The sequence below is a fragment of the Phaseolus vulgaris genome, chromosome 6, assembly GCF_051622355.1.
Source record: "Phaseolus vulgaris cultivar YP4 chromosome 6, ASM5162235v1, whole genome shotgun sequence".
Lineage (NCBI taxonomy): Eukaryota > Viridiplantae > Streptophyta > Magnoliopsida > Fabales > Fabaceae > Phaseolus > Phaseolus vulgaris.
In genome coordinates this window covers 10,137,269-10,676,162 of record NC_143503.1, presented here as the reverse complement: position 1 = coordinate 10,676,162, position 538,894 = coordinate 10,137,269, and the positions used below count along the sequence as shown (strand labels likewise).

General features: G+C 42.0%; 7 protein-coding genes, 284 non-coding genes and 60 pseudogenes across 301 annotated transcripts; 3 read left to right on the top strand and 348 right to left on the bottom strand.

The window, feature by feature from the left end:
• Positions 1-14,950: 14,950 nt before the first annotated feature.
• On the bottom strand, positions 14,951-15,424 carry LOC137833280 (uncharacterized). The gene has a single exon (XM_068641640.2). The coding sequence runs from the start codon at positions 15,422-15,424 to the stop codon at positions 14,951-14,953; it is 474 nt and encodes a 157-aa protein (XP_068497741.2).
• Positions 15,425-22,571: 7,147 nt separating this feature from the next.
• Positions 22,572-47,146, top strand: LOC150026630 (uncharacterized). The gene is made up of 5 exons (XM_090303818.1): positions 22,572-22,717; positions 43,191-43,834; positions 43,997-44,075; positions 44,511-44,938; positions 46,947-47,146. Exons 1-5 carry the CDS (start codon positions 22,572-22,574, stop codon positions 47,144-47,146), a joined length of 1,497 nt encoding a protein of 498 aa, XP_090159944.1.
• A 12,390-nt stretch (positions 47,147-59,536) lies between these two features.
• Positions 59,537-62,881, top strand: LOC137831001 (GDSL esterase/lipase At2g04570). Its single transcript, XM_068638473.2, has 3 exons — positions 59,537-59,927; positions 61,830-62,319; positions 62,576-62,881. The coding sequence occupies exons 1-3, from the start codon at positions 59,568-59,570 to the stop codon at positions 62,770-62,772; spliced, it is 1,047 nt and encodes a 348-aa protein (XP_068494574.1). The 5' UTR covers positions 59,537-59,567; the 3' UTR covers positions 62,773-62,881.
• A 9,307-nt stretch (positions 62,882-72,188) lies between these two features.
• LOC150026629 (uncharacterized) lies at positions 72,189-73,535 on the bottom strand. The gene has a single exon (XM_090303817.1). It carries the CDS (start codon positions 73,533-73,535, stop codon positions 72,189-72,191), a length of 1,347 nt encoding a protein of 448 aa, XP_090159943.1.
• Positions 73,536-78,906: 5,371 nt separating this feature from the next.
• Positions 78,907-81,921, bottom strand: LOC137831002 (transmembrane 9 superfamily member 12). The gene is made up of 2 exons (XM_068638474.2): positions 81,783-81,921; positions 78,907-81,450 (listed from the first exon to the last, which is right to left on the bottom strand). Exon 2 carries the CDS (start codon positions 81,337-81,339, stop codon positions 79,366-79,368), a length of 1,974 nt encoding a protein of 657 aa, XP_068494575.1. The 5' UTR covers positions 81,340-81,450; positions 81,783-81,921; the 3' UTR covers positions 78,907-79,365.
• Positions 81,922-84,371: 2,450 nt separating this feature from the next.
• LOC137831003 (uncharacterized) lies at positions 84,372-97,273 on the bottom strand. Of its 11 annotated transcripts, none has more exons than XR_011084309.2 (6): positions 97,143-97,264; positions 96,377-97,056; positions 95,931-96,003; positions 89,445-89,534; positions 88,018-88,156; positions 84,372-84,722 (listed from the first exon to the last, which is right to left on the bottom strand). XR_011084309.2 is itself a non-coding variant. In XM_068638479.2 (5 exons), the coding sequence occupies exons 1-5, from the start codon at positions 97,227-97,229 to the stop codon at positions 84,715-84,717; spliced, it is 987 nt and encodes a 328-aa protein (XP_068494580.1). In that variant the 5' UTR covers positions 97,230-97,264; the 3' UTR covers positions 84,372-84,714. The 11 variants fall into 11 exon arrangements, 8 of the variants coding, with proteins under 8 accessions (XP_068494580.1, XP_068494582.1, XP_068494576.2 ...); XR_016521568.1 differs by lacking the exon at positions 84,372-84,722 and adding an exon at positions 85,492-85,894 and having other exon boundaries at positions 89,416-89,534; XR_011084310.2 differs by lacking the exon at positions 84,372-84,722 and adding an exon at positions 85,746-85,891.
• A 110,409-nt stretch (positions 97,274-207,682) lies between these two features.
• Positions 207,683-210,933, top strand: LOC137831005 (OBERON-like protein). Its single transcript, XM_068638482.1, has 3 exons — positions 207,683-207,933; positions 208,536-209,647; positions 210,097-210,933. Exons 2-3 carry the CDS (start codon positions 208,561-208,563, stop codon positions 210,702-210,704), a joined length of 1,695 nt encoding a protein of 564 aa, XP_068494583.1. The 5' UTR covers positions 207,683-207,933; positions 208,536-208,560; the 3' UTR covers positions 210,705-210,933.
• Positions 210,934-245,031: 34,098 nt separating this feature from the next.
• On the bottom strand, positions 245,032-245,150 carry LOC137833642 (5S ribosomal RNA; annotated as a pseudogene).
• A 624-nt stretch (positions 245,151-245,774) lies between these two features.
• LOC137833681 (5S ribosomal RNA) lies at positions 245,775-245,893 on the bottom strand (annotated as a pseudogene).
• Positions 245,894-246,521: 628 nt separating this feature from the next.
• LOC137833671 (5S ribosomal RNA) lies at positions 246,522-246,640 on the bottom strand (annotated as a pseudogene).
• Positions 246,641-247,273: 633 nt separating this feature from the next.
• On the bottom strand, positions 247,274-247,391 carry LOC137833684 (5S ribosomal RNA; annotated as a pseudogene).
• Positions 247,392-248,021: 630 nt separating this feature from the next.
• LOC150026628 (5S ribosomal RNA) lies at positions 248,022-248,140 on the bottom strand (annotated as a pseudogene).
• Positions 248,141-248,769: 629 nt separating this feature from the next.
• Positions 248,770-248,887, bottom strand: LOC137833682 (5S ribosomal RNA; annotated as a pseudogene).
• A 630-nt stretch (positions 248,888-249,517) lies between these two features.
• LOC137833688 (5S ribosomal RNA) lies at positions 249,518-249,636 on the bottom strand (annotated as a pseudogene).
• A 633-nt stretch (positions 249,637-250,269) lies between these two features.
• On the bottom strand, positions 250,270-250,388 carry LOC137833675 (5S ribosomal RNA; annotated as a pseudogene).
• A 631-nt stretch (positions 250,389-251,019) lies between these two features.
• Positions 251,020-251,138, bottom strand: LOC137833676 (5S ribosomal RNA; annotated as a pseudogene).
• Positions 251,139-252,523: 1,385 nt separating this feature from the next.
• LOC137833696 (5S ribosomal RNA) lies at positions 252,524-252,642 on the bottom strand (annotated as a pseudogene).
• Positions 252,643-253,649: 1,007 nt separating this feature from the next.
• Positions 253,650-253,768, bottom strand: LOC137817716 (5S ribosomal RNA; annotated as a pseudogene).
• Positions 253,769-254,423: 655 nt separating this feature from the next.
• On the bottom strand, positions 254,424-254,542 carry LOC150026627 (5S ribosomal RNA; annotated as a pseudogene).
• Positions 254,543-255,180: 638 nt separating this feature from the next.
• On the bottom strand, positions 255,181-255,299 carry LOC150026626 (5S ribosomal RNA; annotated as a pseudogene).
• Positions 255,300-255,960: 661 nt separating this feature from the next.
• On the bottom strand, positions 255,961-256,079 carry LOC150026625 (5S ribosomal RNA; annotated as a pseudogene).
• Positions 256,080-258,238: 2,159 nt separating this feature from the next.
• LOC150026624 (5S ribosomal RNA) lies at positions 258,239-258,357 on the bottom strand (annotated as a pseudogene).
• A 638-nt stretch (positions 258,358-258,995) lies between these two features.
• LOC137833670 (5S ribosomal RNA) lies at positions 258,996-259,114 on the bottom strand (annotated as a pseudogene).
• A 661-nt stretch (positions 259,115-259,775) lies between these two features.
• Positions 259,776-259,894, bottom strand: LOC150026623 (5S ribosomal RNA; annotated as a pseudogene).
• A 2,159-nt stretch (positions 259,895-262,053) lies between these two features.
• On the bottom strand, positions 262,054-262,172 carry LOC150026622 (5S ribosomal RNA; annotated as a pseudogene).
• Positions 262,173-262,810: 638 nt separating this feature from the next.
• Positions 262,811-262,929, bottom strand: LOC150026621 (5S ribosomal RNA; annotated as a pseudogene).
• A 661-nt stretch (positions 262,930-263,590) lies between these two features.
• LOC137833685 (5S ribosomal RNA) lies at positions 263,591-263,709 on the bottom strand (annotated as a pseudogene).
• A 2,160-nt stretch (positions 263,710-265,869) lies between these two features.
• Positions 265,870-265,988, bottom strand: LOC137817713 (5S ribosomal RNA; annotated as a pseudogene).
• Positions 265,989-267,398: 1,410 nt separating this feature from the next.
• Positions 267,399-267,517, bottom strand: LOC137817712 (5S ribosomal RNA; annotated as a pseudogene).
• Positions 267,518-268,926: 1,409 nt separating this feature from the next.
• On the bottom strand, positions 268,927-269,045 carry LOC150026620 (5S ribosomal RNA; annotated as a pseudogene).
• A 1,408-nt stretch (positions 269,046-270,453) lies between these two features.
• LOC137833687 (5S ribosomal RNA) lies at positions 270,454-270,572 on the bottom strand (annotated as a pseudogene).
• A 2,789-nt stretch (positions 270,573-273,361) lies between these two features.
• Positions 273,362-273,479, bottom strand: LOC137817644 (5S ribosomal RNA; annotated as a pseudogene).
• Positions 273,480-274,303: 824 nt separating this feature from the next.
• On the bottom strand, positions 274,304-274,422 carry LOC137817647 (5S ribosomal RNA; annotated as a pseudogene).
• A 560-nt stretch (positions 274,423-274,982) lies between these two features.
• On the bottom strand, positions 274,983-275,101 carry LOC137817645 (5S ribosomal RNA; annotated as a pseudogene).
• Positions 275,102-275,657: 556 nt separating this feature from the next.
• Positions 275,658-275,776, bottom strand: LOC137817651 (5S ribosomal RNA). Its single transcript, XR_011081998.1, has one exon. It is a non-coding gene; the product is annotated as a 5S ribosomal RNA (ribosomal RNA).
• A 10,278-nt stretch (positions 275,777-286,054) lies between these two features.
• Positions 286,055-286,172, bottom strand: LOC137817640 (5S ribosomal RNA). The gene has a single exon (XR_011081997.1). It is a non-coding gene; the product is annotated as a 5S ribosomal RNA (ribosomal RNA).
• Positions 286,173-287,400: 1,228 nt separating this feature from the next.
• Positions 287,401-287,519, bottom strand: LOC137833611 (5S ribosomal RNA; annotated as a pseudogene).
• Positions 287,520-288,075: 556 nt separating this feature from the next.
• Positions 288,076-288,193, bottom strand: LOC137817653 (5S ribosomal RNA; annotated as a pseudogene).
• A 1,023-nt stretch (positions 288,194-289,216) lies between these two features.
• Positions 289,217-289,334, bottom strand: LOC150026619 (5S ribosomal RNA). The gene has a single exon (XR_016522201.1). It is a non-coding gene; the product is annotated as a 5S ribosomal RNA (ribosomal RNA).
• Positions 289,335-289,918: 584 nt separating this feature from the next.
• Positions 289,919-290,036, bottom strand: LOC150026618 (5S ribosomal RNA). Its single transcript, XR_016522200.1, has one exon. It is a non-coding gene; the product is annotated as a 5S ribosomal RNA (ribosomal RNA).
• A 556-nt stretch (positions 290,037-290,592) lies between these two features.
• Positions 290,593-290,711, bottom strand: LOC150026617 (5S ribosomal RNA; annotated as a pseudogene).
• Positions 290,712-291,232: 521 nt separating this feature from the next.
• LOC150026616 (5S ribosomal RNA) lies at positions 291,233-291,351 on the bottom strand (annotated as a pseudogene).
• A 558-nt stretch (positions 291,352-291,909) lies between these two features.
• On the bottom strand, positions 291,910-292,028 carry LOC150026615 (5S ribosomal RNA). Its single transcript, XR_016522183.1, has one exon. It is a non-coding gene; the product is annotated as a 5S ribosomal RNA (ribosomal RNA).
• A 557-nt stretch (positions 292,029-292,585) lies between these two features.
• LOC150026614 (5S ribosomal RNA) lies at positions 292,586-292,704 on the bottom strand (annotated as a pseudogene).
• Positions 292,705-293,250: 546 nt separating this feature from the next.
• On the bottom strand, positions 293,251-293,369 carry LOC150026613 (5S ribosomal RNA; annotated as a pseudogene).
• A 559-nt stretch (positions 293,370-293,928) lies between these two features.
• Positions 293,929-294,047, bottom strand: LOC150026612 (5S ribosomal RNA; annotated as a pseudogene).
• A 562-nt stretch (positions 294,048-294,609) lies between these two features.
• LOC150026611 (5S ribosomal RNA) lies at positions 294,610-294,728 on the bottom strand (annotated as a pseudogene).
• A 559-nt stretch (positions 294,729-295,287) lies between these two features.
• LOC150026610 (5S ribosomal RNA) lies at positions 295,288-295,406 on the bottom strand (annotated as a pseudogene).
• A 557-nt stretch (positions 295,407-295,963) lies between these two features.
• Positions 295,964-296,082, bottom strand: LOC150026609 (5S ribosomal RNA; annotated as a pseudogene).
• Positions 296,083-296,641: 559 nt separating this feature from the next.
• Positions 296,642-296,760, bottom strand: LOC150026608 (5S ribosomal RNA; annotated as a pseudogene).
• A 2,341-nt stretch (positions 296,761-299,101) lies between these two features.
• LOC137833625 (5S ribosomal RNA) lies at positions 299,102-299,220 on the bottom strand (annotated as a pseudogene).
• A 558-nt stretch (positions 299,221-299,778) lies between these two features.
• Positions 299,779-299,897, bottom strand: LOC137833617 (5S ribosomal RNA). Its single transcript, XR_011084715.2, has one exon. It is a non-coding gene; the product is annotated as a 5S ribosomal RNA (ribosomal RNA).
• Positions 299,898-301,082: 1,185 nt separating this feature from the next.
• LOC137833610 (5S ribosomal RNA) lies at positions 301,083-301,201 on the bottom strand (annotated as a pseudogene).
• Positions 301,202-301,749: 548 nt separating this feature from the next.
• Positions 301,750-301,868, bottom strand: LOC137833749 (5S ribosomal RNA). The gene has a single exon (XR_011084814.2). It is a non-coding gene; the product is annotated as a 5S ribosomal RNA (ribosomal RNA).
• A 12,821-nt stretch (positions 301,869-314,689) lies between these two features.
• On the bottom strand, positions 314,690-314,808 carry LOC150026607 (5S ribosomal RNA). Its single transcript, XR_016522229.1, has one exon. It is a non-coding gene; the product is annotated as a 5S ribosomal RNA (ribosomal RNA).
• Positions 314,809-315,357: 549 nt separating this feature from the next.
• Positions 315,358-315,476, bottom strand: LOC150026606 (5S ribosomal RNA). Its single transcript, XR_016522565.1, has one exon. It is a non-coding gene; the product is annotated as a 5S ribosomal RNA (ribosomal RNA).
• A 411-nt stretch (positions 315,477-315,887) lies between these two features.
• Positions 315,888-316,006, bottom strand: LOC150026605 (5S ribosomal RNA). Its single transcript, XR_016522175.1, has one exon. It is a non-coding gene; the product is annotated as a 5S ribosomal RNA (ribosomal RNA).
• A 383-nt stretch (positions 316,007-316,389) lies between these two features.
• LOC150026604 (5S ribosomal RNA) lies at positions 316,390-316,508 on the bottom strand (annotated as a pseudogene).
• A 552-nt stretch (positions 316,509-317,060) lies between these two features.
• Positions 317,061-317,179, bottom strand: LOC150026603 (5S ribosomal RNA). Its single transcript, XR_016522760.1, has one exon. It is a non-coding gene; the product is annotated as a 5S ribosomal RNA (ribosomal RNA).
• Positions 317,180-317,728: 549 nt separating this feature from the next.
• Positions 317,729-317,847, bottom strand: LOC150026602 (5S ribosomal RNA). The gene has a single exon (XR_016522220.1). It is a non-coding gene; the product is annotated as a 5S ribosomal RNA (ribosomal RNA).
• A 548-nt stretch (positions 317,848-318,395) lies between these two features.
• LOC150026601 (5S ribosomal RNA) lies at positions 318,396-318,514 on the bottom strand. The gene has a single exon (XR_016522226.1). It is a non-coding gene; the product is annotated as a 5S ribosomal RNA (ribosomal RNA).
• A 549-nt stretch (positions 318,515-319,063) lies between these two features.
• On the bottom strand, positions 319,064-319,182 carry LOC150026600 (5S ribosomal RNA). Its single transcript, XR_016522028.1, has one exon. It is a non-coding gene; the product is annotated as a 5S ribosomal RNA (ribosomal RNA).
• A 554-nt stretch (positions 319,183-319,736) lies between these two features.
• LOC150026599 (5S ribosomal RNA) lies at positions 319,737-319,855 on the bottom strand. Its single transcript, XR_016522594.1, has one exon. It is a non-coding gene; the product is annotated as a 5S ribosomal RNA (ribosomal RNA).
• A 413-nt stretch (positions 319,856-320,268) lies between these two features.
• On the bottom strand, positions 320,269-320,387 carry LOC150026598 (5S ribosomal RNA). Its single transcript, XR_016522136.1, has one exon. It is a non-coding gene; the product is annotated as a 5S ribosomal RNA (ribosomal RNA).
• A 557-nt stretch (positions 320,388-320,944) lies between these two features.
• LOC150026597 (5S ribosomal RNA) lies at positions 320,945-321,063 on the bottom strand. The gene has a single exon (XR_016522081.1). It is a non-coding gene; the product is annotated as a 5S ribosomal RNA (ribosomal RNA).
• Positions 321,064-321,615: 552 nt separating this feature from the next.
• Positions 321,616-321,734, bottom strand: LOC150026596 (5S ribosomal RNA). Its single transcript, XR_016522154.1, has one exon. It is a non-coding gene; the product is annotated as a 5S ribosomal RNA (ribosomal RNA).
• A 549-nt stretch (positions 321,735-322,283) lies between these two features.
• Positions 322,284-322,402, bottom strand: LOC150026595 (5S ribosomal RNA). Its single transcript, XR_016522769.1, has one exon. It is a non-coding gene; the product is annotated as a 5S ribosomal RNA (ribosomal RNA).
• Positions 322,403-322,951: 549 nt separating this feature from the next.
• On the bottom strand, positions 322,952-323,070 carry LOC150026594 (5S ribosomal RNA). The gene has a single exon (XR_016522178.1). It is a non-coding gene; the product is annotated as a 5S ribosomal RNA (ribosomal RNA).
• Positions 323,071-323,623: 553 nt separating this feature from the next.
• On the bottom strand, positions 323,624-323,733 carry LOC150026593 (5S ribosomal RNA; annotated as a pseudogene).
• A 549-nt stretch (positions 323,734-324,282) lies between these two features.
• On the bottom strand, positions 324,283-324,401 carry LOC150026592 (5S ribosomal RNA). Its single transcript, XR_016522025.1, has one exon. It is a non-coding gene; the product is annotated as a 5S ribosomal RNA (ribosomal RNA).
• A 552-nt stretch (positions 324,402-324,953) lies between these two features.
• Positions 324,954-325,072, bottom strand: LOC150026591 (5S ribosomal RNA). The gene has a single exon (XR_016522084.1). It is a non-coding gene; the product is annotated as a 5S ribosomal RNA (ribosomal RNA).
• A 552-nt stretch (positions 325,073-325,624) lies between these two features.
• Positions 325,625-325,743, bottom strand: LOC150026590 (5S ribosomal RNA). Its single transcript, XR_016522097.1, has one exon. It is a non-coding gene; the product is annotated as a 5S ribosomal RNA (ribosomal RNA).
• Positions 325,744-326,298: 555 nt separating this feature from the next.
• LOC150026589 (5S ribosomal RNA) lies at positions 326,299-326,417 on the bottom strand. Its single transcript, XR_016522091.1, has one exon. It is a non-coding gene; the product is annotated as a 5S ribosomal RNA (ribosomal RNA).
• A 554-nt stretch (positions 326,418-326,971) lies between these two features.
• Positions 326,972-327,090, bottom strand: LOC150026588 (5S ribosomal RNA). The gene has a single exon (XR_016521970.1). It is a non-coding gene; the product is annotated as a 5S ribosomal RNA (ribosomal RNA).
• A 556-nt stretch (positions 327,091-327,646) lies between these two features.
• On the bottom strand, positions 327,647-327,765 carry LOC150026587 (5S ribosomal RNA). The gene has a single exon (XR_016522128.1). It is a non-coding gene; the product is annotated as a 5S ribosomal RNA (ribosomal RNA).
• A 552-nt stretch (positions 327,766-328,317) lies between these two features.
• Positions 328,318-328,436, bottom strand: LOC150026586 (5S ribosomal RNA). The gene has a single exon (XR_016522024.1). It is a non-coding gene; the product is annotated as a 5S ribosomal RNA (ribosomal RNA).
• Positions 328,437-328,988: 552 nt separating this feature from the next.
• LOC150026585 (5S ribosomal RNA) lies at positions 328,989-329,107 on the bottom strand. Its single transcript, XR_016521980.1, has one exon. It is a non-coding gene; the product is annotated as a 5S ribosomal RNA (ribosomal RNA).
• A 555-nt stretch (positions 329,108-329,662) lies between these two features.
• Positions 329,663-329,781, bottom strand: LOC150026584 (5S ribosomal RNA). Its single transcript, XR_016521969.1, has one exon. It is a non-coding gene; the product is annotated as a 5S ribosomal RNA (ribosomal RNA).
• Positions 329,782-330,337: 556 nt separating this feature from the next.
• Positions 330,338-330,456, bottom strand: LOC150026583 (5S ribosomal RNA). Its single transcript, XR_016522126.1, has one exon. It is a non-coding gene; the product is annotated as a 5S ribosomal RNA (ribosomal RNA).
• A 552-nt stretch (positions 330,457-331,008) lies between these two features.
• LOC150026582 (5S ribosomal RNA) lies at positions 331,009-331,127 on the bottom strand. The gene has a single exon (XR_016522023.1). It is a non-coding gene; the product is annotated as a 5S ribosomal RNA (ribosomal RNA).
• A 552-nt stretch (positions 331,128-331,679) lies between these two features.
• On the bottom strand, positions 331,680-331,798 carry LOC150026581 (5S ribosomal RNA). Its single transcript, XR_016521979.1, has one exon. It is a non-coding gene; the product is annotated as a 5S ribosomal RNA (ribosomal RNA).
• Positions 331,799-332,350: 552 nt separating this feature from the next.
• LOC150026580 (5S ribosomal RNA) lies at positions 332,351-332,469 on the bottom strand. The gene has a single exon (XR_016522095.1). It is a non-coding gene; the product is annotated as a 5S ribosomal RNA (ribosomal RNA).
• Positions 332,470-333,023: 554 nt separating this feature from the next.
• On the bottom strand, positions 333,024-333,142 carry LOC150026579 (5S ribosomal RNA). Its single transcript, XR_016521978.1, has one exon. It is a non-coding gene; the product is annotated as a 5S ribosomal RNA (ribosomal RNA).
• A 552-nt stretch (positions 333,143-333,694) lies between these two features.
• Positions 333,695-333,813, bottom strand: LOC150026578 (5S ribosomal RNA). The gene has a single exon (XR_016522094.1). It is a non-coding gene; the product is annotated as a 5S ribosomal RNA (ribosomal RNA).
• A 555-nt stretch (positions 333,814-334,368) lies between these two features.
• LOC150026577 (5S ribosomal RNA) lies at positions 334,369-334,487 on the bottom strand. The gene has a single exon (XR_016522090.1). It is a non-coding gene; the product is annotated as a 5S ribosomal RNA (ribosomal RNA).
• A 555-nt stretch (positions 334,488-335,042) lies between these two features.
• On the bottom strand, positions 335,043-335,161 carry LOC150026576 (5S ribosomal RNA). Its single transcript, XR_016521968.1, has one exon. It is a non-coding gene; the product is annotated as a 5S ribosomal RNA (ribosomal RNA).
• Positions 335,162-335,717: 556 nt separating this feature from the next.
• LOC150026575 (5S ribosomal RNA) lies at positions 335,718-335,836 on the bottom strand. Its single transcript, XR_016522225.1, has one exon. It is a non-coding gene; the product is annotated as a 5S ribosomal RNA (ribosomal RNA).
• Positions 335,837-336,388: 552 nt separating this feature from the next.
• LOC150026574 (5S ribosomal RNA) lies at positions 336,389-336,507 on the bottom strand. The gene has a single exon (XR_016522093.1). It is a non-coding gene; the product is annotated as a 5S ribosomal RNA (ribosomal RNA).
• A 555-nt stretch (positions 336,508-337,062) lies between these two features.
• On the bottom strand, positions 337,063-337,181 carry LOC150026573 (5S ribosomal RNA). The gene has a single exon (XR_016522755.1). It is a non-coding gene; the product is annotated as a 5S ribosomal RNA (ribosomal RNA).
• Positions 337,182-337,736: 555 nt separating this feature from the next.
• Positions 337,737-337,855, bottom strand: LOC150026572 (5S ribosomal RNA). Its single transcript, XR_016522165.1, has one exon. It is a non-coding gene; the product is annotated as a 5S ribosomal RNA (ribosomal RNA).
• A 549-nt stretch (positions 337,856-338,404) lies between these two features.
• LOC150026571 (5S ribosomal RNA) lies at positions 338,405-338,523 on the bottom strand. The gene has a single exon (XR_016522022.1). It is a non-coding gene; the product is annotated as a 5S ribosomal RNA (ribosomal RNA).
• A 551-nt stretch (positions 338,524-339,074) lies between these two features.
• On the bottom strand, positions 339,075-339,193 carry LOC150026570 (5S ribosomal RNA). Its single transcript, XR_016522104.1, has one exon. It is a non-coding gene; the product is annotated as a 5S ribosomal RNA (ribosomal RNA).
• Positions 339,194-339,748: 555 nt separating this feature from the next.
• LOC150026569 (5S ribosomal RNA) lies at positions 339,749-339,867 on the bottom strand. The gene has a single exon (XR_016522021.1). It is a non-coding gene; the product is annotated as a 5S ribosomal RNA (ribosomal RNA).
• A 551-nt stretch (positions 339,868-340,418) lies between these two features.
• Positions 340,419-340,537, bottom strand: LOC150026568 (5S ribosomal RNA). Its single transcript, XR_016522103.1, has one exon. It is a non-coding gene; the product is annotated as a 5S ribosomal RNA (ribosomal RNA).
• A 555-nt stretch (positions 340,538-341,092) lies between these two features.
• On the bottom strand, positions 341,093-341,211 carry LOC150026567 (5S ribosomal RNA). The gene has a single exon (XR_016522782.1). It is a non-coding gene; the product is annotated as a 5S ribosomal RNA (ribosomal RNA).
• Positions 341,212-341,766: 555 nt separating this feature from the next.
• LOC150026566 (5S ribosomal RNA) lies at positions 341,767-341,885 on the bottom strand. Its single transcript, XR_016522030.1, has one exon. It is a non-coding gene; the product is annotated as a 5S ribosomal RNA (ribosomal RNA).
• Positions 341,886-342,440: 555 nt separating this feature from the next.
• LOC150026565 (5S ribosomal RNA) lies at positions 342,441-342,559 on the bottom strand. The gene has a single exon (XR_016522753.1). It is a non-coding gene; the product is annotated as a 5S ribosomal RNA (ribosomal RNA).
• Positions 342,560-343,007: 448 nt separating this feature from the next.
• On the bottom strand, positions 343,008-343,126 carry LOC150026564 (5S ribosomal RNA). Its single transcript, XR_016522029.1, has one exon. It is a non-coding gene; the product is annotated as a 5S ribosomal RNA (ribosomal RNA).
• Positions 343,127-343,683: 557 nt separating this feature from the next.
• On the bottom strand, positions 343,684-343,802 carry LOC150026563 (5S ribosomal RNA). Its single transcript, XR_016522020.1, has one exon. It is a non-coding gene; the product is annotated as a 5S ribosomal RNA (ribosomal RNA).
• Positions 343,803-344,354: 552 nt separating this feature from the next.
• On the bottom strand, positions 344,355-344,473 carry LOC150026562 (5S ribosomal RNA). The gene has a single exon (XR_016522781.1). It is a non-coding gene; the product is annotated as a 5S ribosomal RNA (ribosomal RNA).
• Positions 344,474-345,023: 550 nt separating this feature from the next.
• On the bottom strand, positions 345,024-345,142 carry LOC150026561 (5S ribosomal RNA). The gene has a single exon (XR_016522780.1). It is a non-coding gene; the product is annotated as a 5S ribosomal RNA (ribosomal RNA).
• A 553-nt stretch (positions 345,143-345,695) lies between these two features.
• LOC150026560 (5S ribosomal RNA) lies at positions 345,696-345,814 on the bottom strand. The gene has a single exon (XR_016522148.1). It is a non-coding gene; the product is annotated as a 5S ribosomal RNA (ribosomal RNA).
• Positions 345,815-346,365: 551 nt separating this feature from the next.
• Positions 346,366-346,484, bottom strand: LOC150026559 (5S ribosomal RNA). The gene has a single exon (XR_016522076.1). It is a non-coding gene; the product is annotated as a 5S ribosomal RNA (ribosomal RNA).
• Positions 346,485-347,034: 550 nt separating this feature from the next.
• Positions 347,035-347,153, bottom strand: LOC150026558 (5S ribosomal RNA). Its single transcript, XR_016522106.1, has one exon. It is a non-coding gene; the product is annotated as a 5S ribosomal RNA (ribosomal RNA).
• A 552-nt stretch (positions 347,154-347,705) lies between these two features.
• LOC150026557 (5S ribosomal RNA) lies at positions 347,706-347,824 on the bottom strand (annotated as a pseudogene).
• Positions 347,825-348,376: 552 nt separating this feature from the next.
• LOC150026556 (5S ribosomal RNA) lies at positions 348,377-348,495 on the bottom strand. The gene has a single exon (XR_016522205.1). It is a non-coding gene; the product is annotated as a 5S ribosomal RNA (ribosomal RNA).
• Positions 348,496-349,048: 553 nt separating this feature from the next.
• LOC150026555 (5S ribosomal RNA) lies at positions 349,049-349,167 on the bottom strand. The gene has a single exon (XR_016522212.1). It is a non-coding gene; the product is annotated as a 5S ribosomal RNA (ribosomal RNA).
• A 556-nt stretch (positions 349,168-349,723) lies between these two features.
• On the bottom strand, positions 349,724-349,842 carry LOC150026554 (5S ribosomal RNA). The gene has a single exon (XR_016522779.1). It is a non-coding gene; the product is annotated as a 5S ribosomal RNA (ribosomal RNA).
• Positions 349,843-350,395: 553 nt separating this feature from the next.
• Positions 350,396-350,514, bottom strand: LOC150026553 (5S ribosomal RNA; annotated as a pseudogene).
• A 551-nt stretch (positions 350,515-351,065) lies between these two features.
• On the bottom strand, positions 351,066-351,184 carry LOC150026552 (5S ribosomal RNA; annotated as a pseudogene).
• Positions 351,185-351,734: 550 nt separating this feature from the next.
• LOC150026551 (5S ribosomal RNA) lies at positions 351,735-351,853 on the bottom strand. The gene has a single exon (XR_016522190.1). It is a non-coding gene; the product is annotated as a 5S ribosomal RNA (ribosomal RNA).
• Positions 351,854-352,408: 555 nt separating this feature from the next.
• LOC150026550 (5S ribosomal RNA) lies at positions 352,409-352,527 on the bottom strand. Its single transcript, XR_016522204.1, has one exon. It is a non-coding gene; the product is annotated as a 5S ribosomal RNA (ribosomal RNA).
• Positions 352,528-353,080: 553 nt separating this feature from the next.
• LOC150026549 (5S ribosomal RNA) lies at positions 353,081-353,199 on the bottom strand. The gene has a single exon (XR_016522211.1). It is a non-coding gene; the product is annotated as a 5S ribosomal RNA (ribosomal RNA).
• A 555-nt stretch (positions 353,200-353,754) lies between these two features.
• LOC150026548 (5S ribosomal RNA) lies at positions 353,755-353,873 on the bottom strand. Its single transcript, XR_016522777.1, has one exon. It is a non-coding gene; the product is annotated as a 5S ribosomal RNA (ribosomal RNA).
• A 553-nt stretch (positions 353,874-354,426) lies between these two features.
• Positions 354,427-354,545, bottom strand: LOC150026547 (5S ribosomal RNA; annotated as a pseudogene).
• Positions 354,546-355,096: 551 nt separating this feature from the next.
• On the bottom strand, positions 355,097-355,215 carry LOC150026546 (5S ribosomal RNA; annotated as a pseudogene).
• Positions 355,216-355,765: 550 nt separating this feature from the next.
• On the bottom strand, positions 355,766-355,884 carry LOC150026545 (5S ribosomal RNA). The gene has a single exon (XR_016522189.1). It is a non-coding gene; the product is annotated as a 5S ribosomal RNA (ribosomal RNA).
• A 555-nt stretch (positions 355,885-356,439) lies between these two features.
• LOC150026544 (5S ribosomal RNA) lies at positions 356,440-356,558 on the bottom strand. The gene has a single exon (XR_016522202.1). It is a non-coding gene; the product is annotated as a 5S ribosomal RNA (ribosomal RNA).
• A 553-nt stretch (positions 356,559-357,111) lies between these two features.
• On the bottom strand, positions 357,112-357,230 carry LOC150026543 (5S ribosomal RNA). Its single transcript, XR_016522210.1, has one exon. It is a non-coding gene; the product is annotated as a 5S ribosomal RNA (ribosomal RNA).
• A 555-nt stretch (positions 357,231-357,785) lies between these two features.
• On the bottom strand, positions 357,786-357,904 carry LOC150026542 (5S ribosomal RNA). The gene has a single exon (XR_016522776.1). It is a non-coding gene; the product is annotated as a 5S ribosomal RNA (ribosomal RNA).
• Positions 357,905-358,457: 553 nt separating this feature from the next.
• On the bottom strand, positions 358,458-358,576 carry LOC150026541 (5S ribosomal RNA; annotated as a pseudogene).
• Positions 358,577-359,127: 551 nt separating this feature from the next.
• Positions 359,128-359,246, bottom strand: LOC150026540 (5S ribosomal RNA; annotated as a pseudogene).
• Positions 359,247-359,796: 550 nt separating this feature from the next.
• Positions 359,797-359,915, bottom strand: LOC150026539 (5S ribosomal RNA). The gene has a single exon (XR_016522188.1). It is a non-coding gene; the product is annotated as a 5S ribosomal RNA (ribosomal RNA).
• Positions 359,916-360,470: 555 nt separating this feature from the next.
• Positions 360,471-360,589, bottom strand: LOC150026538 (5S ribosomal RNA). The gene has a single exon (XR_016522124.1). It is a non-coding gene; the product is annotated as a 5S ribosomal RNA (ribosomal RNA).
• A 547-nt stretch (positions 360,590-361,136) lies between these two features.
• Positions 361,137-361,255, bottom strand: LOC150026537 (5S ribosomal RNA). Its single transcript, XR_016521922.1, has one exon. It is a non-coding gene; the product is annotated as a 5S ribosomal RNA (ribosomal RNA).
• Positions 361,256-361,810: 555 nt separating this feature from the next.
• LOC150026536 (5S ribosomal RNA) lies at positions 361,811-361,929 on the bottom strand. Its single transcript, XR_016522187.1, has one exon. It is a non-coding gene; the product is annotated as a 5S ribosomal RNA (ribosomal RNA).
• Positions 361,930-362,477: 548 nt separating this feature from the next.
• LOC150026535 (5S ribosomal RNA) lies at positions 362,478-362,596 on the bottom strand. Its single transcript, XR_016522052.1, has one exon. It is a non-coding gene; the product is annotated as a 5S ribosomal RNA (ribosomal RNA).
• Positions 362,597-363,152: 556 nt separating this feature from the next.
• On the bottom strand, positions 363,153-363,271 carry LOC150026534 (5S ribosomal RNA). The gene has a single exon (XR_016522232.1). It is a non-coding gene; the product is annotated as a 5S ribosomal RNA (ribosomal RNA).
• A 548-nt stretch (positions 363,272-363,819) lies between these two features.
• LOC150026533 (5S ribosomal RNA) lies at positions 363,820-363,938 on the bottom strand (annotated as a pseudogene).
• A 551-nt stretch (positions 363,939-364,489) lies between these two features.
• LOC150026532 (5S ribosomal RNA) lies at positions 364,490-364,608 on the bottom strand. The gene has a single exon (XR_016522238.1). It is a non-coding gene; the product is annotated as a 5S ribosomal RNA (ribosomal RNA).
• A 551-nt stretch (positions 364,609-365,159) lies between these two features.
• On the bottom strand, positions 365,160-365,278 carry LOC150026531 (5S ribosomal RNA). The gene has a single exon (XR_016522070.1). It is a non-coding gene; the product is annotated as a 5S ribosomal RNA (ribosomal RNA).
• Positions 365,279-365,827: 549 nt separating this feature from the next.
• Positions 365,828-365,946, bottom strand: LOC150026530 (5S ribosomal RNA). The gene has a single exon (XR_016522593.1). It is a non-coding gene; the product is annotated as a 5S ribosomal RNA (ribosomal RNA).
• A 554-nt stretch (positions 365,947-366,500) lies between these two features.
• On the bottom strand, positions 366,501-366,619 carry LOC150026529 (5S ribosomal RNA). The gene has a single exon (XR_016522071.1). It is a non-coding gene; the product is annotated as a 5S ribosomal RNA (ribosomal RNA).
• Positions 366,620-367,171: 552 nt separating this feature from the next.
• Positions 367,172-367,290, bottom strand: LOC150026528 (5S ribosomal RNA). Its single transcript, XR_016522209.1, has one exon. It is a non-coding gene; the product is annotated as a 5S ribosomal RNA (ribosomal RNA).
• Positions 367,291-367,845: 555 nt separating this feature from the next.
• On the bottom strand, positions 367,846-367,964 carry LOC150026527 (5S ribosomal RNA). Its single transcript, XR_016521960.1, has one exon. It is a non-coding gene; the product is annotated as a 5S ribosomal RNA (ribosomal RNA).
• A 553-nt stretch (positions 367,965-368,517) lies between these two features.
• Positions 368,518-368,636, bottom strand: LOC150026526 (5S ribosomal RNA). The gene has a single exon (XR_016522564.1). It is a non-coding gene; the product is annotated as a 5S ribosomal RNA (ribosomal RNA).
• A 473-nt stretch (positions 368,637-369,109) lies between these two features.
• LOC150026525 (5S ribosomal RNA) lies at positions 369,110-369,228 on the bottom strand. The gene has a single exon (XR_016522125.1). It is a non-coding gene; the product is annotated as a 5S ribosomal RNA (ribosomal RNA).
• A 554-nt stretch (positions 369,229-369,782) lies between these two features.
• On the bottom strand, positions 369,783-369,901 carry LOC150026524 (5S ribosomal RNA). Its single transcript, XR_016521959.1, has one exon. It is a non-coding gene; the product is annotated as a 5S ribosomal RNA (ribosomal RNA).
• A 551-nt stretch (positions 369,902-370,452) lies between these two features.
• LOC150026523 (5S ribosomal RNA) lies at positions 370,453-370,571 on the bottom strand. The gene has a single exon (XR_016522000.1). It is a non-coding gene; the product is annotated as a 5S ribosomal RNA (ribosomal RNA).
• A 556-nt stretch (positions 370,572-371,127) lies between these two features.
• Positions 371,128-371,246, bottom strand: LOC150026522 (5S ribosomal RNA). The gene has a single exon (XR_016521967.1). It is a non-coding gene; the product is annotated as a 5S ribosomal RNA (ribosomal RNA).
• A 546-nt stretch (positions 371,247-371,792) lies between these two features.
• On the bottom strand, positions 371,793-371,911 carry LOC150026521 (5S ribosomal RNA). Its single transcript, XR_016521966.1, has one exon. It is a non-coding gene; the product is annotated as a 5S ribosomal RNA (ribosomal RNA).
• A 547-nt stretch (positions 371,912-372,458) lies between these two features.
• LOC150026520 (5S ribosomal RNA) lies at positions 372,459-372,577 on the bottom strand. The gene has a single exon (XR_016522638.1). It is a non-coding gene; the product is annotated as a 5S ribosomal RNA (ribosomal RNA).
• Positions 372,578-373,133: 556 nt separating this feature from the next.
• Positions 373,134-373,252, bottom strand: LOC150026519 (5S ribosomal RNA). The gene has a single exon (XR_016522749.1). It is a non-coding gene; the product is annotated as a 5S ribosomal RNA (ribosomal RNA).
• A 554-nt stretch (positions 373,253-373,806) lies between these two features.
• Positions 373,807-373,925, bottom strand: LOC150026518 (5S ribosomal RNA). Its single transcript, XR_016521999.1, has one exon. It is a non-coding gene; the product is annotated as a 5S ribosomal RNA (ribosomal RNA).
• A 555-nt stretch (positions 373,926-374,480) lies between these two features.
• LOC150026517 (5S ribosomal RNA) lies at positions 374,481-374,599 on the bottom strand. The gene has a single exon (XR_016521965.1). It is a non-coding gene; the product is annotated as a 5S ribosomal RNA (ribosomal RNA).
• Positions 374,600-375,145: 546 nt separating this feature from the next.
• On the bottom strand, positions 375,146-375,264 carry LOC150026516 (5S ribosomal RNA). The gene has a single exon (XR_016521964.1). It is a non-coding gene; the product is annotated as a 5S ribosomal RNA (ribosomal RNA).
• A 124-nt stretch (positions 375,265-375,388) lies between these two features.
• LOC150026515 (5S ribosomal RNA) lies at positions 375,389-375,507 on the bottom strand. Its single transcript, XR_016521923.1, has one exon. It is a non-coding gene; the product is annotated as a 5S ribosomal RNA (ribosomal RNA).
• Positions 375,508-376,063: 556 nt separating this feature from the next.
• LOC150026514 (5S ribosomal RNA) lies at positions 376,064-376,182 on the bottom strand. Its single transcript, XR_016522129.1, has one exon. It is a non-coding gene; the product is annotated as a 5S ribosomal RNA (ribosomal RNA).
• A 553-nt stretch (positions 376,183-376,735) lies between these two features.
• Positions 376,736-376,854, bottom strand: LOC150026513 (5S ribosomal RNA). The gene has a single exon (XR_016521963.1). It is a non-coding gene; the product is annotated as a 5S ribosomal RNA (ribosomal RNA).
• Positions 376,855-377,349: 495 nt separating this feature from the next.
• On the bottom strand, positions 377,350-377,469 carry LOC150026512 (5S ribosomal RNA; annotated as a pseudogene).
• A 553-nt stretch (positions 377,470-378,022) lies between these two features.
• LOC150026511 (5S ribosomal RNA) lies at positions 378,023-378,141 on the bottom strand. The gene has a single exon (XR_016522572.1). It is a non-coding gene; the product is annotated as a 5S ribosomal RNA (ribosomal RNA).
• Positions 378,142-378,693: 552 nt separating this feature from the next.
• Positions 378,694-378,812, bottom strand: LOC150026510 (5S ribosomal RNA). The gene has a single exon (XR_016522181.1). It is a non-coding gene; the product is annotated as a 5S ribosomal RNA (ribosomal RNA).
• A 551-nt stretch (positions 378,813-379,363) lies between these two features.
• Positions 379,364-379,482, bottom strand: LOC150026509 (5S ribosomal RNA). Its single transcript, XR_016522231.1, has one exon. It is a non-coding gene; the product is annotated as a 5S ribosomal RNA (ribosomal RNA).
• A 551-nt stretch (positions 379,483-380,033) lies between these two features.
• On the bottom strand, positions 380,034-380,152 carry LOC150026508 (5S ribosomal RNA). Its single transcript, XR_016521938.1, has one exon. It is a non-coding gene; the product is annotated as a 5S ribosomal RNA (ribosomal RNA).
• Positions 380,153-380,706: 554 nt separating this feature from the next.
• Positions 380,707-380,825, bottom strand: LOC150026507 (5S ribosomal RNA). The gene has a single exon (XR_016521998.1). It is a non-coding gene; the product is annotated as a 5S ribosomal RNA (ribosomal RNA).
• Positions 380,826-381,380: 555 nt separating this feature from the next.
• Positions 381,381-381,499, bottom strand: LOC150026506 (5S ribosomal RNA). The gene has a single exon (XR_016521937.1). It is a non-coding gene; the product is annotated as a 5S ribosomal RNA (ribosomal RNA).
• Positions 381,500-382,052: 553 nt separating this feature from the next.
• On the bottom strand, positions 382,053-382,171 carry LOC150026505 (5S ribosomal RNA). The gene has a single exon (XR_016522571.1). It is a non-coding gene; the product is annotated as a 5S ribosomal RNA (ribosomal RNA).
• Positions 382,172-382,723: 552 nt separating this feature from the next.
• On the bottom strand, positions 382,724-382,842 carry LOC150026504 (5S ribosomal RNA). Its single transcript, XR_016522180.1, has one exon. It is a non-coding gene; the product is annotated as a 5S ribosomal RNA (ribosomal RNA).
• A 551-nt stretch (positions 382,843-383,393) lies between these two features.
• LOC150026503 (5S ribosomal RNA) lies at positions 383,394-383,512 on the bottom strand. Its single transcript, XR_016522230.1, has one exon. It is a non-coding gene; the product is annotated as a 5S ribosomal RNA (ribosomal RNA).
• A 551-nt stretch (positions 383,513-384,063) lies between these two features.
• LOC150026502 (5S ribosomal RNA) lies at positions 384,064-384,182 on the bottom strand. The gene has a single exon (XR_016521936.1). It is a non-coding gene; the product is annotated as a 5S ribosomal RNA (ribosomal RNA).
• A 554-nt stretch (positions 384,183-384,736) lies between these two features.
• LOC150026501 (5S ribosomal RNA) lies at positions 384,737-384,855 on the bottom strand. Its single transcript, XR_016521997.1, has one exon. It is a non-coding gene; the product is annotated as a 5S ribosomal RNA (ribosomal RNA).
• Positions 384,856-385,411: 556 nt separating this feature from the next.
• LOC150026500 (5S ribosomal RNA) lies at positions 385,412-385,530 on the bottom strand. The gene has a single exon (XR_016521935.1). It is a non-coding gene; the product is annotated as a 5S ribosomal RNA (ribosomal RNA).
• Positions 385,531-386,087: 557 nt separating this feature from the next.
• Positions 386,088-386,206, bottom strand: LOC150026499 (5S ribosomal RNA). Its single transcript, XR_016521996.1, has one exon. It is a non-coding gene; the product is annotated as a 5S ribosomal RNA (ribosomal RNA).
• Positions 386,207-386,762: 556 nt separating this feature from the next.
• LOC150026498 (5S ribosomal RNA) lies at positions 386,763-386,881 on the bottom strand. The gene has a single exon (XR_016521934.1). It is a non-coding gene; the product is annotated as a 5S ribosomal RNA (ribosomal RNA).
• A 556-nt stretch (positions 386,882-387,437) lies between these two features.
• Positions 387,438-387,556, bottom strand: LOC150026497 (5S ribosomal RNA). The gene has a single exon (XR_016522036.1). It is a non-coding gene; the product is annotated as a 5S ribosomal RNA (ribosomal RNA).
• A 554-nt stretch (positions 387,557-388,110) lies between these two features.
• On the bottom strand, positions 388,111-388,229 carry LOC150026496 (5S ribosomal RNA). Its single transcript, XR_016522570.1, has one exon. It is a non-coding gene; the product is annotated as a 5S ribosomal RNA (ribosomal RNA).
• A 552-nt stretch (positions 388,230-388,781) lies between these two features.
• Positions 388,782-388,900, bottom strand: LOC150026495 (5S ribosomal RNA). Its single transcript, XR_016522179.1, has one exon. It is a non-coding gene; the product is annotated as a 5S ribosomal RNA (ribosomal RNA).
• A 552-nt stretch (positions 388,901-389,452) lies between these two features.
• Positions 389,453-389,571, bottom strand: LOC150026494 (5S ribosomal RNA). Its single transcript, XR_016522147.1, has one exon. It is a non-coding gene; the product is annotated as a 5S ribosomal RNA (ribosomal RNA).
• Positions 389,572-390,122: 551 nt separating this feature from the next.
• On the bottom strand, positions 390,123-390,241 carry LOC150026493 (5S ribosomal RNA). Its single transcript, XR_016522014.1, has one exon. It is a non-coding gene; the product is annotated as a 5S ribosomal RNA (ribosomal RNA).
• A 551-nt stretch (positions 390,242-390,792) lies between these two features.
• On the bottom strand, positions 390,793-390,911 carry LOC150026492 (5S ribosomal RNA). Its single transcript, XR_016521930.1, has one exon. It is a non-coding gene; the product is annotated as a 5S ribosomal RNA (ribosomal RNA).
• A 485-nt stretch (positions 390,912-391,396) lies between these two features.
• Positions 391,397-391,521, bottom strand: LOC150026491 (5S ribosomal RNA; annotated as a pseudogene).
• A 550-nt stretch (positions 391,522-392,071) lies between these two features.
• Positions 392,072-392,190, bottom strand: LOC150026490 (5S ribosomal RNA). The gene has a single exon (XR_016522013.1). It is a non-coding gene; the product is annotated as a 5S ribosomal RNA (ribosomal RNA).
• A 552-nt stretch (positions 392,191-392,742) lies between these two features.
• LOC150026489 (5S ribosomal RNA) lies at positions 392,743-392,861 on the bottom strand. Its single transcript, XR_016521947.1, has one exon. It is a non-coding gene; the product is annotated as a 5S ribosomal RNA (ribosomal RNA).
• Positions 392,862-393,413: 552 nt separating this feature from the next.
• Positions 393,414-393,532, bottom strand: LOC150026488 (5S ribosomal RNA). Its single transcript, XR_016522589.1, has one exon. It is a non-coding gene; the product is annotated as a 5S ribosomal RNA (ribosomal RNA).
• Positions 393,533-394,086: 554 nt separating this feature from the next.
• LOC150026487 (5S ribosomal RNA) lies at positions 394,087-394,205 on the bottom strand. The gene has a single exon (XR_016521942.1). It is a non-coding gene; the product is annotated as a 5S ribosomal RNA (ribosomal RNA).
• A 550-nt stretch (positions 394,206-394,755) lies between these two features.
• LOC150026486 (5S ribosomal RNA) lies at positions 394,756-394,874 on the bottom strand. Its single transcript, XR_016521929.1, has one exon. It is a non-coding gene; the product is annotated as a 5S ribosomal RNA (ribosomal RNA).
• Positions 394,875-395,359: 485 nt separating this feature from the next.
• On the bottom strand, positions 395,360-395,484 carry LOC150026485 (5S ribosomal RNA; annotated as a pseudogene).
• Positions 395,485-396,035: 551 nt separating this feature from the next.
• LOC150026484 (5S ribosomal RNA) lies at positions 396,036-396,154 on the bottom strand. The gene has a single exon (XR_016522075.1). It is a non-coding gene; the product is annotated as a 5S ribosomal RNA (ribosomal RNA).
• Positions 396,155-396,706: 552 nt separating this feature from the next.
• On the bottom strand, positions 396,707-396,825 carry LOC150026483 (5S ribosomal RNA). The gene has a single exon (XR_016521946.1). It is a non-coding gene; the product is annotated as a 5S ribosomal RNA (ribosomal RNA).
• Positions 396,826-397,377: 552 nt separating this feature from the next.
• LOC150026482 (5S ribosomal RNA) lies at positions 397,378-397,496 on the bottom strand. Its single transcript, XR_016522588.1, has one exon. It is a non-coding gene; the product is annotated as a 5S ribosomal RNA (ribosomal RNA).
• Positions 397,497-398,051: 555 nt separating this feature from the next.
• Positions 398,052-398,170, bottom strand: LOC150026481 (5S ribosomal RNA). Its single transcript, XR_016521941.1, has one exon. It is a non-coding gene; the product is annotated as a 5S ribosomal RNA (ribosomal RNA).
• A 550-nt stretch (positions 398,171-398,720) lies between these two features.
• Positions 398,721-398,839, bottom strand: LOC150026480 (5S ribosomal RNA). Its single transcript, XR_016521927.1, has one exon. It is a non-coding gene; the product is annotated as a 5S ribosomal RNA (ribosomal RNA).
• Positions 398,840-399,324: 485 nt separating this feature from the next.
• LOC150026479 (5S ribosomal RNA) lies at positions 399,325-399,449 on the bottom strand (annotated as a pseudogene).
• A 551-nt stretch (positions 399,450-400,000) lies between these two features.
• On the bottom strand, positions 400,001-400,119 carry LOC150026478 (5S ribosomal RNA). The gene has a single exon (XR_016522222.1). It is a non-coding gene; the product is annotated as a 5S ribosomal RNA (ribosomal RNA).
• A 552-nt stretch (positions 400,120-400,671) lies between these two features.
• Positions 400,672-400,790, bottom strand: LOC150026477 (5S ribosomal RNA). The gene has a single exon (XR_016521945.1). It is a non-coding gene; the product is annotated as a 5S ribosomal RNA (ribosomal RNA).
• A 552-nt stretch (positions 400,791-401,342) lies between these two features.
• Positions 401,343-401,461, bottom strand: LOC150026476 (5S ribosomal RNA). The gene has a single exon (XR_016522587.1). It is a non-coding gene; the product is annotated as a 5S ribosomal RNA (ribosomal RNA).
• A 555-nt stretch (positions 401,462-402,016) lies between these two features.
• On the bottom strand, positions 402,017-402,135 carry LOC150026475 (5S ribosomal RNA). The gene has a single exon (XR_016521940.1). It is a non-coding gene; the product is annotated as a 5S ribosomal RNA (ribosomal RNA).
• A 550-nt stretch (positions 402,136-402,685) lies between these two features.
• On the bottom strand, positions 402,686-402,804 carry LOC150026474 (5S ribosomal RNA). The gene has a single exon (XR_016521926.1). It is a non-coding gene; the product is annotated as a 5S ribosomal RNA (ribosomal RNA).
• A 485-nt stretch (positions 402,805-403,289) lies between these two features.
• LOC150026473 (5S ribosomal RNA) lies at positions 403,290-403,414 on the bottom strand (annotated as a pseudogene).
• Positions 403,415-403,965: 551 nt separating this feature from the next.
• LOC150026472 (5S ribosomal RNA) lies at positions 403,966-404,084 on the bottom strand. The gene has a single exon (XR_016522073.1). It is a non-coding gene; the product is annotated as a 5S ribosomal RNA (ribosomal RNA).
• Positions 404,085-404,637: 553 nt separating this feature from the next.
• LOC150026471 (5S ribosomal RNA) lies at positions 404,638-404,756 on the bottom strand. Its single transcript, XR_016522213.1, has one exon. It is a non-coding gene; the product is annotated as a 5S ribosomal RNA (ribosomal RNA).
• Positions 404,757-405,311: 555 nt separating this feature from the next.
• LOC150026470 (5S ribosomal RNA) lies at positions 405,312-405,430 on the bottom strand. Its single transcript, XR_016522592.1, has one exon. It is a non-coding gene; the product is annotated as a 5S ribosomal RNA (ribosomal RNA).
• Positions 405,431-405,975: 545 nt separating this feature from the next.
• Positions 405,976-406,094, bottom strand: LOC150026469 (5S ribosomal RNA; annotated as a pseudogene).
• A 550-nt stretch (positions 406,095-406,644) lies between these two features.
• LOC150026468 (5S ribosomal RNA) lies at positions 406,645-406,763 on the bottom strand. Its single transcript, XR_016522751.1, has one exon. It is a non-coding gene; the product is annotated as a 5S ribosomal RNA (ribosomal RNA).
• Positions 406,764-407,317: 554 nt separating this feature from the next.
• Positions 407,318-407,436, bottom strand: LOC150026467 (5S ribosomal RNA). Its single transcript, XR_016522591.1, has one exon. It is a non-coding gene; the product is annotated as a 5S ribosomal RNA (ribosomal RNA).
• A 548-nt stretch (positions 407,437-407,984) lies between these two features.
• Positions 407,985-408,103, bottom strand: LOC150026466 (5S ribosomal RNA; annotated as a pseudogene).
• Positions 408,104-408,654: 551 nt separating this feature from the next.
• On the bottom strand, positions 408,655-408,773 carry LOC150026465 (5S ribosomal RNA). Its single transcript, XR_016522750.1, has one exon. It is a non-coding gene; the product is annotated as a 5S ribosomal RNA (ribosomal RNA).
• A 554-nt stretch (positions 408,774-409,327) lies between these two features.
• On the bottom strand, positions 409,328-409,446 carry LOC150026464 (5S ribosomal RNA). Its single transcript, XR_016522775.1, has one exon. It is a non-coding gene; the product is annotated as a 5S ribosomal RNA (ribosomal RNA).
• A 554-nt stretch (positions 409,447-410,000) lies between these two features.
• LOC150026463 (5S ribosomal RNA) lies at positions 410,001-410,119 on the bottom strand. The gene has a single exon (XR_016521995.1). It is a non-coding gene; the product is annotated as a 5S ribosomal RNA (ribosomal RNA).
• Positions 410,120-410,670: 551 nt separating this feature from the next.
• LOC150026462 (5S ribosomal RNA) lies at positions 410,671-410,789 on the bottom strand. Its single transcript, XR_016522563.1, has one exon. It is a non-coding gene; the product is annotated as a 5S ribosomal RNA (ribosomal RNA).
• A 556-nt stretch (positions 410,790-411,345) lies between these two features.
• On the bottom strand, positions 411,346-411,464 carry LOC150026461 (5S ribosomal RNA). The gene has a single exon (XR_016522099.1). It is a non-coding gene; the product is annotated as a 5S ribosomal RNA (ribosomal RNA).
• Positions 411,465-412,018: 554 nt separating this feature from the next.
• LOC150026460 (5S ribosomal RNA) lies at positions 412,019-412,137 on the bottom strand. The gene has a single exon (XR_016522774.1). It is a non-coding gene; the product is annotated as a 5S ribosomal RNA (ribosomal RNA).
• A 553-nt stretch (positions 412,138-412,690) lies between these two features.
• Positions 412,691-412,809, bottom strand: LOC150026459 (5S ribosomal RNA). The gene has a single exon (XR_016522764.1). It is a non-coding gene; the product is annotated as a 5S ribosomal RNA (ribosomal RNA).
• Positions 412,810-413,363: 554 nt separating this feature from the next.
• Positions 413,364-413,482, bottom strand: LOC150026458 (5S ribosomal RNA). Its single transcript, XR_016522763.1, has one exon. It is a non-coding gene; the product is annotated as a 5S ribosomal RNA (ribosomal RNA).
• A 552-nt stretch (positions 413,483-414,034) lies between these two features.
• On the bottom strand, positions 414,035-414,153 carry LOC150026457 (5S ribosomal RNA). The gene has a single exon (XR_016521933.1). It is a non-coding gene; the product is annotated as a 5S ribosomal RNA (ribosomal RNA).
• A 555-nt stretch (positions 414,154-414,708) lies between these two features.
• Positions 414,709-414,827, bottom strand: LOC150026456 (5S ribosomal RNA). The gene has a single exon (XR_016522762.1). It is a non-coding gene; the product is annotated as a 5S ribosomal RNA (ribosomal RNA).
• A 550-nt stretch (positions 414,828-415,377) lies between these two features.
• LOC150026455 (5S ribosomal RNA) lies at positions 415,378-415,496 on the bottom strand. The gene has a single exon (XR_016522098.1). It is a non-coding gene; the product is annotated as a 5S ribosomal RNA (ribosomal RNA).
• Positions 415,497-416,050: 554 nt separating this feature from the next.
• Positions 416,051-416,169, bottom strand: LOC150026454 (5S ribosomal RNA). Its single transcript, XR_016522579.1, has one exon. It is a non-coding gene; the product is annotated as a 5S ribosomal RNA (ribosomal RNA).
• Positions 416,170-416,728: 559 nt separating this feature from the next.
• LOC150026453 (5S ribosomal RNA) lies at positions 416,729-416,847 on the bottom strand. Its single transcript, XR_016522577.1, has one exon. It is a non-coding gene; the product is annotated as a 5S ribosomal RNA (ribosomal RNA).
• Positions 416,848-417,405: 558 nt separating this feature from the next.
• LOC150026452 (5S ribosomal RNA) lies at positions 417,406-417,524 on the bottom strand. The gene has a single exon (XR_016522637.1). It is a non-coding gene; the product is annotated as a 5S ribosomal RNA (ribosomal RNA).
• Positions 417,525-418,080: 556 nt separating this feature from the next.
• On the bottom strand, positions 418,081-418,199 carry LOC150026451 (5S ribosomal RNA). Its single transcript, XR_016522131.1, has one exon. It is a non-coding gene; the product is annotated as a 5S ribosomal RNA (ribosomal RNA).
• Positions 418,200-418,755: 556 nt separating this feature from the next.
• On the bottom strand, positions 418,756-418,874 carry LOC150026450 (5S ribosomal RNA). The gene has a single exon (XR_016522761.1). It is a non-coding gene; the product is annotated as a 5S ribosomal RNA (ribosomal RNA).
• Positions 418,875-419,428: 554 nt separating this feature from the next.
• Positions 419,429-419,547, bottom strand: LOC150026449 (5S ribosomal RNA). The gene has a single exon (XR_016521932.1). It is a non-coding gene; the product is annotated as a 5S ribosomal RNA (ribosomal RNA).
• Positions 419,548-420,102: 555 nt separating this feature from the next.
• LOC150026448 (5S ribosomal RNA) lies at positions 420,103-420,225 on the bottom strand (annotated as a pseudogene).
• A 550-nt stretch (positions 420,226-420,775) lies between these two features.
• On the bottom strand, positions 420,776-420,894 carry LOC150026447 (5S ribosomal RNA). Its single transcript, XR_016522820.1, has one exon. It is a non-coding gene; the product is annotated as a 5S ribosomal RNA (ribosomal RNA).
• A 554-nt stretch (positions 420,895-421,448) lies between these two features.
• LOC150026446 (5S ribosomal RNA) lies at positions 421,449-421,567 on the bottom strand. Its single transcript, XR_016522578.1, has one exon. It is a non-coding gene; the product is annotated as a 5S ribosomal RNA (ribosomal RNA).
• Positions 421,568-422,126: 559 nt separating this feature from the next.
• On the bottom strand, positions 422,127-422,245 carry LOC150026445 (5S ribosomal RNA). Its single transcript, XR_016521981.1, has one exon. It is a non-coding gene; the product is annotated as a 5S ribosomal RNA (ribosomal RNA).
• A 557-nt stretch (positions 422,246-422,802) lies between these two features.
• Positions 422,803-422,921, bottom strand: LOC150026444 (5S ribosomal RNA). The gene has a single exon (XR_016522636.1). It is a non-coding gene; the product is annotated as a 5S ribosomal RNA (ribosomal RNA).
• A 556-nt stretch (positions 422,922-423,477) lies between these two features.
• Positions 423,478-423,596, bottom strand: LOC150026443 (5S ribosomal RNA). Its single transcript, XR_016521931.1, has one exon. It is a non-coding gene; the product is annotated as a 5S ribosomal RNA (ribosomal RNA).
• Positions 423,597-424,153: 557 nt separating this feature from the next.
• LOC150026442 (5S ribosomal RNA) lies at positions 424,154-424,272 on the bottom strand. The gene has a single exon (XR_016522562.1). It is a non-coding gene; the product is annotated as a 5S ribosomal RNA (ribosomal RNA).
• A 558-nt stretch (positions 424,273-424,830) lies between these two features.
• LOC150026441 (5S ribosomal RNA) lies at positions 424,831-424,949 on the bottom strand. Its single transcript, XR_016522130.1, has one exon. It is a non-coding gene; the product is annotated as a 5S ribosomal RNA (ribosomal RNA).
• A 558-nt stretch (positions 424,950-425,507) lies between these two features.
• LOC150026440 (5S ribosomal RNA) lies at positions 425,508-425,626 on the bottom strand. The gene has a single exon (XR_016522561.1). It is a non-coding gene; the product is annotated as a 5S ribosomal RNA (ribosomal RNA).
• A 558-nt stretch (positions 425,627-426,184) lies between these two features.
• LOC150026439 (5S ribosomal RNA) lies at positions 426,185-426,303 on the bottom strand. The gene has a single exon (XR_016522560.1). It is a non-coding gene; the product is annotated as a 5S ribosomal RNA (ribosomal RNA).
• A 558-nt stretch (positions 426,304-426,861) lies between these two features.
• LOC150026438 (5S ribosomal RNA) lies at positions 426,862-426,980 on the bottom strand. Its single transcript, XR_016522446.1, has one exon. It is a non-coding gene; the product is annotated as a 5S ribosomal RNA (ribosomal RNA).
• A 557-nt stretch (positions 426,981-427,537) lies between these two features.
• LOC150026437 (5S ribosomal RNA) lies at positions 427,538-427,656 on the bottom strand. Its single transcript, XR_016522582.1, has one exon. It is a non-coding gene; the product is annotated as a 5S ribosomal RNA (ribosomal RNA).
• Positions 427,657-428,214: 558 nt separating this feature from the next.
• LOC150026436 (5S ribosomal RNA) lies at positions 428,215-428,333 on the bottom strand. Its single transcript, XR_016522559.1, has one exon. It is a non-coding gene; the product is annotated as a 5S ribosomal RNA (ribosomal RNA).
• A 558-nt stretch (positions 428,334-428,891) lies between these two features.
• LOC150026435 (5S ribosomal RNA) lies at positions 428,892-429,010 on the bottom strand. The gene has a single exon (XR_016522558.1). It is a non-coding gene; the product is annotated as a 5S ribosomal RNA (ribosomal RNA).
• Positions 429,011-429,568: 558 nt separating this feature from the next.
• On the bottom strand, positions 429,569-429,687 carry LOC150026434 (5S ribosomal RNA). The gene has a single exon (XR_016522557.1). It is a non-coding gene; the product is annotated as a 5S ribosomal RNA (ribosomal RNA).
• A 558-nt stretch (positions 429,688-430,245) lies between these two features.
• On the bottom strand, positions 430,246-430,364 carry LOC150026433 (5S ribosomal RNA). The gene has a single exon (XR_016522556.1). It is a non-coding gene; the product is annotated as a 5S ribosomal RNA (ribosomal RNA).
• Positions 430,365-430,922: 558 nt separating this feature from the next.
• LOC150026432 (5S ribosomal RNA) lies at positions 430,923-431,041 on the bottom strand. Its single transcript, XR_016522554.1, has one exon. It is a non-coding gene; the product is annotated as a 5S ribosomal RNA (ribosomal RNA).
• Positions 431,042-431,599: 558 nt separating this feature from the next.
• On the bottom strand, positions 431,600-431,718 carry LOC150026431 (5S ribosomal RNA). Its single transcript, XR_016522553.1, has one exon. It is a non-coding gene; the product is annotated as a 5S ribosomal RNA (ribosomal RNA).
• Positions 431,719-432,276: 558 nt separating this feature from the next.
• LOC150026430 (5S ribosomal RNA) lies at positions 432,277-432,395 on the bottom strand. Its single transcript, XR_016522552.1, has one exon. It is a non-coding gene; the product is annotated as a 5S ribosomal RNA (ribosomal RNA).
• Positions 432,396-432,953: 558 nt separating this feature from the next.
• LOC150026429 (5S ribosomal RNA) lies at positions 432,954-433,072 on the bottom strand. Its single transcript, XR_016522551.1, has one exon. It is a non-coding gene; the product is annotated as a 5S ribosomal RNA (ribosomal RNA).
• A 558-nt stretch (positions 433,073-433,630) lies between these two features.
• Positions 433,631-433,749, bottom strand: LOC150026428 (5S ribosomal RNA). The gene has a single exon (XR_016522771.1). It is a non-coding gene; the product is annotated as a 5S ribosomal RNA (ribosomal RNA).
• A 557-nt stretch (positions 433,750-434,306) lies between these two features.
• On the bottom strand, positions 434,307-434,425 carry LOC150026427 (5S ribosomal RNA). The gene has a single exon (XR_016522550.1). It is a non-coding gene; the product is annotated as a 5S ribosomal RNA (ribosomal RNA).
• Positions 434,426-434,983: 558 nt separating this feature from the next.
• LOC150026426 (5S ribosomal RNA) lies at positions 434,984-435,102 on the bottom strand. Its single transcript, XR_016522549.1, has one exon. It is a non-coding gene; the product is annotated as a 5S ribosomal RNA (ribosomal RNA).
• A 558-nt stretch (positions 435,103-435,660) lies between these two features.
• LOC150026425 (5S ribosomal RNA) lies at positions 435,661-435,779 on the bottom strand. Its single transcript, XR_016522770.1, has one exon. It is a non-coding gene; the product is annotated as a 5S ribosomal RNA (ribosomal RNA).
• A 557-nt stretch (positions 435,780-436,336) lies between these two features.
• Positions 436,337-436,455, bottom strand: LOC150026424 (5S ribosomal RNA). The gene has a single exon (XR_016522548.1). It is a non-coding gene; the product is annotated as a 5S ribosomal RNA (ribosomal RNA).
• A 558-nt stretch (positions 436,456-437,013) lies between these two features.
• LOC150026423 (5S ribosomal RNA) lies at positions 437,014-437,132 on the bottom strand. The gene has a single exon (XR_016522445.1). It is a non-coding gene; the product is annotated as a 5S ribosomal RNA (ribosomal RNA).
• A 558-nt stretch (positions 437,133-437,690) lies between these two features.
• On the bottom strand, positions 437,691-437,809 carry LOC150026422 (5S ribosomal RNA). Its single transcript, XR_016522547.1, has one exon. It is a non-coding gene; the product is annotated as a 5S ribosomal RNA (ribosomal RNA).
• Positions 437,810-438,367: 558 nt separating this feature from the next.
• LOC150026421 (5S ribosomal RNA) lies at positions 438,368-438,486 on the bottom strand. Its single transcript, XR_016522569.1, has one exon. It is a non-coding gene; the product is annotated as a 5S ribosomal RNA (ribosomal RNA).
• A 558-nt stretch (positions 438,487-439,044) lies between these two features.
• Positions 439,045-439,163, bottom strand: LOC150026420 (5S ribosomal RNA). Its single transcript, XR_016522546.1, has one exon. It is a non-coding gene; the product is annotated as a 5S ribosomal RNA (ribosomal RNA).
• Positions 439,164-439,721: 558 nt separating this feature from the next.
• On the bottom strand, positions 439,722-439,840 carry LOC150026419 (5S ribosomal RNA). Its single transcript, XR_016522584.1, has one exon. It is a non-coding gene; the product is annotated as a 5S ribosomal RNA (ribosomal RNA).
• A 558-nt stretch (positions 439,841-440,398) lies between these two features.
• On the bottom strand, positions 440,399-440,517 carry LOC150026418 (5S ribosomal RNA). The gene has a single exon (XR_016522016.1). It is a non-coding gene; the product is annotated as a 5S ribosomal RNA (ribosomal RNA).
• A 558-nt stretch (positions 440,518-441,075) lies between these two features.
• LOC150026417 (5S ribosomal RNA) lies at positions 441,076-441,194 on the bottom strand. Its single transcript, XR_016522748.1, has one exon. It is a non-coding gene; the product is annotated as a 5S ribosomal RNA (ribosomal RNA).
• Positions 441,195-441,751: 557 nt separating this feature from the next.
• Positions 441,752-441,870, bottom strand: LOC150026416 (5S ribosomal RNA). The gene has a single exon (XR_016522583.1). It is a non-coding gene; the product is annotated as a 5S ribosomal RNA (ribosomal RNA).
• Positions 441,871-442,427: 557 nt separating this feature from the next.
• Positions 442,428-442,546, bottom strand: LOC150026415 (5S ribosomal RNA). Its single transcript, XR_016522545.1, has one exon. It is a non-coding gene; the product is annotated as a 5S ribosomal RNA (ribosomal RNA).
• A 558-nt stretch (positions 442,547-443,104) lies between these two features.
• Positions 443,105-443,223, bottom strand: LOC150026414 (5S ribosomal RNA). Its single transcript, XR_016522544.1, has one exon. It is a non-coding gene; the product is annotated as a 5S ribosomal RNA (ribosomal RNA).
• A 558-nt stretch (positions 443,224-443,781) lies between these two features.
• Positions 443,782-443,900, bottom strand: LOC150026413 (5S ribosomal RNA). The gene has a single exon (XR_016522543.1). It is a non-coding gene; the product is annotated as a 5S ribosomal RNA (ribosomal RNA).
• A 557-nt stretch (positions 443,901-444,457) lies between these two features.
• Positions 444,458-444,576, bottom strand: LOC150026412 (5S ribosomal RNA). Its single transcript, XR_016522542.1, has one exon. It is a non-coding gene; the product is annotated as a 5S ribosomal RNA (ribosomal RNA).
• A 558-nt stretch (positions 444,577-445,134) lies between these two features.
• On the bottom strand, positions 445,135-445,253 carry LOC150026411 (5S ribosomal RNA). Its single transcript, XR_016522541.1, has one exon. It is a non-coding gene; the product is annotated as a 5S ribosomal RNA (ribosomal RNA).
• A 556-nt stretch (positions 445,254-445,809) lies between these two features.
• LOC150026410 (5S ribosomal RNA) lies at positions 445,810-445,928 on the bottom strand. Its single transcript, XR_016522540.1, has one exon. It is a non-coding gene; the product is annotated as a 5S ribosomal RNA (ribosomal RNA).
• A 558-nt stretch (positions 445,929-446,486) lies between these two features.
• Positions 446,487-446,605, bottom strand: LOC150026409 (5S ribosomal RNA). The gene has a single exon (XR_016522590.1). It is a non-coding gene; the product is annotated as a 5S ribosomal RNA (ribosomal RNA).
• Positions 446,606-447,163: 558 nt separating this feature from the next.
• Positions 447,164-447,282, bottom strand: LOC150026408 (5S ribosomal RNA). Its single transcript, XR_016522539.1, has one exon. It is a non-coding gene; the product is annotated as a 5S ribosomal RNA (ribosomal RNA).
• A 557-nt stretch (positions 447,283-447,839) lies between these two features.
• Positions 447,840-447,958, bottom strand: LOC150026407 (5S ribosomal RNA). The gene has a single exon (XR_016522538.1). It is a non-coding gene; the product is annotated as a 5S ribosomal RNA (ribosomal RNA).
• Positions 447,959-448,516: 558 nt separating this feature from the next.
• LOC150026406 (5S ribosomal RNA) lies at positions 448,517-448,635 on the bottom strand. The gene has a single exon (XR_016522537.1). It is a non-coding gene; the product is annotated as a 5S ribosomal RNA (ribosomal RNA).
• Positions 448,636-449,193: 558 nt separating this feature from the next.
• Positions 449,194-449,312, bottom strand: LOC150026405 (5S ribosomal RNA). Its single transcript, XR_016522536.1, has one exon. It is a non-coding gene; the product is annotated as a 5S ribosomal RNA (ribosomal RNA).
• A 558-nt stretch (positions 449,313-449,870) lies between these two features.
• On the bottom strand, positions 449,871-449,989 carry LOC150026404 (5S ribosomal RNA). The gene has a single exon (XR_016522535.1). It is a non-coding gene; the product is annotated as a 5S ribosomal RNA (ribosomal RNA).
• Positions 449,990-450,547: 558 nt separating this feature from the next.
• On the bottom strand, positions 450,548-450,666 carry LOC150026403 (5S ribosomal RNA). The gene has a single exon (XR_016522534.1). It is a non-coding gene; the product is annotated as a 5S ribosomal RNA (ribosomal RNA).
• A 558-nt stretch (positions 450,667-451,224) lies between these two features.
• Positions 451,225-451,343, bottom strand: LOC150026402 (5S ribosomal RNA). The gene has a single exon (XR_016522533.1). It is a non-coding gene; the product is annotated as a 5S ribosomal RNA (ribosomal RNA).
• A 558-nt stretch (positions 451,344-451,901) lies between these two features.
• Positions 451,902-452,020, bottom strand: LOC150026401 (5S ribosomal RNA). Its single transcript, XR_016522532.1, has one exon. It is a non-coding gene; the product is annotated as a 5S ribosomal RNA (ribosomal RNA).
• A 557-nt stretch (positions 452,021-452,577) lies between these two features.
• On the bottom strand, positions 452,578-452,696 carry LOC150026400 (5S ribosomal RNA). Its single transcript, XR_016522531.1, has one exon. It is a non-coding gene; the product is annotated as a 5S ribosomal RNA (ribosomal RNA).
• Positions 452,697-453,253: 557 nt separating this feature from the next.
• On the bottom strand, positions 453,254-453,372 carry LOC150026399 (5S ribosomal RNA). Its single transcript, XR_016522530.1, has one exon. It is a non-coding gene; the product is annotated as a 5S ribosomal RNA (ribosomal RNA).
• Positions 453,373-453,930: 558 nt separating this feature from the next.
• LOC150026398 (5S ribosomal RNA) lies at positions 453,931-454,049 on the bottom strand. Its single transcript, XR_016521924.1, has one exon. It is a non-coding gene; the product is annotated as a 5S ribosomal RNA (ribosomal RNA).
• Positions 454,050-454,607: 558 nt separating this feature from the next.
• Positions 454,608-454,726, bottom strand: LOC150026397 (5S ribosomal RNA). Its single transcript, XR_016522529.1, has one exon. It is a non-coding gene; the product is annotated as a 5S ribosomal RNA (ribosomal RNA).
• Positions 454,727-455,283: 557 nt separating this feature from the next.
• LOC150026396 (5S ribosomal RNA) lies at positions 455,284-455,402 on the bottom strand. Its single transcript, XR_016522528.1, has one exon. It is a non-coding gene; the product is annotated as a 5S ribosomal RNA (ribosomal RNA).
• A 558-nt stretch (positions 455,403-455,960) lies between these two features.
• On the bottom strand, positions 455,961-456,079 carry LOC150026395 (5S ribosomal RNA). The gene has a single exon (XR_016522527.1). It is a non-coding gene; the product is annotated as a 5S ribosomal RNA (ribosomal RNA).
• A 558-nt stretch (positions 456,080-456,637) lies between these two features.
• Positions 456,638-456,756, bottom strand: LOC150026394 (5S ribosomal RNA). Its single transcript, XR_016522526.1, has one exon. It is a non-coding gene; the product is annotated as a 5S ribosomal RNA (ribosomal RNA).
• Positions 456,757-457,313: 557 nt separating this feature from the next.
• Positions 457,314-457,432, bottom strand: LOC150026393 (5S ribosomal RNA). The gene has a single exon (XR_016522525.1). It is a non-coding gene; the product is annotated as a 5S ribosomal RNA (ribosomal RNA).
• A 558-nt stretch (positions 457,433-457,990) lies between these two features.
• Positions 457,991-458,109, bottom strand: LOC150026392 (5S ribosomal RNA). Its single transcript, XR_016522524.1, has one exon. It is a non-coding gene; the product is annotated as a 5S ribosomal RNA (ribosomal RNA).
• Positions 458,110-458,666: 557 nt separating this feature from the next.
• On the bottom strand, positions 458,667-458,785 carry LOC150026391 (5S ribosomal RNA). The gene has a single exon (XR_016522523.1). It is a non-coding gene; the product is annotated as a 5S ribosomal RNA (ribosomal RNA).
• Positions 458,786-459,342: 557 nt separating this feature from the next.
• LOC150026390 (5S ribosomal RNA) lies at positions 459,343-459,461 on the bottom strand. The gene has a single exon (XR_016522522.1). It is a non-coding gene; the product is annotated as a 5S ribosomal RNA (ribosomal RNA).
• Positions 459,462-460,019: 558 nt separating this feature from the next.
• LOC150026389 (5S ribosomal RNA) lies at positions 460,020-460,138 on the bottom strand. The gene has a single exon (XR_016522521.1). It is a non-coding gene; the product is annotated as a 5S ribosomal RNA (ribosomal RNA).
• A 558-nt stretch (positions 460,139-460,696) lies between these two features.
• LOC150026388 (5S ribosomal RNA) lies at positions 460,697-460,815 on the bottom strand. Its single transcript, XR_016522520.1, has one exon. It is a non-coding gene; the product is annotated as a 5S ribosomal RNA (ribosomal RNA).
• Positions 460,816-461,373: 558 nt separating this feature from the next.
• On the bottom strand, positions 461,374-461,492 carry LOC150026387 (5S ribosomal RNA). Its single transcript, XR_016522519.1, has one exon. It is a non-coding gene; the product is annotated as a 5S ribosomal RNA (ribosomal RNA).
• Positions 461,493-462,050: 558 nt separating this feature from the next.
• Positions 462,051-462,169, bottom strand: LOC150026386 (5S ribosomal RNA). Its single transcript, XR_016522518.1, has one exon. It is a non-coding gene; the product is annotated as a 5S ribosomal RNA (ribosomal RNA).
• A 557-nt stretch (positions 462,170-462,726) lies between these two features.
• Positions 462,727-462,845, bottom strand: LOC150026385 (5S ribosomal RNA). Its single transcript, XR_016522517.1, has one exon. It is a non-coding gene; the product is annotated as a 5S ribosomal RNA (ribosomal RNA).
• Positions 462,846-463,403: 558 nt separating this feature from the next.
• Positions 463,404-463,522, bottom strand: LOC150026384 (5S ribosomal RNA). Its single transcript, XR_016522516.1, has one exon. It is a non-coding gene; the product is annotated as a 5S ribosomal RNA (ribosomal RNA).
• Positions 463,523-464,079: 557 nt separating this feature from the next.
• On the bottom strand, positions 464,080-464,198 carry LOC150026383 (5S ribosomal RNA). Its single transcript, XR_016522515.1, has one exon. It is a non-coding gene; the product is annotated as a 5S ribosomal RNA (ribosomal RNA).
• A 557-nt stretch (positions 464,199-464,755) lies between these two features.
• LOC150026382 (5S ribosomal RNA) lies at positions 464,756-464,874 on the bottom strand. Its single transcript, XR_016522514.1, has one exon. It is a non-coding gene; the product is annotated as a 5S ribosomal RNA (ribosomal RNA).
• Positions 464,875-465,432: 558 nt separating this feature from the next.
• Positions 465,433-465,551, bottom strand: LOC150026381 (5S ribosomal RNA). The gene has a single exon (XR_016522513.1). It is a non-coding gene; the product is annotated as a 5S ribosomal RNA (ribosomal RNA).
• A 558-nt stretch (positions 465,552-466,109) lies between these two features.
• On the bottom strand, positions 466,110-466,228 carry LOC150026380 (5S ribosomal RNA). Its single transcript, XR_016522512.1, has one exon. It is a non-coding gene; the product is annotated as a 5S ribosomal RNA (ribosomal RNA).
• A 558-nt stretch (positions 466,229-466,786) lies between these two features.
• On the bottom strand, positions 466,787-466,905 carry LOC150026379 (5S ribosomal RNA). Its single transcript, XR_016522511.1, has one exon. It is a non-coding gene; the product is annotated as a 5S ribosomal RNA (ribosomal RNA).
• A 558-nt stretch (positions 466,906-467,463) lies between these two features.
• Positions 467,464-467,582, bottom strand: LOC150026378 (5S ribosomal RNA). The gene has a single exon (XR_016522510.1). It is a non-coding gene; the product is annotated as a 5S ribosomal RNA (ribosomal RNA).
• Positions 467,583-468,140: 558 nt separating this feature from the next.
• LOC150026377 (5S ribosomal RNA) lies at positions 468,141-468,259 on the bottom strand. Its single transcript, XR_016522509.1, has one exon. It is a non-coding gene; the product is annotated as a 5S ribosomal RNA (ribosomal RNA).
• A 558-nt stretch (positions 468,260-468,817) lies between these two features.
• On the bottom strand, positions 468,818-468,936 carry LOC150026376 (5S ribosomal RNA). The gene has a single exon (XR_016522508.1). It is a non-coding gene; the product is annotated as a 5S ribosomal RNA (ribosomal RNA).
• A 558-nt stretch (positions 468,937-469,494) lies between these two features.
• LOC150026375 (5S ribosomal RNA) lies at positions 469,495-469,613 on the bottom strand. The gene has a single exon (XR_016522507.1). It is a non-coding gene; the product is annotated as a 5S ribosomal RNA (ribosomal RNA).
• A 558-nt stretch (positions 469,614-470,171) lies between these two features.
• On the bottom strand, positions 470,172-470,290 carry LOC150026374 (5S ribosomal RNA). The gene has a single exon (XR_016522506.1). It is a non-coding gene; the product is annotated as a 5S ribosomal RNA (ribosomal RNA).
• A 558-nt stretch (positions 470,291-470,848) lies between these two features.
• LOC150026373 (5S ribosomal RNA) lies at positions 470,849-470,967 on the bottom strand. The gene has a single exon (XR_016522505.1). It is a non-coding gene; the product is annotated as a 5S ribosomal RNA (ribosomal RNA).
• Positions 470,968-471,524: 557 nt separating this feature from the next.
• LOC150026372 (5S ribosomal RNA) lies at positions 471,525-471,643 on the bottom strand. Its single transcript, XR_016522504.1, has one exon. It is a non-coding gene; the product is annotated as a 5S ribosomal RNA (ribosomal RNA).
• A 557-nt stretch (positions 471,644-472,200) lies between these two features.
• On the bottom strand, positions 472,201-472,319 carry LOC150026371 (5S ribosomal RNA). Its single transcript, XR_016522503.1, has one exon. It is a non-coding gene; the product is annotated as a 5S ribosomal RNA (ribosomal RNA).
• A 558-nt stretch (positions 472,320-472,877) lies between these two features.
• Positions 472,878-472,996, bottom strand: LOC150026370 (5S ribosomal RNA). The gene has a single exon (XR_016522502.1). It is a non-coding gene; the product is annotated as a 5S ribosomal RNA (ribosomal RNA).
• A 558-nt stretch (positions 472,997-473,554) lies between these two features.
• On the bottom strand, positions 473,555-473,673 carry LOC150026369 (5S ribosomal RNA). The gene has a single exon (XR_016522501.1). It is a non-coding gene; the product is annotated as a 5S ribosomal RNA (ribosomal RNA).
• Positions 473,674-474,231: 558 nt separating this feature from the next.
• LOC150026368 (5S ribosomal RNA) lies at positions 474,232-474,350 on the bottom strand. Its single transcript, XR_016522500.1, has one exon. It is a non-coding gene; the product is annotated as a 5S ribosomal RNA (ribosomal RNA).
• A 558-nt stretch (positions 474,351-474,908) lies between these two features.
• On the bottom strand, positions 474,909-475,027 carry LOC150026367 (5S ribosomal RNA). Its single transcript, XR_016522499.1, has one exon. It is a non-coding gene; the product is annotated as a 5S ribosomal RNA (ribosomal RNA).
• A 558-nt stretch (positions 475,028-475,585) lies between these two features.
• LOC150026366 (5S ribosomal RNA) lies at positions 475,586-475,704 on the bottom strand. The gene has a single exon (XR_016522498.1). It is a non-coding gene; the product is annotated as a 5S ribosomal RNA (ribosomal RNA).
• Positions 475,705-476,242: 538 nt separating this feature from the next.
• On the bottom strand, positions 476,243-476,361 carry LOC150026365 (5S ribosomal RNA). The gene has a single exon (XR_016522497.1). It is a non-coding gene; the product is annotated as a 5S ribosomal RNA (ribosomal RNA).
• Positions 476,362-476,919: 558 nt separating this feature from the next.
• On the bottom strand, positions 476,920-477,038 carry LOC150026364 (5S ribosomal RNA). Its single transcript, XR_016522496.1, has one exon. It is a non-coding gene; the product is annotated as a 5S ribosomal RNA (ribosomal RNA).
• A 558-nt stretch (positions 477,039-477,596) lies between these two features.
• Positions 477,597-477,715, bottom strand: LOC150026363 (5S ribosomal RNA). The gene has a single exon (XR_016522495.1). It is a non-coding gene; the product is annotated as a 5S ribosomal RNA (ribosomal RNA).
• Positions 477,716-478,273: 558 nt separating this feature from the next.
• On the bottom strand, positions 478,274-478,392 carry LOC150026362 (5S ribosomal RNA). Its single transcript, XR_016522494.1, has one exon. It is a non-coding gene; the product is annotated as a 5S ribosomal RNA (ribosomal RNA).
• Positions 478,393-478,950: 558 nt separating this feature from the next.
• LOC150026361 (5S ribosomal RNA) lies at positions 478,951-479,069 on the bottom strand. The gene has a single exon (XR_016522493.1). It is a non-coding gene; the product is annotated as a 5S ribosomal RNA (ribosomal RNA).
• A 558-nt stretch (positions 479,070-479,627) lies between these two features.
• On the bottom strand, positions 479,628-479,746 carry LOC150026360 (5S ribosomal RNA). The gene has a single exon (XR_016522492.1). It is a non-coding gene; the product is annotated as a 5S ribosomal RNA (ribosomal RNA).
• A 558-nt stretch (positions 479,747-480,304) lies between these two features.
• On the bottom strand, positions 480,305-480,423 carry LOC150026359 (5S ribosomal RNA). The gene has a single exon (XR_016522491.1). It is a non-coding gene; the product is annotated as a 5S ribosomal RNA (ribosomal RNA).
• Positions 480,424-480,981: 558 nt separating this feature from the next.
• On the bottom strand, positions 480,982-481,100 carry LOC150026358 (5S ribosomal RNA). Its single transcript, XR_016522490.1, has one exon. It is a non-coding gene; the product is annotated as a 5S ribosomal RNA (ribosomal RNA).
• A 558-nt stretch (positions 481,101-481,658) lies between these two features.
• On the bottom strand, positions 481,659-481,777 carry LOC150026357 (5S ribosomal RNA). The gene has a single exon (XR_016522489.1). It is a non-coding gene; the product is annotated as a 5S ribosomal RNA (ribosomal RNA).
• A 558-nt stretch (positions 481,778-482,335) lies between these two features.
• Positions 482,336-482,454, bottom strand: LOC150026356 (5S ribosomal RNA). Its single transcript, XR_016522488.1, has one exon. It is a non-coding gene; the product is annotated as a 5S ribosomal RNA (ribosomal RNA).
• Positions 482,455-483,012: 558 nt separating this feature from the next.
• On the bottom strand, positions 483,013-483,131 carry LOC150026355 (5S ribosomal RNA). The gene has a single exon (XR_016522487.1). It is a non-coding gene; the product is annotated as a 5S ribosomal RNA (ribosomal RNA).
• A 558-nt stretch (positions 483,132-483,689) lies between these two features.
• On the bottom strand, positions 483,690-483,808 carry LOC150026354 (5S ribosomal RNA). Its single transcript, XR_016522486.1, has one exon. It is a non-coding gene; the product is annotated as a 5S ribosomal RNA (ribosomal RNA).
• Positions 483,809-484,366: 558 nt separating this feature from the next.
• On the bottom strand, positions 484,367-484,485 carry LOC150026353 (5S ribosomal RNA). Its single transcript, XR_016522485.1, has one exon. It is a non-coding gene; the product is annotated as a 5S ribosomal RNA (ribosomal RNA).
• A 558-nt stretch (positions 484,486-485,043) lies between these two features.
• LOC150026352 (5S ribosomal RNA) lies at positions 485,044-485,162 on the bottom strand. The gene has a single exon (XR_016522484.1). It is a non-coding gene; the product is annotated as a 5S ribosomal RNA (ribosomal RNA).
• A 558-nt stretch (positions 485,163-485,720) lies between these two features.
• On the bottom strand, positions 485,721-485,839 carry LOC150026351 (5S ribosomal RNA). Its single transcript, XR_016522483.1, has one exon. It is a non-coding gene; the product is annotated as a 5S ribosomal RNA (ribosomal RNA).
• Positions 485,840-486,397: 558 nt separating this feature from the next.
• Positions 486,398-486,516, bottom strand: LOC150026350 (5S ribosomal RNA). The gene has a single exon (XR_016522482.1). It is a non-coding gene; the product is annotated as a 5S ribosomal RNA (ribosomal RNA).
• Positions 486,517-487,074: 558 nt separating this feature from the next.
• LOC150026349 (5S ribosomal RNA) lies at positions 487,075-487,193 on the bottom strand. The gene has a single exon (XR_016522481.1). It is a non-coding gene; the product is annotated as a 5S ribosomal RNA (ribosomal RNA).
• A 558-nt stretch (positions 487,194-487,751) lies between these two features.
• LOC150026348 (5S ribosomal RNA) lies at positions 487,752-487,870 on the bottom strand. Its single transcript, XR_016522480.1, has one exon. It is a non-coding gene; the product is annotated as a 5S ribosomal RNA (ribosomal RNA).
• Positions 487,871-488,428: 558 nt separating this feature from the next.
• LOC150026347 (5S ribosomal RNA) lies at positions 488,429-488,547 on the bottom strand. The gene has a single exon (XR_016522479.1). It is a non-coding gene; the product is annotated as a 5S ribosomal RNA (ribosomal RNA).
• Positions 488,548-489,104: 557 nt separating this feature from the next.
• Positions 489,105-489,223, bottom strand: LOC150026346 (5S ribosomal RNA). The gene has a single exon (XR_016522478.1). It is a non-coding gene; the product is annotated as a 5S ribosomal RNA (ribosomal RNA).
• Positions 489,224-489,781: 558 nt separating this feature from the next.
• Positions 489,782-489,900, bottom strand: LOC150026345 (5S ribosomal RNA). The gene has a single exon (XR_016522477.1). It is a non-coding gene; the product is annotated as a 5S ribosomal RNA (ribosomal RNA).
• A 558-nt stretch (positions 489,901-490,458) lies between these two features.
• Positions 490,459-490,577, bottom strand: LOC150026344 (5S ribosomal RNA). Its single transcript, XR_016522476.1, has one exon. It is a non-coding gene; the product is annotated as a 5S ribosomal RNA (ribosomal RNA).
• Positions 490,578-491,134: 557 nt separating this feature from the next.
• On the bottom strand, positions 491,135-491,253 carry LOC150026343 (5S ribosomal RNA). The gene has a single exon (XR_016522475.1). It is a non-coding gene; the product is annotated as a 5S ribosomal RNA (ribosomal RNA).
• Positions 491,254-491,811: 558 nt separating this feature from the next.
• LOC150026342 (5S ribosomal RNA) lies at positions 491,812-491,930 on the bottom strand. Its single transcript, XR_016522474.1, has one exon. It is a non-coding gene; the product is annotated as a 5S ribosomal RNA (ribosomal RNA).
• A 558-nt stretch (positions 491,931-492,488) lies between these two features.
• On the bottom strand, positions 492,489-492,607 carry LOC150026341 (5S ribosomal RNA). Its single transcript, XR_016522473.1, has one exon. It is a non-coding gene; the product is annotated as a 5S ribosomal RNA (ribosomal RNA).
• Positions 492,608-493,167: 560 nt separating this feature from the next.
• Positions 493,168-493,286, bottom strand: LOC150026340 (5S ribosomal RNA). The gene has a single exon (XR_016522472.1). It is a non-coding gene; the product is annotated as a 5S ribosomal RNA (ribosomal RNA).
• Positions 493,287-493,842: 556 nt separating this feature from the next.
• On the bottom strand, positions 493,843-493,961 carry LOC150026339 (5S ribosomal RNA). Its single transcript, XR_016522471.1, has one exon. It is a non-coding gene; the product is annotated as a 5S ribosomal RNA (ribosomal RNA).
• Positions 493,962-494,519: 558 nt separating this feature from the next.
• Positions 494,520-494,638, bottom strand: LOC150026338 (5S ribosomal RNA). Its single transcript, XR_016522470.1, has one exon. It is a non-coding gene; the product is annotated as a 5S ribosomal RNA (ribosomal RNA).
• Positions 494,639-494,966: 328 nt separating this feature from the next.
• Positions 494,967-495,082, bottom strand: LOC150026337 (5S ribosomal RNA; annotated as a pseudogene).
• A 552-nt stretch (positions 495,083-495,634) lies between these two features.
• Positions 495,635-495,753, bottom strand: LOC150026336 (5S ribosomal RNA). The gene has a single exon (XR_016522469.1). It is a non-coding gene; the product is annotated as a 5S ribosomal RNA (ribosomal RNA).
• Positions 495,754-496,311: 558 nt separating this feature from the next.
• On the bottom strand, positions 496,312-496,430 carry LOC150026335 (5S ribosomal RNA). Its single transcript, XR_016522468.1, has one exon. It is a non-coding gene; the product is annotated as a 5S ribosomal RNA (ribosomal RNA).
• Positions 496,431-496,988: 558 nt separating this feature from the next.
• Positions 496,989-497,107, bottom strand: LOC150026334 (5S ribosomal RNA). Its single transcript, XR_016522467.1, has one exon. It is a non-coding gene; the product is annotated as a 5S ribosomal RNA (ribosomal RNA).
• Positions 497,108-497,665: 558 nt separating this feature from the next.
• LOC150026333 (5S ribosomal RNA) lies at positions 497,666-497,785 on the bottom strand. The gene has a single exon (XR_016522079.1). It is a non-coding gene; the product is annotated as a 5S ribosomal RNA (ribosomal RNA).
• A 559-nt stretch (positions 497,786-498,344) lies between these two features.
• Positions 498,345-498,464, bottom strand: LOC150026332 (5S ribosomal RNA). The gene has a single exon (XR_016522173.1). It is a non-coding gene; the product is annotated as a 5S ribosomal RNA (ribosomal RNA).
• A 559-nt stretch (positions 498,465-499,023) lies between these two features.
• LOC150026331 (5S ribosomal RNA) lies at positions 499,024-499,142 on the bottom strand. The gene has a single exon (XR_016522466.1). It is a non-coding gene; the product is annotated as a 5S ribosomal RNA (ribosomal RNA).
• A 559-nt stretch (positions 499,143-499,701) lies between these two features.
• On the bottom strand, positions 499,702-499,820 carry LOC150026330 (5S ribosomal RNA). Its single transcript, XR_016522465.1, has one exon. It is a non-coding gene; the product is annotated as a 5S ribosomal RNA (ribosomal RNA).
• A 559-nt stretch (positions 499,821-500,379) lies between these two features.
• Positions 500,380-500,498, bottom strand: LOC150026329 (5S ribosomal RNA). The gene has a single exon (XR_016522464.1). It is a non-coding gene; the product is annotated as a 5S ribosomal RNA (ribosomal RNA).
• Positions 500,499-501,055: 557 nt separating this feature from the next.
• LOC150026328 (5S ribosomal RNA) lies at positions 501,056-501,174 on the bottom strand. The gene has a single exon (XR_016522463.1). It is a non-coding gene; the product is annotated as a 5S ribosomal RNA (ribosomal RNA).
• A 558-nt stretch (positions 501,175-501,732) lies between these two features.
• Positions 501,733-501,851, bottom strand: LOC150026327 (5S ribosomal RNA). The gene has a single exon (XR_016522462.1). It is a non-coding gene; the product is annotated as a 5S ribosomal RNA (ribosomal RNA).
• Positions 501,852-502,430: 579 nt separating this feature from the next.
• Positions 502,431-502,550, bottom strand: LOC150026326 (5S ribosomal RNA; annotated as a pseudogene).
• A 557-nt stretch (positions 502,551-503,107) lies between these two features.
• On the bottom strand, positions 503,108-503,226 carry LOC150026325 (5S ribosomal RNA). Its single transcript, XR_016522461.1, has one exon. It is a non-coding gene; the product is annotated as a 5S ribosomal RNA (ribosomal RNA).
• A 557-nt stretch (positions 503,227-503,783) lies between these two features.
• LOC150026324 (5S ribosomal RNA) lies at positions 503,784-503,902 on the bottom strand. The gene has a single exon (XR_016522460.1). It is a non-coding gene; the product is annotated as a 5S ribosomal RNA (ribosomal RNA).
• Positions 503,903-504,460: 558 nt separating this feature from the next.
• LOC150026323 (5S ribosomal RNA) lies at positions 504,461-504,579 on the bottom strand. Its single transcript, XR_016522459.1, has one exon. It is a non-coding gene; the product is annotated as a 5S ribosomal RNA (ribosomal RNA).
• A 557-nt stretch (positions 504,580-505,136) lies between these two features.
• On the bottom strand, positions 505,137-505,255 carry LOC150026322 (5S ribosomal RNA). Its single transcript, XR_016522458.1, has one exon. It is a non-coding gene; the product is annotated as a 5S ribosomal RNA (ribosomal RNA).
• Positions 505,256-505,813: 558 nt separating this feature from the next.
• LOC150026321 (5S ribosomal RNA) lies at positions 505,814-505,932 on the bottom strand. Its single transcript, XR_016522457.1, has one exon. It is a non-coding gene; the product is annotated as a 5S ribosomal RNA (ribosomal RNA).
• Positions 505,933-506,490: 558 nt separating this feature from the next.
• Positions 506,491-506,609, bottom strand: LOC150026320 (5S ribosomal RNA). Its single transcript, XR_016522456.1, has one exon. It is a non-coding gene; the product is annotated as a 5S ribosomal RNA (ribosomal RNA).
• A 558-nt stretch (positions 506,610-507,167) lies between these two features.
• On the bottom strand, positions 507,168-507,286 carry LOC150026319 (5S ribosomal RNA). The gene has a single exon (XR_016522455.1). It is a non-coding gene; the product is annotated as a 5S ribosomal RNA (ribosomal RNA).
• A 558-nt stretch (positions 507,287-507,844) lies between these two features.
• Positions 507,845-507,963, bottom strand: LOC150026318 (5S ribosomal RNA). The gene has a single exon (XR_016522454.1). It is a non-coding gene; the product is annotated as a 5S ribosomal RNA (ribosomal RNA).
• Positions 507,964-508,521: 558 nt separating this feature from the next.
• LOC150026317 (5S ribosomal RNA) lies at positions 508,522-508,640 on the bottom strand. Its single transcript, XR_016522453.1, has one exon. It is a non-coding gene; the product is annotated as a 5S ribosomal RNA (ribosomal RNA).
• Positions 508,641-509,198: 558 nt separating this feature from the next.
• Positions 509,199-509,317, bottom strand: LOC150026316 (5S ribosomal RNA). Its single transcript, XR_016522452.1, has one exon. It is a non-coding gene; the product is annotated as a 5S ribosomal RNA (ribosomal RNA).
• A 558-nt stretch (positions 509,318-509,875) lies between these two features.
• On the bottom strand, positions 509,876-509,994 carry LOC150026315 (5S ribosomal RNA). The gene has a single exon (XR_016522451.1). It is a non-coding gene; the product is annotated as a 5S ribosomal RNA (ribosomal RNA).
• Positions 509,995-510,552: 558 nt separating this feature from the next.
• LOC150026314 (5S ribosomal RNA) lies at positions 510,553-510,671 on the bottom strand. The gene has a single exon (XR_016522450.1). It is a non-coding gene; the product is annotated as a 5S ribosomal RNA (ribosomal RNA).
• Positions 510,672-511,229: 558 nt separating this feature from the next.
• Positions 511,230-511,348, bottom strand: LOC150026313 (5S ribosomal RNA). Its single transcript, XR_016522449.1, has one exon. It is a non-coding gene; the product is annotated as a 5S ribosomal RNA (ribosomal RNA).
• A 558-nt stretch (positions 511,349-511,906) lies between these two features.
• Positions 511,907-512,025, bottom strand: LOC150026312 (5S ribosomal RNA). The gene has a single exon (XR_016522448.1). It is a non-coding gene; the product is annotated as a 5S ribosomal RNA (ribosomal RNA).
• Positions 512,026-512,583: 558 nt separating this feature from the next.
• Positions 512,584-512,702, bottom strand: LOC150026311 (5S ribosomal RNA). The gene has a single exon (XR_016522447.1). It is a non-coding gene; the product is annotated as a 5S ribosomal RNA (ribosomal RNA).
• Between the last annotated feature and the right edge of the window lie 26,192 nt (positions 512,703-538,894).

Genomic DNA, 538,894 nt, shown 5'->3' with positions numbered 1-538,894 from the left:
TTGTGATTTCTTCTTTAATTTATCATCATTAAAACAAATCTATCTAAATAATCATTTCATTCCACATTAAATTATATGCTACCACATTGAATGGTTTTAGAAAAAAAGTTTAGACATCATATTGAATTATTTTTAAAATGTTTGGACTACATTAAACTTTTTTGAAAAAATTGGGACCAAGTCGAACCTGTTCCGGTACCGTCAATATAGTCCTACATCGTTTAGGAGTCGAGGCCAAAAGCAGTTTATATACTCCTTTTTCCTCCAACCTACTGAGGCGCCTTTTAAGGACAAAACCATGATGGAGCATTGACCTTCAAAATGGACAATACCTCAGATGTGGTGATTGACACTAAGGATAGTATCTCTCGGACTTGAGGTCGGAATAGTGTGACCATCTGTGAGAACGAAAATGTATCCCAAGCCCCTCAGCTAAGAGGAATCCATTCCTCTTAGACATCGATCATGACGGAGCATCAACCTTCCAAACAGACAATACCTCAGATGCAGTAATTAATCCTAACGATTTTAAAAATGTTGGACCACATTAATTTTTTAAAATCTTGAAAATGAAATTGATTTAGTCTTTAATATAAAGACTTAAAAGAGTGATTAAGTCATTTTATTTTTTAGAATTCCTTTTCGAAAATATATTATTTATGTTCCAGATTTATCTTTAAAAAATAAAATTTATATTTTATAATTAAAACTAAATTTGACGGAGATTACAAATACAAAAACACATTTTTTTTCCCTTCGTAGTAGTCTGAAACACCTCACGTGCACATTAAAGTGTATGCACTTTCTGGTGGCGTGGTCCTCTTTTGTCATGTTTAATTGTTTGGGATATATTTACCCATTAGTGAAGCCGTCCACGCAGCAGCTTCCAAAATTATCTCAACGTTAAAAGAAACTTCCCACTCATTCTCAGACCATATTTGTTCAAACATCCATTTATACCTTCTAAAGTTAAATGTCCATCATCCATAAAAGTCAGTTGTTTCGTCTTTTTATTACTATACGAGTTAAATATGTCATTGTTAATTTTTTTACGTGATAAACAAGTTTTTAGGATATTAATATTTTATATTGTCTTTATAATATTACGATGAAGTTTATACTAAAATTTTGTTTATTACTTATAAAAATATTTGTAAAGACTCATTCTAATGGTTTACTTATTAAAAATTTGTAAAATTTGAATTACAAACAAAAATCAATTTTAAAATTATATTACTAATCCTATTTGACTCTTGTTAGATATAACTTTTTAAGAGTTATTTTAATAATGAAAGTTGGTCATTCAATCTTTAATATTTTAAAATAAAGGCATTTAGAAGAGTAACATGTTTAATATGTTAAGAGAGCTAAATAAAATTATTAGTATAGTGTTTGGAGTTGAGATTTGAACTTAATACTTAATTATTTGGAATAAATTAGTTTAACTTTTAATATATTTTCTTTTATTTTATTTAAACATTTTGAAATTCACAACATACTGATTTGACAAAATAATGAGAAATATCTTTCTATTAGGTTCTTGTTCTTTAATCTTATGATATTATCCACAATTTACTAATATTTGTAATAATCATTTTTAGATTTATCCAACTTAGTTTATGGTTCTTCTAATTTTTTAAGGCTTCTTTTGTTTTGTTTTTAATTCTCAATTTTTTTAACTCATTGTAATCCTTAACCTTTTAATTCTTAAATTTAAGTTTCAATTCTATACTGAATTTATCATTTGGTATCCAAAACAAGGTTTTAATTGTGTGATTATCATGTATATTGCTTATTACATAATTATTCATCATAATGTTTTCAATTCTTAATTTTTTATCAATTCCAATCCTTCACCTTTTAATTCTCAAATTTAGTTTCAGTTCTATATGAAATATTATCATTGGTATCCAAAACAAGGTTTGAGTGGCACAATTATCATGTGTATTATTTATTACAGTTGTACCAGTCGGTACAAGACGAGCCAGTGACTTGATCTTTGTGACTGACCGATCGATCGTATCAAAATAAATTTAATTACTGAATACGGATGACACTTCCGAGAAAATAGTTAAACTGATTTAGTGAAGATATTGATTTATTAAAGATATTCTCAAAATATACCTCTTTATAAATCAGGGATACCCTAGAAATCATTCAAACCTAATATTTGATAGATTCAATCCATCACAACAAATATGACTAAACACTATAAATAAACCTTCTATAGAGGAGTGAGGTACGCTTTAGTTAGTTTTCATTGTACACTCTTAATGCAGAGTACTTACTTGATCGTTGGAGTACCTTTTACAGGTCAACCCTAATCGAGCACCAACAATTAAAGGAGGAAAATTGAAGTGAGGTGATGGAAGAAGGCCAAGCTTAGGCCCAACCACTATGTCCATAGCAAGGAAGATTCAAGAAGATTGAGACTCTGCTACTGAGGGCAGAGACACCCTTCTATACATGTTCAAAAAGGCCATAACCTAGTGTAGAATTTCTAGAGTAGAGTTTATTTTCTTGCTAATAGTAAAATAGGAATTTTACTTGTAATTATTGTAATTAGGGTTAAATTAGGCATTTAAAAACTAACATAGGTTAAATTAGGGTTTCTAGAAAACTCCTAAATTAACCTAGGCCGATCATTAACCTAAAGAGAGTCACATGAAGAACACCTTGGTCATGCTTGCAAGGTGACTCGAAATAGGCGCCAATTTCAAACCTATTTATTTTGAATTTTTCCACCCATTTCCTTGTAACATTGATCAGATCTCTCACTATATAATGAGGTGCTTGGCTCTCATTTTTGCCAGATCAATATATAAGTGAATTGCTGCCCAAGTTTGCAAGCTTTCTCACTTTCTTGTCTAGAACTCTCTAGGATAGACACCTTGATCTTTTTCTTCACCTCTCCAAGTGATATGGCCCAACCAATCACTCTCCCTACCTCTCATGCACCTTTAAGGAAACCATAGCTACATTGGACCCATCCTTTTCAATTTCATCCATTAGCTTCTGCCAATCATCTCAACAATCCAAGGATTCCAATCGGTAATGAAGTGATACAATCCAAGCCAACAAGAAGATGATCAAGGACTCAAATTACCATTCACATTATGAGAAGTCATCTAAACTTTCAAGTGAAGACCCCACCAAGGATCTAGCAGACCTCACTAGAAGGAGAAATGGGCAAAGACCAGAACATCAAATGTTGTTCCTTCTGGTCTTCTTAAGAATAAAACAAGTTATAAATAAATTGGACTCACTTTAGGAGTCCAAATAGTAAGATAGGTTAGAATAGGTGCCTTTAGCATAATAAGGGGGTGTAGTTATGATTTTAGCTTGTTTTTTACCTAGTTTCTAGAAGAAGTGGTCTAAGGTGTGGTTTTAACTTAGTCAAACCCTAAAGGCAGCCCCTCACACAATTACCATCCTACCTTTCTTGTTTTTCAAGGAACCATCTCCTATAAATAGGGTGCCTTCCTACTTGTATTTTTATGTTGAATTTGAATAGAAAAGTGACTCTGCACAATTTTTGTGAGGTGTTTGCGAGGCTTGTTTCCTCTTAGCATTAGGTCTCATCTTGAGTTATTTGAGAGCTCTCAAGTGGCGGCTATCAACACTTATCTTGGAGGAAAACCACACTACAAGTGGCGTGATCCATTCTGTATCCATCACATAAGCATTTCCTTCCCTCATCTTTTCCATTTTTTCACTACTTCATTATCTTTGCGTTCTATGTTCTTATTTTCCTCCATTGTCAATTCAGTTTCCATCATGTTTGTGAACATGTATAGAAGTGAACATTCACACTTATTTAACCACTTGGTTAAGTTCGTGTCCAGTGGGGATCTTCTTTGGATTCTCACCATATAATTGATAAAAATCTCAATCTTAAGTCAAGTGCCATATCTAAAATGGAATCATCTAAAATCAACTCACATCATGAAGGCAACACCATCATTTGGTATCTAGAGTGTTGGTTCTTCAAGAGATAAACGCCTTCTCTTCATTTAATTCTTGTGTATTCTTCATTTCAATGTGGTTCATCAATCGTTTCTTAATTATCTTGTTGTTTTGATTTCATTTTCATGTTATGTTGTTGTTTTAAAATTTCTATTCGGTTATTTTTGTTCAATTGTTCTTGAGCAATTCGGTTTTTAGTTTGTTTTAGGTTCCTATTGAGTATGTTGTTTTGTTTTTATTTTATTTGAGTCGTCTTGACATTTCAATAAGTGAAAATTAGTTGTGGTTGAGTCATTTTAATTTTTGAATCCATTCAAGTATTGTCAATGTCATGTACATCCAAAATTGCCATCAATTTCATGTAGTACTTTTGTTGTTAATTTTAATTGCTTGTTTTTAATTTAAGTACAAGTTATATTATGAATTTGAGCTTTGGTGCATTTTAATTTTTCCAGATTTGAGTTCATACTTGTTGTTAGTTCCATACAAGTGCAATTTCCATTCAATTCCATTATGCTTTTGAAGTTTCCAATGTTGTTTTTAATTCATGTTTATGATTTTCCCTGTTTCATAGTTTATGTGTTGGCTAAAAACGTTTATCAAAATTAATTGTGTTTGTGAAAAATTATGACATTCTAGATTTGAGCAGTTTGATATGTTAATAAAAATTGAAAAAATAAGTACATCAAAATTCAAACTAGAAAAAAATGACAAATGAACAACGGACATAGTGTAAAAAAATCAGACTCTGGAAAATTTGTATTAGCACTGAATTAGAAAAAATTATTGCAATTATTTGGCGTATCGTTTTTGTGAAATTCTAGCTCCTAATTTGAGCTCAAAAATTGAAGTTTCTGTGGTTAAAATTTCAAAGTCAAATTTGAAGTAATCTGTCCAGCATAAATTCGGCAAGTTGAGAAAATTTTTACACAAAAATTCTGTAGTGCTATTTTAGTTTTATTCATCTATTCTAGTTCCATTCTCCAGGTTTCAATTTGCATGCTACCTTTTCTTACGAGCTTTAATTGTTTGCTTGTCAATTTCTTGAACACTCTTTCAAGTCATGTCAATTACCAACTCCATTTGCAGTAGTCCTTATTTTTAAAATTTGAGTTTTGTTGCTTTGAAATTGTTTGACCTCTCTTGGTGGAAGTGACCTAATTGGTTTGGTGAGTTGTGGAGGTGAAATTTTTTTGTGCAAGCTACATCACTAAAGAGGAAAAAATAGAATACCTAAGGTTGAATATCCTAAATAGGAAAAGCAAGGGACCATAATAATCTCATACAAAAACATACACAAAACACCAAAAGGAGCTACAAGTGCATGATTGCATAGAATAAGCATTTTAATTTTTTGTGCATAAAATTTGTTGGCCTAATTTTCTTTGTATTTCTTTGAGTTGAAATTTGCAAGACTTTGATTAGTTAGTGGATTAAATTCGTCTTAGTCGGTGAGTGTGTCTTCAAGGTTCAAAGTTCCAAGAAGCCTTACCTTAGGAAATGCCTAGTTTAAAAGCTTTCTAGATAGCAATTTTTAATTGTGTCTTTTATTGCTTTGCATACTTCTTGCATTAATTTTTTTTTTCATCTTTGATTATGCTATAAGTAAATTGCTTAGAGAAAGGTTTGTGAAAGTGTTGTGGGATAGTATCTGGCAAGGAAAGGCTTGGTACTTAAGAGATCCTAGTGATCCACCTCCCTTTCCTGGGAAATTACCTACTTCAATCCATCTATCTTTCTCTTTGGAAATTACTTTTATCACATAAAAGAACTAGAAGAGAAAGCCAACCAAAAAAAATACTATGGTAGACCTACCTTATTTTTATGGGAAGGAAAATGTTGAAACTTCCTTAGATTGGGAAATGAAAGTCGAACAATTTTTTGCTTGCCATCATGTAAGTGAGGAAAGGAAGGTACCCTTAGCCACTTTAAGATTTCAAAAAATGCTATGTATTGATGGACAACCCTAGAGAGAGATAGGCTTCTCCACAAGGACCCTCCCATAGAATATTGGAATGACCTTAGGGGAGCCTTGAGATGCCACAATATTCCTTCTTACTACAATAGGGAGCTGATGGACAAGCTCCAAAGACTTGAACAAAAGAACATGAGTGTAGAAGAATATAGGCAAATGATGGAGCTTTACATGATGATAACCTTTATTAAGGAGGAAGAAACCACCACCATAGCTAGGTTCCTTAGTGGTCTCAATCTTGAGATAAGAGATAAAGTGGAACTCTTGCCTTAGATGGACTTGAATGACTTGATCCAACTTTGCATAAAAGTTGAAAAACAAATTTTGAGAAAAGGGTCAAGTCGCAAGGATAGTTCTTACTTTAACTCTTACCCCAATAAATAGTACAAAAAAGAAAGGGAGGATAGTTTCTCAAAAGATAAATCCAAAGAAACTCCCAAAAGTTTAGGAAAAGATGTGTCTACCCCACAAACTGCATTAGAGACATACAATGCTTTAAGTGTCTTGGTAGATGATGGCTGAGCCCTCAGCCGCACACAACCAAATAATAAGGAGAATGAAGACTTAGAGGTTGTTTATGGAATTATTTGCAAATATGGGTCTAATTGGGCTTTTCTTTATTTTTGTAGGCCCAATCATGAGGACAAATCTAAGAAGGAATGTAGAAACATATCCAAGAAGACCTCCAACTCATCAAAACATAAACTAGAGCTTTGGTAAGAAGAACACAAGAAGATTGAGTTTCGACTGACTAGTCAACATTATATTTTAGCCAAACTTTAACTTAAATAAATTGTATAAAGTTGTTTAGAATTTCATGGGCCATGTATTGGGCCTAGTAGCATAAGATAATTGGACCAAATATTTGGGCCAGTTAGCATACATTTTTGGGCTTGTATTTGGGCCAATAGTAAAATAGGTCTAGTTAGGGTTAAAAGTGACTAGTTAGGGTAACAATTGGACTTCTTTGAGCCCAATGTAACCCTAAAATGCCTAGGGTATATTATTGGAAGAAAATTACCTTGGCATGGAGCACATGGACGTCCACATGGCAGCCTGAAAGTGGAGCGGATTTAGCATGGAAGGTGTGAGTTCAACATGGAAAGCATGACTCCACATGGCACCTTCTCATTGGAGAGTTTTATTTTGAATTTTCAAATTTTGGTTCCAAAATGTTCAACCTTCTCTCCTGTAAATTGAGGTGCCTGGCTCATGAATTATTAAGATCAATATATGAGTGAATTGATGCCCAAGTTTGCAAGCTTTCTCATTCCCATGTCTAGACTCTCCAGGATAGACACCTTGATCTTCTTCTTCACCTCTCCAAGTGATATGGCCCAACCAATCACTCTCCCTACTTCTCATGCACCTTCAAGTAAACCATAGCTCCATTGGAGCCATCCTTGTTCTATCTCCTTCATCAAGCTTCCTCCAACTCCAACAAAATTCCAAGGAAATCTAATCATTCATGAAGGCAACACCATCAGTAGAGGTCACATAGCATCCCAATGCCCAAATAGCAGAACAATGATCTTAAGAGGGAGGGATGAATATAACTACCAAGATGATGAGTCTAGTAGGGGAGAAGAAAAAGAGAAAATTGAGGGGGAATTATTGATGATAAGAAGAACCCTCATCAATCAAGTTAGCATGAACCATGAAACACAAAGAGAGAACATCTTTCACACAAGATGTAAAGTTTTAGAAAACATTTGTTCTCTCATTGTGGATAGCGGATCTTGCAGCAATTGTTGTAGCACTAGGTTGGTTGAAAAGCTTGATCTACAAGTTATACCCCACCCAAAACCTTACAAACTTCAATGGCCGAATGAAGATGGGAACTTAACTGTAGATAAGCGAGTAAAAGTCAATCTTTTTGTGGGGAATTAAAAAGAAGAAATTTTATGTGATGTAGTACCGATGAAAGCCTGTCACATCTTATTGGGAAAACCATGACAATTTACCAACGAGATTACTTTTACCCATAGGGAAAAAAAGTTTGTACTTTATCCTTTAACAACTTCACAAGTGGTAAAGGATCAAGTACAAATCAAACAAAAGAGAGAAAATGAGAAAAACAATATTAGAAAATCAAGAGAAAGTCCTAAAAGACAACGTTGAGGCGTAGAGAAGAGTGTTCCTTCCCACAAGGTCATTCAGATAGAACAAAAATTTGAAAAAATAAAGTTAAAAAGATACTTCTATCTGAACAACCTTCAGGCCTCCTGCCGTGTAAAGGAGCACTTGCATGCACTGCCATACTTTCTGAAGTTTGTGATCTACCTCAAAAAGTCAAAAATCTTATAAAGGAATTGGTGATGTATTCCCTAAGGAAGGACCCATTGGACTTCCACCTTTTAGGGGTATAAGACACCAAATAGATTTAGTTCCGAGAGCTAGTCTACCAAATAGACCAACTTATAGAACTAATCCTAAGGAGATAGAATCACAAGTTCAGGAATTGTTGGAGAAAGGCTGGGTTCAAAAGAGTCTAAGTCCTTGTGATGTACCTGTTTTGTTGGTGCCTAAGAAAGATGGAAAGTGGAGAATGTGTTGTGATTATAGAGTCATCAATAACATCACCATCGAATATAGGCATCCAATTCCTAGACTTGATGACATGCTTGATGAATTGCATGGGTCCACTATATTTTTCAAGATTGATCCCAAAAGCAAATACCAACAAATAAGAATAAAAGAGGGTGATGAGTGGAAAACTTCTTTTAAGATCAAATTTGGGCTATATGAGTGGTTAGTGATGCCTTTTGGACTCACTAATGCACCTAGCACTTTCATGAGGCTTATGAATAATGTCCTTAGGGATTCCATAGGTAAATATGTAGTTTATTTTGATGATATATTAATATATAGTCAAAGTCTAGAGTCCCACCTAAGTCACCTTAGGGAGGTTCTTTTGGTCTTTAGGAATAATAATTTGTTCGCTAATGTAGAAAAATGTACTTTGGTGTAGATAGTATAGTTTTTTTAGGTTCTTAATAAGAGTGGCCAACACCACAAAATGTAAGAGATGTTAGGAGCTTCCATAATTTAACAAGTTTTTATAGAAGATTTGTTCCTAACTTCTCAAGTCTAGCTTCACCACTCAATGAGTTAATGAAGAAAGACACTCCATTTTGTTGGACGGAGAAGAATGAGCAAGCCTTTCAAAGGTTGAAAGCTCAACTCACTAATGCACCCATTCTAGCTTTACCAAACTTTTCAAAAACTTTTGAGCTAGAGTGTGATGCATTGGGAGTAGGAATAGGTTTTGTTTTGTTGCAAGGTGGGCACCCAATTGCATACTTTAGTGAAAAACTTCATGGTGCAGCCCTCAATTACCCCACCTATGACAAATAGTTGTATGCACTTGTGATGGCCTTGCAGACTTGGGAACACTATCTAGTCTTAAAAGAATTTCTCATACATAGTGATCATGAGTCTTTGAAATATTTGAAGGGTCAACACAAGTTGAACAAAAGATATGCAAAGTTGATGGAATTCTTGAGAAATTTCCATATGATATCAAATACAAGAAGGGCAATACAAATATTGTGGTGGATGCTCTATCTAGGAGACATGCCCTCTTTTCTAAACTTGGAGCCCAAATTCTTGGATTTGAAAAAATACCTGAACTTTATAAAGAAGATCATGATTTGCACCCATTTTTGCTAAGTGGCAACATATAGCAGAAGGAGGTTTTTATGTGTATGAGGAGTACTTATTTTAAGAAGGAAAACTTTGCATACCTCAAGGAACACAGAAAAATCCTTGTAAAAGAATCACATGAAAGGGGACTCATGGGCCATTTTATTGTAGATAAAACTCTTGAGCTTTTAAAAGGAAAATTCTTTTGGCCAAACATGAGGAAAGAAGTTCAAAGACATTGTCACAGATGCATTTCATGTTTAAAAACTAAGTCTAAGACAATGCCTCGTGGACTTTACACTCCTTTACCTTTTGCAAGTCCTCATTGGGAAGATATAAACATGGATTTGATATTAAGACTTCCTAGGACATAAAGAGGTTTTGATTCCATCTTTGTGGTAATGGACAGGTTTAGCAAGATGGGTCGTTTTATACCCTGTCATAAAGTGGATGATGCTAATAACATCTCTAGACTCCTCTTTAGAGAAGTGTTAAGACTTCATGGTTTGCCTAAGACCATAGTTTCGAATAGAGATCCTAAATTTGTTGGCCATTTTGGAGAACTCTCTGGGAAAGTCTAGGAACTAAGTTGAAACTTATTTTCATCCTCAAATGAATGGAAAAATTGAAGTTGTAAATAGATCTCTTTCAATTATGCTTAGGTCAATCATGAAAGGAAACCACAAATCTTGGGATGCGTACTTTCCTCATATTGAGTTTGCATATAATAGAGTTGTTCATAAAACTATTGTTCTCGTCGGTTGACTTGGTTGTCGTTTGACTCCAATGACAGCTTCAGACCCCGCCTGTCTCCTCCTTCTCACACACTCCTCTTGGTTGAAGAACGTTGTACCTGTAGAGACAAAAGGGCGCCCTGACGACCGTTTTCACTCTGATGCTCAAGTCAATACTGGGGCAAAGAAACAATAAGTAAATAAAGTAGTTTCAGTCTTACAAACGATGTACCTTGCTAGGGTTCTTACCACCCTTTATATAGATTGTAGCTAGGGTTTACTTCTGTTTTGTTACCCACATCTAAGGTTCCTGGGAGAACGTCCTTGCGCCACTATTACACAATCTTAGCGTAATCTGGCACATAAGACTTCCCTTTACTGGAGTGCAATGACTAACAGTATGGCCGCCAAGGTACCAACTCATGCACCATTGCTGCATGGCAATCTGTTCTATGGGTGCCCTGAGTATTAACGTGCAATGCATGCAATTGTTCCTTGGAAACCCTAACCTTAACGGGCCTCAGTGCCTCCAAGGAACACTTGCTTGTGCCGTACCCAAATGTACCATACACACCCCATGCATGATCCTCTCGTGACTTAGGTCTTTTTCTGGGTGTTGACTTCATGTCAACTTCTACTGCTTGTGAGACCCAGCCTGCGTGGCCCACCATTGCTATCAGGCCACCGATGTATGATGTCCGATGTCTTTCTCTTAGGCTGATAACCGAGGTCTGGCCTGTACACAAGCGCCTCAGTCTCGTATATGTTCAAACCCTTAAACCCCTACGCTCCCTTCACTGTTTCATTACTTCACTTAAGCATTTCCCAAACATTTCTTACTCTCGAAACGCTCTCTCTTCCTCTTCGAATACCTCATCCTCCGAACCCTAATTTATTCAAAGGTACGCTTTTTGCTTCATGATCACTCTTGCTTTATGATTCCGATGCTCATATCATGCTATAACTGTTCTGGGACTGTTTATGTTTTTTGTATTTTATGTTTTCTCTGTTCTTCATTTTTTAGTCTCTTCTTTTCTGGACTACTGAGTCACACCTATCTTCTTCTTCTAAGCCTTCATTTTTCTTCTTCCTTTCTCTTCTCCCTCATTAGCTTTCTTATCGAGATGGCTCGAACCAAAGTTACACCAAACCCTCATCCTCCTGTCGACTACAAAGCCCTCTATCGTTGGGCTCCTAATGACCTCCTAGCGGAAACTTCCCAAATTACTTCTTTTAAAGCTATTGATACGTACAAGGAAAGCGAATTTGACGAGAAGTTCCGCATCTTCGGGAGGGAGCTCGACATATACGTGAAGGTTCTACCTTACAAGGAGGGTGAGCCTGTGTGTGTTGACGGCCGCGCGAGCCCTGAGGAACCTTTCTTCTTTATGTACGCCATTGTCTTTAAGTGGATCAAGCTTCGCTTGCCATTCACGGGGTTTAAGCGCGCGCTCCTAACTGAGGTGAACGTGGACCCTGCTTAGCTGCATCCCAACAATTGTGCCTTTGTGCAGGCCTTTGCTATCCTCTACAACCATTTTGGCCATACGCCATCAGTGGATGTTTTCCTCTTCTTCTTCGAGGTGAAAAACCCTGGTAAGAGGCTGTGGATGAGCTTCAACGGGGTGGCGGGGAGAGTTCTTCTAACTCTCTTCCAGCAGTCCTACAAAGGCTTCAAGAAGAAGTTCTTTAAAATATGTTGCAGCAAGCATGATCTTACCTTGCTGGACGGGTTCCCACTCTACTAGGTGGAAAAACCAGGGCTCAAGAAGCCAAGAAGCCTGGAGGACTTGAGCCCACTTGATCGTGAGGTGTGCAGCTTCCTCACCAGCCTAGGGGCGGTGTTCAACACTGTTGACTTGATAAAAAATGAGTACCACCCCAAATTTCTGAAAGCCCATATTGGTATTTGTTTATGCCTTTACCTGTCTTAGCTTGTATGCTCTGTTGGCTTAGATTCTCATGTATTATCACTTTCTTGCGCAGATATGGTACTTAATACAGAGAAGAGGAGGAAATTGGCTGAGTTGGTCTCTCGATGTAAGGTTGCTCTTGCCCATGTCGGTGCCTCAACTCCTATGGGCACCTCTCCTGCTGCTACCTCTGCTCCAATCTCTCCTGACCCAGCCCCTATCGATCATAGGCAGAAAGGGGTAGTGGAGGTTGTTGCCTCCGAAGACGAGGATACCTTCTTCAAGAGGAAAAGAGCGCCCGGTGTCGTGGCTCCATCGCACTCAGCTTCAGATTGTGGCACTCCCTCCTTCATAGAAAACTCTCTCAGCACCTCCTCCCCCCGCGACCTCGTGGTGCTCAAAGGCGGGGAGAGAGCACCCCTGAAGGTGATCACGGCATGCCTCCTGCTGTTGATCTGCCCGCCTTCCTCTAGTAGTCTCTCAAGTGCTTCCAAAACTGGGAGGTAGTGGAGAGCCTAGGTGAGGACTCCCAACAAGGTCGTGCAGCCAAAGGCCAGGGGAGTTCCTCATCGCGTCCAACCTTGCTATTACCAAGGTGCAAGGCTTGCAGACTGAGGTGAAAAAGTTGAGGGAGGCTGCAGGTCAAGATGCCCTTCAGATCAAGAATCTCTCTCAGTGTGAAACTGCCTTGTATCTGGAGGTGTCTTCCCTTCGCCAAACTGACAAAGAGACCAAGAAGCTTCTATTTGAGAAGTCCCAAGAGACGTTGAGCGCCCATGCTAAGATCTTGGATCTCCGAAAAGAGGTTATTGACTTGTAGGAAAAAGCTGAGGTGTCGTAGGCTAAGATGGCCAGACTCGAGGAGAGGGCGACTCAGCAGGAGGTACAACTTGGCCAACTGATGGGAGAGGTAGCCCGCAAGGACTAACTCTTCAACCAGACTAAGGAGGAGCTCACCAATGACGATGTTAATGCTTATGGAGCGGGGTTTCAGGACGCCATGGCCCAGGTTGCCTGCGTGCATCCTGGGGTAGATCTCACTCAAACCGGTGTTAGAAAGAGAGTCATTGATGGGCAGCTGATCGATACTGAGTGACTTCTCCCTTCCTGTACTTTTTTTTTAGCTTAGAGAACAAATAACTTGTATATATTTTTATCTATGAAATTTACTTCCTGCTTTTCTGTGTTGGTTGTTATCTGCCATGTCTTATATTAGCTTTACTGACCACACCTTTAGCGAGTATTTTCACCTTAAGTAGCAAGCTTCTTGCCACCTGCTTCTCCTTCTACCAATCTTCAATGTTTTAAGGTACTGGTGATGTGCGTACAAACTCTTAACTGGCCCTATCTTTGTCATATAGGGAAAACTCTTACTTGTTGTTTTTCGACCTTGCCTTCCAAGATGAGGGAGAGTTTGCCTGCTAACTTCGTCCTTGCCCCTTGAGGGCAAGAGAAGATTTAACTGTTGAACTATGTTGGCTCGACCTTGGCATTTTCAGTCAAGAGGGAGGTTCACGAAAAACCATGTTGTCCAATCTTGAGACTTTTAACCCAAGGGAGAGGTTCATTACTGACCTCGACCTTGCTCATAAGGGCGAACGAGGATTGAACCATACTGTTCTCGACCTTGGCGGTCTCAGTCAAGAGGGAAGTTAACGAAAAACCCTACTGTTCCCGATCTTGAGACTTCTTACCCAAGAGAGAGGTTCATTACTGACCTCGACCTTGCTCCATGAGGGCAAGGGAGGATTTAGCTGGCGAACCATACTGTTCTCGACCTTGGCGTTCTCACTCAAGAGGGAGGTTCACGAAAAACCCTACTGTTCCCAATCTTGAGACTTCTAACCCAAGAGAGAGGTTCATTAACTGTATTGTACAAAATACTTGAAAAATCTTTAACTGAATAACTGAAATTTTATTGGGTGACCTCGTTAAAAAACCCTTGAAGGGAAAAAGAGTGTCCCCTAAAACTGTGTACAATGCAATAAGTCAACTGAAATAAAACTTAAGGTTGGTTGCGTTCCATGTACGAGGGATCGCTCCACCTTCTAAAGTCTCTAGCCTGTATGCTCCATTCTTAAGAGCCTCTGTCACCCTGAAGGGACCAGTCCACTTGGGAGACAACTTGTGCTCTAGCTAGTATGGGTGGGCCTTCCTCATCACCAGGTCAGCGACCTGAAACTGCCGAGGTCTCAGCTTGGAGCTGTACTTGTACTCCACCATTCTCTTCAAGGCTTCAGCCTTGATTCTTGCTTCCTCCCTTACTTCATCCAGTAGGTCCAAGTTCACCTTTCTTTCTTCAATGGACTCTTCAGCCACGAAGTTCTGGAAACGTGGCGAGTTCTTCTGGATCTCTACAGGAATCATTGCGTCCGAACCATACACCATACTAAAGGGTGTTTCCTTGGTAGTGGACTGGGGAGTAGTGTGGTAAGCCCACACAATTCTATTGACAAGCAGTTGCGTATGGCGTGGCCATAGTCTTGGTGGAATTCGCACCAAGCATTCTTGCTAGGCCCCAACTTTTTGTCAGTCTTCGGGGGGTGACTTCAACCTCTCCGCTATGTTAGGAATAGCGATCAGCTCCTTAAGTTCCACTCGAAAGTTGTGTCTGGGAGGTGCGTCTTCCCTCGTTCGTGCCTTGGTCTGGGGCTTCCTTGTCTCCTATGGTTGCTGCTTTCCTGAGTCTTTCTTCTCTGTTGTCGCCTCATGCACCCTCATGGGTTGAGATCGACCAGTCCCTCGAGGTTGGACAGGGCCAACGCTACCGCGTTTTCTATGACCCGATCTTCTGCGACGATGTGCGCCATAGCCCGATGCCTGATCTCGCAAAATGTCTTAGGACAACATGTTATCATCGAGTCGCTGAAGGGTCTTGGTAGCACTCCTTTGGTGAAGGCGTGCACCGTCATGGCTTCGTCCTTGGTCTGTAGCCTTACCACTTGGACCCCAAACCTGTTTAAGAACTCTTTCAAGGTCTCTCCCTGGTATTGCTTTACGTCAAAGAGATCGTAAGAGATCGGAAGAGGAGCCCTGTTGACCAGGTACTGTTCTTTGAATATCGTTGAGAATTGGTCGAATGAAGTAATGTGTCCGTCACGGAGACTGACGAACCAATCCAACACTGTGCCTGCCAAAGTGCTCATAAATATCTTGCAGCACACAACATCGGAACCTCCTGAAAGCATCATCTAGGTGTGGAACGCTGTGAGATGAGCCTTTGGGTCTTCTACACCTGTGAAGGTGACCTTCGGGCCCATGGACGTGGCTGGTATCACGGTGTCCATGATCACCTGAGGGAACAGCATGGGTGGAGCCTTAACTGGCAGCGGTGGGGCTCGCTCATCCACAATATGTTCTCCTATGTTCTGCAAATTTCTGCGCAGTTCCTCATTGATTTTGCACAGCTCTACGTTGTTTGCTTGCAATCTGGCCAGATCAACCTGGAAACGAGCTTGGTCGACTCTGGACGCTGCTATCGCCTCCAAAAGAGCGTGTATGGTCTCCATGAGCTATTGCATGGAGATGTTTTCCCCTCGTAAGGGCGCAACAAATCCTTGCCTCGTACTCCTCATATTGCTGGTAGGCTCTTAACACGATTGTGAGTGGGACCTAGTTTTATCGGGCCCCACAGTGGGCGCCAAATGTTCTTGTCGGTTGACTTGGTTGTCGTTTGACTCCAACTACAACTTCAGGCCCCGCCTGTCTCCTCGTTCTCACACCCTCCTCTTGGTTGAAGAACGTTGTACCTGTAGAGACAAAAGGGCGCCCTTGCAGTCGTTCGCACTCCGACGCTCAAGTCAATACTGGGGCAAAGAAACAGTAAGTAAATAAAGTAGTTTCAGTCTTAGAAACGGTGTACCTTGCTAGGGTTCTTACCACCCTTTATATAGGTTGTAGCTAGGGTTTACTTCTGTTTTGTTACCCACATTTAGGGTTCCTGGGAGAACGTCCTTGCGCCGCTATTACACAATCTTAGCGTAATCTGGCACATAAGACTTCCCTTTACTGGAGTGCAACGACTAGCAGTATTGCCACCAAGGTACTAACTCATGCACCACTGCTGCGGTGCCATCTGTTCTATGGGTGCCCTAAGTATTCACGTGCCATGCAAGCAGTTGTTCCTTGGAAACCCTAACCCTAATGGGCCTTAGTGCCTCCAAGGAACACTTGCTTGTATCGTACCTGAATGTACCATACACACCCCATGCATGATCCTCTCGTGACTTAGGTCTTTTTTTGGGTGTTGACTTCTTGTCAACTCCTACTGCTTGTGGGACCCAGCCTACATGGCCCACCATTGCTATCAGGCCACCGATGTCCGATGTCTTTCTCTCAGGCCGATGACCGAGTTTTGGCCTGTACAACTACTAATATTTCTCCATTTGAGGTTGTCTATGGATTTAATCCTCTTACTCCTTTAGATTTGTTACCTCTACTTAATCCATAAGAATTTATGCATAAGGAAGGAGTAACAAAAGCCGATTTTGTTAAGAAAATGTATGAGAAGATTAACAACCAAATACAAAAATAAACAGATAAATACATGAAACATAACAATAAGGGGAATTCAGAGATGAATTTTGAAGAGGGAGACTGAGTTTGGTTTTACCTTTTTAAGGATAGATTCCCTAATCATTGGAAGTCTAAGCTTAGTCCCTAGGGAAATGGTCCTTTCCAAGTCCGCCAGAAAATCAATAATAATGCATATCAATTAGACTTGCTTGAGGAATATGTGGATCTAACACCTTTTGCAAGTAGTGAAGATGAAGAGGCAGAAACATGTGATTTGAGGATAAATCCTCTTCAAGAGGGAGGGGATGATGGAAGAAGGCCAAGCTCAAGCTGATACAAACCATCTCGACAAACAGATGACTAAGGACACAACACACACTTCACAATTAAGTCAGTCATCTTGGTATCCAAGACAATGCCCCACCAAACTTCAGAAGGACCTTTGTAGAAGAAGAACTGGACATAGGCCAGAGCATCAAATGTTTTTTCTTTTGGTCTTTTTAAAAGACAAGTTTATGTAAATAAATTGGGATCACTTTGGGGGTCCAAATAGAAGAATAAACTATAGTAGGGTGTGCTTAGTAATTTTAGCAAGGTGTGCTTAGTAATTTGGGTTTATGCCAAGGCCACCTTTCATGACATGTGCACCTAGGTTTAGGGTTTCTTTCACTGACCTCCAGGTTTCCTTGACCTACCTTCTAGAAGGTTTCTCACTAATGACACCCTAGCCCTCTATCTTGCTCTCTAAGACACTCTCTCCTATAAATAAAGTGTCTTGCCTCATGTATTACACATTGAATTTTGAAATAGAAAAAGAAACTTTGCAAGAGTGTTTAGTGAGACTTGAGTGCTCTCCTTTTTGGGTCTTATCTTAAGTGTTTGTGCACTTTAAGTGGCGGATCTTGACCACTCATCTTGGAGTCTTCCATCTTTCTAAGTGGTGTGATTAATTACGTTCTTATTCACTCATCCTTCATCCTTTTTCATTCTTATTTACGACACTTTCCATTCCATTTGATGTCTTTCTATACTCTTTAATTTCGGCCTTTACATTGTTTTTCTTTAACTTGTTCATTGTCTTAATTTCGCACCTCATCATCATATTCACCATATAATTGTGTTTTCTCTTTACCCTCTAGAAGTGAACCTTCACAATTAACCACTTGGTTAAGTTTGTGTTTAGAGAGAATCTTCTTTGGGTTTCTCACCCTATTCTGCTTAAAACAAAAAAAAATCATAAACAAAGTGCAACCCATAAAATGTGCAATCTTAAAATATACTCACATCACAGGCCCAACCTGATGTGAATGCAATAGCAAGAATACATGATTCTTTGACATTCTTAGGAACAACTTGAGTTGGTCATGAATTGGCACTTTAATTAGAATTGGATCAATGTTCTAATTCAAGAACTCACCAAGACTTTGCACCGAACCAAAGCTCACATGGAAGTCCATGTATTGTCAAATTGAATCAAGCAACAAGAATGGAAGAAAACACAATTGAACTCAGCCAAAAACAGAAAACTACCGAACAGAAATTGAAATACAGCAAAGGACCGAACAGAATTTGAAGAACAAGTAAGCTATAATGAAGAACATGAAAGGAAACAAAGCTTGAGAATAGAAAACTTATGGAGATGGAAGGAGAGGTGAGTGATCACGCCACTTAGAGTGTGGATACTCCAAGATTAGTGAGTTGCCGCCACTTGAGGTTCACCATAGACACCCAAGATAAGACTTGATGAAGGCACCAAAGCTCTTCCAATTTCTCTCTCAAATTGAGTATAGTTTTCTTACTACAATTTCCAAATCTGATTTGTACAAGGGCAGCACCTATATTTATAGCCTATAAGGTGCTGAAATGCAAAGTTAACCAAATGAAAATGTGCCCCTAAATGACATTCAAATTCGGTGCCAACTAGTGCATGAAGGAAGTGTGACTTTCCTTCCTAGTTTGGCACCTCCTAACTCATATCTACACTCCCCCTAGCATCCTTTACTAAGTTCACACCCCCTTAAGCTTCTACTATTTCTAAACTAAAAACTAAAGATGCTTTTACAAAAGAGGTTTCTTATGTTTCCCTCTAAGCACCTTCCTAAAGACTATTCTATATATTTTCTACTAAAGAGAGATATTCAAAATGAAGCCTATTATTTGAGAGTTTGTAGACTTCTTTATCTTTAGGCTTGATCTTCTCTTTGACTTCTTTTAATTTGTGAGAAGACTAGAAGGAAGAACTTCAAATGTGTAGGTGAAAATTCGCTTCCTTCATCAATAAAATCCTCTCCTATTGGATATCCATCACAACCACTAGGTCCATGTCAAGGAAGATTCAAAAAGATTGGGACTTTAATACTGATAGTAGAGACAACCTTCTATACATCTTCAAAAATGCCATAACCCAGTGTAGAATTTCTATATTAGAATTTATTTTCTTGCCATGGGGCTGAGATAGAATTTTGCAAACAACAATGGTTTAAACAAGGAGTACGGCAAACAATGATCGAATTACTACAGAACAGATCGCTATATTCCAAACACTCCAAAAGAAAATGGTGGAGATGCGCCAGAAAGGCATCAAGGATCGATAGAATAATGAAAAAGAAATGTGCTTCCTTAAAGAACAAAATGAGGATTTGAAATGACGACTTGACGAATTTGAGTGAAGAGAGCAATCTGGTTCAAATGATCATACCGACAACCAGGAGAAATGAGCAATCATTCGGACACATACTCAACAAGCATCCCGACAGCAAACCGAACTCACTCAAATAGTTCACGATGATGATGATCCAAAGGGACACCCTTTCACTGATGAGATCATGGAGGCACAATTCCCTTCCAAATGGAAGAGACTCAACATCAAACTCTATGATGGTTCTACAGTTTCGGATGAACACGTGAACATCTACAAAGCACAAATGAACCTCTACATAATGAATAAGGCAATATAGCCCACTTCTTTCAAAGAGGCGACACTCAAATTAGTTTACTGAACTTCCTCTCAACTCGGTGGACAGTTTCAAAGCTCTGTTGGCAAAGTTTAACACTCAGTACGCAATGAGGCGACCACACCATATGTCGTTTATAGCCTTTCTCAATATCAGACAAGAGAAGGGGGAGCCCTTACGAGCATTCATGTAGAGGTTTAGCAAAATATCTCTAAGCATCAGAAACCTCATGGCAAAGATAGCCATAGATCTTGGCTCTCCAACCTGGACAACTCATTGTTAGCTTCATAAAGAAAGCAGCAAAAAATTTGGATGAATTGCAAAATTGAGCAACCAAGTTTATGCAAATTTAAGAGCTACGTGATTTTCACAAGAATGCCTGAGCCGATAATGGAGGAGACAAGGGAAAGGAGAAAGATCGGGGTACCCGACACATACCTGGACGGCCTAAAAAAATCAGAGAGAATCGAGGTCCTCGATTTCATACTTATACCCCATTAAATGATGATAGGGATAAAATCATGGATGAAGTTTTGCATGTCGACCTGATCCCGACATTGAAAAATTTGCAGAGTCCGAGAAATGAAGACATGTCAAAACAATGTCAATATCATCGCAATTTCGGACACACAATCGAAGAGTGCAGGCTTTGAAAGACAGGGTAGAAGAATTCGTTCAAGTTGGTCACCTATGTTCAAATGGAAAATAAAAGCTCGAACCGATCTTCACAAAGAGAAAGGTACCTTTCCAAAGAACGAAGAGAACCATACCCTCGGCATGGTCGGAGGATTTCCACTAGGTGGTTGTAGCTGAAAAGAAGGGTGATCACACCGTCATTATCGGTATCCCTCACTAAGAAGTAAAAGTCCCAAAAGCCGATAGAGACAAAGTGTTGGTAGAGAAATAAATACAATTGCGGAAGGATTTGCATTTGGAGGATGTTCTAGTTCTGCTTGCAAGAAGCACTTTCGGGATATTCAATCAGTCCATTCAACTACTATCAATGATCGACCGAGGATCCCTCAATTTCTTTTTACAAATGATGATTGTCTTGCTATTGATCCGGCCCAAGATGACCCTATGGTCATCATGGTAGAGATTGAAAATTTTACCATTACCAAGGTTTTGGTAGATCAAGACACTTCGGTCGACATTTTATATGGGAAAACTTTCAAAAAGATGAGGATTCAATAGTAAGAAATTCAGCCCTACGACGACCATAGTAGGTTTTTTGGGAGAATGGGTGGACACTCGAGGATACAATTATTTGTACACAACATTTGGAGAAGGTAGATATCTTTGTAAAACTATCAAGATCAGGTACCTTCGGGTTAATGCAAATACCTCCTATATTATATTGCTCACCCAGTCATCTATTAATTGCCTTAAAGCAATAGTGTCCACACCACACCTTGCCATGAAGTTTCCCTCGGCTGCGGGTGATATAGTTACCCTTCATGTTGACCAAATATTATCATGAGTGTTATGTCGTAAGCTTGAAAGTTGAACCAATCGTTCGACTTTACAGAGCATCACCACGCGTTCGGTCAAGCGGGAGAAAAGGACGCTCACCAGGGTCCACAACGCTAACCAGAGATTCGTCTCGAGAGATGAGGCCTTCAAGAAGAGACATATGGTTGTATTGGTCGACCTTGACCCTCAACTAAACGATCCTCACATTGAACCATCCGAAGACCTTCGCTAGTTACCCCTACGTGATGAAGAACATGCAACACACATAAAGACTTCTTTAAAGTCGGCCGACGACAAACTACTAAGTCAAACATTAATTGAAAAAGCAGATTTGCTTCCCTGGAAAGCTTCAGATATGCCCAGGGTGAGTCTGAAGATCATTGCATATCGTGTTACAGTGTATAAAGAAGCGAGACCAGTTGCCCAGAAGAAAAGAAAAATAGGTGAAGAAAAGCACAATGCAACATGTAAGGAAGTTGGTAAATTAGTCAAAGTCGGTCTCATCCAGAAAGCACATTACACCAATTGGTTAGCCAATGTAGTGATGGTTAAAAAATGAAATGGTAAATAGAGGATGTGTACTGACTACATGAAGCTCAACAAAGCTTGTTCGGAGGATTCTTATCCTTTACCAAGCATTGATCGCCTAATTGATGGAGAAATTGGTCACCATATATTGAGTTTTTTGGATGCATACTCGGGATATAATGAAATCCAGATGCACCCAAGAAACAAGGAAAAAACAACATTCATGATTGACTGTGACAACTTCTACTATGGGGTCATGTTGTTCGACCTCAAGAATGTAGGTGCAACTTACCAGAGATTGATGAATTATATCTTCAAGGGGATGCTCGACCGAAACATCGAGGTTTATGTAGATGACATTGTGGTTAAATCTGATTCATGCTTACAGCATATCCAAGATATAAAAGAAGTCTTTAAAGCTCTCCGAGACCATGGTATGTGGCTTAACCCCGTCAATTGTGTGTTCGGGGTGGAAGGAGAAAAGTTTTTGGGTTTCATGCTCACTCATCTGTCATAGAAGCAAATCCAGAAAAATGCAGGGTTTGTTAATCAAGGATGATCTTGAAGCTTTGATGTCAACAAATCCATGGTGTTTGATGGAAGGCTGGAGTTGTTGATTGACAAGACTCTCTTTATCAAGTAGTCAAATTCTGAAATTATCTTGGTCCAAATCTATGTTGATGACATCATTTTTTGTGCTACCAAAGATAGTTCGTGTGAAGAATTTGTGGTTGCCATGCAAGGTGAGTTTGAAATGTCAATGATGGAGGAGCTTTCATTCTTTCTTGGACTGCAGGTCAAGCAATACAAAGATGGGATTTTTCTAAGTCAATCAAAGTATTGCAAATAAATTCTCAAGAAGTTTGAAATGAAAAGTTGCAAAGAAGCTAGCACACCTATGCCATCAAGTTGCTATATGGATGCTGATGTGGCTGGAAAAGAGGTAGATCAAACCAAATATGGAGGGTTGATTGGTTCTTTACTCTACTTCACAGCAAGTAGGCCAGATATCATGTTTTTCGTGTGTCTATGTGCAAGATTCAAAGCAAATCCAAAGGAAAACTTGTTGATATTTTCAAAAAACCTTTGCCAAAGGACAAGTTTTGTCTTTTTAAGAAATGAGTTAGGTATTCTTGATTCACAAACTCTTTCTTAATTCTGCATTTATCCCTTTCTTCACTCTATTTGTGAAGACAAATAGGGGGAGAAAGTGTTGGTTTATGTGTTATGTATGCTGCTACTACAAACTACGATTTGAAGTTTAATTCTACTGCATTGTTGCTGCTACACTCACTTGAACTCACTGTTTTGGGCACTTTTTAAACTGGTTTTTCTGCTGGTTTGATTATGCAGAAAACTAGTGAGTGTGCCTTGATAACCTGCCACTATATATGCTCTGTGTTTGTATAGTTTTTGTTTTGAAGGTACAGGTTCAGATTCAAACAGATCAACACAAGCAACCAGGGATTTGTCTTCATCAAATAGGGGGAGATTGTTGATCAAGGATGATCTTGAAGCTTTGATGTCTCCAAATCCAGGGTGTTTGATGGAAGGCTGGAGTTGCTGTGTGTGTGGGTGGGTTTTGGGTAAAATATTGTGTAATCCACTCTTTGTTTGAATCTAAAACAGTTTGGAATCAAAACCTTTTTGAAAATATTGTTTCATAAAGTGGAAAAACAACCTGTTGTTTTGTCATTTCAATCGGTTGTTTATCACTTAGAGGTTTTTGAAAAAGGGTTTGAAACTATTTGACTTGGTTGACTTTGCTGTCAAACCAATTTAATCGGTTGTTTCGAGGATTCAACCGATTGTTTGTTGAAAATCCATAACAGAATTTTTGTTATGTTTACAAATCAACTTTAAATGTTTTCTAACTGAATAGGCTCCTGCTTTAAATGAATAGGATTGCTGTAATCTTTTGATTTGATCTTCATTAGGTGTAATCCTTTCTGTATCTCTTGTATTTCTGAATAACGGAGGTGTATGCAGAATCAAAGGTTGTTCTGAATTCTGTGGTGTGTTTGCCAAGAGAAGTGTGTGTTCTTGGGGTGTTCAAGATCACTTCTTTGGTGTGTGCAGAATCAAAGGTTGTTCTAAGTTCTGTGGTGTGATTTCCAAGAGAAATGTGTGTGCTTGAGGTGTTCAAGGTCACTTCTTTGGTGTGGTTGTTTGTAATATGGATTTTGATTGCATAGTAGAGATACCCAGTGGTTTCTGGGGACTGGATGTAGCTCTTGGGATAAGAGTGAACCAGTATAAATTGCTTGTGTGCTTTTCTCAGTAGCACAAAAATAAGAAAAGAGCGCTCCTTATTTAATGCGGCTCAGCACTTAAACGCATTCGTAAAAAACGCGGTGGCATTTTTTAAATTAATTTGATTTACAAATGCGGTTATTACTTTTAGCCGCATTTGTAAATTGAAGCGCTTGATTTACAAATGCGGTTATTTGAATAACCGCATTTGTAAATTGAAGCGATTGATTTACAAATGCGGTTATTCAAATAACCGCATTTGTAAATCAAATTTACCCTAAAAATTTTACGCGCCTCAACAGTTTCGTAGTTTCTTTCTCTTTGCGCTCATCTCTCTTCTTCGTTTTCTCTCGTTTTCGAACTCATTGCTGCACTCGAAGGTATTTCGTTTCCATTGCAACTGCATTGAACTTCATTGCTTTTAATGACTTTCGCTTTCCCTATTGCTTTCGTTTTTAATGGGTTTCGGTTTCCATTGCTGCATATCGAAGGTACTTTCCATTGGCTCGTGGCTCCGCCACAGCTTCCGCCGCCGCTGTCGTCGCCGCTGCCGCTGTTCCTCTTTGTCCTCTTCCACTCTTCTTAAATCATATACTAAAACCCCTAAAACCTTTTTGCTAATTCAGAAGAATATACAAATGCGGTTATTTGAAATAACCGCATTCGTAAATCGCATTTACAAATACGGCTCTATAACCGCATTTGTATTTCTCTGATTTAAGACTGCGTGTTGATCAAATGCGGCTCTATAGCCGCATTTGTAAATGTAAAATAGCCGCATTTGATTAGCATTTCTACGCTAGTGTCTCTTACCCTTAACTCATTTAATTTTTGTTTTTAAGTTGTTTTCAATTCAGCTGATATAAACAACCGATTGAATCACAAAAACAACCGGTTGATTTTCTGTTAATCAACTTAAACAATTTTAATTTATTGCTTTCAGGAATTCTACATCTGTGATTTGGCTTTGAACTTCATTATACCTTCAAAGTTTGTGAAAATATTTCATAAACAATTCATCCCCTCCCTTGTTTAAGGCTATATATTCTAACAAGGTCATCACTGAAATGTGAAGCCTTGAAAATGTGAAGGAAATTCAGAAGCTGATCGACCGACTTACAGCTCCTTCCAGATTTGTGCCAAAGCTGGCAGAAAAAACCAAACCTATCGTTCAACTCATGCAAAAAGCAGCCAAATTCAAATGGATAGATGAGTGTGAAGAAATATTTGTTCACTTAAAATCTTTATTAGCAGCGCCCCCAGTCATTCAAAAATCGGACACTTAGGGGCTAATAAGAATAAATCTCGTAGTATCTGAGGAGGCGGTCAGTGCAGCCTTAGTACAAGAAGTTGAGAAAGAAGAACGAACAATCTACTTTGTTAGCCAGGTGCTACACGACGTGGAGGTCTGTTACCAAATGTGATGGAGATCAAGCCCAAGAGAACATGGAGACCACTCATCAAGCTCAAGAAGAGGTGGAGGCACAAATGGAGGACGCCCATGGAGGTCAAAGTCCACCTCAAAGGATTACAAGAAGCATGTTCAAAGCCTTGGGAGCTAGAGGACATTTATTTTCTCTTTTTGTAGTGTCTTTAGTTGAAGGTGCTTAGAGGGAAACCTTAGAAACCTCTTTTGTTATAGCATCTTTTAGGTTTTAGTTAGGAGCTTTAGGGGGTGTATTAGTAGATAGGTGTAGGAGTAGAATAGGGGGTGCCAAAGTGAAGGAAAGGATCACACCTTCCTTGCCTTGCATTTTTAGCGCCGGTTCTAGATGGTTTTGGAGGGAATTTTGATTTGTTTTTAGCTTTCTTTTTCAGCACCTTAGGCTATAAATAGAGGTGCCTTCCTTGTAAAATTCAGATTTGAATTCATCTAAAGAAACTATACTCAAAATTGGAGTGAGCATTTGGAGAGCTTTTGAGCTTCTACTCTAGTCTTATCTTGAAGGACCATGGTTTCCTCAAGTGGCGGCTTCCACACTCATCTAGGAGCATCCATACTTCTAGTGGCGTGATCATCCAACCTATCTTCCATCTTCATGAGCATTCTCTTCTCCTTCCGTTCTTCTCTTTCAATTACTCTTGTTGTCTTGTGTTCTTGAGCATGTTTTGGTTCGGCTATTCCATTTTCCAGCACATGTGTTCTGTTTTTGTTTTCAATTCCTTTTATGTTCGGTTCTTATGTGTTCTTGCATAATTCTGTTCGGTCAATTCATTTTATGTTTCCTTTGTTGATTCAATTTGACAATATTTGGTTCAACCAAATGAGTTTGGGAATTGGTACTTGTTATTGGTGAGTTCTTGACTTAGAACCATGATCCAACTTCTAAGAAAGTGCCTCTATATTTTCCAGCTCAAGGTGATTCCTCAAAGTGTCAAGAATCTTGTTCTATGTGGCTATTGGAATCACATCATGTGGTATCATGAGTCTTAGGTTCATTCTTGTTTAATTGTTGAGTTGTGTGCACTTTAATTTCAAGAGCTCTTTATTTTCTTGCAATTTAAGTTTCTGTTTTAGAATTTTATTTGAGTATTCTTGCTGTTTTTCTTTTGCTCCAAGTGTTTGTGGAAAGGTTTATGGCACTCATAATTCTTATGAGTATGGTTGCTCTTTTGGAATGGCATTATCCTTCCTAGAGTTTACCTTAAGCTTCCTTTCACTTGTTACAATTTGTGTTGTGTCTTTTAATTTTTGAATCATGTCAAGTTTTGTCTTAGTCATGTTATTCCATATATGTCATTACTTCTAGTAGTACTTTTATTGTTTTGATTGTTTCTTGCTTTGGTGTCATATAATTTTCTGAATTGATGTTGATCCTTTGTGCATTTTCTTTTTTAGAATTGAGTTCATACTTGTTGTACCGTCCCGTATCAGGGCGTTGACTAAGTCAAGGTCAAAGTCAACAACTGGAAAGTCAAAGTCAGCTCGAGGTGTCGCCCAGAGGTAGAGACGCCAAGAGGAAGCGTCGCCAAGGCAGGACAAGACGTCGCTAAGGCAAGGCGTCGCCTAAGCGAAGGCGTCACCTAGAGGAAGGCGTCGCCTAGGTGAAGGCGTCGCCTAGGTGAAGGCGTCGCCCAGGTGAGGGCGTCGCCAGATTAAACAGTGTAAAAGCAAGGCAATCACGGTGTGGTTCCCCGATACCCATGGGTAGGAAAGACCATGGAGGGAGCGACGTCGTGGGAAAGCCTCAGGTCCCGATATCTCGGGAAAGTGATAAAGAGAAGGAAAAGGTGGCTCCAAGGCCATAGTAATAGTACCAGTGAAGGGCAGCCTGACTCGCGAAGTACCCCTGCCGCCCCAGAGACGCCTTCGGGACAGATACGACCCAAGAGGAAGGTCACGCCCAGGATAACCGGGTGCAGGGTGTGAGAGGAAGGCAGATACGCTCTCAGAGTAAGTGGCTAGATACTTGGGGGCATGAGTTGGCACCCAAAAAGCCACCCCTAGCGCAGTAGCACTCCCAAGCAGGAGGACCCACACGTAGAAACGTCCCCAGATGGGCAGAAACGCCCCCAGATGGGGTCAAGGCGTCGTGAGGCCCTCCACGTGTATGACAGCAATGCCGGAATAGAAACACCCTCTAGTCAGGTGCCAGGTAATTAAAGATATTCAATACAGTTTCCCTTTTTGGCATTCAGGTACTATTATGGCTCCCAAGCGTTTCAACGTCTTAAATGCGCTACGTTTCATAATTAAGCGCTTTAATGAGCGCGTTACGTTCGATTTTAAAAGCGCTTTAAGGCGCTTTAAATGCTGGGGGCAGTTAAATAGCGCTAAGAATGTCGGAAAAAGGGTTGGAACCTTTGGCAAATTGACGAGAAACTCTCTGGTTGCTTGCCCGTGCTTTAGGATTACGTACAAGTGACTGGAGAATATTTTTGCCTGAAGGAGACAACACACACACATATACACAGTTCCTTTACCACCCTTCAAAGTGCCACACGCGGTGCTCAGATACGTGGGTGGACAGTTTTTGGTGTTTCTTGCTGGCTGACTTGAGCGTCGGAGTGCAAACGGCCGCTAGGGCGCCTCTTTGTCCTCTTTTTTGCAGGCATTCAGTGGGAAGGAGTCCTTAGCTGACGATTGAGGCCACGCACGAAGACGTCCCGGTCAACCGGACGGAACATTTGGCGCCCACCGTGGGGCCGATATAAAACATCAGTCCCATCACAAGTTCGTGAAAATATACCAGGTTACGGTAGTGCTGAAGGAGGTTGGAGTGATAATGGCCCCCACCAGACGAAGATCAGCGCGCGCAGCCCCCGCAGACCTATCCATGCAGCAGGTCCTGGAAATAATGAGGGGGTTGCAGCAGGACATGGCGGATTCGAAGATGGAGCAGGAGCGCATGCAGGCAGATCTTGACGCCACGCATGAGCGCAACGAAGAGCTCCACCGTGCGAATGAGGAGTTGCGCCAGGGCCTGAGAAACGATAGGAGGCGGCCTGGGCATGACGAGATGGAGAACCACTCCCCACCAAGGGAGTTTTCCACTCCGTTCTCGCAGGAGATCCTAGACGCAGCAATCCCGAACACGTTCGCGGGACCCAAGGTAATCTTCACTGGGATGGAGGACCCGGAGACGCACCTCGCGGCATTCCACACGCAGATGGTCCTGATAGGCGGTTCTGATGCCGCCAAGTGCAAGCTCTTCATGAGCACCCTGACCGGGATGGCTATGGATTGGTTCATCAGCCTCCCCGAGGGCCATATCACATCTTTCCGCCAGTTGTCGCGGTTATTCAGAGAACAGTATTTGGCCAACAAGGCCCCGCCGCCGGTCTCCTACGACCTGTTTGACGTGAAGCAGTATCAGGGTGAGACCCTGAAGGAGTATATCAATCGCTTCGGGGCCCAGGTCGTGAAGGTTGGTACAACAGAGGAGCCTATGATCGTGTACGCATTTGTGAAAGGCGTGTGCCCAGGCCCCTTTGGAGAATCTATTATCCGAAATCGCCCTAGGACTTTCGCAGAATTACGGCGTAGGGCGGTGGAGCATATCGCTTCGGAAGGGGAGGTATGTGTGAAGCGCACCAGCACCGTGCCCTCACGCCCAAGGGGACCGGCGCGAGCTCAACCCGTTAGAGTCAATGAGACCACGACGGGGAGAAAGAAGCCAGAGGCGAGACGCCCCTACGAGGCCAGAAAACCCCAGCCTCGGGGCCCCGCAGGAGGCGAACGCCCCACCAGAGAAAGAGCAAGACCAGCGAGGTACAACTTCGTAGTCGAGTTGAAGGATTTGATCGCCGTGCCCAACATAGCCGAGAGGCTGAGGCGACCGGCGAAGACCGACAAGGTGCTAGGGCCCCGTAAAGACTCTTGGTGCGAATTTCACGAGGCTTTCGGGCACCAAATTGATAATTGCCTGTCGTTGGGCTACCAGCTAGATGAGCTGGTGAGGACTGGGTTTTTGAAAGATTATGTCGCAGAGTCCACCACGACCGCCACCCTGCCGTCGCCGACGGATGAGCCAGCACACGAGATGCCTGTGCTTGGCGAGGTCCACACCATTGCTGGAGGTTTTTCCGGCGGAAGACCCACCGCCTCCCAGCGGAAGAAATACGCGAGGGGGGTAAATTCAATCGAAGAGAGGCTCTCGGGGGAGCCCTGGGAGTCAGATATTGTGTTCACAAGAAGGGATCTCCGAGATGTGGTGCCCCATGACAACGATCCCGTGGTCATCTCGGTCGTCACGGCTGGAAGAAAGGTCCACCGAGTGCTTGTTGATCAAGGAAGCTCGGCAGACGTCATGTTTCTGTCGACTTTTAATAAGTTACGGCTGTCCCCCGATCTACTGAGTCCCTATACGGGATGTTTGTATGGGTTCGGGGATAACCAGATAGAGGTCCGGGGGTACCTGGAGTTGAGGACTACGTTCACGGACGGAGAGGCCTCCCGAACAGAGAGCATTCGGTACCTCGTCGTTAACGCCAATTCTGCCTATAATATTTTGCTGGGCAGACCGGCGTTAAACCGTCTGAGTGCAATATCCTCCACCCGGCACATGAAGATGAAGCTACCGGACCTCAGTGGCCGGGTGATAATCATCAGATCAGACCAAGAGGAGGCAAGAAAATGCTACGAAAACAGCCTGAAGACGAAGAGAGGCGTTTTCATGGTGTACGAACGTCCACCGAGCGCGGACGCAACGATGATCGAGGCGACGCCCGCTAGGCAGACCCCCGAAGAGGCCATAGCAGAAAGGGCGATGCCCGAAGCAGATGCGCCAATGGAGGAAGCACACGTGGAGGAGGCGGCGCCCGTAGAAGAAGCGGCGCCCGCCGATGAGGATAATAAGGAGCAACTCGCGACCAACATCCTAGAGAGGGAGATTGGCGGCAAAGTTTTCAAGTTAGGAAGCTCGCTAAATCCAGAAGAACGGGAAGGGGTGGCGGAAGTGATTTCGCGCCACCTGGATGCCTTCGCGTGGTCCGCCTCGGACATGCCGGGCATCGACCCCGATTTTCTGTGCCACCACCTCAGCATGGACGCCACGGTTCGCCCCGTGCGTCAAAGAAGGAGGAAATTCAATGAGGAGCGATAACAGGTGGTGAAAGACGAAACGCAGAAGCTGCTGAGTGCTGGCCACATTAGGGAGATTCAGTACCCTGAGTGGCTCGCCAATGTCGTTTTGGTGAAGAAGGCAAACGGGAAATGGAGAATGTGCGTTGACTTCACGGACCTGAATAAGGCGTGCCCAAAGGATTCCTATCCGCTGCCCAGCATTGACGCCCTAGTGGACAGCGCGTCTGGCAGCAAAGTGTTAAGCTTCCTAGACGCCTTCTCAGGTTATAACCAAATCAAGATGCACCCCAGGGACGAGAGCAAAACTGCGTTCATGACTGAAACATGCAGTTATTGCTATAAGGTGATGCCTTTCGGACTCAAAAATGCGGGCGCCACGTACCAGAGGTTAATGGATAAGGTCTTGGCGCCAATGCTCGGGAGGAATGTATACGCCTATGTGGACGACATGGTGGTGGCGTCGCAGAACAGGATGCAGCACATGGCGGACTTGGAGGAATTGTTCAACACAATATCTAAGTACCGCCTCAAGTTGAACCCCGAGAAGTGCGTTTTTGGGGTAGAGGCCGGTAAATTCTTGGGTTTTCTGCTCACCGAGAGGGGTATAGAGGCGAACCCCGACAAATGTGCGGCCATTATTGCCATGCGGAGTCCGACATCGGTAAAGGAGGTTCAACAGTTGACAGGGCGGATGGCGGCGCTCTCGAGGTTTGTTTCCGCTGGAGGAGAAAAGGGGCACCCGTACTTCCAGTGCCTCAAGAGAAACAGTCGCTTTGCATGGACTGAGGAATGCGAAGCGGCTTTCGTTAAACTGAAGGAGTACCTGGCGACGCCTCCGGTTCTCTGCAAACCGGTAACGGGCGTGCCCCTCCGTTTGTATTTTACTGTAACAGATAGGGCCATCAGTTCTGTGTTGGTACAAGAGCAGGGCCAGAGTCAGAAGCCCATCTACTTTGTAAGCAAAGCCTTACAGGGAGCCGAGACAAGGTACCAGGCGCTGGAGAAGGCGGCGCTGGCGGTAGTGTTCTCGGCTAGGAGGCTCCGTCATTACTTTCACAGTTTCACGGTGGTGGTAATGACCAACCTCCCCATACAGAAGGTGCTGCAGAAGCCCGATGTGGCAGGAAGAATGGTACGCTGGGCTGTGGAACTGTCGGAATTCGACATACAGTACGAGCCTAGAGGATCCATTAAGGGGCAGGTGTATGCAGATTTTGTAGCAGAACTTTCGCCCGGAGGTGAGCAAGAAGTGGAAGCGGGTTCACAGTGGCTGCTCTCGGTTGATGGTTCCTCAAACCAACAAGGGAGTGGTGCGGGAATAGTGCTGGAAGGACCCGACGGCATACTAATCGAGCAGGCCTTGCGTTTTGCCTTCAAGGCAAGTAACAACCAAGCAGAATACGAAGCCTTGATTGCAGGAATGCTCTTGGCCAAGGAGATGGGCGCACAGAATCTCCTGGTGAAGAGCGACTCCCAGTTGGTCACAGGGCAGGTGTCGGGTGGGTTCCAGGCGAAGGACCCACAGATGGCGGCGTATCTCAAATACGTCCAATTGTTGAGAGGGGCGTTCAACGCTCTTGAGTTAATACACGTCCCGAGGGAGCAGAATGCCAGAGCTGACCTGCTTGCAAAGCTGGCCAGCCCAGGCAAGGGGGGTAGACAGAGGACAGTGATCCAGGAGACCCTCAAAGCTCCGCGTCGATTCGTGGAAGACAACAGGGTGGATGTCCTCCAGATTTATGCATCAAGGGGAAGGCCGAGGAGTCATTCCTCATTAACCCAAGATACGCAGAGGGCGCCCCGTATCAGTATATACGCGGGTGTGTCTGAGGAAGAGCAGATGCAGGTTTGTGTCCTGTCCACGGGAGACACCTGGATGACGCCCTATAAACGATATCTGGCGGATGGGGCCCTTCCAGTGGACCCTGAAGAGGGTAAGAAAATCAAAAGGAACGCCGTAAGATATACCTTGGTGGATGGGGTGCTGTTCAGGCACGGTTTCACTCACCCTATCCTAACATGCGTCAGTGGCGATGAGTGCACCAGGATAATGGCGGAGCTACACGAAGGCATCTGCGGAAGCCATGTAGGAGGAAGATCCTTAGCCTCCAAGGTAATACGCGCAGGTTTCTTCTGGCCAACAGTGAAAGAGGATTGCGCACGGCACGCTCAACGGTGTAGGCAATGCCAAAAGCATGCCGACTGGCACAAGGCGCCGCCTGAAGAGTTGCGGTCCATATACAGCCCGTGGCCTTTCCACACATGGGGTATTGACATCCTGGGCCCTTTCCCACTGGCAATCAGGCAGATGAAGTATCTGATTGTCGCCATCGAACACTTCACCAAGTGGATAGAGGCAGAGCCCGTGGCACAAATCACCGCACATAAGGTACAGCATTTTGTGTGGAGAAACATCGTGTGTCGCTTTGGCGTGCCTAGGCGCCTGATATCTGACAATGGGACCCAATTCGCCAGTCAGCAGTTAAGAAATCTGTGCGCGGAAGTGGGAATCAAGCAAGTGTTCGCGTCGGTGGAACACCCCCAGACCAACGGACAAGTAGAGTCAGCAAACAGAGTTCTGCTGAGGGGGTTAAAAAGAAGGTTAGAGAAGGCCAAAGGGGCATGGGCGGAAGAGGTGCCAAGGATTGTATGGGCATACCACACCACGCCCCAATCCTCCACTATGGAGACGCCTTTCAGTTTGGTGTACGGGTCGGACGCGATGATTCCAGTAGAAATACACGAAAGCTCACCGCGTTTTCAAAACTTTGTGGTGGAGGAATCCAATGAGGAGAGGCGGGTAAACTTGGATCTGCTAGAAGAGGCCAGGGAAGAAGCTAGAATAAAAGCTGAAGCGATGAAGAGAAGAGTGGAGCGGCGATATAGCTCTAAAGTAAAGCCACGACAGTTTCAGGTGGGCGACCTGGTGATGAGGAAAGCCCACCCTTATGAGCTGGAGAATAAACTATCCCCCAAGTGGACCGGGCCCTTCAGAGTCGCTGAGGCTAAGGGCAACGGTTCGTATAACCTGGAGACTTTAGATGGAGGCCCTATCCCGCGCAGTTGGAATGCAGCCAACTTAAAATTTTATTTCAGTTGATTTATGTAAGCAGCATGTAACAGTTTAGTTGAAGGGGACGCTCTTTTTCCCTTTCGGGGGTTTTTTAATGAGGTCACCCTAATAAATGGAAAAACCAGTTGAGAAAAAGAAGTGCTTTGGTTTTCAGCCATTATTTTCCCTTGTTAGAAGTAATGTGATGCGTCGCCTAGGCCATGGCGTCGCCAAGGAAGAAGGTGTCGCCTAGGTCCTGGCGTCGCCCAGAAAGAAGGCGTCGCCCAAGTGAAAGCATGCATCGTTGGTAGAACGAGACGAAAGGAAGTCGCACGGTATATGAGGCATATGAAAAGTAAAGTGGCATTGTAAAGAATTATGATATTGGAAAATTGTTGTTACAAGCAATGTTCAGTACAAAATGCAAAAACACAAACAGGCCGCTTCTCAGCGCGCATCAGAGTCATCGCTGGAGGAAGGCGAAGCCCCTTTCCCAGCCCGCAGCGCTCGAGTAAGTCGTGTCCTCTTTTCTTGGCTTATTTTCGAACCTGCACAAGGGGAAAAGATGTGTTAGAGACACCATGAAGAATGACAGGCACAGCTAGAAAGTAACGAAGGTCGAAGTTGCTTAAGGCAGTGGTCCTTACTTATGTACTTCTCAAGAGTCCTGGCATTGAACTCCAAGCTGATCACCGTAGCGGAGTCAAAACCTCCCGCCTCAGCAAGAATCCGGCAAGCTATTTGATCACTTGGAACCAGATTCTTGAGGGGTTTGGCTTTGAGGGCCTTTTCCTCTCTCACCCAGTACAGCGGAAACCCATCGAGGGCGTCGGGAACAAGATCAGTACAGCAGATCTTGAAGAACCGGCCTTTCCACCCCGTGAACGAGCTTTGGAAGGGTGTGAAGAGAACTCTTCCGGGAACATTGCTGAGAGTTACCCAGAGGTTGTGTCTTTGTCTCTTCACCTCAAAAAAGTGAAGAAAGAGGTCAACCGAGGGTGCACAACCCAGAAACCCAAAGAGGACATCGAAGGCTTTGACAAAGGCCCAGCTGTTGGGATATAACTGGGCTGGAGCCACGCTGATCTCCCTCAGCAGTTCCTTCTCGAACCGGGAGAAGGGTAAGCGCACCCCGATGGTCTTGAACACCACCTGGTAAAAGTAAAAGAAAGGGACCCCGTCGTTCGCTCGTCCGTCGCCACACACTGGCTCCCCCAGAGTGCAAGGGAGCACAGCAATGTCGTCATCGTGCCTCCTCGCGAAGGCCCGATGGTCGTAAGAACACAACTCCCCTTTGTGTTCCCGTACGGCTCTAATGGAGAGCAAGCATGAACACTCATCAAGAAGTTCACTCGAGGCCCAAGGGTACAAGTCTTTGGGACGGACCCTGGAGGAAGCATCGTGAGAAGACATTCTTTAACAAGATCAAGATGGCTGGAAATGCAAGAGTTAAGCGAGGGGAGCAGTTAGAACAGCCCTTCGACAGAGAAGAAAGGGTGCAAGAAGAAGGGGTGCAAGAAGAAAGGGTGCAAGAAGAAAGAACGCAAGTAGGTTATGAAGAGTGAGAAAATGGTGAAGATAGTTCCAGAGTTTGAAGAGTTAAATAAAGCGGTTAGAGCGCCAAACGACGCGAACGGATGCACCGTGCGATTGATACACGTGGCAGAAGGTGAAAGGATGACGCTGGCACCACTGGTTTAAATCAGAAAACGTCGTATCAGCAGAATATCCAGTGGTACGATGCGCCGTCGAAAATGAGCCAGGGGTACAGCAGGAGTCAGAAAATGAAATGACTAGATACCCCACCGACCATGTAAGCAGCGCCACGTGGATCAAGTTGAATGACAGAAGGTCCCATCAGCTGTACAAGGAGCGCCACGTGGATGGCACAGGCAAAGCCTTGGGCTCTTCGCTGTTATTAGGCGTTGACCAAGGCAAGAATTAAAGTCAATGTTGAAGTATAGGTAACGCCCGAGGCGTTGCCAGGAAAGACGTAAAGGGCGACGACAGACGAGAAGTCGCGGGCGTCGCCAACCCAAATACCGACTGGCATTACCTCCCCGATACCCACAGGTAGGAAAGACTGAGGAGGGAGAGAAAATCAGAGAAAGGCAAAGTAGTTGCAGGCGTCGCCTCCCCGATACCCACAAGTAGGAAAGACTGTGGAGGGAGACGAGACCGTCAAGCGCCAGCGAGTCACTGGCGGGGTGTTCCCCGATACCTATGGGCAGGAAAGACCATGGAGGGAACAAACACCCCACAGCTCTCAGCGTTTTAGACACCCGGGGACGATACGGTGCTGCTTTGGCAGGCCTCTCCTTAGGCGTGGGCGCCGAGTGCTAAAAGATCAAAGAAAGAGCCTTTCGGTATCAGAGTCGTCCCGTGGACGATACGGCGCCACTCAGTGAGCCTCTCCATGGGCGTAAGGGTTGGCGAGCGACCTTACCTCATCGTACCAAACCGCCCAATGAAGTGTGAGAAACGGGCGGGATACAGATAAAATAAGTAAAGCGTACGAAGGGAAGAGATGAGAACGAGATCGCATAGGCGGAGTCGTATGTAAAAAAAAATAAAATAAAATAAGGACAACCATGCGAGTGTCCCGAATCAATAACAAGAGTGTGGATAGTTCAAAGAATTACAAGTTTTTGGCAGATGAAATTAAAAAGCGAAGGTAAAAGAATGAAGAGTTAAGCTTGAAGAGGAAGGTGGCGGATGAGGGGCAGCAGTTCAATCGTTCAAATCCATGGGCACGACCTTCCCGTCGACTACGTGGTGTGTGGGGTCGCAGTTTGAAAGGTTGACGCCGGGATTCTCGCAGGACGCCTGGGACAGGGCTTCTTGGAACCCCTCCTCGAAGGTGCCCGCCATCTCCTGGATAAGGGACGTTTTCTCCTTCTCCAGCTCCTCAATGGCGGCGTCTCCGGAGGCCACCTGTTTCTCCAAAGCCTCTTTCTCCATACGAAGCCGGCTAACCTCGACCTGCAACTCGTCGTAGTCAACTCGGAGAAGGCCCATAGCTTTGGCCTGCGTGGCCATTTCCTCCTCTATTCGTTCCACCTTGGCAGTTTGTTCACAGCAGCGGTCCTTCAGGTCCTTTTGGGTTTCCGCGTCTGCTTTGACCAATTCCTGAAGACCCGCTACCTGTACTTGGAGAGCAACTTCACGGGCGTAGAAGTCAGCCTGGAGCTCCAAGGCCTCTGCCAATTTCCTCTCAGCTTCTGCCCTGGACTCTTGTGCTTGGTTCAGAGAGGAACAATAAGCCTCGTTCTGGCGTCCCAGGGCCTTCATCTCCTCCTCCAGGGTGGTTGCTTTCGTTTCCAAGGCCTGGAGGGTTTGGGTTTGCAAGACAGCGTTTCTGGCCTGGGAGCGCCATTCAAGAGCCACCGCCAAGAAGGCCCCCAGATAGAAAGGCATACCTTCCCTCCTGTCGGTACCTTCCGGCATAGTCCCGCCACTTAAACCCCTCATCAGATGCATGATTGGAGGGGGGATGGCAATGAAGTCGGGGGCGGCAGCATCGGGAGCTGGGGAAGCAGTGGTTTCTGGCGGCGGAAGAGGCGACGCAGATTCAGCACCTTCGCCCCTTTCCTCTTGGAGAATCATAGGAGGGAGTGAGGTTGCGCTTGGAGGGTTGTCCATAAAGGGGTTCCCTCCCTGCGGCGGCGTCTCTACCAAAAGAGGAACCCGCGCGGATTTTCTCCTCTTGAAGGGTGCCACGCCTTCTGATTCCTCATCATCTGACAGAATCTCCAAAACCCTTTTTCCTTTGTCGAGGGGGGTTGGAGCCGGTGACGAGGCCGCAGCTAGGGGCACAGCGGCGATAGGCGAAGGAGAGTTGGGAGTTGGAAGCACGTCAGAGCCAGGTGGAGACGTCGGAGATGGGCTAGAAGCACCCTCAGCAGTGACTGGCGGCGGCGGTGTCGGAGCCGGCGAGAGAATCGGATTGGCAGTAGGGCTGGAGGAGGCGCCTGCCTTGGCGGCACGAGCCTCCTTCAGTGCTTTCGCCAACATCGTTCTTTTGGAAACACCCATCACCGATCCTACACCAAGGCAGACCAAACGGCAAGGATTAGTACTAAAACAGCTATGCAAATTCACGATACGCGAAGAGACGCGAAATGCAAGTAACATGGTACAAGTGTAAAACAAGCATAATAGTATGGGGAAACAAACGATCGATAGCAGGCTGTTCATAGCAAGAAAGATGAGGGGAGAGCCCCTTACCAAAATAGGTGGTCAGGGCGTGGGCATTGTACTCGCTAGCGACCAGCTTCAAGGTATCAAAGACGATCCCCAACCCCGCCAAGGCTTTGCTTACCTCCCTATCGGCGGGGGATAGCTCTTCCAAGGTTTTGGCCCTGAGCAATTTGGGGCGTTCCGTCCAGTAAAGGGGGAAGCCATCCAAAGCTGTTGGATCATGCTTGGCGCAGCACACCCTGAAGAACTTCCCTTTCCAGTTCTTGTAAGAATTCTGGAAGAGGGAGAGGAGGATCCTGCCAGCGATCCCGGAAAAGCTTACCCAGAAGCTTTTCCCCTGTTTTTTCACCTCAAAAAAATGCAGGAAGACATCTACGGAAGGAGGAATGCCCAAGTATCCACAAAGAATTTGAAAGCCCCTCACAAATGCCCAGCTGTTGGGATGAAGCTGGGCGGGGGCAGTGTTGATTTCAGTAAGAAGCTCCCGTTCAGAGGGAGTGAACGGGAGACGCACTCCTACGCGCTTGAACACGGTCTGGTACAGGAAGAAGAAGGGTTTCCCCTTTCTAGGTCTGTCGTCCAAACAAACAGGTTCCCCAGGCCTGCCGGGACGGACGGATATGTGGGCGTCGTGTGTGCGGCAGAAGGCGTTAAAGCTGTACAAATGGGGATCCCCCCGGTGAGCTTCCAGGTCCTGGAAAGAAGTCAGGCTGGTGCATTCACTCAGGAGCTCATCGGAGGCCCAGGGGTAGAAGGCTTTGTAGTTGGACTTGGGGGTCGTAGGGGAAGAATCAGGCTCCGCGTTCGCGCGCGTCATGGTGAAAATAGATAGCTGGAGAAAGAAGAGAGGAAAGAGGGTTTAGCAAGTTTAGCCATGGCAAGAAGGGGAAAGAACCCCAGGAAGCGTCACCCACGCGAGAAAAATCAGAGGAGGAAGAAGAAGCGGAGAAATGCAGTAATACGTGAATAACAACAGTCCCAGGCAGTTCAATAAATCAATCTAATGCGATGAAGGGAAAAGGTCGTGAGTATCCGAGATCGTACCTTTGCTATTGGAATGGAGGCAGCAGAAGGGCACAGGGAGGAGAGAATCGCAGTTGCAGAGAAAAAGGTTTTCGAAGGCGATGAACAGTGCGGAGTTGCAGAGCGAATGAATGTAACAGTAGGGTGAGCGCGGGGTTTGGAGTAACTTAAACGTTACATTTCGCAACTCAAGAGGCGCTAACCTAGGGCCGTGGGATCGTGCCACGCGTCAGAGGATCAATTGCTCAAAGAGAAGCGCGAAGGTCTCTAAAGGAGGTCCGCGCGATGGGCCACGTGGCGCGCGATAAAGGGTAGCCCAAAAGGTGTAATCATCCCCATTGCAGGGAATGTCCAATCGGTCATTAAGAATACCCCCGTGGTTCAGATAATGTCGCGTCAGTAATTCGAAAATTTGCTGAGTCAGCAGAGAATGACACGTCATCAAGAAAGCACGTGGATGGCGGGGGCAAGGCTTTAGTCTTTGCGCTGAAGACAAGTCTTCGGCTTAAGACTGGGGGGCTTGTGTACCGTCCCGTATCAGGGCGTTGACTAAGTCAAGGTCAAAGTCAACAACTGGAAAGTCAAAGTCAGCTCGAGGTGTCGCCCAGAGGTAGAGACGCCAAGAGGAAGCGTCGCCAAGGCAGGACAAGACGTCTCTAAGGCAAGGCGTCGCCTAAGCGAAGGCGTCGCCTAGAGGAAGGCGTCGCCTAGGTGAAGGCGTCGCCTAGGTGAAGGCGTCGCCCAGGTGAGGGCGTCGCCAGATTAAACAGTGTAAAAGCAAGGCAATCACGGTGTGGTTCCCCGATACCCATGGGTAGGAAAGACCATGGAGGGAGCGACGTCGTGGGAAAGCCTCAGGTCCCGATATCTCGGGAAAGTGATAAAGAGAAGGAAAAGGTGGCTCCAAGGCCATAGTAATAGTACCAGTGAAGGGCAGCCTGACTCGCGAAGTACCCCTGCCGCCCCAGAGACGCCTTCGGGACAGATACGACCCAAGAGGAAGGTCACGCCCAGGATAACCGGGTGCAGGGTGTGAGAGGAAGGCAGATACGCTCTCAGAGTAAGTGGCTAGATACTTGGGGGCATGAGTTGGCACCCAAAAAGCCACCCCTAGCGCAGTAGCACTCCCAAGCAGGAGGACCCACACGTAGAAACGTCCCCAGATGGGCAGAAACGCCCCCAGATGGGGTCAAGGCGTCGTGAGGCCCTCCACGTGTATGACAGCAATGCCGGAATAGAAACACCCTCTAGTCAGGTGCCAGGTAATTAAAGATATTCAATACAGTTTCCCTTTTTGGCATTCAGGTACTATTATGGCTCCCAAGCGTTTCAACGTCTTAAATGCGCTACGTTTCATAATTAAGCGCTTTAATGAGCGCGTTACGTTCGATTTTAAAAGCGCTTTAAGGCGCTTTAAATGCTGGGGGCAGTTAAATAGCGTTGAGAATGTCGGAAAAAGGGTTGGAACCTTTGGCAAATTGACGAGAAACTCTCTGGTTGCTTGCCCGTGCTTTAGGATTACGTACAAGTGACTGGAGAATATTTTTGCCTGAAGGAGACAACACACACACATATACACAGTTCCTTTACCACCCTTCAGAGTGCCACACGCGGTGCTCAGATACGTGGGTGGACAGTTTTTGGTGTTTCTTGCTGGCTGACTTGAGCGTCGGAGTGCAAACGGCCGCTAGGGCGCCTCTTTGTCCTCTTTTTTGCAGACATTCAGTGGGAAGGAGTCCTTAGCTGACGATTGAGGCCACGCACGAAGACGTCCCGGTCAACCGGACGGAACACTTGTATTCTAGACCTATACAAGTTCCAATACATCATTTTCTATTATGTCTTTGCTAGTTCATCATTCTGTTTTTTATTCCTATTAGGATTCCTCTGTTTCTGAAAAGAGTGCTTACTGTTTTTCCTTATTGCAACTGATTTACGTACTGTAAAATTCTGAAATTCTGGATTTGAGATATTCAAAGTGTTAGAAAGGAATAGAAAAAAGAATCATTCAAAAATATGAAGTACACAAAAAATGATAAATAAAATAAAAAAAGTGTACATTCCTGCCGAAAAAAATACGGTAATCTGGCAGTGATTTTAAAAAATTTATTTCTCTCAATTGGCTTACTGTTTTTAATTGATTCCAGTGCCATTTTTGAGTTAACATCTTGAAGTTTCTGTGGTATAAATTTCATAATCCAGTTCGCTCTACAACGTTCCAGTTAAATCAGTGAATATCAAACACAGTTTGCATAAAAAAAAAAAAAAATTTCCAGTAGCTAAATTTTTTGTTTTCTTCATCTACTCTAGTGCTTTTCCTTAGGTATTCTTTTGTGTGCCTACTTTTCTCATTGAGTTCTTTATTTTCTTGATTGTCTTTCATTCTTATTCTTTGAGTTTGTCTTACATATAGTTTTCCTTTTGCAATTACCTTTCCTTGCTTATACCTTTTCTTGTTTGTCTTTATTGTTTCTTTGGTTTTGTGGTGGTTTGCTCTTAAGATTGGTGTGCTTGCTTTGACATATTTCATTTGAGGATTCCAAGGCCTCAAGATCAGATTGGAGCAAGAACATTATTTCTTTGAGAGTGATATCTTTTTTCAGCCTTAAGTTCACTTCGGCAGTTTCATTATAGCTCACTGTTTTTGCTAATTTTATTTTTTTTTAACTTGTTTGCTGTTTTGTGTGTTTGCTGTTTTTTTTTTAATTACAAATGGCTGGATTTTCAAGTGATGCATCCTACAAGCAGAATTCTCCTTCCAAAGCTTCAATTCTTGGTGAATTACATGAAGCTCAAAGAACAATTAGAAGGTTGGAGGAAAAAATGCAAAAGATGGAGGTCCAACAAACTAGACAATCTCCTTCTATCCATGATGGACATCATTCTCATAGACCATCTTCAAGAGCTTCTTCAAATGATGTTGGCCGTGAAGATGAGCATAGGAGGAGGAGACCTCCACCCCAAGTCCATGGACAAAGACATCATCACCAAGGGGAAAGAATTCACTACGGCAATGGCTTCTACCATGATGCAAAGTCCAAGCTTCCTTCGGTCAAACTACCTTGTTTTAATGGTTCTAGTGATCCAAATGTGTATTTAGATTGGGAGGCTAAGTGTGAACAAATTTTTGAGATCCATGAGATCCAAGATGAGCATAAGCTCAAGCTAGCCACCCTAGAGTTTAGTGATTATGCCATGAAATGGTGGCATGGGATTGTAAAGGACATTATCTATCACAAGGGTCCTCCCGTGGACTCTTGGAACTCTTTAAAGGATCATATGCGCGCTAGGTTTGTGCCCCCACATTTTAGGAAAGACCTCATGTTGAGACTCCAACGGTTTCAACAAGGCACGCTAAATGTGGATGAATATTATAAGGAGCTTGAGACGCTTGTACTTAAAATTGAATTAGAAGAAAGTGAAGAAGCCATGGTTGCTAGGTTTGTGAGTGGTCTTAGGAAGGATATCCAAGACATTGTTGAGTTACAAGAGTATTCATCATTGGGCTCTTTAGTTCATCTTGCAATGAAGGTGGAAGCCCAACTTGCTAAGAAAAACTCTTTTAAAAATGCTTCCAATGATGGATACTACTCCAAGTCTTGGAGAAACAAAACTTCTTTTTCTAAACATCCTTCCAAAGATTCTTCTTTCAAACCCAAGGAATCTAAGCCATCAACCTCTAGACCTAAGTCTCCCACTAGAACATCTAACACTAAATGCTTTAAATGTATGGGTTATGGTCATATTGCTGCAAATTGTCCTTCCAAACGAAGTATGTACATGCATGAGGGCATTGTAGTTAGTGAGCATGATTCGGATTCTCCAAAGCATTCATTGCATTCTCATACATCTAGTGAGGAAGAGAGCGAATGTCCACTTGAAGGGGACTTGTTAGTTGTGAGAAGACTTCTTGGACAAGTTTCACAACCTTTTGATGAAAGTCAAAGGGAAAATATTTTCCATACAAGATGTCTTATTCAAAACAACATTTGTTCCTTGATAGTGGATGGGGGTAGTTGTGCAAATGTGGCTAGTACAAGAGTAGTAGATAAGCTTGGATTGCCTACTATCTCTCATACAAAGCCCTACAAGTTACAATGGCTTAGTGAAGTAGGAGAAATAATTGTTAATAAACAAGTCCTCATCCATTTCTCCATTGGAAAATACAAAGATGAGGTATTATGTGATGTTGTGCCCATGGAAGCCACTCATGTTCTTTTGGGAAGGCCTTGGCAATTTGATAGAAAAGTTTTACATGATGGCTTTACCAACAAATTATCTTTTGAATTCCATGGTCACAAGGTTACTTTAAAATCTCTCTCTCCAAGAGAAGTCCATGAGGACCAAGTTATCATGAAGAAAAAGAGGGAGAGTGCAAAAGATAAAAAAGATAAAAAAGATAAGAGTTCTAAGCCTACACTCCTTGTGTCTAGGCGTGACATTGAAAGGGAAATAGTGGCTCATCATCCTCTTTTTTTAGCCATCCCTAGAACTCTTAGCATAGAATCACTTGTTGATAGTCCTCATTGCTTGGGAAATTTGGTAGAAGAGTTCAAAGATGTGTTTCAAGATCCTCCAAATGGACTTCCACCTTTGAGAGGGATTGAGCACCAAATTGATTTGATACCGGGCTCTTCTTTACCAAATCGTCCCGCATATAGGACCAATCCAAGTGAAACCAAGGAAATTCGCCAACAAGTTGAGGCTTTGATTGAGAAAGGGTGGGTGCAAGATAGCATGAGTCCTTGTGCTATGCCTATCATCTTAGTGCCAAAAAAGGATGGCACATGGCGAATGTGTTCGGATTGTAGGGCCATAAATAACATCACCATTAAGTATAGGCATCCCATACCTAGACTAGATGATTTGTTGGATGAATTACATGGTTCTAAAATCTTTTCAAAGATTGATCTTAAAAGCGGCTACAATCAAATCCGTATCAAACCGGGTGATGAATGGAAGACGGCTTTTAAGACCAACTTTGGTTTATATGAGTGGTTAGTTATGCCTTTTGGTTTAACTAATGCACCAAGTACCTTCATGCGCCTCATGCATCATGTTCTTAGACCTTTCATTGGTAAGTTTGTTGTGGTTTACTTTGATGACATTCTCATTTATAGCTTATCTTTGAATGACCATAGGTTGCATGTTAGGCAAGTTTTGGAAACCCTTAGGAAGGAACATTTGTATGCTAACCTTGCTAAATGTATGTTTGCTCTTGATCATATAGAATTCCTAGGGTTTGTTGTGAGTTGTAAAGGGGTCCATGTGGACAAAACAAAGGTGGTGGCCATTCAAAATTGGCCTACACCGAAATCTTTGAATGAGGTCCGAAGTTTTCATGGGCTTGCTTCTTTCTATAGAAGATTTGTCCCAAACTTTGGTACCATTGCCGCACCACTCAATGACATAGTGAAAAAGGATGTGGTCTTTCATTGGGGAGAAGCACAACAAAATGCTTTTGATACTTTGAAAGAAAAATTGACTAATGCTCCCATCTTGGCCCTTCCTAATTTCACTAAGACATTTGAGATTGAGTGTGATGCTTCAAGCATAGGCATTGGGGCTGTTCTCCTACAAGAGGGCCACCCCATAGCCTATTTTAGTGAGAAATTGAAGGGAAGTCATCTCAACTATTCCACCTATGATAAGGAATTATATGCACTTGTTAGGGCTTTGTTTACTTGGCAACACTATCTTTTTCCCAAAGAGTTTGTGATACATAGTGATCATGAATCTCTTAAATATTTGAAAAACCAAAACAAACTTAACAAGAGGCATGCTAAGTGGGTGGAATTCATTGAGCAATTTCCTTATGTGATCAAACACAAGCAAGGCAAAATAAATATTGTGGCGGATGCTCTTTCTAGAAGATACACCTTGCTAAATCTTTTAACATCTCAATATCTTGGTTTTGATCACATTAAGGAACTTTATCATGATGACCTTGATTTTTCTCTCCTCTATCAAGAGTGTCTTAAGGGAGGACACAAAGACTTTTTTATTCAAGATGGCTTTCTTTTTAAAGGAAAACGTCTTTGTGTTCCCCAATGCTCTATTAGATTATCTCTTGTTAGAGAAGCTCATGAGGGGGGCTTAATGGGACATTTTGGGGTTGCTAAAACTTTGGATGTGTTGCATGAACATTTCTTTTGGCCTCATATGCATAAACATGTTCATAGTTTGTGTGATAAATGCATAGCTTGCCGCAAAGCTAAATCTAAAATGCATCCCCATGGTCTTTATACTCCTCTTCCTATCCCTTCAATGCCTTGGGTAGATATATCTATGGATTTCATCTTAGGCTTACCCAAGACATCAAAGGGAAAGGACTCCATTTTTGTGGTAGTGGATCGTTTTTCAAAGATGGCTCACTTTATTCCTTGCCACAAAGTGGATGATGCATGCCACATTGCAAACCTCTTCTTCCAAGAAGTGGTTCGCTTGCATGGGATTCCTAGGTCTATAGTGTCCGATAGAGATCCTAAGTTCTTGAGTCACTTTTGGAAGACCTTATGGGGCAAGCTTGGAACTAAGCTTTTATTTTCTACCACTTGCCACCCACAAACTGATGGTCAAACCGAGGTGGTGAATAGAACTTTGGGCTAACTATTGAGATGCTTTATTTCGGGGAATCCTAGAGTGTGGGAGAATTTACTACCCCATGTTGAGTTTGCATATAACCGAGTAGTAAATTCTACCACCTCCCATTCTCCTTTTGAGGTGGTCTATGGGTTTAATCCCCTAACACCTCTTGATCTTCTTCCTATTCCCCTTCTTGAAGATGTCTTGTGCAAAGATGGGGATGAAAAGGCTTCTTTTGTGAAAACTTTGCATAAAGACATCAAGAAGAGAATTGAGAAGAAGGTTGGCAAGTATGCTGAACTTGCCAATAAAAGGAGAAAAGCATTGTTGTTTGATGAGGGCGATTGGGTTTGGCTTCACTTGAGGAAGGATCGTTTTCCTACTCAAAGAAAGTCCAAACTAATGCCTCGAGGGGATGGACCTTTCCAAGTCCTCAAGAGGATTAATGACAATGCTTATGAGTTAGATATGCCTGATACATTCTTAGGTAGTCATACTTTTAATGTCAGCGATCTAACTCCTTTTTCTGTAGGTCTCCAGAATTCGTGGTCGAATTCTCTCCAACTCGGGGAGTATGATGGAGATCAAGCCCAAGAGAACATGGAGACCACTCATCAAGCTCAAGAAGAGGTGGAGGCACAAATGGAGGACGCCCATGGAGGTCAAAGTCCACCTCAAAGGATTACAAGAAGCATGTTCAAAGCCTTGGGAGCTAGAGGACATTTATTTTCTCTTTTTGTAGTGTCTTTAGTTGAAGGTGCTTAGAGGGAAACCTTAGAAACCTCTTTTGTTATAGCATCTTTTAGGTTTTAGTTAGGAGCTTTAGGGGGTGTATTAGTAGATAGGTGTAGGAGTAGAATAGGGGGTGCCAAAGTGAAGGAAAGGATCACACCTTCCTTGCCTTGCATTTTTAGCGCCGGTTCTAGATGGTTTTGGAGGGAATTTTGATTTGTTTTTAGCTTTCTTTTTCAGCACCTTAGGCTATAAATAGAGGTGCCTTCCTTGTAAAATTCAGATTTGAATTCATCTAAAGAAACTATACTCAAAATTGGAGTGAGCATTTGGAGAGCTTTTGAGCTTCTACTCTAGTCTTATCTTGAAGGACCATGGTTTCCTCAAGTGGCGGCTTCCACACTCATCTAGGAGCATCCATACTTCTAGTGGCGTGATCATCCAACCTATCTTCCATCTTCATGAGCATTCTCTTCTCCTTCCGTTCTTCTCTTTCAATTACTCTTGTTGTCTTGTGTTCTTGAGCATGTTTTGGTTCGGCTATTCCATTTTCCAGCACATGTGTTCTGTTTTTGTTTTCAATTCCTTTTATGTTCGGTTCTTATGTGTTCTTGCATAATTCTGTTCGGTCAATTCATTTTATGTTTCCTTTGTTGATTCAATTTGACAATATTTGGTTCAACCAAATGAGTTTGGGAATTGGTACTTGTTATTGGTGAGTTCTTGACTTAGAACCATGATCCAACTTCTAAGAAAGTGCCTCTATATTTTCCAGCTCAAGGTGATTCCTCAAAGTGTCAAGAATCTTGTTCTATGTGGCTATTGGAATCACATCAAAATGGAAATGCATTTTCAAAATCATCGCATAATAGTCAAGACCGATCACCTGATTATGAAAATTCTGGCCAAGCCTGATTTGGCCGGACAAATGATTAGATGGGTAGTGGAATTGTCCAAGTTTCAGATTCAATATCAGCCAAGGGGGGCAATTAAATCTCAAGCATTAACTGATTTTGCAGCTGAACTTAGCCTCCCACCGAGGCTTACACTCCCCAATGGACTTTACATGTAGATGGATCATCCAATAGCAAGTCATGCGGAGCAGGAGTAGTATTCGAGGGCCCAGAATGTATTCTCCTTGTGCAAGCACTGGAATTTTATTTTAAAACATCAAACAATCAAGTTGAGTACGAGACCATTCTAGTTGGCCTCAATTTAGCACATGACATGGAAACTCATCAGCTTATTTGTATAATCGACTTTGAGCTTGTAGTCAGACAACTTAAGGGAGAATTTGAAGTCAAAGAATCTCAGTTACAAAAATATTATCACCTCGTTCGAAATTTGATGTCTAAGTTAAAAAATGTTCAAATTGAACATATTCACCGAGAACATAGTTCCAGAGCCAACATGCTTTCACGATTAGCCATAGTTAAAAAGAAAGGACTTCATCGGTCGATCATCTATGTAAACCTCAAGAATCCCAGTGTCAACACAAATGAATGCATGGCAACTGATAAAAAGAGGAACTACAGGACACCTATCAAACAATTTTTAGAAAAGAGTGAAAGCGGAGCACAAGAGGAGAAGACAATGAGGCAAGAAGCCACTCGGCTTATCCTCATCAGTTTCGATCTTTACCGTCGAGGATACACTCAGCCATTGTTGAAATGTATTTTATAAGATCAAACCGACTATGTCATGTGCGAAATACACAAGAGGGTATGTGGAACTCATTTGGGAGCAAGAGTAATGGCTGGTAAGCTGCTATGGCCAAGGTGATTGCACATAATTTGTTTGAAATGCTTAAAGTTTCAAGAATATGGCAACCTATCTCACCAGAAGCCCGATAATCTATATTATATTCTTCTCCATGGCCTTTTCCAAAGTGGGGAATGGACATCATTAGTTCCTTTTGGTTGGAATTGATTATTTTACTAAGTGGATAGAAGTCGACCAATTAGTAGCCATCACAACACGAAATGTTCAAAATTTCGTATGAAAGAATATCATTTGTCGTTTTGGGATACCTCATGTCATCATCACTGACAACAGTCAGAAATTAATCGACTAATTCAGTGGAACACCCTCAAACCAATGGCTAGGATGAAGTTGCCAATAAAATAGTTCTTAACGAATTGAAAAAGAGACTCGGCTCAACTAAGGGCAAGTGGATCGAAGAGCTCATTGAGATCCTATGGGTTTACAGATGCACACCACAAACCACTACTCAAGAAACTCCATACAACTAGACCTATGGTACAAAGACATGATCCCAGTTGAAGTCACATAACCCTCACTACGACAACAATTAATTGATATAAAATTCAATGAAGAAAGTCTTTTGATCGGGCTCAATCTCATCAACAAATACAGAGAAAAAAGCATAATAAGAAAAGAGGCTTGCAAGATTCGAGCGACAAGAAGGTATAATTTGAAGGTATCACCTCGGAATTTTTAAAAGGGAGACTTTGTTTGGAGAATGTGCAACGATGCTAGGAAGAACGAGGGAAAATTCTCAAGCAATTGGGAATGACCTTTCTGTATTAAAAACATAGAGGTCAGTGCAGCCTATTATTTAGAATTTTTGTTAGGTAAAATTGTACCGAGAAGGTGAAATGCCACGCATCTCAAATTTTGTTACAGTTAACATATAATAAATAGTGTACTCTTTCCTCGCTTGGTTGTTTTATCCCTAAGGAGGGTTTTCAACCAAGGTTTTAACGAGGCAGCTTAAAATCATATCTATTCTTATTTCAGTTCGACACACATCACATCAATTATTCTACCAAAATTGAAGAACCAGTCGGTTAAGGCAACTCGCTTAATAATTAGCAACCCTTACTGAGAGTGCAACCATTTGATTGAAGCAGTTCACTTCCAAATTAGCAACCCTTACCAACCAAACACTTATTCGAATAAGGTCACTTGCTTAACCCTTTTTTATTACATACATAATAGTATAAATGCAAGGTTCGATTTACAATAGGCTTCCAGCTGCTTGACATGACTCAACATACCATCAACCCACACGAAACGCCTTAAAAAATTATTACATAGTGCCCGGATGGCATCATCTAACTCAGTCATATTACGAAGACAAGGACCACACCAAGCATATATCAAGTTAATACTTGTTCCAATAAAAAAACTAAAGTTCAAACATCATTTGGTCGAAGCATCAAAAATATTATCGGCATCACTCACTCAGTCGGAGTTTCAAGATCACCTCTTTGGTGTTTGTGTGTTTGTAATCTAGGGTTGATTACATAGTGAATTCTCAGTGGTTAGCTGAGGACTGGATGTAGCTCTGGTTAAGAGTGAACCAGTATAAATTCTTGTGTGAATTTCTTTATCCCTCACTCCTTAATGTTAGAATGGATGACTTTAAACTAGAGGGGGTGAATGGTTTAAAGAGGGTTTTCGAAAACTTTTAAGCCTAGAATGAAATTGCTTCGAGAATATCTTGATTAAGAAATCAGTTTGTCAAAACACAAAGCAAAAAGCACAGCACCAAAAAAACAATCGGTTGTTTCGTACAAACAATCGATTATTTATACCAGTTTACAAATATAAAAACTGAATTTAAAGAGTTAAGGGATAGAGAAAATGCACACAGAGATTTATACTGGTTCACTCTAAACCCAGAGCTACATCCAGTCTTCCTAGAAACCACTGGGGAATCCACTAAGCAATCAACCCTAGATCACTTACAGCACAACCAATGAAGTGACCGTGATCCCCACAAGACACACACCACACACTCCCTTTGGTCCAACACAACAACACTAAGAATGCTGATCTTGATCCCCTCATGAGCACACAGCACTTCTCAGCAACACACAGAAAGTTTCTTTCAAAGTACAAAGAATTACACTTGTTACAGAACAAATCTGAAATCAATACAAGCAGAAAATCCTATCTCACACTCTTTGATCAATCTCAATCTCTGAGCAATCTAAACTTTTTCTCTTAAGCAAAAACAGTGAAAAACTCAAATCAGTTTTTCAGTATATAATCAAAGTTGTTGTTTGTTATCAAATCTTAACAAACTATTCATTGCATTTAAAGATTGGTCAAAGCATTAAAAACTGGAGCGTCATCAGTTAGAAAAACATTTAATGCTCAGTCAAAGCACAAAACAGTTTTTTGTTGTGGTACCAAAAACAAACAATCGGTTGTTTCCACGAATCAATCGGTTGTTTTGGTTTTGACAGCTCAACCGTTTAAAAACAGTTTTCAACCTTTTCTAAAAACACCTAAGTATAAAACAATCGGTTGTTTCAACAAAACAACAGGTTATTTTTCACTTAGTTTGAAAAACACTTTTCTCTTAAAAGGATTCAGAGTGCTTATGCTTTGGATTCAATCAAGAGTGGAGTATACATGAAATCTACCCCAGATCCTATCTAATAAGACAACTTAGCAACAACAAACACATGTAGCCTTTCATCAACCTTCAAAGGGTTTGGATTCTTCAAAGCTTGAACACACTTGGTTCAACAATCTCCCCCTATTTGATGAAGACAAATCCCTGGTGCTTGTGTTTGATCTGATTGAATCTGAAGCAGTACCTACAAAACTAGCATATATACAGTCCAATGCTTCTTACAGTAGTAGATTAGATTTTCACATAATGAAAGCATATTTTCAGATAAACAATTGGTTGTTTACAGAAATAATCGGTTGTTTCTATCAGCAGCAGCAAAAACAGTTTTATATCAGAGATTTTAACAGATTTAAACAGTTTCAGAGAAAGATACATAGGAACCAATTAATTCTCCCCCTATTTGTCTTCACAAATAGACTCTAATATGTATTAAAACAGATTTAGGAGAGATTATTAAGATCAAGGATACCTAACTCATTTCTTAGAAAGAAGAACCTCTCTTTTAGTAATGGTTTAGTGAAGATATCAGCTAACTGCAATTTGGTCTCTACAAACTTCACTTCACAATCCCCATTGCTTACATGATTCCTAATGAAATGATGTCGTATCTCAATATATTTGGTCCTTGAGTGCTGAATCTGATTTTTGGTAAGATTGATGGCACTTGTGTTATCACACATCAAAGGAACTTTGCTGATTTGCAATCCAAAGTATGCAAGTTGTTGTTTGAGCCACAGAATCTGTGCACCACAGCTTCCAACAGCTATATACTCAGCCTCAGCAGTAGAGAGAGCAACACATGCTTGCTTCTTACTATGCCATGAGATAAGGCTTGAACCAAGAAGGTGGCAAGTTGATGTGATTCCACTAGCAAAGAAGAGAAAGGTTCTTGACCTTCTTAGGAATCAACTTGAGTTGGACAATAGTTAGGCACTTTTTCTTAGAATTGGATCATTGTTCTAAGTCAAGAACTCTCCAAAAACTAGCACCAATTCCAAACTCATATGGAAGTTCCAATTATAGTCAAATTGAACCGAACAAAATGGAACAAAAGATAAGCAAACTGAATTAGAAGTACTGGAAATTAAAATGCACCGAACCAAAACAGAAAAGAATAAGAACAGCTGCTGGAAAATGAAAAATAACCAAACCAAAACTCAAGAACACAAGCTAAACATGAACAATTGAAAGAGTAGGAAGAAAGGAGAAGAGAAAAGCTTATGGAGATGGAAGAGAAGGTGAGTGATCACGCCACTAGAAGGATGGTTGCTCCTAGATGAGTGTGCTGCCGCCACTTGAGGACACCATGGATCCTTCAAGATAAGACTAGAGAAGAAGGCTCAAAAGCTCTCCAATGCTCACTCAAAAATTGAGTATAGTTTCTTTACTCTCATTTCAATTCTCAATTTTACAAAGAGAGCACCTCTATTTATAGCCTAAGGTGCTGAAAATGCAAGCTAAACAATTCAAAAATTCCCTCCTAAAACTAGCTAAAACCGGCGCCTAAACCATGCATGAGGAAGGTGTGACTCTTTCCTTCACTTTGGCACCTCCTATTCTACTCCTACACCTATCTACTAATACACCCCCCTCCTAAAGCTCCTAACTAAAGCCTAAAAGATGCTAAAACAAAAGAGGTTTCAAATGTTTTCCTCTAAGCACCTTCAACTAAAGAAATTACAAAAAGAGAAAATAAATGTCCTCTAGCTCCCAAAGCTTTGAACATGCTTCTTGTAATCCTTTGAGGTGGACTTTGACCTCCATGGGCGTCCTCCATTTGTGCCTCCACCTCGTCTTGATCTTGTTGATTGGCCTCCATGTCCTCTTGAGCTTGATCTCCATCACAAGTGCCACTTGTTCTCTTCCTATCTAGCTTGCAACCTTTCATTGCAGCCACAAATTCTTCACACAAACTATCTTGTGTAGCACCAAAGATGATGTCATCAACGTAGATTTGCACAAGAATTATTTTTGAATTTGACTTTTTGATGAAAAGAGTCTTGTCTAAGACATGGTTGGGATGATGATGATCTTCAAAGCCGGTGGTTGATCCACATACACTTCCTCATTGATGTAGCCATTCAAGAAAGCACTCTTGACATCTATTTGGAAGAGTTTGAAACCACTCATACATGCAAAAGCCAGCAGCAGCCTCACAACCTCCAACCATGCAACAGGGGCAAAGGTTTCACCATAATCAATGTCTTCCTCTTGATTGTAGCCTTTGGCAACTAGCCTTGCTTTGTTCCTTGTGATCACACCATCTTCATCCAACTTGTTTCTGAACACCCACTTCGAACCTATGATGTTCATCTCTGCTGTTTTGGGGACAAGAAACCATACCTCATTCCTTTCAAACTGATTCAATTCTTCATGCATAGCTTCAACCCACTTTTCATCCTTGAGAGCTTCATCAATTGACTTTGGTTCAATTTGTGAGACGAAAGTTGTGTGCCTGCAGAAGTTTGAGATGGAGCTTCGTGTAGAGATACCTTCCTTTATCCGCCCTATGATGTTTTCCACTGACAGATCTCTAGGAATCCTCCATTCTTTGGACAACTTACTCTGTTGCAAAATTTCAATCGGTTGTTTCTGTGAATCAACCGGTTGTTTTTCTGCACTGATGTCCAGCTTCTCCAAACTGATGCTTTATTCATCCTTTTCAGCACTGTTCTTCGAGATTTGGATGCTTCTGCGATCTACCTCATCAATGACAACGTGAACAGACTCTTCTACAGTCATCAACCTCTTGTTGTAGATTTTGTATGCATGACTTGTGAGAGAATATCCTATGAAGATGCCAAGATCAGCTTTCTCATCAAACTTCCCTAGGTTTTCCTTTCCATTGTTGAGAACGAAACAGCTGCAGCCGAAAACTCTGAGATGATTGATGTTAGGCTTCCTTCCATTGAAAAGTTCATAAGGAGTCTTCTTCAGAATTGGCCTAATTAGCACTCTATTCATCACATAACAAGAAGTGCTAACTACATCAGCCCAAAAGTACTTGGGAAGAGATTATTCACTAAGCATTGTCCTTGCTAGCTCTTCAAGGGACCTGTTCTTCAAGGGACCATTCTGTTGTGGAGTTCTTGGAGGAGAGAAATTATGCTGAATCCCCATCTTTTCACAGAACTTGCTGAACTTTTCATTTTGGAATTCTCCTCTATGATCACTTCTTATTGAGCCTATGTTGTTGTTCTTTGTATTTTGCAACCTTCTTGCTAGCTTCTTGAATGCAGAAAAGGCATCACTCTTTGATTCCAAGAAAAGAGTCCAAGTGAACCTAGAAAAATCATCAACAATAACAAGAGCATAGTAATTTCCACCAAGGCTCATAGTTCTTGAAGGTCCAAAAAGATCCATGTGAAGTAGTTCAAGAGGTTTTAAAGAAGAAACAACATTTTTTATTTTAAAAGAACTTTTCACTTGTTTCCCTTTTTGGCAAGCTTCACAAATATGGTCCCTCTCAAACTTGAGCTTTGGTAGCCCAGTCACAAGATCCCTTGAAATTAACTTGTTCAAGTGATTCATGTGAATATGAGCAATTCTTCTATGCCAAGATTCATCTTGCTTGGATAGAAGACAACCAATTGGACATGGTGAAGAGATATCTAGAAGATACACATTATTGATTCTCTTACCTACCAACATTACCTCTTTTGTGTTGGGTAGACAGATTTCACATGTGTTTGTCTTGAACATCACTTGATATCCCTTGCCACACAGTTGACTAATGCTCAACAGATTGTGCTTCAATCCTTCTACATAGAGCACATCATGGATGACCAAGATGTATTTGTCTCCTATGGATCCTCTCCCAAGAATCCTTCCCTTGTTGTTGTCACCGTAGGTAACATGCCCTTCTTGCTTAAAGGAGATGCTCAGGAACTTTGATTTGTCCCCTGTCATATGCTTGGAGCATCCACTGTCCAAGTAGCATTGTAGCATGCTCTCCTACAAGTTTTCCTACAAAGAAGATTTTCAAGTACAAAGATTTGGTCTCCTTATGAATGTGGGTCCATTTGGTTTACTTTCATCAATTGAACCTTTACTGCACTTAGGAATCCACTTCATAAAGCCCCTAGGAACAACATATTTTCTGATTTTACAGAACCTCACAGAATGCCCTTTTTTCATGCAGTAGAAGCATGTAACAACCGGTTGTTTCTATGGTCCAATCAGTTGTTTTTTGGCATTTTCGAAAATGACTTTGAAAATCTATCTTGTTTGTTTTGTGGGTTAAAACCCAATCCAGCTTTTCCAAAAACACAGTTTTGAGATGCCAAGACACTTTCAAATTTGGATTGACCTTTAGAAAGCTTATCCACAGTTTTAACAAGATACTGGACCTTCTTTTCAAGATTTTCGCAATTTTCACAAACAAGAGTATCACACTTGCAAGAGGAGTTTTTGTAAACGATTTCAAGGTTTTCAAAATCTGTTTTTGAATTTTCTAATTCCTCTTCCAATGTTTTTACTCTGTTTTCAAGCCAGTTATTCATTCCCTTTAACCGGTTGTTCAAGAGGGTCAATCGGTTGGCTTCTTCATGCGTTTCTTCAAAGGCTTGAAGCAATTGACTATAATTTTCAGAGTTTGAGGAGTTAGATGAACTTACACTACTTGAGTCATCTTCCTTTCTGGCCATGAAGCAGAGGTTGAGGCTTTTCTTGTTTTGCCTTCTTTTCCTTCTTACTTGACTTATTGACCTTGCCTCCTTTGGTTCATTGATGTTTCCATGAGCAGCCTTGAGTGTGTCCCACATCTCTTTAGTAGTTTTGCATTTTGATACCCTGAAAAACTCATTAGTATCTAGTGCAAAAGCTATTATGTTTTGAGTAGTACAATCAAGCTTGGCCATTTTACATTCTTCATTGGTCCATTGGGACCAAGGTTTTGCAATTAAAGAACCATTCTTTTTAAACTTACACTACTTGAATCCCAAATTCCTTGATCAATAGATTCCACAAAGATTTTCATTATGGCCTCCCAATACTTGTAATTCAAGCCACAGAATAAAGGTGGTTTGTAGATTGAAGCACCTTCCTCAAAAGATTGTTTTCCAGTCATAGAAAAACATTTTTGGATCAAACTTGAATAACTTTCAAAAACCAAGCTCTTGATGCCAATTGTTAGAATGGATGGCTTTAAACTAGAGGGGGGTGAATGGTTTAAAGAGGGTTTTCGAAAACTTTTAAGCCTAGAATGAAATTGCTTCGAGAATATCTTGATTAAGAAATCAGTTTGTCAAAACACAAAGCAAAAAGCACAGCACCAAAAAAACAATCGGTTGTTTCGTACAAACAATCGGTTATTTATACCAGTTTACAAATATAAAAACTGAATTTAAAGAGTTAAGGGATAGAGAAAATGCACACAGAGATTTATACTGGTTCACTCTAAACCCAGAGCTACATCCAGTCTTCCTAGAAACCACTGGGGAATCCACTAAGCAATCAACCCTAGATCACTTACAGCACAACCAAAGAAGTGACCTTGATCCCCTCAAGACACACACTCCCTTTGGTCCAACACAACAACACTAAGAATGCTGATCTTGATCCCCTCATGAACACACAGCACTTCTCAGCAACACACAGAAAGTTTCTTTCAAAGTACAAAGAATTACACTTGTTACAGAACAAATCTGAAATCAATACAAGCAGAAAATCCTATCTCACACTCTTTGATCAATCTCAATCTCTAAGCAATCTCAACTTTTTATCTTAAGCAAAAACAGTGAAAAACTCAAATCAGTTTTTCTGTATATCATCAAAGTTGTTGTTTGTTATCAAATCTTAACAAACTATTCATTGCATTTAAAGATTGGTCAAAGCATTAAAAACTGGAGCGTGATCAGTTAGAAAAACATTTAATGCTTAGTCAAAGCACAAAACAGTTTTTTGTTGTGGTACCAAAACAAACAATCGGTTGTTTCCACGAATCAACCGGTTGTTTTGGTTTTGACAGCTCAACCATTTGAAAACAGTTTTCAACCTTTTCTAAAAACACCTAAGTATAAAACCATCGGTTGTTTCGACAAAACATGTTGTTTTTCACTTAGTTTGAAAAACACTTTTCTCTTAAAAGGATTTAGAGTGCTTATGCTTTGGAATCAATCAAGAGTGGAGTATACATGAAATCTACCCCAGATCCTATATAATAAGACAGCTCAGCAACATCAAGCACATGTAGCCTTTCATCAGCCTTCAAAGGGTTTGGATTCTTCAAAGTTTCAACACATTTGGTTCAACACTTAAAACTGTTTGAACTAGGTTTTTATAAACTGTTGATAAAAACAATCGGTTTATTAGCATAAACAACCGATTTATTTTATCAACAATTTATAAAAACCCAGTTCAACCAGTTTTAAGTGTTGAACCTCGGTTTATTAGCATAAACAACCGATTGATTTTCTGGAATCAATTAAAAACAGCTTTTTTTCTTGGCTGATCTTATTGTTTCTTTTGTGCTTCTTCATTAATCTTCATTCTTGTCCAATATTTTCGAAAATCTTTCATTAAGCCTTTATATCTAACATGATGAACTTGTCATATGTCCTTATTAGTCATATGATGTGGTCGTTCGGCTAGGGTTGGTAATTTTTAAGTGAACTATCTTAGCCAATGTTCATGGTGGGATAATGTCCCTAACCACGTCAACGCTTTTGCGCGTGCGGTCGGTAGGGGCTGCTAATTGTTAAGTGAACTGCCTTAATCAATCAGGTCTTCGTAACTTCAAGTTATTTGTGTTTTGCCTTGTAAAAGGATTAGTGTAGCTTGTGCGTCATAACTGAAATAACAACAAATGTAATTTTAAAGTGTCATTAAAACCTTCTTGGTCGAAAACCCTCCTTAAGGATAACACAACCGAGCGAGGAAAAAGTACATTATTTATTGCATTAACTATAATAAAATTTTAGATGTGTGACATTCCACGTTCTCGGTACAATTTTTTCTGATAAAAATTCTAATTAATAAGCTCCTCTAGTCGTCATGTCTTAAACTCAAGAAGGTCCTTCGAATTGCTTGAAAATTTTTCTTCATTATTTCTAGCATCGTTGCGCTACTTACTAAAAGATTGCCCCTATTGGAAGAAAGTGTAAGGACTAGACATGGTTATCTGATATTTATAAGAAGAAAGGCACCTGAAACATTTTCCGAAGAATTTAAAAACACTTCACTTTTTCTTTAAGCACAAATCATGACTAGATCATGTAATGTCGCATCATCCTAGGAAAACGTGGCAAGAGTACTGAAATGTCAGTCACCTAAGTGACATATCATCTCGAAAAGAAACTCATCATTAAGTATGAATACCCCTCATTAATGATATAGAGATCCATATTGTTTCAAAAATATTATAATTACACTAAGCTCAGTCCATCAAGCTCTATGAATAGTCGCAACATTTGACCTAAAGTTAGTCCTGAAAAGATTACCTCTTTTTCAAGCTAAGCAAAAAAAATATGATTTGAGCTAAATTTTAAACTAAAGCGTAATTACCTTATAAATTGGGTTCCTAAGCTTGGACGACATGTGTACTACCCAATACCAAACAATAATGATATTGTTCTTGTCGATTGACTTGCTTGTCGGTTGACTCTGGTGAGAGGCCCTAACTCCGTCTGTCTCTGTTGGAATTTGTTCTTCCCTTTGTTGCGTTGGAACGCGGCTCCGTTGAAACAGAGGGGGTCCTACCTGTTGATTGCACTCCGACGATCAAGTCAGTACAGGGCTTATAAGAATCTAAGAAGTAGTAAGTTTCAGTCTTAGAAACAGCTTACCTTCACCTGGGATCTCAAGTCCATTTTATAGACTATTTATAGGCTACCTCTTGTAACAACCTACTCTCACGAGAATCTTATCTCGGGTGAAAGCATGTCTAATGGGAGAAGAGTTTGTTACAATGCGCACAATCTTAACGCTGCAACTGCACAAAATTTTATCTCCTTGGGGTGCATAAAATCTTAACAGAATAACCACCAGGGTACCAACTCATGTACCAACATCAGGGGTCCAATCTGTCTCTCGTGGGCATACATGGCTTTACGTACCATGCATGCAACCTATTCCCCTAAAACCTAGCGCTCTTGAGTTCAGGCTTATGGAGAATGTTTTCCTTGTACTAGACCCGAATGCACTAAATGCACCCTTAGGCCCAATAACACTCTTCGTTGACCGATCAGGCCTTATACACGAAGGATTATATTAAGTATATGAATGAGAGTCAATACACACATACCTGGGGCCCACTCGTGTGGCCCGTCAATCTTGACTCAACGACCGAGCTGACCTGTTTAACACAGACGCTGATGTCCGACCACCGAACACTGGTCCAATACAGATATAATATTACCCAATTTTTAGAGATTGTGTAAAACCACCTGCAAATCCAAATAACTCGAAATCTCTTGAAAAAATTATTTATGTTATAACAGATTAATCAACCTAATATTTGATAACGACTTGTTTGGAGATCAAGCTATACTCAAAAGCCTATAAATATAACTTTATTCCCCAAATAGTACTCACTCAATCTTATTCTCATCCATTAAATACTTTCATATTTTTTAAGCTCTTACTCGAACGTTAGAAAATTTTCTACACATAAATCCATACTCGATCACCATCAATGAAACTCGCCAATCATTCAACAGAATGATCAACTCGTCCAAAACAAAATCATCCACCTCAAAATGTTCAAGAGTAAATATATTAAAAATCCTAGATTGAAGCAGAAGTTACAATAAGATTTTAAAAATAATATCACATATTAAAATTCACTAAAAAAAAAATCAAAATCTCATACAATGTCCCTTATAAATAAAGATGACTTAATACATTAGTTTTATCTTAAAAATAATTAAAGAGAAATGTTATTAAAATTAGGGCCATATTAATACGAAATCTTAAAAAAATAATGTGACATAAAGTAGGTAAAAAATAAATTAAAAGCTCTCATAAGAGTTAGATGATAGATGGTCTTAGACATCAATTATGGCTCCAACAACTCACTCACCTAAAATTCGTAATTGCATTAACACCCCCAACCAATATTTATATGGAATGTTGTTTGTATTGAGTGAGTAATCATAGAGGCGCAATGGGAGTGCAGGTAATTTTGTGCATGGTTTTGGTTGGTCTGTTTATGGTTATGGTTAGGGCTAAGGTTCCGGCAATGATGGTGTTCGGTGACTCATCGGTGGATGCTGGGAACAACAATTACATAGAAACAGTTGCTCGCAGCAATTTCCAACCTTACGGAAGAGACTTTGTTGGTGGGAAGGCAACTGGGAGATTCAGCAATGGCCGAATAGCAACAGATTTCTTATCCGAAGCCTTTGGAATCAAACCATATGTGCCTCCTTATTTGGATCCCAATCACAATATTTCACATTTCGCCACCGGCGTCACCTTTGCTTCTGCTGCTACTGGCTACGACAATGCTACGTCAGATGTCTTGGTCAGTATTCTTCTCTTCTCATTATCATTCTTATAACACTCATTTCAAATCAAATTTTAGTTTAGATATCACTAACAATATATATAAACATCATTTTCTTTTTTTTTCCAATTTTATCCTTTACAATATTAAAATATAATACATTTAACAATTTTTGAATTTTTAAAAATTTAGAAAATTTTGAGTTTAAAAATAAATAAAGAATCTAATTTCTTACACTTTAAATAATTTTTTTAAATTTAAATAATTTTATTTATTTTTATAATAATTTTTAATAAAAATCGTTTTATAATTTAATAATAATAGTTATTATAATAAGAACTATTTTATACATATAATTTATTCTAAATGTAAATTATTGTTTTCATTTTTATAAGCTTGTATTTCCCCTAGTTATATATACTATAAATAAAAAATATTTATTAAACTAAGACTACGTGTGGTAGGTACTCTTGAGTAACCTATCATTATCTGATAATTAATAAAGATCATTGTTTTAAATGAGAAATAAATAAGGAGATGTTAGAATACAACAATAAGTTAGATTATAATATACACGTGTGCAACAAGAAAATAATTTAAATTTAAAAAATATACATGACAGAATAAATTATTTTACGATAGCTTAAACATGACTTCGTTTATAATAAAGAACCTAACTTTTTATTATTTCTAATAAAGAAAAATTGACGTTTTCATTTTAATATACATTTACTTTTACTTTTATCCACGAAACATGCAAATCTCTTTATTTTAGGATCCGAAATGTTATTAAAATAAATTTAAGGATAAAAATAAAATAAAAAATAAAAGATGAAAACATTAAAAGTTTATCAAAATAAAATTTGATAATTTATCATGAAGTAATATTACGTTTAACTCTTAAAGTTTAATTTAATATTGTATTTACATTAATTGTGTTCCCCTGGTCGTAAATGATTTGGCGGCCATATTAATTCTTCATGCATTAGGATTGGAACATAAATAACAGTAAATTGCATTTATACTTTTTGGGTTTTTTCAAATTGTATTAACATTTTTAAAAATTTTATATAAAGTTTAAAATTTATTACATTATGTATGTATTCTTAAAATTTTAAAATATTATACTTATACACTTGAATAAGAAAAAAAATCGTAATGATGAAAAACTAGATATAAATATATTTGAGAAAACTTTGTAGTAAAAGATTACAAAATTATCATTTTGACATCTCTAAACTTTTGTGCAGTGTAACACGCGAAGAAAAACAAATTATTGATATAATAAATACAACTGATTGGACAAGCTAGGAAAACAAATACTTTGTTTTTTACCCTTTATAAAATAATATTTTCTTTATCTAAAGCACCTATTAGAAATGTGTTATAAGTCTAACTTAACTTTACAATTTTTAAGATAAAGTTTGTACTCATTTATATATTATAAAATACTTTTATATTTATATGATTGGGATTCAATATCTCTAGAATTACTAACTCGTGTATGAGATTATATAATAGGTGGTATGATAGCGGTAGCAAATGACCTTAAAAGTTCAACAAATTCTTGTTAGGATAAACTCTATATAACATACATTGAACTTTAAATATACTTTAACCTTACATAATCGATTTATGAGATAAAATTTACACTTATGTACTATGAAATGTCCTTATTTATAGTCGATATGTACTATGAAATGTCCTTATTTAGAGTCCTTATTTATAGTCGATAAGAGATTTCCAACCATTGTATTGGAGTTTTTTTTTATCCCAAATAAGTTGTATGTAGTATTTGTTAAAAAGAAAAGTTTGTAAAATGGAACTTGTTGAATTAATATATTGATTAAGATAATTTAGCTAGAAGTTGTATGATGTGAAAATAAGTGATGACATATTTATTTGAATTTGGGGTTTCAGTCAGTGATACCATTATGGAAGCAGTTGGAGTACTACAAAGGGTTCCAAAAGAAACTAAGAGTGTATGTGGGAGAAAGTAGGGCAAATGAGACCTTTGCCAAAGCATTGCACATAATAAGTCTGGGAACAAATGACTTCCTAGAGAATTATTTTGCCATCCCTGGTAGGGCATCAGAATATACACCAAGAGAGTATCAAAATTTTCTGGCTGGAATAGCTGAGAAATTCATCTACAAACTCTATGGTCTTGGTGCTAGAAAAATATCTTTGGGGGGTTTACCTCCCATGGGGTGCTTGCCACTGGAGAGAACAACAAATTTTATTGGTGGAAATGAGTGTGTGCCCAGATACAATACCATTGCATTGGAGTTCAATGATAAACTCAGCAAGTTGACAACAAGGCTCAACAAAGACCTTCCTCATATCAGATTGGTATTTTCAAATCCTTATGATATTTTCTTGCAAATTATTCACAAGCCGTCTCAGTATGGTAAGTTACAAATTTACCTTACAATTCTACATTTTCTTAGTAAAATTGTTTATCTTTGTTGTACATTATATATAAATGTTAAACTAGTAACTTAGTTTTTATATATTTTAAAAGATGAATTTTAACCTTATTCTTACAAATAGGTTATATATTATGAATGAGCATTAACTTCAACTTTAATCAATAAGTCATATACTATGAATCAGTATTTTTAACTTTAATATCCTTATAATGAAATTGTTTGTATTGTGTTCAGGGTTTCAGGTGGCCTCAATGGCATGTTGTGCTACTGGAATGTTTGAAATGGGGTATTCATGCAGCAGAGCCAGTTCTTTCAGTTGCATAGATGCTTCCAGATATGTATTTTGGGACTCATTCCATCCAACAGAGAAAACCAATGGTATCATTGCAAAGTACCTGGTGAAGAACTCACTAGCTCAATTTTTGCACTAAATATTCTAAATTTTGTTTATGTAATGTAATGTTATTGCTGCTTGATGGACTTTTTCATTACTATCCAAATCAGAATTGTTTAAAGGTGCTAATTCACCACATCCTACAACTGATTCAAATGAGTATTTAATTTAGAAGACTTTCTTCTTTAAAAATATTAACACCATCATGAACAGAGCACAAGCTCCTAATTGTACCCATCCACAAACATGCTCAATCAAACCTAATTTTACTTTTTCTGGGTTAAATTGGTTTTTTTTCTTGGTAAAACAATTGGAATGTTGGACAATGGATTTATGAATTCTAAATATAATGAATATAGCCCAACTAAATATCATAAAAAATATATAATAAAATTGTAATAACTATACTCTAAAAGGACAATTTTATGCTTAATGGTTTAAAATGTTATGACCAAAAAATTCACAATAAATATGTTATTAGAAGAACATGTTAATGTCTATGTAGAAAATTGTGATAGACTTTTTTTTCTTTGGGATTTATGCATTGAGTTGTATAACATATTCCTTAGTTATTATTATTTTGTGGAATAAATTACATCAACAATCCGTAAGATTTTGCGAAAAATAATATATAAACATTATCCATTCATTTAAGAATTAGATTTCTAAACAATTAAGGGATTGCGAAAAATATATTTTACATCGGTTATAAGAGAGTCACTAGTGTAAAAAAGACTTTTATGACGGTTCTACATAACTTTTTATGACGGTTCTAATGATGACATAGAATCAAGACTTATAAAAACTCTGCATTTTCTATGTTGGTTGAAAAACTGGCATAGTAAGTTGATTTACTATGACTATTGTTATGAACCGTCATAAAATGTACAAAATACTTGTCATAATATTTTCTGACAAAACTTTCTATGACTGGTATTTCTACAACCGTCATAGAAAATACAACTTATTATGATGGTTCTTGTTCTTGTCGGTTGACCTTCGGGTTGATTGGATGGACAAGCTCCTTTTCTAATTTGCTTTCTCTTGGTGCACTGGAACAACGCTCCGTTGAGACAGAGGGGGCTCTACCTGTTGATCACACTCTGACGATCAAGTTAGTGAGAGCATACAAAATAAAAATCAGTTTCAGTCTCTAACACTTAGAAATAGCATACCTTTTTCGAGGGTCTCAAGCCCCTTTTATAGTTATCCTTTAACAACTTTCCCTCACGAGAATATAAATTTCAACTGAAAACATAACAGAAACAACATTCTGCCTACGGGCACCTTTACTCATGGTGCTACCAACAGAAGAAAATCTCGTGCACCTTTATTCTCGGGTGCTCACCACTTAACTAATATCTTTATATATTCAAATAATGGCTTTATGCAGATATTTATTTAACTAACAACTTTGCATAAATTAACATATATACTTTACTAACAACTTAATATATATATATATATATTGACGCATATATTTAACCAACAACCTTATATTAACATCTGACCAAACTCATTATTTTCTCTACTCTAATTATTTTCCCCCGGCCTACCAATGAAATTGGGTCGAGCCCATGACCCGCTTTTGGGCCCAAGGCCGAGCTGACCACAACCAAATGGTTGCACCGAGGTCCCGAGCATTGTTGTCCAGTATGCCAAGCTCATCGTCGTTACTAGGTATCCAACCTAACATCTTTAGCACAAACCATCCATTTCTGATTAACGTGATGAAACTCACTTCAACTTTCTTATGCAACTTTCACATTCTCGCTTTCTCTGGTGTTTTTAGTCGTTGAAGTCATTTCGCACTTCCTCCTTCACTGTCATACATTTCCACTTGCGTCACCCAGGTAATTCCTTTCTTCCTTGATGATTAACTAGTTGATGATGTTACACAGATTGGACTGCAACTTTATGGATTTGCTCAATCTGCTTGGCCTGAACTGTATCTATACTTTTGTTTGTGTTTGCTTGTATTTAGGTATTTTTTTACAATGGATTACAATGTCTTATACCACTGGGCCAAAAAAGATCTTTTGAAAGAAACCTCTTACTACACCACCCATCAGCGCCTTAGAGAGTTGAGAGAAAACGATTGTACCATGAGTAAGAGGCATGAAAGTCATGTAAAACCATAAAGTGTAGGGAGGGCGAGCCCATATGTTGCGATGAGTCCTCAGACATCGAGGGTCAGTTCTGTTTCTTTTATGCTACCTTTTTCAAAAAGGTCCTCTTACAACTCCCTTTGTTCATTTTTTGAAAAAGAGCTTTTGACCGAGCTCAAGGTCGCCCCTACCCAGCTACACCCTAATAGCTAGGCATTCATCCGTGCTTTCATTATTCTGTGTGCTTAGTTCGGCATCTCGCCATCTGTCAAGGTCTTTTTGTACTTCTTTGAAGCCAAACACGTAACTACTAAATTGTTGGTATTCTTGAATGGTGCCCCTGGAAAAGCCTTACTTATTGAACAAGAGCTTTGATGTCTCCAAATCTATATGGATTGCTTGAAGACTAGATGTAGCTTATGTGTGTGAGTACTGAGTAGTTTGAATTGTAAATCCACTCTTAGTTAGGATTCAAAGTTGGTTTAAATCAAATCCTTTTGAAAAAAAGTGTTTCGCAAAGAAGTGAAAAAACAACCAGTTGTTTTATCGTCTCAATTGGTTGTTTGACACTTAGTGGTTTTTGAAACAGGTTTTGACAAATCTTGAAATTGGTTGACTTGCTATCAAACCAATTCAATCGGTTGTTTTGACAATTCAACCGATTGCTTTTTGAAAACTCTTCACATAATCTGTTAAGTTTGGTAAATATGTTTTAATTGATTCAAAATTGTTATGGCTCCTTCATTAAATGCTTTTAACTTCCTTTTGGAGTTTAAATAGGTTGTTTAACACTCTGGTAATAATGATCTGAGATTAATCTCTTGAAACATTTTTCTCCAAAATTTACATCAAGCTTTGATTGAACTTGCTAAGAGTGGAATATGATGTTGTGTAATCTTTTGTGATTCAATCTATATCAGGTGTGATCATTCCTTATTCTCTCTTGATCTGTATTTTTGTAAAGAACTGTGATTCGTAGAGTTAGAGGTTGTTCTGATATATGGTGTGTTGTATTGCCAAAGGAAGTGAGTGTTCTTTAGGGGTTCAAGATCACTTCATTGGTGTGTGTGTGGTTGTAATCTGTGGTTGATTACATAGTGGAATACCCAGTGGTTTTTGGGGACTGGATGTAGCTCTTGGTGTAAGAGTAAACCAGTATAAATTTGTTCATGTGATTCTCTCTTTCCATAATCTCAATTATATTTGTTTTAAGTTATTTTTATAAATTGCTGATAAAAACAATCGGTTGAGTCGCATACACAATCGGTTGATTTTCTGGAAATCAACTAAAATAGTTTTGTAACTTGACCATTTTCATTACTTTAGCTTTGATTCTTAATTGGGTTTCTCCATACCTTCAAAGTTTGCAAAAAACGTTCAAAAACAATTCACCCCCCTCTTATTTTAGGCCTACAATTCTAACAATACTTACCCTCTTCCAGTCTTCATACAAAAACTTCAAAGGTAAGTTCATTAAAGTTTGAGCCTCCACGGGAGATTCAGCCCTTCTAGATGGATTTCCCTTGTATTGGACCCTCAAACCCTAATTTCGAAGGGCTCGACACCTGGAACTATCATCCAAAGATCAAAGGATTTGTCAATTCTTGACAGGCTTGAAGGTTGTCTTTTACACCTCCTATCTAATATCCAAAGAGTACCTTCCTAGTGCCTTGAAGACTTATACTAGTACTCCTTACTTCCCACTCTTGGTGAAAATAACCCTACCACCATTTACTTATTTTATTTGTAGGGAGGATGTTGACCCATATCAACAAGAAGGAGCTAGGCGAGATGGCCAAAAGGATGAGGGCAACTGCCATCATGCCCAAGGATTCCTTAGCACAAAAACAAAAAGCTCCAGTCACAACTATTCAAGCCCTGACTGAGCAAGACCAAGAAACCACCTCGAGGCTTGTTTTCAAAATAAAAAGGAAGGCAACTGCTACCCTTACCGAGCACTCTCACTTGGATGGACGAGCTCCTTCTCAACATGCTGCTCTTTCAGAAGGCCAGGCTCCGACCCTAGATGTGGTTGTTATCCAAGAGGGCGAAGCGGAGAGCTATAGAGGAAAGAGCTTGTGGGACCTGAGCTTCGATGTCCCCACCCATGGCAAACCCACATTCCTGCCTGGTGAAAACAAGGACAGAATCATGGCCCACGATGAATACCAACTGTATCGTGACTCCATGAAGCAAATCGAACAGGCCTTTGCCATGGGATGCTTGGCCATTTTGAAGACAAGAGCTCGGAAGGCAGCAGAAGATCAGATAGTTCAAGAGAATTTGGAGCTCTGTAATAAGATGGAACACCTTCGGTTTGAGCTTCAACATTCAAAAGGCCTACTTCAAGAAGTCGAACGACTTCAAGCTGAGAAATTTAAGGAGGTAGCGGATCGATCTCAGGAGGCAGCAGATCGAGCCCAAGAGGCAACTAGCCTGGCTGAAGAAAGAAACACACTGCTGGCTGAGGTTGACAAGTTAAAAAGGGAGTTGACCCTCAAGGACGAAACCTTTGCCAAAACCAGAAATTCCTTTAAGCAAGATGTTGCCCAGTCCTACCTTGTAGGATTCGAGGTAGCAGTTGAACAAGCAACAACACTTCATCCCTCTTTGGACTTCACCAAATTCGACCCGGGTAAAACCATGGTTGATGGCAACTAAAGGATGATTAGCTTGAACGAGAATTGTTCTGTAACACGCTACAATTTGCTTCCCTTTGAATAATTTGAACATTTTGTGACTTTATGTTATTAACATCTTTGCTTTTTCTCAATTTCAAATTCATGCCTCGCTACTTAACTTATCATATAGCGAACTTCGACTTGCTTAAGTATAACAACTACACATGCAGATACTATAATACTTACATTAACTCGTCTCTACCTCTTGAGCATGAAGTAATAAAGATAACAAGAAATCAACTTAGGTGAATCTATGCATGAAAAATCGTGGAGTTCCCACTTAATAAAGAATTAACATTTTGATGAACTATACACCCACAGTTAAGACAAGCCTATACTCAATCTCAACTTGCATAGGTGTATTCCACAAACTTGGCCAAGGGCCATATACCTTGATCTCACCAAGCTTTGCTTTGTAGAGCGCCTACTTGGATAATCATACATTCCCGAGCTTGGTCGTCTTATTCCACACTAAGAACAATTCATTCATCATTCGGATAACCACTCATATAGCAGGATAACCCCTCTTGTATAAGCGAATGATTCTCCTATGTATCATTTAATCATTTCACAAAGCGCCTAAACTCAGGTGACCGTTCACACACTGTGTTAGCCCGACTTACCATGTACCAAAACAACTTATCTGTAATATCTATTCGCAGAGCGCCTATACTAGGGTAGTTGTTCTTACGCCGAGTTAGGTCGTCTTACCCTACATCAAGTCAATCAAATTATTTTGTTGAGCGCCTGTACTTGAGTAGTCGTTCTTACACCGAGCGAGGTCGTCTTACCTTGCTTAAATACTTCCTTTACATCAATTTTTGGACAGAGCACCTATACTCAGGTAGTCGTACTGATATCGAGCTAGGTCGTCTTACCTGATACTATATAACCAATTTACACGCAGGGCGTCTGCACTCGAATAGTCGTACTGACACCGAGCCAAGTCATCTTACTTGATACTAGATAACCATTTCACGCACAGGGCGCCTGTACTCGGGTAGTCATATTGACACTGAGCCAGATCATCTTAACTGATACTTGATTTTATTTTTTTTTATCAGTAATAAAATAAATTAAATTAGTGGGATACTTCAGGGGTATCCCAACCCGTATACACTAACCATAAAGATACTTCTCCGTAGGGCATGGATAGAGTAACCAGAAAAAGGCTTAACCTACCTGAACACACCCAACAGACAAGTAGCCAACATCACACATAGTGGGTATCTAATCCCACCAGCTCACACATTTAAAAGGAAACAAAGACATCACGAAGGGTGCAGCTAACGTGATAAAACCACCAGAAAGATGTGGTATGACTATAGAAACCACATTCGTACCCAACTTCTTTCCTGCATCACTATATGAGACCCCAAAAAACACTCATACATCCTTCTAGCCGCAACCAGCCTTCCCCTTGCCAACATCTGGGCCATAGGACACTTCGTTGCCCCTACATATGACTTCAGCACCTTCACACTACCTCCATCCATCACCTGCACTAACAACTTTTACCATTCCACAGCGACCGCACCAAGCCTTATGTGCATTCTATCCTCGTCAAAACCAACCAAGATGATGTTGCCTTTTGAAATGTTCTCTGTACCATGAACGCCACTCTCCACTGTCAGCACAATAGCCACTGCGGTTCAGCACAATCATAAATATTTGCCCAGTGCTTACTCTCGACCATGCGAGGTGACTCCAGCATAAAAAGCCTTACCATCCCGAGATCAGACCCACGACTCCACAACCACCCAGATCACTACCTGCAACTGCACCCCAAGCAAACTAGGGGTACCCCTTGGACTCTCTCTTCCATCATCTTCCAAAGTCACCTTCATCATAGTCATCAACAAACTCATTCTGATATTCCAATTGGCGAACTGCAACCAGCATTGGAATCACAACACCAGCCTTTCTTCCAATGGGCACGCCATTCCCATCCAAGCCATGAGAAAACTTTTATTCCTTTTCTTTGAAAACTAGCTTCTGTAGTGCCTGAGGTGCTTCCACACAACTCCAACATATTCACACCCGTGACCTGAAGATGCTTGCACCTACAAGGTCCTAAAACTGAACCAAACAAAGAACAAGGGAACAAAAGTTATATCTAACCAGTCTCAACTCAAAACTAGCACCTTCCTCAGACCTCAACTCATACTGCCAGCAAGGTCCCTGCTCCAAATTCAACCACTCATACTTCCACACAACTCCACAACCATCCTCTGTACAGCATGTAGGTTCACCAATAATCGAACCCCCTTCCTTTCTTTGTTCCACCGCCAACCGACAAACTTCAATCATTCCATAGCAGCACAGATACTACTTATAGCAACTAATACATATCATTGGGTTCAACACCCAATCAGAAAAAGAGTAGGTAAACTTATTCCCCTTGTGTTTTAACCATAACCATGACTTTAGCTGGGCCTTTTGAAAAACTTCTTCCTCATCTACAACACCTTGATTAAAAGCTACTGAATTCCTATGGTTCCACAAGCACCATATAATGGTAGCCCAAACCCCTTTCCAAATCTGATTTTGTTTGTTACTGCCCTGGGTCAAAATAAAACTTTCAAAATGGTTCCTAACATCATTATGTTGGACGTAGAGAATTCCAATCCATCTAAGGCATAGATTCCATACATGACTAGCAACCTTACACTCAAGGAAGAGATGTTGGCAAGACTCTTCCTTAAGCTCACAAAGAACACATACAGATGTGTCCAGTAAGACCCCTCTCCTTCTCAAGCACATCCTAGTTGGGATTCTGTTCAGCAACACCCTCCAGGCTGTGAACATAACATTGGGGAACGTCTTCGTCTTCCAAAGGTGTTTGAAAACATCAATTTGAGGGCCCCTAATCGTCCTGACTAGGCACTCATACGCGGAGCTCACTGTGAAGCACCCATTAGTTTCACTTCTCCACTCGAGAGCATCCTTTTCATCCTTCTTTACTCTGACCCTGGATATGAGGCCTTCCAGCTCAACTTCTATTGAGGTTTCCCACTCAAATCTACCTCTCCTCCATCTTAAGGACCACCTCCATATCGAGCCTTCCCATTCTCCCACTTCTTCCAACTTGTGGCCTTTGTTTAACGACAGAGAGTACAGTCTCGGGAACAGAGTTTTTAGCTTTGAATTTCCTACCCACACATCCTCCCAGAAACGGATTTTATCTCCACTCCCTATTTTCCATCCAACTTCGTCTTGGAACCACCTGTCTCCTCCTCCTTCCCTATAGATGCTCGTCAAATCCCTCCACCACCATGACTGATATTTGATAGGCAAAGAGCCACTGTTAATAACCAGACCATACTTCGATTCGAGCACTTCCTTCCACCTCCCTTTCTCGTCAGAGCTATACCGCCACATCCACTTTGCCATAAGTGCATAATTAAACTTCCGGATGTCTCTGATTCCCAGTCCACCTTCCTCTTTTGTTCTGCACAAGTCTTTCCAGCTTACCCAAGATATAGACATCTTCTCCTTTCCCCACCCCCCATAGGAACCTCCTTTGAATACTAATGATACTTTTACAAACCAACTCTGGTGCTTTGAAGAGAGACAGGTAGTAGAGCGGTGTAGCAGATAGAACAGATTTGATTAAGCACAATCTACCTGCCATTGAGAGAAACCTCCCTTTCCACACACTAAGCCTTGACTTTAGTTTGTTTAGGACAGGTTCCCAGAATTTTTTCTTCCTCGGATTACCCCCCCACTTCTAAGCCTAAATAGTTGAAAGGTACTACCATCTGGCCACAGTTCAGAGTCTTTGCATAGCAGTCCAAATTGCTTTCCAAAACATTTATGCCTGCTAACTTTGACTTATGAAAGTTAATCTTCAACCCTGAGGCTAACTCAAACCCCTTGAGAATAGACTTCAAGGTGATTACATTACTGAAGGAGTCCTGACATAGAAAAAGAGTGTCATCTGCGTACTGAAGGATGATAAGTTCTACCTCTTTTCTTCCTACTTTTATACCAAATAGGAGATTTGCCTTCACACCTTGCCTTACTAGCCCATCCAGCCCTTCCGCAACCACTATAAACAAAAAAGGAGCGAGAGGATCACCCTGCCTTAACCCTCTCGAAGGCTTGAATTCCTCGGTAGGGCTACCATTGACAAGCACAGACACCGTTGCGCTTTCCAGGCATCCTTTGATCCACATGACCCATCTGTTATCGAACCCCATCCTATTTAACATTTCATATAGGAACTCCCATCTGACTGAGTCGTAGGCTTTTTCAAAATCCACCTTAAAGCACAAACCACTCTTTCCACCCCTCCTCAGGTCCTCTACCACCTCGTTAGCCATGAGCACACTGTCAAGAATCCCTCTATTTTTTAGGAAAGTCGATTGGCATTCATCAATGACAGAGCCGAGGACTTTCTTCATCCTTCCCGCCAAAACTTTCAAAATAATCTTGTAAACTACACCTACTAGGGAGATAGGTCTGTATTGCTCAAGCATAACCGGATCTTTTACCTTGGGTATAAGAGCTACGAAGGAGGCATTACAACCCTTTGGAATGTGCCCATTTTCATGAAAAATGGCCGCCGCTGCTACTATGTCGTCTTTTAGAACCTCCCAGCTTTTCTTGATAAAGTTCATGTTAAAGCCATCTGGCCTTGGACTCTTTGAACCATCACAGAGCTACACCACATCTCTAATCTCTTCCTCAGAAAAAGCAGTTGGTAGGGATATATTATCCTCCCTGGATAGGGACTTAAAATCAACCATGTCAAGTCTAACACCAAAGTCCTTCGTAGCCGTAAATCTGTTTTCAAATAGTGTTTTGGCTTCTTGACGCACTGTACAAGGTTCCTCGCACCAGATACCACCAACCTCAACCCCTTTCACCTCATTCCTAAGTCTTCTCCACCTCAGAGATGAGTGAAAAAATTTGGTGCACAAGTCCCCATACTTGAACCATTTTGCTCTAGCTTTTTGACAAATGAGGGAGTCTAGTTTCTTTTCAGTTTCCTTCAAGCGACCTACCAACTCATACCTCTTCAGCCTATCATCTTCCCCAAGGTCATTGAGGCAATCATGGGAATCTAAGACCTCCAATTCCTGCAGAATCCTCTTCTTATTTGTTTGGATGTTGCCAAACTCATCCCTATTCCAGACTTTTAGATCACCTTTCAAAAACTTCAATTTCTCCTTGATCTTTATGAAAGCACTCCCCTGCACAGAGTATGATAACCAGTTATTCTTGACCATCTCACTAAACCCCTTCTCCATGAACCACGCATCAATGGATCGGAAAGGTTTGGGTCCCCAATTCTTTTCCACAGACTTTACCACTATTGCACAGTGGTACGAGACTTCCCTTCTCTGCACATACTGTTTACACATAGGCCATATCTCCATCCACTCTTCCGAAACAAGAACTCGGTCTAATCTGCTATTTGCCGATCCATTAGACTTGAACCATGTGAAATTCTTCCCTACTAAAGGCAGTTCGAAAAGAGAGTTGGTATCGATGAAACTATTAAACCCAATAATCTCACCTGATTGACTGGCCCTCTCCCTTACACCTTTCCTCTCGTTCCGGCTTCTAATGGCATTGAAATCACCACACAAGCACCAGACCAACACTTGTGATGCCGCTTTAAAGTTAGACAAATCCTCCCAAAGGGTCTTCTTCTCACTCAAGGAGCAAGCTGCATAAACATTAACCACTACACAACTGATATTGGTTTTAACATGGTTAACAAAAACTGCAATGAAGCCCTTCCCCATGACATGGTTTGCATAGTGAAAAGCTTCTTCATACCACATGGACAACAAACTGTCACTACCATTGACACCTTCATGATGAACCCATCCCACTTTGTTATCCCCCCACAGGGAATAGCATCTTGCTGCTGAGAACTCCTTAGCCTTTGTTTCTTGCAAACACACAAATTCTGCCCCCTCACAAGCAATAACTTGTCTCAAATACCTCGCTTTTGAGCTTCCCCCCACACCTCTAATATTTAAGTTCACTACTATCATTAAGACAAGTTCTTATTACCCGTCTTAGAGCATGAAGCAACCTTTGAATCTCTGACTTCCATATTCCCATACTCTCTTACAACCTCATTTTCTTCCTTGCAACACCTAATCCCGACTTGTTTTCCCACTTCCCATAACTTGGATGGTCCCGCCCGATCATCAGGTTCATCTAGGCGGGAATTACAGATATAGATGTTTTTATCAGAAATTGAAGATGATGAAACTTCGTCTGTGAACCATCGCCCCTGCTTGAGGCATTCTTGCTTTAATCCTTCCAGACCGTCTCGGAAAAGGGCAGGAGTCCCCCAATTCCGTTAGCCCTTTCTTCTTGCGGTGGCGCGGTGGGGAGCTTGATTTGCTTCTCTCGGCGACTCCAACTTCGCTTCCAATCCCTCTACCTGCCTTCGTTTCAATTTATCTCCTTCATTATATGATTCCCCTATCTCAGAACCCTCAAACGTTGTCGGGATCACTAACCCCTCATTCTTTATGTTCTTTTGGGCTGATCCATGGGGCCCACCGCCGCTCAACTGGGCCTCGCTCATGCATACCCGGCCCAAACCTTCAGAAGATTTCTTTTGGTTACTCAAACATTCTATGTCAACCACCACTTTAGCCAAGTCAGCTAGATTAGGGTTGCTATAGCTAGTCCAGTCACAGTCTGGGGCAGGTAGATAGACACAGACATTACTTCTGTTTGCCTTCTGACCTAAACTTTCTCCATTCGTGAAAGAAAGACCACCTTTGCCCTGATAGCCCTTGCTTTTCGAGGTAGATCCCTCAAAATGGAAGTTTGACTTTGGCCAGTACTGTTCATCGTCTCCCCCATTCTTTTCTCTGCCATCTCCCCCTTCTGGCCAGCATTCATCCCTGATCCTCTGTCTGCCCTTCTCCTCACCATTCACCTCAGAGAAGTCGGTGTCTTCTACATAGATATCCAGGGAGGACACACTATCAGTGGAGTCATCCGCATATGGATTGTCATTGTACCCTCGTCCTTCACATCCAATGGCCTCCTCTTCGATGAAAATACTACATACATGTTTGTTAATCCCCATTTTCCTCGCTAACCTGACACTACCAAGATTCTGAACACGGACTTTCAACCTTCAATATTCCATTCCATCACCAAGGGTCCCTACAACACTTCTTTTCATCCAGGGTAGAGAAAGGTGTTGTGTTTTAAAAGCCAAGCCCTTCCACCCATCTTGGTATTCACCTGTAACAGCTTCAGCATAGGTCCTATTCCTGCTCTTCTCCACCCAAATCTCCTTGCCTCCATGTTTCCTAACGATCTCATCTTCCTTCGTATCGCGCTTCCTTGCTATCACCTGACGTTCTCTTAACAGTTCCCGCAGTGCCCTCTGCTCCTCCTTTTTTGGGCCATACTGATATCTTCTATACTTCGGAATGTTCACGTACAGTTTCCTACTTCCAATGTAAATCTGGTCCAGATCTCTCTCCAGGCTCCTTTCATCTCTTACACCAAAGAACCTCACGAAACCAAACCTCCTCCTCCATTTGTTTAATCTTCTTGAGATAAAAACGTCCTTCACCCTTGCCCATTTTTGAAAAACCTTAATCATATCCTTTTCACCAAGTCCATGCGGAAAGTTGGAAAAAAAGAACAAAGAGAAATCGTTTGCACCTCCCTGACCCCCCGCCCTTTTAGCATGTCCTCTGTTCCCCACCCTATCCGTCATTTTCTCATACCACCTCCCAACACTATGTGCAGGGACTGGTCACTTGGACACTCACTTGCTACTTTGTAAATACGCCATTCTTAATCAATTTGTCACGATGGTTGAGAACAGTTTATGATCCTCTTAACTGATACTTGATAACCATTTCATGCACAGGCACCTGTACTTGGGTAGTCATATTGACACCGAGCCAGGTCATCTTCCTTGATACTAGATAACCATTTCACGCACAGGGCGCTTGTACTTGGGTAGTCATATTGACACCGAGCCAGGTCGTCTTACTTGATACTAGATAACCATTTCACGCACAAGACGCCTGTACTTGGGTAGTCATACTGACATCGAGTCAGGTCGTCTTACCTGATACTAGATAACCATTTCAAGCACAAGGGGCCTGTGCTCGGGTAACTCTATTCACTTCGGGATATGACGTCTTACCACATGCCAAAACAAACAATTCAACAACAAATTCATCTTCGTAGGGTGCCTATACTCAGATGACTTTATTCATTATGATCTAGGTCGTCTTACCATGTGTTAAAACAAACAATTCAACCACAAATTCATCTGCATGATGTTTATACTCAAGTAGGCATTCTTACATCGAGTCAGGGCATCTTACCTTGCCAAATACTTAATCTATTTTACGCACAGGGCGCCTATACTTGGATAGTCGTATTGACGTCGAGTTAGGTTGTCTTACCTAACATCCGATAATCAATTTACGCACAGGGCACCTATGCTTGGATAGTCGTATTGACACCAAGCTAGGTCATCTTACTTGACATTAGATAATCATTTACACATAGGGCTCCTATTCTCGGATAGTCGTACTAACACCAAGCTAGGTCGTTTTAACTGACACTAGATAACCATTTCTCGTACAGGGCACCTGTACTCGGGTAGTCATACTGACACCAAACTAGGTCTTCTTACCTGATACTAGATAATCATTTCACGCACAGGGCATGATGCGAGTTGATTTTTAGATGGTTCCATTTGACGGTGACACTTTACTTAAAGTTGGGATTTTAACAATTTTAATGGTGAGACCTAAGGAATATTCCCATTGGACACAAATTTCACCAAATGGGTAATTAAATGTGAAAGTTCACTTCACAAAGGCAAAGATGAAAAATCAATATAAAGTGATACATAGAATGCAATGTGGAATGGAAATGGAAATAAGGTACACACCAATGGTGGTCATGGCCGAACCAAGAGATGAACCATAAGCATATAACAAAAGCAAAACCAAGGGCAAACCCACCCATAAGGAAAGCCTTTCGGGGATATTGAGGTTTTGATGATTCCCTTGAAGAAAGATGAGCCATAAAATACAAAGAGTGAACAAACAATTAATGAAAGAAAAGTTAGATCACTTTCCCTCAATCTTGTGTCACTCTTGTGTAAAAAAAAGAAGAGAAGACACAAAACACTTAAAAAGAAATTTTCCTCTCTAGAAAGGTTTATCTTGGTGTTGAAAAACTCTAAAATGAAAAAGGACAAAGTCCTTATCACTTGATCTCAATAGGACTACAACTTTGAGAAAAGTTGTATTGAAGTTCCATTTTTTTTTTATTTTTTTCTAGGTCAATTCAATAGGAAAGTCTCATGGTATTCACACTAAAATGACACAACTTTGAGCTAAAAGTTGTATTGAAGTTCCATCTTTATACCCATATGGTCATATATGATATCTTTATGTCAAATGAAGTAATAAAATTAATCATGGTCTGCATGCGACACTTACCATTCATAAATTTTTCTACCAAAAAAACTGTAGCTACATATACACCAATCAACTAAACCAACTCCCTATCCATCAGTCATTTCCTTGATTATGTGGATCCAACCAAAGATAAACAAAAGAAAAATAACAAAAAAGCATTATAAAATATAAAGAGATAATGCTAGTGGGTAGTGCCTACCAACACGTAGGAATATAGAGTGAGACATGGTAATGCTAGTGATTTTTCAATATGTTTATTTTTCACCAAAAATAGAAAAAAAAACATCTTTAAAAATTAAGAAAACATTTTTGAATTTTTATTTGGTTCAATAAGGATAAACCTTAGTGTTACGTATTTCCTTTCATAAAAGACAATCAAGATTCGCGTAGTTCTAAAGGTTAAAGTATTTCAAAATGGTTGCACCAATGTGAATTGAGTTTTAAAAAAAAGTGAAACCAAAATTTTGAAAAAGTGAACCTGATAAGGATGAACCTTGTTCCTGCATATTTATTGTTCATAATAGAAAATCATGGATCACGTTGTTCTAGAAGTCAATAAATGATTTTTGACAAAGAGTGTCAGGTGATCTGGACTTTTAGATAAAGTGAAATTGATTAACCTTACTCGTACGTATTTCTATTTGTAACAGAAAATCAAGGATTACATAGTTTTGGGATTAAAGTATTGTTTGTTTCAGTTGATATTTTTAATTTTTTAGAGTTTTATATGTTTTGGGTTTTGATATTTGTTTTTTTTAAGGAAATAAGAGTTGATGGTGTTTAAATGAAAAAGGGTAACATATAGCAAAAGCATTGGAGGTGCACATATAGAAACGTGAGTGGCAAATAGCAAAATGTAGATATAAGAAACGTGATAAATATTGTGAAAGTGTTAGGGATAAAAATATTAAACAGAGGATCCAAAAAACAATTAACAATTAATACATGAATAATATAAGCAGGTAAAAAATGTGGCCCATTTTTATTCTTTCTCGTAACCCTGGCCCCCACATGCACATGAATTTCAATTCACCAAATAAAACTTTTTCATCAAGTTGTCAAATCTTCCCTCTCTTTCCTGGCTCGTGCCCTCTCCAAATAATAACTTTTTTTAGTTTTTAGCCGAATCATCAAGTAGAAATTAGATTCACAACTTCAAAACCAAACTTCCACTCAATATGAATTTCAACAAGTAAAAGATCAAGAAAAGCTAAATGAAAATTGCTAAACTCTAATGGATTTAATTTGACAACTGCAAGGAGTATTTTAAGACACAATTAACAGTGAGCACTCAAATAGGAAACTAAGAATGGAACTAAAATAGATTTCACAAGTCATTTTTATAAAGGATAAATGACCATTTTAAAAAAGTCATTTTTATAAAGGGTAAAATGACCATTTTAAAAATTAAGGAGGTGCATTAAGGAGTTGTATGGGAAGAAAAAGGCCTTAAAAGATTTTATAGTAAATTATATTAAGATCCTTTAAGGTTTTTCAAGTTAAAAGAATAAACATATGTAATATTTTTAAAACTTAAAGAAGTGTATGTATTAAAATAATGGGCAATATGATGTTTTTAAAACCAAAAGAAAATGTTAGTGTAAAACTCAAAAAGATATGGGATGTCAGTATAATTCCAAAAAACTTCATGCAATGTTTGTGTAAATTGAGTCAAAAGTTTACAATATAATTTTCCACCATTACTAGAAAAACTTATGCTACTTGCATTCTAATTATGGCATGTAGATTTCCCGTCAAAAACCAGTAGGCCGTTGCTAGGAAAATAAACCAGAAAAGAGAAACTCAATTAACAGACATGAATTGCAATAGTACGTTTATCCAATATTTTCCATATCCAGAAATTAACTCATGTACAAGCTGAACCATCTGAAATAAAATTGATACAATAATATTCTGAAGGCAAAAATGCAGACAATTAAGTTTAAATAAAATCCTTTTAATAAAATATATAAGTCACTTTCCCTATCCTATACTAGGTCACATTCCATCCTTCAATCCACAAAGAAGCTAGAAAATTAAAAACCCAGAAGCACGGAGTAATCACAAAGAGTTATCTAACATAATTTTTCTACTGTATTGAAATGAGACGAGACAGTTTGAATTACAACCTTCTAAAGAAACTCAAACTAAAATGCTTAACACATAATGATCTAAAACACCAGTTGAATACTTGAATGAGTACACGACTTTGGGAAACAGGCAGAAGGAGAACAAACTGCAGATTCCATCAACATAGAACCGTTTAATAACAGTTTTGGACAAAGAATGAAGCACCATCTGTTGCCCTACTCTGCGATGTGATCAAGATACAAAAAGGACTCGGTAGAAGTTATATCAATTTTTGCATCGTTAATGTGCAATGACAGCAAGAACCTCAATCTATCTTTACTGATGAGAACAAGTAGTGCACAAAGTAGAATGACATAAGGAAGCCGATGGTGCCGGTTGAAAACATGATTGCAATGGCCATGAGTAATGAATAGCCAAGGTAAAGGGTAGCTGAGACTGGTCCACTCAAACTCTGCAGGTCGAAGACCAAGTAGTTGATGGAGTATAGGAAGACATAAAGAGCCACAGAACCTGAAGCAAAGAATGCCTTCCACCACCATTGCCAATCTTCCACACAGAGATGCATATAAGTGAGGACAACAGACACTTCAGCACAAACAATAATTAGCAATAGAAGAACAACCAACAGGAAACCAAACACATAATAGAACCTCCCAAGCCAAATACTGGAAAGGATGAAGAAAAGCTCAATGAAGAGAGTTCCAAATGGAAGAGTTCCAGCACCAAGAACAAGAAGCCACGATGGGTATTTACGTGCAGGAATTTCCCTTGGGATCTGGTTAGTGCGAACAGGAAATTCAATTGGCTGAGCTTTTGTCCCTATAAATCCTCCAATGAGGGTAAGAGGTACTGAAATGCAGAACCAGAGGAAGAACAGCTTAAAATACAAGGAAATGGGTATGGCACCAGTACTGTTACTGCTCCATAGAATGAAATTTAGTACTGTAAGAATAACGAAAGCAATTCCAGGAAAAAAACATGCAGCCGACCAGGAAACTGATCTCCACCCTTCCGCAGTTCCTTTAATTGTCTTCCATAAACGTACACTGGCATAGCCTGCAGCAATGCCTAGGATAAGATACAAAAGGATCATTCCAGTTAGTAACATTCCTCGGGATGCTGGTGACATGAAGCCAAGTGCTGCAAAAACAATAGTAACACCAGCCATTCCAAGAATTTGAACCCCATCTCCAACCATCACACAGAGAAGCTTTGAGCAACAAGGCTCCCTAAACACATCACCCACAACAAGTTTCCATCCAGAGAGCTCCTCGTTCATCTGAGCTTGAGTCTCTTTGTCCAGTTCCTCGTACCTAGTCAAGTCCCTTCTCACAGTTCTCAGGAAAATGACAAAAACAATACCAGCAAGGAAAGAAATAACCATAAGTGAATTTAAGATTGAGAACCAATGTACTCGGGAACCCTCCATCTTCAAATAAGCATCCCAACGTGATGGCCATCTTATATCACTTTTCACAAATTCAACCTCGTATGTGAACGATATTCTTTCCTGCTCTCTTATCACTTGATACTTGTCAAGCTCAGCCGGGCAGCCTATAGGAGAAAGAGTATCATACATTTTGTGCTTGACCATGACCTCAGGATCATATTTAATACTACAGGGGACAACCTGAAATCCAACTATTTCATACCCGGATGCCTTTTTCTTGTCAGACTCAGAAAAAACACCCAAACTTTCCTCTCCGGTTCCCACAATTTCAACCCCACTTCCTTCATATTCATGAACCAAAACCGTGAACTTAAGGTGGTTAATGATGTAATCTGCACCACCATCAGGTGGAGTGTACCCAACAGGGAACCCTGTCCACTGGATTTTAACCCCATTTTGGGTGGTAAACCTCATAACAGGCAAGTTGTCAAGGATCATATTCACTTGATACAGATCCCTAGTCCTTTGTTTAAGTAGCTTCACCTCGTGCTCATTCAACGGAGACGTGGTACAGAGGTAAACAGTCTCGTTAACATTCATCTGGAATCGGTATGGCGAGTTATCGATCTGATCTCCCATCAGAAGTTCTCCAAGATTCTCAGCACTTTTCTTTATACCGCCCACCGGTGGGCAGTAAGGGAGGCTGTAGTAGCTGAAGGGAAGCTCAGTTTCAATCGAAGTCAACGAATTAACTTTGGCAAATATCGGACTTTTATTTGAGTAAGTGATCATATAGCTTCCAGGAAGATAAAACCCATTGGCAACTTGAGCAAAGACCATGACAGAAAGGAAAACACAGGAGCAGATGAAGGGTTTTCGCAACTCCATTTCCTCCAAAATTTAAACGCAATACAACAACAGCAGATGTAGAGAAACTTTTCGGTGAATCTTCCAATAAGCTAACACCAACGCAGGCAACGGGTGCTGTCAATACCAAATCTAGACACAATAGTAAAACAAAATTCAACATCACATGCCAAAGATAATAGAAACACAAGAAATAACAAAACCCAAAGCATATAACATCAAAGGGTTCAAATCCGATCCATGAGTGAAGAAAAATCAAAACCATCAAATATATACTAATAACATTAAATAAAAATATGAACAAAAGCCCCCACAAAACAATTCAATAAACAGCCACAGGAATCCAAAGTTGCAACCAAAAACAAACAAAGAGCAGAAAAAGAGAAACGAGAAACCGCTAGATCTATGTAAGTCGTCGTTTGTCCACTAACAGATAGACATAGTGAAAGATCAGAGAAACCCACCGTGAAATTTGAGAGAGGAAGAGAGAGATCGGAACGACAGATGATTCTTGCGTTGGAGTCGTAGTCGCAAGTGTGAGCGACAAAACAGAAAGGAGTAATCAAAAAGAGCGTTGGGTTGGGCATGCTATTTCCATGTTACGCTTTTGCTTCCTGCACCCCCAACAATTTTATACAATTACTATTTTTACCCTTTTTTAAAGTGACTTCCAAATTACTTGTTTTCGAAACTTTTTCAGAACAACTTTCCAAAATTCATAAATACATTATATAAAACCTTCCAAAACAAGGTAAGATTTCTATAATGAAATTTCTAGTGGTGACAAGATATAGTAGGCTCTTTTTGTTGTTATAATGGAGTGTAGATAGTAATCAACGGGGTGCAAGAATAAAAAGTCAAAAGCTCACTCGCAAGTAAAAAAAGCCTCTTAATCACAAACCTTAGAAAACTTTTATGGAAGTGCTCCAGTCTTTGCCACATTATTAAGTGCAAAAACACCATCTTTTGCAACTATTCATAACATTCAGACGCGACGCGACTCGACTGTTTCTTCCTCTACCTCCATATGTTCTTCTTCCACTTTCATAAGTTTTTATATTTCCAAAAATATCTTTATTTAATATTTTGGATTACGTTATTCGAAAGTTATTTTTCAAATTAGTAATTAACTTCCAGATTACATAATCTGAAAGTTTTTTTCAGAAGCATGAAGTCTTTTCTAGCTTTCAGATTATGTAATTTGGAAGCCTTTTTCGAAATACGTGTCTGAATATAATCCGGAAGCTACTATCAAATCCAGACTTCTACATTATATAATCCAGAATGATATTCCAGATTATATAATCCACAATACCATTCTGGATAATGTAATCCAAAATATGGAGGTGGCACAAGAAGGATAAAAAAGTATTTTCATGTTTTGTATGTGGGTTCCATAAGAACATATGGAGGTGCAGGAAGAAACAGTCTTCAGACGCTTATATAATACGCTGCGCTAGAACCAACAAAGGGTTGATTCTCCCTACACCATATCAATTCATACCTACACCCAATACACTGACGTTAAATGTTTGTTTTGTCCTTAATGATTCAAAAAAATTACCTTCTGGATATTCATATTCGTAAGTCAAATCACAATGTTCTGGATATACAAATCTGGAACTAATATGTCACTTCCGGATTTCACCATCTACAACACATCATTCTGAATATAAAAATCCAAAACTCATAACTCATTTTTGGATATAACCATCCAGAAGCTTAAATAAAATACGAAAATAACCTTCCATATTTTGAAATCCATAATGTATAAAAATCACTTTCCAGATTTATGCATTCGTAAGAAAAATGAAATCAAAGACAATTTTGGGTTTTAAATTTTGGTGCATATCATAGATGATATATAAATGATATGGTGCAGGGAGAAATTGAATTGCCCTAACGAAGAGACCTAGCACAAATTTAAAATTATGACTCAATTTCTCTATGCTTTTACTTAGTTTCAATTCACTATGCCTTCACAATCACCTCCTAAACGTGTTATCCTACCACCACCTCCACAAATATCTCTTCCTCAACTTGTTAGTTATTTATCTCAACTACAAGTACAAAGATCCCACCTTAATTGAAGTTCCACCTCCACCACAAAAATCTTTAATTGGTGCACCACCACAAAAAAATCTATAGTCAACTTAAACTCTACTAGTACCTTTGCAAAAGGATTATGACTTAGGAGGAGCCAAATATAGTTTCGCGCATAAATACCTCTACCTCCTCATTTCTTTCATTTTTATTTGCATTCATTCTCGGTCATCATTACAGCTTGGCCGATATGAATGGAAATGCACTCTCTCATCTTATATATATAAAGTTGAGTTAAACTTGTATTATAACGTTAAGTCAAATTTATCTTAAATGTTGTGTTAAACTTTTTCATATTTGCTCTTATACCTGCTATTACTCTACTTTATTCATTAGCTCTTATACAAGATTTGTTTTGATAAATATTATTTGCCTCGTATAATCTCTAATACAACTTAATTATATCTTTATGTTATGTATTACTATTGATTGACGTGATCTCAATTCAAAAACAACTTGGTAATAAAAGGGAAGAATTATTAAAAGAACTGAAGACAAAAGATATAAAGAGTAACATGTTACATTACAATTTTGAAGATTGTGAAGAAAGATAGACAAAGTAAATGTCCAAGAAATTGAAAGAAGAAATTAAAAATATATCTCTTAATACTTACTGTAACCTCTTTATAAATAAAAATATAGAAAATATAAAATACCTTTGTAATTATTGATAAAAAACACTTTAATATTAAAGAATACTTTGTGCTTTTAATGAATTTATAAGGAGTGACATTATTTTAGTATTAAAGAATACTTTGCTTTTAATTAATTTATAAGGAACATTGTATACTAGTACATGTAGTTATAATGACAGTTTATTATAGTAAAATCTTTGGTGAACGAAAATACAAACAAAATTTCAAGTATTGATATTTGTCTATTAGCAATTCTACCACATTCATGAGGTCATCAAATCAACCTCGATCACTTGACCTAGGAACATCATCAACTTGAAAGAAACATTATCAACTCAATCTCAACGAGGACGTGCTGTCTTATCCTCAGCTATACAAGTTTGATCACAATTTTGTGGACGAGGGCATTTCGTCACTTGCCTATCCGGATTTTATAATTCTTCGTCCATAACATATATACAGAGGCATCATAGTTTAGACAAATTAGAATGAAATTGCATACATATATCGAAGACCCTGCTATTAAACACAGAACAGAATACATCTATATCAATATCTATATATATGTGAGTCGTTAAATTTCATCTGCACCTTTTATCCTTGCTAAGAAACCCAGGTTTCCTTAGATGCTCAGAAGAATCTCCATGTAAAGGTTCTACTAAATTCCTGCATAGTGAACATGTTACTAATTCACATAATCTGAAAGCAGTAGCATCCAAATACGTATGTTATGGCTATATTTCTGCAAATATCAGTTTTAGTCCTCTCCTTTTAATCTTGTGTCTCCCTCTCACAACTCACATCCCATGTGTTAATAACGTTCAGACTGATAGGATTCAACCGATCGAACGGAAGATTTTGGAAAAAAGAACAAAGCAACAAGCCAGTGTTTTATTAAATATCTATTGATCAAGGTGACCAAGACATACAATGTGGTAGAGACACCTCCATCTCCTTACAATTTCTGAATCAATTCTTAACTAGTACAATAGTCAACTTATAAATTCAACAAGAAGAAAATAATAGCAAACGGATATTTTGATTTCCTGGAATTAAAATGGCACAACAGAACTTTAGCTCTCACAAAAGGAATTTTTAAAGAGACAGAAATGCAGAAAAGTGGGGAGAGAAGGAAAACAGAAATATCAGAGGGAGACAATATTCCCATCATACTTTATCATTCATTCATGATGGTTTCCTAGAGCGTTTGCTCCTTCTAACTGAACTGGGTTCCTTCTCCCCATCATCAGGATCTGTTGACACGTGTTGGTCTTGGGTCCCATCGTGTTGAGCGCCTTCTAACCAACTAGGTTCCTTTTCTCCATAATCCAGATTTGTTGACACGTAAGGTTATCCGACTCAAGAGTCTACGTAGACTCGTGAGAGGTCTGTAAAGTCGACTAGTAGACTCGCAAGAGTCTATTTCATATAAAAATTTAATAAAAAAAAATAATATTCATAACACCAATTCAAGTTCATACAATACACCACCAAAATATTAGTTATAAAAGTGAAAAGATAATAATTAAATAACTAAAATAACACAAATGTTCTCAGGTTTATAGGTCTCACTCATCTAATCAACTAATAAAATCATCTCCAAGATCTTCGTCACCATCTTCAAATTCTTGTTCAAATGAAAATTGTTCATCAGCATTGTCATAAAAAATTATGTCTTTGAATAGTCACTTTTTTTCTGCTCAACATAATACCCAAAATATTTGTTCTGTGTTTCCATCCAGTATCTGCTCTATTTCCCGCAACATTTTTACTTCTAGGAGGAAGTGATGAAGACGCCAAAATTTGAACAACTTCCCAAAATCTCTAAACTTCATCTGCTGAACACAACCAATAAAACATTATTTTAACTTTATTTCAGCCACACTCAAAAAAAGAAACCCCAAATTACTTTATTTTATTCCTGAAACCCTCATCCTGAAATCCCCAAATTAACCTCCATCCAGAAACCCCCACCTGCGACTACCATTTCTTATTCTCTATTCACCCCAACCTTAAACAAAATTCACAAAACCTAGCTCCAATCCCAATCACGATCAAGAACTAGAGTATCTACCTGAAAGCAAAGGTAGAATGCGACGGTGAGGCAAGGTGGTGCTAGGTGAGGTGATCCGACAGGAAACGACGACAAGACAATGGCTAGACGACGAGGCAACGGTGAGGCGAGAACAAAAACAAAAAACCCAAATGAAATGTGAACGAGTCTAGGTATGAAACAAAATAAACCCTAAATCCACTCACTAAGTGAAAACGACTCGTGTGTGGGATGTTTTGGGCTTTTCTTGAAAATTGTTCACCCAGCCTCCGACTCACGACTTTGATCGATTCTACCAAGTTTGTCCAAGTCCGGTTCGAGTTTCCTAAAAATCGAGTTTACTCAAGTTTTCACTCGTGACCCAAGTATAGACTCTCAAACTCGAACAAGTTAACTCATAAGTTTGATAACCATGTGGACACGTGTTGGTCTTGGGTCCATTCTATTGTTCGTAGAGCAGAACATTTCGCCCCTCTTCGAAACAAACCTTGTCCTTGCAAATGATCCCAGAATTCCCAAGTTGGGGTGAGGATGTCATCCCTCTAGACAAACACATGAACCTGCCAGAAATTATCATCCTTGACTCAGTGGGCATTAAGGAGTTTGAGTGGTTTTCAAAAGTCCCTTTGAAGTAGACGACAATGGTAAAGGAACATATTGGGCTGAACGGTCTCCCACCCAAGGCTTCAAAAAGGACACAAGAAACATCGAATGTATGCAAGATTTGAGAGGAAGAGCCAACTTATATGCAATGGATCCAATGTGTTGCACAACCTGGAAGGGCCAAAATAGCACATAGCCAACATTCGTTACACTCTGATTTGACAGACAATTGGTGATATGACTAAAGCTTAACAAAGACATAGTCACCAACCATGCATGTCAAACTGATGCAAGCCAACATACTTTCAATTTAGATTAGGCATGAGTCAAAGTGCACTTTAATTGTGCCAAAAGCTAGTCATGGTACTGCAAGTGTTCCTAGATATTGATTGGAGTAGCATCAAATGAAGATAAGGACAAAATAATGGGTCGGTGCACCTTAAAAGGGTTCATGCCTCTAGAGGTATTGAAGGCAGAATTATACCATAATTCAGCCCATGGTAGGAAGGAAACCAAAAGTTTCGGGTTATCACAGTTAAGTAAAGCTTTTGACATCAATTACGACGTCTCCAGCAAACGAAACAAATGGGTCCAAAAAAAATCTAGTAAAGATTTTGTTGCGATAGAAGACCAGACACCATGCAATTTAACAACATTTTAGACATAAACAACATATTAAAAAATGCATGGGAGGAGCGAAATGGGCAAACTTCGATAACCAATCCACCACTGCCATGATCGATGTCTACCCCTTCGAGTTAGGAAGTTTGGTGATGAGATTCGTAGCGATATCATCCCAAACATGTGTCAGTATAGGAAGAGAAGAAAACAAACATGTGGGGTGTAGTTTGCAAATCTTGGGTTGTTGGGACCTGAACTAGGAAGGTCCAATGTGTTCCTTGATGCCCTGGCCAAAGCAACCCATGTTGAAAGTATGGAACAACAAAACCTTCAAATACTTAAGTGATTGGTAGACCCTTCTAATTCTTTTAACCCTTTCAAACTGTGGGGGGGGGTACTTTTTTGTTGCTGCTCAGTATCTTGAATGTTCCTTCAAATCAGACTTTGAACCCATTGAAAGAACATTCAAAGATATGCCAAATGTCCCAAAGAAGATTGTTCAAAATGAAGGTAAATGGTTTACAATGTAAAAATATGATTTAAGAATTCCATCTTTATCAATTTTTTCATTTAGTTTACAAGACACTTGCGAGCTAAAATGCCAAAGTCTCAAGCATAAAACGAATAATTTCCTAAATAACACTTATTATAAATCAGGACTACAACTACAATTTGCAATTGTACCTTCCTTGGAGATAATGTTCTTCCATTTATCCTTAAGATCAACCGGAGTTCGAGTCTTGTCAAATACATGACAACCAAATTCCAAAATTTTCCTCCAAGGGGTATTCTGATTTTCTATTGAGAACTTTAATACACCTTCCTGCAATGTGAGATCCAAAGCTATAATTGACAAATAAAAGCCCAGTACAACTATAACATCTTAGAGATGAATATTGAATACTTTGTCTAGTGTATAAGTTTTACAACTTTAAAGTTCATAATAACCTTTTAGAAACATAAAATGTGTATGATGTAGGTAATTGTGCAAACAAATCCTAAATAGAAAATAAAAAGTAAATTCCTAAATACATGGGATTAATGAAAATAAATAGATTTTCATTGTTCTATCCATACCAAAATAGTGTTATGAATATCAACTAACAGAAAATATGAGACCCCAAAAATCCTTTATAAAACTATATAAAAAACCATAACAAGTAATGGCAGAAGCATCGTAGACAAAAGAAATACAATATATAAACATAGATAATTTTAAAAAATATTCAAAAACATAATTGTAATGTAAAAATAATGAAAGAGACAAACATAAGAATATCATGTCTAGAAATTCAAATAACAATAACTTCAAATCAAAACACAACAAATTTCAATTTCAAAACTTAAAATAACAAAACATAAGATAAAAGTCTTAAATTTCTAATTATCTAACTCTTCAATCCCAACATAATTATCTTAAATAATATCCAATGGAACATATCCCCTCCTCCTCCTCTTTCCCTTCAAAAAAAACTGTCATCAAATAACATAATTTTTTAATCTCAAAATCAAACCTATCAAATTGCAATTCATTCTAAACCCCAATTTGAATCTTCTCTTTGCCTTTCCTTCCTATTGGATTTGAAGTTGCACCTGGACCTTTCTTAGAAGCATAGGAAGATCCAATAACAATACTACCACTTGATTTTTATTTTATCAGCAATAATACCACCACATGATGATTGCTTTCTTTTATTGCTTGCTTGTCTCCTTGTATAAATTATTGGTTCTCCAACCGTTGAAGCTTCATAAATATTTGCCCAATTAAGATTGAGATCATCATAAAAACCAACCCATTTCCCTCTTCTTCGTTATTATTATCATCAACTTGTCCTACTAACCACTCATTGCACTCATCAATTTCATTCAATACAATAGGATCTATTTTATCCATAATATTGTATCTTTGAGTAAGTTAATGGTTATATTTTATGTAAACAAATAATGCAATTTTGTGGTCTAACCTATTCCTTTTTTTAAAGAATCTACTGTATGAATAAATAAAATGTCAATTAATTTCTTCCTACATTCTATAAAAAATATAATGAGGAAATGAGTCATGTCATGAACAATAATTATTACTTGATTAAATACATTCCAATTGTGCTCACATCTCGATGAACTACATGTCAAGCTTAAAATCAGGATTGCCAGCTTTTGTAAGTTTGGAACTGAGTGCTCATAACTCTTCCACCATTGAACTATAAAAGCAAAGAAAGTAACTTAGAATGTAAACATTATAACTTAATGCAATTTAGAAGTGTCTTTTGGATCATAGGGACCCTTTGATTAGAATGTTTACTAGTGATGAAAGGAAGAATACACATTTTGCAAGTACAAGCATTGGAAATTCAATTGAAGATTTGGTTTGGCTAAAGAATTTTGGAAGTGTATTGTCATATGTTTGAAGAGTGCAAATCCTATAATGCAAGTACTTAGAAGAGTGGAATTTGATGATAAATGTGACATGGGTTTCATCTACAAGTCAATGGACTGAGCTAAAGAAAAGATACAAAGTTCAATGGTCACAAAAAAAGGTAAGTAATTTACTAATCTCCAAATTAAAATTTTATTTTATCTTTAGATTTGATTTCTTAGAAACCGAACAACATTAATTCAAATTATTCTTCTATTTTTAGTTATAAAGATCTATGGAATATTATTGATGAAAGGTGGGACAACCAACTCCATATGCCTTTGTATGTTGCGAGCTATTTTCTAAATCCTAAATTGCATTATTCTCCTGATTTAAAAAATCGAAGTTAAAATTGGCCTACTGCAATGTATACAAAAGATGGTGGTTTACCGAGGAGCAATACTTGATTGATTTGCAACTAGGAAGATTACAAGAACCAAGAAAAGTTGTTTGGTAACTCCATGGCTATTAAGGAAATTGGAAAAAGGACTTCATCAGCTTGGTGGGAATCATATGAAGATCAACATCTAGAGCTTAAGGTTGCCATTCGTGTACTTAGTTTGACTTGTAATTCTTCTAGATGTGAATGTAATTGGAACACATTTGAGATGGTAAGAAGTTAAAATTTGTGAAATTACAATTAAAATATAGTAAATTAGTAATTAGTTGTATGTATGTTTGAGTTTGTATTTAAGTCCACACAAAGAGAATAAATCATTTGAAACAATAAACTATAAATGATGTTTATGTCATGGTTAATTCAAAATTGTTAGTATAAATAAATATAGTTAGTTTGTATAGTTGTTAGCTTTTATAGCTATTAGTTATTATTAACAATAGTTCTTGATGTAAGTGGTGTAATAAGTGGTTCCTATAAATAAGTATGTACTCCTCTTATTTCAAGTGTGAAGAAATAATAAAAGTTTCAATTTGTTCCTCTAGTTCGTTTTGTCTAAATGGTATCTAGAGCAATTCTTTCAACTATCCATCTTATTCAAATATAGGGTTCATCCTTGTCACCTTTTTTTTAGTGATTTTGCTCTCGCGAATCATTCTTCACAACGTCTTCCTCTATTTCTATGGCTTCCGCTTCGCAGTCATTTGAAACCTCCATTACTGAAAAGCTAGTTGACTCGAATTATCTTCATTGGGGAAAACATGTTGAACTGATAAACAAATTGCACAAGCTATTGCAATTTATTGTTCGTTTTGCCTCATTACTTGTATGTTGTACACTTGATCATGTTAATCCTGAACATGAAGCATGGGCAATTCAGGACCAAACATTACTTGTTTGGTTTCAATCTACTCTGTCTAAGATCATTCTATCTCGCGTCATTGGGTCCAATTACTCCTATGAGGTTTGGGAGAAGATACATGAATATTTTGGTCTTCAAACAAAATTTCAAGAATGACAGCTAAGTACTACGATGCATGCAGATCAACTTGATTGCAAAACCATGGAAGATTATCTTCAAAAGATTAAAATTATGTTGACGAACTTGTTGGTGTTGGCGTTCCAATTCGTCATGAAAAATATGTTGATGCAATTCTTGAAGGACTTCCTTCCAATTATGCACCAATAGTTTCGGTTATTGAATGTAAAAAGCGTACACCATCCATTGCTGAAATTGAATGAAACACATCTTGATCGCTATGTCAAGGAGACACAAAATTTGGTATTTCCTTCATTGAATTATACTCAAGCCTCATATATCGTGGTGGTGGTAATAGAATTTGCCAATTTTCAATGTCAGATCTATATTAAATTTGGTCACACAACCAATTGGATAAGATATTTCTTATTAATCTCATGAGTCCTTTACTTCATTGATCATGCTACAGAATAGTATATTCCTTACTTTGTTGGCTCCAGTAAAACCTTAAATACTTGGATTAATCCTAATAACAAGCCTGGAAACATGCTCAACCAAGTGCAATGTTAATGAAGTCCAATTCTCAAGGAACTGCCAATATGTCTTCAATACTAGATTCCTAGATTTGAAATGAATGACAAATCTCTTGTTTGTAAATTAAAAAAAGCTCTTTATAGCAATGTTGTTAAAATCGCAATCTAGATCATAAGCTTGTACGATCTTGCAATTGTTTAGAAGAAACTGTGTCAGATCGCATGGTGGATCGCAACCTGAACAGATCGAAGCAATCCCACGAGTTGGTATCCGGATCGGAGGATCAATGAGTCTCTCCGATTCATGACTCAGCCCATTTTAAAAAAAAAAAATTGAAACTGAGGCCCAAGAATGAGGCCTAAGAGTGTTGCACAAAAAGAAACCCTAAAAAATCCCTAATATCAAACTGACGCCTCCGCAGCTCACGCCTCTCCACCACTTGTGCCTCCTGCCACTGTCATAGCTCGCATCTACCCACAATCTCCTCTCTCTTTTATTTCATTTGTTGTTTGTGTTTGCGGGTGGTGAGGTTGAGATTTTATGTTCTACTGCATACTATTGTTCATCATTTCTGAATATATTTTATTGCATTGGGTGATAATTATAGTGGCAAGTGGAAGAACTGATGGAAGCATTGTGTTTCTATTGATGGGAAAGCGAAAATTTATGAATTTATTGGTTGTTTTATTTTATGCATGACCATTTTATGAATTATGATTTTATTTTTAATTATGTTATGTATAGTAGTAACTCGAGTAGTAACTCTTCCAAGTCGAGTTACGATCCTCGAGTTACTATCCTCGAGTTACGAGTTTACATTCCCTTTCCGATCCTCTTACGAATTATGAGTTTGGCAACATTGCTCTATAGACTAAAACAGACATCACAACAATGGTATGACAGACTGCAAACTACCCTTCGCCAATTTGGATTTTTCTATAGTAAATCTTCTTTTTTTACAGAAAACAATCATTAGGTGCTCTGTTACTCTGATTCAAGATATTACAACCAAACCATACAACTTTTTCTCTTAAACAACTTGGTCATCTTGATTATTTTCTTGGTCTTGAAATTAAATATTTACCCAACAAGTCTATTCTCATGACACAAAGCAAATATATTCGAGATTTGTTTCACAAACCAGATATGGCAGAAGCTTATCCCATTTCTTACCCTGTGGTTTCTAATTGCAAGTTATCTAAGTTGATTTATTTTCATACCCTACCTTGTATCACTCAGTGCTAGGTGCTTTGCAATATGCCATTATTACAAGATCAGAAATAATCTTTGATGTGAACAAAGTCTGCCACACTGGATTCTCACTAGGTTGTGGTAAAACACATACTACAGTATCTTAAAGGTACTTTGTTACATGGATTGCATTTTTAGCCTACATGTTCAACCTTTGTCCTTGGAAGGCTTTTGTGATGCCGATTGGGCATCAAATATTGATGATAGATGTTTTACTTCAGGAGCAACCATTTTCCATGGTCCCAATTTAATATCTTGGTGGTCTCGAAAGTAGCAAGTTATTGCCCATTCTAATAGTAAGGTTGAGTGTATAAGTTTGGCTCATACTTCCATTGAATTAAAATGGATTTCTACATTGCCCACTGAGTTGTAATTCCTTTACTACTCGTGTTCTTCTTTGTGACAATCAAAGTTGTGTCTATAGCTCACAATCCAGTATTTCATAATTGTACTAAACACATGGAGATTAATGTTTTCTTTTTGTGGGAGAAGATTAAGGCAAAACAACTCTACATCTATCATATTCCCGCTCTTCATGAATGGCCAAATGTGCTAACCAAGCCTCTATCTTCAACTCATCTTACTTTTCTTAGAGGCAAACTCAACAACGTGAAGTGTTTTTCTTGTGAAAAATCTTCTCTTTGAGTTTGAGGGGGGATATCAAAATAAATAAATATAGTTAGTTTGTATAGCTATTAGCTTTTACCGTTGTTATCTATTATTAACAATAGCTATTGATGTAAGGCGGTGCCTATAAATAAGTTTGTACTCCTCTTATTTCAAGTGTGAAGAACTAATAAGAGTTTCAGTTTGTTCCTCTTGTTCGTTTTATCTAATAAAAATTGGTAGAGAAGGTAAAAAGATCACTTGAGGAGTTTGAAATTGATGATATTCCATCAGATGATAAGCAGATTATGGAAAATATTGAAGGAGGAGACAATGAAAATTTAAATTTAAATGATGCTCCTAATTCAAATGGAGATGATGAAAACTTGGTTGAAGGCCAATCCCAAGGTGGCGGGGGAAGAGGATGATGTTCTTGCCATCTCACCTCTAGAGAAGGAGGATGTTCTTATTGATGTACTTCTTGAAAGGGATAAAGCTACTGAAGATCCCTTAGTTTTCGTTTTAATTTGAATGATTTATAATAGATGAACTTAATTTTGATGAAGTATTGATAGAGAAGGTAAAAAGATCACTTGAGGAGTTTGAAATTGATGATATTCCATCCGATGATAAGCAGATTATGGAAAATATTGAAGGAGGAGACAATGAAAATTTAAATTTAAATGATGCTCCCAATTCAAATGGAAATGATGAAAACTTGGTTTAAGGCCAATCCCAAGGTGGCGGGGGAAGAGGATGATGTTCTTGCCATCTCACCTCTAGAGAAGGAGGATGTTCTTATTGATGTACTTCTTGAAAGGGATAAAGCTACTGAAGATCCCTTAGTTTTCGTTTTAATTTGAATGATTTATAATAGATGAACTTAATTTTGATGAAGTATTGATAGAGAAGGTAAAAAGATCACTTGAGGAGTTTGAAATTGATGATATTCCATCCGATGATAAGCAGATTATGGAAAATATTGAAGGAGGAGACAATGAAAATTTAAATTTAAATGATGCTCCCAATTCAAATGGAAATGATGAAAACTTGGTTTAAGGCCAATCCCAAGGTGGCGGGGGAAGAGGATGATGTTCTTGCCATCTCACCTCTAGAGAAGGAGGATGTTCTTATTGATGTACTTCTTGAAAGGGATAAAGCTACTGAAGATCCCTTAGTTTTCGTTTTAATTTGAATGATTTATAATAGATGAACTTAATTTTGATGAAGTATTGATAGAGAAGGTAAAAAGATCACTTGAGGAGTTTGAAATTGATGATATTCCATCCGATGATAAGCAGATTATGGAAAATATTGAAGGAGGAGACAATGAAAATTTAAATTTAAATGATGCTCCCAATTCAAATGGAAATGATGAAAACTTGGTTTAAGGCCAATCCCAAGGTGGCGGGGGAAGAGGATGATGTTCTTGCCATCTCACCTCTAGAGAAGGAGGATGTTCTTATTGATGTACTTCTTGAAAGGGATAAAGCTACTGAAGATCCCTTAGTTTTCGTTTTAATTTGAATGATTTATATTAGATGAACTTAATTTTGATGAAGTATTGATAGTGATTAATTTTGTTTCTATTATTTATGTTATTTGCATTTATACTTTTGTAGAAATTAAAATATACAATTTGTTACAATCCCACAATTGACGATTTTGTAATCCCACAATCTCATCTCATGTTGATTCTTAATTCACAAGTAATTTCACAGCAACCACCACAACACAAATATTCACCCTAAACCTTCAAATACACTAAGTCCACTCAGCTACTTCGTTTCACTAATTTACCCTATAAAATACAAATCCTTTAGATGGCTTAGATCACCCCTCCCCCCTTTTTGATTAATATTAGAAACCAGGAATTAAAAAGAAAAGAAGAAGATTTATACTGAATAGGATGAAAAAAACAACAAATACGACAGAAATTTCTCTTCCAATGGTTTCCACTTCAAGAGGATCTGTCCACTCAACTTACAATAGCAACAAATCTCAATCTCTCCTATCTTTCATCCCTGTTGATATATAACTAACTAGCTCATTAATATGCTAACCATCTATATTAACTTCTTATATCCTAACAATAATATTGATGAACAACCTTTGTAAAAGCATTCTCAAAGGTTGTTAGAAAGATATGCTAATTAAGGTTCTTTTTTCAGCCCAACCTAACACAGATTATGTGTATGCTCTTGGCTTGACCATGGGATGCAAATACGTCTGTTTCTCACAAACTCAGACTCATCTACTTAAATGGAGACATGTTATATGTTTTCTGACTAAGGTTATATATTGAAATCAAAGCATTGGCTTGAAGTTTTAACCCATTTGACATTGTCATAGCTTAATATATAACACATAATTAAATTCGTTCTAGGAAAATATGCCTTTTATGAAACTTATACCTTTAGAACTTTTTCTTCTTCAGCAGTCCAAAGTAATCTCTTGCGCTTTGCAGTCAGTGAAGTCCGCTTCATTCTGCAATTGAGAAACAATAGATTAAATATTTGAATCGACCCTTTTACTTTGCTTTGAGACAGCATGTCTCCATCTCAGTGGAAAAAGTAAATTTCAATGAATCAATAAAACATCCATTCAATTAATCAAATGCTGCAATTCAGGAGTACATTGGCCCCAGCAGCCTCGCATCACCTGACAAAAGCTGCAACTACAACACAACCACTACTGCAATTTAAACCTTTGAACAGTACCATAGTTTCAATCCGCAATTGCAGCTGCAACATATACTGTAGCTTTGAAGACTTCCACAGCAGCATCATTTCAGCAATTGGCCGCAATTTTAAAAACCACGGCAAATCAACAGATTATTCAGTTTTGAAAAGTGACTCACCCTTTCACGGGAAACCTCTGTGGTCGCCTCAAATTTTGGAAGCTTGTAACTTCCTCCTCTCCTACATTACCAGCAATTTTCCTTCTGGTGTTATAATGTTCATTCTCTTCTTGTTGTAAGAAACACTTCCTCCTTGCAGAAGGATCCTTCCTCTTGTCCTTCCTTTTCTTTCCTGAAATGACATTGGGTTCTTCGTCATTGGTCTCGCTCACAGAACTAACCGTCACAGACAACAACACCTTTTCTTCATCTTTATTATTATTTTCTTCATATTGTGTTTCCTCCACACATTCTTCCCTATCCTGAACCAGGCCCGTACGTGCAACAGAAGAATCTGGACGCGCGCCACTGTCCAAAAAGTGTGACAAAGCTTTCTTTGCGACTAGGGATTTCTCTCTCAGTTGTTGACACGTGTCTACGACGCGCTTGTACCAGCAGTAGGGGCAGTAGAAGTTACCCGAATCATCGAATTTAGGTTCGGAACCGATGCAGTTGGAATGTACGGTGACGGGGCATCGGCTTTCGCTGCAAACCAAAATTCCCTCTTCGCCTTTATCGTCGCAGCATACGCAGATGATCTTGTCCAACCAATCCACAAGCTCGGATACAGGTTCGGGATGGTGATGAACGCAATCGTCATTGTCACTCTCACTATCAAACGCAATTGCGTTATGTTCATCCTGATTAAGATCAGAGAAATTGAAACGGTTAACGAAACGTGAAAGAAGAGACTATCAAAGAAAGGAGTGAAAGGAGAGGGATATGCCGAAAGGAGAGGAATGGCAAAGAGGGAAGGAACAGTCACAGTTGCACATGCCGCAACCCTACGTCTCCCTGCACTCTTTCTTCTCATTTTTTTCACTAATTTTGTTATCAAAACAACCAAAACTCAACGGTATCATTTTATATTCTCGACCATTTATTTATATCATCATATAAAATGATATATTATTTAGTAATTTTTTATTTTTTAATTGAACAATTTTAGATTTTAATTTATTTTAAAAATAATTAAGACATAATTTTCAACATTATTCTTACAAAATTATATATATTTTTCAAATTACATTATTTTAATATTTTAATATTTGTTCTTGTCGGTTGACTTAGGTGGAGCTCCGCTTCTAACCTGTCTCCTCTGAAAATCTGCCTTCGTTTCCTTAATTGCACAGGAAAGTGGCTCTACTTAAACAAAGAGGACTTTACCGGTTGATTACACTCCGACAATCAAGTCAGTAAGAGCATAAAACAATAGTAGTATGTAACTCTAGTTCAACACTCAAAAACTACGTCCATTTACCTGAGGCCTTCTGCCCCTTTTATACCTACTCTTGTAACAACTTTCTCTCATGAGAATCTTATTTCAACTTAAAGCATAAAATAACAACAGAAAAACTACCTGCTACGGGGCACCACTTATCTCTAGGCATTGACTGCAGGAAAACATTATGTTCACGTGGGCACCCTTACTTATGATTCAACGTTATTTATTCACAATGCATGCAACTTGTTCTATCTCGTGCCCTAAAATGCACACTTGGGTAAAACATGTTTATGTGGCCTAGTTGTCACATGTAACAACACCACTTTAGGTTAAAAATATAATTCATTAATAACCCTAAACTACCTCACAAAATATTACTTTAATTATTCTCTAGTGGTTTCTCTGAGGTAACTGGGCCAAACTTATGACCCGTTTCGCAGGCCCAGCAGCTGAGCTGACCTACTCACACCCATGCATCGAGCTCCAATTACTGAGCACCGAGCACTTTATCCAGTACACAAGCCCCCAGTCTCGAGTTGAGCTTGGCTAAACGAAGAGGCTCCCAAGTGTTGTGGTAGCTGACGTTTTGCAACGCTCAATCTCGAGCATACACGTGGCATAAAATCAACGGCCCTACCGTTTCAAATCCCATCTTCGCATATACGCTACTCAAAACCTCGTTTCACCCTCTCTGTTTCATTTAAACGTGAATTCAAACCCTTTCTCTTCTACATGCTTATCAAACTTCTCGCACTCTCAGACTTCTCACCTCCAAAGCTTCTTCTTTTCGACCATAACAGGTATTTTCCTTTACACATTCCTATCATTGTGCATTTATCTCATCCATTATCCTTCCTGATCATCCATATAAGCATTTGTAATTGTACTGCCTGAGTTGGGATTCCATTTTTGTTCATCTTCTCTATTGATGATGATTGATTATTTGTTGCTCGTATTTGTATAACACAGACACACTCATTTTGCCTGCAACTTGCTTGCTCTGCCTGGACTAGACTTGTTCTTATATCCTGCTTATGCTTGTGTTTTAGATTTACTTCCACAAATGGATTACAAAACCCTGTACCCCTGGGCACCTCAAAATCTTCTAAGAGAAACCTCTTATTACACCTCATCTTGGAGTATTGTAGCCCTTAGGAAAAAGAAATGTCGATTCAGTAAGGATAACGATAGGGTAAGAGTAGTTCATTGGGGGGAGGATGAGCCAGTTTGCTGCGATGAATACTCAAACCCAAATGGTTCATTTTGCTTCTACTATGCCACTGTTTTTAGAAATGTCCTTTGTGGCTTCCCTTGACCATTTTTGAAAAAGAACTTTTAACCGAGTTAAACGTGGCACCTACCCAACTACACCCAAATAGTCAGGCATTCATTCGTGCCTTCTCCTTCCTTTACTCCCAATTTGGCTTTCCGCCAACTATGGAAGTCTTTTTATACTTTCTTTAGGCCAAACGCCTAGGCCACCAACTGTGGGTCTCTTTCAATTGTGTATCTGGAAGAGCCTTGCTTTCCCTCTTCCAATCCTCGTACAAAAACTTTAAAGGAAAATTCTTGAAACTCCGTAGCAACAAGTGGAATCCAACCCTTTTGGATGGGTTTCCCGTGTACTGGACTGAGAAACCACGCTTCCAAGGTGCTCTGCGCCTGGAAGATATGCCACCCCAGACCAGGAAATCTGCAAGTTCCTCTCCAACTTGAAGGTGGTCTTCGATAGTGCTCGCCTCATAAGCGAAGAATTCTCTTCCAAAGTCTTAAAAATTTATACTGGTACTTCCCATTCCCTGCCCCTAAGAGACAAGCTTTCATACCTGTGCTAATCATTCGCTTTATTTTCTTTACAGAGAACATGTTATCACAATTTAACAAGAAGGAGCTAGCAGAGATGGCCAAAAGGATGAAGGAGGTTTCCAATGCGCCTAAGAAATAAAAAATAAAAGCTCTCCTCACTGCCGCAGCTCCTACCGTGGAAGAAGAAACAGTCTCAGGGTTGTTCTTCACGAGGAAAAGGAAGATCTTGGCAACCCCCATCGAGCACCCATGCTCAGTTGGGCGGGTTCCTTCTCATCATGCTGCTCCATCTGGATGCCAGACTACCCCTCTGGACGTGGCAGATGCCCAGGAGTGCAAAGCAGAGAGCTCGAAGAGGCCCATACTTATGGGACCCCAACCTGGATGCCTCCTCCTATCTCGAAGAGACTCTACTGCCCAACAAAGAGAAGGAGAAGCTCATGGTCCATGATGGCATATAAAAATAACAGAAAAACCACATGCTAATGGGGCACCACTTCAGGTGCTAACAATAGGAAAATATTCTGCTTATAAGGGCACACTTACTCATGGTGCAACGTTATCTTTCATTGTGCAACTTAACCACTGTGTGTTGTAAAACACACACACTTAGGCATGTAGGTTAAAAAAATTATGTGACTTACCATCACGTGTACTATACGTACCCCTAGGTTGGTAAATACCCTTTACCAATAACCTTATATCAGTGTACAAAGAGATTATTTTAATTATGCCTCAATAGGTTTACTAACAAACTGAGCCCAACACATGACTCACTTTATTGGCCCAACAACCGAGCTGACCTACCTACACCAAGCACCGAGCTTCGACCACCGAGCACTAAGCCATGTGCGCTCTGTCTAGTACAAAATTATTAACATATTTACCAGAAAAATTACCATAAGTTTTAAAAAAAAATACTCAAATTTTTAAGAGACTTATTATCCCCCTACAAAAAATAAATATATCATCAACATACAAAATTTGAGAAGGAGTGAGATAACCTTGCGGACTAACCATATGTAGAATTTTCTTATCATTCACAAGATTAAAGATACCTCTACTAAGAACTTCCTCTGCAAGACAAAAAAAAGTAAAGAAGACAAAGGATCACCTTGTATGACACCTATACTACAAGGAAAAAAACCCACCAAACTGCCATTTATTATGATAGAAACATAGCTGAACAGAAAATTGTACGAATCCAACCGATAAACAAGGGGTGAAAACCAAAGCGTGTCAAAACTAATAATAAGAACTTCCAACTTAGAGTGTCAAAGACTTTATGATTATCAACTTTGTAAGCCACATTATCTCCTCTAACCTTTTTAGAAAGCATGTTAACAGCTTCAGAAGCAATACCAATGCAATCTTGAATCTGTCTACCCTACACAAACCCATATTGATTAGGAGAAATGATTATAGTAGCCACAAGTGCAAGCCTATCCGCCAATATCTTGGAAATAATCTTAAATTTGAAATTAGCAACAACAATCGGCCTGTAATCTTTAATGGAGTCAACACCTTAAATCTTTGGAATAAGAGATACCACATTACTGTTCATTATAGGGATGATGTGAGTTTATTTTTAGATGATTCCATTTTATGGTGACACTTTACTTATAGTTGGGATTTTAGCAATTTATGGTGAAACCTAAGGAAGATTCCCACTGGACACGAACTTAACCAAATGGTTAAGTGTGAAGGTGCACTTCTCAAAGGCAAAGATGAAAAATCAATATAAAGTGATAGAAGGGATGCAATATGGAATGGAAATGGCAATAAGGTAAGCATCAATGGTGGTCATGGCTGAACCAAATGATGAACCATAAGCATATAACAAAAGCAAAACCAAGAGCAAGAATTCAAAACAAAGAAATATGTGAAATGGAAATGAATTGAAAAGAATGGAAGAAGAGTAGCTTATGAAGTGGTTGTGAGAGTGGTTCACGCAACTTAAGGTGTGGTAGCCACCAAGATGAGTGAAGGGCCGCCACTTGAGAGTCTCACACTACTCAAGATAAGACCGATGCAAACCTCACAAACTTATCACACAATTTGTGCAGAGTAACTTTTCTATTTAAAATTAATATGTCAAATACAATGAGGTAGGCATCCTATTTATAGGTGAAGGAGTCTTGGAGAACAAGTATGAAGGGTAGGATGGGAATGACCACACAAAGGTGCGGCTAGGTCATTGACCTAGCCTTGTGTCTTGAGTCATGCTCATAGTCATCCTCTTATGGGGCTGGGCTTGGTCAGTAGGCGCACTCTCTTCTAGGTCCTCATCATCCTCTCCGGGTTGAAAGGAGTCAGATCATTGATATTGAAAGAATTACTACCTAAATATGTATTAGGTAAATCCAACTCATATGCATTGCCATTGATCTTCTTGAGGACCTGAAAAGGGCCATTACCACGAGGTAGAATTTTGGACTTCCTTTGAGTAGGGAAGCGATCCTTCCTCAAGTTAAGCCAAACCCAATCCCCGGGTTCAAAGATCAATGCCTTACGTCCCTTATTGGCATGCTCGACATACTTACCTACCTTCCTTTCAATTTGAAGCTTGATGTTATGGTGCAAGTCTTTAATAAAGGAAGCTTTTTCAAAACGAAGGAGGTCAAAGGGTGTGAGGGGATTGAACCCATACACAACCTCAAAAGGGGTGTGGGAAATAGTAGAATTAACTACCTTATTATAGGCAAACTCAATATGAGGTATCAAGTTTTCCCACACCCTTGGGATCCAAGAAATAAGACACCTCAACATTTGACCCAAAGTCCTATTAACCACTTATGTTGAACCATCAGTTTGGGGATGGCAAGTAGTAAAAAACAAGAGTTTAGTTCCAAGTTTTCCCCACAATGTCCTCCAAAAGTGACTTAAGAACTTAGAATCTCTGTCAAATACAATACTTATAGGAAGCCCATGCAATCTAACAACTTCCTTGAAGAAGAAACTTGCAATAAAACAAGCATCATCTACTTTGTGGCATGGAATGAAGTGAGCCATTTCAGAAAACTGGTCCAACACCACAAAGATAGAGTTCGTACCCTTTGATGTCTTGGGAAGACCTAGAATAAAATCCATGGAAATGTCAACCCAAGGCATGTTCGGGATGGGTAGAGTGGTATATAAACCATTGTTTTACACCTTAGACTTAGCCTCCCTACATGCTATACACTTATCACAGAAGCTATGTACGGATTTGTGCATGTGGGGCCAAAAGAAATGCTCATGCAATGTGTCTAAGGTTTTATCTACCCCAAAATGTCCCACAAGACCACCCTCGTGTGCCTCTTTAACAAGAGATTGCCTCAAAGACCCTTGGGGAACACAAAGTCTTTTCCCTTTAAAGAGAAAACCATCATGTATGTAAAAGTCTTTGTGTCCTCCCTTTGAGCAGTCTTGATAGATGTGAGAGAAATCAAGGTCATCCTTATAAATTTCCTTTATGTGATCAAATCCTAAAAATTTAGTCTCCAAAACATTTAGTAAGGTATGTCATCTTGAAAGAGCATCTGCAACCACATTAGCTTTACCTTGCTTATGTTTGATCACATAAGGAAATTGCTCAATGAACTCTACCCATTTGACATGTCTCTTGTTGAGCTTGCTTTGGCCTTTCAAATACTTAAGGGATTTATGGTCACTATGGATCACAAATTCCTTTGGAAAAAGGTAGTGTTGCCAATTTTGCAAGGCTCTCACAAGAGCATAAAGCTCCTTGTCATAGGTAGAGTAATTGAGATGAATCCCCTTGAGTTTCTCACTAAAACAAGCTATGGGGTGACCCTCTTGAAGGAGGATATCCCCAATGCCTATGTTGGAGGCATCACATTTGATCCGATCGGTCATCGGTAGTCGATGACGTCAGCATCAGAGAACCACGTGGACCACTCGCAGGGTGACACGTGGACCAGGTGGCAGAGAGGTAAGGGGACGATCGCCAAGAGAGGTGATCGGTGGTCAGTAACCAAGTTACCACCGACAGATCAGGCGGCAGAGAGGTCGGGGGATAGATCACCCAGAATGGTGATCGGTGGTCAGTAGCCAAGTGACCACCAGCAGACCAGTTCCCAGACTCGCGCCTGGAGGCAGAGCGCGAGTAGCGAATAAACACTGATCAGTCATCGGGTGTATTGTCATCGGGGTCTCGTGTTACACGCAGTTGAACTGGGACTAAGGTTCCCAGCGAGAGCGTTACGCATGGACCTCGCATGAGCACACCTCAAGGAATCATGCACGAGAGTGGCCTGAGGGAACTAGTAAGCCAGTCGGTGATTGGTGATTCCCTCAACCCATTACGTGCGTGTCATCCTGAAGGGTAAGTCGCCTACGCAGAGAGTAACGTTTGGTGAGTGCGCCTAGACCAGCCACACCCGACGCTCTCCTAAGAGTATGCAATTTACCCAGATAAGAGAAGCATCCTAAGTTACTCCGCAAGGGCGTAACTTAGGCAGACAAAGAGAGGCGCTAGAGCCCTTCCAGTAAGTGACACGTGTGTGGTTAGATGTGAGTTGCAGGCCTCCACGTGTCACCATCTGAGAGGGGCGCGGTCCAGACAAAAGAGCACTCCGTACCGCTAAAGGTACAGACAGGCGCAGCCAAGCGCAGACATGCGCAGACTCTCACGCTCCCCATTGCTGATTCTGAAGGTACGCTTTCTCTGAAAAGCACGACAGGGTTCTGACACATGCCAGAAAAGCATAACAGAATTCTGTCATGCCCAGAAGCAGGGAAAGAGAGATAAAAGGAAGAATCAGAGGGAGAGTGAGGGGGGGAGAAGCAAAACAGAGTGCAAGTTTTTCTCACACACGCATTTTTACTAAGTTTCCAGTTTTCTGGTGGTTCTGTTGAACTAACTTGATCGTCGGAGTGCAAACGGCCGCTAGAGGCGCCGTCTGTGTATTTTGCAGGTCACATTTTGAAGACATTAGAGAGAGAGAGTTCAGAAGGTGATTCTTCAGGAGACACAGTCGCGAAGACAGGGCAGAAAGTGTTACGAAGCGATTCACCCACGTTCAAGTTGCCGGCAGGATCATTTGGCGCCCACCGTGGGGCCCGAGTGAATTGTTGTCCCACATATACCATAGTTTTAAAGTTCACCAGAGTTTCATCAGTTTCTCTGATAGAGAAGATGCCTAGAAACAGACAGCCATCACCTGCGCCGTCCGCTGACGAAGGAGCTGTGACAATGGCGCAGGTCCTGGAAATGGTGCGCACGCTGCAGGATAACGCTGCAGCGTCGAAAGTCGAACAAGAAAGGATGCAGGCGGAGTTGGCTGCGTCGCAAAGCAGGAACGACGAACTGAATCGTGTCAACGAAGAGTTGAGAAGAACGCTGCAGGCGCAGAGGGAGCACGTCGTTGACGAAAGGGTGTCTAGGCAGCCTTCACCTCCAAGGGCATTTCCCATGCCATTCTCCCCCGAGATTATGGGAACCATGGTGCCTTCCAACCTGGTGGGGGTAAAAGCGTCGTTCAAAGGGGTAGAAGACCCGGAGGCGCATCTGACGGCATTCCACACCCAGATGATGTTGTCTGGGGGCTCAGACGCTGTATACTGCAAGATGTTCATGAGCACACTAAGCGGAATCGCCATGGAGTGGTTCGTGAGTTTACCAGAAGGGCATATCACGTCTTTCTCTCAGTTCTCGAAGCTCTTCATTGAACAATACATCGTCAACAAGGCACCTGCAGTGGTGTCCTACGACCTGTTCGATGTGCGCCAATACCAAGGGGAGTCGCTGAAAGATTACCTCAACCGTTTTGGAGCACAAGTGGTTAGACTACCCAGCAAAGATGAAGATATGCTTGTGCACGCGTTTAAGAAGGGAGTGCTGCCTGGCCCTTTCAGTGAGTCTCTCATCAGGAGCCATCCCAGCACTTTTGCAGAGATCCGACGGCGTGCGGTGGCGCACATAGTGGCAGAAACAGAAGTTTCTGAGAAGAGGGGAAGTGCTGCACCACCCAGACCGCGTGGAGGGCAAGGAAAACCACAGCAAGCGAGGGTGCATGAGGCCAAAGAAGGGAAGAAGGTGCGGGAAAAACCTCGTCCCTATGCACCAGGCAAAGACCAGAGTAAGGGGCGTGCAAGGGAGAATAACGCACCCCCGAGATACAACTTCATGGTGGGATTGGCGGATCTCATCGCCCTTCCTGCCGTAGCAGCAAGACTACGAGTACCAGAGAAGACAGACAAGGTACTCGGAAGGAAGAAGAATGAATGGTGTGAGTTTCACCAGGCCTTTGGCCATACACTTCATTCCTGTTTGGCGCTGGGACACCAACTGGCAGAGTTGGTGAAGTCTGGCTTTCTAGCAGATTACCTGCGTGAGCCGCAGGGTGATCGCGCGTCAGGATCCCAAACTGGAGAGCAACAGCATGAAGTCCCTGTGCATGGGGAAGTGCAGACGATCGCTGGAGGCTTCTCTGGTGGGGGATGCACAGCTTCACAAAGAAGGAGATACACTCGATCTGTGATGGCGGTAGATGCAGTGAATGAGAGTCATTACCCTGAGGTGGACATTGTCTTCAGGAAAGCAGACCTACGAGACGTTGTCCCGCACGACAACGACCCTGTGGTCATTTCTCTCATCACAGCAGGAAGACGGGTGCATAGAGTACTCGTAGATCAAGGGAGCTCGGCGGATGTCATGTTCTGGCCAACATTCAACAAGCTACAGTTGTCCCCTGATCAGTTGAGACCGTATGCTGGTTGTCTCTACGGTTTTGCAGGGGATCAGGTAGAAGTGCGGGGATACATCGAGCTGAGGACAACGTTCACTGACGGAACGACAGCCCGCACGGAAAAGATAAAGTACCTGGTGGTGAACGCCCCTTCTGCGTACAATGTCCTGTTGGGAAGGCCAACGCTCAATAGACTGGGCGCAATACCATCGACAAGGCATATGAAGTTGAAGCTGCCATCGATGGAAGGGGCCGTGATAACCATCAAATCGGATCAGGCTGAGGCAAGACGCTGTTATGAGAACAGCTTGAAACAAAAAAGAAGTGTGTGCCATGTCACCACAAAACCACCACCAGGCGTGCGCGAAGAGCGATTGGCGGTCAGGGAGACACAAGGCGCTCAGAGGATGGAGAGCGCTGCGGTGGGGGGCTCCCAGGTGGCCCAAGTTGAGGAAGAGGATGAAGGCACGATCACTCCTCGCGAGTCAGGGATCGCGAGAGCGGTCATTGCCAGTGAGAGGAGGCCCCACCCAGCCGAAGGAAGGGTCGAGGTGGACATCAGGGGAAGAAAATTCAAGTTGGGGGAATCCCTCGTTGAAGAAGAGCGAAGGCTGATCATGGGTGTGATTGAGAAGCACATGAATGCCTTTGCATGGTCATCATCCGACATGCCAGGTATCGACCCCGATTTCCTCTGCCATCGTCTATCAATGGACCCCATGGTTCGACCGGTGCGACAGAGAAGAAGGAAATTCAACGAGGAGAAGAGGAAGGTGATCCACGACGAAGCGCAGAAGCTCCTTGTCGCAGGGCATATCAGAGAAATCCAGTACCCCGAGTGGCTAGCGAATGTGGTACTGGTGCGGAAGGCAAGCGGCAAGTGGAGAATGTGCGTGGACTTCACTGACCTCAACAAGGCGTGCCCCAAGGATTCTTACCCCTTACCCAGTATAGATGCCCTAGTCGATAGCGCATCGGGGGGAAAGCTACTCAGCTTCTTGGACGCTTTCTCAGGGTATAATCAGATCAGGATGCACCCAATGGACGAATGCAAGACCGCGTTTATGACGGAACGGTCTTGCTACTGCTACAAGGTCATGCCATTTGGGTTGAAGAATGCGGGGGCTACCTACCAGCGGCTCATGGATAGGGTGCTCTCGCCCATGCTGGGAAGGAACGTACACGCCTATGTAGATGACATGGTGGTTACGTCCCAAGAGAAGAAGCATCATGCAGCTGATCTAGAAGAGTTATTCACCACCATTGCCAAGTATAGGCTGAAGCTCAACCCTGAGAAATGCATATTCGGTGTAGAGGCTGGGAAGTTCTTGGGTTTCCTCTTGACAGAGCGAGGAATCGAAGCTAACCCGGAGAAGTGTGCGGCGATCATGGCGATGAGGAGCCCAACGACGGTGAAGGAGGTGCAGCAGCTCACCGGTCGCTTGGCAGCACTGTCCCGATTTATGTCTGCTGGAGGGGAGAAAGGTCATCCATACTTCCAGTGTCTCAAGCGCAACAACAGATTTCTCTGGACGCAGGAGTGCGAGGAGGCCTTCATTAAGTTGAAGGGATATCTGGCAAGCCCACCAGTCTTGCGAAAGCCCCAGGTAGGCATCCCCCTCCGTCTATACTTTGCTGTTACGGAGAGGGCAGTCAGTTCAGTCCTGGTGCAAGAGCAGGACCAGGCCCAGAGGCCTGTTTATTTCGTCAGCAAGGTGCTGCAAGGTCCTGAAACCAGGTACCAGGCCCTCGAGAAGGCTGCTCTGGCGGTGGTATTCTCAGCCAGAAGACTCAGGCATTATTTCCACAGCTTCACAGTGGTGGTGATGACTGATCTGCCTATCCAGAATGTATTGAAGAAACCTGATGTGGCAGGTAGGATGGTCAGGTGGGCAGTAGAATTATCGGAATTCGATATTCAGTACGAGCCCCGAGGACCGATCAAGGGGCAGGTGTTCGCGGACTTCGTAGTCGAGCTATCATCCATCGCAACACCTGCAGAAGGGCTAGATTTTCGATGGGTGTTATCGGTGGATGGCTCCTCTAATCAGCAAGGAAGCGGCGCTGGGGTCATCCTGGAAGGGCCAAACGGAGTACTGATTGAGCAGTCCCTCCGTTTCGCCTTCAAGGCTAGCAACAATCAGGCGGAGTACGAGGCCCTGATCGCGGGAATGTTGCTAGCAAGGGAAATGGGAGCAAGAAATCTGCTGGCCAAGAGCGATTCGTTGCTGGTCACCGGGCAGGTCACCGGGGAGTTCCAAGCAAAGGACCCCCAGATGGCAGCCTACCTGGAGTATGTGCAGCTCCTGAAGACGTCTTTCGCCGAGTTTGAGTTAGTGCATGTACCAAGAGAGCAGAACGCCCGAGCAGACCTGCTTGCCAAGCTGGCCAGCTCAGGCAAAGGGGGGAAGCAGAGGACTGTCATTCAGGAAACCCTGAAGGTGCCGCGCGCGTTTGTGTCAGACAACCAGGTGCTTCATGTATACAAGTCAATGGAGCGTCTAACGATCGGTCATCGGTCGTTGACTCAAGAGACGCTGAGAGCGCCGAGGGTGAGATCGCGACCCTCAAAGATCGGTGAGTCGATGGAGGTCCACGCGGAGAAGGAACCCCACACCTGGATGACGCCATACCGGCTATACTTAGAAGATGGTGTACTCCCGCTCGATCTGGCAGAGGCAAAAAGAATAAAGAGGGGTTCAAGTAAGTTTACTCTCATAGATGGAAGCCTATTTAGATTTGGATTTTCTCACCCTGTGCAGATCTGTGTACACGGCGAGCAATGCACCAGACTCATGTCTGAGCTGCACGAGGGGGTGTGCGGAAGCCATGTAGGTGGTCGCGCTTTGGCAAGTAGAGTACTCCGCGCGGGGTACTACTGGCCAAAGCTGAAGGAAGATTGCATAAGGTTTGCTCAGCGATGCAAACAATGTCAGCTGCATGCAGATTGGCACAAGGCACCCCCTGAGGAGTTGAGGTCCATCCATAGCCCGTGGCCATTCCATACATGGGGGATTGACATCCTAGGACCTTTTCCCCTGGCGACAAGGCAGATGAAGTTCCTCATTGTGGCCATTGAATATTTCACTAAGTGGGTGGAGGCAGAGCCGGTTGCACACATCACCGCACAAAAAGTCGAACACTTCGTCTGGAAGAACATTGTCTGCCGCTTCGGAATACCCAAGAGGCTGGTCTCCGACAATGGCACCCAGTTCACCAGTCATCAGTTGAGGAAGATGTGTGAGGAGCTAAAGATACAACAGGTTTTCGCCTCAGTGGAGCACCCACAAACAAATGGGCAGGTGGAGTCGGCAAATCGGGTGCTGCTCAGGGGGCTGAAGCGAAGGCTAGACAAGGCCAAAGGAGGCTGGGCAGAGGAGATCCCCAGAATTGTGTGGTCTTATCACACCACCCCACAGTCCAGCACCCATGAGACACCCTTCAGCCTTGTCTATGGGACAGACGCCATGATCCCTGTAGAGATACAGGAGAGCTCCCCCAGATTCTTGAACTTCGTTGCTGAAGAGTCCAATGAAGAGCGTAAGGTGAATCTGGATCTACTAGACGAAGTGCGAGAGGAGGCCAGAGTCAGTGCTGAAGTCGTAAAGAGAAGAGTAGAGCGGAGGCACAACTCTAAAGTGAGGCCCAGGCGCTTCCAGGAAGGTGATCTGGTGATGAGAAAGGCGCATCAGAATGACATGAAGAATAAGTTATCCCCGAAGTGGACAGGCCCGTACAGAGTGGTGGAGACATTAGAGAACGGAGCCTATCGCCTAGAGACTTTGGAAGGAGGAGCAATCCCCAGAACGTGGAACGCCACCCATTTAAAATTTTATTTCAGTTAAAATTGTACAGTAATGGCGTTCTCACGCTAAAGGCACACGCTTTGTTTGTGGTGGAAACAGTTAAACAGACAAGGGGGCACTCTTTTCCCTAAAGAGGGTTTTTAACGAGGCCACCCAATTAAAAGAAAAATTCCCAGCATATGAAGTGTTCTCAAGTATTAAAGTTAAAATCCTCCTTGCCCCAGGTGCAAGTGCAGGTGATTGGTTAGGCCCTACTTGCCCTAGGCGCAAGTACTGGCACCGATCTAAGTCTTCCTCACCCCAGGTGTGAGCGCAAGCAGTTAAAGGTTTGAAAAGCCAGGGGTGCTAGTAAGACCAAGGGAGGGAAAGGAAAGGTTTTGACAAAACGTCCTTACCCACTTGGCATACACCAATATTGGCCCAGTAGGACTCTTAGTCCGAAACCCTTCTCACCCCAGGAGTGAGGCAGGGAATGAGCGACTCAACCCGCCAAAAGGTGATGACCTTGGGGAAAGTAAGAGGGGTTAGCGAGAAACACTTTCCTTTCCCCAAGACGAGGCATCACCTTGAGCGATCGGTGTCAAAGTCCTCTATGCACTTAGCGCTAGAGCGACAGAGAAAGCTAAGTAAGGACTAAAGAGCGATCACCGATGAGTCGTCAGTAATTGGCTAGTAGTACAAAGCAGCGCACGAGGACTGTTAAACACCAAGCTGAGGGAACAGCCAGTCGAGATCATGCAGATCGCGCTAAGCCTGAGTTGGTTAACACTTAGTCGCGCGCAAAGAGAAGAGAAGCAGATCGCGCTAAGCCTGAGTTGGTTAACACTTAGTCGCGCGCAAAGAGAAGAGAAACAGATCGCGCTAAGCCTAAGCTGGTTGACACTTAGTCGTGTGCGAAAGGAAAGGCAAAGCCCAAGATCGCGCTGAACCTAAACTAGCTAACAGTTAGTCGCGCACATAAAGGTAAGTGGAGTCCAAAGAAAATACAAAGAAAATTGAGCAATTGAAACCAAGGTATATCACCAGAGATGTTCACACAATTGTCAGTTACAAAGAGTTGAATGGTGCAGAAACATAAGGTTACAAAATGAAACTTTGTACAGAAGAAGTCAAAATTACAGAAGGAAGAGATTCAGGGAGTAGGAGGCTTAAGTTTCCCATCTACCACCGAGTGATGAATGCTGAATTGCGCAAGGTCCAGTTCTGGAAGGACGCAGCGGACTTGCTCGAGCGCCAGCTCGAATCCATCAATGAGGGAATCGGCGCCCACGTTCATCAAGTCCTCTTTCTCCGCCTCCAGACTTCGCCTCGAAGCCTCTGCAGCATCCCTCTGCGTGGTAAGGGTAGCAAGGGAGGAGGCAGCTTCAGACAGCTTGCCCACTGCCTCCTCAAGCTTCTTTTCGGCGGCAGCAGTCGCCTCCTTGGCGGCCTTGAGCATCTCTACCCGCTGAGAATCCTGTTGGCGTAGGGAGGAGTTCTCAGCCTCTAACTCCTCCACCATCTGACTCCGTTCGAGCAAAGAGGAATTCTCAGCCTGTAACTCAGCCACCTTCAAGTCCAGGGGACCAACAGTCTGCCCCATCAAGATCTCCATCTTGATGGTCTCCTAGACCTGCAGCAAGTACTCCCTCCTGGCCTTCTCCACCATGCCTCGCATCAGCTCAACAGACCCCTGAGCGGCTTCAAGGTCACTGTGCAGCGACTCATTGTCGTGCTCAAGCTCCTTCACCTTCTTCTCCAGGGCTTTCTGCCTGCGATGCTGGGTGGAGAACTCCAGCGAGAGCACCACCTGCTTGGCAAGGTGTGCGTCTATCTCCTCCCCGCTCCAGTCGACGAGCTCCCCATTGCTGATGTGCTGTCGCACCATGGAGATAACTCTGCTGAAGTTCTCATGGGTGGCTCCAGTGTTGCTTGAGCGCGAGCCAGACCCACCATGTTCAGCATTGGCGGTGGAGATTGCCATTGGAGGCGGGGCACACTCTTTTTGAGCAGAAACACCCCCAGCAGAGTGAGCAGATGGACCAGGTGATTGGCCTGCTGGGGGAGAAGTTGGCGGTTGAGAGATTGGAGGCGATTTTTGGCCAGGAGAAGGAGGACATGCGGGCTCTGGGGCCGGTCGAGTAGAGGGAGAGGGAGGTGGTGAACCTTCCTCTACCTCTACCACCTCTATCCCTCCAGGCTGGAGAGACGAGACCCCCTCGGCTACTGCTTTCTTCCTCTGGCGGTGAATGAGGGGGGAGCCCGAGCTTTCCTCTTCCACTGAGGCAGCAGCAGCAGCAGGTACCAGCGAAGAAGCCTTCACCAGTCTCTTCCTTTTCTTCCCTTGCTCGGGGCCTTCGGCTGGCGCGACCGAAAGCGGAGGGGCTTCGATTGGCTCGGTGGTGGAAGAGGAAGAGCCAGTCCCTTTGGCCGCTCGACGTTTAGCGAGCTCCAACACCGCCAACCTCCTATCTTTCCCTGACATTGAATCTGCATAGGCAAGAAAGAGGGAAATTAGACAGCTAAGAGACGCAGGCAAGGTGAAAAGTATAAGAGCATGCATGAGGAAGTATAAATGTCCTAAGGGGCGGCAGAGAAAGAACTACCTATATATTTCTTCAGGGAAACCACATCAAACTCATCCTTGATGAGGCGAGCGGAGTCATACTTAGCCCCCAGGAGCAGCCCACACAGCTTGCGCTCGTAGGGGGCCATGGTCTCGAGATCCTTGGGTTTTTTAAATTGAACCTGGGGAACCCAGTAGAGGGGGTACCCCTCGAGCAGATGAGGGCTTTGTGGGGTGGCGGATATCATATAAAATCTGCCCTTCCAGTCTTTGAAGGACTGCTGGTACAGGCCCAGAAGCACCCGTCCAGCAACCCCGTTCAGGCTGACCCAAAACCTATCCCTTGGTTTCTTCGCCTCAAAGAAGTAGAGGAACACCTCCACCGAGGCGTTGTGCCCAAAGTAGTTGCACAGAATCTGAAACGCCCGGATGAAGGCCCAGGCATTGGGGTGGAGTTGGCAGGGCGCGACGTTCAACTCCATCATCAGCTCTTTCTCGAAGAAGGTGAAGGGGAGTCGCAGCCTCAACCTTTTGAAGATCGCGGAGTAAACAAAAACGAAGGGCACCCCATTGGTGGCCCTGTCGTCAGCGCAAATGGGCATCCCTCGGGGAGGGATGCGGACTCGGATGTGGAAGTCGTTTTCCCTGTCTATGGAACACGAGGGTTCATCCGGGTCGTGGCTCAGAAGCGAGTTAAGATGGTCCTCAGGTAGCAAGATGGACGTTTCAGATAGCAACGCCAGAGGGGCCCAGTCATAGACTTTGGCGTTGTCATGGAATGAAGTGACAACAGGCGGTGGCGAAGCTGGTGCACTCGCGGAGGGCTGTGCACCAGAAGAAGAGGCAAGGACGCGAGCGGTCTGCTTCAAGCGAGCCATCGAGAGATAGTTGCAATGGAGGAAAAACGAAGGGTCAGAAATAGAAAGGGAGAGAGTGATGGATGGTTCGGTGAAAAACAGAGAGGGGGAATGAGGAAGAAATGCCCAGGTAAAGGAGAAAGAAGGGGAGGCAGAAGCCAAAGCAGAAACATGAGAAAAACCCTAGCGCGGGTTGAGAAGAAGAAAAACAGGGAAGGTGAATGCATGATAACTAGAATGGTAAATGCAATCGGTAAAGATGACCAAAAAGGGGCCAGGGAAAAGAAAAGCCATACCTTTGAATGATCGCAGGAGTATAGGATCACAGAGAATTCGAAGAAAGATGGATGCGCAGAAGAAAGGTTCGCAAAGAGTTTGGGAGTCAAATGAAGAAGATGAAGGAACAGTGGAAGGGCGCGCCATTTTGAATAAGAGAAGCGCTAGCGACGCACAACGCTGGCCGTTGATGGTGCCACGTGTCGCGAGATTAAGGAAGGAAGTCCAAACGTTAAAGAAGCAGCACGTGAGGTGGCACGTGAGGCGGCCCCACTTGCCACGTGGACTGAGGGCACGACCACTTAGTCTCTTCGCTGAGAACGAGTTCTCGACTCGAGACTGGGGGGCTTGTGATCCGATCGGTCATCGGTAGTCGATGACGTCAGCATCAGAGAACCACGTGGACCACTCGCAGGGTGACACGTGGACCAGGTGGCAGAGAGGTAAGGGGACGATCGCCAAGAGAGGTGATCGGTGGTCAGTAACCAAGTTACCACCGACAGATCAGGCGGCAGAGAGGTCGGGGGATAGATCACCCAGAATGGTGATCGGTGGTCAGTAGCCAAGTGACCACCAGCAGACCAGTTCCCAGACTCGCGCCTGGAGGCAGAGCGCGAGTAGCGAATAAACACTGATCAGTCATCGGGTGTATTGTCATCGGGGTCTCGTGTTACACGCAGTTGAACTGGGACTAAGGTTCCCAGCGAGAGCGTTACGCATGGACCTCGCATGAGCACACCTCAAGGAATCATGCACGAGAGTGGCCTGAGGGAACTAGTAAGCCAGTCGGTGATTGGTGATTCCCTCAACCCATTACGTGCGTGTCATCCTGAAGGGTAAGTCGCCTACGCAGAGAGTAACGTTTGGTGAGTGCGCCTAGACCAGCCACACCCGACGCTCTCCTAAGAGTATGCAATTTACCCAGATAAGAGAAGCATCCTAAGTTACTCCGCAAGGGCGTAACTTAGGCAGACAAAGAGAGGCGCTAGAGCCCTTCCAGTAAGTGACACGTGTGTGGTTAGATGTGAGTTGCAGGCCTCCACGTGTCACCATCTGAGAGGGGCGCGGTCCAGACAAAAGAGCACTCCGTACCGCTAAAGGTACAGACAGGCGCAGCCAAGCGCAGACATGCGCAGACTCTCACGCTCCCCATTGCTGATTCTGAAGGTACGCTTTCTCTGAAAAGCACGACAGGGTTCTGACACATGCCAGAAAAGCATAACAGAATTCTGTCATGCCCAGAAGCAGGGAAAGAGAGATAAAAGGAAGAATCAGAGGGAGAGTGAGGGGGGGAGAAGCAAAACAGAGTGCAAGTTTTTCTCACACACGCATTTTTACTAAGTTTCCAGTTTTCTGGTGGTTCTGTTGAACTAACTTGATCGTCGGAGTGCAAACGGCCGCTAGAGGCGCCGTCTGTGTATTTTGCAGGTCACATTTTGAAGACATTAGAGAGAGAGAGTTCAGAAGGTGATTCTTCAGGAGACACAGTCGCGAAGACAGGGCAGAAAGTGTTACGAAGCGATTCACCCACGTTCAAGTTGCCGGCAGGATCAACATTCAATTTCAAATGTCTTAGTAAAGTTAGGGAGTGCTAAAATGGGTGCCTTAGTCAATTTATCTTTCAAAGTTTCAAAAGCTTTTTCTTGTTCTTGGCCCCATTTAAACACCACATCCTTCTTTACTATGGCATTGAGAGGTGCAACAATGGTACTAAAGTCTTTCACAAACCTACTGTAGAAACTAGCAAGGCCACGAAAGCTTTGTACCTCACTAACATTGGTAGGTGCGGGCCAATGTCTAATTGTTGCAACCTTTTCATCATCCACATGCACCCCTTAAGAACTCACAACAAACCCAAGGAAGTCTATGTGATCTATTGCAAACACACACACACTTCCGGATCAGCATACAATTTTCCCTTCTTAAGGGTTTCCAACACTTGCCTAACATGCTTGTTATGGTCTTCTAAACACTCTTTAAACTCTTTAAACATCCTTACACTCATTAGACTACTTTAGCTTTGTTTTTATAAACTGTTGGTATAAACAACCGATTGTTTCACAAAAACAACTGGTTGATTTTCCGCAATCAAACTAAAAACAGTTTTCTAATTGGTTGAACAATTTTTTAATTGATTGATTATTCATCGTCTTTCACTCTACCTTTAATACTTGTGAAAATCTTTCAAAAAAAATTCACCCCCTTTTGTTTAAGGCCTATAATTCTAACAAAATCTTACCCTGTGATCTATCCTTATAGGGATATTTGACAGCCAAGAAATATCTTTGGTTTCTGAAGAGTGGCTGGTGAAAGGAAAAATATTTTGAATAAAAAAAGATTTTGCGCTTCCACAATTCAACACAATGTAAGTGTCTCATGTGACCAAATGAACATCTCAAAGAATCCTTCAATCGAATATGTTGGAGGTATCTCTGTACAGGTACGAACATAAACATATTGCATTTTACTCATATTTAAAGATATATGTGTTTCAGAAAAGAATCATCTTTTCTGTTTATACAACAAATTAAAAATATAGCATCTTTGTGATTTTTTTAATCGGTTAAAAATACGTGACAACTCATTGTTTTGCATCTCTGGCACTCATACATAAAGTTGTCATAAATGCTTACACACATATTTGTGCCAGATTCCTTTCTTAAAAATTCAATCGGTCAAACATGCATTGTTGTGTGCCTTAGGATTCGGTTATCCATAAAAATATCCAGTTGTTTCCTTGAAAAATTAATTGCTTTTTATATATTGTCAATCACCATAATGTGGAGTCAAATTTGTTTTTCTTTGGTCTAACAAATTCCAATTTCAAAAACTGCAACAATTGTTTATTTTCTTTAGTAAAATATACTCACTAAACCAACTTTAGTACTGTCATTTTTTATGCTTATATTAAGTGTGCATTCACAACATCAAACACAATAATCTGTCTTTTTTCTCTGCACCTTCACAAAAAATACTTTGATTCTTTTATGCACTTTTACAAAAAATATCTGCATCATGGTCTTTTCATTCCACTCACCAAGGAGAAAGAAATATCGTGCTACCAAGGGGACTACCAAGGCTGGTCATCTAGAAACTTGGTTTTCTGGTGATAATGAGAAAATTGAAAGCTTTCTGCATGAGATGAACATAAAAGTCTTTTACACTCCAAAGTTGTTGTCTTTCAACTGGTTGAAAGAGCAAAACCTCAAGGTAGTAAGAAAAGCCTTGAAGAATCAGAAGTTGCAGCGCTTTGTATAGATGAATGGAAATACTTTTCCTGATCTAGTTAAAGTATTATACATAAATCTGATCATTGTTGGTGAAAACATATATTCTCATGTCAAATGAGTTGACATGGAAATCACACTTGTAATGTGGAATGCTATCACTGGACTAAAATTTTTTGGTGCACTTGTTGGTAAAGGAAACACAAGTGTTGTGGAGGATTTCAACAAAATGCAATACTATGTGAGTTACCTCAAAAATCTCCTAATGAAAGTCAAAGGTTTTCATGTTGGTGCTTTCAAGTTGGGTGAAAGAGTGATTGCCTTCATCATCACATGGATGCTCACTTCAAAGGGGAGCAATCATGTTGTCCTTACTGAAAAAGATTTTGTTCTAGTCTATTACATCATGAAGAACATCAAGGTCAATTGGATCCATGTTTTCAAGGAGCTCATGCAAAAATCTGTGAGGTTAAGTGACGATCGCTTACCTCATGTTATACTTGTCTCTAAATTTCTTCAATATTTTGAAGTTGATATGGATAAAGAACTAACAGAGGTAGTAAATCGATCTCATGAAATTAACAATAGTTCACTTAACAAAATGGGTTTTATAAAACTTGACAACATGTGGGTTAGCAAAGAGGAAGTTTTTGTTGGTCCTTTTGCTAGATCAAGCAAAAATACAAGTTTTGATGATGAAATTGGACCAAGTGCAGGTGCTGCAGAAGGCTACTCAATGCGTGCACTTGTTAGCTTTGATCCACATGCTGATTATGGGATTCCAATGTCCTAGTTTGAAAGGCTGATGATCAACCGCATGGACACAATGACAAGTGATCAAAAGGATCACTAGGAGTTTTGTGTAGAAAGGTTTCAACATCTAGATGAAAAAAATGAAGTTGTTTCAACATGGTATATCTTTTTATTTTGCATGATCTCCTAAATTCAAAATCTACTACAACACAAACAACCAAGGATTTATCTTCATCAAATAGGTGGAGATTGTTGAACAAGATGCTTTGATGATTTCCAAATCCAGTTTAAAGACTTGAAGAATCGACTGTTGTGTGTGTAGTTAGGTAGTTTTTGAGTTGTTAGTTTGCACTTAGTTATGATCCAAAGTTCGTATGATTTGAAATGTCTTTTAAAAGTTTTTGTTTTGTTTTTGTGTTTTAAATCAGTTGAAAAAGCATACTAACACACAAACAACCAAGGATTTGTCTTCATCAAATATGTGGAGATTGTTGAACAAGATGCTTTGATGATTTCCAAGTCCAGCTTGAAGACTTGAAGAATCTACTGTTGTGTGTGTAGTTAGGTAGTTTTTAAGTTTTTAATTTACACTTAGTTATGATCGAAGTGTTGAAGAAGAGCTTTAATGACTCTAAATCTCCATGGATTGCTTGAAGGTTTTTTGTAGATTAGTTGGGTGTGTTCTAGGGTAGTTTGAATTTGTTAATTTACTCTTAGTTTGAATACAAAAGTTGATTTATTTCAAATCTTTTTGAAAATAGTGTTTTATAAAGAAGCAGAAAAACAATCAGTTGTTTTATCGTTTCAATCGGTTGTTTCATACTTAAGGTTTCAGAAACTAGTTTTGGCATATTTGAATTTGGTTGACTTTGTTGTCAAACCAATTCAATCGGTTGTTTCGACAAAAAAACCGACTCTTTTTTTCATTGTCTTAACAAAATTTTGTTAAGTTTGTTAAATCTGCTTTAAATGATTTGAAACTGATTTGGCATTTACAATAAATGTTTTCAACTGCTAATAGGAGTATAAATGTTCTGTTATACGCTCCAAGCATTATGGTTACAAGTGTAGAGCATGAGAGCTTTTATGTTTCAAATCCATGATGAAGCTGGAAGTTGTGCTGCTTTTTGGTTTGGGTTTAGATTAGAGTGTTTAGAAGCTATCCAAAGATCAGTTCTTGACCCTTGCACAAAGCTTACCCAATCTGTTTTAAAAAGAAAAGTGTTTCTCTAAGCAAAGAGAAAAACAACCGATTGAATTATCGAAATAATCGGTTGTTTGTCACCTGGCTTGTTTAAAAGATTTAAAACTATTTTTTGACTTGGTTATGTAACTGCCTAACCAATTCAGTCGGTTAAAATGACTTATCAACCGGTTGATTGTGACATTTACTAACAATTTTTTGAAAACCTATTAATTTGTTTTGGGTGTGATCAAAACTGCTTTGGCTCATAAATGCTACCTAGAACGACTAGTTTTTGAATGCTATAAATATAGCCTTTCTTTCAAAACAAAATACACAAGTTTTTACGCAGTTTGAAATCAAACAAAGTGACATTGAGATTAGTTTTGAAAGAAGTTTTTCAAAGTTTGCAAGATTGTTGTTTAGTTTTGCAGTAGTAGAAGATCTGATCATAGGACTTCCTGGTTTCTGTAATCTCAGGTGTTTTCTATTCCTTTCATGATTCTTGTAATTGTACTTTCATAAACTTGTAAGTGTGTGTGAAATCCTGGAAGGTCAGAGGGTGTTCGGACTTGAGGTGTTTGGTTGCAAATAGGGTGAGTGGATCTTGTGGTTTTCAAGGTCACCTATTTGTGGTTGTGTTGTTGTAATCTATAAGTGATTACTAGTGGAACCCAATGATTGTTCTGGGAACTGGATGTAGCTCAAGGTTAGGTGAACCAATATAAAATTGGTTGTGTAAATCTCTCTCTCTCTCTCTCACTCCTTATAACTGTTTGTTTTAATGCTGCTTTTGCTGCTGATATAAACAATCGGTTAAAACATATTTTTAACCGACTAGAATTTTGATATTTGTTTCTTTATCATTGTTTGTTTGCTTTCTTTAATTGCTTATCTGAGATTGTTTGATAAAGGTTTATTCTTAATCAATCTTTGATAAACAATTCACCCCCTCTTGTTTAAGTTATCAATTCTTACAATTGACATCAAGAGCTAGGTTCTTGAAAAATACTCAAGTTCTGTTTTTTTTTTTTTTTCTGAAAATCTTTTTTATATGGCTGACAAGTTGCCTTTTGGGGAAGGTGCTTCCATAAAAAGACCACCACTGTTTTGTGGTGTAAATTACTAGTTTTGGAAGGTAAAAATGAAAATTTTTATGCATTCAACTGATAAGGGTATTTAGGAAACAATTTAAAATGGTCCCTTTATACCTCAAGTTAAAAGAGATGAGGTTTAATTGATAAACCTTTATCTGAATGGACTGAGGCTGAAAGCAAGAAAACAAAATTTGACTGGATTGCTAAGAATATAATAACCTTTGCTTTGAGTTGTGATGAATTTTTCAGGGTATCACAATGTAGTTCAACAAAGGAAATGTGGGACATCCTTGAAGTCACACATGAAGGGACAAATGATGTCAAGAAGGCCATAAAGCATGCTCTTATCCAAGAGTATGAGCTCTTTAGAATGTAGAAAGGGGAAACCATATGTGATGTGCAGAAAAGGTTCTCTCACATAGTAAATCATTTGATAAGTCTTGGTAAGTCTTTTGATAAAGAGGAGTTGAACATCAAGATCTTGAAGTGTCTTGATAGAACATGGCAACCAAAGGTCACTTCCATTTCAGAATCAAAAGATTTGACATCAATGACACCTGCTTCCTTGTTTGGTAAGCTTAGGGAGCATGAGCTTGAGATGAATAAGCTGGTTGTTCAAGAGAGTGAGGACAAACACAACAAAGGCATTGCACTCAAAGCTTGCAATAATAAACAACAACAAGACTCAAGTGAGAGTGATGAAGACACCATGAGTCTGCTGTCAAGAAAGTTCAGCAAGTTCTTGAAGAAGAAAAGCCAAGCTTCAAAGAGGTATAACTCTAAAAAGCCTAGTGAATTTAATCTTAACAAGTACACTTGTTATGGCTGTGGTGAGCAGGGTCATATCAAAGCAGAATGCCCCAACAATGAAAGCAAAGAAATAGCAGATTTCAAAAATGAGAAAAGGGGAAAAGCCAAGAAGGCATATGTTGCATGGGATGACAATGAGGTATCATCCTCTAGCTCTTCTAATGATGAAGAAGCAAAACTGTGCCATAGAGCATCTGTATCCAATAGCATGAGTTCATCCTCTTCAATCAAAGGTAACAATTATTATCAATTGCTTGAAGCTTTTAATGAAACTCATGAAGAGGCTAACTGATTGGCTATTTCTCACAACCGATTGAAAGGTCTAAACAACTGGCTGGAAAATAGAGTCAAGTCACTGGAAGAAGAGTTGAGAAAAACAAAAGAAGATTTTGAAAACCTTGATTTGATTTACAAGAACTCAACTTGCAATTGTGACTCAAAGTTTTGTGAAAATTGTGAAAATCTTGAAAAAAAAGATTCATTATCTTTTGAAAACCATGGATAAACTTACAACTAGAAAATCCAACTTTGAAGATGTTCTTGCATCTCAAAATTGTGTTTTTTGGAAAAGCTGGTTTAGGTTTTTATCCACAAAGCAAAGGAAATGGGATTTCAAAATATTTTTCATTTGTACCAGAAAAACAATCGGTTAAAAGGTCGATTCAATTGGTTGTTACATGTTTCTATTGCATGAAGAAAGGCCATTCAGTTAGGTTTTGCAAGTTTCGAAAGTTACTTGTTCCTAAAGGGATCTTTAAATGGATTTCAAGATGTTTTGATGTTTCCAAAGATAAGTCTAACACAAAGGGTCCCAAGTTCTTTAAGGGATCAAATCTTGTGATTTAACAAGTTTTGTTTTGCAGATTTTTGACTCTACTTGAAGGGTAAAAAAGATCAGGATCTCAAGAAGATTTGTTTGCAAGTCAAAGCCTTGTCCTGATTTTATGTACTACTTACATTTGTGTACCTTAAATCTAAAGGATAATTTCTGGTTCTTCTCTTTGTCGAACATTTGTTATTAAATCCAATTCTATGTTTTTATCTATGTCTATGCTTGGATTATGATTAGCTTGTATTCTTTATACAAATCTGTGTGCCTCATAAACCTTGATGTTTTTATAAAGTATGATTGTTGAAAATCTAATTTTCTCAAAATTTTGCATCAATATAGAAATTGAATTGATTGTTTCTTTGAAACAACCGATTGTTTTCTCTCTACCAGCACTGGGCAACTCTGTTTTTAATTTCTAAGCTCTGATTTGTAATTCTGTTTAAACCCAGTGATATATGTGGTCAATAATGTATTAATTACATCTTTGAATACAATATACCTATGCTATAACTGCTCTTTATAAATCATATTCCTCTTAATCTTGGAAATTAAAACTGCTTTTAAAGTTTGGTCAAATCAACATGTGATTTTCTGTACTTTCTGTTTTGACTAACACAAACTGCTTTATGGTTCAAATTTGATTCTCTTTTTTGTTTTGAAAACAACCCACATAATGCCAACTTTGACCAATGGTTTTGGCTATATAAGTGATGCAATTAGCTGTTGTTTTTCACACAAACAATCTGTTGTTCTTCTTTTTCCTCTGCTCTAAGTTTTCTCTGCAGTGTCCTAAGTTCTTCTCTGATTTGAGCTATGGCTGCAACTCCTTCATCTGTTCAAAGGATGAAAATCAGAGTTGTAAGGAGTGGTGGGAAGTTGGAAGGATGGTTCTATGGAGAATCTGTACTCATTAACAAATACCTACATGAAACAAGTAGGAAAATTTTCAATACACCCAAGCTTGTCTCCTTCACTTGGATGAACCAACAAAATCTATCTACTGTGAGAAGCCTCCTCAAGGAGTAAATATTAAAGAGATTTCTTGAGCTCACTAGAAACATTTATCCAGACTTGGTGAAGGTATTTTATACTAACCTTCAATTTAATGATGACTCACTTGTCTCTCATGTGAAAGGTGTAGACATGGTCATCACCAATGATGTGTGGACTGCTGTGACAAGATTGAATTTCTTTGGGGTTAGAATCAACAGAGGAAATCGAGGGATAGTTGAAGAGTTCAACAAGATGCAGTTCTACAAGAGTTGTCTCAAGAATCCCCTCTCCAAAGTAAGAAATTTTTCTGTTAGAGGGTTAAAGCTTGATGAAAGGATCAAAGCCTTCATTGGGTCATGGATCATTACACCAAGGGGGAGCAATCCCTACACTCTTTCTGACGAAGACCTGTTGCTGATCTATTGCATTATAAATAAAGTGAAGATCAATTGTATCCACACAATCAAGGAACATATGCAAAAATCCATAAGGTTAAGTGACTTCCACTATCCCTATGCAATTTTAATCTCTAAATTTCTACACTATTTTGAAGTGGATATTGAAGAAGAGCTCGCTAAAATTATCAAGCCCTAAAGTGAGATTAATAGTGGATCCCTAAGCAAAATGGGATTTACTAAAATTAGTGGGAGATGGGTTAGCAAAGATGGTGATGGAAACCAAGTAGAGGACGCCCAAGCCCATGACGCCCAAGCCCAAGAAGGGGTCCAAGCCCAAAGAATCACTAGGAGCATGGCAAGAGCTTTGGGACAAGAGTGTCAAAAGATGACTCTTCTTATTTCAATTGTATAGAGTAGGGGTGCGGATATTAAATAAATAGGTGTGAATGTATTAGAGAGAGTCACATTGTCCATGTGACTTAGTAGGGGGTGTAGGTGTCATATAGGAGGTGCCAAAACTAGAAAGGAAGTCACACCTTCCTCATGCTCTAGTTGGCGCCATTTTTGTGTCATTTAGGGGGGAATTTGAATTTGATTTAGCTTCTCATTTCAGCACCTCTTAGGCTATAAATAAGGTGCTTGCCTTTGTAAAATTCAGAATTGGAAATTGGATATAGAGAAACTCTACTCAAATTGAGAGAGAATTGTGAGTTTTGGTTTCTCCTTCTTCCATAGCCTTATCTTGTGTGCCATTGGAGAGCTTCAAGTGGCGGCTTCCTTTCACTTATCTTGGAACAAGGACTCCAAGTGGCGTGATGCAGTTCCAAATTCTCATTCCAGCCGAGCTTCATTCCACAAGTGTCATTCCTTTCATCTTCTTTTGCAATTTCATTCGGTAGTTTATCATCTCTTTAGTGTTCTTCTCCTTTCCACCGATTGTTCTTGTGTTCCTTGTGCTGTTCTTCATTTTCTTTTGTTTTTAATTCAATTGTGTTTAATATCTTGTTCCATGGAAGTTTACAAGGAGATAGCACTCTTATTGAGTTTGGATCATCATTTTGGAAGACTATGTCTCCATTGATGACTCCTTAGGCTTCCTTGATTCCATTTCTGTTTTCAGCTTTTTGTTTTGTTGATGTAATTTCGTTTTCATTGTTTAAGCACTCTTTGATCCTTGAATTGTTGTTTTCATTCTCATATAATGTTGTGTTCAAGAGTTTAAAAGTGTCTATGTTCAATCCAACTCATATCATGTTGTATCTAGAGCTATGGTTGTGTGCAAAAATTGTTTTGAGTTGCTGGACACTTTGATTCTGTTTTTGTGATTAGTGATTCTGTTTTTGTGTTTTTGAGTATTTCTTGCTGTTTTAATTGTTGTTAGTTCATTGTGCTTGAGTCATTTTAATTATTGAATCCCTACTTGTTTTGTCTAGTCATGTTTTTTCCTATAATGTCATCAATTCCTTGTAGTACTTTTCTTGCTATCTTTGGTTGATTGCTTTTATTTGAGTACAAATTTTGGTTTTTGTTTTTCTTGATCCTTTGGTGCATTTTCTTTTTAGTTTTAAGTTCATGCTTGTGTATTAGATCTATACAAGTTCTTATACATCATTTCTATTGTGTCTTTGAAGTTTCTTTAATTCTGTTTTTCATTCCAGTATAGGTTCCTCTGTTTTTCATAAAAACGTGATGACTGTTTGGTTTATCAAAATTTCTGTGCTTACTGGAAAATTCTGAACTTCTGGATTTAAGTATTTTGACGTGTTACAAAAGACTGAAAAAAAGAAGTACATCAAAATTCAAAATACAAAAAAAATGATAAATGAAATACGAACAGTGTGTAATTCAGCCGAAAAAAATACGGTAATTTGGCAGTAATTTTCAGAAATTTATCACAATTTATTGGCTTACTGTTTTTGAGTGATTCCAGTGCCAATTTTTAGATAACATCTTGAATTTCCAGTGGTTAAAATTTCACATTCCAGTTCGCTTTCTACAGTTACAGTTAAATCTTTAAAATCACGCACAGTTTTAACAAAAAAATTCCAGTAGCATTGTTTTTGTTTTCTTCATCTATTCTAGTACTATTCTTTAGGACTCCTTTGTGTGCTATCCTTTCATTGTGTACCTTACTTTTCTTGCTTTTCTTTTAATTCGTATTCTTTTCCAGTTTTGTCATATCTTACATTCTGTTTTGGTTTAACTTTTCTTGCTTATACATTTTCTTGCTTGTCTTCTTTGTTTCTCTAGTTTTTGTGGCCTATTTTTTTAGCTATTCCTAGGACTATTGAATATGAGTCGGCTAAGGATAGTCCCACATGTTTGGACAATTTGGTAAAGGAATATGAAGATGTGTTTCAAGATCCTCCTAAAGGCTTACCACCTCTGAGAGGGATTGAACACCAAATAGACTTCATGCCCGGGGTTTCTTTACCAAATCGCCCTGCATATAGGACCAATCCCCAAGAGGCCAAAGAGATTCAACAACAAGTTGAGGATTTATTAGCCAAGGGGTGGGTACAAGATAGCATGAGCCCATGTGCTATGCCTGTCATACTTGTCCCAAAAAAAGATGGGACATGGAGGATGTGTACGGATTGTCGCGCTATAAATAACATTACCATCAAATATAGGCATCCCATTCCTAGGTTAGATGACTTGTTGGATGAATTACATGGGTCTAAAATATTTTCCAAAATTGATCTTAAGAGTGGTTACAATCAAATTCGAATTAAACATGGTGATGAATGGAAAACCGCTTTTAAGACCAAATTTGGTTTATATGAGTGGTTAGTCATGCCTTTTGGCTTGACTAATGCTCCTAGTACCTTCATGCGACTCATGCATCATGTATTAAGAGCATTCATTGGCAAGTTTGTTGTGGTTTACTTTGATGATATTCTTATATATAGCTTGTCTTTAGAAGATCATGAGTCACATGTTAGACAAGTCTTAGAAACTCTTAGGAAGGAGAAGTTATATGCTAATCATGCTAAATGTTTCTTTGCATTAGATCATATAGACTTCCTAGGGTTTGTGGTAAGTCACAAAGGGGTGCATGTAGATCAAACAAAAGTTGCAGCAATTCAACATTGGCCTACACCCACCAATGTCAATGAGGTACGAAGCTTTCATGGACTTGCTAGTTTTTATAGGCGGTTTGTGAAAGACTTTAGTACAATTGTCACACCTTTAAATGCCATAGTAAAGAAGGATGTGGTTTTTAAGTGGGGACAAGAGCAAGAAAACGCTTTTCAAACTTTGAAGGAAAAATTGACTAAAGCCCCCATTTTAGCCCTTCCTAACTTTGCTAAGACATCTGAAGTAGAATGTGATGCCTCTAATATAGGCATTGGGGCTGTTCTCCTTCAAGAAGGACACCCCATAACTTATTTTAGTGAGAAACTCAAAGGGAGTCATATCAATTACTCCAGTTATGATAAAGAACTTTATGCTCTTGTTCGAGTTTTGCAAAATTGGCAACATTATCTTTTTCCAAAGGAATTTGTGATCCATAGTGATCATGAGTCCCTTAAATATTTGAAAAGCCAAAGCAAGCTTAATAAGAGACATGCTAAGTGGGTGGAGTTTATTGAACAATTTCCTTATGTGATCAAACATAAACAAGGTAAAATTAATGTGGTTGCTGATGCTCTTTCAAGAAGATATACCTTGTTAAATGTTTTGAATGTTCAATATTTAGGATTTGATCACATAAAGGAACTTTATCATGATGACCTAGATTTCTCTCTAATCTATCAAGAGTGTTCCAAGGGAGGTCACAAAAACTTTTTCTTACATAATGGTTTTCTTTTTAAAGGAAAAAGACTTTCTGTTCCCCAAGGATCCATAAGACAATCTCTTGTTAGAGAGGCTCATGAGGGTGGGCTTATGGGACATTTTGGGGTAGCTAAGACTTTAGAAACATTGCATGAACATTTCTTTTAGCCTCACATGCGCAAATCCATACATAGCTTCTGTGATAAATGTATAGCATGTAGGAAAGCTAAATCTAAAGTCCAACCCCATGGTTTATATACCCCTCTTCCTATCCCTACAATGCCTTGGGTTGATATTTCTATGGATTTCATCTTAGGACTTCCCAAGACATCGAAGGGTAAGGATTCCATCTTTGTGGTAGTGGACCGTTTTTCTAAAATGGCTCATTTTATTCCATGCCACAAAGTGGATGATGCATGCCATATTGCAAATCTCTTCTTTAAGGAAGTAGTTCGTTTACATGGACTTCCTAGAAATATAGTATCCGATAGGGATTCCAAGTTCTTAAGTCACTTTTGGAGGACCTTATGGGGGAAACTTGGCACAAAACTTCTTTTTTCTACTACTTGCCACCCTCAAACTGATGGTCAAACTGAAGTGGTTAATAGAACTTTGGGTCAAATGTTGAGATGCTTTATTTCCGGGAATCCAAGGGTTTGGGAGGATTTACTACCTCATGTTGAGTTTGCTTATAATAGGGTAGTAAATTCTACCACTGCCCATTCTCCTTTTGAGGTTGTTTATGGGTTTAATCCCCTCACACCTCTAGATCTTCTTCCCATTCCTATACTTGATGAGGTTCTATGCAAGGACGGTTTTGAAAAGGCTTCTTTTATTAAAGACTTGCATACCCACATCAAGTTACAAATTGAGAAGAAAGTTGGTAAGTATGCTGAAACTGCCAACCAAAGGCGCAAGGCATTAATCTTTGAGCCCGACGATTGGGTTTGGCTTCATTTGAGAAAGGATAGATTTCCTTCTCTAAGGAAGTCCAAACTTATGCCTCGTGGTGATGGCCCTTTCCAATTCATCAAGAGGATTAATGATAGTGCCTATGAGTTAGATATGCCTAATACTTATCTTGGTAGTAATTCTTTCAATGTTACCGATCTAACTCCTTTTGATGCAGGTTTTCCAAATTCGTGGACGAATTCTCTCCAACCCGGGGAGTATGATGGAAACCAAGTAGAGGACGCCCAAGCCCATGACGCCCAAGCCCAAGAAGAGGCCCAAGCCCAAAGAATCACTAGGAGAATGGCAAGAGCTTTGGGACAAGAGTGTCAAAAGATGACTCTTCTTATTTATATTGTATAAATAGGGGTGCGGATATTAAATAAATAGGTGTGAATGTATTAGAGAGAGTCACATTGTCCATGTGACTTAGTAGGGGGTGTAGGTGTCATATAGGAGGTGCCAAAACTAGAAAGGAAGTCACACCTTCCTCATGCTCTAGTTGGCGCCATTTTAGTGTCATTTAAGGGGGAATTTGAATTTGATTTAGCTTCTCATTTCAGCACCTCTTAGGCTATAAATAAGGTGTTTGCCTTTGTAAAATTCAGAATTGGAAATTGGATATAGAGAAACTCTACTCAAATTGAGAGAGAATTGTGAGTTTTGGTTTCTCCTTCTTCTATAGCCTTATCTTGTGTGCCATTGGAGAGCTTCAAGTGGCGGCTTCCTTTCACTTATCTTGGAACAAGGACTCCAAGTGGCGTGATGCAGTTCCAAATTCTCATTCCAGCCGAGCTTCATTCCACAAGTGTCATTCCTTTCATCTTCTTTTGCAATTTCATTCGGTAGTTTATCATCTCTTTAGTGTTCTTCTCCTTTCCACCGATTGTTCTTGTGTTCCTTGTGCTGTTCTACATTTTCTGTTCAGTACCTTTTGTTTTTAATTCAATTGTGTTTAATATCTTGTTCCATGGAAGTTTACAAGGAGATAACACTCTTATTGAGTTTGGATCATCATTTTGGAAGGCTATGTCTCCATTGATGACTCCTTAAGCTTCCTTGATTCCATTTCTGTTTTCAGCTTTTTGTTTTGTTGATGTAATTTCGTTTTCATTGTTTAAGCACTCTTTGATCATTGAATTGTTGTTTTCATTCTCATATAATGTTGTGTTCAAGAGTTTAAAAGTGTCTATGTTCAATCCAACTCATATCATATGGTGACCAAGCTGGCCCAAGTGGAACCAATGATGGTGATGAACCTAAAGATGCAACAACTCAAGAGGAACTTGTTGTTGAGACTCATGAGGCTGGTCCTAGTGATGGTTACATTAGAGAAAGGATGACTACAATGTCTCCTTTTGAAAGATTAATGATCAACCGCATGGACACATTTGCTGAAAATCAAAGGAATCTCCATGATTTGTGTGAGTCAATGTTCAATCATATGGATTCACATTTTTCAAACCTGGATGAACAAATAGAAGAGTTTCAGAATCAGCTTCTGGAGCTACAATTTGAAAGGGAGAACAATCCTTCTTTCTAAATTGTTGGTCTATATTTCTGAACAATTTCTTTTCTTTTATGCTATTTTTAATCCTAACTTTTGTCTATTTGTGAAGACAAATAGGGGGAGAAGTGTGTTGGGATATGTAATGTTCTTATTGTTAGAATGTATGACCTTAAACGAGAGGGGGGGGGGGGGTGAATTGTTTAAGAAAGATTTTCGTAAACTTTTAAGCCTAGAATGAAAATACTTCAATAAAACCTTGATTAAGAATTCAGTTTTTCAAAACATAAAGTAAAAGCACAACACTAGAAAAACAATTGGTTGTTTTACCGAAACAATCGGTTGTTTATACCAGTTATCAAATGACAAAATTGAATTTAAAGAGATAGGGATAAAGAGATTGTACACAGTTGTTTATACTGTTTCACTCCAAATTCAGAGCTACATCCAATCTTCTCAGAACCCTGAGGAAATCCACTAAGCAACCACACCTTGATCACTTACACAACAACCAAGAGAATGACCTTGCCAAGATTGCTGATCTTGATCCCCTCAAGAACACACAACCAATCTTAGCAAACACAGAAACGAAACTTGTCTTTACAGAGAATACAAGGATTACACTTGTTACAGAAGATAATCTGAAATCAATACAAGCAGAATCCTATTCCACAACTTTGATCAATCACACACTCTTAACAATCTTAGCTCTTTGAAAAACTCGTCAAAAGATTAATTGTGAAATCAGTTTTTCTGAATTTATTCAAATATGTAGTTTGTTATCAAATCTTAACAAACTCTTAAATTGCATTAAAAGATTGGTCAAAGCATTTAATGACTGGAGCGTAAGCAGTTAAAACATTTAAAGCTCAGTCAAACAGAAAACAATTTTTCTGTTATGGTCCCAAAACAAACAATCGATTGTTTCCTCGAATCAATCGGTTGTTTTGGTACTTAACAGTTCAACCATTTTAAAAACAGTTTTCAATTTTTTTCTTAAAACACCTAAGTATAAACAATCGGTTGTTTCGACAAAACAATCAGTTGTTTTAACTTAGTTTGAAAACATTTTACTTTCACAAAGATTGAGATGCTTATGCTTTAAATTTAATCAAAGGGTGGATTACAAAACTCAAACTACCCCAGAACTAAGCTAAACCAGCACAGCAACACCAAGCACAACAGAGGCTTCAACATCCTTCAAAGGATTTGGATTCTTCAAAGCTTGAACACCACTTGGTTCAACACTTATTATTTGCACTTTTAATGCCTTTGAACATTGCTTAACACTATTATAACTGGTTTAAATCTGAAATTTTAAAATGGATAAAACTCTGATACAAAATTTCAACCAATTATTCCTATGCTATAACCGATTGTTTATCCGTATTTGAACCTTTGTATGTTGATTGGTTTCTCACACTAATTTAGTTGATGTTCCTTTCTGGAAATCACCTAGTGGGAACTAGTTAGTGGTGCTTGTTTGATTGGAATAGATTATCCTGTATAACTATAATTATCACTATCATCCCACCTATTAATTTTTTTTTTTCTATATCACTTATTTTTATGTTTGCTTATGAATGCAGGTTGTACAGATTCTAAACAAGAACATTCCAAAAAACATCCAAAGGATTTGTCTCCATCAAATAGGAGGAGATTGCAGAGCATGAGAGCTTTGATGTTTCAAATCCATGATAAAGTTGGAAGATGTGCTGCTCTTTGGTTTGGGTTTAGATTAGAGTGTTTAGAATCCATCTAAAGATCAGTTCTTGACCCTTGCACAAAGCTTGCCCAATCTGTTTTAAAAAGAAAAGTGTTTTTCTAAGCAAAGAGAAAAACAATCGGTTGAATTATTGAAATAATCGGTTGTTTGTCACCTGGCTTGTTTAAAGGTTTTAAAACTTGATCCTGCCTGTTGACCAAGACGCTGCAGCCTTGCCTCGTCAAATCTAGATCGACTTCTGCGCCGTGTTAGCCTCCGTCCTTCGCCGCGATCCACCTCAAGAACCTGCAAAAGACAGAACGGCGCCGCTGCGGCCGATCACGCTCCGACGCCCAAGTCAGCGACTGAACCACCAATTACTAAGAGAAAACTCAAGAACTCTAAAGAACAGTGCAAAATTCTCTCTCAGCGTACTCAAAACTCGCAAGCGTAAAGAAGTAATCTAAACGTGCGTACCTCAGAAGTTCGTTAGAATCTCTTATATACCTGCGCACTTTCTCTCTCCAGACAGTTACACATCTGGACACGTGGCTCGCATCCAGCTGTACACGTGTCACCATCTGGAGCATCCTTGACTTGAGCGCCACTTCTTACTCTTCAGGTTTTTCGGCTAAGTTACTCATGCATGACACAACTCAGTGCATAGCTGCCTTGGAGCGTGATCTCTTCTGAGTGGCGAGATCGGGTACCTTCGTATACACCTTCCCTGTGGTCTCACCGGCCGCCTTCACGATCTACTTTACTTGCTTCATCGTGTATGTTCAGGTAAGCTGTCTCCCGAGCTCATTCTCTGGCCAGCTAGGAAATGACTATCTGACTTCATCTTCGGCGATGTCCTTGTTTCGGCGATCTCTAATCACTTGGTCGCCTGGGTCCACATCTGGCGACTTCATCTCAAACCCGGTGACCGTCGGTTTAAGTATGCTAGAGATCGGAGCACGCCAACTTAATAACTGGCGACTACACGAGCCTCCCGACTTCCTTCCCTTCTGCCAGCCAGATGTCCCGTTCAACACGCCTATATAATAGCTCGATGCCACGTCATCACTTCCGACTACCAGGGCGGTACAAAACTATTTTTGACTTGGCTATGTAACTGCCTAACAAATTCAACTGGTTAAAACGAATTTTCAACCGATTGATTGTGACATTTCCTAACAGTTTTTTGAAAACCTGTTAATCTGTTTTAGGTGAGATCAAAACTTCTTTGGCTCATAAATGTTGCCTAGAACGACTAGTTTTTGAATGCTATAAATATAACCTTTCTTTCAAAACAAAATACATAAGTTTTTACACAATTTGAAATCAAACAAAGTGAGATTGAGATTAGTTTTGAAAGAAGTTTTTCAAAGTTTGCAAGATTTTTGTTTAGCTTTGCATTGGTACAAGATCTGATCATAGGACCTCTTGGTTTCTATAATCTCAGGTGTTTTCTATTCCTTTCATGATTCTTAAAATTGTACTTTCATAAACTAGTAAGTGTGTGCGAAATCCTGGAAGGTCAGAGGGTGTTCGGACTTGAGGTGTGTGGTTGCAAAGAGGGTGAGTGGATCTTGTGGTTTTCAAGGTCACCTCTTTGTGTTTGTGTTGTTGTAATCTGCAAGTGATTACTAGTGGAACCCAGTGGTTGTTCTGGGAACTGGATGTAGCTCAAGGTTGAGTGAAACAGTATAAAATTGGTTGTATAAATCTCTCTCTCTCTCTCACCCCTTATAACTGTTTGTTTTAATTCTGCTTTTGCTGCTGATATAAACAACCGGTTAAAATGTACTTTTAACCAATTAAAATTCTGATATATGTTTCTTTATCATTGTTTGATTGCTTTCCTTAATTGCTTATATGTGATTGTTTGATAAAGATTCATTCTTAATCAATCTTTGCCAAAATCTTTGATAAACAATTCCCCCCCCCCCCGCTCTTGTTTAAGGCATCAATTCTTACAACAAGATCAGTTTTTGAAATCAATTTTTCTCCATGATTGCTTATAGCTTTGGATATTTTTCTAAGAGTGAAGTAGGACTTGTTGTGTACTTTGATTTGATTTGTACCAGATGTGATCAATCCTATTTTCTTCTTGATTTGTAATTCTGTAAGTACTGGTGTTCACAGAGTTAGAGGCTGTTGCAAGGACCATGTTGAGTGAATCCTCCTTGCCCAAGTATTTTTGGGCAGATGCTATCAACACTGCTTGTTATGTTATGAAAAGGATTCTCATAAGGCCTATTTTGAAAAAGATTCCATATGCGTTATTCAATGGCAGAAAACCAAACATTGGTCATCTGAAGGTGTTCAGGTGTAAATGTTATGTTCTGAATAATGGTAAAGAAAATCTTAGGAAGTTTGATGAGAAAGCTGATGTTGGTATATTTCCTGGTTATTCCTTATCTAGTCATGCTTATAGAATATATAATAAAAGGCTCATGACTGTAGAAGAGTCTATACATGTTATTTTTTATGAAACTAACAATGCATAAAAGAAATCTCAAAAACATATTATAGAGGAAGATGAGCAGATCACTACATTGAAGAATTTGGAGAACTGTTCAGAAAAACAACCAACTGTTTTGTGAAACAACCAGTTGAATTTATGCAGCGGAATGAATTACCCCAAGAATGGATAATTCCTAGAGATCTTTCTATGGAAAACATTATTGGACAGATTTAGAAAGGTGTGTCTACTAGAAGAACTGTGTCAAACTACTGCAAGCACATGGCCTTTGTCTCTCAAGTGAGCCTAAATCAATAAGTGAAGCTCTTAAGGATGAAAGTTGGATTGCTGCTATGCACGAGGAGCTTAACCAATTTACCAGAAATGATCCGTGGACTTTGGTTCCTAGATCATATTAGATGAACATCATTGGAACCAAGTGGTATTCAGGAACAAGTTAGATGAATCTGGAGTGATCACAAGGAACAACATCTATGGATTTATGGTATCCTTCACACTTTCATATACATTTAGTTGGATATTCTGATTTTGCAGGATGTAAATTGGATAGAAAGAGCACAAGTGGGACTTGTCATCTACTTGGCTCAAGTCTTATATCTTGGCACAGCAAAAAGCAAGCTTGTGCGGCTTTGTCAACTGCAGAAGCTGAGTACATTGCTGTTGGAAGTTGTTGTGCATAGGTTCTTTGGATCAAGCAACAATTGGAAGATTTTGGATTGCATGTTAGCAAGGTGCCTTTCCTGTGTGATAACACAAGTGCTATAAATCTCACAAAAAATCAGATTCAACACTCCAGAACAAAGCACATTGAGACCTGACATCACTTTAACCGGGATCATGTCAGTAATGGAGATTGTGAGGTGAAATTCATTGAAACAGAAAAGCAATTGTCAGACATTTTCACCAAGCCTTTGCCAAAGGATAGGTTCTTTTTCTTAAGAAATAAGTTGGGAATTGTTGATTCTCAAAACCTTTCTTAAAATTGTTATTGTCAATATGTTTTACCCTATTTGTGAAGACAAATAGAGGGAAAATTTGCTGCTTTGGTTGTTGGTTTATTGTTGTTTATAACTGTTTGATTGCTAATATGCAGCTCTGCAAGAAACTCTGATTTTCTCTCCTACTTACACTGTTTTTTCACACTGATTTTGTGGTTTTTCTTTGTGGAAATCACATAGTGGAGGCTGGTTCAGTAGTGTAAAAGATTCTGGATGGAATTACCTTCTGGTACTGCTATTTATATTGTTTTGTAGGTACCTTTAAATTCAAACAGAACTCAACAAAGCAAACCAGGGATTTGTCTTCATCAAATAGAGGGAGATTGTTGAAGAAGAGCTTTGATGACTCCAAATCTCCATGGATTGCTTGAAGGCTGCTTGTAGCTTAGTTGGGTATGTTTTGGGGTAGTTTGAATTGTTAATTCACTATTAGTTTAAATCCAAACTTTGGTTTATTTCAAATCTTTTTGAAAAGAGTGTTTTATGAAGAAGCAGACAAACAACCAGTTGTTTTATCGTTTCAATCGGTTGTTTCATACTTAAAGTTTTTGAAACTGGTTTTGGCAGATTTGAATTTGGTTGACTTTGCTGTCAAACCTATTCAATCGGTTGTTTTGACAAAACAACCAACTGATTTTTTTAACTGCCTTAACCAGAATTTTGTTAAGTTTGTTAAATCTGCTTTAAATGATTTGAAACTGATTTGGCTTTTACAATAAATGTTTTCAATTGCTAATTGGAGTATAAATGTTCTGTTATACGCTCCTAGCATTAAGGTTACAAGATCAGTTTTGAAAATCAAGTTTTCTCCAAGATTGCTTAAAGCTTTGGATATTTCTCTAAGAGAGAAGTAGGACTTGCTGTGTACTTTGATTTGATTTGTACCAGGTGTGATCAATCCTGTACCGCCCTGGTAGTCGGAAGTGATGACGTGGCATCAAGCTACAGTGTAGGCGTGTTGACAAGACGCCAGATTTGTAGAAGGGAAGGAAGTCGGGGGGCTCGTGTAGTCGCCAGTTATTAAGTTGGCGTGCTCCGATCTCCAGTATACCAGAACCGGCGATCACCGGGTTAAAGATGAAGTCGCCAGATGTAAACTCAGGCGACCAAGTGATTGGAGATCGCCAGAGCAAGCACATCGCCGAAGATGAAGGCGGTGCAGATTATGAAGGCGGCCGGCGAGACCACAGGGAAGGTGTACGAAGGCACCCTAACTCGCCAATTCTAGTAGAGATCGCGCTCCCAAGTTAGCTATGCACTGGGCAGTACCATGCATAAGTAACTTAGCCAAAAGAGAGTCAGAAGCAGCGCCCAAGTCAAGGAGGCTCCAGATGATGGCACGTGTACGACTGGATGCGAGCCACGTGTCCAGGTCTGTAACTGCCAGGAGAGAGAAAGTGACCAGGTATTTAAGGGTTTCCCAACGAACTTTTGAGGGACGCACGTTCAGATTGTCTTCTTTACGCTTGCGGGTTCTTGAGCTGTACCGTCCCGTATCAGGGCGTTGACTAAGTCAAGGTCGAAGTCAACGACTGGAAGGTCAAAGTCAGCTCAAGGTGTCGCCCAGGTGTAGGAACGCCAAGAGGAAGCGTCGCCAAGGCAGGACAAGGCGTCGCCAAAGCGCGGCGTCGCCTAGGTGAAGGCGACGCCTAGGTGGAGGCGTCACCTAGATGAAGGCGTCGCCTCGGTGAAGGCGTCGTCCAGGTGAAGGCGTCGCCTAGGTGAAGGCGTCGCCCAGGTGAGGGCGTCGCCAGATCGAACAGTGTAAAAGCGAGGCAATCACGGTGTGGTTCCCCGATACCCATGGGTAGGAAAAACCATGGAGGGAACGACGCCGTGTGAAAGCCTCAGGTCCCGATATCTCGGGAAAGTGATAAAGAGAAGGAAAAGGTGGCTTCAAGGCCATAGTGATAGTACCAGTGAAGGGCAGCCTGACTCGCGAAGTACCCCTGCCGCCCCAGAGACGCCTTCGGGACAGATACGACCCAAGAGGAAGGTCACGCCCAGGATAACCGGGTGCAGGGTGTGAGAGGAAGGCAGATACGCTCTCAGAGTAAGTGGCTAGATACTTGGGGGGCATGAGTTGGCACCCAAAAAGCCACCCCTAGCGCAGTAGCACTCCCAAGCAGGAGGACCCACACGTAGAAACGTCCCCAGAGGGGCAGAAACACCCCCAGATGGGGTCAAGGCGTCGTGAGGCCCTCCACGTGTATGACAGCAATGCCGGAATGGAAACACCCTCTAGTCAGGTGCCAGGTAATTAAAGATATTCAATACAGTTTCCCTTTTTGGCATTCAGGTACTATTATGGCTCCCAAGCGTTTCAACGTCTTAAATGCGCTACGTTTCATAATTAAGCGCTTTAATGAGCGCGTTACGTTTGAGTTTAAAAGCGCTTTAAGGCGCTTTAAATGCTGGGGGCAGTTTAAATAGCGCTGAGAATGTCGGAAAAAGGGTTGGAACCTTTGACAAATTTAGGAGAAACTCTCTAGTTGCTTGCCCGTGCTTGAGGATTACGTACAAGTGACTGGAGAATATTTTTGCCTGAAGGGGACAACTCACACACACATATACACAGTTTCTTTTACCACCTTCAGAGTGCCATACGCGGTGCTCAGATACGTGGGTGGACAGTTTTGGTGTTTCTTGCTGGCTGACTTGAGCGTCGGAGTGCAAACGGCCGCTAGGGCGCCTCTTTGTCCTCTTTTCTGCAGGAATTCACAGGCAATCAGTGGGAAGGAGTCCTTAGCTGACGGTTGAGGTCGTGCACGAAGACGTCCCGGTCAACCGGACGGAACATTTGGCGCCCACCGTGGGGTCGATATAAAACATCAGTCCCATCACACAAGTTCGTGAAAAGCTACCAGGTTACGGTAGTGCTGAAGGAGGTTGGAGTGACAATGGCCCCCACCAGACGAAGATCAGCGCGCGCAGCCCCCACAGACCTATCCATGCAGCAGGTCCTGGAAATAATGAGGGGGTTGTAGCAGGACATGGCGGATTCGAAGATGGAGCAGGAGCGCATGCAGGCAGATCTTGACGCCTCGCATGAACGCAACGAAGAGCTCCACCGTGTGAATGAGGAGTTGCGCCAGGGCCTGAGAAACGATAGGAGGCGGCCTGGGCACGACGAGATGGAGAATCACTCCCCACCAAGGGAGTTTTCCACTCCGTTCTCGCAGGAGATCCTAGACGCAGCAATCCCGAACACGTTCGCGGGACCCAAGGCAATTTTCACTGGGATGGAGGACCCGGAGACGCACCTCGCGGCGTTCCACACGCAGATGGTCCTGATAGGCGGCTCTGATGCCGCCAAGTGCAAGCTCTTCATGAGCACCCTGACCGGGATGGCTATGGACTGGTTCATCAGCCTTCCCGAGGGCCATATCACATCTTTCCGCCAGTTGTTGCGGTTATTCAGAGAACAGTATTTGGCCAACAAGGCCCCGCCGCCGGTCTCCTACGACCTGTTTGACGTGAAGCAGTATCAGGGGGAGACCCTGAAGGAGTATATCAATCGCTTCGGGGCCCAAGTCGTGAAGGTTGGTACAACCGAGGAGCCTATGATCGTGTACGCATTTGTGAAAGGCGTATGCCCAGGGCCCTTTGGAGAATCTATTATCCGCAATCGCCCTAGGACTTTCGCAGAATTACGGCGCAGGGCGGTGGAGCATATCGCTTCGGAAGGGGAGGTATGTGTGAAGCGCACTAGTACCGTGCCCTCACGCCCAAGGGGACCGGCGCGAGTTCAACCCGTCAGAGTCAATGAGACCACGACGGGGAGAAAGAAGCCAGAGGCGAGACGCCCCTACGAGGCCAGAAAGCCCCAGCCTCGGGGCCCCGCAGGAGGCGAACGCCCCACCAGAGAAAGAGCAAGACCGGCGAGGTACAACTTCATCGTCGAGTTGAAGGATTTGATCGCCGTGCCCAACATAGCCGAGAGGCTGAGGCGACCGGCGAAGACCGACAAGGTGCTAGGGCCCCGTAAAGACTCTTGGTGCGAATTTCACGAGGCTTTCGGGCACCAAATTGATAATTGCCTGTCGTTGGGCTACCAGCTAGATGAGCTGGTGAGGACTGGGTTTTTGAAAGATTATGTCGCAGAGTCCACCCCGACCGCCACCTTGCCGTCGCCGGCGGATGAGCCAGCACACGAGATGCCTGTGCTTGGCGAGGTCCACACCATTGCTGGAGGTTTTTCCGGCGGTGGACCCACCGCCTCCCAGCGGAAGAAATACGCGAGGGGGGTAAATTCAATCGAAGAGAGGCTCTCGGTGGAGCCCTGGGAGTCAGATATTGTGTTCACAAGAAGGGATCTCCGAGATGTGGTGCCCCATGACAACGATCCCGTTGTCATCTCGGTCGTCACGGCTGGGAGAAAGGTCCACAGAGTGCTTGTTGATCAAGGAAGCTCAGCAGACGTCATGTTTCTGTCGACTTTTAATAAGTTACGGCTGTCCCCCGATCTACTGAGTCCCTATACGGGATGCTTGTATGGGTTCGGGGATAACTAGATAGAGGTCCGGGGGTACCTGGAGTTGAGGACTACGTTCACGGACGGAGAGGCCTCCCGAACAGAGAGCATTCGGTACCTCGTCGTTAACGCCAATTCTGCCTATAACATTTTGCTGGGCAGACCAGCGCTGAACCGTCTGAGTGCAATATCCTCCACCCGGCACATGAAGATGAAGCTACCGGACCTCAGTGGCCGGGTGATAGTCATCAGATCAGACCAAGAGGAGGCAAGAAAATGCTACGAAAACAGCCTGAAGACGAAGAGAGGCGTTTTCATGGTGTACGAGCGTCCACCGATCACGGACGCAACGATGATCGAGGCGACGCCCGCTAGGCAGACCCCCGAAGAGGCCATAGCAGAAAGGGCGACGCCCAGAGCAGATGCGCCAATGGAGGAAGCGCACGGGGAGGAGGCGGCGCCCGTAGAAGAAGCGACGCTCGCCAATGATGATGATAGGGAGCAACCCGCTACCAACATCCTAGAAAAGGAGATTGGCGGCAAAGCTTTCAAGTTAGGAAGCTCGCTAAACCCAGAAGAGCGGGAAGGGGTGGCGGAAGTGATTTCGCGCCACATGGATGCCTTCGCGTGGTCCGCCTCGGACATGCCGGGCATTGACCCCGATTTTCTGTGCCACCACCTCAGCATGGACGCCACGGTTCGCCCCGTGCGTCAGAGAAGGAGGAAATTTAATGAGGAGCGACAACAGGTGGTGAAAGACGAAACGCAGAAGCTGCTGAGTGCTGGCCACATTAGGGAGATTCAGTACCCTGAGTGGCTCGCCAATGTCGTTCTGGTGAAGAAGGCAAACGGGAAATGGAGAATGTGCGTTGACTTCACGGACCTGAATAAGGCGTGCCCGAAGGATTCCTATCCGCTGCCCAGCATTGACGCCCTAGTGGACAGCGCGTCTGGCAGCAAAGTGTTAAGCTTCCTGGACGCCTTCTCAGGTTACAACCAAATCAAGATGCACCCCAGGGACGAGAGCAAAACTGCGTTCATGACTGAAACATGCAGTTATTGCTATAAGGTGATGCCTTTCGGACTCAAAAATGCGGGCGCCACGTACCAGAGGTTAATGGATAAGGTCTTGGCGCCAATGCTCGGGAGAAATGTATACGCCTATGTAGACGACATGGTGGTGGCGTCGCAGAACAGGATACAGCACATGGCAGACTTGGAGGAATTGTTCAACACTATATCCAAGTACCGCCTCAAGTTGAACCCCGAGAAGTGTGTTTTTGGGGTAGAGGCCGGTAAATTCTTGGGTTTTCTGCTCACCGAGAGGGGTATAGAAGCGAACCCCGACAAATGTGCGGCCATTATTGCCATGCGGAGCCCGACATCGGTAAAGGAGGTTCAACAGTTGACAGGGCGGATGGCGGCGCTCTCGAGGTTTGTTTCCGCTGGAGGAGAAAAGGGGCACCCATACTTCCAGTGCCTCAAAAGAAACAGTCGCTTTGCATGGACTGAGGAATGCGAAGCGGCTTTCGTTAAACTGAAGGAGTACCTGGCGACGCCTCCGGTTCTCTGCAAACCGGTAACGGGCGTGCCCCTCCGTTTGTATTTTACTGTAACAGATAGGGCCATCAGTTCTGTGTTGGTACAAGAGCAGAGCCAGAGTCAGAAGCCCATCTACTTTGTAAGCAAAGCCTTACAGGGAGCCGAGACAAGGTACCAGGCGCTGGAGAAGGCGGCACTGGCGGTAGTGTTCTCGGCTAGGAGGCTCCGTCATTACTTTCACAGTTTCACGGTGGTGGTAATGACCAACCTCCCCATACAGAAGGTGCTGCAGAAGCCCGATGTGGCAGGAAGAATGGTACGCTGGGCTGTGGAATTGTCGGAATTCGACATACAGTACGAGCCTAGAGGATCCATTAAGGGGCAGGTGTATGCGGATTTTGTAGCAGAACTTTCGCCCGGAGGTGAGCAAGAGGTGGAAGCGGGTTCACAGTGGCTGCTCTCGGTCGATGGTTCCTCAAACCAGCAAGGGAGTGGTGCGGGAATAGTGCTGGAAGGACCTGACGGCATACTAATCGAGCAGGCCTTGCGTTTTGCCTTCAAGGCAAGTAACAACCAAGCAGAATACGAAGCCTTGATTGCAGGAATGCTCTTGGCCAAAGAGATGGGCGCACAGAACCTCCTGGTGAAGAGCGACTCCCAGTTGGTCACGGGGCAGGTGTCGGGTGGGTTCCAGGCGAAGGACCCACAGATGGCGGCGTATCTCAAATACGTCCAGTTGTTGAGAGGGGCGTTCAACGCTCTTGAGTTGATACACGTCCCGAGGGAGCAGAATGCCAGAGCTGACCTGCTTGCAAAGCTGGCCAGCTCAGGCAAGGGGGGTAGACAGAGGACGGTGATCCAGGAGACCCTCAAAGCTCCGCGTCGATTCGTGGAAGACAACAGGGTGGATGTCCTCCAGATTTATGCATCAAGGGGAAGGCCGAGGAGTCATTCCTCATTAACCCAAGATACGCAGAGGGCGCCCCGCATCAGTACGTACGCGGGTGTGTCTGAGGAAGAGCAGATGCAGGTTTGTGCCCTGTCCACGGGAGACACCTGGATGACGCCCTATAAACGGTACCTGGCGGATGGGGCCCTTCCAGTGGACCCTGAAGAGGGTAAGAAAATCAAAAGGAACGCCGTAAGATATACCTTGGTGGATGGGGTGTTGTTCAGGCACGGTTTCACTCACCCTATCCTAACATGTGTCAGTGGCGATGAGTGCACCAGGATAATGGCAGAGCTACACGAAGGCATCTGCGGAAGCCATGTGGGAGGAAGATCCTTAACCTCCAAGGTAATACGCGCAGGGTTCTTCTGGCCAACAGTGAAAGAAGATTGCGCACGGCACGCCCAACGGTGTAGGCAATGCCAAAAGCATGCCGACTGGCACAAGGCGCCGCCTGAAGAGTTGCGGTCCATTTACAGCCCGTGGCCTTTCCACACATGGGGTATTGACATCCTGGGCCCTTTCCCACTGGCAATCAGGCAGATGAAGTATCTGATTGTCGCCATCGAATACTTCACTAAGTGGATAGAGGCAGAACCCGTGGCACAAATCACTGCGCATAAGGTACAGCATTTTGTGTGGAGAAACATCGTGTGTCGCTTTGGCGTACCCAGGCGCCTGATATCTGACAACGGGACCCAGTTCGCCAGTCAGCAGTTGAGAAATCTGTGCGCTGAAGTGGGAATCAAGCAAGTGTTCGCGTCGGTCGAACACCCCCAGACCAATGGACAAGTAGAGTCAGCAAACAGAGTTCTGCTGAGGGGATTAAAAAGAAGGTTGGAAAAGGCCAAAGGGGCGTGGGCGGAAGAGGTGCCAAGGATCGTATGGGCATACCACACCACGCCCCAATCCTCTACTATGGAGACGCCGTTCAGTTTGGTGTACGGGTCAGACGCGATGATTCCAGTAGAAATACACGAAAGCTCACCGCGTTTTCAAAACTTTGTAGTGGAGGAATCTAATGAGGAGAGACGGGTAAACCTGGATCTGCTAGAAGAGGCCAGGGAAGAAGCTAGAATAAAAGCTGAAGCGATGAAGAGAAGAGTGGAGCGGCAATATAGCTCTAAAGTAAAGCCACGACAGTTTCAGGTGGGCGACCTAGTGATGAGGAAAGCTCACCCTTATGAGTTGGAGAATAAGCTGTCTCCCAAGTGGACCGGGCCCTTCAGAGTTACTGAGGCTAAGGGCAACGGTTCGTACAACCTGGAGACTTTAGATGGGGGCCCTATCCCGCGCAGTTGGAATGCAACCAACTTAAAATTTTATTTCAGTTGATTTATGTAAGCAGCATGTAACAGTTTAGTTGAAGGGGACGCTCTTTTTCCCCTTTTGGGGGTTTTTTAATGAGGTCACCCTAATGAATGGAATAACCAGTTGAGAAAAAGAAGTGCTTTGGTTTTCAGCCATTATTTTCCCTTGTTAGAAGTAATGTGATGCGCCGCCTAGGCCATGGCGTCGCCAAGGAAGAAGGCGTCGCCTAGGCCTTGGCGTCGCCCAGAAAGAAGGCGTCGCCCAAATAAAAGCATGCATCGTTGGCAGAACGAGACGAAAGGAAGTCGCGCGGTGTATGAGGCATATGAAAAGTAAAGTGGCATTGTAAAGAGTTATGATATTGGAAAATTGTTGTTACAAGCAATGTTTAGTACAAAATGCAAAAACACAAACAAGCCACTTCTCAGCGCTCATCAGAGTCATCACTGGAGGAAGGCGAAGCCCCTTTCCCAGCCCGCAGCGCTCGAGTAAGTCGTGTCCTCTTTTCTTGGCTTATTTTCGAACCTGCACAAAGGGAACAGATGTATTAGAGACACAGTGAAGAAAGACAGGCACATTTAGAGAGTAACGAAGGCCGAAGTTGCCTAAGGCAGTGGTTCTTACTTATGTACTTCTCAAGAGTCCTAGCGTTGAATTCCAAGCCGATCACCGTAGCAGAGTCAAAACCTCCCGCCTCAGCAAGAATCCGGCAAGCTATTTGATCACTTGGAGCCAGATTCTTGAGGGGTTTGGCTTTGAGGACCTTTTCCTCTCTCACCCAGTACAACGGAAACCCATCGAGGGCGTCGGGAACAAGATCAGTACAACGGATCTTGAAGAACCGGCCTTTCCACCCCGTGAACGAGCTTTGGAAAGGCGTGAAGAGAACTCTTCCGGGTACATTGCTGAGAGTTACCCAGAGGTTGTGTCTCTGTCTCTTCACCTCAAAAAAGTGGAGAAAGAGGTCAACCGAGGGTGCACAACCCAGAAACCCAAAGAGGACATCGAAGGCCTTGACAAAGGCCCAGCTGTTGTGGTACAGCTGGGCTGGAGCCACGTTGATCTCCGTCAGCAGTTCCTTCTCGAACCAGGAGAAGGGTAAGCGCACCCCGATGGTCTTAAACACCACCTGGTAAAAGTAAAAGAAAGGGACCCCGTCGTTGGCCCGTTCGTCGCCACACACTGGCTCCCCCAGAGTGCATGGGAGCACAGCGATGTCGTCATCGTGCCTCCTCGCGAAGGCCCGGTGGTCGTAAGAACACAACTCCCCTTTGTGTTCTCGTACGGCCCTGGTGGAAAGCAAGCATGAACACTCATCAAGAAGTTCGCTCGAGGCCCAAGGGTACAAGTCTTTGGGACGGACCCTGGAGGAAGCATCGTGAGAGGACATTCTTTAACAAGATCAAGATGGCTGGAAATGCAAGAGTTGAGCGAGGGGAGCAGTTAGAACAACCCTTCGACAGAGAGGAAAGGGTGCAAGAAGAAAGGGTACAAGAAGAAAGAACGCAAGTAGGTTATGAAGAGTGAGAAAATGGTGAAGATAGTTCCAGAGTTTGAAGAGTTAAATAAAGCGCCTAGCGCGCCAAACGACACGAACGGATGCACCGTGCGATTGATACACGTGGCAGAAGGTGAAAGGATGACGCTGGCACCACTGGTTTAAATCAGAAAACGTCGTATCAGCAGAATATCCAGTGGTACGATGCGCCGTCGAAAATGAGCCAGGGGTACAGCAGGAGTCAGAAAATGAAATGACTAGATACCCCACCGACCATGCAAGCAGCGCCACGTGGATCAAGTCGAATGACAGAAGATCCCATCAGCTGTACAAGAAGCGCCACGTGGATGGCACAGACAAAGCCTTGGGCTCTTCGCTGTTATCAGGCATTGACCAAGGCAAGAATTAAAGTCAATGTCGAAGCAAAGGTAACGCCCGAGGCGTTGCCAGGAAAGACGTAAAGGGCGACGACAGACGAGAAGGCGCGGGCGTCGCCAACCCAAATACCGACTGGCGTTACCTCCCCGATACCCACAGGTAGGAAAGACTGAGGAGGGAGAAGAAATCAGAGAAAGGCAAAGTTAGTTGCAGACGTCGCCTCCCCGATACCCACAGGTAGGAAAGACTGTGGAGGGAGACGAGACCGTCGAATGCCAGCGAGTCACTGGCAGGGTGTTCCCCGATACCTAAGGGCAGGAAAGACCATGGAGGGAACAAAAACCCCACAGTACTCAGCGTTTTAGACACCCGGGGACGATACGGTGCTGCTTTGGCAGGCCTCTCCTTAGGCGTGGGCGCCGAGTGTTAAAAGATCAAAGAAAGAGCCTTTCGGTATTAGAGTCGTCTCGTGGACGATACGGCGCCACTTAGTGGGCCTCTCCACGGGCGTAAGGGTTGGCGAGCGAGCCTACCCAATCATACCAAACCGCCCAACGAAGTGTGAGAAACGGGCAGGACACAGATAAAATAATTGAAGCGTATGAAGGGAAAAGATGAGAGCGAGATCGCATAGGCAGAATCGTATGTGAAAAAGAAATAAAGACAACCGTGCGAATGTCCTAAGTCAGTAACAAGAGTGCGGATAGTTCAAAGAATTACAAGTTTAAACAGAGAAAGTCAAAAGCAAGCGTAAAGAATAAAGGAATTAAGCTTGAAAGTGAAGGTGGCGGTTGAGAGACAACGGTTCAGTCATCCACGTCCATGGGTACGACCTTCCCGTCGACGACATGGTGCATGGGGTCGCAGTTCGAAACATTGATGCCAGGGTTCTCACAGGACGCCTGGGTCAGAGCCTCCTGGAACCCCTCCTCGAAAGTACCCGCCATCTCCTGGATAAGGTACTTCTTCTCCTTCTCCAGCTCCTCAACGGCGGCATCCCAGAGGTCACCTGCTTCTCCAGAGCCTCTTTCTCAACGCGAAGTCGACTGACCTCGACCTGTAGTTTGTCGTAGTCAGCCCGGAGAAGGTCCATAGCTTTGGCCTGGGTGGCCATTTCCCCCTCCATCCGCTTTGTCTTGTCAGCCTGTTCACGGCAACGTTCCTGAAGGCCCGTTACCTGGACTTGGAGGGCGACTTCACGAGTAAAGAAGCCAGCCTGGAGCTCCAATGCCTCCGCCAGTTGCCTCTCAGTTTCTGCTTTGGACTCTTGCGCTTGCTTCAGAGAGGTTTGGTAAGTTTCGTTCTGACGCCCCAGGGTCCTCATTTCCTCCTCCAGAGTAGTCGCCTTTGTTTCCAAGGCCTGGAGAGTTTGAGCTTGCATGACCGCGTTCCTGGCCTGGGCGCGCCATTCAAGGGCCACCGCCAAGAAGGCCCCCAAGTAGAAGGGCATGCCTTCCTTCCTGTCGGTGCCCTCTGGCAGAGTCCCGCCACTGAAGCCCCTCATTAGATGCATAATCGGAGGAGGGATGGCAATGAAGTCAAGGGCGGCTGCGATGGAAGCAGGGGAAGCAATGGTTTCTGCCGGCGGCGGAGGCGGGGCAGATTCGGCGCCTTCGCCCCTTTCCTCTTGGAGTGTCATGGGAGGGAGTGAGGTCGCGCTCGGGGGGTTATCCATGAAGGGGTTCCCTCCCTGGGGCGACGCCTCTACCGAAAGAGGAACCCGCGCAGATTTTCTTCTTCTGAAGGGAGCCACGCCTTCTGAGTCCTCATCATCTGATAGAATCTCCAAAACCCGTTTCCCTTTGTCAAGGGGGGTTGGAGCCGGTGACGAAACCGTGGCTAGGGGAACAGCGGCGATGGGTAGAGGAGAGCGAGGAGTCTGAAGTGCTGCGAGGCTGTGTGGAGACGACGGAGGTGAACTCAGGGGAGCCTCGGCGGTGATCGGAGGAGGCGGCGACAGAGTCGGTGGGGAACCGGGTCGGCAGCAAGGGTGGAGGAGGCGCCCGCCTTGGCGGCACGTGCCTCCTTCATTGCCTTCGCCAACATCATTCTCTTAGAAGCGCCCATCACCGATCCTACATCAAGACAGACCAAACAGCAAGGGTTAGTACTAAAACAGCTACGCGAATTCACGATACGCAAAGAGACATGAAATGCAAGTAACACGGTACAAGTGTAAAACAAGCATAATAGTATGGGGAGACAAACGATCGATAGCAGGCTGCTTATAGCACAAAAGATGAGGGGAGAGCCCCTTACCAAAATAGGTGGTCAGGGCGTGAGCATTGTACTCGCTAGCGACCAGCTTCAAGGTATCAAAGACGATCCCCAACCCCGCCAAGGCTTTGCTTACCTCCCTATCGGCGGGGGATAGCTCTTCCAGGGTTTTGGCCCTGAGCAATTTGGGGCGTTCCGTCCAGTAAAGAGGGAAGCCATCCAAAGCTGTGGGATCATGCTTGGCGCAGCACACCTTGAAGAATTTCCCTTTCCAGTTCTTGTAAGAATTCTGGAAGAGGGAGAGGAGGATCCTGCCAGCGATCCCGGAAAAGCTTACCCAAAAGCTTTTCCCCTGTTTTTTCACCTCAAAAAAATGCAGGAAGACATCTACGGAAGGAGGGATGCCCAGGTATCCACAAAGAATTTGAAAGCCCCTCACAAATGCCCAGCTATTGGGATGAAGTTGGGCGGGGGCAGTGTTGATTTCAGTAAGAAGCTCCCGTTCGAAGGGAGTGAAAGGGAGACGCACTCCTACGCGCTTGAACACGGTCTGGTACATGAAGAAGAAGGGTTTCCCCTTTCTAGGTCTGTCGTCCAAACAAACAGGTTCCCCAGGCCTGCCGGGACGGACGGATATGTGGGCGTCGTGTGTGCGGCAGAAGGCGTTAAAGTTGTACAGATGGGGATCCCCCCGGTGAGCTTCCAGGTCCTGGAAGGAAGTTAGGCTGGTGCATTCACTCAGGAGCTCATCGGAGGCCCAGGGGTAGAAGGCTTTGTAGTTGGATTTGGGGGTCGTAGGGGAAGAATCAGGCTCCGCGTTCGCGCGCGTCATGGTGAAAATAGATAGCTGGAGAAAGAAGAGAGGAAAAAGGGTTTAGCAAGTTTAGCCATGGCAAGAAGGGGAAAGAACCCCAGGAAGCGTCACCCACGCGAGAAAAATCAGAGGAGGAAGAAGAAGCGAAGAAATGCAGTAATACGTGAATAACAACAGTCCCAGGCAGTTCAATAAATCAATCTAATGCGACGAAGGGGAAAGGTCGTGGGTATCCGAGACCATACCTTTGCTATTGGAATGGAGGCAGCAGAAGGCACAGGAAGGAGAGAATCGCAGTCGCAGAGAAAAAAGGTTTTCGAAGGCGATGAACAGTGCGGAGTTGCAGAGCGAATGAATGTAACAGTAGGGTGAGCGCGGGGTTTGGGGTAACTTAAACGTTACATTTCGTAACCCAAGAGGCGCAAATTGAGGGCCGCAGGATCGAGCCACGCGTCAGAAGGTCGTTTGCCCAGGGGAAGCGCAAAGGTCTCTAAAGGAGGGCCACGCGATGGGCCACGTGGCGCGTGATAAAGGGTAGCCCAAAGGTTGTAATCATTCCCATTGCAGGGAATGTCCAATCGGTCATTAAGAATACCCCTGTGGTTCAGATAATGTCGCGTCAATAATTCGAAAATTTGCTGAGTCAGCAGAGAATGACACGTCATCAAGAAAGCACATTGATGGCGGGGGCAAGGCTTTAGTCTTTGCGCTGAAGACAAGTCTTCGGCTTAAGACTGGGGGGCTTGTGTACCGTCCCGTATCAGGGCGTTGACTAAGTCAAGGTCGAAGTCAACGACTGGAAGGTCAAAGTCAGCTCAAGGTGTCGCCCAGGTGTAGGAACGCCAAGAGGAAGCGTCGCCAAGGCAGGACAAGGCGTCGCCAAAGCGCGGCGTCGCCTAGGTGAAGGCGACGCCTAGGTGGAGGCGTCACCTAGATGAAGGCGTCGCCTCGGTGAAGGCGTCGTCCAGGTGAAGGCGTCGCCTAGGTGAAGGCGTCGCCTAGGTGAAGGCGTCGCCCAGGTGAGGGCGTCGCCAGATCGAACAGTGTAAAAGCGAGGCAATCACGGTGTGGTTCCCCGATACCCATGGGTAGGAAAAACCATGGAGGGAACAACGCCGTGTGAAAGCCTCAGGTCCCGATATCTCGGGAAAGTGATAAAGAGAAGGAAAAGGTGGCTTCAAGGCCATAGTGATAGTACCAGTGAAGGGCAGCCTGACTCGCGAAGTACCCCTGCCGCCCCAGAGACGCCTTCGGGACAGATACGACCCAAGAGGAAGGTCACGCCCAGGATAACCGGGTGCAGGGTGTGAGAGGAAGGCAGATACGCTCTCAGAGTAAGTGGCTAGATACTTGGGGGGCATGAGTTGGCACCCAAAAAGCCACCCCTAGCGCAGTAGCACTCCCAAGCAGGAGGACCCACACGTAGAAACGTCCCCAGAGGGGCAGAAACACCCCCAGATGGGGTCAAGGCGTCGTGAGGCCCTCCACGTGTATGACAGCAATGCCGGAATGGAAACACCCTCTAGTCAGGTGCCAGGTAATTAAAGATATTCAATACAGTTTCCCTTTTTGGCATTCAGGTACTATTATGGCTCCCAAGCGTTTCAACGTCTTAAATGCGCTACGTTTCATAATTAAGCGCTTTAATGAGCGCGTTACGTTTGAGTTTAAAAGCGCTTTAAGGCGCTTTAAATGCTGGGGGCAGTTTAAATAGCGCTGAGAATGTCGGAAAAAGGGTTGGAACCTTTGACAAATTTAGGAGAAACTCTCTAGTTGCTTGCCCGTGCTTGAGGATTACGTACAAGTGACTGGAGAATATTTTTGCCTGAAGGGGACAACTCACACACACATATACACAGTTTCTTTTACCACCTTTAGAGTGCCATACGCGGTGCTCAGATACGTGGGTGGACAGTTTTGGTGTTTCTTGCTGGCTGACTTGAGCGTCGGAGTGCAAACGGCCGCTAGGGCGCCTCTTTGTCCTCTTTTCTGCAGGAATTTACAGGCAATCAGTGGGAAGGAGTCCTTAGCTGACGGTTGAGGTCGTGCACGAAGACGTCCCGGTCAACCGGACAGAACATTTGGCGCCCACCGTGGGGTCGATATAAAACATCAGTCCCATCACACAAGTTCGTGAAAAGCTACCAGGTTACGGTAGTGCTGAAGGAGGTTGGAGTGACAATGGCCCCCACCAGACGAAGATCAGCGCGCGCAGCCCCCACAGACCTATCCATGCAGCAGGTCCTGGAAATAATGAGGGGGTTGCAGCAGGACATGGCGGATTCGAAGATGGAGCAGGAGCGCATGCAGGCAGATCTTGACGCCTCGCATGAACGCAACGAAGAGCTCCACCGTGTGAATGAGGAGTTGCGCTAGGGCCTGAGAAACGATAGGAGGCGGCCTGGGCACGACGAGATGGAGAATCACTCCCCACCAAGGGAGTTTTCCACTCCGTTCTCGCAGGAGATCCTAGACGCAGCAATCCCGAACACGTTCGCGGGACCCAAGGCAATTTTCACTGGGATGGAGGACCCGGAGACGCACCTCGCGGCGTTCCACACGCAGATGGTCCTGATAGGCGGCTCTGATGCCGCCAAGTGCAAGCTCTTCATGAGCACCCTGACCGGGATGGCTATGGACTGGTTCATCAGCCTTCCCGAGGGCCATATCACATCTTTCCGCCAGTTGTTGCGGTTATTCAGAGAACAGTATTTGGCCAACAAGGCCCCGCCGCCGGTCTCCTACGACCTGTTTGACGTGAAGCAGTATCAGGGGGAGACCCTGAAGGAGTATATCAATCGCTTCGGGGCCCAAGTCGTGAAGGTTGGTACAACCGAGGAGCCTATGATCGTGTACGCATTTGTGAAAGGCGTATGCCCAGGGCCCTTTGGAGAATCTATTATCCGCAATCGCCCTAGGACTTTCGCAGAATTACGGCGCAGGGCGGTGGAGCATATCGCTTCGGAAGGGGAGGTATGTGTGAAGCGCACTAGTACCGTGCCCTCACGCCCAAGGGGACCGGCGCGAGTTCAACCCGTCAGAGTCAATGAGACCACGACGGGGAGAAAGAAGCCAGAGGCGAGACGCCCCTACGAGGCCAGAAAGCCCCAGCCTCGGGGCCCCGCAGGAGGCGAACGCCCCACCAGAGAAAGAGCAAGACCGGCGAGGTACAACTTCGTCGTCGAGTTGAAGGATTTGATCGCCGTGCCCAACATAGCCGAGAGGCTGAGGCGACCGGCGAAGACCGACAAGGTGCTAGGGCCCCGTAAAGACTCTTGGTGCGAATTTCACGAGGCTTTCGGGCACCAAATTGATAATTGCCTGTCGTTGGGCTACCAGCTAGATGAGCTGGTGAGGACTGGGTTTTTGAAAGATTATGTCGCAGAGTCCACCCCGACCGCCACCCTGCCGTCGCCGGCGGATGAGCCAGCACACGAGATGCCTGTGCTTGGCGAGGTCCACACCATTGCTGGAGGTTTTTCCGGCGGTGGACCCACCGCCTCCCAGCGGAAGAAATACGCGAGGGGGGTAAATTCAATCGAAGAGAGGCTCTCGGGGGAGCCCTGGGAGTCAGATATTGTGTTCACAAGAAGGGATCTCCGAGATGTGGTGCCCCATGACAACGATCCCGTTGTCATCTCGGTCGTCACGGCTGGGAGAAAGGTCCACCGAGTGCTTGTTGATCAAGGAAGCTCGGCAGACGTCATGTTTCTGTCGACTTTTAATAAGTTACGGCTGTCCCCCGATCTACTGAGTCCCTATACGGGATGCTTGTATGGGTTCGGGGATAACCAGATAGAGGTCCGGGGGTACCTGGAGTTGAGGACTACGTTCACGGACGGAGAGGCCTCCCGAACAGAGAGCATTCGGTACCTCGTCGTTAACGCCAATTCTGCCTATAACATTTTGCTGGGCAGACCAGCGCTGAACCGTCTGAGTGCAATATCCTCCACCCGGCACATGAAGATGAAGCTACCGGACCTCAGTGGCCGGGTGATAGTCATCAGATCAGACCAAGAGGAGGCAAGAAAATGCTACGAAAACAGCCTGAAGACGAAGAGAGGCGTTTTCATGGTGTACGAGCGTCCACCGATCACGGACGCAACGACCGAAGAGAGGCGCCGCTCTATTCTTTTGCAGGTTCTTGAGGTGGATCGTGACGAAGGACGGAGGTTGAAGCGGTGCGCACGTCGATTCAAGTTTGACGAGGCAAGTTCCAACGTTCTGGTCAACAGGCAGGATCATTAGGCGCTCACCGTGGGGACGTGTAAAACCTGTTCCCATCCACAGCGTGAGTTCTTGGAGGTTTTCGTAGTTTTCTGCTTGGTTGTGTGCTGGTACAACCATCGTTCGCTGTTCGTTTGAGATTTGTTTGATGATTTCGCGTTTTCCACCGATCGTTTGGGTTTTTGTTCGGTGAAGTGAAGTTTTCTGCTGTTTGCGCGAGATTTGTTCGGTGAAGTTTGAGTTCTTTGGCTCGTTTGGTTTGTCGAGGGAGAAGCGGTGGTTTCTGGTGGAGTTGCAGGTTTCTGTGGAGGTTCGCTGTGTTTTTGAGTTTTCTTGCGGAGTTTCGCGCAGTTTTGACCGATTGATCGCTGAGTCGATCGTCGCTGAAGGAAGTGTTGTTCATTACTCTCTGTGATTTGCTGAGTTTTCATGAGAAAAATGAGAAGCAACCGTTCAAGTCCAGTTGCGCCCGTTGCTGCTGAAGGCGCCGCCGCCATGACCATGGCGCAGATGGTAGAGATTATGCGCTCGTTGCAGGCAACTGTGGAAGCCTCGCGCTTAGAACAAGCGAGAATGCATGAGGACCTGGCCGCCTCTCGGGCCAGGAATGATGAGCTTAGCAAGGTGACTGAGGAGCTGCGTCAAGCTCTTCAGGGGCAGCAAGGGCGTCCTATTGCTGAAGAGGTCGCGCCGTCGACGCCGCCTCGTGTTTTTCCTATGCCTTTCTCTCAGGCGATTACTGACACGCCTATTCCTACGAGTGTGGTACCTGTTAAGGCTGTTTTTACCGACGTGGAGGATCCTGAGGCTCATCTCACCACGTTCCATACGCAGATGATGTTGTCAGGAGGATCGGACGCCGTATACTGCAAGATGTTCGTGAGCACACTCCAGGGAACGGCGTTGGAGTGGTTTGTGAGCCTGCCTAACGGTCACATTACCAACTTCCAACAGTTTTCAAAGATTTTCGTCGAGCAGTACATCGTGAATAAGGCACCGCCCAGGGTGTCTTACGATTTGTTTGATATAAGGCAGTACCAGGGAGAGTCCCTCAGGGACTATTTGAATCGTTTTGGAGCGCAGATGGTCAGATCGCCGGCCAAGGATGAGGAAATGCTGGTCTACGCATTTATGAAGGGCGTGCTGCCGGGACCATTCTGCGAGGCATTGATCAGGGCCCACCCCGCCACGTTTGCTGAGGTTAGGCGACTTGCGGTGGCCCACATCGCCGACGAGAGTGAAGTCGCCGAGAAGAGAGGAAGCGTGGCTCCCACTAGGCCACGCGCCCAGACCAGGATCCAGCCACAGAGGGTGCTGGAGACAGCGGCGGCTAGGAGGGATTAGAGGACTCGCCATCCTTATGATCCAAGGAAGAACAAGGGCAGGGGCTAAGGACGCCAGCAACCAGCACCCCGGGAATACAATCGCCCGCCTAAGCACAAGTTTGTCATCGGATTGGCGGACCTGATCGCCATTCCCAATATATCTGCTAGGTTGAAAGCGCCAGAGAAGGTGGGCGACAAGGTGCTGGGACCAAAGCCAAACGCCTGGTGTGAGTTTCACCAGGGCTTTGGCCATACAGTGGATTCGTGCTTGGCTTTAGGATACCAGCTCGACGATCTGGTTAAGAGCGGGTTCCTAAATGACTATTTACTGGATAGAAGGACGGGGGGCGCGTCGAGCTCCCAACCAGCAGGTGGAGAAGTTCAGCAGCACGAGATGCCTACGCACGGGGAGATCCACACCATTGCAGGGGGTTTCTCAGGAGGTGGATGCACCGCATCACAGAGGAAGAGGTACGCGAGGTCTGTGATGACGGTGGATATGTTTGAAGACCACTCGCCGGAAGTGGATATTACATTCACCAAGCAAGATCTTCGGGATGTTGTGCCTCATGACAACGATCCCATAGTGATTTCGTTGATCACAGCAGGAAGAAAGGTCCACAGGGTGCTGGTGGACCAAGGAAGCTCGGCAGACGTGATGTTTTGGCCGACTTTCACGCAGTTGGAGCTGCCCCTTGACCAGCTGAGGCCCTATGGAGGGTGTTTGAATGGTTTCGCTGGTGACCAGGTGGAGGTCAGGGGGTACATAGAATTGAGGACTACGTTTACAGATGTGGCGGGTTCAAGAACGGAGAAAATCAAATACCTTGTTGTAAACGCTCCTTCAGCATACAACATCCTGTTGGGAAGACCCACGCTCAACAGGATAGGTGCCATACCGTCGACCCGGCACATGAAGGTGAAGTTGCCGTCTATGGAGGGGGTGGTGATCACCATCAAATCCGATCAGAAAGAAGCAAAGAAGTGTTATGAGAATAGCCTGAAAAACAAGAGATCGGTGAGTTACGTAACGACCACCCCGCCTCCTGGTGTGAAGCCCAGATCGACGGTAACAGAAGAGATCGCCGGAAGGGACGTGGAGATGGTGGACGCTGAGCTGGGGGAGGGGAACGCTGGTCTGGAGGAAGAAGAGGCAAGGAATCGCCCTGAGGAAGCGAGAGAGCTAGGAATCGCCAGGGCGGTGATCGCCAGAGAAACCAGACCAAAACCCGTCGAGCAGTGGCTCGAGAGAGAAATCGGGGGAAAGATCTTCAAGCTGGGAAGATCTCTGGAGGTCGAGCTCCAGGATCAGATTGCTAAGGTGATAGAACGGCATCTGGACGCCTTTGCATGGTCCGCTTCGGACATGCCCGGGATCGATCCCGATTTCTTGTGCCATCATCTGGCGATGGACAACTTGGTGAGACCAGTGCGACAAAGAAGAAGAAAGTTCAACGAGGAGAGGAGGCAGGCGATTAGGGACGAAACACAGAAAGTCCTCGCTGCAGGCCACATCAGGGAAGTCCAGTACCCTGAATGGCTGGCAAATGTCGTGCTGGTGAAGAAGAGTAATGGGAAATGGCGCATGTGCGTCGATTTCACTGATCTGAACAATGCTTGCCCAAAGGATTCATATCCTTTACCAAGCATAGACGCCCTGGTAGATAGTGCTGCAGGGTGTAAGTTGCTGAGCTTCCTGGATGCCTTCTCGGGGTATAACCAGATCAAGATGCATCCCATGGATGAAGAGAAGACTGCCTTCATGACGGAGAGATCGTGCTACTGCTACAAGGTGATGCCGTTTGGGCTGAAGAACGCGGGGGCCACGTACCAGAGGTTGATGGATTGAGTACTTGCACCGATGCTGGGAAGGAACGTGCAAGCGTACGTCGATGACATGGTCGTGACCTCGCCAGAAAAAAGCAAGCACGTTGCAGACTTGGAGGAATTGTTCACGACGATCGCCAAGTTCAAGTTGAAGCTGAATCCAGAGAAATGCATCTTTGGCGTGGAGGCTGGAAAGTTATTGGGTTTCCTCTTGACTGAAAGAGGCATAGAGGCCAACCCGGATAAGTGTGCCGCCATCTTGGCGATGAGGAGCCCAGTTACCGTGAAGGAAGTACAACAACTAACAGGTCGGATGGCCGCCCTGTCTCGCTTCGTGTCAGCTAGCGGAGAGAAGGGACATCCCTACTTCCAGTGCTTAAGGCGCAATAACAAGTTTGCTTGGACGAAGGAGTGCGAGGAAGCCTTCGTCAAGCTAAAGGAGTATCTGGTGAGCCCGCCGGTTTTGTGCAAGCCGCTGGTGGGAACCCCTCTCAGGTTGTATTTTGCTGTAACTGAGAGGGCGGTAAGTGCGGTGCTCGCCCAGGACCAAGATCAGGCTCAAAAGCCTATTTATTTTGTTAGTAAGGTGTTGCACGGCCCCGAAACGAGATATCAGGCCCTGGAGAAGGCTGCGCTGGCTGTGGTATTTTCGGCGAGGAGGTTGCGCCATTACTTCCATAGCTTCACGATACTGGTGATGACTGACCTGCCCATCCAGAAAGTTTTGAAGAAGCCCGACGTTGCGGGAAGGATGGTGAAGTGGGCAGTGGAGCTGTCGGAGTTTGACATTAAGTATGAGCCCTGAGGCCCGATCAAGGGGCAAATCTTCGCAGATTTCGTGGTCGAGCTCTCATCTGAGGCGACACGAGAGGAAGGGGACGACTTCCGTTGGGTACTCTCGGTGGATGGATCGTCGAACCAGCAGGGTAGCGGTGCTGGGGTCATTTTGGAAGGACCCAACGGCGTGCTGATCGAACAATCTTTGAGGTTTGCCTTCAAAGCCAGTAACAATCAAGCAGAATATGAGGCACTGATCGCCGGGATTTTGCTGGCCAAAGAGATGGGAGCCAGGGTGTTGATGGCTAAGAGTGACTCGCTGCTAGTCACAGGGCAAGTAACAGGCGAGTTCCAGGCTAAAGATCCACAAATGGCGGCTTACCTGGAGTATGTGCAGGAGTTGAAGAGTTCCTTTGCCTCCTTCGAAGTGGTGCATGTGCCCAGAGAGCAGAATGCCCGAGCTGACTTGCTGGCTAAGCTAGCCAGTTCAGGCAAGGGGGGTAGGCAGAGGACGGTGATTCAAGAAACTCTGAAAACGCCAAGAGCATTTGTAGCAGATCACCTGGTTCTTCAGATAAGCAAGTCGATGGAGAAAGCAGCGAGAAGTCATAAGTCCTTGACTCAAGAGACCTTGAGATCGCCGAGAATTAGAGCATGTCGAGGAGAGAAGGTGAACATGACGCAGGTCTGCGCCACCCATGAGCCAGACACCTGGATAACACAGTACAAGCGGTGCCTGGCTGATGACCTTCTCCCGCTGGATCCGACAGAGGCTAGGAAGGTAAAGAAAAATTCTAGCAAGTACACAATGATCGATGGCGAGTTGTACAGGTTTGGGTTCACTCACCCACTCCTGGAATGTGTGCATGGCGAGAAATGCACGAGGATTATGGCAGAGCTCCATGAAGGGATATGCGGAAGCCACGTCGGGGGTCGAGCTCTGGCCGTAAGGACTCTCCGTGCAGGTTACTACTGGCCAACGATGAGAGAAGATTGCAAGAGGTATGCCCAATGTTGCAAACAATGCCAACAGCACGCCGATTGGCACAAGGCGCCTCCCGAGGAGTTGAAGTCGATTTACAGCCCTTGGCCGTTTCATACATGGGGAATCGACATCCTGGGACCATTCCCGCTGGCAATCAGGCAGATGAAGTACTTTGTGGTGGCGATTGAGTATTTCACCAAGTGGATCGAAGCAGAACCAGTGGCCCAGATCACCGCACACAAGATCGAAGGCTTCGTATGGAAGAACATTGTGTGCCGGTTTGGTGTGCCCAAGCGCCTGGTGTCGGACAATGGGACTCAGTTTGCAAGCCACCTGTTGAAGAAGCTGTGCGAAGGGGTGGGAATTCAACAAGTGTTTGCATCCGTCGAGCACCCTCAGACAAATAGCCAAGTAGAGTCAGCTAATCGGGTGTTGCTGAGAGGTTTGAAGAGAAGGCTAGAGAAAGCCAAAGGAAGCTGGGCTGAGGAGGTACCCCGTATAGTCTGGGCGTACCACACCACCGAACAGTCAGGAACCCATGAGACCCCGTTCAGCTTGGTCTATGGGTGTGATGCAATGATTCCAGTAGAAATTCAGGAGAGCTCGCCGAGATTCCAGAACTTCGTAGAGGAAGACTCGAACGAGGAGAGAAGGTTGAACCTGGATCTACTGGACGAGGTCAGGGAAGAGGCGAGATTGAAAGCTGAGGCGGTGAAGAGAAGAATTGAACGAAGATATAACTTGAAGGTGATGCCGAGACAGTTTAGAGAAGGCGACCTGGTGATGAGGAAAGCCCACCAGTACGAGATGGAGAATAAACTGTCGCCCAAGTGGACGGGACCGTTTAGAATAACCGAGGCGCTCGGGAACGGCGCCTACCGCTTAGAGACATTGGAAGGAGGGGCGATTCCTCGCACTTGGAACGCCACACACCTCAAGTTATATTACAGTTAAGAGCTTTGTAAGTAAAGACAAACATGAAGTTATATTACAATGTCTCTGTTAAAACAGTTTGAAGGGAGCACTCTTTTTTCCCTAAGGAGGGTTTTTAATGAGGCCACCCAATAAAAGAAGAGTTTTCGAAGTTCAAAGTTGTTTTAGATTGCATGCTTGTTGTTTTCAGAAAGTTTTGAAGAAAGACCTTGTCGCTTATATGTGATTTAAGGCAAGTAAAGATATATTGCATGTTTTCTAAAAAGTTTTAAGTCCTCATCGTTTTTCGGCGATCGGAGGCATCAGTTAAAGTTTTAAGCCCTCATCGTCTTTCGGCGATCGGAGGCATCAGTTAAAGTTAAAGTCCTCATCGTCTTTCGGCGATCGGAGGCACGAGTTAAAAGACCTCAACGCCCTCGCGCGTTCTGAGGCGAGATGAAGACCTCCTCGCCGTCGAGCGAGTGCAGGCAAGGAAGAGTGAAAAGTCCTCAGTGTTTCTGGGGGGGAGGAGATGTAACCCCTGGGGCAATGTAGAGGCACTAGTGAAAAGTCCTCAGTGCTTCTGGGGGTGAGAAGATGTAACCCCTGGGGCAATGTAGAGGCACCAGTGAAAAGTCCTTAGTGCTTCTGGGGGCGAGAAGATGTAACCCCTGGGGCAATGTAGAGGCACCAACGAAAGTCCTCAGTGTTTCTGGGGGGGGAAGGAGATGTAACCCCTGGGGCAATGTAAAGGCACGATTAAAAGACCTTCTCGCCTATGAGCGAGTTCAGGCGAGTTAAAAGACCTTCTCGCCTAAGAGCGAGTTCAGGCGAGTTAAAGACCTTCTCGCCGATGAGCGAGTTCAGGCAAGATAAAATCCTTCTCGTCTCGAACGAGTTCAGGTATGGTGTAAAGGGTGGAAGAAGTTTGGAGGGTGGCTAAGGTAGGTTCGAAGAGAACGCCTAGTCACCAGGTCTTTTGTTCTGAAGTTCAGGAAGGTAGAGAAGGATCCGAAAGGCGCCTCTACCCCCAGATGAAGGAACAATGGCCAAGTTGTGAAGGCAGAAAGAAGCTGATATCGCCAAGAGTCTTTGGCGACCAGGGAAGGTTCATGCAGTGGCAAGAAAGTTAAAGACCCGATTTTGATGAAGTAGGTCGGGTTAGCGGTGTCTTAAGCCATCAGTTGAGTTAAAGTTCGTTGCTTGAAGAGTGATTTTGCGCTAAGGTTCATTGCCTTGAGATTACAAGTTGTTAAAAGTGATTGTTATTTGAAGTCGAAGTGGTTCGAAGCAGTTAAGTATATAATCGCGCTTACGAAATCGCTAAGTTAATTTCTTGAAGCAAATTGTGCAAGGAAAGTTAAAGCAGCCAAAGAAGTTATAAGAGGAAATACAAAGACTTCGTCATTAAAGTGAGTATCAGATTCAAGAACACATGTACAGGAAAATATGAAGTTTATTACAATTATATACAAAGAGAAAGCATAAAGGTAGTGGATGGAGGGAATTGATCAGTCTTCAGCGGGAACCACCTTCCCATCCACCACCTCGTTGTTGAGGGACACCAAGCTAAGATCCAGATCAGGGAACAAACAGGCGAACTGTTCCCGTGCGGCCTCGAATCCAGCAGCCAGAATTTGGGCAGAACTCAGATTAAGTTCTTCAATCTGTTTCTTGAGTTCTTCAGTTTGTTCCTTCAGCCCCTCATTCTGCTGCTCCAGCTCTTCAGCTTGCTTCTTGAGTTTTTCGATGGTTTCCTGAGCTTGAAGAAGGTCTTCAGCAACCTTCTTGGATTCTGCTTGCACCTGGCCCAGTTCAGCAGCAATCTCCCCTTTTTCTTTGTTGGCTTCAGCAAGCTTAGCCATGGTGTCGTCCCTCTCCTTCTCCACCTTTCCCAGGAAGATCTCCCGATCGGCTGACCTTTGTTCCAGTTTCTTCACCTTGGCGGCGTCAGTTTTGATTAAGGCCTCCAGGTCAGCCACTTTGACGCGATAAGGTACAATCTTGCTCTCCAGCTCAATCTTCTCTTGAGCCAAGAGCTGTACCTTATGGCGGAGATCGGTGGCCTCCTTGCGCGCCACCCGGAGCTCGGTGCTCATTGCATCTTCTACTCGGGAGTGTTCAATCTCCGCGAGTGTTAGATTGCAGGACAACTTCTCCGCCTCGATCCTTATAGTGTTGTTCTCAGTTCGAAGGGCGTAGAGGTCGTCCTGGAGCTTCCTGGTGGAGCTCTCCACAGCCCTAGATATAATGGCAGGGAAATCCTCCGCCATCATCTTCAGTTTGGCAGAGAAAGGCTCCCACATCCTAGTGACCTCAAGGGAGAGGTTTGCTGTTGGAGGCACCAGGTGGGTTTTTTGTTGGTTTTCGCCGCCACCTTCTTGAGTTGGTTGCTCAGCAGGTGCTTCTTGGCGTGGTGGCGACGTCGGGGATTCAGTAATCAGAATCGGAGAGTTATGGGCAACCTCATCCCCGATTGGTGCAACGTTGGCGGTTGAGGCATTTGAAGGAGGACCCCCTCCAGCTGATACATACGGCGTGGAGGCGCTCGGGGGGTCCTCCATGAAGTTTGGCTCAGGGGCCTCAACCACAGGTGGCGCAGACGCTAATGGAATTGCTTGGACTAGTGAGGCAGGAGCTGGTGGGAGTGGCAATGTTGGGGGCGGAGCAGGTGTAGAGGGTGGTGTTGATGTTGGAAGAGGGGGTGGAGCAGATGGTGAAGAAGGTGCCACCTTCTTCCTCTTCGTGACGAGGCCATCTTCAGTTGCCTCGTCGTCTTCCTCCTCCTCCTCGTGGACTACTTGGGGGGCTTTCCTCTTGGGTTTCCTGAGGATAAGCTTTTTGCGCTGGTTGGCGGGTTGGGCCTCAGAGGAAGTTGGGCCCCTGGGTGGCGATCTGCCTTGAGCAGCGGCGATCTCCACCACAGAGTTTGGCACGGTTTGGGAACCCGATGCCAACCCGTGGGTTCGGGCGAGCGCCCTCAGTTCAGCGAGCTTGCCCCGGCCCAACATATTATCTGCATAAAGCAAAGGTGCATGGGTTAGTTCAGAAAAAAGGGTAAGCACATAAGGCAGCCTGCAACAGAAAGCAGATAAAAGATGCAGAAAATAAAACCAAAGTCTTGCGCACAACGCACAAGACGCCCAGAAACAGTTAACAGAGGTAATGTTAGAATAAAGACTTAAACATTCTAACCTATGCGAATTTCGAGTTGGTCCTCGAAGAACTCGAAGCAGATGAGTGTGGTGGTGAGGAAGGTGATGTTGGCATCTGCCACACTCTTCCAGAAGAAGCAGAGATCTCTGTCCAAAGCGCCCATGCTATCAGGACTTCTTGGTCTCCTGAAGCTGCTTTTGGACTCTTTGTTCCCTTTGTTTACCCAATACAAGGGGAAACCGTCGAGCAGGGAAGCGTCCTTGTCGTTGGGGCGCACCTGGACGAATTTTCCCTTCCAGTCTTTGTAGGATTGCTGGAAGATGGAGAGGATCGACCTCCCAGCAATCCCGTTCAAGCTTACCCACAGGCGATCTCCTGGGTGCTTGGCTTCAAAAAGAAATAAGAAGACATCCACTGATGCTGGCAACCCCAGATGGTCGCACATGACCTGGAACGCCGGCACGAACGCCCAGCTGTTGGGATGGAGCTGGGCGGCGGCGATGTTGAGCTCGGTAAGAAGCTCCCTCTCAAAGCGAGTGAAGGGAAACCTGAGTTTCACCTTCTTGAACAAGGTTGTGTAAACGAAGCAGAAGGGTCCACCGTTGTTCACCTTGTCGTCGGCGCAAACTGGCAGGTCGGGGGGGCAAGGTAGCACCGTCATCTTTTCGTCGTGCTCCTTATGGAATGATTGGTGAGGCTCATCCCCCTTCGTCAACCGCAGAACTGCCCCAGCAGAATTTACAGAAGATGTTTCCCTCAACAAGGTCGAGTTGGCCCAGGGGTATAGTTTTTTGAAATCTGGCGAGGGGACGGAGGCTCCTCCGGTGACAGGTGGAGTAGCCTGGGCCAGGTTGGGGCGGGAAGGTGCAGACCTCTCAGCCTGAGAAGACGAAGCACCGCGTGCTCGCGGTGGGTCGTGTGCTTGTGAGGAGGGGTTTCGTGATGAAGGAGGAGGATTTGGGGTGATCTTTGAGCGAGTCATTGCGGAAGCTGCAGAGGAAAAAGAAAAGGAAAAATGATCAGGGTTCGCAGAGGCTGACTCGATCATGAAAGAAGGGTGAAAAAACCAACGAACGAAGGTTTGTTGTAACGAAGACGAAGCCCTAAGTTACGAAGGAGGAGAAATGGCAAAAACAACCCACAACGTATGCACCAGACAGTTAAAGGATGATGCGAATCGGTTAAAATGCAGGAAAAACCAGCAGAAGAAGGAAAGGAAGTACCTTTTTATGATCGGAAGAGTAGTGAAGGATGCTGGTGATTCAGGAGGTTGGAGAGCGTTGAGAGCTTTTTTGCAGAAGAGAGTTGTAGCGTATGAGAATACGAAGAAAGTGATGGAACAGTGAAGCGAAATGAGTTTAAGGGTTTTTCGAAATGGGTTTGGGAAGCGCAAACGTTAACTGAAGGTAACCGTTGATGAAGCCACGTGTCGAGCGATGGGTGAGGTGTTTGGTGGAGCGTCAGAGAAGCAGAAAGTACAACCGCTTGAAATTCTGCGCCAGTGCCACGTAGATCGGTATTGACGTGACTCTTTTAGTCTTTTCGCTGGACAAGTCTTCGCTTAAGACTGGGGGGCTTGTGTACCGCCCTGGTAGTCGGAAGTGATGACGTGGCATCAAGCTACAGTGTAGGCGTGTTGACAAGACGCCAGATTTGCAGAAGGGAAGGAAGTCGGGGGGCTCGTGTAGTCGCCAGTTATTAAGTTGGCGTGCTCCGATCTCCAGTATACCAGAACCGGCGATCACCGGGTTAAAGATGAAGTCGCCAGATGTAAACTCAGGCGACCAAGTGATTGGAGATCGCCAGAGCAAGCACATCGCCGCAGATGAAGGCGGTGCAGATTATGAAGGCGGCCGGCGAGACCACAGGGAAGGTGTACGAGGCACCCTAACTCGCCAATTCTAGTAGAGATCGTGCTCCCAAGTTAGCTATGCACTGGGCAGTACCATGCATAAGTAACTTAGCCAAAAGAGAGTCAGAAGCAGCGCCCAAGTCAAGGAGGCTCCAGATGATGGCACGTGTACGACTGGATGCGAGCCACGTGTCCAGGTCTGTAACTGCCAGGAGAGAGAAAGTGACCAGGTATTTAAGGGTTTCCCAACGAACTTTTGAGGTACGCACGTTCAGATTGTCTTCTTTACGCTTGCGGGTTCTTGAGCATACTGTGAGAGAGAACATTGCACAGTTCCTTGAGAGTTCTTGAGTTTTTGCTCTTGAAGTATTTGGTGGTTCAGTCACTGACTTGGGCGTTGGAGTGCGACCGGCCGCAGCCGCGCCGCTCTGTTCTTTTGCAGGTTCTTGAGGTGGATCGTGACGAAGGACGGAGGTTGAAGCGGTGCGCACGTCGATCCAAGTTTGACGAGGCAAGTTCCAACGTTCTGGTCAACAGGCAGGATCAAATCCTATTTTCTTCTTGATTTGTAATTTTGTAAGTACTGGTATTCACAAAGTCAGAGGGTATTCTGATCTGTGGTGTGTTTGTGGTGAGCCAAAGGAAGTGTGTGTTCTTAAGGGGATCAAAATCACTTCTTTGGTGGTTATGTGTTTGTAATTTGGTTTTTGATTACTTAGTGGATACCCAGAGGTTTTTGGGAACTGGATGTAGCTCTGTGTATAAGAGTGAACCAGTATAAAATTGCTTGTGTGATTCTTTCTCTCCCTTAACTCTTGTATATCTATTTTTTGTTGTTTTTAAACTCTGCTGATAAAAACAACCGGTTGAATCGCAGAAACAACCGATTGAATTTATGGAATTCAACTCAAATTGTTTTCTATCTTGTATTCTTTGATTCCTCTGGCTGTGATTCTTCTTTTCAAAACTATCAAAAAACGTTTGAAAACAATTCACCCCCTCTTGTTTAAGGCCTACAATTCTAACACGAAGTTTGTATGATTTGAAATATCTTTGAAAGTTTTGTTATTTCAAATATGTGTTAATTTTAGTTAGTTGTTTTGTGTTTTAAATAAGTTGAGAAAGCTTCTGTTCAAGTCTGGTGACTACAACAAGTTTTTCAACAGGTTGATTTATTGTGACAACCGATTGATTTACACTTATGATTTTGAAAAGAATTTAAAAGTGATTTCTTTTCTTTTGTCTTTGTTGTAAAGCAAAATCAGGCAATTATTTCGATAAATGAATTGGCTTTTGATGTCAGTTTTTAACAAAAAATGAAAACAATCAGTCTTTTTAAAAATCAATTAAGTGATTTTAACAAAATTCTTTTATGATTTTCAAATTGTTTTTAAATTCTTTTGACAAATTTCAATTAATGATCCTACCGTTTTAACCATCTTTTATAGTCTATATAGCTTGATTTCACCAACCTTTGTCTCGCACAACACCTACTCGGTTGATCATCTGATCATTCACTCATCGAGATAGCCCGAGTTACCACTGCTTGAAAAGCGCCTATAACTCATTCTTACGCCGAGTTAGGTTATCTTATGATGAGAAACTAGGAGAGAGTGTGTCCACTGACAAGGCCCAGCCTTCCAGGCGAATGTCTAGGAGCATGAGTCAAGATACAGGGCTAGGTCAGGATCCACTAGTCAATGCCTCAGCACCTAGCCTTCCATAAAGGATCACGAGGAGCATACCATAGGCCTTGGGAGTTGAGCATCAACTAGTGTCTTGATTTTTAATTTCATTAGAATAGGGTGCCTTTAGCATAATAGGGGGAGTGTGTTTATCACTTAGCTTGTTTTGACCTTGTTTCTAGAAGATTAGACATATAGGGGGCGACATTGACTTCGTCAATACCCTAGCCACACCTTACTTTGGTATTCCCCATGCTATCCTCGCTTCTTGTTTTCCAAGGCACCCTCTCCTATAAATAGGGTGTCATACTCCTTGTATTGGGATGTTAAAGTTCAATAGAAAAGTTACTATACACAATTTGTGTGAGGTGTTTGTGAGGCTTGTTTCCTCTTAGCATTAGGTCTCATCTTAAGTGATTGGAGAGCTCTCAAGTGGCGACCATCAACACTTATCTTGGAGGAAAACCACACTCCAAGTGGAGTGTCCAACTCTCTTCCACCATATAAGCATTTCCTTCCTTCATCTCTTCCGTTTTTTCATTACTACTTTTTCAAGATTTTGACATACTCTAGGTATGCGGCCATCTGAGGGTCTTTGGCCTGATATTCTCCCGTAACCTGCCTCGTTACTAACAGGGAATCACTCTTTGCCAGCAAACTCTTAGCACCCATCCCTTTCGCTAGTAGCATTCCTACGATCAAGGCCTCATACTCAACTTGGTTGTTACTAGCCTTGAAGGAAAATCATAGGGACTGCTCAATTAGCAACCCATTTGGTCCTTCCAGAATGACGTCAACCCCACTTCCCTGTAGGTTGGAGGACCCGTCTACGGATAGGACCCATCTGAAACCTGTTTCTTCTTGGTGTGTGGCTTCCGAGGAGAGTTCTACTACGAAGTTACCATAAACCTGGCCTTTGATAGGTCCTCTTGGTTCGTACTACACATTGAACTCTGATAACTCAACCGCCCAACGCACCATCTGTTTTGCCACATCGGGCTATGTAAGACCTTGCGAATAGGGAGGTCTGTCATCACTATTACGGTGAAACTCTGGAAGTAGTGGCGGAGCCTTCACGCTGAGAACACTACCGCTAGGGACGCCTTTTCTATGGCCAGGCATCTCACCTCAGGCCCTTGTAAAACTTTGCTGACAAAGTATATGGGTTTTTGCACGTGATCAGGCTCCTAGACGAGGACTGAGCTGATCGCCCGATCTGTGATGGCGAAGTACAAACGTAGTGGGGTACCAAGCAGTGGCTTGCACAGTACTAGGGGACTGGCTAGTATATTCATTTAACTTGAGAAACTATTTTTCACACTTCTTGGACCATACGAACCTGTTGTTCCTCTCCAAACACTGGAAATAGGGATGTCCCTTATCCCCTCCTGCCGATACGAACTGGGACAAAGCGATCATTCGCCCTGTCAACTGTTGCACTTCTTTTACCTAGATTCGACTCCTCATGGTTATAATCACAGCGCACTTCTCGGGGTTTGCCTCTATCCCACGCTCAGTGAGTAGGAACCCCAAGAATTTTCCTGCCTTTACCCCAAACACACATTTTTCAGGGTTTAGCTTAAATATGTACTTGGCTATCATGGTGAATAGCTCCTCCAAATCAGCAATGTGTTGGTCCTTCACCTAGGAGGTGACCACCATGTCGTTCACATACGCCTGGACGTTTCGCCCTATCATGGGAGCAAACACTCTATCCATCAAACTTTGGTAGGTTGCACCTACATTCTTGAGCCTGAAAGGCATTACCTTATAGCAATAACAAGAGAGTTCTGTCATGAATGTCGTTTTGCACTCGTCCCTGGGATGCATCCGGATCTGGTTATATCCAGAGAAGGAGTCCAAGAAGTTGAGAAGCTTGGAGCTTGGCGCGCTGTCCACCAAGGCGTCGATGCTGGGCAATGGATATGAGTCTTTCCGGCAAGCTTTGTTCAAATCTGTGAAGTCGATGCACATCCTCCACTTACCATTGGCCTTCTTGACCAATACCACGTTGGCTAGCCATTCGGGATACTGGATCTCCCTTATGTGGCCAACCTCCAACAACTTCTTGGTCTCCTGCCTTATGACCAACCGCCTCTCTTTGTTAAACTTTCTTTTCCTCTGGCGCACTGGTCGAACCTAGGGGTCCATGATGAGGCGATGGCACAAGAAATTTGGGTCGATGCCAGGCATGTCTGAGGCAGTCCATGCGAAGGCATCCAGGTGCCACGCTATTACCTCGACAATCTGGTCTTGTGCCTCTTGACATAGGGATCCGCCAAGCTTGAACTTCTTTCCCCCAATCTCCCTTTCCAGCACATCCTCTGCGGGCTCAGGTCGATCTTCTCGGGTGTCTCTACTCGGGTAACCCCTTCTCCCTCGGGAGGTTGGTTGGTTACGGTGCACACCCCTCTCTTCGTCTCCATACTATTCTCATAGCACTTCTTTGCTGCCTTCTGGTCAGACTTGATTGTTATCACTGCTCCCTCAAGGGAGGGCAACTTCATCTTCATATGCCTCGTCGAGGCTACTGCCCTTGTCCTGTTAAGGGCAGGTCTGCCCAGAAGGATGTTGTAAGCTGAAGGGGCGTTGACAACAAGGTATCTTATGTTAACTATGTGGGATGCAGTGCCGTCGATGAAATTTGTCCTTAGTTCTATGTGCCCTCGCACCTCCACTTGGTCCCCAATGAAGCCATATAGGCAACTGTCGTAAGGTCTCAACTGATCGGTCGACAACTGCAACTTATTGAAAGTCGACCAGAACATCACATTTGTCGAACTTGTTGAACCAAGTGATGTTCAAGCTTTGAAGAATCCAAACCCTTTGAAGGATGTTGAAGCCTTGGCTGTGCTTGGGGTTGCTGTGCTGGTTTAGTATAGTTCTGAGGTAGTTTGAGTTTTGTAATCCACCCTAAACCCTTTGATTAAATCTAAAGCATAAGCATCTCAATCTTTGTGAAAGTAAAATGTTTTCAAAATAAGTTAAAACAACCGATTGTTTATACTTAGGTGTTTTGAGGAAAATATTGAAGACTGTTTTTCAAATGGTTGAACTGTTAAGAACCAAAACAACCGATTGATTCGAGGAAACAACCGATTGTTTTTTTTGGGACCATAATAGAAAATTTGTTTTATCTTTGACTAAGCTTTAAATGATTTAACTGCTTACTCTCCAGTCATTAAATGCTTTGACCAATCTTTTAATGCAATTTAAGAGTTTGTTAAGATTTGATAACAAACTACATCTTTGAATAAATTCAGAATAACAGATTTGAGAATCAATCTTTGACAAGTTTTTACTAAGAGTTTTTGAGTTTTTCAAAGAGCTGAGATTGCTAAGAGTTTGTGATTGATCAAAGTTTGTGGAATAGGATTTTGCTTGTATTGATTTCAGATTATCTTCTGTAACAAGTGTAATCCTTGTACTCTGTAAAACAAATTTCGTTTCTGTGTTTGCTAAGATTGGTTGTGTGTTCTTGAGGGGATCAAGATCAACAATCTTGGTGTTGGTGTGTTGGCCAAGGAGAGTGTGTGTCTTGAGGTGTTCAAGGTCATTCTCTTGGTTGTTGTGTAAGTGATCAAGTTGTGATTGCTTAGTGGATTTCCTCAGGGTTTCTGAGAAGACTGGATGTAGCTCTGGCTTTGGAGTGAACCAGTATAAACATCTGTGTACAATCTCTCTATCCCTATCTCTTTAAATTCAGTTTTGTTATTTGATAACTGCTATAAACAACCGATTGTTTCGGTAAAACAACCGATTGTTTTTCCAGTGTTGTGCTTTTGTTTTATGTTTTGAAAAATTGATTTCTTAATCAAGGTTTTCTTGAAGTATTTTCATTCTAAGGCTGAAAAGTTTACGAAAATCTTTCTTAAACAATTCACCCCCTTCTCGTTTAAGGCCATATATTCTAACAATTGGCATCAAGAGCTTGGTTCTTGAAAGTTATTCAAGTTGATCAAAAATCTTTTTTCTATGGCTAGAAAACTATCTTTTGAGGAAGGTGCTTCAATCTACAAACCACCTTTATTCTGTGGATTGAATTATAAGTTTTGGGAAGCAAGAATGAAAATCTTTATTGAATCTATTGATAAAAGAATTTGGGATTCAATTGAGAATGGTCCTTATATTCCAAAGTTCAAAAAGAATAATTCTTTCATTTCAAAACCTTTATCTCAATGGACAAATGATGAATGTAAGATGGCCCAGTTTGATCGGTCTGCTCAAAACATTATAGCTTCTGCACTGGATACTAATGAATTTTTCAGGATATCAAAGTGCAAAACTACTAAGGATATGTAGGACACACTCAAGGCTGCTCATGAACCAAAGGAAGCAATGACAAAGAGTCAAGCAAGAAGAAAAAGAAGGCAAAATAAGAAAAGCCTCAATCTTTGCTTCATGGCCAGAAGGGAGGATGACTCAAGTAGTGTAAGTTCATCAAACTCTGAAAATTATGGTCAATTGCTTCAAGCCTTTCAAGAAACACATGAAGAAGCCAACCGATTGGCTCTCTTGAACAATCGGTTAAAAGAAAAGAACAGCTGGCTTGAAAACAGAGTAAAGGCACTGGAAGAGGAATTAGAAAATTCAAAAACAGATTTTGAAAATCTGGAAATCATTTACAAAAACTCCTCGTGCAAGTGTGATACTCTAGTTTGTGAAAATTGCAAAAATCTTGAAAAGAAGGTCCACTATCTTGTTAAAACAGTGGATAAGCTTTCTAAAGGCCAATCCAACTTTGAGAATGTTCTAGCATCTCAAAACTGTGTTTTTGGAAAAGCTGGATTGGGTTTTAATCCACAAAACAAACAAGATAGATTTTCAAAATCATTTTCGAAAATGCCAGAAAAACAATCGATTGGACCATCGAAACAACCGATTGTTACATGCTTCTATTGCATGAAAAGAGACCATTCTGTGAGGTTCTGTAAAATCAGAAAACATGTTGTTCCTAAAGGTCTTATGAAGTGAATTCCTAAGGGAAATAAAGCTTTAATTGATGAGTATAAACCAGATGGACCCACATTCATAAGGGGACCAAATCTTTGTACTTGAAAATTTCTTTTGTAGGAAATCTTGGAAGAGAGCAAGCAACTATGGTACTTGGATAGTGGATGCTCCAAGAACATGACAGGGGACAAATCAAAGTTCCTGAGTATCTCCTTTAAGCAAGAGGGTCATGTCACCTATGGAGACAACAATAAAGGAAGAATTCTTGGGAGAGGATCCTTAGGAGATGAGGACATCTTGGTAATCCATGATGTACTTTTTGTTGAAGGCCTAAAGCATAATCTGCTGAGCATTGGACAAGGGATATCAAGTGATGTTCAAGTCAAACACATGTGAAATCTGTCTACCCAACACCAAAGAGGTAATGTTGGTAGGTAAGAGAGTTAATAATGTGTATCTTCTAGATATCTCTTCACCATGTTCAATTGGATGTCTTCTATCCAAGCAAGATGAATCTTGGCTTTGGCATAGAAGAATTGCTCATATTCACATGAATCATTTGAACAAGCTAATTTCAAAAGATCTTGTGATTGGATTGCCAAAACTCAAGTTTGAGAGGGATCACATTTGTGAAGCATGCCAAAAAGGGAAACAAGTGAAAAGTTCTTTCAAAATTAAAAATGTTGTTTCATCTTTGAGACCTCTTGAACTTCTTGACATGGACCTCTTTGGACCCTCAAGAACTATGAGTCTTGGTGGAAATTATTATGCTCTTGTTATTGTTGATGACTTTTCTAGGTACACTTGGACTCTTTTCTTGGAATCAAAGAGTGATGCCTTTTCTGCATTCAAAAAGCTAGCAAGAAGGCTACAAAATACAATGAAACACAACATAGGTTCTATTAAAAGTGATCATGGAGGAGAATTTCAGAACTAGAAGTTTAGCAAATTCTGTGAGAAGTTGGGAATTCTGCACAATTTCTCTGCTCCAAGAACACCACAGCAGAATGGAGTGGTAGAAAGGAAGAATAGGTCTGATCCTGCCGACAACTCGAGCGTGGAGGAATTGCCTTGTCGCTTGCTTGACCCGCCTATGGCAACTGTGCTATCTGCAAGAATACTCTTAGAACCTCCTCCTCTGGGAACTCCGAATGCAACCTGCAAACACACAGACAACGCCTCTAGCGGCCGTTTGCACTCCGACGCTCAAGTTAGATCACAGAATCACTAGAAAATAATGTGTGTAAGAAAAGTGTGTTTGTATTTCTCTCTAATTCCCTTTTTATCTCCCTCTGTGTCTGTGCCTAACAGAATTCTGCTACGTTGTTCTCTGCGTGTGTCATAATTCTGTTATGCTTTTGTACGAAAACGTACCACAGTCAGGGTCGTGGGTGTCTCGGTTTTCTGTCTGTACCTTTCACGACACGGAGTGCACCTTTATCTGGGCCGCGCCCCTCTCAGACAGTGACACGTGGAGGCATGCAACTCGCATCTAACCGTTCACGTGCCACCACCTGAAGGGCTCTAGCGCATCTCTTTGTGCGCCTAAGTTATTCCCTTGCGGAGTAACTTAGCGCGTTTCTTCCATCTGGGTGAAATCGCACATTCCCAGGAGAACGCCAGGAGTGGCTGGACTAGGCACACTCACCAAGCATTGCTCTCTGCATACACGATTTCCCCTTCACGATGCCATGCACGTAATGGGTTGAGAGAGTAACCAATCACTGACCGGTTTACTGACTCCCTCAGGCCACTCTCGTGCACGACTATACCGACGAGGAGTTCTTCTTTCTCTGAGGTATGATCATGCGAGGTCCATGCGTAACGCTCTAACTGGGAATCTCAGTCCCAGTTTAACTGCGTGTAACACGAAACCCCGATGACCATGCACCCGATGACTGATCGGTGCTCTATTGTTTCTCGCGTTCTCCCCCGGGTGTTTATCTTGGAACTGATCTGTCGGTGGCCACTCGGTTACTGACCACCGATAACCATACCGGGTGATCTCCTCCCTGATTTCTCTGCCACCTGATCCACGTGTCCCCCGTTTATCTTGGAACTGATCTGTCGGTGGCCACTCGGTTACTGACCACCGATAACCATACCGGGTGATCTCCTCCCTGATTTCTCTGCCACCTGATCCGCGTGTCACCCTGCGAGTGGTCCACGTGGTTATCTGCTGCTGACGTCATCAACTACCGATGACCGATCGGATCAAGGTCTCTTGAAGAGCTTGCAAGGACAATGCTTAGTGAATCATCACTTCCTAAGTATTTTTGGGCAAATGCAGTGAGCACCTCTTGTTATGTGATGAATAGGGTGCTTATAAGGCCCATTTTGAAGAAAACTCCATATGAACTCTTCAATGGAAGGAAGCCTAACATCAGTCATCTCAAAGTCTTTGGTTGCAGCTGTTTCATTCTCAACAATGGAAAGGAAAACTTGGGAAAGTTTGATGAGAAAGCGGACCTTGGTATCTTCATTGGTTATTCACTCACAAGTCATGCATATAGAGTCTACAACAAGAGGTTGATGAATGTAGAAGAATCAGTTCACGTTGTCTTTGATGAGGTAGATCGCAAAGTCAATCAAATCCCAAAGACCAATGCCGAGGAAGATGAACAGAGCATCAGTGTGGAGAAGCTGGAAATCTGTGCAGAAAAACAACCGGTTGATTCGCAGAAACAACCGAGTGAGCTGCCCAAAGAGTGGAGGATTCCTAGAGATCTGTCAGTGGACAACAGCATAGGGCAGATAAAGGAAGGTGTCTCCACACGTATCTCAATCTCAAACTTCTGCAGGCACACAGATTTTGTCTCTCAAAATTGAACCAAAATCAATTGAGGAAGCTCTCAAGGATGAGAAGTGGGTTGAAGCTATGCATGAAGAGCTGAATCAGTTTGCAAGGAATGAGGTATGGTTTCTTGTCCCTAAAACTAATGAAATGAATATTATTGGTTCGAAATGGGTTTTCAGGAACAAGCTAGATAAGGATGGTGTGATCACAAGGAACAAAGCAAGGCTAGTTGCAAAAGGCTACAATCAAGAGGAGGGCATAGATTATGGTGAAACCTTTGCTCCTATTGCTAGATTGGAGGCTGTGAGGCTACTGCTGGCTTTTGCGTGTATGAGTGGTTTTAAACTCTTTTAAATGGATGTCAAGAGTGCCTTCTTGAATGGCTACATCAATGAAGAAGTCTATGTAGATCAACCACCGGGCTTTGAAGATCATAAGTATCCCAACCATGTCTTCAAGTTGAAGAAAGCTTTGTATGGACTGAAACAAGCTCCAAGGCAATGGTATGAGAGGCTTAACAACTTTCTGATCTCATGGTTATGAAAGAGGAATGGTAGACAAGACTCTCTTCATCAAGAAATCAAATGCAGAAATAATTCTTGTGCAAATCTATGTTGATGATATCATCTTTGGTGCTACACAAGATAGTTTGTGTGAAGAATTTGTGGCTGCAATGAAAGGTGAGTTTGAAATGTCTATGATGGGAGAACTGTCTTTCTTTCTTGGATTGCAGGTTAAGCAAACAAAGGATGGGATCTTCCTAAGTCAATCAAAGTATTGCAAGGAGATTCTCAAGAAATTTGAAATGGAGAGTTGCAAAGAAGCAAGCACTCCAATGCCATCAAGCTGCTACATGGATGCGAATGCTGCTGGAAAGAGTGTAGATCAAGAGGATTGATTTGATCTTTGCTTTATCTAACAGCTAGTAGGTCGGACATCATGTTTGCGATGTGTCTATGTGCAAGATATCAAGCAAATCCTAAGGAGACACACTTCAAAGCTGCAAAAAGAATTCTGAAGTATCTCAAAGGAACATCATCTGTAGGATTATGGTATCCTTCTCACTCTCCAATTCATTTAATTGGTTATTCAGATTCTGACTTTGCAGGTTGCAAGCTAGATAGAAAGAGCACAAGTGGCACTTGCCACCTTCTTGGCTCAAGCCTAATCTCATGGCATAGCAAGAAACAAGCAAGTTTTGCTCTCTCTACTGCTAAGGCTGAATATATAGTTGCTGGTAGTTGTTGTGCACAGATTCTATGGCTCAAGCAACAACTTGCAGATTTTGGTTTACAAATCAGCAAGGTTCCTTTGATGTGTGATAACACAAGTGCCATCAATCTTACCAAAAATCAGATTCAGCACTCAAGGACCAAACATATTGAGATAAGGCATCATTTCATCAGGGATCATGTAAACAATGGGAACTGTGAAGTGAAGTTTGTGGAGACCAAACTGCAGTTAGCTGACATCTTCACAAAGCCTTTACCAAAAGAGAGGTTTTTCTTCTTAAGAAATGAGTTAGGTATCCTTGATCTTAATAATCTCTCCTAAATCTGTTTTTGATACATGCTAAAGTCTATTTGTGAAGACAAATAGGGGGAGAATTAATTGGTTCTTGTATATCTTTATCTGATACTGTATAATCTGTTAAAATCTCTGATATAAAAGGTTTTTTGCTGCTGCTGCTGATAAAAACAACCGATTGTTTCGTGTAAACAACCGATTGTTTATCATGTTTTATGCTTGAAATATGTAAAAACCTAACTTGCTGTTGTAAGAAGCATTAGATAGTTTAAATGCTATTTTTGCAGGTATTGCTTCAGATTCAATCATATCAAACACAAGCACCAGGGATTTGTCTTCATCAAATAGGGGGAGATTGTTAAACCAAATGATGTTCAAGCTTTGAAGAATCCAAACCCTTTGAAGGATATTGAAGCCTTGGCTGTGCTTGGTGTTGCTATGCTGGTTTAGTATAGTTCTGGGGTAGTTTGAGTTTTGTAATCCACCCTTTGATTAAATCTAAAGCATAAGCATCTCAATCTTTGTGAAAGTAAAATGTTTTCAAACTAAGTTAAAACAACCGATTGTTTTGTCGAAACAACCGATTGTTTATACTTAGGTGTTTTGAGAAAAAGATTGAAAACTGTTTTTCAAATGGTTGAACTGTTAAGAACCAAAACAACCGATTGATTCGAGGAAACAACCGATTGTTTGTTTTGGGACCATAATAGAAAAACTGTTTTATCTTTGACTGAGCTTTAAATTATTTAACTGCTTACGCTCTAGTCATTAAATGCTTTGACCAATCTTTTAATGCAATTTAAGAGTTTGTTAAGATTTGATAACAAACTACATCTTTGAATAAACTCAAAATAACAGATTTGAGAATCAATCTTTGACAAGTTTTTACTAAGAATGTTTTAGTTTTTCAAAGAGCTGAGATTGCTAAGAGTTTGTGATTGATCAAAGTTTGTGGAATAGGATTCTGCTTGTATTGATTTCAGATTATCTTCTGTAACAAGTGTAATCCTTGTACTCTGTAAAACAAGTTTCGTTTTTTTGTTTGCTAAGATTGGCTGTGTGTTCTTGAGGGGATCAAGATCAGCAATCTTGGTGTTGGTGTGTTGGCCAAGGAGAGTGTGTGTCTTGAGGTGTTCAAGGTTATTCTCTTGGTTGTTGTGTAAGTGATCAAGTTGTGATTGCTTAGTGGATTTCCTCAGGGTTTCTGAGAAGACTGGATGTAGCTCTGGCTTTGGAGTGAACCAGTATAAACATCTGTGTACAATCTCTCTATCCCTATCTCTTTAAATTCAGTTTTGTTATTTGATAAATGGTATAAACAACTGATTGCTTCGGTAAAACAACCAATTGTTTTTCCAGTGTTGTGCTTTTGCTTTATGTTTTGAAAAATTGATTTCTTAATCAAGGTTTTCTTGAAGTATTTTCATTCTAAGGCTTAAAAGTTTACGAAAATCTTTCTTAAACAATTCACCCCCCTCTCGTTTAAGGCCATATATTCTAACAGAACTCCCCTGATCGACAAGGACTCGATGTACCTTCCTTCCTGCCGTCACCACTGAGATCACCACTGGATCGTTGTCATGTGGAACCACATCTTGCAGATCAGCCTTCGTGAAGAAGGGGTCGAGTTCCGGGGACTGGTCGAGTTCCCCTGCTTCCACTGCCATTACTTCTGTAGCGTACTTCTTTCGCTGGGAGGCAGTACATCCTCCTCCCGAGAATCCTCCAGAAATTGTGTTGATCTCTCCATGGACAGGTATTCCATATCCCTGATCTCCCGCGGGGACCGCTAACATTGGGGCCCCTTGGTTCTCTTATGGGTACGCCTTCAGGAAACCATTTCTTACCAGTTCGCCTAACTGGTATCCCAACGCTAGGCAGTTGCGCAGGCTGTGACCAAAGGCTTGGTGGAATTCGCACCGAGTGTCTTTGTTGGGCCCATGTCTCCTGTCGGTCTTCGGGGGTGACTTCAATCTGTCTGCCACGTTGGGGATAACAATCAGCTCTTTAAGGTCCATTCAAAAACTATGTCTGGTGGGAGCGCCTTCCTTTGTCCGTGCCTTGATCTGAGGCTTCCTCGTCTCATACGGTGGCTGCTTTTCCGGGGCTTTCTTCTCTGTCGTGGCCTCGTGTACCCTCATGGGATGAAGGCGACCAATTCCCCGAGGTCGGGCAGGGCAAATACTTCCACGCTTCTCTGTTACCTCTTCTTCTGCACCGATGTGGGCCACGACTCTGCGACGACTCTCATTGAACGTCTTTGGGCGACACCTTATCAAAGAATCACTGAAGGGTCCTGGCAGCACTCCTGATGTGATTCCACTAGCCATATAGAGAATGATTCTTGACATTCTTAGGAATCACCTTGAGTTGGACATTATAGAGGCACTTTTCTTAGAGTTGGATCATTGTTCTAAGACAAGAACTCACCAAAAACTAGTACCAAATCCCAAACTCATTTGGATGAACCAATTTTATTCAAATTGAACCGAACAAAAGAGTAAGAAAAGCAAAGGAACAAGATGAATGGACAGAATTATAAAACTGCCGAACCAAAATACTCACAAAATCAGCAAGAACACCAAACCAAACTCAAGAACACAAGCTAACAAAAACAAATGAAAGAGGAGAAAGGAAGGAGAGAAGAAATGCTCATGAAGATGGAAGGAGGATGGATGATCTCGCCACTAGAAGTGTGGAATGCTCCTAGATGAGAGTGATGCCGCCACTTGAGGACTCCATTGATCCATCAAGATAAGACTAGAGAAGAAGGCTCAAAGCTCTCCAAAGTTCACTCAAAATTTGAGTAGAGTTTTCTTAGATTAATTCCAATCTGAAATTTACAAAGAGAGCACCTCTATTTATAGCCTAAGGTGCTGAAATATAAGCTACACAAATTCAAAAAAACTCCCTCCCAAAAAGCTTCTAGAATTTGCGCCTAAAACAAAGCATGAGGAAGGTGTGACCTCTTCCTTCACTTTGGCACCTCCTTATTTACTTCTACACCTATCTACTAACACACACCCCCTAAGACTCCTAACTAAAGACTAAAAGATGCTTTAACAATAGAGGTTTCTAATGTTTCCCTCTAAGCACCTTCAACAATATTCTTTATTATTTAATACTTGGCCTTGCCCTTTATAGGATGGACTTGGGCTTGGGCTTGGGCCTCTCTTTATTTTATGTCTTCTTTTAATTTTGAGAAGACTAGAAGGAAGAACTTCAAGTGTGATGGTGAATGGCCTCTTCCTTCATTAATAAAATCCTCTTTTACTTGATTCTCATCAACTCCTCTCCTGAAGGCATGTACCATCATGTCTTCGTCCTTGGTGTGCAGCTTCACCACTAGTGCCCGAACCTGTTTAGGAAATCTTTCAAAGGCTCTCCCTGGTATTGCTTATTATCGAAAAGATTGAAAGAAACGGGAGCGGGGGCCTGGTTGACGATGAAATGCTCTTTGAACAATGTTGAGAACTGATCAAATGAGGTAATGTTTCCATCAGGAAGACTGATGAACTAGTCCAACGTTGTGCCTGAGAATGTTCCCATAAATAGCTTACAGTGCATGGCGTCGGTGCCACCTGAGATCATCATCTGGGTGTGGAAGGTCGTGATGTGGGCCTCCGGGTCTTCTACACCTGTGAAGGTGATTTTTGGACCCATGAAACTGGCTCGTATCAAAGTGTCCATGATTGCTTGGAAAAAGGGCATGGGGCAAGCCCTAACTGGTATGGGTGGAGCTGCTCATCAGTCGTACGCTCCCCATGCATTGTAAATCTCTACGCAGTTTTTTGTTGGCCCTACACAATTCCTCATTGTTTGCTCGTGACGCAGCCAAATCATCCTGGAATCGGTTCTGGCTGGCTGCCTGTTCGGCTTGAACCTCAGCCAGAATCCTGTCCTGGTTAGCTTTGGACGCCGCCACTGCTTGCTGGAGGGCGTGAATGGTCTCCATGAGTTGTTGCATGGAGACACTATCTCCTCCTTCTAGTGCAGATGCACCTTGTCTCTTATTCCTCATGTTGCTGGATGACTCTCAATACGCTTGTGAGTGGGACCTAGTTTTATTGGGCCCCACGGTGGGCGCCAAATGTTCTCGTCGGTTGACTCAACTGTCGTTGACTTCAGAGGCAGGTGGTGGCTCCTCCTATTTCTGGTGGTTTCTACTTTTCTCCTTAGGTGATAAAGAGCAGCTCCGTTGAAACAGAGGGGGCCCTACCTATTGATCGCACTTTGACGATCAAGTCAGTGCTGGGCTAAGAAACAATAAGTATGTAAGTCAGTTTCAGTCTTAGAAACGACATACCTTTTCTAGAGTTCTTACCACCCTTTTTATAGGATGTATCTAGGTCAATTTCCCTATCTCACGAGGATCTTTCCTTAAGTGGAATTAAGGTTATTAGCGAGGCATCATGTTGCGTGTTGCACAATCTTAGCACAACCACCGCACAGGACTTTCCTCTTGTGGAGTGCAAAATCTTAACACTATGGCCGCCAGGGTACCAACTGATGCACCAACGTTGTTGGGCTATCTATTCTATAGGTGCTCTAATTAGTCACGTGCCATGCATGCAGCCTTGGCGCCTCCAGGGTATACTTACTTGTGCTAGACCTGAACGTTCTATACACACCACATGAATGAACCCTCCCGTGATTTAGGTCTTTCTTATATCTGAATGACAACTCATTACTATTTTTGGGGCCTGTTTACATGGCCCATCATCGCGACCAGACCACCAATGTCCGATGTCAACGTCTAATGCCGATCTCCGATGACCAGTACACAATCCACCATCAACTAGAGAGGAACAAATCTTAGATCAACTAACCACAACAATGTCTTTTTTCATAATATCGCTCGTCCATTTTGCGAATCCATTTTTCAACATGCTTAATTAAGGAAGAAAGCCATTTATAAACATTGAACCTATAAGTAAGAGAACCAATGATAACAAAATTCAATAGGGATAGCAATACGGGCTGGTCCGTCCCGCATAAACCTGCCTCATGTAAGAAATCAAGACTCATTTAACTGGCTTGCCCAATATAAGAGGTAGCCCACAGGCCTGCGGGTTAGCCCACAAAAGGAAAATATTTTTTAAAAGCTATTTTTGCTGTTGAAAAAATTAAAATTTCATCCTCGTTTCAATTCATTCAATTAAATAAAAATATAAAGGAATTGAAGTATGAGGGTTGTTAAAATACTTGATTAAAAATTGAAATTTACCCTTTAAACTAGGTTTTAATAATCGGAAAAAAAAAGTAATCGAAATCTTTAAACATATCTCACTATATAAAAAAAATAGTTTTTATTTGAATATTCCAGATTAAAAAAGGCTCTACATATCTAAATCATATTATTGCTAAACAATATTTTAATGAAGATGACTGATTTTTTAATGAGTATCTTATTGAAATCTCTTCTTTATAATTGATCCTGCCTGTTGACCAAAACGCTGGAGCTTTGCCTCGTCAAACTTGGATCGACTTATGCGCCGTGTTAGCCTCCGTCCTTCACCGCGATCCACCTCAAGAACCTGCAAAAGACGAAACGGCGCCGCTGCGGCCGATCACGCTCCGACGCCCAAGTCAGCGACTGAACCACCAATTACTTAAGAGTAAAACTCAAGAACTCTAAGGAACCGTGACCAGTTCTCTCTCAGTGTACTCAAGACTCGTAAGCGTAAAGAAATAATCTGAACGTGCGTACCTTAGAAGTTCGTTGGAAACTCTTATATACCTGGGCACTTTCTCTCTCCTGGCAGTTACACATCTGGACACGTGGCTCGCATCCAGCTGTACACGTGCCATCATCTGGAGCATCCTTGACTTGGGCGCTACTTCTTACTCTTCAGGTTTTTTGGCTAAGTTACTTATGCATGATACAACTCAGTGCACAGTTGCCCTGGAGCGTGATCTCTTCTGGGTGGCGAGTTCGGGTGCCTTCGTACACACCTTCCCTGTGGTCTCGCCGGCCGCCTTCATGATCTGCGCTACCTGCTTCACCGTATATGTTCAAGCAAGCTGTCTCCCGACCTCATCCTCTGGCCAGCTGGGAAATGACTATCTGCCATCATCTTCGGCGATGTCCTTGTTTCGGCGACTTCTAATCACTTGGTCGCCTGGGTTCACATCTGGCGACTTCATCTTCAACCCGGTGACCGCCGGTTTAGGTATGCTGGAGATCGGAGCACGCCAACTTAATAACTGGCGACTACACGAACCCCCCGACTTCCTTTCCTTCTGCCAGCCAGGTGTCCCATGCAACACGCCTATATAATAGCTCGATGCCACGTCATCACTTCCGACTACCAGGGCGGTACACAAGCCCCCCAGTCTCAAGCGAAGACTTGTCCAGCGAAAAGACTAAAGGAGTCACGTCACTACCGATCTACGTGGCACTGGCGCAGAATTCCAAACGTTTGTACTTTCTGCTTTCCTGACGCTCCACCAAACATTCTCCCAATCGCTCGACACGTGGCTTCATCAACGGTTGCCTTTAGTTGTCGTTTGCGCTTCCAAAACCATTCGAAAAACCCTTAAACCCATTTCACTTCTACTGTTCCATCACCTCTTTGCCTTCTCAAACGCTTCGAGCTTCTTCTGCAAAAACCCACGACGCTCTTCAACCTTCTGAATCCTCAACTTCCTTCAGCGTTCATCCGATCATCGAAAGGTACTCCCTTTACTTCTTCTGTTGAGTTTTCCTGCATTTTGACCGATTCGCATCATCCTTTAACTGTCTGGTGCATACGCTGTGGGCTGTTTCTTCTATTTCTCCCTTCTCGTAACTTAGGGCTTCGTCTCCATTACAACGAACCTTCGTTCGTTCGTTTTTTTCATCCTTCTTTCACAATCGAGTCAGCCTCTGCGAACTCTGCTCACCTTTCCCTTTCTTTTTCCTTTGCAGTTTCCGCGATGGCTCGCTCAAAGATCACCCCAAATCCTCCTCCCTCGTCACGAAACCTTCCCTCTCAAGCTCATAACCCACCACGGGCACCTGGTGCTTCCTCCTCCCAGGCTGAGAGGCCTGCAACCTCTCACCCCAACCTTGCTCAGGCAACTCCACCCATTGCCGGAGGTGCCTCCATTCCTTCCCCCGACTTCAAGAAGTTATACCCGTGGGCCAACTCGACTTTGCTGAAGGAGACTTCTTCAGTAAATTCTGCTGGGGCAGTTCTTCAGTTGAAGAAAGGGGATGAGCCCCACCTGTTGTTCCACAAGGAGCACGATGACAAGCTGATGGTGCTACCTTGCCCCCCCGACGTGCCAGTTTGCGCAGACGACAAGGGGAACAACGACGAGTTGTTCTGCTTTGTATACACCACCCTATTCAAGAAGGTGAAACTTAGGTTTCCCTTCACTCGTTTTGAAAGGGAGCTACTGACTGAGCTCGACATCGCCGCCGCCCAGCTCCATCCCAACAGCTGGGCATTCGTGCGGGCGTTTCAAATCATATGTGTGCATCTGGGACTGCCAGCGTCAGTGGACGTTTTCCTTTTCCTTTTTGAAGCTAAGCATCCAGGAGATCGCCTTTGGGTGAGTCTGAACGGGATTGCTGGGAGGTCGATCCTCTCTATCTTCCAGCAATCCTATAAGGATTGGAAGGGCAAATTTGTCCAAGTGCGCCAGAACGACCAGGACGCCTCGCTGCTCGACGGCTTTCCCTTGTACTGGGTAAACAAAGGAAACAAAGACTCCAAGGGAAGCTTTAGGAGGCCAAGAAGCCCTGACAGCATGGGCGCTTTGGACAAAGATCTGTGCCTCTTCTGGAAGAGCGTGGCAGACGCCAACATTACCTTCTTCACCACTGCGCTCATCTCCTTCGAGTTCTTCGAAGACCAACTCGAGGCTCGAATAAGTTAGAGCTCACCTCAATATCTAAGTTATTGCTCTTGGCGATACCTCTGTTAACTGTTTCTGGGCGTTCTTGTCTGTTGTGCACAAGACTTGGGTTTTATTTTCTGCATCACTTGTTTGCTTCATCTGCATATCTACTCATGCGTTTATCTTTCTCTCTGAGCTGACCTATGTACCTTTGTATTATGCAGATCTCATGTTGGGCAAGGGAAAACTGGCTGAATTGAGGGCGCTCGCCCGAGCCCATGGGTTGGCGTCGGGTTCCCAGACCGTGCCCAATTCAGTAGTGGAGATCGCCGCTGCCTAGGGCAGGTCGCCCCCTAAAGGCCCAACTCCTTCAGAGGCCCAGCCCGCCCAACAACGCAAGAAGCTCATCCTCAGGAAGCCAAAGAGGAAAACCCCTCAGGTGGTCCATGAGGATGAAGAAGAAGACGATGAGGCAACTGAAGATGGCCTCATCACCAAAAGAAGGAGGGTGGCGCCTTCCTCACCACCTGTTCCACCTCCCCCTCCAACATCAACACCGCCCCCTCAGCCAGCTCCGCCTTCAACACCGCCTCCTCCCCCAGCTCCCACATCACCAGTCCAAGCAGTTCCCTTGGCAGCTGCATTTCCTGTGGTTGAGGCTGCCGAGCCCAACTTCATGGAGAACCCCCCGAGCGCCTCCACGCCATATGTATCTGCTGGAGGGGGTCCTCCTTCAACCGCCTCAACCGCGGAAGCTGCACCAGGCGGGGATGAAGGTGCTCACAACTCGCCTATCATCATTACCGAGTCCCCCTCGTCGCCACCACGCCAAGAAGCTCCCACTCAGCAGCCAACTCAAGAAGGTGGTGGCGAGAACCAGCAACAGGCTCCCCTAGTGCCCCCACGAGCAAACCTCTCCCTAGATGATGGAGGAGGGCCCAAGCTCACCACACGATGAAAGCCAAGCCTCCAAGACTAGACGGTCTAGCCTATGATGAGGAGCGTCTAGACTAAAAAAGGAGCGTCTAGCCCATGAAGAGGAGCGTCTAGGCCATGATGAGGAGCGTCTACATAAGGAGCGTCTAGGCCATGATGAGGATTCCTTCTAGACCGTCTAGCTTCACATACACATGGGTCAAAGCTACGGTTTTGGGAAGAGAAGACCTTTGTAATTGTTACATAAAGGCCCATTAGGGGTGCTTAGTAATTAGAGTAGTGTAGAAAGCATATTTGTGTGAACATTCTAGAAAGACCATGGAGGGGGTGAGCATAAAAACTAGACACACCCCTCCCCATGTGCTCATTTGTGCACCCATGTGCCATGTGCACCCATGTGCTTCACATTTACATTTCATTTGGCTAGCATTAGGGTTGCATTATGGTCCTCCTTAGCCTATAAAAGGAGTATTTTCAAGTTTATTGTGAGTAAAGTTATGCTACCATTTTGTGCCAAACTTTGCTTCTCCCTAGAATCCTAGGCTCTAAACTTCAATTCCTTCATCTTTTCCCTTGGGCTGGCCGAACCACCCAATACCCACACTTAACATGCACCTACAAGATCAACACCACTCTTAGGAGGATCTTGCTCACCTCATCCATTGCTTCCGCCCCTTTGCTCTACTTTGATTCAAGAAGAACTTCATGAAAATGCCATCACTAGAGGTAAAAAGGGTGTGGGAACCCTTCTCAGCGAAACTCAAGATGATGGCAGAGGATTTCCCCTCCATCATATCCAAAGCTGTGGAGAGTTCCAGCAAGAAGCTCCAGGATGACATCTCCGTGCTCCAAGAGGAGAATCGCCTAATAAGAATCGAGGCGGAGAAGTTATCCTGCAATCTCATGCTCGCGGAGATCGATCACTCCCGAGTGGAGGATGCCATGAGCACCGAGCTTCGGGTGGCGCGCAAGGAGGCCACCGATCTACGCCACAAGGTGTAGCTCTTAGCTCAAGAGAAGATCGAGCTGGAGAGCAAGCTGGTCCCTTATCGCGTCAAAGTGGCTGACCTGGAGGCGTCGATCAAAGCAGATGCCGCCAAGGTAAAAAACCTTGAGAAGAGGTCAGCAGATCGGGAGGTCTTCTTGGGGAAAGTTGAAAAGGAGAGAGACGACACCATGGCCAAGCTCGCCGAGGCCAGAAAGGAAAACGAAGGAATCGCCGCAGAGCTGGTCCAAGCGCAGGCGGAGAACAAGAGGGTTACTGAAGACCTTCTTCAAGCTCGGGAGGGAGCTGAAGAACTGAAGCAGCAGAATGAGGGGCTCAAGAAGCAGATTGAAGAACTCGAGCTGAGCTCCGCCCAAATTCTCGCTGCTGGGTTTGACGCCGCTTTGGAGCAGTTCGCCTGCCAATATCCTGATCTGGACCTCTCCATGGTGTCTCTGAACAACGAGGTGGTGGACGGGAAGATTGTTCCTTCTGAAGACTAGTTGCTTCCCTCCATCCATTATTCCTATGCTTTCTCCTTTATACATACTTACTTGTAATAAATTTTTCCCTCTTTCTGCACATGTATTTTGAACTGATGCCATTATGTTATGACATTTCCCGCTCCTTTACATAATCTCTCCTGTCAACTTTATCTTCCTTGCATAAATCTCTTAGGCGAAATTAACTTAGTAACTCCGCGAGCGCAGTTGTATACTGACTGCTTCGAACCATCAGCTTTCGAACGATAACATTCTAACATCTTGTAACCTCAAGGTAATGAACCTTAGCGCGAAATCACTTTTCAAATAACGAGCTTCAACCCAACTAATGGCTTAAGACACAGCTCACCTGATCCGCCTTATCAAAACGGGCCTTGGCTTCTCGCCATCGTTTGAATTTCTCCTGGTCGCCAAAGAGTCTTGGCGATACCAGCTTCCTCTTGCCTTCACAACTTGGCCATTGTTCCTTTATCTGGGGGTAGAGGCGCCTTTCGGATCCTTCTCTACCTCCCTGAGCTTCAGAACAAGGAACCGGGTGGCTGGGTGTTCTCTTCGAACCTATCTTAGCCACCCTCCGAACTTCTTCCACCATTTACACCATACCTGAACTCATTCGAGACGAGAAGGATTTTATCTTGCCTGAACGCGCTCATCGGCGAGAAGGTCTTTAACTCGCCTGAACTCGCTCATCGGCGAGAAGGTCTTTAACTCGCCTGAACTCGCTCATAGGCGAAAAGGTCTTTAACTCGCCTAAACTCGCTCATCGGCGAGAAGGTTTTTATCTCGTGCCTCTACATTGCCCCAGGGGCTACATCTTCTCTCCCCTAGAAACACTGAGGACTTTTTGCTGGTGCCTCTACATTGCCCCAGAGGCTACATCTTCTCTCCTCTGGAAGCACTGAGGACTTTTTACTGGTGCCTCTACATTGCCCCAGAGGCTACATCTTCTCTCCTCTGGAAGCACTGAGGACTTTTTACTGGTGCCTCTGCATTGCTCCAGAGGCTACATCTTCTCTCCTCTGGAAGCACTGAGGACTTTTTACTGGTTCTCGCCTGCACTCGCTCGACGTCGAGGAGGTCTTTATCTCGCCTCAGGACGCGCGAGGGCGTTGAGGTCTTTTAACTGGTGCCTCCGATCGCTGAAAGACGATGAGGACTTTAAACTTTAACTGATGCCGCCAATCGCCGAAAGACGATGGGGACTTAGAAAACTCTTTAGAAAGCATGCAACATAACTCCAACTAGCCTTAAATCACATATAAGTGACAAGGTCTTTCTTCAAAACTTTCGGAAAACAACAAGCATGCAATCTAAAACACTTTAAACTTTGAAAACTCTCCTTTATTGGGCGGCCTCATTAAAAACCCTCCTTAGGGAAAAAAGAGTGCCCCCTCCAAACTGTTTTAACAGAAACATTGTAAAGCTCTTCGTGTTTGTTTTTACTTACAAAGTTCTTAACTGTAATATAACTTGAGGTGCGTGGCGTTCCAAGTGCGAGGAATCGCCCCTCCTTCCAACGTTTCTAAGCGGTAGGCGCCGTTCCCGAGCGCCTCGGTTATCCTGAACGGTCCCGTCCACTTAGGTGACAGCTTGTTCTCCATCTCGTACTGGTGGGCCTTCCTCATCACCAGGTCGCCCTCTCTGAACTGTCTTGGCATCACCTTTGAGTTATACCTTCGTTCAATCCTTCTTTTCACTACCTCAGCCTTCACTCTTGCCTCCTCCCTGACCTCATCCAGCAAATCCAGATTCAGCCTTCTTTCCTCATTCGAGTCTTCCGCTACAAAGTTCTGGAATCTCGGCGAGCTCTCTTGGATTTCCACTGGAATCATTGCGTCGCATCCATAGACCAGGCTGAATGGGGTCTCATGGGTTCCTGACTGCTCGGTGGTGTGGTACGCCCAGACTATACGGGGTACCTCCTCAGCCCAGCTTCCTTTGGCTTTCTCTAGTCTTCTCTTCAAGCCTCTGAGTAGTACCCGATTGGCTGACTCTACCTGGCCATTCGTCTGGGGGTGCTCGACAGATGCGAATACTTGTTGAATTCCCACCCCTTCGCACAGCTTCTTCAACAGGTGACTTGCAAACTGAGTCCCGTTGTCCGACACCAGGCGCTTGGGCACACCAAACCGGCACACAATGTTCTTCCACACGAAACTCTCGATCTTGTGTGCGGTGATCTGGGCCACTGGTTCTGCTTTGATCCACTTGGTGAAATATTCAATCGCCACCACCAAGTACTTCATCTGCCTGATCGTCAGCGGGAATGGTCCCAGGATGTCGATTCCCCATGTATGAAACGGCCAAGGGCTGTAAATCGACTTCAACTCCTCGGGAGGCGCCTTGTGCCAATCGGCGTGCTGCTGGCATTGCTTGCAGCACTGCGCATACTTCTTGCAGTCTTCTCTCATTGTTGGCAAGTAGTAACCTGCACGGAGAGTCCTTGCAGCCAGAGCTCGACCCCCGACGTGGCTTCCGCATATCCCTTCATGGAGCTCTGCCATAATTCTTGTACATTTCTCGCCATGCACACATTCCAGGAGTGGGTGAGTGAACCCAAACCTATACAGCTCGCCATCAATCATTGTGAACTTGCTAGAATTCTTCTTTATCTTCCTAGCCTCTGCCGGATCCAGCGGGAGAAGGCCATCCGCCAGGCATCGCTTGTACTGTGTTACCCAGGTGTCTGGCTCATGGGTCGTGCAGACCTGCGTCATGTTCACCTTTTCTCCCCGACATGCTCTTATTCTTGGCGACCTCAAGGTCTCTTGAGTCAAAGATCTGTGACTCCTCGCCGCTTTCTCTGCCGATTTGCTTATCTGAAGAACCAGGTGATCTGCCACAAATGCTCTAGGCGTCTTCAGAGTTTCTTGAATCACCGTCCTCTGCCTACCCCCCTTGCCGGAACTGGCGAGCTTAGCTAGCAAGTCAGCTCGGGCATTCTGCTCTCTGGGCACATGCACTACTTCGAAGGAGACAAAGGAACTCTTCAATTCCTGTACATACTCCAGGTAAGCCGCCATTTGTGGATCTTTAGCCTGGAACTCGCCTGTTACTTGCCCCGTGGCCAACAGCGAGTCACTCTTAGCCATCAACACCCTAGCTCCAATCTCCTTGGCCAACAAGATTCCGGCGATCAGCGCCTCATACTCTGCTTGGTTGTTGTTGGCTTTGAAGGCAAACCTCAGGGACTGTTCAATCAGCACGCCGTTGGGTCCTTCCAAGATGACTCCAGCACCGCTGCCCTGCTGGTTCGACGATCCGTCCACTGAAAGCACCCAACGAAAGTCATCCCCTTCAACTCGTGTCACTTCAGACGAGAGTTCGACCACGAAGTCTGCGAAGATCTGCCCCTTGATCGGACCTCGGGGCTCATACTTAATGTCGAACTCCGACAGCTCCACCGCCCACTTCACCATCCTCCCAGCAACGTCGGGCTTCTTCAAGACCTTCTGAATGGGCAAGTCGGTCATCACCAGTATCGTGAAGCTATGGAAATAGTGGCGTAACCTCCTTGCCGAAAAGACTACTGCCAGTGCAGCCTTCTCCAGGGCCTGATATCTCGTTTCGGGGCCCTGCAGCACCTTACTAACAAAATAAATGGGCTTTTGAGCCTGATCTTGGTCATGGGCGAGCACCGCACTCACCGCCCTCTCAGTTACAACAAAATACAACCTGAGAGGGGTTCCCACCAGCGGTTTGCACAAAACCGGCGGGCTCGCCAGATACTCCTTAAGCTTGACGAAGGCTTCTTCACACTCCTTCATCCAGGCGAATTTGTTATTCCGCCTTAAACACTGGAAATATGGATGGCCCTTCTCTCCGCTAGCCGACACGAAACGAGACAGGGCGGCCATCCGACCTGTAAGCTGTTGCACTTCCTTCACGGTGGTCGGGCTCCTCATCGTCAAGATGGCAGCACACTTATCAGGGTTGGCTTCTATTCCTCTCTCAGTTAAGAGGAAACCCAAGAACTTCCCAGCCTCCACGCCAACGATGCACTTCTCGGGATTCAGCTTTAACCTGAACTTGGCGATCGTGGTGAACAACTCCTCCAAGTCCTCCACGTGCTTGCTTTTCTCCGGCGAGGTCACGACCATGTCATCTACGTATGCTTGCACATTTCTTCCTAGCATTGGTGCAAGTACCCGATCCATCAACCTCTGGTACGTGGCCCCCGCGTTCTTCAGCCCAAATGGCATCACCTTGTAGCAGTAGCACGATCTCTCGGTCATGAAGGCAGTCTTTTCTTCATCCATGGGATGCATCTTGATCTGGTTATACCCCGAGAAGGCATCCAGGAAACTCAACAACTTACACCCTGCAGCACTGTCCACCAGGGCGTCTATGCTTGGTAAAGGATACGAATCCTTTGGGCAAGCCTTGTTCAGATCGGTGAAGTCGACGCACATGCGCCACTTCCCATTGCTCTTCTTTACCAGCACGACATTAGCTAGCCACTCAGGGTACTGGACTTCCCTGATATGGCCTGCAGTGAGGAGCTTCTGGGTTTCGTCTCTAATCGCTTGCCTCCTCTCCTCGTTGAACTTCCTTCTCCTCTGCCGTACCGGCCTCACCTGGCTGTCCATCGCCAAATGATGGCACAAGAAGTCGGGGTCGATCCCGGGCATGTCCGAAGCGGACCATGCAAACGCATCCAGATGCCGCTCTATCACCTTGGCGATCTGGTCCTGGAGCTCAACTTCCAGAGATCTCCCCAGCTTGAAGATCTTTCCCCCGATCTCTCTTTCGAGCCACTGCTCGACGGGTTTTGGTCTGGTTTCTCTGGCGATCACCGCCCTGGCAATTCCCAGCTCCCTCGCTTCCTCAGGGCGATTCCTCGCCTCTTCTTCCTCTAGACCGGCGTTCCCCTCCCCCAGCACAGCATCCACCATCACCACGTCGCTTCCGGCAGTCTCCTCTATTACCGTCTACCTGGGCTTCACACCAAGAGGCGGGGTGGTTGTCACGTAACTCACTGACCTCTTGTTCTTCAGGCTATTCTCATAGCACTTCTTCGCTTCTTTCTGGTCGGATTTGATGGTGATCACCACCCCCTCCATAGACGACAGGTTCACCTTCATGTGTCGGGTCGAAGGTATAACGCCTATTCTGTTGAGCGTGGGTCTTCTCAGCAGAATGTTGTATGCTGAAGGAACGTTCACGACAAGGTACTTGTTCCGTCCGGTTGACCGGGACATCTTCGTGCGTGGCCTCAATCGTCAGCTAAGGACTCCTTCCCACTGAATGCCTGCAAATTTCCTGCAAAAAGAGGGCAGAGTGGCGCCCTAGCGGCCGTTTGCACTCCGACGCTCAAGTCAGCCAGCAAGAAACACCAAAAACTGTCCACCCACGTATCTGAGCACCGCGTGTGGCACTCTGAAGGGTGGTAAAAGAACTGTGTATATGTGTGTGTGTTGTCCCCTTCAGGCAAAAATATTCTCCAGTCACTTGTACGTAATCCTAAAGCACGGGCAAGCAACTAGAGAGTTTCTCGTAAATTTGCCAAAGGTTCCCACCCTCTTTCCGACATTCTCAACGCTATTTAAACTGCCCCCCAGCATTTAAAGCGCCTTAAAGCGCTTTTAAACTCAAACGTAACACGCTCATTAAAGCGCTTAATTATGAAACGTAGCGCATTTAAGACGTTGAAACGCTTGGGAGCCATAATAGTACCTGAATGCCAAAAAGGGAAACTGTGTTGAATATCTTTAATTACCTGGCACCTGAATAGAGGGTGTTTCCATTCCGGCATTGCTGTCATACACGTGGAGGGCCTCACGACGCCTTGACCCCATCTGGGGGTGTTTCTGCCCATCTGGGGACGTTTCTACGTGTGGGTCCTCCTGCTTGGGAGTGCTACTGCGCTAGGGGTGGCTTTTTGGGTGCCAACTCATGCCCCCCAAGTATCTAGCCACTTACTCTGAGAGCGTATCTGCCTTCCTCTCACACCCTGCACCCGGTTATCCTGGGCGTGACCTTCCTCTTGGGTCGTATCTGTCCCGAAGGCGTCTCTGGGGCAGCAGGGGTACTTCGCGAGTCAGGCTGCCCTTCACTGGTACTATCACTATGGCCTTGAAGCCACCTTTTCCTTCTCTTTATCACTTTCCCGAGATATCGGGACCTGAGGCTTTCACACGGCGTCGCTCCCTCCATGGTTTTTCCTACCCATGGGTATCAGGGAACCACACCGTGATTGCCTCGCTTTTACACTGTTCGATCTGGCGACGCCCTCACCTGGGCGACGCCTTCACCTAGGCGACGCCTTCACCTGGACGACGCCTTCACCGAGGCGACGCCTTCACCTAGGCGACGCCTCCACCTAGGAGACGCCGTGCTTTAGCGACACCTTGTCCTGCCTTGGCGACGCTTCCTCTTGGCGTCCCTACACCTGGGCGACACCTTGAGCTGACTTTGACCTTCCAGTCGTTGACTTTGACCTTGACTTAGTCAACGCCCTGATACGGGACGGTACACAAGCCCCCCAGTCTTAAGCCGAAGACTTGTCTTCAGCGCAAAGACTAAAGCCTTGCCCCCGCCATCAACGTGCTTTCTTGATGACGTGTCATTCTCTGCTGACTCAGCAAATTTCCGAATTACTGACGCGACATTATCTGAACCACAGGGGTATTCTTAATGACCGATTGGACATTCCCTGCAATGGGGATGATTACAACCTTTGGGCTACCCTTTAACACGCGCCACGTGGCCCATCGCGTGGCCCTCCTTTAGAGACCTTTGCGCTTCCCCTGGGCAAACGACCTTCTGACGCGTGGCTCGATCCTGCGGCCCTCAATTTGCGCCTCTTGGGTTACGAAATGTAACGTTTAAGTTACTCCAAACCCCGCGCTCACCCTACTGTTACATTCATTCGCTCTGCAACTTCGCACTGTTCATCGCCTTCGAAAGCACTGTTCATCGCCTTCGAAAACCCTTTTTCTCTGCGACTGCGATTCTCCTTCCTGTGCCCTTCTGCTGCCTCCATTCCAATAACAAAGGTATGATCTCGGATACTCACGACCTTTCCCCTTCGTCGCATTGGATTGATTTATTGAACTGCCTCGGACTGTTGTTATTCACGTATTACTGCATTTCTTCGCTTCTTCTTCCTCCTCTGATTTTTCTCGCGTGGGTGACGCTTCCTGGGGTTCTTTCCCCTTCTTGCCATGGCTAAACTTGCTAAACCCTTTTTCCTCTCTTCTTTCTCCAGCTATCTATTTTCACCATGACGCGCGCGAACGCGGAGCCTGATTCTTCCCCTACGACCCCCAAATCCAACTACAAAGCCTTCTACCCCTGGGCCTCCGATGAGCTCCTGAGTGAATGCACCAGCCTGACTTCCTTCCAGGACCTGGAAGCTCACCGGGGGGATCCCCATCTGTACAACTTTAACGCCTTCTGCCGCACACACGACGCCCACATATCCGTCCGTCCCGGCAGGCCTGGGGAACCTGTTTGTTTGGACGACAGACCTAGAAAGGGGAAACCCTTCTTCTTCATGTACCAGACCGTGTTCAAGCGCGTAGGAGTGCGTCTCCCTTTCACTCCCTTCGAACGGGAGCTTCTTACTGAAATCAACACTGCCCCCGCCCAGCTTCATCCCAATAGCTGGGCATTTGTGAGGGGCTTTCAAATTCTTTGTGGATACCTGGGCATTCCTCCTTCCGTAGATGTCTTCCTGCATTTTTTTGAGGTGAAAAAACAGGGGAAAAGCTTTTGGGTAAGCTTTTCCGGGATCGCTGGCAGGATCCTCCTCTCCCTCTTCCAGAATTCTTACAAGAACTGGAAAGGGAAGTTCTTCAGGGTGTGCTGCGCCAAGCATGATCCCACAGCTTTGGATGGCTTCCCTCTTTACTGGACGGAACGCCCCAAATTGCTCAGGGCCAAAACTCTGGAAGAGCTATCCCCCGCCAATAGAGAGGTAAGCAAAGCCTTGGCGGGGTTGGGGATCGTCTTTGATACCTTGAAGCTGGTCGCTAGCGAGTACAATGCCCACGCCCTGACCACCTATTTTGGTAAGGGGCTCTCCCCTCATCTTTTGTGCTATAAACAGCCTGCTATCGATCGTTTGTTTCCCCATACTATTATGCTTGTTTTACACTTGCACCATGTTACTTGCATTTCATGTCTCTTCGCGTATCGTGAATTCGCGTAGCTGTTTTAGTACTAACCCTTGCTGTTTGGTCTGCCTTGGTGTAGGATCGGTGATGGGCGTTTCCAAAAGAATGATGTTGGCGAAAGCACTGAAGGAGGCTCGTGCCGCCAAGGCAGGCGCCTCCTCCAGCCCTACTGCCAATCCGATTCTCCCGCCGGCTCCGACACCGCCGCCGCCAATCACTGCTGAGGGTGCTTCTAGCCCATCTCCGACGTCTCCACCTGGCTCTGACGTGCTTCCAACTCCCAACTCTCCTTCGCCTATCGCCGCTGTGCCCCTAGCTGCGGCCTCGTCACCGGCTCCAACCCCCCTCGACAAAGGAAAAAGGGTTTTGGAGATTCTGTCAGATGATGAGGAAACAGAAGGCGTGGCACCCTTCAAGAGGAGAAAATCCACGCGGGTTCCTCTTTTGGCAGGGACACCGCCGCAGGGAGGGAACCCCTTTATGGACAACCCTCCAAGCGCAACCTCACTCCCTCCTATGATTCTCCAAGAGGAAAGGAGCGAAGGTGCGGAATCTGCTCCGCCTCTGCCGCCGCCAGAAACCACTGCTTCCCCGGCTCCCGATGCTGCCGCCCCCGACTTCATTGCCATCCCCCCTCCAATCATGCATCTGATGAGGGGTTTCAGTGGCGGGACTATGCCGGAAGGTACCGACAGGAGGGAAGGTATGCCTTTCTATCTGGGGGCCTTCTTGGCGGTGGCCCTTGAATGGCGCTCCCAGGCCAGAAATGCTGCCTTGCAAACCCAAACCCTCCAGGCCTTGGAAACGAAAGCAACCACCCTGGAGGAGGAGATGAAGGCCCTGGGACGCCAGAACGAGGCTTATTGTTCCTCTCTGAACCAAGCACAAGAGTCCAGGGCAGAAGCTGAGAGGAAATTGGCAGAGGCCTTGGAGCTCCAGGCTGACTTCTACGCTCGTGAAGTTTCTCTCCAAGTGCAGGTGGCGGGTCTTCAGGAGGTGGTCAAAACGGATGCAGAAACTCACAAAGACCTGAAGGACCGTTGCTGTGAACAGGCCGCCAAGGTGGAGCGGATGGAGGAGGAAATGGCCACGCAGGCCAAAGCTATGGACCTTCTCCGAGTTGACTACGACAAACTGCAGGTCGAGGTTAGCCGGCTTCGCGTGGAGAAAGAGGCTTTGGAGAAACAGGTGGCCTCTGGAGACGCCGCCATTGAGGAACTGGAGAAGGAGAAAAAGTCCCTTATCCAGGAGATGGCGGGCACCTTCGAGGAGGGGTTCCAAGAGGCCCTGTCCCAGGCGTCCTGTGAGAACCCTGGCATCAACCTTTCGAACTGCGACCCCACACACCACGTAGTCGACGGGAAGGTCGTGCCCATGGATTTGAACGACTGAACTGCTGCCCCTCATCCGCCACCTTCCTCTTCAAGCTTAACTCTTCATTCTTTACCTTCGCTTTTTGATTTTATTTGCCAAACTTGTAATTCTTTGAACTATCCGCACTCTTGTCACTGATTTGGGACGTTCGCATGGTTGTCTTTATTTCTTTGTCACATACGATTCTGCCTATGCGATCTCGCTCTCATCTTTTCCCTTCATACGCTTCAATTATTTTATCTGTGTTCTGCCCGTTTCTCACACTTCGTTGGGCGGTTTGGTATGATTGGGTAAGCTCGCTCGCCAACCCTTACGCCCGTGGAGAGGCTCACTAAGTGGCGCCGTATCGTCCACGAGACGACTCTAATACCGAAAGGCTCTTTCTTTGATCTTTTAACACTCGGCGCCCACGCCTAAGGAGAGGCCTGCCAAAGCAGCATCGTATCATCCCCGGGTGTCTAAAACGCTGAGTGCTGTGGGGTTTTTGTTCCCTCCATGGTCTTTCCTGCCCATAGGTATCGGGGAACACCCTGCCAGTGACTCGCTGGCATTCGACGGTCTCGTCTCCCTCCACAGTCTTTCCTACCTGTGGGTATCGGGGAGGCGACGTCTGCAACTAACTTTGCCTTTCTCTGATTTCTTCTCCCTCCTCAGTCTTTCCTACCTGTGGGTATCGGGGAAGTAACGCCAGTCGGTATTTGGGTTGGCGACGCCCGCGACTTCTCGTCTGTCGTCGCCCTTTACGTCTTTCCTGGCAACGCCTCGGGCGTTACCTTTGCTTCGACATTGACTTTAATTCTTGCCTTGGTCAACGCCTGATAACAGCGAAGAGCCCAAGGCTTTGTCTGTGCCATCCACGTGGCGCTTCTTGTACAGCTGATGGGACCTTCTGTCATTCGACTTGATCCACGTGGCGCTGCTTGCATGGTCGGTGGGGTATCTAGTCATTTCATTTTCTGACTCCTGCTGTACCCCTGGCTCATTTTCGACGGCGCATCGTACCACTGGATATTCTGCTGATACGACGTTTTCTGATTTAAACCAGTGGTGCCAGCGTCATCCTTTCACCTTCTGCCACGTGTATCAATCGCACGGTGCACCCGTTCGTGTCGTTTGGCGCGCTAGGCGCTTTATTTAACTCTTCAAACTCTGGAACTATCTTCACCATTTTCTCACTCTTCATAACCTACTTGCGTTCTTTCTTCTTGTACCCTTTCTTCTTGCACCCTTTCTTCTCTGTCGAAGGGCTGTTCTAACTGCTCCCCTCGCTCAACTCTTGCATTTCCAGCCATCTTGATCTTGTTAAAGAATGTCCTCCCACGATGCTTCCTCCAGGGTCCTTCCCAAAGACTTGTACCCTTGGGCCTCGAGCGAACTTCTTGATGAGTGTTCATGCTTGCTCTCCACCAGGGCCGTACGAGAACACAAAGGGGAGTTGTGTTCTTACGACCACCGGGCCTTCGCGAGGAGGCACGATGACGACATCGCTGTGCTCCCATGCACTCTGGGGGAGCCAGTGTGTGGCGACGAGCGGGCCAACAACGGGGTCCCTTTCTTTTACTTTTACCAGGTGGTGTTCAAGACCATCGGGGTGCGCTTACCCTTCTCCTGGTTCGAGAAGGAACTGCTGACGGAGATCAACGTGGCTCCAGCCCAGCTATACCCCAACAGCTGGGCCTTTGTCAAGGCCTTCGATGTCCTCTTTGGGTTTCTAGGTTGTGCACCCTCGGTTGACCTCTTTCTCCACTTTTTTGAGGTGAAGAGACAGAGACACAACCTCTGGGTAACTCTCAGCAATGTACCCGGAAGAGTTCTCTTCACGCCCTTCCAAAGCTCGTTCACGGGGTGGAAAGGTCGGTTCTTCAAGATCTGCTGTACTGATCTTGTTCCCGACGCCCTCGATGGGTTTCCGTTGTACTGGGTGAGAGAGGAAAAGGTCCTCAAAGCCAAACCCCTCAAGAATCTGGCTCCAAGTGATCAAATAGCTTGCCGGATTCTTGCTGAGGCGGGAGGTTTTGACTCTGCTACGGTGATCAGCTTGGAGTTCAACGCTAGGACTCTTGAGAAGTACATAAGTAAGAACCACTGCCTTAGGCAACTTCGGCCTTCGTTACTTTCTAAATGTGCCTGTCTTTCTTCACTGTGTCTCTAATACATCTGTTCCCTTTGTGCAGGTTCGAAAATAAGCCAAGAAAAGAGGACACGACTTACTCGAGCGCTGCGGGCTGGGAAAGGGGCTTCGCCTTCCTCCAGTGATGACTCTGATGAGCGCTGAGAAGTGGCTTGTTTGTGTTTTTGCATTTTGTACTGAACATTGCTTGTAACAACAATTTTCCAATATCATAACTCTTTACAATGCCACTTTACTTTTCATATGCCTCATACGCCGCGCGACTTCCTTTCGTCTCGTTCTGCCAACGATGCATGCTTTTACTTAGGCGACGCCTTCTTTCTGGGCGACGCCAAGGCCTAGGCGACGCCTTCTTCCTTGGCGACGCCATGGCCTAGGCGGCGCATCACATTACTTCTAACAAGGGAAAATAATGGCTGAAAACCAAAGCACTTCTTTTTCTCAACTGGTTATTCCATTCATTAGGGTGACCTCATTAAAAAACCCCCAAAAGGGGAAAAAGAGCGTCCCCTTCAACTAAACTGTTACATGCTGCTTACATAAATCAACTGAAATAAAATTTTAAGTTGGTTGCATTCCAACTGCGCGGGATAAGGCCCCCATCTAAAGTCTCCAGGTTGTACGAACCGTTGCCCTTAGCCTCAGTAACTCTGAAGGGCCCGGTCCACTTGGGAGACAGCTTATTCTCCAACTCGTACGGGTGAGCTTTCCTCATCACCAGGTCGCCCACCTGAAACTGCCGTGGCTTTACTTTAGAGCTATATTGTCGCTCCACTCTTCTCTTCATCGCTTCTGCTTTTATTCTGGCTTCTTCCCGGGCCTCTTCTAGTAGATCTAGGTTTACTCGTCTCTCCTCGTTAGACTCCTCCACCACAAAGTTTTGAAAACGCGGTGAGCTTTCGTGTATTTCTACTGGAATCATCGCGTCCGACCCGTACACCAAACTGAACGGCGTCTCCATAGTAGAGGATTGGGGCGTGGTGTGGTATGCCCACACAATCCTTGGCACCTCTTCCGCCCACGCCCCTTTGGCCTTCTCTAACCTTCTTTTTAACCCCCTCAGCAGAACTCTGTTTGCTGACTCTACTTGTCCATTGGTCTGGGGGTGTTCGACCGACGCGAACACTTGCTTGATTCCCACTTCAGCGCACAGATTTCTCAACTGCTGACTGGCGAACTGGGTCCCGTTGTCAGATATCAGGCGCCTGGGTACGCCAAAGCGACACATGATGTTTCTCCACACAAAATGTTGTACATTATGCGCAGTGATTTGTGCCACGGGTTCTGCCGCTATCCACTTAGTGAAGTATTCGATGGCGACAATCAGATACTTCATCTGCCTGATTGCCAGTGGGAAAGGGCCCAGGATGTCAATACCCCATGTGTGGAAAGGCCACGGGCTGTATATGGACCGCAACTCTTCAGGCGGCGCCTTGTGCCAGTCGGCATGCTTTTGGCATTGCCTACACCGTTGGGCGTGCCGTGCGCAATCTTCTTTCACTGTTGGCCAGAAGAACCCTGCGCGTATTACCTTGGAGGCTAAGGATCTTCCTCCTACATGGCTCCCGCAGATGCCTTCGTGTAGCTCTGCCATTATCCTGGTGCACTCATCGCCACTGACGCATGTTAGGATAGGGTGAGTGAAACCGTGCCTGAACAACACCCCATCTACCAAGGTATATCTTACGGCGTTCCTTTTGATTTTCTTACCCTCTTCAGGGTCCACTGGAAAGGCCCCATCCGCCAGGTACCGTTTATAGGGCGTCATCCAGGTGTCTCCCGTGGACAGGACACAAACCTGCATCTGCTCTTCCTCAGACACACCCGCGTACATACTGATGCGGGGCGCCCTCTGCGTATCTTGGGTTAATGAGGAATGACTCCTCGGCCTTCCCCTTGATGCATAAATCTGGAGGACATCCACTCTGTTGTCTTCCACGAATCGACGCGGAGCTTTGAGGGTCTCTTGGATCACTGTCCTCTGTCTACCCCCCTTGCCTGAGCTGGCCAGCTTTGCAAGCAGGTCAGCTCTGGCATTCTGCTCCCTCGGGACGTGTATCAACTCAAGAGCGTTGAACGCCCCTCTCAACAACTGGACGTATTTGAGATACGCCGCCATCTGTGGGTCCTTCGCCTGGAAACCACCCGACACCTGCCCCGTGACCAACTGGGAGTCGCTCTTCACCAGGAGGTTCTGTGCGCCCATCTCTTTGGCCAAGAGCATTCCTGCAATCAAGGCTTCGTATTCTGCTTGGTTGTTACTTGCCTTGAAGGCAAAACGCAAGGCCTGCTCGATTAGTATGCCGTCGGGTCCTTCCAGCACTATTCCCGCACCACTCCCTTGCTGGTTTGAGGAACCATTGACCGAGAGCAGCCACTGTGAACCCGCTTCCACTTCTTGCTCACCTCCGGGCGAAAGTTCTGCTACAAAATCCGCATACACCTGCCCCTTAATGGATCCTCTAGGCTCGTACTGTATGTCGAATTCCGACAGTTCCACAACCCAGCGTACCATTCGTCCTGCCACATCGGGCTTCTGCAGCACCTTCTGTATGGGGAGGTTGGTCATTACCACCACCGTGAAACTGTGAAAGTAATGACGGAGCCTCCTAGCCGAGAACACTACCGCCAGTGCCGCCTTCTCCAGCGCCTGGTACCTTGTCTCGGCTCCCTGTAAGGCTTTGCTTACAAAGTAGATGGGCTTCTGACTCTGGCTCTGCTCTTGTACCAACACAGAACTGATGGCCCTATCTGTTACAGTAAAATACAAACGGAGGGGCACGCCCGTTACCGGTTTGCAGAGAACCGGAGGCGTCGCCAGGTACTCCTTCAGTTTAACGAAAGCCGCTTCGCATTCCTCAGTCCATGCAAAGCGACTGTTTCTCTTGAGGCACTGGAAGTACGGGTGCCCCTTTTCCCCTCCAGCGGAAACAAACCTCGAGAGCGCCGCCATCCGCCCTGTCAACTGTTGAACCTCCTTTACCGATGTCGGGCTCCGCATGGCAATAATGGCCGCACATTTGTCGGGGTTCGCCTCTATACCCCTCTCGGTGAGCAGAAAACCCAAGAATTTACCGGCCTCTACCCCAAAAACACACTTCTCGGGGTTCAACTTGAGGCGGTACTTGGATATCGTGTTGAACAATTCCTCCAAGTCTGCCATGTGCTGCATCCTGTTCTGCGACGCCACCACCATGTCGTCCACATAGGCGTATACATTCCTCCCGAGCATTGGCGCCAAGACCTTATCCATTAACCTCTGGTACGTGGCGCCCGCATTTTTGAGTCCGAAAGGCATCACCTTATAGCAATAACTGCATGTTTCAGTCATGAACGCAGTTTTGCTCTCGTCCCTGGGGTGCATCTTGATTTGGTTATAACCTGAGAAGGCGTCCAGGAAGCTTAACACTTTGCTGCCAGACGCGCTGTCCACTAGGGCGTCAATGCTGGGCAGCGGATAGGAATCCTTCGGGCACGCCTTATTCAGGTCCGTGAAGTCAACGCACATTCTCCATTTCCCGTTTGCCTTCTTCACCAGAACGACATTGGCGAGCCACTCAGGGTACTGAATCTCCCTAATGTGGCCAGCACTCAGCAGCTTCTGCGTTTCGTCTTTCACCACCTGTTGTCGCTCCTCATTGAATTTCCTCCTTCTCTGACGCACGGGGCGAACCGTGGCGTCCATGCTGAGGTGGTGGCACAGAAAATCGGGGTCGATGCCCGGCATGTCCGAGGCGGACCACGCGAAGGCATCCATGTGGCGCGAAATCACTTCCGCCACCCCTTCTCGTTCTTCTGGGTTTAGCGAGCTTCCTAACTTGAAAGCTTTGCCGCCAATCTCCCTCTCTAGGATGTTGGTCGCGGGTTGCTTCCTATTATCATCATCGGCGGGCGCCGCTTCTTCTACGGGCGCCGCCTCCTCCACGTGTGCTTCCTCCATTGGCGCATCTTCTTCGGGCGTCGCCCTTTCTGCTATGGCCTCTTCGGGGGTCTGCCCAGCGGGCGTCGCCTCGATCATCGTTGCGTCCGCGCTCGGTGGACGCTCGTACACCATGAAAACGCCTCTCTTCGTCTTCAGGCTGTTTTCGTAGCATTTTCTTGCCTCCTCTTGGTCTGATCTGATGACTATCACCCGGCCACTGAGGTCCGGTAGCTTCATCTTCATGTGCTGGGTGGAGGATATTGCACTCAGACGGTTTAGCGCCGGTCTGCCCAGCAAAATGTTATAGGCAGAATTGGCGTTAACGACGAGGTACCGAATGCTCTCTGTTCGGGAGGCCTCTCCGTCCGTGAACGTAGTCCTCAACTCCAGGTACCCCCGGACCTCTATCTGGTTATCCCCGAACCCATACAAACATCCCGTATAGGGGCTCAGTAGATCGGGGGACAGCCGTAACTTATTAAAAGTCGACAAAAACATGACGTCTGCCGAGCTTCCCTGATCAACAAGCACTCGGTGGACCTTTCTTCCAGCCGTGACGACCGAGATGACAACGGGATCGTTGTCATGGGGCACCACATCTCGAAGATCCCTTCTTGTGAACACAATATCTGACTCCCAGGGCTCCCCCGAGAGCCTCTCTTCGATTGAATTTACCCCCCTCGCATATTTCTTCCGCTGGGAGGCGGTGGGTCCTCCGCCGGAAAAACCTCCAGCAATGGTGTGGACCTCGCCAAGCACAGGCATCTCGTGCGCTGGCTCATCCGCCGGCGACGGCAGGGTGGCGGTCGTGGTGGACTCTGCGACATAATCTTTCAAAAACCCAGTCCTCACCAGCTCATCTAGCTGGTAGCCCAACGACAGGCAATTATCAATTTGGTGCCCGAAAGCCTCGTGAAATTCGCACCAAGAGTCTTTACGGGGCCCTAGCACCTTGTCGGTCTTCGCCGGTCGCCTCAGCCTCTCGGCTATGTTGGGCACGGCGATCAAATCCTTCAACTCGACTACGAAGTTGTATCTCGCCGGTCTTGCTCTTTCTCTGGTGGGGCGTTCGCCTCCTGCTGGGCCCCGAGGCTGGGGCTTTCTGGCCTCGTAGGGGCGTCTCGCCTCTGGCTTCTTTCTCCCCGTCGTGGTCTCATTGACTCTGACGGGTTGAACTCGTGTCGGTCCCCTTGGGCGTGAGGGCACGGTACTAGTGCGCTTCACACATACCTCCCCTTCCGAAGCGATATGCTCCACCGCCCTGCGCCGTAATTCTGCGAAAGTCCTAGGGCGATTGCGGATAATAGATTCTCCAAAGGGCCCTGGGCATACGCCTTTCACAAATGCGTACACGATCATAGGCTCCTCGGTTGTACCAACCTTCACGACCTGGGCCCCGAAGCGATTGATATACTCCTTTAGGGTCTCCCCCTGATACTGCTTCACGTCAAACAGGTCGTAGGAGACCGGCGGCGGGGCCTTGTTGGCCAAATACTGTTCTTTGAATAACCGCGACAACTGGCGGAAAGACGTGATATGGCCCTCGGGAAGGCTGATGAACCAGTCCATAGCCATCCCGGTCAGGGTGCTCATGAAGAGCTTGCACTTGGCGGCATCAGAGCCGCCTATCAGGACCATCTGCGTGTGGAACGCCGCGAGGTGCGTCTCCGGGTCCTCCATCCCAGTGAAAATTGCCTTGGGTCCCGCGAACGTGTTCGGGATTGCTGCGTCTAGGATCTCTTGTGAGAACGGAGTGGAAAACTCCCTTGGTGGGGAGTGATTCTCCATCTCGTCATGCCCAGGCCGCCTCCTATCGTTTCTCAGGCCCTGGCACAACTCCTCATTCACACAGTGGAGCTCTTCGTTGCGCTCATGCGAGGCGTCAAGATCTGCCTGCATGCGCTCCTGCTCCATCTTCGAATCCGCCATGTCCTGCTGCAACCCCCTCATTATTTCCAGGACCTGCTGCATGGATAGGTCTGCGGGGGCTGCGCGCGCTGATCTTCGTCTGGTGGGGGCCATTGTCACTCCAACCTCCTTCAGCACTACCGTAACCTGGTAGATTTTCACGAACTTGTGTGATGGGACTGATGTTTTATATCGGCCCCACGGTGGGCGCCAAATGTTCCGTCCGGTTGACCGGGACGTCTTCGTGCGTGGCCTCAATCGTCAGCTAAGGACTCCTTCCCACTGAATGCCTGCAAATTTCCTGCAAAAAGAGGGCAGAGTGGCGCCCTAGCGGCCGTTTGCACTCCGACGCTCAAGTCAGCCAGCAAGAAACACCAAAAACTGTCCACCCACGTATCTGAGCACCGCGTGTGGCACTCTGAAGGGTGGTAAAAGAACTGTGTATATGTGTGTGTGTTGTCCCCTTCAGGCAAAAATATTCTCCAGTCACTTGTACGTAATCCTAAAGCACGGGCAAGCAACTAGAGAGTTTCTCGTAAATTTGCCAAAGGTTCCCACCCTCTTTCCGACATTCTCAGCGCTATTTAAACTGCCCCCCAGCATTTAAAGCGCCTTAAAGCGCTTTTAAACTCAAACGTAACGCGCTCATTAAAGCGCTTAATTATGAAACGTAGCGCATTTAAGACGTTGAAACGCTTGGGAGCCATAATAGTACCTGAATGCCAAAAAGGGAAACTGTGTTGAATATCTTTAATTACCTGGCACCTGAATAGAGGGTGTTTCCATTCCGGCATTGCTGTCATACACGTGGAGGGCCTCACGACGCCTTGACCCCATCTGGGGGTGTTTCTGCCCATCTGGGGACGTTTCTACGTGTGGGTCCTCCTGCTTGGGAGTGCTACTGCGCTAGGGGTGGCTTTTTGGGTGCCAACTCATGCCCCCCAAGTATCTAGCCACTTACTCTGAGAGCGTATCTGCCTTCCTCTCACACCCTGCACCCGGTTATCCTGGGCGTGACCTTCCTCTTGGGTCGTATCTGTCCCGAAGGCGTCTCTGGGGCAGCAGGGGTACTTCGCGAGTCAGGCTGCCCTTCACTGGTACTATCACTATGGCCTTGAAGCCACCTTTTCCTTCTCTTTATCACTTTCCCGAGATATCGGGACCTGAGGCTTTCACACGGCGTCGCTCCCTCCATGGTTTTTCCTACCCATGGGTATCGGGGAACCACACCGTGATTGCCTCGCTTTTACACTGTTCGATCTGGCGACGCCCTCACCTGGGCGACGCCTTCACCTAGGCGACGCCTTCACCTGGACGACGCCTTCACCGAGGCGACGCCTTCACCTAGGCGACGCCTCCACCTAGGAGACGCCTCCACCTAGGAGACGCCGTGCTTTAGCGACACCTTGTCCTGCCTTGGCGACGCTTCCTCTTGGCGTCCCTACACCTGGGCGACACCTTGAGCTGACTTTGACCTTCCAGTCGTTGACTTTGACCTTGACTTAGTCAACGCCCTGATACGGGACGGTACAGTACTTGATTTTCTCTGTTCTCGAGCCCGCCTCATCTGTAAACGTAGTCCTCAACTCAATATACCCCCTGACCTCCACCTGGTCACCAGCGAAACCATACAAACACCCTCCATAGGGCCTCAGCTGGTCAAGGGGTAGCTCCAACTGCGTGAAAGTCGGCCAGAACATCACGTCTGCCGAGCTTCCTTGGTCCACCAGAACCCTGTGGACCTTTCTTCCTGCTGTGATCAGCGAGATGACTATGGGGTCGTTGTCATGAGGCACAACGTCCCGAAGATCTTGCTTTGTGAACGTAATGTCCACATCCGGCGAGTGGTCCTCAAACATATCCACCGTCATCACAGACCTCGCATACTTCTTCCTCTGTGACGCGGTGCATCCACCACCCGAGAAACCTCCTGCAATGGTGTGGATTTCTCCGTGGGTAGGCATCTCGTGCTGCTGAGCCTCACCACCTGCTGGATGGGAGCTCGACGCGCCCCCTGTTCTTCTATCCAGCAAATAATCATTTAGGAACCCGCTCTTGACCAGGTCGTCGAGCTGGTATCCTAGAGCTAAGCATGAGTCCACGGTGTGGGCAAAGCCCTGGTGGAATTCGCACCAGGCGTCTGGCTTTGGTCCCAACACCTTATCACCCACCTTCTCGGGCGCCTTCAGCCTAGCTGATATATTGGGTATGGCGATCAGGTCCGCCAATCCCATGACAAACTTGTGCTTTGGTCGCCGCTGTCTCCAGCACCCTCTGTGGCTGGATCCTGGTCTGGGCACGTGGCCTAGCGGGAGCCACGCTTCCCCTCTTCTCGGCGACCTCACTTTCATCGGCGATGTGGGCCACCGCAAGTCGCCTAACCTCAGCAAATGTGGCAGGGTGAGCCCTGATCAACGCCTCGCAGAAGGGTCCCGGCAGCACGCCCTTCTTGAACGCGTAGACCAACATCTCTTCGTCCTTGGCCGGCGAGCGGACCATCTGAGCCCCAAAACGATTCAAGTAGTCCCTGAGGGACTCTCCCTGGTACTGCCTTAAGTCAAACAGATCATAAGACACCCTGGGCGGTGCCTTGTTCACTATGTACTGCTCGACGAAGATCTTCGAAAACTGTTGGAAATTGGTTATGTGACCTGTAGGCAGGCTCACAAACCATTCCAGCGCCGTTCCCTGGAGTGTGCTCACAAACATCTTGCAGTACACGGCGTCTGATCCTCCTGACAGCATCATTTGTGTATGGAACGTGGTGAGATGTGCCTCAGGATCCTCCACGCCGGTAAAAACAGCCTTCACAGGTACCACACTCGCGGGGATAGGCGTGTCTGTAATCGCCTGAGCGAAAGGCATAGGGAAAACGCGAGGCGACGTTGATGGCGTGACCTCTTCAGCGACTGGACGCCCTCGCTGCTCCTGAAGAGCTTGACGCAGTTCCTCAGTCACTCTGCTGAGCTCATCATTTCTGGCCCGAGAGGCGACCAGGTCCTCGTGCATTCTTGCCTGCTCTATACGCGAGGCTTCCACATTCGCCTGCAGCGAACACATGATTTCCACCATCTGCGCCATAGTCATGGCGCCTTCAGCAACAACGGGCGCAACTGGACTTGAACGGTTGCTTCTCATTTTTCTCATGAAATCTTGACGAATCACAGAAAGCGATGAACAACACCTTCTACAGCGACGATCAATTCAGCGATCAATCGGTCAGAACTTCGCAAAAACTTCGAACAGCCTCACGAACACAGCAAACCTTCACAGAAACTCGCAACTCCACCAAAAACCCACGCTTCTTCCACGAAGATCCAAACGAGCAACAAAACTCAGATCTTACCGATTAAAACTCGCGCCAGCAGCAAAAAACCTCACCTCACCGAACAAAAACCCAAACGAACGGTGGAAAATGGTTGCACCAGCACACAACCAAACAGAAACCGCAGAAACCTCCAAGAACTCACACTGTGGATGGGAACAGGTTTTACACGGCCCCACGGTGGGCGCCTGATGATCCTGCCTGTTGACCAAAACGCTGGAGCTTTGCCTCGTCAAACTTGGATCGACTTATGCGCCGTGTTAGCCTCCGTCCTTCACCGCGATCCACCTCAAGAACCTGCAAAAGACGAAACGGCGCCGCTGCGGCCGATCACGCTCCGACGCCCAAGTCAGCGACTGAACCACCAATTACTTAAGAGTAAAACTCAAGAACTCTAAGGAACCGTGACCAGTTCTCTCTCAGTGTACTCAAGACTCGTAAGCGTAAAGAAATAATCTGAACGTGCGTACCTTAGAAGTTCGTTGGAAACTCTTATATACCTGGGCACTTTCTCTCTCCTGGCAGTTACACATCTGGACACGTGGCTCGCATCCAGCTGTACACGTGCCATCATCTGGAGCATCCTTGACTTGGGCGCTACTTCTTACTCTTCAGGTTTTTTGGCTAAGTTACTTATGCATGATACAACTCAGTGCACAGTTGCCCTGGAGCGTGATCTCTTCTGGGTGGCGAGTTCGGGTGCCTTCGTACACACCTTCCCTGTGGTCTCACCGGCCGCCTTCATGATCTGCGCTACCTGCTTCACCGTATATGTTCAAGCAAGCTGTCTCCCGACCTCATCCTCTGACCAGCTGGGAAATGACTATCTGCCATCATCTTCGGCGATGTCCTTGTTTCGGCGACTTCTAATCACTTGGTCGCCTGGGTTCACATCTGGCGACTTCATCTTCAACCCGGTGACCGCCGGTTTAGGTATGCTGGAGATCGGAGCACGCCAACTTAATAACTGGCGACTACACGAACCCCCCGACTTCCTTTCCTTCTGCCAGCCAAGTGTCCCATGCAACACGCCTATATAATAGCTCGATGCCACGTCATCACTTCCCACTACCAGGGCGGTACAATAATATTTTTTTATTAACAAATTTTAAATATAAGACTTTACTTAAAACTAAATCCACATCCACTGTCACTCTTAATATTAACTTCTTTAGATGATACAAACATTCATTTTTTAGTACATTAAATTTATTTTTTTTAAATAAAATAAATGTCACACTGCAAAAATGGATGAGTGAAGTATAATTTTCTTTATACATAAAAAATAAAATAATTATTTTTTTATTTACACGGACCAACGGGCCAACCGGCTCCACCCTAGTGTTGGCACACTAAGATAATTGAATGGAAGAGAACCTTGATTGCAGGAGATAAAACTTTGAACCTTCCTATTGAAGCTAGCAAAGTTATCGGCAATGTAGTAGGAACTTTTTGAGTGATTAATAAACTGGCCCGAGAAGACTCCATATTCATTAAGAAAGGAGTTCAGGTTTCTAAGAGTTTTGTTGTTACACCCCTCCAAAACTAAAAGATGTCATTAACATAAAATGTATGAGGGTATAGAAAAACCTGTAGGACCAACCATATTCAACATCTTTTTATCCGCAACAAGCATGGTGAGATGTTAAAATTACTTAAAAGTTCAAAAGATGCTACAGAAATGTTTAATCTATTAAAACTTGTTAAAATTATTTAAAAGTTCAAAAGATTCTATAGAAATGTTTAATCATTTAAAACTTTTTATTTAATAGGTTGAAAACTCTTTTATTTTAAGGATGTTGTTATCTATTATATTTTTAACAGTTTAGAGATTTCAATTAATTCACTAGTGAAATCAATCGGTTGAATCGAATTTTTAATCCATTAAAAATAATAGAATAATTTGAAAAGTGTTTTTTTTAGATTATAAAAATGTATATTGAAAACCTTTCGGTAGAGAAGCTTTTAAATTTTTAGAAAGAGAGAAAATTGATTTTTGAAAGAATAGTTTATACTGAGTGAGTACTTTTGATTCTTGGAACATTATTTGATTACTTTCTTTGATTGTAAAAAGTTTTCTGAATTTCCACAACCTGTTTGTATCTGTTGTAATTTAGGTGTAGTTGTTCTTAAATTCACTTGTTTATGATATTCTTGTATAGAAATTGGATAGGGTTTCTGATTTCTTTAGAGCAACAAGGTGTTGCTTAAGGTATAGGTCATTCTTGTAGTGTTCAAGAGTGATTGTTTAATGATTCTTGATTGTAAAGATTCTTTGTTATAGGGATATCTCAACTAGTGTAACTCTTGAGGAAGGGTGGACTAATATAAAAGATCTATGTATGTTTCTTCTACTCTTTCTATCTCTCTCTTTACATTTTTATAATGAAATTTAAGTGGTTCTTATGTGTTAAGAAATTTAATTGTTTAATTGAAGTAATCTGATAAAAATTAATTGATTAAATTTTTTTCATTTTTAGTTGTTAAAAGTATTTTCAATATGTTATTTTGATATTCTAATAAGATAATTTTTTTTTGTAAGATTTTCATTCTAGTCCTGATTTTAAAGAAATTTTTAAAAGTTCAATTCATGACCCCTCCCCCTCTTGAACTTAACCTACATTTTTAACAATTGGTATATAAAGTAGTTCTTGAAATTTATTCATGTTTCACGTCCTTGTTTTTAGAATGACGAGAATAAAGTACCTTTTGCTGATAGGCCAATATTAATAGATCACCTATGTTTGAAGGAGTGAATTAGCAATTTTAAAAAAGTTAAATTAAAGATTTTTATAGAATCAATTGATTGCGATAATCTGGATTGCAATTATTAATGGTCCTTTTATGCCTAAACATGTCATTTCTTGTTAAAAAATCATGGACGTGTCATCGTAGCTATCCTTGTTAAGAAAATTGAAATGAGGACAAAACGAAAGATCAAAGTTAATAACAAGATAATAAAGTAAGGAGAGTTCTATCAATATTTTTTCATTTTTAGTTTAACTAATTTAAAATTTGAAAATATATAAAAAAATGTTAACCAAACTTATTTCAAACGTATTCAAGAATAATCTTCCAATCATTAACATTGAATAAAAAAACTATAAAACCGTTAAGGAGAGTTCCCCAAATGTCACGATGGAATGTAATATCACAAATTCACAATCACGACCAGACTAGTTGGTCACGGGTTTAATGCGGAGAACCGGCTGAATCGGTTACCCATTGCGTTAAAAAACACGGGCTTCCCTTCCTGTCTCTTGTCGAGTTAGGTTTCCTCTGTTTTCTTCTTTCAAGCCATTGCTGTGTTGAATCAATCTCATCATCATCGTCATCATCATTCGATCTGCCTTTTGAGTTCCTCAGGACAGTAAGCTTCTCCAATTTCAAACTTCATTTCTTCTTTTAGCTTTTGCATAGTTTGTTAGTTCCAAACCTTGACTAAGCGGAATCTAGTTTCAGCTGTTTAGAGTGTGATTCTTTTATGTATGTTCTCACGGAACGATCAAATCTCACAGTTATTTAATTATGTAAGCAAATTTGCTGATTTTCATATTAAGGACTTGATTGAGTAAGCAATTAGCTTAAGAGCTCATATGTTCGTGTTTGTAAGATGTCGAGCTTGATGAGAAGCTTTTTATCTTAGTCTTGATTTGTTAGCTTTATGAATTTTGTTTTATTTTTAACAATTTGCACTTGCAGTCGGATCTTCATCTATTCAATGCTAACAAACACTGATAGTTGAGTAAATCCCCAAATTAGTTCAATTAGCAGAGGGTTTTTATAATTTCGTAGAGTAAAATGTCTTGACCCAGCAACTTTAATTTTTAATTAAGGACTAATTTAGGGGTTTACTTAACAATGATTGCCCTAAACTGGGTTGTGGTTTATAAATGTGCATATAATCCCTTGCGCTAGTGACTAGCATTAACAGTGTAAATCTTTTAAATGGTATATCATCTTCTTCTGTAGCATCAACCAGGGGTCCTCTCCAAAAATGCTCCCTCTGCGTTCGCAATCACAGGTTGGAGGACTACAAACATCGCTGTCTCTTGTTTCCTCAGACCCTGTTCTGTCTCCTGATGAACCTAGATCAAACTCTGACAATATCCGTGAATCTCCGGCTGAAAGTGCAAGTTCCCAAGAAACATGGCCTACAGCTGATGCACCTACCACCAAGAAGACGGAGAATGGAAAAGCAGAGATTAATTGCCTTGAGCAGAAAGTGATTCACCGTGTTTCTAGTGCAGACAAAGTTACTCTTCAGGACATTGCCAGAGAAAGTGTCGGTACAATATGTGAAAAAATGCATCGTCTACCCGAGGAATATCTAGAAGAGCTGAAGAATGGACTTCGAGTTATCCTTGAGGGAGGGAATGGTTCGCAGCATAGAGAAGAATTTTTCATTTTGCAGAAGTTTGTTCAGGGTAGAACTGATTTGACAGCCAAGACACTGGTCAGAGCACATCGAGTGCAACTTGAAATCCTTGTTGCAATAAATACTGGAATTCAGGGATTTTTGCATCCTAGCATCAGTCTTTCACAGAATTCCCTGATTGAGATCTTTGGCTATAAGAGATGCAGAAACATAGCGTGCCAAAACCAGCTTCCAGCTGATGATTGTACCTGTGAAATATGCAACAACACTAGTGGTTTCTGCAATCTTTGCATGTGTGTGATCTGCAACAAGTTTGACTTTGAGGTGAATACATGCCGCTGGATTGGATGTGATTTGTGTTCTCATTGGACTCACACAGATTGTGCCATTCGTCAGCAACTTATTTGCATGGGCCCTTCTTCAAAGAGCGGGGCAGGACCTAGTGAAATGGTTTTCCGGTGTCAAGCTTGCAATAGGACATCAGAACTGTTGGGTTGGGTTAAAGACGTCTTCCAGCACTGTGCGCCGTCATGGGATGGAGAGGCCTTAACGAGGGAACTTGATTATGTTAGCAGAATATTTCACGGGAGTAAAGACCCTCGAGGAAGGAAGTTGTTTTGGAAGTGTGATGATTTGAAGGAAAAATTGAAAAGTAAAAAAATAGATTCAAAGGCTGCTTGCAGGGCAATTTTGATATTTTTCCAAGGTACTGGAAATCTTGTTTTTGTGCCTTTTAATATAACACTATAAGGCAATATCACTTTGCTTTTGCGTATTTGATTAAAAAATAAAATGCACCAAAACTATATATAGAAATGATAAATAATGCTGTTAGACTGCAGTGTTGCATATGTTTTCTTTGTTAAATGTTTTGAAATTACTTCTGCAATGTCCAATTTTCTCCTTATTGAACCCTGAAGTTCAATTTATGAACCCATGGGAAGAAAATGGGTAGCAGTGGCACGCTATCATTATAATTATAAAAGCAGGCATCATAAATAATGTTAATGCTACAATTATAATTTCTTTCCTTTGCTTTTTAAGCAAGGGCTATTGTTTGTGTGTGTGTGTGTGTGGGGTGGGGGTTGACATGTGTGGTTGTAATATGTAAGTATGCTTTCCTCTTGTTCTAATCAATGCATATACTAATTGAAGAGCTTGAGGTGGACTCTGCAAAAGGCTTGGAAAATGGAGAAAGTGGAAGGTTGATTGCTCCACAGGATGCATGCAATAGAATTGCTGAAGTAGTGCAGGAGGCTATAAGAAAGATGGAAATAGTAGCTGATGAGAAGATGAGGATGTTTAAGAAGGCTCGCATGGCCCTCGAAGCTTGTGATCGTGAACTAGCTGACAAGTACAGGGAAGTGGCAGAGTTGAAGATGGAGAGGCAGAAAAGGAAGGTACAGATAGAAGAGCTGGAGAAAATTGTGAGGCTAAAAAATGCGGAGGCTGATATGTTCCAATTGAAGGCTAATGAGGCTAAACGAGAGGCTGAGAGGCTTCAGAGGATTGCTCTTGCCAAGCAAGATAAATCAGAGGAAGAATTTACTAGCAACTACCTGAAACAACGATTAAACGAAGCCGAGGCTGAGAAACAGTATCTCTACGAGAAGATCAAATTGCAGGAGACTTCTCGTGCTTCGCAGAGCAGTAATGGTGGTGACCCCTCTCAGATGCTGATGTATTCCAAAATCCATGATCTGCTGTACAGTGCTCCTCCCAAACCAGACACTCAGGGCCACCCTTTTCGGACAAATCCCTGAGATTGTGCTTGTGAATCCCTGTTATAGCGAAGTCATTCCCTTTGCACAATTATGGATGAGCCCCTTCTATGGCTATGTAATCATCAATTTTATCTGTTTTCTGTACAAGGTCTAAAATATGTTTGAAACTAGGCTTGTTCTAAGCATTATTATTATGCTTTTTGTAAGGAATTGTTGACTCTTACATATTGTCATTACTGGTAAGTTGAGTTAGATTGTTTGACGGTTATTAATTTCTCAATAAGGATTTAAAAGAGAAGAGAAGATAAATGAATTAAGTTAATGTTAGTTATAAAGAAGTTCTTTTATCTATTATTTCCAAAATATGATTTTAATTTATATTAATTTTAATTTTCGGGAGACACTTAGTTTCTTTTATAAATACTTATCAAGTGTATCCAAACAATTAATATTTCAGTGAGTGGCATCAATTGCCATATAAATAATACGGAATTTCTTAAAAAAGTGCTATTAGTAGAGATGTTTAAATCCTAGAGACGAGTCTAGAGTTGCTAATTATATTTCAATTGTCATAAAATATTATAAAATATAATCATTGAAATACAATTAAATAATATATATATATATATATATATATATATATATATATATATATATATTCAATTCCAACACAAAAGAACTCACGTTTTGGAAAATCTCAAAATTTAATGATCCAATTGAAGTTATAGTCACAAGTATTATAACAAAAAGCCGAGTTCAAGAGAGGGAGAAGAGAATGAATTTGACTATTGTTTTTACCGATGATTAATTTTCCTTCTTTCGAGGTGTATGTGAGTATGACAAGAATATCCCCGTTACTCAAATAAGTGATGGTGCACTTAAAGAAGATTCTCCGACACTCTAGTTAGTAAGAATACAAATGATTGTGTATAAATCAATGAATAACAAAATATATGTACTTCTTGAGAGAATTTAGGTATTTATATACTCATGGGTTTAAGTAGAGACCCAAATAAAGTGGCTACTATATAGGTCACGTTCTTCTTTATGTGTACCCTATTACTAAGGTGACTTAGCAGTTACTAAGAAATATATTGTTCTAGAGATAAAAGATAAAGAAATATTTTATCTGTTGTGATATTATTCTAGAGATAAAAGATAAAGAAATATATTATTCTAGAGATAAAAGATAAAGAAATATATTATTCTAGAGATAAAAGATAAAGAAATATATTATTTTAGAAAAGATAAAGAAATATTTTATCTGTTGAGATATTATTTTGGTGATAAAAGATAAATAAATATTTTATTTGTTGAATATTATTTTGGAGATAAGAGATAAAAGGATATTTTATCTATTGTGATATTATGCTGGAGATCAGAGATAAAAAGATATATTATCTGTTGTGATATTATGCTGGAGATAAAAGATAAAAAGATATTTTATCTGTTGTGATATTATTATTAAGATATTGTGATATTATTCTGGAAATAAAAGATAAATAAATATTTTATCTGTTGTAATGTTATTCCCAAAGATAAATGATTATTATTTTTATCATGTTATTCTGAAGATGACGTGAACGATTAATTATCATTTAAATTTGTTGTGATATTGTTATCATGATCATGATCTCTCACAGTAGAGAAGTTATTCTTGTTGCTGGTCATAGAGCATAGTAGTGAAAAAGTACATGTCTAGGAAAGTTCTGGCGAGGAAAGACTTGGTATTTAAGCATGTCCGTTGGTGACCCACCTCTCTTTCCTGGGAACTTACCTGGTGTACTAGTTCACGATCTACAACATGCAAAAAAGATCAACTTTGACAAATTTTGCATAACTCGTGTGTCGAGAATGACAAATTATTATGTCCTACCGTAGCTCGACGGTAAAGGGCAGTACAACATCAAACTTTTACACCATGCAGGGTCATAGAAGTGTTGGACGACGAAGCCTGTCGGTGAAAAGTCAAGCCATCAGGACAACTCCTCTAACAGGTACATTACGACTCATGTGCACCGACCCTTGGCTCAGAGACAATCTGGACATGGGCACCCTTGATCGCAGCTCGCCACCGTTGTGGTTCGAGCCTTTGAACAGGTCCGTAGCGACTCTCAAGTTGCCGCTCGCCACCGTTTTGGTTTGCCCCTTTGTCTTTGCAGGTGAGAGGTTTCTTGATCAAGGAAATACGATTCTCGCACGGAGATAGAAGGGCTAAAGTCTACCATTGGAGTTAACCAACGAGAAGAGGCCTCAGCCAGTCGAGGAGTGGCTGGAGAAGAAGATCAACGGCAAGACGTTTAAGCTGGGGAAAACTTTAGACGACGAGACACAAGACCAGATCGCCAAGAAAAAAGACCTTATCGCTTTTATGAGATTTAAGGCAACAGTTTAAAGATTATGGCATGCATTCAGTACAAGGTTTTAAAGCATAATGTTTTAAGTCCTCATCGCCATATGGCGATCGGAGGCACAAGTGTGAAGTTTTTTAGTCCTCCTCGCCGTGAGCGAGCGCAGGCAAGAAGAGTTTGGAAAGACCTTCCTCGCCGTAAGTGAGTGTAGGCGAGAAAAGTTGAGAAAGATCTTCCTCGCCGTGAGCGGGTATAGGCGAGAAAAGATTAAGATACATTTGCCTTAGTTTTTCCCTTCCATGTAAAATCAAAGACCAAGATGGCGTCGCCAGAACAAGGCATTGCCAAGACAAGACGTCGCCGAGATAACGATACCAAGAACGGGTATCACTAGAACAAAGCATCGCCAGAAGTAGGCGTTGCAACCAGATAATCAATCAGAAGTCAAGTTTAGAGCAAGATAACAGGTATGTTCATCATAAGTTAAAATCCAATTTATCGAAGTTTCCCAGTTATTGAGTTTGCATGATTGTCATTTTAAGTTTTCGAAGAAAATACTTTGTCGTCCTAGTATAATTTAGGGCAGATTCAGATCGCATGCATTCATTCCAAAGTTTTAAGTCCTCATCGCCACTCGGCGATTGGAGGCACAAATTAAGTTTTTAAGTCCTCATCGCCACCTGGCGATCGCAGGCACGAGCATAAAGTTTTTAAGTCCTCATCGCCATCTAGCGATTGGAGGCACAAGCACAAAGTTTTAAACCTTCATCGCCACCTGGCAATCGGAGGTGAAAGTTAAGTTTTAACTCCTGCTCGCCTAGAACGAGTATAGGCGAGAACAGAATAAAAAGTCCTACTCGCCTAGAACGAGTATAGGCGAGAACAGAATAAAAAGTCCTACTCGCCTAGAGCGAGTATAGGCGAGAACAGATCAGAAGTCCTACTCGCCTAGAACGAGTTTAGGCGACAACAGATTAAGAAGTCCTACTCGCCAAGAACGAGTATAGGCGAGAGTTCAGAGCAAGATGACAGATATGTCCAGTATGAGTAGCGGGCGCCTAGTCCTTGAGCAGGGGTTAAGGGATTCCTTTGGGACGCCCCCTCCTCAAGTATGAATAGCTAGCCTCGGTACCAGATAACAGTTAAAACCCAGGCGCCTAGTCCTTGAGCAGGGGTTAAGGGATTCCTTCGGGACGCCCCCTCCTCAAGTATGAATAGCTAGCCTCGGTACCAAATAACAGTTAAAACCCGGGCGCCTAGTCCTTGAGCAGGGGTTAAGGGATTCCTTTGGGACGCCCCCTCCTCAAGTATGAATAGCTAGCCCCGGTACCAGATAACAGTTAAAACCTGGGTGCCTAGTCCTTGAGCAGGGGTTAAGGGATTCCTTCGGGACGCCCCCTCCTCAAGTATGAATAGCTAGCCTCGGTACCAGATAACCGTTAAAACTCGGGCGCCTAGTCCTTGAGCAGGGGTAAATGGATTCCTTCGGGACGCCCCCTCCTCAAGTATGAATAGCTAGCCCCGGTACCAGATAACAGTTAAAACCCGGGCGCCTAGTCCTTGAGCAGGGGTTAAGGGATTCCTTCGGGACACCCCCTCCTCAAGTATGAATAGCTAGCCCCGGTACCAGATAACAGTTCAAACCTGGGCGCCTAGTCCTTGAGCAGGGGTTAAGGGATTCCTTCGGGACGCCCCCTCCTCAAGTATGAATAGCTAGCCCCGGTACCAGAGAAAGTCCTCCTCACCCTCGAGTGAGTTCAGGCAAGATGAGATTGAAAGTCCTCAGTGCATCCGGGGGAAAGGTAGCCCTGGGCAAGTTGAGGCACCAGAGAAAGTCCTCCTCACCCTCGAGTGAGTTCAGGCAAGATGAGATTGAAAGTCCTCAGTGCATCCAGGCAGACCCCTAGGCAAGTTGAGGCACCAGAGAAAGTCCTTCTCGCCGTCGAGCGAGTTCAGGCCAGATAAAGTCCTTCTCGCCGTCGAGCGAGTTCAGGCCAGATAAAGTCCTTCTCCCCGTCGAGCGAGTTCAGGCCAGATAAAGTCCTTCTCACCTCAGAGTGAGTTCAGGCAAGAACAGAGTACAAGACCTCTTTGCTTAAGCAAATTGAGGCAAGTTCGAAAGTCCTCAGTGCAGAACCAGGCCGACAAAGTTTTAGGCGATGACCTAGAAATACACATGTCACTTGGCAGATCAGGCAAGCGAGATTTCAGATACTAAAAATGACTCCCGCCTACTGCTCAGTAAGTAATTTCGTGCCAAATGTTATTGCTATAGACTAACCGTTTGTTTAAGATAAGTGGATTGCCAGAAAATTAAGCATCATTTTGTGCCAAGTTAATTGGGTTGAGAGAAACCAACCAAGTTATCAGGTGATCACACAACAGATAAGTTATCAGGGGGTAAGAAGTCACAGGGTGGCTGAGGTAGGTCCGTAAAAGACACCTCACTACCCAGATCAAGTCGTTTCAGATTAAAGGCTCAGGGAAGGCAGAGGGGGTCCGTTAAAGGCAGCTCTCCTCCCAGATTGATAGTACAAGATATGAAGCCGCTCCCTAGAGGACGCCTTGGCAGATAAAAAGGAAAATAGCATCCAAAGAAGCCCGCAACTTTGTGATTGAGGATCGAAAGAAGAAGTACACGACGAGAACTAAGTTAGCAGAGTTTGAGGTGATGACATAGAAATGCGCATGGCATTTGGCAGATCAGGCGAGCTAGATTTCAGATACTAAGAATGACCCACGCCTACTGCCCAGTAAGTGATTTTGCGTTAAATGTTATTGTTATAAACTAATAGTTTGTCCAGTTAAGTTGATTTTCACATAGCTAAGCACCAGTTGGCGCTAAGTCGATTTCTTTAAAGCAAGAGTTAGTCAGTTATATCAGATGATTACACAGCAGATAAAAGCGAAACCATGCCCACATTTATATGTATTGAAGACGAAAATGGAACAGTGAACTTCTTAGTCTTTTTGCTGAAAACAAGTTATCAGCTCAAGACTGGGGGGCTTGTGTACCGTCCAGGTCATCGGGTGTGATGACGTGGACAAGAGAAAGGTAGGTGGTCAAGAAGTCAACATAGTCGTCGTATAGTCAACATAGTCAACGTAGTCGCCGTATGTAGAAGCGGCGTTCTTCAGTATAAATAATCGGTTATCGCCGAGATGTGTCACCGCCAAGATGGATCATCGCCCATCGCCCAAGAGAAGCATCGCGCAAAGTAAGACATCGCCCTAAAGTTGGGTGGCGGCACTGTGGGACCCTCCGCACAGAATAAATGATCGAGTAAAAGGGGCACGTGGCAATGCCCACGTGCTCATTAAAGATATCCAGGGAAGGCTGCATGCATGACGCGTGATTAGTTAGGGCACCCACAGAGTATGATGGCGCGAGAGATACAACGCTCAAGTTAGAGCCCAAGTGGCCATAAGGTTATACATTGCACTCCAGATAAGGGAAGTCCATGGGCCGGATACGCTAAGATCCTAAAGATAGCGGCGCAAGGACCTTCTCCAAGGAACCCTAGATAATAGCAAGCAACGCAGAGGTAAACCCTAGTTTTTCACCTATATAAAGGGCACGAAGAGCCCTAGTAAGGTACGCTTTCATAATGACATAGAGCACTAAACCCTAGTTGTTCTTGACGGCACACCCAGCTGTGCGCACAAGGCAATTAGGGCAACACAGTTCCAGTCATTGAGATAATCATACAGTCTTTAGTCACTTTGGTGTTTCTCGCTAGCTGACTTGATCGTCGGAGTGCAAACGGCCGCGAGGGCGCCCCTTTGTTCTTCTTTTTCAGGTACTCATAGACGAGGCAGAACGAAGGTGCCCTAGCTCGTTAGAACAAGCCACGCATAAAGACGACCCAGGTCAACCGTTCGAAACAAAGTGCTATGAGAATAGCCTCAAGAATAGGAGGTCAGTAAGTTACATCACCACGACGCCGCCTCCTGGTGTGAAGCCCAAACCAACAGAATGGCGAGTTGTTGATGCGGCGATGGAGGTGGCCGCCGGAGGCGATGTCACCATGTTGGATGCTGAGGTTGAGGGAGAGAGCGGGGGACGGAAGGAAGAGGCGAGGAACCGCCCAGAGGAAGCGAGGGAATTGGGAATCGCCAAGGCGGTGATCGCCAGGGAAGCCAGACCCAAACCCGTCGAGGAGTGGCTCGAAAGGGAGATCGGGGGAAAGGTCTTCAAGCTGGGAAGATCTTTGGAGGCTGAGCTCCAAGACCAGATCGCCAAGGTGATAGAACGACATCTGGATGCTTTTGCATGGTCTGCTTCAGACATGTCGGGGATAGACCCGGACATCTTGTGCCACCATCTAGCAATGGACAACCAGGTCAGACCAGTGCGGCAGAGAAGAATGAAGTTCAATGAGGAGAAGAGACAGGCGATCAGGGATGAAACACAGAAGCTCCTCGCCGTAGGCCATATCAGGGAAGTCCAGTACCCTGAGTGGTTGGCCAATGTCGTGCTGGTGAAGAAAAGCAATGGGAAGTGGCGCATGTGCGTCGACTTCACTGACCTGAACAAGGCTTGCCCAAAGGATTCGTACCCTTTGCCAAGCATAGATGCCCTGGTCGACAGTGCAACAGGGTGCAAGTTGCTGAGCTTTCTGGACGCCTTCTCGGGGTATAATCAGATAAAGATGCATCCCATGGATGAAGAGAAAACCGCCTTCATGACTGAGAGGTCGTGCTACTGTTACAAGGTGATGCCCTTTGGGCTGAAGAATGCGGGGGCCACGTACCAAAGATTGATGGATAAGGTACTTGCACCAATGCTGGGAAGGAATGTGCAAGCGTACGTAGATGATATGGTCGTGACCTCGCCAGAAAAGAACAAGCACGTTGCGGATCTAGAGGAGTTGTTCACCACAATCGCCAAGTTCAGATTAAAGCTGAACCCCGGGAAGTGCATTTTTAGCGTGGAGGCAGGGAAGTTCTTGGGATTCCTCTTAACTGAAAGAGGAATAGAGGCAAATCCTGATAAGTGTGCTGCCATTTTGGCGATGAGGAGCCCGACTACCGTGAAGGAGGTGCAACAACTTACAGGTCGGATGGCCGTCCTGTCTCGCTTCGTATCGGCTAGCGGAGAGAAAGGCCATCCGTACTTCCAGTGTTTAAGGTGAAACAATAAGTTTGTCTGGTCGAAGGAGTGTGAAGAAGCCTTCGTGAAGTTTAAAGAGTACTTGGCGAGCCCGCCAGTTTTGTGTAAACCCTTGGTAGGAACCCCTCTCAGGTTGTATTTTGCTATGACTGAGAGGGCAGTGAGTGCGGTGCTCGCCCAAGATCAAGACCAGGCTCAGAAGCCTATTTATTTTGTCAGCAAGGTGTTGCAAGGCCCGGAGGTGAGGTATCAGGCCTTGGAGAAAGCTGCACTGGCTGTAGTATTTTCAGCGAGGAGGTTGCGCCACTATTTTCACAGTTTCACAGTGCTGGTGATGACCGACTTGCCCATCCAGAAAGTCTTGAAGAAGCCTGATGTAGCTGGGAGAATGGTGAAGTGGGCGGTGCAGCTGTCGGAGTTCGACATCAAGTATGAGCCCCGAGGTCCGATCAAGGGGCAGAGTTTTGCCGATTTTGTGGTTGAGCTCTCGTCAGAAGCAGCACGAGTTGAAGGGGATGATTTTCGTTGGGTGCTCTCGGTGGACGGATCGTCGAACCAGCAGGGTAGCGGTGCTGGAGTCATTCTAGAAGGGCCCAACGGCGTGCTGATAGAACAGTCCTTGAGGTTTGCCTTCAAAGCCAGCAACAATCAAGCAGAGTATGAGGCGTTGATCACCGGAATCTTGCTGGGCAAGGAGATGGGAGCTAGGGCGTTGATGGCTAAGAGTGACTCGTTATTAGTCACGGGACAAGTAAGGGCGAGTTCCAGGCCAAGGATCCACAAATGGCGGCTTACTTGGAGTATGTGCAGGAGTTGAAGAGTTCCTTTGTCTCGTTTGAAGTGGTGCATGTGCCCAGAGAGCAGAATGCCCGAGTAGACTTGCTAGCTAAGCTCGCCAGTTCGGGCAAGGGGGGTAGGCAGAGGACAGTGATCCAAGAAACTCTGAAGACGCCTAGAGCATTTGTGGCAGACCACCTGGTTCTTCAGATAAGCAAGTCGACGGAGAAAGCGGCGAGGAGTCACAGGTCCTTGACTCAGGAGACCTTGAGATCGCCGAGAATAAGAGCATGTCGGGGGGAGAGGGTGAACATGACGCAAGTCTGTGCCACGCATGAGCCAGACACATGGATAACCCAGTACCAGTGCTGCCTGGCAGATGGCCTTCTCCCGCTGGATCCGACGGAGGCTAGGAAGATAAAGAAGAACTCCAGCAAGTTCACAATGATTGATGGCGAGTTGTACAGATTTGGGTTCACACACCCACTCCTGGAATGTGTGCACGGAGAAAAATGTACAAGAATCATGGCCGAGCTCCATGAAGGGATATGTGGAAGTCACGTCGGGGGTCGAGCTCTGGCTGCAAGAACTCTCCGTGCAGGTTACTACTGGCCAACAATGAGGGAGGACTGCAAGTAGTATGCACAGTGTTGCAAGCAATGTCAGCAGCATGCCGATTGGCACAAAGCGCCTCCAGAAGAGTTAAAGTCGATTTACAGCCCTTGGCCGTTTCATACGTGGGGAATTGACATTCTAGGACCTTTCCCATTGGCGATCAGGCAGATGAAGTACTTGGTGGTGGCGATTGAATACTTCACCAAGTGGATCGAAGCAGAACCAGTAGCCCAGATCACCGCACACAAGATCGAGAGCTTTGTATGGAAGAACATCGTGTGCCGGTTTGGTGTGCCTAAGCGCCTGGTGTCAGACAACGGGACTCAGTTTGCAAGTCACCTACTGAAGAAGCTGTGGGAAGAGGTGGGAATTCAGCAGGTGTTTGCATCCGTCGAGCACCCTCAGACAAATGGCCAAGTAGAGTCCGCCAATCGGGTGTTGCTAAGAGGCTTGAAGAGAAGGCTAGAGAAAGCCAAGGGATCGTGGGCTGAGGAGGTACCCCGCATAGTTTGGGCGTACCACACCACCGAGCAGTTAGGAACCCATGAGACCCCGTTTAGCTTGGTCTATGGATGCGATGCAATGATTCCAGTGGAAATCCAGGAGAGCTCGCCGAGATTCCAGCACTTTGTAGCGGAAGACTCGAATGAAGAAAGAAGGTTGAATCTGGACTTGCTGGATGAGGTCAGGGAGGAGGCGAGAGTAAAAGCCGAGGCAGTGAAAAGGAGGATTGAACGAAGATATAACTCGAAGGTGATGCCAAGGCAGTTTAAGGAGGGCGACCTGGTGATGAGGAAGGCCCACCAGTACGAGATGGAAAACAAGTTATCGCCTAAGTGGACCGTTCAGAATAACCGAGGCGCTCGGGAACGACGCCTACCGCTTAGAGACATTGGAAGGAGGGGCGATTCCTCGCACTTGGAACGCCACACACCTCAAGTTATATTACAGTTAAAGCTTTGTAAGTAAAAACGAACATGAAAAGATTTGCAAGCTTTCTGTTAAAACAGTTTGAAGGGGGCACTCTTTTTTTCCTAAGGAGGGTTTTTAATGAGGCCACCCAATAAAGAAGAGTTTTCAAAGTTTAAAGTTTCTAAGATTGCATGCTTGTTGTTTTGAGAGTTTTAGAAAAAGACCTTATCACTCGTACGTGATTCAAGGCAAGTTTAAAGTTATGCTGCATGCTTTCTAAAGAAAAGTTTTAAAGTCCCCATCGCTTTTCGGTGATTGGCGGTATCAGTTAAAGTTTTAAAGTCCTCATCGTCTTTCGGCGATCGGAGGCACCAGCAATGACTACAGACCCCAGCACTCTCGGGCGTTTGGAGGCGAGAAAAGAAAAGACCTCCTCGCCCTCGAGCGAGTGTAGGCGAGAAAGAGAAAAAGTCCTCAGTGCATCCAGGGGGGAGGAGATGTACACCCTGGGCAAGTTGAGGCACCAGATAAAGTCCATCTCGTCGTCGAGCGAGTTCAGGCAAGATCAAGACCTCCTCGCCGTCGAGCGAGCGCAGGCAAGAAAGAGAAAAGGTCCTCAGTGCATCCAGGGGGGAGGAGATGTACACCCTGGGCAAGTTGAGGCACCAGATAAAGTCCTTCTCGCCGTCGAGCGAGTTCAGGCCAGATAAAGTCCTTCTCGCCGTCGAGCGAGTTCAGGCCAGATAAAGTCCTTCTCGCCGTCGAGCGAGTTCAGGCCAGATAAAGTCCTTATCGCCGTCGAGCGAGTTCAGGCCAGATAAAGTCCTTCCCGCCGTCGAGCGAGTTCAGGCGAGAAAAAGTCCTTCTCACCTCAGAGTGAGTTCAGGCAAGATGAACTGAAAAGTCAGGGGTGTTCGTGACCTTAAATAGCGGGAAAGGAAGGAAAACGCCTTTCCCCCTTTTAAGTGAAACATCAATATTGACTTAGTAAGACCAAAGAAGACTTCCACGCCTACGGGCGGTGTGAAGGCAGATAAAATCCTTCTCGTCTTGAACGAGTTCAGGTATGGCGTGAAGGGTGAAAGAAGTTAAAGGACAGCTAAGGTAGGTTCAAAGAGAACACCTCGCTATCCAGCTTATTGTTCTGAAACTCAAGGAGGTAGAGAAGGATCCGAAAGGCGCCTCTACCCCCCAGATGAGGGAACAATAGCCAAGTTATGAAGGCAGAGAAAGCTTACATCGCCAGAACCCTATGGCGATCAGAAGAATTCCAGGCGATGACAGGAGTAAAGGCTAACCTTGCCGGGCAGATCAGGTAAACTGTATTGTGATACCGATTTAAGTTAAAACCTGCTGCCTAGTAAGTAGCTTATTGCCTTAAGTTTGCAAGTTACGTTAAATGTCATCGCTTGAAGGTTAATAAGTTGCTCAAGTTTTTACTTTGAGTTAACAGTTGATGAATTGACATAAGATTGATAGTTTGCTCGAGTTTAAAGCAGTGAGTAAACGGTTGTGCCCGAGGAATCGCTAAGTTAATTTGGTTAAAGCGAGTTCTACCGGTTAGTTGATCAACCATACAGCAAGTAAGAAAGCAGATGAAGGTTAAAAAATGCGAAGTAAACAGAAAGACGAGGTGCAAAAGCGGAATAAGTTATATGAAAGCAATGTCAGTTCAAATACACAAGAAAGAAAATTACAAGTAAAGATCGTACAAACAGAAATAAGCGCTAAGTCTCAGAAAACAAGTGATGGAGGGAAGCGATTAATCTTCAGAAGGCACGATCTTCCCATCCACCACTTCGTTGCAGATCGACACCATGGAGAGGTCGAGCTCGGGGTACTGGCAAGCGATTTGCTCCAGGGCGGCGTCGAACCCGGCAGTAAGGACTTGGGCGGAGCTTTGCTCGAGCTCTTCAGTTTGTTGCTTCAGCTCGTCAGCTCGTTTCTTCAGTTCTTTAGTTTCCTCGCGAGCTTGAGCAAGGTCTTCAGCAACCTTTTTGCCTTCGTCCCGCGCCTGGGCCAGCTCTGCAGCAGTTTTCTTGTTTTCCTCTTGAGCCTTGGCGAGCTCAGCCATGGCGTCGTCCCTCTCCTTCTCGACCTTTCCGAGGAGGACCTCCCGATCAGCTGACCTTTTTTCAAGGTTTTCCACCTTGGCCGCATCTGCTTTTATTGATGCCTCCAAGTTGGCCACCTTGAGCCTGTAGGGTATCAGCTTACTCTCCAGCTCGATTTTCTCTTGAGCTAGGAGGTGCAGTTTCTGGCGTAGATCGGAGGCCTCCTTGCGTGCGCCCCTTAGCTCAACGCTCATGGCGTCCTCAAGCCTTGAGTGATCGATTTCTGCCATCATCAGGTTGCAAGACAGTTTTTCTGCCTCAATCCTTATCAGGCGATTCTCCTCCTGCAGCGCTGAGTTCTCGTCCTGAAGCCTCTTGTTCGAGTTCTTCATAGCCTTCGTTATGATTGAGGGGAGGTCCTCTGCCATCATCTTTAGTTTAGCTGTGAAGGGCCCCCAGACCTCTTCGATGGAGGGGGGAAGGCTTGCAGTTGTTGCTGGTGGGGTGCTGGGGGAGCCTGGTGCTGACTTTCACCACCACCCTCTTGAGTTTGTAGAGCAAGGGGGGCTTCTTGGCGTGGTGGTGAAGTGGGAGATTCGGTTATAAGTATTGACGAGTTGTGGGCACCTTCATCTCCACCTGGTGCGGCCCCAGCAATAGAGGTGGTTGAAGGAGGACCCTCTCCAGCAGATACAAACGCCGTGGAGGCGCTTGGAGGGTTCTCTATGAAGTTAGGCTCGCTGCCTTCAACCACAGGGAGCGCGACCGCCAAGGGTGTTGCTTGGATTGGCGGTGTTGGAGCTGGGGGAGAGGGCGGTGTTGGTGTTGGGAGAGAGGGTGGTGAAGAGGGTGCCACCCTTGTTCTTTTGGTGACGAGGCCATCCTCAATCGCCTCGTCATCCTCATCCTCTTGTACCACTTGAGGGGTTTTCCTTTTTGGCTTCCTCAAGACAAGTTTTTTTCGCTGAGGGGCGGGCAGTGTCTCCGGAGGAGTTGGACCTTGGGGAGGAGATTTGCCCTGAGCAGCGGCGATCTCCACCACCGAGTTGGGCACGGTTTGGAACCCGTCGCCAACTTGTGAGTTCGGGCGATCGCCCTCAATTCAGCTAGTTTGCCTTTGCCCAACATGAGGTCTGCACAGGGTAAAAATGGATGGGTAAGCACAAAAACAAAGGCAAAATATACGAGTATATGCACGAATAATGCAAACAAGTGGCACATGAATTAAGAACCAAGACCAGTACGCAATAAACAGGACGCCCAATGATAGATGACAAAAATGCGAAATCAGTCCCAACACAAAACGAAAACCTAGGTGTCGAGGTAAAGGCTAACCTATATGAGCTTCAAGTTGGCCTTCGAGGAACTCGAAGGAGATTATTGAGGAGGTGGGGAAGGTGATGTTGGCGGCTGCTACACTCTTCCAGAAAAGGCAGAGATCTTTGTCTAGCTCGCCTATGGTGTCGGGACTTCTGGGCCTCCTAAAGCTTTCTTTGGCGTCTTTGTTCCCCTTGTGTACCAAGTACAAGGGGAAGCCGTCGAGCAGGGAGGGATCTTGGTCGTTGGCGCACACCTTCACGAATTTTCCCTTCCAATCTTTGTAAGATTGCTGGAAGATTGAGAGGATTGACCTCCCAGCAATCCCATTCAGGCTAATCCAGAGGTGGTCTCCTGGATTCCTAGCTTCAAACAGGAAGAGGAAAACGTCAACTGAAGCTGGTAGTCCCAAGTGTGCGCACATAATTTGGAACGCCCTTACGAACGCCCAGCTATTGGGATGAAGTTGGGCAGGGGCGATATCGAGCTCGGTTAACAGTTCTCTCTCGAAGTGAGTGAAGGGAAGTCTGAGCTTCACCTTCTTGAAGAACGTCGCGTAGAGGAAGCAGAACAGCTCGCCATTGTTCGCTTTGTCGTCCGCGCAGATCGGCTCACCCGGGAGGCAGGGCAGCACGGCCATTTTGCTGTCGTGCTCCTTATGGAATGTGAGCTCGGATGGGTCCCCTTTTCTTAGTCGGTGCACGCCCAACTCCGTGTTTATTGAAGAGGTTTCTTTCAACAAAGCTGAGGTGGCCCAAGGGTAGAGTTCCTTGTAGTCTTTTGGAGGTAGGGAAGCGCCTCCGGCGACTGGCAGAGTTGCCTGAGCGGGATTGGCGTGAGAAGTTGCAGGCCTCTCAGCCTAGGAAGAAGGAGCGCCAGATGCTCGTGGTGGGTTACGCGCTGGTGGAGGATTTGCCCCAGGAGCAACCCTACGCGCTTGGGGTGGAGGGTTTCGCGACGAAGAAGGAGGGTTCGCGGTGGATTTTGTATGAGCCATCGTAGGAACTGCAAAGGAAATGAAAGGGATGATCAAAGGTTACAGAGAACGACTCGATTGAGGACGAAGAAAGGAGAACGAACGAACAGGAGTTCGTTGGGACGAACGTAATGGAAGGCGAAGCCCTAAGTTACGAGAGGGGAGAAAAGGAGAAAACAACCCACAACGTATGCACCAGACAGATAATGGATGATGCGAATCGGTTAGAATGCAGCAAACATCAACAGAAGAAGTAAAAGGGGTACCTTTTGATGATCGGATGAGCGTTGAAGGGAGTTGGAGATTGAGAGAGTTGAGGAGCGTCGTGGGTTCGTAGAGAAAAACTTAGAGCGTGTGAGAATACAGAAAAGTGATGAAACAGTGGAAACGAAAGGGTTTAAGGGTTTTTTTCGAACATTTCTGGAAGCGCAAACGTCAATTGAAGATAACCGTTGATGAAGCCACGTGTCGAGCGATGGGAAAGGGGTTTGGTGGAGCGTCAGAAAAGCAGAAGGTGCGAATGTTTGGAATTCCGTGCCAGCGCCACGTAGATCGACAGTGATGTGACCTCTTAGTCTTTTCGTTGGACAAAGTCTTCGCTTAAGACTGGGGGGCTTGTGTACCGCCCAGGTAGTCGGAGGTGATGACGTGGCAGCAAGCGATAATATAGGCGTGTTAAACGGAACACCTGGCTGACAGAAGGGAAGGAAGTCGGGGAGCTCGTGTACTCGCCAATCGTTAAGTTGGCATGCTCCGATCTCTAGCAGACCTAAACCGGCGGTCACCAGGTTTGTGTCGTAGTCGCCGGATGCGAACCCAGGCGACCAAGTGATCAGAGATCGCCGAGAGGAGGACATCACCGAAAGATCAGGAAAGCTTGTTCAAAGCTTTCAAAGGGCACGAGTGCGAAGGATGAAGTTATCAGATGGTCATTCCCTAGCTAGCCAGAGGTTGAGGCCAGGGAACAGCTTACCAGGACATGCACGGTGAAGCAAGTGAAGCAGATTATGATGGCGGCCGGCGAGACCACAGGGAAGGTGTGCATGGTGACACCCCGTACTCGCCACACAGAAGAGATCGCGCTCCAAGGCAGCTATACACCGAGTTACTCCTTGCATGGATAACTTAGTCGAACAGCCTGAAGAGTAAGAAGTGACGCTCAAGCAGAGGACGCTCCAGATGGTGACACGTGTACAGCTGGATGCGAGCCACGTGTTCAGATGTGCAACCGTCAGGAGAGAGAAAGTGCACAGGTATATAAGAGATTCTAACGAACTTCTGAGGTACACGCGTTTAGAACACTTCTTTACGCTTGAGAGAAATTGAGTACGCTGAGAGAGAACATTGCACGGTTCCTGGAGTTCTTAGTTTTTTCTCTTAGTATTTTGGTGGTTCAGTCACTGACTTGAGCGTCGGAGCGTGATCGGCCGCAGCGGCGCCACTCTGTCTTTTGCAGGCTCTTGAGGTGAATCGAGGTGAAGGACGAAAGCTAGCGTGGTGCAAAGCCGATCCAGAGGAAGAACACCTTTGACGAGGCGAGGCTCTTACGTTCTGGTCAACAGGCAGGATCAATGTTCCTTTTTGGAAATCACCTAGTGGGAATTGGTTTCTGGTGCCTGGTTGAATGGAATAGATTATCCTGTGTTTCAATGTTTGCTCATGAATGCAGGTTACACAAATTCTAAACAAGAACATTCCAAAAAGATCAGATGTAAAAATCAGTTCTTAATCCTTGCACAAAGCTTGCCCAATCTGTTTTAAAAAGCAAAGTGTTTTTCTAAACAAAGGGAAAAACAATCGGTTGAATTATCTAAATAATCGGTTGTGTGTCACTTAGAGGTTTTGAAACTGTTTTTGACTTGGTTATGTAACTACCTAACCAATTCAACCGGTTAAATCGTGGTTTCAACCGGTTGATTGTGTGTTTTCATAACAGTTTTTTGAAAACCTGTTTTAATTGTTTCTAATGTGATCAAAATTGTTTTAGCTCATTAATGCTGCCTTGAACGACTAGTTTTCAAGTGTTATAAATAGAGCCTTTTGTTCAAAACAAAAATACAAGTTTTACACAGATTTGAGATCAAAGAGAGATTGAGATTTGTTTTTGAAATAAGTTTTCAAAAAGTTTGCAAGATCATTCTTAAACTTTGCACTGGTACAAGATCTGATCATAGGACTTCCTGGTTTGTGTAATCTCAGGTGTTTTCTATTCCTTTCAAGATTCTAGTAATTGTACTTTCATAAACTGTAAGTGTATGTGAGATCCTGCAAAGATAGAGGGTGTTCTGTCTTGAGGTGTGTGGTGTTGCAAAGAGGGTGAGTGCGTCCTGTGTTGGTGTAATCTGGATTTGATTACTAGTGGAACTCAGAGGTTGTTCTGAGAATTGGATGTAGCTCAAGGTTGAGTGAACTAGTATAAAATTCGCTGTGTAAATCTCTCTATCTCTAACTCCTTATAACTGTTTGTGTTAATTCTGTTTCTGCGGCTGGTATAAACAACCGATTAAAACACAATTTCAATTGGTTAAAATTCTGCAAACAGTTTATGAATCATTGGTTAATTGCTTTTCTGAATTGCTTATCTGTGATTGTTTGATAAAGGTTCATTCTTAATCAATTTTTGCGAAAATCTTTGACTAACAATTCCTCCCACCCCCCTCTTGTTTAAGCCATCAATTCTTACATGTTTATGGAAGCACCTTCCCCAAAAGGCAATTTGTCAGCCATTAAAACAGTTTTTCAGAAAAATAGAACTTGAATATTTTTTAAGAACCTAGCTATTGTTTCCAATTGTTAGAATTAATGGCTTAAATAAGAGAGGGGGGGGGGGGGGGGGGGAGGGTGAATTGTTTGTCAAAATATTTTCACAAAGATTGAATAAGAATGAAGTTTTAACACAAATCACAGATTAAGCAATAACGGAAGACAATCAAACAATGTAAAAGAAACTGTTTGTAGAATTCCAATCGGTTGTTTATAGCAGTAGCAAAAGCAGAATTAAAACAAACAATTTATAAGGAGTGAGAGAGAGAGAGATTTACTCAACCAATTTTATAGTGGTTCACTCAATCCTTGAGTTACATCCAGTTCCCAGAAAAACCACTGGGTTCCATTAGTAACCAATCACAGATTACAATTTACACAACTACAAAGAGGTGATCTTGAAACCACAAGAACCACTCACCCTCTTTGCTACACACACCTTTAGTCAGAACACCCTCTGACTTTACAGGATTTCCACACACACTTTACAAGTTTATGAAAGAAAAAAAAATACAAGAATCATGAAAGGAATAAATTACACCTGAGTTTACAGGAATCAAAAAGCTCCTATGATCAGACCTTGAACCAGTGCACAGCTATTCAACAATCTTGCAAACTTTTGAAAAACTTCTTTTAAAATCAATCTCAATCTCACTGTATTTGATATCAAACTTTTGTATTTTGTTTTAAAAGAAAAGTCATATTTATAGCACTCAAAACTAGCCGTTCTAGGCAACATTTATGAGCCAAAACATTTTTGATTCACTTCCAACACACATTAACAGGTTTTCAAAAAGCTGTTATGAAATGTCACAATCAACCGTTTGAAAAGTCGTTTTAATCGGTTGAATTGGTTAGGCAGTTATTTAACCAAGTCAAAAACAGTTTTATGACCTTCAAACAAGTCAGGTGACAAACAACCGATTATTTCGAGGTTTCAACCGGTTATTTTTCTCTTTGCTTAGAAAAACACTTTTCTCTTTTAAAACAGATTGAGCGAGCTTGTGCAAGGGACTAGGAAAGATCTTTACAAGGATTCTATGTTGATCAAGAGTGATCAAGTGCATTGAAGAATCCAAATCCAAGTTTTTTGATGAAAGGTTGGTGTTGCTACTGTTTCTTGGTAGAATAGAATGTGATCCACTCCTTTATTGAATCTAAAACTGATGTGATTTAAAACCTTTTTGAAATCAAGTGTTTTTCCAACTAAGTGGAAAACAACCTATTGTTTTGTCGAATCAATCGGTTGTTTTACTCTTTGGAGTTTTGGAAAGGTTAAAAACTGTTTTAGTTTGGTTGACTTAACTGTCAAGCCAAACAATCGGTTGTTTCGTGGTTTCAACCGATTGTTTCTTTGAAAATCCTAACAGATTTCAGTTTTGAATGGTGAATATGCTTTAAATATTTTTCAACTGAATATGCTCATTCATTATTTGCTTTGACCAATCTTGGAAAATATAAATGGTTTGTTTATGTTTTCAAACAAGCAAGAGAAACAATTTTGAGTTTTTCAGTTTTTAGAAGTTTGATTCTAAGATTTGAACATTCACATCAAGCTTTGGGTTTTCAAAGAGAGTGGAATAGGATTGCAATTGTATTGAATTCAGATTGTACCGTGAACAAGTGTAATCCTTTCTAAACCTACTGTATTTCTGGTGTTGTGTTGCTAAGAAGTGTTGTGTGCTCTTGAGGTGGTTAAGATCAATACTCTTGGTGTGTGAATTGCCAAAGTGAGTGTGTTTCTTGAAGGGTTCAAGGTCACTGTTTTGGTGGATTGTGTATTGTAATCTGGTTTGATTACTTAGTGGATTACCCAGTGGTTTTCTGAGGACTGGATGTAGCTCTTGGTTTAAGAGTGAACCAGTATAAACTGTTGGTGTATCTTTCTCTTACCCTTAAACTCATTTAAATAAAGTTTTTAGTTTTACTGGTATAAACAACCGATTGTTTCGCAAAAACAACTGATTGTTTTTCGGTTGCTTTGCTGATTTATTGCTTAAATTCTTGGCAAATGTGATTCCTGTTCTGGATTCACACAAAGAATTTTGTTAAATCTGAAAAAGTTTTCAAAAACCCCTCTTAAACAATTCACCCCCCTCTCGTTTAAGGTCATATATTCTAACCTTCTAAACACCCTAGATTAAGCCCAAATAAAAAGCAACACAACTTCAACCTTCATCATGGATTTGAAACATCAAAGCTCCCATGTTCTAAAGGTTTCTCCCATGCCGAGGTGGTTTACTCCGTATGCCCTCAACTTCATGCTCTCTTTTACTGTTAATTGGGCTCAGTACGTTCCAGACTTAGAATCTTACTAAGAGGAGAGTGTACTGCCTTGCAACACCTACTCATGACGTTTGAACTTAGAATCTTACCAAGATAGGGCGACTTCCCTGGTTTAGGCCAAACAAGCTTAGTTATGGCAGATAAAATTTTGGCAACATTTGATATCAGAGGTTGTTTGAGACAAAGGTCGTCTTTCTTAGCTCAAACCAAACGATGGCAAGCTACGATTCAGGGTACCTAAGCTCAAAGTCTCTCTGAGCAAAAGGTCCTCTCGCCAGAATCGCTACGAGTCTTTACACTCCCGACCTTGGAATCTTACCAAGAGGAAGTCATCTTTCCCAGCTCAAGCCAACTGATGACGAGCCACGATAGGGTACCTAAGCCCAGAGTCTCACTGAGAAAAATGTCCTCTCGCCTAAATCGCTATTGGTTTCTATACTCCTAAGGGGAGGTTACTTCAAGTTCGTTCAGGGTGCCTAAACTCAGAGCCTTACTGAAAATAGGGTTTCGCATATGAACTTCATAATCGTAGGGTTACCTAAGCCTTCGAATCTTACCAGAGGGATAGGTGACCTTGTCTCATTAATCATTAGTACACGCTGTGCGCTTACTCGGATAACATATCGGTCAAGTTGCCTTCCTGGGTGTTAACAAAGTATAATGCAAACATCTTTCGTGAATAGTTTTTCATAGGGCGACCTCATTAAAAAACCCAGGCGAGGGAAAAAGAGTGTCTCCTTAAACGTTCACATTGTTCATAAATGACATAATGTATTAACTGAAATAAAACTTGAGGTTGGCCTCATTCCACGTTCGGGGAATAGTCCCACCCTCCAGAGTCTCGAGCCTATAAGCTTCGTTTCCGAGTACCTTTACCACTCGGAATGGGCCAGTCCATTTGGGAGACAACTTATTCTCGAACTGATAGGGGTGAGCTTTTCATATTACTAGGTCGACGACTTGGAACTGCCGAGGTCTCAACTTGGACCTTTGCTTATGCTCCACCCTCCTCTTCAAAGCTTCAGCTTTGACGCGCGCTTGCTCTCGTACCTCATCGAGTAGGTCTAAGTTCAGCTTCCTTCCTTCGTTAGACTCCTCTACCACGAAATTCTGAAATCGTGGTCAACTCTCCTGAATCTCTACAGGAATCATAGCGTCTGACCCATACACCAGACTGAATGGCGTTTCCTTCATGGTGGATTGTGGACTGGTGTGGTAAGCCCACAAGATTCGAGGGACCTCGTCTGCCCAGGTTCCCTTAGCTTTTTTCAACCTCCACTTTAGGTGATGAGAGTCAAGTAAAGGAGGTTTTTATCAATGAAGGAAGAGGCAATTCACCATCACACTTGAAGTTCTTCCTTCTAGTCTTCTCAAAATTAAAAGAAGACATAAAATAAAGAGAGGCCCAAGCCCAAAGCCCAAGCCCAAGCCCAAGTCCATCCTATGAAGGGCAAGGCCAAGTTTTAAATAATAAAGAATATTGTTTGAAGGTGCTTAGAGGGAAACATTAGAAACCTCTATTGTTAAAGCATCTTTTAGTCTTTAGTTAGGAGTCTTAGGGGGGTGTGTTAGTAGATAGGTGTGGGAGTAGAAAAGGAGGTGCCAAAGTGAAGGAAGAGGTCACACCTTCCTCATACTTTGTTTTAGGCGCCAATTCTAGAAGCTTTTTAGGAGGGAGTTTTAGAATTTGTGTAGCTTACATTTCAGCACCTTAGGCTATAAATAGAGGTGCTCTCTTTGTAAATTTCATATTTGAATTTATCTAAAGAAACTATACTGAAAATTGGAGTGAGCATTGGAGAGCTTTTGAGCCTTCTTCTCTAGTCTTATCTTGAACGATCATGGTTTCCTCAAGTGGCGGCTTGCACACTCATCTAGGAGCATCCATACTTCTAGTGGCGTGATCATCCAACCTTTCTTCCATCTTCATGAGCATTCTCTTCTCCTTCCTTTCTTCTCTTGTTAATTTCCTTGTCTTAGCTAGTTTCCTAGTTGTTTTGGTTCGGCAATTTCAGCTTGCTATTGTGTAGCTATGGTTCATTTGTGTTCTTGGTTGTTCTTCATCTTTTCTTCTTCAATTCCAGCAATTTGATTCGGTACCTTACTGTTTTGTTTTGTTAATTAGTGTTTTTGCCTTTCCTCCATCTCTTTTGGTTCAATTTGACAATATGTGGAACATCCAAATGAGTTTGGGATTTGGTACTAGTTTTTGGTGAGTTCTTGTCTTAGAACATTGATCCAACTCTAAGAAAAGTGCCTAAATAATGTCCAGCTCAAGGTGATTCCTAAGAATGTCAAGAATCATTCTCTATATGGCTTGTGGAATCACATCATGTGGTATCATGAGTCTTAGGTTCTTCTTGTTTAATTGTTGAGTTGTGTGCACTTTAATTTCAAGAGCTCTTTAATTTTCTTGCATTTTAAGTTTCTGTTTTAGGTATTAATTGAGTTTTCTTGCTGTTTTTCTTTTGTTACACCAAGTGCTTTTGAAAAGGTTTATGGCACTCATTATTCATATGAGTATGGTTGCTCTTTTGGAATGGCATTCTCCTTCCTAGAGTTTACCTTAAGCTTCCTTTCACTTGTTGTTATTTTTGTCATATGTCTTTTAATTTTGTAATCATGTCAAGTTTTGTCTTAGTCATGTTATTCCATAATTGTCATTACTTCTAGTAGTACTTTTATTGTTTTTTATTGTTTCTTGCTTTAGTGTCATATAATTTTCTGAATTGATGTTGATCCTTTGTGCATTTTCTTTTTAGAATTGAGTTCATCCTTGTATTCTAGACCTATACAAGTTCCAATACATCATTTTCCATTATGTCTTTGCTAGTTCATAATTTTGTTTTTTATTCCTATTAGGATTCCTCTGTTTCTGAAAAAGAGTGCTTACTGTTTTCCTTATTGCAATTGATTTAGGCCTCTGAGCAAAACTCTATTGGTGGACTCGACCTGCCCATAAGTTTGAAGATGCTCCACCGAGGCGAACACCTATTTGATGTCGAGCTCTGTGCATAGCTTGCCTAGCTGCTGACTTGCGAACTGGGTGCCATTGTCAGACACTAGACATTTTGGGATCCCAAAATGACAAACAATGTTTTCCATACAAAGTGTTGAACCTTATGGGCAATTATTTGCGCAATAGGCTCAACCTCTATCCACTTGGTGAAGTACTCAATGGTCACCACCAGATACTTCATCTGACGAACTGCTAATGGGAAAGGGCCCAGGATATCAATTCCCCATGTGTGGAAAGGCCATGGGTTGTGGATTGATCGCAACTTCTCTGGGGCTGCATGATGTCAATCGACGTGCTTTTGGCATTGTTTGCACCGTTGTGCATACTTCGTGCAATCTTCCCTCATGGTCGGCCAATAGTACCCTGCTCGAACAACTTTTAATGAGAGAACTTGTCCCCCGTATTGGCTCGTACACATACCTTCATGGATCTCTACCATGATACGTGTACACTGCTCTCCGCTCACGCAAGTCAAGATAGGATGAGTGTAGCCATGCCTGAATAGCTTTCCATATACCAGGGTATATCTGTCGGGAGTAGGCCATCAGCAAGGTAACGCCTATAGGGTGTCATCCAGGTTTCGCCCACGACGATTAGGCAAATGTCCGACGATTCCTCCTCTGACAAGCCATAGACACTCACCTTGGGCACCTTCAGCGTTTCTTGGGTCAATGATCGGTGCCCTTTTCCTCTGCCCTCCAGGACACTCACCTGTTGAACCTCCCCTACATAACCTCGGTGGTCTTGGGCACCTTTAGGGTCTCTTGGATGACTAACCTCTGGTGATCTTGTTATGCACCTCTTGGCTCAGATACTTGCCAAGCTTAAACTTCTTTCCTCCGATCTCTCTTTCTTGAACCTCGCCCGCAGGCTTAGGTCGCCTCTCCCTGGCAATCTCTACACGAGTGGCTTCTTCAATTTCTGGAGGCTGGGCGGCGACCATGCATACTCCTATTTAGTTTTTAAGATATTCTCATAGCATTTCTTTGATGCCTTCTAGTTAGACTTGATAACGATTATCTGTCCCCCGAGGGAGGGTAGTTTCATCTTCATGTGCCTTGTCGAGGCCACCGCGCCTAATTTGTTCAGGGCAGGCCTGCCTAGTAGGGGTGGCAAAGCGGGCCAGCCCGCCCCGCGCTTGGCCCGCAAAAATGCGGGCTGGGTTGGCCCGCCCCGCAAAGTTATTGCGGGTTAGAATTCCTGACCCGCCCCGCATAAGAGCTGACCCGCGGGTTTGCGGGCCAGCCCGTGTTCTTTTTTTTTTTTTAAATTAAATATTTTTTTTTACATTTTGTTCTTAAAAAATTGTCAAATTAAACCTATATATTTGTTACTATCAAACCTAAATTTTTTTTTCTTCCTTTTCAAACATAGTCAAACATAAAAAAATTAAACATTAAGATAAATATCAAATATCACTATTCTTCCACTTCCAAAACATTAAAAATACCTAATTCCAAAACATTAAACATAAACATTAATTCAAAACGTTAAACATAAACATTATTGACATTCTTCCATTTCAATAACATTGGATGCCGCCTTAGAAGAACTTTCATCCATTTTTTCATAATTATAATTTTCCCCGTCATCTGCACACATTAAAACAATGACAATTTTTTTTTATTGCGGGTTAGCGAGCCAGCCCGCCCCGCCCCGCGCGGGCCACGGGCTAATGTGGGTTAGCGGGTTGAAAAGGTTCGCCCGCCCCGCGTTTTTTACCAGCGGGCTAATGTGGGTTACTCCGCTTTGCCATGCTTTCACTCAAGATAAGGTTCTTGTGAGAGAAGGTTGTTACAAGAGGTAACCTAAAAGTAGTCTATAAAAAGGACTTGAGATTCCCGGTAAAGGTACACTGTTTCTAAGACTGAAACTACTTACTTGATCGTCGGATTGCAATCAACAAGTAGGGCCCCCTTTGTTTCGAACGGATCCACGTTCCAACATCCAAAGGAAAGAGCAGATTCCAGCGAGATAGACGGAGCCACAACTTGTTCCCGGAGTCAACCGGCGAGCAGGGCAACTAGTGAGAACAACAAGATTTTTTGTCAAGTTAATGACACTAGTGGTATCACATAAGACATGTATTCTACTTAACACAATACCAGAGTCACTTAGTTTTACCTGTTGTGTGTGTTTGAAATCCTGTAAAGACAGAGGTTGTTCTGTCTTGAGGTGTTTGGTGTTGCAAAGAGGGTGAGTGGATCTTGTGAGTTTCAAGGTCGCCTCTTTGTGGTGTGTTTTAGTAATCTGGATTTGATTGCTAGTGGAATACTCAGAGGTTGTTATAAGGACTAGATGTAGCCCAAGGTTGAGTGAACCAATGTAATCTAATTGTGTGAATCTCTCTATCTCTCTCTTTGTTATAATCTGTTTGATATTTGATTTTCTTTCATAATCAACCAGTTATTTCGTATTTTCAACCGATTGATATTCCTACTTTATAAACTGCTTATACTTGCTTTTATCTCTGTGATATAAACAACGGGTTATATCGAAATATCAACCATTGTTTTTTCTGTTGATAGTTTTAATAGATCATTGCTTTTGGCTTCTTTGATTTTTCTTTCTGTAAATCATTAAAGAACTTCATTCTTTGTCATTATTTGCGAAAACCTTTCATAAACAATTCATCCCCTTCTTGTTTAAGCCATAAATTCTTACATAAAGGTGTGAATATATACAAAGGGTTAGAGAAATTGTTCAAAAGGCTGTAAAAGGCAATTAATTAAAAGTTAACTCAAGACCCTTCCTCGTCCACCAGTCGCCCATCCACCACAATCTTGCCCAAACCAAGTTGGGAGAAGTCCACTTCAGGGTAGATTCCCGAGGCTTGGGCGACGACATCCTCAAAACCCGTCATGTACGAGTTGACAACATCATCGATGAGGGCCTCCGTAACCTTCTCCAGCTTCTCATCTTTCTAATCCAGCTTCTCATCTTTCTAATCCAGCTCCTCACCCCTCTTGGCCAACTCCTCCTTCAGTCTCTCCACTTTAGCCTGGAGCTCTGCGTTCTTGCTAGATAATTCTAGGGCTTCCTTGGACTTCTCAGTCAGGAGAGCCCTAAACTCTTCTTGCTCTTGGTGGAGTTTGGTTGTTTTGTGCTTGAGACCATCCACCTACGGCGAGAGCTCGACAACCTTGTTATTAGAATGGATGGCTTTAAACTAGAGGGGGAGTGAATTGTTTAAAAAGGGTTTTCGCAAACTTTTAAAACAAGAATGAAATTATCTCAAGAAACAATTGATAAGAAATTCAGTTTGCCAAAACAACAATCAAAAACAGCAGTACCAGAAAAACAATCGGTTGTTTCACAGAAACAATCTGTACCGCCCCGGTAGTCGGAAGTGATGACGTGGCATCAAGCTATTGTATAGGCATGTTGATTGGACGCCTGGCTGGCAGAAGGGAAGGAAGTCGGGGGGCTCGTGTAGTCGCCAGTTATTAAGTTGGCGTGCTCCGATCTCCGGTCACCGGGTTAAAGATGAAGTCGCCAGATGTAAACCCAGGCGACCAAGTGATTAGAGATCGCCGAAGAAAGGACATCGCCGGAGATGAAGGCAGATAGACATTTCCCAGCTGGCCAGAGGGTGAGGTCGGGGGACAGCTTGCTCGATCATACACGGTGGAACAGGTGGTGCAGATCATGAAGGCGGCCGGCGAGACCACAGGGAAGGTGTGTACGAAGGCACCCGAACTCGCCAATCCAGAAGAGATCGCGCTCCAAGGCAAGTATGCACTGAGTAGTATCATGCATAAGTAACTTAGCCAAAAGAGAGTCAGAAGCAGCGCCCAAGTCAAGGAGGCTCCAGATGATGGCACGTGTACAGCTGGATGCGAGCCACGTGTCCAGGTGTGTAACTGCCAGGAGAGAGAAAGTGTCCAGGTATATAAGAGTTTCCCAACGAACTTCTGAGGTACGCGTGTTCAGATTGTCTTCTTTACGCTTGCGAATTCTTGAGTATACTGAGAGAGAATTGGTTCACGGTTCCTTAGAGTTCTTAAGTGTTACTCTTAGTAATTGGTGGTTCAGTCACTGACTTGGGCGTTGGAGTGCGATCGGCCGCAGCGGCGCCGTTTCGTCTTTTGCAGGTTCTTGAGGTGGATCGCGGCGAAGGACGGAGGCAAACACGGCGCATACGTCGATCCAAGTTTGACGAGGCAAAGCTCCAGCGTTTTGGTCAACAGGCAGGATCATCAGGCGCCCACCGTGGGGCCGTGTAAAACCTATTCCCATCCACAGCGTGAGTTCTTGGAGGTTTTTGCAGTTTTCTGTGTGGTTGTGTGCTGGTGCAACCATTGTCCGCTGTTCATCTAGGTTTTGTTCGGTAATTTTGCGTTTTCCACCGTTCGTTTGGGTTCTTGTTCGGTGAGGTGAAGTTTTCCGCTGCTTACGCGAGATTTGTTCGGTAAGATCTGAGTTCTTTGGCTCGTTTGGATTTTCACGGAAGAAGTGTTGGTTTTTGGTGGAGTTGCGGGTTTCTGTGGAGGTTTTCTGTGTTCTTGAGGTTTCTTTCGAGGTTTCGCGAAGTTCTGACCGATCGATCGCTGAATCGATCGTCGCTGAAGAAGGTGTTGTTCATTGCTCCCTGTGATTCTTCAAGTTTTCATGAGAAAAATGAGAAGCAACCGTTCAAGTCCAGTTGTGCCTGTTGCTGCTGAAGGCGCCATGACTATGGCGCAGATGGTGGAAATCATGCGTTCGCTGCAGGCGAATGTGGAAGCCTCGCGTATAGAGCAGGCGAGAATGCACGAGGACCTGGTCGCCTCTCGGGCCAGGAATGATGAGCTTAGCAGAGTGACTGAAGAACTGCATCAAGCTCTTCAGGAGCAGCGAGGGCGTCCAGTCGCTGAAGAGGTCGCGCCGTCCATGCCGCCTCGTGTTTTTCCTATGCCTTTCGCTCAGGCGATTACTGACACGCCTATCCCTGCGAGTGTGGTCCCTGTTAAGGCTGTTTTTACCGGCGTGGAGGATCCTGAGGCTCATCTCACCACGTTCCATACGCAGATGATGCTGTCAGGAGGATCGGACGCCGTGTACTGCAAGATGTTTGTGAGCACACTCCAGGGAACGGTGTTGGAATGGTTTGTGAGCCTGCCTACAGGTCACATAACCAACTTCCAACAGTTTTCAAAAATCTTCGTCGAGCAGTACATCGTGAACAAGGCACCGCCCAGGGTGTCTTATGATTTTTTTGACATAAGGCAGTATCAGGGAGAGTCCCTCAGGGACTACCTGAATCGTTTTGGGGCGCAGATGGTCCGATCGCCAGCTAAAGATGAAGAGATGCTGGTCTACGCATTCAAGAAGGGCGTGCTGCCGGGACCATTCTGCGAGGCATTGATCAGGGCTCACCCTGCCACGTTTGCTGAGGTTAGGCGACTTGCGGTGGCCCACATCGCCGATGAGAGTGAAGTCGCCGAGAAGAGGGGCAGCGTGGCTCCCGCCAGGCCACGTGCCCAGACCAGGATCCAGCCGCAGAGGGTGCTGGAGACAGCGGCGGCCAAGAGGGATCAGAGGACTCGCCATCCTTATGACCCAAGGAAGAACAAGGGCAGGGGCCAAGGACGCCCGCAACCAGCACGCCGGAAGTACAATCGCCCACCTAAGCACAAGTTTGTCATGGGATTGGCGGACCTGATCGCCATTCCCAATATATCAGCTAGGTTGAAAGCGCCCGAGAAGGTGGGCGACAAGGTGCTGGGACCAAAGCCAGACGCCTGGTGAGTTTCACCAAGGCTTTGGCCACACCGTGGATTCGTGCTTGGCTCTAGGATACCAGCTCGACGATCTGGTCAAGAGCGGGTTCCTAAACGACTACTTGCTGGATAGAAGGACGGGGGGCGCGTCGAGCTCCCAACCAGCAGGCGGTGAAGCTCAACAACACGAGATGCCCACCCACGGAGAAATCCACACCATTGTTGGAGGTTTCTCGGGTGGTGGATGCACTGCATCACAAAGGAAGAAGTACGCGAGGTCTGTAATGACGGTGGATATGTTTGAAGACCACTCGCCGGATGTGGACATTACGTTCACAAAGCAAGATCTTCGGGACATTGTGCCTCATGACAACGACCCCATAGTCATCTCGCTGATCACAGCTGGAAGGAAGGTCCACAGGGTTCTGGTGGACCAAGGAAGCTCGGCAGACGTGATGTTTTGGCCGACTTTCACGCAGTTGGAGTTACCGCTTGACCAGCTGAGGCCCTATGGAGGGTGTTTGTATGGTTTCGCTGGTGACCAGGTGGAGATCAAGGGGTACATCGAGTTGAAGACTACGTTTACAGATGAGGCGGGTTCGAGAACAGAGAAAATTAAATACCTTGTCGTAAACGCCCCTTCAGTGTACAACATTCTGCTGGGAAGACCCACGCTCAACAGAATAGGCGCTATACCGTCAACCCGGCACATGAAGGTGAAGTTGCCGTCTATGGAGGGGGTGGTGATCACCATCAAATCCGACCAGAAAGAAGCTAAGAAGTGCTATGAGAATAGCCTGAAAAATAGAAGGTCTGTGAGTTACGTGACAACCACCCCGCCTCCTGGTGTGAAGCCCAGATCGACGGTAATTGAAGAGACCGCCGGAAGTGACGTAGTGATGGTGGACGCTGAGCTGGGGGAGGGGAACGCTGGTTTAGAGGAAGAAGAGGCAAGGAATCGCCCTGAGGAAGCGAGGGAGCTGGGAATCGCCAGGGCGGTGATCGCCAGAGAAACCAAGCCAAAACCCGTCGAGCAGTGGCTCGAGAGAGAGATCGGAGGAAAGATTTTCAAGCTGGGAAGATCTCTGGAGGTCGAGCTCCAGGACCAGATCGCCAAGGTGATAGAGCGGCATCTGGATGCGTTTGCATGGTCCGCTTCGGACATGCCCGGGATTGATCCCGACTTCTTGTGCCATCATTTGGCGATGGACAACTTGGTGAGACCAGTGCGGCAGAGGAGGAGAAAGTTCAACGAGGAGAGGAGGCAGGCGATTAGAGACGAAACCCAGAAGCTCCTCGCTGCAGGCCACATCAGGGAAGTCCAGTACCCTGAATGGCTGGCAAACGTCGTACTGGTGAAGAAAAGTAATGGGAAATGGCGCATGTGCATCGATTTCACTGATCTGAATAAGGCTTGCCCAAAGGACTCATATCCTTTACCAAGCATAGACGCCCTGGTGGACAGTGCTGCAGGGTGCAAGTTGTTGAGTTTCCTAGATGCCTTCTCGGGGTATAACCAGATCAAGATGCATCCCATGGATGAAGAGAAGACTGCCTTCATGACCGAGAGATCGTGCTACTGCTACAAGGTGATGCCGTTTGGGCTGAAGAACGCGGGGGCCACGTACCAGAGGTTGATGGATCGACATGGTCGTGACCTCGCCAGAGAAAAGCAAGCACGTTGCGGACTTGGAAGAGCTGTTCACTACGATCGCCAAGTTTAGGTTGAAGCTGAATCCTGAGAAGTGCATCTTTGGCGTGGAGGCTGGAAAGTTCTTGGGTTTCCTCTTAACTGAGAGAGGAATAGAAGCCAACCCTGATAAGTGTGCCGCCATCTTGGTGATGAGGAGCCCGGCCACTGTGAAGGAAGTACAACAGCTTACAGGCAGGATGGCCGCACTGTCTCGCTTCGTGTCAGCTAGCGGAGAGAAGGGCCATCCGTATTTTCAGTGCTTAAGGCGGAATAACAAGTTTTCCTGGACGAAGGAGTGTGAAGAAGCCTTCGTCAAGCTGAAGGAGTATTTGGCGAGCCCGCCGGTTTTGTGCAAACCGCTGGTGGGAACCCCTCTCAGGTTGAATTTTGCTGTAACTGAGAGGGCGGTGAGTGCGGTGCTCGCCCAGGTCAAGATCAGGCTCAAAAGCCCATTTATTTTGTTAGTAAGGTGCTGCAGGGGCCCGAAACGAGATATCAGGCCCTGGAGAAGGCTGCACTGGCAGTAGTCTTTTCGGCGAGGAGGTTACGCCACTATTTCCATAGCTTCACGATACTGGTGATGACCGACTTGCCCATCCAGAAGGTCTTGAAGAAGCCTGACGTTGCTGGGAGGATGGTAAAGTGGGCAGTGGAGCTGTCGGAGTTTGATATTAAGTATGAGCCCCGAGGCCCGATCAAGGGGCAGATCTTCGCAGATTTCGTGGTCGAGCTCTCGTCTGAAGCGGCACGAGTTGAGGGGTATGATTTCCGTTGGGTGCTTTCGGTGGACGGATCGTCGAACCAGCAGGGTAGCGGTGCTGGAGTCATCTTGGAGGGACCCAACGGCGTGCTGATCGAACAATCCTTGAGGTTTGCCTACAAGGCCAGCAATAATCAAGCAGAATATGAGGCGCTGATCGCCGGTATCTTGCTGGCTAAGGAGATGGGAGCCAGGGTGCTGATGGCTAAGAGTGACTCGCTGTTGGTCACGGGACAAGTAATAGGCGAGTTCCAGGCTAAAGATCCACAAATGGCGGCTTACCTGGAGTATGTACAGGAATTGAAGAGTTCCTTTGCCTCCTTTGAAGTGGTGCATGTGCCTCCTTTGAAGGTTGTAAATGGGTATATAAAATCAAATACCATTCTAATGGCACTGTTGAGCGCCACAAAGCTAGAGTTGTTGCCAAAGGGTTTACCCAACTTGAACGACTTGATTTCTTAGACACTTTTGCACCTGTTGCTAAACTCACTACCCTCCGCCTTCTGCTTGCTATTGCCACTACCAAAAATTGGATTTTAAAACAACTTGATGTCAATAATGCATTTCTTCATGGTGATCTCCATGAAGAGATATACATGACCCCCCCACCTGGCCTCTCTCTTCCTTCTCCCCAGCATGTTTGCAAGCTTCAACGGTCTTTGTATGGCCTTCGTCAAGCTGGTCGCCAATGGTACGCCAAACTTTCTACTTTTCTTTTATCAAATAATTACTCTATTTCTGTTGCTGATCACTCTCTTTTTCTTAAATATAATAATGATAAACTCACTGTTATTCTTGTTTATGTTGATGACTTGCTCTTAACTGGTGATGACACGGAGGAAATCAATACAATTACTGCATCCCTTCACCATCACTTCAAGATAAAAAATTTAGGTAATCTCACTTACTTTTTGGGACTGGAAATTGCTCGCAACAGTACTGGTCTTCATTTAAGTCAACGCAAGTATACTCTTGATCTCCTTCAAGAAACTGGCATGCTTGACTCTGCACCTGTGGCCACTCCTATGACTCACACCTCCCGTCTCTCTCCCGACCAAGGCTCACCTCTCGATGCTGATGCCACTTCTCAATACAGAAGACTCCTTGGACGTCTAATTTACTTAACCAACACGCGACCAGACATCGCCTTCGCTGTCCACAATTTAAGCCAATTCATATCTGCACCCACAACTCATCATCAGCAAGTTGTCTCACGTCTTTTGCGTTACCTCAAGGGCACCCCTGGTGAAGGACTATATTTTTCTCACACTAGTTCACTTCACCTTTGTGGTTTTAGTGACTCTGACTGGGCAACATGTCCTACCACACGCAAATCTGTCACTGGATATTCCATCTACTTAGGAGACTCCCTAATATCATGGAAATCAAAGAAGCAGTCAACTATCTCCCGCAGCTCCTCTGAAGCCGAGTATAGAGCCCTTGCCACCACCACATGTGAGTTACAATGGTTGTCTTACCTCCTTCAGGATTTACATCTTCCTCTCTCCCAGCCTGCAACCCTGTACTGTGACAACAAATCTGCCCTTCAAATAGCTTCCAATCAAGTTTTTCATGAACGATGAGGTCTTTAAGTTCTACCACAAAGTTGTGCCTTAGAGGTCTATTGACCTCTCTCCCTCCTTCTGACCTACCCTTAGGTTGGGTTCTCCTTGTCTCGTAGGTGCGCCTCCTATCTTGATTCTTTCTTTCTGTGGTGGCCTCGTGGACTCTGGTGGGTTGTGCACGTATCTGTGCTCTGGGGCGTGTAGGTGCAGCTGTCATGCATTTCTCGTACGCCTCACCCTCAGAGGCAATGTGTTCTTCCGCCCGACGCCTTACTTCAGCAAAAGTTTTGGGGCGGCTGCGATTGAGTGATTTGCTGAAAGATCCAGGACTCACCCCCTTCCTGAATGCATACACGATCCAGGTACCCACTTTCACCACCTGCGCTCCGAAGCGGCTTATGTACTCTTTCAAGGTCTCCCCTTGATATTGTTTTACGTCGAAAAGGTCGTATGAGACTGGGGCTGGGGCCCTGTTAGCCAAATACTGCTCTCTAAATAGCCATGACAGTTGTGCGAAAGATGTGATGTGACCCTCTGGGAGGCTGATGACCCAGTCCATGGCCATCCCAGTCAAAGTGCTCATAAAGAGTTTGCATCTTACGGCATCAGAACCGCCTACTTATCTGGGTTTTGAGAACTGGAACTGAAAACTTTGAGTAGTGGGATTGATGTTTTATATCGGGCCCCACGGTGGGCGCCAAATGTTCCTGCTGGTTGACCAGGGTCGTCTTCGCACGTGGCTTGTCCTCACGAGCTAAGGCAGCTTCGTTCTGCTCCGTCTGCGAATAACTGAAAAGAAGTGAACAAATGGGCTCCTTCACGGTCGTTTGCACTCCGACGATCAAGTCAACTAGCGAGAAACATCAAAGGTGACACACCCTCTGAAGGTGGTCGAGAACTATACTGAATCACTGAAACTGTGTTTCCCTAATCGTCTTGTGCTCACAGTGGGTGCACAGCAAAAGCAACTAGGGTTTGTGCTCTATGTAAACTGCGAGAATTAGGTAAAAAAAACTCGGATCCCTTTCAAATGTCCCAAGGTCCCTTTTTATACATCTCTCGTGTTTAAAACGCGTTAAAGCACATTGAAAGCGTATAAAAATATTCCTTGGAACGTTCGAATCTTAACTGAATTAGCGCGTACCTTGGCAAACTTTCACTGAAACATTTAATGAACACGTGCTTATTGCCACGTGTTCTTCTGACTTGATCGTTTATTCTGAGCAGAGGGTCCCTCAGCGCCGTAACCCAACTTAGGGTTATTCCATTGCGTGAGCCCTCTCTCCTCGAAGTGCTTCTGGCGCGTGGGGTGACTTCCTGGGTGTCAACTCATGCGTCCCAATCTCTAGTCACTCACTTTGGGAGTGTGTCTACCTTTCTCTCGTACCACCACGTGGTTCTCCCCTGGGCGCGGCCTCCTCATGGGTCGTATCTGTCTCAGGGTTTCCCAGTGGTGGTGTGGGTACCTCACGAGTCAGGTTACCCCCCACTGGTACTAGAACTTATGGCTTTGAAGCCACCTTTTTCTTTTCTTCATTGCTGTTCTGAGCTATCGGAGCCCAAGGCTTTCTCATGGTGTCGCCCCCTCCATGTTCTTCCCTACCCATGGGTATCGGGGGGTAACACCGTCGATATCTTAATCTTGACTGTTTCTTTACCTGGCGACGCCTCTCTTGGGCGATGCCCTTGCGAGGCGACGCCTTTCTTGGGCGACGCCTTTACGAGGCAACGCCTTCCTGGGGCGACGCCTTTGCGAGGCGACGCCTTTCTTGGGCGATGCCCAAGCGATCAACCTGTTGACCTCCCTTCCCTTCTTTGGGGCCCTCGAGCGGTCCCACCATGTGTTGACTTTGACTTTGACATTTGGTCAACGCCTCGAGCCTCCCTTCCCTTTTCGGGACCCCGAACGCGATAACTCGCTACACAACACTACTTCACGATCGTTTTTCTATGTACTTTAATTTTTTTTTTAGAGGGCAGCAAAAAAAAAATAGCAAGAAAAAGGTGAACTCGTGGTTTGATTGTCTAGGCCAGGAAGAAGAAGAAAAACAGAACACAAAAAAGAAATACAAAAAGAAGTGCAACATGGGAGTTGAGGTACAACATGAATGAACAAGGTAGGGCAATATTGTCAAATTCATTAAAAATAGGTAGAAATTTATTTTTGATCCAATTTTTTTGTGGAATCTTGTGTTTGTGTATATTTGAGGTAGGAGTCCTTAGATCGAAGAGAATAGTGATAGATTTGGTGTTTCCAAAAATTAACGTGACAAAACTTCAAACGGTCAGAACTTTTGATTGAGAAGTCAGATGGAGACGCGTAAAAAATGAAAGTTGTTCGAAATGACGTAACGAATCTAGTTGCCAATTCCCGAAGGGCCCCAAACGCGATAACTCACTGAACTCATTGTTTGATTGTTTAAGCCAGAAAGAAAAACAGAACAGAAAAAAGAAATACAAAAAGAAGTGCAACACGAGGACTTCCGAAGAGGTCACCCATCCTAGTACTACTCTCGTCCAAGCACGCTTAGCAGCGGAGTTCTGATGGGATCCGGTGCATTAGTGTTGGTATGATCGCACCTGTCAAGTGTAGCAAGATCAATGCCTATATGGGTTTGCAAGTGGGCTTCAGTTTCAAAATGGATGGACCCCGAACGCGATAACTCGTTACACAACACTATTTCACGATCGTTTTTCTAGGTACTTTAATTCTCTTATTTAGAGGGTCAGCAAAAAAAAAAATAGCATGAAAAAGGAGAACTCGTGGTTTGATTGTCTATGTAAGGAAGAAGAAGAAAAAGAGAACACAAAAAAGAAATACAAAAAGAAGTGCAACATGGGTGTTGAGGTACAACATGAATGAAAAAGGTAGGGCAATATTGTAAAATTCATTAAAAAAAGGTAGAAATTGATTTTTTATCCAGTTTTTTTGTGGAATCTTGTTTTTGTGTATATTTGATGTAGGAGTCCGAAGAAAATAGTGATAGATTTGGTGTTTCCAAAAATTAACGTGACAAAAATTGAAACGGTCATAACTTTTGATAGAGAATCAGATGGAGACGCGTAAAAAATGAAAGTTGTTCGAAATGACGTAACGAATCTAGTTGCAAATTCCCGAAGCACCCCGAACGCGATAACTCACTGAACACATGGTTTGATTGTCTAGGCAAAGAAGAAAAAGAAAACACAAAAAAGAAATAGAAAAAGAAGTGCAACACGAGGACCTCCCAGGAGGTCACCCATCCTAGTACTACTCTCTCCGAAGCACACTTGCCTGCGGAGTTCTGATGGGATCCAGTGCAATAGTATTGGTATGATCCCACCTGTCAAATGTAGCAAGATCAATGCCTATATGGGTTTCCAACTGGGCTTCAGTTTCAAAATGGATGGACCCCGAACGTGATAACTCGCTACACAACACTATTTCACGATCGTTTTTCTAGTTACTTTAATTTTTTTATTTAGAGCGTCGGAAAAAAAAAACACGAAAAAGGTGAACTCGTGGTTTGATTTTCTAGGCCAGGAAGAAGAAGAAAAACACAACACATTCAAGAAATACAAAAAGAAGAGCAACATGGGTGTTGAGGTACAACATGAATGAACAAGGTAGGGCAATATTGTAAAATTCATTAAAAATAGGTAGAAATATATTTTTGATCCAAATTTTTGTGTGGAATCTTGTTTTTGTGTATATTTGATGTAGGAGTCCTTAGATCGAAGAGAATAGTGCTAGATTTGGTGTTTCCAAAAATTAAAGTGACAAAACTTTAAACTGTCATAACTTTTGATAGAGAAGTCAGATGGAGACGCGTAAAAAATGAAAGTTGTTCGAAATGACGTAACGAATCTAGTTACCAATTCCCGAAGCACCCCGAACGCGATAACTCACTAAACTCATGGTTTGATTGTGTATGCCAGGAAGAGAGATAGAACACAAAAAAGAAATACAAAAAGAAGTGCAACACGAGGACTTCCCAGGAGGTCACCCATCCTAGTACTACTCTCGCCCAAGCAAGCTTCTCTGCGAAGTTCTGATGGGATTCGGTGCATTAGTGCTGCTATGATCGTACCTGTCAAGTGTAGCAAGATCAATGCCTATATGGTTTGTAACTGGGCTTAAGTTTCAAAATGGATGGACCCCGAACGCGATAACTCGCTACACAACACTATTTCACGATCGTTTTTCTAGGTACATTAATTTTTTTATTTAGACGGTCAGCAAAAAAAAAAAAATAGCACGAAAAAGGTGAACTCGTGGTTTGATTTTCTAGGCCAGGAAGAAGAAGAAAAACACAACACAAAAAAGAAATACAAAAAGAAGAGCAACATGGGTGTTGAGGTACAACATGAATGAACAAGGTAGGGCAATATTGTAAAATTCATCAAAAATAGGTAGAAATATATTTTTGATCCAAATTTTTTGTGGAATCTTGTTTTTGTGTATATTTGATGTAGGAGTCCTTAGATCGAAGAGAATAGTGATAGATTTGGTGTTTCCAAAAATTAACGTGACAAAACTTTAAACTGTCATAACTTTTGATAGAGAAGTGAAATGGAGACGCGTAAAAAATGAAAGTTGTTCGAAATGACGTAACGAATGTAGTTACCAATTCCCGAAGCACCCCGAACGCGATAACTCACTGAACTCATGGTTTGATTGTGTATGCCAGGAAGAGAGATAGAACACAAAAAAGAAATACAAAAAGAAGTGCAACACGGGACTTCCCAGGAGGTCACCCATCCTAGTACTACTTTCGCCCGAGCACGCTTTACAGCGGAGTTCGAATGGCATCGGGTGCATTAGTGCTAGTATGATCGCTCCTGTCAAGTGTGGAAGATCAATGCCTATATGGGTTTGCAACTGGGCTTCAGTTTCAAAATGGTTGGACCCCAAACGCGCTAACTCGCTACACAACACTATTTCATGATCGTTTTCCTAGGTACATTAATTTTTTTATTTAGAGGGTCAGCAAAAAAAAAATAGCATGAAAAAGGTGAACTCGTGGTTTAATTTTCTAGGCCAGGAAGAAGAAGAAAAACACAACACAAAAAAGAAATACAAAAAGAAGAGCAACATGGGTGTTGAGGTACAACATGAATGAACAAGGTAGGGCAATATTGTAAAATTCATCAAAAATAGGTAGAAATATATTTTTGATCCAAATTTTTTGTGGAATCTTGTTTTTGTGTATATTTGATGTAGGAGTCCTTAGATCGAAGAGAATAGTGATAGATTTGGTGTTTCCAAAAATTAACGTGACAAAACTTTAAACTGTCATAACTTTTGATAGAAAAGTCAGATGGAGACGCGTAAAAAATGAAAGTTGTTCGAAATGACGTAACGAATCTAGTTACCAATTCCCGAAGCACCCCGAACGCGATAACTCACTGAACTCATGGTTTGATTGTGTATGCCAGGAAGAGAGATAGAACACAAAAAAGAAATACAAAAAGAAGTGCAACACGAGGACTTCCCAGGAGGTCACCCATCCTAGTACTAGTCTCGCCCAAGCAAGCTTCTCTGCGAAGTTCTGATGGGATTCGGTGCATTAGTGCTGCTATGATCGTACCTGTCAAGTGTAGCAAGATCAATGCCTATATGGTTTGTAACTGGGCTTAAGTTTCAAAATGGATGGACCCCGAACGCGATAACTCGCTACACAACACTATTTCACGATCGTTTTTCTAGGTACTTTAATTTTTTTATTTATACGGTCAGCAAAAAAAAAAAAATAGCACGAAAAAGGTGAACTCGTGGTTTGATTTTCTAGGCCAGGAAGAAGAAGAAAAACACAACACAAAAAAGAAATACAAAAAGAAGAGCAACATGGGTGTTGAGGTACAACATCAATGAACAAGGTAGGGCAATATTGTAAAATTCATCAAAGGTAGAAATATATTTTTCATCCAAATTTTTTGTGGAATCTTGTTTTTGTGTATATTTGATGTAGGAGTCCTTAGATCGAAGAGAATAGTGATAGATTTGGTGTTTCCAAAAATTAACGTGACAAAACTTTAAACTGTCATAACTTTTGATAGAGAAGTCAGATGGAGACGCGTAAAAAATGAAAGTTGTTCGAAATGACGTAACGAATCTAGTTACCAATTCCCGAAGCACCCCGAACGCGATAACTCACTGAACTCATGGTTTGATTGTGTATGCCAGGAAGAGAGATAAAACACAAAAAAGAAATACAAAAAGATGTGCAACACGGGACTTCCCAGGAGGTCACCCATCCTAGTACTACTTTCGCCCGAGCACGCTTCACAGCGGAGTTCGGATGGCATCGGGTGCATTAGTGCTAGTATGATCGCTCCTGTCAAGTGTGGAAGATCAATGCCTATATGGGTTTGCAACTGGGCTTCAGTTTCAAAATGGTTGGACCCCAAACGCGCTAACTCGCTACACAACACTATTTCATGATCGTTTTTCTAGGTACATTAATTTTTTTATTTAGAGGGTCAGCAAAAAAAAAATAGCATGAAAAAGGTGAACTCGTGGTTTAATTTTCTAGGCCAGGAAGAAGAAGAAAAACACAACACAAAAAAGAAATACAAAAAGAAGAGCAACATGGGTGTTGAGGTACAACATGAATGAACAAGGTAGGGCAATATTGTAAAATTTATCAAAAATAGGTAGAAATATATTTTTGATCCAAATTTGTTGTGGAATCTTTTTTTTCTGTATATTTGATGTAGGAGTCCTTAGATCGAAGAGAATAGTGATAGATTTGGTGTTTCCAAAAATTAACGTGACAAAACTTTAAACTGTCATAACTTTTGATAGAGAAGTCAGATGGAGACGCGTAAAAAATGAAAGTTGTTCGAAATGACGCAACAAATCTAGTTACCAATTCCCGAAGCACCCCGAACGCGATAACTCACTGAACTCATGGTTTGATTGTATATGCCAGGAAGAGAGATAGAACACAAAAAAGAAATACAAAAAGAAGTGCAACACGAGGACTTCCCAGGAGGTCACCCATCCTAGTACTACTCTCGCCCAAGCAAGCTTCTCTGCGGAGTTCTGATGGGATTCGGTGCATTAGTGCTGCTATGATCGTACCTGTCAAGTGTAGCAAGATCAATGCCTATATGGTTTGTAACTGGGCTTCAGTTTCAAAATCGATGGACCCCGAACGCGATAACTCGCTACACAACACTATTTCACGATCGTTTTTCTAGGTACTTTAATTTTTTTATTTAGACGATCAGCAAAAAAATAAAATAGCACGAAAAAGGTGAACTCGTGGTTTGATTTTCTAGGCCAGGAAGAAGAAGAAAAACACAACACAAAAAATAAATACAAAAAGAAGAGCAACATGGGTGTTGAGGTACAACATGAATGAACAAGGTAGGGCAATATTGTAAAATTCATTAAAAATAGGTAGAAATTTATTTTTGATCCAAATTTTTTTGTGGAATCTTGCTTTTGTGTATATTTGATGTAGGAGTCCTTAGATCGAAGAGAATAGTGATAGATTTGGTGTTTCCAAAAATTAACGTGACAAAACTTTAAACTGTCATAACTTTTGATAGAAAAGTCAGATGGAGACGCGTAAAAAATGAAAGTTCTTCGAAATGACGTAACGTATCTAGTTACCAATTCCCGAAGCACCCCGAACGCGATAACTCACTGAACTCATGGTTTGATTGTGTATGCCAGGAAGAGAGATAGAACACAAAAAAGAAATACAAAAAGAAGTGCAACACGAGGACTTCCCAAGAGGTCACCCATCCTAGTACTACTTTCGCCCGAGCACGCTTCACAGCAGAGTTCGGATGGCATCGGGTGCATTAGTGCTAGTATGATCGCTCCTGTCAAGTGTGGAAGATCAATGCCTATATGGGTTTGCAACTGGGCTTCAGTTTCAAAATGGTTGGACCCCAAACGCGCTAACTCGCTACACAACACTATTTCATGATCGTTTTTCTAGGTACATTAATTTTTTTATTTAGAGGGTCAGCAAAAAAAAAAATAGCATGAAAAAGGTGAACTCGTGGTTTGATTTTCTAGGCCAGGAAGAAGAAGAAAAACACAACACAAAAAAGAAATACAAAAAGAAGAGCAACATGGGTGTTGAGGTACAACATGAATGAACAAGGTAGGGCAATATTGTAAAATTCATTAAAAATAGGTAGAAATATATTTTTGATCCAAATTTTTTGTGGAATCTTGTTTTTGTGTATATTTGATGTAGGAGTCCTTAGATCGAAGAGAATAGTGATAAATTTGGTGTTTCCAAAAATTAACGTGACAAAACTTTAAACTGTCATAACTTTTGATAGAAAAGTCAGATGGAGACACGTAAAAAATGAAAGTTGTTCGAAATGACGTAACGAATCTAGTTACCAATTCCCGAAACACCTCGAACGCGATAACTCACTGAACTCATGGTTTGATTGTGTATGCCAGGAAGAGAGATAGAACACAAAAAAGAAATACAAAAAGAAGTGCAACACGAGGACTTCCCAGGAGGTCACCCATCCTAGTACTACTCTCGCCCAAGCAAGCTTCTCTGCGGAGTTCTGATGGGATTCGGTGCATTAATGCTGCTATGATCGTACCTGTCAAGTGTAGCAAGATCAATGCCTATATGAGTTTGTAACTGGGCTTAGGTTTCAAAATGGATGGACCCCGAACGCGATAACTCGGTACACAACACTATTTCACGATCGTTTTTCTAGGAACTTTAATTTTTTTATTTAGACGGTCAGAAAAAAAAAATAGCACGAAAAAGGTGAACTCGTGGTTTGATTTTCTAGGCCAGGAAGAAGAAGAAAAAGAGAACACAAAAAAGATATACAAAAAGAAGTGCAACATGGGTGTTGAGGTACAACATGAATGAACAAGGTAGGGCAATATTGTAAAATTCATCAAAAATAGGTAGAAATATATTTTTGATCCAATTTTTTTGTGGAATCTTGTTTTTGTGTATATTTGATGTAGGAGTCCTTACATCGAAGAGAATAGTGATAGATTTGGTGTTTCCAAAAATTAACGTGACAAAACTTCAAACGGTCATAACTTTTGATAGAGAAGTCATATGGAGACGCGTAAAAAATGAAAATTGTTCGAAATGATGTAACGAATTTAGTTGCCAATTCTTGAAGGGCCCCGAACGCGATAACTCACTGAACTCATGGTTTAATTTTCTAGGCCAGGAAGAAAAACAGAACACAAAAAAGAAATACAAAAAGAAGGGCAACAAGAGTACTTCCCAATAGGTCACCCATTCTAGTACTACTCTCGCGCAGGCACGCTTGCCTGCAGAGTTCAGATGGGATTCGTTGCATTAGTTCTGGTATGATCGCACCTGTCAAGTGTAGCAAGATCAATGCCTATATGGGTTTGCAATTGGGATTCAGTTTCAAAATGGTTGGACCCCGAACGCGATAACTCATTACACAATATTATTTCACAATCGTTTTTCTAGGTACTTTAATTTTTTTATTTAGAGGGTTAGCAAAAAATAAAAATAAATAGCACGAAAAAGGTGAACTCGTGGTTTGCTTGTCTAGGCCAAGACGAAGAAGAAAAACAGAACACAAAAAAGAAATACAAAAAGAAGTGCTACATGGATGTTGAGGAACAACATGAATGAACAAGGTAGGGCAATATTGTAAAATTCATTAAAAATAGGTAGAAATTTATTTTTGATTCAATTTTTTTGTGGAATATTGTTTTTGTGTATATTTGATGTAGGAGTCCTTAGATCGAAGAGAATAGTGATAGATTTGGTGTTTCCAAAAATTAACGTGACAAAACTTCAAACGGTCATAACTTTTGATAGAGAAGTAAGATGGAGACGCATAAAAAATGAAAGTTGTTCGAAATGACGTAACGAATTTAGTTGCCAATTCCCGAAGGGCTCGAACGCGATAACTCACTGAACTCATGGTTTGATTGTCTAAGGCAGGAAGAAAAACAGAACAGAAAAAAGAAATACAAAAAGAAATGCAACACGAGGACTTCCCAGGAGGTCACTCATCCTAGTACTACTTTCTCCCAACCACGCTTCACTGCGGAATTCTGATGGGATTTGGTGCATTAGTGCTGGTATGATCGCATCTGTCAAGTGTATCAAGATCAATGCCTATATGGTTTTGCAATTGGGCTTAAGTTTCAAAATGGATGGACCTCGAACGCGATAACTCGCTACACAACACTATTTCACGATCGTTTTTCTAGGTACTTTAATTTTTTTATTTACACGGTCAGCAAAAAAAAAAAATAGCACGAAAAAGGTGAACTCGTGGTTTGATTTTCTAGGCCAGGAAGAAGAAGAAAAACACAACACAAAAAAGAAATACAAAAAGAAGAGCAGCATGGGTGTTGAGGTACAACATGAATGAACAAGGTAGGGCAATATTGTAAAATTCATTAAAAATAGGTAGAAATATATTTTTGATCCAAATTTTTTGTGGAATCTTGTTTTTGTGTATATTTGATGTAGGAGTCCTTAGATCGAAGAGAATAGTGATAGATTTGGTGTTTCCAAAAATTAACGTGACAAAACTTTAAACTGTCATAACTTTTGATAGAGAAGTCAGATGGAGACGCGTAAAAAATGAAAGTTGTTCGAAATGACGTAATGAATCTAGTTGCCAATTCCCGAAGGGCGCCGAACGCAATTGTTGAACCAAGTGGTGTTCAATGTTTTGAAGAATCCAAATCCTTTGAAGGATGTTGAAGCCTCTGCTTTGCTTGATGTTACTGAGCTGGTTTAAGCTTTGTTATGGGGTAGTTTAATGTTGTAATCCACCCTTAGATTAAATCTCAAGCAATTAGCATCTCAATCTTTATCAAAGTAAAATGATTTTCAAACTAAGTTGAAACAACCGATTGTTTTTTCTAGTATTACAGTTTTTGCTTGCTGTTTTGGCTAAATGAATTGCTGAATCAATTGGTTTCTGAAATAAATTCATTCTAACTTTGAAAAGTTTGCGAAAACCCCTTTAAACAATTCAACCCCCCTCTAGTTTAAAGCCATCTTTTCTAACAGTGATAACTCACTGAACTCATGGTTTAATTGTGTAGGCCAGGAAGAAGAAAAAAACACAAAAAAGAAATACAAAAAGAAGTGCAACATTAGGACTTCCCAAAAGGTCACCCATCCTTGTACTACTCTCGCCCAAGCACACTTCACTGCAGAGTTCTGCTGGGATCCGGTGCATTAGTGCTGGTATGATCGTACCTGTCAAGTGTAGCAAGATCAATGCCTATATGGGTTTGAAATTGGGCTTAAGTTTCAAAATGGTTGGACCCCGAACGCGATAATTCGCTACACAACACTATTGATAGAGAAGTCAGATGGAGATGCGTAAAAAATGAAAGTTGTTCGAAATGACGTAACGAATCTAGTTGCCAATTCCCAAAGGGCCCCGAACGTGATAACTCACTGAACTCATGGTTTGATTGTCTAGGCCAGGAAGAAAAACAGAACACAAAAAAGAAATACAAAAATAAGTGCAACATGGGTGTTGAGGTACAACATGAATGAACAAGGTAGGGCAATATTGTAAAATTCATTAAAATAAGGTAGAAATTTATTTTTGATCCAAATTTTTTTGTGGAATCTTGTTTTTGTATATATTTGATGTATGAGTCCTTAGATCGAAGAGAATAGTGATAGATATGGTGTTTCCAAAAATTAACGTGACAAAACTTCAAACGGTCATAACTTTTGATAAAGAAGTCAGATGGAGACGCGTAAAAAATGAAAGTTGTTCGAAATGACGTAACAAATCTCGATGCCAATTCCCGAAGTGCCCCGAACGCGATAACTCACTGAACTCATGGTTTGATTGTCTAGGTCAGGAAGAAAAACAGAACACAAAAAAGAAGTACAAAAGAAGTGCAACACGAGGACTTCCAAGGAGGTCACCCATCCTAGTACTACTCTCGTTCGAGGATGCTTGACTGCGGAGTTATGATGAGATCCAGTGCATTATTGCTGGTATGATCGCACCTGTCAAGTGTAGCAAGATCAATGCCTATATGGGTTACAACTGGGCTTCAGTTTCAAAATGGCTGGACCCCGAGCGCGATAACTCGCTACACAACACTATTTCACAATCGTTTTTCTAGGTACTCGCTACACAACACTAATTTTTTTATATAGAGGGTCAGGAAAAAAAAAAGCACGAAAAAGGTGAACTCGTGGTTTGATTGTCTAGGCCAGGAAGAAGAAAAACAGAACATAAAAAAGAAATACAAAAAGAAGTGCAACATGGATGTTGAGGTACAACATAAATGAACAAGGTAGGGCAATATTGTAAAATTCATTAAAAATAGGTAGATATTTATTTTTGATCCATATTTTTTTGGGGAATCTTGTTTTTGTGTATATTTGATGTGGGAGTCCTTACATCAAATAGAATACTGACAGATTTGGTGTTTCCAAAAATTAACGTGACAAAACTTGAAATGGTTATAACTTTTGATAGAGAAGTCAGATGGAGACGCGTAAAAAATGAAAGTTGTTCGAAATAACGTAACGAATATAGTTGCCAATTTCCGAAGGTCCCCGAACGTGATAACTCACTGAACTCATGGTTTGATTTTCTACGCCAAGAAGAAAAACATAACACAAAAAAGAAATACAAAAAGAAGTGCAACACGAGGACTTCCCAGGAGGTCACCCATCCTAGTACTACTCTCGCCCAAACACGCTTCACTGCGGAGTTCTGATAGGATCCGGTGCATTATTGATGGTATGATCGAACCTATGAAGTGTAGAAAGATCAATGCCTAAAAGGGTTTGCAACTGGGCTTCAGTTTCAAAATAGTTGGACCCTGAACGTGATAACTCGCCACACAACACTATTTCACGATCGTTTTTCTAGGTACTTTAATTTTTTTATTTAGAGGCTCAACAAAAAAAAAATAGCACGAAAAAGGTCAACTCGTGGTTTGATTGTCTAGGCTAGGAAGAAGAAGAAAAACATAACACAAAAAAGAAATACAAAAAGAAGTGCAACATGGGTGTTGAGGTACAACATGAATGAACAAGGTAAGGCAATATTGTAAAATTCATTAAAAATAGGTAGGAATTTATTTTTGATCCAAATTTTTTGTGGAATCTTGTTTTTGATCCAAATTTGTTGTGGAATCTTTTTTTTCTGTATATTTGATGTAGGAGTCCTTAGATCGAAGAGAATAGTGATAGATTTGGTGTTTCCAAAAATTAACGTGACAAAACTTCAAATGGTTATAACTTTTGATAGAAAAGTCAGATGGAGATGCGTAAAAAATGAAAGTTGTTCGAAATGACGTAACGAATATAGTCGCCAATTCCCGAAGGTCCCCGAACGTGATAACTCACTAAACTCATGGTTTGATTGTCTACGCCAAGAAGAAAAACATAATACAAAAAAGAAATACAAAAAGAAGTGCAACACGAGGACTTCCCAGGAGGTCACCCATCCTAGTACTACTCTCGCCCAAACACGCTTCACTGCGGAGTTCTGATAGGATCCGGTGCAGTATTGATGGTATGATCAAACCTATGAAGTGTAGCAAGATCAATGCCTATATGAGTTTGCAACTGGGCTTCAGTTTCAAAATGGTTGGACCCCAAACGCGCTAACTCGCTACACAACACTATTTCACGATCGTTTTTCTAGGTAATTAATTTTTTTATTTAGAGGCTCAACAAAAAAAAAATAGCACGAAAAAGGTCAACTCGTGATTTGATTGTCTAGGCTAGGAAGAAGAAGAAAAACATAACACAAAAAAGAAATACAAAAAGAAGTGCAACATGGGTGTTGAGGTACAACATGAATGAACAAGGTTAGGCAATATTGTAAAATTCATAAAAAATAGGTAGGAATTTATTTTTGATCCAAATTTTTTGTGGAATCTTGTTTTTGTGTATATTTGATGTAGGAGTCCTTAGATCGAAGAGAATAGTGATAGATTTGGTGTTTCCAAAAATTAACGTGACAAAACTTCAAATGGTCATAAGTTTTGATAGAGAAGTCAGATGGAGACGCGTAAAAAATGAAAGTTGTTCGAAATGACGTAACGAATCTAGTTGCCAATTCCCAAAGGGCCCCGAACGCGATAACTCACTGAACTCATCGTTTGATTGTCTAGGCCAGGAAGAAAAACAGAACACAAAAAAGAAATAAAAAAATAAGTGCAACATGGGTGTTGAGGTACAACATGAATGAACAAGGTAGGGCAATATTGTAAAATTCATTAAAATAAGGTAGAAATTTATTTTTGATCCAAATTTTTTTGTGGAATCTTGTTTTTGTATATATTTGATGTAGGAGTCCTTAGATCGAAGAGCATAGTGCTAGATTTGGTGTTTCCAAAAATTAACGTGACAAAATTTCAAATGGTTATAACTTTTGATAGAAAAGTCAGATGGAGATGCGTAAAAAATGAAAGTTGTTCGAAATGACGTAAGGAATATAGTCGGCAATTCCCGAAGGTCCCCGAACGTGATAACTCAATGAACTCATGGTTTGATTGTCTACGCCAAGAAGAAAAACATAACACAAAAAAGAAATACAAAAAGAAGTGCAACACGACGACTTCCCAAGAGAGGTCACACATCTTAGTACTACTCTCGCCCAAACACGCTTCAATGCGGAGTTCTGATAGGATCCGGTGCAGTATTGATGATATGGTCAAACCTATGAAGTTTTGCAAGATCAATGCCTATATGGTTTTGCAACTGGGCTTCAGTTTCAAAATGGTTGGACCCCAAACGCGCTAACTCGCTACACAACACTATTTCACGATCGTTTTTCTAGGTACTTTAATTTTTTTATTTAGAGGCTCAACAAAAAAAAAATAGCACGAAAAAGGTCAACTCGTGGTTTGATTGTCTAGGCTAGGAAGAAGAAGAAAAACATAACACAAAAAAGAAATACAAAAAGAAGTGCAACATGGGTGTTGAGGTACAACATGAATGAACAAGGTAAGGCAATATTGTAAAATTCATTAAAAATAGATAGGAATTTATTTATGATCCAAATTTTTTGTGGAATCTTGTTTTTGTGTATATTTGATGTAGGAGTCCTTAGATCGAAGAGAATAGTGATAGATTTGGTGTTTCCAAAAATTAACGTGACAAAACTTCAAATGGTCATAACTTTTGATAGAGAAGTCAGATGGAGACGCGTAAAAAATGAAAGTTGTTCGAAATGACGTAACGAATCTAGTTGCCAATTCCCAAAGGGCCCCGAACGCGATAACTCACTGAACTCATCGTTTGATTGTCTAGGCCAGGAAGAAAAACAGAACACAAAAAAGAAATACAAAAATAAGTGCAACATGGGTGTTGAGGTACAACATGAATGAACAAGGTAGGGCAATATTGTAAAATTCATTAAAATAAGGTAGAAATTTATTTTTGATCCAAATTTTTTTGTGGAATCTTGTTTTTGTATATATTTGATGTATGAGTCCTTAGATCGAAGAGAATAGTGATAGATATGGTGTTTCCAAAAATTAACGTGACAAAACTTCAAACGGTCATAACTTTTGATAAAGAAGTCAGATGGAGACGCGTAAAAAATGAAAGTTGTTCGAAATGACGTAACAAATCTCGATGCCAATTCCCGAAGTGCCCCGAACGCGATAACTCACTGAACTCATGGTTTGATTGTCTAGGTCAGGAAGAAAAACAGAACACAAAAAAGAAGTACAAAAGAAGTGCAACACGAGGACTTCCAAGGAGGTCACCCATCCTAGTACTACTCTCGTTCGAGGATGCTTGACTGCGGAGTTATGATGAGATCCAGTGCATTATTGCTGGTATGATCGCACCTGTCAAGTGTAGCAAGATCAATGCCTATATGGGTTACAACTGGGCTTCAGTTTCAAAATGGCTGGACCCCGAGCGCGATAACTCGCTACACAACACTATTTCACAATCGTTTTTCTAGGTACTCGCTACACAACACTAATTTTTTTATATAGAGGGTCAGGAAAAAAAAAAGCACGAAAAAGGTGAACTCGTGGTTTGATTGTCTAGGCCAGGAAGAAGAAAAACAGAACACAAAAAAGAAATACAAAAAGAAGTGCAACATGGATGTTGAGGTACAACATAAATGAACAAGGTAGGGCAATATTGTAAAATTCATTAAAAATAGGTAGATATTTATTTTTGATCCATATTTTTTTGGGGAATCTTGTTTTTGTGTATATTTGATGTGGGAGTCCTTACATCAAATAGAATACTGACAGATTTGGTGTTTCCAAAAATTAACGTGACAAAACTTGAAATGGTTATAACTTTTGATAGAGAAGTCAGATGGAGACGCGTAAAAAATGAAAGTTGTTCGAAATAACGTAACGAATATAGTTGCCAATTTCCGAAGGTCCCCGAACGTGATAACTCACTGAACTCATGGTTTGATTTTCTACGCCAAGAAGAAAAACATAACACAAAAAAGAAATACAAAAAGAAGTGCAACACGAGGACTTCCCAGGAGGTCACCCATCCTAGTACTACTCTCGCCCAAACACGCTTCACTGCGGAGTTCTGATAGGATCCGGTGCATTATTGATGGTATGATCGAACCTATGAAGTGTAGAAAGATCAATGCCTAAAAGGGTTTGCAACTGGGCTTCAGTTTCAAAATAGTTGGACCCTGAACGTGATAACTCGCCACACAACACTATTTCACGATCGTTTTTCTAGGTACTTTAATTTTTTTATTTAGAGGCTCAACAAAAAAAAAATAGCACGAAAAAGGTCAACTCGTGGTTTGATTGTCTAGGCTAGGAAGAAGAAGAAAAACATAACACAAAAAAGAAATACAAAAAGAAGTGCAACATGGGTGTTGAGGTACAACATGAATGAACAAGGTAAGGCAATATTGTAAAATTCATTAAAAATAGGTAGGAATTTATTTTTGATCCAAATTTTTTGTGGAATCTTGTTTTTGATCCAAATTTGTTGTGGAATCTTTTTTTTCTGTATATTTGATGTAGGAGTCCTTAGATCGAAGAGAATAGTGATAGATTTGGTGTTTCCAAAAATTAACGTGACAAAACTTCAAATGGTTATAACTTTTGATAGAAAAGTCAGATGGAGATGCGTAAAAAATGAAAGTTGTTCGAAATGACGTAACGAATATAGTCGCCAATTCCCGAAGGTCCCCGAACGTGATAACTCACTAAACTCATGGTTTGATTGTCTACGCCAAGAAGAAAAACATAATACAAAAAAGAAATACAAAAAGAAGTGCAACACGAGGACTTCCCAGGAGGTCACCCATCCTAGTACTACTCTCGCCCAAACACGCTTCACTGCGGAGTTCTGATAGGATCCGGTGCAGTATTGATGGTATGATCAAACCTATGAAGTGTAGCAAGATCAATGCCTATATGAGTTTGCAACTGGGCTTCAGTTTCAAAATGGTTGGACCCCAAACGCGCTAACTCGCTACACAACACTATTTCACGATCGTTTTTCTAGGTAATTAATTTTTTTATTTAGAGGCTCAACAAAAAAAAAATAGCACGAAAAAGGTCAACTCGTGATTTGATTGTCTAGGCTAGGAAGAAGAAGAAAAACATAACACAAAAAAGAAATACAAAAAGAAGTGCAACATGGGTGTTGAGGTACAACATGAATGAACAAGGTTAGGCAATATTGTAAAATTCATAAAAAATAGGTAGGAATTTATTTTTGATCCAAATTTTTTGTGGAATCTTGTTTTTGTGTATATTTGATGTAGGAGTCCTTAGATCGAAGAGAATAGTGATAGATTTGGTGTTTCCAAAAATTAACGTGACAAAACTTCAAATGGTCATAAGTTTTGATAGAGAAGTCAGATGGAGACGCGTAAAAAATGAAAGTTGTTCGAAATGACGTAACGAATCTAGTTGCCAATTCCCAAAGGGCCCCGAACGCGATAACTCACTGAACTCATCGTTTGATTGTCTAGGCCAGGAAGAAAAACAGAACACAAAAAAGAAATAAAAAAATAAGTGCAACATGGGTGTTGAGGTACAACATGAATGAACAAGGTAGGGCAATATTGTAAAATTCATTAAAATAAGGTAGAAATTTATTTTTGATCCAAATTTTTTTGTGGAATCTTGTTTTTGTATATATTTGATGTAGGAGTCCTTAGATCGAAGAGCATAGTGCTAGATTTGGTGTTTCCAAAAATTAACGTGACAAAATTTCAAATGGTTATAACTTTTGATAGAAAAGTCAGATGGAGATGCGTAAAAAATGAAAGTTGTTCGAAATGACGTAACGAATATAGTCGGCAATTCCCGAAGGTCCCCGAACGTGATAACTCAATGAACTCATGGTTTGATTGTCTACGCCAAGAAGAAAAACATAACACAAAAAAGAAATACAAAAAGAAGTGCAACACGACGACTTCCCAAGAGAGGTCACACATCTTAGTACTACTCTCGCCCAAACACGCTTCAATGCGGAGTTCTGATAGGATCCGGTGCAGTATTGATGATATGGTCAAACCTATGAAGTTTTGCAAGATCAATGCCTATATGGTTTTGCAACTGGGCTTCAGTTTCAAAATGGTTGGACCCCAAACGCGCTAACTCGCTACACAACACTATTTCACGATCGTTTTTCTAGGTACTTTAATTTTTTTATTTAGAGGCTCAACAAAAAAAAAATAGCACGAAAAAGGTCAACTCGTGGTTTGATTGTCTAGGCTAGGAAGAAGAAGAAAAACATAACACAAAAAAGAAATACAAAAAGAAGTGCAACATGGGTGTTGAGGTACAACATGAATGAACAAGGTAAGGCAATATTGTAAAATTCATTAAAAATAGATAGGAATTTATTTATGATCCAAATTTTTTGTGGAATCTTGTTTTTGTGTATATTTGATGTAGGAGTCCTTAGATCGAAGAGAATAGTGATAGATTTGGTGTTTCCAAAAATTAACGTGACAAAACTTCAAATGGTCATAACTTTTGATAGAGAAGTCAGATGGAGACGCGTAAAAAATGAAAGTTGTTCGAAATGACGTAACGAATCTAGTTGCCAATTCCCAAAGGGCCCCGAACGCGATAACTCACTGAACTCATCGTTTGATTGTCTAGGCCAGGAAGAAAAACAGAACACAAAAAAGAAATACAAAAATAAGTGCAACATGGGTGTTGAGGTACAACATGAATGAACAAGGTAGGGCAATATTGTAAAATTCATTAAAATAAGGTAGAAATTTATTTTTGATCCAAATTTTTTTGTGGAATCTTGTTTTTGTATATATTTGATGTATGAGTCCTTAGATCGAAGAGAATAGTGATAGATATGGTGTTTCCAAAAATTAACGTGACAAAACTTCAAACGGTCATAACTTTTGATAAAGAAGTCAGATGGAGACGCGTAAAAAATGAAAGTTGTTCGAAATGACGTAACAAATCTCGATGCCAATTCCCGAAGTGCCCCGAACGCGATAACTCACTGAACTCATGGTTTGATTGTCTAGGTCAGGAAGAAAAACAGAACACAAAAAAGAAGTACAAAAGAAGTGCAACACGAGGACTTCCAAGGAGGTCACCCATCCTAGTACTACTCTCGTTCGAGGATGCTTGACTGCGGAGTTATGATGAGATCCAGTGCATTATTGCTGGTATGATCGCACCTGTCAAGTGTAGCAAGATCAATGCCTATATGGGTTACAACTGGGCTTCAGTTTCAAAATGGCTGGACCCCGAGCGCGATAACTCGCTACACAACACTATTTCACAATCGTTTTTCTAGGTACTCGCTACACAACACTAATTTTTTTATATAGAGGGTCAGGAAAAAAAAAAGCACGAAAAAGGTGAACTCGTGGTTTGATTGTCTAGGCCAGGAAGAAGAAAAACAGAACACAAAAAAGAAATACAAAAAGAAGTGCAACATGGATGTTGAGGTACAACATAAATGAACAAGGTAGGGCAATATTGTAAAATTCATTAAAAATAGGTAGATATTTATTTTTGATCCATATTTTTTTGGGGAATCTTGTTTTTGTGTATATTTGATGTGGGAGTCCTTACATCAAATAGAATACTGACAGATTTGGTGTTTCCAAAAATTAACGTGACAAAACTTGAAATGGTTATAACTTTTGATAGAGAAGTCAGATGGAGACGCGTAAAAAATGAAAGTTGTTCGAAATAACGTAACGAATATAGTTGCCAATTTCCGAAGGTCCCCGAACGTGATAACTCACTGAACTCATGGTTTGATTTTCTACGCCAAGAAGAAAAACATAACACAAAAAAGAAATACAAAAAGAAGTGCAACACGAGGACTTCCCAGGAGGTCACCCATCCTAGTACTACTCTCGCCCAAACACGCTTCACTGCGGAGTTCTGATAGGATCCGGTGCATTATTGATGGTATGATCGAACCTATGAAGTGTAGAAAGATCAATGCCTAAAAGGGTTTGCAACTGGGCTTCAGTTTCAAAATAGTTGGACCCTGAACGTGATAACTCGCCACACAACACTATTTCACGATCGTTTTTCTAGGTACTTTAATTTTTTTATTTAGAGGCTCAACAAAAAAAAAATAGCACGAAAAAGGTCAACTCGTGGTTTGATTGTCTAGGCTAGGAAGAAGAAGAAAAACATAACACAAAAAAGAAATACAAAAAGAAGTGCAACATGGGTGTTGAGGTACAACATGAATGAACAAGGTAAGGCAATATTGTAAAATTCATTAAAAATAGATAGGAATTTATTTTTGATCCAAATTTTTTGTGGAATCTTGTTTTTGATCCAAATTTGTTGTGGAATCTTTTTTTTCTGTATATTTGATGTAGGAGTCCTTAGATCGAAGAGAATAGTGATAGATTTGGTGTTTCCAAAAATTAACGTGACAAAACTTCAAATGGTTATAACTTTTGATAGAAAAGTCAGATGGAGATGCGTAAAAAATGAAAGTTGTTCGAAATGACGTAACGAATATAGTCGCCAATTCCCGAAGGTCCCCGAACGTGATAACTCACTAAACTCATGGTTTGATTGTCTACGCCAAGAAGAAAAACATAATACAAAAAAGAAATACAAAAAGAAGTGCAACACGAGGACTTCCCAGGAGGTCACCCATCCTAGTACTACTCTCGCCCAAACACGCTTCACTGCGGAGTTCTGATAGGATCCGGTGCAGTATTGATGGTATGATCAAACCTATGAAGTGTAGCAAGATCAATGCCTATATGAGTTTGCAACTGGGCTTCAGTTTCAAAATGGTTGGACCCCAAACGCGCTAACTCGCTACACAACACTATTTCACGATCGTTTTTCTAGGTAATTAATTTTTTTATTTAGAGGCTCAACAAAAAAAAAATAGCACGAAAAAGGTCAACTCGTGATTTGATTGTCTAGGCTAGGAAGAAGAAGAAAAACATAACACAAAAAAGAAATACAAAAAGAAGTGCAACATGGGTGTTGAGGTACAACATGAATGAACAAGGTTAGGCAATATTGTAAAATTCATAAAAAATAGGTAGGAATTTATTTTTGATCCAAATTTTTTGTGGAATCTTGTTTTTGTGTATATTTGATGTAGGAGTCCTTAGATCGAAGAGAATAGTGATAGATTTGGTGTTTCCAAAAATTAACGTGACAAAACTTCAAATGGTCATAAGTTTTGATAGAGAAGTCAGATGGAGACGCGTAAAAAATGAAAGTTGTTCGAAATGACGTAACGAATCTAGTTGCCAATTCCCAAAGGGCCCCGAACGCGATAACTCACTGAACTCATCGTTTGATTGTCTAGGCCAGGAAGAAAAACAGAACACAAAAAAGAAATAAAAAAATAAGTGCAACATGGGTGTTGAGGTACAACATGAATGAACAAGGTAGGGCAATATTGTAAAATTCATTAAAATAAGGTAGAAATTTATTTTTGATCCAAATTTTTTTGTGGAATCTTGTTTTTGTATATATTTGATGTAGGAGTCCTTAGATCGAAGAGCATAGTGCTAGATTTGGTGTTTCCAAAAATTAACGTGACAAAATTTCAAATGGTTATAACTTTTGATAGAAAAGTCAGATGGAGATGCGTAAAAAATGAAAGTTGTTCGAAATGACGTAACGAATATAGTCGGCAATTCCCGAAGGTCCCCGAACGTGATAACTCAATGAACTCATGGTTTGATTGTCTACGCCAAGAAGAAAAACATAACACAAAAAAGAAATACAAAAAGAAGTGCAACACGACGACTTCCCAAGAGAGGTCACACATCTTAGTACTACTCTCGCCCAAACACGCTTCAATGCGGAGTTCTGATAGGATCCGGTGCAGTATTGATGATATGGTCAAACCTATGAAGTTTTGCAAGATCAATGCCTATATGGTTTTGCAACTGGGCTTCAGTTTCAAAATGGTTGGACCCCAAACGCGCTAACTCGCTACACAACACTATTTCACGATCGTTTTTCTAGGTACTTTAATTTTTTTATTTAGAGGCTCAACAAAAAAAAAATAGCACGAAAAAGGTCAACTCGTGGTTTGATTGTCTAGGCTAGGAAGAAGAAGAAAAACATAACACAAAAAAGAAATACAAAAAGAAGTGCAACATGGGTGTTGAGGTACAACATGAATGAACAAGGTAAGGCAATATTGTAAAATTCATTAAAAATAGATAGGAATTTATTTTTGATCCAAATTTTTTGTGGAATCTTGTTTTTGTGTATATTTGATGTAGGAGTCCTTAGATCGAAGAGAATAGTGATAGATTTGGTGTTTCCAAAAATTAACGTGACAAAACTTCAAATGGTCATAACTTTTGATAGAGAAGTCAGATGGAGACGCGTAAAAAATGAAAGTTGTTCGAAATGACGTAACGAATCTAGTTGTCAATTCTCAAAGGGCCCCGAACGCGATAATTCACTGAACTCATCGTTTGATTGTCTAGGCAAGGAAGAAAAACAGAACACAAAAAAGAAATACAAAAATAAGTGCAACATGGGTGTTGAGGTACAACATGAATGAACAAGGTAGGGCAATATTGTAAAATTCTTTAAAATAAGGTAGAAATTTATTTTTGATCTAAATTTTTTTGTGGAATCTTGTTTTTGTATATATTTGATGTAGGAGTCCTTAGATCGAAGAGCATAGTGCTAGATTTGGTGTTTCCAAAAATTAACGTGACAAAACTTCAAATGGTTATAACTTTTGATAGAAAAGTCAGATGGAGATGCGTAAAAAATGAAAGTTGTTCGAAATGACGTAACGAATATAGTCGCCAATTCCAGAAGGTCCCCGAACGTGATAACTCACTGAACTCATGGTTTGATTGTCTACGCCAAGAAGAAAAACATAACACAAAAAAGAAATACAAAAAGAAGTGCAACACGAGTACTTCCCAAGAGGTCACCCATCTTAGTACTACTCTCGCCCAAACACGCTTCACTGCGGAGTTTTGATAGGATCCGGTGCAGTATTGATGGTATGGTCAAACCTATGAAGTGTAGCAAGATCAATGCCTATATGGGTTTGCAACTGGGCTTCAGTTTCAAAATGGTTGGACCCCAAACGCGCTAACTCGCTACACAACACTATTTCACGATCGTTTTTCTAGGTACTTTAATTTTTTTATTTAGAGGCTCAACAAAAAAAAAAATAGCACGAAAAAGGTCAACTCGTGGTTTGATTGTCTAGGCTAGGAAGAAGAAGAAAAACATAACACAAAAAAGAAATACAAAAAGAAGTGCAACATGGGTGTTGAGGTACAACATGAATGAACAAGGTTAGGCAATATTGTAAAATTCATTAAAAATAGGTAGGAATTTATTTATGATCCAAATTTTTTGTGGAATCTTGTTTTTGTGTATATTTGATGTAGGAGTCCTTAGATCGAAGAGAATAGTGATAGATTTGGTGTTTCCAAAAATTAATGTGACAAAACTTCAAATGGTCATAACTTTTGATAGAGAAGTCAGATGGAGACGCGTAAAAAATGAAAGTTGTTCGAAATGACGTAACGAATCTAGTTGCCAATTCCCAAAGGGCCCCGAACGCGATAACTCACTGAACTCATCGTTTGATTGTCTAGGCCAGGAAGAAAAACAGAACACAAAAAAGAAATACAAAAATAAGTGCAACATGGGTGTTGAGGTACAACATGAATGAACAAGGTAGGGCAATATTGTAAAATTCATTAAAATAAGGTAGAAATTTATTTTTGATCCAAATTTTTTTGTGGAATCTTGTTTTTGTATATATTTGATGTAGGAGTCCTTAGATCGAAGAGCATAGTGCTAGATTTGGTGTTTCCAAAAATTAACGTGACAAAACTTCAAATGGTCATAAGTTTTGATAGAGAAGTCAGATGGAGACGCGTAAAAAATGAAAGTTGTTCGAAATGACGTAACGAATCTAGTTGCCAATTTACGGAGGGCCCCGAACGCGATAACTCACTGAACTCATCGTTTGATTGTCTAGGCCAGGAAGAGAAACAGAACACAAAAAAGAAATACAAAAATAAGTGCAACATGGGTGTTGAGGTACAACATGAATGAACAAGGTAGGGCAATATTGTTAAATTCATTAAAATAAGGTAGAAATTTAGTTTTGATCCAAATTTTTTTGTGGAATCTTGTTTTTGTATATATTTGATGTAGGAGTCCTTAGATCGAAGAGCATAGTGCTAGATTTGGTGTTTCCAAAAATTAACGTGACAAAACTTCAAATGGTTATAACTTTTGATAGAAAAGTCAGATGGAGATGCGTAAAAAATGAAAGTTGTTCGAAATGACGTAACGAATATAGTCGCCAATTCCCGAAGGTCCCCGAACGTGATAACTCACTGAACTCATGGTTTGATTGTCTACGCCAAGAAGAAAAACATAACACAAAAAAGAAATACAAAAAGAAGAGCAACACGAGGACTTCCCAAGAGGTCACCCATCTTAGTACTACTCTCGCCCAAACACGCTTCACTGCGGAGTTCTGATAGGATCTGGTGCAGTATTGATGGTATGGTCAAACCTATGAAGTGTAGCAAGATCAATGCCTATATGGGTTTGCAACTGGGCTTCAGTTTCAAAATGGTTGGACCCCAAACGCGCTAACTCGCTACACAACACTATTTCACGATCGTTTTTCTAGGTACTTTAATTTTTTTATTTAGAGGCTCAACAAAAAAAAAATAGCACGAAAAAGGTCAACTCGTGGTTTGATTGTCTAGGGTAGGAAGAAGAAGAAAAATATAACACAAAAAAGAAATACAAAAAGAAGTGCAAAATGGGTGTTGAGGTACAACATGAATGAACAAGGTAAGGCAATATTGTAAAATTTATTAAAAATAGGTAGGAATTTATTTTTGATCCAAATTTTTTGTGGAATCTTGTTTTTGTGTATATTTGATGTAGGAGTCCTTAGATCGAAGAGAATAGTGATAGATTTGGTGTTTCCAAAAATTAATGTGACAAAACTTCAAATGGTCATAACTTTTGATAGAGAAGTCAGATGGAGACGCGTAAAAAATGAAAGTTGTTCGAAATGACGTAACGAATCTAGTTGCCAATTCCCAAAGGGCCCCGAACGCGATAACTCACTGAACTCATCGTTTGATTGTCTAGGCCAGGAAGAAAAACAGAACACAAAAAAGAAATACAAAAATAAGTGCAACATGGGTGTTGAGGTACAACATGAATGAACAAGGTAGGGCAATATTGTAAAATTCATTAAAATAAGGTAGAAATTTATTTTTGATCCAAATTTTTTTGTGGAATCTTGTTTTTGTATATATTTGATGTAGGAGTCCTTAGATCGAAGAGCATAGTGCTAGATTTGGTGTTTCCAAAAATTAACGTGACAAAACTTCAAATGGTCATAAGTTTTGATAGAGAAGTCAGATGGAGACGCGTAAAAAATGAAAGTTGTTCGAAATGACGTAACGAATCTAGTTGCCAATTTACGGAGGGCCCCGAACGCGATAACTCACTGAACTCATCGTTTGATTGTCTAGGCCAGGAAGAGAAACAGAACACAAAAAAGAAATACAAAAATAAGTGCAACATGGGTGTTGAGGTACAACATGAATGAACAAGGTAGGGCAATATTGTTAAATTCATTAAAATAAGGTAGAAATTTAGTTTTGATCCAAATTTTTTTGTGGAATCTTGTTTTTGTATATATTTGATGTAGGAGTCCTTAGATCGAAGAGCATAGTGCTAGATTTGGTGTTTCCAAAAATTAACGTGACAAAACTTCAAATGGTTATAACTTTTGATAGAAAAGTCAGATGGAGATGCGTAAAAAATGAAAGTTGTTCGAAATGACGTAACGAATATAGTCGCCAATTCCCGAAGGTCCCCGAACGTGATAACTCACTGAACTCATGGTTTGATTGTCTACGCCAAGAAGAAAAACATAACACAAAAAAGAAATACAAAAAGAAGAGCAACACGAGGACTTCCCAAGAGGTCACCCATCTTAGTACTACTCTCGCCCAAACACGCTTCACTGCGGAGTTCTGATAGGATCTGGTGCAGTATTGATGGTATGGTCAAACCTATGAAGTGTAGCAAGATCAATGCCTATATGGGTTTGCAACTGGGCTTCAGTTTCAAAATGGTTGGACCCCAAACGCGCTAACTCGCTACACAACACTATTTCACGATCGTTTTTCTAGGTACTTTAATTTTTTTATTTAGAGGCTCAACAAAAAAAAAATAGCACGAAAAAGGTCAACTCGTGGTTTGATTGTCTAGGGTAGGAAGAAGAAGAAAAATATAACACAAAAAAGAAATACAAAAAGAAGTGCAAAATGGGTGTTGAGGTACAACATGAATGAACAAGGTAAGGCAATATTGTAAAATTTATTAAAAATAGGTAGGAATTTATTTTTGATCCAAATTTTTTGTGGAATCTTGTTTTTGTGTATATTTGATGTAGGAGTCCTTAGATCGAAGAGAATAGTGATAGATTTGGTGTTTCCAAAAATTAACGTGACAAAACTTCAAATGGTCATAACTTTTGATAGAGAAGTCAGATGGAGACGCGTAAACAATGAAAGTTGTTCGAAATGACGTAACGAATCTAGTTGCCAATTTACGGAGGGCCTCGAACGCGATAACTCACTGAACTCATCGTTTGATTGTCTAGGCCAGGAAGAAAAACAGAACACAAAAAAGAAATACAAAAATAAGTGCAACATGGGTGTTGAGGTACAACATGAATGAACAAGGTAGGGCTATATTGTAAAATTCATTAAAATAAGGTAGAAATTTATTTTTGATCCAAATTTTTTGTGGAATCTTGTTTTTGTGTATATTTGATGTAGGAGTCCTTAGATCGAAGAGAATAGTGATAGATTTGGTGTTTCCAAAAATTAACGTGACAAAACTTCAAATTGTCATAACTTTTGATAGAGAAGTCAGATGGAGACGCGTAAACAATGAAAGTTGTTCGAAATGACGTAACGAATCTAGTTGCCAATTTACGGAGGGCCCCGAACGCGATAACTCACTGAACTCATTGTTTGATTGTCTAGGCCAGGAAGAAAAACAGAACACAAAAAAGAAATACAAAAATAAGTGCAACATGGGTGTTGAGGGACAACATGAATGAACAAGGTAGGGCAATATTGTAAAATTCATTCAAATAAGGTAGAAATTTAATTTTGATCTAAATTTTTTTGTGGAATCTTGTTTTTGTATATATTTTATGTAGGAGTCCTTAGATCGAATAACATAGTGCTAGATTTGGTGTTTCCAAAAATTAACGTGACAAAATTTCAAATGGTTATAACTTTTGATAGAAAAGTCAGATGGAGATGCGTAAAAAATGAAAGTTGTTCGAAATGACGTAACGAATATAGTCGCCAATTCCCGAAGGTCCCCTAACGTGATAACTCACTGAACTCATGGATTGATTGTCTACGCCAAGAAGAAAAACATAACACAAAAAAGAAATACAAAAAGAAGTGCAACACGAGGACTTCCCAAGAGGTCACCCATCTTAGTACTACTCTCGCCCAAACACGCTTCACTGCGGAGTTCTGATAGGATCCGGTGCAGTATTGATGGTATGGTCAAACCTATGAAGTGTAGCAAGATCAATGCCTATATGGGTTTGCAACTGGGCTTCAGTTTCAAAATGGTTGGACCCCAAACGCGCTAACTCGCTACACAACACTATTTCACGATCGTTTTTCTAGGTACTTTAATTTTTTTATTTAGAGGCTCAACAAAAAAAAAATAGCACGAAAAAGGTCAACTCGTGGTTTGATTGTCTAGGCTAGGAAGAAGAAGAAAAATATAACACAAAAAAGAAATACAAAAAGAAGTGCAACATGGGTGTTGAGGTACAACATGAATGAACAAGGTAAGGCAATATTGTAAAATTCAAAAAAAATAGGTAGGAATTTATTTTTGATCCAAATTTTTTGTGGAATCTTGTTTTTGTGTATATTTGATTTAGGAGTCCTTAGATCGAAGAGAATAGTGATAGATTTGGTGTTTCCAAAAATTAACGTGACAAAATTTCAAATGGTCATAACTTTTGATAGAGAAGTCAGATGGAGACGCGTAAAAAATGAAAGTTGTTCGAAATGACGTAACGAATCTAGTTGCCAATTCCCAAAGGGCCCCGAACGCGATAACTCACTGAACTCATCGTTTGATTGTCTAGGCCAGGAAGAAAAACAGAACACAAAAAAGAAATACAAAAATAAGTGCAACATGGGTGTTGAGGTACAACATGAATGAACAAGGTAGGGCAACATTGTAAAATTCATTAAAATAAGGTAGAAATTTATTTTTGATCCAAATTTTTTTGTGGAATCTTGTTTTTGTATATATTTGATGTAGGAGTCCTTAGATCGAAGAGCATAGTGCTAGATTTGGTGTTTCCAAAAATTAACGTGACAAAACTTCAAATGGTTATAACTTTTGATAGAAAAGTCAGATGGAGATGCGTAAAAAATGAAAGTTGTTCGAAATGACGTAACGAATATAGTCGCCAATTCCCGAAGGTCCCCGAACGTGATAACTCACTGAACTCATGGTTTGATTGTCTACGCCAAGAAGAAAAACATAACACAAAAAAGAAATACAAAAGGAAGTGCGACACGAGGACTTCCCAGGAGGTCACCCATCCTAGTACTACTCTCGCCCAAACATGCTTCACTGCGGAGTTCTGATAGGATTCGGTGCAGTATTGATGGTATGATTGATGAGAATCAACTAAAGGTGGCTTTTTATAATGAAGAACAAGATCATTTGCCTTCACATTTAAAGTTTTTCTTGTTAATCTTTGCAAAAGATAAATCCCAAGCCCAAGCCCAAGCCCAAGAAGGCCAAAGCCCACAAAAGCCCAAAGACCATCCCATGAAGGGCAAGGCCAAGTTTTAAATAAATTTTGTTTGAAGGTGCTTAGAGGGAAACATTAGAAACCTCTATTGTTAAAGCATCTTTTAGTCTTTAGTTAAGAGTCTTAGGGGGGGTGTGTTAGTAGATAGGTGTAGGAGTAAATAAGGAGGTGCCAAAGTGATAGAAAGGATCACACCTTCCTCATGCTTTGTTTTAGGCGCAAATTCTAGAAGCTTTTTGGGAGGGAGTTTTTGAATTTGTGTAGCTTACATTTCAGCACCTTAGGCTATAAATAGAGGTGCTCTCTTTGTAAATTTCAGATTGGAATTAATCTAAGAAAACTCTACTCAAATTTTGAGTGAACTTTGGAGAGCTTTTGGAGCCTTCTTCTCTAGTCTTATCTTGATGGATCATTGGAGTCCTCAAGTGGCGGCATCACTCTCATCTAGGAGCATTCCACACTTCTAGTGGCGAGATCATCCAACATTCTTCCATCTTCATGAGCACTCTCTTCTCCTTCCTTTCTTCTTTTTCAATTGTTCATGTTGTCTTGTGTTCTTGAGTTGTTTTGGTTCGGTTTTTCTATTTTCCAGCACCTATGTTCTGTTCTTGCTTTTAATTTCTATTTTGTTCGGTTCATATGTTTACTTGTTCAATTCTGTTTGGTCATTCCAGTTTTTACTCTCTTTGTTGATTCAATTTGACAATATTTGGTTCATCCAAATGAGTTTGGGATTTGGTACTAGTTTTTGGTGAGTTCTTGTCTTAGAACAATGATCCAACTCTAAGAAAAGTGCCTCTATAATGTCCAGCTCAAGGTGATTCCTAAGAATGTCAAGAATCATTCTCTATATGGCTAGTGGAATCACATCAATGATCAAACCTATGAAGTGTAGCAAGATCAATGCCTATATGGGTTTGCAACTGGGCTTCAGTTTCAAAATGGTTGGACACCAAACGCGCTAACTAGCTACACAACACTATTTCACGATCGTTTTTCTAGGTACTTTAATTTTTTTATTTAGAGGCTCAACAAAAAAAAAAAATTGCACGAAAAAGGTCAACTCGTGGTTTGATTGTCTAGGCTAGGAAGAAGAAGAAAAACATAACACAAAAAAGAAATACAAAAAGAAGTGCAACATGGGTGTTGAGGTACAACATGAATGAACAAGGTAAGGCAATATTGTAAAATTCATTAAAAATAGGTAGGAATTTATTTTTGATACAAATTTTTTGTGGAATCTTGTTTTTGTGTATATTTGATGTAGGAGTCCTTAGATCGAAGAGAATAGTGATAGATTTGGTGTTTCCAAAAATTAACGTGACAAAACTTTAAACTGTCATAACTTTTGATAGAGAAGTCAGATAGAGACGCGTAAAAAATGAAAGTTGTTCGAAATGACGTAACGAATCTAGTTGCCAATTTACGGAGGGCCCCGAACGCGATAACTCACTGAACTCCTCGTTTGATTGTCTAGGCCAGGAAGAAAAACAGAACACAAAAAAGAAATACAAAAATAAGTGCAACACGAGCACTTCCCAGGAGGTCAGCCATCCTAGTACACTCTCGTCCAAGCACGCTTCACTGCGGAATTCTGATGGGATCCGGTGCATTGGTGCTGGTATGATCGCACCTGTCAAGTGTAGCAAGATCAATGCCTATATGGGTTTTCAACTGGGCTTCAGTTTCAAAATGGATGGACCCCGATCACGATAACTCTCTACACAACACTATTTCACGATCGTTTTTGTAGGTACTTTAACTTTTTTATTTAGAGTGTTAGCGAAAAAAAATAGCACGAAAAAGGTGAAATCGTGGTTTGATTGTCTAGGTCAGGAAGAAGAAGAAAAACATAACACAAAAAAGAAATACAAAAAGAAGTGCAACATTGGTGTTGAGGTACAACATGACTGAACAACGAAGGGCAAGATTGTAAATTTCATTAAAAATAGATAGAAATTTATTTTTGATCCAAATTTTTTTGTGGAATCTTGTTTTTGGGTATATTTGGTGTAGAAGTCCTTAGATTGAAGAGAATAGTGATAGATTTGGTGTTTCCAAAAATTAACGTGACAAAACTTCAAACGGTCATAACATTTGATAGAATTTGGCCTGAGAGTAATATTGAAAAATTCATTAAAAATAGGTAAAAAATGATTTTTATCCAAATTTTTTTCTGGTAATTCTGTTGAGGGTATATTTGACGGAGGAGTCCTCACATTTTGGAAAAAAATTTAAGATTTTTAGTTGTTGAGAATTTTTTGTGAAAAACTTCAAACGGCCATAGCTTTTGATCGGAAAGTCGGATGGAGACGCGTAAAAAATGAAAGTTGTTCGAAATGACGTAACGAATCTAGTTGCCAATTCCCAAAGGGCCCTAAACGCGATAACTCGCTGAACTCATGGTTTGATTGTCTAGGCCAGGAAGAAAAACATAACACAAAAAATAAGTACAAAAAGAAGTGCTACACGAGGACTTCCCAAGAGGTCAACCATTCTAGTACTACTCTCGCCCAAGCACGTTTATCTGCGGAGTTCTGATGGGATCCGGTGCATTAGTGCTGGTATGATCGCACCTATCAAGTGTAGCAAGATCATTGCCTATATGTGTTTGCAACTGGGCTTTAGTTTCAAAATGGTTGGACCCCAAACGCGATAACTCGCTACACAACACTATTTCACGATCTTTTTTCTAAGTACTTTAATTTTTTTATTTAGAGGGTCAGCAAAAAAAAAAAAAATAGCACGAAAAAGGTGAACTCATGGTGATAACTTTTGATAGATTTTGGCCTGGGAGTAATATTGAAAAAATCATTAAAAATAGGTAAAAATTGATTTTTGATCCAATATTTTTTCTGGAAACTCTGTTGAGGGTATATTTGACGGAGGAGTCCTCACAGTTTGGAAAAAAACGAAAGATTTTTAGTTGTTGAGAATTTTTTGTGAAAAACTTCAAACGTCTATAACTTTTTATCGGGAAGTCGGATGGAGACGCGTAAAAAATGAAAGTTTTTCGAAATGACGTAACGAATCTAGTTGCCAATTTCCGAAGGGCCCCGAACGCGATAACTCACTGAACTCATGGTTTGATTGTCTAGGCCAGGAAGAAAAACAGAACACAAAAACTAAATACAAAAAGTAGTGCAACACGAGGACTTCCCAGGAGGACACCCATCCTAGTACTACTCTCGCTCAAGCACGCTTGACTGCTGAGTTATGATGGGATCTGGTGCATTAGTGCTGTTATGATCGCACCTGTCAAGTGTAGTAAGATCAATGCCTATATGGGTTTGCAACTGGGCTTCAGTTTCAAAATGGTTGGACTCCGAACGCGATAACACGCTACACAAAACTATTTCAGGATCGTTTTTCTAGGTACTTTAATTTTTTTATTTAGAGGGTCAGCAAAAAAAAAATAGCCCGAAAAAGGTGAACTCGTGGTCATAACTTTTGATAGATTTTGGCATGGCAGTAATATTGAAAAATTCATTAAAAATAGGTAAAAAATGAGTTTTGATCCAAATTTTTTTCTGGTAACTCTATTGAGGTTATATTTGACGGAGGAGTGCTCACAGGTTGGAAAACAATGAGAGATTTTGAGTTGCTGAGAATTTTTGGTGGAAAACTTCAAACGGCCATAACTTTTTATCGGGAAGTCGGATGGAGACGCGTAAAAAATGAAAGTTGTTCGAAATGACGTAACAAATCTAGTTGCCAATTCTCGAAGGGCCCCGAACGCGATAACTCACTGAAGTCAAGGTTTGATTGTCTAGGCCAGGAAGAAAAACAGAACACAAAAAATAAATACAAAAAGAAGTGCAACACGAGGATTTCCCAGGAGGTCACCCATCCTAGTACTACTCTCGCCCCAACACGCTTGCCTACGGAGTTCTGATGGGATCCGGTGCATTAGTGCTGGTATGATCGCACCTGTCAAGTGTAGCAAGATCAATGCCTATATGGGTTTGCAACTGGGCTTCAGTTTCAAAATGGTTGGACCCCGAACGCGATGACTTGCTACAGAACACTATTTCACGATCGTTTTTCTAGGTACTTTAATTTTTTTATATAGAGGGTCAGCAAAAAAAAAAAAATAGCACGAAAAAGGTGAACTCGTGGTCATAACTTTTGATAGGTTTTGGCCTGGCAGTAATATTGAAAAATTCATTAAAAATAGGTAAAAAATGATTTTTGATCCAAATTGTTCCTGCCGGTTGACCGGGATCGTCTTTGCGCGTGGCTTGTCCTCGCGAGCAAGGTCACCTTCGTCCTGCTTCGTCTGTGAGTACCTGAATGAAGTGAACAAAGGGCGCCCTCGCGGCCGTTTGCAGTCCGACGATCAAGTCAGCTAGCGAGAAACACCAAAGTGACTGAAAACTATATGATAATCTCAATGACTGAAACTGTGTGGCTAAAACTGTGTTGCCCTAATTGCCTTGTGCTCCCTGCGGGGTGCTGCGAAGACAACTGGGGTTTGTCCTCTGTGTGACTTATGAGAATTAGGTTAAAACTCGTGTAGCTGTGAAAGCGTACCTAACTAGGGTTCTTCGTGCCCTTTATATAGGTGAAAACTAGGGTTTACCTTTGCGCTACTGCTCTTATCTAGGGTTCCTTGGAGAAGGTCCTTGCGCCGCTATTCCTAGGATCTGAGCGTATCTGGCACATGGACTTCCCTTATCTGGAGTGCAATGAATAACCTTGTGGCCGCTTGGGTTCTAACTTGAGTGTCGTATCTCTCGCGCCATCATACTTCGTGGGTGCCCTAATTAATCACGTGTCATGCATGCAGCCTTCCTTGGAGATCTTTAATGAGCACGTGGGCATTGTCACGTGCCCCTTTGACTTGATCGTTTGTTCTGTGCGGAGGGTCCCACAGTGCCGCCGCCCAGCTTAGGGTTACTCTATCGTGTGGGCCCTCTTCTCTGCGAAATGCTTCTGTCACACGGGTTGACTCTTCGGACGATGTCTTACTTGGGCGACGTCTCGCTTGGGCGACGTCTTGCTTAGGCGATGTCCTTCTCTTGGGCGATGACTCATCTTGGCGGTGACACATCTCAGCGATAACCGATTATGTATAATGCAGAACGTCGCTTCTACATACGGCGACTATGTTGACTTCTTGACCACCTACCTTTCTCTTGTCCACGTCATCACACCCGATGACCTGGTCGGTACACAAGCCCCCCAGTCTTGAGCTGATCACTTGTTTTCAGCGAAAAGACTAAGGCCTCGCCCCTGTCGCCCTCGCGGCGTTTGACGACGTGTCGCTCTCCGACCGATTGATGTGACCTTTCTGCATCGCCGGCGCGACGTACCCTCAAGGACTCTGACGACGCGATATTCTCTGATCCAAAAAGGTGACACTTCAGTCCGCACCTCCATCTTGTGACACGTGGCCCAATTGTAAGGCACTCGCTTTAATGTCCTTTACTGTTTCAACTGTAACACTCGAATCTTTGAAAACCCCGTACCTTAACTCACTGACTTGACCTCTTTCACATCTTTCTTGCACCATTCATCTTCTTCTCAAGAACCCCTTGTTCCACGTTCTTTCCTTACAAACTTCCCTTCTATTCCGCCGCTGGACCTTTCCTCCTTGACCTTCAGTTTCTTTGCTGACAGTTGCATACTAAAATGTCTACCAACCCTTCTTTCTCCAGAGTGGGTCACAAGGATATTTACCCCTGGGCTTCGAGTGAACTTCTTGACGAATGCTCTTGCTTTCTCTCCACCAGGGCCCTGAGGGAACACGTGGGGGAAGAGTGTTCCTATGATCGTCGTGCCTTCGCAAAGAGGCACGACGACGACATCGTCGTGCTCCCTTGCACCTTAGGGGAGCCGGTATGCGGGGATGAGCGATCCAACAACGGAGTCCCCTTTTTCTATTTTTACCAGGTGGTCTTCAAACGCGTCGGTGTGCGCCTCCCTTTTTCTAGGTTCGAGAGAGAGAGCTGCTGACAGAGATGAACACTGCCCCAGCCCAACTGTAACCTAACAGTTGGGCCTTCGTTAAGGCCTTTGACATTCTGCTTGGCTTCCTTGGATGCACACCCTCTGTGGACATCTTTCTTCACTTCTTTGAGGTGAAGAGGCAGAGAAACAACCTTTGGGTGACTCTCAGCAACGTCCCTGGTAGGATTCTTTTGACCCCTTTCCAGCAAACCTTCACAGGGTGGAAAGGCAGGTTCTTCAAGGTGTGCTGTTCTGACCTGGTGCCCTCTGCCCTGGACGGCTTTCCTTTGTATTGGACAAAGGACGCCAGAGCCTTGAAATCTAAACCCCTTAAGAAGTTGTCTTCAAGGGATCAGGAAGCTTGCAAGATCCTGGCGGGTGTTGGAGGTTTTGACGCGGCTGCTCTAATAAGCTTGGAGTATAATGCCGAGCTTCTGGAAAAATATATAGGTGCGTGAGGTTTTCCTTATGATCCTCCTACTTTCTGTTTTTGTTGGATTTCTTGTATGATTTTGCTTGGAAGTACTTTGTTTCACGTCTGTCTCTTACTGTACTTTACTCCTATTTTACGTAGGTTCGAAGATAAACGATCATCAGAGGGCACTGCTGACTCAGGCTTTGAGGTTCAGAGACGGGGCTTCTTCGTCGTATCGCTTAAACTCTGGGCGCCACTGATGAGTGATATGTTCTCGCTTCCTGCGCAGACATTAGGATGTGTATAGGATTATTTTTTTCATCTTGCAACTGTCATAAACTCCGTCTATACCTCTAACGCTGGCTTTACGTTTTTCTTTATGTTGAATGCTGTTCCACTTATTTTTGCATGCTTGCGTTCTTTGCCATGCTGCGCACGCTACTCCCATTATCCCCTTCGCTATGCTTGGCGTGAATTTCTTAGATAACATTTGCTTGTTTCCCCATTCCTTAAATACCCTGCTTCTGATTATTTCACTTATGGCTCTGCTCGGCCTTCATTTTTGTGAGGGATGCCCGCTCGTTTGAGCTTTCTTACTTGAACCTTCGGCATTTTCGCCCTGAATAGTTGGCGATGTGCTGCTTGTAGAGATGTCAGACCGCCTGGTCTTCCATTTGGCGATGACCGTGCCGGTACTCGGGCTGCGATTCCTTTGGCGAGGAGGATAAGTTAAACTCCGGCGATCTACGTGGCTTTACGCGCTAATGCCCACGCTGATTACTGATTTGACATTTCACCAACCCCCCCATCAACTGACACGTGGACCCATCGATGGTCATTATTTCATGTCGTTTGCGCTCCTCGCAACATTCGAAACTCTAAAACTTCTCGCGCCACTCCACTGTTCCATTATCTTTCTTCTTCGCTCTCAAACTTCCGATACGCTCTGGTGAATGCTTTGACTCCCCAATCACCATTTCCCTGCGCGCTCCTTCGATCATTAAAAGGTAACCCTTTTATCACTCTCGCTAGTGCTTACCGCATTTTAATCGGCTTGCATCATCCATTAACTGCTTGGAGCATACGTTGTGGGCTGCTTGTTCTCTGTTTTGCCTTTCCCTTCGTTTTAGGTTTTTCCTTTCCTCTCTACGACCCCCTTTGTTCATGCTGTTTTCCTTTTCTGTCTTTCAATCGAGTCATTCTGTTTATCAACCCTCCACTTTTTCATTTCCTTGTCGTCTTCTCTGCAGTTTCTCGATGGCTCGTACGAGGGCCACATCAGACAGCCTTGCCCCCTCTCGAAACCCTCCTCCAAAGTTACGCAAAAAACCTTCTTCAGGAACTCCCTCTACGTCTCGTAACCCAACCAGGGATCCTGCCATCCTTTCAAACCAGGCTCAGAGGCCTGCGCCCTCTCAACCTAACCAACTGCAAACCACCCCCCCACAAACCAGTGCTACTGTACGCCCCATTCCTGACTACAAACTGTTATACCCACGGGCTCCTCCAGCCTTGCTGAACGAGACTTCCTCGATCAATACTGAGGCTGATATTCATCGTTTGAGAGATAAAACCCACCTTACCTTTCATAAGGAAAATGACGACAAGGTGGCCATTCGCCCTTGTCTTCCTGGGAAACCTGTCTGTACTGACAATGATGGCAACGATGGCCACCCTTCCTGCTTCATCTATGTAACCGTATTTAAGAAGGTTAAGCTCAGGTTCCCTCTCACTCGCTTTGAGAGAGAGCTCCTGACCGAGCTTGATATTGCCCCTGCTCAGCTGCATCCCAACGACTGGGCGTTAGTCAGGGCATACCAAATTGTCTGTGCGCACCTAGGCCATCCAGCCTCCGTAGATGTGTTCTTATTTCTGTTCGAGGCTAAAAACCTAGGGGATCGCCTGTGGGTAAGCCTCAATGGGATTGCTGGGAGATCCATCCTCTAAATCTTCCAGCAATCTTATAAGGACTGGAAGGGTAAGTTTGTTCGTGTTCGCTGCAATGATCAGGATCCCACGCTTCTTGATGGATTCCCCTTGTACTGGGTTAACAAGGGAAAGAAGGACTCTAAGGATAACTTTCAGAAAGCTAGGAGTCCAGAGAAGATGGGGGAACTTGACAGAGACCTGTGCAACTTCTGGAAAGAAGTTGCCTCTACCAATACCATCTTGGCTACCCCCTCAATCATCAAGTTCGAATTCTATGAGGATCAACTAGACTTTTACATAGGTCTGCCCTTCTACTCTATCTGGATTTCTCTTCCTGCGCCAAGTCCGGTTTACTCTTTATCAAAGTTATTTGCGTTACACTGTCCTGCGTTTATTCTTGGCTGCTTGATCCCTGTATTACCGGTTACCTGAAACTGGATTGATTTGCACATTTATCACTTTGTGCAAATACAATGTTGGGAAAAGATCATATGGCTAGGTTGCGCTCCTTAGCCAAGCGTCACAATCTCGCAGCGGGTTCTCAGACTGTCCCGAATTCTGTCGCAGAAGCTGCCGTTGCTCGGGGCGAGCTCCCTCCAGCGGGCTCACCTTCCCTCGTCGCCCTTCCTGCCCCTACGAGGAAAAAACTGCCACCAAAGAGGGCCAAGAGGAAGATTCCCACAATGGTGTCGGATGAAGAGGAGGACGAGAGTACCGAAGATGGGTTTGTTTGTAAAAGGAGCAGGGCGACCACCACTGAGCCGCCAACAATCGAAAGTGCAGGCCCAGATTACGTAGAGAATCCTCCCAGCGCCTCCACACCTTTTGAGAGCGCTGGGCATACTCTGTCGTCAAATACCTCAGCTGCTGGAGGTGTTCCGAATCAAACTGTGGATGTTCAGTCGTTCCCCCAGCCTGTAGTGGAGCCAAACGTATCGCCGCCGCGTCCCGACGCTTCCCTGGTCGTCCACACTTATGAGGGTGGTGGCGAGAACCAACCCTCAACCCCTCTCCCAATCCCTGCTCTTCCAGCCTCTGTTGAGGAGGTCTTGAAAGCCCACGCCGCTTACCTTAGCGCTATAACTACTGAGTGCATAGAGAAGCGTCTTTACCAGATGATGGGCGAGGCTCTAAGGGATTCTTTGAACCAGTACGAATCCGAAGCCGGTGCTGCGAAGGACCAAGTCCAACAACTTAAGCGTGACATTACGATGCGGGGATTGGAGTTTTCGCGGTTAGAGAACACTTTGAAAGACGAGCTGCGGAACGAACGCAAAAATAGCGCTGAGCTACACAAAAAGCTCAATGACAAATTCTTAGAGGTCACTGAACTCGAAAGCAGGCTCGTGCCTCAGCAGGAAAAGATAGCGGACCTGGAGGAGACCCTCAAGGCTAAAAAGGCCTACGTGGATGAGCTCGAAGCCAAGTCAATTGAAAGGGAAGATCTGCTGGGCAAAATCGAAGCCGACAAGGACCGAAAGGCCAAGGAACTGAGCGAGAAAGATAAGGAGCTGAACGAGGCTGCAGCAAAGCTTGCCCAGGCGCTTGAGGAGAACGAAAAGCTGAAGAAACAAATTGAAGAACTCGACCTCAGCGCTGCAAACGTTCTGACTTCCGGGTTTGGCGCGGCCTTGGAGCAGTTCGCTTGTGCTTATCCCGACTTGGACCTCTCTCAGTTCTCGATTTGCCATGAAGTGGTAGACGGCAAAATTGTACCTTCGGATTAACATTTCCATTTGCCGTTTTGTTTTGAAACATCTTGACATACTTATATATTCGACCTTGGTTTATGTGTAATGAATCTATTTGTAACGACTTTCTCTTTATTCAAATTGCTTTAATATACGCGCATGATTTTGCCCGTCTCGTAATCATCTGATCTGATATAACCGACTAACTCTTGCTTAAAGAAATCAACTCAGCGCCGACTGGTGCTTAGCTCTGTGGGCGTGAGTTATTCTTAGTGTCTGAAATCTTGTTTGCCTGATCCGCTGAATGACATGTGTACTTCCAGGTTACCGCCTAATTCTTTGCTGGCCTGATTCTGCATCGGGAACTTTCAAACTTGTCTCATTTTACTTAAGCAAAGGGGCCTTGTAATCTGTTCTCGCCTGAACTCACTCGAGTGTGAGGAGGACTTTCTCTGGTGCCTCCACTTTGCCCAGGGGTTCCACTTCCTCTTCCCCTAGAAGCACTGAGGACTTGCAATCTGTTCTTGCCTGAACTCACTCGAGGTTGAGGAGGGCTTTCTCTGGTGCCTCTACTTTGCCCAGGGGTTACATCTTTCCTTCCCCTGGATGCACTGAGGACTTGCAATCTGTTCTATGGCCTCAACATCGTTCGAGGGCGAGGAGGACTTAGCTGACAACTATTAACTGACCTCAGCTTCGCTCGAGGGCGAGGAGGATTTATCTGATAACTATTTTACTGACCTCAGCTTCGCTCGAGGGCGAGGAGGATTTATCTGATAACTGTTTAACTGACCTCAGCTTTGCTCGAGGGCGAGGAGGATTTATCTTATAACTATTTCACTGACCTTAGCTTCGCTCGAGGGCGAGGAGGATTTATCTTATAACTATTTACTGACCTCAGCTTCGCTCGAGGGCGAGGAGGATTTATCTTATCTTTTACCTCCGATCGCTAACTGGCGATGAGGGCTTAGAACTTAACTTGTGCCTCCAATCGCCGAGTGGCGGTGAAGACTTAGAACTTAACTTGTGCCTCCGATCGCCAACTAGCGATGAGGACTTGAAAAATTTTAACATTCAATTTTTGCACTAAACTATGTAGGGGCAACAAGGGCTCTCTTCAAAAACTTAAAAAGATAAGCGTGCACATTTAAATAACTTGGGAACTTTGATAAATTTCGAAACCTTCTTTATTAGGTGGCCTCATTAAAAAACCCTCTTCGGGGAAAAAGAGTGCCCCCTTGAAAATGTTTTAACTGTAATAAAACTTGAGATGGGTGGCGTTCCAAGTACGAGGAATCGCCCCTCCTTCCAGTGTTTCTAGGCGGTAAGCACCGTTTCCGAGTGCTTCGGTTACTCTGAACGGTCCCGTCTACTTGGGCGACAACTTGCTCTGCATCTCGTATTGGTGGGCCTTCCTCATCACCAGGTCGCCATCTCTGAATCGCCTTGATTTTCATCCGGGAGTTGTACTTACGTTCCACTCTTCTTTTTACTGCTTCGGCTTTTACCCTTGCCTCCTCCCTGACTTCGTCCAGCAAATCCAAATTCATTCTCCTTTCGGCGTTCGAGTCTTCTGCTACAAAGTTCTTGAATCTTGGCGAGCATTCCTGGATTTCGACTGGGATCATCGCGTCGCACCCATATACCAAGCTAAACGGGGTTTCGTGGGTTCCCGATTGTTCGGTAGTATGATATGCCCATACTATGCGAGGGACTTCCTCAGCCCAAGACCCCTTGGCTTTCTCCAACCTCCTCTTCAGTCCTCTCAGCAAAACCCAATTGGCCGACTCCACTTGCCCATTCGTTTGTGGGTTCTCCACCGAAGCAAACACCTGTTGCGTCCCAATATCCTCGCACAGTTTCTTCAATAAGTGACTTGCGAATTGGGTCCCATTATCTAATACCAAACACTTTGGTACACCAAAGCGACACACGATGTTCTTCCATACGAAATTCTGAATCTTGTGTGCTGTAATCTGGGCTACTGGTTCCGCTTCAATCCATTTTGTGAAATACTCGATTGCTACGACTAAGTAATTCATTTGCCTGATCGCCAACGGAAAGGACCCCAGAATATCGATTCCCCACGTATGAAATGGCCAGGGGCTGTAGATTGACTTTAGCTCTTCTAGGGGTGCCTTGTGCGAATCGGCGTGTTGCTGGCATTGTTTGCAACGCTGTGCGTATTCCTTACAATCTTCCCTCATGGTTGGCCAATAATAGCCCGCGCGGAGAGTTCTCGTTGCTAGGGCTCGCCCTCCGATGTGGCTTCTGCAGATTCCCTCGTGGAGTTCAGTCATAATTCTCGCGCACTTCTCTCCATGCACACATACTAATAGGGGGTGTGTAAATCCGAACCTATACAGCTCCCCATCGATCAAGGTGAACTTGTTAGAGCTTTTCTTTATCTTTCTGGCCTCTGTCGGATCTACTGGGAGGACGTCGTCTGCTATGTACCGCTGGTATGATGTTATCCATGTATCTGGTTGGTAAACGGCGCAAACTCGCGCTGTCTTCGCTTCCTCCACTGGGTGCGCCCTAACTCTCGGCGCTCTCAAGGTTTCCTGAGTTAACGATCGATGGCTCCTTGCTATCCCTTCTGTTGACTTGCAAACTTGAAGAACTTGGTGGTCTGCTGCGAACGCCCGAGGTGTCTTTAGAGTTTCTTGTATAACAGTCCTCTGCCGGCCCCCCTTGCTTGAACTGGCGAGCTTGGCAAGCAAGTCAACTCGGGCATTCTGTTCCCTTGGTACATGCACCACTTCAAACAAGGAAAAGGAACGTCTTAGCTCTTTTACATACTCTAGGTAAGCCGCCATTTGTGGATCCTTGGCCTGGAATTCGTCGGTCACCTGCCCGATGATCAGCAAAGAGTCGCTTTTGGCCATCAGTGCCTTCGCCCCCATTTCCTTTGCCAACAGGATACCAGCAATCAATGCTTCATATTCTGCCTGGTTATTGCTAGCTTTGAAGGCAAACCTCAGAGATTGTTCTATTAACACCCCGTTGGGTCCTTCCAAAATGACTCCAGCCCCACTACCTAGCTGGTTGGACGACCCATCAATTGAGAGTACCCATCGATCATCACTTCCGGCATTATGCGTCGTCTCAGTGGACAGCTCGACCACAAAGTCGGCGAAGATTTGCATTTAATCGGTCCTCGTGGTTCGTACCTGACGTCGAACTCTGACAACTCCACTGCCCATTTTACCATCCTTCCAGCTACATCTGGTTTCTTTAGAACCTTTTGGATGGGCAGGTCGGTCATCACCCATACTTCGAAGCTCTGGAAGTAATGTCGTAGTCTTCTCGCTGAAAATACGACTCCGAACGCTGCTTTCTCTAAGGCTTGGTATCTCACTTCCGAACCTTGTAACACCTTACTGACAAAGTAGATAGGCTTCTGAACCTGATCTTGTTCTTGTATGAGCACCGCGCTCAACGCCCTTTCAGTAACGGCGAAGTATAACTTGAGGGGCGTTCCCACTTGGGGTTTGCACAGAACCGGCGGGCTCGCCAAGTACTCCTTGAGTTTCACGAAAGCCTCTTCGCACTCTCTCGTCCAGACAAACCTGTTATTTCTTTTCAAACACTGGAAATACTGGTGACCCCTCTCCCCACTGGCAGATACGAATCGCGACAGGGCGGCCATCCGGCCTGTAAGCTGTTGTACCTCCTTGATAGTGGCAGGGCTTCTCATTGCCAGGATGCCAGCACACTTATCAGGATTCGCCTCGATTCCTCTTTCGGTTAAGAGGAAACCCAAGAATTTTCCCGCCTCTACGCCAAAAATGCACTTCTCGGGGTTTAGCTTCAACCTGTACTTGGCTATTATAGCGAATAGTTCCTCTAGATCGGCATGCTAGATTTTGGCATGGCAGTAATATTGAAAAATTCATTAAAATAAGGTAAAAAAATGATTTTTGATCCAAATTTTTTTCTGGTAACTCTATTGAGGGTATATTTGGCGGAGGAGTCCTCACAGGTTGGAAAACAACGAGAGATTTTGAGTTGCTGAGAATTTTTGGTGGAAAACTTCAAACGGCCATAACTTTTGATCAGGAAGTTGGATGGAGATGCGTAAAAAATGAAAGTTGTTCGAAATGACATAACGAATCTAGTTGCCAATTTCCGAACGGCCCCGAACGCAATAACTCACTGAACTCATGGATAGATTGTCTAGGCCAGTAAGAAAAACAGAACACAAAAAATAAATACAAAAAGAAGTGCAACACGAGGACTCCCAAGAGGTCACCCATCCTAGTACTACTCTCGCCCAAGCACGTTTGACTGCAGAGTTCTGATGGGATCCGGTGCATTAGTGCTGGTATGATCGCACCTGTCAAGTGTAGCAAGATCAATGCCTATATGGGTTTGCAACTGGGCTTCAGTTTCAAAATGGTTGGACCCCGAACGAGATAACACGCTACACAAAACTATTTCAGGATCGTTTTTCTAGGTAGTTAAATTTTTTTATTTAGAGGGTGAGAAAAAAAAAATAGCACGAAAAAGGTGAACTCGTGGTCATAACTTTTGATAGATTTTGGCATGGCAGTAATATTGAAAAATTCATTAAAAATAGGTAAAAAATGATTTTTGATCCAAATTTTTTTCTGGTAACTCTATTGAGGGTATATTTGGCGGAGGAGTCCTCACAGGTTGGAAAACAACGAGAGATTTTGAGTTGCTGTAAATTTTTGGTGGAAAACTTCAAACGGCCATAACTTTTGATCAGGAAATCGGATGGAGACGTGTAAAAAATGAAAGTTGTTCGAAATGACGTAACGAATCTAGTTGCCAATTTCCGAAGGGCCCCGAACGCGATAACTCACTGAACTCATGGTTTGATTGTCTAGGCCAGGAAGAAAAACAGAACACAAAAAATAAATACAAAAATTAGTGCAACACGAGGACTTCCCAGGAGGACACCCATCCTAGTACTACTCTCGCTCAAGCACGCTTGACTGCAGCGTTATGATGGGATCCGATGCATTTGTGTTGTGATGATCGCACCTGTCAAGTGTAGTAAGATCAATGCCTATATGGGTTTGCAACTGGGCTTCAGTTTCAAAATGGTTGGACTACGAACGCGATAACACGATACACAAATCTATTTCAGGATCGTTTTTCTAGGTACTTTAATTTTTTTATTTAGAGGGTCAGAAAAAAAAATAGCACGAAAAAGGTGAACTCGTGGTCATAACTTTTGATAGATTTTGGCATGGCAGTAATATTGAAAAAATCATTAAAAATAGGTAAAAAATGATTTTTGATCCAAATTTTTTTCTGGTAACTCTATTGAGGGTATATTTGGCGGAGGAGTCCTCACAGGTTGAAAAACAACGAGAGATTTTGAGTTGCTGTAAATTTTTGGTGGAAAATTTCAAACGGCCATAACTTTTGATCGGGAAGTCAGATCGAGACCCGTAAAAAATGAAAGTTGTTCGAAATGACGTAACGAATCTAGTTGGCAATCCCCGAAGGGCCCCGAACGCGATAACTCACTGAACTCATGGTTTGATTGTCTAGACCATTAAGAAAAATAGAACACAAAAAATAAATACAAAAAGAAGTGCAACACAAGGACTTCCCAGGAGGTCACCCATCCTAGTACTACTCTCGCCCAAGCCCGCTTGACTGCGGGGTTCTGATGGGATCCGGTGCATTAGTGCTGGTATGATTGCACCTGTCAAGTGTAGCAAGATAAATGCCTATATGGGTTTGCAACTGGGCTTCAGTTTCAAAATGGTTGGACCCCGAACGCGATAACTCGCTACACAACACTATTTCAGGATCGTTTTTCTAGGTTGTTTAATTTTTTTATTTCGAGGGTCAACCAAAAAAAAATATCACGAAAAAGGTGAACTCGTGGTCATAACTTTTGGTAGATTTTGGCATGGCAGTAATATTGAAAAATTCATTAAAAATAGGTAAAAAATGATTTTTGATCCAAATCATTTTCTGGTAACTCTATTTAAGGTATATTTGGCGGAGGAGTCCTCACATGTTGGAAAACAACGAGATATTTTGAGTTGCTGAGAATTTTTGGTGGAAAACTTCAAACGGCCATAACTTTTGATCGGGAAGTCGGATGGAGACGCGTAAAAAATGAAAGTTGTTCGAAATGACGTAACGAATCTAGTTGCCAATTTCCGAACGGCCCCGAACGCGATAACTCACTGAACTCATGGATTGATTGTCTAGGCCAGTAAGAAAAACAGAACACAAAAAATAAATACAAAAAGAAGTGCAACACGAGGACTCCCAAGAGGTCACCCATCCTAGTACTACTCTCGCCCAAGCCCGCTTGACTGCGGAGTTCTGATGGGATCCGGTGCATTAGTGCTGGTATGACCAGACCTGTCAAATGTAGCAAGATCAATGCATATATGGGTTTGCAACTGGGCTTCAGTTTCAAAATGGTTGGACTCCGAACGAGATAACTAGCTACACAACACTATTTCAGGATCGTTTTTCTAGGTACTTTAATTTTTTTATTTAGAGGGTCAGGAAAAAAAATAGCACGAAAAAGGTGAACTCGTGGTCATCACTTTTGATAGATTTTGGCATGGCAGTAATATTGAAAAATTCATTAAAAATAGGTAAAAAATGATTTTTGATCCAAATTATTTTCTGGTAACTTTATTGAGGGTATATTTGGCGGAGGAGTCCTCATAGGTTGGAAAACAACGAGAGATATTGAGTTGCTGTGAATTTTTTGTGGAAAACTTAGGAGGTTACCCATCCTAGTACTACTCTCACCCAAGCACGCTTCACTGTGGAGTTCTGATGGGATCCAGTGCATTAGTGCTGGTATGATCGCACCTGTCAAGTGTAGCAAGATCAATGCCTATATGGGTTTGCAACTGGGCTTCAGTTTCAAAATGGTTGGACCCCGAACGCGATAACTCGCTAGACAACACTATTTCAGGATCGTTTTTCTAGGTACTTTAATTTTTTTATTTAGAGGGTCAGCAAAAAAAAAAAATAGCACGAAAAAGGTGAACTCGTGGTCATAACTTTTGATAGATTTTTGCATGGCAATAATATGGAAAAAATCATAAAAATTAGGTAAAAAAATGATTTTGATCCAAATTTTTTTCTGGTAACTCTATTGAGGGTATATTTGGTGGAGGAGTCCTCACAGGTTGGAAAACAACGAGATATTTTGAGTTGCGGAGAATTTTTTAGGGAAAACTTCAAACGGCAATAACTTTTGATCGGGAAGTCGGATGGAGATGCGTAAAAAATGAAAGTTGTTCGAAATGACGTAACGAATCTAGTTGCCAATTCCCGAAGGGCCCCGAACGCGATAACTTACTGAACTCATGGTTTGATTGTCTAGGCCAGGAAGAAAAACAAAACACAAAAAATAATTACAAAAAGAAGTGCAACACGAGAACTTCCCAGGAGGTCACCCATCCTAGTACTACTCTCGCCAAGCACGCTTCACTGCGGAGTTCTGATGGGATCCGGTGCATTAGTGCTGGTATGATCGCACCTGTCAAGTGTAGCAAGATCAATGTACCTGTCAAGTGTAGCAAGATCAATGCCTATATGGGTTTGCAACTGGGCTTCAGTTTCAAAATGGTTGGACCCCGAACGCGATAACTCGCTACACAACACTATTTCAGGATCGTTTTTCTAGGTACTTTAATTTTTTTATTTAGAAGGTCAGCAAAAAAAAAATAGCACGAAAAAGGTGAACTCGTGGTCATAACTTTTGATAGATTTTTGCATGGCAATAATATGGAAAAAATCATAAAAATTAGGTAAAAAAATGATTTTTGATCCAAATTTTTTTCTGGTAACTCTATTGAGGGTATATTTGGTGGAGGAGTCCTAACAGGTTGGAAAACAACGAGATATTTTGAGTTGCGGAGAATTTTTTAGGGAAAACTTCAAACGGCAATAACTTTTGATCGGGAAGTCGGATGGAGATGCGTAAAAAATGAAAGTTGTTCGAAATGACGTAACGAATCTAGTTGCCAATTCCCGAAGGGCCCCGAACGCGATAACTTACTGAACTCATGGTTTGATTGTCTAGGCCAGGAAGAAAAACAGAACACAAAAAATAATTACAAAAAGAAGTGCAACACGAGAACTTCCCAGGAGGTCACCCATCCTAGTACTACTCTCGCCAAGCACGCTTCACTGCGGAGTTCTGATGGGATCCGGTGCATTAGTGCTGGTATGATCGCACCTGTCAAGTGTAGCAAGATCAATGCCTATATGGGTTTGCAACTGGGCTTCAGTTTCAAAATGGTTGGACCCCGAACGCGATAACTCGCTACACAACACTATTTCAGGATCGTTTTTCTAAGTACTTTAATTTTTTTATTTAGAGGGTCAGCAAAAAAAAATAGCACGAAAGAGGTGAACTCGTGGTCATAACTTTTGATAGATTTTGGCATGGCAATAATATGGAAAACATCATAAAAATTAGGTAGAAAAATGATTTTTGATCCAAATTTTTTTCTGGTAACTCTATTGAGGGTATATTTGGCGGAGGAGTCCTCACAGGTTGGAAAACAACGAGAGATTTTGAGTTGGTGAGAATATTTTGTGGAAAACTTCAAACGGCAATAACTTTTGATCGGGAAGTCAGATGGAGACGCGTAAAAAATGAAAGTTGTTCGAAATGACGTAACGAATCTAGTTGCCAATTCTCAAAGGGCTCGAACGCGATAACTCACTGAACTCATGGCTTGATTGTCTAGGCCAGGATGAAACACAGAAGACAAAAAAATAAATACAAAAAGAAGTGCAACACGAGGACTTCCCAGGAGGTCACCAATCCTAGTACTACTCTCGCCCAAACACACTTGCCTGCGGAGTTCTGATGGGATCCGGTGCATTAGTGTTGGTATGATCGCACCTGTCAAGTGTAGCAAGATCAATGCCTATATGGGTTTGCTACTGGGCTTCAGTTTCAAAATGGTTGGACCCCGAACGCGATAACTCGCTACAGAACACTATTTCAGGATAATCAAAAAAAAAAAATAGCATGAAAAAGGTGAACTCGTGGTCATAACTTTTGATAGATTTTGGCATGGCAGTAATTTTGAAAAATTCATTAAAAATAGGCATAAAAATGATTTTTGATCCAAATTTTTTTCTGGTAACTCTATTGAGGGTATATTTGGCGGATGAGTCCTCACAGGTTGGAAAACAACGAGAGATTTTGAGTTGCTGAGAATTTTTTGTTGAAAACTTCAAACGGCCATAACTTTTGATCGGGAAGTCGGATGGAGACGCGTAAAATATGAAAGTTGTTCGAAATGACGTAACGAATCCAGTTTCCAATTCCCAAAGGGCCACGAACGCGATAACTCACTGGACTCATGGTTTGATTGTCTAAGCCTGGAAGAAAAACATAACGCAAAAGATAAATACAAAGAGAAGTGCAACACGAGGACTTCCTAGGAGGTCACCCATCCTGGTACTACTCTCCCCTAAGCACGCTTCACTGCGGAGTTCTGATGGGATCCGGTGCATGAGTGCTGGTATGATCGCACCTGTCAAGTGTAGCTAGATCAATGCCTATATGAGTCTGCAACTGGGCTTCAGTTTCAAAATGGTTGGACCCCGAACGCGATAACTCGCTATCAACACTATTTCAGGATCGTTTTTCTAGGTACTTTAATTTTTTTATTTAGAGAGTCAGCAAAAAAAAAAAAATAGCACGAAAAAGGTGAACTCGTGGTCATTACTTTTGATAGATTTTGGCATGGCAGTAATATTGAAAAATTCATTAAAAATAGGTAAAAAATGATTTTTAATCCAATTTTTTTTCTCGTAACTCTATTGAGGGTATATTTGGCGGAGGAATCCTCACAGGTTGGAAAACAACGAGAGATTTTGAGTTGCTGAGAATTTTTGGTGGAAAACTTCAGACGGCTATAACTTTTTATCGGGAAATGGGATGGAGACGCGTAAATAATGAAAGTTGTTCGAAATGACGTAACGAATCCAGTTTCCAATTGCCGAAGGGCTCCGAACGCGATAACTCACTGAACTCATGGTTTGATTGTCTAGTCCAGGAAGAAAAATAGAACACAAAAAATAAATACAAAAAGAAGTGCAACACGAGGATTTCCCATGAGGTCACCCATCCTAATACTACTCTCGCCCAGGCACGCTTAGCTGCGGAGTTCTAATGGGATCCGGTGCATTAGTGTTGGTATGATCGCACCTGTCAAGTGTAGCAATATCAATGCCTATATGGGTTTGCAACTGGGCTTCAGTTTCAAAATGGTTGGACCCCGAACGCGATAACTCGCTACACAACAGTATTTTAGGATCGTTTTTCTAGGTACATTAATATTTTTATATAGAGGGTCAGCAAAAAAAAAAATAGCACGAAAAAGGTGAACTCGTGGTCATAACTTTTGATAGATTTTGGCATGATAGTAATATTGAAAAATTCATTAAAATAGGTAAAAATATGATATTTGATCCAAATTTTTTTCTGGTAACTCTATTGAGGGTATATTTGGCGGAGGAGTCCTCACAGGTTGGAAAACAACGAGAGTTTTTGAGTTGCTGAGAATTTTTGGTGGAAAATTTCAAACGGCCATAACTTTTGATCGGGAAGTCGGATGGAGACGAGTAAAAAATGAAAGTTGTTCGAAATGAAGTAACGAATCTAGTTGCCAATTCCCGAAGGTCCCCGAACGTGATAACTCACTGAACTCATGGTTTGATTGCCTAGGCCAGGAAGAAAAACAGAACACAAAAAATAAATACAAGAAGAAGTGCAACACGTGGACTTCCCAGGAGGTCACCCATCCTAGTATTACTCTCGCCCAAGCACGATTACCTGCGGAGTTCTAATGGGATTCGGTGCATTAGTGCTGGTATGATCGCACCTGTCAAGTGTAGAAAGATCAATGCCTATATGGGTTTGCAATTGGGCATCAGTTTCAAAATGGTTGGACCCCGAACGCGATAACTGGCTAAACAACAGTATTTCAGGATCGTTTTTCGAGGTACTTTAATTTTTTTATATAGAGGGTCAGCAAAAAAAAAATAGCACGAAAAAGGTGAACTCGTGGTCATAACTTTTAATAGATTTGGGCATGGCAGTAATATTGAAAAATTCATTAAAAATAGGTAAAAAAATGATTTTTGATCCAAATTTTTTTCTGGTAACTCTATTGAGGGTATATTTGGCGGAGGAGTCCTCACAGGTTGGAAAACAACGAGAGATTTTGAGTTTCTGAGAATTTCTGGTGGAAAATTTCAAACGGCCATAACTTTTGATCGGGAAGTCGGATGGAGACGAGTAAAAAATGAAAGTTGTTCGAAATGACGTAACGAATCTAGTTGCCAATTCCCGAAGTGCCCCGAACGCGATAACGCACTGAACTCATGGTTTGATTGTCTAGGCCTGGAAGAAAAACAATAAATACAAAAAGAAGTGCAACACGAGGACTTCCTAGGAGGTCAGCCATCCTAGTACTACTCTCGCCCAAGCACTCTTAACTGCGGAGTTCTGATGGGATCCGGTGCATTAGTGATAGTATGATCGCACCTGTCAAATGTAGAAAGATCAATATCTATATGGATTTGCAACTGGGCTTCAGTTTCAAAATGGTTGGACCCCGAACGCGATAACTCGCTACAGAACACTATTTCAAGACCGTTTTTCTAGGTACTTTAATTTTTTTATTTAGAAGGTCAGCAAGAAAAAAAAAATAGCACGAAAAAGGTGAACTCGTGGTCATAACTTTTGATAGATTTTGGCTTGGCAGTAATATTGAAAAATTCATTAAAAATAGGTAAAAAAATGATTTTTGATCCAAAATTTTTTCTGGTAACTCTATTTAGGGTATATTTGGTGGAGGAGTCCTCACAGGTTGGAAAACAACGAGAGATTTTGAGTTGCTGAGAATTTTTTAGGGAAAACTTCAAACGGCAATAACTTTTGATCGGGAAGTCGGATGGAGATGCGTAAAAAATGAAAGTTGTTCGAAATGACGTAACGAATCTAGTTTCCAATTCCCGAAGGGCCCCGAACACGATAACTTACTGAACTCATGGTTTGATTGTCTAGGCCAGGAAGAAAAACAAAACACAAAACTAAATACAAAAAGAAGTGCAACAGGAGGACTTCCCAGGAGGTCACCCATCCTAGTACTACTCTCGCCCAAGCACGCTTGCCTGCGGAGTTCTGATTGAATCCGGTGCATTAGTGCTGGTATGATCGCACTTGTCAAGTGTAGCAAGATCAATGCCTATATGGGTTTGCAACTGGGCTTCAGTTTCAAAATGGTTGGACCCCGAACGCGATAACTCGCTACACAACACTATTTCAGGATCGTTTTTCTAGGTACTTTAATATTTATATATAGAGGGTCAGCAAAAAAAAAAAAAAATAGCACGAAAAAGGTGAACTCGTGGTCATAACTTTTGATAGGTTTTGGCATGGCAGTAATATTGAAAAATTCATTAAAAATAGGTAAAAAAATGATTTTTGATCCAAATTTTTGTCTGGTAACTCTATTGAGGGTATATTTGGCGGAGGAGTCCTCACAGGTTGGAAAACAACGAGAGATTTTGAGTTGCTGAGAATTTTTGGTGGAAAATTTCAAACGGCCATAACTTTTGATTAGGAATTCGGTTGGAGACGAGTAAAAAATGAAAGTTGTTCGAAATGACGTAACGAATCTAGTTCCCAATTCCCGAAGGGCCCCGAACGCGATAACTCACTGAACTCATGGTTTGATTGTCTAGGCCAGGAAGAAAAATAGTACACAAAATATAAATACAAAAAGAAGTGCAACACGAGGACTTCCCAGGAGGTCACCCATCCTAGTACTACTCTCGCGCAAGCCCGCTTCACTGCGAAGTGCTGATGGGATCCGGTGCATTAGTGCTGGTATGATCGCATCTGTCAAGTGTAGCAAGAATAATGCCTATATGGGTTTGCAACTAGGCTTCAGTTTCAAAATGGTTGGACCCCGAACGCGATAACTCGCTACACAACACTATTTCAGGATCGTTTTTCTAGGTACTTTAATTTTTTTATTTAGACGGTCAGCAAAAAAAAAAAATAGCACGAAAAAGGTGAACTCGTGGTCATAACTTTTGATAGATTTTGGCATGGGAGTAATATTGAAAAATTCATTAAAAATAGGTAAAAAAATGATTTCTGATCCAAATTTTTTTCTGGTAACTCTATTGAGGGTATATTTGGCGGAGGAGTCCTCACAGGTTGGAAAACAACAAGAGATTTTGAGTTGCTGAGAATTTTTTGTGGAAAACTTCAAACGGCCATAACTTTTGATCAGGAAGTCGGATGGAGACGCGTAAAAAATGAAAGTTGTTCGAAATGACATAACGAATCTAGTTCCCAATTCCCGAAGGGCCCCGAACGCGATAACTCACTGAACTCATGGTTTGATTGTCTAGGCCAGGGAGAAAAACAGAACAGAAAAAATAAATACAAAAAGAAATACAAAACGAGGACTTCCCAGGAGGTCACCCATCCTAGTACTACCCTCCCCCTAGCACGCTTCACTGCGGAGTTCTGCTGGGATCCGGTGCATTAGTGCTGGTATGATCGCACCTGTCAAGTGTAGCAAGATCAATGCCTATATGGGTTTGCAACTGGGCTTCAGTTTCAAAATGGTTGGACCCCGAACGCAATAACTCGCTACAAAACACTATTTCAGGATCGTTTTTCTAGGTACTTTAATTTTTTTATTTAGAGGGTCAGGAAAAAAAAATAGCACGAAAAAGGAGAACTCATGGTCATAACTTTTGATAGATTTTGGCATGGCAGTAATATTCAAAAAATTCATTAAAAATAGTTAAATAAATGATTTTTGATCCAAATTTTTTTCTGGTGACTCTATTGAGAGTATATTTGGCGGAGGAGTCCTCACAGGTTGGAAAACAACGAGAGATTTTGAGTTGCTGAAAATTTTTTGTGGAAAACTTCAAACGGCGATAACTTTTGATTGGGAAGTAGGATGGAGACGCGTAAAAAATGAAAGTTGTTCGAAATGACGTAACGAATCTAGTTTCCAATTCCCGAAGGGCTCCGAACGCGATAACTTACTGAACTCATGGTTTGATTGTCTATGCCATGAAGAAAAATAGAACACAAAAAATAAATACAAAAAGAAGTGCAACTTGAGGACTTCCCAGGAGGTCACCCATCCTAGTACTACTCTCGCCCAGGAACGCTTTACTGCGGAGTTCTGATGGGATCCGGTGCATTAGTGCTGGTATGATCGCACCTGTCAAATGTAGCAATATCAATGCCTATATGGGTTTGCAACTGGGCTTCAGTTTCAAAATGGTTGGACCCCGAACGCGATAACTCGCTACACAACACTATTTCAGGATCGTTTTTCTATGTTCTTTAATCTTTTTATTTAGAGGGTCAGCAAAAAAAAAAAAAAGCATGGAAAAGGTGAACTCGTGGTCATAACTTTTGATAGATTTTGGCATGGCAGTAATATTTAAAAATTCATTAAAAATAGGTATAAAAATGATTTTTGATCCAAATTTTTTTCTGGTAACTCTATTCAGGGTATATTTGGCGGAGGAGTCCTCACAGTTTGGAAAGCAACGAGAGGTTTTGAGTTTGTGAGAAGTTTTTAGGGAAAACTTCAAACGGCAATAACTTTTGATCGGGAAGTCGGATGGAGACGCGTAAAAAATGAAAGTTGTTCGAAATGACGTAACGAATCTAGTTGCCAATTCCCGAAGGGCCCCGAATGCGATAACTCACTGAACTCATGGTTTGATTGTCTAGGTCAGGAAGAAAAACAGAACACAAAAAATAAATACAAAAAGAAGTGCAACACGAGGACTTCCCAGGAGGTCACCCATCCTAGTACTACTCTAACCCAAGCACGCTTGCCTGCGGAGTTCAGGTGGGATCCGGTGCATTAGTGTTGGTATGATCGCACCTGTCAAGTGTAGCAAGATCAATGCCTATATGGGTTTGCAACTGGGCTTCAGTTTCAAAATGGTTGGACCCCGAACGCTATAACTCGCTACACAACACTATTTCAGGATCGTTTTTCTAGGTACTTTAATTTTTTTATTTCGAGGGTCAGCAAAAAAAAAAAAATAGCACGAAAATGGTGAACTCGTGGTCATAACTTTTGATAGATTTTGGCATGGCAGTAATATTGAAAAATTCATAAAAATTAGGTAAAAAAATGATTTTTGATCCAAATTTTTTTCTGGTAACTCTATTGAGGGTATATTTGGCAGAGGAGTCCTCACAGGTTGGAAAACAACGAGAGGTTTTGAGTTGCTGAGAATTTTTTAGGGAAAACTTCAAACGGCAATAACTTTGTTGAAGATGGTTGCTGCCCCTTCAAGATTGTGTTTGATGAAGACTTCTATGTACATTTCATTTGTATTTTGCTTTGCTTTAAGTGTGTCTTAGGTAGTGTTTAGAGGTTGTTTAAGAGTGGGCTTTTTGCTGAGTAACTCACCTCATAACCACTGGACATGTGATAAGAACAAACATAAGTTTTCTTAAACTGTTTTTCACATGTTTTACAAAAAACACGTTTACTGCATAAAAATAAATCTGTTCTTTTCTAAATAAACAGATTCATTTTTACACTGATGCTTTGGCTAAGTCTTGTGAAAATTAGATTTTGTGCATCATGTATTTTGACTAAGTCTTCTATCTTTCAAAACGACTGAGTTTTAAATAGTTAAACTTTTTCTGTTTTCGTTTTGAAAAATAAATCTGTTCATCTGTAAATGAATAGATTCATTTTGTCTCTGGTGCCATGTCAAGCTTAAACGATTTTAGTTTTATCTCAGCACCAGAATGGTTGACTAAGTCTCTTCACTTAACAAATTCTCTAACTGCTTTTGAAAATAAATCTGTTCATTTTTATTTTCAATCTGTTCATTTTATAACAGCTTTAACTGTTTTTCAAAAATCTGTTATAAGTTGGTTTTCTATAAAATGCAAACTTGTTTCTGAGTTTAATAATCGTTCATACATTTGCAAAAACAAGTTTTACAGCAGAGAATCAAAAGTTTACAAAGGATTAGCATTTGTTCTTCAAAGATTTCGAAAATCACAAAGTGCTTGTTCTTGGTTTGGTTCCAAAAGCTTGGTGTGAGGTGTTGCTACTGTTCTAGCAATCTTGCCTACTGGTTTAAGGCAGATCTTTGTATCCTCAATCAGGTGTAGTCGTTTCACTTCTCAGTTCTTGTAATAGTTTGGTTGAACACTCTTCTTGATAGGTTTTCTTGAAGAGTGGGTGTGTGCTGAAATAGGTTTTTTCAGCAAGAGTACCTAAGTTCTTGTAGGTTTCAAGAACAGTGGGAATTGTACTTGGTTGTACAGTGTTTTAGTGATTTCCACCTGGTTTTGGTGAAGACTGGATGTAGCTCAGTTGAGTGAACCAGTATAACTGCTTGTGTTCATTCTCTCTCACTCTCTGCAATTTCGTTTCTACATAATTGATAAAACAGCAAAGAAATAAATCTGTTCAATTGAAAATAAATCTGTTCTTTCTGGGCACTGTGCATACTGTTCTTAATTTCTGAAAAAGTTGTTTGAATCTGATAAGAACATATAAAATCTGCTAAAAGCCACTGAAACAGATTGACTGTGATAGGTTGCTCAAGAAATTGTCAAAGCTATTAATTGAACCTTAAACTATTGCTTAAAGTTGAAGCTTGCTGTTCTGTGATTCATTGTTCTTAATTTCTGGAAAACTGTCTGGTTTCAATAAGAACACTGATAATCTGTTAAAGGCTAATAAAACAGGTTGTGTGTGATATATTGTCTCACTAATTGTCAAGCCCTTAACTGAACCTAAATCACACGAATTAGAATTAAGGTTTGCTGTTTTTGTGTTTCACTGTTTTTCAATCTGATATCTGTGTGTGTGCATCTGGAAAATCTATACGCATAATCTTGTGATTAACCTTGCTGTATTAAAAGCTTTTCAAACAAAAACAGTGCTGAAATAAATCTGTTCATTGTCACATAAATCGATTTATTTTCTGTAAAACTGTGTTAAACACTGTTTCTGCGAGAAAGTTTTAAAAGGTCAATTCACCCCCCCTCTTGAACTTTGACACTATTAAACCCAACAAACTTTTGATCGGGAAGTCGGATGGAGACGCGTAAAAAATGAAAGTTGTTCGAAATGACGTAACGAATCTAGTTGCCAATTCCCGAAGGGCTCCGAACACGATAACTTACTGAACTCATGGTTTGATTGTCTGGGCCAAGAAGAAAAACAGAACACAAAAAATAAATACAAAAAGAAGTGCAACACGAGGACTTCCCAGGAGGTCACCCATCCTAGTACTACTCTAACCCAAGCACGCTTGCCTGCGGAGTTCAGGTGGGATCCGGTGCATTAGTGTTGGTATGATCGCACCTGTCAAGTGTAGCAAGATCAATGCCTATATGGGTTTGCAACTGGGCTTCAGTTTCAAAATGGTTGGACCCCGAACGCGATAACTCGCTACACAACACTATTTCAGGATCGTTTTTCTAGGTACTTTAATTTTTTTATTTCGAGGGTCAGCAAAAAAAAAATTAGCACGAAAAAGGTGAACTCGTGGTCATAACTTTTGATAGATTTTGGCATGGCAGTAATATTGAAAAATTCATTAAAAATAGGTAAATAAATGATTTTTGATCCAAATTTGTTTCTGGTAACTCTATTGAGGGTATATTGGGCGAAGGAGTCCTCACAGGTTGGAAAACAACGAGAGATTTTGAGTTGCTGAGAAGTTTTTAGGGAAAACTTCAAACGGCAATAACTTTTGATCGGGAAGTTGGATGGAGACGCGTAAAAAATTAAAGTTGTTCGAAATGACGTAACGAATCTAGTTGCCAATTCCCGAAGGGCCCCGAACGCGATAACTCACTGAACTCATGGTTTGATTGTCTAGGTCAGGAAGAAAAACAGAACACAAAAAATAAATACAAAAAGAAGTGCAACACGAGGACTTCCCAGGAGGTCACCCATCGTAGTACTACTCTCGCCCAAGCACGCTTGCCTGCGGAGTTCTGATGGGATCCGGTGCATTAGTGTTGGTATGATCGCACCTGTCAAGTGTAGCAAGATCAATGCCTATATGGGTTTGCAACTGGGCTTCAATTTCAAAATGGTTGGACCCCGAACGCGATAACTCGCTACACAACACTATTTCAGGATCGTTTTTCTAGGTACTTTAATTTTTTTATTTCGAGGGTCAGCAAAAAAAAAATAGCACGAAAAAGGCGAACTCATGGTCATAACTTTTGATAGATTTTGGCATGGCAATAATATTGAAAAATTCATAAAAAATAGGTAAAAAAATGATTTTTGATCCAAATTTTTTTCTGATAACTCTATTGAGGGTATATTTGGCGGAGGAGTCCTCACAGGTTGGAAAACAACAAGAGATTTTGAGTTGCTGAGAATTTTTTGTGGAAAACTTCAAACGGCCATAACTTTTGATCGGGAAGTCGGATGGAGACGCGTAAAAAATGAAAGTTGTTCGAAATGACGTAACGAATCTAGTTCCCAATTCCCGAAGGGCCCCAAACGCGATAACTCACTGAACTCATGGTTTGATTGTCTAGGCCAGGGAGAAAAACAGAACAGAAAAAATAAATACAAGGAGAAATACAAAACGAGGACTTCCCAGGAGGTCACCCACCCTAGTACTACCCTCCCCCTAGCACGCTTCACTGTCAAGTGTAGCAAGATCAGTGCCTATAAGGGTTTGCAACTGGGCTTCAGTTTCAAAATGGTTGGACCCCGAACGGGATAACTCGCTACACAACACTATTTCAGGATCGTTTTTCTAGGTACTTTAATTTTTTTATTTCGAGGGTCAGCAAAAAAAAAAATAGCACGAAAAAGGTGAACTCGTGGTCATAACTTTTGATAGATTTTGGCATGGCAGTAATATTCAAAAAATTCATTAAAAATAGGTAAATAAATGATTTTTGATCCAAATTTTTTTCTGGTGACTCTATTGAGGGTATATTTGGCGGAGGAGTCCTCACAGGTTGGAAAACAACGAGAGATTTTGAGTTGCTGAAAATTTTTTGTGGAAAACTTCAAACGGCGATAACTTTTGATTGGGAAGTCGGATGGAGACGGGTAAAAAATGAAAGTTGTTCGAAATGACGTAACGAATCTAGTTGCCAATTCTCAAAGGGCTCAAACGCGATAACTCACTGAACTCATGGTTTGATTGTCTAGGTCAGGAAGAAAAACAGAACACAAAAAATAAATACAAGAAGAAGTGCAACACGAGGACTTCCCAAGAGGTCACCCATCCTAGTACTACTCTCGCCCAAGCACGATTACCTGCGGAGTTCTAATGGGATTCGGTGCATTAGTGCTGGTATGATCGCACCTGTCAAGTGTAGCAAGATCAATGCCTATATGGGTTTGCAATTGGGCTTCAGTTTCAAAATGGTTGGACCCCGAACGCGATAACTAGCTACACAACAGTATTTCAGGATCATTTTTCTAGGTACTTTAATATTTTTATATAGAGGGTCAGCAAAAAAAAAAAATAGCACGAAAAAGGTGAACTCGTGGTCATAACTTTTGATAGATTTTGGCATGGCAGTAATATTGAAAAATTCACTAAAAATAGTTAAAAAAATGATTTTTGATCCAAATTTTTTTCTAGTAACTCTATTGAGGGTATATTTGGCGGAGGAGTCCTCACAGGTTGGAAAACAACGAGAGATTTTGAGTTGCTGAGAATTTTTGGTGGAAAACTTCAAACGGCAATAACTTTTGATCGGGAAGTCGGATGGAGATGCGTAAAAAATGAAAGTTGTTCGGAAAGACATAACGAATCTAGTTGCCAATTCCCGAAGGGCAACGAACGCGATAACTGACTGAACTCATGGTTTGATTGTCTAGGCCAGGAAGCAAAACAATAAATACAAAAATAAGTGCAACACGAGGACTTCCCAGGAGGTCACCCATCCTAGTACTACTCTCGCCCAAGCACGCTTGACTGCGGAGTTCTGATGGGATCTGGTGCATTAGTGCTGGTATGATCGCACCTGTCAAGTGTAGCAAGATCAATGCCTATATGGATTTGCAACTGGGCTTCAGTTTCAAAATGGTTGGACCCCGAACGCGATAACTCGCTACAGAATACTATTTCAGGATCTATACCGCCCTGGTAGTCGGAAGTGATGACGTGGCATCGAGCTATTATATAGGCGTGTTGCATGGGACACCTGGCTGGCAGAAGGAAAGGAAGTGGGGGGGTTCGTGTAGTCGCCAGTTATTAAGTTGGCGTGCTCCGATCTCCAGCATACCTAAACCGGCGGTCACCGGGTTGAAGATGAAGTCGCCAGATGTGAACCCAGGCGACCAAGTGATTAGAAGTCGCCGAAACAAGGACATCCCCGAAGATGATGGCAGATAGTCGTTTCCCAGCTGGCCAGAGGATGAGGTCGGGAGACAGCTTGCTTGAACATATACGGTGAAGCAGGTAGCGCAGATCATGAAGGCGGCCGGCGAGACCATAGGGAAGATGTGTACGATGGCACCCGAACTCGCCACCCAGAAGAGATCACGCTCCAGGGCAACTGTGCACTGAGTGGTATCATGCATAAGTAACTTAGCCAAAAAACCTGAAGAGTAAGAAGTAGCGCCCAAGTCAAGGATGCTCCAGATGATGGCACGTGTACAGCTGGATGCGAGCCACGTGTCCAGATGTGTAACTGCCAGGAGAGAGAAAGTGCCCAGGTATATAAGAGTTTCCAACGAACTTCTGAGGTACGCACGTTCAGATTGTTTCTTTACGCTTACGAGTCTTGAGTACACTGAGAGAGAACTGGTCACGGTTCCTTAGAGTTCTTGAGTTTTACTCTTAAGTAATTGGTGGTTCAGTCGCTGACTTGGGCGTCGGAGCGTGATCGGCCGCAGCGGCGCCGTTTTGTCTTTTGCAGGTTCTTGAGGTGGATCGCGGTGAAGGACGGAGGCTAACACGGTGCATAAGTCGATCCAAGTTTGACGAGGCAAAGCTCCAGCGTTTTGGTCAACAGGAAGGATCATCAGGCGCCCACCGTGGGACCGTGTAAAACCTGTTCCCATCCACAGTGTGAGTTCTTGGAGGTTTCTGCGGTTTCTGTTTGGTTGTGTGCTGGTGCAACCATTTTCCACCGTTCGTTTGGGTTTTTGTGAGGTGAGGTGAGGTTTTTTGCTGCTGGCGCGAGTTTTAATCGGTAAGATCTGAGTTCTGTTGCTCGTTTGGATCTTCGTGGAAGAAGCGTGGGTTTTTGGTGGAGTTGCGAGTTTCTGTGAAGGTTTGCTGTGTTCGTGAGGCTGTTCGAAGTTTTTGCGAAGTTCTGACCGATTGATCGCTGAATCGATCGTCGCTGTAGAAGGTGTTGTTCATCGCTCTCTGTGATTCGTCAAGATTTCATGAGAAAAATGAGAAGCAACCGTTCAAGTCCAGTTGCGCCCGTTGCTGCTGAAGGCGCCATGACTATGGCGCAGATGGTGGAAATCATGCGTTCGCTGCAGGCGAATGTGGAAGCCTCGCGTACAGAGCAGGCAAGAATGCACGAGGACCTGGTCGCCTCTCGGGCTAGAAATGATGAGCTCAGCAGAGTGACTGAGGAACTGCGTCAAGCTCTTCAGGAGCAGCGAGGGCGTCCAGTCGCTGAAGAGGTCGCGCCGTCAACGCCGCCTCGCGTTTTCCCTATGCCTTTCGCTCAGGCGATTACAGACACGCCTATCCCCGCGAGTGTGGTACCTGTGAAGGCTGTTTTTACCGGCGTGGAGGATCCAGAAGGCACATCTCACCACGTTCCATACAAAGATGATGCTGTCAGGAGGATCAGACGCCGTGTACTGCAAGATGTTTGTGAGCACACTCCAGGGAACGGTGCTGGAATGGTTTGTGAGCCTGCCTACAGGTCACATAACCAATTTCCAACAGTTTTCGAAGATCTTCGTCGAGCAGTACATAGTGAACAAGGCACCGCCCAGGGTGTCTTATGATCTGTTTGACATAAGGCAGTACCAGGGAGAGTCCCTCAGGGACTACTTGAATCGTTTTAGGGCTCAGATGGTCCGCTCGCCGGCCAAGGACGAAGAGATGTTGATCTACGCGTTCAAGAAGGGCGTGCTGCCGGGACCCTTCTGCGAGGCGTTGATCAGGGCTCACCTCGCCACATTTGCTGAGGTTAGGCGACTTGCGGTGGCCCACATCGCCGCTGAAAGTGAGGTCGCCGAGAAGAGGGGAAGCGTGGCTCCCGCTAGGCCACGTGCCCAGACCAGGATCCAGCCACAGAGGGTGCTGGAGACAGCGGCGGCCAAGAGGGATCAGAGGACTCGCCATCCTTACGATCCAAGGAAGAACAAAGGCAGGGGCCCAGGCCGCCCTCAACCAGCACGCTGGGAGTACAATCGCCCCCCAAAGCACAAGTTTGTCATGGGATTGGCGGACCTGATCGCCATTCCCAATATATCAGCTAGGCTGAAGGCGCCCGAGAAGGTGGGTGATAAGGTGTTGGGACCAAAGCCAGACGCCTGGTGCGAATTCCACCAGGGCTTTGGCCACACCGTGGACTCATGCTTAGCTCTAGGATACCAGCTCGACGACCTGGTCAAGAGCGGGTTCCTAAATGATTATTTGCTGGATAGAAGAACAGGGGGCGCGTCGAGCTCCCATCCAGCAGGTGGTGAGGCTCAGCAGCACGAGATGCCTACCCACGGAGAAATCCACACCATTGCAGGAGGTTTCTCGGGTGGTGGATGCACCGCGTCACAGAGGAAGAAGTATGTGAGGTATGTGATGACGGTGGATATGTTTGAGGACCACTCGCCGGATGTGGACATTACGTTCACAAAGCAAGATCTTCGGGACATTGTGCCTCATGACAACGACCCCATAGTCATCTCGCTGATCACAGCAGGAAGAAAGGTCCACAGGGTTCTGGTGGACCAAGGAAGCTCGGCAGACGTGATGTTCTGGCCGACTTTCACGCAGTTGGAGCTACCCCTTGACTAGCTGAGGCCCTATGGAGGGTGTTTGTATGGTTTCGCTGGTGACCAGGTGGAGGTCAGGGGGTATATTGAGTTGAGGACTACGTTTACAGATGAGGCGGGCTCGAGAACAGAGAAAATCAAGTACCTTGTCGTGAACACTCCTTCAGCATACAACATTCTGCTGGGAAGACCCACGCTCAACAGAATAGGCGCTATACCTTCGACCCGGCACATGAAGGTGAAGCTGCCGTCTATGGAGGGGGTGGTGATCACCATCAAATCCGACCAGAAAGAAGCGAAGAAGTGCTATGAGAATAGCCTGAAGAACAAGAGGTCAGTGAGTTACGTGACAACCACCCCGCCTCCTGGTGTGAAGCCCAGGCAGACGGTAATAGAGGAGACCGCCGGAAGCGACATGGTGATGGTGGATGCTGAGCTGGGGGAGGGGAACGCCGGTCTAGAGGAAGAAGAGGCGAGGAATCGCCCTGAGGAAGCGAGGGAGCTGGGAATCGCCAGGGCGGTGATCGCCAGAGAAACCAGACCAAAACCCGTCGAGCAGTGGCTCGAAAGAGAGATCGGGGGAAAGATCTTCAAGCTGGGGAGATCTCTGGAAGTTGAGCTCCAGGACCAGATCGCCAAGGTGATAGAGCGGTATCTGGATGCGTTTGCATGGTCCGCTTCGGACATGCCCGGGATCGACCCCGACTTCTTGTGCCATCATTTGGCGATGGACAGCCAGGTGAGGCCGGTACGGCAGAGGAGAAGGAAGTTCAACGAGGAGAGGAGGCAAGCGATTAGAGACGAAACCCAGAAGCTCCTCACTGCAGGCCATATCAGGGAAGTCCAGTACCCTGAGTGGCTAGCTAATGTCGTGCTGGTAAAGAAGAGCAATGGGAAGTGGCGCATGTGCGTCGACTTCACCGATCTGAACAAGGCTTGCCCAAAGGATTCGTATCCTTTACCAAGCATAGACGCCCTGGTGGACAGTGCTGCAGGGTGTAAGTTGTTGAGTTTCCTGGATGCCTTCTCGGGGTATAACCAGATCAAGATGCATCCCATGGATGAAGAAAAGACTGCCTTCATGACCGAGAGATCGTGCTACTGCTACAAGGTGATGCCATTTGGGCTGAAGAACGCGGGGGCCACGTACCAGAGGTTGATGGATCGGGTACTTGCACCAATGCTGGGAAGAAATGTGCAAGCATACGTAGATGACATGGTCGTGACCTCGCCGGAGAAGAGCAAGCACGTGGAGGACTTGGAGGAGTTGTTCACCACGATCGCCAAGTTCAGGTTAAAGCTGAATCCCGAGAAGTGCATCTTTGGCGTGGAGGCTGGGAAGTTCTTGGGTTTCCTCTTAACTGAGAGAGGAATAGAAGCCAACCCTGATAAGTGTGCTGCCATCTTGGCGATGAGGAGCCCGACCACCGTGAAGGAAGTGCAACAGCTTACAGGTCGGATGGCCGCCCTGTCTCGTTTCGTGTCGGCTAGCGGAGAGAAGGGCCATCCGTATTTCCAGTGTTTAAGGCGGAATAACAAATTCGCCTGGACGAAGGATTGTGAAGAAGCCTTGGTCAAGCTTAAGGAGTATCTGGCGAGCCCACCGGTTTTGTGCAAACCGCTGGTGGGAACCCCTCTCAGCTTGTATTTTGCTGTAACTGAGAGGGCGGTGAGTGCCGTGCTCGCCCAGGACCAAGATCAGGCTCAAAAGCCCATTTATTTTGTTAGTAAGGTGCTGCAGGGCCCCGAAACGAGATATCAGGCCCTGGAGAAGGCTGCACTGGCAGTAGTCTTTTCGGCAAGGAGGTTACGCCACTATTTCCATAACTTCACGATACTGGTGATGACCGACTTGCCCATTCAGAAGGTCTTGAAGAAGCCCGACGTTGCTGGGAGGATGGTGAAGTGGGCGGTGGAGCTGTCGGAGTTCGACATTAAGTATGAGCCCCGAGGTCCGATCAAGGGGCAGATCTTCGCAGACTTCGTGGTCGAGCTCTCGTCTAAAGCGACACGAGTTGAGGGGGATGACTTTCGTTGGGTGCTTTCCGTGGACGGATCGTCGAACCAGCAGGGCAGCGGTGCTGGAGTCATCTTGGAAGGACCCAACGACGTGCTGATTGAACAGTCCCTGAGGTTTGCCTTCAAAGCCAGCAACAACCAAGCAGAGTATGAGGCGCTGATCGCCGGAATCTTGCTGGCCAAGGAGATGGGAGCTAGGGTGTTGATGGCTAAGAGTGACTCGTTGTTGGTCACGGGGCAAGTAACAGGCGAGTTCCAGGCTAAAGATCCACAAATGGCGGCTTACCTGGAGTATGTACAGGAATTGAAGAGTTCCTTTGTCTCCTTCGAAGTAGTGCATGTGCCCAGAGAGCAGAATGCCTGAGCTGACTTGCTAGCTAAGCTCGCCAGTTCCGGCAAGGGGGGTAGGCAGAGGACGGTGATTCAAGAAACTCTGAAGACGCCTAGAGCATTTGTGGCAGATCACCTGGTTCTTCAGATAAGCAAATCGGCGGAGAAAGCGGCGAGGAGTCACAGATCTTTGACTCAAGAGACCTTGAGGTCGCCAAGAATAAGAGCATGTCGGGGAGAAAAGGTGAACATGACGCAGGTCTGCACGACCCATGAGCCAGACACCTGGGTAACACAGTACAAGCGATGCCTGGCGGATGGCCTTCTCCCGCTGGATCCGACAGAGGCTAGAAAGATAAAGAAGAATTCTAGCAAGTTCACAATGATTGATGGCGAGCTGTATAGGTTTGGGTTCACTCACCCACTCCTGGAATGTGTGCATGGCGAGAAATGTACAAGAATTATGGCAGAGCTCCATGAAGGGATATGCGGAAGCCACGTCGGGGGTCGAGCTCTGGCTGCAAGGACTCTCCGTGCAGGTTACTACTGGCCAACAATGAGAGAAAACTGCAAGAAGTATGCGCAGTGCTGCAAGCAATGCCAGCAGCACGCCGATTGGCACAAGGCGCCTCCCGAGGAGTTGAAGTCGATTTACAGCCCTTGGCCGTTTCATACATGGGGAATCGACATCCTGGGACCATTCCCGCTGGCGATCAGGAAGATGAAGTACTTGGTGGTGGCGATTGAATATTTCACCAAGTGGATCAAGCAGAACCAGTGGCCCAGATCACCGCACACAAGATCGAGGGTTTCGTGTGGAAGAACATTGTGTGCCGGTTTGGTGTGCCCAAGCACCTGGTGTCGGACAACGGGACTCAGTTTGCAAGTCACCTGTTGAAGAAGCTGTGCGAAAGGGTGGGAATTCAACAAGTATTCGCATCTGTCGAGCACCCCCAGACGAATGGCCAGGTAGAGTCAGCCAATCGGGTACTACTCAGAGGCTTGAAGAGAAGACTAGAGAAAGCCAAAGGAAGCTGGGCTGAGGAGGTACCCCGTATAGTCTGGGCGTACCACACCACCGAGCAGTCAGGAACCCATGAGACCCCATTCAGCCTGGTCTATGGATGCGACGCAATGATTCCAATGGAAATCCAAGAGAGCTCGCCGAGATTCCAGAACTTTGTAGCGGAAGACTCGAATGAGGAAAGAAGGTTGAATCTGGATTTGCTGGATGAGGTCAGGGAGGAGGCAAGAGTGAAGGCTGAGGCAGTGAAAAGAAGGATTGAACGAAGGTATAACTCGAAGGTGATGCCAAGACAGTTCAGAGAGGGCGACCTGGTGATGAGGAAGGCCCACCAGTACGAGATGGAGAACAAGCTGTTGCCTAAGTGGACGGGACCGTTCAGGATAACCGAGGCGCTCGGGAACGGCGCCTACCGCTTAGAAACGTTGGAAGGAGGGGCGATTCCTCGCACTTGGAACGCCACGCACCTCAAGTTATATTACAGTTAAGAACTTTGTAAGTAAAAACAAACACGAAGAGCTTTACAATGTTTCTGTTAAAACAGTTTGGAGGGGGCACTCTTTTTTCCCTAAGGAGGGTTTTTAATGAGGCCGCCCAATAAAGGAGAGTTTTCAAAGTTTAAAGTGTTTTAGATTGCATGCTTGTTGTTTTCCAAAAGTTTTGAAGAAAGACCTTGTCACTTATATGTGATTTAAGGCGAGTTGGAGTTATGTTGCATGCTTTCTAAAGAGTTTTCTAAGTCCCCATCGTCTTTCGGCGATTGGCGGCATCAGTTAAAGTTTAAAGTCCTCATCGTCTTTCGGCGATCGAAGGCACCAGTTAAAAGACCTCAACGCCCTCGCACGTCCTGAGGCGAGATAAAGACCTCCTCGACGTCGAGCGAGTGCAGGCGAGAACCAGTAAAAAGTCCTCAGTGCTTCCAGAGGAGAGAAGATGTAGCCTCTGGAGCAATGCAGAGGCACCAGTAAAAAGTCCTCAGTGCTTCCAGAGGAGAGAAGATGTAGGCTCTGGGGCAATGTAGAGGCACCAGTAAAAAGTCCTCAGTGCTTCCAGAGGAGAGAAGATGTAGCCTCTGGGGCAATGTAGAGGCACCAGCAAAAAGTCCTCAGTGTTTCTAGGGGAGAGAAGATGTAGCCCTTGGGGCAATGTAGAGGCACGAGATAAAGACCTTCTCGCCGATGAGCGAGTTCAGGCGAGTTAAAGACCTTCTCGCCTATGAGCGAGTTCAGGCGAGTTAAAGACCTTCTCGCCTATGAGCGAGTTCAGGCGAGTTAAAGACCTTCTCGCCGATGAGCGAGTTCAGGCGAGTTAAAGACCTTCTCGCCGATGAGCGCGTTCAGGCAAGATAAAATCCTTCTCGTCTCGAACGAGTTCAGGTATGGTGTAAAGGGTGGAAGAAGTTCGGAGGGTGGCTAAGGTAGGTTCGAAGAGAACGCCCAGCCACCCGGTTCCTTCTTCTGAAGCTCAGGGAGGTAGAGAAGGATCCGAAAGGCGCCTCTACCCCCAGATAAAGGAACAATGGCCAAGTTGTGAAGGCAAGAGGAAGCTGGTATCGCCAAGACTCTTTGGCGACCAGGAGAAATTCAAACGATGGCGAGAAGCCAAGGCCCGTTTTGATAAGGCGGATCAGGTGTGCTGTGTCTTAAGCCATTAGTTGGGTTGAAGCTCGTTATTTGAAAAGTGATTTCGCGCTAAGGTTCATTACCTTGAGGTTACAAGATGTTAGAATGTTATCGTTCGAAAGCTGATGGTTCGAAGCAGTCAGTATACAGTTGCGCTCGCGGAGTTACTAAGTTAATTTCGCCTAAGAGATTTATGCAAGGAAGATAAAGTTGACAGGAGAGATTATGTAAAGGAGCGGGAAATGTCATAACATAATGGCATCAGTTCAAAATACATGTGCAGAAAGAGGGAAAAATTTATTACAAGTAAGTATGTATAAAGGAGAAAGCATAGGAATAATGGATGGAGGGAAGCAACTAGTCTTCAGAAGGAACAATCTTCCCGTCCACCACCTCGTTGTTCAGAGACACCATGGAGAGGTCCAGATCAGGATATTGGCAGGCGAACTGCTCCAAAGCGGCGTCAAACCCAGCAGTGAGAATTTGGGCAGAGCTCAGCTCGAGTTCTTCAATCTGCTTCTTGAGCCCCTCATTCTGCTGCTTCAGTTCTTCAGCTCCCTCCCGAGCTTGAAGAAGGTCTTCAGTAACCCTCTTGTTCTCCGCCTGCGCTTGGACCAGCTCTGCGGCGATTCCTTCGTTTTCCTTTCTGGCCTCGGCGAGCTTGGCCATGGTGTCGTCTCTCTCCTTTTCAACTTTCCCCAAGAAGACCTCCCGATCTGCTGACCTCTTCTCAAGGTTTTTTACCTTGGCGACATCTGCTTTGATCGACGCCTCCAGGTCAGCCACTTTGACGCGATAAGGGACCAGCTTGCTCTCCAGCTCGATCTTCTCTTGAGCTAAGAGCTGCACCTTGTGGCGTAGATCGGTGGCCTCCTTGCGCGCCACCCGAAGCTCGGTGCTCATGGCATCCTCCACTCAGGAGTGATCGATCTCCGCGAGCATGAGATTGCAGGATAACTTCTCCGCCTCGATTCTTATTAGGCGATTCTCCTCTTGGAGCACGGAGATGTCATCCTGGAGCCTCTTGCTGGAACTCTCCACAGCTTTGGATATGATGAAGGGGAAATCCTCTGCCATCATCTTGAGTTTCGCTGAGAAGGGTTCCCACACCCTTTTTACCTCTAGGGAGAGGTTTGCTCGTGGGGCACCAGGGGAGCCTGTTGCTGGTTCTCGCCACCACCTTCTTGAGTTGGCTGCTGAGTGGGAGCTTCTTGGCGTGGTGGCGACGAGGGGGACTCGGTAATGATGATAGGCGAGTTGTGAGCACCTTCATCCTCGCCTGGTGTAGCTTCCGCGGTTGAGGCGGTTGAAGGAGGACCCCCTCCAGCAGATACATATGGCGTGGAGGCGCTCGGGGGGTTCTCCATGAAGTTGGGCACGGCAGCCTCAACCACAGGAAATGCAGCTGCCAAGGGAACTGCTTGGACTGGTGATGTGGGAGCTGGGGGAGGAGGCGGTGTTGAAGGCGGAGCTGGCTGAGGGGGCGGTGTTGATGTTGGAGGGGGAGGTGGAGCAGGTGGTGAGGAAGGCGGCACCCTCCTTCTTTTGGTGATGAGGCCATCTTCAGTTGCCTCATCGTCTTCTTCTTCATCCTCATGGACCACCTGAGGGGTTTTCCTCTTTGGCTTCCTGAGGATGAGCTTCTTGTGTTGTTGGGCGGGCTGGGCCTCTGAAGGAGTTGGGCCTTTAGGGGGCGACCTGCCCTGGGCAGCGGCGATCTCCACCACTGAATTGGGCACGGTCTGGGAACCCGACGCCAACCCATGGGCTCGGGCGAGCGCCCTCAATTCAGCCAGTTTTCCCTTGCCCAACATGAGATCTGCATAATACAAAGGTACATAGGTCAGCTCAGAGAGAAAGATAAACGCATGAGTAGATATGCAGATGAAGCAAACAAGTGATGCAGAAAATAAAACCCAAGTCTTGTGCACAACAGACAAGAACGCCCAGAAACAGTTAACAGAGGTATCGCCAAGAGCAATAACTTAGATATTGAGGTGAGCTCTAACCTATTCGAGCCTCGAGTTGGTCTTCGAAGAACTCGAAGGAGATGAGCGCAGTGGTGAGGAAGGTAATGTTGGCGTCTACCACGCTCTTCCAGAAGAGGCACAGATCTTTGTCCAAAGCGCCCATGCTGTCAGGGCTTATTGGCCTCCTGAAGCCTCCCTTGGAGTCTTTGTTTCCCTTGTTTACCCAGTACAAGGGAAAGCCGTCGAGCAGCGAGGCGTCCTGGTCGTTCTGGCGCACTTGGACAAATTTGCCCTTCCAATCCTTATAGGATTGCTGGAAGATAGAGAGGATCGACCTCCCAGCAATCCCGTTCAGACTCACCCAAAGGCGATCTCCTGGATGCTTAGCTTCAAAAAGGAAAAGGAAAACGTCCACTGACGCTGGCAGTCCCAGATGCGCTCATATGATTTGAAACGCCCGCACGAATGCCCAGCTGTTGGGATGGAGCTGGGCAGCGGCGATGTCGAGCTCGGTCAGTAGCTCCCTTTCAAAACGAGTGAAGGGAAACCTAAGTTTCACCTTCTTGAATAGGGTGGTTTATACAAAGCAGAACAACTCGCCGTTGTTCCCCTTGTCGTCTGCGCAAACTGGCACGTCGGGGGGGCAAGGTAGCACCATCAGCTTGTCATCGTGCTCCTTGTGGAACGACAGGTGGGGCTCATCCCCTTTCTTCAACCGAAGAACTGCCCCAGCAGAATTTACTGAAGAAGTCTCCTTCAGCAAAGTCGAGTTGGCCCACGGGTATAACTTCTTGAAGTCGGGGGAAGGAATGGAGGCACCTCCGGCAATGGGTGGAGTTGCCTGAGCAAGGTTGGGGTGAGAGGTTGCAGGCCTCTCAGCCTGGGAGGAGGAAGCACCAGGTGCCCGTGGTGGGTTATGAGCTTGAGAGGGAAGGTTTCGTGACGAGGGAGGAGGATTTGGGGTGATCTTTGAGCGAGCCATCGCGGAAACTGCAAAGGAAAAAGAAAGGGAAAGGTGAGCAGAGTTCGTAGAGGCTGACTCAATTGTGAAAGAAGGATGAAAAAAACGAACGAACGAAGGTTCGTTGTAATGGAGACGAAGCCCTAAGTTACGAGAAGGGAGAAATAGAAGAAACAGCCCACAGCGTATGCACCAGACAGTTAAAGGATGATGCGAATCGGTCAAAATGCAGGAAAACTCAACAGAAGAAGTAAAGGGAGTACCTTTCGATGATCGGATGAACGCTGAAGGAAGTTGAGGATTCAGAAGGTTCAAGAGCGTCGTGGGTTTTTGCAGAAGAAGCTCGAAGCGTTTGAGAAGGCACAGAGGTGATGGAACAGTAGAAGTGAAATGGGTTTAAGGATTTTTCGAATGGTTTTGGAAGCGCAAACGACAACTAAAGGCAACCGTTGATGAAGCCACGTGTCGAGCGATTGGGAGAATGTTTGGTGGAGCGTCAGGAAAGCAGAAAGTACAAACGTTTGGAATTCTGCGCCAGCGCCACGTAGATCGGCAGTGACGTGACTCCTTTAGTCTTTTCGCTTGACAAGTCTTCGCTTAAGACTGGGGGGCTTGTGTACCATCCTGGTAGTCGGAAGTGATGACGTGGCATCGAGCTATTATATAGGCGTGTTGCATGGGACACCTGGCTGGCAGAAGGAAAGGAAGTCGGGGTGTTCGTGTAGTCGCCAGTTATTAAGTTGGCGTGCTCCGATCTCCAGCATACCTAAATCGGCGGTCACCGGGTTGAAGATGAAGTCGCCAGATGTGAACCCAGGCGACCAAGTGATTAGAAGTCGCCGAAACAAGGACATCGCCGAAGATGATGGCAGATAGTCATTTCCCAGCTGGCCAGAGGATGAGGTCGGGAGACAGCTTGCTTGAACATATACGGTGAAGCAAGTAGCGCAGATCATGAAGGCGGCCGGCGAGACCACAGGGAAGGTGTGTACGAAGGCACCCGAACTCGCCACCCAGAAGAGATCACGCTCCAGGGCAACTGTGCACTGAGTTGTATCATGCATAAGTAACTTAGCCAAAAAACCTGAAGAGTAAGAAGTAGCGCCCAAGTCGAGGATGCTCCAGATGATGGCACGTGTACAGCTGGATGCGAGCTACGTGTCCAGATGTGTAACTGCCAGGAGAGAGAAAGTGCCCAGGTATATAAGAGTTTCCAACGAACTTCTAAGGTACACACATTCAGATTGTTTCTTTACGCTTACGAGTCTTGAGTACACTGAGAGAGAACTGGTCACGGTTCCTTAGAGTTCTTAAGTTTTACTCTTAAGTAATTGGTGGTTCAGTCGCTGACTTGGGCGTCGGAGCGTGATCGACCGCAGCGGCACCATTTCGTCTTTTGCAGGTTCTTGAGGTGGATCGCGGTGAAGGACGGAGGCTAACACGGCGCATAAGTCGATCCAAGTTTGACGAGGCAAAGCTCCAGCGTTTTGGTCAACAGGCAGGATCAGAATCGTTTTTCTAGGTACTTTAATTTTTTTATTTAGAGGGTCAGCAAGAAAAAAAAAATAGCACGAAAAAGGTGAACTCGTGGTCATAACTTTTAATAGATTTTGGCATGGCAGTAATATTGAAAAATTCATTAAAAATAGGTAAAAAAATGATTTTTGATCCAAATTATTTTTTGGTAACTCTATTGGGGGTATATTTGGCGGAGGAGTCCTCACAGGTTGGAAAACAACGAGAGATTTTGAGTTGCTGAGAATTTTTTGTGGAAAACTTCAAACGGCCATAACCTTTGATCGGGAAGTCGGATGGAGACGCGTAAAAAATGAAAGTTGTTCGAAATGACGTAACGAATCTAGTTGCCAATTCCCGAAGGGCCCCGAACGCGATAACTCACTGAACTCATGGTTTGATTGTCTAGGCCAGGAAGAAAAACAATAAATACAAAAAGAAGTGTAACACGAGGACTTCCCAGGAGGTCACCCATCCTAGTACTACTCTCGCCCAAGCACGCTTAGCTGCGGAGTTCTGATGGGATCCGGTACATTACTGCTGGTATGATCGCACCTGTCAAGTGTAGCAAGATCAATGCCTATATGGATTTGCAACTGGGCTTCAGTTCCAAAATGGTTGGACCCCGAACGCGATAACTCGCTACAGAACACTATTTCAGGATCGTTTTTCTAGGTACTTTAATTATTTTATTTAGAGGGTCAGCAAGAAAAAAAAAATAGCACGAAAAAGGTGAACTCGTGGTCATAACTTTTGATAGATTTTGGCATGGCAGTAATATTGAAAAATTCATTAAAAATAGGTAAAAAAATGATTTTTGATCCAAATTTTTTTCTGGTAACTCTATTGGGGGTATATTTGGCGGAGGAGTCCTCACAGGTTAGAAAACAACGAGAGATTTTGAGTTGCTGAGAATTTTTTGTGGAAAACTTCAAACGGCCATAACCTTTGATAGGGAAGTCGGATGGAGACGCGTAAAAAATAAAAGTTGTTCGAAATGACGTAACGAATGTAGTTGCGAATTCCCGAAGGGCCCCGAACGTGATAACTCACTGAACTCATGGTTTGATTGTCTAGGTCAGGAAGAAAAACAATAAATACAAAAAGAAGTGCAACACGAGGACTTCCCAGGAGGTCACCCATCCTAGTACTACTCTCGCCCAAGCACGCTTAGCTGCGGAGTTCTGATGGGATCCGGTGCATTAGTGCTGGTATGATCGCACCTGTCAAGTGTAGCAAGATCAATGCCTATATGGATTTGCAACTGGGCTTCAGTTTCAAAATGGTTGGACCCCGAACGCGATAACTGGCTACAGAACACTATTTCAGGATCGTTTTTCTAGGTACTTTAATTTCTTTATTTAGAGGGTCAGCAAGAAAAAAAAAAATAGCACGAAAAAGGTGAACTCGTGGTCATAACTTTTGATAGATTTTGGCATGGCAGTAATATTGAAAAATTCATTAAAAATAGGTAAAAAAATGTTTTTGGATCCAAATTTTTTTCTGGTAACTCTATTGGGGGTATATTTGGCGGAGGAGTCCTCACAGGTTGGAAAACAACGAGAGATTTTGAGTTGCTGAGAATTTTTTGTGGAAAACTTCAAACGGCCATGAAGAAAAACAATAAATACAAAAAGAAGTGCAACACGAGGACTTCCCAGGAGGTCACCCATTCTAGTACTACTCTCGCCCAAGCACACTTAACTGCGGAGTTCTGATGGGATCCTGTGCATTAGTGCTGGTATGATCGCACCTGTCAAGTGTAGCAAGATCAATGTGTATATGGATTTGCAATTGGGCTTCAGTTTCAAAATGGTTGGACCCCGAACGCGATAACTCGCTACAGAACACTATTTCAGGATCGTTTTTCTAGGTACTTTAATTTTTTTATTTAGAGGGTCAGCAAGAAAAAAAAATAAAAAAATAGCACGAAAAAGGTGAACTCGTGGTCATAACTTTTGATAGATTTTGGCATGGAAGTAATATTTAAAAATTCATTAAAAATAGGTAAAAAAATGATTTTTGATCCAAATTTTTTTCTGGTAACTCTATTGGGGGTATATTTGGCGGAGGAGTCCTCACAGGTTAACTCGGGGTTTGATTGTTTAGGCCAGGAAGAAAAACAATAAATACAAAAAGCAGTGCAACACGAGTACTTCCCAGGAGGTCACCCATCCTAGTACTACTCTCGCCCCAGCACACTTAACTGCGGAGTTCTGATGGGATCCGGTGCATTAGTGCTGGTCTGATCGCAACTGTCAAGTGTAGCAAGATCAATGCATATATGGATTTGCAATTGGGCTTCAGTTTCAAAATGGTTGGACCCCGAACGCGATAACTCGCTACAGAACACTATTTCAGGATCGTTTTTCTAGGTACTTTAATTTTTTTATTTAGAGGGTCAGCAAGAAAAAAAAAAAAATAGCACGAAAAAGGTGAACTCGTGGTCATAACTTTTGATAGATTTTGGCATGGCAGTAATATTGAAAAATTCATTAAAAATTGGTAAAAAAATGATTTTTGATCCAAATTTTTTTCTGGTAACTCTATTGGGGGTATATTTGGCGGAGGAGTCCTCACAGGTTGGAAAACAACGAGAGATTTTGAGTTGCTGTGAATTTTTTGTGGAAAACTTCAAACGGCCATAACTTTTGATCGGGAAGTCGGATGGAGACGCGTAAAAAATGAAAGTTGTTCGAGATGACGTAACGAATCTAGTTGCCAATTCCCGAAGGGCCCCGAACGCGATAACTCACTGAACTCGTGGTTTGATTGTTTAGGCCAGGAAGAAAAACAATAAATACAAAAAGAAGTGCAACACGAGGACTTCCCAGGAGGTCACCCATCTTAGTACTACTCTCGCCCAAGCACGCTTCACTGCGGAGTTCTGATGGGATCCGGTGCATTAGTGCTGGTATGATCGCACCTGTCAAGTGTAGCAAGATCAATGCGTATATGGATTTGCAATTGGCCTTCAGTTTCAAAATGGTTGGACCCCGAACGCGATAACTCGCTACAGAACACTATTTCAGGATCGTTTTTCTAGGTACTTTGATTTTTTTATTTAGAGGGTCAGCAAGAAAAAAAAAATAGCACGAAAAAGGTGAACTCGTGGTCATAACTTTTGATAGATTTTGGCATGGCAGTAATATTGAATAATTCATTAAAAATAGGTATAAAAATGTTTTTTGATCCAAATTTTTTTCTGGTAACTCTATTGGGGGTATATTTGGCGGAGGAGTCCTCACAGGTTGGAAAACAACGAGAGATTTTGAGTTGCTGAGAATTTTTTGTGGAAAACTTCAAACGGCCATAACTTTTGATCGGGAAGTCGGATGGAGACGCGTAAAAAATGAAAGTTGTTCGAGATGACGTAACGAATCTAGTTGCCAATTCCCGAAGGGCCCCGAACGCGATAACTCACTGAACTCCTGGTTTGATTGTCTAGGCCAGGAAGAAAAACAATAAATACAAAAAGAAGTGCAACACGAGGACTTCCCAGGAGGTCATCCATCCTAGTACTACTCTCGCCCAAGCACGCTTGACTGCGGAGTTCTGATTGGATCCGGTGCATTAGTGCTGGTATGATCGCACCTGTCAAGTGTAGCAAGATCAATGCCTATATGGATTTGCAACTGGGCTTCAGTTTCAAAATGGTTGGACCCTGAACGCGATAACTCGCTACAGAACACTATTTCAGGATCGTTTTTCTAGTTACTTTAATTTTTTTATTTAGAGGGTCAGCAAGAAAAAAAAATAGCACGAAAAAGGTGAACTCGTGGTCATAACTTTTGATAGATTTTGGCATGGCAGTAATATTGAAAAATTCATTAAAAATAGGTAAAAAAATGATTTTTGATCCAAATTTTTTTCTGGTAACTCTATTGGGGGTATATTTGGCGGAGGAGTCCTCACAGGTTGGAAAACAACGAGAGATTTTGAGTTGCTGAGAATTTTTAGTGGAAAACTTCAAACGGCCAAAACTTTTGATCGGGAAGTCGGATGGAGACGCGTAAAAAATGAAAGTTGTTCGAGATGACGTAACGAATCTAGTTGCCAATTCCCGAAGGGCCCCGAACGCGATAACTCACTGAACTCGTGGTTTGATTGTTTAGGCCAAGAAGAAAAACAATAAATACAAAAAGAAGTGCAACACGAGGACTTCGCAGGAGGTCACCCATCCTAGTACTACTCTCGCCCAAGCACGCTTCACTGCGAAGTTCTGATGGGATCCGGTGCATTAGTGCTGGTATGATCGCAACTGTCAAGTGTAGCAAGATCAATGCATATATGGATTTGCAATTGGGCTTCAGTTTCAAAATGGTTGGACCCCGAACGCGATAACTCGCTATAGAACACTATTTCAGGATCGTTTTTCTAGGTACTTTAATTTTTTTATTTAGAGGGTCAGCAAGAAAAAAAAAATAGCACGAAAAAGGTGAACTCGTGGTCATAACTTTTGATAGATTTTGGCATGGCAGTAATATTGAAAAATTCATTAAAAATAGGTAAAAAAATGATTTTTGATCCAAATTTTTTTCTGGTAACTCTATTGGGGGTATATTTGGCGGAGGAGTCCTCACAGGTTGGAAAACAACGAGAGATTTTGAGTTGCTGAGAATTTTTTGTGGAAAACTTCAAACGGCCATAACTTTTGATCGGGAAGTCGGATGGAGACGCGTAAAAAATGAAAGTTGTTCGAGATGACGTAACGAATCTAGTTGCCAATTCCCGAAGGGCCCCGAACGCGATAACTCACTGAACTCGTGGTTTGATTGTTTAGGCCAGGAAGAAAAACAATAAATACAAAAAGAAGTGCAACACGAGGACTTCCCAGGAGGTCACCCATCCTAGTACTACTCTCGCCCAAGCACGCTTAAGTGCGGAGTTCTGATGGGATCCGGTGCATTAGTGCTGGTATGATCGCACCTATCAAGTGTAGCAAGATCAATGCGTATATGGATTTGCAATTGGGCTTCAGTTTCAAAATGGTTGGACCCCGAACGCGATAACTCGCTACAGAACACTATTTCAGGATCGTTTTTCTAGGTACTTTAATTTTTTTATTTAGAGGGTCAGCAAGAAAAAAAAAAAAAAATAGCACGAAAAAGGTGAACTCGTGGTCATAACTTTTGATAGATTTTGGCATGGCAGTAATATTGAAAAATTCATTAAAAATAGGTAAAAAAATGATTTTTGATCCAAATTTTTTTCTGGTAACTCTATTGGGGGTATATTTGGCGGAGGAGTCCTCACAGGTTGGAAAACAACGAGAGATTTTGAGTTGCTGAGAATTTTTTGTGGAAAACTTCAAACGGCCATAACTTTTGATCGGGAAATCGGATGGAGACGCGTAAAAAATGAAAGTTGTTTGAGATGACGTAACGAATCTAGTTGCCAATTCCCGAAGGGCCCCGAACGCGATAACTCACTGAACTCGTGGTTTGATTGTTTAGGCCAGGAAGAAAAACAATAAATACAAAAAGAAGTGCAACACGAGGACTTCCCAGGAGGTCACCCATCCTAGTACTACTCTCGCCCAAGCACGCTTCACTGCGGAGTTCTGATGGGATCCGGTGCATTAGTGCTGGTATGATCGCACCTGTCAAGTGTAGCAAGATCAATGCGTATATGGATTTGCAATTGGGCTTCAGTTTCAAAATGGTTGGACCCCGAACGCGATAACTCGCTACAGAACACTATTTCAGGATCGTTTTTCTAGGTACTTTAATTTTTTTATTTAGAGGGTCAGCAAGAAAAAAAAAAAAATAGCACGAAAAAGGTGAACTCGTGGTCATAACTTTTGATAGATTTTGGCATGGCAGTAATATTGAAAAATTCATTAAAAATAGGTAAAAAAATGATTTTTGATCGAAATTTTTTTCTGGTAACTCTATTGGGGGTATATTTGGCGGAGGAGTCCTCACAGGTTGGAAAACAACGAGAGATTTTGAGTTGCTGAGAATTTTTTGTGGAAAACTTCAAACGGCCATGAAGAAAAACAATAAATACAAAAAGAAGTGCAACACGAGGACTTCCCAGGAGGTCACCCATCCTAGTACTACTCTCGTCCAAGCACGCTTAAGTGCGGAGTTCTGATGGGATCCGGTGCATTAGTGCTGGTATGATCGCACCTGTCAAGTGTAGCAAGATCAATGCGTATATGGATTTGCAATTGGGCTTCAGTTTCAAAATGGTTGGACCCCGAACGCGATAACTCGCTATAGAACACTATTTTAGGATCGTTTTTCAAGGTACTTTAATTTTTTTATTTAGAGGGTCAGCAAGAAAAAAAAAATAAAAAAATAGCACGAAAAAGGTGAACTCGTGGTCATAACTTTTGATAGATTTTGGCATGGCAGTAATATTGAAAACTTCATTAAAAATAGGTAAAAAAATGATTTTTGATCCAAATTTTTTTCTGGTAACTCTATTGGGGGTATATTTGGCGGAGGAGTCCTCACAGGTTGGAAAACAACGAGAGATTTTGAGTTGCTGAGAATTTTTTGTGGAAAACTTCAAACGGCCATAACTTTTGATCGGGAAGTCGGATGGAGACGCGTAAAAAATGAAAGTTGTTCGAGATGACGTAACGAATCTAGTTGCCAATTCCCGAAGGGCCCCGAACGCGATAACTCACTGAACTCGTGGTTTGATTGTTTAGGCCAGGAAGAAAAACAATAAATACAAAAAGAAGTGCAACACGAGGACTTCCCAGGAGGTCACCCAGCCTAGTACTACTCTCGCCCGAGCACGCTTCACTGCGGAGTTCTGATGGGATCCGGTGCATTAGTACTGGTATGATCGCACCTTTCAAGTGTAGCAAGATCAATGCGTATATGGATTTGCAATTGGGCTTCAGTTTCAAAATGGTTGGACCCCGAACGCGATAACTCACTACAGAACACTATTTCAGGATCGTTTTTCTAGGTACTTTAATTTTTTTATTTAGAGGGTCAGCAAGAAAAAAAAAAAAATAGCACGAAAAAGGTGAACTCGTGGTCATAACTTTTGATAGATTTTGGCATGGCAGTAATATTGAAAAATTCATTAAAAATAGGTAAAAAAATGATTTTTGATCCAAATTTTTTTCTGGTAACTCTATTGGGGGTATATTTGGCGGAGCAGACCTCACAGGTTGGAAAACAACGAGAGATTTTGAGTTGCTGAGAATTTTTTGTGGAAAACTTCAAACGGCCATAACTTTTGATCGGGAAGTCGGATGGAGACGCGTAAAAAATGAAAGTTGTTCGAGATGACGTAACGAATCTAGTTGCCAATTCCCGAAGGGCCCCGAACGCGATAACTCACTGAACTCGTGGTTTGATTGTTTAGGCCAGGAAGAAAAACAATAAATACAAAAAGAAGTGCAACACGAGGACTTCCCAGGAGGTCACCCATCCTAGTACTACTCTCACCCAAGCACGCTTCACTGCAGAGTTCTGATGGGATCCGGTGCATTAGTGCTGGTATGATCGCACCTGTCAAGTGTAGCAAGATCAATGCATATATGGATTTGCAATTGGGCTTCAGTTTCAAAATGGTTGGACCCCGAACGCGATAACTCGCTACAGAACACTATTTCAGGATCGTTTTTCTAGGTACTTTAATTTTTTTATTTAGAGGGTCAGCAAGAAAAAAAAAATAGCACGAAAAAGGTGAACTCGTGGTCATAACTTTTGATAGATTTTGGCATGGCAGTAATATTGAAAAATTCATTAAAAATAGGTAAAAAAATGATTTTTGATCCAAATTTTTTTCTGGTAACTCTATTGGGGGTATATTTGGCGGAGGAGTCCTCACAGGTTGGAAAACAACGAGAGATTTTGAGTTGCTGAGAATTTTTTGTGGAAAACTTCAAACGGCCATAACTTTTGATCGGGAAGTCGGATGGAGACGCGTAAAAAATGAAAGTTGTTCGAGATGACGTAACGAATCTAGTTGCCAATTCCCGAAGGGCCCCGAACGCGATAACTCACTGAACTCGTGGTTTGATTGTTTAGGCCAGGAAGAAAAACAATAAATACAAAAAGAAGTGCAACACGAGGACTTCCCAGGAGGTCACCCATCCTAGTACTACTCTCGCCCGAGCACGCTTCACTGCGGAGTTCTGATGGGATCCGGTGCATTAGTGCTGGTATGATCGCACCTTTCAAGTGTAGCAAGATCAATGCGTATATGGATTTGCAATTGGGCTTCAGTTTCAAAATGGTTGGACCCCGAACGCGATAACTCGCTACAGAACACTATTTCAGGATCGTTTTTCTAGGTACTTTAATTTTTTTATTTAGAGGGTCAGCAAGAAAAAAAAAATAGCACGAAAAAGGTGAACTCGTGGTCGTAACTTTTGATAGATTTTGGCATGGCAGTAATATTGAAAAATTCATTAAAAATAGGTAAAAAAATGATTTTTGATCCAAATTTTTTTCTGGTAACTCTATTGGGGGTATATTTGGTGGAGGAGTCCTCACAGGTTGGGAAACAACGAGAGATTTTGAGTTGCTGAGAATTTTTTGTGGAAAACTTCAAACGGCCATAACTTTTGATCGGGAAGTCGGATGGAGACGCGTAAAAAATGAAAGTTGTTCGAGATGACGTAACGAATCTAGTTGCCAATTCCCGAAGGGCCCCGAACGCGATAACTCACTGAACTCGTGGTTTGATTGTTTAGGCCAGGAAGAAAAACAATAAATACAAAAAGAAGTGCAACACGAGGACTTCCCAACAGGTCACCCATCCTAGTACTACTCTCGCCCAAGCACGCTTCACTGCGAAGTTCTGATGGGATCCGGTGCATTAGTGCTGGTATGATCGCACCTGTCAAGTGTAGCAAGATCAATGCGTATATGGATTTGCAATTGGGCTTCAGTTTCAAAATGGTTGGACCCCGAACGCGATAACTCGCTACAGAACACTATTTCAGGATCGTTTTTCTAGGTACTTTAATTTTTTTATTTAGAGGGTCAGCAAGAAAAAAAAAAAAAATAGCACGAAAAAGGTGAACTCGTGGTCATAACTTTTGATAGATTTTGGCATGGCAGTAATATTGAAAAATTCATTAAAAATAGGTAAAAAAATGATTTTTGATCCAAATTTTTTTCTGGTAACTCTATTGGGGGTATATTTGGCGGAGGAGTCCTCACAGGTTGGAAAACAACGAGAGATTTTGAGTTGCTGAGAATTTTTTGTGGAAAACTTCAAACGGCCATAACTTTTGATCGGGAAGTCGGATGGAGACGCGTAAAAAATGAAAGTTGTTCGAGATGACGTAACGAATCTAGTTGCCAATTCCCGAAGGGCCCCGAACGCGATAACTCACTGAACTCGTGGTTTGATTGTTTAGGCCAGGAAGAAAAACAATAAATACAAAAAGAAGTGCAACACGAGGACTTCAACCCATCCTAGTACTACTCTCGCCCGAGCACGCTTCACTGCGGAGTTCTGATGGGATCCGGTGCATTAGTGCTGGTATGATCGCACCTTTCAAGTGTAGCAAGATCAATGCGTATATGGATTTGCAATTGGGCTTCAGTTTCAAAATGGTTGGACCCCGAACGCGATAACTCGCTACAGAACACTATTTCAGGATCGTTTTTCTAGGTACTTTAATTTTTTTATTTAGAGGGTCAGCAAGAAAAAAAAAATAGCACGAAAAAGGTGAACTCGTGGTCGTAACTTTTGATAGATTTTGGCATGGCAGTAATATTGAAAAATTCATTAAAAATAGGTAAAAAAATGATTTTTGATCCAAATTTTTTTCTGGTAACTCTATTGGGGGTATATTTGGCGGAGGAGTCCTCACAGGTTGGAAAACAACGAGAGATTTTGAGTTGCTGAGAATTTTTTGTGGAAAACTTCAAACGGCCATAACTTTTGATCGGGAAGTCGGATGGAGACGCGTAAAAAATGAAAGTTGTTCGAGATGACGTAACGAATCTAGTTGCCAATTCCCGAAGGGCCCCGAACGCGATAACTCACTGAACTCGTGGTTTGATTGTTTAGGCCAGGAAGAAAAACAATAAATACAAAAAGAAGTGCAACACGAGGACTTCCCAGGAGGTCACCCATCCTAGTACTACTCTCGCCCAAGCACGCTTAAGTGCGGAGTTCTGATGGGATCCGGTGCATTAGTGCTGGTATGATCGCACCTTTCAAGTGTAGCAAGATCAATGCGTATATGGATTTGCAATTGGGCTTCAGTTTCAAAATGGTTGGACCCCGAACGCGATAACTCGCTACAGAACACTATTTCAGGATCGTTTTTCTAGGTACTTTAATTTTTTTATTTAGAGGGTCAGCAAGAAAAAAAAAAAAAAAGCACGAAAAAGGTGAACTCGTGGTCGTAACTTTTGATAGATTTTGGCATGGCAGTAATATTGAAAAATTCATTAAAAATAGGTAAAAAAATGATTTTTCATCCAAATTTTTTTCTGGTAACTCTATTGGGGGTATATTTGGCGGAGGAGTCCTCACAGGTTGGAAAACAACGAGAGATTTTGAGTTGCTGAGAATTTTTTGTGGAAAACTTCAAACGGCCATAACTTTTGATCGGGAAGTCGGATGGAGACGCGTAAAAAATGAAAGTTGTTCGACATGACGTAACGAATCTAGTTGCCAATTCCCGAAGGGCCCCGAACGCGATAACTCACTGAACTCGTGGTTCGATTGTTTAGGCCAGGAAGAAAAACAATAAATACAAAAAGAAGTGCAACACGAGGACTTCCCAGGAGGTCACCCATCCTAGTACTACTCTCGCCCCGGCACGCTTCACTGCGGAGTTCTGATGGGATCCGGTACATTAGTGCTGGTATGATCGCACCTGTCAAGTGTAGCAAGATCAATGCGTATATGAATTTGCAATTGGGCTTCAGTTTCAAAATGGTTGGACCCCGAACGCGATAACTCGCTACAGAACACTATTTCAGGATCGTTTTTCTAGGTACTTTAATTTTTTTATTTAGAGGGTCAGCAAGAAAAAAAAAAAAATAGCACGAAAAAGGTGAACTCGTGGTCATAACTTTTGATAGATTTTGGCATGGCAGTAATATTGAAAAATTCATTAAAAATAGGTAAAAAAATGATTTTTGATCCAAATTTTTTTCTGGTAACTCTATTGGGGGTATATTTGGCGGAGGAGTCCTCACAGGTTGGAAAACAACGAGAGATTTTGAGTTGCTGAGAATTTTTTGTGGAAAACTTCAAACGGCCATAACTTTTGATCGGGAAGTCGGATGGAGACGCGTAAAAAATGAAAGTTGTTCGACATGACGTAACGAATCTAGTTGCCAATTCCCGAAGGGCCCCGAACGCGATAACTCACTGAACTCGTGGTTCGATTGTTTAGGCCAGGAAGAAAAACAATAAATACAAAAAGAAGTGCAACACGAGGACTTCCCAGGAGGTCACCCATCCTAGTACTACTCTCGCCCAAGCGCGCTTATCTGCGGAGTTCTGATGGGATCCGGTGCATTAGTGCTGGTATGATCGCACCTGTCAAGTGTAGCAAGATCAATGCGTATATGGATTTGCAATTGGGCTTCAGTTTCAAAATGGTTGGACCCCGAACGCGATAACTCGCTACAGAACACTATTTCAGGATCGTTTTTCTAGGTACGTTAATTTTTTTATTTAGAGGGTCAGCAAGAAAAAAAAAAAAAAAATAGCACGAAAAAGGTGAACTCGTGGTCATAACTTTTGATAGATTTTGGCATGGCAGTAATATTGAAAAATTCATTAAAAATAGGTAAAAAAATGATTTTTCATCCAAATTTTTTTCTGGTAACTCTATTGGGGGTATATTTGGCGGAGGAGTCCTCACAGGTTGGAAAACAACGAGAGATTTTGAGTTGCTGAGAATTTTTTGTGGAAAACTTCAAACGGCCATAACTTTTGATCGGGAAGTCGGATGGAGACGCGTAAAAAATGAAAGTTGTTCGAGATGACGTAACGAATCTAGTTGCCAATTCCCGAAGGGCCCCGAACGCGATAACTCACTGAACTCGTGGTTCGATTGTTTAGGCCAGGAAGAAAAACAATAAATACAAAAAGAAGTGCAACACGAGGACTTCCCAGGAGGTCACCCATCCTAGTACTACTCGCGCCCAAGCGCGCTTCACTGCGGAGTTCTGATGGGATCCGGTGCATTAGTGCTGGTATGATCGCACCTGTCAAGTGTAGCAAGATCAATGCGTATATGGATTTGCAATTGGGCTTCAGTTTCAAAATGGTTGGACCCCGAACGCGATAACTCGCTACAGAACACTATTTCAGGATCGTTTTTCTAGGTACTTTAATTTTTTTATTTAGAGGGTCAGCAAGAAAAAAAAAAAAAAATAGCACGAAAAAGGTGAACTCGTGGTCATAACTTTTGATAGATTTTGGCATGGCAGTAATATTGAAAAATTCATTAAAAATAGGTAAAAAAATGATTTTTGATCCAAATTTTTTTCTGGTAACTCTATTGGGGGTATATTTGGCGGAGGAGTCCTCACAGGTTGGAAAACAACGAGAGATTTTGAGTTGCTGAGAATTTTTTGTGGAAAACTTCAAACGGCCATAACTTTTGATCGGGAAGTCGGATGGAGACGCGTAAAAAATGAAAGTTGTTCGACATGACGTAACGAATCTAGTTGCCAATTCCCGAAGGGCCCCGAACGCGATAACTCACTGAACTCGTGGTTCGATTGTTTAGGCCAGGAAGAAAAACAATAAATACAAAAAGAAGTGCAACACGAGGACTTCCCAGGAGGTCACCCATCCTAGTACTACTCTCGCCCCGGCACGCTTGACTGCGGAGTTCTGATGGGATCCGGTGCATTAGTGCTGGTATGATCGCACCTGTCAAGTGTAGCAAGATCAATGCGTATATGGATTTGCAATTGGGCTTCAGTTTCAAAATGGTTGGACCCCGAACGCGATAACTCGCTACAGAACACTATTTCAGGATCGTTTTTCTAGGTACGTTAATTTTTTTATTTAGAGGGTCAGCAAGAAAAAAAAAAAAAAAAATAGCACGAAAAAGGTGAACTCGTGGTCATAACTTTTAATAGATTTTGGCATGGCAGTAATATTGAAAAATTCATTAAAAATAGGTAAAAAAATGATTTTTCATCCAAATTTTTTTCTGGTAACTCTATTGGGGGTATATTTGGCGGAGGAGTCCTCACAGGTTGGAAAACAACGAGAGATTTTGAGTTGCTGAGAATTTTGTGTGGAAAACTTCAAACGGCCATAACTTTTGATCGGGAAGTCGGATGGAGACGCGTAAAAAATGAAAGTTGTTCGACATGACGTAACGAATCTAGTTGCCAATTCCCGAAGGGCCCCGAACGCGATAACTCACTGAACTCGTGGTTCGATTGTTTAGGCCAGGAAGAAAAACAATAAATACAAAAAGAAGTGCAACACGAGGACTTCCCAGGAGGTCACCCATCCTAGTACTACTCTCGCCCCGGCACGCTTACCTGCGGAGTTCTGATGGGATCCGGTACATTAGTGCTGGTATGATCGCACCTGTCAAGTGTAGCAAGATCAATGCGTATATGGATTTGCAATTGGGCTTCAGTTTCAAAATGGTTGGACCCCGAACGCGATAACTCACTACAGAACACTATTTCAGGATCGTTTTTCTAGGTACTTTAATTTTTTTATTTAGAGGGTCAGCAAGAAAAAAAAAAAAATAGCACGAAAAAGGTGAACTCGTGGTCATAACTTTTGATAGATTTTGGCATGGCAGTAATATTGAAAAATTCATTAAAAATAGGTAAAAAAATGATTTTTCATCCAAATTTTTTTCTGGTAACTCTATTGGGGGTATATTTGGCGGAGGAGTCCTCACAGGTTGGAAAACAACGAGAGATTTTGAGTTGCTGAGAATTTTTTGTGGAAAACTTCAAACGGCCATAACTTTTGATCGGGAAGTCGGATGGAGACGCGTAAAAAATGAAAGTTGTTCGAGATGACGTAACGAATCTAGTTGCCAATTCCCGAAGGGCCCCGAACGCGATAACTCACTGAACTCGTGGTTTGATTGTTTAGGCCAGGAAGAAAAACAATAAATACAAAAAGAAGTGCAACACGAGGACTTCCCAGGAGGTCACCCATCCTAGTACTACTCTCGCCCAAGCACGCTTAAGTGCGGAGTTCTGATGGGATCCGGTGCATTAGTGCTGGTATGATCGCACCTTTCAAGTGTAGCAAGATCAATGCGTATATGGATTTGCAATTGGGCTTCAGTTTCAAAATGGTTGGACCCCGAACGCGATAACTCGCTACAGAACACTATTTCAGGATCGTTTTTCTAGGTACTTTAATTTTTTTATTTAGAGGGTCAGCAAGAAAAAAAAAAAAAAAGCACGAAAAAGGTGAACTCGTGGTCGTAACTTTTGATAGATTTTGGCATGGCAGTAATATTGAAAAATTCATTAAAAATAGGTAAAAAAATGATTTTTCATCCAAATTTTTTTCTGGTAACTCTATTGGGGGTATATTTGGCGGAGGAGTCCTCACAGGTTGGAAAACAACGAGAGATTTTGAGTTGCTGAGAATTTTTTGTGGAAAACTTCAAACGGCCATAACTTTTGATCGGGAAGTCGGATGGAGACGCGTAAAAAATGAAAGTTGTTCGACATGACGTAACGAATCTAGTTGCCAATTCCCGAAGGGCCCCGAACGCGATAACTCACTGAACTCGTGGTTCGATTGTTTAGGCCAGGAAGAAAAACAATAAATACAAAAAGAAGTGCAACACGAGGACTTCCCAGGAGGTCACCCATCCTAGTACTACTCTCGCCCCGGCACGCTTAACTGCGGAGTTCTGATGGGATCCGGTACATTAGTGCTGGTATGATCGCACCTGTCAAGTGTAGCAAGATCAATGCGTATATGAATTTGCAATTGGGCTTCAGTTTCAAAATGGTTGGACCCCGAACGCGATAACTCGCTACAGAACACTATTTCAGGATCGTTTTTCTAGGTACTTTAATTTTTTTATTTAGAGGGTCAGCAAGAAAAAAAAAAAAAAAATAGCACGAAAAAGGTGAACTCGTGGTCATAACTTTTGATAGATTTTGGCATGGCAGTAATATTGAAAAATTCATTAAAAATAGGTAAAAAAATGATTTTTGATCCAAATTTTTTTCTGGTAACTCTATTGGGGGTATATTTGGCGGAGGAGTCCTCACAGGTTGGAAAACAACGAGAGATTTTGAGTTGCTGAGAATTTTTTGTGGAAAACTTCAAACGGCCATAACTTTTGATCGGGAAGTCGGATGGAGACGCGTAAAAAATGAAAGTTGTTCGACATGACGTAACGAATCTAGTTGCCAATTCCCGAAGGGCCCCGAACGCGATAACTCACTGAACTCGTGGTTCGATTGTTTAGGCCAGGAAGAAAAACAATAAATACAAAAAGAAGTGCAACACGAGGACTTCCCAGGAGGTCACCCATCCTAGTACTACTCTCGCCCCGGCACGCTTGACTGCGGAGTTCTGATGGGATCCGGTGCATTAGTGCTGGTATGATCGCACCTGTCAAGTGTAGCAAGATCAATGCATATATGGATTTGCAATTGGGCTTCAGTTTCAAAATGGTTGGACCCCGAACGCGATAACTCGCTACAGAACACTATTTCAGGATCGTTTTTCTAGGTACGTTAATTTTTTTATTTAGAGGGTCAGCAAGAAAAAAAAAAAAAAAAATAGCACGAAAAAGGTGAACTCGTGGTCATAACTTTTAATAGATTTTGGCATGGCAGTAATATTGAAAAATTCATTAAAAATAGGTAAAAAAATGATTTTTCATCCAAATTTTTTTCTGGTAACTCTATTGGGGGTATATTTGGCGGAGGAGTCCTCACAGGTTGGAAAACAACGAGAGATTTTGAGTTGCTGAGAATTTTTTGTGGAAAACTTCAAACGGCCATAACTTTTGATCGGGAAGTCGGATGGAGACGCGTAAAAAATGAAAGTTGTTCGACATGACGTAACGAATCTAGTTGCCAATTCCCGAAGGGCCCCGAACGCGATAACTCACTGAACTCGTGGTTCGATTGTTTAGGCCAGGAAGAAAAACAATAAATACAAAAAGAAGTGCAACACGAGGACTTCCCAGGAGGTCACCCATCCTAGTACTACTCTCGCCCCGGCACGCTTACCTGCGGAGTTCTGATGGGATCCGGTACATTAGTGCTGGTATGATCGCACCTGTCAAGTGTAGCAAGATCAATGCGTATATGGATTTGCAATTGGGCTTCAGTTTCAAAATGGTTGGACCCCGAACGCGATAACTCACTACAGAACACTATTTCAGGATCGTTTTTCTAGGTACTTTAATTTTTTTATTTAGAGGGTCAGCAAGAAAAAAAAAAAAATAGCACGAAAAAGGTGAACTCGTGGTCATAACTTTTGATAGATTTTGGCATGGCAGTAATATTGAAAAATTCATTAAAAATAGGTAAAAAAATGATTTTTCATCCAAATTTTTTTCTGGTAACTCTATTGGGGGTATATTTGGCGGAGGAGTCCTCACAGGTTGGAAAACAACGAGAGATTTTGAGTTGCTGAGAATTTTTTGTGGAAAACTTCAAACGGCCATAACTTTTGATCGGGAAGTCGGATGGAGACGCGTAAAAAATGAAAGTTGTTCGAGATGACGTAACGAATCTAGTTGCCAATTCCCGAAGGGCCCCGAACGCGATAACTCACTGAACTCGTGGTTTGATTGTTTAGGCCAGGAAGAAAAACAATAAATACAAAAAGAAGTGCAACACGAGGACTTCCCAGGAGGTCACCCATCCTAGTACTACTCTCGCCCAAGCACGCTTAAGTGCGGAGTTCTGATGGGATCCGGTGCATTAGTGCTGGTATGATCGCACCTTTCAAGTGTAGCAAGATCAATGCGTATATGGATTTGCAATTGGGCTTCAGTTTCAAAATGGTTGGACCCCGAACGCGATAACTCGCTACAGAACACTATTTCAGGATCGTTTTTCTAGGTACTTTAATTTTTTTATTTAGAGGGTCAGCAAGAAAAAAAAAAAAAAAGCACGAAAAAGGTGAACTCGTGGTCGTAACTTTTGATAGATTTTGGCATGGCAGTAATATTGAAAAATTCATTAAAAATAGGTAAAAAAATGATTTTTCATCCAAATTTTTTTCTGGTAACTCTATTGGGGGTATATTTGGCGGAGGAGTCCTCACAGGTTGGAAAACAACGAGAGATTTTGAGTTGCTGAGAATTTTTTGTGGAAAACTTCAAACGGCCATAACTTTTGATCGGGAAGTCGGATGGAGACGCGTAAAAAATGAAAGTTGTTCGACATGACGTAACGAATCTAGTTGCCAATTCCCGAAGGGCCCCGAACGCGATAACTCACTGAACTCGTGGTTCGATTGTTTAGGCCAGGAAGAAAAACAATAAATACAAAAAGAAGTGCAACACGAGGACTTCCCAGGAGGTCACCCATCCTAGTACTACTCTCGCCCCGGCACGCTTAACTGCGGAGTTCTGATGGGATCCGGTACATTAGTGCTGGTATGATCGCACCTGTCAAGTGTAGCAAGATCAATGCGTATATGAATTTGCAATTGGGCTTCAGTTTCAAAATGGTTGGACCCCGAACGCGATAACTCGCTACAGAACACTATTTCAGGATCGTTTTTCTAGGTACTTTAATTTTTTTATTTAGAGGGTCAGCAAGAAAAAAAAAAAAATAGCACGAAAAAGGTGAACTCGTGGTCATAACTTTTGATAGATTTTGGCATGGCAGTAATATTGAAAAATTCATTAAAAATAGGTAAAAAAATGATTTTTGATCCAAATTTTTTTCTGGTAACTCTATTGGGGGTATATTTGGCGGAGGAGTCCTCACAGGTTGGAAAACAACGAGAGATTTTGAGTTGCTGAGAATTTTTTGTGGAAAACTTCAAACGGCCATAACTTTTGATCGGGAAGTCGGATGGAGACGCGTAAAAAATGAAAGTTGTTCGACATGACGTAACGAATCTAGTTGCCAATTCCCGAAGGGCCCCGAACGCGATAACTCACTGAACTCGTGGTTCGATTGTTTAGGCCAGGAAGAAAAACAATAAATACAAAAAGAAGTGCAACACGAGGACTTCCCAGGAGGTCACCCATCCTAGTACTACTCTCGCCCAAGCGCGCTTATCTGCGGAGTTCTGATGGGATCCGGTGCATTAGTGCTGGTATGATCGCACCTGTCAAGTGTAGCAAGATCAATGCGTATATGGATTTGCAATTGGGCTTCAGTTTCAAAATGGTTGGACCCCGAACGCGATAACTCGCTACAGAACACTATTTCAGGATCGTTTTTCTAGGTACGTTAATTTTTTTATTTAGAGGGTCAGCAAGAAAAAAAAAAAAAAATAGCACGAAAAAGGTGAACTCGTGGTCATAACTTTTGATAGATTTTGGCATGGCAGTAATATTGAAAAATTCATTAAAAATAGGTAAAAAAATGATTTTTCATCCAAATTTTTTTCTGGTAACTCTATTGGGGGTATATTTGGCGGAGGAGTCCTCACAGGTTGGAAAACAACGAGAGATTTTGAGTTGCTGAGAATTTTTTGTGGAAAACTTCAAACGGCCATAACTTTTGATCGGGAAGTCGGATGGAGACGCGTAAAAAATGAAAGTTGTTCGACATGACGTAACGAATCTAGTTGCCAATTCCCGAAGGGCCCCGAACGCGATAACTCACTGAACTCGTGGTTCGATTGTTTAGGCCAGGAAGAAAAACAATAAATACAAAAAGAAGTGCAACACGAGGACTTCCCAGGAGGTCACCCATCCTAGTACTACTCTCGCCCCGGCACGCTTAACTGCGGAGTTCTGATGGGATCCGGTACATTAGTGCTGGTATGATCGCACCTGTCAAGTGTAGCAAGATCAATGCGTATATGAATTTGCAATTGGGCTTCAGTTTCAAAATGGTTGGACCCCGAACGCGATAACTCGCTACAGAACACTATTTCAGGATCGTTTTTCTAGGTACTTTAATTTTTTTATTTAGAGGGTCAGCAAGAAAAAAAAAAAAATAGCACGAAAAAGGTGAACTCGTGGTCATAACTTTTGATAGATTTTGGCATGGCAGTAATATTGAAAAATTCATTAAAAATAGGTAAAAAAATGATTTTTGATCCAAATTTTTTTCTGGTAACTCTATTGGGGGTATATTTGGCGGAGGAGTCCTCACAGGTTGGAAAACAACGAGAGATTTTGAGTTGCTGAGAATTTTTTGTGGAAAACTTCAAACGGCCATAACTTTTGATCGGGAAGTCGGATGGAGACGCGTAAAAAATGAAAGTTGTTCGACATGACGTAACGAATCTAGTTGCCAATTCCCGAAGGGCCCCGAACGCGATAACTCACTGAACTCGTGGTTCGATTGTTTAGGCCAGGAAGAAAAACAATAAATACAAAAAGAAGTGCAACACGAGGACTTCCCAGGAGGTCACCCATCCTAGTACTACTCTCGCCCAAGCGCGCTTATCTGCGGAGTTCTGATGGGATCCGGTGCATTAGTGCTGGTATGATCGCACCTGTCAAGTGTAGCAAGATCAATGCGTATATGGATTTGCAATTGGGCTTCAGTTTCAAAATGGTTGGACCCCGAACGCGATAACTCGCTACAGAACACTATTTCAGGATCGTTTTTCTAGGTACGTTAATTTTTTTATTTAGAGGGTCAGCAAGAAAAAAAAAAAAAAAATAGCACGAAAAAGGTGAACTCGTGGTCATAACTTTTGATAGATTTTGGCATGGCAGTAATATTGAAAAATTCATTAAAAATAGGTAAAAAAATGATTTTTCATCCAAATTTTTTTCTGGTAACTCTATTGGGGGTATATTTGGCGGAGGAGTCCTCACAGGTTGGAAAACAACGAGAGATTTTGAGTTGCTGAGAATTTTTTGTGGAAAACTTCAAACGGCCATAACTTTTGATCGGGAAGTCGGATGGAGACGCGTAAAAAATGAAAGTTGTTCGAGATGACGTAACGAATCTAGTTGCCAATTCCCGAAGGGCCCCGAACGCGATAACTCACTGAACTCGTGGTTCGATTGTTTAGGCCAGGAAGAAAAACAATAAATACAAAAAGAAGTGCAACACGAGGACTTCCCAGGAGGTCACCCATCCTAGTACTACTCGCGCCCAAGCGCGCTTCACTGCGGAGTTCTGATGGGATCCGGTGCATTAGTGCTGGTATGATCGCACCTGTCAAGTGTAGCAAGATCAATGCGTATATGGATTTGCAATTGGGCTTCAGTTTCAAAATGGTTGGACCCCGAACGCGATAACTCGCTACAGAACACTATTTCAGGATCGTTTTTCTAGGTACTTTAATTTTTTTATTTAGAGGGTCAGCAAGAAAAAAAAAAAAAAAATAGCACGAAAAAGGTGAACTCGTGGTCATAACTTTTGATAGATTTTGGCATGGCAGTAATATTGAAAAATTCATTAAAAATAGGTAAAAAAATGATTTTTGATCCAAATTTTTTTCTGGTAACTCTATTGGGGGTATATTTGGCGGAGGAGTCCTCACAGGTTGGAAAACAACGAGAGATTTTGAGTTGCTGAGAATTTTTTGTGGAAAACTTCAAACGGCCATAACTTTTGATCGGGAAGTCGGATGGAGACGCGTAAAAAATGAAAGTTGTTCGACATGACGTAACGAATCTAGTTGCCAATTCCCGAAGGGCCCCGAACGCGATAACTCACTGAACTCGTGGTTCGATTGTTTAGGCCAGGAAGAAAAACAATAAATACAAAAAGAAGTGCAACACGAGGACTTCCCAGGAGGTCACCCATCCTAGTACTACTCTCGCCCCGGCACGCTTGACTGCGGAGTTCTGATGGGATCCGGTGCATTAGTGCTGGTATGATCGCACCTGTCAAGTGTAGCAAGATCAATGCGTATATGGATTTGCAATTGGGCTTCAGTTTCAAAATGGTTGGACCCCGAACGCGATAACTCGCTACAGAACACTATTTCAGGATCGTTTTTCTAGGTACGTTAATTTTTTTATTTAGAGGGTCAGCAAGAAAAAAAAAAAAAAAAATAGCACGAAAAAGGTGAACTCGTGGTCATAACTTTTGATAGATTTTGGCATGGCAGTAATATTGAAAAATTCATTAAAAATAGGTAAAAAAATGATTTTTCATCCAAATTTTTTTCTGGTAACTCTATTGGGGGTATATTTGGCGGAGGAGTCCTCACAGGTTGGAAAACAACGAGAGATTTTGAGTTGCTGAGAATTTTTTGTGGAAAACTTCAAACGGCCATAACTTTTGATCGGGAAGTCGGATGGAGACGCGTAAAAAATGAAAGTTGTTCGACATGACGTAACGAATCTAGTTGCCAATTCCCGAAGGGCCCCGAACGCGATAACTCACTGAACTCGTGGTTCGATTGTTTAGGCCAGGAAGAAAAACAATAAATACAAAAAGAAGTACAACACGAGGACTTCCCAGGAGGTCACCCATCCTAGTACTACTCTCGCCCCGGCACGCTTACCTGCGGAGTTCTGATGGGATCCGGTACATTAGTGCTGGTATGATCGCACCTGTCAAGTGTAGCAAGATCAATGCGTATATGGATTTGCAATTGGGCTTCAGTTTCAAAATGGTTGGACCCCGAACGCGATAACTCACTACAGAACACTATTTCAGGATCGTTTTTCTAGGTACTTTAATTTTTTTATTTAGAGGGTCAGCAAGAAAAAAAAAAAAATAGCACGAAAAAGGTGAACTCGTGGTCATAACTTTTGATAGATTTTGGCATGGCAGTAATATTGAAAAATTCATTAAAAATAGGTAAAAAAATGATTTTTCATCCAAATTTTTTTCTGGTAACTCTATTGGGGGTATATTTGGCGGAGGAGTCCTCACAGGTTGGAAAACAACGAGAGATTTTGAGTTGCTGAGAATTTTTTGTGGAAAACTTCAAACGGCCATAACTTTTGATCGGGAAGTCGGATGGAGACGCGTAAAAAATGAAAGTTGTTCGAGATGACGTAACGAATCTAGTTGCCAATTCCCGAAGGGCCCCGAACGCGATAACTCACTGAACTCGTGGTTCGATTGTTTAGGCCAGGAAGAAAAACAATAAATACAAAAAGAAGTGCAACACGAGGACTTCCCAGGAGGTCACCCATCCTAGTACTACTCTCGCCCAAGCGCGCTTATCTGCGGAGTTCTGATGGGATCCGGTGCATTAGTGCTGGTATGATCGCACCTGTCAAGTGTAGCAAGATCAATGCGTATATGGATTTGCAATTGGGCTTCAGTTTCAAAATGGTTGGACCCCGAACGCGATAACTCGCTACAGAACACTATTTCAGGATCGTTTTTCTAGGTACGTTAATTTTTTTATTTAGAGGGTCAGCAAGAAAAAAAAAAAAAAAATAGCACGAAAAAGGTGAACTCGTGGTCATAACTTTTGATAGATTTTGGCATGGCAGTAATATTGAAAAATTCATTAAAAATAGGTAAAAAAATGATTTTTCATCCAAATTTTTTTCTGGTAACTCTATTGGGGGTATATTTGGCGGAGGAGTCCTCACAGGTTGGAAAACAACGAGAGATTTTGAGTTGCTGAGAATTTTTTGTGGAAAACTTCAAACGGCCATAACTTTTGATCGGGAAGTCGGATGGAGACGCGTAAAAAATGAAAGTTGTTCGACATGACGTAACGAATCTAGTTGCCAATTCCCGAAGGGCCCCGAACGCGATAACTCACTGAACTCGTGGTTCGATTGTTTAGGCCAGGAAGAAAAACAATAAATACAAAAAGAAGTGCAACACGAGGACTTCCCAGGAGGTCACCCATCCTAGTACTACTCTCGCCCAAGCACGCTTTACTGCGGAGTTCTGATGGGATCCGGTGCATTAGTGCTGGTATGATCGCACCTGTCAAGTGTAGCAAGATCAATGCGTATATGGATTTGCAATTGGGCTTCAGTTTCAAAATGGTTGGACCCCGAACGCGATAACTCGCTACAGAACACTATTTCAGGATCGTTTTTCTAGGTACTTTAATTTTTTTATTTAGAGGGTCAGCAAGAAAAAAAAAAAAAAAATAGCACGAAAAAGGTGAACTCGTGGTCATAACTTTTGATAGATTTTGGCATGGCAGTAATATTGAAAAATTCATTAAAAATAGGTAAAAAAATGATTTTTCATCCAAATTTTTTTCTGGTAACTCTATTGGGGGTTTATTTGGCGGAGGAGTCCTCACAGGTTGGAAAACAACGAGAGATTTTGAGTTGCTGAGAATTTTTTGTGGAAAACTTCAAACGGCCATAACTTTTGATCGGGAAGTCGGATGGAGACGCGTAAAAAATGAAAGTTGTTCGACATGACGTAACGAATCTAGTTGCCAATTTCCGAAGGGCCCCGAACGCGATAACTCACTGAACTCGTGGTTCGATTGTTTAGGCCAGGAAGAAAAACAATAAATACAAAAAGAAGTGCAACACGAGGACTTCCCAGGAGGTCACCCATCCTAGTACTACTCTCGCCCAAGCGGGCTTAACTGCGGAGTTCTGATGGGATCCGGTGCATTAGTGCTGGTATGATCGCACCTGTCAAGTGTAGCAAGATCAATGCGTATATGGATTTGCAATTGGGCTTCAGTTTCAAAATGGTTGGACCCCGAACGCGATAACTCGCTACAGAACACTATTTCAGGATCGTTTTTCTAGGTACTTTAATTTTTTTATTTAGAGGGTCAGCAAGAAAAAAAAAATAGCACGAAAAAGGTGAACTCGTGGTCGTAACTTTTGATAGATTTTGGCATGGCAGTAATATTGAAAAATTCATTAAAAATAGGTAAAAAAATGATTTTTGATCCAAATTTTTTTCTGGTAACTCTATTGGGGGTATATTTGGCGGAGGAGTCCTCACAGGTTGGAAAACAACGAGAGATTTTGAGTTGCTGAGAATTTTTTGTGGAAAACTTCAAACGGCCATAACTTTTGATCGGGAAGTCGGATGGAGACGCGTAAAAAATGAAAGTTGTTCGAGATGACGTAACGAATCTAGTTGCCAATTCCCGAAGGGCCCCGAACGCGATAACTCACTGAACTCGTGGTTTGATTGTTTAGGCCAGGAAGAAAAACAATAAATACAAAAAGAAGTGCAACACGAGGACTTCCCAGGAGGTCACCCATCCTAGTACTACTCTCGCCCAAGCACGCTTAAGTGCGGAGTTCTGATGGGATCCGGTGCATTAGTGCTGGTATGATCGCACCTTTCAAGTGTAGCAAGATCAATGCGTATATGGATTTGCAATTGGGCTTCAGTTTCAAAATGGTTGGACCCCGAACGCGATAACTCGCTACAGAACACTATTTCAGGATCGTTTTTCTAGGTACTTTAATTTTTTTATTTAGAGGGTCAGCAAGAAAAAAAAAAAAAAGCACGAAAAAGGTGAACTCGTGGTCGTAACTTTTGATAGATTTTGGCATGGCAGTAATATTGAAAAATTCATTAAAAATAGGTAAAAAAATGATTTTTCATCCAAATTTTTTTCTGGTAACTCTATTGGGGGTATATTTGGCGGAGGAGTCCTCACAGGTTGGAAAACAACGAGAGATTTTGAGTTGCTGAGAATTTTTTGTGGAAAACTTCAAACGGCCATAACTTTTGATCGGGAAGTCGGATGGAGACGCGTAAAAAATGAAAGTTGTTCGACATGACGTAACGAATCTAGTTGCCAATTCCCGAAGGGCCCCGAACGCGATAACTCACTGAACTCGTGGTTCGATTGTTTAGGCCAGGAAGAAAAACAATAAATACAAAAAGAAGTGCAACACGAGGACTTCCCAGGAGGTCACCCAGCCTAGTACTACTCTCGCCCGAGCACGCTTCACTGCGGAGTTCTGATGGGATCCGGTACATTAGTGCTGGTATGATCGCACCTGTCAAGTGTAGCAAGATCAATGCGTATATGGATTTGCAATTGGGCTTCAGTTTCAAAATGGTTGGACCCCGAACGCGATAACTCGCTACAGAACACTATTTCAGGATCGTTTTTCTAGGTACTTTAATTTTTTTATTTAGAGGGTCAGCAAGAAAAAAAAAAAAAAAATAGCACGAAAAAGGTGAACTCGTGGTCGTAACTTTTGATAGATTTTGGCATGGCAGTAATATTGAAAAATTCATTAAAAATAGGTAAAAAAATGATTTTTGATCCAAATTTTTTTCTGGTAACTCTATTGGGGGTATATTTGGCGGAGGAGTCCTCACAGGTTGGAAAACAACGAGAGATTTTGAGTTGCTGAGAATTTTTTGTGGAAAACTTCAAACGGCCATAACTTTTGATCGGGAAGTCGGATGGAGACGCGTAAAAAATGAAAGTTGTTCGAGATGACGTAACGAATCTAGTTGCCAATTCCCGAAGGGCCCCGAACGCGATAACTCACTGAACTCGTGGTTTGATTGTTTAGGCCAGGAAGAAAAACAATAAATACAAAAAGAAGTGCAACACGAGGACTTCCCAGGAGGTCACCCATCCTAGTACTACTCTCGCCCAAGCACGCTTAAGTGCGGAGTTCTGATGGGATCCGGTGCATTAGTGCTGGTATGATCGCACCTTTCAAGTGTAGCAAGATCAATGCGTATATGGATTTGCAATTGGGCTTCAGTTTCAAAATGGTTGGACCCCGAACGCGATAACTCGCTACAGAACACTATTTCAGGATCGTTTTTCTAGGTACTTTAATTTTTTTATTTAGAGGGTCAGCAAGAAAAAAAAAAAAAAGCACGAAAAAGGTGAACTCGTGGTCGTAACTTTTGATAGATTTTGGCATGGCAGTAATATTGAAAAATTCATTAAAAATAGGTAAAAAAATGATTTTTCATCCAAATTTTTTTCTGGTAACTCTATTGGGGGTATATTTGGCGGAGGAGTCCTCACAGGTTGGAAAACAACGAGAGATTTTGAGTTGCTGAGAATTTTTTGTGGAAAACTTCAAACGGCCATAACTTTTGATCGGGAAGTCGGATGGAGACGCGTAAAAAATGAAAGTTGTTCGACATGACGTAACGAATCTAGTTGCCAATTCCCGAAGGGCCCCGAACGCGATAACTCACTGAACTCGTGGTTCGATTGTTTAGGCCAGGAAGAAAAACAATAAATACAAAAAGAAGTGCAACACGAGGACTTCCCAGGAGGTCACCCAGCCTAGTACTACTCTCGCCCGAGCACGCTTCACTGCGGAGTTCTGATGGGATCCGGTACATTAGTGCTGGTATGATCGCACCTGTCAAGTGTAGCAAGATCAATGCGTATATGGATTTGCAATTGGGCTTCAGTTTCAAAATGGTTGGACCCCGAACGCGATAACTCGCTACAGAACACTATTTCAGGATCGTTTTTCTAGGTACTTTAATTTTTTTATTTAGAGGGTCAGCAAGAAAAAAAAAAAAAAAATAGCACGAAAAAGGTGAACTCGTGGTCATAACTTTTGATAGATTTTGGCATGGCAGTAATATTGAAAAATTCATTAAAAATAGGTAAAAAAATGATTTTTCATCCAAATTTTTTTCTGGTAACTCTATTGGGGGTATATTTGGCGGAGGAGTCCTCACAGGTTGGAAAACAACGAGAGATTTTGAGTTGCTGAGAATTTTTTGTGGAAAACTTCAAACGGCCATAACTTTTGATCGGGAAGTCGGATGGAGACGCGTAAAAAATGAAAGTTGTTCGACATGACGTAACGAATCTAGTTGCCAATTCCCGAAGGGCCCCGAACGCGATAACTCACTGAACTCGTGGTTTGATTGTTTAGGCCAGGAAGAAAAACAATAAATACAAAAAGAAGTGCAACACGAGGACTTCCCAGGAGGTCACCCATCCTAGTACTACTCTCGCCCAAGCACGCTTATCTGCGGAGTTCTGATGGGATCCGGTGCATTAGTGCTGGTATGATCGCACCTGTCAAGTGTAGCAAGATCAATGCGTATATGGATTTGCAATTGGGCTTCAGTTTCAAAATGGTTGGACCCCGAACGCGATAACTCGCTACAGAACACTATTTCAGGATCGTTTTTCTAGGTACTTTAATTTTTTTATTTAGAGGGTCAGCAAGAAAAAAAAAAAAAAAATAGCACGAAAAAGGTGAACTCGTGGTCATAACTTTTGATAGATTTTGGCATGGCAGTAATATTGAAAAATTCATTAAAAATAGGTAAAAAAATGATTTTTCATCCAAATTTTTTTCTGGTAACTCTATTGGGGGTATATTTGGCGGAGGAGTCCTCACAGGTTGGAAAACAACGAGAGATTTTGAGTTGCTGAGAATTTTTTGTGGAAAACTTCAAACGGCCATAACTTTTGATCGGGAAGTCGGATGGAGACGCGTAAAAAATGAAAGTTGTTCGACATGACGTAACGAATCTAGTTGCCAATTCCCGAAGGGCCCCGAACGCGATAACTCACTGAACTCGTGGTTCGATTGTTTAGGCCAGGAAGAAAAACAATAAATACAAAAAGAAGTGCAACACGAGGACTTCCCAGGAGGTCACCCATCCTAGTACTACTCTCGCCCAAGCGCGCTTCACTGCGGAGTTCTGATGGGATCCGGTGCATTAGTGCTGGTATGATCGCACCTGTCAAGTGTAGCAAGATCAATGCGTATATGGATTTGCAATTGGGCTTCAGTTTCAAAATGGTTGGACCCCGAACGCGATAACTCGCTACAGAACACTATTTCAGGATCGTTTTTCTAGGTACTTTAATTTTTTTATTTAGAGGGTCAGCAAGAAAAAAAAAAAAAAAATAGCACGAAAAAGGTGAACTCGTGGTCATAACTTTTGATAGATTTTGGCATGGCAGTAATATTGAAAAATTCATTAAAAATAGGTAAAAAAATGATTTTTGATCCAAATTTTTTTCTGGTAACTCTATTGGGGGTATATTTGGCGGAGGAGTCCTCACAGGTTGGAAAACAACGAGAGATTTTGAGTTGCTGAGAATTTTTTGTGGAAAACTTCAAACGGCCATAACTTTTGATCGGGAAGTCGGATGGAGACGCGTAAAAAATGAAAGTGGTTCGACATGACGTAACGAATCTAGTTGCCAATTCCAGAAGGGCCCCGAACGCGATAACTCACTGAACTCGTGGTTCGATTGTTTAGGCCAGGAAGAAAAACAATAAATACAAAAAGAAGTGCAACACGAGGACTTCCCAGGAGGTCACCCATCCTAGTACTACTCTCGCCCAAGCACGCTTTACTGCGGAGTTCTGATGGGATCCGGTGCATTAGTGCTGGTATGATCGCACCTGTCAAGTGTAGCAAGATCAATGCGTATATGGATTTGCAATTGGGCTTCAGTTTCAAAATTGTTGGACCCCGAACGCGATAACTCGCTACAGAACACTATTTCAGGATCGTTTTTCTAGGTACTTTAATTTTTTTATTTAGAGGGTCAGCAAGAAAAAAAAAAAAAAATAGCACGAAAAAGGTGAACTCGTGGTCATAACTTTTGATAGATTTTGGCATGGCAGTAATATTGAAAATTTCATTAAAAATAGGTAAAAAAATGATTTTTCATCCAAATTTTTTTCTGGTAACTCTATTGGGGGTATATTTGGCGGAGGAGTCCTCACAGGTTGGAAAACAACGAGAGATTTTGAGTTAGTTGCCAATTCCCGAAGGGCCCCGAACGCGATAACTCACTGAACTCGTGGTTCGATTGTTTAGGCCAGGAAGAAAAACAATAAATACAAAAAGAAGTGCAACACGAGGACTTCCCAGGAGGTCACCCATCCTAGTACTACTCTCGCCCAAGCGCGCTTCACTGCGGAGTTCTGATGGGATCCGGTGCATTAGTGCTGGTATGATCGCACCTGTCAAGTGTAGCAAGATCAATGCGTATATGGATTTGCAATTGGGCTTCAGTTTCAAAATTGTTGGACCCCGAACGCGATAACTCGCTACAGAACACTATTTCAGGATCGTTTTTCTAGGTACTTTAATTTTTTTATTTAGAGGGTCAGCAAGAAAAAAAAAAAAAAAAAATAGCACGAAAAAGGTGAACTCGTGGTCATAACTTTTGATAGATTTTGGCATGGCAGTAATATTGAAAAATTCATTAAAAATAGGTAAAAAAATGATTTTTCATCCAAATTTTTTTCTGGTAACTCTATTGGGGGTATATTTGGCGGAGGAGTCCTCACAGGTTGGAAAACAACGAGAGATTTTGAGTTGCTGAGAATTTTTTGTGGAAAACTTCAAACGGCCATAACTTTTGATCGGGAAGTCGGATGGAGACGCGTAAAAAATGAAAGTTGTTCGACATGACGTAACGAATCTAGTTGCCAATTCCCGAAGGGCCCCGAACGCGATAACTCACTGAACTCGTGGTTTGATTGTTTAGGCCAGGAAGAAAAACAATAAATACAAAAAGAAGTGCAACACGAGGACTTCCCAGGAGGTCACCCATCCTAGTACTACTCTCGCCCAAGCACGCTTAAGTGCGGAGTTCTGATGGGATCCGGTGCATTAGTGCTGGTATGATCGCACCTTTCAAGTGTAGCAAGATCAATGCGTATATGGATTTGCAATTGGGCTTCAGTTTCAAAATGGTTGGACCCCGAACGCGATAACTCGCTACAGAACACTATTTCAGGATCGTTTTTCTAGGTACTTTCATTTTTTTATTTAGAGGGTCAGCAAGAAAAAAAAAAAAAAAGCACGAAAAAGGTGAACTCGTGGTCGTAACTTTTGATAGATTTTGGCATGGCAGTAATATTGAAAAATTCATTAAAAATAGGTAAAAAAATGATTTTTCATCCAAATTTTTTTCTGGTAACTCTATTGGGGGTATATTTGGCGGAGGAGTCCTCACAGGTTGGAAAACAAAGAGAGATTTTGAGTTGCTGAGAATTTTTTGTGGAAAACTTCAAACGGCCATAACTTTTGATCGGGAAGTCGGATGGAGACGCGTAAAAAATGAAAGTTGTTCGAGATGACGTAACGAATCTAGTTGCCAATTCCCGAAGGGCCCCGAACGCGATAACTCACTGAACTCGTGGTTTGATTGTTTAGGCCAGGAAGAAAAACAATAAATACAAAAAGAAGTGCAACACGAGGACTTCCCAGGAGGTCACCCATCCTAGTACTACTCTCGCCCAAGCACGCTTATCTGCGGAGTTCTGATGGGATCCGGTGCATTAGTGCTGGTATGATCGCACCTGTCAAGTGTAGCAAGATCAATGCGTATATGGATTTGCAATTGGGCTTCAGTTTCAAAATGGTTGGACCCCGAACGCGATAACTCGCTACAGAACACTATTTCAGGATCGTTTTTCTAGGTACTTTAATTTTTTTATTTAGAGGGTCAGCAAGAAAAAAAAAAATAGCACGAAAAAGGTGAACTCGTGGTCATAACTTTTGATAGATTTTGGCAAGGCAGTAATATTGAAAAATTCATTAAAAATAGGTAAAAAAATGATTTTTCATCCAAATTTTTTTCTGGTAACTCTATTGGGGGTATATTTGGCGGAGGAGTCCTGACAGGTTGGAAAACAACGAGAGATTTTGAGTTGCTGAGAATTTTTTGTGGAAAACTTCAAACGGCCATAACTTTTGATCGGGAAGTCGGATGGAGACGCGTAAAAAATGAAAGTTGTTCGAGATGACGTAACGAATCTAGTTGCCAATTCCCGAAGGGCCCAGAACGCGATAACTCACTGAACTCGTGGTTTGATTGTTTAGGCCAGGAAGAAAAACAATAAATACAAAAAGAAGTGCAACACGAGGACTTCCCAGGAGGTCACCCATCCTAGTACTACTCTCGCCCAAGCACGCTTATCTGCGGAGTTCTGATGGGATCCGGTGCATTAGTGCTGGTATGATCGCACCTGTCAAGTGTAGCAAGATCAATGCGTATATGGATTTGCAATTGGGCTTCAGTTTCAAAATGGTTGGACCCCGAACGCGATAACTCGCTACAAAACACTATTTCAGGATCGTTTTTCTAGGTACTTTAATTTTTTTATTTAGAGGGTCAGCAAGAAAAAAAAAAAAAATAGCACGAAAAAGGTGAACTCGTGGTCATAACTTTTGATAGATTTTGGCATGGCAGTAATATTGAAAAATTCATTAAAAATAGGTAAAAAAATGATTTTTGATCCAAATTTTTTTCTGGTAACTCTATTGGGGGTATATTTGGCGGAGGAGTCCTCACAGGTTGGAAAACAACGAGAGATTTTGAGTTGCTGAGAATTTTTTGTGGAAAACTTCAAACGGCCATAACTTTTGATCGGGAAGTCGGATGGAGACGCGTAAAAAATGAAAGTTGTTCGAGATGACGTAACGAATCTAGTTGCCAATTCCCGAAGGGCCCCGAACGCGATAACTCACTGAACTCGTGGTTTGATTGTTTAGGCCAGGAAGAAAAACAATAAATACAAAAAGAAGTGCAACACGAGGACTTCCCAGGAGGTCACCCATTCTAGTACTTCTCTCGCCCAAGCACGCTTCACTGCGGAGTTCTGATGGGATCCGGTGCATTAGTGCTGGTACGATCGCACCTGTCAAGTGTAGCAAGATCAATGCGTATATGGATTTGCAATTGGGCTTCAGTTTCAAAATGGTTGGACCCCGAACGCGATAACTCGCTACAGAACACTATTTCAGGATCGTTTTTCTAGGTACTTTAATTTTTTTATTTAGAGGGTCAGCAAGAAAAAAAAAAAATAGCACGAAAAAGGTGAACTCGTGGTCATAACTTTTGAAAGATTTTGGCATGGCAGTAATATTGAAAAATTCATTAAAAATAGGTAAAAAAATGATTTTTGATCCAAATTTTTTTCTGGTAACTCTATTGGGGGTATATTTGGCGGAGGAGTCCTCACAGGTTGGAAAACAACGAGAGATTTTGAGTTGCTGAGAATTTTTTGTGGAAAACTTCAAACGGCCATAACTTTTGATTGGGAAGTCGGATGGAGACGCGTAAAAAATGAAAGTTGTTCGAGATGACGTAACGAATCTAGTTGCCAATTCCCGAAGGGCCCCGAACGCGATAACTCACTGAACTCGTGGTTTGATTGTTTAGGCCAGGAAGAAAAACAATAAATACAAAAAGAAGTGCAACACGAGGACTTCCCAGGAGGTCACCCATCCTAGTACTACTCTCGCCCAAGCACGCTTCGCTGCGGAGTTCTGATGGGATCCGGTGCATTAGTGCTGGTACGATCGCACCTGTCAAGTGTAGCAAGATCAATGCGTATATGGATTTGCAATTGGGCTTCAGTTTCAAAATGGTTGGACCCCGAACGCGATAACTCGCTACAGAACACTATTTCAGGATCGTTTTTCTAGGTACTTTAATTTTTTTATTTAGAGGGTCAGCAAGAAAAAAAAAATTAGCACGAAAAAGGTGAACTCGTGGTCATAACTTTTGATAGATTTTGGCATGGCAGTAATATTGAAAAATTCATTAAAAATAGGTAAAAAAATGATTTTTGATCCAAATTTTTTTCTGGTAACTCTATTGGGTGTATATTTGGCGGAGGAGTCCTCACAGGTTGGAAAACAACGAGAGATTTTGAGTTGCTGAGAATTTTTTGTGGAAAACTTCAAACGGCCATAACTTTTGATCGGGAAGTCGGATGGAGACGCGTAAAAAATGAAAGTTGTTCGATATGACGTAACGAATCTAGTTGCCAATTCCCGAAGGGCCCCGAACGCGATAACTCACTGAACTCGTGGTTTGATTGTTTAGGCCAGGAAGAAAAACAATAAATACAAAAAGAAGTGCAACACGAGGACTTCCCAGGAGGTCACCCATCCTAGTACTTCTCTCGCCCAAGCACGCTTCACTGCGGAGTTCTGATGGGATCCGGTGCATTAGTGCTGGTACGATCGCACCTGTCAAGTGTAGCAAGATCAATGCGTATATGGATTTGCAATTGGGCTTCAGTTTCAAAATGGTTGGACCCCGAACGCGATAACTCGCTACAGAACACTATTTCAGGATCGTTTTTCTAGGTACTTTAATTTTTTTATTTAGAGGGTCAGCAAGAAAAAAAAAAAAATAGCACGAAAAAGGTGAACTCGTGGTCATAACTTTTGAAAGATTTTGGCATGGCAGTAATATTGAAAAATTCATTAAAAATAGGTAAAAAAATGATTTTTGATCCAAATTTTTTTCTGGTAACTCTATTGGGGGTATATTTGGCGGAGGAGTCCTCACAGGTTGGAAAACAACGAGAGATTTTGAGTTGCTGAGAATTTTTTGTGGAAAACTTCAAACGGCCATAACTTTTGATCGGGAAGTCGGATGGAGACGCGTAAAAAATGAAAGTTGTTCGAGATGACGTAACGAATCTAGTTGCCAATTCCCGAAGGGCCCCGAACGCGATAACTCACTGAACTCGTGGTTTGATTGTTTAGGCCAGGAAGAAAAACAATAAATACAAAAAGAAGTGCAACACGAGGACTTCCCAGGAGGTCTCCCATCCTAGTACTACTCTCCTTCAAGCTCGCTTGACTGCGGAGTTCTGATGGGATCCGGTGTATTAGTGCTGGTATGATCGCACCTGTCAAGTGTAGCAAGATCAATGCATATATGGATTTGCAATTGGGCTTCAGTTTCAAAATGGTTGGACCCCGAACGCGATAACTCGCTACAGAACACTATTTCAGGATCGTTTTTCTAGGTACTTTAATTTTTTTATTTAGAGGGTCAGCAAGAAAAAAAAAAAAATAGCACGAAAAAGGTGAACTCGTGGTCATAACTTTTGATAGATTTTGGCATGGCAGTAATATTGAAAAATTCATTAAAAATAGGTAAAAAAATGATTTTTGATCCAAATTTTTTTCTGGTAACTCTATTGGGGGTATATTTGGCGGAGGAGTCCTCACAGGTTGGAAAACAACGAGAGATTTTGAGTTGCTGAGAATTTTTTGTGGAAAACTTCAAACGGCCATAACTTTTGATCGGGAAGTCGGATGGAGACGCGTAAAAAATGAAAGTTGTTCGAGATGACGTAACGAATCTAGTTGCCAATTCCCGAAGGGCCCCGAACGCGATAACTCACTGAACTCGTGGTTTGATTGTTTAGGCCAGGAAGAAAAACAATAAATACAAAAAGAAGTGCAACACGAGGACTTCCCAGGAGGTCACCCATCCTAGTACTACTCTCGCCCCGTCACGCTTACCTGCGGAGTTCTGATGGGATCCGGTGCATTAGTGCTGGTATGATCGCACCTGTCAAGTGTAGCAAGATCAATGCGTATATGGATTTGCAATTGGGCTTCAGTTTCAAAATGGTTGGACCCCGAACGCGATAACTCGCTACAGAACACTATTTCAGGATCGTTTTTCTAGGTACTTTAATTTTTTTATTTAGAGGGTCAGCAAGAAAAAAAAAAAAAATAGCACGAAAAAGGTGAACTCGTGGTCATAACTTTTGATAGATTTTGGCATGGCAGTAATATTGAAAAATTCATTAAAAATAGGTAAAAAAATGATTTTTCATCCAAATTTTTTTCTGGTAACTCTATTGGGGGTATATTTGGCGGAGGAGTCCTCACAGGTTGGAAAACAACGAGAGATTTTGAGTTGCTGAGAATTTTTTGTGGAAAACTTCAAACGGCCATAACTTTTGACCGGGAAGTCGGATGGAGACGCGTAAAAAATGAAAGTTGTTCGAGATGACGTAACGAATCTAGTTGCCAATTCCCGAAGGGCCCCGAACGCGATAACTCACTGAACTCGTGGTTTGATTGTTTAGGCCAGGAAGAAAAACAATAAATACAAAAAGAAGTGCAACACGACGACTTCCTAGGAGGTCACCCATCCTAGTACTACTCTCGCCCAGGCACGCTTCACTGCGGAGTTCTGATGGGATCCGGTGCATTAGTGCTGGTATGATCGCACCTGTCAGGTGTAGCAAGATCAATGCGTATATGGATTTGCAATTGGGCTTCAGTTTCAAAATGGTTGGACCCCGAACGCGATAACTCGCTACAAAACACTATTTCAGGATCGTTTTTCTAGGTACTTTAATTTTTTTATTTAGAGGGTCAGCAAGAAAAAAAAAAAAAAAAATAGCACGAAAAAGGTGAACTCGTGGTCATAACTTTTGATAGATTTTGGCATGGCAGTAATATTGAAAAATTCATTAAAAATAGGTAAAAAAATGATTTTTGATCCAAATTTTTTTCTGGTAACTCTATTGGGGGTATATTTGGCGGAGGAGTCCTCACAGGTTGGAAAACAACGAGAGATTTTGAGTTGCTGAGAATTTTTTGTGGAAAACTTCAAACGGCCATAACTTTTGATCGGGAAGTCGGATGGAGACGCGTAAAAAATGAAAGTTGTTCGAGATGACGTAACGAATCTAGTTGCCAATTCCCGAAGGGCCCCGAACGCGATAACTCACTGAACTCGTGGTTTGATTGTTTAGGCCAGGAAGAAAAACAATAAATACAAAAAGAAGTGCAACACGAGGACTTCCCAGGAGGTCACCCATCCTAGTACTACTCTCGCCCAAGCACGCTTATCTGCGGAGTTCTGATGGGATCCGGTGCATTAGTGCTGGTATGATCGCACCTGTCAAGTGTAGCAAGATCAATGCGTATATGGATTTGCAATTGGGCTTCAGTTTCAAAATGGTTGGACCCCGAACGCGATAACTCGCTACAGAACACTATTTCAGGATCGTTTTTCTAGGTACTTTAATTTTTTTATTTAGAGGGTCAGCAAGAAAAAAAAAAAAAATAGCACGAAAAAGATGAACTCGTGGTCATAACTTTTGATAGATTTTGGCATGGCAGTAATATTGAAAAATTCATTAAAAATAGGTAAAAAAATGATTTTTCATCCAAATTTTTTTCTGGTAACTCTATTGGGGGTATATTTGGCGGAGGAGTCCTCACAGGTTGGAAAACAACGAGAGATTTTGAGTTGCTGAGAATTTTTTGTGGAAAACTTCAAACGGCCATAACTTTTGATCGGGAAGTCGGATGGAGACGCGTAAAAAATGAAAGTTGTTCGAGATGACGTAACGAATCTAGTTGCCAATTCCCGAAGGGCCCCGAACGCGATAACTCACTGAACTCGTGGTTTGATTGTTTAGGCCAGGAAGAAAAACAATAAATACAAAAAGAAGTGCAACACGAGGACTTCCCAGGAGGTCACCCATCCTAGTACTACTCTCGCCCAAACACGCTTACCTGCGGAGTTTTGATGGGATCCGGTGCATTAGTGCTGGTACGATCGCACCTGTCAAGTGTAGCAAGATCAATGCGTATATGGATTTGCAATTGGGCTTCAGTTTCAAAATGGTTGGACCCCGAACGCGATAACTCGCTACAGAACACTATTTCAGGATCGTTTTTCTAGGTACTTTAATTTTTTTATATAGAGGGTCAGCAAGAAAAAAAAAAAATAGCACGAAAAAGGTGAACTCGTGGTCATAACTTTTGATAGATTTTGGCATGGCAATAATATTGAAAAATTTATTAAAAATAGGTAAAAAAATGATTTTTGATCCAAATTTTTTTCTGGTAACTCTATTGGGGGTATATTTGGCGGAGGAGTCCTCACAGGTTGGAAAACAACGAGAGATTTTGAGTTTCTGAGAATTTTTTGTGGAAAACTTCAAACGGCCATAACTTTTGATCGGGAAGTCGGATGGAGACGCGTAAAAAATGAAAGTTGTTCGAGATGACGTAACGAATCTAGTTGCCAATTCCCGAAGGGCCCCGAACGCGATAACTCACTGAACTCGTGGTTTGATTGTTTAGGCCAGGAAGAAAAACAATAAATACAAAAAGAAGTGCAACACGAGGACTTCCCAGGAGGTCACCCATCCTAGTACTACTCTCGCCCAAACACGCTTACCTGCGGAGTTTTGATGGGATCCGGTGCATTAGTGCTGGTACGATCGCACCTGTCAAGTGTAGCAAGATCAATGCGTATATGGATTTGCAATTGGGCTTCAGTTTCAAAATGGTTGGACCCCGAACGCGATAACTCGCTACAGAACACTATTTCAGGATCGTTTTTCTAGGTACTTTAATTTTTTTATATAGAGGGTCAGCAAGAAAAAAAAAAATAGCACGAAAAAGGTGAACTCGTGGTCATAACTTTTGATAGATTTTGGCATGGCAATAATATTGAAAAATTCATTAAAAATAGGTAAAAAAATGATTTTTGATCCAAATTTTTTTCTGGTAACTCTATTGGGGGTATATTTGGCGGAGGAGTCCTCACAGATTGGAAAACAACGAGAGATTTTGAGTTTCTGAGAATTTTTTGTGGAAAACTTCAAACGGCCATAACTTTTGATCGGGAAGTCGGATGGAGACGCGTAAAAAATGAAAGTTGTTCGAGATGACGTAACGAATCTAGTTGCCAATTCCCGAAGGGCCCCGAACGCGATAACTCACTGAACTCGTGGTTTGATTGTTTAGGCCAGGAAGAAAAACAATAAATACAAAAAGAAGTGCAACACGAGGACTTCCCAGGAGGTCACCCATCCTAGTACTACTCTCGCCCACTCACGCTTGACTGCGGAGTTCTGATGGGATCCGGTGCATTAGTGCTGGTATGATCGCACCTGTCAAGTGTAGCAAGATCAATGCGTATATGGATTTGCAATTGGGCTTCAGTTTCAAAATGGTTGGACCCCGAACGCGATAACTCGCTACAGAACACTATTTCAGGATCGGTTTTCTAGGTACTTTAATTTTTTTATTTAGAGGGTCAGCAAGAAAAAAAAAAAAAAAATAGCACGAAAAAGGTGAACTCGTGGTCATAACTTTTGATAGATTTTGGCATGGCAGTAATATTGAAAAATTCATTAAAAATAGGTAAAAAAATGATTTTTGATCCAAATTTTTTTCTGGTAACTCTATTGGGGGTATATTTGGCGGAGGAGTCCTCACAGGTTGGAAAACAACGAGAGATTTTGAGTTGCTGAGAATTTTTTGTGGAAAACTTCAAACGGCCATAACTTTTGATCGGGAAGTCGGATGGAGACGCGTAAAAAATGAAAGTTGTTCGACATGACGTAACGAATCTAGTTGCCAATTCCCGAAGGGCCCCGAACGCGATAACTCACTGAACTCGTGGTTTGATTGTTTAGGCCAGGAAGAAAAACAATAAATACAAAAAGAAGTGCAACACGAGGACTTCCCAGGAGGTCACCCATCCTAGTACTACTCTCGCCCCGTCACGCTTACCTGCGGAGTTCTGATGGGATCCGGTGCATTAGTGCTGGTATGATCGCACCTGTCAAGTGTAGCAAGATCAATGCGTATATGGATTTGCAATTGGGCTTCAGTTTCAAAATGGTTGGACCCCGAACGCGATAACTCGCTACAGAACACTATTTCAGGATCGTTTTTCTAGGTACTTTAATTTTTTTATTTAGAGGGTCAGCAAGAAAAAAAAAAAAAATAGCACGAAAAAGGTGAACTCGTGGTCATAACTTTTGATAGATTTTGGCATGGCAGTAATATTGAAAAATTCATTAAAAATAGGTAAAAAAATGATTTTTCATCCAAATTTTTTTCTGGTAACTCTATTGGGGGTATATTTGGCGGAGGAGTCCTCACAGGTTGGAAAACAACGAGAGATTTTGAGTTGCTGAGAATTTTTTGTGGAAAACTTCAAACGGCCATAACTTTTGACCGGGAAGTCGGATGGAGACGCGTAAAAAATGAAAGTTGTTCGAGATGACGTAACGAATCTAGTTGCCAATTCCCGAAGGGCCCCGAACGCGATAACTCACTGAACTCGTGGTTTGATTGTTTAGGCCAGGAAGAAAAACAATAAATACAAAAAGAAGTGCAACACGACGACTTCCTAGGAGGTCACCCATCCTAGTACTACTCTCGCCCAGGCACGCTTCACTGCGGAGTTCTGATGGGATCCGGTGCATTAGTGCTGGTATGATCGCACCTGTCAGGTGTAGCAAGATCAATGCGTATATGGATTTGCAATTGGGCTTCAGTTTCAAAATGGTTGGACCCCGAACGCGATAACTCGCTACAAAACACTATTTCAGGATCGTTTTTCTAGGTACTTTAATTTTTTTATTTAGAGGGTCAGCAAGAAAAAAAAAAAAAAAATAGCACGAAAAAGGTGAACTCGTGGTCATAACTTTTGATAGATTTTGGCATGGCAGTAATATTGAAAAATTCATTAAAAATAGGTAAAAAAATGATTTTTGATCCAAATTTTTTTCTGGTAACTCTATTGGGGGTATATTTGGCGGAGGAGTCCTCACAGGTTGGAAAACAACGAGAGATTTTGAGTTGCTGAGAATTTTTTGTGGAAAACTTCAAACGGCCATAACTTTTGATCGGGAAGTCGGATGGAGACGCGTAAAAAATGAAAGTTGTTCGAGATGACGTAACGAATCTAGTTGCCAATTCCCGAAGGGCCCCGAACGCGATAACTCACTGAACTCGTGGTTTGATTGTTTAGGCCAGGAAGAAAAACAATAAATACAAAAAGAAGTGCAACACGAGGACTTCCCAGGAGGTCACCCATCCTAGTACTACTCTCGCCCAAGCACGCTTATCTGCGGAGTTCTGATGGGATCCGGTGCATTAGTGCTGGTATGATCGCACCTGTCAAGTGTAGCAAGATCAATGCGTATATGGATTTGCAATTGGGCTTCAGTTTCAGAATGGTTGGACCCCGAACGCGATAACTCGCTACAGAACACTATTTCAGGATCGTTTTTCTAGGTACTTTAATTTTTTTATTTAGAGGGTCAGCAAGAAAAAAAAAAAAAATAGCACGAAAAAGATGAACTCGTGGTCATAACTTTTGATAGATTTTGGCATGGCAGTAATATTGAAAAATTCATTAAAAATAGGTAAAAAAATGATTTTTCATCCAAATTTTTTTCTGGTAACTCTATTGGGGGTATATTTGGCGGAGGAGTCCTCACAGGTTGGAAAACAACGAGAGATTTTGAGTTGCTGAGAATTTTTTGTGGAAAACTTCAAACGGCCATAACTTTTGATCGGGAAGTCGGATGGAGACGCGTAAAAAATGAAAGTTGTTCGAGATGACGTAACGAATCTAGTTGCCAATTCCCGAAGGGCCCCGAACGCGATAACTCACTGAACTCGTGGTTTGATTGTTTAGGCCAGGAAGAAAAACAATAAATACAAAAAGAAGTGCAACACGAGGACTTCCCAGGAGGTCACCCATCCTAGTACTACTCTCGCCCAAACACGCTTACCTGCGGAGTTTTGATGGGATCCGGTGCATTAGTGCTGGTACGATCGCACCTGTCAAGTGTAGCAAGATCAATGCGTATATGGATTTGCAATTGGGCTTCAGTTTCAAAATGGTTGGACCCCGAACGCGATAACTCGCTACAGAACACTATTTCAGGATCGTTTTTCTAGGTACTTTAATTTTTTTATATAGAGGGTCAGCAAGAAAAAAAAAAAATAGCACGAAAAAGGTGAACTCGTGGTCATAACTTTTGATAGATTTTGGCATGGCAATAATATTGAAAAATTTATTAAAAATAGGTAAAAAAATGATTTTTGATCCAAATTTTTTTCTGGTAACTCTATTGGGGGTATATTTGGCGGAGGAGTCCTCACAGGTTGGAAAACAACGAGAGATTTTGAGTTTCTGAGAATTTTTTGTGGAAAACTTCAAACGGCCATAACTTTTGATCGGGAAGTCGGATGGAGACGCGTAAAAAATGAAAGTTGTTCGAGATGACGTAACGAATCTAGTTGCCAATTCCCGAAGGGCCCCGAACGCGATAACTCACTGAACTCGTGGTTTGATTGTTTAGGCCAGGAAGAAAAACAATAAATACAAAAAGAAGTGCAACACGAGGACTTCCCAGGAGGTCACCCATCCTAGTACTACTCTCGCCCAAACACGCTTACCTGCGGAGTTTTGATGGGATCCGGTGCATTAGTGCTGGTACGATCGCACCTGTCAAGTGTAGCAAGATCAATGCGTATATGGATTTGCAATTGGGCTTCAGTTTCAAAATGGTTGGACCCCGAACGCGATAACTCGCTACAGAACACTATTTCAGGATCGTTTTTCTAGGTACTTTAATTTTTTTATATAGAGGGTCAGCAAGAAAAAAAAAAATAGCACGAAAAAGGTGAACTCGTGGTCATAACTTTTGATAGATTTTGGCATGGCAATAATATTGAAAAATTCATTAAAAATAGGTAAAAAAATGATTTTTGATCCAAATTTTTTTCTGGTAACTCTATTGGGGGTATATTTGGCGGAGGAGTCCTCACAGATTGGAAAACAACGAGAGATTTTGAGTTTCTGAGAATTTTTTGTGGAAAACTTCAAACGGCCATAACTTTTGATCGGGAAGTCGGATGGAGACGCGTAAAAAATGAAAGTTGTTCGAGATGACGTAACGAATCTAGTTGCCAATTCCCGAAGGGCCCCGAACGCGATAACTCACTGAACTCGTGGTTTGATTGTTTAGGCCAGGAAGAAAAACAATAAATACAAAAAGAAGTGCAACACGAGGACTTCCCAGGAGGTCACCCATCCTAGTACTACTCTCGCCCACTCACGCTTGACTGCGGAGTTCTGATGGGATCCGGTGCATTAGTGCTGGTATGATCGCACCTGTCAAGTGTAGCAAGATCAATGCGTATATGGATTTGCAATTGGGCTTCAGTTTCAAAATGGTTGGACCCCGAACGCGATAACTCGCTACAGAACACTATTTCAGGATCGGTTTTCTAGGTACTTTAATTTTTTTATTTAGAGGGTCAGCAAGAAAAAAAAAAAAAAAATAGCACGAAAAAGGTGAACTCGTGGTCATAACTTTTGATAGATTTTGGCATGGCAGTAATATTGAAAAATTCATTAAAAATAGGTAAAAAAATGATTTTTGATCCAAATTTTTTTCTGGTAACTCTATTGGGGGTATATTTGGCGGAGGAGTCCTCACAGGTTGGAAAACAACGAGAGATTTTGAGTTGCTGAGAATTTTTTGTGGAAAACTTCAAACGGCCATAACTTTTGATCGGGAAGTCGGATGGAGACGCGTAAAAAATGAAAGTTGTTCGACATGACGTAACGAATCTAGTTGCCAATTCCCGAAGGGCCCCGAACGCGATAACTCACTGAACTCGTGGTTTGATTGTTTAGGCCAGGAAGAAAAACAATAAATACAAAAAGAAGTGCAACACGAGGACTTCCCAGGAGGTCACCCATCCTAGTACTACTCTCGCCCCGTCACGCTTACCTGCGGAGTTCTGATGGGATCCGGTGCATTAGTGCTGGTATGATCGCACCTGTCAAGTGTAGCAAGATCAATGCGTATATGGATTTGCAATTGGGCTTCAGTTTCAAAATGGTTGGACCCCGAACGCGATAACTCGCTACAGAACACTATTTCAGGATCGTTTTTCTAGGTACTTTAATTTTTTTATTTAGAGGGTCAGCAAGAAAAAAAAAAAAAATAGCACGAAAAAGGTGAACTCGTGGTCATAACTTTTGATAGATTTTGGCATGGCAGTAATATTGAAAAATTCATTAAAAATAGGTAAAAAAATGATTTTTCATCCAAATTTTTTTCTGGTAACTCTATTGGGGGTATATTTGGCGGAGGAGTCCTCACAGGTTGGAAAACAACGAGAGATTTTGAGTTGCTGAGAATTTTTTGTGGAAAACTTCAAACGGCCATAACTTTTGACCGGGAAGTCGGATGGAGACGCGTAAAAAATGAAAGTTGTTCGAGATGACGTAACGAATCTAGTTGCCAATTCCCGAAGGGCCCCGAACGCGATAACTCACTGAACTCGTGGTTTGATTGTTTAGGCCAGGAAGAAAAACAATAAATACAAAAAGAAGTGCAACACGACGACTTCCTAGGAGGTCACCCATCCTAGTACTACTCTCGCCCAGGCACGCTTCACTGCGGAGTTCTGATGGGATCCGGTGCATTAGTGCTGGTATGATCGCACCTGTCAGGTGTAGCAAGATCAATGCGTATATGGATTTGCAATTGGGCTTCAGTTTCAAAATGGTTGGACCCCGAACGCGATAACTCGCTACAAAACACTATTTCAGGATCGTTTTTCTAGGTACTTTAATTTTTTTATTTAGAGGGTCAGCAAGAAAAAAAAAAAAAAAATAGCACGAAAAAGGTGAACTCGTGGTCATAACTTTTGATAGATTTTGGCATGGCAGTAATATTGAAAAATTCATTAAAAATAGGTAAAAAAATGATTTTTGATCCAAATTTTTTTCTGGTAACTCTATTGGGGGTATATTTGGCGGAGGAGTCCTCACAGGTTGGAAAACAACGAGAGATTTTGAGTTGCTGAGAATTTTTTGTGGAAAACTTCAAACGGCCATAACTTTTGATCGGGAAGTCGGATGGAGACGCGTAAAAAATGAAAGTTGTTCGAGATGACGTAACGAATCTAGTTGCCAATTCCCGAAGGGCCCCGAACGCGATAACTCACTGAACTCGTGGTTTGATTGTTTAGGCCAGGAAGAAAAACAATAAATACAAAAAGAAGTGCAACACGAGGACTTCCCAGGAGGTCACCCATCCTAGTACTACTCTCGCCCAAGCACGCTTATCTGCGGAGTTCTGATGGGATCCGGTGCATTAGTGCTGGTATGATCGCACCTGTCAAGTGTAGCAAGATCAATGCGTATATGGATTTGCAATTGGGCTTCAGTTTCAGAATGGTTGGACCCCGAACGCGATAACTCGCTACAGAACACTATTTCAGGATCGTTTTTCTAGGTACTTTAATTTTTTTATTTAGAGGGTCAGCAAGAAAAAAAAAAAAAATAGCACGAAAAAGATGAACTCGTGGTCATAACTTTTGATAGATTTTGGCATGGCAGTAATATTGAAAAATTCATTAAAAATAGGTAAAAAAATGATTTTTCATCCAAATTTTTTTCTGGTAACTCTATTGGGGGTATATTTGGCGGAGGAGTCCTCACAGGTTGGAAAACAACGAGAGATTTTGAGTTGCTGAGAATTTTTTGTGGAAAACTTCAAACGGCCATAACTTTTGATCGGGAAGTCGGATGGAGACGCGTAAAAAATGAAAGTTGTTCGAGATGACGTAACGAATCTAGTTGCCAATTCCCGAAGGGCCCCGAACGCGATAACTCACTGAACTCGTGGTTTGATTGTTTAGGCCAGGAAGAAAAACAATAAATACAAAAAGAAGTGCAACACGAGGACTTCCCAGGAGGTCACCCATCCTAGTACTACTCTCGCCCAAACACGCTTACCTGCGGAGTTTTGATGGGATCCGGTGCATTAGTGCTGGTACGATCGCACCTGTCAAGTGTAGCAAGATCAATGCGTATATGGATTTGCAATTGGGCTTCAGTTTCAAAATGGTTGGACCCCGAACGCGATAACTCGCTACAGAACACTATTTCAGGATCGTTTTTCTAGGTACTTTAATTTTTTTATATAGAGGGTCAGCAAGAAAAAAAAAAAATAGCACGAAAAAGGTGAACTCGTGGTCATAACTTTTGATAGATTTTGGCATGGCAATAATATTGAAAAATTTATTAAAAATAGGTAAAAAAATGATTTTTGATCCAAATTTTTTTCTGGTAACTCTATTGGGGGTATATTTGGCGGAGGAGTCCTCACAGGTTGGAAAACAACGAGAGATTTTGAGTTTCTGAGAATTTTTTGTGGAAAACTTCAAACGGCCATAACTTTTGATCGGGAAGTCGGATGGAGACGCGTAAAAAATGAAAGTTGTTCGAGATGACGTAACGAATCTAGTTGCCAATTCCCGAAGGGCCCCGAACGCGATAACTCACTGAACTCGTGGTTTGATTGTTTAGGCCAGGAAGAAAAACAATAAATACAAAAAGAAGTGCAACACGAGGACTTCCCAGGAGGTCACCCATCCTAGTACTACTCTCGCCCAAACACGCTTACCTGCGGAGTTTTGATGGGATCCGGTGCATTAGTGCTGGTACGATCGCACCTGTCAAGTGTAGCAAGATCAATGCGTATATGGATTTGCAATTGGGCTTCAGTTTCAAAATGGTTGGACCCCGAACGCGATAACTCGCTACAGAACACTATTTCAGGATCGTTTTTCTAGGTACTTTAATTTTTTTATATAGAGGGTCAGCAAGAAAAAAAAAAATAGCACGAAAAAGGTGAACTCGTGGTCATAACTTTTGATAGATTTTGGCATGGCAATAATATTGAAAAATTCATTAAAAATAGGTAAAAAAATGATTTTTGATCCAAATTTTTTTCTGGTAACTCTATTGGGGGTATATTTGGCGGAGGAGTCCTCACAGATTGGAAAACAACGAGAGATTTTGAGTTTCTGAGAATTTTTTGTGGAAAACTTCAAACGGCCATAACTTTTGATCGGGAAGTCGGATGGAGACGCGTAAAAAATGAAAGTTGTTCGAGATGACGTAACGAATCTAGTTGCCAATTCCCGAAGGGCCCCGAACGCGATAACTCACTGAACTCGTGGTTTGATTGTTTAGGCCAGGAAGAAAAACAATAAATACAAAAAGAAGTGCAACACGAGGACTTCCCAGGAGGTCACCCATCCTAGTACTACTCTCGCCCACTCACGCTTGACTGCGGAGTTCTGATGGGATCCGGTGCATTAGTGCTGGTATGATCGCACCTGTCAAGTGTAGCAAGATCAATGCGTATATGGATTTGCAATTGGGCTTCAGTTTCAAAATGGTTGGACCCCGAACGCGATAACTCGCTACAGAACACTATTTCAGGATCGGTTTTCTAGGTACTTTAATTTTTTTATTTAGAGGGTCAGCAAGAAAAAAAAAAAAAAAATAGCACGAAAAAGGTGAACTCGTGGTCATAACTTTTGATAGATTTTGGCATGGCAGTAATATTGAAAAATTCATTAAAAATAGGTAAAAAAATGATTTTTGATCCAAATTTTTTTCTGGTAACTCTATTGGGGGTATATTTGGCGGAGGAGTCCTCACAGGTTGGAAAACAACGAGAGATTTTGAGTTGCTGAGAATTTTTTGTGGAAAACTTCAAACGGCCATAACTTTTGATCGGGAAGTCGGATGGAGACGCGTAAAAAATGAAAGTTGTTCGACATGACGTAACGAATCTAGTTGCCAATTCCCGAAGGGCCCCGAACGCGATAACTCACTGAACTCGTGGTTTGATTGTTTAGGCCAGGAAGAAAAACAATAAATACAAAAAGAAGTGCAACACGAGGACTTCCCAGGAGGTCACCCATCCTAGTACTACTCTCGCCCGAACACGCTTAGCTACGGAGTTCTGATGGGATCCGGTGCATTAGTGCTGGTACGATCGCACCTGTCAAGTGTAGCAAGATCAATGCGTATATGGATTTGCAATTGGGCTTCAGTTTCAAAATGGTTGGACCCCGAACGCGATAACTCGCTACAGAACACTATTTCAGGATCGTTTTTCTAGGTACTTTAATTTTTTTATTTAGAGGGTCAGCAAGAAAAAAAAATAGCACGAAAAAGGTGAACTCGTGGTCATAACTTTTGATAGATTTTGCATGGCAGTAATATTGAAAAATTCATTAAAAATAGGTAAAAAAATGATTTTTGATCCAAATTTTTTTCTGGTAACTCTATTGGGGGTATATTTGGCGGAGGAGTCCTCACAGGTTGGAAAACAACGAGAGATTTTGAGTTGCTGAGAATTTTTTGTGGAAAACTTCAAACGGCCATAACTTTTGATCGGGAAGTCGGATGGAGACGCGTAACAAATGAAAGTTGTTCGAGATGACGTAACGAATCTAGTTGCCAATTCCCGAAGGGCCCCGAACGCGATAACTCACTGAACTCGTGGTTTGATTGTTTAGGCCAGGAAGAAAAACAATAAATACAAAAAGAAGTGCAACACGAGGACTTCCCAGGAGGTCACCCATCCTAGTACTACTCTCGCCCAGGCACGCTTATCTGCGGAGTTCTGATGGGATCCGGTGCATTAGTGCTGGTATGATCGCACCTGTCAAGTGTAGCAAGATCAATGCGTATATGGATTTGCAATTGGGCTTCAGTTTCAAAATGGTTGGACCCCGAACGCGATAACTCGCTACAGAACACTATTTCAGGATCGTTTTTCTAGGTACTTTAATTTTTTTATTTAGAGGGTCAGCAAGAAAAAAAAAAGAAAAATAGCACGAAAAAGGTGAACTCGTGGTCATAACTTTTGATAGATTTTGGCATGGCAGTAATATTGAAAAATTCATTAAAAATAGGTAAAAAAATGATTTTTCATCCAAATTTTTTTCTGGTAACTCTATTGGGGGTATATTTGGCGGAGGAGTCCTCACAGGTTGGAAAACAACGAGAGATTTTGAGTTGCTGAGAATTTTTTGTGGAAAACTTCAAACGGCCATAACTTTTGATCGGGAAGTCGGATGGAGACGCGTAAAAAATGAAAGTTGTTCGACATGACGTAACGAATCTAGTTGCCAATTCCCGAAGGGCCCCGAACGCGATAACTCACTGAACTCGTGGTTTGATTGTTTAGGCCAGGAAGAAAAACAATAAATACAAAAAGAAGTGCAACACGAGGACTTCCCAGGAGGTCACCCATCCTAGTACTACTCTCGCCCGAACACGCTTCACTGCGGAGTTCTGATGGGATCCGGTGCATTAGTGCTGGTACGATCGCACCTGTCAAGTGTAGCAAGATCAATGCGTATATGGATTTGCAATTGGGCTTCAGTTTCAAAATGGTTGGACCCCGAACGCGATAACTCGCTACAGAACACTATTTCAGGATCGTTTTTCTAGGTACTTTAATTTTTTTATTTAGAGGGTCAGCAAGAAAAAAAAATAGCACGAAAAAGGTGAACTCGTGGTCATAACTTTTGATAGATTTTGGCATGGCAGTAATATTGAAAAATTCATTAAAAATAGGTAAAAAAATGATTTTTGATCCAAATTTTTTTCTGGTAACTCTATTGGGGGTATATTTGGCGGAGGAGTCCTCACAGGTTGGAAAACAACGAGAGATTTTGAGTTGCTGAGAATTTTTTGTGGAAAACTTCAAACGGCAATAACTTTTGATCGGGAAGTCGGATGGAGACGCGTAACAAATGAAAGTTGTTCGAGATGACGTAACGAATCTAGTTGCCAATTCCCGAAGGGCCCCGAACGCGATAACTCACTGAACTCGTGGTTTGATTGTTTAGGCCAGGAAGAAAAACAATAAATACAAAAAGAAGTGCAACACGAGGACTTCCTAGGAGGTCACCCATCCTAGTACTACTCTCGCCCAGGCACGCTTCACTGCGGAGTTCTGATGGGATCCGGTGCATTAGTGCTGGTATGATCGCACCTGTCAGGTGTAGCAAGATCAATGCGTATATGGATTTGCAATTGGGCTTCAGTTTCAAAATGGTTGGACCCCGAACGCGATAACTCGCTACAGAACACTATTTCAGGATCGTTTTTCTAGGTACTTTAATTTTTTTATTTAGAGGGTCAGCAAGAAAAAAAAAAAAAAAAATAGCACGAAAAAGGTGAACTCGTGGTCATAACTTTTGATAGATTTTGGCATGGCAGTAATATTGAAAAATTCATTAAAAATAGGTAAAAAAATGATTTTTCATCCAAATTTTTTTCTGGTAACTCTATTGGGGGTATATTTGGCGGAGGAGTCCTCACAGGTTGGAAAACAACGAGAGATTTTGAGTTGCTGAGAATTTTTTGTGGAAAACTTCAAACGGCCATAACTTTTGATCGGGAAGTCGGATGGAGACGCGTAAAAAATGAAAGTTGTTCGAGATGACGTAACGAATCTAGTTGCCAATTCCCGAAGGGCCCCGAACGCGATAACTCACTGAACTCGTGGTTTGATTGTTTAGGCCAGGAAGAAAAACAATAAATACAAAAAGAAGTGCAACACGAGGACTTCCCAGGAGGTCACCCATCCTAGTACCACTCTCGCCCGAACACGCTTCACTGCGGAGTTCTGATGGGATCCGGTGCATTAGTGCTGGTACGATCGCACCTGTCAAGTGTAGCAAGATCAATGCGTATATGGATTTGCAATTGGGCTTCAGTTTCAAAATGGTTGGACCCCGAACGCGATAACTCGCTACAGAACACTATTTCAGGATCGTTTTTCTAGGTACTTTAATTTTTTTATTTAGAGGGTCAGCAAGAAAAAAAAATAGCACGAAAAAGGTGAACTCGTGGTCATAACTTTTGATAGATTTTGGCATGGCAGTAATATTGAAAAATTCATTAAAAATAGGTAAAAAAATGATTTTTCATCCAAATTTTTTTCTGGTAACTCTATTGGGGGTATATTTGGCGGAGGAGTCCTCACAGGTTGGAAAACAACGAGAGATTTTGAGTTGCTGAGAATTTTTTGTGGAAAACTTCAAACGGCCATAACTTTTGATCGGGAAGTCGGATGGAGACGCGTAAAAAATGAAAGTTGTTCGAGATGACGTAACGAATCTAGTTGCCAATTCCCGAAGGGCCCCGAACGCGATAACTCACTGAACTCGTGGTTTGATTGTTTAGGCCAGGAAGAAAAACAATAAATACAAAAAGAAGTGTAACACGAGGACTTCCCAGGAGGTCACCCATCCTAGTACTACTCTCGCCCAAACACGCTTACCTGCGGAGTTTTGATGGGATCCGGTGCATTAGTGCTGGTACGATCGCACCTGTCAAGTGTAGCAAGATCAATGCGTATATGGATTTGCAATTGGGCTTCAATTTCAAAATGGTTGGACCCCGAACGCGATAACTCGCTACAGAACACTATTTCAGGATCGTTTTTCTAGGTACTTTAATTTTTTTATTTAGAGGGTCAGCAAGAAAAAAAAAAAATAGCACGAAAAAGGTGAACTCGTGGTCATAACTTTTGATAGATTTTGGCATGGCAGTAATATTGAAAAATTCATTAAAAATAGGTAAAAAAATGATTTTTGATCCAAATTTTTTTCTGGTAACTCTATTGGGGGTATATTTGGCAGAGGAGTCCTCACAGGTTGGAAAACAACGAGAGATTTTGAGTTGCTGAGAATTTTTTGTGGAAAACTTCAAACGGCCATAACTTTTGATCGGGAAGTCGGATGGAGACGCGTAAAAAATGAAAGTTGTTCGAGATGACGTAACGAATCTAGTTGCCAATTCCCGAAGGGCCCCGAACGCGATAACTCACTGAACTCGTGGTTTGATTGTTTAGGCCAGGAAGAAAAACAATAAATACAAAAAGAAGTGCAACACGAGGACTTCCCAGGAGGTCACCCATCCTAGTACTACTCTCGCCCAAACACGCTTACCTGCGGAGTTTTGATGGGATCCGGTGCATTAGTGCTGGTATGATCGCACCTGTCAGGTGTAGCAAGATCAATGCGTATATGGATTTGCAATTGGGCTTCAATTTCAAAATGGTTGGACCCCGAACGCGATAACTCGCTACAGAACACTATTTCAGGATCGTTTTTCTAGGTACTTTAATTTTTTTATTTAGAGGGTCAGCAAGAAAAAAAAAAAATAGCACGAAAAAGGTGAACTCGTGGTCATAACTTTTGATAGATTTTGGCATGGCAGTAATATTGAAAAATTCATTAAAAATAGGTAAAAAAATGATTTTTGATCCAAATTTTTTTCTGGTAACTCTATTGGGGGTATATTTGGCAGAGGAGTCCTCACAGGTTGGAAAACAACGAGAGATTTTGAGTTGCTGAGAATTTTTTGTGGAAAACTTCAAACGGCCATAACTTTTGATCGGGAAGTCGGATGGAGACGCGTAAAAAATGAAAGTTGTTCGAGATGACGTAACGAATCTAGTTGCCAATTCCCGAAGGGCCCCGAACGCGATAACTCACTGAACTCGTGGTTTGATTGTTTAGGCCAGGAAGAAAAACAATAAATACAAAAAGAAGTGCAACACGAGGACTTCCCAGGAGGTCACCTATCCTAGTACTACTCTCGCCCAAGCACGCTTCACTGCGGAGTTCTGATGGGATCCGGTGCTTTAGTGCTGGTATGATCGCACCTGTCAAGTGTAGCAAGATCAATGCGTATATGGATTTGCAATTGGGCTTCAGTTTCAAAATGGTTGGACCCCGAACACGATAACTCGCTACAGAACACTATTTCAGGATCGTTTTTCTAGGTACTTTCATTTTTTTATTTAGAGGGTCAGCAAGAAAAAAAAAATAGCACGAAAAAGGTTAACTCGTGGTCATAACTTTTGATAGATTTTGGCATGGCAGTAATATTGAAAAATTCATTAAAAATAGGTAAAAAAATGATTTTTGATCCAAATTTTTTTCTGGTAACTCTATTGGGGGTATATTTGGCGGAGGAGTCCTCACAGGTTGGAAAACAACGAGAGATTTTGAGTTGCTGAGAATTTTTTGTGGAAAACTTCAAACGGCCATAACTTTTGATCGGGAAGTCGGATGGAGACGCGTAAAAAATGAAAGTTGTTCGAGATGACGTAACGAATCTAGTTGCCAATTCCCGAAGGGCCCCGAACGCGATAACTCACTGAACTCGTGGTTTGATTGTTTAGGCCAGGAAGAAAAACAATAAATACAAAAAGAAGTGCAACACGAGGACTTCCCAGGAGGTCACCCATCCTAGTACTACTCTCGCCCAAGCACGCTTCACTGCGGAGTTCTGATGGGATCCGGTGCATTAGTGCTGGTATGATCGCACCTGTCAAGTGTAGCAAGATCAATGCGTATATGGATTTGCAATTGGGCTTCAGTTTCAAAATGGTTGGACCCCGAACGCGATAACTCGCTACAGAACACTATTTCAGGATCGTTTTTCTAGGTACTTTAATTTTTTTATTTAGAGGGTCAGCAAGAAAAAAAAAAAAAAATAGCACGAAAAAGGTTAACTCGTGGTCATAACTTTTGATAGATTTTGGCATGGCAGTAATATTGAAAAATTCATTAAAAATAGGTAAAAAAATGATTTTTGATCCAAATTTTTTTCTGGTAACTCTATTGGGGGTATATTTGGCGGAGGAGTCCTCACAGGTTGGAAAACAACGAGAGATTTTGAGTTGCTGAGAATTTTTTGTGGAAAACTTCAAACGGCAATAACTTTTGATCGGGAAGTCGGATGGAGACGCGTAACAAATGAAAGTTGTTCGAGATGACTTAACGAATCTAGTTGCCAATTCCCGAAGGGCCCCGAACGCGATAACTCACTGAACTCGTGGTTTGATTGTTTAGGCCAGGAAGAAAAACAATAAATACAAAAAGAAGTGCAACACGAGGACTTCCCAGGAGGTCACCCATCCTAGTACTACTCTCGCCCAAGTACGCTTCACTGCGGAGTTCTGATGGGATCCGGTGCATTAGTGCTGGTATGATCGCACCTGTCAAGTGTAGCAAGATCAATGCGTATATGGATTTGCAATTGGGCTTCAGTTTCAAAATGGTTGGACCCCGAACGCGATAACTCGCTACAGAACACTATTTCAGGATCGTTTTTCTAGGTACTTTAATTTTTTTATTTAGAGGGTCAGCAAGAAAAAAAAAAAAATAGCACGAAAAAGGTGAACTCGTGGTCATAACTTTTGATAGATTTTGGCATGGCAGTAATATTGAAAAATTCATTAAAAATAGGTAAAAAAATGATTTTTCATCCAAATTTTTTTCTGGTAACTCTATTGGGGGTATATTTGGCGGAGGAGTCCTCACAGGTTGGAAAACAACGAGAGATTTTGAGTTGCTGAGAATTTTTTGTGGAAAACTTCAAACGGCCATAACTTTTGATCGGGAAGTCGGATGGAGACGCGTAAAAAATGAAAGTTGTTCGAGATGACGTAACGAATCTAGTTGCCAATTCCCGAAGGGCCCCGAACGCGATAACTCACTGAACTCGTGGTTTGATTGTTTAGGCCAGGAAGAAAAACAATAAATACAAAAAGAAGTGCAACACGAGGACTTCCCAGGAGGTCACCCATCCTAGTACTACTCTCGCCCAAACACGCTTACCTGCGGAGTTCTGATGGGATCCGGTGCATTAGTGCTGGTAGGATCGCACCTGTCAAGTGTAGCAAGATCAATGCGTATATGGATTTGCAATTGGGCTTCAGTTTCAAAATGGTTGGACCCCGAACGCGATAACTCGCTACAGAACACTATTTCAGGATCGTTTTTCTAGGTACTTTAATTTTTTTATTTAGAGGGTCAGCAAGAAAAAAAAAAAAAAAAATAGCACGAAAATGGTGAACTCGTGGTCATAACTTTTGATAGATTTTGGCATGGCAGTAATATTGAAAAATTCATTAAAAATAGGTAAAAAAATGATTTTTCATCCAAATTTTTTTCTGGTAACTCTATTGGGGTATATTTGGCGGAGGAGTCCTCACAGGTTGGAAAACAACGAGAGATTTTGAGTTGCTGAGAATTTTTTGTGGAAAACTTCAAACGGCCATAACTTTTGATCGGGAAGTCGGATGGAGACGCGTAAAAAATGAAAGTTGTTCGAGATGACGTAACGAATCTAGTTGCCAATTCCCGAAGGGCCCCGAACGCGATAACTCACTGAACTCGTGGTTTGATTGTTTAGGCCAGGAAGAAAAACAATAAATACAAAAAGAAGTGCAACACGAGGACTTCCCAGGAGGTCACCCATCCTGGTACTACTCTCGCCCAAGCACGCTTACCTGCGGAGTTCTGATGGGATCCGGTGCATTAGTGCTGGTATGATCGCACCTGTCAAGTGTAGCAAGATCAATGTGTATATGGATTTGCAATTGGGCTTCAGTTTCAAAATGGTTGGACCCCGAACGCGATAACTCGCTACAGAACACTATTTCAGGATCGTTTTTCTAGGTACTTTAATTTTTTTATTTAGAGGGTCAGCAAGAAAAAAAAAAAAAATAGCACGAAAAAGGTGAACTCGTGGTCATAACTTTTGATAGATTTTGGCATGGCAGTAATATTGAAAAATTCATTAAAAATAGGTAAAAAAATGATTTTTGATCCAAATTTTTTTCTGGTAACTCTATTGGGGGTATATTTGGCGGAGGAGTCCTCACAGGTTGGAAAACAACGAGAGATTTTGAGTTGCTGAGAATTTTTTGTGGAAAACTTCAAACGGCCATAACTTTTGATCGGGAAGTCGGATGGAGACGCGTAAAAAATGAAAGTTGTTCGAGATGACGTAACGAATCTAGTTGCCAATTCCCGAAGGGCCCCGAACGCGATAACTCACTGAACTCGTGGTTCGATTGTTTAGGCCAGGAAGAAAAACAATAAATACAAAAAGAAGTGCAACACGAGGACTTCCCAGGAGGTCACCCATCCTAGTACTACTCTCGCCCAAGCACGCTTAGCTGCGGAGTTCTGATGGGATCCGGTGCATTAGTGCTGGTATGATCGCACCTGTCAAGTGTAGCAAGATCAATGCGTATATGGATTTGCAATTGGGCTTCAGTTTCAAAATGGTTGGACCCCGAACGCGATAACTCGCTACAGAACACTATTTCAGGATCGTTTTTCTAGGTACTTTAATTTTTTTATTTAGAGGGTCAGCAAGAAAAAAAAAAAATAGCACGAAAAAGGTGAACTCGTGGTCATAACTTTTGATAGATTTTGGCATGGCAGTAATATTGAAAAATTCATTAAAAATAGGTAAAAAAATGATTTTTCATCCAAATTTTTTTCTGGTAACTCTATTGGGGGTATATTTGGCGGAGGAGTCCTCACAGGTTGGAAAACAACGAGAGATTTTGAGTTGCTGAGAATTTTTTGTGGAAAACTTCAAACGGCCATAACTTTTGATCGGGAAGTCGGATGGAGACGCCTGAACTCGTGGTTTGATTGTTTAGGCCAGGAAGAAAAACAATAAATATAAAAAGAAGTGCAACACGAGGACTTCCCAGGAGGTCACCCATCCTAGTACTACTCTCGCCCAAGCACGCTTACCTGCGGAGTTCTGATGGGATCCGGTGCATTAGTGCTGGTAGGATCGCACCTGTCAAGTGTGGCAAGATCAATGCGTATATGGATTTGCAATTGGGCTTCAGTTTCAAAATGGTTGGACCCCGAACGCGATAACTCGCTACAGAACACTATTTCAGGATCGTTTTCCTAGGTACTTTAATTTTTTTATTTAGAGGGTCAGCAAGAAAAAAAAAAAAAAAATAGCACGAAAATGGTGAACTCGTGGTCATAACTTTTGATAGATTTTGGCATGGCAGTAATATTGAAAAATTCATTAAAAATAGGTAAAAAAATGATTTTTCATCCAAATTTTTTTCTGGTAACTCTATTGGGGTATATTTGGCGGAGGAGTCCTCACAGGTTGGAAAACAACGAGAGATTTTGAGTTGCTGAGAATTTTTTGTGGAAAACTTCAAACGGCCATAACTTTTGATCGGGAAGTCGGATGGAGACGCGTAAAAAATGAAAGTTGTTCGACATGACGTAACGAATCTAGTTGCCAATTCCCGAAGGGCCCCGAACGCGATAACTCACTGAACTCGTGGTTTGATTGTTTAGGCCAGGAAGAAAAACAATAAATACAAAAAGAAGTGCAACACGAGGACTTCCCAGGAGGTCACCCATCCTGGTACTACTCTCGCCCAAGCACGCTTACCTGCGGAGTTCTGATGGGATCCGGTGCATTAGTGCTGGTATGATCGCACCTGTCAAGTGTAGCAAGATCAATGCGTATATGGATTTGCAATTGGGCTTCAGTTTCAAAATGGTTGGACCCCGAACGCGATAACTCGCTACAGAACACTATTTCAGGATCGTTTTTCTAGGTACTTTAATTTTTTTATTTAGAGGGTCAGCAAGAAAAAAAAAAAATAGCACGAAAAAGGTGAACTCGTGGTCATAACTTTTGATAGATTTTGGCATGGCAGTAATATTGAAAAATTCATTAAAAATAGGTAAAAAAATGATTTTTCATCCAAATTTTTTTCTGGTAACTCTATTGGGGGTATATTTGGCGGAGGAGTCCTCACAGGTTTGAAAAAAACGAGAGATTTTGAGTTGCTGAGAATTTTTTGTGGAAAACTTCAAACGGCCATAACTTTTGATCGGGAAGTCGGATGGAGACGCGTAAAAAATGAAAGTTGTTCGACATGACGTAACGAATCTAGTTGCCAATTCCCGAAGGGCCCCGAACGCGATAACTCACTGAACTCGTGGTTTGATTGTTTAGGCCAGGAAGAAAAACAATAAATACAAAAAGAAGTGCAACACGAGGACTTCCCAGGAGGTCACCCATCCTAGTACTACTCTAGCCCAAGCACGCTTAGCTGCGGAGTTCTGATGGGATCCGGTGCATTAGTGCTGGTATGATCGCACCTGTCAAGTGTAGCAAGATCAATGCGTATATGGATTTGCAATTGGGCTTCAGTTTCAAAATGGTTGGACCCCGAACGCGATAACTCGCTACAGAACACTATTTCAGGATCGTTTTTCTAGGTACTTTAATTTTTTTATTTAGAGGGTCAGCAAGAAAAAAAAAAAAAAAAATAGCACGAAAAAGGTGAACTCGTGGTCATAACTTTTGATAGATTTTGGCATGGCAGTAATATTGAAAAATTCATTAAAAATAGGTAAAAAAATGATTTTTCATCCAAATTTTTTTCTGGTAACTCTATTGGGGGTATATTTGGCGGAGGAGTCCTCACAGGTTGGAAAACAACGAGAGATTTTGAGTTGCTGAGAATTTTTTGTGGAAAACTTCAAACGGCCATAACTTTTGATCGGGAAGTCGGATGGAGACGCGTAAAATATGAAAGTTGTTCGAGATGACGTAACGAATCTAGTTGCCAATTCCCGAAGGGCCCCGAACGCGATAACTCACTGAACTCGTGGTTTGATTGTTTAGGCCAGGAAGAAAAACAATAAATACAAAAAGAAGTGCAACACGAGGACTTCCCAGGAGGTCACCCATCCTGGTACTACTCTCGCCCAAGCACGCTTCACTGCGGAGTTCTGATGGGATCCGGTGCATAAGTGCTGGTATGATCGCACCTGTCAAGTGTAGCAAGATCAATGCGTATATGGATTTGCAATTGGGCTTCAGTTTCAAAATGGTTGGACCCCGAACGCGATAACTCGCTACAGAACACTATTTCAGGATCGTTTTTCTAGGTACTTTAATTTTTTTATTTAGAGGGTCAGCAAGAAAAAAAAAAAAAAATAGCACGAAAAAGGTGAACACAACTTTTGATAGATTTTGGCATGGCAGTAATATTGAAAAATTCATTAAAAATAGGTAAAAAAATGATTTTTCATCCAAATTTTTTTCTGGTAACTCTATTGGGGGTATATTTGGCGGAGGAGTCCTCACAGGTTGGAAAACAACGAGAGATTTTGAGTTGCTGAGAATTTTTTGTGGAAAACTTCAAACGGCCATAACTTTTGATCGGGAAGTCGGATGGAGACGCGTAAAAAATGAAAGTTGTTCGAGATGACGTAACGAATCTAGTTGCCAATTCCCGAAGGGCCCCGAACGCGATAACTCACTGAACTCGTGGTTTGATTGTTTAGGCCAGGAAGAAAAACAATAAATACAAAAAGAAGTGCAACACGAGGACTTCCCAGGAGGTCACCCATCCTGGTACTACTCTCGCCCAAGCACGCTTCACTGCGGAGTTCTGATGGGATCCGGTGCATAAGTGCTGGTATGATCGCACCTGTCAAGTGTAGCAAGATCAATGCATATATGGATTTGCAATTGGGCTTCAGTTTCAAAATGGTTGGACCCCGAACGCGATAACTCGCTACAGAACACTATTTCAGGATCGTTTTTCTAGGTACTTTAATTTTTTTATTTAGAGGGTCAGCAAGAAAAAAAAAAAAAAAATAGCACGAAAAAGGTGAACACAACTTTTGATAGATTTTGGCATGGCAGTAATATTGAAAAATTCATTAAAAATAGGTAAAAAAATGATTTTTCATCCAAATTTTTTTCTGGTAACTCTATTGGGGGTATATTTGGCGGAGGAGTCCTCACAGGTTGGAAAACAACGAGAGATTTTGAGATGCTGAGAATTTTTTGTGGAAAACTTCAAACGGCCATAACTTTTGATCGGGAAGTCGGATGGAGACGCGTAAAAAATGAAAGTTGTTCGACATGACGTAACGAATCTAGTTGCCAATTCCCGAAGGGCCCCGAACGCGATAACTCACTGAACTCGTGGTTTGATTGTTTAGGCCAGGAAGAAAAACAATAAATACAAAAAGAAGTGCAACACGAGGACTTCCCAGGAGGTCACCCATCCTAGTACTACTCTCGCCCAAGCACGCTTGACTGCGGAGTTCTGATGGGATCCGGTGCATTAGTGCTGGTATGATCGCACCTGTCAAGTGTAGCAAGATCAATGCGTATATGGATTTGCAATTGGGCTTCAGTTTCAAAATGGTTGGACCCCGAACGCGATAACTCGCTACAGAACACTATTTCAGGATCGTTTTTCTAGGTACTTTAATTTTTTTATTTAGAGGGTCAGCAAGAAAAAAAAAAAAAAAAATAGCACGAAAAAGGTGAACTCGTGGTCATAACTTTTGATAGATTTTGGCATGGCAGTAATATTGAAAAATTCATTAAAAATAGGTAAAAAAATGATTTTTCATCCAAATTTTTTTCTGGTAACTCTATTGGGGGTATATTTGGCGGAGGAGTCCTCACAGGTTGGAAAACAACGAGAGATTTTGAGTTGCTGAGAATTTTTTGTGGAAAACTTCAAACGGCCATAACTTTTGATCGGGAAGTCGGATGGAGACGCGTAAAAAATGAAAGTTGTTCGAGATGACGTAACGAATCTAGTTGCCAATTCCCGAAGGGCCCCGAACGCGATAACTCACCGAACTCGTGGTTTGATTGTTTAGGCCAGGAATAAAAACAATAAATACAAAAAGAAGTGCAACACGAGGACTTCCCAGGAGGTCACCCATCCTGGTACTACTCTCGCCCAAGCACGCTTCACTGCGGAGTTCTGATGGGATCCGGTGCATTAGTGCTGGTATGATCGCACCTGTCAAGTGTAGCAAGATCAATGCGTATATGGATTTGCAATTGGGCTTCAGTTTCAAAATGGTTGGACCCCGAACGCGATAACTCGCTACAGAACACTATTTCAGGATCGTTTTTCTAGGTACTTTAATTTTTTTATTTAGAGGGTCAGCAAGAAAAAAAAAAAAAAAATAGCACGAAAAAGGTGAACTCGTGGTCATAACTTTTGATAGATTTTGGCATGGCAGTAATATTGAAAAATTCATTAAAAATAGGTAAAAAAATATTTTTCATCCAAATTTTTTTCTGGTAACTCTATTGGGGGTATATTTGGCGGAGGAGTCCTCACAGGTTGGAAAACAACGAGAGATTTTGAGTTGCTGAGAATTTTTTGTGGAAAACTTCAAACGGCCATAACTTTTGATCGGGAAGTCGGATGGAGACGCGTAAAAAATGAAAGTTGTTCGACATGACGTAACGAATCTAGTTGCCAATTCCCGAAGGGCCCCGAACGCGATAACTCACTGAACTCGTGGTTTGATTGTTTAGGCCAGGAAGAAAAACAATAAATACAAAAAGAAGTGCAACACGAGGACTTCCCAGGAGGTCACCCATCCTAGTACTACTCTAGCCCAAGCACGCTTAGCTGCGGAGTTCTGATGGGATCCGGTGCATTAGTGCTGGTATGATCGCACCTGTCAAGTGTAGCAAGATCAATGCGTATATGGATTTGCAATTGGGCTTCAGTTTCAAAATGGTTGGACCCCGAACGCGATAACTCGCTACAGAACACTATTTCAGGATCGTTTTTCTAGGTACTTTAATTTTTTTATTTAGAGGGTCAGCAAGAGAAAAAAAAAAAAAATAGCACGAAAAAGGTGAACTCGTGGTCATAACTTTTGATAGATTTTGGCATGGCAGTAATATTGAAAAATTCATTAAAAATAGGTAAAAAAATGATTTTTCATCCAAATTTTTTTCTGGTAACTCTATTGGGGGTATATTTGGCGGAGGAGTCCTCACAGGTTGGAAAACAACGAGAGATTTTGAGTTGCTGAGAATTTTTTGTGGAAAACTTCAAACGGCCATAACTTTTGATCGGGAAGTCGGATGGAGACGCGTAAAAAATGAAAGTTGTTCGAGATGACGTAACGAATCTAGTTGCCAATTCCCGAAGGGCCCCGAACGCGATAACTCACTGAACTCGTGGTTTGATTGTTTAGGCCAGGAATAAAAACAATAAATACAAAAAGAAGTGCAACACGAGGACTTCCCAGGAGGTCACCCATCCTGGTACTACTCTCGCCCAAGCACGCTTCACTGCGGAGTTCTGATGGGATCCGGTGCATAAGTGCTGGTATGATCGCACCTGTCAAGTGTAGCAAGATCAATGCGTATATGGATTTGCAATTGGGCTTCAGTTTCAAAATGGTTGGACCCCGAACGCGATAACTCGCTACAGAACACTATTTCAGGATCGTTTTTCTAGGTACTTTAATTTTTTTATTTAGAGGGTCAGCAAGAAAAAAAAAAAAAAATAGCACGAAAAAGGTGAACACAACTTTTGATAGATTTTGGCATGGCAGTAATATTGAAAAATTCATTAAAAATAGGTAAAAAAATGATTTTTCATCCAAATTTTTTTCTGGTAACTCTATTGGGGGTATATTTGGCGGAGGAGTCCTCACAGGTTGGAAAACAACGAGAGATTTTGAGTTGCTGAGAATTTTTTGTGGAAAACTTCAAACGGCCATAACTTTTGATCGGGAAGTCGGATGGAGACGCGTAAAAAATGAAAGTTGTTCGAGATGACGTAACGAATCTAGTTGCCAATTCCCGAAGGGCCCCGAACGCGATAACTCACTGAACTCGTGGTTTGATTGTTTAGGCCAGGAAGAAAAACAATAAATACAAAAAGAAGTGCAACACGAGGACTTCCCAGGAGGTCACCCATCCTGGTACTACTCTCGCCCAAGCACGCTTCACTGCGGAGTTCTGATGGGATCCGGTGCATAAGTGCTGGTATGATCGCACCTGTCAAGTGTAGCAAGATCAATGCGTATATGGATTTGCAATTGGGCTTCAGTTTCAAAATGGTTGGACCCCGAACGCGATAACTCGCTACAGAACACTATTTCAGGATCGTTTTTCTAGGTACTTGAAGTGCAACACGAAGACTTCCCAGGAGGTCACCCATCCTAGTACTACTCTCGCCCGAGCACGCTTAACTGCGGAGTTCTGATGGGATCCGGTGCATTAGTGCTGGTATGATCGCACCTGTCAAGTGTAGCAAGATCAATGCGTATATGGATTTGCAATTGGGCTTCAGTTTCAAAATGGTTGGACCCCGATTGCGATAACTCGCTACAGAACACTATTTCAGGATCGTTTTTCTAGGTACTTTAATTTTTTTATTTAGAGGGTCAGCAAGAAAAAAAAAAAAAAAAATAGCACGAAAAAGGTGAACTCGTGGTCATAACTTTTGATAGATTTTGGCATGGCAGTAATATTGAAAAATTCATTAAAAATAGGTAAAAAAATGATTTTTCATCCAAATTTTTTTCTGGTAACTCTATTGGGGGTATATTTGGCGGAGGAGTCCTCACAGGTTGGAAAACAACGAGAGATTTTGAGTTGCTGAGAATTTTTTGTGGAAAACTTCAAACGGCCATAACTTTTGATCGGGAAGTCGGATGGAGACGCGTAAAAAATGAAAGTTGTTCGACATGACGTAACGAATCTAGTTGCCAATTCCCGAAGGGCCCCGAACGCGATAACTCACTGAACTCGTGGTTTGATTGTTTAGGCCAGGAAGAAAAACAATAAATACAAAAAGAAGTGCAACACGAGGACTTCCCAGGAGGTCACCCATCCTAGTACTACTCTCGCCCAAGCCCCCTTGACTACGGAGTTCTGATGGGATCCGGTGCATTAGTGCTGGTATGATCGCACCTGTCAAGTGTAGCAAGATCAATGCGTATATGGATTTGCAATTGGGTTTCAGTTTCAAAATGGTTGGACCCCGAACGCGATAACTCGCTACAGAACACTATTTCAGGATCGTTTTTCTAGGTACTTTAATTTTTTTATTTAGAGGGTCAGCAAGAAAAAAAAAAAAAATAGCACGAAAAAGGTGAACTCGTGGTCATAACTTTTGATAGATTTTGGCATGGCAGTAATATTGAAAAATTCATTAAAAATAGGTAAAAAAATGATTTTTCATCCAAATTTTTTTCTGGTAACTCTATTGGGGGTATATTTGGCGGAGGAGTCCTCACAGGTTGGAAAACAACGAGAGATTTTGAGTTGCTGAGAATTTTTTGTGGAAAACTTCAAACGGCCATAACTTTTGATCGGGAAGTCGGATGGAGACGCATAAAAAATGAAAGTTGTTCGAGATGACGTAACGAATCTAGTTGCCAATTCCCGAAGGGCCCCGAACGCGATAACTCACTGAACTCGTGGTTGGATTGTTTAGGCCAGGAAGAAAAACAATAAAAACAAAAAGAAGTGCAACACGAGGACTTCCCAGGAGGTCACCCATCCTGGTACTACTCTCGCCCAAGCACGCTTCACTGCGGAGTTCTGATGGGATCCGGTGCATAAGTGCTGGTATGATCGCACCTGTCAAGTGTAGCAAGATCAATGCGTATATGGATTTGCAATTGGGCTTCAGTTTCAAAATGGTTGGACCCCGAACGCGATAACTCGCTACAGAACACTATTTCAGGATCGTTTTTCTAGGTACTTTAATTTTTTTATTTAGAGGGTCAGCAAGAAAAAAAAAAAAATAGCACGAAAAAGGTGAACTCGTGGTCATAACTTTTGATAGATTTTGGCATGGCAGTAATATTGAAAAATTCATTAAAAATAGGTAAAAAAATGATTTTTCATCCAATTTTTTTTCTGGTAACTCTATTGGGGGTATATTTGGCGGAGGAGTCCTCACAGGTTGGAAAACAACGAGAGATTTTGAGTTGCTGAGAATTTTTTGTGGAAAACTTCAAACGGCCATAACTTTTGATCGGGAAGTCGGATGGAGACGCGTAAAAAATGAAAGTTGTTCGAGATGACGTAACGAATCTAGTTGCCAATTCCCGAAGGGCCCCGAACGCGATAACTCACTGAACTCACGAGGACTTCCCAGGAGGTCACCCATCCTAGTACTACTCTCGCCCAAGCACGCTTCACTGCGGAGTTCTGATGGGATCCGGTGCATTAGTGCTGGTATGATCGCACCTGTCAAGTGTAGCAAGATCAATGCGTATATGGATTTGCAATTGGGCTTCAGTTTCAAAATGGTTGGACCCCGAACGCGATAACTCGCTACAGAACACTATTTCAGGATCGTTTTTCTAGGTACTTTAATTTTTTTATTTAGAGGGTCAGCAAGAAAAAAAAAAAAAATAGCACGAAAAAGGTGAACTCGTGGTCATAACTTTTGATAGATTTTGGCATGGCAGTAATATTGAAAAATTCATTAAAAATAGGTAAAAAAATGATTTTTCATCCAAATTTTTTTCTGGTAACTCTATTGGGGGTATATTTGGCGGAGGAGTCCTCACAGGTTGGAAAACAACGAGAGATTTTGAGTTGCTGAGAATTTTTTGTGGAAAACTTCAAACGGCCATAACTTTTGATCGGGAAGTCGGATGGAGACGCGTAAAAAATGAAAGTTGTTCGAGATGACGTAACGAATCTAGTTGCCAATTCCCGAAGGGCCCCGAACGCGATAACTCACTGAACTCGTGGTTCGATTGTTTAGGCCAGGAAGAAAAACAATAAATACAAAAAGAAGTGCAACACGAGGACTTCCCAGGAGGTCACCCAACCTAGTACTACTCTCGCCCAAGCACTCTTAACTGCGGAGTTCTGATGGGATCCGGTGCATTAGTGCTGGTATGATCGCACCTGTCAAGTGTAGCAAGATCAATGCGTATATGGATTTGCAATTGGGCTTCAGTTTCAAAATGGTTGGACCCCGAACGCGATAACTCGCTACAGAACACTATTTCAGGATCGTTTTTCTAGGTACTTTAATTTTTTTATTTAGACGGTCAGCAAGAAAAAAAAAAAAAAAGCACGAAAAAGGTGAACTCGTGGTCATAACTTTTGATAGATTTTGGCATGGCAGTAATATTGAAAAATTCATTAAAAATAGGTAAAAAAATGATTTTTCATCCAAATTTTTTTCTGGTAACTCTATTGGGGGTATATTTGGCGGAGGAGTCCTCACAGGTTGGAAAACAACGAGAGATTTTGAGTTGCTGAGAATTTTTTGTGGAAAACTTCAAACGGCCATAACTTTTGATCGGGAAGTCGGATGGAGACGCGTAAAAAATGAAAGTTGTTCGAGATGACGTAACGAATCTAGTTGCCAATTCCCGAAGGGCCCCGAACGCGATAACTCACTGAACTCGTGGTTCGATTGTTTAGGCCAGGAAGAAAAACAATAAATACAAAAAGAAGAGCAACACGAGGACTTCCCAGGAGGTCACCCATCCTAGTACTACTCTCGCCCAAGCACGCTTCCCTGCGGAGTTCTGATGGGATCCGGTGCATTAGTGCTGGTATGATCGCACCTGTCAAGTGTAGCAAGATCAATGCATATATGGATTTGCAATTGGGCTTCAGTTTCAAAATGGTTGGACCCCGAACGCGATAACTCGCTACAGAACACTATTTCAGGATCGTTTTTCTAGGTACTTTAATTTTTTTATTTAGACGGTCAGCAAGAAAAAAAAAAAAAAGCACGAAAAAGGTGAACTCGTGGTCATAACTTTTGATAGATTTTGGCATGGCAGTAATATTGAAAAATTCATTAAAAATAGGTAAAAAAATGATTTTTCATCCAAATTTTTTTCTGGTAACTCTATTGGGGGTATATTTGGCGGAGGAGTCCTCACAGGTTGGAAAACAACGAGAGATTTTGAGTTGCTGAGAATTTTTTGTGGAAAACTTCAAACGGCCATAACTTTTGATCGGGAAGTCGGATGGAGACGCGTAAAAAATGAAAGTTGTTCGAGATGACGTAACGAATCTAGTTGCCAATTCCCGAAGGGCCCCGAACGCGATAACTCACTGAACTCGTGGTTCGATTGTTTAGGCCAGGAAGAAAAACAATAAATACAAAAAGAAGAGCAACACGAGGACTTCCCAGGAGGTCAACCATCCTAGTACTACTCTCGCCCAAGCACGCTTCACTGCGAAGTTCTGATGGGATCCGGTGCATTAGTGCTGGTATGATCGCACCTGTCAAGTGTAGCAAGATCAATGCATATATGGATTTGCAATTGGGCTTCAGTTTCAAAATGGTTGGACCCCGAACGCGATAACTCGCTACAGAACACTATTTCAGGATCGTTTTTCTAGGTACTTTAATTTTTTTATTTAGACGGTCAGCAAGAAAAAAAAAAAAAAGCACGAAAAAGGTGAACTCGTGGTCATAACTTTTGATAGATTTTGGCATGGCAGTAATATTGAAAAATTCATTAAAAATAGGTAAAAAAATGATTTTTCATCCAAATTTTTTTCTGGTAACTCTATTGGGGGTATATTTGGCGGAGGAGTCCTCACAGGTTGGAAAACAACGAGAGATTTTGAGTTGCTGAGAATTTTTTGTGGAAAACTTCAAACGGCCATAACTTTTGATCGGGAAGTCGGATGGAGACGCGTAAAAAATGAAAGTTGTTCGAGATGACGTAACGAATCTAGTTGCCAATTCCCGAAGGGCCCCGAACGCGATAACTCACTGAACTCGTGGTTCGATTGTTTAGGCCAGGAAGAAAAACAATAAATACAAAAAGAAGTGCAACACGAGGACTTCCCAGGAGGTCACCCATCCTAGTACTACTCTCGCCCAAGCACGCTTACCTGCGGAGTTCTGATGGGATCCGGTGCATTAGTGCTGGTATGATCGCACCTGTCAAGTGTAGCAAGATCAATGCGTATATGGATTTGCAATTGGGCTTCAGTTTCAAAATGGTTGGACCCCGAACGCGATAACTCGCTACAGAACACTATTTCAGGATCGTTTTTCTAGGTACTTTAATTTTTTTATTTAGAGGGTCAGCAAGAAAAAAAAAAAAAAATAGCACGAAAAAGGTGAACTCGTGGTCATAACTTTTGATAGATTTTGGCATGGCAGTAATATTGAAAAATTCATTAAAAATAGGTAAAAAAATGATTTTTCATCCAAATTTTTTTCTGGTAACTCTATTGGGGGTATATTTGGCGGAGGAGTCCTCACAGGTTGGAAAACAACGAGAGATTTTGAGTTGCTGAGAATTTTTTGTGGAAAACTTCAAACGGCCATAACTTTTGATCGGGAAGTCGGATGGAGACGCGTAAAAAATGAAAGTTGTTCGACATGACGTAACGAATCTAGTTGCCAATTCCCGAAGGGCCCCGAATGCGATAACTCACTGAACTCGTGGTTCGATTGTTTAGGCCAGGAAGAAAAACAATAAAAACAAAAAGAAGTGCAACACGAGGACTTCCCAGGAGGTCACCCATCCTAGTACTACTCTCGCCCAAGCACGCTTCACTGCAGAGTTCTGATGGGATCCGGTGCATTAGTGCTGGTATGATCGCACCTGTCAAGTGTAGCAAGATCAATGCGTATATGGATTTGCAATTGGGCTTCAGTTTCAAAATGGTTGGACCCCGAACGCGATAACTCGCTACAGAACACTATTTCAGGATCGTTTTTCTAGGTACTTTAATTTTTTTTATTTAGAGGGTCAGCAAGAAAAAAAAAAAAAAAGAGCACGAAAAAGGTGAACTCGTGGTCATAACTTTTGATAGATTTTGGCATGGCAGTAATATTGAAAAATTCATTAAAAATAGGTAAAAAAATGATTTTTCATCCAAATTTTTTTCTGGTAACTCTATTGGGGGTATATTTGGCGGAGGAGTCCTCACAGGTTGGAAAACAACGAGAGATTTTGAGTTGCTGAGAATTTTTTGTGGAAAACTTCAAAAGGCCATAACTTTTGATCGGGAAGTCGGATGGAGACGCGTAATAAATGAAAGTTGTTCGAGATGACGTAACGAATCTAGTTGCCAATTCCCGAAGGGCCCCGAACGCGATAACTCACTGAACTCGTGGTTCGATTGTTTAGGCCAGGAAGAAAAACAATAAATACAAAAAGAAGTGCAACACGAGGACTTCCCAGGAGGTCACCCATCCTAGTACTACTCTCGCCCAAGCACGCTTACCTGCGGAGTTCTGATGGGATCCGGTGCATTAGTGCTGGTATGATCGCACCTGTCAAGTGTAGCAAGATCAATGCGTATATGGATTTGCAATTGGGCTTCAGTTTCAAAATGGTTGGACCCCGAACGCGATAACTCGCTACAGAACACTATTTCAGGATCGTTTTTCTAGGTACTTTAATTTTTTTATTTAGAGGGTCAGCAAGAAAAAAAAAAAAAATAGCACGAAAAAGGTGAACTCGTGGTCATAACTTTTGATAGATTTTGGCATGGCAGTAATATTGAAAAATTCATTAAAAATAGGTAAAAAAATGATTTTTCATCCAAATTTTTTTCTGGTAACTCTATTGGGGGTATATTTGGCGGAGGAGTCCTCACAGGTTGGAAAACAACGAGAGATTTTGAGTTGCTGAGAATTTTTTGTGGAAAACTTCAAACGGCCATAACTTTTGATCGGGAAGTCGGATGGAGACGCGTAAAAAATGAAAGTTGTTCGAGATGACGTAACGAATCTAGTTGCCAATTCCCGAAGGGCCCCGAACGCGATAACTCACTGAACTCGTGGTTCGATTGTTTAGGCCAGGAAGAAAAACAATAAATACAAAAAGAAGTGCAACACGAGGACTTCCCAGGAGGTCACCCAACCTAGTACTACTCTCGCCCAAGCACTCTTAACTGCGGAGTTCTGATGGGATCCGGTGCATTAGTGCTGGTATGATCGCACCTGTCAAGTGTAGCAAGATCAATGCGTATATGGATTTGCAATTGGGCTTCAGTTTCAAAATGGTTGGACCCCGAACGCGATAACTCGCTACAGAACACTATTTCAGGATCGTTTTTCTAGGTACTTTAATTTTTTTATTTAGACGGTCAGCAAGAAAAAAAAAAAAAAAGCACGAAAAAGGTGAACTCGTGGTCATAACTTTTGATAGATTTTGGCATGGCAGTAATATTGAAAAATTCATTAAAAATAGGTAAAAAAATGATTTTTCATCCAAATTTTTTTCTGGTAACTCTATTGGGGGTATATTTGGCGGAGGAGTCCTCACAGGTTGGAAAACAACGAGAGATTTTGAGTTGCTGAGAATTTTTTGTGGAAAACTTCAAACGGCCATAACTTTTGATCGGGAAGTCGGATGGAGACGCGTAAAAAATGAAAGTTGTTCGAGATGACGTAACGAATCTAGTTGCCAATTCCCGAAGGGCCCCGAACGCGATAACTCACTGAACTCGTGGTTCGATTGTTTAGGCCAGGAAGAAAAACAATAAATACAAAAAGAAGAGCAACACGAGGACTTCCCAGGAGGTCACCCATCCTAGTACTACTCTCGCCCAAGCACGCTTCCCTGCGGAGTTCTGATGGGATCCGGTGCATTAGTGCTGGTATGATCGCACCTGTCAAGTGTAGCAAGATCAATGCATATATGGATTTGCAATTGGGCTTCAGTTTCAAAATGGTTGGACCCCGAACGCGATAACTCGCTACAGAACACTATTTCAGGATCGTTTTTCTAGGTACTTTAATTTTTTTATTTAGACGGTCAGCAAGAAAAAAAAAAAAAAGCACGAAAAAGGTGAACTCGTGGTCATAACTTTTGATAGATTTTGGCATGGCAGTAATATTGAAAAATTCATTAAAAATAGGTAAAAAAATGATTTTTCATCCAAATTTTTTTCTGGTAACTCTATTGGGGGTATATTTGGCGGAGGAGTCCTCACAGGTTGGAAAACAACGAGAGATTTTGAGTTGCTGAGAATTTTTTGTGGAAAACTTCAAACGGCCATAACTTTTGATCGGGAAGTCGGATGGAGACGCGTAAAAAATGAAAGTTGTTCGAGATGACGTAACGAATCTAGTTGCCAATTCCCGAAGGGCCCCGAACGCGATAACTCACTGAACTCGTGGTTCGATTGTTTAGGCCAGGAAGAAAAACAATAAATACAAAAAGAAGAGCAACACGAGGACTTCCCAGGAGGTCAACCATCCTAGTACTACTCTCGCCCAAGCACGCTTCACTGCGAAGTTCTGATGGGATCCGGTGCATTAGTGCTGGTATGATCGCACCTGTCAAGTGTAGCAAGATCAATGCATATATGGATTTGCAATTGGGCTTCAGTTTCAAAATGGTTGGACCCCGAACGCGATAACTCGCTACAGAACACTATTTCAGGATCGTTTTTCTAGGTACTTTAATTTTTTTATTTAGACGGTCAGCAAGAAAAAAAAAAAAAAGCACGAAAAAGGTGAACTCGTGGTCATAACTTTTGATAGATTTTGGCATGGCAGTAATATTGAAAAATTCATTAAAAATAGGTAAAAAAATGATTTTTCATCCAAATTTTTTTCTGGTAACTCTATTGGGGGTATATTTGGCGGAGGAGTCCTCACAGGTTGGAAAACAACGAGAGATTTTGAGTTGCTGAGAATTTTTTGTGGAAAACTTCAAACGGCCATAACTTTTGATCGGGAAGTCGGATGGAGACGCGTAAAAAATGAAAGTTGTTCGAGATGACGTAACGAATCTAGTTGCCAATTCCCGAAGGGCCCCGAACGCGATAACTCACTGAACTCGTGGTTCGATTGTTTAGGCCAGGAAGAAAAACAATAAATACAAAAAGAAGTGCAACACGAGGACTTCCCAGGAGGTCACCCATCCTAGTACTACTCTCGCCCAAGCACGCTTACCTGCGGAGTTCTGATGGGATCCGGTGCATTAGTGCTGGTATGATCGCACCTGTCAAGTGTAGCAAGATCAATGCGTATATGGATTTGCAATTGGGCTTCAGTTTCAAAATGGTTGGACCCCGAACGCGATAACTCGCTACAGAACACTATTTCAGGATCGTTTTTCTAGGTACTTTAATTTTTTTATTTAGAGGGTCAGCAAGAAAAAAAAAAAAAAATAGCACGAAAAAGGTGAACTCGTGGTCATAACTTTTGATAGATTTTGGCATGGCAGTAATATTGAAAAATTCATTAAAAATAGGTAAAAAAATGATTTTTCATCCAAATTTTTTTCTGGTAACTCTATTGGGGGTATATTTGGCGGAGGAGTCCTCACAGGTTGGAAAACAACGAGAGATTTTGAGTTGCTGAGAATTTTTTGTGGAAAACTTCAAACGGCCATAACTTTTGATCGGGAAGTCGGATGGAGACGCGTAAAAAATGAAAGTTGTTCGACATGACGTAACGAATCTAGTTGCCAATTCCCGAAGGGCCCCGAATGCGATAACTCACTGAACTCGTGGTTCGATTGTTTAGGCCAGGAAGAAAAACAATAAAAACAAAAAGAAGTGCAACACGAGGACTTCCCAGGAGGTCACCCATCCTAGTACTACTCTCGCCCAAGCACGCTTCACTGCAGAGTTCTGATGGGATCCGGTGCATTAGTGCTGGTATGATCGCACCTGTCAAGTGTAGCAAGATCAATGCGTATATGGATTTGCAATTGGGCTTCAGTTTCAAAATGGTTGGACCCCGAACGCGATAACTCGCTACAGAACACTATTTCAGGATCGTTTTTCTAGGTACTTTAATTTTTTTTATTTAGAGGGTCAGCAAGAAAAAAAAAAAAAAAAGAGCACGAAAAAGGTGAACTCGTGGTCATAACTTTTGATAGATTTTGGCATGGCAGTAATATTGAAAAATTCATTAAAAATAGGTAAAAAAATGATTTTTCATCCAAATTTTTTTCTGGTAACTCTATTGGGGGTATATTTGGCGGAGGAGTCCTCACAGGTTGGAAAACAACGAGAGATTTTGAGTTGCTGAGAATTTTTTGTGGAAAACTTCAAAAGGCCATAACTTTTGATCGGGAAGTCGGATGGAGACGCGTAATAAATGAAAGTTGTTCGAGATGACGTAACGAATCTAGTTGCCAATTCCCGAAGGGCCCCGAACGCGATAACTCACTGAACTCGTGGTTCGATTGTTTAGGCCAGGAAGAAAAACAATAAATACAAAAAGAAGTGCAACACGAGGACTTCCCAGGAGGTCACCCATCCTAGTACTACTCTCGCCCAAGCACGCTTACCTGCGGAGTTCTGATGGGATCCGGTGCATTAGTGCTGGTATGATCGCACCTGTCAAGTGTAGCAAGATCAATGCGTATATGGATTTGCAATTGGGCTTCAGTTTCAAAATGGTTGGACCCCGAACGCGATAACTCGCTACAGAACACTATTTCAGGATCGTTTTTCTAGGTACTTTAATTTTTTTTATTTAGAGGGTCAGCAAGAAAAAAAAAAAAAAAAAGAGCACGAAAAAGGTGAACTCGTGGTCATAACTTTTGATAGATTTTGGCATGGCAGTAATATTGAAAAATTCATTAAAAATAGGTAAAAAAATGATTTTTCATCCAAATTTTTTTCTGGTAACTCTATTGGGGGTATATTTGGCGGAGGAGTCCTCACAGGTTGGAAAACAACGAGAGATTTTGAGTTGCTGAGAATTTTTTGTGGAAAACTTCAAACGGCCATAACTTTTGATCGGGAAGTCGGATGGAGACGCGTAAAAAATGAAAGTTGTTCGAGATGACGTAACGAATCTAGTTGCCAATTCCCGAAGGGCCCCGAACGCGATAACTCACTGAACTCGTGGTTCGATTGTTTAGGCCAGGAAGAAAAACAATAAAAACAAAAAGAAGTGCAACACGAGGACTTCCCAGGAGGTCACCCATCCTAGTACTACTCTCGCCCAAGCACGCTTCACTGCAGAGTTCTGATGGGATCCGGTGCATTAGTGCTGGTATGATCGCACCTGTCAAGTGTAGCAAGATCAATGCGTATATGGATTTGCAATTGGGCTTCAGTTTCAAAATGGTTGGACCCCGAACGCGATAACTCGCTACAGAACACTATTTCAGGATCGTTTTTCTAGGTACTTTAATTTTTTTTATTTAGAGGGTCAGCAAGAAAAAAAAAAAAAAAAGAGCACGAAAAAGGTGAACTCGTGGTCATAACTTTTGATAGATTTTGGCATGGCAGTAATATTGAAAAATTCATTAAAAATAGGTAAAAAAATGATTTTTCATCCAAATTTTTTTCTGGTAACTCTATTGGGGGTATATTTGGCGGAGGAGTCCTCACAGGTTGGAAAACAACGAGAGATTTTGAGTTGCTGAGAATTTTTTGTGGAAAACTTCAAACGGCCATAACTTTTGATCGGGAAGTCGGATGGAGACGCGTAAAAAATGAAAGTTGTTCGAGATGACGTAACGAATCTAGTTGCCAATTCCCGAAGGGCCCCGAACGCGATAACTCACTGAACTCGTGGTTCGATTGTTTAGGCCAGGAAGAAAAACAATAAATACAAAAAGAAGTGCAACACGAGGACTTCCCAGGAGGTCACCCATCCTAGTACTACTCTCGCCCAAGCACGCTTACCTGCGGAGTTCTGATGGGATCCGGTGCATTAGTGCTGGTATGATCGCACCTGTCAAGTGTAGCAAGATCAATGCGTATATGGATTTGCAATTGGGCTTCAGTTTCAAAATGGTTGGACCCCGAACGCGATAACTCGCTACAGAACACTATTTCAGGATCGTTTTTCTAGGTACTTTAATTTTTTTTATTTAGAGGGTCAGCAAGAAAAAAAAAAAAAAAAGAGCACGAAAAAGGTGAACTCGTGGTCATAACTTTTGATAGATTTTGGCATGGCAGTAATATTGAAAAATTCATTAAAAATAGGTAAAAAAATGATTTTTCATCCAAATTTTTTTCTGGTAACTCTATTGGGGGTATATTTGGCGGAGGAGTCCTCACAGGTTGGAAAACAACGAGAGATTTTGAGTTGCTGAGAATTTTTTGTGGAAAACTTCAAACGGCCATAACTTTTGATCGGGAAGTCGGATGGAGACGCGTAAAAAATGAAAGTTGTTCGAGATGACGTAACGAATCTAGTTGCCAATTCCCGAAGGGCCCCGAATGCGATAACTCACTGAACTCGTGGTTCGATTGTTTAGGCCAGGAAGAAAAACAATAAACACAAAAAGAAGTGCAACACGAGGACTTCCCAGGAGGTCACCCATCCTAGTACTACTCTCGCCCAAGCACGCTTCACTGCGAAGTTCTGATGGGATCCGGTGCATTAGTGCTGGTATGATCGCACCTGTCAAGTGTAGCAAGATCAATGCGTATATGGATTTGCAATTGGGCTTCAGTTTCAAAATGGTTGGACCCCGAACGCGATAACTCGCTACAGAACACTATTTCAGGATCGTTTTTCTAGGTACTTTAATTTTTTTATTTAGAGGGTCAGCAAGAAAAAAAAAAAAAAATAGCACGAAAAAGGTGAACTCGTGGTCATAACTTTTGATAGATTTTGGCATGGCAGTAATATTGAAAAATTCATTAAAAATAGGTAAAAAAATGATTTTTCATCCAAATTTTTTTCTGGTAACTCTATTGGGGGTATATTTGGCGGAGGAGTCCTCACAGGTTGGAAAACAACGAGAGATTTTGAGTTGCTGAGAATTTTTTGTGGAAAACTTCAAACGGCCATAACTTTTGATCGGGAAGTCGGATGGAGACGCGTAAAAAATGAAAGTTGTTCGAGATGACGTAACGAATCTAGTTGCCAATTCCCGAAGGGCCCCGAACGCGATAACTCACTGAACTCGTGGTTCGATTGTTTAGGCCAGGAAGAAAAACAATAAATACAAAAAGAAGTGCAACACGAGGACTTCCCAGGAGGTCACCCAACCTAGTACTACTCTCGCCCAAGCACTCTTAACTGCGGAGTTCTGATGGGATCCGGTGCATTAGTGCTGGTATGATCGCACCTGTCAAGTGTAGCAAGATCAATGCGTATATGGATTTGCAATTGGGCTTCAGTTTCAAAATGGTTGGACCCCGAACGCGATAACTCGCTACAGAACACTATTTCAGGATCGTTTTTCTAGGTACTTTAATTTTTTTATTTAGACGGTCAGCAAGAAAAAAAAAAAAAAAGCACGAAAAAGGTGAACTCGTGGTCATAACTTTTGATAGATTTTGGCATGGCAGTAATATTGAAAAATTCATTAAAAATAGGTAAAAAAATGATTTTTCATCCAAATTTTTTTCTGGTAACTCTATTGGGGGTATATTTGGCGGAGGAGTCCTCACAGGTTGGAAAACAACGAGAGATTTTGAGTTGCTGAGAATTTTTTGTGGAAAACTTCAAACGGCCATAACTTTTGATCGGGAAGTCGGATGGAGACGCGTAAAAAATGAAAGTTGTTCGAGATGACGTAACGAATCTAGTTGCCAATTCCCGAAGGGCCCCGAACGCGATAACTCACTGAACTCGTGGTTCGATTGTTTAGGCCAGGAAGAAAAACAATAAATACAAAAAGAAGAGCAACACGAGGACTTCCCAGGAGGTCACCCATCCTAGTACTACTCTCGCCCAAGCACGCTTCCCTGCGGAGTTCTGATGGGATCCGGTGCATTAGTGCTGGTATGATCGCACCTGTCAAGTGTAGCAAGATCAATGCATATATGGATTTGCAATTGGGCTTCAGTTTCAAAATGGTTGGACCCCGAACGCGATAACTCGCTACAGAACACTATTTCAGGATCGTTTTTCTAGGTACTTTAATTTTTTTATTTAGACGGTCAGCAAGAAAAAAAAAAAAAAAGCACGAAAAAGGTGAACTCGTGGTCATAACTTTTGATAGATTTTGGCATGGCAGTAATATTGAAAAATTCATTAAAAATAGGTAAAAAAATGATTTTTCATCCAAATTTTTTTCTGGTAACTCTATTGGGGGTATATTTGGCGGAGGAGTCCTCACAGGTTGGAAAACAACGAGAGATTTTGAGTTGCTGAGAATTTTTTGTGGAAAACTTCAAACGGCCATAACTTTTGATCGGGAAGTCGGATGGAGACGCGTAAAAAATGAAAGTTGTTCGAGATGACGTAACGAATCTAGTTGCCAATTCCCGAAGGGCCCCGAACGCGATAACTCACTGAACTCGTGGTTCGATTGTTTAGGCCAGGAAGAAAAACAATAAATACAAAAAGAAGAGCAACACGAGGACTTCCCAGGAGGTCAACCATCCTAGTACTACTCTCGCCCAAGCACGCTTCACTGCGGAGTTCTGATGGGATCCGGTGCATTAGTGCTGGTATGATCGCACCTGTCAAGTGTAGCAAGATCAATGCATATATGGATTTGCAATTGGGCTTCAGTTTCAAAATGGTTGGACCCCGAACGCGATAACTCGCTACAGAACACTATTTCAGGATCGTTTTTCTAGGTACTTTAATTTTTTTATTTAGACGGTCAGCAAGAAAAAAAAAAAAAAGCACGAAAAAGGTGAACTCGTGGTCATAACTTTTGATAGATTTTGGCATGGCAGTAATATTGAAAAATTCATTAAAAATAGGTAAAAAAATGATTTTTCATCCAAATTTTTTTCTGGTAACTCTATTGGGGGTATATTTGGCGGAGGAGTCCTCACAGGTTGGAAAACAACGAGAGATTTTGAGTTGCTGAGAATTTTTTGTGGAAAACTTCAAACGGCCATAACTTTTGATCGGGAAGTCGGATGGAGACGCGTAAAAAATGAAAGTTGTTCGAGATGACGTAACGAATCTAGTTGCCAATTCCCGAAGGGCCCCGAACGCGATAACTCACTGAACTCGTGGTTCGATTTTTTAGGCCAGGAAGAAAAACAATAAATACAAAAAGAAGAGCAACACGAGGACTTCCCAGGAGGTCACCCATCCTAGTACTACTCTCGCCCAAGCACGCTTCACTGCGGAGTTCTGATGGGATCCGGTGCATTAGTGCTGGTATGATCGCACCTGTCAAGTCTAGCAAGATCAATGCATATATGGATTTGCAATTGGGCTTCAGTTTCAAAATGGTTGGACCCCGAACGCGATAACTCGCTACAGAACACTATTTCAGGATCGTTTTTCTAGGTACTTTAATTTTTTTATTTAGAGGGTCAGCAAGAAAAAAAAAAAATAGCACGAAAAAGGTGAACTCGTGGTCATAACTTTTGATAGATTTTGGCATGGCAGTAATATTGAAAAATTCATTAAAAATAGGTAAAAAAATGATTTTTCATCCAAATTTTTTTCTGGTAACTCTATTGGGAGTATATTTGGCGGAGGAGTCCTCACAGGTTGGAAAACAACGAGAGATTTTGAGTTGCTGAGAATTTTTTGTGGAAAACTTCAAACGGCCATAACTTTTGATCGGGAAGTCGGATGGAGACGCGTAAAAAATGAAAGTTGTTCGACATGACGTAACGAATCTAGTTGCCAATTCCCGAAGGGCCCCGAACGCGATAACTCACTGAACTCGTGGTTCGATTGTTTAGGCCAGGAAGAAAAACAATAAATACAAAAAGAAGTGCAACACGAGGACTTCCCAGGAGGTCACCCAACCTAGTACTACTCTCGCCCAAGCACGCTTGACTGCGGAGTTCTGATGGGATCCGGTGCATTAGTGCTGGTATGATCGCACCTGTCAAGTGTAGCAAGATCAATGCGTATATGGATTTGCAATTGGGCTTCAGTTTCAAAATGGTTGGACCCCGAACGCGATAACTCGCTACAGAACACTATTTCAGGATCGTTTTTCTAGGTACTTTAATTTTTTTATTTAGAGGGTCAGCAAGAAAAAAAAAAAAAAAATAGCACGAAAAAGGTGAACTCGTGGTCATAACTTTTGATAGATTTTGGCATGGCAGTAATATTGAAAAATTCATTAAAAATAGGTAAAAAAATGATTTTTCATCCAAATTTTTTTCTGGTAACTCTATTGGGGGTATATTTGGCGGAGGAGTCCTCACAGGTTTGAAAACAACGAGAGATTTTGAGTTGCTGAGAATTTTTTGTGGAAAACTTCAAACGGCCATAACTTTTGATCGGGAAGTCGGATGGAGACGCGTAAAAAATGAAAGTTGTTCGAGATGACGTAACGAATCTAGTTGCCAATTCCCGAAGGGCCCCGAACGCGATAACTCACTGAACTCGTGGCAGGAGGTCACCCATCCTAGTACTACTCTCGCCCAAGCACGCTTAACTGCGGGGTTCTGATGGGATCCGGTGCATTAGTGCTGGTATGATCGCACCTGTCAAGTGTAGCAAGATCAATGCGTATATGGATTTGCAATTGGGCTTCAGTTTCAAAATGGTTGGACCCCGAACGCGATAACTCGCTACAGAACACTATTTCAGGATCGTTTTTCTAGGTACTTTAATTTTTTTATTTAGAGGGTCAGCAAGAAAAAAAAAAATAGCACGAAAAAGGTGAACTCGTGGTCATAACTTTTGATAGATTTTGGCATGGCAGTAATATTGAAAAATTCATTAAAAATAGGTAAAAAAATGATTTTTCATCCAAATTTTTTTCTGGTAACTCTATTGGGGGTATATTTGGCGGAGGAGTCCTCACAGGTTGGAAAACAACGAGAGATTTTGAGTTGCTGAGAATTTTTTGTGGAAAACTTCAAACGGCCATAACTTTTGATCGGGAAGTCGGATGGAGACGCGTAAAAAATGAAAGTTGTTCGACATGACGTAACGAATCTAGTTGCCAATTCCCGAAGGGCCCCGAACGCGATAACTCACTGAACTCGTGGTTCGATTGTTTAGGCCAGGAAGAAAAACAATAAATACAAAAAGAAGAGCAACACGAGGACTTCCCAGGAGGTCACCCATCCTAGTACTACTCTCGCCCAAGCACGCTTCACTGCGGAGTTCTGATGGGATCCGGTGCATTAGTGCTGGTATGATCGCACCTGTCAAGTGTAGCAAGATCAATGCATATATGGATTTGCAATTGGGCTTCAGTTTCAAAATGGTTGGACCCCGAACGCGATAACTCGCTACAGAACACTATTTCAGGATCGTTTTTCTAGGTACTTTAATTTTTTTATTTAGACGGTCAGCAAGAAAAAAAAAAAAAAAGCACGATAAAGGTGAACTCGTGGTCATAACTTTTGATAGATTTTGGCATGGCAGTAATATTGAAAAATTCATTAAAAATAGGTAAAAAAATGATTTTTCATCCAAATTTTTTTCTGGTAACTCTATTGGGGGTATATTTGGCGGAGGAGTCCTCACAGGTTGGAAAACAACGAGAGATTTTGAGTTGCTGAGAATTTATTGTGGAAAACTTCAAACGGCCATAACTTTTGATCGGGAAGTCGGATGGAGACGCGTAAAAAATGAAAGTTGTTCGAGATGACGTAACGAATCTAGTTGCCAATTCCCGAAGGGCCCCGAATGCGATAACTCACTGAACTCGTGGTTCGATTGTTTAGGCCAGGAAGAAAAACAATAAACAGAAAAAGAAGTGCAACACGAGGACTTCCCAGGAGGTCACCCATCCTAGTACTACTCTCGCCCAAGCACGCTTGGCTGCGGAGTTCTGATGGGATCCGGTGCATTAATGCTGGTATGATCGCACCTGTCAAGTGTAGCAAGATCAATGCATATATGGATTTGCAATTGGGCTTCAGTTTCAAAATGGTTGGACCCCGAACGCGATAACTCGCTACAGAACACTATTTCAGGATCGTTTTTCTAGGTACTTTAATTTTTTTATTTAGAGGGTCAGCAAGAAAAAAAAAAAAATAGCACGAAAAAGGTGAACTCGTGGTCATAACTTTTGATAGATTTTGGCATGGCAGTAATATTGAAAAATTCATTAAAAATAGGTAAAAAAATGATTTTTCATCCAAATTTTTTTCTGGTAACTCTATTGGGGGTATATTTGGCGGAGGAGTCCTCACAGGTTGGAAAACAACGAGAGATTTTGAGTTGCTCAGAATTTTTTGTGGAAAACTTCAAACGGCCATAACTTTTGATCGGGAAGTCGGATGGAGACGCGTAAAAAATGAAAGTTGTTCGAGATGACGTAACGAATCTAGTTGCCAATTCCCGAAGGGCCCCGAACGCGATAACTCACTGAACTCGTGGTTCGATTGTTTAGGCCAGGAAGAAAAACAATAAATACAAAAAGAAGTGCAACACGAGGACTTCCCAGGAGGTCACCCAACCTAGTACTACTCTCGCCCAAGCACGCTTGACTTCGGAGTTCTGATGGGATCCGGTGCATTAGTGCTGGTATGATCGCACCTGTCAAGTGTAGCAAGATCAATGCGTATATGGATTTGCAATTGGGCTTCAGTTTCAAAATGGTTGGACCCCGAACGCGATAACTCGCTACAGAACACTATTTCAGGATCGTTTTTCTAGGTACTTTAATTTTTTTATTTAGAGGGTCAGCAAGAAAAAAAAAAAAAAATAGCACGAAAAAGGTGAACTCGTGGTCATAACTTTTGATAGATTTTGGCATGGCAGTAATATTGAAAAATTCATTAAAAATAGGTAAAAAAATGATTTTTCATCCAAATTTTTTTCTGGTAACTCTATTGGGGGTATATTTGGCGGAGGAGTCCTCACAGGTTGGAAAACAACGAGAGATTTTGAGTTGCTGAGAATTTTTTGTGGAAAACTTCAAACGGCCATAACTTTTGATCGGGAAGTCGGATGGAGACGCGTAAAAAATGAAAGTTGTTCGAGATGACGTAACGAATCTAGTTGCCAATTCCTGAAGGGCCCCGAACGCGATAACTCACTGAACTCGTGGTTCGATTGTTTAGGCCAGGAAGAAAAACAATAAACACAAAAAGAAGTGCAACACGAGGACTTCCCAGGAGGTCACCCAACCTAGTACTACTCTCGCCCAAGCACGCTTGGCTGCGGAGTTCTGATGGGATCCGGTGCATTAGTGCTGGTATGATCGCACCTGTCAAGTGTAGCAAGATCAATGCATATATGGATTTGCAATTGGGCTTCAGTTTCAAAATGGTTGGACCCCGAACGCGATAACTCGCTACAGAACACTATTTCAGGATCGTTTTTCTAGGTACTTTAATTTTTTTATTTAGAGGGTCAGCAAGAAAAAAAAAAATAGCACGAAAAAGGTGAACTCGTGGTCATAACTTTTGATAGATTTTGGCATGGCAGTAATATTGAAAAATTCATTAAAAATAGGTAAAAAAATGATTTTTCATCCAAATTTTTTTCTGGTAACTCTATTGGGAGTATATTTGGCGGAGGAGTCCTCACAGGTTGGAAAACAACGAGAGATTTTGAGTTGCTGAGAATTTTTTGTGGAAAACTTCAAACGGCCATAACTTTTGATCGGGAAGTCGGATGGAGACGCGTAAAAAATGAAAGTTGTTCGACATGACGTAACGAATCTAGTTGCCAATTCCCGAAGGGCCCCGAACGCGATAACTCACTGAACTCGTGGTTCGATTGTTTAGGCCAGGAAGAAAAACAATAAATACAAAAAGAAGTGCAACACGAGGACTTCCCAGGAGGTCACCCAACCTAGTACTACTCTCGCCCAAGCACGCTTGACTGCGGAGTTCTGATGGGATCCGGTGCATTAGTGCTGGTATGATCGCACCTATCAAGTGTAGCAAGATCAATGCGTATATGGATTTGCAATTGGGCTTCAGTTTCAAAATGGTTGGACCCCGAACGCGATAACTCGCTACAGAACACTATTTCAGGATCGTTTTTCTAGGTACTTTAATTTTTTTATTTAGAGGGTCAGCAAGAAAAAAAAAAAAAAAATAGCACGAAAAAGGTGAACTCGTGGTCATAACTTTTGATAGATTTTGGCATGGCAGTAATATTGAAAAATTCATTAAAAATAGGTAAAAAAATGATTTTTCATCCAAATTTTTTTCTGGTAACTCTATTGGGGGTATATTTGGCGGAGGAGTCCTCACAGGTTTGAAAACAACGAGAGATTTTGAGTTGCTGAGAATTTTTTGTGGAAAACTTCAAACGGCCATAACTTTTGATCGGGAAGTCGGATGGAGACGCGTAAAAAATGAAAGTTGTTCGAGATGACGTAACGAATCTAGTTGCCAATTCCCGAAGGGCCCCGAACGCGATAACTCACTGAACTCGTGGCAGGAGGTCACCCATCCTAGTACTACTCTCGCCCAAGCACGCTTAACTGCGGGGTTCTGATGGGATCCGGTGCATTAGTGCTGGTATGATCGCACCTGTCAAGTGTAGCAAGATCAATGCGTATATGGATTTGCAATTGGGCTTCAGTTTCAAAATGGTTGGACCCCGAACGCGATAACTCGCTACAGAACACTATTTCAGGATCGTTTTTCTAGGTACTTTAATTTTTTTATTTAGAGGGTCAGCAAGAAAAAAAAAAAATAGCACGAAAAAGGTGAACTCGTGGTCATAACTTTTGATAGATTTTGGCATGGCAGTAATATTGAAAAATTCATTAAAAATAGGTAAAAAAATGATTTTTCATCCAAATTTTTTTCTGGTAACTCTATTGGGGGTATATTTGGCGGAGGAGTCCTCACAGGTTGGAAAACAACGAGAGATTTTGAGTTGCTGAGAATTTTTTGTGGAAAACTTCAAACGGCCATAACTTTTGATCGGGAAGTCGGATGGAGACACGTAAAAAATGAAAGTTGTTCGAGATGACGTAACGAATCTAGTTGCCAATTCCCGAAGGGCCCCGAACGCGATAACTCACTGAACTCGTGGTTCGATTGTTTAGGCCAGGAAGAAAAACAATAAACACAAAAAGAAGTGCAACACGAGGACTTCCCAGGAGGTCACCCATCCTAGTACTACTCTCGCCCGAGCACGCTTAACTGCGGGGTTCTGATGGGATCCGGTGCATTAGTGCTGGTATGATCGCACCTGTCAAGTGTAGCAAGATCAATGCGTATATGGATTTGCAATTGGGCTTCAGTTTCAAAATGGTTGGACCCCGAACGCGATAACTCGCTACAGAACACTATTTCAGGATCGTTTTTCTAGGTACTTTAATTTTTTTATTTAGACGGTCAGCAAGAAAAAAAAAAAAAAAGCACGATAAAGGTGAACTCGTGGTCATAACTTTTGATAGATTTTGGCATGGCAGTAATATTGAAAAATTCATTAAAAATAGGTAAAAAAATGATTTTTCATCCAAATTTTTTTCTGGTAACTCTATTGGGGGTATATTTGGCGGAGGAGTCCTCACAGGTTGGAAAACAACGAGAGATTTTGAGTTGCTGAGAATTTTTTGTGGAAAACTTCAAACGGCCATAACTTTTGATCGGGAAGTCGGATGGAGACGCGTAAAAAATGAAAGTTGTTCGAGATGACGTAACGAATCTAGTTGCCAATTCCCGAAGGGCCCCGAATGCGATAACTCACTGAACTCGTGGTTCGATTGTTTAGGCCAGGAAGAAAAACAATAAACAGAAAAAGAAGTGCAACACGAGGACTTCCCAGGAGGTCACCCATCCTAGTACTACTCTCGCCCAAGCACGCTTGGCTGCGGAGTTCTGATGGGATCCGGTGCATTAATGCTGGTATGATCGCACCTGTCAAGTGTAGCAAGATCAATGCATATATGGATTTGCAATTGGGCTTCAGTTTCAAAATGGTTGGACCCCGAACGCGATAACTCGCTACAGAACACTATTTCAGGATCGTTTTTCTAGGTACTTTAATTTTTTTATTTAGAGGGTCAGCAAGAAAAAAAAAAAAATAGCACGAAAAAGGTGAACTCGTGGTCATAACTTTTGATAGATTTTGGCATGGCAGTAATATTGAAAAATTCATTAAAAATAGGTAAAAAAATGATTTTTCATCCAAATTTTTTTCTGGTAACTCTATTGGGGGTATATTTGGCGGAGGAGTCCTCACAGGTTGGAAAACAACGAGAGATTTTGAGTTGCTCAGAATTTTTTGTGGAAAACTTCAAACGGCCATAACTTTTGATCGGGAAGTCGGATGGAGACGCGTAAAAAATGAAAGTTGTTCGAGATGACGTAACGAATCTAGTTGCCAATTCCCGAAGGGCCCCGAACGCGATAACTCACTGAACTCGTGGTTCGATTGTTTAGGCCAGGAAGAAAAACAATAAATACAAAAAGAAGTGCAACACGAGGACTTCCCAGGAGGTCACCCAACCTAGTACTACTCTCGCCCAAGCACGCTTGACTTCGGAGTTCTGATGGGATCCGGTGCATTAGTGCTGGTATGATCGCACCTGTCAAGTGTAGCAAGATCAATGCGTATATGGATTTGCAATTGGGCTTCAGTTTCAAAATGGTTGGACCCCGAACGCGATAACTCGCTACAGAACACTATTTCAGGATCGTTTTTCTAGGTACTTTAATTTTTTTATTTAGAGGGTCAGCAAGAAAAAAAAAAAAAAAATAGCACGAAAAAGGTGAACTCGTGGTCATAACTTTTGATAGATTTTGGCATGGCAGTAATATTGAAAAATTCATTAAAAATAGGTAAAAAAATGATTTTTCATCCAAATTTTTTTCTGGTAACTCTATTGGGGGTATATTTGGCGGAGGAGTCCTCACAGGTTGGAAAACAACGAGAGATTTTGAGTTGCTGAGAATTTTTTGTGGAAAACTTCAAACGGCCATAACTTTTGATCGGGAAGTCGGATGGAGACGCGTAAAAAATGAAAGTTGTTCGAGATGACGTAACGAATCTAGTTGCCAATTCCTGAAGGGCCCCGAACGCGATAACTCACTGAACTCGTGGTTCGATTGTTTAGGCCAGGAAGAAAAACAATAAACACAAAAAGAAGTGCAACACGAGGACTTCCCAGGAGGTCACCCAACCTAGTACTACTCTCGCCCAAGCACGCTTGGCTGCGGAGTTCTGATGGGATCCGGTGCATTAGTGCTGGTATGATCGCACCTGTCAAGTGTAGCAAGATCAATGCATATATGGATTTGCAATTGGGCTTCAGTTTCAAAATGGTTGGACCCCGAACGCGATAACTCGCTACAGAACACTATTTCAGGATCGTTTTTCTAGGTACTTTAATTTTTTTATTTAGAGGGTCAGCAAGAAAAAAAAAAATAGCACGAAAAAGGTGAACTCGTGGTCATAACTTTTGATAGATTTTGGCATGGCAGTAATATTGAAAAATTCATTAAAAATAGGTAAAAAAATGATTTTTCATCCAAATTTTTTTCTGGTAACTCTATTGGGAGTATATTTGGCGGAGGAGTCCTCACAGGTTGGAAAACAACGAGAGATTTTGAGTTGCTGAGAATTTTTTGTGGAAAACTTCAAACGGCCATAACTTTTGATCGGGAAGTCGGATGGAGACGCGTAAAAAATGAAAGTTGTTCGACATGACGTAACGAATCTAGTTGCCAATTCCCGAAGGGCCCCGAACGCGATAACTCACTGAACTCGTGGTTCGATTGTTTAGGCCAGGAAGAAAAACAATAAATACAAAAAGAAGTGCAACACGAGGACTTCCCAGGAGGTCACCCAACCTAGTACTACTCTCGCCCAAGCACGCTTGACTGCGGAGTTCTGATGGGATCCGGTGCATTAGTGCTGGTATGATCGCACCTGTCAAGTGTAGCAAGATCAATGCGTATATGGATTTGCAATTGGGCTTCAGTTTCAAAATGGTTGGACCCCGAACGCGATAACTCGCTACAGAACACTATTTCAGGATCGTTTTTCTAGGTACTTTAATTTTTTTATTTAGAGGGTCAGCAAGAAAAAAAAAAAAAAAATAGCACGAAAAAGGTGAACTCGTGGTCATAACTTTTGATAGATTTTGGCATGGCAGTAATATTGAAAAATTCATTAAAAATAGGTAAAAAAATGATTTTTCATCCAAATTTTTTTCTGGTAACTCTATTGGGGGTATATTTGGCGGAGGAGTCCTCACAGGTTTGAAAACAACGAGAGATTTTGAGTTGCTGAGAATTTTTTGTGGAAAACTTCAAACGGCCATAACTTTTGATCGGGAAGTCGGATGGAGACGCGTAAAAAATGAAAGTTGTTCGAGATGACGTAACGAATCTAGTTGCCAATTCCCGAAGGGCCCCGAACGCGATAACTCACTGAACTCGTGGCAGGAGGTCACCCATCCTAGTACTACTCTCGCCCAAGCACGCTTAACTGCGGGGTTCTGATGGGATCCGGTGCATTAGTGCTGGTATGATCGCACCTGTCAAGTGTAGCAAGATCAATGCGTATATGGATTTGCAATTGGGCTTCAGTTTCAAAATGGTTGGACCCCGAACGCGATAACTCGCTACAGAACACTATTTCAGGATCGTTTTTCTAGGTACTTTAATTTTTTTATTTAGAGGGTCAGCAAGAAAAAAAAAAAATAGCACGAAAAAGGTGAACTCGTGGTCATAACTTTTGATAGATTTTGGCATGGCAGTAATATTGAAAAATTCATTAAAAATAGGTAAAAAAATGATTTTTCATCCAAATTTTTTTCTGGTAACTCTATTGGGGGTATATTTGGCGGAGGAGTCCTCACAGGTTGGAAAACAACGAGAGATTTTGAGTTGCTGAGAATTTTTTGTGGAAAACTTCAAACGGCCATAACTTTTGATCGGGAAGTCGGATGGAGACACGTAAAAAATGAAAGTTGTTCGAGATGACGTAACGAATCTAGTTGCCAATTCCCGAAGGGCCCCGAACGCGATAACTCACTGAACTCGTGGTTCGATTGTTTAGGCCAGGAAGAAAAACAATAAACACAAAAAGAAGTGCAACACGAGGACTTCCCAGGAGGTCACCCATCCTAGTATTACTCTCGCCCGAGCACGCTTAACTGCGGGGTTCTGATGGGATCCGGTGCATTAGTGCTGGTATGATCGCACCTGTCAAGTGTAGCAAGATCAATGCGTATATGGATTTGCAATTGGGCTTCAGTTTCAAAATGGTTGGACCCCGAACGCGATAACTCGCTACAGAACACTATTTCAGGATCGTTTTTCTAGGTACTTTAATTTTTTTATTTAGACGGTCAGCAAGAAAAAAAAAAAAAAAGCACGATAAAGGTGAACTCGTGGTCATAACTTTTGATAGATTTTGGCATGGCAGTAATATTGAAAAATTCATTAAAAATAGGTAAAAAAATGATTTTTCATCCAAATTTTTTTCTGGTAACTCTATTGGGGGTATATTTGGCGGAGGAGTCCTCACAGGTTGGAAAACAACGAGAGATTTTGAGTTGCTGAGAATTTTTTGTGGAAAACTTCAAACGGCCATAACTTTTGATCGGGAAGTCGGATGGAGACGCGTAAAAAATGAAAGTTGTTCGAGATGACGTAACGAATCTAGTTGCCAATTCCCGAAGGGCCCCGAATGCGATAACTCACTGAACTCGTGGTTCGATTGTTTAGGCCAGGAAGAAAAACAATAAACAGAAAAAGAAGTGCAACACGAGGACTTCCCAGGAGGTCACCCATCCTAGTACTACTCTCGCCCAAGCACGCTTGGCTGCGGAGTTCTGATGGGATCCGGTGCATTAATGCTGGTATGATCGCACCTGTCAAGTGTAGCAAGATCAATGCATATATGGATTTGCAATTGGGCTTCAGTTTCAAAATGGTTGGACCCCGAACGCGATAACTCGCTACAGAACACTATTTCAGGATCGTTTTTCTAGGTACTTTAATTTTTTTATTTAGAGGGTCAGCAAGAAAAAAAAAAAAATAGCACGAAAAAGGTGAACTCGTGGTCATAACTTTTGATAGATTTTGGCATGGCAGTAATATTGAAAAATTCATTAAAAATAGGTAAAAAAATGATTTTTCATCCAAATTTTTTTCTGGTAACTCTATTGGGGGTATATTTGGCGGAGGAGTCCTCACAGGTTGGAAAACAACGAGAGATTTTGAGTTGCTCAGAATTTTTTGTGGAAAACTTCAAACGGCCATAACTTTTGATCGGGAAGTCGGATGGAGACGCGTAAAAAATGAAAGTTGTTCGAGATGACGTAACGAATCTAGTTGCCAATTCCCGAAGGGCCCCGAACGCGATAACTCACTGAACTCGTGGTTCGATTGTTTAGGCCAGGAAGAAAAACAATAAATACAAAAAGAAGTGCAACACGAGGACTTCCCAGGAGGTCACCCAACCTAGTACTACTCTCGCCCAAGCACGCTTGACTTCGGAGTTCTGATGGGATCCGGTGCATTAGTGCTGGTATGATCGCACCTGTCAAGTGTAGCAAGATCAATGCGTATATGGATTTGCAATTGGGCTTCAGTTTCAAAATGGTTGGACCCCGAACGCGATAACTCGCTACAGAACACTATTTCAGGATCGTTTTTCTAGGTACTTTAATTTTTTTATTTAGAGGGTCAGCAAGAAAAAAAAAAAAAAAATAGCACGAAAAAGGTGAACTCGTGGTCATAACTTTTGATAGATTTTGGCATGGCAGTAATATTGAAAAATTCATTAAAAATAGGTAAAAAAATGATTTTTCATCCAAATTTTTTTCTGGTAACTCTATTGGGGGTATATTTGGCGGAGGAGTCCTCACAGGTTGGAAAACAACGAGAGATTTTGAGTTGCTGAGAATTTTTTGTGGAAAACTTCAAACGGCCATAACTTTTGATCGGGAAGTCGGATGGAGACGCGTAAAAAATGAAAGTTGTTCGAGATGACGTAACGAATCTAGTTGCCAATTCCTGAAGGGCCCCGAACGCGATAACTCACTGAACTCGTGGTTCGATTGTTTAGGCCAGGAAGAAAAACAATAAACACAAAAAGAAGTGCAACACGAGGACTTCCCAGGAGGTCACCCAACCTAGTACTACTCTCGCCCAAGCACGCTTGGCTGCGGAGTTCTGATGGGATCCGGTGCATTAGTGCTGGTATGATCGCACCTGTCAAGTGTAGCAAGATCAATGCATATATGGATTTGCAATTGGGCTTCAGTTTCAAAATGGTTGGACCCCGAACGCGATAACTCGCTACAGAACACTATTTCAGGATCGTTTTTCTAGGTACTTTAATTTTTTTATTTAGAGGGTCAGCAAGAAAAAAAAAAATAGCACGAAAAAGGTGAACTCGTGGTCATAACTTTTGATAGATTTTGGCATGGCAGTAATATTGAAAAATTCATTAAAAATAGGTAAAAAAATGATTTTTCATCCAAATTTTTTTCTGGTAACTCTATTGGGAGTATATTTGGCGGAGGAGTCCTCACAGGTTGGAAAACAACGAGAGATTTTGAGTTGCTGAGAATTTTTTGTGGAAAACTTCAAACGGCCATAACTTTTGATCGGGAAGTCGGATGGAGACGCGTAAAAAATGAAAGTTGTTCGACATGACGTAACGAATCTAGTTGCCAATTCCCGAAGGGCCCCGAACGCGATAACTCACTGAACTCGTGGTTCGATTGTTTAGGCCAGGAAGAAAAACAATAAATACAAAAAGAAGTGCAACACGAGGACTTCCCAGGAGGTCACCCAACCTAGTACTACTCTCGCCCAAGCACGCTTGACTGCGGAGTTCTGATGGGATCCGGTGCATTAGTGCTGGTATGATCGCACCTGTCAAGTGTAGCAAGATCAATGCGTATATGGATTTGCAATTGGGCTTCAGTTTCAAAATGGTTGGACCCCGAACGCGATAACTCGCTACAGAACACTATTTCAGGATCGTTTTTCTAGGTACTTTAATTTTTTTATTTAGAGGGTCAGCAAGAAAAAAAAAAAAAAAATAGCACGAAAAAGGTGAACTCGTGGTCATAACTTTTGATAGATTTTGGCATGGCAGTAATATTGAAAAATTCATTAAAAATAGGTAAAAAAATGATTTTTCATCCAAATTTTTTTCTGGTAACTCTATTGGGGGTATATTTGGCGGAGGAGTCCTCACAGGTTTGAAAACAACGAGAGATTTTGAGTTGCTGAGAATTTTTTGTGGAAAACTTCAAACGGCCATAACTTTTGATCGGGAAGTCGGATGGAGACGCGTAAAAAATGAAAGTTGTTCGAGATGACGTAACGAATCTAGTTGCCAATTCCCGAAGGGCCCCGAACGCGATAACTCACTGAACTCGTGGCAGGAGGTCACCCATCCTAGTACTACTCTCGCCCAAGCACGCTTAACTGCGGGGTTCTGATGGGATCCGGTGCATTAGTGCTGGTATGATCGCACCTGTCAAGTGTAGCAAGATCAATGCGTATATGGATTTGCAATTGGGCTTCAGTTTCAAAATGGTTGGACCCCGAACGCGATAACTCGCTACAGAACACTATTTCAGGATCGTTTTTCTAGGTACTTTAATTTTTTTATTTAGAGGGTCAGCAAGAAAAAAAAAAAATAGCACGAAAAAGGTGAACTCGTGGTCATAACTTTTGATAGATTTTGGCATGGCAGTAATATTGAAAAATTCATTAAAAATAGGTAAAAAAATGATTTTTCATCCAAATTTTTTTCTGGTAACTCTATTGGGGGTATATTTGGCGGAGGAGTCCTCACAGGTTGGAAAACAACGAGAGATTTTGAGTTGCTGAGAATTTTTTGTGGAAAACTTCAAACGGCCATAACTTTTGATCGGGAAGTCGGATGGAGACACGTAAAAAATGAAAGTTGTTCGAGATGACGTAACGAATCTAGTTGCCAATTCCCGAAGGGCCCCGAACGCGATAACTCACTGAACTCGTGGTTCGATTGTTTAGGCCAGGAAGAAAAACAATAAACACAAAAAGAAGTGCAACACGAGGACTTCCCAGGAGGTCACCCATCCTAGTACTACTCTCGCCCGAGCACGCTTAACTGCGGGGTTCTGATGGGATCCGGTGCATTAGTGCTGGTATGATCGCACCTGTCAAGTGTAGCAAGATCAATGCGTATATGGATTTGCAATTGGGCTTCAGTTTCAAAATGGTTGGACCCCGAACGCGATAACTCGCTACAGAACACTATTTCAGGATCGTTTTTCTAGGTACTTTAATTTTTTTATTTAGAGGGTCAGCAAGAAAAAAAAAAAAAATAGCACGAAAAAGGTGAACTCGTGGTCATAACTTTTGATAGATTTTGGCATGGCAGTAATATTGAAAAATTCATTAAAAATAGGTAAAAAAATGATTTTTCATCCAAATTTTTTTCTGGTAACTCTATTGGGGGTATATTTGGCGGAGGAGTCCTCACAGGTTGGAAAACAACGAGAGATTTTGAGTTGCTGAGAATTTTTTGTGGAAAACTTCAAACGGCCATAACTTTTGATCGGGAAGTCGGATGGAGACGCGTAAAAAATGAAAGTTGTTCGACATGACGTAACGAATCTAGTTGCCAATTCCCGAAGGGCCCCGAACGCGATAACTCACTGAACTCGTGGTTCGATTGTTTAGGCCAGGAAGAAAAACAATAAATACAAAAAGAAGAGCAACACGAGGACTTCCCAGGAGGTCACCTATCCTAGTACTACTCTCGCCCAAGCACGCTTCACTGCGGAGTTCTGATGGGATCCGGTGCATTAGTGCTGGTATGATCGCACCTGTCAAGTGTAGCAAGATCAATGCATATATGGATTTGCAATTGGGCTTCAGTTTCAAAATGGTTGGACCCCGAACGCGATAACTCGCTACAGAACACTATTTCAGGATCGTTTTTCTAGGTACTTTAATTTTTTTATTTAGAGGGTCAGCAAGAAAAAAAAAAAAAAAATAGCACGAAAAAGGTGAACTCGTGGTCATAACTTTTGATAGATTTTGGCATGGCAGTAATATTGAAAAATTCATTAAAAATAGGTAAAAAAATGATTTTTCATCCAAATTTTTTTCTGGTAACTCTATTGGGGGTATATTTGGCGGAGGAGTCCTCACAGGTTGGAAAACAACGAGAGATTTTGAGTTGCTGAGAATTTTTTGTGGAAAACTTCAAACGGCCATAACTTTTGATCGGGAAGTCGGATGGAGACGCGTAAAAAATGAAAGTTGTTCGAGATGACGTAACGAATCTAGTTGCCAATTCCCGAAGGGCCCCGAACGCGATAACTCACTGAACTCGTGGTTCGATTGTTTAGGCCAGGAAGAAAAACAATAAATACAAAAAGAAGTGCAACACGAGGACTTCCCAGGAGGTCACCCATCCTAGTACTACTCTCGCCCAAGCACGCTTCACTGCGGAGTTCTGATGGGATCCGGTGCATTAGTGCTGGTATGATCGCACCTGTCAAGTATAGCAAGATCAATGCATATATGGATTTGCAATTGGGCTTCAGTTTCAAAATGGTTGGACCCCGAACGCGATAACTCGCTACAGAACACTATTTCAGGATCGTTTTTCTAGATACTTTAATTTTTTTATTTAGAGGGTCAGCAAGAAAAAAAAAAAAATAGCACGAAAAAGGTGAACTCGTGGTCATAACTTTTGATAGATTTTGGCATGGCAGTAATATTGAAAAATTCATTAAAAATAGGTAAAAAAATGATTTTTCATCCAAATTTTTTTCTGGTAACTCTATTGGGGGTATATTTGGCGGAGGAGTCCTCACAGGTTGGAAAACAACGAGAGATTTTGAGTTGCTGAGAATTTTTTGTGGAAAACTTCAAACGGCCATAACTTTTGATCGGGAAGTCGGATGGAGACGCGTAAAAAATGAAAGTTGTTCGAGATGACGTAACGAATCTAGTTGCCAATTCCCGAAGGGCCCCGAACGCGATAACTCACTGAACTCGTGGTTCGATTGTTTAGGCCAGGAAGAAAAACAATAAACACAAAAAGACACGAGGACTTCCCAGGAGGTCACCCATCCTAGTACTACTCTCGCCCAAGCCCGCTTAACTGCGGAGTTCTGATGGGATCCGGTGCATTAGTGCTGGTATGATCGCACCTGTCAAGTGTAGCAAGATCAATGCGTATATGGATTTGCAATTGGGCTTCAGTTTCAAAATGGTTGGACCCCGAACGCGATAACTCGCTACAGAACACTATTTCAGGATCGTTTTTCTAGGTACTTTAATTTTTTTATTTAGAGGGTCAGCAAGAAAAAAAAAAATAGCACGAAAAAGGTGAACTCGTGGTCATAACTTTTGATAGATTTTGGCATGGCAGTAATATTGAAAAATTCATTAAAAATAGGTAAAAAAATGATTTTTCATCCAAATTTTTTTCTGGTAACTCTATTGGGGGTATATTTGGCGGAGGAGTCCTCACAGGTTGGAAAACAACGAGAGATTTTGAGTTGTTGAGAATTTTTTGTGGAAAACTTCAAACGGCCATAACTTTTGATCGGGAAGTCGGATGGAGACGCGTAAAAAATGAAAGTTGTTCGAGATGACGTAACGAATCTAGTTTCCAATTCCCGAAGGGCCCCGAACGCGATAACTCACTGAACTCGTGGTTCGATTGTTTAGGCCAGGAAGAAAAACAATAAATACAAAAAGAAGTGCAACACGAGGACTTCCCAGGAGGTCACCCATCCTAGTACTACTCTCGCCCAAGCACGCTTGACTACGGAGTTCTGATGGGATCCGGTGCATTAGTGCTGGTATGATCGCACCTGTCAAGTGTAGCAAGATCAATGCGTATATGGATTTGCAATTGGGCTTCAGTTTCAAAATGGTTGGACCCCGAACGCGATAATTCGCTACAGAACACTATTTCAGGATCGTTTTTCTAGGTACTTTAATTTTTTTATTTAGAGGGTCAGCAAGAAAAAAAAAAAAAAATAGCACGAAAAAGGTGAACTCGTGGTCATAACTTTTGATAGATTTTGGCATGGCAGTAATATTGAAAAATTCATTAAAAATAGGTAAAAAAATGATTTTTCATCCAAATTTTTTTCTGGTAACTCTATTGGGGGTATATTTGGCGGAGGAGTCCTCACAGGTTGGAAAACAACGAGAGATTTTGAGTTGCTGAGAATTTTTTGTGGAAAACTTCAAACGGCCATAACTTTTGATCGGGAAGTCGGATGGAGACGCGTAAAAAATGAAAGTTGTTCGAGATGACGTAACGAATCTAGTTGCCAATTCCCGAAGGGCCCCGAACGCGATAACTCACTGAACTCGTGGTTCGATTGTTTAGGCCAGGAAGAAAAACAATAAATACAAAAAGAAGTGCAACACGAGGACTTCCCAGGAGGTCACCCATCCTAGTACTACTCTCGCCCAAGCACGCTTCACTGCGGAGTTCTGATGGGATCCGGTGCATTAGTGCTGGTATGATCGCACCTGTCAAGTGTAGCAAGATCAATGCATATATGGATTTGCAATTGGGCTTCAGTTTCAAAATGGTTGGACCCCGAACGCGATAACTCGCTACAGAACACTATTTCAGGATCGTTTTTCTAGGTACTTTAATTTTTTTATTTAGAGGGTCAGCAAGAAAAAAAAAAAAAAAATAGCACGAAAAAGGTGAACTCGTGGTCATAACTTTTGATAGATTTTGGCATGGCAGTAATATTGAAAAATTCATTAAAAATAGGTAAAAAAATGATTTTTCATCCAAATTTTTTTCTGGTAACTCTATTGGGGGTATATTTGGCGGAGGAGTTCTCACAGGTTGGAAAACAACGAGAGATTTTGAGTTGCTGAGAATTTTTTGTGGAAAACTTCAAACGGCCATAACTTTTGATCGGGAAGTCGGATGGAGACGCGTAAAAAATGAAAGTTGTTCGAGATGACGTAACGAATCTAGTTGCCAATTCCCGAAGGGCCCCGAACGCGATAACTCACTGAACTCGTGGTTCGATTGTTTAGGCCAGGAAGAAAAACAATAAACACAAAAAGACACGAGGACTTCCCAGGAGGTCACCCATCCTAGTACTACTCTCGCCCAAGCCCGCTTAACTGCGGAGTTCTGATGGGATCCGGTGCATTAGTGCTGGTATGATCGCACCTGTCAAGTGTAGCAAGATCAATGCGTATATGGATTTGCAATTGGGCTTCAGTTTCAAAATGGTTGGACCCCGAACGCGATAACTCGCTACAGAACACTATTTCAAAATCGTTTTTCTAGGTACTTTAATTTTTTTATTTAGAGGGTCAGCAAGAAAAAAAAAAAATAGCACGAAAAAGGTGAACTCGTGGTCATAACTTTTGATAGATTTTGGCATGGCAGTAATATTGAAAAATTCATTAAAAATAGGTAAAAAAATGATTTTTCATCCAAATTTTTTTCTGGTAACTCTATTGGGGGTATATTTGGCGGAGGAGTCCTCACAGGTTGGAAAACAACGAGAGATTTTGAGTTGTTGAGAATTTTTTGTGGAAAACTTCAAACGGCCATAACTTTTGATCGGGAAGTCGGATGGAGACGCGTAAAAAATGAAAGTTGTTCGAGATGACGTAACGAATCTAGTTTCCAATTCCCGAAGGGCCCCGAACGCGATAACTCACTGAACTCGTGGTTCGATTGTTTAGGCCAGGAAGAAAAACAATAAATACAAAAAGAAGTGCAACACGAGGACTTCCCAGGAGGTCACCCATCCTAGTACTACTCTCGCCCAAGCACGCTTGACTACGGAGTTCTGATGGGATCCGGTGCATTAGTGCTGGTATGATCGCACCTGTCAAGTGTAGCAAGATCAATGCGTATATGGATTTGCAATTGGGCTTCAGTTTCAAAATGGTTGGACCCCGAACGCGATAACTCGCTACAGAACACTATTTCAGGATCGTTTTTCTAGGTACTTTAATTTTTTTATTTAGAGGGTCAGCAAGAAAAAAAAAAAAAAATAGCACGAAAAAGGTGAACTCGTGGTCATAACTTTTGATAGATTTTGGCATGGCAGTAATATTGAAAAATTCATTAAAAATAGGTAAAAAAATGATTTTTCATCCAAATTTTTTTCTCGTAACTCTATTGGGGGTATATTTGGCGGAGGAGTCCTCACAGGTTGGAAAACAACGAGAGATTTTGAGTTGCTGAGAATTTTTTGTGGAAAACTTCAAACGGCCATAACTTTTGATCGGGAAGTCGGATGGAGACGCGTAAAAAATGAAAGTTGTTCGAGATGACGTAACGAATCTAGTTGCCAATTCCCGAAGGGCCCCAAACGCGATAACTCACTGAACTCGTGGTTCGATTGTTTAGGCCAGGAAGAAAAACAATAAACACAAAAAGAAGTGCAACACGAGGACTTCCCAGGAGGTCACCCATCCTAGTACTACTCTCGCCCAAGCACGCTTATCTGCGGAGTTCTGATGGGATCCGGTGCATTAGTGCTGGTATGATCGCACCTGTCAAGTGTAGCAAGATCAATGCGTATATGGATTTGCAATTGGGCTTCAGTTTCAAAATGGTTGGACCCCGAACGCGATAACTCGCTACAGAACACTATTTCAGGATCGTTTTTCTAGGTACTTTAATTTTTTTATTTAGAGGGTCAGCAAGAAAAAAAAAAAAAAATAGCACGAAAAAGGTGAACTCGTGGTCATAACTTTTGATAGATTTTGGCATGGCAGTAATATTGAAAAATTCATTAAAAATAGGTAAAAAAATGATTTTTCATCCAAATTTTTTTCTGGTAACTCTATTGGGGGTATATTTGGCGGAGGAGTCCTCACAGGTTGGAAAACAACGAGAGATTTTGAGTTGCTGAGAATTTTTTGTGGAAAACTTCAAACGGCCATAACTTTTGATCGGGAAGTCGGATGGAGACGCGTAAAAAATGAAAGTTGTTCGAGATGACGTAACGAATCTAGTTGCCAATTCCCGAAGGGCCCCGAACGCGATAACTCACTGAACTCGTGGTTCGATTGTTTAGGCCAGGAAGAAAAACAATAAAAACAAAAAGAAGTGCAACACGAGGACTTCCCAGGAGGTCACCCATCCTAGTACTACTCTCGCCCAAGCACGCTTCACTGCAGAGTTCTGATGGGATCCGGTGCATTAGTGCTGGTATGATCGCACCTGTCAAGTGTAGCAAGATCAATGCGTATATGGATTTGCAATTGGGCTTCAGTTTCAAAATGGTTGGACCCCGAACGCGATAACTCGCTACAGAACACTATTTCAGGATCGTTTTTCTAGGTACTTTAATTTTTTTATTTAGAGGGTCAGCAAGAAAAAAAAAAAATAGCACGAAAAAGGTGAACTCGTGGTCATAACTTTTGATAGATTTTGGCATGGCAGTAATATTGAAAAATTCATTAAAAATAGGTAAAAAAATGATTTTTCATCCAAATTTTTTTCTGGTAACTCTATTGGGGGTATATTTGGCGGAGGAGTCCTCACAGGTTGGAAAACAACGAGAGATTTTGAGTTGCTGAGAATTTTTTCTGGAAAACTTCAAACGGCCATAACTTTTGATCGGGAAGTCGGATGGAGACGCGTAAAAAATGAAAGTTGTTCGAGATGACGTAACGAATCTAGTTGCCAATTCCCGAAGGGCCCCGAACGCGATAACTCACTGAACTCGTGGTTCGATTGTTTAGGCCAGGAAGAAAAACAATAAATACAAAAAGAAGTGCAACACGAGGACTTCCCAGGAGGTCACCCATCCTAGTACTACTCTCGCCCAAGCACGCTTAGCTGCGGAGTTCTGATGGGATCCGGTGCATTAGTGCTGGTATGATCGCACCTGTCAAGTGTAGCAAGATCAATGCGTATATGGATTTGCAATTGGGCTTCAGTTTCAAAATGGTTGGACCCCGAACGCGATAACTCGCTACAGAACACTATTTCAGGATCGTTTTTCTAGGTACTTTAATTTTTTTTATTTAGAGGGTCAGCAAAAAAAAAAAAAAAAAAAGAGCACAAAAAAGGTGAACTCGTGGTCATAACTTTTGATAGATTTTGGCATGCCAGTAATATTGAAAAATTCATTAAAAATAGGTAAAAAAATGATTTTTCATCCAAATTTTTTTCTGGTAACTCTATTGGGGGTATATTTGGCGGAGGAGTCCTCACAGGTTGGAAAACAACGAGAGATTTTGAGTTGCTGAGAATTTTTTGTGGAAAACTTCAAACGGCCATAACTTTTGATCGGGAAGTCGGATGGAGACGCGTAAAAAATGAAAGTTGTTCGAGATGACGTAACGAATCTAGTTGCCAATTCCCGAAGGGCCCCGAACGCGATAACTCACTGAACTCGTGGTTCGATTGTTTAGGCCAGGAAGAAAAACAATAAACACAAAAAGAAGTGCAACACGAGGACTTCCCAGGAGGTCACCCATCCTAGTACTACTCTCGCCCAAGCCCGCTTGACTGCGGAGTTCTGATGGGATCCGGTGCATTAGTGCTGGTATGATCGCACCTGTCAAGTGTAGCAAGATCAATGCGTATATGGATTTGCAATTGGGCTTCAGTTTCAAAATGGTTGGACCCCGAACGCGATAACTCGCTACAGAACACTATTTCAGGATCGTTTTTCTAGGTACTTTAATTTTTTTATTTAGAGGGTCAGCAAGAAAAAAAAAAAAAAATAGCACGAAAAAGGTGAACTCGTGGTCATAACTTTTGATAGATTTTGGCATGGCAGTAATATTGAAAAATTCATTAAAAATAGGTAAAAAAATGATTTTTCATCCAAATTTTTTTCTGGTAACTCTATTGGGGGTATATTTGGCGGAGGAGTCCTCACAGGTTGGAAAACAACGAGAGATTTTGAGTTGCTGAGAATTTTTTGTGGAAAACTTCAAACGGCCATAACTTTTGATCGGGAAGTCGGATGGAGACGCGTAAAAAATGAAAGTTGTTCGAGATGACGTAACGAATCTAGTTGCCAATTCCCGAAGGGCCCCGAACGCGATAACTCACTGAACTCGTGGTTCGATTGTTTAGGCCAGGAAGAAAAACAATAAACACAAAAAGAAGTGCAACACGAGGACTTCCCAGGAGGTCACCCATCCTAGTACTACTCTCGCCCAAGCACGCTTATCTGCGGAGTTCTGATGGGATCCGGTGCATTAGTGCTGGTATGATCGCACCTGTCAAGTGTAGCAAGATCAATGCATATATGGATTTGCAATTGGGCTTCAGTTTCAAAATGGTTGGACCCCGAACGCGATAACTCGCTACAGAACACTATTTCAGGATCGTTTTTCTAGGTACTTTAATTTTTTTATTTAGAGGGTCAGCAAGAAAAAAAAAAAAAATAGCACGAAAAAGGTGAACTCGTGGTCATAACTTTTGATAGATTTTGGCATGGCAGTAATATTGAAAAATTCATTAAAAATAGGTAAAAAAATGATTTTTCATCCAAATTTTTTTCTGGTAACTCTATTGGGGGTATATTTGGCGGAGGAGTCCTCACAGGTTGGAAAACAACGAGAGATTTTGAGTTGCTGAGAATTTTTTGTGGAAAACTTCAAACGACCATAACTTTTGATCGGGAAGTCGGATGGAGACGCGTAAAAAATGAAAGTTGTTCGAGATGACGTAACGAATCTAGTTGCCAATTCCCGAAGGGCCCCGAACGCGATAACTCACTGAACTCGTGGTTCGATTGTTTAGGCCAGGAAGAAAAACAATAAACACAAAAAGAAGTGCAACACGAGGACTTCCCAGGAGGTCACCCATCCTAGTACTACTCTCGCCCAGGCACGCTTGACTGCGGAGTTCTGATGGGATCCGGTGCATTAGTGCTGGTATGATCGCACCTGTCAAGTGTAGCAAGATCAATGCGTATATGGATTTGCAATTGGGCTTCAGTTTCAAAATGGTTGGACCCCGAACGCGATAACTCGCTACAGAACACTATTTCAGGATCGTTTTTCTAGGTACTTTAATTTTTTTATTTAGAGGGTCAGCAAGAAAAAAAAAAAAAAATAGCACGAAAAAGGTGAACTCGTGGTCATAACTTTTGATAGATTTTGGCATGGCAGTAATATTGAAAAATTCATTAAAAATAGGTAAAAAAATGATTTTTCATCCAAATTTTTTTCTGGTAACTCTATTGGGGGTATATTTGGCGGAGGAGTCCTCACAGGTTGGAAAACAACGAGAGATTTTGAGTTGCTGAGAATTTTTTGTGGAAAACTTCAAACGGCCATAACTTTTGATCGGGAAGTCGGATGGAGACGCGTAAAAAATGAAAGTTGTTCGACATGACGTAACGAATCTAGTTGCCAATTCCCGAAGGGCCCCGAACGCGATAACTCACTGAACTCGTGGTTCGATTGTTTAGGCCAGGAAGAAAAACAATAAATACAAAAAGAAGTGCAACACGAGGACTTCCCAGGAGGTCACCCATCCTAGTACTACTCTCGCCCAGGCACGCTTGACTGCGGAGTTCTGATGGGATCCGGTGCATTAGTGCTGGTATGATCGCACCTGTCAAGTGTAGCAAGATCAATGCGTATATGGATTTGCAATTGGGCTTCAGTTTCAAAATGGTTGGACCCCGAACGCGATAACTCGCTACAGAACACTATTTCAGGATCGTTTTTCTAGGTACTTTAATTTTTTTATTTAGAGGGTCAGCAAGAAAAAAAAAAAAATAGCACGAAAAAGGTGAACTCGTGGTCATAACTTTTGATAGATTTTGGCATGGCAGTAATATTGAAAAATTCATTAAAAATAGGTAAAAAAATGATTTTTCATCCAAATTTTTTTCTGGTAACTCTATTGGGGGTATATTTGGCGGAGGAGTCCTCACAGGTTGGAAAACAACGAGAGATTTTGAGTTGCTGAGAATTTTTTGTGGAAAACTTCAAACGGCCATAACTTTTGATCGGGAAGTCGGATGGAGACGCGTAAAAAATGAAAGTTGTTCGAGATGACGTAACGAATCTAGTTGCCCATTCCCGAAGGGCCCCGAACGCGATAACTCACTGAACTCGTGGTTCGATTGTTTAGGCCAGGAAGAAAAACAATAAATACAAAAAGAAGTGCAACACGAGGACTTCCCAGGAGGTCACCCATCCTAGTACTACTCTCGCCCAAGCACGCTTACCTGCGGAGTTCTGATGGGATCCGGTGCATTAGTGCTGGTATGATCGCACCTGTCAAGTGTAGCAAGATCAATGCGTATATGGATTTGCAATTGGGCTTCAGTTTCAAAATGGTTGGACCCCGAACGCGATAACTCGCTACAGAACACTATTTCAGGATCGTTTTTCTAGGTACTTTAATTTTTTTATTTAGAGGGTCAGCAAGAAAAAAAAAAAAAAAATAGCACGAAAAAGGTGAACTCGTGGTCATAACTTTTGATAGATTTTGGCATGGCAGTAATATTGAAAAATTCATTAAAAATAGGTAAAAAAATGATTTTTCATCCAAATTTTTTTCTGGTAACTCTATTGGGGTTATATTTGGCGGAGGAGTCCTCACAGGTTGGAAAACAACGAGAGATTTTGAGTTGCTGAGAATTTTTTGTGGAAAACTTCAAACGGCCATAACTTTTGATCGGGAAGTCGGATGGAGACGCGTAAAAAATGAAAGTTGTTCGAGATGACGTAACGAATCTAGTTGCCAATTCCCGAAGGGCCCCGAACGCGATAACTCACTGAACTCTTGGTTCGATTGTTTAGGCCAGGAAGAAAAACAATAAATACAAAAAGAAGTGCAACACGAGGACTTCCCAGGAGGTCACCCATCCTAGTACTACTCTCGCCCAGGCACGCTTGACTGCGGAGTTCTGATGGGATCCGGTGCATTAGTGCTGGTATGATCGCACCTGTCAAGTGTAGCAAGATCAATGCGTATATGGATTTGCAATTGGGCTTCAGTTTCAAAATGGTTGGACCCCGAACGCGATAACTCGCTACAGAACACTATTTCAGGATCGTTTTTCTAGGTACTTTAATTTTTTTATTTAGAGGGTCAGCAAGAAAAAAAAAAATAGCACGAAAAAGGTGAACTCGTGCTCATAACTTTTGATAGATTTTGGCATGGCAGTAATATTGAAAAATTCATTAAAAATAGGTAAAAAAATGATTTTTCATCCAAATTTTTTTCTGGTAACTCTATTGGGGGTATATTTGGCGGAGGAGTCCTCACAGGTTGGAAAACAACGAGAGATTTTGAGTTGCTGAGAATTTTTTGTGGAAAACTTCAAACGGCCATAACTTTTGATCGGGAAGTCGGATGGAGACGCGTAAAAAATGAAAGTTGTTCGAGATGACGTAACGAATCTAGTTGCCAATTCCCGAAGGGCCCCGAACGCGATAACTCACTGAACTCGTGGTTCGATTGTTTAGGCCAGGAAGAAAAACAATAAACACAAAAAGAAGTGCAACACGAGGACTTCCCAGGAGGTCACCCATCCTAGTACTACTCTCGCCCAAGCCCGCTTGACTGCGGAGTTCTGATGGGATCCGGTGCATTAGTGCTGGTATGATCGCACCTGTCAAGTGTAGCAAGATCAATGCGTATATGGATTTGCAATTGGGCTTCAGTTTCAAAATGGTTGGACCCCGAACGCGATAACTCGCTACAGAACACTATTTCAGGATCGTTTTTCTAGGTACTTTAATTTTTTTATTTAGAGGGTCAGCAAGAAAAAAAAAAAAAAATAGCACGAAAAAGGTGAACTCGTGGTCATAACTTTTGATAGATTTTGGCATGGCAGTAATATTGAAAAATTCATTAAAAATAGGTAAAAAAATGATTTTTCATCCAAATTTTTTTCTGGTAACTCTATTGGGGGTATATTTGGCGGAGGAGTCCTCACAGGTTGGAAAACAACGAGAGATTTTGAGTTGCTGAGAATTTTTTGTGGAAAACTTCAAACGGCCATAACTTTTGATCGGGAAGTCGGATGGAGACGCGTAAAAAATGAAAGTTGTTCGACATGACGTAACGAATCTAGTTGCCAATTCCCGAAGGGCCCCGAACGCGATAACTCACTGAACTCGTGGTTCGATTGTTTAGGCCAGGAAGAAAAACAATAAATACAAAAAGAAGTGCAACACGAGGACTTCCCAGGAGGTCACCCATCCTAGTACTACTCTCGCCCAAGCACCCTTAACTGCGGAGTTCTGATGGGATCCGGTGCATTAGTGCTGGTATGATCGCACCTGTCAAGTGTAGCAAGATCAATGCGTATATGGGTTTGCAATTGGGCTTCAGTTTCAAAATGGTTGGACCCCGAACGCGATAACTCGCTACAGAACACTATTTCAGGATCGTTTTTCTAGGTACTTTAATTTTTTTATTTAGAGGGTCAGCAAGAAAAAAAAAAAAAAAAAAAATAGCACGAAAAAGGTGAACTCGTGGTCATAACTTTTGATAGATTTTGGCATGGCAGTAATATTGAAAAATTCATTAAAAATAGGTAAAAAAATGATTTTTCATCCAAATTTTTTTCTGGTAACTCTATTGGGGGTATATTTGGCGGAGGAGTCCTCACAGGTTGGAAAACAACGAGAGATTTTGAGTTGCTGAGAATTTTTTGTGGAAAACTTCAAACGGCCATAACTTTTGATCGGGAAGTCGGATGGAGACGCGTAAAAAATGAAAGTTGTTCGACATGACGTAACGAATCTAGTTGCCAATTCCCGAAGGGCCCCGAACGCGATAACTCACTGAACTCGTGGTTCGATTGTTTAGGCCAGGAAGAAAAACAATAAATACAAAAAGAAGTGCAACACGAGGACTTCCCAGGAGGTCACCCATCATGGTACTACTCTCGCCCAAGCACGCTTAGCTGCGGAGTTCTGATGGGATCCGGTGCATTAGTGCTGGTATGATCGCACCTGTCAAGTGTAGCAAGATCAATGCGTATATGGATTTGCAATTGGGCTTCAGTTTCAAAATGGTTGGACCCCGAACGCGATAACTCGCTACAGAACACTATTTCAGGATCGTTTTTCTAGGTACTTTAATTTTTTTATTTAGAGGGTCAGCAAGAAAAAAAAAAAAAAAAAAATAGCACGAAAAAGGTGAACTCGTGGTCATAACTTTTGATAGATTTTGGCATGGCAGTAATATTGAAAAATTCATTAAAAATAGGTAAAAAAATGATTTTTCATCCAAATTTTTTTCTGGTAACTCTATTGGGGGTATATTTGGCGGAGGAGTCCTCACAGGTTGGAAAACAACGAGAGATTTTGAGTTGCTGAGAATTTTTTGTGGAAAACTTCAAACGGCCATAACTTTTGATCGGGAAGTCGGATGGAGACGCGTAAAAAATGAAAGTTGTTCGACATGACGTAACGAATCTAGTTGCCAATTCCCGAAGGGCCCCGAACGCGATAACTCACTGAACTCGTGGTTCGATTGTTTAGGCCAGGAAGAAAAACAATAAATACAAAAAGAAGTGCAACACGAGGACTTCCCAGGAGGTCACCCATCCTAGTACTACTCTCGCCCAAGCACGCTTGACTGCGGAGTTCTGATGGGATCCGGTGCATTAGTGCTGGTATGATCGCACCTGTCAAGTGTAGCAAGATCAATGCATATATGGATTTGCAATTGGGCTTCAGTTTCAAAATGGTTGGACCCCGAACGCGATAACTCGCTACAGAACACTATTTCAGGATCGTTTTTCTAGGTACTTTAATTTTTTTATTTAGAGGGTCAGCAAGAAAAAAAAAAAAAAAAATAGCACGAAAAAGGTGAACTCGTGGTCATAACTTTTGATAGATTTTGGCATGGCAGTAATATTGAAAAATTCATTAAAAATAGGTAAAAAAATGATTTTTCATCCAAATTTTTTTCTGGTAACTCTATTGGGGGTATATTTGGCGGAGGAGTCCTCACAGGTTGGAAAACAACGAGAGATTTTGAGTTGCTGAGAATTTTTTGTGGAAAACTTCAAACGGCCATAACTTTTGATCGGGAAGTCGGATGGAGACGCGTAAAAAATGAAAGTTGTTCGACATGACGTAACGAATCTAGTTGCCAATTCCCGAAGGGCCCCGAACGCGATAACTCACTGAACTCGTGGTTCGATTGTTTAGGCCAGGAAGAAAAACAATAAATACAAAAAGAAGTGCAACACGAGGACTTCCCAGGAGGTCACCCATCCTAGTACTACTCTCGCCCAAGCACGCTTGAGTGCGGAGTTCTGATGGGATCCGGTGCATTAGTGCTGGTATGATCGCACCTGTCAAGTGTAGCAAGATCAATGCGTATATGGATTTGCAATTGGGCTTCAGTTTCAAAATGGTTGGACCCCGAACGCGATAACTCGCTACAGAACACTATTTCAGGATCGTTTTTCTAGGTACTTTAATTTTTTTATTTAGAGGGTCAGCAAGAAAAAAAAAAAAAAAAATAGCACGAAAAAGGTGAACTCGTGCTCATAACTTTTGATAGATTTTGGCATGGCAGTAATATTGAAAAATTCATTAAAAATAGGTAAAAAAATGATTTTTCATCCAAATTTTTTTCTGGTAACTCTATTGGGGGTATATTTGGCGGAGGAGTCCTCACAGGTTGGAAAACAACGAGAGATTTTGAGTTGCTGAGAATTTTTTGTGGAAAACTTCAAACGGCCATAACTTTTGATCGGGAAGTCGGATGGAGACGCGTAAAAAATGAAAGTTGTTCGACATGACGTAACGAATCTAGTTGCCAATTCCCGAAGGGCCCCGAACGCGATAACTCACTGAACTCGTGGTTCGATTGTTTAGGCCAGGAAGAAAAACAATAAATACAAAAAGAAGTGCAACACGAGGACTTCCCAGGAGGTCACCCATCCTAGTACTACTCTCGCCCAGGCACGCTTGACTGCGGAGTTCTGATGGGATCCGGTGCATTAGTGCTGGTATGATCGCACCTGTCAAGTGTAGCAAGATCAATGCGTATATGGATTTGCAATTGGGCTTCAGTTTCAAAATGGTTGGACCCCGAACGCGATAACTCGCTACAGAACACTATTTCAGGATCGTTTTTCTAGGTACTTTAATTTTTTTATTTAGAGGGTCAGCAAGAAAAAAAAAAAAAAATAGCACGAAAAAGGTGAACTCGTGGTCATAACTTTTGATAGATTTTGGCATGGCAGTAATATTGAAAAATTCATTAAAAATAGGTAAAAAAATGATTTTTCATCCAAATTTTTTTCTGGTAACTCTATTGGGGGTATATTTGGCGGAGGAGTCCTCACAGGTTGGAAAACAACGAGAGATTTTGAGTTGCTGAGAATTTTTTGTGGAAAACTTCAAACGGCCATAACTTTTGATCGGGAAGTCGGATGGAGACGCGTAAAAAATGAAAGTTGTTCGACATGACGTAACGAATCTAGTTGCCAATTCCCGAAGGGCCCCGAACGCGATAACTCACTGAACTCGTGGTTCGATTGTTTAGGCCAGGAAGAAAAACAATAAATACAAAAGGAAGTGCAACACGAGGACTTCCCAGGAGGTCACCCATCCTAGTACTACTCTCGCCCAAGCACGCTTACCTGCGGAGTTCTGATGGGATCCGGTGCATTAGTGCTGGTATGATCGCACCTGTCAAGTGTAGCAAGATCAATGCGTATATGGATTTGCAATTGGGCTTCAGTTTCAAAATGGTTGGACCCCGAACGCGATAACTCGCTACAGAACACTATTTCAGGATCGTTTTTCTAGGTACTTTAATTTTTTTATTTAGAGGGTCAGCAAGAAAAAAAAAAAAAAAATAGCACGAAAAAGGTGAACTCGTGGTCATAACTTTTGATAGATTTTGGCATGGCAGTAATATTGAAAAATTCATTAAAAATAGGTAAAAAAATGATTTTTCATCCAAATTTTTTTCTGGTAACTCTATTGGGGTTATATTTGGCGGAGGAGTCCTCACAGGTTGGAAAACAACGAGAGATTTTGAGTTGCTGAGAATTTTTTGTGGAAAACTTCAAACGGCCATAACTTTTGATCGGGAAGTCGGATGGAGACGCGTAAAAAATGAAAGTTGTTCGACATGACGTAACGAATCTAGTTGCCAATTCCCGAAGGGCCCCGAACGCGATAACTCACTGAACTCGTGGTTCGATTGTTTAGGCCAGGAAGAAAAACAATAAATACAAAAAGAAGTGCAACACGAGGACTTCCTCCTCAGGAGGTCACCCATCCTAGTACTACTCTCGCCCAGGCACGCTTGACTGCGGAGTTCTGATGGGATCCGGTGCATTAGTGCTGGTATGATCGCACCTGTCAAGTGTAGCAAGATCAATGCGTATATGGATTTGCAATTGGGCTTCAGTTTCAAAATGGTTGGACCCCGAACGCGATAACTCGCTACAGAACACTATTTCAGGATCGTTTTTCTAGGTACTTTAATTTTTTTATTTAGAGGGTCAGCAAGAAAAAAAAAAATAGCACGAAAAAGGTGAACTCGTGCTCATAACTTTTGATAGATTTTGGCATGGCAGTAATATTGAAAAATTCATTAAAAATAGGTAAAAAAATGATTTTTCATCCAAATTTTTTTCTGGTAACTCTATTGGGGGTATATTTGGCGGAGGAGTCCTCACAGGTTGGAAAACAACGAGAGATTTTGAGTTGCTGAGAATTTTTTGTGGAAAACTTCAAACGGCCATAACTTTTGATCGGGAAGTCGGATGGAGACGCGTAAAAAATGAAAGTTGTTCGACATGACGTAACGAATCTAGTTGCCAATTCCCGAAGGGCCCCGAACGCGATAACTCACTGAACTCGTGGTTCGATTGTTTAGGCCAGGAAGAAAAACAATAAATACAAAAAGAAGTGCAACACGAGGACTTCCCAGGAGGTCACCCATCCTAGTACTACTCTCGCCCAGGCACGCTTGACTACGGAGTTCTGATGGGATCCGGTGCATTAGTGCTGGTATGATCGCACCTGTCAAGTGTAGCAAGATCAATGCGTATATGGATTTGCAATTGGGCTTCAGTTTCAAAATGGTTGGACCCCGAACGCGATAACTCGCTACAGAACACTATTTCAGGATCGTTTTTCTAGGTACTTTAATTTTTTTATTTAGAGGGTCAGCAAGAAAAAAAAAAAAAAATAGCACGAAAAAGGTGAACTCGTGGTCATAACTTTTGATAGATTTTGGCATGGCAGTAATATTGAAAAATTCATTAAAAATAGGTAAAAAAATGATTTTTCATCCAAATTTTTTTCTGGTAACTCTATTGGGGGTATATTTGGCGGAGGAGTCCTCACAGGTTGGAAAACAACGAGAGATTTTGAGTTGCTGAGAATTTTTTGTGGAAAACTTCAAACGGCCATAACTTTTGATCGGGAAGTCGGATGGAGACGCGTAAAAAATGAAAGTTGTTCGACATGACGTAACGAATCTAGTTGCCAATTCCCGAAGGGCCCCGAACGCGATAACTCACTGAACTCGTGGTTCGATTGTTTAGGCCAGGAAGAAAAACAATAAATACAAAAAGAAGTGCAACACGAGGACTTCCCAGGAGGTCACCCATCCTAGTACTACTCTCGCCCAAGCACCCTTAACTGCGGAGTTCTGATGGGATCCGGTGCATTAGTGCTGGTATGATCGCACCTGTCAAGTGTAGCAAGATCAATGCGTATATGGGTTTGCAATTGGGCTTCAGTTTCAAAATGGTTGGACCCCGAACGCGATAACTCGCTACAGAACACTATTTCAGGATCGTTTTTCTAGGTACTTTAATTTTTTTATTTAGAGGGTCAGCAAGAAAAAAAAAAAAAAAAAAAAAAGCACGAAAAAGGTGAACTCGTGGTCATAACTTTTGATAGATTTTGGCATGGCAGTAATATTGAAAAATTCATTAAAAATAGGTAAAAAAATGATTTTTCATCCAAATTTTTTTCTGGTAACTCTATTGGGGGTATATTTGGCGGAGGAGTCCTCACAGGTTGGAAAACAACGAGAGATTTTGAGTTGCTGAGAATTTTTTGTGGAAAACTTCAAACGGCCATAACTTTTGATCGGGAAGTCGGATGGAGACGCGTAAAAAATGAAAGTTGTTCGACATGACGTAACGAATCTAGTTGCCAATTCCCGAAGGGCCCCGAACGCGATAACTCACTGAACTCGTGGTTCGATTGTTTAGGCCAGGAAGAAAAACAATAAATACAAAAAGAAGTGCAACACGAGGACTTCCCAGGAGGTCACCCATCATGGTACTACTCTCGCCCGAGCACGCTTATCTGCGGAGTTCTGATGGGATCCGGTGCATTAGTGCTGGTATGATCGCACCTGTCAAGTGTAGCAAGATCAATGCGTATATGGATTTGCAATTGGGCTTCAGTTTCAAAATGGTTGGACCCCGAACGCGATAACTCGCTACAGAACACTATTTCAGGATCGTTTTTCTAGGTACTTTAATTTTTTTATTTAGAGGGTCAGCAAGAAAAAAAAAAAAAAAAAATAGCACGAAAAAGGTGAACTCGTGGTCATAACTTTTGATAGATTTTGGCATGGCAGTAATATTGAAAAATTCATTAAAAATAGGTAAAAAAATGATTTTTCATCCAAATTTTTTTCTGGTAACTCTATTGGGGGTATATTTGGCGGAGGAGTCCTCACAGGTTGGAAAACAACGAGAGATTTTGAGTTGCTGAGAATTTTTTGTGGAAAACTTCAAACGGCCATAACTTTTGATCGGGAAGTCGGATGGAGACGCGTAAAAAATGAAAGTTGTTCGACATGACGTAACGAATCTAGTTGCCAATTCCCGAAGGGCCCCGAACGCGATAACTCACTGAACTCGTGGTTCGATTGTTTAGGCCAGGAAGAAAAACAATAAATACAAAAAGAAGTGCAACACGAGGACTTCCCAGGAGGTCACCCATCCTAGTACTACTCTCGCCCAAGCACGCTTGACTGCGGAGTTCTGATGGGATCCGGTGCATTAGTGCTGGTATGATCGCACCTGTCAAGTGTAGCAAGATCAATGCATATATGGATTTGCAATTGGGCTTCAGTTTCAAAATGGTTGGACCCCGAACGCGATAACTCGCTACAGAACACTATTTCAGGATCGTTTTTCTAGGTACTTTAATTTTTTTATTTAGAGGGTCAGCAAGAAAAAAAAAAAAAAAAATAGCACGAAAAAGGTGAACTCGTGGTCATAACTTTTGATAGATTTTGGCATGGCAGTAATATTGAAAAATTCATTAAAAATAGGTAAAAAAATGATTTTTCATCCAAATTTTTTTCTGGTAACTCTATTGGGGGTATATTTGGCGGAGGAGTCCTCACAGGTTGGAAAACAACGAGAGATTTTGAGTTGCTGAGAATTTTTTGTGGAAAACTTCAAACGGCCATAACTTTTGATCGGGAAGTCGGATGGAGACGCGTAAAAAATGAAAGTTGTTCGACATGACGTAACGAATCTAGTTGCCAATTCCCGAAGGGCCCCGAACGCGATAACTCACTGAACTCGTGGTTCGATTGTTTAGGCCAGGAAGAAAAACAATAAATACAAAAAGAAGTGCAACACGAGGACTTCCCAGGAGGTCACCCATCCTAGTACTACTCTCGCCCAAGCACGCTTACCTGCGGAGTTCTGATGGGATCCGGTGCATTAGTGCTGGTATGATCGCACCTGTCAAGTGTAGCAAGATCAATGCGTATATGGATTTGCAATTGGGCTTCAGTTTCAAAATGGTTGGACCCCGAACGCGATAACTCGCTACAGAACACTATTTCAGGATCGTTTTTCTAGGTACTTTAATTTTTTTATTTAGAGGGTCAGCAAGAAAAAAAAAAAAAAAAAATAGCACGAAAAAGGTGAACTCGTGGTCATAACTTTTGATAGATTTTGGCATGGCAGTAATATTGAAAAATTCATTAAAAATAGGTAAAAAAATGATTTTTCATCCAAATTTTTTTCTGGTAACTCTATTGGGGGTATATTTGGCGGAGGAGTCCTCACAGGTTGGAAAACAACGAGAGATTTTGAGTTGCTGAGAATTTTTTGTGGAAAACTTCAAACGGCCATAACTTTTGATCGGGAAGTCGGATGGAGACGCGTAAAAAATGAAAGTTGTTCGACATGACGTAACGAATCTAGTTGCCAATTCCCGAAGGGCCCCGAACGCGATAACTCACTGAACTCGTGGTTCGATTGTTTAGGCCAGGAAGAAAAACAATAAATACAAAAAGAAGTGCAACACGAGGACTTCCCAGGAGGTCACCCATCCTAGTACTACTCTCGCCCAAGCACGCTTAGCTGCGGAGTTCTGATGGGATCCGGTGCATTAGTGCTGGTATGATCGCACCTGTCAAGTGTAGCAAGATCAATGCGTATATGGATTTGCAATTGGGCTTCAGTTTCAAAATGGTTGGACCCCGAACGCGATAACTCGCTACAGAACACTATTTCAGGATCGTTTTTCTAGGTACTTTAATTTTTTTATTTAGAGGGTCAGCAAGAAAAAAAAAAAAAAAAAAATAGCACGAAAAAGGTGAACTCGTGGTCATAACTTTTGATAGATTTTGGCATGGCAGTAATATTGAAAAATTCATTAAAAATAGGTAAAAAAATGATTTTTCATCCAAATTTTTTTCTGGTAACTCTATTGGGGGTATATTTGGCGGAGGAGTCCTCACAGGTTGGAAAACAACGAGAGATTTTGAGTTGCTGAGAATTTTTTGTGGAAAACTTCAAACGGCCATAACTTTTGATCGGGAAGTCGGATGGAGACGCGTAAAAAATGAAAGTTGTTCGACATGACGTAACGAATCTAGTTGCCAATTCCCGAAGGGCCCCGAACGCGATAACTCACTGAACTCGTGGTTCGATTGTTTAGGCCAGGAAGAAAAACAATAAATACAAAAAGAAGTGCAACACGAGGACTTCCCAGGAGGTCACCCATCCTAGTACTACTCTCGCCCAAGCACGCTTGAGTGCGGAGTTCTGATGGGATCCGGTGCATTAGTGCTGGTATGATCGCACCTGTCAAGTGTAGCAAGATCAATGCGTATATGGATTTGCAATTGGGCTTCAGTTTCAAAATGGTTGGACCCCGAACGCGATAACTCGCTACAGAACACTATTTCAGGATCGTTTTTCTAGGTACTTTAATTTTTTTATTTAGAGGGTCAGCAAGAAAAAAAAAAAAAAAAAAATAGCACGAAAAAGGTGAACTCGTGGTCATAACTTTTGATAGATTTTGGCATGGCAGTAATATTGAAAAATTCATTAAAAATAGGTAAAAAAATGATTTTTCATCCAAATTTTTTTCTGGTAACTCTATTGGGGGTATATTTGGCGGAGGAGTCCTCACAGGTTGGAAAACAACGAGAGATTTTGAGTTGCTGAGAATTTTTTGTGGAAAACTTCAAACGGCCATAACTTTTGATCGGGAAGTCGGATGGAGACGCGTAAAAAATGAAAGTTGTTCGACATGACGTAACGAATCTAGTTGCCAATTCCCGAAGGGCCCCGAACGCGATAACTCACTGAACTCGTGGTTCGATTGTTTAGGCCAGGAAGAAAAACAATAAATACAAAAAGAAGTGCAACACGAGGACTTCCCAGGAGGTCACCCATCCTAGTACTACTCTCGCCCAAGCACGCTTAGCTGCGGAGTTCTGATGGGATCCGGTGCATTAGTGCTGGTATGATCGCACCTGTCAAGTGTAGCAAGATCAATGCGTATATGGATTTGCAATTGGGCTTCAGTTTCAAAATGGTTGGACCCCGAACGCGATAACTCGCTACAGAACACTATTTCAGGATCGTTTTTCTAGGTACTTTAATTTTTTTATTTAGAGGGTCAGCAAGAAAAAAAAAAAAAAAAAAATAGCACGAAAAAGGTGAACTCGTGGTCATAACTTTTGATAGATTTTGGCATGGCAGTAATATTGAAAAATTCATTAAAAATAGGTAAAAAAATGATTTTTCATCCAAATTTTTTTCTGGTAACTCTATTGGGGGTATATTTGGCGGAGGAGTCCTCACAGGTTGGAAAACAACGAGAGATTTTGAGTTGCTGAGAATTTTTTGTGGAAAACTTCAAACGGCCATAACTTTTGATCGGGAAGTCGGATGGAGACGCGTAAAAAATGAAAGTTGTTCGACATGACGTAACGAATCTAGTTGCCAATTCCCGAAGGGCCCCGAACGCGATAACTCACTGAACTCGTGGTTCGATTGTTTAGGCCAGGAAGAAAAACAATAAATACAAAAAGAAGTGCAACACGAGGACTTCCCAGGAGGTCACCCATCCTAGTACTACTCTCGCCCAAGCACGCTTAGCTGCGGAGTTCTGATGGGATCCGGTGCATTAGTGCTGGTATGATCGCACCTGTCAAGTGTAGCAAGATCAATGCGTATATGGATTTGCAATTGGGCTTCAGTTTCAAAATGGTTGGACCCCGAACGCGATAACTCGCTACAGAACACTATTTCAGGATCGTTTTTCTAGGTACTTTAATTTTTTTATTTAGAGGGTCAGCAAGAAAAAAAAAAAAAAAAAAATAGCACGAAAAAGGTGAACTCGTGGTCATAACTTTTGATAGATTTTGGCATGGCAGTAATATTGAAAAATTCATTAAAAATAGGTAAAAAAATGATTTTTCATCCAAATTTTTTTCTGGTAACTCTATTGGGGGTATATTTGGCGGAGGAGTCCTCACAGGTTGGAAAACAACGAGAGATTTTGAGTTGCTGAGAATTTTTTGTGGAAAACTTCAAACGGCCATAACTTTTGATCGGGAAGTCGGATGGAGACGCGTAAAAAATGAAAGTTGTTCGACATGACGTAACGAATCTAGTTGCCAATTCCCGAAGGGCCCCGAACGCGATAACTCACTGAACTCGTGGTTCGATTGTTTAGGCCAGGAAGAAAAACAATAAATACAAAAAGAAGTGCAACACGAGGACTTCCCAGGAGGTCACCCATCCTAGTACTACTCTCGCCCAAGCACGCTTAACTGCGGAGTTCTGATGGGATCCGGTGCATTAGTGCTGGTATGATCGCACCTGTCAAGTGTAGCAAGATCAATGCGTATATGGATTTGCAATTGGGCTTCAGTTTCAAAATGGTTGGACCCCGAACGCGATAACTCGCTACAGAACACTATTTCAGGATCGTTTTTCTAGGTACTTTAATTTTTTTATTTAGAGGGTCAGCAAGAAAAAAAAAAAAAAAAAATAGCACGAAAAAGGTGAACTCGTGGTCATAACTTTTGATAGATTTTGGCATGGCAGTAATATTGAAAAATTCATTAAAAATAGGTAAAAAAATGATTTTTCATCCAAATTTTTTTCTGGTAACTCTATTGGGGGTATATTTGGCGGAGGAGTCCTCACAGGTTGGAAAACAACGAGAGATTTTGAGTTGCTGAGAATTTTTTGTGGAAAACTTCAAACGGCCATAACTTTTGATCGGGAAGTCGGATGGAGACGCGTAAAAAATGAAAGTTGTTCGACATGACGTAACGAATCTAGTTGTCAATTCCCGAAGGGCCCCGAACGCGATAACTCACTGAACTCGTGGTTCGATTGTTTAGGCCAGGAAGAAAAACAATAAATACAAAAAGAAGTGCAACACGAGGACTTCCCAGGAGGTCACCCATCCTAGTACTACTCTCGCCCATGCACGCTTAACTGCGGAGTTCTGATGGGATCCGGTGCATTAGTGCTGGTATGATCGCACCTGTCAAGTGTAGCAAGATCAATGCGTATATGGATTTGCAATTGGGCTTCAGTTTCAAAATGGTTGGACCCCGAACGCGATAACTCGCTACAGAACACTATTTCAGGATCGTTTTTCTAGGTACTTTAATTTTTTTATTTAGAGGGTCAGCAAGAAAAAAAAAAAAAAAAAAATAGCACGAAAAAGGTGAACTCGTGGTCATAACTTTTGATAGATTTTGGCATGGCAGTAATATTGAAAAATTCATTAAAAATAGGTAAAAAAATGATTTTTCATCCAAATTTTTTTCTGGTAACTCTATTGGGGGTATATTTGGCGGAGGAGTCCTCACAGGTTGGAAAACAACGAGAGATTTTGAGTTGCTGAGAATTTTTTGTGGAAAACTTCAAACGGCCATAACTTTTGATCGGGAAGTCGGATGGAGACGCGTAAAAAATGAAAGTTGTTCGACATGACGTAACGAATCTAGTTGCCAATTCCCGAAGGGCCCCGAACGCGATAACTCACTGAACTCGTGGTTCGATTGTTTAGGCCAGGAAGAAAAACAATAAATACAAAAAGAAGTGCAACACGAGGACTTCCCAGGAGGTCACCCATCCTAGTACTACTCTCGCCCAAGCACGCTTAGCTGCGGAGTTCTGATGGGATCCGGTGCATTAGTGCTGGTATGATCGCACCTGTCAAGTGTAGCAAGATCAATGCGTATATGGATTTGCAATTGGGCTTCAGTTTCAAAATGGTTGGACCCCGAACGCGATAACTCGCTACAGAACACTATTTCAGGATCGTTTTTCTAGGTACTTTAATTTTTTTATTTAGAGGGTCAGCAAGAAAAAAAAAAAAAAAAAAATAGCACGAAAAAGGTGAACTCGTGGTCATAACTTTTGATAGATTTTGGCATGGCAGTAATATTGAAAAATTCATTAAAAATAGGTAAAAAAATGATTTTTCATCCAAATTTTTTTCTGGTAACTCTATTGGGGGTATATTTGGCGGAGGAGTCCTCACAGGTTGGAAAACAACGAGAGATTTTGAGTTGCTGAGAATTTTTTGTGGAAAACTTCAAACGGCCATAACTTTTGATCGGGAAGTCGGATGGAGACGCGTAAAAAATGAAAGTTGTTCGACATGACGTAACGAATCTAGTTGTCAATTCCCGAAGGGCCCCGAACGCGATAACTCACTGAACTCGTGGTTCGATTGTTTAGGCCAGGAAGAAAAACAATAAATACAAAAAGAAGTGCAACACGAGGACTTCCCAGGAGGTCACCCATCCTAGTACTACTCTCGCCCAAGCACGCTTAGCTGCGGAGTTCTGATGGGATCCGGTGCATTAGTGCTGGTATGATCGCACCTGTCAAGTGTAGCAAGATCAATGCGTATATGGATTTGCAATTGGGCTTCAGTTTCAAAATGGTTGGACCCCGAACGCGATAACTCGCTACAGAACACTATTTCAGGATCGTTTTTCTAGGTACTTTAATTTTTTTATTTAGAGGGTCAGCAAGAAAAAAAAAAAAAAAAAAATAGCACGAAAAAGGTGAACTCGTGGTCATAACTTTTGATAGATTTTGGCATGGCAGTAATATTGAAAAATTCATTAAAAATAGGTAAAAAAATGATTTTTCATCCAAATTTTTTTCTGGTAACTCTATTGGGGGTATATTTGGCGGAGGAGTCCTCACAGGTTGGAAAACAACGAGAGATTTTGAGTTGCTGAGAATTTTTTGTGGAAAACTTCAAACGGCCATAACTTTTGATCGGGAAGTCGGATGGAGACGCGTAAAAAATGAAAGTTGTTCGACATGACGTAACGAATCTAGTTGCCAATTCCCGAAGGGCCCCGAACGCGATAACTCACTGAACTCGTGGTTCGATTGTTTAGGCCAGGAAGAAAAACAATAAATACAAAAAGAAGTGCAACACGAGGACTTCCCAGGAGGTCACCCATCCTAGTACTACTCTCGCCCAAGCACGCTTAGCTGCGGAGTTCTGATGGGATCCGGTGCATTAGTGCTGGTATGATCGCACCTGTCAAGTGTAGCAAGATCAATGCGTATATGGATTTGCAATTGGGCTTCAGTTTCAAAATGGTTGGACCCCGAACGCGATAACTCGCTACAGAACACTATTTCAGGATCGTTTTTCTAGGTACTTTAATTTTTTTATTTAGAGGGTCAGCAAGAAAAAAAAAAAAAAAAAAATAGCACGAAAAAGGTGAACTCGTGGTCATAACTTTTGATAGATTTTGGCATGGCAGTAATATTGAAAAATTCATTAAAAATAGGTAAAAAAATGATTTTTCATCCAAATTTTTTTCTGGTAACTCTATTGGGGGTATATTTGGCGGAGGAGTCCTCACAGGTTGGAAAACAACGAGAGATTTTGAGTTGCTGAGAATTTTTTGTGGAAAACTTCAAACGGCCATAACTTTTGATCGGGAAGTCGGATGGAGACGCGTAAAAAATGAAAGTTGTTCGACATGACGTAACGAATCTAGTTGCCAATTCCCGAAGGGCCCCGAACGCGATAACTCACTGAACTCGTGGTTCGATTGTTTAGGCCAGGAAGAAAAACAATAAATACAAAAAGAAGTGCAACACGAGGACTTCCCAGGAGGTCACCCATCCTAGTACTACTCTCGCCCAAGCACGCTTAGCTGCGGAGTTCTGATGGGATCCGGTGCATTAGTGCTGGTATGATCGCACCTGTCAAGTGTAGCAAGATCAATGCGTATATGGATTTGCAATTGGGCTTCAGTTTCAAAATGGTTGGACCCCGAACGCGATAACTCGCTACAGAACACTATTTCAGGATCGTTTTTCTAGGTACTTTAATTTTTTTATTTAGAGGGTCAGCAAGAAAAAAAAAAAAAAAAAAATAGCACGAAAAAGGTGAACTCGTGGTCATAACTTTTGATAGATTTTGGCATGGCAGTAATATTGAAAAATTCATTAAAAATAGGTAAAAAAATGATTTTTCATCCAAATTTTTTTCTGGTAACTCTATTGGGGGTATATTTGGCGGAGGAGTCCTCACAGGTTGGAAAACAACGAGAGATTTTGAGTTGCTGAGAATTTTTTGTGGAAAACTTCAAACGGCCATAACTTTTGATCGGGAAGTCGGATGGAGACGCGTAAAAAATGAAAGTTGTTCGACATGACGTAACGAATCTAGTTGCCAATTCCCGAAGGGCCCCGAACGCGATAACTCACTGAACTCGTGGTTCGATTGTTTAGGCCAGGAAGAAAAACAATAAATACAAAAAGAAGTGCAACACGAGGACTTCCCAGGAGGTCACCCATCCTAGTACTACTCTCGCCCAAGCACGCTTAGCTGCGGAGTTCTGATGGGATCCGGTGCATTAGTGCTGGTATGATCGCACCTGTCAAGTGTAGCAAGATCAATGCGTATATGGATTTGCAATTGGGCTTCAGTTTCAAAATGGTTGGACCCCGAACGCGATAACTCGCTACAGAACACTATTTCAGGATCGTTTTTCTAGGTACTTTAATTTTTTTATTTAGAGGGTCAGCAAGAAAAAAAAAAAAAAAAAAATAGCACGAAAAAGGTGAACTCGTGGTCATAACTTTTGATAGATTTTGGCATGGCAGTAATATTGAAAAATTCATTAAAAATAGGTAAAAAAATGATTTTTCATCCAAATTTTTTTCTGGTAACTCTATTGGGGGTATATTTGGCGGAGGAGTCCTCACAGGTTGGAAAACAACGAGAGATTTTGAGTTGCTGAGAATTTTTTGTGGAAAACTTCAAACGGCCATAACTTTTGATCGGGAAGTCGGATGGAGACGCGTAAAAAATGAAAGTTGTTCGACATGACGTAACGAATCTAGTTGCCAATTCCCGAAGGGCCCCGAACGCGATAACTCACTGAACTCGTGGTTCGATTGTTTAGGCCAGGAAGAAAAACAATAAATACAAAAAGAAGTGCAACACGAGGACTTCCCAGGAGGTCACCCATCCTAGTACTACTCTCGCCCAAGCACGCTTAGCTGCGGAGTTCTGATGGGATCCGGTGCATTAGTGCTGGTATGATCGCACCTGTCAAGTGTAGCAAGATCAATGCGTATATGGATTTGCAATTGGGCTTCAGTTTCAAAATGGTTGGACCCCGAACGCGATAACTCGCTACAGAACACTATTTCAGGATCGTTTTTCTAGGTACTTTAATTTTTTTATTTAGAGGGTCAGCAAGAAAAAAAAAAAAAAAAAAATAGCACGAAAAAGGTGAACTCGTGGTCATAACTTTTGATAGATTTTGGCATGGCAGTAATATTGAAAAATTCATTAAAAATAGGTAAAAAAATGATTTTTCATCCAAATTTTTTTCTGGTAACTCTATTGGGGGTATATTTGGCGGAGGAGTCCTCACAGGTTGGAAAACAACGAGAGATTTTGAGTTGCTGAGAATTTTTTGTGGAAAACTTCAAACGGCCATAACTTTTGATCGGGAAGTCGGATGGAGACGCGTAAAAAATGAAAGTTGTTCGACATGACGTAACGAATCTAGTTGCCAATTCCCGAAGGGCCCCGAACGCGATAACTCACTGAACTCGTGGTTCGATTGTTTAGGCCAGGAAGAAAAACAATAAATACAAAAAGAAGTGCAACACGAGGACTTCCCAGGAGGTCACCCATCCTAGTACTACTCTCGCCCAAGCACGCTTAGCTGCGGAGTTCTGATGGGATCCGGTGCATTAGTGCTGGTATGATCGCACCTGTCAAGTGTAGCAAGATCAATGCGTATATGGATTTGCAATTGGGCTTCAGTTTCAAAATGGTTGGACCCCGAACGCGATAACTCGCTACAGAACACTATTTCAGGATCGTTTTTCTAGGTACTTTAATTTTTTTATTTAGAGGGTCAGCAAGAAAAAAAAAAAAAAAAAAATAGCACGAAAAAGGTGAACTCGTGGTCATAACTTTTGATAGATTTTGGCATGGCAGTAATATTGAAAAATTCATTAAAAATAGGTAAAAAAATGATTTTTCATCCAAATTTTTTTCTGGTAACTCTATTGGGGGTATATTTGGCGGAGGAGTCCTCACAGGTTGGAAAACAACGAGAGATTTTGAGTTGCTGAGAATTTTTTGTGGAAAACTTCAAACGGCCATAACTTTTGATCGGGAAGTCGGATGGAGACGCGTAAAAAATGAAAGTTGTTCGACATGACGTAACGAATCTAGTTGCCAATTCCCGAAGGGCCCCGAACGCGATAACTCACTGAACTCGTGGTTCGATTGTTTAGGCCAGGAAGAAAAACAATAAATACAAAAAGAAGTGCAACACGAGGACTTCCCAGGAGGTCACCCATCCTAGTACTACTCTCGCCCAAGCACGCTTAGCTGCGGAGTTCTGATGGGATCCGGTGCATTAGTGCTGGTATGATCGCACCTGTCAAGTGTAGCAAGATCAATGCGTATATGGATTTGCAATTGGGCTTCAGTTTCAAAATGGTTGGACCCCGAACGCGATAACTCGCTACAGAACACTATTTCAGGATCGTTTTTCTAGGTACTTTAATTTTTTTATTTAGAGGGTCAGCAAGAAAAAAAAAAAAAAAAAAATAGCACGAAAAAGGTGAACTCGTGGTCATAACTTTTGATAGATTTTGGCATGGCAGTAATATTGAAAAATTCATTAAAAATAGGTAAAAAAATGATTTTTCATCCAAATTTTTTTCTGGTAAGTCTATTGGGGGTATATTTGGCGGAGGAGTCCTCACAGGTTGGAAAACAACGAGAGATTTTGAGTTGCTGAGAATTTTTTGTGGAAAACTTCAAACGGCCATAACTTTTGATCGGGAAGTCGGATGGAGACGCGTAAAAAATGAAAGTTGTTCGACATGACGTAACGAATCTAGTTGCCAATTCCCGAAGGGCCCCGAACGCGATAACTCACTGAACTCGTGGTTCGATTGTTTAGGCCAGGAAGAAAAACAATAAATACAAAAAGAAGTGCAACACGAGGACTTCCCAGGAGGTCACCCATCCTAGTACTACTCTCGCCCAAGCACGCTTTGCTGCGGAGTTCTGATGGGATCCGGTGCATTAGTGCTGGTATGATCGCACCTGTCAAGTGTAGCAAGATCAATGCGTATATGGATTTGCAATTGGGCTTCAGTTTCAAAATGGTTGGACCCCGAACGCGATAACTCGCTACAGAACACTATTTCAGGATCGTTTTTCTAGGTACTTTAATTTTTTTATTTAGAGGGTCAGCAAGAAAAAAAAAAAAAAAAAATAGCACGAAAAAGGTGAACTCGTGGTCATAACTTTTGATAGATTTTGGCATGGCAGTAATATTGAAAAATTCATTAAAAATAGGTAAAAAAATGATTTTTCATCCAAATTTTTTTCTGGTAACTCTATTGGGGGTATATTTGGCGGAGGAGTCCTCACAGGTTGGAAAACAACGAGAGATTTTGAGTTGCTGAGAATTTTTTGTGGAAAACTTCAAACGGCCATAACTTTTGATCGGGAAGTCGGATGGAGACGCGTAAAAAATGAAAGTTGTTCGACATGACGTAACGAATCTAGTTGCCAATTCCCGAAGGGCCCCGAACGCGATAACTCACTGAACTCGTGGTTCGATTGTTTAGGCCAGGAAGAAAAACAATAAATACAAAAAGAAGTGCAACACGAGGACTTCCCAGGAGGTCACCCATCCTAGTACTACTCTCGCCCAAGCACGCTTAGCTGCGGAGTTCTGATGGGATCCGGTGCATTAGTGCTGGTATGATCGCACCTGTCAAGTGTAGCAAGATCAATGCGTATATGGATTTGCAATTGGGCTTCAGTTTCAAAATGGTTGGACCCCGAACGCGATAACTCGCTACAGAACACTATTTCAGGATCGTTTTTCTAGGTACTTTAATTTTTTTATTTAGAGGGTCAGCAAGAAAAAAAAAAAAAAAAAAATAGCACGAAAAAGGTGAACTCGTGGTCATAACTTTTGATAGATTTTGGCATGGCAGTAATATTGAAAAATTCATTAAAAATAGGTAAAAAAATGATTTTTCATCCAAATTTTTTTCTGGTAACTCTATTGGGGGTATATTTGGCGGAGGAGTCCTCACAGGTTGGAAAACAACGAGAGATTTTGAGTTGCTGAGAATTTTTTGTGGAAAACTTCAAACGGCCATAACTTTTGATCGGGAAGTCGGATGGAGACGCGTAAAAAATGAAAGTTGTTCGACATGACGTAACGAATCTAGTTGCCAATTCCCGAAGGGCCCCGAACGCGATAACTCACTGAACTCGTGGTTCGATTGTTTAGGCCAGGAAGAAAAACAATAAATACAAAAAGAAGTGCAACACGAGGACTTCCCAGGAGGTCACCCATCCTAGTACTACTCTCGCCCAAGCACGCTTAGCTGCGGAGTTCTGATGGGATCCGGTGCATTAGTGCTGGTATGATCGCACCTGTCAAGTGTAGCAAGATCAATGCGTATATGGATTTGCAATTGGGCTTCAGTTTCAAAATGGTTGGACCCCGAACGCGATAACTCGCTACAGAACACTATTTCAGGATCGTTTTTCTAGGTACTTTAATTTTTTTATTTAGAGGGTCAGCAAGAAAAAAAAAAAAAAAAAAATAGCACGAAAAAGGTGAACTCGTGGTCATAACTTTTGATAGATTTTGGCATGGCAGTAATATTGAAAAATTCATTAAAAATAGGTAAAAAAATGATTTTTCATCCAAATTTTTTTCTGGTAAGTCTATTGGGGGTATATTTGGCGGAGGAGTCCTCACAGGTTGGAAAACAACGAGAGATTTTGAGTTGCTGAGAATTTTTTGTGGAAAACTTCAAACGGCCATAACTTTTGATCGGGAAGTCGGATGGAGACGCGTAAAAAATGAAAGTTGTTCGACATGACGTAACGAATCTAGTTGCCAATTCCCGAAGGGCCCCGAACGCGATAACTCACTGAACTCGTGGTTCGATTGTTTAGGCCAGGAAGAAAAACAATAAATACAAAAAGAAGTGCAACACGAGGACTTCCCAGGAGGTCACCCATCCTAGTACTACTCTCGCCCAAGCACGCTTTGCTGCGGAGTTCTGATGGGATCCGGTGCATTAGTGCTGGTATGATCGCACCTGTCAAGTGTAGCAAGATCAATGCGTATATGGATTTGCAATTGGGCTTCAGTTTCAAAATGGTTGGACCCCGAACGCGATAACTCGCTACAGAACACTATTTCAGGATCGTTTTTCTAGGTACTTTAATTTTTTTATTTAGAGGGTCAGCAAGAAAAAAAAAAAAAAAAAATAGCACGAAAAAGGTGAACTCGTGGTCATAACTTTTGATAGATTTTGGCATGGCAGTAATATTGAAAAATTCATTAAAAATAGGTAAAAAAATGATTTTTCATCCAAATTTTTTTCTGGTAACTCTATTGGGGGTATATTTGGCGGAGGAGTCCTCACAGGTTGGAAAACAACGAGAGATTTTGAGTTGCTGAGAATTTTTTGTGGAAAACTTCAAACGGCCATAACTTTTGATCGGGAAGTCGGATGGAGACGCGTAAAAAATGAAAGTTGTTCGACATGACGTAACGAATCTAGTTGCCAATTCCCGAAGGGCCCCGAACGCGATAACTCACTGAACTCGTGGTTCGATTGTTTAGGCCAGGAAGAAAAACAATAAATACAAAAAGAAGTGCAACACGAGGACTTCCCAGGAGGTCACCCATCCTAGTACTACTCTCGCCCAAGCACGCTTAGCTGCGGAGTTCTGATGGGATCCGGTGCATTAGTGCTGGTATGATCGCACCTGTCAAGTGTAGCAAGATCAATGCGTATATGGATTTGCAATTGGGCTTCAGTTTCAAAATGGTTGGACCCCGAACGCGATAACTCGCTACAGAACACTATTTCAGGATCGTTTTTCTAGGTACTTTAATTTTTTTATTTAGAGGGTCAGCAAGAAAAAAAAAAAAAAAAAAATAGCACGAAAAAGGTGAACTCGTGGTCATAACTTTTGATAGATTTTGGCATGGCAGTAATATTGAAAAATTCATTAAAAATAGGTAAAAAAATGATTTTTCATCCAAATTTTTTTCTGGTAACTCTATTGGGGGTATATTTGGCGGAGGAGTCCTCACAGGTTGGAAAACAACGAGAGATTTTGAGTTGCTGAGAATTTTTTGTGGAAAACTTCAAACGGCCATAACTTTTGATCGGGAAGTCGGATGGAGACGCGTAAAAAATGAAAGTTGTTCGACATGACGTAACGAATCTAGTTGCCAATTCCCGAAGGGCCCCGAACGCGATAACTCACTGAACTCGTGGTTCGATTGTTTAGGCCAGGAAGAAAAACAATAAATACAAAAAGAAGTGCAACACGAGGACTTCCCAGGAGGTCACCCATCCTAGTACTACTCTCGCCCAAGCACGCTTAACTGCGGAGTTCTGATGGGATCCGGTGCATTAGTGCTGGTATGATCGCACCTGTCAAGTGTAGCAAGATCAATGCGTATATGGATTTGCAATTGGGCTTCAGTTTCAAAATGGTTGGACCCCGAACGCGATAACTCGCTACAGAACACTATTTCAGGATCGTTTTTCTAGGTACTTTAATTTTTTTATTTAGAGGGTCAGCAAGAAAAAAAAAAAAAAAAAAATAGCACGAAAAAGGTGAACTCGTGGTCATAACTTTTGATAGATTTTGGCATGGCAGTAATATTGAAAAATTCATTAAAAATAGGTAAAAAAATGATTTTTCATCCAAATTTTTTTCTGGTAACTCTATTGGGGGTATATTTGGCGGAGGAGTCCTCACAGGTTGGAAAACAACGAGAGATTTTGAGTTGCTGAGAATTTTTTGTGGAAAACTTCAAACGGCCATAACTTTTGATCGGGAAGTCGGATGGAGACGCGTAAAAAATGAAAGTTGTTCGACATGACGTAACGAATCTAGTTGCCAATTCCCGAAGGGCCCCGAACGCGATAACTCACTGAACTCGTGGTTCGATTGTTTAGGCCAGGAAGAAAAACAATAAATACAAAAAGAAGTGCAACACGAGGACTTCCCAGGAGGTCACCCATCCTAGTACTACTCTCGCCCAAGCACGCTTAGCTGCGGAGTTCTGATGGGATCCGGTGCATTAGTGCTGGTATGATCGCACCTGTCAAGTGTAGCAAGATCAATGCGTATATGGATTTGCAATTGGGCTTCAGTTTCAAAATGGTTGGACCCCGAACGCGATAACTCGCTACAGAACACTATTTCAGGATCGTTTTTCTAGGTACTTTAATTTTTTTATTTAGAGGGTCAGCAAGAAAAAAAAAAAAAAAAAAATAGCACGAAAAAGGTGAACTCGTGGTCATAACTTTTGATAGATTTTGGCATGGCAGTAATATTGAAAAATTCATTAAAAATAGGTAAAAAAATGATTTTTCATCCAAATTTTTTTCTGGTAACTCTATTGGGGGTATATTTGGCGGAGGAGTCCTCACAGGTTGGAAAACAACGAGAGATTTTGAGTTGCTGAGAATTTTTTGTGGAAAACTTCAAACGGCCATAACTTTTGATCGGGAAGTCGGATGGAGACGCGTAAAAAATGAAAGTTGTTCGACATGACGTAACGAATCTAGTTGCCAATTCCCGAAGGGCCCCGAACGCGATAACTCACTGAACTCGTGGTTCGATTGTTTAGGCCAGGAAGAAAAACAATAAATACAAAAAGAAGTGCAACACGAGGACTTCCCAGGAGGTCACCCATCCTAGTACTACTCTCGCCCAGGCACGCTTAGCTGCGGAGTTCTGATGGGATCCGGTGCATTAGTGCTGGTATGATCGCACCTGTCAAGTGTAGCAAGATCAATGCGTATATGGATATGCAATTGGGCTTCAGTTTCAAAATGGTTGGACCCCGAACGCGATAACTCGCTACAGAACACTATTTCAGGATCGTTTTTCTAGGTACTTTAATTTTTTTATTTAGAGGGTCAGCAAGAAAAAAAAAAAAAAAAAAATAGCACGAAAAAGGTGAACTCGTGGTCATAACTTTTGATAGATTTTGGCATGGCAGTAATATTGAAAAATTCATTAAAAATAGGTAAAAAAATGATTTTTCATCCAAATTTTTTTCTGGTAACTCTATTGGGGGTATATTTGGCGGAGGAGTCCTCACAGGTTGGAAAACAACGAGAGATTTTGAGTTGCTGAGAATTTTTTGTGGAAAACTTCAAACGGCCATAACTTTTGATCGGGAAGTCGGATGGAGACGCGTAAAAAATGAAAGTTGTTCGACATGACGTAACGAATCTAGTTGCCAATTCCCGAAGGGCCCCGAACGCGATAACTCACTGAACTCGTGGTTCGATTGTTTAGGCCAGGAAGAAAAACAATAAATACAAAAAGAAGTGCAACACGAGGACTTCCCAGGAGGTCACCCATCCTAGTACTACTCTCGCCCAAGCACGCTTAGCTGCGGAGTTCTGATGGGATCCGGTGCATTAGTGCTGGTATGATCGCACCTGTCAAGTGTAGCAAGATCAATGCGTATATGGATTTGCAATTGGGCTTCAGTTTCAAAATGGTTGGACCCCGAACGCGATAACTCGCTACAGAACACTATTTCAGGATCGTTTTTCTAGGTACTTTAATTTTTTTATTTAGAGGGTCAGCAAGAAAAAAAAAAAAAAAAAAATAGCACGAAAAAGGTGAACTCGTGGTCATAACTTTTGATAGATTTTGGCATGGCAGTAATATTGAAAAATTCATTAAAAATAGGTAAAAAAATGATTTTTCATCCAAATTTTTTTCTGGTAACTCTATTGGGGGTATATTTGGCGGAGGAGTCCTCACAGGTTGGAAAACAACGAGAGATTTTGAGTTGCTGAGAATTTTTTGTGGAAAACTTCAAACGGCCATAACTTTTGATCGGGAAGTCGGATGGAGACGCGTAAAAAATGAAAGTTGTTCGACATGACGTAACGAATCTAGTTGCCAATTCCCGAAGGGCCCCGAACGCGATAACTCACTGAACTCGTGGTTCGATTGTTTAGGCCAGGAAGAAAAACAATAAATACAAAAAGAAGTGCAACACGAGGACTTCCCAGGAGGTCACCCATCCTAGTACTACTCTCGCCCAAGCACACTTAACTGCGGAGTTCTGATGGGATCCGGTGCATTAGTGCTGGTATGATCGCACCTGTCAAGTGTAGCAAGATCAATGCGTATATGGATTTGCAATTGGGCTTCAGTTTCAAAATGGTTGGACCCCGAACGCGATAACTCGCTACAGAACACTATTTCAGGATCGTTTTTCTAGGTACTTTAATTTTTTTATTTAGAGGGTCAGCAAGAAAAAAAAAAAAAAAAAAATAGCACGAAAAAGGTGAACTCGTGGTCATAACTTTTGATAGATTTTGGCATGGCAGTAATATTGAAAAATTCATTAAAAATAGGTAAAAAAATGATTTTTCATCCAAATTTTTTTCTGGTAACTCTATTGGGGGTATATTTGGCGGAGGAGTCCTCACAGGTTGGAAAACAACGAGAGATTTTGAGTTGCTGAGAATTTTTTGTGGAAAACTTCAAACGGCCATAACTTTTGATCGGGAAGTCGGATGGAGACGCGTAAAAAATGAAAGTTGTTCGACATGACGTAACGAATCTAGTTGCCAATTCCCGAAGGGCCCCGAACGCGATAACTCACTGAACTCGTGGTTCGATTGTTTAGGCCAGGAAGAAAAACAATAAATACAAAAAGAAGTGCAACACGAGGACTTCCCAGGAGGTCACCCATCCTAGTACTACTCTCGCCCAAGCGCACTTAACTGCGGAGTTCTGATGGGATCCGGTGCATTAGTGCTGGTATGATCGCACCTGTCAAGTGTAGCAAGATCAATGCGTATATGGATTTGCAATTGGGCTTCAGTTTCAAAATGGTTGGACCCCGAACGCGATAACTCGCTACAGAACACTATTTCAGGATCGTTTTTCTAGGTACTTTAATTTTTTTATTTAGAGGGTCAGCAAGAAAAAAAAAAAAAAAAAAATAGCACGAAAAAGGTGAACTCGTGGTCATAACTTTTGATAGATTTTGGCATGGCAGTAATATTGAAAAATTCATTAAAAATAGGTAAAAAAATGATTTTTCATCCAAATTTTTTTCTGGTAACTCTATTGGGGGTATATTTGGCGGAGGAGTCCTCACAGGTTGGAAAACAACGAGAGATTTTGAGTTGCTGAGAATTTTTTGTGGAAAACTTCAAACGGCCATAACTTTTGATCGGGAAGTCGGATGGAGACGCGTAAAAAATGAAAGTTGTTCGACATGACGTAACGAATCTAGTTGCCAATTCCCGAAGGGCCCCGAACGCGATAACTCACTGAACTCGTGGTTCGATTGTTTAGGCCAGGAAGAAAAACAATAAATACAAAAAGAAGTGCAACACGAGGACTTCCCAGGAGGTCACCCATCCTAGTACTACTCTCGTCCAAGCACGCTTAACTGCGGAGTTCTGATGGGATCCGGTGCATTAGTGCTGGTATGATCGCACCTGTCAAGTGTAGCAAGATCAATGCATATATGGATTTGCAATTGGGCTTCAGTTTCAAAATGGTTGGACCCCGAACGCGATAACTCGCTACAGAACACTATTTCAGGATCGTTTTTCTAGGTACTTTAATTTTTTTATTTAGAGGGTCAGCAAGAAAAAAAAAAAAAAAAAATAGCACGAAAAAGGTGAACTCGTGGTCATAACTTTTGATAGATTTTGGCATGGCAGTAATATTGAAAAATTCATTAAAAATAGGTAAAAAAATGATTTTTCATCCAAATTTTTTTCTGGTAACTCTATTGGGGGTATATTTGGCGGAGGAGTCCTCACAGGTTGGAAAACAACGAGAGATTTTGAGTTGCTGAGAATTTTTTGTGGAAAACTTCAAACGGCCATAACTTTTGATCGGGAAGTCGGATGGAGACGCGTAAAAAATGAAAGTTGTTCGACATGACGTAACGAATCTAGTTGCCAATTCCCGAAGGGCCCCGAACGCGATAACTCACTGAACTCGTGGTTCGATTGTTTAGGCCAGGAAGAAAAACAATAAATACAAAAAGAAGTGCAACACGAGGACTTCCCAGGAGGTCACCCATCCTAGTACTACTCTCGCCCAAGCACACTTAACTGCGGAGTTCTGATGGGATCCGGTGCATTAGTGCTGGTATGATCGCACCTGTCAAGTGTAGCAAGATCAATGCGTATATGGATTTGCAATTGGGCTTCAGTTTCAAAATGGTTGGACCCCGAACGCGATAACTCGCTACAGAACACTATTTCAGGATCGTTTTTCTAGGTACTTTAATTTTTTTATTTAGAGGGTCAGCAAGAAAAAAAAAAAAAAAAAATAGCACGAAAAAGGTGAACTCGTGGTCATAACTTTTGATAGATTTTGGCATGGCAGTAATATTGAAAAATTCATTAAAAATAGGTAAAAAAATGATTTTTCATCCAAATTTTTTTCTGGTAACTCTATTGGGGGTATATTTGGCGGAGGAGTCCTCACAGGTTGGAAAACAACGAGAGATTTTGAGTTGCTGAGAATTTTTTGTGGAAAACTTCAAACGGCCATAACTTTTGATCGGGAAGTCGGATGGAGACGCGTAAAAAATGAAAGTTGTTCGACATGACGTAACGAATCTAGTTGCCAATTCCCGAAGGGCCCCGAACGCGATAACTCACTGAACTCGTGGTTCGATTGTTTAGGCCAGGAAGAAAAACAATAAATACAAAAAGAAGTGCAACACGAGGACTTCCCAGGAGGTCACCCATCCTAGTACTACTCTCGCCCAAGCACGCTTAGCTGCGGAGTTCTGATGGGATCCGGTGCATTAGTGCTGGTATGATCGCACCTGTCAAGTGTAGCAAGATCAATGCGTATATGGATTTGCAATTGGGCTTCAGTTTCAAAATGGTTGGACCCCGAACGCGATAACTCGCTACAGAACACTATTTCAGGATCGTTTTTCTAGGTACTTTAATTTTTTTATTTAGAGGGTCAGCAAGAAAAAAAAAAAAAAAAAAATAGCACGAAAAAGGTGAACTCGTGGTCATAACTTTTGATAGATTTTGGCATGGCAGTAATATTGAAAAATTCATTAAAAATAGGTAAAAAAATGATTTTTCATCCAAATTTTTTTCTGGTAACTCTATTGGGGGTATATTTGGCGGAGGAGTCCTCACAGGTTGGAAAACAACGAGAGATTTTGAGTTGCTGAGAATTTTTTGTGGAAAACTTCAAACGGCCATAACTTTTGATCGGGAAGTCGGATGGAGACGCGTAAAAAATGAAAGTTGTTCGACATGACGTAACGAATCTAGTTGCCAATTCCCGAAGGGCCCCGAACGCGATAACTCACTGAACTCGTGGTTCGATTGTTTAGGCCAGGAAGAAAAACAATAAATACAAAAAGAAGTGCAACACGAGGACTTCCCAGGAGGTCACCCATCCTAGTACTACTCTCGCCCAAGCACGCTTAGCTGCGGAGTTCTGATGGGATCCGGTGCATTAGTGCTGGTATGATCGCACCTGTCAAGTGTAGCAAGATCAATGCGTATATGGATTTGCAATTGGGCTTCAGTTTCAAAATGGTTGGACCCCGAACGCGATAACTCGCTACAGAACACTATTTCAGGATCGTTTTTCTAGGTACTTTAATTTTTTTATTTAGAGGGTCAGCAAGAAAAAAAAAAAAAAAAAAATAGCACGAAAAAGGTGAACTCGTGGTCATAACTTTTGATAGATTTTGGCATGGCAGTAATATTGAAAAATTCATTAAAAATAGGTAAAAAAATGATTTTTCATCCAAATTTTTTTCTGGTAACTCTATTGGGGGTATATTTGGCGGAGGAGTCCTCACAGGTTGGAAAACAACGAGAGATTTTGAGTTGCTGAGAATTTTTTGTGGAAAACTTCAAACGGCCATAACTTTTGATCGGGAAGTCGGATGGAGACGCGTAAAAAATGAAAGTTGTTCGACATGACGTAACGAATCTAGTTGCCAATTCCCGAAGGGCCCCGAACGCGATAACTCACTGAACTCGTGGTTCGATTGTTTAGGCCAGGAAGAAAAACAATAAATACAAAAAGAAGTGCAACACGAGGACTTCCCAGGAGGTCACCCATCCTAGTACTACTCTCGCCCAAGCACGCTTAGCTGCGGAGTTCTGATGGGATCCGGTGCATTAGTGCTGGTATGATCGCACCTGTCAAGTGTAGCAAGATCAATGCGTATATGGATTTGCAATTGGGCTTCAGTTTCAAAATGGTTGGACCCCGAACGCGATAACTCGCTACAGAACACTATTTCAGGATCGTTTTTCTAGGTACTTTAATTTTTTTATTTAGAGGGTCAGCAAGAAAAAAAAAAAAAAAAAATAGCACGAAAAAGGTGAACTCGTGGTCATAACTTTTGATAGATTTTGGCATGGCAGTAATATTGAAAAATTCATTAAAAATAGGTAAAAAAATGATTTTTCATCCAAATTTTTTTCTGGTAACTCTATTGGGGGTATATTTGGCGGAGGAGTCCTCACAGGTTGGAAAACAACGAGAGATTTTGAGTTGCTGAGAATTTTTTGTGGAAAACTTCAAACGGCCATAACTTTTGATCGGGAAGTCGGATGGAGACGCGTAAAAAATGAAAGTTGTTCGACATGACGTAACGAATCTAGTTGCCAATTCCCGAAGGGCCCCGAACGCGATAACTCACTGAACTCGTGGTTCGATTGTTTAGGCCAGGAAGAAAAACAATAAATACAAAAAGAAGTGCAACACGAGGACTTCCCAGGAGGTCACCCATCCTAGTACTACTCTCGCCCAAGCACGCTTAGCTGCGGAGTTCTGATGGGATCCGGTGCATTAGTGCTGGTATGATCGCACCTGTCAAGTGTAGCAAGATCAATGCGTATATGGATTTGCAATTGGGCTTCAGTTTCAAAATGGTTGGACCCCGAACGCGATAACTCGCTACAGAACACTATTTCAGGATCGTTTTTCTAGGTACTTTAATTTTTTTATTTAGAGGGTCAGCAAGAAAAAAAAAAAAAAAAAAATAGCACGAAAAAGGTGAACTCGTGGTCATAACTTTTGATAGATTTTGGCATGGCAGTAATATTGAAAAATTCATTAAAAATAGGTAAAAAAATGATTTTTCATCCAAATTTTTTTCTGGTAACTCTATTGGGGGTATATTTGGCGGAGGAGTCCTCACAGGTTGGAAAACAACGAGAGATTTTGAGTTGCTGAGAATTTTTTGTGGAAAACTTCAAACGGCCATAACTTTTGATCGGGAAGTCGGATGGAGACGCGTAAAAAATGAAAGTTGTTCGACATGACGTAACGAATCTAGTTGCCAATTCCCGAAGGGCCCCGAACGCGATAACTCACTGAACTCGTGGTTCGATTGTTTAGGCCAGGAAGAAAAACAATAAATACAAAAAGAAGTGCAACACGAGGACTTCCCAGGAGGTCACCCATCCTAGTACTACTCTCGCCCAAGCACGCTTAGCTGCGGAGTTCTGATGGGATCCGGTGCATTAGTGCTGGTATGATCGCACCTGTCAAGTGTAGCAAGATCAATGCGTATATGGATTTGCAATTGGGCTTCAGTTTCAAAATGGTTGGACCCCGAACGCGATAACTCGCTACAGAACACTATTTCAGGATCGTTTTTCTAGGTACTTTAATTTTTTTATTTAGAGGGTCAGCAAGAAAAAAAAAAAAAAAAATAGCACGAAAAAGGTGAACTCGTGGTCATAACTTTTGATAGATTTTGGCATGGCAGTAATATTGAAAAATTCATTAAAAATAGGTAAAAAAATGATTTTTCATCCAAATTTTTTTCTGGTAACTCTATTGGGGGTATATTTGGCGGAGGAGTCCTCACAGGTTGGAAAACAACGAGAGATTTTGAGTTGCTGAGAATTTTTTGTGGAAAACTTCAAACGGCCATAACTTTTGATCGGGAAGTCGGATGGAGACGCGTAAAAAATGAAAGTTGTTCGACATGACGTAACGAATCTAGTTGCCAATTCCCGAAGGGCCCCGAACGCGATAACTCACTGAACTCGTGGTTCGATTGTTTAGGCCAGGAAGAAAAACAATAAATACAAAAAGAAGTGCAACACGAGGACTTCCCAGGAGGTCACCCATCCTAGTACTACTCTCGCCCAAGCACGCTTAGCTGCGGAGTTCTGATGGGATCCGGTGCATTAGTGCTGGTATGATCGCACCTGTCAAGTGTAGCAAGATCAATGCGTATATGGATTTGCAATTGGGCTTCAGTTTCAAAATGGTTGGACCCCGAACGCGATAACTCGCTACAGAACACTATTTCAGGATCGTTTTTCTAGGTACTTTAATTTTTTTATTTAGAGGGTCAGCAAGAAAAAAAAAAAAAAAAAAATAGCACGAAAAAGGTGAACTCGTGGTCATAACTTTTGATAGATTTTGGCATGGCAGTAATATTGAAAAATTCATTAAAAATAGGTAAAAAAATGATTTTTCATCCAAATTTTTTTCTGGTAACTCTATTGGGGGTATATTTGGCGGAGGAGTCCTCACAGGTTGGAAAACAACGAGAGATTTTGAGTTGCTGAGAATTTTTTGTGGAAAACTTCAAACGGCCATAACTTTTGATCGGGAAGTCGGATGGAGACGCGTAAAAAATGAAAGTTGTTCGACATGACGTAACGAATCTAGTTGCCAATTCCCGAAGGGCCCCGAACGCGATAACTCACTGAACTCGTGGTTCGATTGTTTAGGCCAGGAAGAAAAACAATAAATACAAAAAGAAGTGCAACACGAGGACTTCCCAGGAGGTCACCCATCCTAGTACTACTCTCGCCCAAGCACGCTTCACTGCGGAGTTCTGATGGGATCCGGTGCATTAGTGCTGGTATGATCGCACCTGTCAAGTGTAGCAAGATCAATGCGTATATGGATTTGCAATTGGGCTTCAGTTTCAAAATGGTTGGACCCCGAACGCGATAACTCGCTACAGAACACTATTTCAGGATCGTTTTTCTAGGTACTTTAATTTTTTTATTTAGAGGGTCAGCAAGAAAAAAAAAAAAAAAAAAATAGCACGAAAAAGGTGAACTCGTGGTCATAACTTTTGATAGATTTTGGCATGGCAGTAATATTGAAAAATTCATTAAAAATAGGTAAAAAAATGATTTTTCATCCAAATTTTTTTCTGGTAACTCTATTGGGGGTATATTTGGCGGAGGAGTCCTCACAGGTTGGAAAACAACGAGAGATTTTGAGTTGCTGAGAATTTTTTGTGGAAAACTTCAAACGGCCATAACTTTTGATCGGGAAGTCGGATGGAGACGCGTAAAAAATGAAAGTTGTTCGACATGACGTAACGAATCTAGTTGCCAATTCCCGAAGGGCCCCGAACGCGATAACTCACTGAACTCGTGGTTCGATTGTTTAGGCCAGGAAGAAAAACAATAAATACAAAAAGAAGTGCAACACGAGGACTTCCCAGGAGGTCACCCATCCTAGTACTACTCTCGCCCAAGCACGCTTAGCTGCGGAGTTCTGATGGGATCCGGTGCATTAGTGCTGGTATGATCGCACCTGTCAAGTGTAGCAAGATCAATGCGTATATGGATTTGCAATTGGGCTTCAGTTTCAAAATGGTTGGACCCCGAACGCGATAACTCGCTACAGAACACTATTTCAGGATCGTTTTTCTAGGTACTTTAATTTTTTTATTTAGAGGGTCAGCAAGAAAAAAAAAAAAAAAAAATAGCACGAAAAAGGTGAACTCGTGGTCATAACTTTTGATAGATTTTGGCATGGCAGTAATATTGAAAAATTCATTAAAAATAGGTAAAAAAATGATTTTTCATCCAAATTTTTTTCTGGTAACTCTATTGGGGGTATATTTGGCGGAGGAGTCCTCACAGGTTGGAAAACAACGAGAGATTTTGAGTTGCTGAGAATTTTTTGTGGAAAACTTCAAACGGCCATAACTTTTGATCGGGAAGTCGGATGGAGACGCGTAAAAAATGAAAGTTGTTCGACATGACGTAACGAATCTAGTTGCCAATTCCCGAAGGGCCCCGAACGCGATAACTCACTGAACTCGTGGTTCGATTGTTTAGGCCAGGAAGAAAAACAATAAATACAAAAAGAAGTGCAACACGAGGACTTCCCAGGAGGTCACCCATCCTAGTACTACTCTCGCCCAAGCACGCTTAGCTGCGGAGTTCTGATGGGATCCGGTGCATTAGTGCTGGTATGATCGCACCTGTCAAGTGTAGCAAGATCAATGCGTATATGGATTTGCAATTGGGCTTCAGTTTCAAAATGGTTGGACCCCGAACGCGATAACTCGCTACAGAACACTATTTCAGGATCGTTTTTCTAGGTACTTTAATTTTTTTATTTAGAGGGTCAGCAAGAAAAAAAAAAAAAAAAAAATAGCACGAAAAAGGTGAACTCGTGGTCATAACTTTTGATAGATTTTGGCATGGCAGTAATATTGAAAAATTCATTAAAAATAGGTAAAAAAATGATTTTTCATCCAAATTTTTTTCTGGTAACTCTATTGGGGGTATATTTGGCGGAGGAGTCCTCACAGGTTGGAAAACAACGAGAGATTTTGAGTTGCTGAGAATTTTTTGTGGAAAACTTCAAACGGCCATAACTTTTGATCGGGAAGTCGGATGGAGACGCGTAAAAAATGAAAGTTGTTCGACATGACGTAACGAATCTAGTTGCCAATTCCCGAAGGGCCCCGAACGCGATAACTCACTGAACTCGTGGTTCGATTGTTTAGGCCAGGAAGAAAAACAATAAATACAAAAAGAAGTGCAACACGAGGACTTCCCAGGAGGTCACCCATCCTAGTACTACTCTCGCCCAAGCACGCTTAGCTGCGGAGTTCTGATGGGATCCGGTGCATTAGTGCTGGTATGATCGCACCTGTCAAGTGTAGCAAGATCAATGCGTATATGGATTTGCAATTGGGCTTCAGTTTCAAAATGGTTGGACCCCGAACGCGATAACTCGCTACAGAACACTATTTCAGGATCGTTTTTCTAGGTACTTTAATTTTTTTATTTAGAGGGTCAGCAAGAAAAAAAAAAAAAAAAAAATAGCACGAAAAAGGTGAACTCGTGGTCATAACTTTTGATAGATTTTGGCATGGCAGTAATATTGAAAAATTCATTAAAAATAGGTAAAAAAATGATTTTTCATCCAAATTTTTTTCTGGTAACTCTATTGGGGGTATATTTGGCGGAGGAGTCCTCACAGGTTGGAAAACAACGAGAGATTTTGAGTTGCTGAGAATTTTTTGTGGAAAACTTCAAACGGCCATAACTTTTGATCGGGAAGTCGGATGGAGACGCGTAAAAAATGAAAGTTGTTCGACATGACGTAACGAATCTAGTTGCCAATTCCCGAAGGGCCCCGAACGCGATAACTCACTGAACTCGTGGTTCGATTGTTTAGGCCAGGAAGAAAAACAATAAATACAAAAAGAAGTGCAACACGAGGACTTCCCAGGAGGTCACCCATCCTAGTACTACTCTCGCCCAAGCACGCTTAGCTGCGGAGTTCTGATGGGATCCGGTGCATTAGTGCTGGTATGATCGCACCTGTCAAGTGTAGCAAGATCAATGCGTATATGGATTTGCAATTGGGCTTCAGTTTCAAAATGGTTGGACCCCGAACGCGATAACTCGCTACAGAACACTATTTCAGGATCGTTTTTCTAGGTACTTTAATTTTTTTATTTAGAGGGTCAGCAAGAAAAAAAAAAAAAAAAAAATAGCACGAAAAAGGTGAACTCGTGGTCATAACTTTTGATAGATTTTGGCATGGCAGTAATATTGAAAAATTCATTAAAAATAGGTAAAAAAATGATTTTTCATCCAAATTTTTTTCTGGTAACTCTATTGGGGGTATATTTGGCGGAGGAGTCCTCACAGGTTGGAAAACAACGAGAGATTTTGAGTTGCTGAGAATTTTTTGTGGAAAACTTCAAACGGCCATAACTTTTGATCGGGAAGTCGGATGGAGACGCGTAAAAAATGAAAGTTGTTCGACATGACGTAACGAATCTAGTTGCCAATTCCCGAAGGGCCCCGAACGCGATAACTCACTGAACTCGTGGTTCGATTGTTTAGGCCAGGAAGAAAAACAATAAATACAAAAAGAAGTGCAACACGAGGACTTCCCAGGAGGTCACCCATCCTAGTACTACTCTCGCCCAAGCACGCTTAGCTGCGGAGTTCTGATGGGATCCGGTGCATTAGTGCTGGTATGATCGCACCTGTCAAGTGTAGCAAGATCAATGCGTATATGGATTTGCAATTGGGCTTCAGTTTCAAAATGGTTGGACCCCGAACGCGATAACTCGCTACAGAACACTATTTCAGGATCGTTTTTCTAGGTACTTTAATTTTTTTATTTAGAGGGTCAGCAAGAAAAAAAAAAAAAAAAAAATAGCACGAAAAAGGTGAACTCGTGGTCATAACTTTTGATAGATTTTGGCATGGCAGTAATATTGAAAAATTCATTAAAAATAGGTAAAAAAATGATTTTTCATCCAAATTTTTTTCTGGTAACTCTATTGGGGGTATATTTGGCGGAGGAGTCCTCACAGGTTGGAAAACAACGAGAGATTTTGAGTTGCTGAGAATTTTTTGTGGAAAACTTCAAACGGCCATAACTTTTGATCGGGAAGTCGGATGGAGACGCGTAAAAAATGAAAGTTGTTCGACATGACGTAACGAATCTAGTTGCCAATTCCCGAAGGGCCCCGAACGCGATAACTCACTGAACTCGTGGTTCGATTGTTTAGGCCAGGAAGAAAAACAATAAATACAAAAAGAAGTGCAACACGAGGACTTCCCAGGAGGTCACCCATCCTAGTACTACTCTCGCCCAAGCACGCTTAGCTGCGGAGTTCTGATGGGATCCGGTGCATTAGTGCTGGTATGATCGCACCTGTCAAGTGTAGCAAGATCAATGCGTATATGGATTTGCAATTGGGCTTCAGTTTCAAAATGGTTGGACCCCGAACGCGATAACTCGCTACAGAACACTATTTCAGGATCGTTTTTCTAGGTACTTTAATTTTTTTATTTAGAGGGTCAGCAAGAAAAAAAAAAAAAAAAAAATAGCACGAAAAAGGTGAACTCGTGGTCATAACTTTTGATAGATTTTGGCATGGCAGTAATATTGAAAAATTCATTAAAAATAGGTAAAAAAATGATTTTTCATCCAAATTTTTTTCTGGTAACTCTATTGGGGGTATATTTGGCGGAGGAGTCCTCACAGGTTGGAAAACAACGAGAGATTTTGAGTTGCTGAGAATTTTTTGTGGAAAACTTCAAACGGCCATAACTTTTGATCGGGAAGTCGGATGGAGACGCGTAAAAAATGAAAGTTGTTCGACATGACGTAACGAATCTAGTTGCCAATTCCCGAAGGGCCCCGAACGCGATAACTCACTGAACTCGTGGTTCGATTGTTTAGGCCAGGAAGAAAAACAATAAATACAAAAAGAAGTGCAACACGAGGACTTCCCAGGAGGTCACCCATCCTAGTACTACTCTCGCCCAAGCACGCTTAGCTGCGGAGTTCTGATGGGATCCGGTGCATTAGTGCTGGTATGATCGCACCTGTCAAGTGTAGCAAGATCAATGCGTATATGGATTTGCAATTGGGCTTCAGTTTCAAAATGGTTGGACCCCGAACGCGATAACTCGCTACAGAACACTATTTCAGGATCGTTTTTCTAGGTACTTTAATTTTTTTATTTAGAGGGTCAGCAAGAAAAAAAAAAAAAAAAAAATAGCACGAAAAAGGTGAACTCGTGGTCATAACTTTTGATAGATTTTGGCATGGCAGTAATATTGAAAAATTCATTAAAAATAGGTAAAAAAATGATTTTTCATCCAAATTTTTTTCTGGTAACTCTATTGGGGGTATATTTGGCGGAGGAGTCCTCACAGGTTGGAAAACAACGAGAGATTTTGAGTTGCTGAGAATTTTTTGTGGAAAACTTCAAACGGCCATAACTTTTGATCGGGAAGTCGGATGGAGACGCGTAAAAAATGAAAGTTGTTCGACATGACGTAACGAATCTAGTTGCCAATTCCCGAAGGGCCCCGAACGCGATAACTCACTGAACTCGTGGTTCGATTGTTTAGGCCAGGAAGAAAAACAATAAATACAAAAAGAAGTGCAACACGAGGACTTCCCAGGAGGTCACCCATCCTAGTACTACTCTCGCCCAAGCACGCTTAGCTGCGGAGTTCTGATGGGATCCGGTGCATTAGTGCTGGTATGATCGCACCTGTCAAGTGTAGCAAGATCAATGCGTATATGGATTTGCAATTGGGCTTCAGTTTCAAAATGGTTGGACCCCGAACGCGATAACTCGCTACAGAACACTATTTCAGGATCGTTTTTCTAGGTACTTTAATTTTTTTATTTAGAGGGTCAGCAAGAAAAAAAAAAAAAAAAAATAGCACGAAAAAGGTGAACTCGTGGTCATAACTTTTGATAGATTTTGGCATGGCAGTAATATTGAAAAATTCATTAAAAATAGGTAAAAAAATGATTTTTCATCCAAATTTTTTTCTGGTAACTCTATTGGGGGTATATTTGGCGGAGGAGTCCTCACAGGTTGGAAAACAACGAGAGATTTTGAGTTGCTGAGAATTTTTTGTGGAAAACTTCAAACGGCCATAACTTTTGATCGGGAAGTCGGATGGAGACGCGTAAAAAATGAAAGTTGTTCGACATGACGTAACGAATCTAGTTGCCAATTCCCGAAGGGCCCCGAACGCGATAACTCACTGAACTCGTGGTTCGATTGTTTAGGCCAGGAAGAAAAACAATAAATACAAAAAGAAGTGCAACACGAGGACTTCCCAGGAGGTCACCCATCCTAGTACTACTCTCGCCCAAGCACGCTTAGCTGCGGAGTTCTGATGGGATCCGGTGCATTAGTGCTGGTATGATCGCACCTGTCAAGTGTAGCAAGATCAATGCGTATATGGATTTGCAATTGGGCTTCAGTTTCAAAATGGTTGGACCCCGAACGCGATAACTCGCTACAGAACACTATTTCAGGATCGTTTTTCTAGGTACTTTAATTTTTTTATTTAGAGGGTCAGCAAGAAAAAAAAAAAAAAAAAATAGCACGAAAAAGGTGAACTCGTGGTCATAACTTTTGATAGATTTTGGCATGGCAGTAATATTGAAAAATTCATTAAAAATAGGTAAAAAAATGATTTTTCATCCAAATTTTTTTCTGGTAACTCTATTGGGGGTATATTTGGCGGAGGAGTCCTCACAGGTTGGAAAACAACGAGAGATTTTGAGTTGCTGAGAATTTTTTGTGGAAAACTTCAAACGGCCATAACTTTTGATCGGGAAGTCGGATGGAGACGCGTAAAAAATGAAAGTTGTTCGACATGACGTAACGAATCTAGTTGCCAATTCCCGAAGGGCCCCGAACGCGATAACTCACTGAACTCGTGGTTCGATTGTTTAGGCCAGGAAGAAAAACAATAAATACAAAAAGAAGTGCAACACGAGGACTTCCCAGGAGGTCACCCATCCTAGTACTACTCTCGCCCAAGCACGCTTAGCTGCGGAGTTCTGATGGGATCCGGTGCATTAGTGCTGGTATGATCGCACCTGTCAAGTGTAGCAAGATCAATGCGTATATGGATTTGCAATTGGGCTTCAGTTTCAAAATGGTTGGACCCCGAACGCGATAACTCGCTACAGAACACTATTTCAGGATCGTTTTTCTAGGTACTTTAATTTTTTTATTTAGAGGGTCAGCAAGAAAAAAAAAAAAAAAAAAATAGCACGAAAAAGGTGAACTCGTGGTCATAACTTTTGATAGATTTTGGCATGGCAGTAATATTGAAAAATTCATTAAAAATAGGTAAAAAAATGATTTTTCATCCAAATTTTTTTCTGGTAACTCTATTGGGGGTATATTTGGCGGAGGAGTCCTCACAGGTTGGAAAACAACGAGAGATTTTGAGTTGCTGAGAATTTTTTGTGGAAAACTTCAAACGGCCATAACTTTTGATCGGGAAGTCGGATGGAGACGCGTAAAAAATGAAAGTTGTTCGACATGACGTAACGAATCTAGTTGCCAATTCCCGAAGGGCCCCGAACGCGATAACTCACTGAACTCGTGGTTCGATTGTTTAGGCCAGGAAGAAAAACAATAAATACAAAAAGAAGTGCAACACGAGGACTTCCCAGGAGGTCACCCATCCTAGTACTACTCTCGCCCAAGCACGCTTAGCTGCGGAGTTCTGATGGGATCCAGTGCATTAGTGCTGGTATGATCGCACCTGTCAAGTGTAGCAAGATCAATGCGTATATGGATTTGCAATTGGGCTTCAGTTTCAAAATGGTTGGACCCCGAACGCGATAACTCGCTACAGAACACTATTTCAGGATCGTTTTTCTAGGTACTTTAATTTTTTTATTTAGAGGGTCAGCAAGAAAAAAAAAAAAAAAAAAATAGCACGAAAAAGGTGAACTCGTGGTCATAACTTTTGATAGATTTTGGCATGGCAGTAATATTGAAAAATTCATTAAAAATAGGTAAAAAAATGATTTTTCATCCAAATTTTTTTCTGGTAACTCTATTGGGGGTATATTTGGCGGAGGAGTCCTCACAGGTTGGAAAACAACGAGAGATTTTGAGTTGCTGAGAATTTTTTGTGGAAAACTTCAAACGGCCATAACTTTTGATCGGGAAGTCGGATGGAGACGCGTAAAAAATGAAAGTTGTTCGACATGACGTAACGAATCTAGTTGCCAATTCCCGAAGGGCCCCGAACGCGATAACTCACTGAACTCGTGGTTCGATTGTTTAGGCCAGGAAGAAAAACAATAAATACAAAAAGAAGTGCAACACGAGGACTTCCCAGGAGGTCACCCATCCTAGTACTACTCTCGCCCAAGCACGCTTAGCTGCGGAGTTCTGATGGGATCCGGTGCATTAGTGCTGGTATGATCGCACCTGTCAAGTGTAGCAAGATCAATGCGTATATGGATTTGCAATTGGGCTTCAGTTTCAAAATGGTTGGACCCCGAACGCGATAACTCGCTACAGAACACTATTTCAGGATCGTTTTTCTAGGTACTTTAATTTTTTTATTTAGAGGGTCAGCAAGAAAAAAAAAAAAAAAAAATAGCACGAAAAAGGTGAACTCGTGGTCATAACTTTTGATAGATTTTGGCATGGCAGTAATATTGAAAAATTCATTAAAAATAGGTAAAAAAATGATTTTTCATCCAAATTTTTTTCTGGTAACTCTATTGGGGGTATATTTGGCGGAGGAGTCCTCACAGGTTGGAAAACAACGAGAGATTTTGAGTTGCTGAGAATTTTTTGTGGAAAACTTCAAACGGCCATAACTTTTGATCGGGAAGTCGGATGGAGACGCGTAAAAAATGAAAGTTGTTCGACATGACGTAACGAATCTAGTTGCCAATTCCCGAAGGGCCCCGAACGCGATAACTCACTGAACTCGTGGTTCGATTGTTTAGGCCAGGAAGAAAAACAATAAATACAAAAAGAAGTGCAACACGAGGACTTCCCAGGAGGTCACCCATCCTAGTACTACTCTCGCCCAAGCACGCTTAGCTGCGGAGTTCTGATGGGATCCGGTGCATTAGTGCTGGTATGATCGCACCTGTCAAGTGTAGCAAGATCAATGCGTATATGGATTTGCAATTGGGCTTCAGTTTCAAAATGGTTGGACCCCGAACGCGATAACTCGCTACAGAACACTATTTCAGGATCGTTTTTCTAGGTACTTTAATTTTTTTATTTAGAGGGTCAGCAAGAAAAAAAAAAAAAAAAAAATAGCACGAAAAAGGTGAACTCGTGGTCATAACTTTTGATAGATTTTGGCATGGCAGTAATATTGAAAAATTCATTAAAAATAGGTAAAAAAATGATTTTTCATCCAAATTTTTTTCTGGTAACTCTATTGGGGGTATATTTGGCGGAGGAGTCCTCACAGGTTGGAAAACAACGAGAGATTTTGAGTTGCTGAGAATTTTTTGTGGAAAACTTCAAACGGCCATAACTTTTGATCGGGAAGTCGGATGGAGACGCGTAAAAAATGAAAGTTGTTCGACATGACGTAACGAATCTAGTTGCCAATTCCCGAAGGGCCCCGAACGCGATAACTCACTGAACTCGTGGTTCGATTGTTTAGGCCAGGAAGAAAAACAATAAATACAAAAAGAAGTGCAACACGAGGACTTCCCAGGAGGTCACCCATCCTAGTACTACTCTCGCCCAAGCACGCTTAGCTGCGGAGTTCTGATGGGATCCGGTGCATTAGTGCTGGTATGATCGCACCTGTCAAGTGTAGCAAGATCAATGCGTATATGGATTTGCAATTGGGCTTCAGTTTCAAAATGGTTGGACCCCGAACGCGATAACTCGCTACAGAACACTATTTCAGGATCGTTTTTCTAGGTACTTTAATTTTTTTATTTAGAGGGTCAGCAAGAAAAAAAAAAAAAAAAAAATAGCACGAAAAAGGTGAACTCGTGGTCATAACTTTTGATAGATTTTGGCATGGCAGTAATATTGAAAAATTCATTAAAAATAGGTAAAAAAATGATTTTTCATCCAAATTTTTTTCTGGTAACTCTATTGGGGGTATATTTGGCGGAGGAGTCCTCACAGGTTGGAAAACAACGAGAGATTTTGAGTTGCTGAGAATTTTTTGTGGAAAACTTCAAACGGCCATAACTTTTGATCGGGAAGTCGGATGGAGACGCGTAAAAAATGAAAGTTGTTCGACATGACGTAACGAATCTAGTTGCCAATTCCCGAAGGGCCCCGAACGCGATAACTCACTGAACTCGTGGTTCGATTGTTTAGGCCAGGAAGAAAAACAATAAATACAAAAAGAAGTGCAACACGAGGACTTCCCAGGAGGTCACCCATCCTAGTACTACTCTCGCCCAAGCACGCTTAGCTGCGGAGTTCTGATGGGATCCGGTGCATTAGTGCTGGTATGATCGCACCTGTCAAGTGTAGCAAGATCAATGCGTATATGGATTTGCAATTGGGCTTCAGTTTCAAAATGGTTGGACCCCGAACGCGATAACTCGCTACAGAACACTATTTCAGGATCGTTTTTCTAGGTACTTTAATTTTTTTATTTAGAGGGTCAGCAAGAAAAAAAAAAAAAAAAAATAGCACGAAAAAGGTGAACTCGTGGTCATAACTTTTGATAGATTTTGGCATGGCAGTAATATTGAAAAATTCATTAAAAATAGGTAAAAAAATGATTTTTCATCCAAATTTTTTTCTGGTAACTCTATTGGGGGTATATTTGGCGGAGGAGTCCTCACAGGTTGGAAAACAACGAGAGATTTTGAGTTGCTGAGAATTTTTTGTGGAAAACTTCAAACGGCCATAACTTTTGATCGGGAAGTCGGATGGAGACGCGTAAAAAATGAAAGTTGTTCGACATGACGTAACGAATCTAGTTGCCAATTCCCGAAGGGCCCCGAACGCGATAACTCACTGAACTCGTGGTTCGATTGTTTAGGCCAGGAAGAAAAACAATAAATACAAAAAGAAGTGCAACACGAGGACTTCCCAGGAGGTCACCCATCCTAGTACTACTCTCGCCCAAGCACGCTTAGCTGCGGAGTTCTGATGGGATCCGGTGCATTAGTGCTGGTATGATCGCACCTGTCAAGTGTAGCAAGATCAATGCGTATATGGATTTGCAATTGGGCTTCAGTTTCAAAATGGTTGGACCCCGAACGCGATAACTCGCTACAGAACACTATTTCAGGATCGTTTTTCTAGGTACTTTAATTTTTTTATTTAGAGGGTCAGCAAGAAAAAAAAAAAAAAAAAAATAGCACGAAAAAGGTGAACTCGTGGTCATAACTTTTGATAGATTTTGGCATGGCAGTAATATTGAAAAATTCATTAAAAATAGGTAAAAAAATGATTTTTCATCCAAATTTTTTTCTGGTAACTCTATTGGGGGTATATTTGGCGGAGGAGTCCTCACAGGTTGGAAAACAACGAGAGATTTTGAGTTGCTGAGAATTTTTTGTGGAAAACTTCAAACGGCCATAACTTTTGATCGGGAAGTCGGATGGAGACGCGTAAAAAATGAAAGTTGTTCGACATGACGTAACGAATCTAGTTGCCAATTCCCGAAGGGCCCCGAACGCGATAACTCACTGAACTCGTGGTTCGATTGTTTAGGCCAGGAAGAAAAACAATAAATACAAAAAGAAGTGCAACACGAGGACTTCCCAGGAGGTCACCCATCCTAGTACTACTCTCGCCCAAGCACGCTTAGCTGCGGAGTTCTGATGGGATCCGGTGCATTAGTGCTGGTATGATCGCACCTGTCAAGTGTAGCAAGATCAATGCGTATATGGATTTGCAATTGGGCTTCAGTTTCAAAATGGTTGGACCCCGAACGCGATAACTCGCTACAGAACACTATTTCAGGATCGTTTTTCTAGGTACTTTAATTTTTTTATTTAGAGGGTCAGCAAGAAAAAAAAAAAAAAAAAATAGCACGAAAAAGGTGAACTCGTGGTCATAACTTTTGATAGATTTTGGCATGGCAGTAATATTGAAAAATTCATTAAAAATAGGTAAAAAAATGATTTTTCATCCAAATTTTTTTCTGGTAACTCTATTGGGGGTATATTTGGCGGAGGAGTCCTCACAGGTTGGAAAACAACGAGAGATTTTGAGTTGCTGAGAATTTTTTGTGGAAAACTTCAAACGGCCATAACTTTTGATCGGGAAGTCGGATGGAGACGCGTAAAAAATGAAAGTTGTTCGACATGACGTAACGAATCTAGTTGCCAATTCCCGAAGGGCCCCGAACGCGATAACTCACTGAACTCGTGGTTCGATTGTTTAGGCCAGGAAGAAAAACAATAAATACAAAAAGAAGTGCAACACGAGGACTTCCCAGGAGGTCACCCATCCTAGTACTACTCTCGCCCAAGCACGCTTAGCTGCGGAGTTCTGATGGGATCCGGTGCATTAGTGCTGGTATGATCGCACCTGTCAAGTGTAGCAAGATCAATGCGTATATGGATTTGCAATTGGGCTTCAGTTTCAAAATGGTTGGACCCCGAACGCGATAACTCGCTACAGAACACTATTTCAGGATCGTTTTTCTAGGTACTTTAATTTTTTTATTTAGAGGGTCAGCAAGAAAAAAAAAAAAAAAAAATAGCACGAAAAAGGTGAACTCGTGGTCATAACTTTTGATAGATTTTGGCATGGCAGTAATATTGAAAAATTCATTAAAAATAGGTAAAAAAATGATTTTTCATCCAAATTTTTTTCTGGTAACTCTATTGGGGGTATATTTGGCGGAGGAGTCCTCACAGGTTGGAAAACAACGAGAGATTTTGAGTTGCTGAGAATTTTTTGTGGAAAACTTCAAACGGCCATAACTTTTGATCGGGAAGTCGGATGGAGACGCGTAAAAAATGAAAGTTGTTCGACATGACGTAACGAATCTAGTTGCCAATTCCCGAAGGGCCCCGAACGCGATAACTCACTGAACTCGTGGTTCGATTGTTTAGGCCAGGAAGAAAAACAATAAATACAAAAAGAAGTGCAACACGAGGACTTCCCAGGAGGTCACCCATCCTAGTACTACTCTCGCCCAAGCACGCTTAGCTGCGGAGTTCTGATGGGATCCGGTGCATTAGTGCTGGTATGATCGCACCTGTCAAGTGTAGCAAGATCAATGCGTATATGGATTTGCAATTGGGCTTCAGTTTCAAAATGGTTGGACCCCGAACGCGATAACTCGCTACAGAACACTATTTCAGGATCGTTTTTCTAGGTACTTTAATTTTTTTATTTAGAGGGTCAGCAAGAAAAAAAAAAAAAAAAAAATAGCACGAAAAAGGTGAACTCGTGGTCATAACTTTTGATAGATTTTGGCATGGCAGTAATATTGAAAAATTCATTAAAAATAGGTAAAAAAATGATTTTTCATCCAAATTTTTTTCTGGTAACTCTATTGGGGGTATATTTGGCGGAGGAGTCCTCACAGGTTGGAAAACAACGAGAGATTTTGAGTTGCTGAGAATTTTTTGTGGAAAACTTCAAACGGCCATAACTTTTGATCGGGAAGTCGGATGGAGACGCGTAAAAAATGAAAGTTGTTCGACATGACGTAACGAATCTAGTTGCCAATTCCCGAAGGGCCCCGAACGCGATAACTCACTGAACTCGTGGTTCGATTGTTTAGGCCAGGAAGAAAAACAATAAATACAAAAAGAAGTGCAACACGAGGACTTCCCAGGAGGTCACCCATCCTAGTACTACTCTCGCCCAAGCACGCTTAGCTGCGGAGTTCTGATGGGATCCGGTGCATTAGTGCTGGTATGATCGCACCTGTCAAGTGTAGCAAGATCAATGCGTATATGGATTTGCAATTGGGCTTCAGTTTCAAAATGGTTGGACCCCGAACGCGATAACTCGCTACAGAACACTATTTCAGGATCGTTTTTCTAGGTACTTTAATTTTTTTATTTAGAGGGTCAGCAAGAAAAAAAAAAAAAAAAAAATAGCACGAAAAAGGTGAACTCGTGGTCATAACTTTTGATAGATTTTGGCATGGCAGTAATATTGAAAAATTCATTAAAAATAGGTAAAAAAATGATTTTTCATCCAAATTTTTTTCTGGTAACTCTATTGGGGGTATATTTGGCGGAGGAGTCCTCACAGGTTGGAAAACAACGAGAGATTTTGAGTTGCTGAGAATTTTTTGTGGAAAACTTCAAACGGCCATAACTTTTGATCGGGAAGTCGGATGGAGACGCGTAAAAAATGAAAGTTGTTCGACATGACGTAACGAATCTAGTTGCCAATTCCCGAAGGGCCCCGAACGCGATAACTCACTGAACTCGTGGTTCGATTGTTTAGGCCAGGAAGAAAAACAATAAATACAAAAAGAAGTGCAACACGAGGACTTCCCAGGAGGTCACCCATCCTAGTACTACTCTCGCCCAAGCACGCTTAGCTGCGGAGTTCTGATGGGATCCGGTGCATTAGTGCTGGTATGATCGCACCTGTCAAGTGTAGCAAGATCAATGCGTATATGGATTTGCAATTGGGCTTCAGTTTCAAAATGGTTGGACCCCGAACGCGATAACTCGCTACAGAACACTATTTCAGGATCGTTTTTCTAGGTACTTTAATTTTTTTATTTAGAGGGTCAGCAAGAAAAAAAAAAAAAAAAAAATAGCACGAAAAAGGTGAACTCGTGGTCATAACTTTTGATAGATTTTGGCATGGCAGTAATATTGAAAAATTCATTAAAAATAGGTAAAAAAATGATTTTTCATCCAAATTTTTTTCTGGTAACTCTATTGGGGGTATATTTGGCGGAGGAGTCCTCACAGGTTGGAAAACAACGAGAGATTTTGAGTTGCTGAGAATTTTTTGTGGAAAACTTCAAACGGCCATAACTTTTGATCGGGAAGTCGGATGGAGACGCGTAAAAAATGAAAGTTGTTCGACATGACGTAACGAATCTAGTTGCCAATTCCCGAAGGGCCCCGAACGCGATAACTCACTGAACTCGTGGTTCGATTGTTTAGGCCAGGAAGAAAAACAATAAATACAAAAAGAAGTGCAACACGAGGACTTCCCAGGAGGTCACCCATCCTAGTACTACTCTCGCCCAAGCACGCTTAGCTGCGGAGTTCTGATGGGATCCGGTGCATTAGTGCTGGTATGATCGCACCTGTCAAGTGTAGCAAGATCAATGCGTATATGGATTTGCAATTGGGCTTCAGTTTCAAAATGGTTGGACCCCGAACGCGATAACTCGCTACAGAACACTATTTCAGGATCGTTTTTCTAGGTACTTTAATTTTTTTATTTAGAGGGTCAGCAAGAAAAAAAAAAAAAAAAAAATAGCACGAAAAAGGTGAACTCGTGGTCATAACTTTTGATAGATTTTGGCATGGCAGTAATATTGAAAAATTCATTAAAAATAGGTAAAAAAATGATTTTTCATCCAAATTTTTTTCTGGTAACTCTATTGGGGGTATATTTGGCGGAGGAGTCCTCACAGGTTGGAAAACAACGAGAGATTTTGAGTTGCTGAGAATTTTTTGTGGAAAACTTCAAACGGCCATAACTTTTGATCGGGAAGTCGGATGGAGACGCGTAAAAAATGAAAGTTGTTCGACATGACGTAACGAATCTAGTTGCCAATTCCCGAAGGGCCCCGAACGCGATAACTCACTGAACTCGTGGTTCGATTGTTTAGGCCAGGAAGAAAAACAATAAATACAAAAAGAAGTGCAACACGAGGACTTCCCAGGAGGTCACCCATCCTAGTACTACTCTCGCCCAAGCACGCTTAGCTGCGGAGTTCTGATGGGATCCGGTGCATTAGTGCTGGTATGATCGCACCTGTCAAGTGTAGCAAGATCAATGCGTATATGGATTTGCAATTGGGCTTCAGTTTCAAAATGGTTGGACCCCGAACGCGATAACTCGCTACAGAACACTATTTCAGGATCGTTTTTCTAGGTACTTTAATTTTTTTATTTAGAGGGTCAGCAAGAAAAAAAAAAAAAAAAAATAGCACGAAAAAGGTGAACTCGTGGTCATAACTTTTGATAGATTTTGGCATGGCAGTAATATTGAAAAATTCATTAAAAATAGGTAAAAAAATGATTTTTCATCCAAATTTTTTTCTGGTAACTCTATTGGGGGTATATTTGGCGGAGGAGTCCTCACAGGTTGGAAAACAACGAGAGATTTTGAGTTGCTGAGAATTTTTTGTGGAAAACTTCAAACGGCCATAACTTTTGATCGGGAAGTCGGATGGAGACGCGTAAAAAATGAAAGTTGTTCGACATGACGTAACGAATCTAGTTGCCAATTCCCGAAGGGCCCCGAACGCGATAACTCACTGAACTCGTGGTTCGATTGTTTAGGCCAGGAAGAAAAACAATAAATACAAAAAGAAGTGCAACACGAGGACTTCCCAGGAGGTCACCCATCCTAGTACTACTCTCGCCCAAGCACGCTTAGCTGCGGAGTTCTGATGGGATCCGGTGCATTAGTGCTGGTATGATCGCACCTGTCAAGTGTAGCAAGATCAATGCGTATATGGATTTGCAATTGGGCTTCAGTTTCAAAATGGTTGGACCCCGAACGCGATAACTCGCTACAGAACACTATTTCAGGATCGTTTTTCTAGGTACTTTAATTTTTTTATTTAGAGGGTCAGCAAGAAAAAAAAAAAAAAAAAAATAGCACGAAAAAGGTGAACTCGTGGTCATAACTTTTGATAGATTTTGGCATGGCAGTAATATTGAAAAATTCATTAAAAATAGGTAAAAAAATGATTTTTCATCCAAATTTTTTTCTGGTAACTCTATTGGGGGTATATTTGGCGGAGGAGTCCTCACAGGTTGGAAAACAACGAGAGATTTTGAGTTGCTGAGAATTTTTTGTGGAAAACTTCAAACGGCCATAACTTTTGATCGGGAAGTCGGATGGAGACGCGTAAAAAATGAAAGTTGTTCGACATGACGTAACGAATCTAGTTGCCAATTCCCGAAGGGCCCCGAACGCGATAACTCACTGAACTCGTGGTTCGATTGTTTAGGCCAGGAAGAAAAACAATAAATACAAAAAGAAGTGCAACACGAGGACTTCCCAGGAGGTCACCCATCCTAGTACTACTCTCGCCCAAGCACGCTTAGCTGCGGAGTTCTGATGGGATCCGGTGCATTAGTGCTGGTATGATCGCACCTGTCAAGTGTAGCAAGATCAATGCGTATATGGATTTGCAATTGGGCTTCAGTTTCAAAATGGTTGGACCCCGAACGCGATAACTCGCTACAGAACACTATTTCAGGATCGTTTTTCTAGGTACTTTAATTTTTTTATTTAGAGGGTCAGCAAGAAAAAAAAAAAAAAAAAATAGCACGAAAAAGGTGAACTCGTGGTCATAACTTTTGATAGATTTTGGCATGGCAGTAATATTGAAAAATTCATTAAAAATAGGTAAAAAAATGATTTTTCATCCAAATTTTTTTCTGGTAACTCTATTGGGGGTATATTTGGCGGAGGAGTCCTCACAGGTTGGAAAACAACGAGAGATTTTGAGTTGCTGAGAATTTTTTGTGGAAAACTTCAAACGGCCATAACTTTTGATCGGGAAGTCGGATGGAGACGCGTAAAAAATGAAAGTTGTTCGACATGACGTAACGAATCTAGTTGCCAATTCCCGAAGGGCCCCGAACGCGATAACTCACTGAACTCGTGGTTCGATTGTTTAGGCCAGGAAGAAAAACAATAAATACAAAAAGAAGTGCAACACGAGGACTTCCCAGGAGGTCACCCATCCTAGTACTACTCTCGCCCAAGCACGCTTAGCTGCGGAGTTCTGATGGGATCCGGTGCATTAGTGCTGGTATGATCGCACCTGTCAAGTGTAGCAAGATCAATGCGTATATGGATTTGCAATTGGGCTTCAGTTTCAAAATGGTTGGACCCCGAACGCGATAACTCGCTACAGAACACTATTTCAGGATCGTTTTTCTAGGTACTTTAATTTTTTTATTTAGAGGGTCAGCAAGAAAAAAAAAAAAAAAAAATAGCACGAAAAAGGTGAACTCGTGGTCATAACTTTTGATAGATTTTGGCATGGCAGTAATATTGAAAAATTCATTAAAAATAGGTAAAAAAATGATTTTTCATCCAAATTTTTTTCTGGTAACTCTATTGGGGGTATATTTGGCGGAGGAGTCCTCACAGGTTGGAAAACAACGAGAGATTTTGAGTTGCTGAGAATTTTTTGTGGAAAACTTCAAACGGCCATAACTTTTGATCGGGAAGTCGGATGGAGACGCGTAAAAAATGAAAGTTGTTCGACATGACGTAACGAATCTAGTTGCCAATTCCCGAAGGGCCCCGAACGCGATAACTCACTGAACTCGTGGTTCGATTGTTTAGGCCAGGAAGAAAAACAATAAATACAAAAAGAAGTGCAACACGAGGACTTCCCAGGAGGTCACCCATCCTAGTACTACTCTCGCCCAAGCACGCTTAGCTGCGGAGTTCTGATGGGATCCGGTGCATTAGTGCTGGTATGATCGCACCTGTCAAGTGTAGCAAGATCAATGCGTATATGGATTTGCAATTGGGCTTCAGTTTCAAAATGGTTGGACCCCGAACGCGATAACTCGCTACAGAACACTATTTCAGGATCGTTTTTCTAGGTACTTTAATTTTTTTATTTAGAGGGTCAGCAAGAAAAAAAAAAAAAAAAAAATAGCACGAAAAAGGTGAACTCGTGGTCATAACTTTTGATAGATTTTGGCATGGCAGTAATATTGAAAAATTCATTAAAAATAGGTAAAAAAATGATTTTTCATCCAAATTTTTTTCTGGTAACTCTATTGGGGGTATATTTGGCGGAGGAGTCCTCACAGGTTGGAAAACAACGAGAGATTTTGAGTTGCTGAGAATTTTTTGTGGAAAACTTCAAACGGCCATAACTTTTGATCGGGAAGTCGGATGGAGACGCGTAAAAAATGAAAGTTGTTCGACATGACGTAACGAATCTAGTTGCCAATTCCCGAAGGGCCCCGAACGCGATAACTCACTGAACTCGTGGTTCGATTGTTTAGGCCAGGAAGAAAAACAATAAATACAAAAAGAAGTGCAACACGAGGACTTCCCAGGAGGTCACCCATCCTAGTACTACTCTCGCCCAAGCACGCTTAGCTGCGGAGTTCTGATGGGATCCGGTGCATTAGTGCTGGTATGATCGCACCTGTCAAGTGTAGCAAGATCAATGCGTATATGGATTTGCAATTGGGCTTCAGTTTCAAAATGGTTGGACCCCGAACGCGATAACTCGCTACAGAACACTATTTCAGGATCGTTTTTCTAGGTACTTTAATTTTTTTATTTAGAGGGTCAGCAAGAAAAAAAAAAAAAAAAAAATAGCACGAAAAAGGTGAACTCGTGGTCATAACTTTTGATAGATTTTGGCATGGCAGTAATATTGAAAAATTCATTAAAAATAGGTAAAAAAATGATTTTTCATCCAAATTTTTTTCTGGTAACTCTATTGGGGGTATATTTGGCGGAGGAGTCCTCACAGGTTGGAAAACAACGAGAGATTTTGAGTTGCTGAGAATTTTTTGTGGAAAACTTCAAACGGCCATAACTTTTGATCGGGAAGTCGGATGGAGACGCGTAAAAAATGAAAGTTGTTCGACATGACGTAACGAATCTAGTTGCCAATTCCCGAAGGGCCCCGAACGCGATAACTCACTGAACTCGTGGTTCGATTGTTTAGGCCAGGAAGAAAAACAATAAATACAAAAAGAAGTGCAACACGAGGACTTCCCAGGAGGTCACCCATCCTAGTACTACTCTCGCCCAAGCACGCTTAGCTGCGGAGTTCTGATGGGATCCGGTGCATTAGTGCTGGTATGATCGCACCTGTCAAGTGTAGCAAGATCAATGCGTATATGGATTTGCAATTGGGCTTCAGTTTCAAAATGGTTGGACCCCGAACGCGATAACTCGCTACAGAACACTATTTCAGGATCGTTTTTCTAGGTACTTTAATTTTTTTATTTAGAGGGTCAGCAAGAAAAAAAAAAAAAAAAAAATAGCACGAAAAAGGTGAACTCGTGGTCATAACTTTTGATAGATTTTGGCATGGCAGTAATATTGAAAAATTCATTAAAAATAGGTAAAAAAATGATTTTTCATCCAAATTTTTTTCTGGTAACTCTATTGGGGGTATATTTGGCGGAGGAGTCCTCACAGGTTGGAAAACAACGAGAGATTTTGAGTTGCTGAGAATTTTTTGTGGAAAACTTCAAACGGCCATAACTTTTGATCGGGAAGTCGGATGGAGACGCGTAAAAAATGAAAGTTGTTCGACATGACGTAACGAATCTAGTTGCCAATTCCCGAAGGGCCCCGAACGCGATAACTCACTGAACTCGTGGTTCGATTGTTTAGGCCAGGAAGAAAAACAATAAATACAAAAAGAAGTGCAACACGAGGACTTCCCAGGAGGTCACCCATCCTAGTACTACTCTCGCCCAAGCACGCTTAGCTGCGGAGTTCTGATGGGATCCGGTGCATTAGTGCTGGTATGATCGCACCTGTCAAGTGTAGCAAGATCAATGCGTATATGGATTTGCAATTGGGCTTCAGTTTCAAAATGGTTGGACCCCGAACGCGATAACTCGCTACAGAACACTATTTCAGGATCGTTTTTCTAGGTACTTTAATTTTTTTATTTAGAGGGTCAGCAAGAAAAAAAAAAAAAAAAAAATAGCACGAAAAAGGTGAACTCGTGGTCATAACTTTTGATAGATTTTGGCATGGCAGTAATATTGAAAAATTCATTAAAAATAGGTAAAAAAATGATTTTTCATCCAAATTTTTTTCTGGTAACTCTATTGGGGGTATATTTGGCGGAGGAGTCCTCACAGGTTGGAAAACAACGAGAGATTTTGAGTTGCTGAGAATTTTTTGTGGAAAACTTCAAACGGCCATAACTTTTGATCGGGAAGTCGGATGGAGACGCGTAAAAAATGAAAGTTGTTCGACATGACGTAACGAATCTAGTTGCCAATTCCCGAAGGGCCCCGAACGCGATAACTCACTGAACTCGTGGTTCGATTGTTTAGGCCAGGAAGAAAAACAATAAATACAAAAAGAAGTGCAACACGAGGACTTCCCAGGAGGTCACCCATCCTAGTACTACTCTCGCCCAAGCACGCTTAGCTGCGGAGTTCTGATGGGATCCGGTGCATTAGTGCTGGTATGATCGCACCTGTCAAGTGTAGCAAGATCAATGCGTATATGGATTTGCAATTGGGCTTCAGTTTCAAAATGGTTGGACCCCGAACGCGATAACTCGCTACAGAACACTATTTCAGGATCGTTTTTCTAGGTACTTTAATTTTTTTATTTAGAGGGTCAGCAAGAAAAAAAAAAAAAAAAAAATAGCACGAAAAAGGTGAACTCGTGGTCATAACTTTTGATAGATTTTGGCATGGCAGTAATATTGAAAAATTCATTAAAAATAGGTAAAAAAATGATTTTTCATCCAAATTTTTTTCTGGTAACTCTATTGGGGGTATATTTGGCGGAGGAGTCCTCACAGGTTGGAAAACAACGAGAGATTTTGAGTTGCTGAGAATTTTTTGTGGAAAACTTCAAACGGCCATAACTTTTGATCGGGAAGTCGGATGGAGACGCGTAAAAAATGAAAGTTGTTCGACATGACGTAACGAATCTAGTTGCCAATTCCCGAAGGGCCCCGAACGCGATAACTCACTGAACTCGTGGTTCGATTGTTTAGGCCAGGAAGAAAAACAATAAATACAAAAAGAAGTGCAACACGAGGACTTCCCAGGAGGTCACCCATCCTAGTACTACTCTCGCCCAAGCACGCTTAGCTGCGGAGTTCTGATGGGATCCGGTGCATTAGTGCTGGTATGATCGCACCTGTCAAGTGTAGCAAGATCAATGCGTATATGGATTTGCAATTGGGCTTCAGTTTCAAAATGGTTGGACCCCGAACGCGATAACTCGCTACAGAACACTATTTCAGGATCGTTTTTCTAGGTACTTTAATTTTTTTATTTAGAGGGTCAGCAAGAAAAAAAAAAAAAAAAAAATAGCACGAAAAAGGTGAACTCGTGGTCATAACTTTTGATAGATTTTGGCATGGCAGTAATATTGAAAAATTCATTAAAAATAGGTAAAAAAATGATTTTTCATCCAAATTTTTTTCTGGTAACTCTATTGGGGGTATATTTGGCGGAGGAGTCCTCACAGGTTGGAAAACAACGAGAGATTTTGAGTTGCTGAGAATTTTTTGTGGAAAACTTCAAACGGCCATAACTTTTGATCGGGAAGTCGGATGGAGACGCGTAAAAAATGAAAGTTGTTCGACATGACGTAACGAATCTAGTTGCCAATTCCCGAAGGGCCCCGAACGCGATAACTCACTGAACTCGTGGTTCGATTGTTTAGGCCAGGAAGAAAAACAATAAATACAAAAAGAAGTGCAACACGAGGACTTCCCAGGAGGTCACCCATCCTAGTACTACTCTCGCCCAAGCACGCTTAGCTGCGGAGTTCTGATGGGATCCGGTGCATTAGTGCTGGTATGATCGCACCTGTCAAGTGTAGCAAGATCAATGCGTATATGGATTTGCAATTGGGCTTCAGTTTCAAAATGGTTGGACCCCGAACGCGATAACTCGCTACAGAACACTATTTCAGGATCGTTTTTCTAGGTACTTTAATTTTTTTATTTAGAGGGTCAGCAAGAAAAAAAAAAAAAAAAAAATAGCACGAAAAAGGTGAACTCGTGGTCATAACTTTTGATAGATTTTGGCATGGCAGTAATATTGAAAAATTCATTAAAAATAGGTAAAAAAATGATTTTTCATCCAAATTTTTTTCTGGTAACTCTATTGGGGGTATATTTGGCGGAGGAGTCCTCACAGGTTGGAAAACAACGAGAGATTTTGAGTTGCTGAGAATTTTTTGTGGAAAACTTCAAACGGCCATAACTTTTGATCGGGAAGTCGGATGGAGACGCGTAAAAAATGAAAGTTGTTCGACATGACGTAACGAATCTAGTTGCCAATTCCCGAAGGGCCCCGAACGCGATAACTCACTGAACTCGTGGTTCGATTGTTTAGGCCAGGAAGAAAAACAATAAATACAAAAAGAAGTGCAACACGAGGACTTCCCAGGAGGTCACCCATCCTAGTACTACTCTCGCCCAAGCACGCTTAGCTGCGGAGTTCTGATGGGATCCGGTGCATTAGTGCTGGTATGATCGCACCTGTCAAGTGTAGCAAGATCAATGCGTATATGGATTTGCAATTGGGCTTCAGTTTCAAAATGGTTGGACCCCGAACGCGATAACTCGCTACAGAACACTATTTCAGGATCGTTTTTCTAGGTACTTTAATTTTTTTATTTAGAGGGTCAGCAAGAAAAAAAAAAAAAAAAAAATAGCACGAAAAAGGTGAACTCGTGGTCATAACTTTTGATAGATTTTGGCATGGCAGTAATATTGAAAAATTCATTAAAAATAGGTAAAAAAATGATTTTTCATCCAAATTTTTTTCTGGTAACTCTATTGGGGGTATATTTGGCGGAGGAGTCCTCACAGGTTGGAAAACAACGAGAGATTTTGAGTTGCTGAGAATTTTTTGTGGAAAACTTCAAACGGCCATAACTTTTGATCGGGAAGTCGGATGGAGACGCGTAAAAAATGAAAGTTGTTCGACATGACGTAACGAATCTAGTTGCCAATTCCCGAAGGGCCCCGAACGCGATAACTCACTGAACTCGTGGTTCGATTGTTTAGGCCAGGAAGAAAAACAATAAATACAAAAAGAAGTGCAACACGAGGACTTCCCAGGAGGTCACCCATCCTAGTACTACTCTCGCCCAAGCACGCTTAGCTGCGGAGTTCTGATGGGATCCGGTGCATTAGTGCTGGTATGATCGCACCTGTCAAGTGTAGCAAGATCAATGCGTATATGGATTTGCAATTGGGCTTCAGTTTCAAAATGGTTGGACCCCGAACGCGATAACTCGCTACAGAACACTATTTCAGGATCGTTTTTCTAGGTACTTTAATTTTTTTATTTAGAGGGTCAGCAAGAAAAAAAAAAAAAAAAAAATAGCACGAAAAAGGTGAACTCGTGGTCATAACTTTTGATAGATTTTGGCATGGCAGTAATATTGAAAAATTCATTAAAAATAGGTAAAAAAATGATTTTTCATCCAAATTTTTTTCTGGTAACTCTATTGGGGGTATATTTGGCGGAGGAGTCCTCACAGGTTGGAAAACAACGAGAGATTTTGAGTTGCTGAGAATTTTTTGTGGAAAACTTCAAACGGCCATAACTTTTGATCGGGAAGTCGGATGGAGACGCGTAAAAAATGAAAGTTGTTCGACATGACGTAACGAATCTAGTTGCCAATTCCCGAAGGGCCCCGAACGCGATAACTCACTGAACTCGTGGTTCGATTGTTTAGGCCAGGAAGAAAAACAATAAATACAAAAAGAAGTGCAACACGAGGACTTCCCAGGAGGTCACCCATCCTAGTACTACTCTCGCCCAAGCACGCTTAGCTGCGGAGTTCTGATGGGATCCGGTGCATTAGTGCTGGTATGATCGCACCTGTCAAGTGTAGCAAGATCAATGCGTATATGGATTTGCAATTGGGCTTCAGTTTCAAAATGGTTGGACCCCGAACGCGATAACTCGCTACAGAACACTATTTCAGGATCGTTTTTCTAGGTACTTTAATTTTTTTATTTAGAGGGTCAGCAAGAAAAAAAAAAAAAAAAAATAGCACGAAAAAGGTGAACTCGTGGTCATAACTTTTGATAGATTTTGGCATGGCAGTAATATTGAAAAATTCATTAAAAATAGGTAAAAAAATGATTTTTCATCCAAATTTTTTTCTGGTAACTCTATTGGGGGTATATTTGGCGGAGGAGTCCTCACAGGTTGGAAAACAACGAGAGATTTTGAGTTGCTGAGAATTTTTTGTGGAAAACTTCAAACGGCCATAACTTTTGATCGGGAAGTCGGATGGAGACGCGTAAAAAATGAAAGTTGTTCGACATGACGTAACGAATCTAGTTGCCAATTCCCGAAGGGCCCCGAACGCGATAACTCACTGAACTCGTGGTTCGATTGTTTAGGCCAGGAAGAAAAACAATAAATACAAAAAGAAGTGCAACACGAGGACTTCCCAGGAGGTCACCCATCCTAGTACTACTCTCGCCCAAGCACGCTTAGCTGCGGAGTTCTGATGGGATCCGGTGCATTAGTGCTGGTATGATCGCACCTGTCAAGTGTAGCAAGATCAATGCGTATATGGATTTGCAATTGGGCTTCAGTTTCAAAATGGTTGGACCCCGAACGCGATAACTCGCTACAGAACACTATTTCAGGATCGTTTTTCTAGGTACTTTAATTTTTTTATTTAGAGGGTCAGCAAGAAAAAAAAAAAAAAAAAATAGCACGAAAAAGGTGAACTCGTGGTCATAACTTTTGATAGATTTTGGCATGGCAGTAATATTGAAAAATTCATTAAAAATAGGTAAAAAAATGATTTTTCATCCAAATTTTTTTCTGGTAACTCTATTGGGGGTATATTTGGCGGAGGAGTCCTCACAGGTTGGAAAACAACGAGAGATTTTGAGTTGCTGAGAATTTTTTGTGGAAAACTTCAAACGGCCATAACTTTTGATCGGGAAGTCGGATGGAGACGCGTAAAAAATGAAAGTTGTTCGACATGACGTAACGAATCTAGTTGCCAATTCCCGAAGGGCCCCGAACGCGATAACTCACTGAACTCGTGGTTCGATTGTTTAGGCCAGGAAGAAAAACAATAAATACAAAAAGAAGTGCAACACGAGGACTTCCCAGGAGGTCACCCATCCTAGTACTACTCTCGCCCAAGCACGCTTAGCTGCGGAGTTCTGATGGGATCCGGTGCATTAGTGCTGGTATGATCGCACCTGTCAAGTGTAGCAAGATCAATGCGTATATGGATTTGCAATTGGGCTTCAGTTTCAAAATGGTTGGACCCCGAACGCGATAACTCGCTACAGAACACTATTTCAGGATCGTTTTTCTAGGTACTTTAATTTTTTTATTTAGAGGGTCAGCAAGAAAAAAAAAAAAAAAAAAATAGCACGAAAAAGGTGAACTCGTGGTCATAACTTTTGATAGATTTTGGCATGGCAGTAATATTGAAAAATTCATTAAAAATAGGTAAAAAAATGATTTTTCATCCAAATTTTTTTCTGGTAACTCTATTGGGGGTATATTTGGCGGAGGAGTCCTCACAGGTTGGAAAACAACGAGAGATTTTGAGTTGCTGAGAATTTTTTGTGGAAAACTTCAAACGGCCATAACTTTTGATCGGGAAGTCGGATGGAGACGCGTAAAAAATGAAAGTTGTTCGACATGACGTAACGAATCTAGTTGCCAATTCCCGAAGGGCCCCGAACGCGATAACTCACTGAACTCGTGGTTCGATTGTTTAGGCCAGGAAGAAAAACAATAAATACAAAAAGAAGTGCAACACGAGGACTTCCCAGGAGGTCACCCATCCTAGTACTACTCTCGCCCAAGCACGCTTAGCTGCGGAGTTCTGATGGGATCCGGTGCATTAGTGCTGGTATGATCGCACCTGTCAAGTGTAGCAAGATCAATGCGTATATGGATTTGCAATTGGGCTTCAGTTTCAAAATGGTTGGACCCCGAACGCGATAACTCGCTACAGAACACTATTTCAGGATCGTTTTTCTAGGTACTTTAATTTTTTTATTTAGAGGGTCAGCAAGAAAAAAAAAAAAAAAAAAATAGCACGAAAAAGGTGAACTCGTGGTCATAACTTTTGATAGATTTTGGCATGGCAGTAATATTGAAAAATTCATTAAAAATAGGTAAAAAAATGATTTTTCATCCAAATTTTTTTCTGGTAACTCTATTGGGGGTATATTTGGCGGAGGAGTCCTCACAGGTTGGAAAACAACGAGAGATTTTGAGTTGCTGAGAATTTTTTGTGGAAAACTTCAAACGGCCATAACTTTTGATCGGGAAGTCGGATGGAGACGCGTAAAAAATGAAAGTTGTTCGACATGACGTAACGAATCTAGTTGCCAATTCCCGAAGGGCCCCGAACGCGATAACTCACTGAACTCGTGGTTCGATTGTTTAGGCCAGGAAGAAAAACAATAAATACAAAAAGAAGTGCAACACGAGGACTTCCCAGGAGGTCACCCATCCTAGTACTACTCTCGCCCAAGCACGCTTAGCTGCGGAGTTCTGATGGGATCCGGTGCATTAGTGCTGGTATGATCGCACCTGTCAAGTGTAGCAAGATCAATGCGTATATGGATTTGCAATTGGGCTTCAGTTTCAAAATGGTTGGACCCCGAACGCGATAACTCGCTACAGAACACTATTTCAGGATCGTTTTTCTAGGTACTTTAATTTTTTTATTTAGAGGGTCAGCAAGAAAAAAAAAAAAAAAAAAATAGCACGAAAAAGGTGAACTCGTGGTCATAACTTTTGATAGATTTTGGCATGGCAGTAATATTGAAAAATTCATTAAAAATAGGTAAAAAAATGATTTTTCATCCAAATTTTTTTCTGGTAACTCTATTGGGGGTATATTTGGCGGAGGAGTCCTCACAGGTTGGAAAACAACGAGAGATTTTGAGTTGCTGAGAATTTTTTGTGGAAAACTTCAAACGGCCATAACTTTTGATCGGGAAGTCGGATGGAGACGCGTAAAAAATGAAAGTTGTTCGACATGACGTAACGAATCTAGTTGCCAATTCCCGAAGGGCCCCGAACGCGATAACTCACTGAACTCGTGGTTCGATTGTTTAGGCCAGGAAGAAAAACAATAAATACAAAAAGAAGTGCAACACGAGGACTTCCCAGGAGGTCACCCATCCTAGTACTACTCTCGCCCAAGCACGCTTAGCTGCGGAGTTCTGATGGGATCCGGTGCATTAGTGCTGGTATGATCGCACCTGTCAAGTGTAGCAAGATCAATGCGTATATGGATTTGCAATTGGGCTTCAGTTTCAAAATGGTTGGACCCCGAACGCGATAACTCGCTACAGAACACTATTTCAGGATCGTTTTTCTAGGTACTTTAATTTTTTTATTTAGAGGGTCAGCAAGAAAAAAAAAAAAAAAAAAATAGCACGAAAAAGGTGAACTCGTGGTCATAACTTTTGATAGATTTTGGCATGGCAGTAATATTGAAAAATTCATTAAAAATAGGTAAAAAAATGATTTTTCATCCAAATTTTTTTCTGGTAACTCTATTGGGGGTATATTTGGCGGAGGAGTCCTCACAGGTTGGAAAACAACGAGAGATTTTGAGTTGCTGAGAATTTTTTGTGGAAAACTTCAAACGGCCATAACTTTTGATCGGGAAGTCGGATGGAGACGCGTAAAAAATGAAAGTTGTTCGACATGACGTAACGAATCTAGTTGCCAATTCCCGAAGGGCCCCGAACGCGATAACTCACTGAACTCGTGGTTCGATTGTTTAGGCCAGGAAGAAAAACAATAAATACAAAAAGAAGTGCAACACGAGGACTTCCCAGGAGGTCACCCATCCTAGTACTACTCTCGCCCAAGCACGCTTAGCTGCGGAGTTCTGATGGGATCCGGTGCATTAGTGCTGGTATGATCGCACCTGTCAAGTGTAGCAAGATCAATGCGTATATGGATTTGCAATTGGGCTTCAGTTTCAAAATGGTTGGACCCCGAACGCGATAACTCGCTACAGAACACTATTTCAGGATCGTTTTTCTAGGTACTTTAATTTTTTTATTTAGAGGGTCAGCAAGAAAAAAAAAAAAAAAAAAATAGCACGAAAAAGGTGAACTCGTGGTCATAACTTTTGATAGATTTTGGCATGGCAGTAATATTGAAAAATTCATTAAAAATAGGTAAAAAAATGATTTTTCATCCAAATTTTTTTCTGGTAACTCTATTGGGGGTATATTTGGCGGAGGAGTCCTCACAGGTTGGAAAACAACGAGAGATTTTGAGTTGCTGAGAATTTTTTGTGGAAAACTTCAAACGGCCATAACTTTTGATCGGGAAGTCGGATGGAGACGCGTAAAAAATGAAAGTTGTTCGACATGACGTAACGAATCTAGTTGCCAATTCCCGAAGGGCCCCGAACGCGATAACTCACTGAACTCGTGGTTCGATTGTTTAGGCCAGGAAGAAAAACAATAAATACAAAAAGAAGTGCAACACGAGGACTTCCCAGGAGGTCACCCATCCTAGTACTACTCTCGCCCAAGCACGCTTAGCTGCGGAGTTCTGATGGGATCCGGTGCATTAGTGCTGGTATGATCGCACCTGTCAAGTGTAGCAAGATCAATGCGTATATGGATTTGCAATTGGGCTTCAGTTTCAAAATGGTTGGACCCCGAACGCGATAACTCGCTACAGAACACTATTTCAGGATCGTTTTTCTAGGTACTTTAATTTTTTTATTTAGAGGGTCAGCAAGAAAAAAAAAAAAAAAAAAATAGCACGAAAAAGGTGAACTCGTGGTCATAACTTTTGATAGATTTTGGCATGGCAGTAATATTGAAAAATTCATTAAAAATAGGTAAAAAAATGATTTTTCATCCAAATTTTTTTCTGGTAACTCTATTGGGGGTATATTTGGCGGAGGAGTCCTCACAGGTTGGAAAACAACGAGAGATTTTGAGTTGCTGAGAATTTTTTGTGGAAAACTTCAAACGGCCATAACTTTTGATCGGGAAGTCGGATGGAGACGCGTAAAAAATGAAAGTTGTTCGACATGACGTAACGAATCTAGTTGCCAATTCCCGATCACTGAACTCGTGGTTCGATTGTTTAGGCCAGGAAGAAAAACAATAAATACAAAAAGAAGTGCAACACGAGGACTTCCCAGGAGGTCACCCATCCTAGTACTACTCTCGCCCAAGCACGCTTAGCTGCGGAGTTCTGATGGGATCCGGTGCATTAGTGCTGGTATGATCGCACCTGTCAAGTGTAGCAAGATCAATGCGTATATGGATTTGCAATTGGGCTTCAGTTTCAAAATGGTTGGACCCCGAACGCGATAACTCGCTACAGAACACTATTTCAGGATCGTTTTTCTAGGTACTTTAATTTTTTTATTTAGAGGGTCAGCAAGAAAAAAAAAAAAAAAAAAATAGCACGAAAAAGGTGAACTCGTGGTCATAACTTTTGATAGATTTTGGCATGGCAGTAATATTGAAAAATTCATTAAAAATAGGTAAAAAAATGATTTTTCATCCAAATTTTTTTCTGGTAACTCTATTGGGGGTATATTTGGCGGAGGAGTCCTCACAGGTTGGAAAACAACGAGAGATTTTGAGTTGCTGAGAATTTTTTGTGGAAAACTTCAAACGGCCATAACTTTTGATCGGGAAGTCGGATGGAGACGCGTAAAAAATGAAAGTTGTTCGACATGACGTAACGAATCTAGTTGCCAATTCCCGAAGGGCCCCGAACGCGATAACTCACTGAACTCGTGGTTCGATTGTTTAGGCCAGGAAGAAAAACAATAAATACAAAAAGAAGTGCAACACGAGGACTTCCCAGGAGGTCACCCATCCTAGTACTACTCTCGCCCAAGCACGCTTAGCTGCGGAGTTCTGATGGGATCCGGTGCATTAGTGCTGGTATGATCGCACCTGTCAAGTGTAGCAAGATCAATGCGTATATGGATTTGCAATTGGGCTTCAGTTTCAAAATGGTTGGACCCCGAACGCGATAACTCGCTACAGAACACTATTTCAGGATCGTTTTTCTAGGTACTTTAATTTTTTTATTTAGAGGGTCAGCAAGAAAAAAAAAAAAAAAAAAATAGCACGAAAAAGGTGAACTCGTGGTCATAACTTTTGATAGATTTTGGCATGGCAGTAATATTGAAAAATTCATTAAAAATAGGTAAAAAAATGATTTTTCATCCAAATTTTTTTCTGGTAACTCTATTGGGGGTATATTTGGCGGAGGAGTCCTCACAGGTTGGAAAACAACGAGAGATTTTGAGTTGCTGAGAATTTTTTGTGGAAAACTTCAAACGGCCATAACTTTTGATCGGGAAGTCGGATGGAGACGCGTAAAAAATGAAAGTTGTTCGACATGACGTAACGAATCTAGTTGCCAATTCCCGAAGGGCCCCGAACGCGATAACTCACTGAACTCGTGGTTCGATTGTTTAGGCCAGGAAGAAAAACAATAAATACAAAAAGAAGTGCAACACGAGGACTTCCCAGGAGGTCACCCATCCTAGTACTACTCTCGCCCAAGCACGCTTAGCTGCGGAGTTCTGATGGGATCCGGTGCATTAGTGCTGGTATGATCGCACCTGTCAAGTGTAGCAAGATCAATGCGTATATGGATTTGCAATTGGGCTTCAGTTTCAAAATGGTTGGACCCCGAACGCGATAACTCGCTACAGAACACTATTTCAGGATCGTTTTTCTAGGTACTTTAATTTTTTTATTTAGAGGGTCAGCAAGAAAAAAAAAAAAAAAAAAATAGCACGAAAAAGGTGAACTCGTGGTCATAACTTTTGATAGATTTTGGCATGGCAGTAATATTGAAAAATTCATTAAAAATAGGTAAAAAAATGATTTTTCATCCAAATTTTTTTCTGGTAACTCTATTGGGGGTATATTTGGCGGAGGAGTCCTCACAGGTTGGAAAACAACGAGAGATTTTGAGTTGCTGAGAATTTTTTGTGGAAAACTTCAAACGGCCATAACTTTTGATCGGGAAGTCGGATGGAGACGCGTAAAAAATGAAAGTTGTTCGACATGACGTAACGAATCTAGTTGCCAATTCCCGAAGGGCCCCGAACGCGATAACTCACTGAACTCGTGGTTCGATTGTTTAGGCCAGGAAGAAAAACAATAAATACAAAAAGAAGTGCAACACGAGGACTTCCCAGGAGGTCACCCATCCTAGTACTACTCTCGCCCAAGCACGCTTAGCTGCGGAGTTCTGATGGGATCCGGTGCATTAGTGCTGGTATGATCGCACCTGTCAAGTGTAGCAAGATCAATGCGTATATGGATTTGCAATTGGGCTTCAGTTTCAAAATGGTTGGACCCCGAACGCGATAACTCGCTACAGAACACTATTTCAGGATCGTTTTTCTAGGTACTTTAATTTTTTTATTTAGAGGGTCAGCAAGAAAAAAAAAAAAAAAAAAATAGCACGAAAAAGGTGAACTCGTGGTCATAACTTTTGATAGATTTTGGCATGGCAGTAATATTGAAAAATTCATTAAAAATAGGTAAAAAAATGATTTTTCATCCAAATTTTTTTCTGGTAACTCTATTGGGGGTATATTTGGCGGAGGAGTCCTCACAGGTTGGAAAACAACGAGAGATTTTGAGTTGCTGAGAATTTTTTGTGGAAAACTTCAAACGGCCATAACTTTTGATCGGGAAGTCGGATGGAGACGCGTAAAAAATGAAAGTTGTTCGACATGACGTAACGAATCTAGTTGCCAATTCCCGAAGGGCCCCGAACGCGATAACTCACTGAACTCGTGGTTCGATTGTTTAGGCCAGGAAGAAAAACAATAAATACAAAAAGAAGTGCAACACGAGGACTTCCCAGGAGGTCACCCATCCTAGTACTACTCTCGCCCAAGCACGCTTAGCTGCGGAGTTCTGATGGGATCCGGTGCATTAGTGCTGGTATGATCGCACCTGTCAAGTGTAGCAAGATCAATGCGTATATGGATTTGCAATTGGGCTTCAGTTTCAAAATGGTTGGACCCCGAACGCGATAACTCGCTACAGAACACTATTTCAGGATCGTTTTTCTAGGTACTTTAATTTTTTTATTTAGAGGGTCAGCAAGAAAAAAAAAAAAAAAAAAATAGCACGAAAAAGGTGAACTCGTGGTCATAACTTTTGATAGATTTTGGCATGGCAGTAATATTGAAAAATTCATTAAAAATAGGTAAAAAAATGATTTTTCATCCAAATTTTTTTCTGGTAACTCTATTGGGGGTATATTTGGCGGAGGAGTCCTCACAGGTTGGAAAACAACGAGAGATTTTGAGTTGCTGAGAATTTTTTGTGGAAAACTTCAAACGGCCATAACTTTTGATCGGGAAGTCGGATGGAGACGCGTAAAAAATGAAAGTTGTTCGACATGACGTAACGAATCTAGTTGCCAATTCCCGAAGGGCCCCGAACGCGATAACTCACTGAACTCGTGGTTCGATTGTTTAGGCCAGGAAGAAAAACAATAAATACAAAAAGAAGTGCAACACGAGGACTTCCCAGGAGGTCACCCATCCTAGTACTACTCTCGCCCAAGCACGCTTAGCTGCGGAGTTCTGATGGGATCCGGTGCATTAGTGCTGGTATGATCGCACCTGTCAAGTGTAGCAAGATCAATGCGTATATGGATTTGCAATTGGGCTTCAGTTTCAAAATGGTTGGACCCCGAACGCGATAACTCGCTACAGAACACTATTTCAGGATCGTTTTTCTAGGTACTTTAATTTTTTTATTTAGAGGGTCAGCAAGAAAAAAAAAAAAAAAAAAATAGCACGAAAAAGGTGAACTCGTGGTCATAACTTTTGATAGATTTTGGCATGGCAGTAATATTGAAAAATTCATTAAAAATAGGTAAAAAAATGATTTTTCATCCAAATTTTTTTCTGGTAACTCTATTGGGGGTATATTTGGCGGAGGAGTCCTCACAGGTTGGAAAACAACGAGAGATTTTGAGTTGCTGAGAATTTTTTGTGGAAAACTTCAAACGGCCATAACTTTTGATCGGGAAGTCGGATGGAGACGCGTAAAAAATGAAAGTTGTTCGACATGACGTAACGAATCTAGTTGCCAATTCCCGAAGGGCCCCGAACGCGATAACTCACTGAACTCGTGGTTCGATTGTTTAGGCCAGGAAGAAAAACAATAAATACAAAAAGAAGTGCAACACGAGGACTTCCCAGGAGGTCACCCATCCTAGTACTACTCTCGCCCAAGCACGCTTAGCTGCGGAGTTCTGATGGGATCCGGTGCATTAGTGCTGGTATGATCGCACCTGTCAAGTGTAGCAAGATCAATGCGTATATGGATTTGCAATTGGGCTTCAGTTTCAAAATGGTTGGACCCCGAACGCGATAACTCGCTACAGAACACTATTTCAGGATCGTTTTTCTAGGTACTTTAATTTTTTTATTTAGAGGGTCAGCAAGAAAAAAAAAAAAAAAAAAATAGCACGAAAAAGGTGAACTCGTGGTCATAACTTTTGATAGATTTTGGCATGGCAGTAATATTGAAAAATTCATTAAAAATAGGTAAAAAAATGATTTTTCATCCAAATTTTTTTCTGGTAACTCTATTGGGGGTATATTTGGCGGAGGAGTCCTCACAGGTTGGAAAACAACGAGAGATTTTGAGTTGCTGAGAATTTTTTGTGGAAAACTTCAAACGGCCATAACTTTTGATCGGGAAGTCGGATGGAGACGCGTAAAAAATGAAAGTTGTTCGACATGACGTAACGAATCTAGTTGCCAATTCCCGAAGGGCCCCGAACGCGATAACTCACTGAACTCGTGGTTCGATTGTTTAGGCCAGGAAGAAAAACAATAAATACAAAAAGAAGTGCAACACGAGGACTTCCCAGGAGGTCACCCATCCTAGTACTACTCTCGCCCAAGCACGCTTAGCTGCGGAGTTCTGATGGGATCCGGTGCATTAGTGCTGGTATGATCGCACCTGTCAAGTGTAGCAAGATCAATGCGTATATGGATTTGCAATTGGGCTTCAGTTTCAAAATGGTTGGACCCCGAACGCGATAACTCGCTACAGAACACTATTTCAGGATCGTTTTTCTAGGTACTTTAATTTTTTTATTTAGAGGGTCAGCAAGAAAAAAAAAAAAAAAAAAATAGCACGAAAAAGGTGAACTCGTGGTCATAACTTTTGATAGATTTTGGCATGGCAGTAATATTGAAAAATTCATTAAAAATAGGTAAAAAAATGATTTTTCATCCAAATTTTTTTCTGGTAACTCTATTGGGGGTATATTTGGCGGAGGAGTCCTCACAGGTTGGAAAACAACGAGAGATTTTGAGTTGCTGAGAATTTTTTGTGGAAAACTTCAAACGGCCATAACTTTTGATCGGGAAGTCGGATGGAGACGCGTAAAAAATGAAAGTTGTTCGACATGACGTAACGAATCTAGTTGCCAATTCCCGAAGGGCCCCGAACGCGATAACTCACTGAACTCGTGGTTCGATTGTTTAGGCCAGGAAGAAAAACAATAAATACAAAAAGAAGTGCAACACGAGGACTTCCCAGGAGGTCACCCATCCTAGTACTACTCTCGCCCAAGCACGCTTAGCTGCGGAGTTCTGATGGGATCCGGTGCATTAGTGCTGGTATGATCGCACCTGTCAAGTGTAGCAAGATCAATGCGTATATGGATTTGCAATTGGGCTTCAGTTTCAAAATGGTTGGACCCCGAACGCGATAACTCGCTACAGAACACTATTTCAGGATCGTTTTTCTAGGTACTTTAATTTTTTTATTTAGAGGGTCAGCAAGAAAAAAAAAAAAAAAAAAATAGCACGAAAAAGGTGAACTCGTGGTCATAACTTTTGATAGATTTTGGCATGGCAGTAATATTGAAAAATTCATTAAAAATAGGTAAAAAAATGATTTTTCATCCAAATTTTTTTCTGGTAACTCTATTGGGGGTATATTTGGCGGAGGAGTCCTCACAGGTTGGAAAACAACGAGAGATTTTGAGTTGCTGAGAATTTTTTGTGGAAAACTTCAAACGGCCATAACTTTTGATCGGGAAGTCGGATGGAGACGCGTAAAAAATGAAAGTTGTTCGACATGACGTAACGAATCTAGTTGCCAATTCCCGAAGGGCCCCGAACGCGATAACTCACTGAACTCGTGGTTCGATTGTTTAGGCCAGGAAGAAAAACAATAAATACAAAAAGAAGTGCAACACGAGGACTTCCCAGGAGGTCACCCATCCTAGTACTACTCTCGCCCAAGCACGCTTAGCTGCGGAGTTCTGATGGGATCCGGTGCATTAGTGCTGGTATGATCGCACCTGTCAAGTGTAGCAAGATCAATGCGTATATGGATTTGCAATTGGGCTTCAGTTTCAAAATGGTTGGACCCCGAACGCGATAACTCGCTACAGAACACTATTTCAGGATCGTTTTTCTAGGTACTTTAATTTTTTTATTTAGAGGGTCAGCAAGAAAAAAAAAAAAAAAAAAATAGCACGAAAAAGGTGAACTCGTGGTCATAACTTTTGATAGATTTTGGCATGGCAGTAATATTGAAAAATTCATTAAAAATAGGTAAAAAAATGATTTTTCATCCAAATTTTTTTCTGGTAACTCTATTGGGGGTATATTTGGCGGAGGAGTCCTCACAGGTTGGAAAACAACGAGAGATTTTGAGTTGCTGAGAATTTTTTGTGGAAAACTTCAAACGGCCATAACTTTTGATCGGGAAGTCGGATGGAGACGCGTAAAAAATGAAAGTTGTTCGACATGACGTAACGAATCTAGTTGCCAATTCCCGAAGGGCCCCGAACGCGATAACTCACTGAACTCGTGGTTCGATTGTTTAGGCCAGGAAGAAAAACAATAAATACAAAAAGAAGTGCAACACGAGGACTTCCCAGGAGGTCACCCATCCTAGTACTACTCTCGCCCAAGCACGCTTAGCTGCGGAGTTCTGATGGGATCCGGTGCATTAGTGCTGGTATGATCGCACCTGTCAAGTGTAGCAAGATCAATGCGTATATGGATTTGCAATTGGGCTTCAGTTTCAAAATGGTTGGACCCCGAACGCGATAACTCGCTACAGAACACTATTTCAGGATCGTTTTTCTAGGTACTTTAATTTTTTTATTTAGAGGGTCAGCAAGAAAAAAAAAAAAAAAAAAATAGCACGAAAAAGGTGAACTCGTGGTCATAACTTTTGATAGATTTTGGCATGGCAGTAATATTGAAAAATTCATTAAAAATAGGTAAAAAAATGATTTTTCATCCAAATTTTTTTCTGGTAACTCTATTGGGGGTATATTTGGCGGAGGAGTCCTCACAGGTTGGAAAACAACGAGAGATTTTGAGTTGCTGAGAATTTTTTGTGGAAAACTTCAAACGGCCATAACTTTTGATCGGGAAGTCGGATGGAGACGCGTAAAAAATGAAAGTTGTTCGACATGACGTAACGAATCTAGTTGCCAATTCCCGAAGGGCCCCGAACGCGATAACTCACTGAACTCGTGGTTCGATTGTTTAGGCCAGGAAGAAAAACAATAAATACAAAAAGAAGTGCAACACGAGGACTTCCCAGGAGGTCACCCATCCTAGTACTACTCTCGCCCAAGCACGCTTAGCTGCGGAGTTCTGATGGGATCCGGTGCATTAGTGCTGGTATGATCGCACCTGTCAAGTGTAGCAAGATCAATGCGTATATGGATTTGCAATTGGGCTTCAGTTTCAAAATGGTTGGACCCCGAACGCGATAACTCGCTACAGAACACTATTTCAGGATCGTTTTTCTAGGTACTTTAATTTTTTTATTTAGAGGGTCAGCAAGAAAAAAAAAAAAAAAAAAATAGCACGAAAAAGGTGAACTCGTGGTCATAACTTTTGATAGATTTTGGCATGGCAGTAATATTGAAAAATTCATTAAAAATAGGTAAAAAAATGATTTTTCATCCAAATTTTTTTCTGGTAACTCTATTGGGGGTATATTTGGCGGAGGAGTCCTCACAGGTTGGAAAACAACGAGAGATTTTGAGTTGCTGAGAATTTTTTGTGGAAAACTTCAAACGGCCATAACTTTTGATCGGGAAGTCGGATGGAGACGCGTAAAAAATGAAAGTTGTTCGACATGACGTAACGAATCTAGTTGCCAATTCCCGAAGGGCCCCGAACGCGATAACTCACTGAACTCGTGGTTCGATTGTTTAGGCCAGGAAGAAAAACAATAAATACAAAAAGAAGTGCAACACGAGGACTTCCCAGGAGGTCACCCATCCTAGTACTACTCTCGCCCAAGCACGCTTAGCTGCGGAGTTCTGATGGGATCCGGTGCATTAGTGCTGGTATGATCGCACCTGTCAAGTGTAGCAAGATCAATGCGTATATGGATTTGCAATTGGGCTTCAGTTTCAAAATGGTTGGACCCCGAACGCGATAACTCGCTACAGAACACTATTTCAGGATCGTTTTTCTAGGTACTTTAATTTTTTTATTTAGAGGGTCAGCAAGAAAAAAAAAAAAAAAAAAATAGCACGAAAAAGGTGAACTCGTGGTCATAACTTTTGATAGATTTTGGCATGGCAGTAATATTGAAAAATTCATTAAAAATAGGTAAAAAAATGATTTTTCATCCAAATTTTTTTCTGGTAACTCTATTGGGGGTATATTTGGCGGAGGAGTCCTCACAGGTTGGAAAACAACGAGAGATTTTGAGTTGCTGAGAATTTTTTGTGGAAAACTTCAAACGGCCATAACTTTTGATCGGGAAGTCGGATGGAGACGCGTAAAAAATGAAAGTTGTTCGACATGACGTAACGAATCTAGTTGCCAATTCCCGAAGGGCCCCGAACGCGATAACTCACTGAACTCGTGGTTCGATTGTTTAGGCCAGGAAGAAAAACAATAAATACAAAAAGAAGTGCAACACGAGGACTTCCCAGGAGGTCACCCATCCTAGTACTACTCTCGCCCAAGCACGCTTAGCTGCGGAGTTCTGATGGGATCCGGTGCATTAGTGCTGGTATGATCGCACCTGTCAAGTGTAGCAAGATCAATGCGTATATGGATTTGCAATTGGGCTTCAGTTTCAAAATGGTTGGACCCCGAACGCGATAACTCGCTACAGAACACTATTTCAGGATCGTTTTTCTAGGTACTTTAATTTTTTTATTTAGAGGGTCAGCAAGAAAAAAAAAAAAAAAAAAATAGCACGAAAAAGGTGAACTCGTGGTCATAACTTTTGATAGATTTTGGCATGGCAGTAATATTGAAAAATTCATTAAAAATAGGTAAAAAAATGATTTTTCATCCAAATTTTTTTCTGGTAACTCTATTGGGGGTATATTTGGCGGAGGAGTCCTCACAGGTTGGAAAACAACGAGAGATTTTGAGTTGCTGAGAATTTTTTGTGGAAAACTTCAAACGGCCATAACTTTTGATCGGGAAGTCGGATGGAGACGCGTAAAAAATGAAAGTTGTTCGACATGACGTAACGAATCTAGTTGCCAATTCCCGAAGGGCCCCGAACGCGATAACTCACTGAACTCGTGGTTCGATTGTTTAGGCCAGGAAGAAAAACAATAAATACAAAAAGAAGTGCAACACGAGGACTTCCCAGGAGGTCACCCATCCTAGTACTACTCTCGCCCAAGCACGCTTAGCTGCGGAGTTCTGATGGGATCCGGTGCATTAGTGCTGGTATGATCGCACCTGTCAAGTGTAGCAAGATCAATGCGTATATGGATTTGCAATTGGGCTTCAGTTTCAAAATGGTTGGACCCCGAACGCGATAACTCGCTACAGAACACTATTTCAGGATCGTTTTTCTAGGTACTTTAATTTTTTTATTTAGAGGGTCAGCAAGAAAAAAAAAAAAAAAAAAATAGCACGAAAAAGGTGAACTCGTGGTCATAACTTTTGATAGATTTTGGCATGGCAGTAATATTGAAAAATTCATTAAAAATAGGTAAAAAAATGATTTTTCATCCAAATTTTTTTCTGGTAACTCTATTGGGGGTATATTTGGCGGAGGAGTCCTCACAGGTTGGAAAACAACGAGAGATTTTGAGTTGCTGAGAATTTTTTGTGGAAAACTTCAAACGGCCATAACTTTTGATCGGGAAGTCGGATGGAGACGCGTAAAAAATGAAAGTTGTTCGACATGACGTAACGAATCTAGTTGCCAATTCCCGAAGGGCCCCGAACGCGATAACTCACTGAACTCGTGGTTCGATTGTTTAGGCCAGGAAGAAAAACAATAAATACAAAAAGAAGTGCAACACGAGGACTTCCCAGGAGGTCACCCATCCTAGTACTACTCTCGCCCAAGCACGCTTAGCTGCGGAGTTCTGATGGGATCCGGTGCATTAGTGCTGGTATGATCGCACCTGTCAAGTGTAGCAAGATCAATGCGTATATGGATTTGCAATTGGGCTTCAGTTTCAAAATGGTTGGACCCCGAACGCGATAACTCGCTACAGAACACTATTTCAGGATCGTTTTTCTAGGTACTTTAATTTTTTTATTTAGAGGGTCAGCAAGAAAAAAAAAAAAAAAAAAATAGCACGAAAAAGGTGAACTCGTGGTCATAACTTTTGATAGATTTTGGCATGGCAGTAATATTGAAAAATTCATTAAAAATAGGTAAAAAAATGATTTTTCATCCAAATTTTTTTCTGGTAACTCTATTGGGGGTATATTTGGCGGAGGAGTCCTCACAGGTTGGAAAACAACGAGAGATTTTGAGTTGCTGAGAATTTTTTGTGGAAAACTTCAAACGGCCATAACTTTTGATCGGGAAGTCGGATGGAGACGCGTAAAAAATGAAAGTTGTTCGACATGACGTAACGAATCTAGTTGCCAATTCCCGAAGGGCCCCGAACGCGATAACTCACTGAACTCGTGGTTCGATTGTTTAGGCCAGGAAGAAAAACAATAAATACAAAAAGAAGTGCAACACGAGGACTTCCCAGGAGGTCACCCATCCTAGTACTACTCTCGCCCAAGCACGCTTAGCTGCGGAGTTCTGATGGGATCCGGTGCATTAGTGCTGGTATGATCGCACCTGTCAAGTGTAGCAAGATCAATGCGTATATGGATTTGCAATTGGGCTTCAGTTTCAAAATGGTTGGACCCCGAACGCGATAACTCGCTACAGAACACTATTTCAGGATCGTTTTTCTAGGTACTTTAATTTTTTTATTTAGAGGGTCAGCAAGAAAAAAAAAAAAAAAAAAATAGCACGAAAAAGGTGAACTCGTGGTCATAACTTTTGATAGATTTTGGCATGGCAGTAATATTGAAAAATTCATTAAAAATAGGTAAAAAAATGATTTTTCATCCAAATTTTTTTCTGGTAACTCTATTGGGGGTATATTTGGCGGAGGAGTCCTCACAGGTTGGAAAACAACGAGAGATTTTGAGTTGCTGAGAATTTTTTGTGGAAAACTTCAAACGGCCATAACTTTTGATCGGGAAGTCGGATGGAGACGCGTAAAAAATGAAAGTTGTTCGACATGACGTAACGAATCTAGTTGCCAATTCCCGAAGGGCCCCGAACGCGATAACTCACTGAACTCGTGGTTCGATTGTTTAGGCCAGGAAGAAAAACAATAAATACAAAAAGAAGTGCAACACGAGGACTTCCCAGGAGGTCACCCATCCTAGTACTACTCTCGCCCAAGCACGCTTAGCTGCGGAGTTCTGATGGGATCCGGTGCATTAGTGCTGGTATGATCGCACCTGTCAAGTGTAGCAAGATCAATGCGTATATGGATTTGCAATTGGGCTTCAGTTTCAAAATGGTTGGACCCCGAACGCGATAACTCGCTACAGAACACTATTTCAGGATCGTTTTTCTAGGTACTTTAATTTTTTTATTTAGAGGGTCAGCAAGAAAAAAAAAAAAAAAAAAATAGCACGAAAAAGGTGAACTCGTGGTCATAACTTTTGATAGATTTTGGCATGGCAGTAATATTGAAAAATTCATTAAAAATAGGTAAAAAAATGATTTTTCATCCAAATTTTTTTCTGGTAACTCTATTGGGGGTATATTTGGCGGAGGAGTCCTCACAGGTTGGAAAACAACGAGAGATTTTGAGTTGCTGAGAATTTTTTGTGGAAAACTTCAAACGGCCATAACTTTTGATCGGGAAGTCGGATGGAGACGCGTAAAAAATGAAAGTTGTTCGACATGACGTAACGAATCTAGTTGCCAATTCCCGAAGGGCCCCGAACGCGATAACTCACTGAACTCGTGGTTCGATTGTTTAGGCCAGGAAGAAAAACAATAAATACAAAAAGAAGTGCAACACGAGGACTTCCCAGGAGGTCACCCATCCTAGTACTACTCTCGCCCAAGCACGCTTAGCTGCGGAGTTCTGATGGGATCCGGTGCATTAGTGCTGGTATGATCGCACCTGTCAAGTGTAGCAAGATCAATGCGTATATGGATTTGCAATTGGGCTTCAGTTTCAAAATGGTTGGACCCCGAACGCGATAACTCGCTACAGAACACTATTTCAGGATCGTTTTTCTAGGTACTTTAATTTTTTTATTTAGAGGGTCAGCAAGAAAAAAAAAAAAAAAAAATAGCACGAAAAAGGTGAACTCGTGGTCATAACTTTTGATAGATTTTGGCATGGCAGTAATATTGAAAAATTCATTAAAAATAGGTAAAAAAATGATTTTTCATCCAAATTTTTTTCTGGTAACTCTATTGGGGGTATATTTGGCGGAGGAGTCCTCACAGGTTGGAAAACAACGAGAGATTTTGAGTTGCTGAGAATTTTTTGTGGAAAACTTCAAACGGCCATAACTTTTGATCGGGAAGTCGGATGGAGACGCGTAAAAAATGAAAGTTGTTCGACATGACGTAACGAATCTAGTTGCCAATTCCCGAAGGGCCCCGAACGCGATAACTCACTGAACTCGTGGTTCGATTGTTTAGGCCAGGAAGAAAAACAATAAATACAAAAAGAAGTGCAACACGAGGACTTCCCAGGAGGTCACCCATCCTAGTACTACTCTCGCCCAAGCACGCTTAGCTGCGGAGTTCTGATGGGATCCGGTGCATTAGTGCTGGTATGATCGCACCTGTCAAGTGTAGCAAGATCAATGCGTATATGGATTTGCAATTGGGCTTCAGTTTCAAAATGGTTGGACCCCGAACGCGATAACTCGCTACAGAACACTATTTCAGGATCGTTTTTCTAGGTACTTTAATTTTTTTATTTAGAGGGTCAGCAAGAAAAAAAAAAAAAAAAAAATAGCACGAAAAAGGTGAACTCGTGGTCATAACTTTTGATAGATTTTGGCATGGCAGTAATATTGAAAAATTCATTAAAAATAGGTAAAAAAATGATTTTTCATCCAAATTTTTTTCTGGTAACTCTATTGGGGGTATATTTGGCGGAGGAGTCCTCACAGGTTGGAAAACAACGAGAGATTTTGAGTTGCTGAGAATTTTTTGTGGAAAACTTCAAACGGCCATAACTTTTGATCGGGAAGTCGGATGGAGACGCGTAAAAAATGAAAGTTGTTCGACATGACGTAACGAATCTAGTTGCCAATTCCCGAAGGGCCCCGAACGCGATAACTCACTGAACTCGTGGTTCGATTGTTTAGGCCAGGAAGAAAAACAATAAATACAAAAAGAAGTGCAACACGAGGACTTCCCAGGAGGTCACCCATCCTAGTACTACTCTCGCCCAAGCACGCTTAGCTGCGGAGTTCTGATGGGATCCGGTGCATTAGTGCTGGTATGATCGCACCTGTCAAGTGTAGCAAGATCAATGCGTATATGGATTTGCAATTGGGCTTCAGTTTCAAAATGGTTGGACCCCGAACGCGATAACTCGCTACAGAACACTATTTCAGGATCGTTTTTCTAGGTACTTTAATTTTTTTATTTAGAGGGTCAGCAAGAAAAAAAAAAAAAAAAAAATAGCACGAAAAAGGTGAACTCGTGGTCATAACTTTTGATAGATTTTGGCATGGCAGTAATATTGAAAAATTCATTAAAAATAGGTAAAAAAATGATTTTTCATCCAAATTTTTTTCTGGTAACTCTATTGGGGGTATATTTGGCGGAGGAGTCCTCACAGGTTGGAAAACAACGAGAGATTTTGAGTTGCTGAGAATTTTTTGTGGAAAACTTCAAACGGCCATAACTTTTGATCGGGAAGTCGGATGGAGACGCGTAAAAAATGAAAGTTGTTCGACATGACGTAACGAATCTAGTTGCCAATTCCCGAAGGGCCCCGAACGCGATAACTCACTGAACTCGTGGTTCGATTGTTTAGGCCAGGAAGAAAAACAATAAATACAAAAAGAAGTGCAACACGAGGACTTCCCAGGAGGTCACCCATCCTAGTACTACTCTCGCCCAAGCACGCTTAGCTGCGGAGTTCTGATGGGATCCGGTGCATTAGTGCTGGTATGATCGCACCTGTCAAGTGTAGCAAGATCAATGCGTATATGGATTTGCAATTGGGCTTCAGTTTCAAAATGGTTGGACCCCGAACGCGATAACTCGCTACAGAACACTATTTCAGGATCGTTTTTCTAGGTACTTTAATTTTTTTATTTAGAGGGTCAGCAAGAAAAAAAAAAAAAAAAAATAGCACGAAAAAGGTGAACTCGTGGTCATAACTTTTGATAGATTTTGGCATGGCAGTAATATTGAAAAATTCATTAAAAATAGGTAAAAAAATGATTTTTCATCCAAATTTTTTTCTGGTAACTCTATTGGGGGTATATTTGGCGGAGGAGTCCTCACAGGTTGGAAAACAACGAGAGATTTTGAGTTGCTGAGAATTTTTTGTGGAAAACTTCAAACGGCCATAACTTTTGATCGGGAAGTCGGATGGAGACGCGTAAAAAATGAAAGTTGTTCGACATGACGTAACGAATCTAGTTGCCAATTCCCGAAGGGCCCCGAACGCGATAACTCACTGAACTCGTGGTTCGATTGTTTAGGCCAGGAAGAAAAACAATAAATACAAAAAGAAGTGCAACACGAGGACTTCCCAGGAGGTCACCCATCCTAGTACTACTCTCGCCCAAGCACGCTTAGCTGCGGAGTTCTGATGGGATCCGGTGCATTAGTGCTGGTATGATCGCACCTGTCAAGTGTAGCAAGATCAATGCGTATATGGATTTGCAATTGGGCTTCAGTTTCAAAATGGTTGGACCCCGAACGCGATAACTCGCTACAGAACACTATTTCAGGATCGTTTTTCTAGGTACTTTAATTTTTTTATTTAGAGGGTCAGCAAGAAAAAAAAAAAAAAAAAAATAGCACGAAAAAGGTGAACTCGTGGTCATAACTTTTGATAGATTTTGGCATGGCAGTAATATTGAAAAATTCATTAAAAATAGGTAAAAAAATGATTTTTCATCCAAATTTTTTTCTGGTAACTCTATTGGGGGTATATTTGGCGGAGGAGTCCTCACAGGTTGGAAAACAACGAGAGATTTTGAGTTGCTGAGAATTTTTTGTGGAAAACTTCAAACGGCCATAACTTTTGATCGGGAAGTCGGATGGAGACGCGTAAAAAATGAAAGTTGTTCGACATGACGTAACGAATCTAGTTGCCAATTCCCGAAGGGCCCCGAACGCGATAACTCACTGAACTCGTGGTTCGATTGTTTAGGCCAGGAAGAAAAACAATAAATACAAAAAGAAGTGCAACACGAGGACTTCCCAGGAGGTCACCCATCCTAGTACTACTCTCGCCCAAGCACGCTTAGCTGCGGAGTTCTGATGGGATCCGGTGCATTAGTGCTGGTATGATCGCACCTGTCAAGTGTAGCAAGATCAATGCGTATATGGATTTGCAATTGGGCTTCAGTTTCAAAATGGTTGGACCCCGAACGCGATAACTCGCTACAGAACACTATTTCAGGATCGTTTTTCTAGGTACTTTAATTTTTTTATTTAGAGGGTCAGCAAGAAAAAAAAAAAAAAAAAATAGCACGAAAAAGGTGAACTCGTGGTCATAACTTTTGATAGATTTTGGCATGGCAGTAATATTGAAAAATTCATTAAAAATAGGTAAAAAAATGATTTTTTCATCCAAATTTTTTTCTGGTAACTCTATTGGGGGTATATTTGGCGGAGGAGTCCTCACAGGTTGGAAAACAACGAGAGATTTTGAGTTGCTGAGAATTTTTTGTGGAAAACTTCAAACGGCCATAACTTTTGATCGGGAAGTCGGATGGAGACGCGTAAAAAATGAAAGTTGTTCGACATGACGTAACGAATCTAGTTGCCAATTCCCGAAGGGCCCCGAACGCGATAACTCACTGAACTCGTGGTTCGATTGTTTAGGCCAGGAAGAAAAACAATAAATACAAAAAGAAGTGCAACACGAGGACTTCCCAGGAGGTCACCCATCCTAGTACTACTCTCGCCCAAGCACGCTTAGCTGCGGAGTTCTGATGGGATCCGGTGCATTAGTGCTGGTATGATCGCACCTGTCAAGTGTAGCAAGATCAATGCGTATATGGATTTGCAATTGGGCTTCAGTTTCAAAATGGTTGGACCCCGAACGCGATAACTCGCTACAGAACACTATTTCAGGATCGTTTTTCTAGGTACTTTAATTTTTTTATTTAGAGGGTCAGCAAGAAAAAAAAAAAAAAAAAATAGCACGAAAAAGGTGAACTCGTGGTCATAACTTTTGATAGATTTTGGCATGGCAGTAGTAATATTGAAAAATTCATTAAAAATAGGTAAAAAAATGATTTTTCATCCAAATTTTTTTCTGGTAACTCTATTGGGGGTATATTTGGCGGAGGAGTCCTCACAGGTTGGAAAACAACGAGAGATTTTGAGTTGCTGAGAATTTTTTGTGGAAAACTTCAAACGGCCATAACTTTTGATCGGGAAGTCGGATGGAGACGCGTAAAAAATGAAAGTTGTTCGACATGACGTAACGAATCTAGTTGCCAATTCCCGAAGGGCCCCGAACGCGATAACTCACTGAACTCGTGGTTCGATTGTTTAGGCCAGGAAGAAAAACAATAAATACAAAAAGAAGTGCAACACGAGGACTTCCCAGGAGGTCACCCATCCTAGTACTACTCTCGCCCAAGCACGCTTAGCTGCGGAGTTCTGATGGGATCCGGTGCATTAGTGCTGGTATGATCGCACCTGTCAAGTGTAGCAAGATCAATGCGTATATGGATTTGCAATTGGGCTTCAGTTTCAAAATGGTTGGACCCCGAACGCGATAACTCGCTACAGAACACTATTTCAGGATCGTTTTTCTAGGTACTTTAATTTTTTTATTTAGAGGGTCAGCAAGAAAAAAAAAAAAAAAAATAGCACGAAAAAGGTGAACTCGTGGTCATAACTTTTGATAGATTTTGGCATGGCAGTAATATTGAAAAATTCATTAAAAATAGGTAAAAAAATGATTTTTCATCCAAATTTTTTTCTGGTAACTCTATTGGGGGTATATTTGGCGGAGGAGTCCTCACAGGTTGGAAAACAACGAGAGATTTTGAGTTGCTGAGAATTTTTTGTGGAAAACTTCAAACGGCCATAACTTTTGATCGGGAAGTCGGATGGAGACGCGTAAAAAATGAAAGTTGTTCGACATGACGTAACGAATCTAGTTGCCAATTCCCGAAGGGCCCCGAACGCGATAACTCACTGAACTCGTGGTTCGATTGTTTAGGCCAGGAAGAAAAACAATAAATACAAAAAGAAGTGCAACACGAGGACTTCCCAGGAGGTCACCCATCCTAGTACTACTCTCGCCCAAGCACGCTTAGCTGCGGAGTTCTGATGGGATCCGGTGCATTAGTGCTGGTATGATCGCACCTGTCAAGTGTAGCAAGATCAATGCGTATATGGATTTGCAATTGGGCTTCAGTTTCAAAATGGTTGGACCCCGAACGCGATAACTCGCTACAGAACACTATTTCAGGATCGTTTTTCTAGGTACTTTAATTTTTTTATTTAGAGGGTCAGCAAGAAAAAAAAAAAAAAAAAAATAGCACGAAAAAGGTGAACTCGTGGTCATAACTTTTGATAGATTTTGGCATGGCAGTAATATTGAAAAATTCATTAAAAATAGGTAAAAAAATGATTTTTCATCCAAATTTTTTTCTGGTAACTCTATTGGGGGTATATTTGGCGGAGGAGTCCTCACAGGTTGGAAAACAACGAGAGATTTTGAGTTGCTGAGAATTTTTTGTGGAAAACTTCAAACGGCCATAACTTTTGATCGGGAAGTCGGATGGAGACGCGTAAAAAATGAAAGTTGTTCGACATGACGTAACGAATCTAGTTGCCAATTCCCGAAGGGCCCCGAACGCGATAACTCACTGAACTCGTGGTTCGATTGTTTAGGCCAGGAAGAAAAACAATAAATACAAAAAGAAGTGCAACACGAGGACTTCCCAGGAGGTCACCCATCCTAGTACTACTCTCGCCCAAGCACGCTTAGCTGCGGAGTTCTGATGGGATCCGGTGCATTAGTGCTGGTATGATCGCACCTGTCAAGTGTAGCAAGATCAATGCGTATATGGATTTGCAATTGGGCTTCAGTTTCAAAATGGTTGGACCCCGAACGCGATAACTCGCTACAGAACACTATTTCAGGATCGTTTTTCTAGGTACTTTAATTTTTTTATTTAGAGGGTCAGCAAGAAAAAAAAAAAAAAAAAATAGCACGAAAAAGGTGAACTCGTGGTCATAACTTTTGATAGATTTTGGCATGGCAGTAATATTGAAAAATTCATTAAAAATAGGTAAAAAAATGATTTTTCATCCAAATTTTTTTCTGGTAACTCTATTGGGGGTATATTTGGCGGAGGATACAAAAAGAAGTGCAACACGAGACTTCCCAGAGGTCACCCATCCTAGTACTACTCTCGCCCAAGCACGCTTAGTTAGCGGAGTTCGATGGGATCCGTGCATTAGTGCTGGTATGATCGCACTGTCAAGTGTAGCAAGATCAATGCGTATATGGATTTGCAATTGGGCTTCGGTTCAAAATGGTTGGACCCCGAACGCGATAACTCGCTACGAACACTATTTCAGGATCGTTTTTCTAGGTACTTTAATTTTTTTATTTAGAGGGTCGCAAGAAAAAAAAAAAAAAAAAATAGCACGAAAAAAGGTGAACTCGTGGTCATAACTTTTGATAGATTTTGGCATGGCAGTAATATTGAAAAATTCATTAAAAATAGGTAAAAAAATGATTTTTCATCCAAATTTTTTCCGGTAACTCTATTGGGTATATATTGGCGGAGGAGTCCTCACAGGTTGGAAAACAACGAGAGATTTTGAGTTGCTGAGAATTTTTTGTGGAAAACTTCAAACGGCCATAACTTTTGATCGGGAAGTCGGATGGAGACGCGTAAAAAATGAAAGTTGTTCGACATGACGTAACGAATCTAGTTGCCAATTCCCGAAGGGCCCCGAACGCGATAACTCACTGAACTCGTGGTTCGATTGTTTAGGCCAGGAAGAAAAACAATAAATACAAAAAGAAGTGCAACACGAGGACTTCCCAGGAGGTCACCCATCCTAGTACTACTCTCGCCCAAGCACGCTTAGCTGCGGAGTTCTGATGGGATCCGGTGCATTAGTGCTGGTATGATCGCACCTGTCAAGTGTAGCAAGATCAATGCGTATATGGATTTGCAATTGGGCTTCAGTTTCAAAATGGTTGGACCCCGAACGCGATAACTCGCTACAGAACACTATTTCAGGATCGTTTTTCTAGGTACTTTAATTTTTTTATTTAGAGGGTCAGCAAGAAAAAAAAAAAAAAAAAAATAGCACGAAAAAGGTGAACTCGTGGTCATAACTTTTGATAGATTTTGGCATGGCAGTAATATTGAAAAATTCATTAAAAATAGGTAAAAAAATGATTTTTCATCCAAATTTTTTTCTGGTAACTCTATTGGGGGTATATTTGGCGGAGGAGTCCTCACAGGTTGGAAAACAACGAGAGATTTTGAGTTGCTGAGAATTTTTTGTGGAAAACTTCAAACGGCCATAACTTTTGATCGGGAAGTCGGATGGAGACGCGTAAAAAATGAAAGTTGTTCGACATGACGTAACGAATCTAGTTGCCAATTCCCGAAGGGCCCCGAACGCGATAACTCACTGAACTCGTGGTTCGATTGTTTAGGCCAGGAAGAAAAACAATAAATACAAAAAGAAGTGCAACACGAGGACTTCCCAGGAGGTCACCCATCCTAGTACTACTCTCGCCCAAGCACGCTTAGCTGCGGAGTTCTGATGGGATCCGGTGCATTAGTGCTGGTATGATCGCACCTGTCAAGTGTAGCAAGATCAATGCGTATATGGATTTGCAATTGGGCTTCAGTTTCAAAATGGTTGGACCCCGAACGCGATAACTCGCTACAGAACACTATTTCAGGATCGTTTTTCTAGGTACTTTAATTTTTTTATTTAGAGGGTCAGCAAGAAAAAAAAAAAAAAAAAAATAGCACGAAAAAGGTGAACTCGTGGTCATAACTTTTGATAGATTTTGGCATGGCAGTAATATTGAAAAATTCATTAAAAATAGGTAAAAAAATGATTTTTCATCCAAATTTTTTTCTGGTAACTCTATTGGGGGTATATTTGGCGGAGGAGTCCTCACAGGTTGGAAAACAACGAGAGATTTTGAGTTGCTGAGAATTTTTTGTGGAAAACTTCAAACGGCCATAACTTTTGATCGGGAAGTCGGATGGAGACGCGTAAAAAATGAAAGTTGTTCGACATGACGTAACGAATCTAGTTGCCAATTCCCGAAGGGCCCCGAACGCGATAACTCACTGAACTCGTGGTTCGATTGTTTAGGCCAGGAAGAAAAACAATAAATACAAAAAGAAGTGCAACACGAGGACTTCCCAGGAGGTCACCCATCCTAGTACTACTCTCGCCCAAGCACGCTTAGCTGCGGAGTTCTGATGGGATCCGGTGCATTAGTGCTGGTATGATCGCACCTGTCAAGTGTAGCAAGATCAATGCGTATATGGATTTGCAATTGGGCTTCAGTTTCAAAATGGTTGGACCCCGAACGCGATAACTCGCTACAGAACACTATTTCAGGATCGTTTTTCTAGGTACTTTAATTTTTTTATTTAGAGGGTCAGCAAGAAAAAAAAAAAAAAAAAAATAGCACGAAAAAGGTGAACTCGTGGTCATAACTTTTGATAGATTTTGGCATGGCAGTAATATTGAAAAATTCATTAAAAATAGGTAAAAAAATGATTTTTCATCCAAATTTTTTTCTGGTAACTCTATTGGGGGTATATTTGGCGGAGGAGTCCTCACAGGTTGGAAAACAACGAGAGATTTTGAGTTGCTGAGAATTTTTTGTGGAAAACTTCAAACGGCCATAACTTTTGATCGGGAAGTCGGATGGAGACGCGTAAAAAATGAAAGTTGTTCGACATGACGTAACGAATCTAGTTGCCAATTCCCGAAGGGCCCCGAACGCGATAACTCACTGAACTCGTGGTTCGATTGTTTAGGCCAGGAAGAAAAACAATAAATACAAAAAGAAGTGCAACACGAGGACTTCCCAGGAGGTCACCCATCCTAGTACTACTCTCGCCCAAGCACGCTTAGCTGCGGAGTTCTGATGGGATCCGGGTGCATTAGTGCTGGTATGATCGCACCTGTCAAGTGTAGCAAGATCAATGCGTATATGGATTTGCAATTGGGCTTCAGTTTCAAAATGGTTGGACCCCGAACGCGATAACTCGCTACAGAACACTATTTCAGGATCGTTTTTCTAGGTACTTTAATTTTTTTATTTAGAGGGTCAGCAAGAAAAAAAAAAAAAAAAAAATAGCACGAAAAAGGTGAACTCGTGGTCATAACTTTTGATAGATTTTGGCATGGCAGTAATATTGAAAAATTCATTAAAAATAGGTAAAAAAATGATTTTTCATCCAAATTTTTTTCTGGTAACTCTATTGGGGGTATATTTGGCGGAGGAGTCCTCACAGGTTGGAAAACAACGAGAGATTTTGAGTTGCTGAGAATTTTTTGTGGAAAACTTCAAACGGCCATAACTTTTGATCGGGAAGTCGGATGGAGACCGCGTAAAAAATGAAAGTTGTTCGACATGACGTAACGAATCTAGTTGCCAATTCCCGAAGGGCCCCGAACGCGATAACTCACTGAACTCGTGGTTCGATTGTTTAGGCCAGGAAGAAAAACAATAAATACAAAAAGAAGTGCAACACGAGGACTTCCCAGTGAGGTCACCCATCCTAGTACTACTCTCGCCCAAGCACGCTTAGCTGCGGAGTTCTGATGGGATCCGGTGCATTAGTGCTGGTATGATCGCACCTGTCAAGTGTAGCAAGATCAATGCGTATATGGATTTGCAATTGGGCTTCAGTTTCAAAATGGTTGGACCCCGAACGCGATAACTCGCTACAGAACACTATTTCAGGATCGTTTTTCTAGGTACTTTAATTTTTTTATTTAGAGGGTCAGCAAGAAAAAAAAAAAAAAAAAAATAGCACGAAAAAGGTGAACTCGTGGTCATAACTTTTGATAGATTTTGGCATGGCAGTAATATTGAAAAATTCATTAAAAATAGGTAAAAAAATGATTTTTCATCCAAATTTTTTTCTGGTAACTCTATTGGGGTATATTTGGCGGAGGAGTCCTCACAGGTTGGAAAACAACGAGAGATTTTGAGTTGCTGAGAATTTTTTGTGGAAAACTTCAAACGGCCATAACTTTTGATCGGGAAGTCGGATGGAGACGCGTAAAAAATGAAAAGTTGTTCGACATGACGTAACGAATCTAGTTGCCAATTCCCGAAGGGCCCCGAACGCGATAACTCACTGAACTCGTGGTTCGATTGTTTAGGCCAGGAAGAAAAGACAATAAATACAAAAAGAAGTGCAACACGAGGACTTCCCAGGAGGTCACCCATCCTAGTACTACTCTCGCCCAAGCACGCTTAGCTGCGGAGTTCTGATGGGATCCGGTGCATTAGTGCTGGTATGATCGCACCTGTCAAGTGTAGCAAGATCAATGCGTATATGGATTTGCAATTGGGCTTCAGTTTCAAAATGGTTGGACCCCGAACGCGATAACTCGCTACAGAACACTATTTCAGGATCGTTTTTCTAGGTACTTTAATTTTTTTATTTAGAGGGTCAGCAAGAAAAAAAAAAAAAAAAAATAGCACGAAAAAGGTGAACTCGTGGTCATAACTTTTGATAGATTTTGGCATGGCAGGTAATATTGAAAAATTCATTAAAAATAGGTAAAAAAATGATTTTTCATCCAAATTTTTTTCTGGTAACTCTATTGGGGGTATATTTGGCGGAGGAGTCCTCACAGGTTGGAAAACAACGAGAGATTTTGAGTTGCTGAGAATTTTTTGTGGAAAACTTCAAACGGCCATAACTTTTGATCGGGAAGTCGGATGGAGACGCGTAAAAAATGAAAGTTGTTCGACATGACGTAACGAATCTAGTTTGCCAATTCCCGAAGGGCCCCGAACGCGATAACTCACTGAACTCGTGGTTCGATTGTTTAGGCCAGGAAGAAAAACAATAAATACAAAAAGAAGTGCAACACGAGGACTTCCCAGGAGGTCACCCATCCTAGTACTACTCTCGCCCAAGCACGCTTAGCTGCGGAGTTCTGATGGGATCCGGTGCATTAGTGCTGGTATGATCGCACCTGTCAAGTGTAGCAAGATCAATGCGTATATGGATTTGCAATTGGGCTTCAGTTTCAAAATGGTTGGACCCCGAACGCGATAACTCGCTACAGAACACTATTTCAGGATCGTTTTTCTAGGTACTTTAATTTTTTTATTTAGAGGGTCAGCAAGAAAAAAAAAAAAAAAAAAAATAGCACGAAAAAGGTGAACTCGTGGTCATAACTTTTGATAGATTTTGGCATGGCAGTAATATTGAAAAATTCATTAAAAATAGGTAAAAAAATGATTTTTCATCCAAATTTTTTTCTGGTAACTCTATTGGGGGTATATTTGGCGGAGGAGTCCTCACAGGTTGGAAAACAACGAGAGATTTTGAGTTGCTGAGAATTTTTTGTGGAAAACTTCAAACGGCCATAACTTTTGATCGGGAAGTCGGATGGAGACGCGTAAAAAATGAAAGTTGTTCGACATGACGTAACGAATCTAGTTGCCAATTCCCGAAGGGCCCCGAACGCGATAACTCACTGAACTCGTGGTTCGATTGTTTAGGCCAGGAAGAAAAACAATAAATACAAAAAGAAGTGCAACACGAGGACTTCCCAGGAGGTCACCCATCCTAGTACTACTCTCGCCCAAGCACGCTTAGCTGCGGAGTTCTGATGGGATCCGGTGCATTAGTGCTGGTATGATCGCACCTGTCAAGTGTAGCAAGATCAATGCGTATATGGATTTGCAATTGGGCTTCAGTTTCAAAATGGTTGGACCCCGAACGCGATAACTCGCTACAGAACACTATTTCAGGATCGTTTTTCTAGGTACTTTAATTTTTTTATTTAGAGGGTCAGCAAGAAAAAAAAAAAAAAAAAATAGCACGAAAAAGGTGAACTCGTGGTCATAACTTTTGATAGATTTTGGCATGGCAGTAATATTGAAAAATTCATTAAAAATAGGTAAAAAAATGATTTTTCATCCAAATTTTTTTCTGGTAACTCTATTGGGGGTATATTTGGCGGAGGAGTCCTCACAGGTTGGAAAACAACGAGAGATTTTGAGTTGCTGAGAATTTTTTGTGGAAAACTTCAAACGGCCATAACTTTTGATCGGGAAGTCGGATGGAGACGCGTAAAAAATGAAAGTTGTTCGACATGACGTAACGAATCTAGTTGCCAATTCCCGAAGGGCCCCGAACGCGATAACTCACTGAACTCGTGGTTCGATTGTTTAGGCCAGGAAGAAAAACAATAAATACAAAAAGAAGTGCAACACGAGGACTTCCCAGGAGGTCACCCATCCTAGTACTACTCTCGCCCAAGCACGCTTAGCTGCGGAGTTCTGATGGGATCCGGTGCATTAGTGCTGGTATGATCGCACCTGTCAAGTGTAGCAAGATCAATGCGTATATGGATTTGCAATTGGGCTTCAGTTTCAAAATGGTTGGACCCCGAACGCGATAACTCGCTACAGAACACTATTTCAGGATCGTTTTTCTAGGTACTTTAATTTTTTTATTTAGAGGGTCAGCAAGAAAAAAAAAAAAAAAAAAATAGCACGAAAAAGGTGAACTCGTGGTCATAACTTTTGATAGATTTTGGCATGGCAGTAATATTGAAAAATTCATTAAAAATAGGTAAAAAAATGATTTTTCATCCAAATTTTTTTCTGGTAACTCTATTGGGGGTATATTTGGCGGAGGAGTCCTCACAGGTTGGAAAACAACGAGAGATTTTGAGTTGCTGAGAATTTTTTGTGGAAAACTTCAAACGGCCATAACTTTTGATCGGGAAGTCGGATGGAGACGCGTAAAAAATGAAAGTTGTTCGACATGACGTAACGAATCTAGTTGCCAATTCCCGAAGGGCCCCGAACGCGATAACTCACTGAACTCGTGGTTCGATTGTTTAGGCCAGGAAGAAAAACAATAAATACAAAAAGAAGTGCAACACGAGGACTTCCCAGGAGGTCACCCATCCTAGTACTACTCTCGCCCAAGCACGCTTAGCTGCGGAGTTCTGATGGGATCCGGTGCATTAGTGCTGGTATGATCGCACCTGTCAAGTGTAGCAAGATCAATGCGTATATGGATTTGCAATTGGGCTTCAGTTTCAAAATGGTTGGACCCCGAACGCGATAACTCGCTACAGAACACTATTTCAGGATCGTTTTTCTAGGTACTTTAATTTTTTTATTTAGAGGGTCAGCAAGAAAAAAAAAAAAAAAAAATAGCACGAAAAAGGTGAACTCGTGGTCATAACTTTTGATAGATTTTGGCATGGCAGTAATATTGAAAAATTCATTAAAAATAGGTAAAAAAATGATTTTTCATCCAAATTTTTTTCTGGTAACTCTATTGGGGGTATATTTGGCGGAGGAGTCCTCACAGGTTGGAAAACAACGAGAGATTTTGAGTTGCTGAGAATTTTTTGTGGAAAACTTCAAACGGCCATAACTTTTGATCGGGAAGTCGGATGGAGACGCGTAAAAAATGAAAGTTGTTCGACATGACGTAACGAATCTAGTTGCCAATTCCCGAAGGGCCCCGAACGCGATAACTCACTGAACTCGTGGTTCGATTGTTTAGGCCAGGAAGAAAAACAATAAATACAAAAAGAAGTGCAACACGAGGACTTCCCAAGTCGGATGGAGACCGCGTCCCAGGAGGTCACCCATCCTAGTACTACTCTCGCCCAAGCACGCTTAGCTGCGGAGTTCTGATGGGATCCGGTGCATTAGTGCTGGTATGATCGCACCTGTCAAGTGTAGCAAGATCAATGCGTATATGGATTTGCAATTGGGCTTCAGTTTCAAAATGGTTGGACCCCGAACGCGATAACTCGCTACAGAACACTATTTCAGGATCGTTTTTCTAGGTACTTTAATTTTTTTATTTAGAGGGTCAGCAAGAAAAAAAAAAAAAAAAAATAGCACGAAAAAGGTGAACTCGTGGTCATAACTTTTGATAGATTTTGGCATGGCAGTAATATTGAAAAATTCATTAAAAATAGGTAAAAAAATGATTTTTCATCCAAATTTTTTTCTGGTAACTCTATTGGGGGTATATTTGGCGGAGGAGTCCTCACAGGTTGGAAAACAACGAGAGATTTTGAGTTGCTGAGAATTTTTTGTGGAAAACTTCAAACGGCCATAACTTTTGATCGGGAAGTCGGATGGAGACGCGTAAAAAATGAAAGTTGTTCGACATGACGTAACGAATCTAGTTGCCAATTCCCGAAGGGCCCCGAACGCGATAACTCACTGAACTCGTGGTTCGATTGTTTAGGCCAGGAAGAAAAACAATAAATACAAAAAGAAGTGCAACACGAGGACTTCCCAGGAGGTCACCCATCCTAGTACTACTCTCGCCCAAGCACGCTTAGCTGCGGAGTTCTGATGGGATCCGGTGCATTAGTGCTGGTATGATCGCACCTGTCAAGTGTAGCAAGATCAATGCGTATATGGATTTGCAATTGGGCTTCAGTTTCAAAATGGTTGGACCCCGAACGCGATAACTCGCTACAGAACACTATTTCAGGATCGTTTTTCTAGGTACTTTAATTTTTTTATTTAGAGGGTCAGCAAGAAAAAAAAAAAAAAAAAATAGCACGAAAAAGGTGAACTCGTGGTCATAACTTTTGATAGATTTTGGCATGGCAGTAATATTGAAAAATTCATTAAAAATAGGTAAAAAAATGATTTTTCATCCAAATTTTTTTCTGGTAACTCTATTGGGGGTATATTTGGCGGAGGAGTCCTCACAGGTTGGAAAACAACGAGAGATTTTGAGTTGCTGAGAATTTTTTGTGGAAAACTTCAAACGGCCATAACTTTTGATCGGGAAGTCGGATGGAGACGCGTAAAAAATGAAAGTTGTTCGACATGACGTAACGAATCTAGTTGCCAATTCCCGAAGGGCCCCGAACGCGATAACTCACTGAACTCGTGGTTCGATTGTTTAGGCCAGGAAGAAAAACAATAAATACAAAAAGAAGTGCAACACGAGGACTTCCCAGGAGGTCACCCATCCTAGTACTACTCTCGCCCAAGCACGCTTAGCTGCGGAGTTCTGATGGGATCCGGTGCATTAGTGCTGGTATGATCGCACCTGTCAAGTGTAGCAAGATCAATGCGTATATGGATTTGCAATTGGGCTTCAGTTTCAAAATGGTTGGACCCCGAACGCGATAACTCGCTACAGAACACTATTTCAGGATCGTTTTTCTAGGTACTTTAATTTTTTTATTTAGAGGGTCAGCAAGAAAAAAAAAAAAAAAAAAATAGCACGAAAAAGGTGAACTCGTGGTCATAACTTTTGATAGATTTTGGCATGGCAGTAATATTGAAAAATTCATTAAAAATAGGTAAAAAAATGATTTTTCATCCAAATTTTTTTCTGGTAACTCTATTGGGGGTATATTTGGCGGAGGAGTCCTCACAGGTTGGAAAACAACGAGAGATTTTGAGTTGCTGAGAATTTTTTGTGGAAAACTTCAAACGGCCATAACTTTTGATCGGGAAGTCGGATGGAGACGCGTAAAAAATGAAAGTTGTTCGACATGACGTAACGAATCTAGTTGCCAATTCCCGAAGGGCCCCGAACGCGATAACTCACTGAACTCGTGGTTCGATTGTTTAGGCCAGGAAGAAAAACAATAAATACAAAAAGAAGTGCAACACGAGGACTTCCCAGGAGGTCACCCATCCTAGTACTACTCTCGCCCAAGCACGCTTAGCTGCGGAGTTCTGATGGGATCCGGTGCATTAGTGCTGGTATGATCGCACCTGTCAAGTGTAGCAAGATCAATGCGTATATGGATTTGCAATTGGGCTTCAGTTTCAAAATGGTTGGACCCCGAACGCGATAACTCGCTACAGAACACTATTTCAGGATCGTTTTTCTAGGTACTTTAATTTTTTTATTTAGAGGGTCAGCAAGAAAAAAAAAAAAAAAAAATAGCACGAAAAAGGTGAACTCGTGGTCATAACTTTTGATAGATTTTGGCATGGCAGTAATATTGAAAAATTCATTAAAAATAGGTAAAAAAATGATTTTTCATCCAAATTTTTTTCTGGTAACTCTATTGGGGGTATATTTGGCGGAGGAGTCCTCACAGGTTGGAAAACAACGAGAGATTTTGAGTTGCTGAGAATTTTTTGTGGAAAACTTCAAACGGCCATAACTTTTGATCGGGAAGTCGGATGGAGACGCGTAAAAAATGAAAGTTGTTCGACATGACGTAACGAATCTAGTTGCCAATTCCCGAAGGGCCCCGAACGCGATAACTCACTGAACTCGTGGTTCGATTGTTTAGGCCAGGAAGAAAAACAATAAATACAAAAAGAAGTGCAACACGAGGACTTCCCAGGAGGTCACCCATCCTAGTACTACTCTCGCCCAAGCACGCTTAGCTGCGGAGTTCTGATGGGATCCGGTGCATTAGTGCTGGTATGATCGCACCTGTCAAGTGTAGCAAGATCAATGCGTATATGGATTTGCAATTGGGCTTCAGTTTCAAAATGGTTGGACCCCGAACGCGATAACTCGCTACAGAACACTATTTCAGGATCGTTTTTCTAGGTACTTTAATTTTTTTATTTAGAGGGTCAGCAAGAAAAAAAAAAAAAAAAAAATAGCACGAAAAAGGTGAACTCGTGGTCATAACTTTTGATAGATTTTGGCATGGCAGTAATATTGAAAAATTCATTAAAAATAGGTAAAAAAATGATTTTTCATCCAAATTTTTTTCTGGTAACTCTATTGGGGGTATATTTGGCGGAGGAGTCCTCACAGGTTGGAAAACAACGAGAGATTTTGAGTTGCTGAGAATTTTTTGTGGAAAACTTCAAACGGCCATAACTTTTGATCGGGAAGTCGGATGGAGACGCGTAAAAAATGAAAGTTGTTCGACATGACGTAACGAATCTAGTTGCCAATTCCCGAAGGGCCCCGAACGCGATAACTCACTGAACTCGTGGTTCGATTGTTTAGGCCAGGAAGAAAAACAATAAATACAAAAAGAAGTGCAACACGAGGACTTCCCAGGAGGTCACCCATCCTAGTACTACTCTCGCCCAAGCACGCTTAGCTGCGGAGTTCTGATGGGATCCGGTGCATTAGTGCTGGTATGATCGCACCTGTCAAGTGTAGCAAGATCAATGCGTATATGGATTTGCAATTGGGCTTCAGTTTCAAAATGGTTGGACCCCGAACGCGATAACTCGCTACAGAACACTATTTCAGGATCGTTTTTCTAGGTACTTTAATTTTTTTATTTAGAGGGTCAGCAAGAAAAAAAAAAAAAAAAAAATAGCACGAAAAAGGTGAACTCGTGGTCATAACTTTTGATAGATTTTGGCATGGCAGTAATATTGAAAAATTCATTAAAAATAGGTAAAAAAATGATTTTTCATCCAAATTTTTTTCTGGTAACTCTATTGGGGGTATATTTGGCGGAGGAGTCCTCACAGGTTGGAAAACAACGAGAGATTTTGAGTTGCTGAGAATTTTTTGTGGAAAACTTCAAACGGCCATAACTTTTGATCGGGAAGTCGGATGGAGACGCGTAAAAAATGAAAGTTGTTCGACATGACGTAACGAATCTAGTTGCCAATTCCCGAAGGGCCCCGAACGCGATAACTCACTGAACTCGTGGTTCGATTGTTTAGGCCAGGAAGAAAAACAATAAATACAAAAAGAAGTGCAACACGAGGACTTCCCAGGAGGTCACCCATCCTAGTACTACTCTCGCCCAAGCACGCTTAGCTGCGGAGTTCTGATGGGATCCGGTGCATTAGTGCTGGTATGATCGCACCTGTCAAGTGTAGCAAGATCAATGCGTATATGGATTTGCAATTGGGCTTCAGTTTCAAAATGGTTGGACCCCGAACGCGATAACTCGCTACAGAACACTATTTCAGGATCGTTTTTCTAGGTACTTTAATTTTTTTATTTAGAGGGTCAGCAAGAAAAAAAAAAAAAAAAAAATAGCACGAAAAAGGTGAACTCGTGGTCATAACTTTTGATAGATTTTGGCATGGCAGTAATATTGAAAAATTCATTAAAAATAGGTAAAAAAATGATTTTTCATCCAAATTTTTTTCTGGTAACTCTATTGGGGGTATATTTGGCGGAGGAGTCCTCACAGGTTGGAAAACAACGAGAGATTTTGAGTTGCTGAGAATTTTTTGTGGAAAACTTCAAACGGCCATAACTTTTGATCGGGAAGTCGGATGGAGACGCGTAAAAAATGAAAGTTGTTCGACATGACGTAACGAATCTAGTTGCCAATTCCCGAAGGGCCCCGAACGCGATAACTCACTGAACTCGTGGTTCGATTGTTTAGGCCAGGAAGAAAAACAATAAATACAAAAAGAAGTGCAACACGAGGACTTCCCAGGAGGTCACCCATCCTAGTACTACTCTCGCCCAAGCACGCTTAGCTGCGGAGTTCTGATGGGATCCGGTGCATTAGTGCTGGTATGATCGCACCTGTCAAGTGTAGCAAGATCAATGCGTATATGGATTTGCAATTGGGCTTCAGTTTCAAAATGGTTGGACCCCGAACGCGATAACTCGCTACAGAACACTATTTCAGGATCGTTTTTCTAGGTACTTTAATTTTTTTATTTAGAGGGTCAGCAAGAAAAAAAAAAAAAAAAAAATAGCACGAAAAAGGTGAACTCGTGGTCATAACTTTTGATAGATTTTGGCATGGCAGTAATATTGAAAAATTCATTAAAAATAGGTAAAAAAATGATTTTTCATCCAAATTTTTTTCTGGTAACTCTATTGGGGGTATATTTGGCGGAGGAGTCCTCACAGGTTGGAAAACAACGAGAGATTTTGAGTTGCTGAGAATTTTTTGTGGAAAACTTCAAACGGCCATAACTTTTGATCGGGAAGTCGGATGGAGACGCGTAAAAAATGAAAGTTGTTCGACATGACGTAACGAATCTAGTTGCCAATTCCCGAAGGGCCCCGAACGCGATAACTCACTGAACTCGTGGTTCGATTGTTTAGGCCAGGAAGAAAAACAATAAATACAAAAAGAAGTGCAACACGAGGACTTCCCAGGAGGTCACCCATCCTAGTACTACTCTCGCCCAAGCACGCTTAGCTGCGGAGTTCTGATGGGATCCGGTGCATTAGTGCTGGTATGATCGCACCTGTCAAGTGTAGCAAGATCAATGCGTATATGGATTTGCAATTGGGCTTCAGTTTCAAAATGGTTGGACCCCGAACGCGATAACTCGCTACAGAACACTATTTCAGGATCGTTTTTCTAGGTACTTTAATTTTTTTATTTAGAGGGTCAGCAAGAAAAAAAAAAAAAAAAAAATAGCACGAAAAAGGTGAACTCGTGGTCATAACTTTTGATAGATTTTGGCATGGCAGTAATATTGAAAAATTCATTAAAAATAGGTAAAAAAATGATTTTTCATCCAAATTTTTTTCTGGTAACTCTATTGGGGGTATATTTGGCGGAGGAGTCCTCACAGGTTGGAAAACAACGAGAGATTTTGAGTTGCTGAGAATTTTTTGTGGAAAACTTCAAACGGCCATAACTTTTGATCGGGAAGTCGGATGGAGACGCGTAAAAAATGAAAGTTGTTCGACATGACGTAACGAATCTAGTTGCCAATTCCCGAAGGGCCCCGAACGCGATAACTCACTGAACTCGTGGTTCGATTGTTTAGGCCAGGAAGAAAAACAATAAATACAAAAAGAAGTGCAACACGAGGACTTCCCAGGAGGTCACCCATCCTAGTACTACTCTCGCCCAAGCACGCTTAGCTGCGGAGTTCTGATGGGATCCGGTGCATTAGTGCTGGTATGATCGCACCTGTCAAGTGTAGCAAGATCAATGCGTATATGGATTTGCAATTGGGCTTCAGTTTCAAAATGGTTGGACCCCGAACGCGATAACTCGCTACAGAACACTATTTCAGGATCGTTTTTCTAGGTACTTTAATTTTTTTATTTAGAGGGTCAGCAAGAAAAAAAAAAAAAAAAAAATAGCACGAAAAAGGTGAACTCGTGGTCATAACTTTTGATAGATTTTGGCATGGCAGTAATATTGAAAAATTCATTAAAAATAGGTAAAAAAATGATTTTTCATCCAAATTTTTTTCTGGTAACTCTATTGGGGGTATATTTGGCGGAGGAGTCCTCACAGGTTGGAAAACAACGAGAGATTTTGAGTTGCTGAGAATTTTTTGTGGAAAACTTCAAACGGCCATAACTTTTGATCGGGAAGTCGGATGGAGACGCGTAAAAAATGAAAGTTGTTCGACATGACGTAACGAATCTAGTTGCCAATTCCCGAAGGGCCCCGAACGCGATAACTCACTGAACTCGTGGTTCGATTGTTTAGGCCAGGAAGAAAAACAATAAATACAAAAAGAAGTGCAACACGAGGACTTCCCAGGAGGTCACCCATCCTAGTACTACTCTCGCCCAAGCACGCTTAGCTGCGGAGTTCTGATGGGATCCGGTGCATTAGTGCTGGTATGATCGCACCTGTCAAGTGTAGCAAGATCAATGCGTATATGGATTTGCAATTGGGCTTCAGTTTCAAAATGGTTGGACCCCGAACGCGATAACTCGCTACAGAACACTATTTCAGGATCGTTTTTCTAGGTACTTTAATTTTTTTATTTAGAGGGTCAGCAAGAAAAAAAAAAAAAAAAAAATAGCACGAAAAAGGTGAACTCGTGGTCATAACTTTTGATAGATTTTGGCATGGCAGTAATATTGAAAAATTCATTAAAAATAGGTAAAAAAATGATTTTTCATCCAAATTTTTTTCTGGTAACTCTATTGGGGGTATATTTGGCGGAGGAGTCCTCACAGGTTGGAAAACAACGAGAGATTTTGAGTTGCTGAGAATTTTTTGTGGAAAACTTCAAACGGCCATAACTTTTGATCGGGAAGTCGGATGGAGACGCGTAAAAAATGAAAGTTGTTCGACATGACGTAACGAATCTAGTTGCCAATTCCCGAAGGGCCCCGAACGCGATAACTCACTGAACTCGTGGTTCGATTGTTTAGGCCAGGAAGAAAAACAATAAATACAAAAAGAAGTGCAACACGAGGACTTCCCAGGAGGTCACCCATCCTAGTACTACTCTCGCCCAAGCACGCTTAGCTGCGGAGTTCTGATGGGATCCGGTGCATTAGTGCTGGTATGATCGCACCTGTCAAGTGTAGCAAGATCAATGCGTATATGGATTTGCAATTGGGCTTCAGTTTCAAAATGGTTGGACCCCGAACGCGATAACTCGCTACAGAACACTATTTCAGGATCGTTTTTCTAGGTACTTTAATTTTTTTATTTAGAGGGTCAGCAAGAAAAAAAAAAAAAAAAAAATAGCACGAAAAAGGTGAACTCGTGGTCATAACTTTTGATAGATTTTGGCATGGCAGTAATATTGAAAAATTCATTAAAAATAGGTAAAAAAATGATTTTTCATCCAAATTTTTTTCTGGTAACTCTATTGGGGGTATATTTGGCGGAGGAGTCCTCACAGGTTGGAAAACAACGAGAGATTTTGAGTTGCTGAGAATTTTTTGTGGAAAACTTCAAACGGCCATAACTTTTGATCGGGAAGTCGGATGGAGACGCGTAAAAAATGAAAGTTGTTCGACATGACGTAACGAATCTAGTTGCCAATTCCCGAAGGGCCCCGAACGCGATAACTCACTGAACTCGTGGTTCGATTGTTTAGGCCAGGAAGAAAAACAATAAATACAAAAAGAAGTGCAACACGAGGACTTCCCAGGAGGTCACCCATCCTAGTACTACTCTCGCCCAAGCACGCTTAGCTGCGGAGTTCTGATGGGATCCGGTGCATTAGTGCTGGTATGATCGCACCTGTCAAGTGTAGCAAGATCAATGCGTATATGGATTTGCAATTGGGCTTCAGTTTCAAAATGGTTGGACCCCGAACGCGATAACTCGCTACAGAACACTATTTCAGGATCGTTTTTCTAGGTACTTTAATTTTTTTATTTAGAGGGTCAGCAAGAAAAAAAAAAAAAAAAAAATAGCACGAAAAAGGTGAACTCGTGGTCATAACTTTTGATAGATTTTGGCATGGCAGTAATATTGAAAAATTCATTAAAAATAGGTAAAAAAATGATTTTTCATCCAAATTTTTTTCTGGTAACTCTATTGGGGGTATATTTGGCGGAGGAGTCCTCACAGGTTGGAAAACAACGAGAGATTTTGAGTTGCTGAGAATTTTTTGTGGAAAACTTCAAACGGCCATAACTTTTGATCGGGAAGTCGGATGGAGACGCGTAAAAAATGAAAGTTGTTCGACATGACGTAACGAATCTAGTTGCCAATTCCCGAAGGGCCCCGAACGCGATAACTCACTGAACTCGTGGTTCGATTGTTTAGGCCAGGAAGAAAAACAATAAATACAAAAAGAAGTGCAACACGAGGACTTCCCAGGAGGTCACCCATCCTAGTACTACTCTCGCCCAAGCACGCTTAGCTGCGGAGTTCTGATGGGATCCGGTGCATTAGTGCTGGTATGATCGCACCTGTCAAGTGTAGCAAGATCAATGCGTATATGGATTTGCAATTGGGCTTCAGTTTCAAAATGGTTGGACCCCGAACGCGATAACTCGCTACAGAACACTATTTCAGGATCGTTTTTCTAGGTACTTTAATTTTTTTATTTAGAGGGTCAGCAAGAAAAAAAAAAAAAAAAAAATAGCACGAAAAAGGTGAACTCGTGGTCATAACTTTTGATAGATTTTGGCATGGCAGTAATATTGAAAAATTCATTAAAAATAGGTAAAAAAATGATTTTTCATCCAAATTTTTTTCTGGTAACTCTATTGGGGGTATATTTGGCGGAGGAGTCCTCACAGGTTGGAAAACAACGAGAGATTTTGAGTTGCTGAGAATTTTTTGTGGAAAACTTCAAACGGCCATAACTTTTGATCGGGAAGTCGGATGGAGACGCGTAAAAAATGAAAGTTGTTCGACATGACGTAACGAATCTAGTTGCCAATTCCCGAAGGGCCCCGAACGCGATAACTCACTGAACTCGTGGTTCGATTGTTTAGGCCAGGAAGAAAAACAATAAATACAAAAAGAAGTGCAACACGAGGACTTCCCAGGAGGTCACCCATCCTAGTACTACTCTCGCCCAAGCACGCTTAGCTGCGGAGTTCTGATGGGATCCGGTGCATTAGTGCTGGTATGATCGCACCTGTCAAGTGTAGCAAGATCAATGCGTATATGGATTTGCAATTGGGCTTCAGTTTCAAAATGGTTGGACCCCGAACGCGATAACTCGCTACAGAACACTATTTCAGGATCGTTTTTCTAGGTACTTTAATTTTTTTATTTAGAGGGTCAGCAAGAAAAAAAAAAAAAAAAAAATAGCACGAAAAAGGTGAACTCGTGGTCATAACTTTTGATAGATTTTGGCATGGCAGTAATATTGAAAAATTCATTAAAAATAGGTAAAAAAATGATTTTTCATCCAAATTTTTTTCTGGTAACTCTATTGGGGGTATATTTGGCGGAGGAGTCCTCACAGGTTGGAAAACAACGAGAGATTTTGAGTTGCTGAGAATTTTTTGTGGAAAACTTCAAACGGCCATAACTTTTGATCGGGAAGTCGGATGGAGACGCGTAAAAAATGAAAGTTGTTCGACATGACGTAACGAATCTAGTTGCCAATTCCCGAAGGGCCCCGAACGCGATAACTCACTGAACTCGTGGTTCGATTGTTTAGGCCAGGAAGAAAAACAATAAATACAAAAAGAAGTGCAACACGAGGACTTCCCAGGAGGTCACCCATCCTAGTACTACTCTCGCCCAAGCACGCTTAGCTGCGGAGTTCTGATGGGATCCGGTGCATTAGTGCTGGTATGATCGCACCTGTCAAGTGTAGCAAGATCAATGCGTATATGGATTTGCAATTGGGCTTCAGTTTCAAAATGGTTGGACCCCGAACGCGATAACTCGCTACAGAACACTATTTCAGGATCGTTTTTCTAGGTACTTTAATTTTTTTATTTAGAGGGTCAGCAAGAAAAAAAAAAAAAAAAAAATAGCACGAAAAAGGTGAACTCGTGGTCATAACTTTTGATAGATTTTGGCATGGCAGTAATATTGAAAAATTCATTAAAAATAGGTAAAAAAATGATTTTTCATCCAAATTTTTTTCTGGTAACTCTATTGGGGGTATATTTGGCGGAGGAGTCCTCACAGGTTGGAAAACAACGAGAGATTTTGAGTTGCTGAGAATTTTTTGTGGAAAACTTCAAACGGCCATAACTTTTGATCGGGAAGTCGGATGGAGACGCGTAAAAAATGAAAGTTGTTCGACATGACGTAACGAATCTAGTTGCCAATTCCCGAAGGGGATTGGCCCTACCAAAATTTCAAAAATCCATCGTTTACTATTTCTTTTTTATTTTTTTGTGTTTTTTTGGCATTTTTCAGGGTCTTCTGGGTCTCACTTCTCGTACTTATACTTGTCAGAAAATTCTGAAATTTTGCATGATGTTTTCTAATATAAATTACAGATTTATGAAACCATTACGGTGTTATTTCATTCACAAATTTTTTACATATCCACTTTTTGACCATTTCTAGTATCACTGTAGTCTCATGTGGTGAGATGTATATAATGGGTTCGATGTTGTATGAAATCTGCTTCAATCTCTGTGTTGGTTAATAGCTGTCATACGGAGGATTGAGGCAGGGCGATCTTTAGCTCCATTCCTCTTTATTGTGGTAGCCGAAGGCCTTGTTCGGCTAGTAAGACAAGCTATATAGGCCAATTTGTTGTCTGCTGTAAAGGTTGGAAGGAATGAGGCCGAGTTATGTGTTTTGCAAAGTGTTCGAAAATCTTTTATAAACAATTCACCCCCTCTTGCTTAAGGCCATATATTCTAACAATTATATTCTAACAATTGGTATCAAGAGCTTGGTACTTGAAAAATACGCAAGTTTGATCCTAAAAATCTTTTTTCTATGGCTAAAAAACTACCTTTGGGGGAGGGTGCCTCAATTAATAAGCCACCTTTATTTTGTGGTTTGAATTACCAATTTTGGATGGTACGTATGAAGATCTTTGTTGAATCTCTTGATAAAGAAATATGGAATGCAATTGAAAATGACCCTTTTATTCCTAAGTTTGAAAAGGATGATGTTTGGAATACACCTTACTCATATTCTTAACAAGTAAAAATTCATGACCTATATAAAGAAACTTCAAGCAAGAATAAAGAGTCTGATCTGGTGTTGTTGATGGCTTATAACTATGGAGGAGTCTGTCCATGTGGTCTTTGATGAAATCATTCATAGTGATCAGGGTTCTACAAAGGTTTATGCAGAAGAAGATGAACAAAACATCACCTTGGAGAAGCTGGAATCCTGTCCAGAAAACAACTGATTGATTCTGTGAAACAACCGGTTGAAATTAGACAACAGGAAGAGCTGCCAAAGGAATGGAGAATTCAAAGAATTCGAAGGGATATTTTAGTGGAGAACATCATTGGTCAGATCCAAAAGGGTGTTTCTACACGTAGTACTGTATCTAACTACTGTGAGCATATGACTTTTGTCTCACAAGTTGAACCTAAGTCAAATGAAAAAGCTCTGAAAGACGATAAATGGGTTGCTGCCATGCATGACGAACTGCATCGATTCACAAGAAATGATGTCTGGTTTCTTTGTTCCAAGGTTTGACCAGATGAACATCATTGGATGCAAATGGGTTTTCAGAAACAAACTGGATGAATCTGGAGTAATTACAAGAGGCAAGGCTTGTGGCTAAAGGTTATAATCAAGAAGAAGACATAGATTATGGTGAAACCTTTGCTCCAGCTCCAGTTGCAAGATTAGAAGCTGTAAGGTTGCAACTGACCTTTGCTTGTATGAGTGGATTAAAATTGTTTCAAATGAATGTTAACAGTGCTTTCCTCAATGGAATCATCAATGATGAAGTCTATGTTGAACAACCAACGGGCTTTGAAGATCATCAACATCCTAACCATGTATACAAGTTGAAAAAGGACTTGTATGGGCTTAAGCAAGCTCCAAGGTAGTAGTATGAGAGGCTTAGTAACTTGTATATGTTCATCCTATGTAAAATAAGTTGTATATGTTCATCCTATGTAAAATAAGTTGTATATGTTCATCCTATGCTTTTGGCTTCATAAGACCAAATGAAATTCTAAACATGCTTGAGGTAATGCAAAGGTATGAATGTATTTCATTATGCATTTCCCATGACTTTGAAAGATGATTTGCTTTGAAAAATAAAATTTTCTTGTTGTCTCAGAAAAACAACCGATTGTTTTCACGAAACAACCGATTGTTTTACCTCTGGCACATTTGAATAAAGCTGTTATGATTTCTTATGCATGATTACAACTGTTTCTTTTCTTTCATAACCCATTATGATTCAAATATGCATTCTTTGTGCCTCTGAATTAGATCATAAAGAGATATATTCTTTGTTTTCCTTGAAATTCAAAGCTTTTTATGAATGACAATCACATTGGTGGTCATGGGGTTGATGAATATTTGTGAATGTATCTTTGGAATGTTTGGAAGGTTTGCTCTTAACAAAAGAAAGAATATTTCTACCAAATCCACCTCTTGAGCAATCATTTGACCAACTTGAATTGCTGGATGAAGAAAAAATAAGGGGAGAAACTGTGGTTTCCTTGCTGAAATTTTTGGGGTCTATGGTAATTTGATTTTGCTGTTGTCATAGCTCTGATACACCATAAATTTTGTTGCAATTATGATATGGTATCAAAGATTTGTTGCTGCAATGGTACTGCTACACACACTAGTTTTCTGGTTTATTATGTTGTTGCTATATGCTGGTTTTCAATGCTGGAGAACACTGATGCAAACAAATTATTTTGTTTTTATCCCTTCTTTCATTCTATTTGTGAAGAAAAATAGGGGGGAGAATGGTGTGGTTTTTGTGTTGTATTGCTGCTGCTACACTTTGGTGTTATCTAGTTTTATCATAGTTTAAATTTTGTTGTTGCCATGTTCTTATTCACCATAGTTTTGCTGCACACAAGTCTAATTTTGGTACTGGTTTTTATGGTTATTTGACTGTTTTTTTTGCTTAAAGGCTTATGCAAAAAACTGGTTTTGTGTGCCTTGGTATCCTGCTGGTATACTTGATTTGTATATGCACAAATTCGGTTTTGCAGGACTTTTCAAGTTCAAAAACAACAAAACAAACAAACCAGGGATTTGTCTTCATCAAATAGGGGAAGATTGTTGAACAAGATGCTTTGATGTCTCCAAATCCAAGAAGAAAGCTTGAAGACCTTGCTGGGTGTGTGTGTGTTGTCTAGTTGTTTGAAACTTGTTAATTCACTCCTTAAGATGATCCAAGTTCATTTGAATCTTTAACCTTTTGAAAAGATGAGTTTTCTAAAATGCTGTTGAAATTTCAAACATGTTGAAATTTTGAAAACAGGTTGTTTTACCTTAGTAGTTTTTGAAAATGTTTTGAAAAGCTTGACTTTGCTGTTAATTCAATTCAACCGATTGTTTCAACAAAACAATCGATTGTTTCAACAAAACAATCGATTGTTTTTCTGAAAACCTTAACACAATTTTGTTAAGTGGTTTTAATATGTTTTAAATGATTCTAACTACCTTGGCTCCTTTATTAAATGCTTTTGACCACTTGGTTGGTCTACATAAAGGTGGTTTTACGCTCCTAATCTTGGAGTAAGAAAAAGAGTTTATCAAAACAGTTTTTCCAAGATTTGAAAGAGCTTTGGATCATTCTTAAGTGTGTGGAATAGGATTGGGTTGTAATTCTGAACATTAAGCTTTGTAATATCCAGGTGTATTCTATTCCCTTCTTCCTTGATTACTGTATTTCTGTATTTGTGTTGCTAAAGAGTGTTGTGTGTTCTTAAGGTGTTCAAGATCAACATTCTTGGTGTGGTTTGCCAAAGGTAGTGTGTTTCTTGAGGGGTTCAAGGTCACTACTTTGGTGTGTGGTGTTTGTAATCTGGTTTTGATTTCATAATGGATTACCCAGTGGTTTCTGGGGACTGGATGTAGCTCTTGGTGTAAGAGTGAACCAGTATACATGATGTGATTCCACTAGCACAATTAGAATGATTCTTGACATTCTTAGGAATCATCTTGAGTTGGTTATGAGATAGGCACTTTATCATAGAATTGGATCAAGGTTCTATGAACAAGAACTCACCAAAACTAGTGCCAAAACACAAACTCATATGGAAGTTCCAATTATTGTCAAATTGAACCGATTAAAATGAATGGAATAGCAATTGCACCGAACAAATTGGCATAGAACTGAAAAGTACCGAACATAAAAGCTAGAAAATGCAAAAGAAGCAAGAATGAATTGGCAGAAATGCAAAACCGAAGCAAGAACGGCAAGAACAACAAAAGTACCAAACAGAAAATCAAAGGAAGCAAGCTAAGACATGAACAATTAAAGAGAAGGAAGGAAGGAGAATAGAAAGCTCATGAAGATGGAGGAATGGTTAGATGATCACGCCACTAGGAGGATGGAGACTCCAAGATAAGTGTGCAAGTCGCCACTTGAGGTAACCATTGAACCATCAAGATAAGACTAGTGAAGAAGGCACAAAGCTCTCCAATGCTCTCTCAAAAATTGAGTATAGTTTCTCTAATTAAAATTCAAATATAAAAAATACAAAGGCAGCACCTTAATTTATAGCCTAGAGGTGCTGAAAAATAGGTGGGAAATTTCAAATAAAACTCATTTGAAATTCCCACCAAAAACAAGTCACCTTAATTTATGACACCTCCTAAAAACTACACCTACACCACTCTCCTAAGTCACATGGACAATGTGACTTTATTTTACATTTTCACACTCCTTTATTTAATAACCACACCTCCTAAGAGTATTTCAAAGCTTGACCTTGCCCCTCATGGGATTGACTTGGGCTCTTTGGGCTTTGGCCTTCTTGGGATTGGGCTTGGGCCTCATCTTTATTTTATGTCTTCTTTTAATTTTGAGAAGACTAGAAGGAAGAACTTCAAATGTGAGGGTGGATGTCCTCTTCCTCCATTAATAAAAGCCTCCTTTATTTGATTCTCATCATACTCCTCGAGTTGGAGAGAATTCGTCCACGAATTCTGAATCCCTGCATATAACAAAGTCAATTTAGTTTTACAATTAAAAGTGGAATAAAAATGTAAACAATGGGATTTCAGAAAAGGAGGTTCTATAAATCGACCAAGTTGGAAAAATTTGTTTGGAAATGATGTGATGTTTTGAAAAAAGACCTCTTAAATGGTGACAACCATTAGGAGGTATGAACAAATCATCCCTAACATTTTTTAACCAAGATGGTGGTGAAATAGGAACCTTGGGTAATGAAAAAGATAAGGAAGGAAAACACCTTGGAGGTGAAAGGATAAGACTCATGTCAACTTGGCCTTCTTTGTCTTTTTCTTTTTTACTTGTGGTAGGTGGGTGAGTGAGGTCTTGTTTTACCTTGTTGATCTTTAAGATTTGCTTTTGTGGACAATGAAGAGCTATGTGCCCAAAACCTAAACATTTAAAACATTTGATATTTGAAGTTTTGGTAGGTGACTTAGGAGTAGAAGGTTTTGTAGTAGAAACTTTCTTTGGAAACATGGTTTGTTTGGAAAAATTGGAAGGAGAAATTTGAGTAGAATTATTGTTTGCTTCCTTCCTAGAAGAGTTGTAGAAATCACCATCATGAGGATTATTGAAAGTTTTTTTCAAAACATATGATTCCACCTTGATGGCTTTGTGAAACACTCTCTTTAAAGAAGAATATTCTTGTAATTCTACAAAGTCTCTAATATCTCTTCTGAAACCACGTACAAACCATTTAATCTTTCAGTCTTCATTAACATGCATATTCATTTTAGTCAAAGTTGTTTCAAAATCTTTAAAGTATTCATCTACTATCCTATGTCCTTGAGGAAGCCTTTGGAACTTCAACAAGTGTTCCTTCCTAGAAGGAGGAACAAACCTAGCGCGCATACACTCTTTCAAATCATTCCAAGAAACCACGGGAGGTCTCTTGCGATATATAATGTCCATTACAATTTTATGCCACCGTTCTTTGGCAAAATCTAAAATTTCTAAAGTGGCTAGCTTATATTTGTGCTCATCTAGGATCTCATGGAGGTCAAAAATCTGTTCACATTTAGCCTCCCAATCTAGATACACATTAGGATCACTAGAGCCATTGAAACAAGGAAGCTTGACCGAAGGTAGCCTAGCCTTTGCATCTTGGTAGTAGCCATTTCCATGGTGATGTCTCTCCCCTTGGTTGTGATGTCTATGTCCATGGTATTGGGGTGGAGTTCGCCTTCTCCTATGGTCCTCTTCACGACCTAAATCATTTGGAGAAGCTCTTGTTGAAGGTCTATGTGAATGATGCCCATCATGGATAGAAGGAGATGGCCTAGCTTGCTGCACCTCCATCTTTTGTAATTTCTCTTCCAAACGCCTAATTGTACGTTGTGCTTCATGTAATTCACCAAGGACCGAAGCTTTGGAAGGAGAATGTTGCTTGTAAGATGCATCACTTGAAAATCCAGCCATTTGCAAATAAAAACAGCAAACACACAAAAACAGTAAACAAGTCAAGAAACAAAATTAGTAAAAACAGTGAGTTTGGCAATGAAATTGCCGAAGTGAATTTGGCCAGAAAAATAGGTCACTCTCAAAGAAATAATGTCCTTGCACCAATCTGATCTTGAGGTCTTGGAATCCTCAACTGAAATATGTCAAAGCAAGGCACACCAATCTCAAAGCCAACCACAACAAAACCAATGAAGCAATAAAGACAAACAAGAAAAAGTATAAGCAAACAAAGGCTAGAACAAAAGGAAAACTAGATGTTTGACAAACTCAAAGATTAATGAACCAAAGACAAGCAAGAAAATTAAAAAACTCAATGAGAAAGTAGGCACACAAAAGAATACTTAAAGAAAAGCACTAGAGTAGATGAAGAAAACAAAAATTTAGCTACTGGAAAATATTTTTTTATGCAAACTGTGCTTGATGTTCACTGATTTAACTGGAATGACTAGAGCGAACTGGATTATGAAATTTTAACCACACAAACTTCAAGATCTTAAATAAAAAATGGCACTGGAATCACTTAAAAACAGTAAGCCAATTAATTGAGATAAATTTTTCAAAATCGCTGCCAGATTACCGTATTTTTTTCGGCAGAATTGTACACTTTTTGTATTTTATTTATCATTTTTTGTGTACTTTGAATTTTTTAGTACTTCTTTTTTCTAATCTTTTCTAACACTTTGAATATCACAAATCCAGAATTTCAGAATTTTCCAGTGTGTAAATCAATTGCAATAAGGAAAAACAGTAAGCACGTTTTCAGAAAACAGAGGAATCCTAATAGGAATGAAAAACAGAATTATGAACTAGCAAAGACATAATGGAAAATGATGTATATGAACTTGTATAGGTCTAAAATACAAGCATGAACTCATTTCTAAAACAGAAAATGCACAAAGGATCAAATATCAAACTCAGACAATTATATGACACCAAAGCAAGAAACAACAAATTCAATAAAAGTACTACAAGAAGTGATGACAATTATGGAAAAACAAGACTAAGACAAAACTTGTATGGATTCAAAAAGGAAAATACTCAAACATATGATAGGCAAAATAAAGAAAACAGCAATAAAACTCAAATAAGCCTAAAACAGAACCAAAAATTGCAAGAAATTAAAGAGCTCTTGAAATAAAGTGCTACACAACTCAACAATTAAACAAGAACACACCTAAACTCATGATACCAAATGATGTGATTCCACATGATGTGATTCTCTCTTTCCCTGATTTCACATATATCTGTTTTAAGTTGTTTTTATTAGCTGCTGATAAAAACAACCGGTTGAATCGCAAAAACAATCGGTTGATTTTTTGGAAATCAACTAAAACAACTTTGTGCATTGCTTTCCTTAGTTTCTTTCTCTATGATTCTTCATTGGATTTCATTATACCTTCAAAGTTTTTGAAAATCTTTTATAAACAATTCACCCCCCTCTTGTTTAAGCCATATATTCTAACAATTTTGACTTAGTTAAACCCTAAAGGCAGCCCCTTCACACATTTACCATCCCATCCTTGCTCATCTTGTTTTCCAATGTGCCCATTCCTATAAATAGGGTGCCTTACTCCATGTATTTTCATGTTGAATTTTATAGAAGAAGGAAAACTCTGCACAAATTGTGTGAGGCTTGGTTACTCTAAGCATTAGGTCTTATCTTGAGTGAGTTGAGAGCTCTCAAGTGGCGACCCTCTACACTCATCTGGGAGGAAACCATACTCCAAGTGGCGTGTCTCTTCTCAATTCACACCATAAGCTTTCTTCTTCCATCGTTTTCCTTCATTTCCATTATGCCACTTTATTCTTGTGTTCCTATACTTGTTATAATTCGGTTTTCCTTTCTGTTCTTGTGTTGTTCTTCCATTTAGCATTCAACCATGGCGATCTTAATTGTTTCTTTTCATGTCTTTCAATTTTTGCAATGCATCATCACTATCACCTTATCTTGATTTTCCTCTTTGTCTTTGGAAGTGAACCTCCACACTTACTTAACCACTTGGTTAAGTTCGTGTCATGTGGTTACCAGAGCTTTAGTTTTTTTAGCATATTTTCTTTGAGTTGATTTGACACTTTACTTTTCTTGTATCTTTAAATTCTTGTCTTTACTTTCAAGAAAATTTATTTTCAGCCTTTACTTTCTTGCTTTTTCAATTCGGCATTCTCTTTATTCAATAGTTTTCAATTCGCTTTTGAATGTTATTTTGTGTCCAATTTTATTTCTTACCTCTTTTTGTTTGAGTCATATGTTCTTAGTGTTTCTAGGAGTCCTTTTTTTGCGTCTTCTTATTTTTCTTTTAATTGTGAAGGTATAAAAAGTAACTAGAAATTTCTTTAAGTGGAAGTAGATTTTAGTTCCAAACATAGATTTCAAGTGTTCATTTAATTTGAATTGCAAACTCTTCTTTTTTGTGAAAAATTGGAAATGAATGCCAATATGCATGACAAGAATTATGGACATCTTATTTTCATAAACCATAAACAAGGATAAAAAAAAGGACAAGTTGCGCAAACATCTTTGGCAAGACTACCATTTCTAAAAGAAAAAGTGGATTCATTTTATTTGGCAAATTGATTTCAAAATTGTGGAATTTGATCCTTTTGCTTTTATAATTTCTAGCAAGAGTAAAACTTCATTGTTAAAGGTTAAGTAAGTATCTTAGAGTCTTTTTGTGTGTTTTTTCTTGCTTGTCTTTCTTTAAAAATTTTGTCATAATCTTTTTTCCCAACTTGGTTTAGCTTCTTTGCTTTGAGCTTTCTTGTGTCTTTTAAAATTCTTTAGTTTTGTTGTGGTTCTTTTAAGATCAAGTGTCAAGGGCTTTGTCCTTTTTCATTTGAGAGCTTGAAGTCCAAAGATAGGCATTTGTTGAGAGAAAATTCTTTTTGAGTGCTTGGATCTTTTCTCCTCTTTGCTACACAAAAGAGTGACACAAGTGAGGAAAGGGTTATTAACTTTTTCTTTCACTAACTGTTTGTCTCTTTATGCAATTTTAAGGCTCTTCTTTCTTCAGGGGAATCATCAAAACCTCAATCTCCACAAAAGGCTTTCCTTATAGGAGAGCTTACGACTACAAAGAGATCTTTAGCCCAAAAAGAGGAAGAAATGCGACAATTGGAGGAAAGACTTCAAAGACTCGAAACGACACATGAAAGAAAACTAAGAGGAAGGAGGTGGGAGCAAAGGAGATCTTCAAGGAGCTATAACCATTACGACAACCATAAAGAAGATGAAGATTGGAGAATTTACCAATATGATGAAAGGCGCCACCAACACTATCCTTCTAAAATTTCTTTTCCCTATGTAAAATTGCCTAACTTTAGTGGGGAAAGTGACCCCAATTTACTTAGGATGGGAGGCTAAGGTTGATCAAATTTTCAATGTGTATGAGGTCCAAGAGGACCAAAAAGTAAAACTAGCCTCCCTAGAGTTTTTAGACTATGACATGCAATGGTGGCACCAAGTTGTAATGGAAATTGGGCTAAACAAGAGGCCAACCGTGGTCTCTTGGTATGATTTCGCACGAGGTTTGTTCCCTCTCATTATAGGAAGGAACTCCTATGGAAGCTCCAACGACTTCAACAAGGACCTAGAAGTGTAGATGATTACTTTAAAGATATTGAAACTACTTTGACTAAAATTGACATGCATAAAAATGAGGAGTAAAAGATAACTAGATTTGTAAGTGGCTTGAGAAGAGAAATTCAAGAAATGGTAAAATAATATGAGTATTCCTCTTTGGAAAAATTGGTTCAGCTAGTCATCAAGGTTGAATAACAATTTTTAAAGAAAACTTCTTTCAAAACTAATCATAATGATGGCTTCTACAAAACATAATGGAAGGAAAAAAATCAAACTTCTTCAAAAACCTTTCCTTCCAATTTAGTATAAGAAACCACTTACAATCCTAGAACTTCTAAACCCTCACCCTCTACACCTAAGTCACCCACCAAAACCTCAAGTAAAAAAATGTTTTAAATGTTTAGGTTTTGGGCATATAACAACCAATTGTCCTTCAAAAAGAAACATGATGGTTAAAGGGGGGGTTGTCATGAGTGACCATAGCTCCCAAAGGTCTAGGTCCCCTACCTATCCAAGAAGCCAAAGTGAGGAAGAGTGTGAGTTACCATGTGAGGGAGATTTGTTAGTGATAAGGCGTATGCTTGGTCACATTCAAAAGCCTTTTGATGCAACTCAAAGGGAAAACATTTTTCACACAAGGTACCTTATCAACAACAAACTGTGTTCTTTAATTGTGGACGGGAGTAGCTGCACCAATGTGGCAAGCACAAGAGTGGTTGAAAAACTTGGGTTACCCACCATCTCTCATGCAAAGCCCTACAAGCTCCAATGGCTTTGTAAAGAGGGGGAAATCTTGGTTAATAAACAAGTCCTCATAGCCTTCTAAATTTGAAAATATAAGGATGAGGTCTTGTGTGATGTTGTACCTATGGAAGCCGCACATATTCTTTTAGGAAGGCCATGACAATTTGTTAAAAAGACTTTACATGATGGTCTTACTAACAACATTTCTTTCACCTTCCATGGGCATAAGATCACCTTAAAATCTCTTTCTCTAAAAGAGGTACCTGAGGACCAAATAAAAATGAAATACAAAAGAGAAAATGAAAAAAAGAAAGAAAGAAAAGATAAACTGAGTCACAACATATCATCTTACACAACTAAATCAATCATGTTGAATCGTGCCATGCTACAAACTGCACCTCCAAGGTGTCCTTCTTCCTTATCTTTTTAATTACCAAATAAAACTAATTACTTGACATCTTGGACAAAGAAATCTTAGGATGAACACCAAACACCTCCTAAGAGTTCTCACCTTTTGAGAGGATTTTTATCACCAAGCCCTTTCATCCCCAAATATTCTTTCCCAACATGGCTTGTACGAAGAGTTTGCCCTTTTGAACTCCCTAAGTTCAAAGAACATAAGTTTGTTTCACTTCCCACACCTTGTACTCTTTTATATGTGAACAAACTAACTATGTTATCTGCAAGAGTTCTAAATTTGAGGTCGAATTCTCTCAACTTAGAAGGCATGATACAATCCAAGCCAACAAGGAGATGACCAAGGACTCAAATTACCATTCACATTATGAGAAGTCATCTCAACTTTCAAGTGAAGACCCCACCAAAGATTTAGCAAACCTCATCAGAAGAAGAAATGGGCAAAGATTAGAACATCAAATGTTCTTCCTTCTGGTCTTCTTAAGAATTAAACAAGTTGTAAATAAATTGGGCTCACTTTAGGGGTCAAAATAGCAAGATAGGCTAGAATAGGTTCCTTTACCATAATAGAGGGTGTAGTTATCATTTTAGCTTGTTTTTTTACCTAGTTTCTAGAAAAGTGGCCTAAGGTGTGGTTTTGACTTAGTCAAATCCTAAAGGCAGCCACTTCACACATTTAGCATCCTATCCTTGCTCATTTTGTTTTCCAAGGCACCCATTCCTAGAAATAGGGTGCCTTACTCCATGTATTTTTATGTTGAATTTTATTGAAGAAGGAAAGCTCTGCACAAATTGTGTGAGGCTTGGTTACTCTAAGCATTAGGTCTTGATGTGATTCCACTAGCCATATAGAGAATGATTCTTGACATTCTTATGAATCACCTTGAGCTGGACATTATTTAGGCACTTTTCTTAGAGTTGGATCAATGTTCTAAGACAAGAACTCACCAAAAACTAGTACTAAATCCCAAACTCATTTGGATGTTCCACATATTGTCAAATTGAACCAAAAGAGATGGAGGAAAGGCAAAAACACTAATTAACAAAACAAAACAGTAAGGTACCGAATCAAATTGCTGGAATTGAAGAAGAAAAGATGAAGAACAGCCAAGAACACAAATGAACCATAGCTACACAATAACAAGCTGAAATTGCCGAACCAAAACAATTAGGAAACAAGCTAAGACAAGGAAATTAACAAGAGAAGAAAGGAAGGAGAAGAGAATGCTCATGAAGATGGAAGAAAGGTTGGATGATCACACCACTAGAAGTATGGATGCTCCTAGATGAGTGTGCAAGCCGCCACTTGAGGAAACCATGATCCTTCAAGATAAGACTAGAGAAGAAGGCTCAAAAGCTCTCCAATGCTCACTCCAATTTTGAGTATAATTTCTTTAGATAAATTCAAATATGAAATTTACAAAGAGAGCACCTCTATTTATAGCCTAAGGTGCTGAAATGTAAGCTACACAAATTCAAAAACTCCCTCCTAAAAAGCTTCTAGAATTGGCGCCTAAAACAAAGTATGAGGAAGGTGTGACCTCTTCCTTCACTTTGGCACCTCCTTTTCTACTCCTACACCTATCTACTAACACACCCCCCTAAGACTCCTAACTAAAGACTAAAAGATGCTTTAACAATAGAGGTTTCTAATGTTTCCCTCTAAGCACCTTCAAACAATATTCTTTATTATTTAAAACTTGGCCTTGCCCTTCATAGGATGGACTTGGGCTTGGGCTTGGGCTTTGGGCTTGGGCCTCTCTTTATTTTATGTCTTCTTTTAATTTTGAGAAGACTAGAAGGAAGAACTTCAAGTGTGATGGTGAATTGCCTCTTCCTTCATTGATAAAAACCTCCTTTACTTGACTCTCATCAGGTCTTATCTTGAGTGAGTTGAGAGCTATCAAGTGGCGACCCTCTACACTCATCTTGGAGGAAACCATACTCCAAGTGGCGTGTCCCTTCTCAATTCACACCATAAGCTTTCTTCTTCCATCATTTTCCTTCATTTCCATTATGCCACTTTATTCTTGTGTTCCTATACTTGTTATAATTCGGTTTTCCTTTGTGTTCTTGTGTTGTTCTTCCATTTAGTATCAATCATGGCCATCTTAATTGTTTCCTTTCATGTCGTTCCATTTCTAGAATGCATCATTATCACCTTATCTTGATTTTCCTCTTTGCCTTTGGAAGTGAACCTTCACACTTACTTAACCATTTGGTTGAGTTCGTGTCCAGTGGGGATCTTCCCTAGGTCTCACCATATTATTGCTAAAATCTCAATCATAAGTAAAGTGTGACCTCTAAAATGGAACCATCTAAAATCAACTCACATAAACACATATTTTCCTATATTTTTTAGAGTTTCTTTGGATTTGTCTTTTAAGAAACTATCTCCTTTTCTTTTTTATACTCTTTCTTGGGATAAAAGTTAGAGTAAGAACTCTCCTTGCGACTTTACCCTTTTCTCAAAATTTGTTGCTAAACTTTTATGCAAAGTTGGATCAAGTCATTCAAGTCCATACAAGGCAAGAGTTCCACTTTATCCCTTATCTCAAGATTGAGAGCACTAAGGAACCTAGCTATGGTGGTGGTTTCTTCCTCTCTAATAGAGGCTCTCATCATGTAAAGCTCCATCTTTTTCCTATACTCCTCTACACTCATGTTCTTTTGTTGGAGTCTTTGGAGGTTGTCCATCAACTACCTGTTGTACTAAGAAGGAATATGGTGGCGTCTCAAGACTCCCCTAAGGTCTTTCAAATATTCTATGGGAGGGTACTTGTGGAGGCGCCTATATGTCTCTAGGGTTGTCCACCAATACATAACATTTCCTTAAAAGCTAAAAGTGGCTAGGGGTACTTTCCTCTCCTCACTAACATAATGACAAGCAAAAAGTTGTTCTACTTTCATTTCCTAATCTAGATATGTTTAAACATTTTCATTTCCATAAAATGTGGTAAGTTGTCTAAGTTTGAGCCTCATGTTGCAGTTGTCTAAGTGATAGTGATTAAAAATCTCTAGCCAATTGTTTCAAAAGAGATTTTGTGAATTTTCTATCACTTTCACTATGACTATGAGAAGGAGTAGACATGTTTACAATTATGTGATAAAAGTAATTTCCAAAAAGAAAGATAAGTGGAGTGAAGTAGGTAATTTCCCAGGAAAGGGAGGTGGATCACTAGGATTTCTTAAGTACCAAGCCTTTCCTTGCTAGATACTATCCCACAACACTTTCACAAACCTTTCTCTAAGAAATTTTCTTAGAGAACAATCAAAGATGAAAACGAAATTTTGATGCAAGAAATATGCAAAGCAATAAAAGACACAATTGCAAATTGCTATCTAGAAAGCTTTTAAAACTAGGCGTTTCTTAAGGTGAGGCTTCTTGGCTCTTTGAACCTTGAAGACACACTCACCGAATAAGACGAAACTTGATCCGCTAATTGAATAAAGTCTTACAAATTACAACTCAAAGAAATACAATGAAAAATTTGGTCAACAATTTTGATGCACAAGAAATTTAAAGACCTATTCTATGCATTCCTTCACTTGTAGTCCCTTTTGGTATTTGTGTATGTAAATTTGTTTTTGTCCCTTGCTTTATTTCTTTAGGATATTCAACCTTTCATATTCAGTTTTCACTTTTGTAGTGATGTAGCTTACACCAAAAATTTCCAGCTCCACAACTCACCAAAACACTTTTTAGGTCAATTCCACCAAAAGAGGTCAAACAAGTTTCAAGCAACAAAACTCAATTTAAAAAATCAAGGACTACTGCAAATGAAGTTGATATTTTGACATGACTTGAAAGAGTATTGCACTGGCCAAGACCTTAGTCATCGGCGCCAAAGAAAGACATCAGACATCGGAGGTTTGATAGTAATGGTGAGCCACGTAATTTGGGCCCCACAAATAGTATGAGTTAACACCCAAATACTAGAAAGACCTAAGTCATGAGAGGATCATGCATGGCATGTGTATAGTACATTCGGGTACGACACAAACAAGTGTTCCTTGGAGGCGCTAAGGCCCATTAGGGTTAGGGTTTCCAGGGAAACACTGCATGCATGACACATGAATAATTAGGGCATCCACATAATAGATGATGCCGCAACACTGGTACATGAGTAGGTACCCTGGCGACTATGCTGTTAGAAAGATTGCACAATAGAAGAGGCAAGTCTTGTGCCGCGGCTGCACTAAGCTTGCGCAACGCGTCACATGATGTCTCACCAGTAAACCCTAATTCCACTTAAGGAAAGATCATTGAGGAATAGGGAAGTTGACCTAATCACAACCTATATAAAGGGTGGTAAGAACCCTAGAGAAGGTACGCCGTTTCTAAGACTGAAACTGCATTATACACTTATTGTTTCTACTGACTTGATCGTTGGAGTGCAATCAACAGGTAGGGCCCCCTCTGTTTGACCGGAGCCACTCCCAGCTACCCAAGAAGAGGGTGGAAACCACCTGGAGAAAGGAGGAGCCACCATCTGCCTTTGAAGTCAACGACGACTAAGTCAACCGACGAGAACATTTGGGGCTGAGTCAACCGGCGAGAACATTTAGCGCCCACCGTGGGGCCTGATAAAAACTAGGTCCCATTCACAATCGTGTTGAGAGCCACCCAACAATATGAGGAACACTAGGCAAGGATCGACTGCGACAGAAGGAGGGGACAACGTCACCATGCAACAACTCATAGAGACCATACGTGCCTTCAACAGGCGGTAGCAGTGTCCAGGGTTGACCAGGATCGTTTCCAGGTCAACTTGGCCGCGTCACAAGCGAGCAACGAAGAGTTGGGGAGAACCAATGAAGAATTGTGCAGGAATTTACAGAATGTAGGAGAACGCACGGTGGATGAGCGGGCCCCGCCCATGCCAGTTAGGGCTCGTCCCATGTCGTTCTCTCAGGTGATCATGGACACTGTGATACCAGCCACGTTCATGGGTCCAAAAGGTCACCTTCCTAGGTGTAGAGGACCCAGAGGCCCATATCACAACTTTTCACACACAGATGATGCTTTCATAAGGCTTCGACGCCGTGCACTGTAAGTTGTTCATGAGTATGCTGTTAGGCACAACGTTGGACTAGTTCGTTTGTCTCCTTGATGGACACATTACTTCATTCGATCAATTCTCAACGCTGTTCAGAGAACAATACATTGTCAACCGGGCTCCCCCTCCAGTCTCTTACAATCTCTTTGATGTGAGGCAATACCAGGGAGAGTCATTGAAAGAGTTCTTAAACAGATTTAGAGCACAAGTGGTGAAACTACACACCAAGGACGAAGACATGAAAGTGCATGCCTTTAGCAAGGGAATGCTGCCAGGTCCCTTCAGCGATTTGCTGATAAGATGTCGCCCAAAGACGTTTTGCGAGATCAGGTGTCGAGCTGTGGCCCACATCGTCACAGAGGACCAGGTCACAGAAAAACGCGGTACCATTTGCCCTGTCCGACTTCGGGGACCTGGTCGTCCTCAGCCTATGAGGGTACATGAGGCCACGACGGAGAAGAAAGCCCCGGGAGCACAACCACCGTATGAAGCAAGGAAGCCCCAGACCAGGGCACGCACGACCCCCACCAGACACATTTTTCGGGTGGACCTTAAGTAGCTGATCTCCACCGAAGACCGATAAGAGGCTAGGGCCTAGTAAAAATGCTTGGTGCGAGTTCCACCAAGCCGTTGGCCACAACCTAGGCAACTGTCTAGCATTGGGGGTTCTAATTGGATGAACTGGTAAGGGGCGGTTTCTTGAAAGATTACCTACAAGAGCTGCAGGGGGCCCTGACGACAGCGACCCCAACAAGAGATCAGGGGCACGAGGTGCCCATCCATGGAGAGATTAACACCATCGCTGGAGGATTCTCAGGAGGAGGGTGTATTGCCTTCCAGCGTAAGAAGTACGCCAGGGGGGTGATGACCGTAGAAGCGCAAAGGTCGGACCAGACGCCCGAGCCCGACCTTGTCTTCACCAAGACCAACTTGTAGGATGTGGTCCCACAAGACAATGACCTAGTTGTGATCTCAGTGGTAACAGTGGGCAGAAAGGTACACCACGTCCTTGTGGATCAGGGAAGCTCCACCAATGTGATGTTCTGGTCGATCTTCAATAAACTGCACCTGTCTCCTAACCAGTTGAGGCCTTATGATGGTTATCTGTATGGTTTTGTGGGAGACCAGGTAGAAGTGCGGGGCCACGTAGAGTTGAGGACAACTTTCACTGACGGCACGACATCCCGCACTACCAACATTAGGTATCTTGTTGTTAATGCTCCCTCAGCCTATAACATACTTTTGGGCAGGGCTGCTTTGAACAGAGTTGGAGTAGTATCCTCTTCGAGGCATATGAAGATGAAGTTGCCTTCCCTTGAAGGAGTCGTGATTACCGTGAAGTCTGATAAAAAGGAGGCCAAGAGGTGCTACGAGAACAACCTCAAAACCAAGAGAGGAGTGTACGCAATCACCACCCAACCTCCAAGGGAAAAAGGGGTCACCTATTTCAAGATCGCCCTGGAGAGACGACCTGAGCCTGCTGAAGAGGGAAATCGGGGGTAAGAAGTTCAAGCTTGGCAAGTGTTTGGACCAAGAAGCACAGGACCAGATTGCCGAGGTTATAGCCCGGCACATGGATGCTTTTGCATGGTCATCCTCAGACATGCCCGACATCGACCCCGATTTCCTGTGTCATCACCTCACCATGGACCCAAAGGTCCGACCTGTCCGCTAGAGACGGAGAAAGTTCAATGATGATAGGTGACAGGTCATCAGAGAAAAGACCCAGAAGTTGCTGAGCGCTGGCCACATCAGGGAGATCCAATACCCAGAGTGGCTAGCGAGTGTAGTGTTGGTCAAGAAGGCCAGCAGGAAATGGATGATGTGCGTGGACTTCAGAGACCTCAATAAAGCTTGTCCGAAGGACTTCTACCCGCTGCCCATCATCGACGCCCTGGTAGATAGCGCCTCAGGGTGTAGACTCCTTAACTTTCTGGATGCTTTCTCGGGATACAACTAGATCCGCATACATCCTAGGGACGAATGCAAGACGACGTTCATGACAGAGCTCTCCTGCTACTGTTACAAAGTGATGCCCTTTGGGCTCAAGAATGTAGGGGCAACCTACCAGTGGTTGATGGACAAAGTACTCGCGCCCATGATAGGGCGAAATGTCCAGGCGTACGTGGACGAATGATGGTCACCTCCTAGGTGAAGGACCAACACGTCGTTGATTTGGAAGAGCTATTTACTACAATAGCTAAATACATGTTGAAGTTGAACCCTAAAAAGTGTGTTTGGGGAGAGGCAGGCAAGTTCCTAGGGTTCCTACTCACTAAGCGTGGGATAGAGGTGAACCCTGAGAAGTGCGCTGCAATCATAGCCATGCGCAACCCGATCTCAGTGAAGGAGGTGCAATAGTTGACAGGGCGAATGACCGCTCTGTCCAGATTTGTCTCAGCAGGAGGAGATAAGGGGCATCCCTATTTCCAGTGCCTCAAAAGAAATAACAAGTTCGTCTGGACCAAGGAGTGCGAGGAATCCTTCCTCAAGTTGAAGGAATACTTCGCTACTACATCCAGAGCTTTACTGTGATAGTAATGACAGACCTGCCCATTCGCAAGGTCTTACAAAAGCCTGATATGGCAGGACAGATGGTACGTTGGGCGATGGAGCTATCAGAGTTTGATGAGCAGTACGAACCCAAAGGACCTATAAAAGGCCGGGTTTATGCTGACTTCGTAGTAGAGCTCTCCTCGGTAGCCACACACCAAAAGGGAGCAAGTTTCATGTGGCTCCTTTCCGTAGATGGATCCTCTAACAAACAGGGTAGCGGAGCTGGTGTCATTTTGGAAGGAACCAAATGGTTTGCAGATCGAGGAGGCCCTGATGTTTGCTTTCAAGACTAGTAACAACTAGGCGGAGTACGTGGCCTTGATAGCTGGAATGCTGCTAGCTAAGGAGATGGGGGCGAAGAGTTTGATGACGATGAGTGACTCCCTATTGGTAACAGGGCAGGTTACAGTAGAGTACCAGGCCAAAGACCCCCAGATGGCCGCATACCTGCAGTATGTCCAAATCTTGAAGGAGACTTTCGTGGTGTTCGAGTTGATACATGTCCCTCGAGAACAAAATGCCCGAGCTTACTTGCTAGAAAAACTCACCAGTTCAGGCAAAGGGGGCAGATAGAGGACAGTCATACAGGAGGCCATGAGGACACCTCGAACCACCACAAACGTCACAACAGAAGTCCAGCAGATAAGCACTTTAGAAAGTGTTAAGAGAAGTCACTGGTCATTGACTCAAGAAACCATGAAAATGCCCAAAATAAGCACATACCTGTTATCAGGGGAAGAGTTAATGCAAATTTGCTCAGTTGAAGGAGGCAAAACCTAGATTACCCCCTATTGACACTACTTGGCTGATGGCATACTCCCGTTGGAACCCACAGAGTCTAGAGTAGTCAAGAAGAATTTGAGCAAATACACCTTGATCGACGGGGATTTGTTCAGACATGGGTTTACTCACCCCACCCTGATATGTGTAAGTGGTGAGAAGTGTACGCGCATTATAGCAAAACTTCACGAAGGGATATGCGAGAGTCACATCGGTGGTTGAGCTCTCTCGTCGAAGGCTATTCGCGCAGGATATTTCTAGTATTGTGCAAATTCAGGTATTTTCTATCCTTGTCTAGATAATTGTAATAGTACTTCCTTTACCTGCTGTGTGTGTTTGAAATCTTGTAAAGATAGAGGTTGTTCTGTCTTGAGGTATTTGGTGTTTCGAAGAGGGTGAGTGAATCTTGTGGGTTGCAAGGTTACCTCTTTGTGTGTGTTGTAATCTGGTATTGGTTACTAATGGAACTCAGAGGTTCTTCTGAGAACTGGATGTAGCTCAAGTGTGAGTGAACCAGTATAAACCTATTGTGTAAATCTCTCTTTCTCTCAAACTCTCCATAATTGTTTGATAATTTCATTTCTGCCGTTGGTATAAACAACCGATTAAAACGAAGGTTTAATCGGTTAAAATTCTGATAACTGTTTCTGTTTGATGGTTTGATTGCTTTCCTTAATTGCTTATCTGGATTGTTTGATAAAGATTCATTCTAAATCAAGTCTTTGCGAAAATCTTTCATAAATCAATTCACCCCCCTCTTGTTTAAGCCATCAATTCTTAAATTGGCATCAAGAGCTAGGTTCTTGAAAAATACTTAAGTTCATGTTTCTGTTTTTCTGGAAAATCCTTTTGATGGCTAACAAAATGCCTTTTGGGGAAGGTGCTTCTTTGAATAACCATCTCTGTTTTGTGGTCAAAACTATCAGATTTGGTGCATTAAAATGAAGTTCTTTATTGAATCATTAGATAAGGAAATATGGAATGTTATTTCAAACAATGCCTACATGCATATGCCTGAAAATAATTCTGCATGATCTAAAGAACACCTTGACTGTATATGCAAATAATATAATTGTGTCTCCTCTAGATTCTGATGAATTGCTCAAGATTTTAGAATGTTTCTCAACTAAAGAAATGTGGGATACACTTGAGAAATATCACAAGAATCCAAGGAGTGCTTTTGTGGACAAGGAAGAATCTTTTGCTGATTCATCTTTTTCAAAAACCAAGATGGAGGTATGTCTCATGGCCAAAGAAGAATCTGGATCAAACCAAGGTTGCTTGGAGAGAAAACAACACTTATGGTATCTAGATAGTGGTTATTCCAATCATATGACTGGAGATGCATCCAAGTTCATCAACATTTCTCTCAAACAAGATGAGCATGTAACCTATGGTGACAACAACAAGGGAAAGATACTTGGTAAAGGTACCATAGGAAATGAAAATAGCTTTCTTATTCATGATGTGCTCTATGTTGAAGGTCTGAAGCACAACCTTTTTAGTATTAGTCAACTCTGTGACAGAGGATATCAAGTCACCTTTAGAACGAATTCGTGTGAGATTTGATTGCCAAATTCAAAAGATGTTATGCTCATTGGTAAGAGATCTAACAACATCTATTTTCTTGATATATCCAACTCCACATCAATAGGTTGTCTTTTATTAAAACATGAGGAATCATGGCTTTGGTATAGAAGAATTGCACACATTCATATGAATCATTTAAATAAACTTGTTCCAAATGAACTTGTTCATGGCTTACCCAAACTCAAGTTCAAGAAGGAACATGTGTGTGAGGCTTGTCCAAAGGAGAAACAAACTAGAAAATCTTTTAATTTGAAAAATTGTGTTTCAACTTCAAAACCCCTTGAGCTTTTGCACATGGATCTTTTTGGTCCCTCTAGGACTATGAGCCTTAGAGGAAATCTATATGCTCTTGTGGTTGTAGATGACTTTTCCAGGTTTACTTGGACTCTTTTCCTACACTTAAAGATGGAAGCATATTCAAAATTCAAAACATTAGCAAAAAGGTTGTAGAAAACATGTTGCAACAACATTGGAGCTATTAGGAGTGATCATGGAGGGAAATTTCAAAATGAGAAGTTCATTAGCTTTTGCAACAAGCTAGGAATCTTCCACAACTTCTCTGCACCAAGAACACCCTAACAAAATGGAGTGGTCGAGAGGAAGAATAGATCTTTAGAAGAGCTTGCAAGGACTATTCTGAATGACTCTACCCTACATAAGTGCTTCTGGGCTGATGCTGTGAGTACTGCTTGCTATGTGATGAACCGTGTGTTAATCATACCTATCTTGAAGAAAACCCTGTATGAACTATTGAATGGAGGGAAGCCAAACATAGGTCATCTGAAGGTCTTTGGTTGTAAGTGCTACATTCTAAACAAAGGCAAAGATAGTCTGGGTAAGTGTGATGCTAAATCAGACAAAGGTATCTTTCTTGGTTACTCTTTATCTAGCCATGCTTATAGGGTTTATAATAAAAAACTTATGACTCTTGAAGAATCTATACATGTTGTCTTTGATAAAACTAACAAGTTTGAACAAGGTTTAGCAAAGATCAACACAAAAGAAGATGAACAGAACATCTTCCTGAAGAATCTTGACAACAGTACATAAAATCAACCGGTTGATTCTGCGAATTAACCGATTGAAAATCTGCAGCAGGATGAACTACCAAAGGAGTGGAGGATCCCAAGAGACCTATTTGTTGACAATATCATTGGCCAGATCAACAAAGGTGTATCCACGAGAAGGAGTATGGCAAACTTATGCAACCATACAACTTTTGTTTCCAAGATTGAAACAAAATTAATCTGTGATGCACTGAAGGATGAGCATTGGACAACAGTAATGCATGAGGAGCTCAACCAGTTTGTGAGAAATGATGTGTGGTCTTGTCCCTAAAACTTCCTAGATGAATGTAATAGGTACAAAATGGGTTTTCAGAAACAAGTTGGATGACTCAGGCATCATCACAAGGTACAAAGTCAGGCTCGTTGCCAAAGCATACAACCAAGCTGATGGAATTGACTATGATGAAACCTTCACACCAGTAGCAAGGTTAGAAGCTGAAAGACTTTTATTAACTTTTTCTTGGATGAGTGGTTTCAAATTATTTCAGATGGACGTGAGAAGTGCTTTTCTCAATGAAATCGTGAATGAAGAGATCTATGTTTCACAACCACTTGGGTTTGAAGATCACAAGCATCCTGATCATGTATACAAGCTAAAGAAAGCCTTATATGGCCTCAAGCAAGCACCACGACAATGGTATGAGAGGCTAAGTCACTTTCTTCTATCCCATCAATATGAAAGAGGGAAGGTTGATAAAACTTTGTTCATTAAAAAGGCTGATTCTGATGTTATCTTAGTAAAAATATATGTGGACGATATTATATTTGGCTCTTCTAATTCAAAACTCTGTGAAGATTTTGTCAAATCTATGCAGGGAGAGTTCGAAATGTCAGTGATGGGGGAATTTTCCTTCTTCATTGGACTGCAAGTCAAGCAATCCAAAAAAGGTATCTTTGTATGTCAAACCTATTAGAATATATGGCCTTAAACAAGAGGGGGGGGGGGTTGAATTGTTTATAAGAGATTTTCAAAAACTTTTTAAAGGTTTAATGAAACTCAGTGAAGAAATCCAGAAGAGGAACCAAGTTAGCCAAGAACACAATCCGTTTTAAAGTGAAACACAGAAAAACAATCGGTTGTTTCTTCGATTCAATCGGTTGTTTATACTAGTAGAAATTTAAACAACTTAAAAACATAATTTAAAAGAGATCAGAGAAAGAGAAATGCACACAAGCAGTTTATACTGGTTCACTCTTACAACAAGAGCTACATCCAGTTCCCATAAACCACTGGGTAATCCACTAAGCAATAAAAACTAGATTACAAACACCACACACCAAAGTAGTGACCTTGAACCCCTCAAGAAACACATTATCTTTGGCAAACCACACAAAGAGTGTTGATCTTGAACACCTCAAGAACACACAACACCCCTTGGCAACACAACTACAAAAATACAGAAGATTGAGAAAAGGATTAGACCTAATCAAAGTACAATTGAAAAAAATACTATTGCAGTCCTATTCCACTCTCACTTGAAAATCCAAAGGTTGATGTGAATCTTGAAAACTTGAGATTAAATTTGTCAAACTGAATTTCTCAAAACTGTTTCTTACTTTTCAGAAACATATAACAAACTATATATACTTCCAAAGATTGGTTAAAAACATTTAATGAAGAAGTGTATTCAGTTAAAAATCATTTAAGACAGATTCACCAATCAAAATTGAATTTTGTTAGGATTTTCAAAGAAACAATCGGTTGAAAACACGAAACAACTGATTGATTTGGTTTGACAGTTAAGTCAACCAAGTCAAACAACTTTCAACCTTTGTCAAAAACCTCTAAGAGCAAAACAACCGGTTGATTCGACAAAAGAAAAAGTTGTTTTTCACTTGGTTGGAAAAACATCTATTTTCAAAAAGTTTTCAATTCACATCAATTTTAGATTCAACAAAAGAGTGGATTACACTTTAATCTACCCAGATCCCACCCACACACAACAGTAACACCAGCCTTTCATCAAACACCTTGGATTTGGGTTCGTCAAAGCACTTGATCACTCTTGATCAACAAAACCAAGTACTGCACTGACGTACTTAAGAAGTTCGAGGTGGAAGCCTGTAAAGTTGCAGCAACGCCTATGTCAACAAATTGCTACTTAGATGGTGATGAAATTGGACCGGAAGTTGATCAAACCAAATACAAAGGATTAATAGGCTTTCTACTATACCTTACAACAAGCATACCAGATATAATGTTCGTTGTCTGCCTTTGTTCACAATTCCAATCTTGTCTTAAGGAATTACATCTCAAAGCTGCCAAGAGGATCCTGAAGTATCTGAAAGGCACAACATCCATGGGTTATGGTATCCTTCGCATTCTCCAATTCATTTAGTAGGATACTCTGACTCTGATTTTGCAGGTTGCGAATGAGACAAGAAAAGTACAAGTGGAACATGCCACCTACTTGGACATAGCCTCATTTCATGGCATAGTAAAAAGCAAGTGTGTGTAGCTTTATCAACAACTGAAGCTAAATATATAGCTGCAGGAAGCTGTTGTGCACAGATTTTGTGGATCAAGCAACAAAGACTTTGGATTAAAGATTTGCAAAGTTCATTTGCTGTGTGACAACATGAGTGCCATAAATTTGACGAAAAATCAGGTTCAACACTTAAGGACAAAGCATATTGAGATTCGACATCACTTCATCTGTGATCATATCAATAATGGAGATTGTGAAATTAAGTTTGTCTCAATAGAAAGTCAGCTTGCAGACATCTTCACCAAGCCTCTATCCAAGGACAGGTTCTATTCTCTAAGGAATGAATTGGGTATAATTGATATGCATGCCTTGTCTTAAAGTTGTTTTTAATCCTGCCTTTTGCCTATTTGATGATACAAATAGGGGGAGAAGTTGGTTCTATAATGTTCTTACTAACTACTTTCTTTATTGCTTTGAACATTGCTACTATGAACTGCTTTAACTGGTTTAAATTTGAATTTTGTTAAACTATTAACTCTGATATACAAAATTTCAACCGGTTATTCCTGCAAAATAATCGATTGTTTATCTGTTTTGCAGCTATGTATGTTTGCTGGTTTCTCATCTGATTTTGCTGATGTTCCTGTTTTGGAAATCACTAAGAGAGAACTTGTTTCTGGTGCTTATTTGATTTGGAATAGATTACCCTGTGTTTCTGTGTTTGCTCATGAATGCAGGTTGTACAAATTCTAAACAAAGAACATTCCTAAAAGCATCCCAAGGATTTGTCTCCATCAAATAAGGGGATATTGTTGAACATGGGAGCTTTGATGTTTCAAATCCACATGAAGCCTGAAGCTGTGCTGCTTTTTGGTTTGGGTTTAGATTGGGGTTTTTAGAATCTTTGTTCAGATCAGTTCTTAATCCCACACAAAGCTTGATCAAATAGTTTTAAAAGAAACAAAGTGTTTTTCCAAGTAGAGGGAAAACAATCGGTTGAATCATCAAAGATAATCGGTTGTTGGTCATATAGCTAGCTTAAGGTTTTTGAAACTGCTTTTTGAATTAGTTATGCAACTGCTTGACGCATTCAACCGGTTAAATGTGTGTTTTCATAACATATTTTTGAAAACTTGTTTTAACTTATTCAGCTGATTAAATCTGCTTTAAACGACTACATTTCAAGTGCATTAAATGTAGCCTCTCTTTTAAAGAAAAATACACATTTA

Bases quoted from the DNA above. Each gene is read 5' to 3' on its own strand.
- LOC137833280 (XM_068641640.2), bottom strand. From the start codon at position 15,424: ATGATGCTTTCAGGAGGTTCCGATGTTGTGTGCTGCAAGATATTTATG.
- LOC150026630 (XM_090303818.1), top strand. From the start codon at position 22,572: ATGAAAAGTTGCAAAGAAGCTAGCACACCTATGCCATCAAGTTGCTAT. The intron at 43,835-43,996 runs GTAAGTTTGTTG...TAGAATTCCTAG, and splicing joins TGTTCTTAGACCTTTCATTG to GGTTTGTTGTGAGTTGTAAA. The intron at 44,076-44,510 runs TTTGAATGAGGT...TAAATATTTGAA, and splicing joins AATTGGCCTACACCGAAATC to AAACCAAAACAAACTTAACA.
- LOC137831001 (XM_068638473.2), top strand. From the start codon at position 59,568: ATGGGAGTGCAGGTAATTTTGTGCATGGTTTTGGTTGGTCTGTTTATG. The intron at 59,928-61,829 runs GTCAGTATTCTT...TTGGGGTTTCAG, and splicing joins ATGCTACGTCAGATGTCTTG to TCAGTGATACCATTATGGAA. The intron at 62,320-62,575 runs GTAAGTTACAAA...TATTGTGTTCAG, and splicing joins TCACAAGCCGTCTCAGTATG to GGTTTCAGGTGGCCTCAATG.
- LOC150026629 (XM_090303817.1), bottom strand. From the start codon at position 73,535: ATGATAGTAGTGAACTTAAATATTAGAGGTGTGGGGGGAAGCTCAAAA.
- LOC137831002 (XM_068638474.2), bottom strand. From the start codon at position 81,339: ATGGAGTTGCGAAAACCCTTCATCTGCTCCTGTGTTTTCCTTTCTGTC.
- LOC137831003 (XM_068638475.2), bottom strand. From the start codon at position 97,229: ATGAGAAGAAAGAGTGCAGGGAGACGTAGGGTTGCGGCATGTGCAACT. The intron at 97,057-97,142 runs GCATATCCCTCT...GATCTTAATCAG, and splicing joins TTGCCATTCCTCTCCTTTCG to GATGAACATAACGCAATTGC. The intron at 88,157-95,930 runs GTATAAGTTTCA...CTCACATTGCAG, and splicing joins AAGAAGAAAAAGTTCTAAAG to GAAGGTGTATTAAAGTTCTC.
- LOC137831005 (XM_068638482.1), top strand. From the start codon at position 208,561: ATGCTCCCTCTGCGTTCGCAATCACAGGTTGGAGGACTACAAACATCG. The intron at 209,648-210,096 runs GTACTGGAAATC...TACTAATTGAAG, and splicing joins AATTTTGATATTTTTCCAAG to AGCTTGAGGTGGACTCTGCA.